Source organism: Jaculus jaculus, chromosome 1 (genome assembly GCF_020740685.1).
Source record: "Jaculus jaculus isolate mJacJac1 chromosome 1, mJacJac1.mat.Y.cur, whole genome shotgun sequence".
NCBI classification, from domain to species: Eukaryota; Metazoa; Chordata; class Mammalia; order Rodentia; family Dipodidae; genus Jaculus; species Jaculus jaculus.
Genome location: NC_059102.1, coordinates 146,941,182 through 147,512,303, shown reverse-complemented (window position 1 = coordinate 147,512,303; position 571,122 = coordinate 146,941,182). Strand labels below are relative to the sequence as shown.

The 571,122-nt window shown below is 47.3% G+C and overlaps 11 protein-coding genes and 1 non-coding gene across 33 annotated transcripts; 7 read left to right on the top strand and 5 right to left on the bottom strand.

Annotated features, from left to right (window-relative positions):
- Window positions 1-3,062: 3,062 nt before the first annotated feature.
- Window positions 3,063-17,842, top strand: Gbgt1 (globoside alpha-1,3-N-acetylgalactosaminyltransferase 1 (FORS blood group)). Of its 4 annotated transcripts, XM_045146074.1 has the most exons (8): window positions 3,063-3,286; window positions 3,739-3,904; window positions 3,984-4,174; window positions 4,685-4,753; window positions 13,839-13,889; window positions 13,969-14,004; window positions 14,495-14,629; window positions 16,452-17,842. In XM_045146074.1, the coding sequence occupies exons 3-8, from the start codon at window positions 4,104-4,106 to the stop codon at window positions 17,134-17,136; spliced, it is 1,047 nt and encodes a 348-aa protein (XP_045002009.1). In that variant the 5' UTR covers window positions 3,063-3,286; window positions 3,739-3,904; window positions 3,984-4,103; the 3' UTR covers window positions 17,137-17,842. The 4 variants fall into 4 exon arrangements, with proteins under 4 accessions (XP_045002009.1, XP_004653893.2, XP_045002010.1 ...); XM_004653836.2 differs by lacking the exon at window positions 3,739-3,904; XM_045146075.1 differs by lacking the exons at window positions 3,739-3,904; window positions 3,984-4,174.
- Window positions 17,843-21,632: 3,790 nt separating this feature from the next.
- On the top strand, window positions 21,633-66,078 carry Ralgds (ral guanine nucleotide dissociation stimulator). Of its 5 annotated transcripts, none has more exons than XM_045146049.1 (18): window positions 21,633-21,732; window positions 55,016-55,126; window positions 55,950-56,143; window positions 56,656-56,754; window positions 57,438-57,649; window positions 57,876-58,246; window positions 58,845-59,060; window positions 59,370-59,473; window positions 59,843-59,927; window positions 60,481-60,549; window positions 60,933-61,019; window positions 61,488-61,520; window positions 61,824-61,945; window positions 62,108-62,203; window positions 62,428-62,629; window positions 62,791-63,033; window positions 63,973-64,087; window positions 65,083-66,078. In XM_045146049.1, the coding sequence occupies exons 1-18, from the start codon at window positions 21,715-21,717 to the stop codon at window positions 65,256-65,258; spliced, it is 2,553 nt and encodes an 850-aa protein (XP_045001984.1). In that variant the 5' UTR covers window positions 21,633-21,714; the 3' UTR covers window positions 65,259-66,078. The 5 variants fall into 5 exon arrangements, with proteins under 5 accessions (XP_045001984.1, XP_045001983.1, XP_045001980.1 ...); XM_045146048.1 differs by having other exon boundaries at window positions 55,947-56,143; XM_045146045.1 differs by lacking the exon at window positions 21,633-21,732 and adding an exon at window positions 38,345-38,494 and having other exon boundaries at window positions 55,947-56,143.
- Window positions 66,079-73,839: 7,761 nt separating this feature from the next.
- On the bottom strand, window positions 73,840-85,365 carry Cel (carboxyl ester lipase). The gene is made up of 11 exons (XM_004654047.2): window positions 85,114-85,365; window positions 81,103-81,253; window positions 80,894-81,016; window positions 80,464-80,661; window positions 79,797-79,927; window positions 79,540-79,647; window positions 79,256-79,373; window positions 76,458-76,644; window positions 76,062-76,265; window positions 74,519-74,716; window positions 73,840-74,208 (listed from the first exon to the last, which is right to left on the bottom strand). The coding sequence occupies exons 1-11, from the start codon at window positions 85,267-85,269 to the stop codon at window positions 73,893-73,895; spliced, it is 1,890 nt and encodes a 629-aa protein (XP_004654104.2). The 5' UTR covers window positions 85,270-85,365; the 3' UTR covers window positions 73,840-73,892.
- Window positions 85,366-96,393: 11,028 nt separating this feature from the next.
- Gtf3c5 (general transcription factor IIIC subunit 5) lies at window positions 96,394-117,860 on the bottom strand. Its single transcript, XM_004654045.2, has 12 exons — window positions 117,484-117,860; window positions 112,774-112,993; window positions 109,994-110,192; window positions 104,304-104,499; window positions 103,092-103,196; window positions 101,901-102,015; window positions 101,364-101,444; window positions 101,077-101,174; window positions 99,896-99,978; window positions 98,337-98,479; window positions 97,797-97,975; window positions 96,394-97,294 (listed from the first exon to the last, which is right to left on the bottom strand). Exons 1-11 carry the CDS (start codon window positions 117,634-117,636, stop codon window positions 97,824-97,826), a joined length of 1,545 nt encoding a protein of 514 aa, XP_004654102.1. The 5' UTR covers window positions 117,637-117,860; the 3' UTR covers window positions 96,394-97,294; window positions 97,797-97,823.
- A 29,450-nt stretch (window positions 117,861-147,310) lies between these two features.
- On the bottom strand, window positions 147,311-151,349 carry Gfi1b (growth factor independent 1B transcriptional repressor). Of its 3 annotated transcripts, none has more exons than XM_012947854.2 (6): window positions 151,250-151,349; window positions 150,725-150,871; window positions 150,115-150,386; window positions 148,806-148,943; window positions 148,242-148,506; window positions 147,311-147,489 (listed from the first exon to the last, which is right to left on the bottom strand). In XM_012947854.2, exons 1-6 carry the CDS (start codon window positions 151,347-151,349, stop codon window positions 147,311-147,313), a joined length of 1,101 nt encoding a protein of 366 aa, XP_012803308.1. The 3 variants fall into 3 exon arrangements, with proteins under 3 accessions (XP_012803308.1, XP_004654099.1, XP_004654100.1); XM_004654042.2 differs by having other exon boundaries at window positions 148,242-148,407; XM_004654043.2 differs by lacking the exon at window positions 148,806-148,943 and having other exon boundaries at window positions 148,242-148,407.
- Window positions 151,350-200,938: 49,589 nt separating this feature from the next.
- Tsc1 (TSC complex subunit 1) lies at window positions 200,939-271,601 on the top strand. 10 transcript variants are annotated; one of them, XM_045146091.1, is made up of 24 exons: window positions 200,939-200,994; window positions 203,140-203,252; window positions 210,252-210,314; window positions 224,668-224,849; window positions 229,983-230,086; window positions 231,579-231,731; window positions 235,907-236,051; window positions 237,559-237,713; window positions 238,078-238,151; window positions 245,874-246,049; window positions 247,520-247,635; window positions 247,952-248,063; window positions 248,385-248,503; window positions 252,243-252,312; window positions 252,692-252,796; window positions 253,066-253,624; window positions 256,955-256,998; window positions 257,836-258,002; window positions 259,423-259,605; window positions 261,238-261,348; window positions 261,977-262,099; window positions 265,748-265,935; window positions 266,018-266,182; window positions 266,625-271,601. In XM_045146091.1, the coding sequence occupies exons 4-24, from the start codon at window positions 224,747-224,749 to the stop codon at window positions 267,136-267,138; spliced, it is 3,486 nt and encodes a 1,161-aa protein (XP_045002026.1). In that variant the 5' UTR covers window positions 200,939-200,994; window positions 203,140-203,252; window positions 210,252-210,314; window positions 224,668-224,746; the 3' UTR covers window positions 267,139-271,601. The 10 variants fall into 10 exon arrangements, with proteins under 10 accessions (XP_045002026.1, XP_045002031.1, XP_012803291.1 ...); XM_045146093.1 differs by having other exon boundaries at window positions 200,955-201,023; XM_045146111.1 differs by having other exon boundaries at window positions 200,955-201,023; window positions 203,140-203,276.
- An 850-nt stretch (window positions 271,602-272,451) lies between these two features.
- Spaca9 (sperm acrosome associated 9) lies at window positions 272,452-287,378 on the bottom strand. Of its 2 annotated transcripts, XM_004653835.2 has the most exons (5): window positions 287,172-287,378; window positions 280,008-280,184; window positions 274,748-274,950; window positions 273,335-273,482; window positions 272,452-272,521 (listed from the first exon to the last, which is right to left on the bottom strand). In XM_004653835.2, exons 2-5 carry the CDS (start codon window positions 280,149-280,151, stop codon window positions 272,510-272,512), a joined length of 507 nt encoding a protein of 168 aa, XP_004653892.1. In that variant the 5' UTR covers window positions 280,152-280,184; window positions 287,172-287,378; the 3' UTR covers window positions 272,452-272,509. The 2 variants fall into 2 exon arrangements, with proteins under 2 accessions (XP_004653892.1, XP_044994610.1); XM_045138675.1 differs by having other exon boundaries at window positions 272,511-273,482.
- Window positions 287,379-287,722: 344 nt separating this feature from the next.
- Window positions 287,723-448,573, top strand: Ak8 (adenylate kinase 8). Of its 3 annotated transcripts, XM_004653834.2 has the most exons (13): window positions 287,725-287,858; window positions 290,443-290,527; window positions 299,173-299,222; window positions 308,635-308,748; window positions 314,726-314,794; window positions 341,958-342,039; window positions 342,863-342,934; window positions 343,934-344,134; window positions 351,479-351,610; window positions 360,021-360,110; window positions 380,228-380,369; window positions 446,428-446,508; window positions 448,269-448,573. In XM_004653834.2, the coding sequence occupies exons 1-13, from the start codon at window positions 287,775-287,777 to the stop codon at window positions 448,504-448,506; spliced, it is 1,440 nt and encodes a 479-aa protein (XP_004653891.1). In that variant the 5' UTR covers window positions 287,725-287,774; the 3' UTR covers window positions 448,507-448,573. The 3 variants fall into 3 exon arrangements, with proteins under 3 accessions (XP_045014002.1, XP_004653891.1, XP_045014012.1); XM_045158067.1 differs by lacking the exon at window positions 342,863-342,934 and having other exon boundaries at window positions 287,723-287,858; XM_045158077.1 differs by lacking the exons at window positions 287,725-287,858; window positions 290,443-290,527; window positions 299,173-299,222; window positions 308,635-308,748; window positions 314,726-314,794 and adding an exon at window positions 322,481-322,548.
- On the top strand, window positions 299,994-301,027 carry LOC123453329 (cytochrome c oxidase assembly factor 6 homolog). Its single transcript, XM_045130335.1, is given in 4 exon segments — window positions 299,994-300,024; window positions 300,574-300,612; window positions 300,615-300,635; window positions 300,638-301,027. Coding segments are annotated over 4 exon segments (267 nt in total). The 3' UTR covers window positions 300,814-301,027.
- Window positions 396,872-396,978, top strand: LOC123458136. The gene has a single exon (XR_006635434.1). It is a non-coding gene; the product is annotated as a U6 spliceosomal RNA (small nuclear RNA).
- An 11,192-nt stretch (window positions 448,574-459,765) lies between the features above and the next one.
- Window positions 459,766-486,872, bottom strand: Gtf3c4 (general transcription factor IIIC subunit 4). Its single transcript, XM_004654039.2, has 5 exons — window positions 486,375-486,872; window positions 475,819-477,636; window positions 470,038-470,168; window positions 466,564-466,652; window positions 459,766-464,819 (listed from the first exon to the last, which is right to left on the bottom strand). Exons 1-5 carry the CDS (start codon window positions 486,735-486,737, stop codon window positions 464,755-464,757), a joined length of 2,466 nt encoding a protein of 821 aa, XP_004654096.1. The 5' UTR covers window positions 486,738-486,872; the 3' UTR covers window positions 459,766-464,754.
- Window positions 486,873-487,176: 304 nt separating this feature from the next.
- On the top strand, window positions 487,177-568,798 carry Ddx31 (DEAD-box helicase 31). Its single transcript, XM_004653833.2, has 20 exons — window positions 487,177-487,437; window positions 492,110-492,369; window positions 492,472-492,547; window positions 493,387-493,430; window positions 494,797-494,867; window positions 495,833-495,897; window positions 505,294-505,338; window positions 507,714-507,755; window positions 508,520-508,584; window positions 511,947-512,066; window positions 512,193-512,299; window positions 513,517-513,755; window positions 514,265-514,441; window positions 519,940-519,999; window positions 529,225-529,275; window positions 530,808-530,947; window positions 536,963-537,044; window positions 544,298-544,409; window positions 550,413-550,581; window positions 566,642-568,798. The coding sequence occupies exons 1-20, from the start codon at window positions 487,345-487,347 to the stop codon at window positions 566,784-566,786; spliced, it is 2,163 nt and encodes a 720-aa protein (XP_004653890.1). The 5' UTR covers window positions 487,177-487,344; the 3' UTR covers window positions 566,787-568,798.
- The last annotated feature ends 2,324 nt before the right edge of the window (window positions 568,799-571,122 follow it).

Genomic DNA, 571,122 nt, shown 5'->3' with positions numbered 1-571,122 from the left:
CTGTATTACAGAGCCAGAGTAAGCAAAACAGAATGGTACTGGCACAAAAACAAACATGTAGATCAATGGAACAGGCATAGTGGCACACGCCTTTAATCCCAACACTTGGGAGGCACAGGTAGGAGAACTGCCATGAGTTCGATGCCACTCTGAGACTACATAGTGAATTCCAGGTCAGCCTGAGCTAGTGTAAGATCCTACCTACCTCAGAAAACCAAACAAAAACAAAAACAAAAAAAAAGGAAAGAAAAGAAAAGGTACTCCAAACCACCTCTTGTCTTCCAGCCTTTCCCTCCTAGCTGATGCTTAATATATTTTTAATCATGGAGGGGGATCTCTTTTGTCTTCTCCCACCTTGTTGTGAGCCCTATCCAGGCCAGCACAAACATTAATCTAAATTTATCTTCTAATTGGGAAGTAAGGAGATGCAAATTGAACCAGGGGAGGGCTGGAGCCAGCAAGCAGAGTCCAGATACTTGCCTGCCTCCTAGTTAAAGAACAGTTACCAGGAAGCCAGCACCCCAAGGAACAGAGAAAAGAAAACAAGTCAATGTGCATTGGTGGTACACGGATGAGCACAGCTGCCTTCCAAGCATTTGACCCAGGTTCGATTCCAGGCCAATGTAATGTTTAGTCTTGGAAATTGGAAGATGGTTCAAGTGGTTAAAGGCACTTGCTTGCAAATCCTGAAGGCCAGGATTCAATCCCCAACCCCACCTAAGATAGTAAGGGTGAGTGGACCACCAGGAAGTAAAGGCAGAAATGTCCTGAACTCTGTCCTTGTAGTCACCGCTTTGCTAGAGATCAGAGAAGGTGGCTTCTCCTTAGATCTTACCAAAAGAAGTTCCCTAGGCCTGTTTTTCCATGAACAACCTGAGCCAGGAGGTCCCCTTTCCCAGAATCTAATGCTGGCATTGTGGTTGGTCAAGCTCAGCCCCCAGAACTTGGCATCATGGCTGACCTCTTCTTGTGCCAGCCTCTAGCCCAGACCAATCAGCTGACTCTCAGGCTCACCTGACCCTGAAGGTAAAACCCACCATCCATAATAAGGTTATTAATGGATGCATACTGGGGGACAAGTGCTCGTTCCTGCCTGCCTGCCTGCCTGCCTGCCTCCCTCCCTCCCTCCCTCCTTCTCTCTTTGCTGACTCCTGAACTTCCAGGTTCTGGTAAGCTTTCCCTCTTCTCAGCCCAGCTAGGCTGAGACAAGAGGAGATCCCCCTCCTCTATTCCCACACGGGCTTTACCACCTCGTGCCTCCCTCATGACGGGAGCTCTCTGTACTTCTGCCTCTTTCCTTCTCTTACTCTAACGAATTCTCTCTAAACCTTACCCTCTGGTCTATGGATTTTAATTCTTTAAATTCGTAAGACAAGAATCCTAGGAACCTTAAACTTCTTGGTGTGTTGATATATTGGTGTATTGGCAAGGAACCCCAAAATTCCCATTTCACACCCATGTAAGTTAGACATTTGCAGTAGCAAGAAGCCTCGAGTGTTTCTTCTTTCTTTCTTTCTTTCTTTCCTCTTTCTTTCTTTCTTTCTTTCTTTCTTTCTTTCTTTCTTTCTTTCTTTCTTTCTTTCTTTCCCACCCCCCCCTTGCAAAAAAAGAAAACAAGTCAGGAAAAGTTCAGGATGAGACTCAATGATACAGCATTTGCTTAGCATACACAAGGCCCTAGGCTCAATTCCCCAGCACAAAGGAAAGGGAACACGAGGGAAAGGAAAAGAAAATCAGGAGGTTCTCCGTCCCAGGTAACCAAAGGAGCTAGCGCTGGCAGCTAAAAAAACAAAACCGCAAGCATGCCTCTCGCCCAGCACCCTCAGCTACCTAGCTTGCGCCAGACACCTGCAGACTGAGGAACAAGATTGACCCAGCCATTCCCGGGGGAAACCAGAAGGGCATGGACACTAGGCAGATCTGGCTTTGTGGCTTCAAGTTGCACGTGACCCTGAGCAAACCCATCACCTCTCAGCGTCAGTACAGGACCTGCACTTACTTCCCCAAAGCTATTTCTCTGGCTGGTTACAACTCTCTTACCCTCAGGGCTCCCCCTTTGGTCCCTTCCTTTCCCTCCCCATTGCGCCTGGCCGTGTCCTCTGCCCCGGCGCCAATTCTCTGGGCCCATCACACCTTCCTGGAACGGTATCGAACGGGCTGCCAAGGGAAGCAAGGTTTGACAGAGGAGGGAAGGGACTTCCAGGAGATGCTGGGACCTGCTAGCGGTCCCTCGGCAGGGAGAGGCGAGAGGAGGCCGGCTCAGAGGGCCTGCTTCTCTTTCCCACCACTGCATGCAAGCGCTTCTAAGCGCAGTAAGCTTTCCACCAAAAGACCCTGTCTCGTTCCTCCGCTATCTGCTTCAGTGGGCGGGACTGTGGGCGGGGAGAGGCTGCGCCTGCTGGGTGGGGCTCCAGCGAAGGACAGTAGGGGGCGGGGCGATGCGTCAGGTGGGCGGGGCACGAGCATGGGGGCGACAGCTGGTGGGCGGGGCGTGAGAATAGGGGCTGCAGCGGATGGGCGGGGCGTAAAGATGGGGCCGAGCTGAGATCTATTGGGCGGGACTCGACAGGGCTGCGGCCGGTGGGTAGGGCCGTGAGTGACGGGGGGTGGGGGGGGATCTGAGCCCTGCGATGGGGAGCTGCGAGCGGAGCGTGTTGAATCCCCTCCCACCTTGACTGACCCCCCCCCCCGTGTCATCGCAGACCGCGAGCTCTCTCAGCTGTCCCCGCTGAGCCACGCTCTGCCCAGGCGCGCCCCGAGACGCGCAACGCATCCACTGTGGAGTCGCGGTGGTCCGGTCCAGCTGTGTCCTTGGTTTCTAGGCTGGGATACGTCCAGTGGCTGGTGGGGCCGCTGGGAGTGATTCTGCCCGAGCCCTGACCTTGGCCCCGCCCAGTCCCCGCCCCGCGCCGGAGCGGGGGGGGGGGCGAAGGAGAAGGAGAAGGGTAGGGGAGGAGGGAAGGGGAGGAGGAGGAGGAGAGGGATTGGGGAAAGAGGAGGAGAAGGATAGGGGAGGAGGGAAGGGGAAAAAGAGGAGAGGAGGAGGGGGAGGGTCTGGGTCCGTAACGAGGGGTGGAAGTCCAAGTGCGCTTCTCCGCCCCAACCTTCGGGGAGTTGGATCCCGTGCTGAGCCGAGCGGAGTGTGGATCTGGGCTCTATGTGTGTCTGCCAAGCTGCCTCAGTCCGGGGCTAGCGAGGAGGCAGGGACGTGAAGACTGGGCACGGCTTGAAGGACTTCGCGCCGAGGCCCGATTGGAGAAACTGAGGCCCGAGAAAGCTTGCCAGGGTGAGCAGAGACCCAACCCGCCGAACCCCGGACCTGGGATCTTCCTCTACCCTCGGGCTTACAGTGGCCAGGCTGTGCCAAGGAGGACTTTACGGCCAGCCCTGCGCTTAAACTCCGCGGGGGCGGGCAGAGGCTAGCTAGTTCGGGGGTGACTGTGGGAAGGTCAGCTAGCCAGTGAGACCTGAAGTACCTTCCCGCTCTCCTGGGACGGATCCCGCCTCCCATAGGTGTCTTGCAACTGCCTTTAAACCCAACCCAGATGAATTCTGCTGCGTAGCCCCTGGGGGAATGACTGGGTGTGTCCCCGCAGAGTTATTTATAGTACTGTTGTCCTCGCCTGGGATTGGCCTGGGGGGGGGGGGGATCTAAACCTTGGCCTCAGCATCCAGTGGTCTGTAGGGGTGCTGCCCCAGACGATCCTCGGGCAGCCTTCTGTTTGCTTTTGCTCATAGGAGGACAGTGTGAGACACTGGGGCCTAAACAGGGGCCACAGACTGGGGAAGATAGTCCTATGGGAAAGCGGAAGCTACCAGCTAAGCACTGAGCCACAGCTGGCTTCCAAAGCTTAGCCCGATGGCTCAACAGTGGGAGGAAAAACTGAGCATCTTTATTGCCCGGGTGAGCCGGCCGGGAGTGGAGGGGGGAGGGGCTGCAGGAGTGGGTTCCATTTTGCTGGAGTAAGAACCTTTCTTTGTAGGAATTCCTGGGACCCTAGAGAAGCAAACCTAATGCCTGATAACCCGTGAGTGGGAAAGGCCTACTTGGCCAAAGCCCTGGGGTCTCTGAAGGTGCCCAGGCTCCAGTATAGTACCTAGAGATGTCCTTTCGGAGACTGGCCCTGGGCCTGGCATTGTGCCTGCTGGCCAGCGTGAGCTTCTGGGCCCTGTGGTGAGTTGCGCCTGGGAACCGCCCCTCTTAGACAACAGCACTCCTTCCTGACTCTGCATGTCATCACTCTAAAAACTTTGATCCCCATGCAGGTTTCTATGTTCCACCAACCCCTCCTGGCTCAGCCCCGGCCAAACAGCTTGTTTTGGCTTGTGCTGGTCTCCTAACATTAGACATGCCATGTCCTCTGCCTAGATTGTCCTTCAGTGTGTGTTGATAAGGAACCCTGTTTATGCATCTAAAAACACCGCCAGTATACTCAGTGCCTCCTCACTGTGCAGTCTGAGGAAAGGAAGCATTGAGGACACACGCACCCCAAGAGTGAATGTCCACGTGGGTGAATAGACGACCACATGCCAGAGGCTTTGTCCTCGGCAGTTATCAGACCCTGGTGTGATAAGCCTGCTCCCCAGATGTGCCACTGGTTGGGGACGGGGAGGCTCCACCAGTGCGCCAAATGAGTGCCAGCCTCTAGGACAAAATGAACTCAACAGACAGTTTCCTTTCCAGGGAGTACGTCAAGAACTGGCTGCCAGTCTTTTCCTATGAGCCCTTTTACCTCCCCTGCCCAGAGCTCTTGTAAGTACGGGGCTAGAGGGATTGGGTGGGGGGGGGGGGTGGAGGCGGTGAGTGCCGGTTGGACTGGCCATATTTGGGCAGACAGGAGAGTTTTTTAGGGTCATGTCATCTGTGGGCTCCTGCATCTTCAGCTCAGGGTTCTGAGAAGTGCCAGTGTCGGCAGTTTATGGCTGTAACAGGTGTAGAGTAAAACTGATGTTGAACTCTTCACACATCCCATTACTTCTACGTGGCTTGGCCTTAGGCATGCTGCACAGCTGTGGGCCTCACTTGTACCTGTAAGATGGGAGGTGCCTTTCCTGGGCTGTGGGAACACGGAAGTGATGGCATGTGTAAGTAGCCTGTGTTCTCATGTTGTGTAGAAGGTGATTAGTAAATGGTGCTTTATGGCCTGGGCCTTTTGTTTTGTGCTCTGTATGGATGCAGGGAACATTGGCCATTTGGCTTAAGGCCTTCCCTACTTAGTGAATCTGATTTTGAGAGCTAAGGGTGAAAAGTTGAAGTAGGACAGCCTTCAAAGGGGCTCTGGCCCCATCATCGTTTGCTTTTCATAATAGCCAAAATTATAATAGACTACTTGTTAACACATATATTATTATGAACACAGTACTAGTATCTTAGTCTCTTTTCTATTCTAATAACATACTACCACAGACTGGGTAAATTATAAAGAATTTTATTTCGGGGCTGGAAAGATGGCATAGCAGTTAAGTCACTTGCCTGTGAAGCCTAAGGACCCAGGTTCGATTCCCCAGGACCCACGTAAGCCACTCGCACAAGGTGGTGCATGTGTCTGGAGGTCATTTGCAGTGGCTGAAGGCCCTGGTGCACCATTCTCTCTCTGCCTCTTCTCTCTTTCTCCCTCCTTCCCTCTCTCTCTCTCAAATAAATAAATTAATTACTTAAAAAGAATTTTATTTTGTCCTCACAGTTCTGATCAAAGGTTGAGAGGCTGGATCTGTTGATGGCTTTCTTACTGGGCAACCAATGTGAGAGACTGAGCCGGAAGCTAGTGACAAGTTCTCAGTCCATCACAGTAGTGGTTTGTCAGAGAGGATGTAACACACCTCTGCCATCCATGCTGCACCCAAGCTTGTGCTGGGAAAACCAGGTGCTATGGAGAACCAAACATAAACCCATCTCACTGATTCCAGAGGCAGAAAAATGATACCTCTGATTTAAATTTCATTTTTCTCATGTAATGGTTTGAATGTGATTATATGGTCCCCATAACCTGAGGTATTTTGACTGAGTAACTTGAGTCTCCAGCAGCCATCTGGAAGAGGTGTCACTGGGGGGCAGATGTTGAATCCAGCCCTACTAGGAGTGTTGAGTCAATTTGAGCTCTAGCTGGTGTTTGCTGGTGTTGGCTTCTTGCTCTCTCTCTGTGCTGTGATGTGTGCTGGAGTGAGCCGGCTTTTTCTGCCATGAGGGAACTTCCCCTGGGCTCTGTAACTTCCCATAAGCTGCCTCTGGTCTAGTGTTTGTCCGGCACCATGAAGGGAACGGCGACATCTCATCACTTCTGAGGCTCTCGTTTTCCCAGTCTTGCACTGACTGAATTTCCTCTTGTATGACATGCTTCCTTAGCCACATTCTCTCTTTGACCTTCTCATGGGCTCGTGGCTGAACGCATGTGTGCACCAGAGTCTGGATGGGTGCACGTGTGCTCAGGCCAGAAGACAGCCTTGGGTGTTGTTCCTTGGGAGCTGTACACTTTTTTTAAAATCTTGTGTGGGGTGTGTGTGTGTGTGTGTGTGTGTGTGTGTGTCGTGTGTGCACGTGTGTGTGCCCTGCAGTGCTCTGTCCACTCACCGGCAGTGGCCAGAGTGGGACATCAGGTGCTCTGCTCCATCACTCTTCCACGTGATCTTGTGTTCAGCCAGGGTTTCTTTTTCACTGATTCCAGCACTTGTTCCACAGATTCTTGGGACTCCACTCCCCTGCAGGACTGGGGTTTCACATGTGCATGGCCATGCCCAGCTGTTTTCCATGGGATCAGGAGATTTGAACCCTGGAGGTCTCAGGCCCTCATGCTTACACAGGCAGTGCACTTAGTCTCTGAGCCATCGCTCCAGCCCCTATACACCTTTTTTGTTTTTTTTTGTTTGTTTGTTTGTTTTTGTTTTTTTTTTGAAACAGTTTCTCTCAGTGGCCTAGAATTAACCAAGTAGGCTAGACTGGCTGGCCAGTGAGTCCCAGTAATCTGCCTATCTCTGTCTCTCTGGCGCTTGGATTAGAAGTAGTCTCCACAACACCTGGCTTTTTAAATTTAATTTGATTTGTATTTATTTATTTAGATTTTTAAAACACCACATTTTATTCAGATTTTACAAAGGAGTGTGGAAAGGGGAAGGCTGAGAGATAAGGGGAGATAAAGTGGGGAGAAGAGAAATAAACCACGTGGAGCCCAGAAGCCCATGTGGGCCACATGTGGCTCAGGAGGCCATGTGACCAGATGCAGATCTGGGGGGAAAAAACATGGAAAGAAAACAGAAAAGAAATTTCAAAGAGCTGGAAGGGATAAGGAACCCCCACGCCGAGAGTAAGGGCCAGGGGGCCCTCCTGGTTGGGCCCTGGCCTGCCGAGCAAGCCCAGGCCCAGCAGAAGGAAAACTCACCCACAGCTGGAAGTTCTCAAGTGATCAGAGAGCCAGAGGGCCTACCCTCAGCTGGAAGTTCTCAAGTGATCAGAGAGCCAGAGGGCCTACCCTCCCCTTGCAAAGGGATTTATAACCTTAGGGTGGTGGGCTTTCTTTTGGCCCAGGTGAACCAGAGGGCCAACTGGTTGGTTAGGACTAGGGGCTGTCTCAGGAAGAGATTAGCTCTGGCACCAAGTTCTGGGGGCTGAACTTGACCAACCATAATGTTTAACTCCTATGAAAGACCCTCCTAGAAGGGGTCCTGATTGTTGATGGAAAATCAGTTCTTTGGAACTAGGCAAGAGACAAGAAAAACCTTACTGCCCTTTTTACCTTCAAGGGTCCAGTCACCCTAACTTTACCCACCCTTCATTCCCCCCTCTTCCCCATGAGAAGACCCTCTAACTGCTATTAGAGGACAAGGGGCAATGACGTCAGATTGTTAACTATTTCCTGCTGAAGGGGGCACAAAGTTGTGGCAGTTAGAGAGTCTCTCCCACAGAGGGGAAGTACTCTAAAGGACCCCAAAATGTACCGATGGAGTGTAGGAAGATAATCTTGGAAGAGGATGTTGAGGAGAAAGAGTAAAAGTAAGGAGTTAATGAGAAGTGAGCACACAGCAAACTGGTCACCTTCAGGGATATCCTTCTTTTGGACGTCTAGGCCTTGGGAAATATTTGAAAGAACCCAGGCAGACGGAGTTGGATTGTCTCTGGACCATCTGAGCATGAGCTGGCTGAGATTTCCTTCCAGAACTGTTCATCAAATGGCACAGTAGTGTCTGACATAGTCTGAATCTGTTTCTGTATGGCTTGTAAAACAGACGAGATATTAGCAGAGTTATCAAAAAACATACACAACATTTAACCTTGATAACAGACTTCCAGAGTATACCTTTATAAATTCATCCTAGGGCTAACCAGGGCCAAAGGTTGGTACCATGGAGTCATTGGGTGCCATTAAAGGCTGTACAAATACATTTTTGGTCTCAGGGCTTGTTTAAGGATGTCCTGGCACATACAAGTTAGAAGAGATTCACCATTGTTCCCAGTATAAGGGAGTCTTTTGAATTAAGTGACCTTTGGTCAGATAGATGGGTACCTAGATAGATAGATAGATTGATTGATTCCAGATTTGAAACTAGCCCTTTTGACATCTATGGTTGTTTTTCCTTATTATCGAATTAGAACTATTAGACCTGGGGACATGTCTTAAGGTCGTCTTTGCTTCCCCTCTTGGAAAGCTCTTGTGTTACTTAATAGGCCATTCATATATTTGAGGTATCTATTTATCTTTGATTATACATTTGTCTCTGAGTGTTTAAGACCAACCAAATAGCCAAAATCTAATCAAGGATTAATTTTGGAGGTCACTATGTCTCTCCAAAGCATTTTTATTTATTTATTTATTTATTTGAGAGTGACAGACAGAGAAAGAGTCAGATACATAGATAGAGAATGGGCACACCAGGGCCTCCAGCCACTGCAAAGGACCTCCAGTCACGTGCGCCCCTTGTGCATCTGGCTAACGTGGGTCCTGGGGGAATGAGCCTCGAACCGGGGTCCTTAGGCTTGACAGGCAAGTGCTTAACTGTTAAGCCATCTCTCCAGCCCAGTACTTTTTTTTTTTTTTTTTTTTTGAGGTAGCCCAGGCTGACCTGGAATTCACTTTGTAGTCTCAGGATGGACTGAAACTCATGGCAATCCTCCTATCTCTACCTCCCAAGTGCTGGAATTAAAGGCATGTGCCACCACACTCAGCAAATATTTATTTATTTATATTTATCATTTGCAAGCAGAGAGAGACAGCCCAAGAGATAGAGAATGGTCACTCCAGGGCCTCTAGCCACTGCAAACGAACTCCAGATGCATGTGCCACCTTATGCATCTGGCTTTATGTAGATACTGGGGAATTGAACCCTGGTCATTAGGCTATGTAGGCAAACACCTATGTTGCTGAGCCATCTGTCCAGCCCTTAAAAAAAAAAAAAAAAAAAAAAAAAGAACATGGCTCTGGGAACCAAACTCTACTTTACACTTGAAGGGCAAGCACTTTCCCCGAATGAGCTGTCTCCTTAATCCTTTCATAAGTTCTCTGTTGGTCATCCTTGGCTAGGCATACTGAAACATTTTTGTTTGTTTTTGTTTATTTTTATTTGAGAGCTACAGACAGACAGGGAGAGAAAGAGGCAGAGAGAGAATGGGCACGCCAGGGCCTCCAGCCACTGCAAACAAACTCCAGAGGCATATGGCACTTTGTGCATCTGGTTTTGCATGGGTACTGGTGAATCAAACACAGAGGTCATCAGGCTTTACAAAGCAAGCACCTTGAACCACTGAGCCATCTAGCCCTGCTTTGTTTGTTGAAGCAGGGTTCCAGTAGTCCAGGCTGGTCTCCACTTCACTGTGAGGTCAAGTATGACCTTGGACTTTAGATCCTCCTGTTCCCACCTCCCAAGTGCTGGAATAATAGGTATGTGCAGCCACATACCCATTTCATCTCTACTTTTCATTTAGAGATTTAGAAATAGAAGCCAGGCGTGGTGGCGCACGCCTTTAATCCCAGCACTCGGGAGGCAGAGGTAGGCTGATTGCTGTGAGCTCGAGGCTACCCTGAGAATATAGAGTTAATTCCAGGTCAGCCAGAGCTAGAGTGAGACCCTGCCTTGAAAAAAAAGAGAGATTTAGAAATAGGTAGATTTTTTTGTTGTGTGTGAGTGAGTGTGCGTGCGTGCATGCGTACGTGTGTTGGTCTGGAGACCCACCCCTTGGCCTTCTGCGTGCTAGACGTGTTTTCTACCTCTGAGCTGTACTACCCACCCCAGTTTGTGTATTCTTGTGTCTAGCTCCATAATGCAGCTGAAGCAAGTCTGGGCTTGTAGAGAGAAGAGCTCCCTGGTGCACAACAGGAATGCTGTGCGCCCGGTGCAGCAGTGTCCCTAAATGTGTCCTCTTCTGGATTCTAACCTCCTCAGAACCCCTTTGTGTTCTGAGCAGGGACATGATTTGAAGAAAGGAGAGTAGGACTCCAGTTTGATGACCTGAGTTCAAAACATTGTCAATTTTTTTTTTTTTTTTTTTTTGGTTTTTCGAGGTAGGGTCTCACTGTAGCCCAGGCTGACCTGGAGTTCACTATGGAGTCTCAGGGTGGCCTTGAACTCACAATCCTCCCACCTCTGCCTCCCAAGTGCTGGGATTAAAGGCGTGCGCCACCACGCCCGGCTCAAACATTGTCAATTTTTTCCCTGCTTTTTTTATTCATTAATTACTTTATTGACAATTTCTATAAATATAGACAATAAGCCACAGTAATTCCCTCCCTCCCCCTGCTTTCCCCCTTTGCAACTCCACTCTCTATCATATCCCCTCCCCCTCTCAATCAGTCTTTTTATTTTGATGTCATCATCTTTTCCTCCTCTTATGATGGTATTGTGTAGGTAGTGTCAGGCGCTGTGAGGTCATGGATATCCAGGCCAATTTGTGTCTGGAGGAGCACGTTATAAGGAGTCCTGCCCTTCCTTTGGCTCTTACATTCTTTCCGCCACCTCTTCTGCAATGGACCCTGAGCCTTGGAAGGTGTGATGGAAATGAAACATTGTCAACTTAAAGGCTAGAGGCTAATCATAAAAGGGCAGGTGACTGCAGTTCCACTTGGAGGAGTTGCTAGGAAGAGGAGAGGCAGCCTGACCTGGAACTCACTATGGAGTCTCAGGCTGGCCAGGAACTCACAAGGATCCTTCTACCTCTGCCTCTGGAGTGCCGGGATTAAAGGCTTGCGCCCCCACCCCCGGCTGGGAATGAAGATACTCTAAGAGATGCTTGTGCGCGCCCCCCCCCCCCCCATGGCCATCAGACCACCGAAGCAGCGAACTCCAAGAAACTGGAATTTTCCCAGAAATCTCCTGCTGGGAAGTCCTGGTGCCAGCCAGAGGAGAAACTTGTCTCCTAAAGAAGAGATTTCACACAACACTGACAACTTGTCCTTCCTTGCCGGAGGGACTGGAGACTAGACAGTGAGTGATGGGCAGGGCCTCACCTTGACCAGGACAGCTTAACTATGCGTGGCTCTTGCCTTCTATTTAAACCTGAACCTTATGTCCAGACCCCAAAGATTGACTTACGAGGTCACTGGACCCCTTCGTTCTTCCCAATGGGGCCACATTGAATAAATCTCCATTTTCTGTTTTTCACTATTAATTTCTCTCTATTTGACCTGTTTAGGATGGATGGTCAGACTCAGGTTGTTAGGGCTGTCAGGGTCCAGGCCCTGACCCTATCAACTCCAGTAACAGGATGAGTGCCAGGCCTCCATGGGCTGGGAACATAGGGAGTTACTGTTTAGTGGCCACTGAATGTGACAAGAACAAAGAAAACCTTCTAGGCAGTGAATGATGCTTGCACCAGTGTGACTGAACTGTGCCCTTAAACATAATTGGAATAGTAAATGTTCCTGTATTTAGCCACACACACAAACACAAAGGATCACAGACTGAAGAAGGTGTGAACTAAGGAGGCTGAGGCCATCCATCTTCATATGAGATGTGTTGAAAGTCCACAGGTGCTGGGAATGATGGCTCATTCCTATAATCCCAGTACTTAGGGAGGCTGAGGTAGAGAATCACCATGGGTGCAAAGCTAGCCTGGGCTACAGAGTGAGTTCTAGGTTAGTCTGGGCTAGAGTGAGACCATTCCTTAAAATTTTTTTTTGGGGGGGGGTACTGGAGAGATGGCTTAGCTGTTAAGTTGTTTGCCTGTGAAGCCAAAGGACCCAGGTTTGATTCTGTAGGACCCATATAAGTCAGATGCACAAGGTAGCACATGCATCTGGAGTTTGTTTACAGCAGCTGAAGGCCCTGGCGCACCCATTCTCTCACATCACCATCTGCCTCTCCCTCCCTCCCTCGCTCTCTGAAATAAATAAAATAACTTTAAAAATGGGGACCCTGGAGAGATGAAATAGGAGTTAAGGCATTTGCTGCAAAGCCAAAGGACCTTGGTTCGATTCCCCAGAACCCACATAAGCCAGATACACAAGGAGGGGCACATGCATTTGGAGTTCATTCACAGTGGCTGGAGGCCCTGGCACACCCATCCCCCCCCAATCTCTCTCTCTCTCTCTCTCTCTCTCAGATAAATAAATTTTAAAAAAAAACTTTTTTGGGGGATTTTCAATGTAAGGTCATGCTCTGTCTAGCGTAGGCTGACCTGGAATTCGCTATATAGAATCTCAGGGTGGCTTCGAACTCATGGCCATCATCCTACCTCTACCTCTACCTCTACCTCCTGAGTTTTGGGATTAAAGGTGTGCACTACCATACCTGGCCTAAATAGATAAATAAATAAAGTCCATATGTGACAGCAGACTGTGTCATCAGGCACTTGACCCTTTAGGAGTTCCTCAAGACAGGTCACCTCAGGCATCCACTGAAGCTGGCTGTGCCACCATACTGTCCTCTGGGTGGAGGGTCTTCTCTCCAGGCTCCCTCGGCCCTACCCCCAGTGGCTTCCATCTGTGGGAATGGCTACAGGATACTGACCACATAGGCTGCTGGCCTCGCTGAGTGCTAGCCATGGACTAAGGCTGGACCAAGTGCCCGGCTTGATCTCTCATGACCACTAGGTGGTTATGGAAGCTTGCTCATTTGCAGGTGAGGAAAAGTGAGTGTCAGGTTTCCACTGGAGAGAGAAAGATAAGTGTAGAGACAGAATTACCATAATGAATGGGTTTCTGTGACTAAGGGCAGGCAGGTCTAGACCTGCAGGCTGGAGCTAACATTATAGGACACACGCAGATTTCGTGTCTGTGTGTGTGGCCATGGACATGCTTTTGGTTGTGTTTTGTTTTACTTTGTTTAGAGATAGGCTCTCACTGTGTAGCCCCTGTTGGTCTTAAATCCCTGGTCCTCCTTCATGCCTTTAACTCCCAAGGACTGGAATCACAGGCATGTACCACCAAACCTCAGTCCCAATTTCTTTTGTCCTCAGGGAAATCTCAGTTCTATTCCAAAGGACTTTCAGCTAGTGGACTAAGACACCCCATTATATAAACTCAACCCATACCAATGCCATCCTCACCTGCAAAGCCAGTCGTTGACTTGAGTATGAGAAACCATTTCACAACCCAGCCAAATGATGTTCATGACTGGCTGTCACCAGTGACTGGGCTCGGTCAACTCACCAGTGTCCCTGGTCCTCAGGCCTTTGCAGCTTCTCAGTCCTCTCTGGTGCCAGGATACTACAGAGCAGTGTGGCTGGAAAGCCTTGTCTTTAGGGCCGAGCATAAATGCCTGCCCTGCGCTTGCTCCTTCTGTGACCCCAGACAAATGCTGCTAGAGGACCCCTGCCCTGGAAAGTGGGTGAAGCTGTGGGGAGGGATAGAGGAGGTCTGTCAGGCCCCTTCCCTTCCTGCCTGGCACTAACGGTTCTCTCTTACCTCTGCCGTCAGCAACATGAAGCTGCAGTACAGGGAAGGGAAGCCATTCCAGCCCGTGGCACGGTAAGAAGATTGTCATTACCCACTTCGTGGCCCTGGCAGTGAGGGCTTCCTCCCTCACACTGACTCTTCTTGGTTGCAGGTCACAGTACCCTCAGCCCAAGCTGCTGGACCAGAGGTAGGAGAGACCTGATGGGGCAAGAAAAGGGACTAGAAAGCTCGGTTGCATTTCCAGCGTGGTGGAGGTGCCAACATCACAGTGGCCCATGGCCCCAGAGAGTCAGGGAGCTTGGCTCTAGTTTTATCCTGGCTGTATATAGTCTTGAGCATGTTAGCCTTCCTCTCTGAGCCTTTTTTCTGTTCAGGGGATCCTAATAAAACCTATTTCCTGGGAAGCTGGAGGAGCAAATAGAATGGTATGGTGACATGTGCCTTGGCAGGTGCTTGTCACTATTGGTGATGGGTATTATGATGTTACTGCCAGGCCCCTCTGTGCCCATACCTGCCAGAAGGTTGCTGTTATTATCCTCATTTTCCATGTGTGTAAACTCAGGCCTATTGGCAGGGACCAGGTTGCCCCAGGTTACACAGTATGGGAGGCAGGGCCAGGATGCCACCCAGCCTAATCTAGGGGGGGTATCTCAGCACCCATGCTTCCCCACCATCAGGCCCACCCAGTTGCTGACACTCACACCTTGGTTGGCGCCCATCGTCTCTGAGGGAACCTTCAACCCGGAGCTTCTGCACCAAATCTTCCAGCCACTGAACCTGACTGTGGGGGTCACCGTGTTTGCCGTGGGGAAGTGAGTAGTGGGCTGTGCGGGGGAGGGGCTGGGTGTCCTTGAACCACAGCAGCTTGCGGTCCAGGGCAGAGATGGCTCCTGTACAGAGATCCCAGCTAGAAAATGCAGAGTGATAGGGGAAGGCCTCATCTGACAGAGAGGAAGGGGAGAAGCATTCCAGGTGAGGAACAGAAATGTTGACCGGAAGCCCTGTCCTCCCTACCTCTCCTGGGCCCCCTCTCTTCCTGATCCCACCTGGCCTTTCCTTTAGGTCTGCTGGGGATCATACTGGGGGCCCAGGGCGGAAAGCACTTGGCCAGATGATGAACAGATCCAGAGGGGTCAAGTAACCCCTTGTTCTAGGTGTAAGGCCATGTCAACCACTTCTTTTTCTTTTTTTTTTTGAGGTTGGGTCTCACTGTAGCTCAGGCTGACCGAGAATTCACTCTGTAGTCTCAAACTCACAGCAATCCTCCTACCTCTGCCTCCTGAGTGCTGGGATTAAAGGCGTGCGCTACCACGCCCACATGTCAACCACTTCTATCTGTGCCCTCCATGACCAACATCTGCCTTCCCTTGATACTGTCTCCTAACCGCTTCTCGGCTACTTTTTTCCCCTGATGCTCAATGTTCCTGCCTATAAAATGGACAAGCTCACAGGCAGCTAACAGAGGTCATGGAGTCTGAGAACATTGCCCAGCACTTCAGTAAGTGCTCAGTAAAAGTGCTATTTATGGATATAGGAAACACCTTTGGGGACTGGAGAGCTGGTTCAGTGGTTAAAGGCACCTACTTGCAAAGACTGACAGCCTGGGTTCAATTCCCCAGTACCCGCATAAAGCTGGATGCACAAGGTGCCACATGCATTTGGAGTTCATTTACAGAGGCAGCTCACTCTTTCTCTGCCTCTCTCTTACAAACAAAATAAATAAATTGTCTTTTAAAAAGAAAGAAAGAGGGTTGGAAAGACGGCTTAGCAGTTAAAGCACATGCTTGCGAAGCCTAAAGACCCAGGTTCAATTCTCCAGGTCCCACATAAGCCAGGTGCACATGGTGGCACATGCATCTGGAGTTCGTTTGCAGTGGCTGGAAGCCCTGGCGTGCCCATTCTCACTCTCTCCCCTTCTGTCTCAAATAAATAAATAAAAGTAAAATTTAAAAAAAAAGAAAGAAAGAAACACCTTTGGGCTGGGGAGATGCCTTGGTGGATACAGCTCTTGCTACACAAGTTGTTAGTACCCAAGTTCAGACACCCAGAGCTCAGGTAATGCCGGCCAGCGCAGTGCTAGTGTCTAGGGGAGGTGGAGACAGAATTGCCCAGAAGCTCCTGGGCCAGGTAGCCTGACAAATAGTGTCGAGCCATGAGAGAACAGGTGTAAGGCAAAGACCAACACCCCAAGTTATCCTTTGACCTCCACACACGTGGCACTTGTGCCCCTCATTCACACACATGAACACACACACACGTACCACAAACCAAAATAAGAAAGAACAGCACTGTTGAGGGTCATCTTCACAACAGTCTCAAATGGTTGGTACAAAGCCGAGTACCCCGATCTGAAACACTTGGGACCCAAAGTATCACATTTCAGATTTTGAAACGCATCGGTTTTCCCATTTATGCAGCCCAGATCCAAAACTCGGAAGTTAAGATTTTTCAGCTTAGCACTGTCCAACTTAATTACTAAGACTGTGGGAACTTGACCCGTGAAGAGCCCAAGGTTAGACCTGAGTGGCTTCTTGAAGTAGAGAGCGAGGTTCCCAGACCCGCCTGGTACAAGCATGGCGAGGACCCGGGTGGCGGCCCATTGGGACAGCCGTGCTGACGGGCCGTCGTCCCCAGGTATGTCCGCTTCGCCCAGTCCTTCCTGGAGTCGGCCGAGGAGTTCTTCATGTGTGGGTACCAAGTACACTACTATGTCTTCACTCACGATCCTGCAGCCATTCCCAAAGTCCAGCTGGGCCCCGGGCGGTTCCTCAGCATTGTCCCTGTGCAGAGGCACTCCCACTGGGAGGAGATCTCTATGCGTCGGATGGAGACCATCAACCAGCTCATTGCCAAGAGGGCTCACCAGGAAGTGGACTACCTCTTCTGCCTTGATGTAGACATGGTGTTCCGGAATCCATGGGGCCCCGAGACCTTGGGGGACCTAGTGGCCGCCATTCACCCCGGCTACTTCAGTGTACCCCGCCAGCAATTCCCTTACGAGCGCAGGCAGGTTTCCGCAGCCTTTGTGGCAGATGGTGAAGGGGACTTCTATTATGGTGGGGCAGTTTTTGGGGGACAAGTGGCCAAGGTGTACGAGTTCACCAGGGGCTGCCACATGGGCATCCTGGCAGACAAAGCCAACGGCATCATGGCAATCTGGCAGGAGGAGAGCCACCTGAATCGCCGCTTCATCTCACACAAACCATCCAAGGTACTGTCCCCAGAGTACCTCTGGGATGATAGGAAACCCCTGCCACCCAGCCTGAAGTTGATCCGCTTTTCTACCCTGGACAAGGATAGCAGCTGGCTACGGAGCTGACAACAGAGACAAGCAGGCCACCCTGGATGGGGATCCAAAGCCCTGCATACAGCTGCCCACCTTTGCCCACCTGTAGAATCCAACCTGGAAATGGGCATAGAGAAGCTACTACAGACTATAACGACCGTGTGCGTCTATATAGAGAGTCACACGGTAATCCAGCCAAGAGTGATCAGACAGGAGGGACGAGACCAGAGGTTAAAGGAGATGGGGACTGGCAGGCCTAGCCTCACCTTGCCCACCTAGGGGACGTGTCTTCACAGGGGCACTCCCTAGGGTCCCAGCCCTTCTCAAAGTGCCTAGGACCTTGCTACTGTCTTCACATATGGCATAGTGCTTCCCCCACACACACTATGTTGGGCCTTGTGCATGCTAGGCACGTGCTCTGCCACTGAGCTATGTCTGCAGCCTTACATATTGCCTTGAAGTCACACTTAAACACCTTCATGAAAAGCTCTCAGGATCCGTTTCCTCAGTTGCTGGGATCTCCGGCCCTGTGTTTTCTGTCCCCTAACCACATGTAACCAGCTCTTCTCTCAGGACCTCAGAGCCCACTCTGAAATGGACCAGATTTATGGCCCCTCTGGTCTCCTGTGCCCCAGGGTGAACCACATTATCAGGGATGAGCTGCCTCTCTTATAATAGGGTTTGGAGGAGGGAGTTCAATAAATGTGTGTGTTTGGCCCTAGTCAGGGTTTTGCCTGCACATGTGACTGCTCTGGAGAACACAGACTGGATTTCGATCAGTAAATTGGTCGGGGGGAGGGGGGTATGGTTATTTCCGGAAAATCTGGGCTAAAGCTGGCCATTGCCACAGACAGCTCACTGTTTCTTTGGGGAGCCTGGAAAAAGTGAGAGCCTGTGGACAGATGTTCTCACACCTGGGTGGGCAGAAGGCAGCAAAGCCCATCAGCTGGACAGTCTCGTGGACTCTCAGTCCCTGGACACATAAAAGGTGTGTTGGCCAGGTGTGGTGGCACATGCCTTTAATCCCAGCACTCGGGAGGCGGAGGTAGGAGGATCACCTTGAGTTCAAGACTACCCTGAGATTACATAGTGAATTCCAGGTCAGCCTTGGCTAGAGCGAGACCCCACCTCGGAAAACCAAAACCAAACAAAAGGTGTGTGTGTCAGTCCCGTTGTGTCTATGACTATCTTGGCTATGCAAGCCATGGACAGATGTGGGCCTCTGGAGCAGTGGGACAGGCCAGGCAGTAGTGTGTGCCAGCATCACTGCTCCAGACTGGACCCAGAGAGACCTCAGTCCCTGGCCAGGCAGAGATGGGACCAGACATGGATTGAGGGGTTGGTGGCATGGTACTTCCCTAGATAGCATCTTTCCCATCAAAAGAGGAGACACAGGATAGGTTAGAGGGACCCTCTGAAATCATACAAGCACTCCCCAACCCAGCCCCCTTGACAAAGCTAGAAGTTAACCCTGAGCCTGTTCCTATGCGCTACGGTTCAACTGGCAAATGGGGATAGGTCACAAGAATGGGTAAGCTGACTCCCTAGTGGGAGGACAACCTGGGTTGGAGCGCACTGAAGTCTGGAAGAGCCCCTGGTGCTTTCTGGGAAAGGGAGCAGGAACAGACCCTGTCCTGTGTCCCTGGTAGGGAGCACCTGCTGATGGCTGCTGGGCATGGGAGGAATCCTGAAGCAGACGTGTTGCGAGGGGACAAGGCCATCCTTGAGGAGCTGCTCTTTGGAGGAGAGGAGTTCCCGGATAAGGAAGCCAAGAAGGCCTCTAGAGGACAGGAACCTCTGAGGCCTAGGCAGCCACATCCCAGCAGAGGAGAAAGCAGTATCCAGCATTCTTCCAACCTAGCACTGAACCCATACACACACACACACACACACACACACACAGAGAGAGAGAGAGAGCCTCTCCCAGACCCAGCCATGGACCATTCCCATCTGGGTACAATAATTAATCCTGGTTCTGCAGGACAGAGTGCTCAGACACAAGCTGAGTGGGCCACAGAACCCAGCTCCTTGAAGCAAACCACTGTCCATGTTACATTTTAAGGAGAGGCATCCTGGAGTCAAATGACCACTGTCCCCAAAGGTGGCCAGGGACAGAGTCCTAGCTTGGAGTCCTCAGTCTTTATCTAGCCAAATAAGATTTGTGTCACTATAGACGCCAAACTTGCAAGGACGGATCTAAATTCTGTAGGCTTAGAAGCTTTTCAACTCTTGGAACTCCCTCTTTCAAGAAACAAAGTTAGAAAAGGGACAGAGCCCCTGTCACGAAGCCTGTTCCTAAAGCCCAGTCACCTGCCCCTTCATAGCCAGCAACCTCCATCATGTTAGACCCATCACCACAGCTCAGCCCATAGGGCCTGGGCCAGCACATCTCTGTTGGCTGGAGGGATAGCAATTCCATGGGAATCACTCCTGGAGACCACCCTGATTTATGTTTCCCTCTGCAGTGGGTACGTTCATGCTTTCTCATGAATTCTCATCCTGACACATCCCTTGCAATTGTTTAAAGATATTTTATTTGTTTGTTTGAGAGAGTAAGAGGCAGAGATAGAAAGAATGGACACGCCAGGGCTTCTAGCCACAGCAAACAAACTCCAGATGCATGCACCTCCTTGTGCATCTGGCTTACATGGGTACTGGGTAGTCAAACTTGGGTCTTTAGGTTTCTCAGATAAGCACCTCAAGTGCTAAGCCATCTCTCTCACCCCATCATTTGCAATTTTATTTATGTCCCTCCCTACCCTGTTCGTTCCCCAGACAGTGCACTCCAAGATGGCAGTGGTTAACCATGAAGGGCCAGCTGGGTTTCCTCTGATGCCTGACACCCAGGAAGGGATGCAGGAAGGTTTGCTGAATGACTGGGAGGCAGCTGGAAAAAAAAATAATAATAAGTTTGGGAGTTTGTGCTAGTACCTGTGAAATGTTAGGTCACTCCACCTGTCTGAACTCCATTAAATGAGATAATGGCTGAGAGACCTCAGACCACCTGCTTCTCCTGGACAGCTACTTTTGACGTGTCTTCAGCCCTGGGCAGCAGGCAGCAGGCCCCACCTTGGAAGGGCTTAGCTGCTATGGCCCCACAAATAACACAGGAAGGCACTGACGCAGGTGCTTGGGGGTCCATGGTGGGGTAGATGCTTAACCGTAGTCCATGTGGCCCTGAGAATGCGTGGGCGGGATTCCTGATCTGCAATCCTCACCACCAGCACCACCACTTACCTGAAATCACAGCCGGATAGAATCTGGGCCAAACACCCTCCCCAAGGTCTCTCTGAGCTCTAGCATTTTCCTCGTGCCCCCATCCACAGTGGACTGACACCTCTGGCTTCTGTACAGAGCGCACCTCCGGGCCTGTTGGCCTGGGCTGAAGCCCACAGCTGCGTCTTCAGCATACCCGCGACAGACAGGCTCATGGGACTGCCGAAAACCTCAGCATCCTGCACTGAAAGTGGGTCAGTGACTGCCCGTGATAGAGTGTGCTGGGGAGCATGGCAGAGAGACGGAGGAGGGTGCCCTAGTTGGAAAGACCTCCACACAGGACTAAGGGATGAGTGATATTCCAACTCCCCCAGTTATGGTCACCTAGGGCTGATTGGCTGTGAGTGATAGAAGCACTGCCCACTGTAAAATGATAATACTTGGTAATGCTGATACCCCGCAACACCTGCTGAGCCCCGGGTATAAGACTCCCCTCCCACTTCTTACACCAGTCAGCCAGGACAGGCTAGATTTTGTGGTGAGAAGGGAGAGGAAGGATCCAGGAGGAGAGGGACGCCCTGACCTTCTCCCCGACAGACTTGGCATCCATTACCACCACCAGCCATCCATGGAGCTGAGTCCTGCAGGTGGCACTGAGATCCCTGAGTGACAGGATGAGGTTGTAGAATTTGGTGATTGCCACATTTTCAGGTTTCTCCACCCAGCCCTAGCGGTCCCCACTTTAGAAACGATGATGGTGGTCCTAGGTCCTAGAGGGGTGGGAACACAGCGTACGCAGCTGGGGCGAAGGGACACATGAGACTAGCCAAGCCGGGTACTGGGTGCGCGGCGCGTGCGCGCGGCGAGGCGGGGGGGGGGGGATCACGCGCGCGCGCGCGCCCCGTGTGCGCGCCTGGCTGTGGACACGAGGCTGGCCGCGGTGCGCTGCGCGGAGAGGTCCAGTGCCGTGCGCCGGAGGAAGGCAGGCCGAGCGCGTCCCCGATCCCGCGCGCCGGGGACCGCCCCTCGCACCTGCGGGCGGGCTGGGCGGGGCCGGGGAGGGGCCTCGCTGTCCCCGCCCACCGTTCCCGAGCCCCGGGAGCCCGGGCGGAATCGAGTGGCGGCGGCGGTTCACCCCCCCCCCCTCCACCGCGCACACACACCCCCGACAACGGCCGGCTGCGCGGCGCGACTCGGCGCAGACAATGGGATCGGGGCTGGCGGCGGCCCGGGCGGCGGCGAGGCCCGCGGAGCCCCGGGCCTGGAGGGGACTTGAAGCCGAGCCATGAGCCCCGCCGCCGGACGCCCCCCTGCGCCGCGCGCGGGCCGTGGCGAGCGGCCTCTGCGAGCCCCGGGCCCCGCCCTGGGGCTGGCGATGAGCTGCCGAGGCTGAGGATGATGGTAGATTGCCAGGTGAGTGTCGGCCACGGGTCCGGCGGCCGCGGGGGAGAAGGAGGCCCGCACCCACCCGGGGGAGGCAGCCGGCGCGGCGTTCACGCAGAGAGAGAGCGCGCGCGCGCCACGCAGTTCCGCGTCCAACCCTGCGTCTTAGTACAATCGGGGAAACTGAGATCATGACTGGCCTGGGCACGCCAGGTGTGGGTCGAGCTCGTCCAGCGGAGAAGGGAGGCTCTGGCCTCCTGGGCCGGGGGTACGGTCCTCGCGTGGGGTTTGTTCTGGGAATGAGATCTTCCGAGGGTCCTGGGGAGTCCTGCCCACCCCATCCATGTGGAGACCTTGGCTGTGAGCATCCAGCACACCCAGGCGCCAGCGCACACCCCTGCTCCTGCACGTTCCCACGGACTTAGGAAGTATGGGGAGGGCGGGACTGTGGAGAGGTGACAAGGGAGGTTAGAAGGTCGAGGCTGGAGGTAGCTCTGTTCTGGGGAAGACTCCTAACAACATTGGGTTGGGGGGACATTGTAAGAAAAGGGTGCTTATGATTCCCAAGATCTGCCCGGCTTGGGCCATCCTCAAAGCATCCTGGAGATGGCAGAACAGGGGTCTTTGCGTCTTCCACCACTGAACACCAAGAGCTAGAATAAGCCCCCATCCCTAGAGTGGAGGAGGCTACCAGGGAGAAGACCCCAGTTTCCTCCTCTGCAAACTGGCATGCGTGGCCTTTGTTACCCCTTCTCTACCCCCCATGGTCTTGGTTCCCTATCGATGACCCACTCACTCATTACTAAGGTCCTAGGAAAATGTATTATTTTCCCTAGTGGACTTTCTAAGCAAAAAAAGCAGCCTGAAGATTTAGGGGAACAAGGCCCTGCCTGGGTCACACAGAGGGTGGCAGAGCTCTGGACCACTCCCCTAGGGTCCATGGACAAGACCACCCTTAATTGGAGCACAAGGTCCTCTTTGGAAGTGGGGCAAGGGTCTTTGCTCAGACTGGAAGAGCAGGCCTCCTGAGTGAGCTGGACCACACCCCTCTCCTTCAGAGCTAGCAAAGAATGGAGCAATCGAGGCTTCTAGTGTCTTTCTCATTACTCCTGGAACCTACCCGTCCTGCTCCTTGGCCCTCTAGGGGCTGGGAGAGCTGCTACCTTGACAACATCCAAACAAAGGTGTGTGTTTTGTTTTCTGGATTTCTTGCTCGGGACGTCAGTGCTGGCAATTGCCACCAGGGGGCAGCAGTGGCCCTGTGCTCAAAGGAGTAAGGAGAGCCCCAGCTCTGTGTGCCTTGGATTCTGCCTGACAGAACCTATCACTAGCATTCTTGCCCTCAGTATGAACCGCTTAGAGATGGGGAGAAGATCCCACATCCTCTCATTTCTTCACTCAACGCCATTTCTGAGCCTCATCCAGGGACCAGCTTTCTCCTGGGTGTGGCTCTGTAAGGGAATGCTATGGGCCCTGCCCTCCCGGAACTCCCAGTGTGCAAAGACAAAAGCTCCAGTTATCCTTGGTGTATGACAGCCTCCCTGCAGCTCAAAGCCAACAGCCCCAGACATGGACAGTGTCGCAGTCTCTTGGTGCTCGACCCAGACCAACTCTACGGAGGCTTCTGCCTCCACTAAGCCTCAACTGGGGGAGGTTCATCCCAGAACTCATTCCCATGTTGTTGGCAGGATCTAGATAGGGCCCGAGGCCCCTGGGCTCTTTATCATGTGGACAGCTCAGAACTTGCTTCTTCAGAGCCGTGTGGGGAGTATGGCAGAGGGAAACACAGAAGAAAGCCAACAAGGCAGGAGTTGGTTCCGTTGTTTGTTTTAATGTTGGTGTTGACCTCTCATGTCACTTTTTTGCAGTATTCTGCTGGTTGGATGTCAGTCACCAAATCCAGTCCACCCCAGACAGCAGGGTTGGGGTCTTTGATGCATAGACTCGGGTAAACACTTGAGTCTGATTTAAATATTATAGGGAGCCCCTGGAAGGTTTATGCCTGAGAGTTTATCAGTCTGTTTACTTGCCAAACCCCCTTGTGTGCAATGAGGATATGAGTCCGAGAGAGGTGGGAGATGTTCCTAGAGCACAGCGCCAGAGCCAGGCCTGTTTGGGTGGTATTCCACCACTTCTTATTTATTTACTTATTTATTTATTGGGGAGAGAGTGAAGGGGAGGAACAGTTAGAGAATAAGCATGCCAGGGGCTCCAGTCACTACAAACAAACTCTAGAAGCATGCACCACCTTGTGCCTATGGCTCATGTGGGTACTGGAGACTTGAACCTGGGTCCTCAGCCTGCGTAGGCAAGCACCTTAACTACTAAGCCATCTCTTCAGCCCTCCCACCACTTCTCTAATTCTTCCACCTTTAAGATTGTGCTTTAGCCACAGGAGACACCAACCTGCACGTGTTGTAGGCATTATCTCACATGCGTATGATGAGGTCCCATCCAGTCAGATGTCAGAATAGCCCCATTGTGCACGTGGGGAGACTGGGCAGGCTGAATGAAGCGCAACGGATAGTTCAGGGTCACAGAATGGGTCAAACTGATGAGGCAGGTGACCACAAGACCTTACCTCCTGAGCCTCGGGGGCAGAGGATATGGAGTCCCAGTGGTTGGTTGGCCTGCCGCTCAAGGTGGCTGTGAGCATGGTGAAGCTCTGACGCCTGGGCGAGTTCTCCTCACTTGCCATCTTCCTCCCTGTTTCCCGTCACTCCTCACCGCCACCACCGCCACTGCTGTCCCCCCCTATTTCCCTTCATTCCCCCCCAACCACCACTGTCCTGTGCTTGTTATGAACATCTGAAGTCGATGGAGTAGCAAAGGCAGGAGTTTGTCCATCCATTGGATTGGTGCATGTTTCCTGGGCCCAGGCCATGCCAGAGGCTACCCCAGAGGAAAGGCTAGTCCAGAAAGCTGTCCATGCAGTGGTGAGCACATATTGACGGACACGTTCTGGGAGGAGCTGGCCTGTGGCAGGAGGGTGAGGACCGCGCCTAGGACCTGTCGTATTTGTGTCCTTGGGCTGCTGTGGCAAGGTGTCCTATGCTGAGTGACCCAGCACCCAACACAAGAGAGACCTACTCTCATAGTTCTAGAATCTAGAAGCCTAAAATCAAGTCATCTATGGAGCAGGTCCTCTGAGATGGCTCTAAGTCTCTTTAGCCTGCAGCTGACATTCCTTAGTTTTAGTTCCTTATAAAGATCTCTCTCCAGGCTCTGTGTCTGCCTCGGTGTGTCTGTGTCTAATTTTCCCCATTATTTTTTTAAAATATTTTATTTTACTTATGTATTTATTTGACAGAGAAAGAGGGAAGGGGGGGAGAGAGAGAATGAATGGGTGTGCCAGAGTCTTCAGCCACTGCAAACGAACTCCAGATGCATGCACCCCCCCCCATGCATCTGGCTAACGTGGATCCTGGGGAATTGAACCTGGGTCCTTTGGCTTTGCAGGCAAGCGCCTTAACCATTAAGCAATCCCTCCAGCCCCCCCCATTATTTTTTATATTTATTTTATTTATTCGAGAGACAGAAAGAGGGAGAGAGCGAATGGGCGTACCAGGGCCTTTAGCTGCTGCAAACGAACTCCAGACACTTGTGCCACTTTGTGCATCTGGCTTATGTGGGTCCTGGGGAATTGAATCTGGGTCCTTTGGCTTTGCAGGCAAGCGCCTTAACTGTTTAGCTATCTCTCGAGCCCCAGTTTTCCCCATTATTACAAGGACATCAGCTAGTGGGTCCTGGGTCCACCCTAACCCAGTATGACCTCATGTCTTATATCCACAAAGAGCCAATTTCCAAGTATGTTTTCAGTCACAGGCCCCGGAATCTTTGGGGGAGACACAGTTTACCGTGGAACGGGAATGTCGGAAAGGCCTAGTGTCCGTGGTGACCAGGGGAGCAGCTGAGTGTGTGGGGATGTCGCAGGAACCAGCCTCTGGCGGGAGGGTAATGAGTACAGCCTGTTCTCTGGCTCAGGGGTTCCAGCGCAAGCACCAGCAGGTGGCGCTGTGACCTCTGCCATGGACACAGCAGGGCACTGAGCATTGTGGACCAAAGGTCTTACTTACCTGGTTGCTAGATGACGCTAAACTGTAAACAGACGTGCTGTCATTTCCTTGGTGACCCACACTGAAGGAAATCAGACCGGGCAGAGTGGTGCTGGGTGACTGCTGGGGAGGCTGGCTAGGGCAGACTTCCCACACACAGCCCAGGCTTGGAATTTGCTCCCCTTTTGTTCTTCAACCTGCAAGCTGAGCCAGGCCTTTCTGCCTTCCCAGCGGCCCAGCAGCTAGGTTACACCTCAGGTTTCCAGACAGCTCTCCTGTTACTGCAGTCTGCAGGGTCCAAGTCTGGGAGCCCCATGGAAACCAACCACGGGGACAGGTGGGCTGTCCCATGCCACACATGACTGGAAGAGTCCTTGTCCTTACAGATTCCCCTGTTCCAAAGGAGGTATGGCTACCTATCTTGCCCTGCTACACCTGGTAAGGTACAGCCTGGTCCTCTTAGATGTCCTTTTCTTTTTTTGGGGGGGGCAGTTTCAAGGTAGGGTCTCACTGTGGCCCAGGCTGACCTGGAATTCACTATGTAGTCTCAGGGTGGCCTCGAACTCATTGGCGATCCTCCTACCTCTGCCTCCCGAGTGCTGGGATTATAAAGACCTGCGCCACCACACCCGCCTTCTTTGGATGCCCTTTTCTATGCTCAGTGGGCAGCACAGTGTGGAACAGGTTCCCAGCTTCTCTCCTGGACTGGCCTCCCATAGATTTCATTGAAACTGAGCAGAGTACAAGGGAGTAGAGACCATTTCTCACTACCACCCTCCATTGCCCCCACGCCTCAGAATCTGACTGGGTGTCCCTGGGGCCAGCAGCCTTTGACAGCGGCTCACAGACATAGTCACACACAGTTGATGGAGGGTTCCAGGCACATGGTCTGTGAAGAGCACCTCAGCCCCTATTAAGGGGACACGAAGGAGGATCTCAAGGGGGGGGGGCAGGCAGCAGGACTGGAGGAGAGGATGTAGTCGGGGAGCCTCGGGACCTGGGCGCGGTTACAGAGCTGTCATCCAAGACATGGCAGGTGAGGGTCCCATGCCAGGAAGATGTGCTCTGCAGGACCCCTCAGACCACTGGCCCTTCTGTCCTGGCCTGTGGCGGTGCTTAGTCCTCACAGCCCCTCGAACCATCCAGCACCTAGCTTTGCACTACAACATCTGGCTTATTATCTGCCCAGCCCTCTGCAAGACAGGGGCTCTGGGGCCTGGCTTCTGCTGGGGGTGGGGAGCGTGGGGGGTGGAGGGAGGGAAGGGCACAGGTACTGGGAGGGGACTCTCACTGCTAGATAGTAGCGAGCCTAGGGGGCACTCCCTGTTTGCAGACAAGCGGGTGGGGCCAGGCGCCAGGGCTAGGACGGAATTCCTTCCAAATACAGTGGGCTTCCAGTGGTCAGGAATGGGCCAGGGCAGATAGGGTGGGGCTGGAAGGGCCCTGAGGTGGTAGTTAGGGTGAAGATATAAACAAACCCCAGCAGCCCTTTCCTCCCCTCTGGCACTAATGAAGGCCTTGACTGTGCCGTGTTTTCCCAAGAGTTCTTGGGTTCTGAGCCTCAAAGAATCCTCCTGTCTTAGCCGCACATGGTGGCCCACAGCCGGCGCCACCGGCAGGTGCTCCCAACCGAGGCAGGAGGATTGGCAGTTCAAGACAAGCCTGGGCGACATAGTGAGACCCGTGTCTCAAAAAACAAAAGGGGGATGGAGTCTGAAAGGATCTTTTCTGAGGAACAGGGCTGAGTGGACACCCTTGGGGGCTGGAAGGTGAGCTGATGGGTCCCCAGGTCAGCTGAGCCAGGCTGAGGAAAGAAGGGGATGGCAAAGATTTTGGCATTCCCCCTAAAAATGGCAAGGCCCAGAAGGGAGAGTTCCCATAACAACCTAGAGCAGTTGCTTAGCAACAGCAGGCCCCCAAAATACCTGCAGGAAGGCTTCCAGGCTAGGGGTTTTCCAATGGCCTGCGGCGGCCCTTGGTTCTGAGTTTGCCTGGGTACTTCGTGGCTGAGCTACTCCCAACCCTTGAGACAGGACCCAGCACTTGCCCCCCTGGATCCTTCCTGAGGGAAACCCCCATCTACTGTCTCCCCACTCCTCCACCCTGCAACTGACAGGATCAGGCCAGTCCCCTAGCAACGGAACCCATTTCCTGGATACCTGGGTGACAGTTGGACAGTGACAGAATGTCAGAAAATTTTAGTCGGAGGCAGTGCTATCCTGAGCGAGAGGTGTAGGCATGGCACTTCAGCTCCCTACACACACACACACACACACACACACACACACACACACGCACGCAAAGCCATCAGCTCCTTGGACCCGGGAAGAGAGAACAGCAGCTATGGTGGGGGTGTGGAGCCCTTAAAATAAGGGGACTGTGATTCTAGGCCAACCTTGAGACTGACTGGGGAGGTAACCCCAGCTTGTTCATCTTCACTGGCCTTGGTGTCTTCACTTGTGCCCCGTCGATGCCCGCTGCCTGTGTGTTCGCATTCCACGCATAAACACTGCCCTGTGAGCTATGTCACACGCAGGAGGCTTGCATCAGGAAGTGAGGGGCCAGCTCACGCCCTCGACTTGCCCATGTGCATCTCACCCGGCAGGCCCTGGGAGGCAGGACACCCTGCCAGGGCTTAAATCTCCACTTAGGATTCAGTGTTGGGTTTACTGGGACACACGGAGCTAACCATCCCCCTTCCAAGTCCCGGTCTTTTCCTTTCCTTCCCCCTTCCTTCCGTAGGAGATCTGGCCCTGTGGGCTCTCTTAGGTGCTGCCCTCATTTGTGGGGCCCAGCAGTGTCTGGAGATGCAGATGAGGAGAGGCGTTGGAGACAGGAGACTTGAATGGCCCTTGCGACCCCGGGGAAGAGAGCGGGCTGGTGGGGGCGAGTGGGCACGGAGAGCTGGGAAGAGGGTGTTCCTAGGGTCAGAACTCTGGTCCCATCTTGCTCGTTCTCTCCTAGGGTGACCTCTCTTCCAGACAGAGCTACACTAGCCTGATGTGTCGGGCTGGAGGGGTGTGCACTCCTCTGGAGTTGGGAGGCTCCTGTGGCATCATCTCTATGCCTGGGCACATGCGCTGTGCTCACATGGGGGACAGCAGCAAGGCTGGAGCACGGCTCTTGGTGGGTGAGCTGAGGGGCCGTAGTAATGGCTCTGAGAGACAAGGGTCCACACTCCCTCTTTGTTTGGGTCTGGATGCCCCAGCCCAGTAGGAAGGGAAGAGAGATGAGCATGTGTAGTCCCTAGGGCACTGGCTCCGCTGGTGGCCTGTGGATGCATGATTGATGAGGCGGAGGCTGCCTGGTCCTCCAAGGCTGGAGCTTCTCTCTTCCTGCCCTCGCTCTGGAACCCAGAGTTGGCCAGGACCTCTTCTCCAGATGCCACCAGAAGTCTTGGTGTGCCCATGTTCCCTGGTTACCAAATGGGATGGGACGTGCTAGATGTCTCCAGTTAAGAGAAAGTCCAGGGCTGGAGAGATTGCTCAGCAGTTAACATACTTGCCTGTGAAACCTAAAGGCCCAGGTTCACTTCCCCAGTATCCACATAAGCCAGATGCCCAAAGGTGGCACATGCGTCTGGAACTCATTTGCAGTGGCTAGAGGCCCTGGAGCACCCATTCTCATCCTCTTTCTTTCTCAAATAAAAGAGAGGGTTGGAGAGGTGACTTAGCTGTTAAGGTGCTTGCCTGCAAAGCCTAAGGACCCATGAAAGCCAGATGCTGAAGGTAGTGTATGTGTCTGTGCCTGGAGTTCGTTTGCAGCAGCTAGAGGCCCTGGTGTACCCATTCTCTATCTGCCTCTCTCTTTCAAAATAAATAAATGAATAAAATATAGGCACCCAGGAATCCTGAGCCTAGGAGCCTCCCTTCCACTCCCACCTCTCCTGACCCTCGCTCCATTCTGCCCCTCCAGTCTGTTCAGGAGAAGGAGGAGGCCTTGCTATTTCCGTAAATGTCAAGTTCTAACTGGGAAGGTGGGAGAATCAAGGATGTTGAAGCCCTTGGGGCTGTCTCCAACCTGATCTTCATCCATTCCAAAGAGATTCCTGCCCTCCCACCCTTGCTGGACTGTGGCCCAGCCCTGACTATCTCCATTATCTGTCCGCTGTCACAAGAAAACAACAGTCTCTGGCCAGTCTGAGCTAACTAGAGGTCAAAGGAGAGGATGAAGCCTGGGGCTAGTGGCTTTGACCCACAGACCTGCTCAGGATTCTTTTCTTAACCCCAAGCTTCTGTGGCGGAGTGGAGTGGGGTGGGGAGCCACAGCCCCCCCCCCACACACACACAGAGGCAGATGGTTGCATGGCCCCCAGTGGTGACCACCCTTGGATTGCCAGTACAGGTAGGAGGCAGGGACACTTGCAGGCCCTAACTGGAACCCATAAGCTCCTCTACACAGACCCAGAGAAATCAGGTAAATTACCCTGGTCATTTGAGGAAATGCATCTGTTTTCCTCAAGGCCAAGTTCAGGTCCCTGACCATGCAGACGCTCAGGATTGGAATTCAAGAGCAAGGCACTTCACCTGGCCAGAGCCCTGGGTAGCCAAAGAGGCGACGGCTAGGGAAGGACACACAGGCAGCTTGTGTCCAGTGGGAAGAGACCGTGCTGGCCGCACTACCCACCTAGTCCCGACGCCTGTTTGCGCAGACCCTGAAATGCTCCGGTTTGCCAAAGGAGTTTCCCTTGCGGATGCCAGGGCCAAGAAATCCCTGGGAACATGCACCGCCTCCGCTCCCAGCAGCCCTGCCAGGAGCGCCAGGCACAGAAGCCAGATGCAGGGGCTGAGGGAGTGAACAACCAGGTCACAGTCTCCTCGGATGCTAGACGTGTGGGGAGGAGGCTGTGCACTCTGGGCTTCTGGGCCACAGGCACTGCCACATCTGTCATCATGGGAAAGATGTGAGGTAGGGTATGCGCTGTGTGTACACACTTGATTGGGGAGCGTCTTTGCATATCCTTTCTCACGTTTGAGTGAACGCGTGAGTTTTTTAATCTATATTTTATTTTATTTTGTTTGTTTTTCGAGGTAGGGTCTCACTCTATCCCAGGCTGACCTGGAATTCACAATGGAGGATGGCCTCGAACTCACAGCAACCCTCCTACCTCTGCCTCCCAGAGTGCTGGGATTAAAGGCGTGCACCACCACGCCCGGCTTTAATCTATATTTTATTTATTTATTTAAGAGAAAGAGGCAGAGAGAGAGAATAGGCGCGCCAGGGCCTCCAGCCTCTGCAAATGAACTCGAGATGTATGTGCCCCCCTTGTGCATCTAGCTTACATGGGTTCCAGAGAGTCGAACCGGGATCCTTTGGCTTTGCAGGCAAACGCCTTAGCCACTAAGCCATCTCTCCAGCCCAGTGCATGAGTTTTATCATCATGACCCCATGGTACATGCGTGTGCGCGCGCGTATGTGTCCGAGCATGATGAGCCTGGTACGTGAAGGGACAAATGGCTGTCTATGAGGACGCCTAGCTGGTGTCTGCAGGAGGGATGCAGCACGTGATAACAAAGGTGTGGAGATGTGTACCTTCACAGAGCCCCAGCTTGATCCTGAGCAGTCTGGTATACCCCACACAGTCCCTCAGCAGCCCCTGAATGTCTGTTTTCTGATCTGCTGGTGTGTTAATAACCACGTCCAGGTTGCACGTTCACAGCGGCCAGAAAGGGGGCAGCACAGTGCTTGGCACACACAGTCCCTCCATTACCAGCTGGAGGCATGGAGACCTGTGTAGCTCAGGGCAGGTGAGGGCACCTTGCTGTCCCCTCGCCAGGCATTACGGGGTGAGTGGGTAGAAGTAAGACAGTCTGGAGGGGAGCAAAGTCCAGGGGTTGGCAGAGGGACGAGGGTGGGACGAAGCAGTGCCACCCAGCTCCAGGGTCCTAGAAAGCCCAGACATCACCACCACCCCCAAGCCTTGGAGGTCATCCTTGCTGGAACGTTTCTGTGGGAAAGAGGGCAGCAGGCACCAGCCCTGCCACACACATTCTGGCAGCCGGCTGGATCCCCAAGTCCCATCCAGGCCTCCTGGGCAGCTCAGGAGGTCCCTTCTGAAAGGACAGTCTTGGTTTTGAAGCCCAGGCAAAAGGCTGGTGGCAGCCCTGGGCACAGAGTGTCCCTGGCACTGCAGGCAGCCTCCCACACCACAAGAGCCCATTTGTCTTGACTCCCCTGGCTCCCAACCTCTGGGTGACCTGGCCTGTTCGGCTTAGGGCTATGGTCTTCCCTCACACCCAGCATCTCCAGGACTTGACTGTGCCTCAGGGAGGGGATTTTCCACTCAGGACACATCACCCCAGAGCAACCTCTACTTACCCAATGGGGAGGGACCCCTTCCTCAAGAATTAGTCCTAGCCAGCCAAGAATGAATGTAGGGAGGGGAGATCCCCGTATTAAACCAGAGCTCCAGGCCCCCACTTCTAAGAAAATAAAGGTGTCTGATCTCCAGAAAGCCAGATGTCACCTTCACCTTCCACTCGCAGACTTGACTCACCCTCAGTGTTCCGCCTCACCATCCTCCCAGGAAAGAAAGCACCTTCGTGGGAGTAGGTGGGCACATGCCACGCTCTTCCTCCATGCCATCCCTCCAGTCTTGCCACCTCCTCCTCGAGGCTTTCATGACCTTCCAGTAAGAAATTGTGAAGATTTTTTTTTGTTTATGTTTGTTTATTTGAGAGCCACAGACAAGACACAGAGAGAAAGAGGCAGATAGAGAGAGAATGGGCGCGCCAGGGCCTCCAGCCACTTCAAAGGAACTCCAGATGCATGCACCACCTTGTGCATCTGGCTAACGTGGGTCCTGGGGAATCGAGCCTTGAACCAGGGTCCATAGGCTTCCCAGGCAAGCGCTTAACTGCTAAGCCATCTCTCCAGCCCAGAACTGTAAAGGTTTTTAAGAGTCCAGGAACGCGGAAGCCACACTTGGCACCGCTGGAATCACTGAGTGGATCTGCTCATGCAGGTATCTGCTCACCGCTGCCGTATGCCCGAGAACGAATGGAGCCCTGCTCTTGAGGGCCTGACATGGCAGCTCCCGCCCCTTCCAACTTCAGAAGGAGGGAAAGGAATGGCAGTGCCCAGCATGTGAGCTATGTGCAGAGAGAGCAGGCCCCTTAACATGCTGGCCGTTGTGACACGTCTGTGTGGCTAGGCACCACTCCAGCAGTGGGTATAGATGAGGAGCAGGACGCTCATGGCTGCTGCTTCTCTGAGGCTTACAGCCCAGAGGGCATGGGTGCCAAATTGATGTCATGGTGGGCAAACTGTTCTGTAGTGTTCCTCCTCAGAGTTTACGGCGTTTCTCCCTCGGCTTGCCCAGCCATCTCCTCCACTACGCCTAGGTGTCCCCCCTCTTTTCTGCTCTTTCTTTTACAGCACTCTTTCCTTTGAATATGAATTTTATTTGTAATGATCCCCCCCCCCCGGTCAGAGATGGGTTTGATGACATATGTCACTAGCACTTGAGTAGTGCCTGGCACCCAGTAGGTGCTTGGGACATGGCTGCGGGCTGGGGGGCTTCATACCGCTGCTGTGGCCTGAGCCCCTGTGGTCTTTAGATGGTGAGGCTGTGAGTTTTGTTAGCATTCCTCCTAGCAAAATTGAGGTGTTTCAGAAACTGATGTGGGTTTGAAGTTGCAGTCATACTGTGCTTACATTTTGTATCTGTTTCATCCGTGAGAACCCCTGGTTCTTCCCACAGAGGATTATCAGTGTCACTCCCTTTGTCCTGGGCTACTGTGCTAGGCCCTGTCCTAAGTGTTTTCCATTCAGTATTTCTTTTTACTACAGAGCTTGTGTGAGGCAGAGATTAGCCCTGTTGTGAGCCAGGACCAAGGCTCAGCACAGCAGAGGAACCTGCCCTGCCAGCAGGTGGCCCAGGCTCCTGCCCAAATCTCCTGCTCACAGCTGCCACTGGGATCTTTCCAGTTGGATGGAGGCTCCTTGCAGAGTATCTTGGGGGCAGGCCGGGAGGTGGGAGGGGAGCAATTGGCAGAGCTATCTCTGCTGCCAAGGAGGGGAGCCACGGTGTCCTTGACAGTCCCGGATCCTGCTGGGCTTGCAGCCAGTGGGAGCGGCCGGGGCAGGGCCTGCGTTCTCAGATCCTGGGCTTCTCGGCAACCCTTACGACTCAGTGGGCTGGTGGAAGGGCCGACGGGCAGGCAGCCAAAGCAGGGAAGCCCTGTGGTGAGCGAGTCAGCTACCCTCGAGGTACTGTTCTGCTTGGGGCATGGCCAGCGCCAGCTGCCACAGAGAGCCCAGCTCCTTCAGCCCTTCCCACCTTCCCCAGGCCAGAGCAGGTGCGCCCAGCACTTGTCTGGAGCAGGAGAAAGGGCCACCCCTTGGGAGTGCATGGCTTTCCATAAGTCACTCATAGGGTTACTCCTACTGTAGTGGCCCATCTGTAAGCCAAGAGCTCCTCAGATCCTTGCTGGCAAGCTTAAAGACACCCTCGGGTCTTTAAAAACAAGCCTGGGCTGGAGGGATGCCTTAGCGGTTAAGGCATTTGTCTGCAAAGCCAAAGGACCCAGGTTCGATTCCCCAGGACCCACATCACAAGGGGGTGCACACGTCTGGAGTTCATTTGCAGTGGTTGGAGGCCCTGGCATGTGCCCATTCTCTCTCTCTCGCTCTCTCTCTGTCTCTCCCTCTTTCTCTGTCAAATAAATAAAAATAAATTAAAAAAAAAAAACAACAAGCAAGCATGGGACACAGCGGCTGGGAACCCCGACTCCAGAGTCAGGTGGGAGTGGGAGTTTTGCTGAGGTGAGCTTCGCAAGTCTCTGAGCTGTGGCCCCCACTTCCACCTGCAGGCACACCATCCCACACCGGCACACCAGTGAATATGTGTAAGTACAGGGCACTCCTCCCAGTGACAAGAACCCGGCGGCCCCATGTCTCCCAGTGCTACCTGGCACAACTTATTTGATCTTTTTAAAAATTGTATATATGCACGTACACACACACACATGCTGCAAATGTATGCGTGGCATGTGTGCGTGTTCGTATGCATGTCACATCTGGGTGGGCGCACCCTTGTGGAAGCCAGAGGCAGCTGTTCGACGTCCATGTCACTCTCTGTCACTCTCCATGTCGTTTACTGAAGCAGGGTCTCTCGCCTGAGCCTAGAGCGTCACGTTTAGCTGGCCTGGTAGCCAGCTTCTCCTCCCCCACCCCTCCCACCATGGCCACTCGGCACCAACGCCCTTCTCTACCACCCGAGTGCCGGGATCATTACAGGTGGGCTGCCGCACGCATCTAGCATCTCCGTGGGCACTGGACAGCTGAGCTCAGACCCTCACATAAGTACATAAGTGTGGCAAGTGCTTCATCCACCAAACAGTCTCCTCAACCCCTTGTTTGTGACCTTTAGCTCAGTGCAGAGTAGAAAGAAAGAAAGCCAGGCGCGGTGACGCACGCCTTTAGTCCCAGCACTCAGAAGGCAGAGGTAGGAGGATTGCCATGAGTTCGAGGCCAGCCTGAAACTATATAGTGAATTTCAGGGGTAGAGTAAGACTCTACCTCAAAGAAACAAAAAAAAAGGAAGGAAGGAAGGAAGGAAGGAAGGAAGGAAGGAAGGAAGGAAGGAAGGAAGGAAGGAAGAAAGAAAGAAGAAAGCAAGCATCCCTAGGGGGTTAACAGGCCTAGGCATACACTTGGCCTTGATACTGACATGCTGTGAAAGTTCAGGCAAGCTGTTTGCCCTTTCTGGGCCTCCATGTTCTCAGCTTTACAATGGAGATAATGGCTGTGCCTTCATCTGTCTGGCAGAGGGCTGGGTAAGAAAATGCTTTGTCCTTGGCAAGAAGTGCTAAAAGCAGGGCTGGCTGGTGTGGTCTGTGAGGTCCACGTGTCTGCAGTGCCGTGGTCTCCAGGGTCTCGTGGTCAGAGCTGAGGAAGCGTGGATACCCTCCAGCTCCAGGCCTCCAGCAGAGCCAACCCAGCAGTGTCCTTGATGATGCAGCTTGATGATGGGCCCAGTTCCTGGAAAAGAGGGGGAGGGGAGCTGGGCTGTCCCTCTCCCTCCTTCCTCCCCGCGGGACCCCGAGTCAGGTCAGCAAGCAGCAGGAAAGAGGAGCAGAGCCAGGCCATGGCCTCCTGTCAGCTTCCTGGACCGGATGTTGAGCCCAGTAAACAGCTTTGGGAGGAGCCACTGCTGGTCTGAGTCACAGCTCCTAGCAACAGCCACTCTCTGTTTATAAACAATGGGGCTGTCAGCCTACAGGGCCTGCCTCTACCTAGATGGTCTAGAAGACACCTCCCCAGGTGTAGCACCCCCAGAAAAAGGCTGGCTCCGGGGCACAGTATTGTTCTCACTCGGGTGTCTGTGATCAGGTTTTGCTAGCTCAGGGCTTATCCTAGGGCCCTCAGTGTCAGGGGCCAGAGCAGGTGACATGGGCATTTTGAGGGGGTGGGCAGCCGTCCAGAGCCCCACAACACAGTAGGTACTTGAACTGAGGTTTGCTGTCCTGTGGTGGCAATAGGGATGGGGAGGGGTGGGGGGCGGCTGGTGGCGTTCTTCAGCCTGTCCTCACACCCAGCCCCCAGAGCGGCTCCTGTGGCTGTGGTTGGTTCCAGGCAGTGACAGTGATGTGAAGCATCATGTGGTGGCTCCCAGCCGGGGAACAAAGGGCCTGCTCTCCACCACGCTGCAGGCGGTAGGGCGGGCCAGGAGCATGTGGGCGGGAAAGGGGGGGACCAGACCTGCTGGCTCCTCCTCTCCCGCTGTGGCCCCTCCTCTAGAACGCTAGCATCCCTGAACAGCCCTGAGTCCTATTCTCTGACCTGGCTGTGACTCCAGCCCCAGCTGCCCCAGGGCAACCCTACCCAGTGCAGAAAGGCCCCAGGATGGCCCCCTGCAGCCAGGCTACAGACTGGGGAGGGATGAGGAAATGGGGTACCAGTTTTAGGATTCTGGGTAAGATAAAGGGTGCAGAAGAGGAAACGTGCATCAGAGGCAGGGCATGATACCTTGCACAGGCCCAGCAGCCAGGAAGTGCACTGAAAATGCTTGTCTATCAAAGGCACCAACACACCACACACCCACAGGCCACCAGCACCCCACAGGTCCCTGCCCTCCTTGGCTCACTAAAGTTGAGCCCCTCCTCCACAGGCCTCGGTCTGTAAGCCCTAAACAGGTTCATACCGTAGGGAAGCTCTTGCTCAGTGATGAGCCCGTGCCAGCCATACCCACATGCACTGGACAGCGCAGGGGTGAGAGGCCCAGGTGGGTGACAGGCCAGTCACCGGGTGGGGGAAGGGTGTGGCGCACAGGGCCCTACTGGGAGCTCTGCCCCCAAGAGAGGACCAGAGCCTAGACACGAAGCCCTGTCTACTGCTCCCCTCCAAGGGTCCAGGGTGCCCTTGCTTATCTTTGCTTTTACGCCAGTTATTTCGGGGATCCAGTTACAAGACTACACACTCTTCATGCAGGGCAGACCCCAAACTGCCACCTGGAGCTTGCCTTCCAGTGTGGAACCAGGCTCTGGTTCTGCTACCCAGGCAGTGCCCACCAACATCGGCTCTCTTGTTCTGATTCGGGGGCAGGACCCCTAGTGGCCTGAGTACTTAGCCCCCAGAGCAGGCCCCTATCAGGCTCTTATTGTGCCCACCAGTGCCCTGTGCCCATTTTGCAGATGAGGAAACTGTGAGGCCAAGAGGTGCCCAAGTCACTGGCTCCAGCACCCAGAGACCCTGGTGGTTCGGATTTGACCTCTGCGCCTGTCGACTGACAGGCTAATCAGCCCTGCTATTCCTCAGAGGTCAAGGTTGAGCGTAAAAGGAAGCCTGACCTCTCTGGGGACAGTGGCAGGGAGAAGGAAGTGTGCTGGTGAAGCGAGGCGAGAAGGCTAGCTGCAAGGATGGGGGTGGTGGTTCAAGGGGTCCAAGGAACCTGCCCTCACTGGCCAGTCCTGAGAGCACAGGGCAGAGGGAGCTCTGAGCAGAGGCCCTGTGTAGACCAAGTCTGCACGCATAGCTGGCCTAGGCCAGGTGACAACTTTCCTCTTCTGGGTAGGGGCGGAAAAAAAAAAAAACACAACATAACTGGTAGATGGATTTTAGTAGAGAGGAGAGGCCCTGGCCACAGATGGTTCTATGATGCCTACCCAGCCCAGCCTGAGCCCCACCCACCCCTGAATGCCCATCTTGTACCCTTGGAAAACCCCAACTCCAGGGGCTCCCTCATTGCTTTCTTCCATGAAAGAAATTCTCCTGCAGGAGCTCTCTGGGTGAGAGTTCAAGGTCAAAAACTCCCAGTATGGCTGGCTAGAGAAGTGGAAGAGGAAGGGGCAAGAATTTGGGTTGGAGCTTGCAAACCTTCCCATTCTCCCCACCTGCCCCTTCTCCTTCCCCCACCGCAGATCAGGCAGCTGAAGCCCAGAGAGGAGGGAGGCCTGCACGACCTTCAGGGAGGCACCAAAAAGCAGACAGGAACCACGGCTTGCTCTAGGGCTCTGCACTGCTGCTCAGCCAGGGTCCCTGCACCCCAGAGTCGCCGGAAGAGGATGTGAAGGGCTCAGAGGAGCAGAGCGGTGCTGGCGGGGGCTACGTTTGGCTGGGATGCTAAGTCTCAGCTAGCCCCACCAGGGCCCTGCAGCCTGATGTGCCTCTGGGGAGATTGTGGAACCCCCGCCTGCCCCCTGCTCCTTCCTACCTCTGCAGTGCTGGACACCCAGCCTGGTGCCCTCTACTCCCAGCCAGGGTCTGCACTTCTGCCACGTCTGAGTCCCAGGAGGGTAAGGAAGCTGCCCGGCCTCTTCACTTGGCTTTCACCCTGGGATCTTTGGGATTGGGGGCCGGGTCTCTGGAGGCTGACAAAAGGAGACATGGGCTTTACAGACGAGGGAGAGAGCTTGTGGGCCTCAGTTTTTCTGTGTGTAAAATGGGTATGTTGAACTCACCTGGTGGCTTAAAAAAATTTTTTTTCAAGGTAGGGTCTCACTCTAGCCCAAGCTGACCTGGAATTCGTAATGTCATCTCAGAGTGGCCTCAGACTTATAACAATCCTCCTACCTCTGCCTCCCAAGTGCTGGGATTAAAGGCAAGCATCATCATACCTGGCTTAAATTTTTTTTTTTTTAATTTGTTAGAGAGAGAGGCAGATAGAGAATGGGCACGGCCAGGGCCTCCAGCCACCTCAAGCGATCTCCAGATGCGTGCTCCCCCTTATGCGTTTGCCTTACGTGGGTTCTGGGGAATTGAACCTGGGTCCTTTGGTTTTGCAGGCCAGTGCCTTAACTGCTAAGTCATCTCTCTCTCCATCCCTTGATGGCTTTTAATATCTGGTTTGCAGAGAAATGAGAAGGTCTGGGAGGAGGCAGCAAGTCATTGGTACAACGGCGAGCGTTCATGTGTTCCCTCCACTGCTGCTCTCCTGATGACACATGCCGCTGAGTTCCCATGTGGTCTGTCTGTCCTACAATGCTGGCATGGTGGTAGATTATGTTTTGACTACCCTACTTGGTAGTATAAACAAGCAACTGACAAGCCCGAGTTGGTCTCCTGGGTTAAAAAGGAGCCCTGTGCCTGGAGCGGTGGTGCACACCTCTCATCTCAGCACTTGGGAGGTAGCAGCAGAGGATCAAGAGTTCAAGGCCAGCCTGGGCTGCATGAGGCCCTGTCTCAAAAGAAAAACAAAGAAAAAGAGGTCTCGTCCCTGATACACGGGGCAGAGGAGCTGTGATTCTGGTAGCTGGGGAAGGCTTATAGAATGAGTAAGAGGGGTTTTCCCATCACCTCCCAGGGCCCTGGCCAGGCACACACTCACCGATGACTCCACCCCCACTAAGCACTACCTTGATGCCCAGTGAGGTGGTCCCTAGACAACCCCCCCCCAAGGCGGAGCAAAGCAAATGGTGCTTAGGGCCCACCCCCAAGGAGCAGGTTTGGGCTTGAGCTACTGGGTCAGCCCCTTAGCCACTGGTGTTTGGCTGCTCCATGTTCTGGTATAAGCGGGAATTCCTGGCCCTGCCCATCACAGCAGCAGGTATGACAGCCATGCAGGTGACACCAGCCCTAGGCACTCGGGTGCTCGACTCCACTAGAGCAGGCAGGCCCCAGGCACACTGGCCAAGGACCTGCCAAGGAGCCCACTCCCCCACCGGGCTTGTGCCCTGCTATGGCCCGAGAAGCAGGCTGGGCCCAAGCCAGGCCTGCCGGGTCCAGGGGGAGGAAGGGCTCAGTATTCTTTGCCTGTGTCTCGGTGGTGACTGCCAGGCGGTGGGCAGTCGCCCGTCGTGCCACTCTCCACACCTCAACACCTTGGCCGGCCCCCCTGCTGGCATCGGCCACTGAGGTGAGTGTCTGCTGGGAGAGGCTGTGCAGGCCACAGCCAAGGCCCGGCCTGGGCTCTGGGAGTTGACTCCTTGGGGCTCTCTTCTCTCCTTCCTTGTCAGAACTGGTTGAAGGAGTTTGGTTGGAAACACCCCGGAGTCTCTGTCTCTTGTCCCCAGTGTGAGCGTGGAGGCCGGGATATTAGGCCTGCGTGTGCATGATGGCTGGCCTCGCCACCTGTCCCCAGCCCTGGCAGTGTGGCTGTGGGCTGTCGTAGCAGCTTGCGTTGCATAGTACTCCTTGGATTACATGGACTTCTGTGTCCTTGTGTGTCACCTGCTCTGAGACTCTGACAGATGGGTTGCCTGAGGGAAACGGGCTCAGAGAAGTAGAGCTGAGACCTAGGAGACACAGAGCGGGAAGTGGAACCCAGAATTGGCCTTGAGTTTCCCAGGCTAACCAGACTATATGGCCCCTTGCGGCTACTCGCCCATTCCCGCTGTGTGGCACACCTCCCACGGGGCACTTTGCTGAATGGGTAAGAGGCAGACAGAGCTGGAAGCCAGCTGGGTGTGAGTGTCATCTGGGGGTGATGGGCGCTTTTCACACTGAACAGCTATGTCACGGATGCCCACTGCCTGTCATTCCCAGGCTTGAGAACCTACGTGCGGGTCCCACAGGGCCGTTGGTGCCCGGGCTCCCTTGGCTCTACATTGCTCTCACAGGCTCTGGGAGGCCCTGGACGGCCCCAGCCCTCTGGTCTTCCTTTCACACTGTTAATTTCTCCCACCCTTTTGTTTGGGAACCAATTTGAAATCTCCGTTTCTGTGTCCAAGTGTTTGTGTCCCCACCATCTTGCTGCCTCCCTCGGCCTCGGGTGGCACACGTCATACTGGGGACTCCCAGGCTTGTGAGCACTCTGCCAGCGGAGGACAGTTACCAGAGTGGCCCTGGTTCACGCTCCATGGACGGCATTCCTCAGACTGACCTTTGCCATTCTTTTTGTTGTTGTTGTTGATTTTATTTATTTGAGAGAGAGAGAAAGAGACAATGGGCGTGCCAGGGCCTCCAGCCACTGCAAACAGACTCCAGATGCGGGTGCCCCCTTGTGCATATGGTTAACGTGGGTCCTGGGGAATTGAGCCTCAAACCAGGGTCCTTAGGCTTCACAGGAACGCGCTTAACCACTAAGCCATCTCTCCAGCCCGACTTTTGCCATTTCTAAGGGGCCGCTGCTAGGCATTGGTGGGATAGAAAGCTGGGGTCAGGAGCACCCGTCGCCAAAGGGACAGTGAGTTCCTAGCTGGTCCAGAACCCTTTGTATCCTTGCCTGGGCCACTTCCACTGCCCCAGGCTTTGGCTCATCATGTGCATGCTCTTGGACAGTAACCCCCTGTGTGAGCTCAGAGATTTGGGGTGATGGTGATGTCACATCCCTCCACTCAGTGGGGCGGGGATTTATAATACTCGAGTCCCCGCCTCCTGATAAGCTCTGAGTTCCATCTGTCTCCAGTCAGGGAGAAGCCATTGGAGGTTGCTTGGAGCCACAGGGGCAACGGAGGTGGGGTTGAGCCGGGCCAGCCCACCGCCTCCACCCTGGGCCAGGTGTGTCACCTTCTGTCCAGGTGTGTGCTCATCCACCCACACAGGGCCACCCCAGGACCCAGGCAGGCCAGGAATGGTGGTGTCCCTGTCAGGAAATGACAGAAGTTGTTTGGGCCACACCCTGTCTGTGTCCTCCCTGGACTGTAAATGCGGAAGGACAGACAGATGAACAAGATGGCTCCTCCTGGTGAGTGAGAGCTGGAAGAGTTTCTTGTGTGTGAGTGTGTGTATGTGGAGGCCAGAGGACAACCTCAACCTCAGGTGTCAGCCTCGAGAACTCTATCCACCTGTTTTTCTAAGACAGAGCCTCTCACTGGCCAGGGGAGTTCACCAGTTAGGCTAAATCGGCTGGTCAGTGAGCCTCGGGGATCTGCCTGTCTCCACCTCCCCAGCACTGGGATTACAGGCCCGCTCCACCATGCCTGGCAGTTTACCATTGGTTCTGAGAGTTGAACTTAGGTCTCCATGCTTACAAAGCTCCAAGTGAGCACTTTGTTGACTGAGCACTCTCCCCAGTCCAAAGGCTTTCTTTTGTTGTTGAGTTGAGGCAGGGTCTTACTCTGTAGCCTCAGCTGGCCCTGAACTCAAAACACTCATGCCTCAACCTCCCTATGCTGGGATTATAGACATTCACCAACATTCTCTGGGCAAGAGACAAAAAGGTTTGCTTCATCAAGGTTCAACCTGCATCTGGAAACCCGGCTGCTGGCCTCACTGGCCTTGGCCCTGCCCAAGTTTGAAGACATGGTGGCCACTGTCTTTGATTATACCAACATTACTGGGCCCCCCAGTTCTGGCTCTGTGCTTCTGCCTACTCAGCAGCCTTGGGCCCAAGCCCCATCCCCTGAGAGCCGGTGCAGAGGTAGCCTGGGCAGTATCTGCGACCCACCTGTGAAATACTTACCCCAAGAGGGGTACACAGTGGGTAGACAGTCGACCAGGCAGCAGGGCCAACATGGACAAATGCCTGGGGAATGGAAGACCAGGCTCTGGGAACCTGAGGTAGTTCCTTGTAAGCCTTGTGGGGCATGGTGGGAAAGGTCTGCGGCACAGATGAGGACTTTGGGAGATCAAGGCCTTATGGCTGCTGTATTTCAGGGGAATCAGTGACAATGTGGGGACAGGAAGAAAAGAGACCACAGCAGTTTGGCCGGGGCATGTCTTTCCTATAAATCAGAGATGGTCATCATTGAGGCCAGGGAATGCTGTCTGATGACCAGGTGTCTATCTATGGCAAGCTCAGAGTACATACCCGAGCTTAGGACCACAGTGCCCATCAGCTCCCGCCTGGCCTCTAGTCACTTGCAGGAACACAGGGCAAGTACAGTCCAGACATCCAAAGTTGTAGGAGAAACTTGAAATACGAATTTTTCTATGAAATCACCTGACCTTTTACTGTTGGCTCGAAAACTTAAAAACACATTGCAGGCCAAAGAAAACACACACATGGGCTACATTTGGCCTGGTTCTCCTCTCCAGCTGTCAGGTCACGGCCCTTTAAAGTTTCTCTTTGAGGAACATCCTACTGTGGAAAGTCTGCAAGGCATTGTTCTTGGGGGATTTATGCGCGCGCGCGCACACACACACACACACACACACACACACACACACACACGGGGCAGATGCATCCATTGGAGAGAGGGCTTAGAGCAGGATGAGGAAGAGGAGAGACACCAGTCTCTCTCTAGTAACCCTCATTTCCACAGGGGATTGTGCTCTATGATACACTTCAAGTACTATGGTTAGCATGACCCCTGAGCCCTAGACTCACCCCTGGTCACTGGGGCCGCACCCAGCACCTCTGACGGCTGGTCGGGCACCAGGACTCTGTTTCCCAGCTGCTCACTGCTTGGGTCCAAAGTGGGATCCCACAGTCCCTGTTGTCCCAAGGATTGCATGAGTGACCCCTGGACACAAAGCAAAGAATGTGAGAAATGCAGACCTAGCCCAGTGCCACTGTGTCTGTCACGCTTGTGGTCCGCCCTCCCCTCCCCCCAGTGGCCACTGTCAGCCTCAGGGGCCTTGGAGTGTGACTCTCAAGCCAAGCCCTTTTCCTTCTTTTAAATTTTATCATGATTAATCCAAATAGACCCCAAAGTAGAGAAATGGGGTAAAGTTAGTCCATAGTTCTTTTTTGGGGGGGTTATTTTGTTTTATTAGGGGGGGAGAGAGAGAGAATAGGTGAGCTAGGGCCTCCAGCCACTGCAAACGAACTTCCGACACATGCAGCACCATGTGCATCTGGCTTACGTGGGACCTGGAGAATCGAACCTGGGTCCTTAGGCTTTGCAGGCATGTGCCTTAACCACTGAGACATCTCTCCAGCCCTAGTCCGTAGTTCTAACAGCTGTCTGCAAAGGGCCTTATCACCTACAGCCTCCACTTCCCACAGGCTCCGAGGAGATGGCATTTACACAAACCCAAGGCATATAGTTCCAGCCACATAAACACCAACCACAGGACCATTGTGGCACCCAAGAAATGAAGTCTAATGTCATCACATATCCAGTAGTCTCCCCATACAACATACCCCTCTTATAGGCATTTTCACTTCTGTGATCGCAGCCACCTAAGGCCAACCTTGGTCTGGAAATATTAAATGGAAAAATCTAAGCATGAAAATTTAATAGCGTTATTTATTTATTTATCTGAGAGGGAAGAATATACGGGCACACCAGGACCTCTTGTCACTGTAGGGGAACTCCAGATGCATGTGCCACTTCGTTCATCTGGCCTTACATAGGTACTGGAAAATTTAACCCAGGCCATCCAGTTGTGCATGTGCCTTAACTGCTGAGCCAACTCTCCAGCCCTTAATAACTTTTAAAATGCTTGCTGTTCTAAAGAGCATAATAAAATCAAGCCTTTCTACCCACTGGGACGTGCACCACCCCTTGGTCCCGTGTATCCATGCTGCGTGCACCACCTGCCCCTTAGTCAATTAGCCGTTTGGGTTATTGAACTGAGTAGTGTGGCATTGCTGCGCTCGAATGTACAGTCAGCATGTTCCCTGTTCCAGGCATCTTGGAATGCTTTACCCTCAGATAAAAAGGGAGCTCTGTAACCCAGTTGTCTCCTAGTTATTTAACAGTTGCCTTGTTCAAATCATGATCCACAGTCCACACACTGCATTCGGTTGGTATCTCTCCTTTGTAGTTCTTTTTATTTGGCACATGTGGTATGGTGTGTGATGTGTGTGTGACATCATCACATGTATGTTCAGATTTACGTGTCCCATGCACGTATGCAGAGACTAGGGGAGAATGTCAGGTGTCCTCCTCTATCACATATTTTATTGAGATGGAATCTCTTCCTTAACCCAGAGCTGCTGGTTTTGATCAGTGGTCCCCCTTCTGGGGGTCCCCCCCCGCCCACAGGACTAGGGTTATAGGTGTGCACAACCACTCCCATCTTTTTACATGGGTGCTGGGGAATCAAACTCGGGCATTCTTAGGCCCTCGTACTGAAGCTGAGCCCCAGGATCTTTTGAAAAATATTTTTAAATTTGCCAACCTGAGTGAGTGCTTGCAGGGAGGTATGGTAGAGGGGCGTGCCAGGGCCTCTTGCCCCTGCCTGTTAGAGACTCCACAGCCTGGACTTGATGGGTTGCATGCTGGTGGAGTATCTCTTTCTGTCCTCTTCGATGTCCCCAGATGGTGGGTACCTGCAGAGGCCTGGTTAGTTCTAGTTTTAGGTTGTAGGGTGCTCACATGGCGAGCGGTCTCATGCCACATTCTGTCCTTATCCCCTCTCTGGGATGCGCCCACCCTTGGTAAAATATCTGACCTATAGCTCCTGGCAAAGTCATGAAGAAAGGCATGTAAGGCCTCTGGGGAGGGCCTTGCATTCAGGAAGCATCCTGGGAGTTGGAGCTGAGATACTGAGGGTGTGAGATCCACTCTCAGGTTGGGGGGCACCTGGCCAGCGCCACCTGCTGAGCTTGGTCTTCCCTGTGCTATCTGCTGCTTTTCCCCTTTGGGAAGTAGGAGAAGCCACTTGCCTGGGCCGGAAAGGGGGAGAGTAAGAGGGACTGAGCTGGGCTTTCATGGGAGCTAGCGGTATATGTGACTATATGTCTAAGTATGCCTGCCTACATGGAGTGTGTGTGTGTGTGTGTGTGTGTGTGTGTGTGCGCGCGCGCGCGCACACACGCGCGCAGTGAGATTCATGGTCACAGGCTCACCTAGCAAAGTTGCTGGTTAGGAGGGTGGGCGATGGGTGCTCTGCCCCAGGCTTCGCAACATCCAGTAGCATATGCCAGAAGGCAGTGGGTCTGGCTACGTGAGTGTGCAGTTAACCAGCCACTCCAGTCCTCCAGGTAGCTCCCTGCTGTGCCATCAGGAGTGGAGGGGTAGTGGCTGCTTTGTGACTCAGGCTCACTGCAGACCGGAGAGGAGCCACTCTGGAAGCAGAGATAAGAAAGCAGGGACAAGGCAATAAAGCCAGGTTGGGCAGGGGCTCTGAGAGCCTGGACCAGGTTCAGGGTGAGGGAAAAAGTCCCAGGCCCTGTCCAGGCCCCCCACAGCCCACCTCCTTCCTGTGCACCCCCTGAGGACAGGGCTGGGACGTTTCTCAATGGCCTCTAGGGATCTCCACTCCAACCGAATCCACCCATCTTGCTTCTTAAAACTTCCTGTGTTATGTATTACACCTGCCTGCTCATAAAAATATTTTAGGGGAATTAGAAAATCTAAGTTTACAGCCTCAGAGATAACCAGCATTGCTTTTGCACAGCAGGTCTCTGTAATTGGTGCATAGTCGTGGGGGCTGGTTCTGAAAGCTGTCATGTGAAAGCTCCAGGGGTCTTGACCGGGAGGGGGGGCACTGGCCCTCCTAACATTCAGCCCCCCCTTCCAGTGCTCCCAGTGAGCCCATAGCCAAGTGCTTTTTCGTCAGTGCCATAACGTCACCGTCCCTGCCATACTCTTTGAGGAAGTCATTTTCGTTAGCCATACTTTCCAGCGGAAGAAACTGAGGCAGAGGCCACAGAGGCAGGGAGGAGGAGGTCACCTTAAGTGGAATTCCGAAGTTGGGGCGCGCGGGGGCTGCGGGGGGGGGGTGGATGGTGGTTGGGAATGGGTCTGATTTCTGCATATCCAGCGCAGACACGCCCACAAAACACACATGCACGCCGCACGCGCGCGTACGTGCCCGCCCAGGGCCGACGCGCAGGCCCCCGTAGCCCCACGACTCCATGGACACTGGGCGTCCCCGGTGACCGAGCGAGCGCGGGCGCCCCGGCCCCGCCCCGGCCCGCCCCGCGGGCGCCCCGGCCCCGCCCCCGGGCCTGACATCACCCCCGGCCCGGCCGGAGCGGGCGGCGGGCCGCAGAGCGCAGGCAGCGCTGAGCCGCGCGGGCCGCGCCGCCGCCCCCCGCCGCCGCGCCGGGCCGCCCGTGGTCCGCGGCCCGCCGGGCCGCCCGCGCCGCCGCGAGCCGTCCATGGTGCAGCGCATGTGGGCCGAGGCGGCCGGGCCCGCGGGGGGCACCGAGCCGCTGTTTCCGGGCTCCCGGCGGAGTCGCAGCGTGTGGGACGCCGTGCGCCTGGAGGTGGGCGTCCCCGACAGCTGCCCGGTGGTGCTGCACAGCTTCACGCAGCTCGACCCCGATCTGCCGCGCCTGGAGGTGGGTGAAGCCCGGTGGAGCCGTCCCAGGCCCCAGTGTCCCTTACGTGCAGCGATGGAGGTGTTGGGGGTTGGGGGAGGTCCTACCGCAGAAATTTCCCCCTGCTTGCTTCCAGCCCCCAGGCAGCAAGATGGGCATGATGGGCCAGCTTTGTGCCCTGTCCAACAGTTTGGGGTCAAGGTTGGGCTTTTGTGTGCCCTCACTGCGTCCCGGCTATCTGCCCCCTCACCTAGCTCCGGTGTGGCAGCCCGAGCCCCTGAAGTCAGGTAGACTCCCCCACCCCCACCTCAGGTGCTGTCACTGCTTATGTCTGTGGCCTGGGAACTTTTCAACCACAAGCGCCCGGCCACATTTCACTCCCTTGTCAGTGGGGCCTGCGTGGACACGGTGAGGCTTAACAATGCAGGTGACCAGTAAGTGGATTGGGCGGCATAGTCTTAAGAACTCCCCAGAGGTGAATGGGACCTCAGTGGCCTCTGGACAGCCTCCTTGAGGCAGATTGTAAATCCTGTGATTTAGGGGACCATCAGAGCAACAGAAGGGAGGATCGAGGGGAGAGCTGGTCTCCAGCATGTGAGACCCCCGAGCCCGGGCAGTAAGAGGACAAGGTCCCACAGGCTTGCGTGACTCATGTCTGCCCGATTAGAAAAAGAAAATGTGCCGACACCCTGAACTTGTAAGGTTGGGAGGACTAGAAAAAGGGAGGGAGGTCATTTGCTGGTTTATGGGATCGTGGATGGAGGTGGTGGGAGTGACTGGGTGAGGGCTGGGGTTCCTTGTGTGCCCTGGGGCAGGGGACCAGCCTTCCATCCTGCCCTGCACCTGCCACCGTGCACCAGGGGTAGTGGAATCCGGGGGTAGCTCCTTCCCCGCTGCTCTGCTTAGATGGGCCCGGGACCAAGCATGTTTTTCTGTCTAGCTCGTGCTCTTTGGGTCAGGGGATTCCAGACACTGGAAGCCTCCTGAGCTTGTCAGATGTTGGAGCCAGGCACGTTCCCCGACCCTTATCCACCTAGCACTCTGGTCTTGATGATGGCTGGAGCAGGACCCCAGGGAGCATGGGGGTGGGAGGCCGGCTCCAGCCCTGCACTCATCTGGCTTTCATTATGTCTGGCAGCGCCTCGGGCTTTGTGCACTAGGAGGGGTCTGGCCTGAGCACTCAGGTTTTCTGGCTGGGGTGGGGCATTTCTCTCTGGCTAAGTCCCTGAGGACCCAGGGAGCAGCCGAGCAGAGCTCCATCCCTGCGCAGACAGGCCGCTGCTGTCAGCCCCTCCACTCTCCCTCTTCGGTCAATTCAGCGCTGACATGCCGTCACCCCCGCCTGTCCCTGTCGCGGCCACTGTTTATAAATCAGAGGGGAAGCTTCTGGCTTGGGCAGGAAAACCAGGGTCCTGGCAGGAGAGGAGGCCACTGCCCGGAAACTGAACACAATGACCATTTAGCATTCGCCTGGGAGGGGGCGGGGAAGTCCCTGTCCCTTCTGCCAATACCTCCTCCCCCCCCCATCCTGGGGCTGATTTCCTGATGACAGTAGTGTGCCAGAGAAGTTGCCTTGCTGGAGGTCCCTGTCCTCTCTGGAAACTGCCAGGCTGTGTCTGCTTTGGGGAACATCAAGCCTCTACCCAGTCTCTCTCCCACTCTTCCGATGGTCTCACACATCTGGATATCCGCCTGCCATCTCAATTCTAAACCCAGCCACCACTGACCCAGCTTGACCTGCCCCACGCTGCTTTCTGGAGGTCATGGGGTTCGGTCCCCGGTGTCGGTTGTTGGTCAGGGCACTGGCTCCACCACGGAAGATGAGTCGGTGGATCTGGGCAGCCCTTCACAGCAGCAGGCACACCCCCCCTTCCTGCCCCCATTCCACCTGGCTGGGACCAATCTGCAGTGTAGGTGACAGCTAGGAGACTAGAAGGCCGAGAGGTGAAGTTCCTCCTGACCTAGCCTAAATGTGTTGCCAAGAATGGGCCCAGCCAGGACCTGAGCACAGGCTGCGTTCGTTCCCCAAGGGACTGCCAGCTTGCACGCAAGAGGTCTCGGCAGGGGTGGGAGCAGGGTAGGACCGAGATGGCTGGAAGCGGAGGGTGGAGCTAGTGCCGGGCAGCACCCAAGGCCCCCCCTGATCAGGTGAGAGGGGTAGGAGGTGGGAGGCGCATCTATAGACCAGGAGAAAGTGGAGTGCCTCTTCAGACCAGGGGACCCTGGGGACAGTGGAGCCACAAGGATAGTATAATAGCTAACAAAAGGGTTAGGGCTTAGTGGGAGGGTCTAGGTTAAGTAATTTGCATGCATTTTGTCCTTTGGCTATTAATAGCCCATTTGACAGATGAAACAACTAATTAGATTACACCCAAGTCAGCAGGCTGGTCAACGGCAGAGGCTGAGGCCAGGCAGGGTTCTCACCCTCGACCTGCCGTGGGGATGGGACTTGTCGAGGTAGGAGTGGGGCTGTCTGGCCTCTTGATCACACTGTGCGCAGCCCTTCAATGTAACCCCAGGGATCTTCCTTGCTTTTGACACTGGAGACCCAGAGGCATGGTCCAAGGGGCGTGTGCATGCTGCAGTCTTCCAGGGAGGCTTGCTTCCTGGCTGACTCTGAAGGGGCAGTCCCCAGAGCTTCAGACACTGTCACATGAACAAGGGACTGGCTGCCACCACTGACTGGGCCCTCCAAACCCCCTGCTCCATTCTTGCTTTACTCCCCATGGCACAGTTGAAGAGGAGGGAGGAGCCAGGCTGAGACAGAAAGACCTGCTAGGCTATTTCCAGGGAGGCTCAGGGCAACCCTGAAGGCAGTAGCAAGTGGTGGGGAAAGCTGCCAAGATGTTGGACCCCGTGGAGGCAGGGCAGGAGGCTGACTCCATCATGTGGTCAGAGATGGCTCTGGGAATCAGTGGGAACTGCCCAGAAAGACCCCACAATATAACACCACCATGTTGTGGCCTGCTTGCCCTGAGGTCGGATCTCCAGTCTTGTAGGCCCAGAAATGTCATGGTCCCAAACATGTACCCTCAGAGAAGTGACCCTCCCAGTCCATTTAGAGAAAGAGAGTTGGAGCCTGATATGGAGTTGAGCTTTGACTTGACCCAGTTCTCCTAAGAAGGGGAGGGGCGCCCAAGGGCTGTGCACTGAGCAGGCCAGAGAGGCCCGGACAGTGTTTGGTGGGCTGTGGGCCATGGTTGTTTCATCAGCACTTCCCTTTTGATGCCTTTGTAGCATGTCCTGCAGTCACACCTCCAGGCATACTGTCCTTCTGAACCAAGAACACACTAATATTCCCTTTGAACCCGGAGGTGTAGAACTTGGGCTCTGGAGGGAAGATAGCTGCACAGAATGCCGGCCTGACCCATTGGAATCTCAGGCCTGCTCCCAACCTTTGAGCTTTCCTTGTTTATAAAATGGACATAAAATGGCTAATATAAAATGGCTAGTTCCTCTTAGGGTTATGTTTGCAACAGAGGAGCTGACAGGTAGTCCACAGTGCCTGGCAGAGGAACAGGCAGAGTGTCTGTGCCCTCTGCTCCCGGGACACGTGGCCTGGTCCTTGCAGCTGGCCACAGCATGGTGCATCCCAGGCCTCTTCCCGACCAGCACATCCCCACAGACTTTGGCTCAGAGATGCAGGTGCGCACGTGCTGGCCTGGCCCCTTTCCCTCTTGCTGTGCAGTCTGAGGAAGTCCTTCCTGTCCCCAGCTCCTGCTCTGCATCTGTGACCGAGGCCAGGACCCCACTGTAGTCATGACTATGGCAGAAGCATCAGCTAGGCATGGGCATTCCTGCAGGCCAGGGATCAGCTCCCTGTCCCAGCTGCCATTTCCTGGCCCTTTACCTGGGTGCGTCCCTGCCCTCCTGTGGTAGTAATGTGCCAAGGGTCTGACATCATGAACTACACGCATTCTGGACGTCATGGTCACGGTCAGTGGTGTTGGTGTTGGGGCTGCTTTGTACCCTTATGGGACCAGGTCGTACCCATTCCCAGGCCTGACCTTGTGGTGGCCGCTTGCCGACAAAAGCCAGTTGAAAACGGACAGCAGGACGAGGCCAATGGCTTGCTGGGTTAGAAGACTGGGTCACTCCCCACCGCCCCCCGTCCCCCTTCCGCCTCACTTTTCCTCCTTCCAGAATGCTGATACAACAGTAACAGTGCTCAGGGAGGCCTCCTGGGAGCCTGAGTCTGCTCCTATGGGGATCTACATAGGCAGGCTCCAAGACCTCGCTTTCTGGGGTCTGGGCACTCTCTTGCTGCCATGACAACTCCTAGCTGAGGCGAGTTTAGACTGCAGTGCTTGGGGACTACTCATGGCTGACTGTGTCCTGCCCCGTAACCTAACACTCATGATGCCCACCCAGAGCTGTGGCAGCACAGAGGATCTGTTGCTTGGTCCTTTCATTGTCTTCTCAGGTGGGGCTCATGGTCTAATGAGCTGAACCACGCCTTGGGCTTGAGTCCTGGGTTCTAACCTCAGCCCCTTCCCTGAACCCTGGTCTCTGCTTTTATAAAATGGGAAAGGGCACTTGGCCACTATGGACCCAAGTCACCTGAGGTTTGAGATGGGATCTTACATATTCTGTCGGTTCCATTCCAACCAAGGGCCAGAATGTTTGCAAGCTGCTCCTGCCTGCCACAGGGCTCTGGATGAGCCACCCTCTAGGTCCCCATAGTCTCAGGTTGGCTTCCCACCCGGTGTTCATCACCATCTCCTGTGGTGTGTGTAAGATGTTAGCTGCTGCTGTTCTCCTAACCCATGGCTAGCTCACTGAGCCGAGCTGGGAGTTGGGACCCTGTCTGAGGGATGGTGTGTAGGTTTGGTCTGGTGGACCCTTAGTGCCTGGAGCTGCAGGATGCTGGTAAGGGGCCAGTTGGGTCCTGGAATGACCTCTCATGATTCAGTGGCCCTGGGAAGCAGCGTGGGCGCCAGCACAGTAAGGTGCCTGAAGGTTTACAGTGAGCTGATCCTTTTTCACGCACAGGGTAGTCCTGACTCAGGCTCGTACCCTTTACAGTTCTTGCCATGTCTGCCTCGGCCCTTGCCAGACCTCCAGGAGCAGCCAGAGGTGGCCCAAAGGGCCGGAGGGAGGGAAGCCTTGTTTATAGCTCCCACCGGCCATGTGCACAGGAGCTGCCGCCTGGATGTCACATGCATATAAGTGTCATCAGGGGGAGATGGCAGGCCTGGGGCTGGCCATATTGGGCCAGTTACTGCTCTTTGTTCCGCTTGGAGGAACTCCATGCTTACCCTGCTGCACCCCTCCCCTCCCCACCCCCACCCCCGCTCTGTCAGCTGGGGACATACATCCTGCTGGTGTGCCACCCCTGAGAAGGCTGCTCAGGTGACAGACACTCAGCACCCAGGCCGTTTTCTCTCTCCTCCTAAGGGCTCTGGGTTACATGCCCAAGACACAGTGCTAGGGGGGAGGGGGGACCCTGCTCACCAGAGCCCCAGGGGTACCTCTACCCTCACTTCACTGGCCCAGGTATTTCAGAGGCTCAGCTGCCACCTGTGTCCACCAGGGCCCTAGGGACCTTGTGCACGCTAGAGGAGGGGGGGGGAGCCTCCCTGAGGACACAGGCAACCATGTGGCATTCTTCCCCCAAGAGCTCCAACTCTGCCTGGATGCCTGCCCCAGGCATTCGGGCATTTTTGCTACATCAGCTAATTACCAAGCCACTCCCCTCCTCCTCCCCCGCCCCCCCCCAAGACCTCTCCAGCTTGCCAGAGTGTCCGTGGGGGGTCTGGCACTGCCCACATGGGCTTTCTAAGAGAGGGGCCTTGAGCTGCATGGTCCCTACCATTTTTACCCCAGAGTGTCCCGAAGGCAGATGCTGGGCTGCCGGCCACCCAGCTCCAGCCCCTTCCCCCTTGAGAATCTGGCACAAAGGTGCCCAGGCTCAGCACTGTCTGTGGTGTGGTTCACCCCTGCCATGGCCGACTTGTGGAGGGGCTCGAGCAGCTCCCCATCTGTGCAACAGGATGGCGACTCCACAGCGGCAGACATGCGTGGTTCTCCATGCCCGCCCGCGCCGCCACCCCCACCCAGCTGGCAGAAGGGGCCCCTTGGGGGTGGGGGAAGGGCACAGGGATCACATGACACTCGTGAAAGGCCCCAGGCCAGCTGCTGGGCTGCCTGCCGAGGCCCAGGGCTCACTGAGGAGCCACTCGAAGTTTAGACCTGCTTGAGGACGGCCTGCACAGCCTGCCACCACACCCCGTTCCCTGCCCTGCCCGCCCTCGCGCCCCCCCCCCCCCAGCTCCTCCTGTGTGGCTGCATGACCGGGGCTTCCATCTGGCTGGCACTGATAGAACCTTTCAGCAAGTTGGCACTGTGCTAAGTTCCCGGGGAGGTGCAGTCCAGTGCCCTGTGGCCGGGAGTCTCACGTGAGCCCCCTCAATGGTTGAAGTGGCTTCTAGATTGGAGGAGGGGTGCTGACACCATTGGTTTCTAGAGGCAGGTTCCGCCCACTATGGACCAGGCTGCTTGGGGGGTGTGAGTATGCCTTCTCGTTACCCTGTGACTTCCAAGAAACAGGGGTGGCCCACTCCAGAGGAGGTGGATGGTCACAAGCCCAGTGACAGCTAAAACTTTCTCAATGGGCCAAAGCCCAAAGTGGGAGGGCAGCCGAGCCAGAGGAAGTAGACTTCCGGAAGATGCTCCCGCCTCCCAGATCCCCCCCCCCAAGGGTGGGCTTCAGGCACGAGGCCCAAGTTACATACGGCCCGCGGCACGCTGGTTTCCTGGCTCCCCTCCAGGCCTTACAGAAGGTCTGCAGTGGAGCCCAGGCTAAGTCAGCATTTTCACTTGCTCCTACCTGGTCCCACAATGGTCCCCACGGCTAGCATCAGGAATGCAGCTAGACCTGGGTATGTGAGTGATGGCCCTGGGCCAGGCTCATACCTGCCAGCCCCTCTCCGAACTCTGAGAGGTTTTTACCCCAGTGCTCAGGCATATCCCTTCCCTAGTTTAGATGGCAGAGGTAGGAAGCCTCTGTCTTACTTTCTGCCCTGGGGTCTAAGAAATAGCCAGATGACCTGCCCCCTCCCATCCCACCCAAGGTCTCGTGATGTGAGAGCTCTCTGGAACACCCCAGCACTGCCTCTATTCACATCCTTCCCACTCACATGGGAAATCCACTGTTGCCCAAGAGGGCTCAAGAGCATGAATGAGCAGAGAGGGAAGGAAGTGGCCTCAGGCGTGGCTGTTACAGACACCCTCCACCTGCCCAGACCCATGCCGCTGACTCCACGGCTGTGGCAGGAGGATCTGCCCACTGCGGTTGGGTTAGCCACGAGCCCCAGGCAGGACAGAGAGAATGAGGGTGAGGGTGGCCTTGGGCCTTGGGTCTGAGAAGCTGCTTTCTCTGGGGGCCAGAGCTGCCCGTGGCTAAGTCAAGGACCTTGGGATCATGACTTCTCCGTATACTAAAGACAGCTTGACCTTGAATCAGTTGTTACTGCCTCAGCCTCCATCCTGCCTATGAAGTGGCTAAGTAAAAGTGCCCGTCCTGGAGGGACGATGGCAGCAGGGAGGCCAGTGCCAGGCAGGAGCAGGTCCTGGGATTCTTGGTAGCCTGAGGGCCATCATATTCACCTCAGGTGAGGCCAGGCTAGGTGGGGAGGGGAGGGTGGGGACAGCCCGGGCTGGAGGTCTGGTAGCCATCCGGCTGCCCGTGCCCCCTTGGGGAGGGAAAGCTGCATCGGGCCAGCACCCTAGCAGGCCCCTGACACCCCAGCCCGGACGCCGGGCACCATCTTTGCAGAGCTCCACGCAGGAGATTGGTGAGGAACTGATCAACGGGGTCATCTACTCCATCTCCCTGCGCAAGGTTCAGCTGCACCAGGGCGCCACGAAGGGGCAGCGCTGGCTGGGGGTGAGTACAGGGAATGTGGGGGAGGGCAATCCTCAGACGCTGTCCAGGTGACCCTGCCTGCAGGGCTCCTTACCAGGGCTTTCCTGTTTGAGGCCCCCCCCCCCCCAGTGAGGATTCTGGGCCCGTGCTTCCACTCCTAGCCTCGAGTCTAGCCCACACCTGGCCACATGCAGAGACCAACTGTGTGCCTGAAATGAGAGGAGGCACCATTCGGCTTGCGTTTCTCATTTGCTATCAGGCCCCGCGTGCCTATACACTTTTCTGGGTTTAACCCCTGTCCCCTGTGCCAGTCCTGCTTCACCCCCCTCCAGCCTTTCATATCATCTCATCTCGCTCAGTAAGTCTGCCCTTTACCTCCGAAGGGAGGGGGTTCAGACCGTTCCGTACACTTACTGTCTCATAGAACACATCACCCAGGCCCCTTGAAGTAAGCTGGGCCTGACCCAGCCGCATAATGTTCCCGAAGGGAGGCAGATTCCCACATCCGTTGAGCTTCACTGCTGTGGGTCCATGGCGCGATTCCTTTTCTGTGGACCGTTGTGGCACGCTGAGAGAATGCCCTATGTCCCCACCCCAGCGTGAGCCTCTCCAGCCATCTGAGGCAGGGCTCTTCGGCTGGGACTCCCTCGGGGTATGAGATACAAGTTGGGCCTCAGCTAACCAACCGATCTGAAGATGTCCACACCTCAAGTTCTACCTTTAATGCTGGGATCCTTTTTGTACCAGAAGCACTCATGTCTTAGCCGTGGCCCACAAGCCTTGGGAGGTGGTCTGAGTTTCCACCTCCAGCCTTCCTGAGACCCTTCCCTCCCCCGTCCAGCAGTATGAGAATGAGTCAGCCTTGAGCCTCTACGAGACATGCAAGGTGCGCACAGTGAAGGCTGGCACGCTAGAGAAGCTGGTGGAGCACCTGGTGCCCGCCTTCCAGGGCAGTGATCTTTCTTACGTCACCGTCTTCCTGTGCACCTATAGAGCCTTCACCACCACCCAGCAGGTGCTGGACCTACTGTTTAAAAGGTGAGCACCACCTCTAGGCTCTGAGACTCCTACCCCCTCTCCCCCATGCCGCCTGAGCCTCAGGAATGCCCTGTGCCTCTTAAGTCCCCCGTGTGGTGGCTGTCACCTCTCGTAGACTGTTGTCCACACCAAGTGGGATGAACCATGGCAGTGCTGCCCCCACAGCGTGCTGCCCAGGCCTGTGGGCAGCTCCCGTGTGACTTTTCCCCGCCCCCGTGGAGTTGTTCGCCTTGTCCTCACTTACCTGAGGCCTCGGGCTAAACAGATCCCCCATTTGTGATCCCATGTGTGGGGAGGGACCCCAGCCTAGATAATAGACAGCAGGGGTAGACAGAGAGGGCCCGGACCCACTGAGGTATCTGCTTGGACTCATTGTACGTAGGTGAAGCGCCTACTGTGTGCGGTAAGGTTCCCAGGCCCTTAGCATAATTCAGTGGAAAGAGCAGGAGACTCGCTGCTTTCCCGGGCTCCATTCCCATTGGGGGTCAGTCAGTAACACCGGACATCATAAGCAGGTACGGTAGATGTGACGCCCTCACGGCCTCCTCTAGATACGGCTGCATCCTGCCCTACTCCAGTGAGGATGGTGGACCGCAGGACCAGCTCAAAGAGTGAGTGGGTCTGGGGTCAAGAGGGAGGGAGTTTGGCTTCCAGGTTGAGGCACTTGGGGGGACTGGAGCTGGAGAGTGCTGAGAGAACCCCGAGTCCCACCCTTTTGGTTCCTAGTCATGGGCAGAGGCCTGAAGCAGCGTCACCTGCAGCAGGACGAAGACGGAGTTGGGGGTGGAAGTGTTGAGCACCTGGGGGGCAGAGGGGAGGCTGGGGGCTCAGAGTCAACTTCTCTGAGGGTTCAGGCACATCATGTACTTGCTGTTAGGTTTCCAGCCTAACATTACCTCCCTTCCCAGCTGGCAGGGCCCTGATGGGGCAGGCTGCGTCCATGCATGGCTCACAGAGCATGAGGTCACAGCAGCACCATGACCCCAGGATGCCAGGCAGGAGGACAGACGCTCCCAGAGTTTAGTAAAATCCCAGTAAGGAAGTCACCTGGAGACAGGCAGGCATGGAGGTTCCCCAGAAGAAAAGGAGAGCCATCACACCCTTGAGCGAGGTCACCCCCTCCAGTGGAGATTCTCCACCGCCCCTGCCTAGTAACTTGGTGCTCAGGGCCTAGACAGCTGAAGGGGGCTGGGGGGAGTAGGCTGGGGTGGATGATGGTGAAGGTGGGAGAACAAGAGGCCATGACCCTGACTCTGTTGCTTGTCTGCTTGCCCCTCCCCTCCCCTACCCCCAGTGCCATCTCTTCCATCTTGGGAACTTGGCTGGACCAGTACTCGGAGGATTTCTGCCAACCTCCGGACTTTCCCTGTCTCAAGCAGCTGGTGGCTTACGTGCAGCTCAACATGCCTGGCTCCGACCTGGAGCGCCGAGCTCACCTTCTCCTGGCTCAGCTGGAGGACATGGAGCCCAGCGAGTCTGAGCTGGAGGGTGGGGAGCCTGGGGCAGGTACGTAGAGCGCATAAGGAGGGTTCACCCTGGGGCCCCGCCAGAAAGAGGCTCCTAGGCTTCCACTGGGCCAAAAGGAAGGCCAAGCCTAGGCTCTAGCAGGTGGTGCATGGTGGTCTGGAAGATGTTCTGTTGTGGGATTAGAAGCTAGGGCCACTCTGGCAGGTCGTCTCTCTTCAAAAAGGTTCCAGAAAGGCAGCCATGTTGGGCATCGTCTCTCCTACAGGTCTGTCACCAGCTCCGGTGCTAGCTCTAAACCCAGCTCCAGAGCTAGAGCCAGCTCTAGCCCCGGCTCTGGAGCCCAACCCGGTGGCAGCACCAGCATCATGTCCAGAGCTAAAGCCAGCACCAGCTTCCGAGCAAGAGCCAGCTCCAGTGCCACCGCCGGAGCCCGCGCCATCCCCAGCGCCCGCTCCAGAGCTGGAGCCGGCCCTCTCGCAGACTCTAGAGCTCGAGCCGGCCGCGGTACCCGCTCCGGAGCCGGAGCCTCCCTGGCCCTCACCAGAGGTCGCGGAGAATGGGCTGAATGCCGAGAAGCCTCACGTCCTGCTCTTCCCCCCTGACCTGGTAGCAGAGCAGTTCACGCTGATGGACGCGGTGAGTGGCTTGGTGGGGTGGGGACAGCCTTCTTGCCAGCCTCCGCTTTCCAGACCTGCCGTTTCATGCTCTACATGGAAAGGATGTGTCACTCTTAACCCCAAAGCCCCAATTTCCTCTGTCTGTGGAGATGTCTCACACACACACACACACACACACACACACAATCAAAATTCAAAGATTTGGGACAGATAGAAAGCATGGAAAAACCTGACCTGTGGGGGAAGGCACTCACCAAGATATCCCAAGACACACAAGTCATCCCAAGCCTTCAGCATCCATGGCATACCCACCTTGTACTGGAGGCCATGACAGATAGAGGGCATGCCCGTGTAACAGATGTATGAGCTGGTAGATGTGTGCTGGGGAAGTGGGCAGAAGGTACCACCTAGGACGGGCAGGCCTGAGCTACTCGGTGGTACTAGCACTGACATGAGGCAGGCCATGTCATGTGCTGGGTGTCCTCGGTGACCAAGTGGAGGAGAGGGTTCAAGCCATCTCCTTAGCTTTCCAAGCTCCAGCCCTTTCCCACAGTCTGCAGGGTCCTGGGGGCTGTGGATGGAACAGGACCCAGTGACACTGAGCACCCCTCCCTTAGGAGCTATTCAAGAAGGTGGTACCCTACCACTGCCTGGGCTCCATCTGGTCCCAGCGGGACAAGAAGGGCAAAGAACACCTGGCACCCACCATTCGCGCCACCGTCGCCCAGTTCAACAACGTGGCCAACTGCGTCATCACTACCTGCCTCGGGGACCGGAGCATGAAGGCCCCAGACAGGGCCCGGGTGGTGGAGCACTGGGTCGAAGTGGCCAGGGTACGCTGCCGCAGGGGACCGGGGACCCCCTTTGCCCTTCTCTTCTCCCTCAGGATGTGTGGTAGGGTCAGAGCTCCTGCCAGTACCCCAGGGCCATACAGCCCGGGTGCCAACAGCCCTCTGAGGCCCTGGGGGGCACATGTTCCTTCCTAACACACCACCCAGTAGGTGGCGCTGATCTCATGTCCCTGGCATGCCCTCTGGGAGAGTCCCAGCACCCATCTCAGGGAGGAGGCACAGCCCCAGGGCCCAGGTGGGAGCAGGTGGGAGGTCCCAACTCAGCTCACAGAGTCCTTGTCCCATCCCCAGGAGTGTCGAGTCCTGAAGAACTTCTCCTCCCTCTATGCCATCCTCTCTGCCCTGCAGAGCAACGCCATCCACCGGCTAAAGAACACCTGGGAAGAGGTCTCCAGGTGGGCCTCTCAGCAGAAGCTGCAGGCGGGGCTGGGGGGTCGAGTGACCCTCGGTGAGCCCCAGCAGCAAAGCCCAAGGGTGGGGCCACTGATGGGCACGCAACACAGTGTGTCTGCCCTGGCTGGAGCCAGGTGGGAGAATTTTGTGTTTTTATGTTGCAGCCACCAAACTGTCCAGCTAAAAGCCACACAGCTATTCTGGGCCAGCATGGGGCCCCCACCCCAGACCCAGTCCCAGGCCATGGAGCACTATTTAAAAACCCCTCGTCCAGGCAGTTTGGAGTGCTGGTACTAAAGAACGTGGGCTTGCACTCACACTGCTCACCCACACCCTTCCCAACTATCGCCTTGTCTCTGTCTTTCCTTCAGAGACAGCTTCCGGATATTCCAGAAACTTTCGGAGATTTTCTCAGACGAGAACAACTACTCCCTGAGTCGAGAGCTGCTCATTAAGGTGGGGGAGGGGACGGGGGAGGTGAAAGCCGGGCGGAGGGAGGAGGGACTGAGTGGAGGGTGGCCTTCAGTCGTCACTGAAAGTATTTTTTAGACATCAACTCTGGACAAAGAAAAGAGGGATCTCCTTGGTCCTTGGGCACTTGAGAAAGTCACTGCTGCTCCCCAGGCCTGTTTTCTTAGCTAGCAAGAGGGGGAATGACAAACCTCGGGTGCTGACCTCATGAGGTCCAGGGAAGAGAAGGAATGTGCCAGAGGTCTGAGCAGGGCTCTGGGCTACAGGGAACAGGTCAGGACTGCACCGATGCAGGACACTCACCCTCCTACCTGCCTATGGCAAGTGTAGGCTGCTCTGTGCTCTGCAAGTGAGAAGCCAGGCCAGTGGCCCTGCGTCTGTCCCTCACCTACCCTCGCTAGAGTAAGGGCTTGATCTGGGCTCGGCACACTCAGCAACAGGCATATTGGCTCAGCCAACCGGGGGACTTTCCAATCAAAAGCTGGGGTACTGGTGGGACAAAGGGAGATCTCACTGACTCCATCTTTAACCCTGGCAGGAGGGAACTTCCAAGTTTGCCACCCTGGAGATGAATCCCAAGAGAGCCCAGAGGCGGCCGAAGGAGATGGTGAGTGACTGCTCGAGGCTAGGGAGGGACCGGGAGACCTGGGGTCAAGAGAGCAGAAGGCTCCCTCTGCTCTTACCTCTCATTGCCCCACTGCCTAAAATGCTCCATCAGAAGAGCCATCTGGCCTGGCGTTAAACCAGCTGGCATCTTGTAGGATGAGCTACAGTTCACCAGGGCCTAGCAGAGCCCTCAAGGGAAAGACCGTATAGTCCTTGGGGATCTGTCTCATGCCATCCTGGGAGGTGATCAGTGACCATTTGAGGCCTTGGGGGTCCAAGGAGGGGACTTGGGAAGTGGTCCTAAGTACTCAGGTTATTCCGATGGGACTGGGTCAGGCTAGGGACGGACCCTAGGCCTTGCTTATCACTCTCCCTATGTCACAGGGTGTCATCCAAGGCACTGTCCCCTACCTGGGCACATTCCTCACTGACCTGGTGATGCTGGACACTGCCATGAAGGACTATCTGTATGTGAGTGAGCCTAGGGCTGGGGGTGGGGGGCAGGACTAGGGGCTGGGCCCTGGAGGGACAAAGCCCCTTGAAGACTCTGAGCTCTAGTTGTCATGAGCACTGTGCCCAGCCTATCTAATCAGAGCTATCTATCCACAGAGCTGAGAGGTGGGTTGGTCAGGCTGGACATTTTGTCCCTGGGATGGTGGCTGTGGACAAGAGAGTGAAGCCTGGTCCTTCATGGTCAGGAAGCATGTGGGCCAAGCATGGCCTTCTTTCTCAAAGCCGCTAGTTCTCCCATTGTCCTCAGAGAGAGCTGGTCATCCTGGCCTGGTTCCCTGGTGCCCCTTTCCTGATTCCTGGAACTAGGTGTGGGTGTGTCCTGTCCCCTAGTGGTCACATATGGTAATGCAGCACAAGGAGGGGAGGGGAGTCCTGTATGGTAAATTAGGAGACTGTTCTGATAGCCATTGGCCTTCTGCCTTCCAGGGGAGACTGATCAACTTTGAGAAGAGGAGGAAGGTGAGCAGCTGTCACTCTCACAGGGTGGGCAGGGGCCCCTGTATGGGCAGGACCCTCAGTTCCATCCCTGTCATGATTTATGGGACATTTGGTAGAGGAGGAGGAGCTGTTCCTTGGGAAGATAGAGCTGGGAATGAGGACCTAGGACAGCTTCCAGGGAGTGACGATTGGCCCAGCTGTGAGAGTGCAGAGGAGCCTGGGTGGGAGTATGGGGAGAGAGGAGCCCCCAAGTCCAGACACGGAGGCCGGCCCCCGCCCCACTTAGCACGTGTGCCCACTGCTGACCTGTCGTTCCCGGCCCAGGAATTCGAAGTGATCGCCCAGATCAAGCTGCTGCAGTCAGCCTGCAACAATTACAGCATCGCTCCCGAGGAGCGCTTCAGAGCCTGGTTCCGGGCCTTGGAGCGGCTCAGCGAGGCCGAGAGGTGAGGGCAGGCAGGCGCAGGCTGGCGGGGGTGCCCCGTCACCGAAGCCTACATCCTCAGTCAGTGTGTGTCACCCTAGTGGTGACTAGGCACCTGGGCCCCAACTTCCGGGAGGTTGCCTTGGCCTGATTCCCGGTAGCCTCACAGCCACCCCTCCCTTAGCTACAACCTGTCCTGTGAGCTGGAGCCGCCGTCCGAGTCAGCCAGCAACACCCTGAAGACCAAGAAGAGCACGGCCATTGTCAAACGCTGGAGCGAGTGAGTGCCGGGGTCCCAGTCACTGCTGACGAGCCCTGTGACTGATACAGTCCACCAAGCCTGGGGTTTCTCCTCCGGGAAGTGGGGCTACCCCTCAGGTGGCCAGGGAGAATGGGGCATCAGCGATGGGCCAGGCACCCAGCATACTGCCTCAAGTGCAGAGAGCAGAGGGGGATGGTGTGTCCTTGGGGAGACCTCTCAAGTAGGTCAACCTCTTCATCCAGCCGCCAGGTCCCCAACACAGAGCTCAGTACCAGTAGCAGTGCCCACTCCAAGTCCTGTGACCAGCTCCGATGTGGCCCCTACCTCAGCAGCGGGGACATTGCAGACGCGCTCAGTGTGCACTCAGCAGGCTCCTCTAGCTCCGACGTGGAGGAGATCACCATGAGCTTTGTCCCAGAGTCCCCAGATGGCCAAGAAAAGAAGGTGACTACCATCCTTCCTTCACCCTTCCCTCCCGGAGCCCACCTTCTCCACTCTACCTCTGTATGGGGGGGGGGGATCGCAGAAGCCCCTGGAGCTGGCTGTCACACCTTAGGGCGCCCTGTAGGATCGTTCTGGGCTTCTGATGTTGCTGTCCCCCACAGTTCTGGGAGTCAGCCTCCCAATCGTCCCCAGAGACCTCCGGCATCAGCTCGGCCTCCAGCAGCACCTCGTCGTCGTCAGCCTCCACGACACCCGTGGCCACCACGCGCACCCATAAGCGCTCCGTCTCAGGGGTGTGCGGCTACAGCTCCTCACTGCCACTGTACAACCAGCAGGTGGGCGACTGCTGCATCATCCGGGTGAGCCTGGACGTGGACAACGGCAACATGTACAAGAGCATCCTGGTGAGCCACGGCAGCCGTGCACAGAACCCCACTGCTGTCCTTGCCCCGCTACGGTTCAGGAAGGGACCGACGGGAGTGCAGAAGGCTCCGGTCCGCCAGCATTTGGAGCCTGACTTGAGATGAGGGAGGGAGGGGGGGGTGGCCTGTCCCCGCCTCAAAAGCAGGAGTGGTCCATGGTCATCTCACACAGCAGTGGAGGCCCAAGGGGAAGGGCGGGGATGAGGGCGATGAGCTTAGAGAACTGTCTGAGGGCCTGATTACACTGTAAGAACTTACGCTTTCTCTCAGAGGACAATGGAGTCCCTGCAGACTAACGCAAGGGTCAGCTGTGACATGGGGCCTCCTTGGAGGGGTGGAAAGCTACTGCCTGAGGTGTGGGGAGGTTGCTCAGGAGAGTGCTGCTGTGGCTCAGGCTGGGAGAGGGGGCTGCAGCCGCCCGTGGCAGTGGAGTTGCTCCATGAGAATGGGTGTGCAAGGGTGGGCTCCTCTCCCCCTGGGTGGCGGTGGGTGGCAACGTCCACTGAGGAGCACTTCGCAGATCTGCCGTCCCCCACGCTGGGTCAGGTGGCCCATTGTGCACCCGTGAGCAAGCCTTAGCCTCCTGCTGGCAGGACTTGGGATAACTGTCATAAGCAGCGGCTGGGTCTGGTCTGTGCTGCCCTCTGTCACGGCCTCCAGCCAGGACCGGCTGTTGCATAGACCCATGGGCCTCAACCAGGTCCTCATTGCTTAGGATGGACTGGATGCTGCCTGTCTTCCAGACTCATTGATGACGTCCTTGAAGGGCAAGAGGGTCCCTGAGGCAGCATAGGAGGAGGCATGACGGGCTGTGTGGGAGCACAGGGCTAGGAGTGGCCGGAAAGCAGGTCACAAGGAGGCCATCGAGGAGAAGGTGGCAAAGGGCCCTTGTCCTGACTCCCTGCCCCCACCCTGGCACAGGTGACCAGCCAGGATAAGGCCCCCGCCGTCATCCGAAAGGCCATGGACAAGCACAACCTGGATGAGGATGAGCCCGAGGACTACGAGCTGGTGCAGGTCATCTCAGAAGATCGCAGTAAGTCGGAGAGCCAGGCGGTCAGGGCCCTGGTGAGACTGAGGTTGGCACCACCCCTCGGCCCCAAGTCCAAGGCCCTCAACTTCAGAAACACAACAGTAGGTCCAGGTGGGTCACTGTACCTACAGCCACCTGCCCCAAGCCTCTGACACAAAGAGCACACGCTGTGGGCAGCCAAGGCCATTTTCTAGAAGCCAAACTAGGAGAAAATCAAGAACAAGCTGCAAGTCCTCTGTGCCTGTTCTTATCCCCCAATAGAGCCTCTGGCCAGCAGGTTAATTCTAGATCACCTGGTGAACCCGCGCCACAAGGTCAGCTGTGCTTGCTGTCTCCACTCTACCGATGAGAAGCTGACCATTCATGAACCATTTGCCTCACAGTCAGCAGGGATTCCCACAACTCCTAGAAGTTATGGTGTGAACCTTAGCTTCTTGAGCCATTTTGGTCATATGGGCAGGACAGACAGGACCCCCACCTTACAAAATGAGGAGATAGGCCCACAGAAGCCAAGGAACTAGAATCAGAGGCATGGTGTCGGCAGGAGTTCATGTTCAGCCCGGTGCTGAGGGGCAGCAAGTTCTAGGCTGAGGAGACTTGTGGAAACAGAAGCCCAGAAGAAGGGCTTACTGAGCCCCCTGCCCCTTTCTGCACCTTGGAGTCTTTGTCCTCCGTAGAGCAACACTCAGGGGAGGTGGTCTGGATTCCAGAAAGCCCGCTTGGCTGGAGGTTTCATCCAGCCACGGCAGCAGTGTGTGTGGGATGGGAAGACCTGTTGTTAGCTCCAGGCCACACTGAGACATGTTAGGTTCCCAGCCCCTTTCCAAGAGGAGCTTCCTCAGTTTCCCTCCCAAGCAGGAGTCATAGGAAGGATCCCTGATGGAACCTGGAGCTCTGAGGGGCTTCAGCTAGGCCTGGCCTGGAGGAGGCTTTCTGGTAGTGGGGGTATCCCTGCCCCTGTGAGCCCCAGTGATTGTCCCTCTACCCTCTTCCACCAGAGCTGAAGATCCCTGAAAATGCCAATGTGTTCTACGCCATGAACTCCGCCGCCAACTATGACTTTGTCCTAAAGAAGCGGACCTTCACCAAGGGGACGAAGGTCAAGCACGGAGCCAGCTCCACCCTCCCTCGCATGAAGCAGAAAGGACTCAAGATTGCCAAGGGCATCTTCTAAGGACGTCTCGCAGGGTCTGGGTCTGGTCGGCCAACGGTGAAGCACTTAGAGACTAGAGTGGCCCAGGCCTCACAGGTTCCTCAGCCTACCTGCCAGCCCAGGCCACCCCCAAATGCCAGTTGCACCCCAAACCTCTCCTGCTGCCGGGATTGACACCTGTCATTGGCAGGCTGACCTGGCCTCCAGGGATCACCCGCCGCCTTAGGTGCCTTCTGCTCTCTGGAACCAGAGGACTAGCTGAGACTTTTGCCAAGGAGTGCTGCCAACCGGGCATGGTGCCCTTGCCTGCCCCTGGGCACTGCCCTCCACATACTTTCCTGATACCTTCCCCGGTGCAGGTCACTGCCACTGGTGGCCTCAGGTGCTCCAGGGCACCCACTCTCCCAGGGGTCTGACCACTGCTGGCATGGGAACTTGATGGGGGTCCCGGTCCGTCCTCCCAATACTCTAGCCACCAAAGATTCCACCATCAGGGCTGACAGAGTGAGGGAGTCTCGTCCACCACGAGCCCCGGCCCTCCCCGGGAGCAGAGAGAAGCCCCCCCATGGACCACTCTTACCCCACGAGTGCACACAGTGCCACTGGTGTCGTCCGTGCCTCTGAAAGCACCATTTCCCACTGCATCCTGGGCTGTAAGAGACGACATGAGATGGGGGCTGGGACAAGGAGGACGGGCAGGACAGGGGGAGGACGGTTGAATATTTGTATAAAAAGCAAAAAAAAAAAAAAATGTTTACTGATTGGGTGGGGTAATATTTATTTGTTGTAAATAGAAAACGCTAGACTTGAATATTATATTAAAATTTTGTTTCTACTATAACGTGGTCCTTGCAGTCTTACTCTTTATTTCGATTGGTAATGAGATACCCATGTTTCACATTGAAATAAGAAGTCCTGGGCTGGGGAGACGGCTCAACAGTTGAGGTACTTGGCCTGCAATGCCTAACAACCCAAGTTTGATTCCCTAGTACCCATGTAAAGCCAGACACACAGTGGCACACGCATCTGGAGTTCATTTTCAGCAGCTGGAGGCCCTGGAGCACCCATTCTCTCTGTCTCTTTATCTCGCTGCTTACAAATAAGTAAAATTTGAAGAAAAAAAATCAAGGCACTGGGGAGACAGCTCAGCGGTTGAAAGCACTTGCTTGCAAAGCCTACTAGTCTGGATTCAGTTCCCCAGTGCCTATGTAAAAACCCAGATCATAAAGTGGCACAAGCATCTGGAGTGTGCCTATACTCACTTTCTCCCCCTCTTCCTCTCACAAAAATAAATACAATAAAATTTTGTTTTAAATTTTTTTGTTGTTATTTTATTTATTTTAGAGCGACAGACAGAGAGAGAAAGAGGCAGAGATAGAGAGAGAATGGGCACACCAGGGCCTCCAGCCACTGCAAACAAACTCTAGACGCGTGCGCCCCCTTGTGCATCTGGCTAACGTGGGTCCTGGGGAACCGAGCCTCGAACTGGGGTCCTTAGGCTTCACAGGCAAGCGCTTAACTGCTAAGCCATCTCTCCAGCCCTAAAATAATTTTTTTTTTTTTTTTTGCCAGGCATGGTGACACATGCCTTTAATCCTGGCACTTGGGGGTCAGAGGAAGGGGGAGCACCATGAGTTCAAGGCCACTCTGAGACTACATAGTAAATTCCAGGTCAGATCCTACCTCAAAAACAAACAAAAAAGTTAAAAGAAATCTTGTAGGATTCTTGTCTTATTTTACACAGACTCTGGAAGAGCCATCCTTCTCAAGTGTGCTGATGAAAACATCCACCTAGCACACAATAGATGTTTTTTGTTTTGGTTTGGTTTTTCGAGGTAGGGTCTCACTCTAGCCCAGGCTGACCAGGAATTCACTATGTAATCTCAGAGTGGCATTAAAGGTGTGCACACCACACCCAGCTAGATGTTTGTTTTGGTGCCATCAACGTGTGCAGTGCTCTGAGATAGCCCTTTGGTTCTGGGACTAGAGGTTGGAGGTACCTTTACAGAATACAGCCTCTAAAAGTTGAGTGCCTTTTGTCTTTTATTTTATTTTTTTGTTGACAACTTCTATAATTGTAAACAATATCCCATGGTAATGCCCTCCCTCCCCCCACTTTCCCCTTTGAAACTCCACTCTCCATCATATCCCCTCCCCCTCTCAATCAGTCTCTCTTTTATTTTAATATCACGATCTTTTCCTCCTATTATGATGGTCTTTTGTTTTTTTTTCTTTAAAATTTTTTTTTTGTTGTTCATTTTTTATTTATTTATTTGAGAGTGACAGACACAGAGAGAAAGACAGAGGGAGAGAGAGAGAATGGGCGCGCCAGGACTTCCAGCCTCTGCAAACGAACTCCAGACGCGTGCGCCCCCTTCTGCATCTGGCTAACGTGGGACCTGGGGAACCGAGCCTCGAACCGGGGTCCTTAGGCTTCACAGGCAAGTGCTTAACCACTAAGCCATCTCTCCAGCCCATGATGGTCTTATGTAGATAGTGTTAGGCACTGTGAGGTCATGGATATCCAGGCCATTTTGTGACTGGAGGACCACATTGTAAGGAGTCCTACACTTCCTTTGGCTCTTACATTCTTTCTGCCACCTTTTCTGCAATGGACCCTGAGCCTTGGAAGATGTGATAGAGATATTGCAGTGCTGAGCACTCCCGTCACTTCTCAGCACCATGTCTTTTGATTAAAAAAAAAAAAATTATTTGAGGGCTGGGGAGTGACTTAGCAGTTAAGGCATTTGCCTGCAAAGCCCAAGGACCCCAATTCAATTCCCCAGGATTCAAGTAAGCCAGATGCACAAGGGGTGTATGTATCTGGAGTTTGTTTGCAGTGGCTGGAGGCCCTGGCACACTCATTCTTTCTCTCTATCTACTCTTCCTCTGTCTCTCTTTCTCTCTCTCTCTCTCAAATAAGTAAACAAGATATTTTAAAAATATGTCTATTTGAGAGAGAAGGAAAGAGGGACCTAGAGAATGGGCACACCAGGGCCTTCAGCCGCTTCAAACGAACTCCAGACATGTGCGCCCTCTTGGGTATCTGGCTTAACATGGATCCTGGGGAACTGAACCTGTGCCCTTTGGCTTTGCAATCAAGCACCTTAACCACTAAGCCATCTCCCCAGCCCTCTTTTTTAAAAAAAATTTATTTTATCCATTTGCAAGCACAGACAGAGGGAGAGAGAGAAGAGAGACAGAGAAAGAAAGAATGGGCACTCCAGGGTCTCCAGCCACTGCAAACAAACTCCAGACGCGTGCACCCCCTTGGGCATCGGGCTTATGTGGGTCCTGGAGAATTGAACCTGGGTCTTTTGGCTTTGCAGGCAAACACCTTAACTGCTAAGCCATTTCTCCAGCCCTTTGGATTTTTTAAAAAAAAAATTTTTATTTGTTTATTTGAGAGAGAGAAAGAAAGAAAGAGAATAGGCGCTCCAGGGCTTCCAGCCACTGCAAACGAACTCCAAATGCATGTGCCACCTTGTGCATCTGGTTTACATGGCTCCTGGAGAGTTGAACTGGGATCCTTTGGCTTTGCAGGCAAATGCCTTAACTACTAAGCCATCTCTCCAGCCACCTCTTTTGGGTTTTTTTGAGACAGGGCCTCACTCTAGCCCAGACTCACCTGGAACTCCCTCTGTAGCCCAGGCTACCCTCTTACCTCAACTTCCTGAGTGCTAAGATTATAGTTATGAGCCACCACACTCAGTTCAATTTGAGTGTCTTTAAAAATTAAAATAGTGGTGGGTGTGGTGGCACTCACCTTTAATCCCAGCACTCAGGAGGCAGAGGTAGGAGGATCACTGTGAGTTTGAGGCCATCCTGAGACTACATAGTGAATTCCAAGTCAGCCTGGGCTAAAGAGAGACACTACCTTGAAAAGCCAGAAAAAAATAAAATTGCTGGCTGGGGAGATGACTCGGCAGTTAAGAAATATTGCTACTTAAACATGAGGGTTTCTTGAGCTAGAGACCACCAAGTTTGACTCCCCAGAACCCATGAAAAAAGCAGGGCACATGGACTGGGGTAGATGACTCGGTGATTAAAGGCACTTGCTTGCAAAGCCTAATGGCCTTGGTTCAATTCCCTAGTACTCATGTAAAGCCAAATGCACAAAGTGGTGCGTGCATCTGGAGTGTGTTTATAGTGGCATGAGGCCCTGGTGCCCCCATGTACTTCCTTCCTCCTCCCCTCACTTCCTTTCTCAAGTGACTCTCACCTTCTCTGCCCCCTCCACACACACATACATTCTACATGAGTGGAATTTGCAACAGCACATGGCAGAGCATGAAGCTTTCGGTTCAGTCTTTACCAGGAAACAAGCATTAAGCAGGCGTGGTCAGATTCATCTCTGCCTTTTCACTGTGGTCCTGCTTCAGGCTCCTGCTGCCAGACCTTCTGCCATGATGTGGACTCGACATCTTTATTACCAACATGATTTTTAAGTCTTTTTTTTTTTAATTATTTGAGAGAAAGAGGCAGACAGAGAGGTGTGCCAGGGCCTCCTGCCACTGCAAACAACCTCCAGATGTATGCACCACTTTGTGTGTCTGGCATGACGTGGGTACTGGGGAATCAAATCAAGGTCATCAGGCTTTGCAAAAAAAAAAAAAAAAAAAAAAAGAGCCTTTAATTGCTGGGCACTCTCTCCAGCTCTGTAACCAACATGTTTAATTAATGTTTAATTGATGGGCACTCTCCCCAGCTCTGTAACCAACATGTTTCGAAGCAGATCTGAAAGAATTACTTATTGAATGTCTTCCCAAAGAAATTTCAAGACAAAAACAATAGTGAATGTCAATTTGATTACCACATATTGCAAAAGGAAATACAACACCAAAAAAGCTGGCTGTGTGGAGTAGTCAGAATGAGCTATGGTAAAGTTCTGAAACTGATCAGTCACAGCAACCACAGGGGCACTGCCCAAGTTCAAAGGTACGGAAACCTTTTGTCAGAGCACAGGGTAACCCCAGAGATGGCGAGAGGAAAATTCAATGACTGAGCAAAAATAGTTTTCAATCTTATTCCCTAAGAAAAGAAGAGACTGAAATCTTCAACAAGTAACAAAAAAAATTCCTGAGAAGGGACAATTTGCTTTCCAGAATGTTCTAACTCAGATTCAGTTCTCAAAAAATTACAAAGTACACACACACACAAAGGAAACTATGGTTCACTCACAAGGAAACAAAGAAGGGTTTGACAGAAACCTTTCCTGGGAAAACTCAGACATCATAATTGATAATCAAAGGGAGTCAATTAAATCTTAAATATGTTGAACATGCTGGGCATGGTGGCGCACGCCTTTAATCCCAGTACTCGGGAGGCAGATGTAGGTGGATTGCTGTGAGTTTGAGGCCACCCTGAGAATACAGAGTGAATTCCAGGTCAGCCTGGGCTAGAGTGAAACCCTACCTCAAAAAACAAAAACAAAACATTATATAATGAAAAAAGGAACTAGGGCCCAAAAACCATAAAGAAAAATAGGAAGCAGGGCATGGTGGCACATGCCTTTAATCCCAGCACTCAGGTGGCAGAGGTAGGAGGATCACCAAGAGTTCACAGCCACCCTAAGACTATATACTGAATTCCAGGTCAGCCTGAGCCAGAGTGAGACCTTACCTTGAAAAACCAAAAAAAAAAAAAAAAAAAAAATTAGGAAAATTATGCATGAACAAATGAAGAATTCTATAAGTAGAAATAATAAAGGAATCAAAGTCTAGAACCGTAAAGCATAATTGAAAAGTTCATTAGTGGGACTGTATTCACCAGCAGAGTTGAGCAGGCAGAAGTGTCAGTGCAAATTGTCCTGTCTGGGGCACAGAAAGAAAGAATGAAGAAGGCTTGAGAGATGGCTCAGCAGTTCAGTACACTTCCTGGATAACCCTGAGGAGATCCTATGTAAATAGCTGGTCATCACCACACATGCCTGTAACCCTAGTCCTGCAAAGGGTCTCACTTTAGCCCAGGCTGACCTGGAACTCACTCTGGTCTCAGGCTGGCCTAGAACTCACAGCAATACTCCTGTGTCTGCCTCCCGAGTGTTGGGATTAAAGGTGGGTGTCACCATACCTGGGCCAACTTCTTTTTTCATATATGACTTAAAGGTAAAACCCATCGAACTAATTCATGCCAGTAGAAACACAATATGTAAAGATATAAGCTGTGACAATGACAATATAAGGGATAAGGAATGAAAATGTAAAGAATATTTGCATGGATTGGGGAGATGGCTCAGTAGTTAAATTCACTTGCTTGCAAAGCCTACTGACCTGGGTTCAATTCCCCAGTACCCATGCAAAGCTAGATGCAAAAAGTGGCACCTGTATCTGGAGTTTGTTTGCAGTGGCAGAAGGCCCTTGTGCATACACACACAAACACGCACATACCCATGCACACAATACAAATAAAGAAAAAATAAAATTTTTAAAAATGTTTTATTTACTTGAGAAAGAGTGAGAGGAAGATGCAAAGAGACAAAGAGAGAGAAAAGAGAGAATGGGCACACCAGACCCTCTAGCCACTGCAAACAAACCTTAGAAGCATGTACCACCTTGTGCATCTGGCTCTATGTGGGTACTGGGGAATTGAACCTGGGTCCCTTGATCTTGTAGGCAAAGGCCTTAACCACTAAGCAATCTCTCTAGCCCCCTAAAAAAATTATTTTTAAAGAGCCAGGCATGGTGGTATGTGCCTTTAATCCCAGCATTTGGGAGGCAGAGGCAGGAGATTTCTCTGTGAGTTCAAGGCCAGCCTCGAATTACAGAGTGAGTTCCAGGTCAGCCTGGGTTATAGTGAGAGCCTACCTAAAAAAAGAAAAAAGTTTTTTTTTTTTTTTTTTTTTTTTTTAATCCTAAAGGAAGCCAGGTATGGTGGCACACACCTTTAATCCCAGCACACAGGAGGCAGAGGTAGGAGGATTGCTGTGTGTTCGAGGACACCCTGAGAATACAGATGAATTCCAGGTCAGCCTGGGCTAGAGTGAGACTCTACCTTGAAAAAAAAAAAATTCCTAAAGGATTTGAGTTCTTAAAATTTAAATGGAAACATCAGTACCAGCTTTGCAAAATTAGAATGGAATTTAGGAGGATACTATGTACCCTTGCATGCCAACAACATGCATGGGAATTTACTCAGCCATGAACTGGACCAGAGCACCACCATATGCTAGAATGTGGACAAACCATGAGAATGAGATGATTCATTCCATTTATAAGAAACATCTAGTAGAGTAGATGTTACCAGGGCCTTGGGAAAGGAACGTTTGGTGTGTTTCATGGATCCACAGTTTCCGTTTGGAGTAATGAGAATGTTTTAGAAAAAATTAGTTGTGATGTTTGCATAGCAGTGTAATTCTACTAAAACTAGTTAAATTACCTTAATTTATACCCTCTTTCATCACAAGTTTTAAAACCTAATGCTCACAGGCTGGGCATACCCCTGTAGCCCCAGCACTGGGAACCTGAAGCAGGAGGATCGCTAGCTTGAGTCAGCCCGAGCTACTAGTGGATTCAAGGCCAGACTGGATTACATTGCAAAACCCTGTCCCTCTCAAAAAGTTAAAATGGATGTGGCAGGGTCACGGTGGCTCAAGGAAGATCACTTGAGCACAGGAGTTTTGAGGGCAGCCTTGACAACACAGCAGGATTTTGGCTCAGAACCAAAACCAAATAATGCTTGCAAGGACCTTCTCCCCATCCAGGACAGTGGCTGTCTTTCCACAGATGTGGAGAAAGAGGGATATTTTAAGATAATTTTATTTATCTATTATTTACATGTTTGCAAGCAGGGAAAGGGAGAGAATTGGGGCGGGGTGGGGCATGCCAGTGCCTCTTGCTGCTGCAAATGAACTCCATCATATGCATGAGCCACTCTGTGGGTTTGGCTTTGCATGGATCCTGGAGAATCAAACTCAAGGCTTTTAAACTACTCAGTCATCTCCAGCCCCTAAAAGGAATATTTTATACTTGCTGTGTTTCTTTGTCTACCAATTAGCCACATGTAGATTTCAAAATCAAACTCTGGAATTCAGCACTAAGTAGGGACACATTACAGGCAAATCTCAGTGGGAGGTGGAGATCAGGAAAAGCCAGGGGAAGAGGATTGTCTGGAGAGGAAGGGTTTGGTCTCCTCCATTCTCTGTCTGACCCCTTCTCCTTGATGGAGATCCTCCACCTTGCTCAGAACTACATTTCCTGGCCCCCTGCTGGTTCTATGTCTGGGAGTCATCACACACTGCTTAAGACTGCAGGAGCCCTCCTGTGAGCCAGGTTCCCACTCCCAGTAGCCCGTCCCTCCGCCAGAAGCCTGTGGCCTCTTGCTGGCCAGGCTGAAGGATGCCACTGAGTGCTGATTCCCCAGGAGTCCCTCCTTTCCTTCGCTGCTTCTGGCTCGTGAAAGATGACCACACTTAACTTCTCTGACCTCTTTAAGTGAGGCTAATATTTTGATTTCCAGAGCCTGACTAAGGTGACAGGGAAGCAGTGAGCCAAGCACCTGTGGCTGTTGAAGACAGAGGACCCCTCCATTCAGCCTGCTTCAGGAGCAAAGACAGATGCCAGGAGGACAGAGCTGAGGCTTTATTGTTCAGAAAGGGCTGAGAGGAGGGTGCTGGAGCGCATGCTAGGGTCTCTTGGGGTCAAGGCTCTCAAGACACTAGAAGCCAATGGCAACAGGCATCTGGGTCTCCATAGCATCACCTGCGGGAGGGACGGGGGCAGCCTGGCTGTCATCCGCAGGGGGCAGGGGCACAGTCTCTGGGTCATCCGTGGGGGGGACAGGGGTGGCCTGGTCACTGTCCACCGTGGGCAGCACCTCATAGGTCAGGGTCCAGTACCGCAGGTACTTGGCCCTCAGGTTCTCCTTCATGGAACTGCTCGTCAGCTTCTTGGTGATCTCTAGGTAGTTGCCATTCTCCAGGGTATAAGGATACCAGTGGGTGGGCACAGGAGAGTAGCCCATGTTGGGGTCCCTGCAGAGTAAGAACAGGCTGGGTGGAAGCTGAGCTTACAGACCCATACTCCCAGCCAGTTCTGCACCCACACCTTGGCAGCCCTGGCTGTCTGAACCACTCTTGTTGCGTCCAGCCCTTCTAAGCTTGTGCTCCGTCTTGGGGCTTGGTCAGCAACCCTTATCCCCGTGTGCAAACTGGCTACCAAAGTTCAGGGAGATAAGCCCCTTGCCCAAGTAAGGGAATGGCCACAGCCCAGACCTGCACAATCACGGTGGCCGGAAGCCCTCAAGTCATCTGCCCTCGGGTCCAGCTCAACCCCAGACCTTACCCACTCCTGGCAAAGTTGGTCCAGTAGGCGATCATGGCCTTGGAGATGGTCCTGTCTTGAGCCCGGTAGCCCAAGGGTGTGGCAAAGGGCTTTCCAAAGACATACTGGAGGTCATCAGCGTGGTCGGCCCCCATCCACTTAGGGTAGATGGGCATCCGCGAGGGGCAGGAAAACAGGTAGGAGTAGGTCTTGGCACTCCTGAAAGGAGCAGAGCAGCCTGGTTGGCGGGGTGTTCCCCTAGGGCTACTCAGCCCAGAGATGGGTCCTGGAAGGAGGCCAGGGAAGCTGGAGAATTCCCACCAAGACTCATGGATCTATGGTTTCCATGGTGTTTGTAACTCACCTTGACCAAGCATTTGGAGGCACTTTCCTCCTGTAGTTCAGTATCAAGAAAGATTGGGAGGGGCTGAGGAAATGGAGAGATGGCCTAGTCTGCTGAGCACTTTCCACACAAACAAGAGGACCTGAGTTTGACTCACCAGCACCTGCATAAATATGCTGTGTGTGGCACATGTGTCTATAATCCCACACTGGGTAAGTGGAGACAGGAGGATCCTCAGGGCTTTCTGGCTAGCTTGTCTCGTATAATCAATGAGCTCTGGGTTTAGTGAGAGACTTTGTCTCAGAAAGTAAGGTGGTTGGGCTAAGGAGATAGCTCAGGGGTTAAAGGCACTTGCTTGCAAAACCTGGGTTCGAATTCCATGGTACCCACTTAAAGCCAGATGCACAAAGTGGTACATGTGTCTGAAGTTCATTTGCCATGGCAGGAGGCCCTGGTATGTCCATACTTCCTCCCTCTCTCTCTCTCTCTCTTTCAGATAAATTTTAAAAATATTTCCCAAAGAAATAAACGAGTGAAAAATAAAAGGGTGATTAGCAGGATGTGGTACCTTTAATCCCAGCACTAGATAGAGTGAGGTAGGTAAATCTCATATGTTTGAAGCCAGCATGGGACTTACAGAGTGAGTTCTAGGTCAGCCTAGGCTAGAGTGAGACTCTACCTTGAAAAAAGCCCCCCTGCAAAAAAAAACTTATAAACCAGGCGCTCTGGTGCATGCCTTTAATCCCAGCACTCAGGAGGCAGATGTAGGAGAATTACCATGAGTTCAAAAGCATCCTGAGACTACATAGTAAATTCCAGGTCAGCCTGGGCTAGAACAAGACCCTATTTTGAAAGAGCAAAAGAAAAAAAAATGTTATTTAGAGAGTGACCAAGTAAGACACCCAGCATCAACCTCTGGCCTATACATGCACATGCGTGTACACACACACACATAAGTATACAATTATGCACATCCACATATACATGTGCACTCACTTATGAACATACACAAATACATGTGGAAAAAGAAGTTGTTGGTACTCTCCATATGAGAGAACGAGTCACATGATTGGACAAGGCAAAGGCCTGTTTCCCTTTTAGCTTTGAATGATGGATTACCCAGAGCTAAATTCATCACTTCATTAGCCAAGAGGCCTCAGCAGGAAAGTGTGGCATGCTAGGCAGCCCTCACAGGGAGCCACCCGCCTCGCAGACACTCACTTGGCATTGGCTTTGTGCTGGGCCAGAGCTACCTCCGTGGGTATCAGGAAGAGGGTGTCAGTCTCCAAGTCTACCACAGTCTTCTTCTTGTTCACCTGGGATGGGTCTTGGGCCCATGACTCAGTATAGATGTCAAAGGTGGCCTTGGCGCCCTTGAGCCCCTTGCTGACAGTGAGCCCGCTGACCATCCTGTAGAAGTCCTCCCTGCCGGGACCAAGAAGACGCTAGACATGCTCGTGGTGCTCATGGGAGCTTGTCTGCACACCTCCAGACACACCCCGTCTTCATTTCCACCTTACTGACGCTTCCTCTCCTCCCCTGGGCTGGCCTCTCTACAGCCCACTTTTTGCCAATGTCCTTGGGTTCATGCCACCCTGGCCCTAGGCTCCTGCTTACTCTGTGATATCCTGGTTGGTCTTGTCAATGGCTGGCATGTCAACGGTGGCAAAGAGGTGGCCATCCATGTTGTTGATGCCTGCTAGGTAGTCGATGTCAGCAGCGTTGTCGTACAGGTTGATGGGGTCATCGGGGATGAAGTCTCCATCGACGACAGGCACAAAGCCCAGATAGTGCACAATGGGGTCTGGGTGGGAGAGCCAGCAGAACCTTCTACTGTTTGCCTGACCCTTCCCTTGGGCTCTTGCACTCAACTCTCTTTCCTTCTCTGATCTACACCAGAGACCTCCATACCAACACCCAGAAGCTTTGGGTAATCCTGAGTTGGAGGGATGTCTGTCCTGTGAGTTGTGAGATGTTAAGCCACAAACCTGGCCTTGATGTCAGGGACAACCTTCTCTACTTTGACAAGCAAAAGCATTTCCAGACTTTGCTCCACAAGCCAGCTCTGTCCTTCTGCCTCAGCATCAACCACTTGTTTTCCCCTCTCTCTTCACTGGACCCAAATCAGAGACAAGGAAGGCCTATGTGAACAAAATCAAGTTCTAGAAAGCTTAATAAGCTATATAAGGTATCTGATTTTTAAAAATATTTTTATTTATTTGCAAGCAGAGAGAGATAGAGAATGGGCATGTTTAGTTGGTTTAGTTGTTTCATTTATTTTTTAATATTTTTATTTAGGGCTGGAGGTTATCATTTATTAGGGCTTAGTGGTTAAGGCACTTGCCTGTGAAGCCTAAGGACTCAGGCTCAATTCTCCAGGTCCCATGAAAGCCAGATGCATGAAGTGGTACATGCATCTAAAGTTTGTTTGCAGTGGCCAGAGGCCCTGGGATGCCCATTCTCTCTCTCTCTCTCCCCTTTTCCCTCTCTCCTTCTGTCTCTAATAAATTAAAAAAAATAAAAACACTTTAAAAAATTGGGGGGGGCTGGAGAGTTAGCGGTTAAGCGCTTGCCTGTGAAGCCTAAGGACCCCGGTTCGAGGCTCGGTTCCCCAGGTCCCACGTTAGCCAGATGCACAAGGGGGCGCACGCGTCTGGAGTTTGTTTGCAGTGGCTGGAAGCCCTGGCACGCCCATTCTCTCTCTCTCCCTCTATCTGTCTTTCTCTCTGTGTCTGTCGCTCTCAAATTAAATAAATAAATAAAAATAAAAATAAATATATTTTTAAAAATTTGGGGGGGGTGTTTCAAGGTAAGGTCTCACTCTAACCCAGGCTTACGTGGAATTCACTACGGAGTCTCAGGGTGGCTTTGAATTCACAGTGATCCTCCTACCTCTGTCTCCCGAGTGCTGCGATTAAAGGTGTGCACCACCACACCTAGCTAAAGTATTTCTATTTATTTATTTGCAAGCAGAGAGAGAGAAGAAATGGACAGAGAGAATGGGCATACCCGGGCCTTTGGCTGCTGCAAACTAACTCCATTTGCATGTGCCACTGTATATTTGGCTTTATGTGGGTACTGGAGACTCAAACCCGGGTTGTTAGGCTTTGCAGGCCAACATCGTAACTACTGAGCCATCCCTCCAGCCCAAAAGTATCTGATTTTAAAAAGTCTCTATGCCAAGTAAGATGAATCTATGAATTAGAGGAGGTGTGGTGCTTATGTGTCATTAAGTCTACACTGTACAGTATATAACCACTTGCAAGTTCACAATTATAAAATTTGTTTCTGATCCAGGCATAGTGACACACGCCTTTAATTATAGCACTCAGGAGTCAGAGGTAGAAGGATCACTGTGAGTTCGAGGCCACCCTGAGACTACATAGTAAATTCCAAGTCACTCTGGGCTAGAGTGAGACCATACCTCAAAAAAATATTAAATTTGTAAATACAAGGCTTAGTGGTTAAAACATTTGCCTGCGAAGTCAAAGGACCCAGGTTCCATTCCCCATGACCCATATAAGCCAGATGCACAAGGTGGTGCATGCGTCTGGAGTTTGTTTACAGTAGCTGAAGGCCCTGGCATGCCCATTCTCTCCCTCCCTCTCCCTCTCTCTCTCCCTCTCTCTCTCTCTCTCTCTCTCTCAAATGAACAAAACAAACAAACAAATAAATAAAAGAAATGAAAAAAATTGTAAAAACAAAAGCAGCTGAGAGGATAAAGAGGCGCTGTCTGTGGGGGATGAGTTCTGGTCAGTTGGCTAAATTGTGTGAGGTCTACGCCCTCCAAACTGCTGACTGGCCCCTAAAGAACCCAGAGGCTGGCTGGACAGGTGGAGGCTGTCAGCTCAGTAGAGCTCCAAACAAAAAACGTAGCTTAAGTGGTATTCACCCAGCATGACCAACAATAAAGAGGAGGCCAGTGATAGGGCTTGTTAGAATCTGCCCTGGCAGAGTGCAGCTTCCAAGCTGAGAAGCTGGCACTCGGTGTTTGCTCCAGCCACAAGGGCCAAACACCACAGTAGGTGGGTGTTTGGTTAAGTGTTTGCTGAATGAACTAGGGAAGGAAGGATGGTGACTATCCACCACCAAGACCCTGGATGGGGTCCAGTAAGCTCCCCAAAGTACGTGCAAGTTACTGCATATCTATGTGTCACTTGGGGGGCATGGAGCCCACATTTGCCTCCTCAAAGGGGAGGTGGTCCATGTCTCTCTGGAACACAGGATGAACAACACCCCTTCCCCTTACCACTGGGGCCTGCCAAAGAGTGGTGGCTTGGGACACCAACGAGTTAGGGACAGGATCTGGCCCCAGTCTGGCCGCTTCTTCTTTTCTCCAGAAGCTGAGCTTGCCCTCGCAGGACCTCCTCTGCACCTGCCTCCCACGCGGCTCCCTCCCAGGAGCACCTACTCACACTCCAGGCCCCTCAGGGGCATCTTGTAGGCCATCGTCAGGGCACGGGGGTCGGTAATCTTCAGACAATTGGCCATCCTGCTGGTGTCATCTGTGGGGCAGCCCACCTTCTTAGCAACCTGAGGGAAAGCACCGGTAGGTAGGCAGCTAGAGGAAGCCAGTGATAGAGGCTTGGAATAACTGTGAGCAAAGGCAGGATCCACAACAGAATGGAACTGAGCAAGGGCCCCACTAGGACATCAAACTGAGCCCCCACCACTGCCCACTCCTGCCCTCTGTGCTCACCATTTGGGCCCAAAAGAGTGGGTTCTTCTGGATGGCCCAGGGGCTCAGTGCCACGCCACTCTGACTGATAGCTCTCCGGATGAGGCCCTTGTTGTAGGGGGAGAGGGTCTACAACACCCAGACGTCCCATTAGCAGTCTGCCCCCAGGCTGAGGGCTCCCAACCAACTACATCAGCCCCACTCTCCTCTGTCCTTTGTCCCCAACCTCACTGGCTCCCTCCTTGGAGGCAGCCTTCCCCCACCAGGGGACCTCAGACCTGCAGAGAGACGCTGGCACCTCCAGCGGATTCCCCAAAGATGGTGATGTTATCAGGGTCTCCCCCAAAGGCAGCGATGTTCCGCTTCACCCAGGCAATAGCCATGTGCTGATCCCGAAGGCCATAGTTACCTGGTAGGGGGAGTGGCCTTTAACTAGGGCTGGAGGAGGCTAGACTTGAGTGGCTGAGGGACTGCACTGTAGGTACAAATCATGTCCCCGACTACATTGAGACCCGGATGGCAAATGGTGGGTCTCAAGAGGCTGAGTGGGATGGACTGCTGGAGGTGTATGGACAGGAGTGGCCAGCAGAATGGCCACCCCGCTCATCTCCCCCACTCCCTTGCACGGCCCCTCCTGTGCTCTGTCCATCCTGTGGCTCCCATGCCCACCAATCTCTGCCCCAATGTACCATGCTGTCATCACTTTCCCTGTCTTGTTCCCTTAGACGTCTCCCTGTGCCTCCTGGCCTCACTTATTTCCCTACACTGCCAGGGGCTCCTATACTCTCAGCTCAGCTCCAGCATCCCAGCTCTGTGGAAGAGGCTCTGGGCCTTGCTGTGGGGTATTCTAGAGCTAGTCGGGGTTGAGATACTGAGGAATGCCCCTCTGCTGAGCTCTGAGCATGCCCACTGCCCCATCCCCAGGGCCACAGACATGTAGCAGACCTGGAAGGTTGGCATCCCCGGTGCTAAGGAAGCCCAGGGGTCCGACACGGTAGTTGAAGGTGACCACAATGACGTTTCCACGTGTAGCGATCTCCTCCCCATCATACAGGTAGTTTTTGAGGAAATTGGCCCCATGGCCAGACCCCATGAGGAAGGCACCTCCGTAGATCCAGATCATCACAGGCAGGTTGTGGGACACTGAGACAGGGACAGGCAGTGACTGCAGTTGCCTCCGCCCCTACCCCCGGCCGCCTTCCCAGCCACTTCCCTGGCCCTGATGAAGTGGACATTCTGCCCCAGAATGTGGCAGAGACCAGCAGTAATAGTTCCTCCTCCTTGTCCTACTCTGATTTTAGGGGTACTCAGCTTTGCAACACCCAACACAACCCACACCAGGACTCAAAGAGCTCTTGGGATCTGGGGGCCAGACCTTGCTTCCTGCCCTGGGGGACCCAGATGTTGAGGTAGAGGCAGTCTTCATCTCCATAGGTGTTGTCCTGGGTGATGGTGGCCTGCAGGCATCGTTTCCTGAAGTCCTTCGCTTTCAGAGTTCCTGCAGTGACAGATGGGGCTGGTGTGAGGGAGACAACCAACCCCTTGCCACCTTCACCCAGGAGCAGTCTAGCACCCAGCACCCACCTTGCCAGCCGGGGTGACGCTGGGGATTCTCCAAGGTCCTGGCAGTAGCAAAAGGGATGCCCTTAAAGATGTCAACAGAGTCACCACCCAGGAGGCCCAGCTTCTTGTTGACGCCCACCACGAAACCACCTTCTGTATACACAGAGCCCAGCTGGGGGAGAGACACAGCAGGGTGAGACAGGCTCGGTCCTGGCTGGCCTCAGTGCAGAGTGGCTGGCTGAGCAGGCTTCAGGGTGCCAGCAGCTCCCACAGACAGCTTCCGTCGGGGGACGGGACAAAATGGGCCTCCTGCCGCTTGCTTGAGGGGCTGGTTCACTGTTCCCCACTCTAGGGCACCCTGCTCCAGCATCTAGAGGAGCTGCTCCAGCCCACGTTCTACTCAGCCACCTGGGATCCAGAACCTCAGTTTTCCCATCTGCAAGAGAGATTGCAGCAATGTTTTCCCAGAAACATCAGAGAGGCCTGCAGAAGCAGGCTATGCTCGGTGTATTAATGTTGCATACCCAGCCATGAGCTGCTGAGGTGTGGTCCCTCTCTCTCTTTCCCTTGCCTCCCCAGTGCCTAGCTGGCTGGGCATGGAGTTGGTGACCCAGTGTACAGGTACTCACAGTCCCTGTGCTCCCTGCTGAGAAAGACCCTACACCTTACCTGGCCCCTCAGCACTGCCATTCGGTGTCGGGCGGACTTTGGTGATGAGCTGCCCAGTAGGACAGCTCATGAGAAGCCTGGAGGCAGGTGCTCATTGGTCACTGTCCCCTGGGAACTGAGGTACAAAGGGTTTCCTGCTTGAAGCTGGATGCAGCTGACCAACTTTGGGGGCCATCAGTAGGTCGCCTCTCTTTGTCTGTCCAGTGTGTGCATGGGAGCAGCTCTGTTTACCTGGACAGCAGTGGTAGTGCTGCCCCCTGACTCTTCCCTGTGCCAAGTTCTGGATGGCCTGAAGCCCCAGAGCTAGCTGGGATCCCAATAGCCCTCTGAAGTCCAGGCCTATGAGCTTGCCACCACAATGGGTGAGTTACCAAGAAGGAGTCAGCCAAGAAGATCGTCACCATAGGTACCTAGCTGGGGCATTTGAGCATCCTTATTCCAGCTCCCACGCTGCTGGGAGGGGCCAGGAAGGCAGCTCAGTGCCGGAGGGGCGGGGGAGTCACCTCTCCCAAGTGTCTGTGTGGTTGTGACTTGAGAGCCTCAGGGAGACAAGAGTCCTGATCACCGTGGCAGGGTCGGAGTGATGACCGGCTATTGGAGCAGTGAGGAGGAAGTTCAGATCCCTTTGCTCCTCAAGATAACCTTCCCAAAAAAGAAAATGTCTTCCAACCCACGGGAAGAGCTCAGAACCAGCACTCCAACTTCTAGGTTCAAGGAGCAAGTCTTAGGGACTGCAGGGGATGAAGAGGGTGGTTCTCAAGCTAACGGTGGAAGATGAAGGCTGGAGAGAGAACAGGTTGGACTGAAGTGTGAAGAGCTAGGATCCTTGGTGCAAAGCCAACATACTCTTCCAGCATCTGTCCAGGTTTCTGTGACTTGGCCCTCATGGGCGGGGGAAGGACAGTTAAAAAGCAGACTACAGGTACCCTGGAAAAGCTGGTACAGCTTCGTGACAGCACTCATGGGCAGCTTTGCACATAATAGGTGGGGTTCACACCTTCCCAGGAGGAGCAGAAAATGGAGGCTGCATGAAGGCCAGGCCCCTGGTTTGGACTAGATGTTTGGGATTCCTGTTAACAGAACAGGAAGTGGTTGCTGTGTAATGTTGGGCAAGCTGCTTATCTGCATTGGGCCCCTGCTTTCCTCTCTATAAAATGGGGACAAAGCCAGGTGTGGTAGTGCATGCCCTTAATCCCAGCACTGGGGAGGCAGAGGTAGGAGGATCACTGTGAGTTTGAGACCACCCTGAGACTACAGAGTGAATTCCAGGTCAGCCTGGGCTAGAGTGAGACCCTACCTCGAAAAACAACAACAACAACAAAACGGGGACAAAGCCTCATGCGTGGTAGTACACGCCTTTAATCTTAGCACTGGAAAGACTGAGGGAGGAAGATCACTATGAGTTCAAAGCCAGTCTGGGACTGCTGAGTAAGCTCCAGGTTAGCTTGGGCTAGAGTAAGACCCTACCTCACATGGGGGACAAGTTGACCTCAGTGGGGTGTTAAGAGGTCAGATTGCCAGTATTGGAGGTAAACTTCAGGAGGCCCACCTGAGCTTTAGAGCAACAATGGACTTTACTATAAAGGTCTTCCAAATATGGTAGGGATATACTTACACCAGAAACTGCTTCTGGAGACTGGGGAGATGGCTCAGCAGTTAAGTTACCTGCCTGCAAAGTCTAATGACCAGAGTTCGATTCTCCACTACCCACATAAAGCCAGATGCACAAAGTAGCACATGTGTTTGGAGATATTTTTTGTAGTGGCTAGAGGCCCCGGTGTGCCTATTCTTTCTCTCTCTCTCTCTTCTATCTCACTCTGCTTACAAATAAATTAAAATACCTTTTAAAAATACTGCTTCTAGCCGGGTGTGGTGGCGCACGCCTTTAATCCCAGCACTCAGGAGGCAGAGGTAGGAGAATCGCCATGAGTTCAAGGCCACCCTGAGACTCCATAGTGAATTCCAGGTCAGCCTGGACCAGAGTGAGACTCTACCTCAAAAAAAGAAAAAAAAAAGAAAAAAGAAAAATACTGCTTCTAGAGAAAGGAAGGGAGGAGGGTACTTAATAGGTTGGTATTGTATATATGTAAGTACAATGATTGAGATGGGGAGGTAATATGATGGAGAATGGAATGTCAAAGGGGAAAGTGGGGAGGGGGGAGGGAGGGTATTACCATGGGATTTTTTTTAATAATCATGGAAAATGTTAATAAAAATTATATTTAAAAAAAATACTGCTTCTAGCTGGGCATGGCACATGCCTTTAATCCCAGCACTTGGGAGGTGGAGGTAGGAGAACCACCGCGAGTTCAAGGCCACTCTGAGACTACATAGTGAATTCCAGGTCAGGCTGGGCTAGAGTGAGACCCTACCTGGAAAAACAAAAACAAAAACAAAAAATTGCTTCTAAGAGCCAGGTGTGGTGTCACGCCTTTAATCCAAACATTTGGGAGGCAGAAGTAGGAAGATTGCCATGGGTTAGAAGCCACCCTAAAACTACATAGTGAATTCCAGGTCAATCTGGACTACAGTGAGAAAAACAAAAACAAAAAAACCAAAAAATAAAAACCAAAACCAACCAAACAAACAAAAACCCTGCTTCTGGGCTGGGCATGGCAGTGCACGCCTTTAATCCCAGTACTCGGGAGGCAGAGGTAGGAAGATCGCCATGAGTTTGTGGACACCCTGAGACTACATAGTGAATTCAATGTCAGCCAAGACCAGAGTGAGACCCTACCTTGAAAAACAAAACCACCACCAAGGAAGTGGGGAGTTCAAGAGTGCTGCTTCCAGGGGGAGCCTGACAAACAGCACCAGGGTGAAGGAGATAGACACTGAGGACACTCAACACCTACCAAAGCAGATATCCAGAGGGTCCTAAGAACTCATCACTGAAGTAGACTTAAAACCCACCTACCAAGACTCGTGAATTTTGCAGAAGAGGGGGAAGAAATAATGTAAAAGTCACAGGTTGGGACGTCATGCCCAGAGGCACTGCCTCCCCCCAATAACTGCTGCTCCCACAATGCATAACCCACAACCTCATGGGGAATACCAGCAACCCCGCTGAGGTGGACACCCTGTGGAATGGAGGAAGGAGGAGGGAGCTGGAACCAACACATGATGTATCCATACAAAATGTTCTTAATTTTTTAATAAAATTAAGATCTGGTGTATCTGAAATTCAAATAGCATTGCCCTTGCTGTGCTGGATCCGTGAAGGATGTGCGGAGGACAGGGCCTGCACAGCAGGCACGGCTGAGTTCTTACCCTGTTCTGTCTGTCCTCTCTCCTCCAGGCCCTGTGCCCACACTTAGCTCAACAGGAAAGAGGACGTGGGGCCTCTGCAGGCCTTTTACTTACCTTCGCAGCACTTGCCACTGCCAAGCAGCAGGTAAGGCCAACAACCAGCAGCTCCAGGCGCCCCATGGTGAGTGTCTTTGTCTGGACAGCCTTCCCTTTGTGCCCCGGGTATTTATGGAGTTGGTGCCAAGGCTGCGCGCGCACACACAGGATCATACACACAGATGCACAGGTGGGAGACGGTCTATCTTTCCCAGAGCAGGCCGCTCCTGGGCATCTTGGGTGGTGCCCATGGTACACCTGTGTGGGTTACTGCCTACCTGGGAACAGAGACAGGTGGCATGGATGGAGGGTGTGCTTCTAGGATAGAGGACTGGTTGGGTATAGAGTATCCTGTATTCTGGCTTTCACCAGGGCTTGGTGTCACCTTCAAAGAAATGGACACAATTCACTTGTATGCCTTGTGTGCCCCACCTTCAGCAGGGCAGTTGCCCAAGGAACTCCCTCAGGATGTCCCCTGAGGAAAAACTGATCATCAAAATGGTTCAACCAGCCCAGTGTGGTGGAGTACACCTTTAATCCCAGCACCTGGGAGGTTGAGGTAGGAGGGATCGCTGTGAGTGTGAGGCCACATAGTGAATCCCAGGTCAGCCTGGGCTAAAGTAAGACCCTACCTTGAAAAAACAGAAAGAAAAAAGAAAAAGCTCAACCAAGGACCATGGGCAGAGAGACAAAACTAGGGAGAGGAAGAGAGAACTAGGTCAAGAGTGAAGGTCATGGAAAAGGAGGCCATTAGTTCTAGGAATGTGTCACTCTAGCAAAAAGAAAAGATTAGCAGGGCATAATGGCTCATACCCCAGCACTTGGGAGGCAGAGGTATGAGGATTGCCAAAAGTTCAGGAACAGCATGGCCTAGAATGAGATGCTGCCTCAAAAAAAAAAAAAAAAAAAATTACGGTGATAAGACCCCCATGAACCAAGTCTCAAACTGAATTAAGGGATTCAGCTACATCTGAGGTTGCTCTCCCTGCAGATATCCCAGAGCGCGGCAGCTGGTAGGGCACAGCGTCCCTGCAGGCTCTACCGGACCCAGTGTAGAGGTCTCCATGGTGCACAGGAGGCAGAGCATGCAGAAAATGGGGAGAGACGTCTACAGGAAACACACGGCTAACTTCTGCCAGCTGCTGATTCTGGGAACCAGTGCTAAAGGAAGCAGTCCTGAGCCAGGGTAGCTGTTGCTCAATATGATTGCTAAGGAGGAACAGAGCTTGGTGCTTGCCTGCAAAGCCGGATGGCCTGGATTCTATTCCCTAGTACCCAGGCAAAGTCAGATATAGAAAGTCGCGCATGCATCTATAGTTTGTCGGCACGGGCAGGAGGCCTTGGTGCACCCACCCATTCTCCATAGGTCTCCCTTTCCTCTCTCTCCCCCAAGTGAATATTTAAAAACATGTATTTTGGGCTACAGAGATGGCTTAGCAGTAAAGGCACTTGCCTGCAAAACCAAAGGACCCTTGTTTTGATTCCCCAGGATCCATGTAAGCCAGATGCACAAGGTGGCGCATGCATCTGGATGTCATTTGCAATGGCTGGAGACCCTGGCAGGCCCATTCTCTCTCTCAAACAAGTAAATAAAAATTTAAAAATATATAAATATCTTTTATTATTTTATTGTGTGCATGTGGGCATGCTCAGGCCAAGGCATGGGTGCAAAGGTCTGAGGACAACTTTCCTGCCGGTGCTCGCCTGTCTACTTCATCTGAGGCAAGGTTTCTTGCTCTGCTGTTCTTTGCTGTGTTCGCCACAAGCTTCTGAGAAATTTTCCTGCCTCAGCCTCCCATCACTCTGTCAGCATGAACACACTAACTGCAAAAAGAAGCTTCTCTGACCAAAGGTGAGAGTAGCAGTACTCTATGGCATAAACATAAATGTCTAGAGGGCAGTTTGATGGCACACATGTCCACTAACTAAACGTATGTTGCATTTTCTTTTTGAGGTAGGCTCTCACTCTAGCCCAGGCTGACCTGGAACTCACTCTGTAGTTCCAGGTTGGCCTAAAACTCATAGTGATCTTCCTACCTCAGCCTCCCAAGTGCTGGGACTAAAGATGTGCATCATTCATGGCATGTTGCATTTTTTGAGACGGCCATGGTGTCTTCCAAAGTGGCTATACCATTTGATGTCCAATAGCAAAGAACAAGTCCCTGTAGTTCATAGCCTCAGCAGCATTTGCTGGTGTCTGCTTAGGGACTGTAGCCATTGTACGGGTGGCTGTCACTGCAATGCCAGTTTAGTTCCCTTGTGGCGAGGTGCATCTTTCATCTATTTGTCTGCCAACTACCTATCTCCTTTGGCCCATGTTGTAATCAGGTTATATTCTCATTACTGAGTTTTGTGTTCTTTGCATATTTCAGCCCCCTTGTTTTTTTTTTTTTTTTTGAGGCAGGGTCTCACTCTAGCCTAGGCTGACCTGGAATTCACTACGTAGTCTCAGGGTGGCCTCCAACTCACGGCAATCCTCCTACCTCTGCTTCCTGTGTGCTGGGATTAAAGGCGTGTGCCACCATGCCCAGATCTTGTTGCTTAAAAAAAATATTATTGGGCTGGAGAGATGGCTTAACGGTTAAGTGCTTGCCTGTGAAGCCTAAGGACCCCGGTTCGAGGCTCGATTCCCCAGGTCCCACATTAGCCAGATGCACAAGGGGGCGCACGCGTCTGGAGTTCACTTGCAGTGGCCGGAAGCCCTGGTGCGCCCATTCTCTCTCTCTCTCTCCCTCTGTCTTTCACTGTGTCTGTCATTCTCAAATAAAATATTTTAAAAAATATTATTACTATTGTACATATATGCATACAGGTGGGTGCATGTGGAGGCCAGAGGTGGATGTTGGGGTCTTACATGGGTGCAGGGGATCAAACTCAGGTCCTCATCCTTGTGGGACAGGCACTTTACTGATCAAGGTATCTCTTCAATCTCTTTGGTTTGTTTCTGACACAAGGTCTCGCCGTGTATTCCTGTCGGTAAATTTCAACTCACAGCAATCTTCCTGCCTCTGCCTTCTGAGTGCTGGGGTGAGTGGCACTGTACCCAGCCTCTTTGCTGATTCTGGATAGCAGTCCTCTATTTTAAATATGTCTTTTGCTAATATATTCTATGTGGCGTGGCTTCATTTTTAGTCACCCATTTCTTTTGCTAAACAGAACATTTTAATCAAGTTCAGCTTATCAATTATTTCACATATTCTAGCTTTGGTGTAGCTAAAAAGTCATTGCTAAGAATAAGAGTGTGTTTAGGAGGTTGCATATGATCAAGGTATGTTATACATGTATGAAAATGTCATGATAAAACATTTTATACAATTAACGTACACTATAAAGTTATTTATTTTGGTTTTTCAAGGTAGTCTCTCTGTATCCCAGGCTGATCTGGAATTCACTATATAGTCTCAGGGTGGCTTTGAACTCATGGTGACCCATCCACCTCTGTCTCCCAAGTGCTGGGATCAAAAGTGTGTGCTACCATGCCTGGCTATACTATAAGGTTTAAAATATAAAAAGCTGAGGTTGGAGAGATGGCTTAGCAGTTAAGGCACTTGCCTGTAAAGCCTAAGGACCCAGGTTCAACTCCTTAGTGCCCACATTAGCCAGATGCACAAGGTGACACATATGTCTGGAGTTCTTTTGTAGTGGCTAGAGGCCCCACCATGCCCATTCTCTATCTGCCTCTTTCTCACTCTCAAATAAATAAATAAATAAATAAAATACATTTTAACATATATTTGCAAGCAGAGAGAAGTGAGGCAGAGAGAGAATGGGTGCACCAAGACCTCTAGCCACAGGAAACAAACTCCAGGTGCATGGTAGCACACACCTTTAATCCCAGCACTTGGGAGACAGAGGTAGGAGAATTGCTGTGATTTTGAGGCTACCCTGAGACTACATGACAGGGAATTCCAGATCAGCCCAAGCTAGACACCTATCTCGGAAAAAAAAAAAAAAAAAAGACAGGGCTGTGAAGGTGGGCGCTTGATTGCAAAATCTATTGGCCTGTGTTTGATTCCCTGCACCCATGGAAAGCCAGACCAAAGTGGTGTTTCTGGTGTTTGTTTGCAGCAAGAGACCCTAGCATGTGCGTGAAATTCTCTCTTCTTCTCCCTCTCCCTCTCCCTCTCCCTCTCCCTCTCCCTCTCCCTCTCCCTCTCCCTCTCCCTCTCCCTCTCCCTCTCCCTCTCCCTCCCTCCCTCCCTCTCTCTCTCTCTCTCTCACACACACACACACACACAGAAATTTTGAAAAAGAACTCCAGGTCAGCTTGGGCTAGAACGAGACCCTATCTCAAAAAAAGAGCAGGTAGCCTAATAGTACTCCAGGTTTGAGGTGATTGACTCTATAGTTAAAAACCTGACAAAATTAAAACCAAGTAGACTATACTAAACATTTAAGGAAGAAATAGTAACAATTCTCAAAATAAAATCATCACCATCTAGTTTTAGTTTTACATTGTATGTTCAGATCTGGTCTGTTTGTTTTTTTTTTTTAAATTTTATTTATTTATTTGAGAGCGACAGACACAGAGAGAAAGACAGATAGAGGAAGAGAGAGAATGGGCACGCCAGGGCTTCCAGCCTCTGCAAACGAACTCCAGACGCGTGCGCCCCCTTTTGCATCTGGCTAACGTGGGATCTGGGGAACCGAGCCTCGAACCGGGGTCCTTAGGCTTCACAGGCAAGCGCTTAACTGCTAAGCCATCTCTCCAGCCCTGATCTGGTCTGTTTTGAGTTAATATTTGCAAAGGATTTAAGACATGTGTCCAGATGTGTTTTGTTACATGTAGTGTCATTTGCTCCAGGGCCAGAGAACTATTTTATTTTACATAAAGCAGTTGTTACTTATTTAGTAAGGGGCCCACATGGTCTTATTTTTGAGACAAAGCAAGTGATCTACAACACTGAATGAGGAATGAATAAGCAGTCCCAGAAACACCCAGAAGAGACATATATTGTACATCCAAAAACAAAACCACCAGTTGGCCTCTTGCTACATCAGTCTAATATTCCAATGGCAGAGATTCGATGTTAGATGGCATTTCCCCCACTCTGGAAGTCTTTCATAGCCCTGGTGGCCTTGGACACACAGCAAGCCTCCAGACTGCTGGGATAAGAGGCATGAGCCACTGCATGCAGCTGGAAGGCACTGATCTCAATGAAAGGTGGAGCCTTAGCCCCACCCTTGCTTAGGGCTGCCTGTGTGCTGGGGGCCCCTGGACCCTGGCAGACCTACTACACCCAGCCTCAGCTGGTACTCTCATCAATTCCTTGCTTCTCCCAAAGGCTGGGACAGAAAAACAGGCCAAACTAGCAGCAGTAGGATGCTATATACCAGCTGTACAATGCTAACTCAGAGGACAAAATTTAACTTCTGGCTTATGGTGCTAAGTTCCAAGTTCCAAGTCAGGCTGTGGAGGCCTGACTACTGCTGAATGTGATCAGTTCACTGTGACACACAGTTTACTATGGGAAGATCCTGGATGGGATGCTGGGCATCTAGGACCTCCCTGAAAGGCTAGGCTGCAAGTGTCAAAGCCAGATTAGTACAGCTGACAAGGTAGAAAAGTAACCTGATTGACACAGAACTTAGGCAAGTAATTATTTGTGTGTATGTGTGTGGTGGGTGTGCATGGATGGGAAGGCATGTAAGCACATGGAAGCTAGAGGCTGGTGTCAGGTATCTTTGATTGCTTGCCCCACTTACCTGCTGGCTCAGGAGTTTGCTGTATGACAACTGGAGCACAGCCTGGGCCTGCGAGTCTCTGCTTCTATTCATGAACCTGGAGCTTGCCAGTTTGGCTAGTCGAGAGAGACAGCTTGCCCCAAGGATCTTGTCTCCACTTCAGCAGTGGAGGTACAGGTGGGTCACCACACCCATTTACATGGGTGCTGGGGGGTCAGAACTCTGGACCTCATGCTTATGCAAGTGTTCTACTCTGTGAGTCCTTCCAACAGCCCCAAGGCAAATAATTTAAAAAACTGAGAGCTGGAGAGATAGCTTAGCTGTTCAGTTGCTTGCCTGTGAAGCCTAAGGACCCATATTCCACTCTCCAGATCCCATGTAAGCCAGATGCACAAAGGTGAGGCAGGTGCAAGGTCTCACAAGCCCACTAGGTGGCGCATGCATCTGGTGTTCAATCGTAGTGGGGTGAGGACTTGGCACGCCAATTCTCTTTCCCTGTCTCTTTCTCTCTTGCTTGCTCTAAAATAAAAAAAAATAGATAAAAATAAAAAACTGACAAGGGGTTTCTAAGAGGAAACACTTTCCTGTGAGAGCAAAACATACTTGGGTTGGCACCATACGAAGCAGATTTACAGATCTGCCACAGGCCCAGGCCTGCTGCTGTCATTCTTCTCTTGGGACCTTAACTTCTATTTTCTTTACTTTTTTAAAAATTTTGTTGGGCTGGAGACATGGCTTAGCAGTTAAGTGCTTGCCTGTGAAGCCTAAGGACCCCGGTTTGAGGCTTGATTCCCCAGGACCCATGTTAGCCAGATGCACAACAGGATGCATGTGTCTGCAGTTTGTTTGCAGTGGCTGGAAGCCCTGGCATGCCCATTCTCTCTCTGCCTCTTTCTCTGTCATTGTCAAAATAAATAAATAAAAATAAATTTTAAAAAATTATTTTTATTTATTTACTTGAGTGACAGAGAAAGAGGCAGAGAGAGAGAGAGAGAGAGAGAGAGAGAGAGAGAGAGAGAGAGAGAATGGGCAAAACAGGGCCTTCAGTCACTGCAAATGAACTCCAGGCGTGTGGCCCCTTATGCATCTGGCTAACGTGGGTCCTGGGGAATCGAACCTCAAACCGGGGTCCTTAGGTTTCACAGGCAAGAGCTTAACCGCTAAGCCATCTCTCCAACCCGGGACCTTAACTTTTCTAACACTTCCCTTTCCTCCCCTCCCTTCCCTTGTGAGCTACCACGCCCAGCCTAAGCAGAGTGATTTACATGACTCTTAGTAATCATAACATTTTATTGTTGCATGGTATTAAATTTTTTTTTCTTTTTTCTTTTTTTTGAAGTAGGGTTTCATTCTATCCCAGGCTGACCTGGAATTCACTATGCAGTCTCTGAGTAGCCACTAACACATGGCAATCCTCCTACCTCTGCCTCCTGAATGCTGAGATTAAAGGTGTGCACCACATGCCCAGCCTATATTTCATATTTTGAAAATGGCACATGTATGTTGTAGGAGAAAGACAGGAGTAATTATGCTGGTGTTTCTAGAAATCAAGATTTTTGGCAAAGCATGGAAAAAAGTGTACAATCAGGAGGAAAACCATATGATCTTACATTGTAATTAAGAGGCATCTGGATTTTCCCTTTGTGAAGACACACATTTCCATCCCCAGCTGTAAGTTTAAAGGCCTCAGCACCAAAGACACCAGGAGCCGCAGCAGACACATTGATGTCTCTCAATAACACCCTCACATGAGTGCTATGGTTTCAAGCTGGTGTGTCATCTAAAGGCCCATCTGCTAAAGGCTCAGCCCCCGGCCTGTGGCACTATGGGGAGGTGGTGGGACATTGAGGAAATGAAGCCTAGCAGGAAGAAGTTAGATCAGTGGGAGTGTGCCATTGAAAAGGATGGTGGGAGGCTGTAGTTCAGTGGGTAGTGTTTGCCCCGCATATACAAAGCACTGAGCTTGAACCCCAGCCTGTAAAACTAGGCACTATGGCTCCCACCTGTAGTTCCAGCACACAGAAGGTAAAGACAAGAGGACCAGATGTGCAGTCATCCTTAGCTACAGGGCAAATTTGAGGCCTGCTTGGGCTACATGAGACCCTGTCCCCACACCCCCCCAAAGGAAGGGAGAGATGTTGGGGCTCTCACCCTCTCCTCTCCTCATCTTTGCTTCCCAGCCATCACAAGGTGAACAGGCCTCCTCAGCCATGCACTCCTATCATGGTGGACTGACTGCCACCACAGGCCCAAAGCAAAAGGGCCAAATGATTGTGATCCAAAACAGACCTTCCCTCCTCATATGTTCATTTTCTCAGGTATTTTGGCACAGAAATCCAACTCATACACCCAGGAAGGAGGGCACAGGGGAGGTAAGTGCTGGCTTGAGCAGGAAATGCAAAGCAAGAGCCATGATGGGGCAAAGCCAAGGAAGACCAAATCCTGAGCTGGGTGCCAGGTCTGTAGAAGCCCGGTGGCTGCCCTCTGCTAAGTACAAGGTGGGCATCTGGTGACAGACTAAACCAAGTTCAAAATTTCATTACCAAGTCAGGGAGGGTGCACTGGTGACCACTGACCATTTCTAGACCCTTATGCCATAGACATCCTTCTGTTGGTATGGACTTGGAATTTTTGACTTTCCCTACAAAAGTATTTGTCCACACTCATTCTGCTTTTCCTTCTCAGCATAGTTCTCAATGCATCATATGGGCTACTCAACACTTTTTTAGTTTGTTTTAGTTTTTTAGAAGACTCTGTAACGGATGAGTTTGCCCAGCTGCAGGGTGCCTAGTGTTCTGAGTGTTTCCAGTGGGTTAGCTATGGCTGTCAGCAGGCCAGATGCCATAAACCTACCTTCAACTTGGTGGGTTTACAGAGCTATCACCCATCAAGAGTCAAGGAGTTTCAGTATTCTGGATGCTGATAAAGGGGGAACAGGTATTCTTCTGCTTTCCTGACTGAATGTTATTTCAGAATAACTGAATTGTGAGGAAAAGTCCTCTACAGAATTCCAGCTACAACATAAAGCACTGCATCCCCTAAGGAAGTATCAATCCATATAATAAATGAGTGTTTAAAAAAGAACACAGCCAGGCGTGGTGGTGCACACCTTTAATCCCAGCACTCTGGAGGCAGTCATAGGAAGATCAGTGTGAGTGAGGTCACCCTGAGACTACATAGTGTATTCCACCTTGAAAAAAAAAAAAAAAAGAAGCCCATTGTGGTGCTCACCTTTAATCCCAGAGGTAGGAGGATCACTAAGAGTTCAAGGCCACCTTGAGACTACACAGTGAATTCCAGGTCAGTCTGAGCTAGAGTAAGATCATACCTCGAAAAAACAAACAAAACAAAACAAAACAAAACAAAAATGGCTGGAGAGAGAACTTAGTAGTTAAGGCCCTTACCTGGGAACCCAGGTTCAACTCCCCAGAACCCATGAAAGCCAGAAACACATGGTGGCACCCATTCTCTCTCCTTTGCTCTCTCTCAATAAAATAAATATGTTAACAATAAAAACAACAAAAATCCTGTACCTCCAACTGAGTACATCACTTGAAAAAGGCCTTCAGGGATGGAGGGATGGCTTAATAGTTAATGCATTTGTCTGCAAAGCCAAAGGACCTAGATTCAATTCCCCAGGTCTCATGTTAACCAGATGCACAAGGGAGCGCATGTGTCTGGAGTTTGTTTGCAGAGAATGGAGTCCCTGGCGTGCCTATTCTCTCCCTTTCTCTTTCTCCCTTCCTCCCTTTTTCTCTGTCAAATAAATATTTTTTTAAAAAGAAAAAGGCCTTGAACCTGAATCTAAATGCGCCTCCTCCAGTTCACACGAAGGAGGGAGTTCACAGGGAAGAGAAGGGCATAAGGAAGGAAGCAAGCAAGCAAGCAATGAACTGAAAATACGGGGCTGGGCACTTAATCCCTTTAATCCCAGCACTTGGGAGGCACAGGTAGAAGGATTGCTGTGAGCTCGAGGCCACCCTGACACTACATAGTGAATTCCAGGTCAACCTGGGCTAGAGGAAGACCCTACCTTGAAAAAACAAAAAAGAGGGACTTTTTCTAGAACAAATAATCTTTGACCTTCTGTTTTCTGTTGTTACAAAAGAATATCTAAACCTGAGCAATTTGTACAAAAGAGTGGCTGCTTCTCTGGGTTCATGGTTTGGAGGTCTAGGAGCCTGCACTAGTTTGGCGTCTTACAGGGGTCTGGTGCTATTTCATCCCATGGCAGAAAGCACAAGGCAAACAAGAGAAACTTGAATCTGATCCAGAAGTACAGGAATTATAAGACAATCAGGGAAACCTGAATAAGGAACAGAATTAGAAATCACTGGAAGTTTCTTAGGTGTTGTGTTGTATTAACTTGGCTAGACCATGGTGTCTAGATGCTTGGTTGAATGTTATTGTGAAGCTTTTGTTTTGTTTTGTTTCTTGAGGTTGAATCTTCCTCTAGCCCAGGCTAACCTGGAATTCACTATGGAGTCTCAGGGTGGCCTCAAACTCAGAGCAATCCTCCTGCCTCTGCCTCCTGAGTGCTAGGATTAAAGGTGTGTGCCACCATGGCAGGCTTATTCTGAAGTTTTTATGAAGGTGTTTAGGATGGCAGGCACTGACAAGGCAGCTTGCCCTCCATGTGAGTATGCCTCACGCAGTCAGGTGTAGGCCTGAGAACTGACTGACCTCCCCAGCAGGCAGAGGTTGCCAGCTCTCTGCTCTGGACTGCAGCCCTGCACTGTGCCTCAGCCTACCAGACCCCCAGACTCCAGACTTGCACTGCTTCAACTGTGAGCCAGGTGCTTCAAGTAAGTCCCTGTCTGCACCCATCCTTGCAGTTCTGCCTGTCTGGGAAACCCTGATCAGCACAAGTTTTGTAACAGTGGTATATATCAAACAAAGAAAAAGTTCTATGGTTAGAGAAAAGGGAGTATGTGGTTTCCTTGAAACAGGTCCAACAAAACAAAAATAGAAAACAGAACAAAACCATGAGAGAAAAATGCAACAAGAACAAAAATTTAGTAACAGTTGAAGCAGGTGACAAATAGGATGCATGAAACAACAGTACCTCTGTCCACATCTGCTGTTTCTGATAATCAACCTTCCATTAGCTGTCTTCAGTGATGCAAAGGTCTGTAACCCCAACATATCTAAGGCAGCGGGAGGTGGAGTCAGAAGAATCCCGAAGCTCACAGGCCAGGTAGTCTGACCTCCACAGTGGTCAAAGAGGGACCCCTGGCCAGGCATGGTGGCGCACGCCTTTAATCCCAGCACTCAGCAGGCAGAGGTAGGAGGATCACCATGAGTTTAAGGCCACCTGAGACTACATAGTGAATGCCAGGTCAGCCTGGGCTAACAGTGAGACCCTACCTTGAAAAACCAAAAATAAAATAAAAAAAAACCAAAAACAGCCCCCCCCCAAAAAAAAACAAAAACAGAAAAACAAGAGATCCCTAAGAGAGAGAGAGAGAGAAAAATAAAATAAATAGAGAGAACCTGTCTTATACCAGCACCCTGAGGTTGTCCTCTGACCTCTGCATGCGCACCGGGACACACACTCATAAGCTCATAAGCACACAAACTATACACACATACAAATAATAAAACAACCAAAAAAAAAAAAACACCCAAACTTTTATTTAAAGGAGGGTTTCTAGGAAAGGAATTATTGTACTTTTGAACTTGAGTAGCTCGTGGGGCGCCCTTCTAGTCTGACAGGGCTAAGGAGGGCCTGACAGTGCCCAGGACTCCCTCTGGAGTAAGTCCTAGCTACAGACAGGGTTTTAGGGTCCAGGCTTTGGAGCCTTTCTCAGATTTGCACAGGATCAAGGCATTCTGTGTGGGAAGATGGTTACAGAACCCAGACACCCTCCAGAGGACCAAGCTAGGCAGCAGCTCAGAAATGAGACTTCCTGAAAGGGACTGTCTGCTTCAAGAGAAGTCCCACAGGGAGGGGAGAGCAGGCCAGGCTGGCTGGTCTTTACGAAGAACTACTTCTCACCTCTACCTCTAGGCTGAGCTTTCTCCATAGCAGCAGGAAGCAAGGTCATCAGGGGACAGTGAAGTTCTGTCTTGCCTCCCCCATGCAAGGCTGGTTCCCAAGAATGGCCATTGTGGGCCAAATGAAACACTGAGTTTCCAATCTTGTCAGCAGGATGGGGCTGGCTGGAGGTGTTTGGCTTTGGAGTTAGTTGACTTGACTACATGCCAAACTGCTGAAGGAACTTGAGCCTACAGATGCAGACTAATGACCCATTGCCAGCTTGGAAATAGTGCTCCTGCCCTGTGGTCATGGGAGGGCATGCATTGAGTACCCTCCAGGGAGGTGGGCTTGGCAGAGACAAGACTGCCTCCGGCTGCACACCGGGAAACTGTAAGACAATAGAGACTGTTTCCAGGGAACTGCTGAAGAGTGGGTCATTTGAAGTCAGGATGAGCCTTGCCTGGGGTCACTCCAACATCCTCATCTCACCCAATGGAATGGTGGCACAGGCCTGTCCAAGTGCCCCGTATGTCCCTGAATGAGTGAAGAAACAAATGAGGTACTGGAGCACTCAAAGGCAAGCAGAAAGTTCTGTGACTCTAACCCTCATGCTGAGATATCCAGCCTCCTTAGAAAAGTTCATTTCAATGTCCTCTGGGCCTGGGTTTTACCAAAGCTATCCCAGATGTCTGGGTCCAAAACCAAGAGCAGTCTTTGGCCAACCATAACCATGGACCACAGTCCTCACGCCATCTCTGTCAGTAGATTCATGAGACCCTGGCCAGGACGGGCCGCACTCCCACTGCACCATATCTACCTCTGACTGTGCTGGTCTTGGCTAGTCATTGGGACCCTGGGCCACAGGCGGAGTCAGGGGCATCCTCAACCACCCAGCGCAGAGGGCAGCACCAAGCAGCAGGTCGAAAGTCAAAGCCAAGGCTTGCTTATGAACACCAGCTTTGCTGAGAGCATTAGGGCCATCCTCACTAGTGCAAGCTTGTTTTGGTTCCTTCATTAGGACAGGCACCTGTCTTACCTGGTCAGCCAAGGAACCAGAGCTTTGTCACACGTAATCCAGAATCTCTGTTTCCATCTCATTTTCACTCCCATCTGAAGGCTTGAACTCCTCTTCTTCTTCTTCCTCCTCCTCCTCCCCAGATTCGAACATCATCTGCCCTTTTGCCCCATCAGCCTTCTCCGGGCTGGAGAAGAGCGCTGCACCAGAAGGAAACAAGGCTGCCTGTAGCCTAGTGCAGGCTTCCTGGTGGCCCCAGCCTATTTACAATGGCAGGTACTTGGGCTCAAATATGAGAGAAGCTACTGTGAAAAGTATGGCTCTGGTCAGGGGAAGGAGTTGGGATATGCAATGCAGGGCAATGGGCCACAGAACCCCATGACCTCCCTGCCCTGGACCCCAGTGTCAGAATACCTACTTCTGGCAGCCTCAGCAGCAGGATACGGGCTCCTAAGCTAGACTCTGGCTCCCAGGCTTCCCTCCCAGCAAGACAATGTTAAAAGTGGGTGCTATTTCCCAGGAATGAGACCCAGGCCTCCCTTCACCACACGTGGCTCTCACCAGGCCTCTTGGAGCGGATGGTGTGCAGGATCATGAGAGACATGGTGTCCCTCAGGTGGTCTGTGGTCTTGGGGAGGCACCACCCATCACGCTCCGTGCAAAGAGTTTCTGTCCCATCATTACGGTGGATGATATTCTGCAACCTGCAGGCAGAGAAGGCTGAATGAGTAAGTCCCAGGGCAGGACTCTGTGGGTGGGGGTTCATAGGATGGAGTCTCAGGCAGGGCTCCACATGGGGAAGCTCAATAAGAGTCCCAGGCTGGGTAGGCACAGGACAGGACAGAGTTCCAGCCCAAGTGCCTGTAGATGGGAGGCTTGCAGTATACAGGGTCCCAAGGTGGGCCTCTGTAGATGGTATTCCATAGAATAAAGTTCCATGGGAAGCATCACAGGGCCCAGAGTGGGTCTGCTCACAGGTGTTGGTGAGCTGTTCTGACAGAGGTTTCAGAGGGAGAAGCACAGTGCCTCTGATGAAAGTCTCAGAACGACAGATAATGAACAGCACGCAGGATGGTCCCAGCTGGTTTCTTAACCTATGTGGTCTCTGGACCTTCCTCAACTCCAACCTGTGCATAAAGCTAGGTGTGTGCCCATGTAGATTTTTCTGGTAGGAATTGGACTTTCCCCAGATCTCACATGCTGGTGCCCCATCCCTGCTTTTTAAAAATATTTTATGTTAGTTATTTATTGGGGGGGGGGGAGAATGGGCACACCAGGGTCTCTAGCCACTGCAAACTCCAGACATATATGCCACCTTGTACATCTAGCTTACATGGGTGCTGGGGAACTGAACCTGGGTCCTTAGGCTTTCAGAAAACTTAACCACTAAGCCATTTTCTCTCCAGCCCCCGAACCTGCTTTTTTGTTGTTGTTGCTGTTTTTATTTTTCAAGGTAGAGTTTCACTCTGGCCCAGGCTGACCTGGAATTCACTAGTCTCAGCTAGCTACAGGTTTTTTAAAAGCAGGGTTGGAAGCCGGGCATGGTGGTGCACGCCTTTAATCACAGCACTTGGGAAGCAGAGGTAGGAGGATCGCCATGAGTTTGAGGCCACCCTGAGACTACACAGTGAATTCCAGGTCAGCCTGGGCTAGAGTGAGACCCTGCCTTGAAAAAAAAAAAAAAACACCTGTAGTTGAGGCTACAGTGAATTATTCCAGCTTGTCCTGGGCTAATATGAGACCCTACCTTGGTGGGGGGTGGGGGAATGGGGAAGGGACGATGACCCGGACCTGGTTAAGAACAAGTGGGCCGAAGACATCCAGGATTCAATCATCCCAGGATTAGGAACCAAAGCATACTCTTAGGTAGACAATGGTAGAGAGGCACAAAGACACAAGAGCAAAAGCAATTTCTATAGCCAACAAGACTGCATTCTACAGGGCACACATGTAGCAGGATCTCTGGGCTACAACCAACTCCCAGGGGCCAAGTATTGTTGCTGAGAGTACAGTTTGACAAGAAGGGCAAGAGCTGCAGAAAATACCGGTCCTGAGCCATTTCCCACCACTGTCTAGAACATCCCGGCCACTCAGTGGCTCCGGAGCCCTCGAGTACGTACTCTTCCACGTTCAAATCACACAGCTGATAGAACATCTGTCGGTAGGGTGGCAGGGACCCCTCCCGGAAGATGTAAACAGAGTCCTGGGGAAGGGTGGGGAACAGAATGGGACAGTTAGATGGTGCCCTAGGGACTAGTAGCATTGTGGACATCAATACTGTAGCTCTTGTGTGTGGGGGGGAGTCTCTCCGAGGAGCTGGTTAGCTACAAAGACCAGGATGGGCAGGCAGGCAGAGGCTGGAGAGCAGATGTGGAAAAAGCAAGCTGTCACACCTCAGGAGGTTCTGGGAGGACAGATGAGGCAGCAGGCCCTCCAGGGGTGCCACTGGGAAGCCCCTTAGATTACAGGGGGGCCTGGCACCTGCCTGTGCTTATCTCTGCTTCCCTGAGCCTGCCTCAGCAACAGCTACCAGTCAAGTCACTCTATATTCCCCTGCATGCTCCTTTGCCCACTTTTAGGGGAGAAGGCAGGGTTTAATGAGCATCATTTTCTCTCCTCCCCACTTGGAGTACAGCTCTAAGAGTAAGAGACAGCTGACTGAAAAAGCTCTTAGGAAAAGGACAATTGCTTAGGCTGATATGGTCACTCCTCATTGTAAAGACAGCCAAACTCTGGAAATGTGGGGAAGCACAGAGGACAGCTATATCCCTCACATCACCTGTCTCAACTATACTTACACTACCTTAGACAGGGGTTCTAGGGTGGGAGGCACATCTGCGAGGCCTCTCCCAGCATAGCGTGGCCATCACAGGAGTCTGAGCGTGGGACAGTTTTGTAGTGTGCCTTCTACTGTTACATAATGGTAACTGATGAAAATGTGAGCCCGTGAGGGTCCTGGGCCAGCTCATAGCAGTGCCTCAGATCATGTGGATTGGCCCAAACTGTCACATACATGTGCTTGTGACAAAGCACTCCAGGACTCAGTGGGGCCCAGGCTTACACAGCTGCCGGTATAAGACTTTCCTTTCCAGAACTTGTCACCACTTCTGTACTGATGAACCTATGTCCCCATAGCCTCTGGATAGAGGGCACCTAAAGACTCTCTTTTCCTGGAGGGTCCTGAAGGTGGACACACCTACATTAAGGCCCCTTCCCAGTGTCACCTACAAGTGCCCATCCCCACAAAGGAGGCACCTCACTCCCACCCATGGCTTTTCCCCTAGAGCTCAATGGCACCCACCTTGAGCTTGTACTTATTGGAGATCAATTTCCGTGGGCCAGCTGTCCCTGATGGGCCCAGGCCCTGCTTCAGATCACTCATGGTGACAAGCTGGTTGGCTGCATGGGGGCAAAGCAGCACTTTGGCATACAGTGGGTAGGGACCACCCTGTCTGCCCACCTGTAACCACACCCCTTAGCCCCATGGAGAAATGGCCAACAGAGCCCTGGATTAACAGGTCCACCTTGCTGTCCAGATGACCCCCTCCCTTGGAGGTGTCCTGATGCAGAGGGGACCTGGCCACTTACACGTCTTCTTGACGGTGATGGGAAGGCTGTAGTTGTAGGTGCTGCGCTTCGCTTTGACAGGCATATCCCTGGAGCCGTAACCTATAGGCAAGGGCAGAGAGTCACAGGCAAGTGGGTGCCAGGACCATCTAGCCAACAGCTAGGCTTTACCTTAAGGCAGGACCTGATTCACAAGGTCACCAGCTCTCTAGAAAGGCAACCCAGTTGCCATCTGCCACCCACTGGAAGGAGTGGCACATCTGCACTTCCCATAATGGCTGGGCACTATGCTCTCGGGAGGTCTTCCAGCCATCCTGAGCTTAGGTACTTAGTAGGAACATGCTACAGGACACTGACGGACTGCTCGGAAACTGGAGGGCCAGCAGCAGAGCCAGCTGGCACTTCCACTTCCAAGGTGTTGTGTCCCATCAACTCTCATCTTGGGATAGAGGGTAGGAAGTATCTGTAGCCTCTCCCTAGGAATAGACTGCTACAGAAGAGTACTAGAAATGGGAAGATACAGAAGAGAAGGATGGAAAGCAAAGCATTCATTTCTACCATATTTCATTCCACAACGGATTCTGAAGTCAAGGACTTGATAAATTTTGGCTTCTGTGTGTTTCCGGGGATCATAGCCAAATCGAATCCACAGGCTTCTCCATGGGCCTGTTATCTGGAGATAGAAAAGATTCAAGCATGAGGTGGGGCCAAGGCCCAGGACTTTTTGTCCCTGGTGGGGGATGACTACTACAATGAGGCCAGAGCCCCACCCCTGCCAGGAGAGCTGGGGACATGGCTTTAGACTCCCACCCAGTTGTCACTAAGAGGTTCTGCCCACTTGGACAGGTTACCTGGCCTTTCCAAGCCTTGATCTATCCATCAGAAAGATGGCAACAGCACCTTTTCTGAGGTTCTGTGAGGGGGAAGAGACATCACGAGCCTCTACCAGCTACTGATGCAATGTGACAACTGTCCTGGTACACGGATGTCTTCTGTCCCTGCAGAGCACTGCTGAAGGACTGAGAAGCCAATGTTTTGTGACTTTCCAGAGACTAGGTACAATAGGACAAAAGGGACAAAGCCCTGTTGTGCTCCCTACCACCTGCATCAACTGCCATCGTCACAATTTATGCTATCTCCCCTAATGCTCTGCCTAGAGACTTTGGCAGGTAGGGCCTTTTCCTTCTGCACCTTCAAAAACCTCTGTACCACCACCCTATGTCCACCCTCTCCTGGACCAAGTCAAAGGGGCCCTCACTTAGAGGGCCCCACTCTGGTGAGGAGTTGGAGGAGGGGTTGTCTGGAACCTCTGGCAGCTCTGCCATTTGCTGGCTGTAAGTCTTTATGTGGTATGTCATTTCACCACCCTAGTCTGGGCTTTTCCTTAGAGACAAGAAGACACTATTTACTGCCATCTCTAGGGAGGACTAGTGGATGAGATGTGCAGTCTTACCTAGTGCCTGGTCCTTAGAAGATTCTCACTACACGGTTATTTGATAACACCTACTCCCTTACCACAACTTGGATAATTACTCAATCTTAATGTTATACAAATAGGGTTAGAAACATTGTTAGAAGGTTGTAGAATGCACCATAGACTCAGCAAGCTAGAAACCTTTCAAAAGGCTGCTTCAGAGTACCAGGATAGGAGACAGGTCTGTCTGTTCTTGCTATGGCTCTAAGATGTCACATCAGGGATCATGGACTGCACTGGTAGAACCAAGGTGGGAGAGGCTACCTGCCACTTACCATGTAATAGGCCATATAAGGAAGCAAGATCTTGAGCTTGTCAGGGTGGATACTGATGTTAGACTTGACAGCATTTCGTGACCAGATAGGACGGAGGTCAAAGAGCTGGGGAAGGCCAAGGGCAAAGGCTGAGATAAGCACCAACAGCTTCTGGCTCTCCTGCACCCACCTCTCTAGCACATCTGGGCCCTAGCAGGCTCTTCTAGAGGAGTCCATGGGGGAAAGGGGCTTAACAAGCTGGGCTGGGCCTCTGGAACCCAACTGTACCCACCAAGTCATCCATCACTCCTTCCTCCCTTTCTCTGCTTCCTCACAAGCATGGATTCTCCATCTCTCATGAGCCCAGTGCAATTGTGTGGAGGTCCTAACATGAACAAGAAGCTCACGGTCCCTGTTCTCACTCAGCTCACAGTGCAGTACAAAAGGGCTGAGAGGACACGTGCTAGAATCCTGTGTCACAGCACAAGTGGCCACAGAGAGTGCAATCTCCTGGTGACTACTGGGGATTCAGTAATTCTATGAAGGATGCCATCCGCTTCAACAAGGGAAGCCAGCTTTAGCCCACTGGGTGTGCCTCACTGAGAACTTGGCATTTAGGCCTGTGGGTCCAACAAGAGCCCAACCACTGTCTCTTACCAAATGCATCCAGAGAGGAGACACAGTACCCTACCACAAGACTCCAGCTCTACCCAGGGTAAGGCACCAGATCTTACATATGTCCACAGGCCATGGGTTTGTTACAAATATACAAAGGCCTGCTAGATCCCAACTCCATACGTGAGCTATACCCCAACAATTCACACACTTCTTTGCTACCCTAAATAGACCTTTCAAGAATTCTACAAAGCATTTTTGTAGTACTAGGGATTGAATAAAGGGACACAAACATTCTAGACAATGGTTTACCAATGTGCTATATCCCCAGTCCTCTTTTCACTTCTTGAGACGAGGTCTTACCAAGTTGCCTAGGCTGGCCTGCAACTTGGAGTATTTCTGTCTCTGTCTCCCAAGTGGCCAGGATTACAAGCCTGTACCATCAGGCTCATCTGCTGACATGGCTTTCAGATGTGACATGTAGAGGTGAGAAATTTCCCTGTCCTAATGAGCCAGATTTAGGAAAGCAATTACAGCCACCCAATGGTGTTACAGGACAGAAGCACACAGCATCTATGGAAAGGTGGCCTGGAGGGCTAGACAGGACCTGCCACTCACCTTCCTCAGCTCCTCTTCCACTTCCTGATCTATGGGGTTGGTGCAGGCCTTCTTCCATGTCTGCACTGCGGCCTCCAAAGGCTGCACAGGCACCTCAGGGTCCTCAAAGTTGACAAAGATGGCATTGTGGGGGCGCCGGGCCCGACTCAGCCCAATCAGGTTCTCACTTGAGATGGGAGGATTGTGATAGCCTTCCCTGGGGATAGAGAGAGGTGGTGAGGGAAGACATACAGGCCTGCTCAGGCAGGCAGGGAGTCCAGTAGGTCTGACACGGCAGCAGCACAAACTTCTGTGTGACAGGATCTCAGAGCTGTCTGCTCAAAGCGCATGTGCTCTCAGGCTGACCACAGGAAAAGAAAAGAGGGTTATAACTGCATGTGGTGATTCAGAAAAGCTCTGTGGTCCTGAAGGAGGCAAGGCCCAAAGTCCCAGACGCTGGTGAGTGGGAAAAGGCACCAGTCACAAGGCCAGCCTCCTGAATGTAACTGTACGTTGCACTGGTAGCCTCATCCAGCCAATGAAAGTTGGGAGTTTAAACTAGGCTCACTCGCTGGAAATAATGACATCAGCAAAGGCATAGCTACACACAGAAACCTGTTAGCTGTTACTGTGGATAATGATGACAGCTACATTCACTGATATTGACTTCACATGACTCACTTGTTTAATTCTCAAAATGATCCTACAAGGAAGGAGTTTCTGAGGAAATAATTGAGGTTCCATTGGAATTTGTAAACAGCTAAAAACAGCATGTGCAGTTAAAAACTGCCCTGATAGGCTGGGCGTGGTGGCACATGCCTTTAATCCCAGCACTCGGGAGGCAGAGATAGGAGGATCGCCATTGAGTTTGAGGCCACCGAGACTCCATAGTGAATTCCAGGTCAGCATTCCAGGCTACAGTGAGACCCTACCTCGAAAACCACCCCCCAAAAAAATCCTGCAATGAAAATGTTGAAAAGATGCAGGGAGACTAGCACCAAGAAGCCCCATGTGCCAGCCTCACCTTCAGCAGCTTGTTACACATGGGCTCTGCTTCCCCAGCCCACACCGTTGAAGTGCATTTTATATACACCCTGGACATCATACAATTGCATCCAGGTAGCCACTCCTTTTCATTTGTTTCCCTTTTACCTATTCAACTTGTTTTTTGTTTTTGTTTTTTGAGGTAGGGTTTCACTCCAGCCCAGGTTGACTTGGAATTCACTATGTCATCTCAGGGTGTCCTTGAACTTGTAGTGATCCTACCTCGTCCTCTCAAGTGCTTGGATTAAAGGCATGTGCCACCAAGCCCAGCTAAAAAATATATTTTAAAATATTTTATTTATTTGAGAGAAAGAGAAAGGAAGAAAAGAGAGAGAGAAAGAAAGAATAGGTACACCAGGGCCTCTAGCCACTGCAATCGAACTCCAGATGCATGTGCCACCTTGTGCATCTGGCTTATGTGGGTACTGGGGTATCAAACCTGGGTCCTTGAGCTTTGCTGGCAAATGCTTTAACCACTAAGCTATCCCTCCCGCCCTAAAAAAATATTTTTTATTTATTCATATGCAAGGAGAGAGAAAGAGAATGGGTGCACCAGGGCCTCTTGCTACTCTAAATGAACTCCAGGTGAATGCACCACATATATGGAAGAATAGAACTCAGTCCAGCAGGATTTGCAAGCATGCATCTTTAACTGCTGAGACATTTCCCCAGCCTGGCCCCCTTTTTTTGCCTAGTTTTTCCTTTTTATCTTCTTTTTTTGGAGGGGGAGGTTCAAGGTAGGTATCATTCTAGCCCAGGCTGATCTGGAATTCACTGTGTAGTTTCAGGGTGGCCTCAAACTCATGGCAATCCTCCTACCTCTGCCTCCCGAGTGCTGGATGAAAGGCATGCACCACCATGCCTGGCTATTTTAACCTATTTTTAAAAAGTCTACTATGTAGCTAGGCTGGTCTTGAACTCCTGGACTCAAGCAGTCTTCCATAGGTAACTAGCCTCTCCTGGGCCAACAGGCCTATGCCAACTTGCCTAATTCTGACTTTACCTTGTTTTTCCTTATTTTCTTCCTTTCTTTTTCAGGTAGGGCCTTACTCTAGCCCAAGATCACTCATTCTGTAGCCCCAGGCTGGCCTCAATTCATGGGATTAAAGGTATGTGCCATCATGCTTGGCTTTACCCTGTTTTAAAAAATACTTTATTTAATTGAGAGAGAAAGAGGAAGATGCAGATAGAGAGAGAAGAATGGGCATGCTAGAACCTCCAGCTACTGCAGACAAACTCCAGATGCATGTGCCACCTTGTGCATCTGGCTTACGTGGGCACTGGGAAATTAAACCTGGGTCCTTAGGCTTTGCAGGCAAGCACCTTAACAGCTAAACCACTTCTCCAGCCCTGTACCCTGTTTTTTTACACAAGTACAGACTATGTGCACACTTAGGAAGAGTGGCAGGTAGCTTCATACATGAAACAGTTAAGTGTGTGCCTCAGTGAGGAACCACTCCTAGCAAGTACGTTAGCCTGCTTTCAAAGACCCTCCCTGAGCACCCTGACACCCAAGAAGGAAAGCCAGACAAGAGGAGCAGAAGAGCGGAGTAGCTGCCTATGCTTGTCACTGCAGGGAAAGGGTCCCATGGCTGTCTCTGCTGCCCATCGCCAGACTCTGGCTGGAGTCTGTCTATCACAGTGATTCTAAGTTTGTAGAGAATTGTTGGTTGGGGTCATTGGGTAGCAAATCACAAAATTAGCAGGCCCAACCTGGGGACTACCCTGAGGAGCAGACAGTGCTTGACATCCTGCCAGCCTCCCCTGAGCAACCTCAGCCTGTGGGAAGCTCAACCTCCACAAATGAAGGAAGGCTGGCCAAGCACAAAAATCAATAGTGCCCTGGGAAGAAAGGCAGGTTCTTTCCATGTGCTGGGAACCCAATTAATCATATGAGAAGGAAAAGGGTCACATCTGTGAGCCCAAGGGCAGCTGGCCCTCCTCCTGACCTACCTACCCCAGCACAGCCCAGAGGGTGCTCTACTTTCTTCTGTGGCATTTTGCTTCTGACTACAATACAATACAATTAAATTACTACAATACAAAATACAATTAAATTCCTGTAAATAAGTTGCTGGGGTGGCACTTTCAGAAATATGTAACTTTAAAGCAATGCCTGGGGCACTGTCTGATTCCTGAAGTGTCTTTTTTTTCTTTCCTCCCTCTCCCCACCCCCCTCTATGTGATGTATATGTCTTTTTTCCCCCCTCTTCTGGAGGCAGGATCTTACTCTGTAGCCCAGGCCTTGACTTTCGGATCCTTCTGCCTCAACCACCTGGGTACTAGAATTATAGGAGTATGCCACTAGGCACAGAAATTATTTTTTTGATTTTTATTTATTTGTGTATGCGCATGTGCATGTGTGTGTTGGCAGAATGTTAAGCCCTGTGTCCAGGTGCACAAGGGGCTCTTGCCACTGCACATAAATACCTGACAGGCTTTATGTGGGTGCTGGGGGATTGAACCCAGGCAGAGAGGCTTTGCAAGCCAGCTCCTTTAACTTTTGTGCCATCTCCCCAGCCCATATACTATTTTTGAGACAGTTTATGTTGCCCAGACTAGCCCCAAATTCTTAGGACCAAATGATTGTCCTGCCTTAGCCTCTGCACTTCACAGTACTTTTCAAAGCAGAGATCACTGTGCCTCTTAGGGTGAGACCTAAACCTGCTGTCACAGTCTAGAGGCCTTACTCCTAATGGCCCCTGGCCGTGGAGCTGCCACCTCCCACGCTAGAAACTTGGTCTGGAATGTTCTCCTGGAATCTTTGCCTGTCTAGCTCTATCAATCAGGTGTCAGCATCTGCTGTCAGCTCCTTGGAAAGTTTCTGCCCTCCCGCCCCTCCAGAGATAACCATTCTGGGCACATCTTCCAGACATTTCCAGGTTTCTGCTCTCACACTACCATTTATTTTTATGCCACAGAATGTTTTAGCACCTGCCCTTTTCACAGGGCAAGGTACCCAGAGTGTGCCAGGTCGCATTCAGAGCCCAATATTCTGAGGCTGCTCCAATTCGGCTCTAGAAGCATTACCAACTACGGGCTATCTTCCGAGATGCTTTGTTATCTGTTGGTGCTATCTTACCTCCCAGAGCTTCTTTCACTAGACCCACAAATACGGCCATGGTTCTCTCAGGCCAGGCCACGAGGTCACGGCAGGGAGCAAAGCCAGACAAATCGCTGCCTTTGGGAAGCACACTATAAAGTGAGAAATCCTGTCTTTGTGTGTATAGTTTTATTATTTATTTTATTTATTTGACAGGCAGAGAAAGAGAGAGAGAATATAGGTGTGCCAAGGCCTCCAGCCACTGCAAAAGAGCTCCAGATACATGCACTACCTTGCACAACTGGCTTATGTGGGTTCTTGGGGAATGGAACCTGGGTTGTTTGGCTTTGTAGGTAAGCACCTTAACTGCTAAGCCATCTCTGCAGCCCTATGTACATAATTTTTAAAAAGTGCTAAGTGTGGTGGCTCACACCTATAATGTCAGTACTGGGGAGACTGAGGCAGAAGACTACATATGTTTGAGGCGAACTACATACTGAGTTCTAGGACAGCCTGGACTAGAATCAGATCCTGTCTCATTTCCATGTGATCTCATCTCTGTTTGTAAAATGGGGGTAACAGAACTCAGCAAATCACTAGAGGGCTGAGACAAAATGCAAGCCTGGCACATCCCCACAGCTGGTGACTATTTTTAGTCTCAAACTGGGTATGTGCAAAATCATTTTATTCCATACTATTCAATCTTGGCTTTTCTACAAAGGAAATCCTTTTTCTTCATATGACTGTGTGAGTGGCTTCAGGTGAAAACCGACATTTGCCTTTTCAACCATCCTCAGAGGTGCTAATTCTGTCCAGATTGTCTACATCACAACACTCATATCACATGAGCTACATGTGTTCCTGTTCGGGCTTTTCACAACCCTCAGTGCAGGAAAAGCCATGATTCTGAGACTCCATCCTCAAGCATTTGTCTTCCAGTAGGGACAGGGCACAGAACACAGCCTGGTGCACAGAGATCAAAGGTCCAGGAAGAGGAATGCCAGCTTAAGGGGATGAGACCAGAAGATGGATGGGGGACAGATGACCTCAGAAGCAAACTCCAGTCAATGTGGGCAGATTGGGAAGTGGCAAATAATAGAGAAATGGCTGAGGTTCTACAGGAAGATGCCCAAAGAAAGAATGGATTAGAGACAGCATGGACCTTCTACCAGGGACAGGAGCAGTGAGGTCATGAGGAACACAAGGGCTGGGGTCAGAGTGTAATGTTCATGAGTGTTATTTTTTAGGTAGTAATACCATTGCTGGCATGATACATCATGGCTGGTCAGCAATGACCAGGGGAAGAAATCAAAAAGACCATTTCTCAGAAGGAACCCTCATGTCTCCTAGCCAAGTTCTCTGGGCTTCAAGGGTTTCTGAGAATGAAGCCAGTCTGGTGAGCAACAGGCTACTGCTTCCAAAGGGCTTATTTGGTGCAAAGGACAGACAGGTGTGTTTTAAATTGAACCCTGACAGCTCAGCAGAGTACAACTACAATTACCACATCTTACAGACAGTAACCTGAGGGTGACAGGGTGGCACAGTATAGCCTTGAATCTAGGCCTTTTGGCTGCAAGGTCACTGCCACTGCGATGCTGCCTCGGGGACTCGGGTGGGTGCTTACCGGTGCTGCGCCTCGGGGCGATAGTAGTAGTCCACCGGGGTGTCCAGCCGGGAAAAGATGGGCGGGGGGATGTAGAGTGGCAGCTCCTGGTGGAAGAAGTCCTCCTTCTCAGGCTTGAGCATGAGCACTTTGTCATACATCGACACGTGCCTGCCACCCTCTTCTGTGTGCACTGCCAAGTACTGGAAGTCAGACATTCCTGGAAAGAGAGGTGGCAGAGGGTGGACACCATGAGCAGGGACATTCTCATATGGGATCTGGAGGCTCAGTAATGACACTCAAATCTGACGCTGGCACAAATCGGTTCAGTAAGAGTGACTTGGGGAAAGCTAAAGGACAGCAGGATGGAGTGCAGGTGTGCTTTTCAAAGCAGAGCATACGCACACACCAATGGGTCCCTGCTACACATGGCTGGGATGCAGTGTTTCCACTGTGCTCCGGGACCAGGTGCTGGTGGTCCAGGGCCACACTGTGCAGCAGGGAGCTGGCTCAGTTAGAGAAAAATGTAATCTATCATATTTTAGGAACCGTTTTGTTCCAGAAAGGACAGCCCTTGTTGGTTAACACCCCATTCCACCAGGATGACTGACACCAATGCCCAGTCCAACATTAGCTTTCTTTGCCATTTCTTCTTTCCCTCCCCTCCCCCATTCCCTGCTCCCCAAGGCCAAGGGGGAGATAGTAGTACTGGAGAGAAGGCAAATAAGAACAAGATTATATATATACGGAGTAAATATTACTAATAAGCTATCCAGAAGAATAACAATAATAAAGAAGGAAAAGAAGCCAGCGGGGCTTAAGCAGACACAATTCCAAAGAACACACTGCCTTTGACACTGTCTCCCAGCTCCCACTTTCCTGCCTCCTCCCTGCCGTTCCCCATAAGCAGCAAATCTGACCGAGGATACCACAGAAGATACCCACTTCAAAGGAACATAAAATTCTGTGGAACTGTGGATAACTGGGAAGATTTAGAGGGACGAGATCAGCAGGAATCAAGACTGAGGAGGGACACAGCACAGTGGCACAATCCTAACAATTTGGAAGGATGACTTGAGCCTCAAAGTTCAAGAAAAGTTTGGGAGAAGGTTCCAAGTCACTGAGATCTCAGATTGAAGGTCTGCTTATCAGTTTGACCTGGCCCACTCACTGGTTTTACTTAAAATTGGGAGATTTCTCATAGAACTCTAGATTCCCAGTTTATCTTGAGTGAAGGTTTGGCATGACTACTGTGGGAGTAACTGCTTTAGGATTGGATTTGAGGCCCACTCCACGAGAGGAAATTCATGCTTGGTGCTGAAAGCCTAGTCAAAAGCCTGTGGCTAGAGAGGTCAGTGGATGTAGGAGGGAAGGAATTACTATTATCTATCTGGCTAAATGGTTATGTTATGCCTATCAGATTACCCTCTAAATATTTATACTTATGCCCACACATTAGTACTGCTCTCATCTTTGGTCAGAGACACTTCTTTCTGCAAAGGGCAGTGATTACCAGGGAGATTAAAAACTCATCAAAGTGTTGAGAATAAGTGACTTGTGTGTGCTCAGCCCTAACCAGGACATCTATAACCCCTTCTAAGGCTCAGAGAACACTGTGGAAGAGGAGGCAGAAAGGAGGTAACAGCCAGAGTATGGAGAGGAGTGCTGTGGGACATGACATGGTGACGTGAACTCACAGTTACTGTCATTACCTGACAGGATTGGGCCCACCAACATTCCTGCATGGATGCTAGAGGAGCTCATGAGGCTCACACACCTCTTTGAGGAGCTATCAACAGTTAATGATGCTGGAGCAGTCACTGTGAAGTTCCCATGTTTTGGTAAATAACCCCTCACACATATTCATGTAAGCAACCCTAATTAAACTCAGCAGGTTACCAAAAAGAACATTAAACTAGAAGTGGGACTAACTGGGAAGAAAGGGGTTCAACAGCAGAAGGAGGGGGACAAGAGAAAGTATAAGGGAGTGAATATGATCAAAATACATTATAGAAGCTGGGCATGGTGGCACATGCTTTTAATACCAGCATTTGGGAGGCAGAGGTAGGAGGATCACTGTGAGTTTGAGGTCACTGTGAGACTATGTAGTTAATTCCAGGTCAGCTTGGGCTAGAGCAAGACCCTACCTTGAAAAAACCAAAAAAAGTTATAGGGCTAGAGAGATGGCTCAGTGGTCAAGGAGCTTGCCTACAAAGCCTAGAGACCTGAGGTCAATATCCCAGTAGCTGCATGCATCTGGAGTTTGTTTACAGTGGCAAGAGGCCCTAGCATTCCCATTCTCTCTCTTTCTATCAGCCTCTTTCCCTCTCAAATAAATAAATAAAAACCATTTATATATCATATATATAAACTGTCAAAAAATAAAATAAGTTTAAAATAATGTATTTATTTTATTTGAAAGAAAGAAGCAGAGGGGAGAGTGACAGTGAGACAGAAAATGGGCTCACCAGGGACTTTAGCCCCTGCAAACAAACTCCAGACACATGCACCACCTTGTGCATCTGGCTAACATGGGTACTGGCAAATCGAACCTGGGTCTTTAGGCTTCACAGACAAGTGCCTTAACTGCTAAGCCATCCCTCCAGCCCCCAAAATAAAATACAGTAAAAAAAAAAAAAAAAAAAGGGCACATAAGATTGAATGGCAGAATGTTGGGACTGCTGGCTAGAGAGAAGAAAAGCTGCCTCTACAGTGAGGCCCGGGCATATCCTAGCCCACTTCCCACGTGCTCCACAGCAGGCCCTGAAATAACCCAACACCACTAGAAACGTCACAATTACCCTGAAATTTGTAAATGGTAGAGACGACTCCAAGGATATCCAAGTCAAACGTGACCTGAGGTTGGGCGTCAGCCCCCAGCATGGCACTTTGCCGCCTGGTCCTCTTCCTGATGCGGAGCAGCAGGCTGCTGGTACTGAAGCGGTTAGCACACACAGGGTGGCAGTACGGATCCTTGGGCCGGAAGTAGAGCTCCAACCTCTTCGTGGGGTCTGCAAAGATCTGCAGGAAGATGGAGAGAGATGGAAGAAAGCAGTGAGCAGCTAAGTACCCATCACAGAGCTGCTCTTCTCTGCAAAGCCTGACTGACAGTGAACTTATGTTCTATTCCAAGCTTTAAATCCCCCAAAACTCATTTTTGTGTATGTATGCATGTGTGGTGTGTGTAAACATGTGGGTGCATATGTACAAATGTGTGCACGTAGAGGCCTGACGCTGACATTAGGGCTCACCTGCACTCAATTTATTTTATTGAGGCACTCAGGCCCCAGAGCTTGCCAATTCAGCTAGCCAGCTTACTCCAGGGGTTCCCTGTTTCCACCTTACAGATGCTGGCATTACAGGTTGCCACCATGCCCTGCTGGCATTTACATGGGTGCTGAGGATCCAAATCCTGGTTCTTATGCTCGCACGTTGTTGCAGTCAGGTTCGCAATGCTGGTAGAAATCACCCAACCAAGAGCAGCTTGTGGGGAAAAAGAGGCTTGTTTTGGCTTACAGGCTCGAGGGGAAGCGCCACGATGGCAGGGGAAAATGATGGCATGAGCAGAGAGTGGACATCACCCCTGGCCAACATAAGGTGGACCATAGCAACAGGGGAGTGTGCCAAGCACTGGCAAGGGGAAACTGGCTATAACACCCATAAGCCCACCCCCAACAGCACACTGCCTCCAGGAGGCTTTAATTTCCAATTGCCATCAGCTGGAGAGACTAGCATTCAAAATACCTAAGTTTATAGGGGACACCTGACTCAAACCACCACACACGTCAAGTGAACCACCTCCCTAGCCCACAAACTCATTTTCAATCTTTTATTTATTTATTTTTGGGGAAAGAGACAGAGGCAGATATATATAGAGAAGGGCATGCCAGGGCCTCCAGCCACTACAAATGAACTTCAGACATATATATCACGTTGTGTCTCTGGCTTACATGGACACTGGGGAAGTGAACCTGGGTCCTTAGGCTTTGCAGGCAAGCACCTTAATTGCTAAGCCGTCTCTCCAGCCCTGTAAACTTATTATTTGTTTTGTTTTGTTTGGTTTTTTGAGGTAGGGTCTCACTCTAGCCCAGGCTGACCTGGAATTCACTATGTAGTCTCAGGGTGGCCTCGAACTCACGGTGATCCTCCTACCTCTGCCTCCCAAGTGCTGGGATTAAAGGCATGCGCCACCACGCCCGGCAACTTATTATTTAAAATCCTAGTGTCTCAGTGTTTATCATCTCTCAAGTGTCTCTTCAGTGTGGGGCATGATACATAGGTGGTACTCAAGAGACAAGTAGAATGAAAGAATGGGATTGGAGACATGGCTCAGTAGTTTAGGCACTTGCTTGCAAATTCCTCAGTACCCACGTAAAGCCAGATGTACAGAGTGGTGTATGCAGTGGCAGGAGGCACTGGCACATCCTCCACCTCCCTGCTTGCAAACATATATATATATAATTTTTGTTTGTGTTTTTCAAGATAGGGTCTCACCCTGGTCCAGGCTGACCTGGAATTCACTGTGTAATCTCAGGGTGGCCTTGAACTCACGGTGATCCTCCTGCCTCTGCCTCCCGAGTGCTGGGATTAAAGGCGTGCACCACCTCGCCTGGCTCAATAAATATATTTTTAAAAAGAAAGAATGAAGAAGGTTCTTCCCCAGCATCACTATAGTTGGGTACAGATTATCCTTGAGTTTACAGAGATCAGGATTCTATCAAAGCAATTAAGTAAGTCAGTATAAAATAAGAAAGACGGTTAACCATTAAAGCAATTGCCTGAGAAGCCTAAGGACCCATGTCTGACTCTCCAGATCCCACATCAGCCACATGCAAGGTGACACAAGTACAAGGTCACCCATGCACACAAGGTGGCACACATGTCTGGAGTTCAATGGCAGTGGCTGGAGGCCCTGACATGCCAATTTTCTCTTTCTCATTAAAAAATAAAATTTAAAAACATAACAAAGATGTGAAAAATGAAGTGATGAGTTTTTCAACATTCCTAGAAAGGATGAGGAGGCAGCTCAGATTTGAGCCAGGTGGGAGTTCGAGCCCCTGTCTTACCATTGTAGGGACTGTTTAGCCTAACCTTTAACTTTTTTTTAAAACTTTTTGCAAGCAAAGAGAGGGAGAATGGGCACTCCAGGGCCTCTAGCCACTACAAACAAATTCCAGATATATGTGCCACATATGCATCTGGCTTTATATGGGTACTGAGGAACTGAGCCTGGGTCATTAGGCTTTGTGGCCAAGCATTTTAACCAGTGAGCCATCTCTCTGGTCCCCCTTTTAAGTTTAATTTTTTGCAAGCAGGAGTGAGTGACAGAAAGAGAGAGAGGAAGGGAGGGAAAGAATTGGTGTGCCAGAGCCTCTAGCCACTGCAAATGAACTCCAGATGCATGCACCACTCTGCATATGGCTTTACATTGGTACTGGGGAATCAAACCCGGGTCATTAGGCTTTCCAAGCAAGCACCTTAACTGCTGAGTCATCTCTCCAGCTCCCTAGCATAACCTTTTTATTTGTTCCCTTGTCTTGAAAATGGAAATAAAAATGTTATCTAGTTCACTAGACTGTGTGTAAGAAGTCATTTACATATTTGACAAATTCTTTTAGAACTAGGCACTTACATGCATGTTAGGACTAAGGAAATCAATAAGAGAGATCCCAGCATTCAGGGAGTTTACATCCTTGGGGCCAAGGAGCTAAGAGAGCCTATATATGAAATTTCAGGTTGGAAGTAACAGGATAAGGAAGAAGCCAGGGATATAGGCCACTTAGGTTGAGACATTCAGGGAAGAAAAAAAAAAAAAAAAAAAACTCTCTAAATGAAAAAAAAAAAAGTTCAGGCTGGGGCGATGGCTCAGTGGATAAAGGTACCTGCTTGCAATGCATGCAGGCCCGGGTTTGATTTCCTAGTACCCACATAAAGCCAGATACAAAAACTATCACATGTGGGCTGGAGAGATGGCTTAGCGGTTAAGCGCTTGCCTGTGAAGCCTAAGGACCCCAGTTCGAGGCTCGGTTCCCCAGGTCCCACGTTAGCCAGACGCACAAGGGGGCGCAAGCGTCTGGAGTTCGTTTGCAGAGGCTGGAAGCCCTGGCGCGCCCATTCTCTCTCTCTCCCTCTGTTTTTCTGTGTCTGTCGCTCTCAAATAAAAACAAACAAACAACAACAAAAAAAAAAAAACTAGCACATGTATTTGGAGTTTGTTTGCAGGAGCAAGAGGCCCTGACACACCCATACTCTGTCCCTATACGTGAAGGGAAAACATATTTCAAGATCTGACACAGGTAAATACACACAGCCTTATTCCAGCCCCCATACTTGCTACTTGGCCGTTTGTTTCCTTGTAAATGCATATGACAGTCTCCACCCTGGTATGTTACAAAGAGGATGAAAATGTCAGTGAGGCAGCTACAGCATGCCTGATAGAGTGATGGCTAATTTTTTTTTGGGGGGGGGCGTAGTGGCGTGTGCATGTTGCATATGTACAGCGTATGCCAAGGTGTGAGGCCTGAGTGCTGTGTGGAGGCCACACTAGAAAGCCAGTAACCTACTCTACACCACTTTTCTGTGTTGGTTCCTTGAAAAAAGTCTCTTACTTACTGGTTTTGGGTCAAACTCGCTGACCAGCAGACCCCAGGTTTTCTCTTGTCTCCACCCCCAACCTCAGGACTAGGGTTACAAACATGAGCAGCCACGCCCAGCTTTTTAAGTGGGTGCTGAGACCGAACTCGGGTCCTCATGCTTACGCTACACACTTACCCACTGAGCCATCATTCCAAAACTCTAAGGATAACACTTTTTTTTCAAGGTAGGTTCTCGCTCTAGTCCAGGCTCATCTGAAACTCACTCTGTCGTCCCAGGCTGCCCTCGAACTCACAGCCAAACTCCTTCCTCTGCCTCCTAAGTGCTAGGTGGAACTAAAGGCACGCACCACCACGCCCGGCTCAATATCCCTTTTTGTTGTTTTTGTCGTCATCGTGTTTTCTTTTTTTTTTTTTTAAGAGGTAGGGTCTCACTCTAGCTCAGGCTAACCTGGAATTCACTATGGAGTCTCAGGCTGACCTCGAACTCACAAAGATCCTCCTGCCTCTGCCTCCCGAGTCCTGGGATTAAAGGCGTGCGCTACCACGCCGGACTTAATACCACTTGTAACACCAACTACAGGTCAGGCAAAAGTTCTTCTTCTCACCTGAACCTCGGTTTGCAACAAGGATAAAGCATTACACCACACCCTGCGCGCTTGGCACAGTGGCCTAGCATGCGGTTCATGCTTGAAGATAGAATGGAAAAAAGCCCCCATGGCCCCTCCTACAACTTAAGTTCCGTTCCCCCAGGGAAGCAAAACCCGTCCACTCCAGACGATAAGGGATGCTAAGCATTGTCCACGGGTCATTCAAACTCTCGGTTGCCAAGGAAACCACTCCCCGCCGGGTTGGTCCCGCCTCTTCGGCCTGAGTCCAGGAGACTCGGTCCCTCCACCCGTGGTCCCAGATCCTTACTCTAGAGACGCCTTCCTCGCCGCCCAGCGTTGGCAGCATCTTGGCCACGTTACGCACAACACCCGGGTACTCCACGCACACCAACCGCCGATCGCGCCGCAGCTCCACAGGGATGGCGGCCTTCGAACCCGCGTCCACCGCCTCCGCCGCCATCTTTCCCCGCCCGGCTTTGGCCCTGCGCGGTCCGCTCCTCAAAAAGTTCCCTGAGGACACGCCTCGGTGGTTCCGAGAAGGAATCGTTCCGGGATCTTCACTACCCCCGACTCCTTAAATCCCTGGGTTTAGAAAAACTCGAAGGCCTCAGGGCTCAAACGTCCGAGCGGAACCGCCATGGATTTGACGGGACACAAGAATCCGAGATTTTTGTTTAAAATGAAGGGGATTGAGCTGAGGGGCGGAGCAAGAGCTTCACTCTCCCATCAGCCAGCCTGACGGGGGAAGTAGCCAATACGGAGGCAGAATGTGGGCGGACCCTCCCAGAGATTCTGTCCAATAATAGTTGGAGGGCTTGTCCCCAGACTTCCGGCCGGCTCCTGTTGTCGGAAAGTGCTGTGGTTTCCGGTGCTCACCAATCGGTTTCTGCGAAGCTTGGGATCGAATCTGAAGAACGTGATTTCTTTTTCTTTCTTTATTTTTAATTAATTAATTTATTTATGTGTGTGTGTGAGAGAGAGAATGGGTACACCAGGGCCTCCAGCTACTGCAAACGAACTTCAGACACTTGCACCACCTTGTGCATCTGGGTAACGTGGGTCCTGGGGAATCGAACCGGGATTCTTTGGCTTTGCAGACAAACACCTTCACCGCTAAGCCATCTCTCCAGCACTCTTTTTCCTTAAGAAAATTATTTGGGCTGGAGAGATAGTTCAGACGTGTTTTTTGTTTTTCGAGGGAGGTTGTCACTCTAGCCCAAGCTAACCTGGAACTCTGGCTGGCCTCGAACTCTCGATGCTCCTCCTACCTCTGCCTCCCGAGTGCTGGGATTAAAGCGTCCAGGTTGGTTCAGCGTTTTAAAGGCACTTGCTGACAACACCTGTCAGCCCAGTACCCACGTAAAGCCAGGTGCACCCGGTGGCGCATGCGTCTGGAGTTTGCTGTGGCAGGAGGCCTTGGCACCCCCATCTCAAATAAATAAAAATATCTAACAAGTTATTTATTTAGTTGTGTGTGGGCGTGCCTGTGGAAGACAGAAAAACTTCGAGTTGCCTGTGCTGTACTTGCTTGTGACATGGTCTCCTGCCGTTACAAACTAAAAGTAAATGTCAGAGCTTCAGATTTCCTGAGTCCGCCTCCCATCGTCTTAGGTGTGTTGTGACAACACATGCATGTGCCACTTTGTATCGCGCTTTCAGTGGTTGCTGGGGAATTGAGCCCTGGCAGCCCGGCTTTGCAAGCAAGGGCTTTTAACAAACACTGAGCCGTCTTGAAAGGCCCAGAAATACTATCACGCTCCAAAGGGAGCTTAAGCGGGCCCGCCCCTGCATACCTCAAACTCCAGGCTTTACTCTCTGTTGAAAGCAAGTAAAGAATCCCTCTTCTCATTATATCAGAGCCCACTCCTAATATAAAACTAGGTAAAAAGGGCATGAGATAGCTCTCAAGGATGGGAAATGAGTAATAAAGTAAACCACTTATTTGGTTTCTGTAAATAGCCTGCACCATAAGCCTTAATAACGCGCACTGTAAGCCTTAGTAGCCTGCACCATAAGCCGTAGCAGCCTGCCTCAGACCACCAAGGTCATAGGAGACTGATACCACACTCTGCTACCCCCACCCAAGGACCTGCGCAAATGCTGACCTCCAAGGTCATAGGAGACTGATACCACACTCTGCTACTCCCACCCAAGGACCTGCGCAAATGCTGACCTCCAAGGTCATAAGAGACTGATTGGTCCACGAGGGGCTTGAACAAATTAAACTAATTGGCTTAGAAACTATGGAGTGGCACAAACTGACTGGCTCGCACCCCGTGGGCTCCTGATATTAAAAAAATGATTGGTCTAATGCACAGGCTTTGTTAGAAACCCTATAAAAACTGTCCCATTCCTGCATTTGGGACTTTGCAGTCCTCTACCCCTGTGCGGTGTACGACTGTGGGCCCCAGTGTGCTTGGAATAAAATCCTCTTGCAGTTTGCATCAAGACCGCTTCTCGTGAGTGATTTGGGGTGTCGCCATATCCGGGCAGAGCGTGGGGTCCTCATTTTGGGGGTCTTACAGTCTCCCTATCAAAAAGTCAGGATTTCTAGCCGCCCTTGAGACACAGAGGTAGGTGTGAAGGAACTGTGTGCTAAGTGGTTCGCCTACATCCACACAGAAAAGGGCCCAAACGCCAGAACCTCCGCGGATTCAGATAAAACACCAATAGAAGCTGGGCATGGTGGCGCACGTCTTTAATGCCGGCACTTGTGAGGCAGTGGTAGGAGGATTGCTGAGAGTTCGAGGCTACCCTGAGACTTCATAGTGAATAGTGAATTCCAGATCTGCCTGAGCTAGAGTGAGATCCTACCTTGAAAAACAAAACAATAACAACAACAACAAAACACACCAAGAGAATGCATAATGCAGGCAGGCAGTGAGTGTGTAAAGAAGACTGCAGGTGAGGGTATGAGAAGATAAAAGGCAGTCAGTCAGGGCTGGAGAGATGGCTTATGGTTAAGGCACCTACCCAAAAAGCCAAAGGACCCAGGTTCAGCTCCCCAGGATCCACGTAAGCCAGATGCACAAAGTGACGCATGCATCTGGAGTTTGCAGTGGCTAAAGGCCCTGGTGTGCCCATTCTCTCTCTCCCTCTAAAATAAATAAACAAAAATGTCTGTAACTCAAGTGACCACTTGAGTGTGGCTACCCTAAGTTTCTGAGGTTCAGAATCAAAAGAAGATAAAATAGTTGTGGAGGGATTGAAGAAGGTAAATAAATGGCTGCAAAGTTTAAGAAATGGCAGCTGACTGTGGGGGTGCACACCTTGTATCCCAGCCCTCTAGAGACTGAGGTGGGAAGATCACCATGAGTTTGAGACCAGCCTGGAACTACAGAGTGAGGTCCAGGTCACTCTGGGTTAGAGTGAGACCCTGCCTCAACATCAAATCAGTTGGTCTTGGTGGCACACATCTTTAATCCCAGCACTTGGGAGGCAGAGGTAGGAGGATCACTGTGAGTTCAAGTCCAGCCCAGAGCCATAGACTGAATTTAGCCTGGGCCAGAGTGAGACCCTGCCTTGAAAATACAAAAAATAAAAATGGGGGGCTGGAGAGATGGCTTAGCGGTGAAGGGCACTTACCTGCAAAGCCAAAGGATCAAAGTTCCATTCCCCAGGACCCACGTAAGCCAGATGCACAAGGGGCACATGTGTCTGGAGTTAATTTGTAGCAGCTAGAGGCTCTGGTATGCCCATTCTCTATCTGCCTCTCTCTTTCTCTCAAATAAATAAGTAAAATAAAACAATACAAAAAGAAAATACCCCCCCCCCCCACAAATCAAGCCAGGCATGGTAGTGCTTGTCTTTGATTACAGCACTGGAGGACAATTCCCAAAATTAACAGGAATCAAGGACACAGACAAGGGAGTGAGAAGAAGACAAGTTAAGCCAATCCAGAGCATCAGAACAAGCTTCTCAATGACAGAGACTTGGTCCTGTCGGGTCCAAGGCAAGGAGGGCAGGCTGGGAGCAGAGAGAATTGGAGGAGGATCAGAAACAGTTAAAAGGACCAGTGTCCAACCAATGACAAATGCTAGCTCCTGTGTGCCCCATGCAAGGTGTAGGGAGTGCAGCAGAAAGATGGACTCCAGGGTTCATACTGAGTGCAAAAACAACTAGGGAAAGAACAGCAGGGCTGGGAGCAGCTTGGTGGAGAGGGTGTGCTTACATGTGTGAGACGCTGGCTTCCGTCTCTAGCTCTCTAATCCCCAACCCCTGTCAGGCTACCAAGTAATGATGGCATAAAGGAGGAAACCAAGTCCAGGGCATTTTACATATTTTCCTGTAATTAGCCCTCTGTGGTAGTTTGAATTAGGTGTCCCCATAATGTGTTGTCAATGCTTGGTTCCCAGCTGATAGCAATTTGAAGTCTTACTGGAGGAGGCATGTTATTAGGGGTAGACTTATGGGTTTTATAGACACCTCCTCTTTGCTAGGTTTTGGCTTACTTTTCCTGCTGATGTTGGCAAGGAGGTAATGTCCAGCTCCTGCTCTACCATTTTGTTCTCTGCCATCATGTAGCTTCCCCTCAAGACTGTAAGCCAAGGACTGGAGAGATGGCTTAGCAGTTAAGGTGCTTGCCTGCAAAGCTCAAGAACCCATGTTCAACTCTTCAGGTCCCATGTAAGCCAGACGCACAAGGTGACAGAAGCACGCAAGGTCACACATGCGCACAAGGTGGTACATGCATCTGGAGTTCGATTTCAGTGGCTGGAGGTCCTAATGCACCAATTCTCTCTCTCTCAGAAAAAAAAAAAAGACCATAAGTCAAAATAAAAACCTTTGCTCCCATCAACTGCTTTTGGTCGGATGCTTTATCCCAACAAACACGAAGGTAACTAACTACAACACCCTGGCAGGTACGGTTTCCCAGCAGGCCCCAGGTCCCTGCTCTAGGAAGTTACAAAGTGAGTTGCCCATCAGGCCTGCACAGGCTCAGACCCTCCCTAAGCAGCTGAGGCACCCTGGTGTGGCAGTGGGTGTAGTAGCCAGGACCCTTATCACACCTCTGTCCACTGTCCCAGCACTACGAATATGCTAGACTCAGCCCTTGGCTGTCCCAAACCAGCTTCACCTCAGCCCCAGCTCCTTCCCCTCACCTACTGGCTTGGAGGAAAGTACACAGCTGTCCTTATCTTCTTAGTTGACCTAGGGAAAGGGACTAGCAGGACCAAATCTCCTAGGGCAGCAGTGGTGGGGAAGCCTGATAATCTAGCCATCTTCAACCTCCCATGTCTGTCCCTTATCCAGGACCTTGAATCCTGAGTAGTGTTAGAGGGGCCCCTCCTGTGGGGCAGGGCAGGGGTCAGAGAATAATGACCTGCTACCATCCAAGAGAAAAGAGATGTTAAGGGCTGGAGAGGTGGCTTAGTGGTTAAGTGTTTGCCTGTGAAGCCTAAGGACCCCGGTTCGAGGCTCGGTTCCCCAGGTCCCACGTTAGCCAGATGCACAAGGGGGCGCACGCGTCTGGAGTTCGTTTGCAGAGGCTGGAAGCCCTGGCGCGCCCATTCTCTCTCTCCCTCTATCTGTCTTTCTCTCTGTGTCTGTCACTCTTAAATAAATAAATAAATAAATAAAAGAGATGTTAAAATTACCTTCTTGTTGCTGGGACAAAACACCCAACCAAAAGCAGCATATGGAAGGAAAGGGTTTACTTCGGTTTACCATCTTGAGGGGGAGTTTCATCATGGCGTGGCAGAGTAGGGGCCGGGCATCACATCTTGTCACAACAGCTGGAAGTAGCGAGAGTGAGCTGTAATGCCCCAAAGTTTGCCCAAAGTAATGATCTCCTCCAGCAAGACTCCACCTCCCACATTGCCACCAGCTGGGGATTGGCATGGGGCTTAATCACACACATGCAAACTACCACAGGAGTACTTTGGGAAATGTTTCTTGGTGGCCTCAGTAGTATAAAGGACATAGCACAGTGGTAGAGCACTTGTCTAGCATGCGCAAAGCCCTGGGTTCCATCCATAGCGCTGAGCAAAATAAAAACAGCGCTGCAAAAATAAAATAAGGTCTTTGGGCTCCAGAATCTAAATATTCCTTCTCTGGCCTCTAAGTTGGTCTATGGAGCACACAGTTGGTGTTTAATATTCCCTTGTCTGGAGTCTTTCTCAACATTAGGAAAGGTGTAATATCTGCTTCTGGCCATGAGATGGCGACAGAGTATCTACAAAAGCAACACCTCCACTTAGTGGCCATAGATGTCTACAACACCCTGGATGAAGTTGCCTGGGATCTCTAGTTTGACATCTTCAGGCAGGGGTTATGTTTATCAAGGGGTCAGCATATTACCCTGGGTCAGGTCTGACCATGCGCAGCGGCACCGAAGTCCATGTTCAGGAATCTTCCCATAGAATGCCATCATTGAGTAGAAAATGATAGGAACCTGGACATGGTTTTCGGTTTTCTCTTCCAAGTTGGAACATTCTCCTTGCTCACCAACGTGTGGACACATTCCAAAGCCAAAGGAAACCAAATGTACACAAGACTGAATTCAGAGCTTGTTAACTCATAGAGTTTATGTTGCCAACTTAAACATTCTAAAAAATATGCCTGGCCAAGACATATTTACAGTGAAGTTAATTTGATTTTTTTTTTTTTTTTTTTTTGAGGTAGAGTCTTTCTCTAGCCCAGACTGACATGGAATTCACTACATAGACTCAGAGTGGCCTTGAACTCACAGTGATCCTCCTACCTCTGCCTCACATGTGCAGGGATTAAAAGCTTGCACCCTGATCCCCTCCACCCCTACCCCCAACCCACTAATTTGAAAAATTTAACTGTCATGGTTACCCAATTGCACGTACCTTTTTGTTGTTGTTATTTTTCGTTTGTCGAGGTAGGATCTCACTCTAGTCCAGGCTGACCTGGAATTCACTATGTAGTCTCAGGGTGGCCTATCATGGCAATCCTCCTGCCTCTGCCTGGGATTAAAGGCATGTGCCACCACATCTGGATTTCCAGTTTTTATTTTAAAAAGAATGTTCCCATTAGAACACAATGAGGAGGGACCTCCTAGGGCCTTCAAAAAGGGTGTGTGCCACTTGGGAGGCAGAGGTAGGAAGATCACCATGAGTTCGAGGCTATTTAAACCAGTAAGTTAGGACAGCTGCCTCTTTCCATCTTCCTGGCCTCTGTCACACTTTCCCTTTGTGGGGAGTCTGGGAAGCAGTCTCAGGTGTGTGGGGGATTTAGCTAAGGGGAAGTGAGCTGGGGATGCATTCAGACTGAATGTAATGTGTGGGCATGGCTTGTCATTCCGTGCACAGTTAAATTATTGTGGATCATCTTATGTAGGGCTGGGTTCCAGAAACACACACCCTATCCCTCTTGTGTGGCAGTTTTCTGCTGTGACAAGAAAGTCCAGGGACAAAAGAGGTATAGGGCTCAGACCTGGAATCTAGATTACGGGAAGTTCCACCCATGAGCAGATGTGTAAATCTAAAAAGGGGAAATGCAAGACAGAAGTTAAAGGCACTTGCTTCTAAGCTTGCAGAGAACAAAGTTCTATTTTCCTCAGCACCCATGTAAAGCGGAAGCAAACTGGTGTGTGCAAGAGAGGTTCTGTCTAGACCCAGGTGTGGTGGGTCACGCCTTTAGTCCCAGCACTTGGTGGGTTGAGGTAGGAGGATTGCTGTATGTCTGAGGCAAGCCTGGAACTACAATGAGTTCTAGATAGCCTGGGCTAATTGAGGCACTGCTTCAGAGAAAGAGAGGCCATGTCTTATGATGTTTGTGTTATGGAAGTGTGTTCAATTTTCCCACTATGACTACAAAATTGTCTAGATTTCCTTTTAATTTTAACACTTTTTTTTTTTTTTTTGGTTTTACAAGGTAAGGTCTCACTGTAGTACAGGTTGGCCTGGAATACTCTATAGTCTCAGGGTGACTTTGAACTCACAGCAATCTTATTACCTCTGCCTCCCCAAGCGCAGAGATTAAAGGTGTGTGCCACCACAGCCAACAATTTTGTCTTTTTTTTTTTTTTTTTTTCTGAAGTAAGCTCTCACTCTAGCCAAGGCTGAGAAGAACTCATTTGGCAGCCTGAGGCTAGACTTGAACTCACAGCAATCTTCCTACCTCAGCCTTCTAATTGCTAAGATTAAAGGCATAAGCCACCATGCCCAGCTTAATTTTGTCACTTTTGCTCTAAATATATTTTAGGTCATGTTAATAATAACAACTAAATTTTCATCCATAATAAATGTTAAAATGCTATAGAGTCTCGATAAGTGACCTGTTGATTCATCATGAAATTCCTCTTTATCTGTAGTAGAGCTTTTGGTGCTGTTGAGCCTGTTTTGTTGTGTTGAAACAGGGGTATGCTATGTAGCCTTGGCTGCACTCATATACGATCTAAGCTCAGGCTGAGCTGACTGGAACTCACAGCAGTTCCTCTGTCTCTGGCTTTCCAACTACTGGGATTACAGGCTTGTGCCAACATACCCAGCTTTCTAGTAAAGTTTTATTTATTTGCAAGGAGAGAGAGAGAGAGAGAGAGAGAGAGAGAGGGATAGAAGAGGGAGACAGACACAGAGAGAATGGGCATGCCAGGGCCTCCAGCCACTGCAAATGAGCTCCAGACACATGCGCCACCTTGTGCATCTGGCTTACATGGGTCCTGGGGAATAAAACCAGGATCCTTGGGCTTTGCAGTCAATTGCCTTAACCGTTAAGCCATCGCTCCAGCCCTTAAAGTTTATGTCATATACCATTATTATAGCTGTAAGAGATTTGTTTAAGTCAGTGTTTTTCATGGTGTGTATGTCTTTTTATCTCCACATTCAGTTTCTCTGAGTCCTTATGCTTTAAGTCTGTCTCCAGGAAGCAGCACTTAGCGGTGTTTTTCCTTCTTGTCTGATATGCTTTGTCTTTTAGCAGGAATATATAATCCTTTAAGATTTAATGTAATGCTGATATGTTTGAATTTAAATCTTTTATATAACTATCTCTATCTGTCTTACAATTTTATGTCTTTTTCCTCCCCTTTCCTTCTTTTATACCAATTATAGTTTATTGTCCCATTTTTCCCTCTAATAAAATTATTGTATAAGCTGGGCATAGTGGTGCACGCCTTTCATCCCAGCACTCAGGAGGCAGAGGTAGGAGGATTGCCACTGATTACCCCGAGCCAGGTCAGCCTGGGCTAGAGCAAAACCATACATGGAAAACCAAAAAATAAAAATAAAAAGTGGCATAAACTTTAGTGGCTACTCTAGAAATCACATTAGGAGTTGGGGAGATGGCTCAGTGGTTAAAGGCACTTTCCTGCAAAGCTTGCCGGCCTGGGTTTGATTCCCCAGTACCCAGGTATGCTATGTAGCCTTGGCTGCACTCATATACTATCTAAGCTCAGGCTGAGCTGACTGGAAGTAGTTAGCTTCATGTCGCTGGGGTGAACATCAAAACCAGACACAGATTATAGGAGGAAGGATTTATTTCAGCTTACAGATCCAGGGGAAGGTCCACCAATAGTTGAAGCTGGCTCCCATTCACAGCTCCAAGCAAGGAGATATCACCAGACAGCCAGCACCACAAGCCAAGCACAAAATTGGCAGCAAAAACAGCAGGAACCCGGACAGAGCTCGGACTGCCCTGCAGACCTTTAGGCTGGAATCAGATCTTCTCCCCAGTGACACCTCTTCCAGCCAGGGGGCTGGAAAACCAAGTTTTAATAAAAACCCCTGAGTCTATTAGGGGACATAACATTCAAACTACCACATCAGTAAAGCCAAATGCTCAAAGTACCCCATGTGTCTGGAACTCATTTGTAGCCGCAAGGGGCTTAGTGCATCCACATTCTCTCTCTCTCTTTAAAATATTTTATTGATTTATTTGAGAGAGCACAAAAGAGACAGATGGAGAATGAGTGCACCAAGGCCTCTAGCAAACTGCGAATACTCCCTATGTATGTGCATCTGACTTCATGTGGGCAGTGGGGAATCAAACTCAGGTCCTCAGGCTTTACAGGCAAGCGCCTTGACTGCTGAGCAATCTCTCCAGCCCCTCTCTCTACTTCTTAAAAAATAAATAAAGCTTATTTTTTAAGAAGAAGGAGCATGTAAAGCCAGATGCACAAGGTGGCAAACACATCTGGAGTTCATTTGCAGTGGTAGGAGGACCTGGTGTGCCCATTCTCTCTCATAGATAAATTATTTGAAAAATAGAAACCATAATATGAGTCCTTGATCTGTTAAGCTCAAATGCTGTACAAATTTGTATTTTTGCATTTCCATTAAAGTGTAAAGGCATGTTTAGATGCCACCTACATTTTGTGCTCTTGATATATATATATATATTTGTGTGTGTGTATGTGTGTGTTTATGCCATTTTTGCCCTTCTCCATCATACATGGCAGCATGTTGATGGGTCCCATGTTATGTATGTCTTGTGCAGGTGATGAGAGCTGTTGTGAGGTGAAGAATGCAAGCACCATGTTGCATCTGGAAGACAGTGTTACAAAGCACTTTTCTCCATCCTTTGGATATTACATTTTCTACCATCTCTTCCCCAAACCTCAGATGATGTGATAGAGATGTCTCATTTAGTGCTGAACACTCAACTGTCCCTTCTCAGCACTGGGTTTTAGTCTCCCCAGTGGTTACCGCCATCTGAAAAAAGAAGCTTATCTAACCAAATATAAGTGTGGCATTAACATGTGGGCATAAACATGTATATTTAGAGAAAAAAATTGTGGGCATAAATGTGAATTGAGCTAATCAACAGTAACAGCCTCCCCTCTAGGGCTATGACCTTCTTAGCCATAGGCTTTTGTTAAGGTTTTCAGTACCAGACATAAATTCCCTCCATGGAAAAGGTGCTGGAGAGATGGCTCAGTGGTTAAGGCACTTGCCTGCAAAGCCAAAGGACCCAGGTGCGATTCCCCAGGACCCACATAAGCCAGATGCACGAGGTGCCACATGCATCTGGAGTTCGTTTGCAATGGCTGAAGGTCTTGGCATGCCTAATCTCCCTCTCTGTCTCTGTTTCTCTCTCTCTTTATCTGCCTCTCTCTCAAGTAAATAAATTAACAAATTTTTAAAGTGAATATAAACTGGGCATGGTGGTGCATGCCTTTAATCCCAGCACTTGGGAGGCAAGAGGTAAGAGGATCACCTTGAGTTCAAGGTCACTCCGAGACTATCTAGTGAATTTCATGTTAGCCTGGGCTAGAGTGAGTCCCTAACTCAAAAAACAAACAACAAGGCTGGAGGGATTGCTTAGTGGTTAAGGCGTTTGCCTGCAAAACCAAAAGGATCCTGGTTTGACTCTCCAGGACCCACATAAGCCAGATGCACAAGGGGATGCACTCATCTGGAGTTCATCTGCAGTGGCTGGAGACCCTAGTGCACCCATGTTCTCTCTCTCTCTCTCTCTCTCTCACTCTTTCTCTCAAATAAATAAATAAATAAATAATATTTTTTAAAATGAATATAAGCCAGGCGTAGTGGCGCACACCTTTAATTCCAGCACTTGGGAGGCAGAGGTAGGAGGATCGCCATGAGTTCGAGGCCATCCTGAGACGACATAGTGAATTCCAGGTCAGCCGAAGCTAGAGTGAGACACCCTACCTCGAAAAACCAAAAAAAAAAAAAAAAAGTGACTATAGCTGGGTGTGGTGGTGAATGCCCTTAATCCCAGCACTTGGGAGGCAGAGGTAGGAGGATTGCTGTAAATTCGTGGTCAGTCTGGGACCACATAGTGAATTCCAGGTCAGTCTGGGCAAGAGCAAGACCCTACCTGGAAAAAAAAAAAAGTGAACATAGAACTTAGGCCTTATCACTCTATTCATTCTGTGACAAATCGTTGCTATTCCTGGCTTCCCTTGAGGTTCTGGTGTGACTCCTTTGTCTATAAATCATCTGTCAGTCTATGCACCCATCCATTGACTGCAACGATCTCCTACCCAACACTCCCTATCTTCCTCGTTGTTCCCACTTGGCAACATATCATGGAAATCACTCCACATCAATTCATAGACAGCTTCCTCATTTCTTCCAACAGACAAGCACTGTTCAAAGTATACTGAACCTTGATTTATTTAGCTGGCGCCTTGGATGGGCACCTAGGTTGTTTCCAGCCCTTCCCAACACAAACAGTGCTGCAGTGACTCGCAGCAGTGTGTCGTTTCCCACGCGGGCTAAGAAATCTGGGAGATGCGGTAGGAACGGTGTGCATCCGCGATGTGTTAGACCTTACTACGTTTCCTCCTTGGGGCCACGCCAGATTCTGTCTCTGCTCATGGAACTGAACCTGCGAGGAGACACAGGTCTCTGAGGCATGGGGTCGTCCTCCAGGACTGCCTCACAGGGGCCCCGACAAGGCCCCGCTCCTGACACCTGCTAAAGGCTTCCTTCACCTTCGCAGCTCACGATGGCTGCCACCCACCACACCACATTACTCTCCCCCAATACACGTCTCACTCCTCCCTGCCCCTGCCTCAGACCTACTATGGCTCTAAAGTGGAAACCCCAAACATTTTTAAATCTCTTTTTAAAAAATATTTTATCTATCTATCTATCTATTTATTTATATAAAAGAGAGAGAGCGCGCGCGCCAGAACCTCTAGCCACTGTAAAACGAACTCCAGATGCATACACCACCTTGTGCATCTGGCTTATGTGGGTTTTGGGGAATCAAACTTGGGACCTTTGGCTTTGCTTTTGGGTCCTCTAGCCTTAACCGCTAAGCCATCTCTCCAGCCTGAAACCCCAAACATTGAACAGACGCTAGCGATCTGCTTTCCTCCACATCCATTTTTTTTCACCCCGCATTCCTACTCCAGAACTTGAGAGTCCTCCCAGGACTTCCATGCCTTTGCCAAGGTTGTTCCCCGCTTCCAGCTCTGAGTCACCCCTGGGAAGTCTTGGTCCCCTCACTTCGAAGAGGACCCTCCTTGCGTGTCACCCGAGGGCCCCCACCTGGTGGCGTGTCTTTTTGACCCTCATTTCTCCAGAACTCCTCGGAGACCCGGCTTGCAATCTTGTTGCTGAAAGCATCCATCAAAGAGAACCCAGACCTGTGGGGAGGACATGGTCTGCAGCGCAGCCAGCAGGGGGCGCCGTCCACCCTTGCGACTGACTCTGCGAGGCAGATTCAGGGGCGGTGGGCCGTGCTGGGGACCACAGGTTCTCCAGCAGCGACCAGCCAGGCCCCATCACGGTCCCTGAGCTTTGCTCATGGACCCTAGGTAAGATGGAGATGTGGGATGAGCAATTCTATAGCATCAAATAATTCAGGAGTTTCCCCATAGGGCCACAATTTGCAGTCAGGAAGAAAGGAAAGGAGAGAGTCAGATAGAAGAAAGAGGAGATAGGGTCTGCTGTCCGTCTTGTCTCTGGAGAGGACAATGGACTACCCAGCCAGCGCCCAACCTAAGTTTTTTTTTTTTAGTATTTATTTATTTATTTACGAGAGAGAGAGAGAGAGAGAGGGGGTGGGGTGGGGGGGGCATGCCAGGGTCTCCAGCCACTACAAACGAACTCCAGATGCATGCACCACCTTGTGCATCTGGCATCTGGCTTACATGGGTACTGGGGAATCGAATGTGCGTCTTTAAGCTTCACAGGCAAGTGCCTTAGCTGCTAAGCCATCTCTCTAGCCTCCAAACCCAAGTTTCTTTAGGCACCTTGTGGTTAAAAAAAACCGCCTGAGCCAGGTGTGGTAGCACACACCTTTGATCCCAGCACTCGAGAGGCAGTGGTAGGAAGATTGCCGTGAGTTCAAGGACACCCTGAAATTACGTACTACTGAATTCCAGGTCAGCCTGGGCTAGAGTGAGACCCTACCTCAAAAAAAAAAAAAAAAAATCCTTCTGGGTGCTGGGAAGCAATGTAGATCCTCCCAGAATGCACTCCTACAGTGACAAGCAGCTATTTAATAACTCTTTTCTTTCCTTTTTTTTTTTTTGAGGCAAGGTCTCACTCTATCTAAGGCTGACCTGGAACTCACTCTGTAGCTCCAGGCTGGCCTCAAACTCATAGCACTCTTCTACCTCAGCCTCCTGAGCGCTGGGACTAAAGGCATGCGCCACCACACCCTGCTCCTTTTGTGTGTGTGTGTGGGGGGGGGGAGGGTTGCAATACTAGGGATTGAGCTCAAAACCTCACATATGCTAGGCAAGCCCTCTACCACTGAGCCATGCTTTCAGCTTCCTCCCTCCCCCCTACCCACATTTTTTTTAAAGAAGCGTCTCTTGTAGCCCAGGGTGTTTTCAAACTCACTACGTGGCTGAGGAGAACCGTGAATTTCTGATCCTCACATCTGGGATCACAGGCTTGTGCCACCACACTCAACTGAAACCTCATCTTTTCTTCTTCTTTTTTTCTCCCCCATCTTTTCTTCTTGTTACAACTTGGCAAACTGAGGCCCAGAGAAGGAAGAGACTCCCTCAAAATCATGGCAGCGGTTTGAGGAGCTCAAGGCTTCAGGAAGGTTTGCAACATGTGTGGAGGCCAAAACTGGTGCACATTCAGGGGTCTGCTCTACTCCCCCATCACATGTACACTGGGCCCTTGAACACAAGCCCTGAATACAAGGGCCCATGTTGGCCCTTGTCCCCAAACCACCCCCATTCCAGCCAGATAGTGGTCCTCTGGGTCTCAAAAACAGAGACCAAAAAGGCAGTGGCCCACTCCTGCCAGCCATGAGCACCTTAGCGACCAGAACAACTAGCTCAATGAGCACTAGGACCAAGAACAAAGAATGCCTTACTTGGGGGTGACAGAACCCAGCACGGAGCCCCAATTCCAGTCTGTCATTTCCACCTTTCCCAGGGGTAGAGGAGGACTAGAGTTTAGCTGTGCCCAGCTTCCTGCCCATAACCCGAGGGTCACCTATGCTCAATAAGCTCCTCACTTACTGCTGACTCTAGCCTGGAGAGCCAGGATTCCCCCCAAAATTCTCCAGTGTGTTGACACTGCTGAGCCTGCAGCTATAAGGGCCTCATGCACATCCCTTCACCCTTCATCTGCCAGCCTGGCCTCAGGAGAGCCAGGCACCTCACTGCCTCAACACAGTGGCTGCCCAGCTGTCCAGAAAAATGCAACCGTGCCCTGAGGAGAGCAAGGTTTGCAGACTGAGCTGGTAGAGAGACACCCACGCCTAGAGGTCATTTGGAGGGTACCCTCCCTTTTGAACTTTCTGAGAAGGCCCCCACCCTTCACTTTGTCCTGTGTGGCCAGGGGCAATTGGCAACACCAGAGCGGGACTCCTTCCTCTTCGTCTTGCTCACTGGCCAGTGGCTGAACCCGGGGCCCTCAGCACCCAGCAGGGCCACCCAACCGCCCTGCCTCCCCTCCCCGACATTCCCTTAGCCCACACCTGCTGCAAGCCAGGGTGGCTGTGAGAGGGCTTATCTGTGAGAGGGGCTTTGAGGGGTAGGAGCAGACCTTTATCTCCCAGCCAGGGGCCTGCCCTACAGTTGGGGCTTTGTAATCTGACATTGTGATTTTTTTTTTTTCCTTCACCCTTGTTTTCACCCATGGGGGGAAGATTTGCTGAATCATGGTAGGGAGGTGGTTGCAGGGGACTGGGGGTGAGGCAGCTGGAAGATAGTGATAAGTCTGAGGCTGGGCTGAGGGGCCATGGGAAGCCAACAAGAGGAAACCCCCGAGCTGACGGTTTCCAGCTAAGATTGTCTTCTGTAGGGCCCTGGGGGAGGCTGAGTCCAGAATCCCGAACCTTCCCTCCTGAGTTATTCAGAGCAATACCAACCCTCAGGGGTCCACAGATGCCAGCCAAGAGTGTGGGTGTTCTATGATTCAGCAAGAGAGTGACCGTGTCCATGGTTGGACCACTCTGGGCCACCTGAGGCCTGACCAGGGCAGTGCTGGCTGTTGTAAGAAGTAGCTGGGGCAAACAGAAGGGCTCTGATCTCCTGGGCTTTTGCACCTGCTGCTTCTTGGCTGAAGGCCATCTTCAACACTAGGACAGATCAAATTCCTTCTGTCTCCCCTAACCCACTTCCTGCAGGAAGGCATCTCTGACCACTGGGACTGGACTTAGCAGTTCCCTTGGTCTCTCAGAGCTCAGCAAACACACCCTGTCCCAGGTCCCGTGTAGAAACTCAGCAAATACTTGCTCGATGGTCTCACAGTCTCTCCTCCTATCATGAAGGGTGTTGTCTTCTAAATGTCAGGGACCTGCAGGGTCCAGAGTAGATAGCCTGTCCCTAGGGCCTCCAGTCTGCTCCAGAGCAGACCATGATGGGTCTAGCCTGGGACCCTGCCTGCCTCCCCGCCACCTCTGCCTTCCTGCCCTGCCCTCTGCCTCTGCAGAGTGGCCTGACCTGGCTTCTGGTGCCCGCTCCACCAACCCATCCAAAGACTGTAATGTATTGGTACCAGAGTTGTTAAGGTCAGAGCCTGGGGCCCTGGAGTCGCTAACAGGCTAAGCTTGGCCATCACTCTCTATAGACCAAGTGAAGATCAAAGTAATAGTGAACAGTAGAAAAGGATTTATTCAATGTGGCCACACTAGGAAGAGGAACAAAGAGGTCCAGTGACTCCCTAAGTTTATCTTCAGGGTCCTGGCATGAGGTTTAGGTTTAAATAGAAGGCATGAGGTATTTGTCACTAAGTGGTCCTGGTCAAGGTGTGGTCCCCACACACATCACTCACCCTTCTTGTCTTGACTCCAGCTCCCCTTGCAAGGTGATGTGACAAGTTGTCAAAATTGTGTGAAATCTGTTTCTGGGAACAAGCCCTTCTCCGTCTCTCTATCTGGCACCAGATTTCAGCCTTTTCCTTCTCCCAGCTTGAGACTTCTGAGGAAAATCCAGTTTCTTGGTGTGCAATGCTTCAGTCTTGTAACTGAAGAGAGGGGGCACAAGTGAATCTAGAATATCTTCATTCTTTTAAAAATATTTTATTTATTTATTTTTGTTTTGAGAGAAAGAGAGAGAAACAGATAGACAGGGAGAGAGAATGGGCACACCAGGGCCACTAACCACTGAAAACAAGTTTCACCTTGTGCATCTGGCTTACGTGGGTACTGGGGAATCAAACCTGGGTCCTTAGGCTTCGTGGGCAAGCACCTTAACTGCTAAGCCATCTCTCCAGCCCTAAGCTATCTCCATTCTTGACATGACTGTTATAGTAGTGATCTGTGCACAGAAATGGGGGTCATGTTGGGTACAGGGAAGGTCAGGTAGAAAAGCCAGGCAGGCTGGTGCTGGGGGCTTCCCCAGGGCACTCGCTACCCAGCTTATTTCTGATTCCCTCAAGGCTGATGGGCAACCGCAGTCCCCGGGGAGGTGGGTTCCTGACATCCCTGAGTCAGTGGCCACATCCCCTGCTGCTCCCAAAAGGAGCTTTAGGGGCAGGAAAAGCTGTTTGCGGTGGTCGCGTTGGTCCCTTCCTGCTGCCCAACTGAGCTGAGAGATAAGTCCTACAGAGGCCAGGGGCTTAGGCCTCCCCCAGAAATCATGTCAGAGGTCCCCACATGAAGGAAGGGGCCTGAGGGCCACGATAACCCCTCTATTTTTAAGAGATCCGGGAGGAAGTTCCAAAGTCACTCTTTGCAGAAATAGCTCTGCGCCTCTCTGCCTGGCGGCTGTGGCTGCAGCCGGTGGCAGAGCCAGGCGAGGAGTGTGGCATAGCTGGGCTCATCATGCGACGGCAGAGTCCTATCTGCTCCCCAACCTTTCTGGCCTGGGAGGCCTGGGCCTGGGCCCCAATGTCACAGCTATTGGTGAAAGTAATGTTGTTGTTTTTTTTTGTTTGTTTGTTTTGTTTTGTTTTTCAAGGTAGGATCTCAGTCTAGCTCAGGCCGACCTGGGCTTCACTATGTAGTCTCAGGGTGGCCTTGAACTCACAGCGATCCTCCTACCTCTGCCTCCCGAGTGCTGGGATTAAAGGCGTGCGCCACCATGCCTAGCTCTGGTGAAAGTTACTTAGACAAGCACATTCATGGCACTGCACTGCTTCATTGGAGGTGCTGAAGTCACAGTTCAAGTGACAGAGGGGAGCAAGTTGCCTAGGAAGCATGAGAAAGTGTGGACTTTGAGCTGGTGTGGATGGTTGGGAGAGAGCAAAGTGATGGGACGGAGAGGAGTCACCCAGGGACAGAAAGAGCAGAGGCCTGGCCGGTGCAAGTAATAGTCAGCTACGGACTCACCAAAGTAATTTAACCTCTCCGTCCTCAGTCTCCCCTTCAGGAAAATGATAGTCAAACATCATACTTTTTAAAGAGTTGTTTCATGTAGTGTTTGCACCGTTGCTTGGAGCTCTGTCAGTTCTCAAGGAGTATTAGATATTAGCTTGTTATCAGCAATGCCAGGCAGAAGTTAAACAACAAAAAGCATCAGATGCCACGTTTGTATTCTGCCAGCTTTCAAACTGCATTTTCATGGTTTGGACCCTTACAGACATGCATGTTTCTTCTCTATTCCCCCCACCCCAAAGCCACCTTCACCCTCTATTTATTTTCTTTTTCTTTCTGGTTTTTCTTTTCTTTCTTTCTTTCTTTCTTTCTTTTTTTTTTTTTGGAGGTAGGGTCTCACTGTAGCCTAGGCTGACCTGGAATTCACTATGCAGTCTCAGGGTGGCCTCGAACTCATGGCAATCCTCATATCTCTGCCTCCTGAGTGCTGTGATAAAGCAGTAGAGGGTGGTTGGGCACGGTGGAGGATCCCCATGAGTTTGAGGCCACCCTGAGACTGCATAGTGAATTCCAGGTCAGCCTGGACTAGAACAAAACTCTACTTCAGAAAACAAAAACAAAAACAAACAAACAAAACAAAAATTGACAAAAGAGCCAGGCGTGGTGGCGCACGCCTTTAATCCCAGCACTTGGGAGGCAGAGGTAGGAGGATCACCATGAGTTTGAGGCTAACCTGAGACTTCATAGTGAATTCCAGGTCAGCCTGGGCTAAAGTGAGACCCTAGCTCAAAAAAAAAAAAAAATTACAAAAGGTAGAGCCAGGTATATGTCTCAGTGGTTAAAGATGCTTGCTGTTCACTCTTAGCCCTAGCACACACATAAAGCCAGTTGTAAAACGGTACACACATCTGTAAACCCCAGGGTGCTTGTGGCAATGGAAAGCACAGTCAGGAGAATTCTGAAGTTCACAGTGTGTGTGTGGGTGAGGGGGAGGGGAGCCTAGTGGCAAAAACAAAACAGAGATTGTGTCTTAAACAAGGTAAGGCTGGAGGGATTATTTAGTGGTTAAGGCATTTGCCTGCAAAGCCAAAGGACCCAGGTTCGATTCCCCAGGACTCACATTAACCAGATGCACAAGGTAAGGCTGGAGGGATTATTTAGTGGTTAAAGTGTTTGCCTGCAAAGCCCAAGGAACTAGGTTCGATTCCCCAGGACTCATATTAGCCAGATGCACAAGAGGGTGCACATGTCTGGAGTTCACTTGCAGTGGCTGGAGGCCCTGGTGGCCCATTCTCTCTCTCTCTCTCTCTCTCTCTCTCTCTGTCCTTCCATCTTTCTCTGTCAAATAAATAAATAAGGATAAATATCAATGCCGGGCGTGGTGGCACATGCCTTTAATCCCAGCACTTGGGAGGCAGAGGTAGGAAGATCACCATGAGTTTAAGGCCACCCTGAGACTACATAGTGAATTCCAGGTCAGCCTGAGCTAGAGTTGAGACCCTACCTCAAAAGAACCAAAATAAATAAATAAATAAAATAAAATAAAAATAAATATTAAACAAGGTGCAAAAGAGAGGACTAATGCCCCAAGGTTATCCTCTGATTTTCACACATATATGCAATAGCATGCCAGGGTGCTCATACATACAAATATGTATGAAACAGAAGAGAGAGGGACAGAGAGAGAGAACGTGTGTACCAGGGCTCCTGACATTACAGAAAAATTCCAGACACAAGTGCCACTTTGTGTGTCTGGCTTTATGTGGAAATTGGGGAATTGAACCTGGGATGTTAGGCTTGATACATGCTTACAACTGTTAAGCCATCTTCCCAGCCAAATAATGATACATGTTTAAAAAGCACTGGCCAGCACTTAGGAGGTTGAGACTGGAGGATCAGGTGGCTTGAGATCAGTCTGGGCTACATAGTGAATTGGAAGCCAGTTTAGCATATCAAAAACAGAAAGAAAAAAAGTGGAAAAAGACAATCTGGGGATGCTGGGACATGCAGGTGGCACATCAAGATTTCCAAGGTGGCAAGGGCAAAAAAAGAAAAGAAAGGGAATGGGGCTGGAGAAATGACTTAGCAGTTAAGGAGCTTGCCTGTGAAGCCTAAGGACCCATGTTCGACTCTCCAGATCCCATGTTAGCCAGACGCACAAAAGTGAGACAAGCACAAGGTTGCACATGCCCACTAGGTGGCTGAGGCCTGGAATTTCTCCCTCTCTCTCTCAAATAAAATTACAAAAGGAAGAAGGGACGGATGGCTTCTGGCATGGTGCCCTGGTGTGCTGGGACCAGGAATGGCAGGCTGGATGAGAAACACTGAGACTCAGAAGGAAGTCTTCCACTAAGTCACTCAGCTATTCATGGGCAAGTGAGCCATATTCCCACTCACCCCATCTTCGGGTCCAGGGTTCTTCTTTCAGCTTTCCTTCCACACCCAGGGCCTCGAATGGGGCTTGCCTGGCCATCCTCCTCACCTAGTGACACTGAACTCCATCCATCTTCACTCTTGCCCCAGCCACGTATCCTTCTCCTGACTCAGTTTATTCTGTACTGGCCCGCCGCCAGGAGGTGAGGTTTTATCTGGCTTCCCACAATCCCTTCCTTGCCTCCTAGAATGTGGCCTCACAGATGGCAGATCAAAGATGGGCAAATGATCTCTGACTTGTCAGGGTGGTCTTCGCACCTCTGCAAGGGTCCTAGGCCCAGCTGTGACTCCGGGGGACATGCTTCCTGCTCTGCAGACACTCTGCGCCTCTGCACACAAAGATGGGACTCTCCAGATCATTGGAAGGCACAGCTTATCATCCTGATTCCAGCAGGCCAGATCACCAAGACAGAAGCCCTCCTTCCTCTCTTTTCTTTCTCTCTTTTTCTTTTTCAAGGCAGGGTCTCACTTTAGCCTAGGCTGATCTCACTGTGTAGTTCCAGACAGGCCTTGAACTCATGGCGATCCTCCTACCTCTGCCTCCCAAGTGCTGGAATTAAAGGTGTGCAACATCACACCTGGCTTCCTTCCTTCCTTTTTTAAAAAAAATTATCTATAAAATGAAAAGAAGGGAAAAAACTAAAAAAGAAAACAAGAGAGAAAAAAAAGAAATTTAAAAATATTTTATTTATTTGAGGGAGGAAGAGGGGAAGAGATAGATAGAGAGAGATAGCAAGAGGCAGAGAGAAAGTGAGAGCCAAGGGTCTCTAGCCACTGCAAGCGAGCTCCAGACATATATACCACCTTGTGCATCTGGCTTATGTAGGTCCTGGGAAATTGAGCCTGGGTCCTCAGGCTTCACAGGCAAGCACCTTAACTGCTAAGCCATCTCTTCAGACCCTGGCTTCCTTTTCTTTTCTTTTCTTTTCTTTTCTTTTCTTTTCTTTTCTTTTCTTTTCTTTTCTTTTCTTTTCTTTTCTTTTCTTTTCTTTTCTTCTCTTCTCTTCTCTTCTCTTCTCTTCTCTTCTCTTTTCTTTTCTTTTCTTTTCTTTTCTTTTCTTTTGAGACAGTATCTCATATAGCTCTGGTTGGCTTCAAATGCACTCTGTAGTTGAGGATGATGATGATCCTGAACTTCTAATCCTCCTACCTCCCCTTTGTGAGTGTTGGGATTACAGGCCACACCCAGTTTAATGCAGTGCCATGCCCATTTTTATGCTGTGCCAGGAGATTGAACCTGGGGCTTTGTGTATGCTAGACAAGCACTCTACCAACGGAACCTTTTTCTCCCTTTCAAAACAAAAGAACACATCACCGGTCTTCTCCATTCCTCTGTCAAGTGCATTGCTACGATAGAAACCATAGAACCCCTAGAAAAAAGTAGGGGGAAAGCATTCAGAACTCCACCTCTTAGTCACCAATGTTTGTGACCCCTTAGCAGACAGAATCACACAGGCCCCAGTGCAGATGTGTTTGGCTTCAGGGATGATGTCACTCCTGAGCGACTTTACCCTGCAAATCCCAAAGCACTTAGGATGGGGGTCTCCCGGGCCTCTGCTTCGCCTTCCTCCTCTTCCTGGGCTCCTGAGCCCTGGCCCTCCTCCGTCGTGCCTCTCTGGATGGTGATGAGAGCTGGACTGGATAGCCCAGAGGGCTCCCTAGATGAAAACTGAGTCACACCGTTCCTCAAGACCTTGAGACAGGAAGGTGTTAGGTGGCATGGGAAAGGTTGGTGACCCACAGGAGATCTAATGTGTCTTGTCCCCATTTGCTTTTCCTCGTGTGATCTGGGGCGCTGGTTGGAACCTTCCAGAGAATGGGAATTTTGTTGAAACTTTACACAAGCGCTGAGAGGGAGCAGCACTGTTCCCCACCTGGAAACCTGTGACAGAGTCCTCAGCCTAGGCCTGACTGAGGTTGATTCCCAGTTCTGTCGGCTGGTGCAGCAGGGGTGACTGGGGAGCCCCAGGAACCTCAGAGGCCTCTTCCTCCCTCCCTGCCTCCCAGCTCTTGTCTTTGGGTGAAGTGGTTGAAGTTAGTCTCTCCCTGTCCCCTCCTGGTCCCTGGGTTTCCCGCTCTCTGGCCCACCAGGCGCCTGATAACACTTGGAAGGCGCTATCGACCCAGGAGTGCCCTCCTGCCTGGCCCGCTGGTCTGCTCTGCGCTGACGGTTGGCAGCCGGCACCAGCTGATAAACTTATCAGGCCAAACCTGAACATGGCTGGGTCGGTTCGAGCCCTGCCTCAGATTTCCCTCCTGCTACCTTCCTGCAGTCCCCCTTCCCAAGAACCCCAGACCCTGTGTGGCTTCTGGTGGGGCCCAACCCTATCTAGACACCCTGGGGGGAGACCATTAGCAGCCAACCCCCCCGCCCAGGCCATGAGGAAAAACTGGGAGTCCTAAGAAGAGTCACGTGTCTGCTGTCCCAGACCAGGGTCTCGCTTCACCTTGCAGGTCCTGCCCCAACTTCCAAGGAGCCAGTGCCCCCCTAGGGGATGCAGACCCATTCTAAACTTACTGGAGATAACTAAGCATTGTCCCCAAATAATGTGACCCCATATCTGCTGGGAGGTGATTCCTGGTGACAGGGGTGGGAGAGGCAGTGGTCATTGCAAAGGCACAAAGAAAACTATCCCAAGGAGCCGAGTACCCCGGGGAAAAGGAGATCGGAGGGGCTGGCAACTTGGAGAAAGGCAAACCTCAAATTAATATAAACCTCAAATATATAGCTCAAATTATATTTGAGTGGAGAGTCTTTTTTAATACCAGAGATAATGTTATCATGCAAGCCCACTGCAGAGGAATAAAGCACACTTACTGAAAAATAAGCTGACAGAGACATGCACACCCCTTTCCTCAGCAGCTGCCTCTGTTGACACCCTGTCTTTATCCTCTGCCTTTCCGCCCATCTATGTACGCATATAACGGATAAAATGACTTTTAAGCCACCTTTTTACATGAAAGGATAGTCAATGTGTTTATTCTGCAAAGTCTATTATCTCTTCCATTTTTTTTTTTTCAGTTAAAAAGTATACACCTACCTGGGCGTGGAGGCACACACCTTTAATCTCAGCACTTGGGCTTGGGAGGCAGTGGTAGGGGGATGGCCATGAGTTTGAGGCCAGCCTGAGAATACATAGTGAATTCCAGGTCAGCCTGGGCTAGAACGAGACCCTACCTCGGGGGGGGGGGGAGTATATGTATACACTTTGGGCTGGAGAGATAGCTCAGCAGTTAAGTCGCTTGCCTGCAAAGCCTAGCAACCTGGGTTCATTTCCCCAGTACCCACGTGAAGCCAGGTGCACAAAGTAGCACATGCATCTGGAGTTTGCTTGCAGTGGCTGGAGGCCCTGGTGTGCCCATTCTCTCTGTCTGCCTTTCTTCTCTCTATCTCTCATTCTGCTCTCAAATTAAAACTATTTTTAAGAAAAAAATGTATATACTAGGGGGCTGGGAGAGATGACTTAGCAATTAAGGTGCTTGCCTGTGAAGGACCCAGGTTTGATTACCCAGTACCCACGTAGACGAGATGCGCATGGTGATGCATGTATCTGGAGTTCATTTGCAGTGACTAGAGGCCCTGGTGCGCCCTTTATCTCTCTCTCTCTTTTCCTTTCTCTCAACCCACCACCAACCCAACAAATCCAAGACTCTTTGACAGGCAGCAATGAGAGTGTGAGCACCCAGAAGCCTGAGTTATCAATAGCTCGGCGGGTTTACTCTTGTAAGCATATTCGGTGGCCATCCTGAGGACCCCAAAGTCCATGAGTGCTCCTCTCTTATATATAATAGCCCATCCAGGTGTGGGGGTTGGTGGCATACACCTTTAATCCCAGCACTTTAGAAGGTAAGGTAAGTTTGAGGCTAGCCTGGGCTACAGGGTGAGTTCTAGGTTAGCCTGGGCTAAAATGAGAGCCTGCCTCAAAAAGCCAAAAATAAAAATAAGAAATCTGGGTGATCAGAGTTTGAAAGGTTTTCTGGGGCTCCTGAGCTGGGATGTGAGGCTGTGAGGGCTCAGGGCAGGGAAGGCTGTGTGAAGGAACACCAAGGGCTAAGGTGCAAGGCATGGGGGAGAGCACTGGGGTGATGGGAAGGACCCCACTGCTCCCCTGTGATTCCAGGACAGCAAGGCCTGGCAGAGCCTGGATCCCCTTGTGCCCTGTGCCCTGCCTTTGGCCTCCCTCTCCTTTGTTCTGGGACACCCTTTTCTTCTCAAGCAACCTCAGCAGGGCCACATTGGGTGCATGCCCACCTCAGCCATCCTCCAGAGCCCAGCTCCCTGTTGCTTCTATCTCGTCCACCTCCAGGCCCACGGCCAGTGGTCCTTTGGGTTGGTACCTTGCTGGTCAGCCCAGCTTCTCTGTCATTATCAGCTCCTCCTCTCAGGGGTGGACTTCATGCACATCACACTGAGAGACTCTTACAGGCAGTGACAGAGTGAGGCCTCCGAAGCCAGAGATTGGCATCACCCATGAAGCCTGGGTCACAGGGAGCGGCTGAGACAGGAGTCCAGTGGATGATGGAGTGGGGCAGATCTGGCTTCTTAGGGAACCTTCAGGAGGGGGTCCCCATCTTATAACCAGCACCTGCTTCTCTCCACTCTCCCAGCTGCCTGGCTTCCTGTCCTCAGCACTCTGCCCGCCATCTGCCTACCCTTTCTTCTACCAGGGCCACACAGGGACAGCCTGGGACCGACTCAGCCACTCACAGAGTTCTTGGCTAAGCCAGGAGATATTTCCATCTTTATCAGTGATTTCCATGGCTACCCCCTTGCTGGGCTGTGGCGGCCTCTGGGGAGGGGCTTCACTCGCATTCATGAAGAAAACAGAGCCAGAGCCTGAGGGTAACAGCATCAAGCAACCACCTAGCAGACATTTGACATGGAAATTAACTGGAATGTTACATACTCTTCCCTAACAAGACTGACTTGTTTCTATATTAAAATATTGGTCACTGGCCGGGGCGATGGATCAATGGTTAAAGGTGCTTGCTAGCAAAGCCTGCTAGCCCAGGTTCAGTTCCCCAGTACCCATGTAAAGCCAGATACACAAAGCGGTGCATGCATCTGGAGTTCATTTGCAGCGGCAGGAGGCCCTGATGTGCCTACTTCTCTCTTATTCTCTTTCTCCCTTCCTTCTTTCTCTCCTTGCAAATAAAAATATTTTTAAAAATTTTTAAATATTGGTTACACTCAGAGACAGGGGTAGAAGGGTCACTGTAAGTTCGTGGCCAAGCATGGAACCACAGACTGAGTTCCAGGTCAGCCTGGGCGACAGTGAGACCCTACTTGGTAAACAAAACAAAACAAAGGGCTGCAGAGATGGTTCAGTGGTTAAAGGCACTTGCTTGCAAAGCCCGATGGCCCAGGTTCAAATCCCCAGGACCCACGTAAAGCCATTTGCACAAAGTGGCGCGTGTATCTGGAGTTCGTTTGCAGTGGCAAGAGGCCCTGGTGTGCCCATTCTCTTTCTCCATTGCCCCTCTCTCATTGCAAATAATGAATTAAAAATATTAAAACAAAAACAAATACTGGTCTGAGTATTTACCATTGAGTGGGATCCACCAGCACCATCTGTGTCTCACACATCTTATACACCCTCCCAGCCCATAGAGGGGTCAGGGCCATGATCTTGGGGAGGTGACAGCCCCTTCCCCTATCACACTGTCCAATTGCAGAGGCCACAGGACTAGGGGTTGCAATTACGACCTTGCTCCTAACCCCTCTCCTCTCTGGACATCTGTTCCCAGAGTGGTAATTGGAGGTGACAGGCAATCTTCCCAAGGGCTGGACAGCGTCTCTCAGGTCACATAGTTACTCAGGTAATGGGAGTTTCAGGCCGGGCAGGAAGCTAGGAAGCACTGGATAGGAAGTGGGAAATGGGGGTCTTGAACTTTCCTCAAATCCCAGCAGGTGGGTGGTTTGCCCCACTGTAGCTGCTGAGTCTGCTTCCCACTGCACCCCTCCTCCTCCGGTGACAGGAACAGCCCCCCCCCCCCCCCCCCCCCCCCCCCCCCCCCCCCCCCCCGTTAGAGGAAGGAGACCACTGCGTCCATACAAACCTTTGTTCTGGGATGAGCCTAGCTGCCGGCCTGTGAACTGGTACCAGTTCATAAGGTTCTCCCAGGCTGCTTCTGCCCTGGGGCTGCCAGCTGTGTGTGTGGAGCCCATGCTTTCCAGCCCGGCCCAGCCCACCTCACCCTGGGGCACAGAACGACCCCACCCAGCCTGGACCAGTTCTTCTCCTGGAAGCACGGTTTCCTCTGGTCCCCCAGGTACTGGTTCCCACACCTGTCCCTGTCTGTGATATGCAAATTGTGAGCCAGCCCACCCCTGCTCTGAAGCTGCTTATGGCTTCTCCCCCTCCGCAATGGGGACAGTGGGTGGAGGGGCCTGGCAGACAAACCTGGACCTCCTCACAGAGCCTCAGTGGATCTGATCTGAGGGAATGGTGATTGCTTTCCTCTCATTGCTCAGCCTCTCCTCTAGTCCCACCCTGCTGCAGAAGTGCCTGAGATCCTGATACTGGCTTGGTTTTGTTTAGCAAACAAGCCACATGCAAAGTAGCTCATTCTCTCTCTCTCTCTCTCTCTCTCTCTCTCTCTCTCTCTCTGTGTGTGTGTGTGTGTGTGTGTGTGTGTAGGCCCAGAGCATTTCCCATCCCCCATCACCCACCCTCACACTTGTCTCACTTTCTCCTGACCTGAGGTGCAGGGTCTGGAGGTCCATGCAAGGCTTTAGGCAAGTCCCTTCTCTCCTCTGAACGCCACTGTCCCCATGGGCAGGAGGAAGGGGTCCCCTAGGCTTTGCCAACTCTGTTGCCCTGGCCCTTCCTTGCCTTCAAGGGCTGGCCCTGCAGGGCATCAGCAGGGATACTGGGGAGCCCAGAGCACCTTCCTATGCACATCACTCTCCATAAACCTGACAGAGTCATCTGGGGGAATTCTGGGCAAACAGAAAGAACCTGTGTAATGAAGTGTACTTTGAGGCCTATTCAGCCAAACCCACAACCTGGGGGCTCTTGACACCAGCCTCAGCCTCAAAGAGGCAGAGATACACACCAGAGGGCAGAGTGAGAGGGTATACCTGTAAATCTCAATGGGCAAGAGGGTAAACTGAAGCCCGAAGAACAAGATGGACTCGGAGTGGGCCCCTCCTTGATAGACAGAACCTTGCTTTATTGCCAGGTTGCCAAAGGCTCTTTAAGCACTCTTTAAACAAGTTGGTTCAAAAGCCCAAGGTTGGGGCTGGGGAGATGGCTCAGTGATTAAAAGCTCTCTCTTGCAAACCCTGATATTCCAGGTTTGATTTTCCAGTATCCTTATAAAGCCGAGATGCACGAAATGGCACATGTGTTTGGAGTTCATCTGCAGCAGCATGAGGCCCTGGCAACCCTCTCTCTTTCTCATTCTCTCTCTCACACACAGACACACACACACACACATTCTCTCCCTGTCCTTTCATATAAAAAAATAAAAATACTTTCTTTAAAAAGCCAAAAGTTAAGTCACATCGTGTATAGAAGCCTTCTGACAGTAATGGAGTTTCTTTGAAGGCTGTTTTTTTTGTTTATTTGTTTTTTTATTTTGTTTATTTTTATTTATTTATTTGAGAGCAACAGACAGAGAAAGAGGGGGAGAGAGAAAGAGAGAATGGGCGTGCCAGGGCCTCTAGCCATTCCGAACAAACTCCTGACACGTGTGCCACCTTGTGCATCTGGCTTAAGTGGGTCCCGGGGAATCAAGCCTCGAACTGGGGTCCTTAGGTTTCACAGGCAAGTGCTTAACCACTAAGCAATCTCTCAAGCCCCCTTCTTGTTTTTTGTTTTTGTGGAGCGGCAGGTTGAACTAAGTCCTCACACACAGCATAGAAGCACTCTGCCCCCACTGCCCCAGCTATTTCTTTAGCAGATAGCCTCCACTCTCTGGAGGCTGAGCCCTGTTTATATTCTTTGCCAGCTGGCCTCTCTGTGTCTCAATTTCCCCATCTGAAAAATGGACAATGACACCTCTTTGAGGAGGGCAGTGTGTACCCACTGAAACTATGCCTCCTCCAAGGCCAAAGTTATCTACAGAAGACGGCCCATGGCTCCCAGACCGTATGCAAGCAATCCAAGTAGCTCAGTGTCAGAGGAATGATGGAGAGGGGCTTCAGGGACGAGGAGACATTGGAGTAGCCTTGATCAAAGGGCAGACCTTCAGACAGAGGTGTCCAGGATGTGGCGGTACTTGTTGTGGGCTGGGTCCATGTGTCCCTAGACTGCTTTCTACAGATGGTCTCAGAGAATCTTTCCCCCAGCCCTGCCAGGATGGGACTTCTCTGATTATAATTTACAGAGGAAGAAGTGGAGTGCTAGAGAGGTTCAGGACCCTTCTAGAAGTCACACAACTCATCAGGCAGCTTCACCTGGTTTAACTGCCAAGTTCCTTTTGCAGAACCGCTTAAGGTAACATGCAACAGATCACAGGGATCGCTCCCTAGATGGTAATTTGGGGGACCATTTGTGATTACATTAAGGACGATCACCCTGGATGGCCCAGGGATTCTGTGTGGTCACGAGAGTTCTCAAAAGGTCAGGAGCAGAAAGAAGCGCCTTAGCTGAAGGGAAGGGCTGCATGAGAATGTGACTGAGAAGGAAGGAGGCTTTGTCCTGGAGCCTGCAAGAGGGCTGCAGCCCAGCCCTGTCAACCCCGGGATTCTCACCCCCCCCCCCCACATCATGTGCTTAGGGGTTTGGGCTACCAAAGTCATGAGAGAATGAATTTGTGTTGTGTGAAGCCCCCAGTTGGAGTTGATGCGTTACAGTGGCTGTGCAGGGGGGAGCACTAGCTCGGTCACCCCCAGAGGCACTGGTCACTCTGGTCTCTTACGGAAGTGCACTTTTCAGCTGGGCTTGTGTGCAAGTCTCCTGCTTGGTCTATGAGTTCCTCTGTCAAATAGCCCCTTAATCTTCCTCCAAGCCTCAAGTAGTCCCTTGGACGTCTCTAGTAGGCACTTAAGTCAATGCAGGTCACACGATATAAACAAATCAGTCTTTATTTACAGGAGCAGTAGCACTGCCGAGTCTCACAGCCTGACCACAGAGCCCGAGTGCTGTGGACAGCGGGGCCGGCACGTCCGGCTGAAGCAGAGGGTTGTCACACCTCCAGTTTGGGCAGGAGGCGGCTTTGACTGTCTGTGGCAGCAGGAAAGAGATTCCCCTAAGACCTAAGGTGACCAGATCTCCGAGAAGCAAGCAGGAGGAGGGATTCTCCGTGGGTCTTGGCTCATCTGTTCTTTGCACCGCTGTCTACCTGGGATCTGTGGGCTTTTCAGGTAAAGGGACCTAAGCACTTCTGTGACTTCAGCTCAGACAGACCTTGACCGACTTCTACACTTTTTAGTAGAAAGAAAAAAAAAAAAAAAAAAGTCTGGAGAGGGAACATGACTTGCCCAAAGTCACCCAGGAATTTCACGAGCCTCAAAATAAGCTGGAAGCCTCCTGGCTAGCGGTACCCGAGGAAGGAGTGGGCATTCAAGAGCATGAAGCTGACCTTCAGGTGACATGCCCCGCTCAGTCCACGCTGCCCGGGAGCCGGCAGCCCGCGCAGCCTCACTTGAGATTGTGCTGGCTCTCGCGGTGGCGCCTGAGGTCCACCTTGCGCTGGAAGCCCTTGGTGCACAGCTCGCAGCTGAAGGGCTTGAAGCCCGTGTGCTTGCGACTGTGGGTGATGAGGTTGGAGCTCTGGCTGAAGGCCTTCCCGCACACCTGACACTTGTGGGGTTTCTCACCTGGGAGGGGAGACACACAGCAAGGCGGGGGTCAGGGTGGCAGTGCCCACACTACCCACATTCACTCTTCAGAACTTTTCTCATGCTTGCTGCCCAACCTTAGAAAATAACTGGGGCCGGGCATGGCGGCTCACGCCTTTAATCCCAGCACTCGGGAGGCAGAGGTGGGAGGATTGCCGTGAGTTCAAGGCCACCCTGAGACTACAGAGTTAATCCCAGGTCAGCCTGGACCACAGTGAGACCCTACCTCGAAACCACCCCCCCCCCCGCAAAAAAAAAAAGAAAATAACTGGGGAAAGGAGGGTGATGGTTAATATCGTCAACTTGACAGAATCTAGAATGAGACAATCTGTGGGCACACCTTTGACAGTGGGTTCATTAAGGTGGGAAGGCCCACCCTACGCAGCTCAGACTGAATCAAAGGAGAAATTGAGCTGAGAACCAGATTTCATCTCCTTCTGCTTCCTGACTGTAGATGCAATGTGTCCAACCTCCTCACCTGTCTGTTGCCGTGACGGATTGCATCCCCTCAGACTGTGAGCCAAAATAAATCCTCCTTCCCTTAAGTTGCTTTCGTCAGACATTTGGTCAACACGACCCATAGAGTAAGGGATGCATCCTCTCTCTAGATTGTAGGTTGGCCAAAACAGGGACAAACTTTCCTTGACTTCTCAGCAGGTCCCCTGGGGCCGGCTGGCAATTCGCACGGTCTCCATCCCAGGCTGGCCTCTCGAGTCCCCGAGTGCACTCACCCGTGTGGATGTAGGTATGCTTCTTCATGTCCGACTTCTGGTGGAAGCGTTTCCCGCAGAACTGGCAGGGGTAGGGCCGCGTGTCAGAGTGGATGAGCAGGTGGGTGGACAAGGTGGATGAGCGCTTGAAGGCTTTGCCGCACATCCGGCACTCAAAGCTTCTCTCCTGCCGGAGGAAACGAGGCCCCATGGGGTCAGGTGCAGGTGGGGCCTCGAGGCCCAGGAGAGTCAAGCTGGGTGCAGGACTGGACCTGGCCGGGACACTCTGAGAAAGAGGACACTCCGTTGGGGTGGCCTCAAGGACAGGGTCCTAAAGGAATAAGAACTCAGGAAGCCCCCCCCCCACCCTCCATCCCTGCCTGCCAGGTTGAATGAACTGACTTTGGGGTCTGATAAGCCTCCTGTGTAATAGTCCCTTACGCCTTTCACAGTATTGCTCTGAAAATATGCCTCAAGGAGGATTTGTCGACTGAATCAAAGAATCATCAGTCATGGTTTTTCAGGAGCTTGTTTCATGATCTGCAAGCCAGGGTGAGGTCCTTGTGGCAGGGACCGGTTGCTCACCTGGGAGTGAACCTGCGTGTGCTGTTCCAGACTCACGGCGTGGCCGAAGGTTTTGCCGCAGACGTCACAGGCGAAGGGCCGAGTCCCGCTGTGGGAGCGGCGCACGTGCACTTCCAGCCCGTGTGGGGTGGAGAACACCTGGAGTGGGGCCAGAGAATGAAGCCACTGGGGGGAGGCGGTGCCGCCCCACAGCCAGCATCCCAGCCACCTCCAGACAAGACTGGGTGACAGAGAAGGGGCACTTGACTGGCAGCCCTGCTGCTCCTTGGCGATGGATCCTGGGAGGACCCTCTGCATCTCTGTGGCTATTTCCTATCATTAAAGTGGGGAATATAGGCTTAACAGTGTTAAATTAAGATTTCAGAGCAGGAGAGGTGGCTTAGCGGTTAAGGCACTTGCTTGCAAAGTCAAAGGACCCAAGTTTGATTTCCCAGGACCCACGTAAGCCAGATGCACAAGGTGACACGTGCATCTGGAGTTCGTTTGCAGTGGCTGGAGGCTCTGGCGTGCCCATTCTCTCTCTTTCTCTCCCCCACCCTCAAATAAATTTAAAAAATATAAGAAAAGGTTTAAGAGCAAGTGGGCTGGGGTTCAGCTTTATGGGCAGAGTGCTTGTCTAGTATGCACGAGGCCCTGGGATGAATCCCCTGGCATTGCATAAAACTGGGTGTGATGGCACATGTCAGTAATTCCACACTGGGAAGGTGGAGGCAGGAGAATCAGAAACACAAGGTCATCCTCAGCTATGTAGAGATTTTGAGGCCAGCCTGGGATTCATGAAACTCTGCCTTAAAAATCTCAGAGCTGGGCTGGAGAGATGGCTTAGCGGTTAAGTGCTTGTCTGTGAAGCCTAAGAACCCCGGTTCGAGGCTCGGTTCCCCAGGTCCCACGTTAGCCAGATGCACAAGGGGGCGCACGCGTCTGGAGTTCGTTTGCAGTGGCTGGAAGCCCTGGCGCGCCCATTCTCTCTCTCTCCCTCTATCTGTCTTTCTCTCTATGTCTGTCGCTCTCAAAAAAATAAATAAAAAATGAACAAAAAAAAAAATCTCAGAGCTGGTCAGAGCCACATTTAAATGCTGGTTCTGATATCTTAGGCAGGTGACTTTTCCTCTTTGAAGCTTTGCCCTTCATCTACTTCCAAAGGTTTGGGAATGTCAAGCAAGTATTGAACACAAGGCTGGATCCAGTCAGGGCATCCTAAACCTGTGGTCTCACCAGGGCCTCCAGTCCCCAGCACAAGCAGCATCCCGCCGTGAGCAGCCACGTGTACCAGCACCATGGAGAGGGGTGCACAGTAGGGCTCGCTTACCTTGCTGCACTTGACACAGTGGTATGTGTCCATGCCTGGGGAATAGCGAAGGCTGAAATCCAAGGGGGGCTCGGTGCTGGGAACCAGGGGGCTGCCATACAGTCGGACGGAGCGCTCCAGGAAAGCTGTCTGCATGGTGGAGGGGGCCTGCTGGTAGCTGTGGCCGTAGGATGAGGTCAGTGCATCCCAGGAGAAGCTGGGCTTGTAGAAAGGGGGTGACTCGGAGAGTGGTGAGTCCCCGTCCTGGGGTTGGGATGTCATAACGGGCCCCTCTGTGCGGACAGACACATGCCAGTGATCCACTTTGAAGTAAGGTACTCCCTTCCCTAGTGACTCCTGTTAAGGGTTTCAGTGTGGAGTATCTGGGTTCTAACTGCAGTCTCAGCTTTCCCCACCTTAGGACACCTTGAGTCACCAACCTCTGGTTCTCTCAGATACTTCAGAGGGCCTCATCTGGGAGTGAGTGCCCACCCAGGGGTGTCAGACAGAAGCCAAAAAGCTCAGATGCCACCCAGTGACCTTGTTGGTCTTCCCACAAAGACCATGGCCAAGGCCAGCCACCATCTATCTTCTCCAACTGCGGGGGACAGCCAAGGCTCTGGCTGAGTACCTGCTGCACTGGACACTGTCCTGGGCAAGCTCTGAGTCGGTGCCAGCGGCGGCTCCTGCTCCTGTTTGCCAGTGTTCCAGTCCAGGCACTCGCTCGGGAGCAGTGTGCTGAGGACAGGGCTGTTGCTCAGGACCTCGTCCCTGGCCACTGTGGGGAGACAAGACCCTAGTCACCAGCTATGACATCTGAGGCTCCGAAGAGAGTGAGGGGCATCATGTTCCCAGGAAGAGGGGACTCAGAGATCCATGTGCCGCTGCTCACACCAGGGGCTCTGCCCAGGATGGGTGGGAGGTGGGGGAACCCAAAGAGGAATCTTCAGTTTGATTGAGCACCCAGGTTCCTAACAGTGCTGGCTGTAATCTCAATACTCCCAGCACTCCAAAAGGTCAGAGGAGAGGAGTGCTTTATTCATTCATTCACTCATTCACTTTCACTCACTCACTTATTCATTCAACCTGCATAAGCTGAGCTGCTGCTGTATCTCGTAGGCCAGAGGGCCTGGCAGGCTCAGCAGCTCAGACTCACCAGGGGCAATGACAGGAGGCCAGATTGGGTCATCTTCCTGTGCACGGGGTTGGTGATAGGTGTGAGCCTTCTTGCTCTTCACCAGGAAGGAGCGAGGCATGTTCTGTGTGTGGTCCACACCTGTAGGGGGAGAAGGGTGGGAGTGGCTAAGAGGGACAAGAAGACAGCGTCGCTCTAGACTTCAGAGATGTTCCCTGAAATTAAAGACCCAACTTGCTGGGTTGAACAGAGGCTCCCCAAAACTTACATTCATCTGGACCTATAAACATGATCTTATTGGAAACAGTCATTTTCTATTTGGTTATTTATTAGTGAGAGAGAGGGGTATCCTATGGCCTCTTGCTGCTGCAATCAAACTCTAGACACATGTGTCATTTTGTGCATTTGGCTTTATGTGAGTACTAGGGAATTGAATCACAGTTAGCAGGATTTACATGCAAGTGGCTTTAACTGCTGAGTCATCTCTCCAGCCATGGGAACCAGTCTTTTGGTCACAAGTTAAGATGCAGTCATGCCGGCTGAAGGAGCCTTACACTCACTATGATGTGACTTTATAAGAGGGAAGGGCTAGAGAGAAGGCTTAGTGGTTAAGGCGCTTGCCTGCAAAGCCAAAGGACCCAGGTTCAATTCCCCAGGACCCATGTAAGCCAGAAGCACAAGGTGTCACATGCATCTGGAGTTTATTTGCAGTAGATGGAGGCCCTCACATGACCATTCATTCTCTCTTTCTCTCTCTCTCAAATAAATAAATAAAACTAAAATTATTTTTAAAAAGAGGAAGAAGAGAGAAGTTCAGGTACCAGGGAGAATGTATGTGAGGCAGAGGCCAGGGTTGGAGTCCCACCTCTCCAAGCCAAGGAACACTAAGGACAACTGGCTGTTACCAGGAGCTGGAAGGGATGCATGAAATGACTTTCCCAAAGCTTCTAGCAGCCTTGCTGACACTTTGGCATTGGACTTCTAGTCTGCAGAACTGAGTGAAAACAAATTCCTGTGATCTGCAAGCTGCCCAGTTTGTAGTCCAGACTCAAGGCAGCTGCAAAGCTGACCCTCCCTTACTAGGAGCGGAACCTACGTGCTTAGAAACCCCAGCATCTGGTTGCTCCCAAAGAGAGCCCTGGATGACACTGGGAAGAAGGAAGGATGGGGCTGAGGCCTCTCTGTAGGAGACACATTGTGGACTCTAGTTCTGACAGCTGCATTTGAGTCCCAGTGGGGTCCACTTTTAGAGACCACAGACAGACAGATGTGCCCTGTGGATGTGGATCAGAAGCTCACTGGGTGAGACCCCAGCTCACCTGCTGTGTAATTTGGGGCAGACACTTAAGTTCTCTGGGCCAATGTCCTTTTTCTGTAAGGTGTGCCTTCCAGCCTTACAGCACAGCCTGGGTGCTGACTGCTCACCCCTGGGGTGGGGAGGGGCCAGGCTGGCAGAAAGGCTGTATAGCAGGTGAGGCGGGAAGCACCTCAGTTGCAAATCTGCCTTATCATGGGAACTCTGTGGACAGAGCCACAGCCTGCGCTCTGCTCTCCAGGAAGGAAGAGCTTCCTGTCTCAGAGTCTTTGGGGGGGGGGGCTCTGAGAGGACCCTGTCCACCACACTTGGAGGGCTGATGTTTCCTTGAGCATGGGCAGGAAGAGGTGAAGGTCTACCGACTCCAAAAGCTAAGTGGTGGGCAGCCCAACCTGACCTCATCACTGAATGCCCTGGTCAGGGGACAATTCAAGAAGCAAATTGATCAAAGGACTGACCTAAGTTGTCTCCGGCTGAGTTCTCAGGGGCCCCCTATCCCTAGACTGCTCACATCCCATGAGGTGATGTGAGGCCCCAGAGGTCTTATTTCTGCCTGAAACCCCCCCTCTTAGGCTGTTCACATGCCTGGGAGGAGTTCCATCCCCACCCTGGGCCAGCCAGCACCCAGGGCTGCAGCGGTGATAGGGCCAGAAAAGGCGGGAAAAGGATTTCAGCTCCTTCTGAACAACAGCAAGGGCCAGATGATAAGGCTTGGGCCGTGACCAGGGTGGGAGGTGAGATTAGGAGAGGTAGCTTGGATCTTAGCCTAGGGACAAAGGCTCTTGAGTCATCTCTAGGGGTGACTCTGAGCCAGGCAATAGAGAGCCTGGGTCTGTTTGTCCCCCTGCTCAGAGCCCTACTGGGGATGTTAAGGGTTGAGGCTGAGGCTTTTGCAGGCAAGCCAGGCCCAGGCTTTGTGTCGTGGAGATTTTGTGTCCAGACTGCTGGGCCAAAATCATCACCCAGTATGGGACATCGCTGGCAACAAGAAAGGACCTTTGCGTGTAAGGTGCATGGTAGGTTCCTGGGTTGAGCCATGGGGTGGCATCTCGCCCACCAGAGAGAAACCACAGTAGGCTAGAAAAGATGTTCAGCTCAGCTGGTGCACTCCAAGGCTGGACTAGCAGCTACGACTGTTCCCAAGGAGACTGGTTAGGCTTGAGGCCCCTTCTCTCCAAAGAAGGGCAGCACTCAGCCTCTGGGGTTCCTTCTGCTGTCACGTTCTCAGTCCTCGGAACAAAGGCTCTGTCTGAGCTGCTGTTCTCCATGGGCAGACAGGCAACCACGACCTTATCTTCCGGGGACAGTCTTCCTCCTGCTGCCTCCCCCCACCCACCGCCCCAGCCTGGGTTCCCCCACCTGCTCCTCAGAACTCACTCAAACTCTTTCATTCGAGGGACGCCAAACCCTGAGCAGAGGTGAGGGTCTGAGCTCCCCTCCGTATTTGTTCTGGGCTAGCCTGAAGAGGCCCAGTCTGTCAAAAGATAATTTATTTTATTTTACTCACACTATTTTCTTAGGAAGTCAACTAGAACCAAGGTGCATGCTAAATAAAGCATCTGAGAGAGGCTGGTGGTAGCCAGCGTCTGCTTAGCCCACCTAAGACAGAGCCCCTCTACCCCACTCTTCACAAAGAGGAGGAGCCAGGCTCTAAGGCTGTGTCCCCCGCCCCAGCCCCCACGTGCTCGATCATGAGAAACAGGAGTGCACGTTCATTCAGTGTGGGCTGTGAGCTGGGGAGGAAAAGCTATGCACTATGTCACTGGGGCCAGAGAAGCAGGGACAAGGCTTTGAGATGATAACAGCTACTTGTCCAATGTCCCCCCCAGGGCACCTGTTCAGATTTGACTCCTGCCCACTGTTCTACTTGGTACCACCCGTGCCCCCTCACAAAGCTGCTAGACTAGCCTGCAACACAGGGGAAGATAGGTGCTGGGGCAAACGGTGGACAATTCATATTCCTCCTGTCAGTTCTTGTCCAGATCACATGCCAGACCCTCATGAGAGTCAGGTGAAGATCGAGTTCTTTGAACGTGGTTTTGTCCTCACCATCACCACTGACTAGCCCCCAGGACCATGGCATGAACTTGGCCATCATTAATAAGCCGGGTGTCTGACATTGGCACAAGAAGCAAGGGGTCCTAGTTTCTGGGGCTTGCCAGCTGGGCTGCCTTATCCCTTCTCCTTTCTTCCCAGGCCATTCTCTCCCTAAGCCTGGAAAAGTGATGAGAGCGTGACCCCTAAGCCCCACAGTAAGAGCCAAATGTACCCAACGAACTTCCTTTTGGGGCATTGTTAACTGAGTTAAAAAAAAAATAAGAAAGAAAGAAAGAGGAACCCAATCACCTATAGTGAAGTTAATTAACAACCACTGAGTTTTGATTCACAAGGACGGTTCTGAGAAAGAGCTCGGTGCAGAGATTGTGAAAGAAGCTCCGATTTCTTCACAAAACAGAGGCAGTGATGGTATCTAGCCTCCGGAAGGAGGCTGCTTCGTAAACCTCCCATACACACGGAGGGTCCCTGGGCTGAGCCAGAATCTCAGCCAGGCCAGGCTGCCGGGAGGGATAAAGAGTCCTGTTCCTAGACGTCAGGTGAAGTCAGTTCAACAGGCTTCGATGTTTCTGAAACAAGGCACCTGGTGCAGCCCAGGTTCTATGAGTCTGATTTTGTGACCTTGAGCTCATGACCACGTCAGCCACCGATCTCGGTTTGGTTTTCCTATCTCTCAGAAGGGACGGTTGGGCTAAGAGATTTCTAAACTTCCCTTTTGTTCTAAAATCCCACACGTCCAATCCACTGGCCTTCAGCAAGGGACTGACCCACCTTTGCCTATGACACTCGTTGCGTGGGTTCCCTTTTCAGGAGGGTTGGGTAAGCCTGGGTTGATTCTCAGGGTCAGCTACCGGGGACCCTTTGGACTTCCTTTATGCTTACAAATAGAGTGCAAAGAGAGAGTAAACAAGCCACACAGCCTCTCCAAGGAACTGCAGGCAGGGAGCCCAGGTCACATCAAGGGACCCAGCAGGAGATGCAGTGAACCACCTTTGGGTGTGCGTTTCCAAACACTGAGAATGGGATTTCCGAGCTACTCAGTACATTTGAGTTCACAGCAGTATAGTTCATAAGGGCCAAGAGGTCCATCTGTGGAAGATGGATAAGCAAAATACAGCCAGACCATTTCGTGGACTATGATTCAGCCTTTCAAACAAAGGAAATTCCCACATGTGTGACATGACAAGGCCTGAAGGCATTATAAGTGAAATAAGCCAGCCACAGAATGAGCAGTGTATGATCTCCCATGTGAGTACTTAGAATACACAAATTCCTGGAGACTGAAGTAGATTTGAGGTTCAAAGGGCTAGGGCTGTGGGAATGTAGAGTTGCTGGTGAATCAGGATAAAGTTTCAGTTTTACAAGATGAAGAAACCCTCAATGCATGGTGGTGATGGTTCTATGACAACGTGAATGTACTTCATAGGTCTTGACAGTTTACTTAAACCTGACTGAAATGAAGTCTGGCGCAGTGGCTCACACCTATAATCCTAACACTTGGGAGGCTGAGGAAAGAGGATCATTATGAGTTTGAGTTCCAGGTCAGACTGGGTTAGAGTGACACCTTGCCTCAAAAAATAAATAAATAAATAAAATAAAATAAACAAGGGCTGGAGAGATGGCTTAGTGGTTAAGGTGCTTGCTTGTGAAGCCGAAGGACCCATGTTCTACTCTCCAGGTCCAACATAGCCAGACATATGGCGTGATGCAAGTGTGCAAGATGGCATATGCGTCTGGAGTTTGATTACACTGGCTTGAGGGCCTGATATGCCCATTCTTTCCCTCTCTCTCTCATAAAAAAGCCAGTCTGCTGGGCTTGCTTAAGATAAAAACAAGGGGGGCTGGAGAGATGGCGTAGCGGTTAAGCGCTTGCCTGTGAAGCCTAAGGACCCCGGTTCGAGGCTCGGTTCCCCAGGTCCCACGTTAGCCAGATGCTCAAGGGGGCGCACGCGTCTGGCGTTCGTTTGCAGAGGCTGGAAGCCCTGGCGCGCCCATTCTCTCTCTCTCTCTCTCTGCTTCTTTCTCTGTCTGTCACGTTGAAATAAATAAATAAACATAAAAAATATTTATAAAAAGATAAAACCAAGGGGCTGGAGAGATGGCTTAGCAGTTAAGGCGCTTGCCTGTGAAGCCTAAGGAGCCAGATTCCACTCTCCAGAATCCAGGTCAGCCAGATGTGCAAGGTGACACATGCACACGAGGGGGCACACGCGTCTGGAGTTCGAGTGCAGTGGCTGGAGGCCCTGGCACGCCAATCTCTCTCTCTCATAAAATTTTTTAAAGGCTAAAATAAACTGAACGTGGTTGCATACATCTGTAGTCCTAGCTACTTGGGATAGAGTCAGGAGAATTCCTTGACATTAGGAGTTTCAGGCCAGCCTGGATAACATGGAGAGATGATAGCTTTATAAAGGTAGGGGTGAGGCTGGGGAGAGGGCTTAGCAGTTAAGGCACTTACCTATGAAGACTAGGGACCCATGGTCAATTTCTCTACAGATCCCACATAAGCCAGGTGCACAACAGTGACACAACTGCAAGTCGTACCTGCGCACTAGGTAGTGCAAGCGTCTGGAGTTCAATTCCAGTGACTGAGGCCCTCGTGCGCCAATTCTTTCTCTTTCTCTCTCTCTCTCTAAAAAAGACGTAGGGGTGGGATATAGGTACATAATTGGTATAGTGCCTGTCTATGATGTATAAAGCTCTGGAATTTATTCCTTGCACATCATAAAACCAGGAGTGGTGATGCATGTCTGTAACCTCAGCACTAGGGAGGTAGAGACAGAAAAGCCAGAATGATGAGCCGGGTGTGGTGGCGCCTTTAATCCCAGCACTAGGGCGGCAGAGGTAGGAGGATCGCTGTGAGTTCGAGGCCACCATGAGACTACATAGTTAATTTCAGGTCAGCCTGGACCAGAGTGAGATCCTACCTCGGAAAAAAAAAAAAAGGAAAGGACAGAATGAATTTCTTGGGTACATAGTGAGTTTGAGACCAACCTGGGCTGTGCAAGACCCTGCTTCCAAGAAAAGGAAGGAAGGAAGGAAGGAAGGAAGGAAGGAAGGAAGGAAGGAAGGAAGGAAGGAAGGAAGGAAGAAAGAAAGAAAGAAAGAAAGAAAGAAAGAAAGAAAGAAAGAAAGGGAGGAAGGAAGGAAGGAAGAAAGAAAGAAAGAAAGAAAGGAAGGAAGGAAGGAAGGAAGGAAGGGAGGAAGGAGAGTCAGCCGTGGTGGTACATAGCATTAATCCCAGCACTTAGTGGTTAAGGTAGGAGGATTGCCATGACAAGACTGCCTAACACACACACACACACACACACACACACACACACACCAAAGGAGAAGAGAAAGAAAGGGAGCAGAGCTGGGAGTATGTTTCAGTGGTGGAGCCCTTGCCTAGCTATCTGGCCCCAGTGCCTTCCAGCAGGCCCATGACCCACCTCACTCTGCCCTCAGGAAAATGGTGAGCACCATTCTACCAATCAAATCACACATAGCTCTATAACTTCCCCCCACAACTCTCTACAGGGACAGCAGCATGTTGACTCCCCCCGCCCCAAATCAGAGAGGTCCTGGTCGCTGCGTTGCAGGACTTGTTAGCACACAGGAGGGCAGGTGCAGCTCTGCCAGTGCCCAGCTCACAGCCAGAGGAGGTTGTTTCATTTGCCCCCAGTGACCCTCTAAGGTCACTGGCTTTCTCTCCGGGTCCAGACCAACACATACCTGAACAGCTCTGTAACAAAGCCCTATTTTACAGTGAGGCTGCCCTTAGACCCAGCTGCCCTCGGGCTCAAATTTGCCTTTCCCTCTGAAAATAGGAAGAAAAACCTGATGACCCTTACAGCGATTAAGACCCCTACCCACACTTCCTACCCACAGTCTGTTTGCTCCTGGGGTTGGGGCACCCATCATTTCCCATCAGTGGGCTCTGGAGGGGGGGACACCAAACTCCTCAGAGGTCCCTGGAACTTTTGAGAAAGTGGTCTCAAAGGGGACATAGGCAGGTGGGCTAGGAGTTCCTTCAGAGTTCTGCTCACGAGGAGAAACCAATGCAGACACCTCAAGCTGTGTGTGCCCCATCCTGGCCACAGCTCTGGGACAGCTGGGCGGGGGTGCCTGTGACTTTGTGCATGCACAATTGAGTTTTGAAAAGTTGACTGAAGGTGTGATTCCAATGCCAGCACTGGACACCACAAAGCCTGCCCCTTGCTGCCCACTCCTTGCCTGGCTCAGGGATGAGGAGGCATCCAGAAAAGACACTTTACCCACAGAATTCTTCCTCTAACCATGAAAGGAAGCAGCTGTCCTGGTTTGAAAGGGACTCGGTAGGACGTGTATATTTCAAAAGAAGAGCTTAGCCACAGCCAGGGTCCAGCAGGACTCACCTGCAGGGAGCTGTCCCCTTTCGGAGTTCTGCCGAGGGTCCGAGGGTCCGGCCGTGCTGGGAACCCCTTCCACTTGGGGCCCCTAGGACTGCTTTCCCCTTCCGACGTTGTGCCTTTTGCTCTCTGCACGAACAGATACTTCTCTTTTTCTTCTCTCTCTCTCTCTCTGTGTTTTTTCCTCTTCTGTTCCCCTCCCTGATTTTCAATCTGATTATTTGTGTCAAAATCTGGCGGCCAGAAGCACCAGCCAATGGCGATGGCCTGTGAACACGGCCACATTTGCTTATCAAAACTTTCCAGGAGCGAAGGGTTGCTTCTCCTTCCAGCAGTCAGCTCTTAGAGGAAATTTCTCCAGAAACTTTGAGTAACTTTGGATGAAAAGAGTGACTAAATTATCAAATTTTAAAACGTAAGCTTACAGTATTTACTTACAGTCCCTGATGTTGTGAACACTCAAACCTTTCTTTAGTTGTTTCTCTTTCCTTCCCTTCCTTCCTTCTCTACTTTTTCTTCTTCCTTCCTTTCTTTTCTCCTCCCTCCCTTTGCATCACTTCTCCCTTCCCTCCCTCCTTTTCTTCTTTCTCCTCTCCCTCCCTCTCTTCTCTTTTCCTTTTCTCTTTCCCTTCCTTCTTTTCCTTCTTCTCTCCTTTTCTCTTCCTCCCCCTCTCCTGCCCTCTCCAAGTTCAGCACTCAGTTTGAGCTACGGTGTGGGAGTGATCCCTCTGCTGGGAAGCCTGTAGTTGCTGAGCCACTGGGGACACACACTAGCCACCGAGGACCCTTCTCCTTATGCAGGTCATATTTGCTAAAACACATAGGACAGATGGAGCAGCAGCCTCGATGAGGCAGTGAACTTGGGGGCCAGTGGACCCTGAGCCCTATAAAACCCAAGTACTGATTGAGCACCAGGTCGCAGTGGCAGCATGTGCTGCCATCTGGTGGCAGTAGAAGAAACGGAGAGGCCAGCAGGGGCCTCTGGATGTCCCTGGTCACCAAGAAAAGGCTTGGGGGGCCAGCTTTGACATTTCATCCTATTTGGCACAGAGCCCCAAGCACTGGTCCCCCACCTTCTCTTTCCTGCTCTGCCCTCAGCCCACCTTCTGCTTCGGGGATGACTGACTTAGTCCAGGAGGTTTTGCATACCCAGAGGGCTCCACAAAACAGCACTGTTAGCTGATTTGCATGCTCTTGCGGCCAGAGCTGGCGAGATTACATTTCCCTCATAAAGAAAACAAACTTGGTGACAGTGAGGTCCGATTGAAACGGCAAGTCCAAGGTTCGAAGTTGAGAGAAAGGGATGTTTCTGTCCCTGGGCAGCAAGACGCCGGGGCCCAGGTCCCGATCACTGGCCATAGACAGCTGTATCCTGCCGCTTTCGTCTCTTTCCTAGGTAGCGATTTAGGGCGACATCTTGAATATTCTTTGGATGGTCCACATTGCTAACTGCAAGTGGAAACTGTCACTATGCACAAACAAACAATAACAAGGGCATTCTCAAAACTTCAGACCTGGCCAGTCCACATTGCTTCCTACTCCTACGTCATCACACACATCCAAACTTCCTGTCTTCCCCACTGAGATACCTCTCCTTCAAGCACCTCCTAAATCCCACTGTCAGCCTTGGTTGCATCTTTAAAGGTTTAGCTTTTTGTTTGTTTATTTGTTTTGGCTTTTTTCTTTTTTTAGGTGGTCTCATTCTAGCCCAGGCTGACCTGGAATTCATTATGTAGTCTCAGGGTGGCCTTGAACTCACAGTGATCCTCCTACCTCTGCCTCCCAAGTGCTGAGATTAAAGGTGTGTACCACCATGGCCAGCATTGGTTTAACACTTTTTTTTAAAGTAAAATATTTTGCCGGGTGTGGTGGCGCACGCCTTTAATCCCAGCACTCGGGAGGCAGAGGTAGGAGGATCTCTGAGAGTTCGAGGCCACCCTGAGACTACATAGTGAATTCCAGGTCAGCCTGAGCCAGAGTGAGACCCTACCTCGAAAAACCAAAAAAATAAAAATAAAAATAAATAAAAATATTTTATTTGGGCTGGAGACATGGCTTAGCTGTTAAGGCACTTGCCTGTGAAGGCAAAGGACCTCTGTTCAATTCCCCAAGACCCATGTAAGCCAGATGCACAAGGTGGTGCATGCATCTGGTAATCATCTGCAGTGGCTGGAAGCCCTGCTGTGCCCATTCTCTCTTTCTCTCTTCCAGAGCAGAGGGTGGACATCACCTCCTGGCCAATATCAGTTGGACAACAGCAGCAGAAAAGTGTGCTAAACCCTGGTAAGAAGAAGCTGGCTATAGCATCCATAATCCCGTCCCCAACAATACACTGAGATATTTCAATAGAGATATTTCAGTGCTGAGCACTCCTCTGTCACTTCTTCTCAGCACCATGGTGACTTCTGAGTCATCCCAAGGTCACTGCCATCTGAAAAGAGAAGCTTTTCTAGCCAAAAGTGAGAGTAGCATTAATATATGGGTATGAACTGCTTACTGGGCAGCTTGGTGATTATAGCATATACATTTAGTTAGACATCTATGATGTTACACCCCTAGGGCTCATGACTACCCCTGTTGTAGGTTTTCAGTATCAGGAATATATTCCCTTCCTTGGAGTGGACCTCCAGTCCAATTAGAGAGTGGTTTGTTTCCCCCATAACAGACATGCTACTATTGCACCTGTTGGTTCATTTTGGCATGGCTGGTCAAATATAAGGCTTGCAATGTCCACTATTGAATATCTCCACTGGTGATTTCTCTCTCTCCCATTGAACTACATGCAGTGTAGCCTTTTCCAGCTTTCTGTCAGCTGGTCTACATGGAAGAGGTTTTCAGCTCAGCTCCAGCAGGATTTCTTAGTGACCTTGCAGCCCAAGTGTGTGGAATCTTCAGCAATAGGGTCTTACCATCAATTCCTGGTGGGAAACCAAGAGCCTTGGCAATGGCCTGTAATGTTTTGGGGGCATCAGTGACCTCCCTGGCCAATTACTCACTGGAAGGTATCCAATCCCTGGCACTGAAAATTTTCTAGTAACAATCTATGGCTTCTGGGTGTTCCATTGTCCAAAAAAGTAGGCTTCCATATGATTTATTTATATCCTCTTAGATTTTGATTAGCCCTTTGTCTACCTTTCCTTTACTCAATCTCTTCCCATAACCTCACTTAGGCCTTTTCATCCCCATTAATCTATTCTTCTACTTACATATATACAAGACCATCCTATAAGTAACCCCCTTTCTATTTAATTTCATTTTTAAAATTTCAAACTCCAGATGTATGCACCAGATGCATGGGATTCCTGGGGAATCAAACCTGGGTCCTTTGGCTTTGCAGGCAAGTGCCTTAACAATTAAGTCATATCTCCAGCCCTCTAATTTATTTTTTTTTTAATTTTTATTAGCATTTTCCATGATTATAAAAAAATCCCATGTTAATTCCCTACCTCTCCCCCCACACTTTCTCCTTTGAAATTCCATTCTCCATCATATTACCTCCCCATAACAATCATTGTACTTACATATATACAATATCAACCTAATTTCTTAATATAGGCACTTAAAGCTATAAATTTCCCTCTTAAGACTGCTTTCATTGTGGACCAAATGTTTTGCTATGTTGTGTTATCATTATCACTTGATTCTATGATTTTTTTTATTTCCTTCTTGATCTCTTCAATGAGTCATTCATCATTCAATAGTTTAGTTTCCATGTTTTTGTGTATGCTCTATAGCTTTTCTTGCTGTTGATTTATAGTTTAATCCCCTTCTGATCAGATAGAGTGCAAGGAATTATTTCAACTTTCTTGTATTTGTTACGGTTTGCTTTGTGTCTTAATATATAACCTATTTTAGAGAACGTTTCATGTGCTGCTGAAAAGAATGTGTATTCTTCAGCATTTGGGTGAAATATTATGTAGATATCTGTTAGGTCCATTTGTTCTATGACATCATTTAATCCTGATGCTTCTCTGTTTGTTTTCTGCCAGGATGACCTGTCCACTGATGATGTTGTGTTTGGTGTTATCTATGATCTTAAGTCCAGTGGTGTTTGTTTGATGAAGTTGGGAGCCCCCATGTTAGGTGCATATATGTTTAGAATAGTAATGTCATACTGTGGGATTGATTGTTCCCTTAATCTATCGATCTAGTGACCTTCCTTGTCTTTCCTAACTAATGTTGGTCTGAAGTCTACCCTGTTAGATATCAGGATAGCAGCACCTGCTTATTTTCTAGGAACATTTGATTTTGATTTTTTTCTTTTTTTTTTTTCAAGGCAGGGTCTCACTCTAGCCCAGGCTGACCTGGAATTCACTATGTTGTCTCAGGGTGGCCTCGAACTCATGGCAATCCTCCTACCTCTGCCTCCCAAGTGCTGGGATTAAAGGCATGCGCCACCACACCTGGCTTTTTTTTTTTTTTTTTTTTGATCCTGCTTTTTAACCCAGTCTGCAAACCTGTGTTTTGGTTCAGGCACTGAGGCTATTGACATGAAGAGTTATTATTGAGGGCTGGAGAGATTGTATAATGGTTGAGGTACTTCCCTGAAAAGCCAAAGGACCCAGGTTCAATTCCCCAGAATACACACAAGCCAGATGCACAAAGTGAGGCATGTGTCTGAAGTTCATTTGCCATGATTGAATGCCCTGGCTTGCCGATTGTGACCCTATCTCTCTTTCTCTCCCTCTCTGTCTGCCTCTTTTTCTCTTTCTTAAATAAATAAAAATTAAATTTATAAAAGACTTATTATTGAAAAGTATGGATTTATTCTTGTCATTCTTTTTGTTTTGTACTGCTTCCTGTTTTTTCTTTACTCTCTTGTATTGACTATTATTTGAGTATGTTTTATTTTTTCCTGTTTCTTTTCTCTTCAGCATGGAGGAGCCTTTCAAGTATTTTCTGTAGAGCTGGTTTAGTGTTCATGTATTCCTTTAGCCTGTTTTCTTGTGAAATGTCCTTATTTCTCCATATATTTGGATGGATAGCTTTGCTGAATATAGTAATCTTGGTTGACAGTTAACATCTTTCAGAACTTGGAATACATTATTCCAATCCCTTCTGGCTTTTAAAGTTTGTGTTGAATAATCTGCTGTTATCCTAACAGACTTGAATTTATAAGTGATTTGATGTTTCTCTCTAACTGCTTCCAATATATTTTCTTTGGTTTGTGTGTTTAGTAGTTTAATCATAATATGGCGAGGAGAAGTTCTTCCCTGGCTTTGCTTCTTTGCTGCTCTAAAGGCTTTCTGTATCTGTATTGGCATCACTTTCCATACTTGGGGGATGTTTTCTTCTATGGTTTTGTTTTGTTTTTGTTTTTCTTGTTGTTGTTGTTATTGGTTTTTTTTTCCCCCTAGGTAGGGTCTCACTCTAGCCCAGGCTGACCTGGAATTGACTATGTAGTCTCAAAGTGGCCTTGAACTCACAGCAATCCTCTGACCTCTGTATCCCAAGTGCTGCGACTAAAGGCATGTGCCACCATGTCAAGCCTTACTCTGAGTTCTTATGTTTGATCTTTCATAGTGTCCTGAATGTCTTGAAATTTCCTATTCATGCCTTCCTATTAGTTTGTCTTTCTCCTTGGTTGGTCTGTACTAAATCTACCACCTGGTCTTCTAGCTTAGATATTCTGTCCTCTCCTTGGTTCATTCTGCTGGTGAGACTTTCTACAGAGCTTTCTTTTGTTTTTCTTTTTCTTTTGTTTTCTGAGGTAGGGTCTTATGCTAGCTCAGGCTGATCTGGAATTCACTATGTAGTCTCAGGGTGGCCTTGAACTCTCAGCAAGCCTCTTACCTCTGCCTCCCAAGTGCTGGGACTAAAGGCATGCACCACCACACCCAGCCAAGTTTTCTATTGTACTTTTTTTTTTTTTTTGGGTTTTCAAGGTAGGGTCTCACTCTAGTCCAGGCTGACTTGGAATTCACTATGGAGTCTCAGGGTGGCCTTGAACTCACAGCAATCCTCCTACCTTTGCCTCCTGAGTACTGGGATTAAAGGCGTGCACCACCAGGCCCTGCTTATTTGATTTTCTGTGTTTTGCATTTCTAGTATTTCTGATTGGTTTTTCTTCAGTATTTCCATTTCCTTACTCATGCCTTGTGTTGACCTCCTTATTTCATTAATTTGGTTTCTTGTATTCTCTTGGGATTCCTTCAGGAGTTTGTCTTCTTTGGTTCCTTTGATTTCTTTGAGCATAGAAATAATCATTCTTTTGAATTATGTATCAGGCATTTCATCTAAATCAGTCTCACTGGAGGTCATTTCTGATGGATTTATAATTATTTGTGGAATTATATCATCTTAACTTTTGTGGTTCTTGTGTTATAATATAGAGATTTTTGCATCCCGAGTTAATTTGATGTTTGGGTTTTCTAATAATTATCTGCAGTGTTCTTAGACATGTAGATCCAGTGTTACATATCTTCAGGGTAGGGGCTTAAGGTGCCAGGTGTGGCTCTTATATTACTTCCAGAGTAACAGCAGAAGTGACCCTAGGTATTGAGTTGGCCTGCTATGCAAGTATTCTAGTAGGCTGGGTAGAGGAAAGTACTGACAAATTCTAAAATTCAACTGAGCAATATATACACTCAATGAAAAATAGCATGGAATATTTATGCAAGAGTGAGGATTAAAACAGATAATCTAACAATTTCTAAGGCCCTAAGGGTGTATGTTGCCCCACACCCTTAATCCTATCAGCTAGGAGGCTGAGATTTCTTGTTTGAAATGGGTTCCAGGTCAGTCTTGGCTGAGTGAGATCTTGCCCCCAAGAATAACAGAAGAAAAAGACAAAGGCACTATAAATCAGGAAACATCAAAAGCACCAAAAGTCAACTCCTAAATACAGCCTCTTTAAGAATGCTAAAGCTCATAGGGCATGGTGGTTCATGTCTTTAATCCCAGCACTTGAGAGGCAGAGGTAGGAGGACTGCCATGAGTTCAAGGCCACCCAGAGAGTACATAGTGAATCAGGTCATCAGGTCAGCCTGGGCTAGAGTGAAACCCTACCTTGAAAAAAAAAAAAAAAAGAATGTTAAAGCCAACCAAGAGTACATCAGTACATCAGTCAAATCTAACACATAACCTGCCCTGTCATGGAAAGTGCAATCAGTCCTTCCAATATGGGCCTATATACCTGGCTTGGGGGAAGGTAATGAGCCAGTATAAGAAGGTTCATTGGTTCCCCAGTGAGGATTTGTGGTTCAGGAGGAGTCTTCCAGAATTTATGAACCCCAAGTTTTGGGTTCTGTCCTACCTTTAATAAAGAATTAATAAAGATGGACTCAAGTAGGACAGATTATGAAATATTAAGTTTATTGAAGGGGAAAATCACAAGTGGCAGGACTTATTTAAGGGAGAAATCACAAATTATGGGGTTTATTTAAGGGAAACTTGGATCTAGGAAGGAAAGATAGAACAGAATCATAAGAAGTAGGAATCTAGGAGCTTGGGAGACTTAGGAGAAACTGGCATAGCATCTGCCATGTGTTCTTAGGGAAGTTAAGAGGGCAAATGGTGAGGCTCAAGAAGAAAATGAGAGGGTAAATATCAAAGCAGAGACCAAGAGATTCAGAGGAGAAATGAGTAATGAAGAGGGCTACAACTCATGGTCACCACCAGTTTAAAGAAATTACACAGGTAGGAAGGGTAAGCTTTTGTGAGAGCACCCATGTGGAAGATCTGGAGTGTAGGAAACATATGCGGTAGATTCAGAAACCAGAGGAAAGTCATGCATGGAATCAAAGGGAGAAGTTACTCCAAACTATAAATCAGAGACAAGGGCTGGAGGGATGGCTTAGTGGTTAAGGCGTTTGTCTGAAAAGACAAAGGATCCAGGTTCAATTCCCCAGGACCCACATTAGCCAGATGCACAAGGGGCACAGCCATCTAGAGTTCAGTTGCAGTGGCTAGAGGCCTTGGCATGTCCATTCTCTCTCCCTCTCTCCCTCTTTCTTTGTCAAATAAATAAACAAATATCAGAGACAAGCAGAAAAGTTACCCCAGACCAAGAAACAGGTTTTGTTGTTGCTGTTGTTTTTAAGGTAAGGTCTCTCTAATCCAGGCTGACCTGGGATTCACTGTGTAGTGAGTGTCAGGGTGACCTCAAACTCACAGCGACCCTCCCACCTCTGCCTCCTGAGTGTTAGAATTACCAAGAAACAGTTTTATGCTCCTTCTTCCTCCAGCCAGGCTGGGTGAGGGGGAAGCTGGACTCACGTGTATCCTTGTGGCCCACATGAAGAGAGGTAGGCAGGCCAAGCAGTTTCAGAAAGGCAAAGCTGAGCTGAACTGAGAGGTGAGTGGAACAGGGGGAAGTCAGTGACAAGTAGAAGACAGGAGCCTTTATAAGCAAGGGATTTGATTGGTTGGTAGATTTAGAGGGCAGATCCCTGTGCCAACCCACCAGGGCTATCTGTCTAGGTAGCGTGCTAGACTGGGCATGGGGGAAGGTGCTATAGATCACTCTTGATCAGACACAAGTTCCATTTCTGCCAAGAGTTCCATTCTTGTGCCAGGGCAAGGTGGCACGTGAGGTGGTATCACTTTGTTCCCTCTGAGCCTCAATCTCTAACTAGAACTACCTTTCAAAGGCTAGCTTTAGGGCTGGAGAGATTGCTTAGCGGTTAAGGTATTTGCCTGTGAAGCCAAAGGACCCAGGTTCGATTCCCCAGGACCCACGTAAGCCAGATGCACAAGAAACACATGCATCTGGAGTTCATTTGCAGTGACTACAGGCCCTGCCATGCTCATTCTCTCTCTGTCTACCTCTTCTCTCTATCAGTCTCTCTGCTTGCAAATAAATAGATTTTTTTTTTAACTAGCTTTAGCAGGATGTGGTGTTGCATACCTTTAATCCCAGCACTCATGAGGCTGAGGTAGGAAGATCTCCGGGAGTTCAAGGTCACCCCTGAGACTACATAGTGAATTCCAGGTCAGCCCAGGCTAGAGTGAGAACATAACTTGAAAAAAATAAAAGCTAGCTTTAGCTGGGCATGGTGGTACTTGCCTTTAATCCCAGCACTTGGGAGGATCAGAGTGAGTTCAAAGCTGGCCTGAGAATTCATAGTGAATGCCAGGTCAGATTGAACTAGAGTGAGACTCTACTTCGAACCCTGCCCCTAAAAAAAAAAGCTAACTTTCTTCTATCCTTCATTTCCGCATCTGTGACATAACTCTAACTGCTGTTAGAGGGAACAAGACATGCAGACTGCTCTAACTTCTTCAGGCTGAATGGGGTCATAGGATGCATGCAGCAGATATAACCTGTCTCAGAGGGAACACTGCTCTAGAAGCCTAAGAGATAAACCTGAGAGCCAGTCGGATGTCTCGCCACCAGCTGTATATAGGTCTTTTTCTTCATCCCTGAGAAAAGATCCTGATTAGGCACTACAAAAACATTATAATGGTTGTGTCATTGGAACAAGGCACATGTTTAAGTGGAATGTTGGCAAAGAAAATCAGAATCAATGTCTATTGGGAGATTTAGCTGTTGTTTGAGAGAAATTTTAAGTTTTTGTCACATAAGAAGCCTCTTGATAGGAGCCCAGGTTGTATGAAGGACCTGTGCCGGTTCAGCTGTCTTAGCTGGATTGATTTTTCCCTCAGTGGACCAGGCTTTCGAGTTTAAGCATCATGTTGGCCCAGGGGGCCAGGAGAATGGAAGCCCCTGATTTAGCTAGATCTCACCCTCATAGCAGGGAGATTTTGATATAATTAAAAAGGCATGGGAGAAAAGCAACTCTCCCTGTTTACATCTGAGAGGCATGAAGAAGCGTCTGGTCGTGGTCTTTGCCAGAAATGCCCACATTAGTCACTGGGAAGAGAGCTGGCTAGGGCTAAAGATGAAGACTGGTACTGAGACGCTAGTTGTGTCTAGAAGGAGATATTGGGATCTCCTCCCATTGTTAGAATCACCAGGGCTCCTTGAAGGTGATGGAGGCTGGAGTTGTGGGAGCCCAGAGGAGAAGCCTTGGGCCCCTTAAGTCCATTTAGACCACTTATGGGGTGGCCTCTGGCCTTGGAGGTCTCTGCCTTTGGGGAATGTAGGCCTTTCAGTGGTCTCCTTGCATAGATATGGGGTCCATGTGGAGGTACCCTCCAGGGACAGTTTATTTTTATTATTTTTATTTTTTTCTCAGTATTTTCCATGATTATTAAAAGTATCCCATGGTAATATCCCCCCACATATTCCCCTTTGAAATTCCATTCTCCATCATATCCCCTCCCCATCTCAATCCATCTCTCTTTTATTTTGATGTCATGGTCTTTTCCTCCTCTTATGATGGTCTTGTGTAGGTAGTGTCAGACACTATGAGGTCATGGATATCCAGGCCGTTTTATGTCTGGAGGGAGCATGTTGTAAGGAGTCCTACCCTTCCTTTGGCTCTTATATATTCTTTCTGCCACCTCTTCTGCATTAGACCCTGAGCATTGGAAGGTATGATTGAGATGTTACTCAGTTCTCCAGTCACTCCTTTCCAGTACTATGATACCTTCTGAGTCATCCCAAAGTCACTGCCATCTGAAAAGAGAAGATTCTCAAAGTGATACCCAAAAAAAGATACCCAAAGTGAGAGTAGCATTAATATAATGGTATAAATATTAAGAGAAGTGCTTACTGGGCAGTTTGATAAGCATAGTATATACATTTATCCAGACATCAGCAGATGTTACACCCCTAGGGCTCATGACTACCCCTGTTTTAAGTTTTCAGTATCAGGGATATGTTTTCCCCCATGGAGCGGGCCTCCAGTTCAATTAGAGGGCAGTTGGTTTCCACCATGACAGACGTGCCACTGTTGCACCCATTGGCTCATTCGGCCTGGCTGGCCAATTATAAGGCTTGCGGTGTCCACTGATGAGTATCTTCACTGGTGGTGTCTCTTTCTCCCATTGAACTGAACGTAGAATGGGACAGTTTCTTTTTAAAATGTCCCTGCTGCCCACATTTGTAGCAGGCCCCAAGAGACTTACTTCTGGGTCGGCCTTTTATAAAACAGTTATTAAAGCCACGGTCCTCATTCTCTGTCAGCCTGTAGATCCCGATTACATTTTCCATTCTTTTACCCTTTTATTGAAAGGTGCATTTCTTGGAGGTAACAAACAGAAGGATCCTGCTTTTTAACCTGGTCTGCAAGCCTGTGTCTTTTGGTTGGGACATTGAGCTGCTGATATTAAAAGTTAATATTTAAAGGTGTGCATTTATTCCTGCCACTCTTCTTGCTTTGTAGTGCTTTCTGTTTTTCCTTTACTCTCCTAAATTAAGTATTATTTGAGTATGGTTTATTTTTTCCTGTTTCCTTATATGTGTGCTTTTCTTTCTCTTCAACATGAAGGATCCCTTCAAGTATTGTTGTTGTTTTGAGATAGGATCTTGCTCTAGCCCAGGCTGACCTGAAACTCACTATGTAGTCTCAGGATGGCCTCAAATCTCCAACTTCTGCCTACTGAGTGCTGGGATTAAAGGCGTGTGCCACCATGCCCAGCTTTTCTTTTCTTTTTCTTCTTCTTCTTTTTTTTTTTTTTTGTAAAGTATTTTCTGTATTGTTGGCTTAGTGATCATGTATTCCTTAATCTGCTTTTCTTATGGAATGTGGAATGTCCTTATTTCTCCATCTATTTGAATGGATAGCTTTGTTGGATAAAGTAATCTTGGTTGACATTTGTTATTTTTCAGAACTTGGAATACATCATTTCCAAACCCTTCTGGCTTTTAAAGTTTGTGTTGACTAATCAGCTGTTAACCTGATGGGCTTGCCTTTATATGTGACTTGATGTTTCTAACTGCTTTCAATATATTTTCTTTGGTTTGTGGGTTTAGTAGTTTAATTATGATATGGAGGTGAGAGGTCCTTTCGTGATTTTTGTCTGTCATTCTAAAGGCTTCCTGTATCTGTATTGGCATCCCTTTCCCTTTTGGTGTGGGGGGAATTTCTTCTATGACTTTTTTGAAAATATCTACTATGCCTTTGGAGTGAAATTCTTCTCCTCCTCCTACTCCATGAATTCTTATGTTTGATCTTTTCATAGTGTCCTGAATGTCTTGACATTCCCATTCATGCCCTCCTATTACTTGGTCTTTGTCTTGGTTGGTCTGTATTATATCTGCCACCTGGTCTTCTAGTTTAGCTATTCTGTACTCTCATTGGTTCATTCTACTGGTGAGACTTTCTACAGAGTTTTCTACTTGACTTTCTATGTTTTGCATTTCTAGTATTTCTGATTAGTTTAGTTTTTCTTCAGTATTTCTATTTCCTTGCTCATGTCTTGTGTTGACCTTATTTCATTAATTTGGTTTCTTGTGTTCTCTTGGGATTCCTTCAGGAGTATTTCTTTTCTTTCCTTTTCTTTTCTTTTTTTTTTTTTTTTTTTTTTTTTTTGAGGTAGGATCTCACTCTAGCCCAGGCTGACCTGGAATTCACTATGGAGTCTCAGGGTAGCCTCGAACTCATGGCAATCCTCCTACCTCTGCTTCCTAAGTGCTGGGATTAAAGGTGTGTGCCACCACGCTCAGCTGAGGTTTATTTTTGTTGTTGTTGTTTTGTTTTTGGTAGGGTTTCACTCTGGTCCAGGCTGATTTGGAATTAACTATGTAGTCTCAGGGTGGTCTTGAACTCACAGCGATCCTCCTACATCTGCCTCCCAAGTGCTGGGATTAAAGGCATGCACCACCACACCTGGCTCCTTTGATTTCTTTGAACATAGAAATAATCATTCTCTTGAATTACGTGTCAGGCATTTCATCTAAATCAGTCTCATTGGAGGTCATTTCTGATGGATTTACAAATTTAAAAAAAATTATTTATTTATTTGCTAGAAGAGAGACAGATAGAGAGAGAATGGGCATGGCAGGGCCTCTCACCACTGCAAATAAACTCCAGACACATGTGCTCCTTATGCATCACCTTATGTGGGTCCTGGGGAATTGAACCTGGGTCTTTTGGCTTCACAGGCAAATGCCTTAACTGCTAAGCCATCTCTCCAGCCCTTGATTTATAGGTTTTTTTTTGTGGAATTACATTGTTTTAATTTTTCATGTTTCTTCTATTAAATGTGGAGATTTTTGCATCTTGAGTTAAGTTGATGCTGAGTTTTCTCATTATCTGCAGTTTTCTTAAACAAGTAAATTCAATGTTATATATCTTCAGGGTGGGAGTGTAAGGTGACAGGTGTGGCTCTTATATTTCTCCCAGAGTAACAGCAGAAGTGACTGTAGGTGTTGAGTATACCTGCTATGCAAGTATTCTAGTAGGCTGGGTGGAGCAAATTGCTGGCAAATTCTAAAATTCAACTGAGCAATATATATACTCAATGAAAAATAGCACAGAGTATTTATGCTGTAGTGGGATTAGAACAAACAGATAATCTAATAAAACCAGTCTCTAAGGGTGTGTGTTGCCCCACTCCCTTAATCCTGTTAACTGGGAGGTTGAGATTTCTGGTCTAAAATGAGTTCCAGGTCATCCTGGAGTCATGTGAGACCCTTCCCCCAATAATGACATGAAAAAGACAAAGGCCCTATAAATCAGGGAATGTCAAAGGCAACAGTAGTCATCACCAAAACACAGCTTATTTGGGAATACTAAAACCAACCAAGAATACATCAATCCAATCTAACCCATGACCTGCTCTGACATGGAAAGAGAGATCAGCACTTCCAATGCAGGCCATATGTACCCACCTTTGTGTAAGTAGCCCTGTTACCTTTGGGGCTGGCTTCCAGTCTCACCTATGCCAAATGCCCACATCGGTCTCTGTCTGTTGTGCTGTGGACTTGGTTAGGCTGCTCAGGCCGCTGGATGTGGTGTTCTGATTAGCTGTGCTAGATGCTGTGGGTGGATAAGTTCTCCAGTGGTTGGTGGCAGTGGTGGCTGGGGGGAGGGGCGCTGTGCAGGGTACCTGGAGTTGAACCAGAGCTGCTTGGCTGGTCCAGTTTGTTTCTCCTTCAGCAGCTTTAACCACTGGGCCTCAAAACCTTAACAATTCTAGCACTGTTCAAAAGCCCAAAGTCTGGGCTGGAGAGATGGCTTAGCAGTTAAGGTACTTGCCTGAGCAGCCTAAGGGCCCAGGTTTGTTCCCCCAGGACACACTTAAGCCAGTTGCACAAGGTGGCACATGCATCTGGAGTTCCTTTGCAGTGGCTGAAGGTCTTGGCGTGCCTAATCTCTCTCTCTGCCTCTTTCTCCACTAAATAAATAAAATAAAACAAACCAAAGCTCAAAGTCTCTTCTGAGATCCAAAGCAACCTCTTAAGGGTGAACCCATGTAAAATCAAAAATCATGTTACAGGGCTTCAGTGATGACTCCAATGGGCAGGGCAAACACCAAGTCCTGTAGTCCTTTGGTATCTGGGGCTCTTGGTAGCATCATGTGGGTTCCAACGGCCTGGGGCAAAGCCCTGCCACCTATGACACACATGATCCTTCTCCCCTGGGTCAGCTCCACTCCTTGTCTAGCAGCTTTTCCTCAGGTGTCCCCAGGTTTCCAATCTCTTGGGTCTCCATGGTAACTCGGGCTTTACCCACACAGCTTCATGCCGGGGCCTCTCAGTGCCTCCTTGGATGGAATCTGATGTCTAAACACACTGCTTGGCCTGGGAGACTTTCCAGAACTTTGGTGCCAGCCTCCATGACCCCATAACTCTTACACTTGTTTTTTCTTTTCTTTTTTTTTTTTTTTCCTGAGGTAAGGTCTCGCTCTAGCTCAGGCTGACCTGAATTCACTATGGAGTCTCAGGCTGGCCTCGAACTCACAGTGATCCTCCTACCTCTGCCTCCAGAATGCTGGGATTAAAGGCGTGCGCCACCACGCCGGGCTCTGTTTCCTAAATTCTTTTGGAATACAGGTAGCTGGTTTATGGACATAAATGCCCTGTAACACCGCCACATAGAATAAAATCCAAAAGATTCTTGGGGCCATGGCTTCTATCTGCTTCTTGAATGTGTTGGGCTCTTTCTTGCTGGAAGCCAAATCCCAAAAGTTGCCTTTGCTTTTCCTAAATCTCCTTTCTATTTATTTTTAAATTTTTATTAACATTTTCCATGATTATAAAATATATCCCATGATAATTCCCTCCCTCCCCACCCCCACACTTTCCCATTTGAAATTCCATTCTCCATCATATTAGAATGTTATTATTTTTTACTCTAAGGAAACTTCATTAAGATATAAACTTAAAAATTAAAGATAAAATACATTCATTTTAAGTGCACAGTTCAATTAGTTTTAACAAATGTATATATCACCACCATTATCAAAACATGATATTAGAATGTTATTTTTATGCATGCTCTTCTTTTTTTAAAAAAAAAAGATTTTATTTATTTGTTTATTTGAGAGAGGTAGATAGCAGTAGAGAACGTGGGCACTCCAGAGCCTATAGTGACTGGAAATGAGGGTTCATGCACCACCTGGGGCATCTGGCTTTACATGGGTACTGGGGAACTGAACCCAGATCCTTTGACTTTGCAGGCAAGCGCCTTAACTGCTAAGCCATCTCTCCAGCCACGGACTCTTCTTTCACACACAGCTCTCAAATCCTCCAAAAAGCCTTGCAGACCATGGTCTGTGGTTTGAAGGATTTGGGGCAAGGGACCCCCTTGGATTCTTGCCCCGCTTGGTGGCTTACAGGGACTTGCTTACTTCTGAACGAGATCAACAACTCCTTAAGGATCAGACTATCGTGGGGACCCCTCTCCACCAGCTACGGTTAGACCTCAGCCTTGAGTGTGGACACTGGTCTGCAAAAAACAATTGGCTAGACAAGACCCAAGGTGACCAAGCACTGAGAAGTAGGCCGTGTGCAGAGCCCTCTAGCGGACAACTCAGGTGAATGCAGGCGAATTCAGAAAGCTCTGGGTTGGAGTGAGGGTGAGGGCGGGGGACTGATTGTGTTGCGCTGGGTGGACATCAGGGGCCAGGCTCCGGTTCCAGCGCCACATGACATTAGCTGTGTGACCATAGGCATCTTTCCAGCCTTGGCTCAGAATGACAGAAAACAAAAAGAAAGAAATAAGCATGGGCCGAGTCCACCAGCCTTCGGAACGTAAGGATGGACTTGCTGGCCCTTGCCATTTGGGCTCTTCCAGGGAGCCTGCTGAATCCTGGGACCCCTCGGTGCCAGAAAAACGACCCCTCCTTTTGTGCCGTTGCATGTGCAATGACCTGTGGACAATGTTGACTCAGTCATAGGAGAGACTATACAGCTATTTCCATGGCCAATGTCCTTGCCTGGAGCTGCAGACGGCTGAGTTTCCGGGAGCCAGGCTTGCACACGCAGGCATCACTCGCGACAGGCTCTGTCCTTCTGTCCCCCCAGCTCCACGGTGCAGACACTGTTGTTGTTATCATAATCACTATCATCATCATCATCCAGGTGCTATTTTGAATTGCAAGAATAATATATTATCATAAATAAATAATAAAATTTTAAAATTCACTTTATTTCCACCCCAACAGTAATTTATTTTATTTTAGCTTAGTTTAGGTTTTTTTTTCCAGGCTGACCTGGAAGTTACTCTGTAGTCTTAGGGTAGCCTCAAATTCACAGTGATCCTTCTACCTCTGCTTCCCAAGTGCTGGGATTAAAGGTGTGCACTACCTGGACCAGCTGGTAATTTTTTTTTCTGTTTGAGGCAGGGTGTTAGCCCATGCTCTGCTTGAATCCATAGATCCTACTACCTCACTCAGCCTTCACAGTACTGGAATTAAAGGCATAAGCCACCACCATGCCCAGTTTAACAGTAATATATGCAATTTATTTTTATTTACTTACTTGAGAAAGACAGACAGACACTATGGGTGTGCCAGGACCTTTTACCACTGAAAACAAACTCCAGAAATATGTGCCATTTTGTGCATCTGGCTTTATATGGGAATTGGGGGGGTTAACCTGAGCTGGAAGGCTTTGCAAGCAAATGCAGTTAACCACTGAACTATCTCTCCAGTCCTGTAATGGGGTGTGTGTGGGGGGTGGGGGGCTCAAGATAAGGTCTAGCTCTAGGCCAGACTGACCTGGAATTCACTGGGTAGTCTCAGGGTGGCTTTGAACTCATGGTAATCCTCCTACCTCTGCTTCCTAAATGCTGGGATTAAAGGCATGTGCCACTACACCCGGCTGCTTTTAAAAGGTTTTATTTATTTATTTATTTGCAAGGAGAAAGAGAAAGAGTGAGTGAGAGTGAGCCAGGGCCTCCAGCCACTGCAAACAAACTCCAGACACATGTGCCACCATGTGAAGCTGAATGATGTGGGTTCTGGGGAATTGAACCTGGGTCCTTAGGCTTCCAGGCAAGTGCCTTAACTGCTAAGCCATCTCTCCAGCCCTGTAATGGGTTTTTAATTCAAACTCACCGCTACCGACTTTTCATTGGGTAGCCATGTGATAGGTGACTCTTCCCCAGCACAAGCCCTTCAGTCCTCCCGCATCCTTCACTCCCACACCCGGCAACGTTCTTGTCGAGACCCTGGAATGAGTTGTCTCCCCTGGCCAGCTATGTTCCCCAGGGAGAACAGTACGACCGACCGAGAGCCAAGGTCCAGTCCTGCCTTCCTCTAACACCTCCCGGTAGCTCTGGCACATGTGGACCTCATGTTTAGATTTCAGAAGGACATGACCATGAGGAAATCCACTTGCTGGGGAATCAACTTCAGAAAGTCCAGCTGAGGGCTTGTGCTGATGTTTGGTGTGCACGGCCAGTGTAGGCGTTAGCGGAAGGGGGATGGGCCCGTGTTCTCTTGGTGTGCGTCACAGAGCATGGCCGGCAGGGCTTTGATCTGTTGGCCTTGTACAATGTCCTCTCCTTCATGGCCTGAGCTCCATGAGGGATGCCATTGTTTTTTGTTTGTTTGATTGTTTGTTTTGGTTTTTTGAGGTTGGGTCTCACTCTAGCTCAGGCTGACCTGGAATTCACTATGTAGTCTCAGGGTGGTCTTGAACTCACGGCGATCTTCCTACCTCTGCCTCCCAAGTGGTGGGATTAAAGTCATGCCTTGCTGGATGTCATTGTTTTTATCAACAACTTCCATACATACAGACAACATAGCATGATCATATTCCAATCCCAATACCCTCCTCCCTTTTCCCCTTTCCCAAATCCTTCCTCCACTGAATACCTCCTTTCCCACTACTTTCTCTTCTACTTTGATGCCATAATTTCCCCCTCCTATTATGCAGGTCATGTGTGGGTAGCATGAGCCACTGGGAGGTCATGAAAACCGCGGCCACTTTGGGTCTGGAAGACAGCATTGTAAGCACTCCTCCCTTTCCTTTGGCTCTTGCATTCTTTCTGCCACCTCTTCCGCAAGGGTCCCTGAGCCCTGGGGGTGTGATAGAGATGTCTCACTTAGTGCTAAACACTCCCCTGTCATTTCTTTTCAGTACTTTGGCAAGCTATGAGTCACCCCACTGGTCACTGCCCAAAGAGAAGCTTCTCTAATCAAAAATGAGAATAGCATTGAAATGTGGAAATAAGCCTAAATATTTAGAGGGTAGTTTGGTGGGCATAATATATCCATTTAGTACAACAGTACTAGTTTCCCCCCTAGGGCTTATGACCTCCCCAGCCATAGGCTTTTGACTAGGTTTTTAGTACCAGGCAGGAATTCCCTCCCTCCCATGGAGAGGCCTCCAGTCCAGTCAGAGAGCAGTTGGTTTCCCCCATAACAGGCATGCCACCACTGCACCCAGTTGGTGTATTTGGCCTGGATATCAAGCTTGTAGGGTTCATTGCTGGTTGAGACCATTGGTGGAGGGATAATTATTTTTTAGAATTTTTATGTGTTTGTTTGATAGAGAAAGGAGAGAGAGAGAAAGAATTGGCCCACCAGGGTCTCTAGTCGTTGCAAATGAATGTCAGATGCACGTGCCACCTTGTGCATCTGGCTTACATGGGTACTGAGGAACTGAGCCTGGGTCCTTAGGCTTTGTAGGCAAGTGCCTACTAAGCAATCTTTCTGGCCCCACTTTTCACTCTTTATGGTAAGGTGAGCCTCCAGAGCTCTGAAATTTTCTCTTTGGTGCAAGAAGTAGCTAGTTGGTATGTGTGTGCCACAGCTCAACAAACTAGGCCAAGGCACAAAGGCCTCCTTGAGAGCTGAGGGACAGGGCGGCTGCGGATCCCCCACCCAGCCATCCTGCTGAGGTTTCAGAAGGGGAAACTGAGACCCTGAGAGAGACCTGCTGGGGTTACCTAGCCCCTAAGAAACAGCTAAGACAGAGACCCCAATGTCACAACTCCTTTTCTTCCTTCCTTTTTTTTAAAAATTATTTTTATTTATATATTTGAGAAAGAGAAGGAAAGAGACAGGAGGCAGAGAGAGAGAGCATGGGTGCACCAGGGCCTCCAGCCACTGCAAATGAAGTCTAGACACATGCCTCACCTTGTGCATCTGGTTTATGTGGGTCTTGGGGAGTTGAACTGAAGTCCTTTGGCTTTGCAGGCAAGTGCCTTAACCACTAAGCCATCTCTCCAGCCTTCTCAACTCCTTTTCAAAGTCAGTCATTATTTTCTTGATTCCAATCTTGATGTTTCAATTTACAAAACATAAATTCCAGGACTGGAGTGATGGCTTAGTGGTTAAGGTGCTTGCTTGCGAAGTCTAAGGACCCAGGTTCGATTCCCTAGTACCCACGTAAGCCAGATGCACAAGGTGACAGTGGCTAGAAGCCCTGGTGGGCCCATTCTCCACCCCCCCTGCCTCTTTCTCTCTCACATAAATAAATAAATAAATAAATAAATAAATAATTATTTTAAGAAGGTGAAAATTGACACCCTTCCATCAGTGGTTCATTGGCAGTGATGGAGGCCCTGGCGTGCCCATTTCCTCTCTCTCACTCTCTCTCTTTCTCTCTCTCAAAAAAATATAATATTTGAAAAAAAACATTTCCACTGTTGGTTGACACAGCAGCTAACTATCAGGTGGGTAAACTGCACAATTCTCCCTTCCCACCAGACTGCCCACACCAGCTGCACACCTTAGACAGTCTTCCTGGAGCCCCAGGCTTTCATCTGTCCAATGAGGCTTAGGAGGATGCCAGCAACAGCATCAATGGGGGTAACAGAAAGCATTGTATAAATACGCTGCCCTTCCTCTCTGTCAGTATGTAGTCAAGAGCTACCGTAGTGCTGGGCTGCGGAGCACAACAGGGCAGTCTGTGTCAGCCCGTGTCCATCAGGCAGCCTGTAAGACTTTTTTATTTGTAATTTTTTTCTTATTATTGATAACTTCTATAATTATAGGCAATAAACCATAAAAATTCCCTCCCCTTCACAGTTCTCCATCATATACCCTCCCCCTCTCAATCAGTCTCTCTTTTATTTTGATGGTCTTGTGTAGGTAGTGTCAGGCACTGTGAGGTCATGGATATCCACGTCATTTTGTGTCTGGGGGAGCACGTTGTAAGGAGTCCTACCCTTCCTTTGGCTCTTACATTCTTCCTGCCACTATAGAGATGTTTCAGTTCTGAACACTCACTCCTCTCTCACTTCTCAGCACTATGTTGCCTTTTGAGTCATCCCAGAGGTCACTACCATCTGAAAAGAGAAGCTCTCTAACCAAAAGTGAGAGTGACATTAATATATAGGCATGGTTGGGTATGGTAGCATGCACCTTTAATCCCAGCACTCGGGAGGCAGAGGTAGGAGGATTGCCATGAGTTGAGGCTACCCTGAAAATACACAGTGAATTCCAGCCTGGGCTAGAGTGAGACCCTACCTTGAAATAAATAAATAAATAAATAAATATATGCTAAGAAAAGTGCTTACCATGTAGCTTGGTGAACATAGTGTATGCATTTAGCCAGATACGAGCAGGCTCCTTATATCCCTAAGGCTCATGACTTCCTCAGGCATAGGTTTTCACTATCAGGCATGTATTCCCTCCCATGGAGCAGGCCTCCAGTGCAAATGGAGAGTGGTTTGTTTCCCCCATAACAGATGTGCCACTATTGCACCCTTTGGCTTATTTGGTCTGGCTGGCCCAACTAAAGGCTTTCAGTGTCCACCTTTGTTTATCTTCACTGGTAACTTCTCCCTCTCCCCCATGGAGCTGCATGCAGTGTAGCTTTTTCCAGATTTCTGTCAGCTGGTCTACACAGAAGAGGTTTTCAGCTCAGCTCCAGCAACATTTCTCAGTGACCTTGCAGCCCAAGCATGTGGAGTCTTCAGCAACAAGCCTGTGAAAATTTACAGGGCAGGTTGATTATCATTAAACACCTGGTGTGTGCTTACTGCTCCACAAACTCCCAGTGACTCCTGCCTTGGTGCCGTATCTGGACTCCCAGAAATTCCACTCTGAGGCAGAAGAGGAGGAGGGAATGATGGTTTGGGGACATTTGTCCTAGACAAACAGGGTGAAGGGGCTTCATGGGCCTCAAGTGCTATATTTCTGAGGATCATTTGGGGACTTCACTGGGAATATGGTCAACAGACTATGACAGGAATACAAACACCAGTCCCCAGACATGCAAGTATCATGACCAAGGCCATGCAGCCCTCTGTGTGTGTGTGTGTGTGTGTGTGTGTGTGTGTGTGTGTGTCCATTCACCAATCTTAAGAGGCAAAGTCTCCCAGATCCCCCTTTCATCAGGTCCTCTCAAGTAGCACCCACAGAAGCAGGTGATGGCCTTATATGTGGGTGGTTTGCTGTGGCTGACAGTGGTGAGAAGTCCTCTCTCCCCCCTCCCCCACCATCTACCTGGAAGAAAGGAGAAAGGAGCCTTCACCAGAGGACTACCTATAGACTCAGAAGCAAAGCCTCAGAATCAGAAAAGGGGGCTCAGGAGAATGAGCGTCCCTCTCAGAGGTCTAGAGATGCCAGCCTATCGGAGAGGCCCCTACCGTAAGCTCTACTAACACTGACCCTGACCAGCACTAGGAAAGAGCTGGACAGACGCAGGGGTGGAACCAACACCAGGAACTTTCTAGCCACCAGGATTTGCACCAGTTTACATCTCATTTGCATGTGCCCAATGCCCTTAGAGATTTCTCAAGCCAGGCTTTGTCAGAATTCCTCAGAAGGATGAGCTTTGCTCTCCACCTGCTGTGTCTCATTACTGTTGTGGAGAAGTCCCTGTGGCCTGTTACCTGGCGAGAGATATCCTGTGACCACTATGGAAGCGTCATTGAAGGAGGAGGGAGGGCTCTGTAAAGACATTTCTGCAAGATGAATGGTTTGCAGTGTCAAAAGGATACTCCTGGGCTAGAGAGATGGCTTAGTGGTTAAGCACTTGCCTATGAAGCCTAAGGACCCCGGTTCAAGGCTCGATTCCCCAGGACCCATGTAAGCCAGATGCACAAGGTGGCACATGCATCTGGAGTTTGTTTGCAGTGGCTGAAGGTGCTGGTGTGCCCATTCTCTCTCTCTCTGCCTCTTTCTCTCTCTAGCGCTCTCAAATAAATAAATAAAACAAAAAAAATTTAAAGAATTTACCTTTAAAAAAAAAAAAGGATACTCCTGCTAACCTCACTTGGAAAAGCAGGAGTTTTTCAAACCATTGGTGTGGGGATGGGGAGGCTGGGGAGAGGGCTCAATGGATAAAGCTCTGAGTAGCTGAGTTCATATCCTCAGACCTCACATAAAAAGCCAGAAGCAACGGTAGCTGTAATCTCAGTGCCCCTAAACTGAGAAGGAAGGTTGAGTCAGGAGAATTTCCTAGGTGATAGTGAATGGAACAGTGAATGAAAGACCCTGCCTCAAAATGAGGGGGAAGGTGAGGACCAACCTAAAAATTGTTTTCTGGCCTTCCTGAATATGCTGTGGCATCCACACATACAATAAATGAATGAATGGATAACTAACTAAATACACTGGGGAAATGGATCACAAGTTAAAAGCGCTTCAATTTCACAGCACCTGTATAAATAGCTGGGTGTGGTCACACACCTCTGTAACTCCAGTCCTGTGGGAAGTAGAGACTACAGAATTGCTGGGGTTCACTGGGGGCCGGGGCGGGGGACAAAAAACAGCAACTCTGGGTTGAGGGAAAAGACATCATCTTAAGGAAACAAAAGTTGAGGACATTCAAAGTTTTCTTTTGGTCTCCACATACATATCCACAGGGCACGTGCATCTGCACACACATATCACACACTCACACATATTACATCACACACTACACATGCCAAATAGAAATATACTGGTCCAGCCATTGTGGAAACCAGTGTGGAGGTTCCTAAAACAGCTTAAGATTGATCTACCATATGACCCAGCTATAGCACTCCTAGGCATATATCCTAAGGACTCATCTCATTTCCTTAGAAGTACGTGCTCAACCATGTTTATTGCTGCTCAATTTATAATATCTGGGAAATGGAACCAGCCTAGATGTCCCTCAACTGATGATTGGACAATGAAGATGTGGCACATTTATACAATGGAGTTCTACTCAGCAGAAAAGAAAAATGAAGTTATGAAATTTGCAGAAAAATGAATAGACCTGGAAAGGATTACAGTAAGTGAGGTAACCCAGGCCCAGAAAGCCAAGCGCCACATGTTCTCCCTCATATGTGGATCCTAGCTACAGATGATTGGGCTTCTGCGTGAGAAGGAAAATACTTAGTAGCAGAGGCCAGTAAGTTAAAAAGGAGATATAAAGGGAAGAGAAAGGAAGGGAGGAGGGTACTTAATAGGTTGGTATTGTATATATGTAAGTAGAATGATTGAGATGGGAAGGTAATATGATGGAGAAGGGAATTCCAAAGGGGAAAGCACGGGGTGGGGGAAGGAGAGTATTAACATGGGATATTTTTTACAATCATGGAAAATGTTAATAAAAATTGTGAAAAGATTTAAAAAAATAAAAATTAAAAAATTAAAAAAAGAAAAAAATAGAATTAGAAATTATATAAATAAATAAATAATTTTAGAAATAATCAGGCATGGTAGCACATGCCTTTAATCCCAGCACTAGGGAGGCAGAGGTAGGAGGATTGCCATGAGTTTGAGACCAGCCTGAGACTACATAGTGAGTTCCAGGTCAGCCTGGGCTAGAGTGAGACCCTACCTCCAAAACCAAACCAAACCAAACAAGATAAGACAAAACAAAACAAACAAACAAACAAACAAAAAACAACCGTCCATGCACACCCAGCAACTCTCCTTCCAGAAACATTCCCAAGAACACTGAAGGCAGGGGCACAGCTCACAGTAGCCCACAGGTGGGCACAATCACGTGTCCAGTGACAGGTGGATGTCCACAATGCTTGAACACTACTGACTTAAGAGGAGGCCATACTACAATAGGGACATTAGGGACATCAGCCATTCAGAGACAAATACTGTAGGATTCCACTTCTGTGAGCCCTGGAGAAACAGGAAGCAAAATGGTGGAAGTCAGGCTTAATAGGGACAGAGTTTTAATTCCGTAAGATGAGAATGCTCTAGTGATGAACAGTAGTGGTGCTTGTATACACACGAATATATTCAATGTCACTAACCCGTACACCTTTTTGTTGTTATTTTATTCATTTACTTTGCCATTCTGGAGATATACCCAGGGCTTTGTGCATGTTAGGTAAGTGCTTTAGCCCTGAGCTGTAAGTTTAAATATGATCTTGAGTGTCATGGATGTTTCACTACAGTTAATTTCACACACACACGCGCGCACGCGCATGCACACGCAGGGTCACAGAAGAGAAAGTGGAGTATAGAGAGGCACAGTCAGGGCCAGAACCCAGGGAGGCTCACCGCCTCACGGTCGAGGTCTCAGACATTCCTTCCCTCAGTAATCTAACTATGTTCTGATCTTCAAACACCTTTTCAAGTTTTCATTATAAAAATTTCAAACAATGGGCTGGAGATATGGCTCAGTGGTTAAGGTGCTTGCCTGCAATGCCTAAAGACCCAGGTTTGATTCCCCAGGACCCACGTAAAGCCAGATGCACAAAGTGGTGCATGCATCTGAAGTTTGTTTACAGTGGCAAAAGGCCCTGGTGCACCCATTTTTTCTCTCTCCTTGGAAATAAATTAATTAAAAAAGTTAAAACAAAAAAACAAATAAACCATATCGAATGAACACCCCAGATGCACTCCTTACATTTGATAACAATATTTGCCAAGTATTCTTTATCTCTCTAGATGCATACAGAAGTATGTATGACATATTTAGTTCTGATAAAATATTTTTTTAAAAATTCATTTATTTATTTGAGAGCGGCAGACAGAGAGAGAAAGAGGCAGAGAGAGAGAATAGGCGTGCCAGGGCTTCCAGCCACTGAAAACGAAATCCAGACGCGTGTGCCCCCTTGTGCATCTGTCTAACGTGGGTCCTGGGAAATCGAGCCTCCAACCGGGGTCTTTAGGCTTCACAGGCAAGCACTTAACCGCTAAGTCGTCTCTCCAGCTCCTGATAAAATATTTTGAAAATATATTTCAGACATTATGAGACCTGAGCCACATTTGAGTATATTTCTCCTAAAACTAAGAACATTTCTTACATAATCACATAACTTCAAAGAAAATGGTCAGCTGCTCTCCAATCTCATCGAATATCCACTCCATAGGTACACTTTTACCATTTCCCTTGTTTTCTTCCACAGCTCCCTGATAGACTCAGCCAAGTGCCAAGGACAGCTGCTTACTGCTTCTTTATAATGGAACAGCGACCCCTAGGACTAACTTTTGGTACTGCTCTTCTTTCCTCTAGTTAACAAGAGTCCAGTCTGGTTGAAGGTACTGCATTCTGGATTTACCTGTTTTCTTGTGGTGACATTACCCTCCACTCTCTGCATATTGGAAATTAGATGCAAGGCTTGATAAGATTCAGATCAAGCTTTTCTGTAGGCATCACTGCACTAGGAGGCACTGACGGGTACTTGGAAGGCCTGTCCGTAATGTAAGTTACATATGTTCTATCTCAGTTTATTACTTAAACCTTCTGACCTTGTCTGTTGTCTTTTTGCGATGGCGAGTACTTCTTTTTCTTTTGTGGAGATCATCTGAATGATATGCCTTTTGCTGTTTCTGAGGTTTTCACCATTTTTAAAATATTTTATTTTTATTTATTTACTTGAGAGTGATACAGAAATAGGCAGGGAGAGAGAGAGAAAGTGAGTGCACCAGGGCCTACCAGCTACTGCAAACAAACTCCAGATGCATGCACCCCCTTGTGTAGCTGGCTTACATGGGCCCTGGGGAGTTGAACCTGGGTCTTTTGGCTTTGCAGGCAAGTGCCTTAACCACTAAGCCATCTCTCCAGCCTGGTTTTCACCATTTCTAGAGAGGTTTTCTTCACTCCTAATTACAATCACGCCTGACCAGGTGTCTCATCTTAGCGATGCTAAGTTTGGTCACTTGGTTAAAAGGGCACGATAGACAGATAGATAGGCAGGGATATATTTTTTTTAAATATTTTATTTATTTATTGGCTTATTTGAGAGAAAAAGAGGTATGGAAAGTGTGTGTGTGTGAGAGAGAGAGAAAGAGAGAGAGAGAGGGAGAAAGAGAGAGAAAGAGAGAGAGAATGGACGCACCAGGGCCTCCAACCACTGCAAACGAACTCCAGATGCATGCGCCTCCTTGTGCATCTGGCTTACGTGGGTCCTGGAGAATCAAACCGGAGTCCTTAGGCTTCACAGGCAAATGTCTTAACTGCTAAGCCATCTCTCCAGCCCCCCCCCCTTTTGAGGTAGGGTCTCACTCTATCCCTGGAATTCACTCTGTAGCCCCAGGCTGACCTCAAACTCACTCAGCCTCCTGACTGCTGGGATTAAAGATGTGTGCCACTGTGCCTAGCCACAACTATCTTAAGCTTTGGTTTCTGAGTCCTGTGTGCATGAAGGTGGCTTGTTTGTAAGTTGCAAATGTTTTGTCTCAATTTATTATTTACTTCTGACTTTTCTTATTATGCAGGTGTTTTTTCTTTCAGAGCTATCAACGACACTGGCCTTTGAGGTCTTAGTAGGCCATTGTTATATACATGTCTGCACGCATTCCATGAACCTCTGAGGCTGGAACCAACGTGATCATTGATATTCCTTTTTTATTTTGTTTTCATTTATTTATTTATTAGAGACAGAGAAAGAGAGAGAGAGAGATAGTCAGTAAGTGAGAATGGGCACGTCAGGGCCTCTGGCCACTGTAAACAAACTCCAGACGCATGTGCCACCATGTGCATCCAGCTTACATGGGACTTGGAGAATTGAACCTGGGTCCTTAGTCTTCACAGACAAATGCCTTATCTACTAAGCCATCTCTCCAGCCCTATTATGCAGTTTTATTTATTTATATTTATTTATTTGAAGCATGGTCTCACTAACCCACACTGATCTGGAACTCACTCTGTAGCCTCAAACTCACGGTAAACCTCCTACCTCAGCCTCCGAAAGGCTAGAATTAAAGGTGTGAGCCACCACACCCAGCTTGTTTTAATTATTATTGGTGGGTGTGTACATGTTCATGTGTGTGAGTATGAGTGTGGGTGTAGGCATGCAATGGCACACATGTGGAAGTCAGAGAGATTTTTCAGGAGTTGGTCCTTGCCTTCTACCTCATTTGGGGCAGTCTCGTGCCTTGATGCTGTTTACTGCTGCATTCCCTAGGCTAGCAGATCCGTGTGCTTTCAGGAAATTCTTCTGTGTCAGCCTCTCATCTTGACATGAGCGTGGGATTACAGAAGCATGCCACCATGGTGTCTGGGGCTGCAAACTCAAGGCACACGAGCCTAAACAGCAAGCACTTTATTCTATCTCCTCAGCCAACTATGCTTATTTATTTTATTATTATTATATTATTTTTAGTTTTCCGAGGTAGGGTCTCATTCTGGTCCAGCCTGGCCTGGAATTCACTATGTAGTCTTAGGGTGGCCTCAAACTCATGGCGATCCTCCTACCTCTGCCTCCCGAGTGCTGGGATTCAAGGCGTGTGCCACCACGTCCAGCTTGCTTATTTATTTTTTGCCATGTATTTTATTTTCTTTTATTGAGGTCATCTGGCTTATAGATCTTTTGTTGTTTCTGAGATTTTCACCATGTTGGAGAGGTTTTCTTCACTTCTGATTACAGGGATTCAACCCATATTTCTCTCTAGCACTGGTGTGGCTTTCCTCTTAACACTTAGAAGTCTGATATACTTAGCCAGGCGTGGTGGCACACACCTTGAATCCCAACACTCGGGAGGCAGAGGTAGGAGGATCGTCATGAGGCTACTCTGAGGCTACATAGTGAATTGCAGATCAGTCTGGGCTAGAGCAAGACCCTACCTTGAAGAACAAGAACAACAACAAAAGAAACTTAAGAGTTCATTCTGGTGTGAGATGTGAAGTTGAGATAATTTTATTTTTTTCTAAATGGTCACAGCTCAAACAAAACCTCTGTCAGTGATGGCTTCTGCTTGGAGTGGAGGTGGCCTCATGGAATCTATGAAACTTCAATGTCAGACCAACTATATAGTATGGTCCTATGGTGGTTTGATTCAGGTGTCCCCCATAAACTTATGTATTCTGAATACTAGGTCCCCAGCTGGTGGCAATTTGGGAATTGGAGTCTTCTGGAGGTGATGGGTTGTTGGGGCACATGTGGTGCACACCTTTAATTCCAGCACTCGGGAGACAGAGGTAGGAGGATTGCCCTGAGTTCAAGACCATCCTGAGACTACATAGACAATTCCTGGTCAGCTCACTGGGCTAGAGTGAGACCCTACTTTAAAAAAAATAAAACATTTTTATTGACAAGCTCCATTCATATACACAATATACCATGTTCATAATCTCCTCCCACCACCCTCCTTTATTTTTCCTTCCCTGTCCCTCCTCTACTGAGTCCCTTATTCTTTCCAACTTGTTCCTGTCCTACCTGTTGTCATTACTTTTCCCTCCTATTATGCAGGTTTCATGTAGGTAGTGCCAGCCACTGCGAGGTCATAAGTGCTGTGACCACTTCGTGTCTGGAACACAGTATTGTGAGTGTTCCTCCCCTTCCTTTGGCTCTTACATTCTTTCTGCCACCTCTCCCAAGATGGTTCCTGAGCCTTGGAGGGTGTGACAGAGATGTCTCACTTAGTGCTGAACACTTCACTGTCTTTTTTCTCAGCATGAGTTTTTAAAAAATTTTGTTTTATTTGTATTTATTTGAGAAGGGGAGAGACAGACAGAAAGATGCAGAGAGAGAAAGAGAATGGGTACACCAGGGCCTCCAGCCACTGCAAACAAACTCCAAATGCATGCACCTCCTTATGCATCTGACTTACATGGAACTAGGAAATTGAGCCTTAAACTGGGGTCCTTGGGCTTCATAGGCAAGTGCTTGACTGCTAAGCCATCTCTCCAGCCCCTTAGCATGAGTTTTGAGTCTCTCCAGTTGTCACTGTAGTTCCAGTTTCTTATTTAGCTCAAGATCCTCCCTATGCCCCCTGCCCTGCCCCCTGTTTCTTTTCTATCCCTGTGTCAGCTTTTCATGAGAGTCTTCTAGCGTGACCCAGGGGAGGGACCTTATGAGTCTTGTAAGCTTCAGGAACTTCCTGAGACTTGGGCGGTGTTTATATCCTAAATCTTGTTTACTTCCTATGTTTTAATCAGCCTGTGCTTCAATTTGGAACTTCCTCCAGGAGGAAGTTTTTCAATTCGGAGGAAATTGCTATACAATATCTTTAACTTGACCATCAGGCAATGTGGTCGTGCCTCTCTAGGTCACTGCTGAGCTAGATCCTTCTGTAAAGTCTTGTCAAGCCCCTCACCATTTTCCCAGCTCTCAATTAAATCAGAAACCAAGTTCAAATCCCACCCTTGCCAATAGTTGCCATATCACTCTGATCTTGTACCTTTTCTCCTGAAGCTCTTAGCTGGTCAGCTTTGGCTTGGACCTGACTTCTATCTCAGGACAGCTGGTCCTTCTCCCATCTAATTTTCTGGGCCCCATGTAGTCTGACAGAAAATTTAATAGGATTCTCTTAAAGTTATGCCTGCTGACAACCTTCAATTGTGACATTATTTGGGAGCAGGTGGGTTTTTTTATTATTTTAGAGAGCGTACGCACGTGTGAGAGAGAGTTGGCATGTCAGAGCCTCAGCCACTGCATTCAAACTCTGATGTGTGCACCACCTAGTGGGCATGTGCAACCTTGCACTTGTCTTACTTGTGCGTCTGGCTTACATGGGATCTGGAGAGTTGAACATGAGTCCTTAGGCTTCTTAGGCAAACATCTTAACTGCTAAGCCATCTCTTCAGTCCAGGAGGAGGTCTTTGCAGGAATAATTCATCAAGATATGGAGGCATGCCTGTAATCCCAGTACTCAAGAGGCTGCGGTAGGAGGACTGCCACACATTTTAAATCAGCCTGGGCTACTTAGTGAGTAACAGACCAGCTAGAGCTACAAAGTGAAGTATTTTCTTGAAAAACAACAAAATAACAGTGTATAGGGGAGATGGCTCAGTTTCAAGGTGCTTGCTTCATAACATGTGGCTCTGAATTTGATCCCCAACACATACATAAATACCATAAATGGGGTGGTGCATGCCTGTAATCTTAGTGCTAGGAGGCAGATACAGAAGGATACCTAGGTCTTGCTGTTCAGCTAGAATAGCTCAATTAGTGAACTTCAGGCCAGGAAGAGACCCTGTCTCAAAAAGAGCTGGATAAAGATGACAGCCAAGGTTGTCACATAGCCTTCACATGCACACATGTTAATATGAACCTGCCCCACACATATGAACATATGCATACACACACGCATAACACACATATCCCACAAACACATGCAGAAAAAGAAGAGTGCACACACAGAGGTGCACAGGGAGAAGGCAATACAACATTGGAGGGAGATATTGGAGTGATGCAGCCATAAGCCAAGGAACATGGCAAGCACCAGAAGCTAGGAGAGAGACAGGAAACAGATTTTTCCCTCAGAGGCCCCAGAAGGAAGCAACCCTGCTCACTGACATGTTGATTTTTGGACTTCTAGCCTCCAGAAGAGTGAGGTTATGACTAAGGGTGGTTTTAAGAGTCACCAGGATGGTAAGCCACCAGGCTAGGATCACACTTCTTCTTGCCTGTTTCCAGGATCACACTGTGGCTGGTCCTCTGCTGGGCATCAATGTGGCTATCACAATGGGGCAATTCTAGCAACATCAAGAGTTGGGTATTTAAGGTGGTGGTCTTTCCCCTATAGCAGTTACTTTCTCATTGTTTGAACAAAACACCCAACCAGAAGCAGTTAGGGAAGAAAAGGTTTTGTTTCCAGTTTATGGCTCCAGAGGGAAAGTTTCATCATAGGAGGACTGCATGGCAGGAGCAGACAGCAGATGTCACATCTTCACATCAGCAGAGAGGAAGTAGCCAGAGTTGGCTGAATGTGGTCCGCAGAGCCGGGCTGTAACATTCCAAGGACTGTCCCCAGTGACACTTCCTCCAGCAAGGCTCCACCACCTTCCCAAACAGTGCCATCCAGTAGGGATTAAGTATCCAAACACAAGAGGCATGGGGGACATTTTATATTCAAACCACCACATTCTGCCCCTGGCTCCCATACTCTTATGGTCTTCTCATGGCACAAAATACACTTAGTTCAACTTTAAAAGCTTCAGTAGTTTTTAACCAGTTCCAACACTATCAAAAAATCCAAAAGTTGCTGGGCGTAGTGGCACACGCCTTTAATCCCAGCACTCAGGTGGCAGAGGTAGGAGGATTACTGCGAGTTCAAGGCCACCCTGAGACTACATAGTGAATCCCAGGTCATCCTGAGCTAGAGTGAGACCCTACCTCAAAAAACAAACAAAAAAATAAAATAAAATAAAAACAAATTCCAAAAGTCTCATCTGAGACTCAAAGCAATCTCTTAACTGTGAATCTTGTAAAATTAAAACACAAGTTACACATCTCTAATATCTCAATGAGCAGAAACTGAGGCCTGGACATTCATTTACCTGATAGCTACACTAAGCATGCCAAAGTCCCACCCCAGGCCCACCCTCCAAGGGCCTGGCCCACACTCTGCACACGCTCAGCTACTATACCACATAGCTCCTGGCTTCACTCACTCTCAGAATGCCAGCACCTTTCATATCTTGGTCTCTGACTTTATGTCAGAATCCATATTCACTTGTCCACAGTGCCTGTCTCCTTGGCAACTCAATTCAGCCAGTAACCAAATTACTCCAACCCATCTTTCCCAGCCCAAATTCCCCTCTCATGTCTTAGAGAATGGCACTCTTGTCAGAAACCCAAATTTAACTCCCCACCTTATCTCCCCTACTTAAGGTTGTTCCCTACCATGTTACATTACTTTCCTAAGTGGTTCTGGCTCCTCTATCCCAGCTGGTATCAACCCTGAGCTTAGGATCAAGGTCAAAGGCCTTCACATGCTGGAACGCTCATGATCTTGTCCTGTTCATTCTTCAGTGGTCATGAGCTGGAGAGTCATTAAGTGGTGACTGTGGTGAGCCTCCATGACGTAGGGTCTCGCTCTAGCTCAGGCTGAGCTGGAATTCACTATGGAGTCTCAGGGTGGCCTCAAACTCACGGCGATCCTCCTACCTCTGCCTCCTGAGTGCTGGGATTAAAGATGTTTGCCACCATACCCAGCTCAAGATTAGTGTTCTTAAAAATATTTTTATTTGCAAAGGCGGAGAGGGGGGAATGGGCACACCAGGGCCTCTAGCTACTGCAAATGAACTCCAGATGCATGTGCCACTTGATGCTTCTGGTTTAGCATGGGTACTGGACCATCAGGCTTTTCAGCAAGTGCCTTGAACCACTGAGCCATCTCTCTGGCCCCCAGCAGCAGTGTCTCTTGCCTCTCTACAGCTTGCATCCGCTTTGCTCTTTAGCTTCCCAATCACTCCTGCTTCCTTATTCCTTTTTTTTTTTTTTTAATCTTTTACTCTACCTGGAGTATTCCAAGTGAGCTTATCTTTTCCTGGCTAACTGCAACTTATTATCCATGTTAAAACTGAGATGTTACCAGCACTAAGAGTGGCACTGGGTGTGTGGGCACTACAGCACCCTTTACTTAAGTTTACAATCATACCTACTGGGTTGTATTATCATTGTCCTTGAGCTTTGGTCTCTAGCCCATCTCAAGGTTCATGAACTTGGGATCTCCCTCTTGTCCACTCTTGCGCTCCCTTCTACTAAGCAAAGAGGAGCAGGGGAGACCCAAATAAATGGTTGTTGAATGAGTCTGCATGATGTAGAGACATCTCATCATTTCATGCATAGAAAGGGTTGGAAGCGGCACTGGGCTCGTAGTACTCCCCATTAAGTGATAGAGGCCATTACTTCTGTTATTGGGATGACAGCCACGTGAACAGAATGCTGTGGAGACCAGACATGGAGCTGCTCCTCAGCCTGAGGGAAATCATAAGGGGAAGGGGCTTTCCAGGCAATGAAAGGTATTTGCTTAAACCTTGGAAGAAAAGGCACATCCTGGGCTGGGGAGATGGCTCAGTGGCTGAAACACTTGCTGTGCAAGCCTGAGTTGGGATCACCAGAACCCACATAAATGCTGGGCATGATGGTGCGTATCTATAATCCCAGTGCTGGGGAGGAAGATACTGGCAATGCCTGGGCTAGTTTAAGTGAATTATGAGCTCTAGATTCAATGAGAAACTTCACATCAAGGAATAATGTGGATACTGATCGAGGAAGATGCCCAGTGTGGAAGCCAAGCAGGAGGCATGATACTAAATTTTCCTTAAAGAAAGCCTCACCTTAGAATAGTTAAAGCAAGGCTAGATTGGGTTCAGCTCAGTGGTGAAGCATGTGCCTGACACGTTCAAGTACCTGAATTCCATCAGCAGCATGACAAAACAAGACAAAAACAACTCAACAAAAGTAAACCCCAGAAGCTAAGAAATATGTTTTCCTAGATACTCGGTATGATGGTTGATGTGTTTGCTAGCCCCACAGGCCAGACATGTGACCAAGAATTATTCTAGGTGTTTCTGTGAGAGTGATTTTTCATGAGATCAGTATTTAAATCAGTGAACTTTGAATCGAGCATTTTCCTCACCATAATGTAGGTGGGCCGGGACCAATCAGGTCAAGGCTGAATAGAGCAAGAGTAATCACCCTTGAGCTTGGGGAATCTCTTGTAGATGCTCTTTGAACTTAACTTCACCAGCATGCCAGCCCACCCTAAGACGTTGGGCTCAACAGGCTACTATAACCTTATTTACACACACACACACACACACATACACACACACACACACACCCTATTTGTTGTAGGCAGCTTTACATTGCTGGCAGAAAACACGTAACCAAGAGCAGCTTGTAGGAAGAAAGTTTATTTTGGCTTACAGAGTCAAGGGGATGCTCCATAATGGCAGGGGAGGGGAAAATGATGACATGAGCAGAGGGTGGACATCACCTCCTGGCCAACATCAGGTGGACAACACAATCAGGAGAGTTGCCAAACGCTGGTAAGGGGAAGCAGGCTAAAATATCCACAAGCCTGCCCCCAACAATGCATCACCTCCAGGAGGCTCCAATTCCCAAATTGCCACCAATGGGGCACCTAGCATTCAGAACACATGAGTTTATGGGAGACATCTGAATCAAATCACCACACTATTATTCAATTTCCCTGAAAAACCTTTACTGACATACCTGCAACAGTTTCCAAACAATCAGCTCAGTCAATACACATTTATGTTAAGAACCTAAATGAAAGCTGGGTGTGGTGGTGCACACCTTTAATCCCAGCACTCAGGAGGCAGAGGTAGGAGGATCGCTGTGAGTTTGAAGCCACCATGAGACTACATAGTGAATTTCAGAGCAGCCTGAGCCACAGTGAGACCCTACCTCGAAAAACAAAACAAGAAAAGAACCTAAATGACTTTAAGCATAAAAGAAACAGAACCAAGTATCCTGTATTCTTCTGAGAAATTCTGCTGATTAGGAGACAATGCGATACAAGCTCAGGGACTGAGATGGCTCAGCAGCTAAAGGTGCTTGTTTGCAAAGCCTGCCTGGTACAATTTCTCAGCCACTCACGTTAAGTGAAACAGGCATGAAATCTTTTTTTTGTTTTGTCCAGGTAGGGTCTCACTCTAGCTCAGGCTAACCTGGAATTCACTATTAGTCTCAGAGTGGCATCAAACTCACAGCGATCCTCCCACCTCTGCCTCCCAAGGGCTGGGATTAAAGGTGTGTGCCACTATGCCCGGTGTGAAATCTTGATGTACATATACACATGGGTAAATACAAATTTTAGAAAGAATGACATCTCTACAGAGCTGAAAGAAAATTGAAATCAGAGGCTTGGTGATGCATGCTTGTAATCCTAGCCCTTGGGAAGCTGAGACAGAAGGATCACAAGCTCTTGGCTAGCCTGAGCTCCGTAGTGAAACCCTGAGTCAATCAATCCATTAAATAAATACACAATGCAATTCTTGGACAAATAAATGTTAGGTGCTTAATTACAAGCACATAAAAATTGGAAACTGAAAAGGAGAATAGTACCAGTTGGAAATTCAGATCTACAAAAAGAAATGAATGCTGGCAGTAGAATAACTGAGCAAATATCGAAGTTTTTTCACAATTTTTTAATGTCTAAAAAATAATTAGTTCTTTTTAAAAATGTTTTTATTTACTTGCAAGTGAGGGGAGAGAATGAAGGAGAGAGAATGAATATGGGGGAAGGTTTTTTTTTCTTTCTCTTTGTGTTACTCTCTTACTACCTCTTAGCTAGCTAGCTAGCTTGCTTTCTTTCTTTTTTTGGTTTTTCAAGGTAGGGTCTCACTCTAGCCCAGGCTGACCTGGAATTCACTATGGTGGCCTCAACTCAAGGTGGCCTCGAACTCATGGCAATCCTCCTACCTCTGCCTCCTGAGTGCTGGGATTAAAGGCGTGCGCCACCACACCTGGCTCTCTTAGCTTTCTTTTTCAGCTCTGGCCTTTTCTCCTCCTGGAAAGGCCCTTTCAAGCATGGGCGTCCAGGTCCTGCCTCCACATGGGTATATATATCCATTCCAATCCCCTCCCTGGATTCACAATCTCCTCTGAATAATTTTTTTAAATATTTTACTTATTTGCAAGGGGGGAGAGAGACCAAGAATGTACAATCCAGGGCTTCCAACCGCTTCCTATGAACTCCAGATACATGTGCCAGTTTGTGTATCTGGTTTTATTTGGGTACTGGGGAATCAAACTCAAGTTGTTAGGCTTTGAAGGCAAGTTCCTTAACTGCTGAGCCATCTCTCCGGCTTGCTCCTGAATAAATCTAATGATTTATAATTTATCCTTCTCAGTCTGTTTATTTCAATTATTTATTAAAATAGGCAAGAGCCCAAAAGTAGGGTTCATAAGCGCTTCCTAAACTCTAAACCCTCCATGTCACTCCTACCAATAACACCCCTACCCCTTCATCTCTTTCTATCTTAGTATCTCTTCTTTAGGACAGATTTCTCACACAGCTTGTTATAGAAGAAAGGAGAGGCCACAGTTTCCTTGTCTTGGTTTAGTGACCCCAGAAGAAAACAAAGAGAAAAATCTCTTTTAGCATCTATATCTAATCATCCAGAGAAACACTTCTTTAAAAAAAACAAAAAACACTTTACTTTTATTTATTTATTTGAGAGAGAGAAAGAGGCAGAGAGAGGGAGAGAGAGAATGGGTGTGCCAGGGCCTCCAGCCACTGCAAATGAACTCCAGATGCGTGTGCTCCCTTGTGCATCTGGCTTATGTGGGTCCCGGGGAATCAAACCTGGGTCCTTTGACTTTGCAGGCAAATGTCTTGACCTCTAAGCCATCTCTCTTGCCCCCAGAGAAGCACTTCTATTGGCTAGGCTCCACTCATGTGTTCATCCTGGGACTCTCCTACTGGTGAGACCTGATCTAGGTTTGGAGACCTGGGGTGGCACTGTCCCACCAGCACAGGTGGAATAGGGGAAGGGCAACTTAACTTCCCCAGAAGATGGAAGGAAAGAGGTTATACAGGTTAAAGTGACAGATGCCCACCACATGCTGTGAGTCAGAGCCACCTGCCCCCACGGGGCTCAGGTGGGAAGTGCTTGCCACAGGGATGCTTCAAGGTGCTGTGTGGAAGGAGGTGGTCTGATGAACAGCTACTTAGTGAATGACAAAAATCAACCCAGGGGGGAGGGGGGGGGAAATCCCAGACTGGCAAGAGAGCTAGTAGCAGGATTCCCTGGCTGTTCTTCCCAGCAGCCCCTGGTGGTCCATATGAAATAACTAACAAGGTGGTTATGGCCAGGCTGACAGCCAACATCCAGGAGCTCTGTGTCTCATCTCTCCCTTCTGCAGATGGGCACGTTCAAGCAGGATGAGGTCAGGGAGCCGAGGCAGGCAGGGCAGAGTGGGGCAAGGAGGGGTGGGGGACTTCCTGAGTCCCTCGATCTCTGGAACTGTCCTTCCCCACCCCACTCCTCAATCACAGTAAGTCTCCCAGCCAGTGGTGGTCTTAGAGCCTACCCTTGTGAAATGGTTTTCCCTCAACCTTCCCAAGGGTCTGCTTGGACAGCTGAAGAATTTAGTGTTTGGTAGACCAACTCCAGAGTCTGATGGACACCCTGCTTTTTTAAAAATTTTACTTGTTTTTAATTCATTTATGAGAGAGAGAGGGAGAATGGGTGCACCAGGGTCTCCAGCCACTGCAAATGAACTCCAGATGCGAGTGTCACCTTGTACATACGGTTTACGTGGGTCCTGGGGAATTGAACCTGGGTCCTTTGGCTTTGCAGGATAATACCTTAATCACTGAGCCATCCCTCCACCCCTCCCTCCCCTCCCTCCCTCCCTCTCTCTCTCTGTTTCTCTATCTGTCTGTCTGTCTCTCTCTCTCTCTCTCTCTCTATATATATATATATATATGTTAATTTATTTATTGGACACCCTGCTTTGAGCACAGTTAACAAACAGGAAAGTGCTTGAATGAGTTCTCTTCTCAGTTTTGGTATCTCACTGGATCTGTCCCCAAATCCCTAGCCATTGTCATCACTCCATGCTGTAGGTGAGGAGCCCAAGGCTAGCTGAGTCAGTATAAGGGTGGAAACCTGTATCCAAACTTCACTTAGAATCTAGAACTTCTGAGCTGTAGAGAAGGCTTAGTGGTTAAGGCATTTGCCTGTAAAGCCCAAGGATCCAGGCTTACTTCCCCAGTACCCACATAAAGCCCGATGCACAAGGTAGCGCCAAGTGTCTCGATTTCATTTGCAGTGGCTAAGGCCCTGGTTTACCCACTCATCCTCTCTCTCTCTCTTCCCCTCTCTCTCAAATAAACCAAAAAATATTTTAAAAAATCTAGAACTTCCCTCAACTGCCTCTATGACCATGGTGGGCCTGTGGTATCCCCAGTTCCTTTCCCACCTACCTCAGAAGTGCGCACTGCCGCATCGAGGCCTCTTGTTATAAAGACCATTCACTGCAGCAAGGCTCCCAGGGGAGCTGAGGTGGGTGAGTAGGGGAAATACATGGGGCCAATAGGCCCACAAAGTGCATTTGGTTTTCTAAGTACACAAAGGCATTCTACCAGCAGCTCTTGACCGGTCCATCCAGGACCATCTCAGAATTCTGGAAACATTCATTAAATCAGCCACTCACACATCTGGTTCCTCAATCACAGGCCGCCTTGCATGGCGGCCCAGTTAGTTCCCATGATAAAACTTGTTGTTCTTACAACTCATCCAGCATTGTTTTCCTCCCTTGGTTCCTTGTGCCTAGGATGCCCCTTTCCCCAAAGTCACCTCTCCTACTTCTAGTTCATAAAACCTAGCTTTCCTTTAAAATCCAATTGGAGGGGCTGGAGAGATGACTCAGGAGTTAAGGCGCTTGCCTGCAAAGCCTAATGACCCAGGTTTGATTCTCCAGTACCCATGTAAAACCAGATGCACAAAGTGGCCCACGCACCTGCAGTTTGTTTGCAGTAGCTGGTGGCCCTAAAGAGCCTGTACTCACTTTCTTTCTGTCTCTGTGTCTGTATCTCTCTACTTGTAAATTAATTAATAAAATAAAAAAAAGAAACCCTTGCCGGTCGTGGTGGCACACGCCTTTAATCCCAGCACTCGGGAGGCAGAGGTAGGAGGATTACCATGAGTTCGAGGCCACCCTGAGATGATAGAGTTAATTCCAGATCAGCCTGGACCAGAGTGAGACCCTACCTCGAAAAACAAAACAAACAAACAAACAAAAACAAAAAAAAAACAAACCTCAAGTTTGAGAGCTGTAGCAGATGCCTTTAATCCCAACACTCAGGTGGCAGAGGTAAGGGGAACACTGATTTCAAGGCCAGCCTGGGACTACAGAGCAAGCTTCAGGTCGGCCTGGGTTAGAGTGAGACCCTACCTCAAAAAAAAAAATAAAAAGAAAAAAATAAATCCACTTTGAAAGTGGAACATGTGTGTAATCCTGGCATCCAGGAGGTCAGGGTAGAAAAATGTCCGGTTCAAGGCCACACTTGTATCAAAAGGAAATAAAAAGGAAATAAATAAATTTGGGCTGGAAAGGTGCCTCTCTGAATAAAGCACTCATTGCTTGAGCCAGAGTACTTGAATTCAATCCCCAGACCCTAGGTAAAAACCCAGAAGCTGTGGCAGGTTTACGTAATCCCAGCGTGCTGACACTGTGAGATGGAAGACAAAGACAGGAGAATTTCCCAGAAGCCTGTAGTTAGCACAGCAAAGAACAGCAGAGCAAGAACCCAAAAGGAGAAAACTTGCCTCAGATGAGGTGGACAGGCAAGGACTAATCCACAAATTGTCCTCTGACCTCCACACCCACACTGTGGCACACACGCTTTCACACATGCAAATAAATGATAAAATAGAAATTAAAGATACCTACTGAATATTAAATCTCTTCTGATATCCTTCCTTCAAAATGCTTTCATTGTTTTTCTTCTGATTTTTTCTTTTGAGGAAGGATCTTACTCTAGCCCAGGCTGACCTGGAACTCACTCTGCAGTTCCCAGTTGTCCTCAAATGCACAGCAATCCTACTTCTGCCACTGGAGTGCTGGGGTTAAAGGCATGTGCCACCACACCTAGCAAGCCTTCAATTTTTAAACACATTTTATTTTTATTTATTTATTTGAGAAAAAGAGAGAGAGAATGGGAGCGCTAGGGCCTCCAGTCACTGCAAATGAACTCCAGATGCATGGTCCACCTTGTGCATCTGGCTTATGTGGGTCCTGGAGAACTGAACTGGAGTCCTTTGGTTTTGCAGGCAAATGCCTTCACTGCTAAGCCATCTCTCTAGCGCCCCCCCCCCCCCTTTTTTTGAGGTAGTGACTAGCTCCAGCCCAGGCTGACCTGGAATTCACTATGTAGTCTCAGAGTGGCCTTGAACTCAGGGCAATTCTGCTTCCCTAGTGCTGGAATTAAAGGCACGCAGCACCACCTCTGCCCTAAGCCCCCCCCCCCCCTCTCTCTCTCTCTCTCTCTCTCTCTCTCGCTCTCTTTCTTCTTCTTCTTCTTCTTCTTTTTTTTTTTTTTTCGAGGTAGGGTTTTGCTCTAGCCCAAGCTGACCCGGAATGTACTATGTATTCTCAGGGTGCTTTGAACTCAAAACAATCCTCCTACCTCTGCCTCCCAAGTGCTGGTATTAAAGGCACGCGCCACCATGCCCGGCTAAGCCTTCATTTTGTAAAAGAATATTTTTATTTATGTGTGTGTGTGTGATTGAGAGGTGAGTGTATATGGGTGCACCAGTGCCTCCTGCCACTGCACACTGCAGACATACGTGCCCTGCACCTTTAACAGCTGAGCCGCCACCTCCTTGCCCAGAAGGCTTTTAGATAACACAACTGAACCATCTCCCTTTCTGGTTTATTATATCCTGCCCTATGCTGCAGGACAACACCCACTGAGCATCTGACAGACACAGGACCCTGTGCTAAACACTTTCTATGTATGCGGTCTTGATTCCCTTCAACACTATCTCACTTCAAAGGAAGAAGCTGAGGTTGGGAAGGACTTAACACCACATCACAACGCACCAATTACGGTTTTCTGATTTTTTTGTTGTTTGCTTTTCGAGGAGGGGGTCTCACTGTAGCCCAGGCTCACCTGGAATTCACTATGTAGTCTCAGGGTGTATGTAGTCGCCTATCTCTGCCTCGCACGTTCTAGGATTAAAGGCGTGCACTACCGTGCCAAGCTACAGACTGTATGGGCACACCAGGGCCTCCTGCCCCTGCAAACGAACTCCAGATGCATGCGCCGCTTTGTGCACATGGCTTTACATGGGTACTGGGGAATCGAACTCAGGTCGTTAGGCTTTGCAGGCAAGCATCTTAACCACTGAGCCATCTCCCAGCTATGATTTGATTTTTTTTTTTTTTTTTTTTTGAGGTAGAGGTTCACTCTAGCCCAGGCTGGTCTGGAACTCACAGTGATCCTCCTACCTCAGCCTTTTTTTTTTTTAGAGCAAGGATCACAGACGATTAGATGTTCTGAATTTAAAGCTGCTTCCTCTTACTAGTACTTGTTACCTCTTAGACGTCAGTGCAGTAGGTGTTTGGAACCCAAAGCCAGAGCAACTGTGCTTTTTTTCCGCTCCTGCCTAGGTGACACACGGAGACCCTTCCCCGCGCCGAGTCTCCTTAGGAAACAGGACTGCAGCATTGTGGCCGCGCACAAGGACACCCCAGTGGCACCAGGTGTGCCCGGGGCCAACAGGTCGAAGCACAGGTGGGCACCGCGCTGCCGCCACACCCATCGCACGGGCTTGTTTATTACACCGCCCCGCCCCGCCCCCTCGGACTCTCGCGTCGCTCCGCCCACCGGGCCGGCCCTTTTTTTTTCCTGCCTCCTTCAGAGTCACAAGATCTCTCAGCGGTCCCACTTTTGGGATCCCTCCGACGTCCCCGCCCCCACCTTAAAAAATACTCTTTAGGTTTGTTTGTTTGTTTCTCTAATTTTCCCGGCCAGCTCGTACCATCCGTAGTCGGTGGAAAGGCGTGTTCCGTTGTGCTAGGCTGCCGATATTGTTTACCGTATCCTTACACTCCAGTGGCTTGCGGGACTCTTTTCTGTGGCGGAGGCCTCGGCGGGCCGCGCGGCCGCTTCACGACAGGGAGGGGGGAGGTGTTGTACGTCCAAGATGGCGGCGCCCTGTAGGCTGGAGGAACTGTGAGGTAAACAGCTGAGGGGGAGGAGACGGTGGGTGAGTATGGGGGTGTTTCCCCCTCTCTCTTATTTTTTTAGGGGAGCTTCTCGGGACAGCCTTGGCAACGTGACCTCAGTGTGGATGTCTCCAGAAGGTGGGAGCCAGGGGCTCGTTTGCTGGATTGAAGGGTCCGAGGAAGGGGGCTCAGAGAGTGTTCCCCCTCCCTCTTATTACGCGCCGTCTCCGGCGGGGATTGGAGGGTCCCTGGGGTGTGGGGAGTGAGGAGAGACGGGTCCGGTGGGCATTTCGTCCCTCCTCGGCGGCCGACAGGACGGCTGCCCTCGCCCTCCGCCCGGGGCCTCGGTGAGGAGGGCAGGGTTGAGGCGGGCCCCCCTCCCATTGCCGGTCCGCCAGTTCTCGGGGTGACAGGTTCCCGAGGGATGCGGAGCGCTGGGGACCGAGACCCTGGGCCGGGGCGAGGGCGGGCGAGGCCGGGGCTGGAGCTGGTCCCCAGACTTGATGGAGCGGTCGGGATGTGGGGGGGGGGGGGGGCGAGAATGAATGGAGGCCGCCTACGGGCGTCGGGGAGTCCCCTGGACCCCGGGGTCGGCGCTGACATGGGCGCAGCTGGAGTGCTTCTCCGGAGCTGTGCTTGTGGGTGTCTCACGGGTGCTGAGAGACAGTTACCTCGGCGCCCGCGGAGACGGCTGTTCGCAGAGCCGCTGCCAGACCTCACTCATTCATTCATTCGAGGAACTGGTGGAACCGAGAGGAGCCTGCGCTCCCGGAGCCCCTTCCACAGTTCAGGCGTTTTCTTTTGTGTGGTCCTTTAGAAAGAGTTTTGCTTCGTGGGTTTCGTGTATGGGATGGGGATGGGGAGATGTGAGAGGGGCGCGGTCCTCCTGGTGAGTAACAGTAGCTAGTTTTTTGTTTTTAGGATGGGGAGAGGGGCTCCCCGGGCAGCCACAGAGTGCTTGGGGAGCCATCACCTCTTTAGTTCTAGAAAAAGAAGTGGGGCAGTCTCTGTCTGGCTTTTCAAATAAAGAAACTAAAAGCCTGTAGAGATTGGGGTAACTTGTCCAAGGTCACACCCCCTAGTCTGAGCCCGGGGTGGAAGTGAGGTCTGACTGGTTCCATTTGTCTATTTGATCAAAGCTGTGCTGTCATTAAGTGATTGTTGTTAACATTTGGCCAAGTTTGTGTGTGTGTGTGTGTGTGTGTGTGTGCATGTGTGTTTAATTTTGAACTTCGTGCACTTTGTCTTGTACACTTTATACTTTTGTTTCTTACGGCTATGCTGTACAAGCATGTGAATTTATTAGTCCCTCCTCGGCAAATTGGGTTGCAAAGTATTTTATATTTTTATTAAAGAAAGGTAGCGTTAACTGCAAAAAGAAATGTTAAAAATCTTTGCTAGATTTTTTTTTTTTTAATAGAAAGCATGGAAATAGTGCTTCACTTTACATAGAATAAGCTGTAAAGGTACTAAAATAGACTAATACTCTTCCGAGATACTTTGATTTATAACTTTGAGATCAACTTGGAGTCATCTGCATTCAAACAAGCTGGGAAAGTGGAGCAGTAAATTTCAGAAAGCATAACCAAACATAATCTTCTGGGAGCCTTTGATTTACTGAGCAACCACCTGTGATTTTTAAGTTGAGCATTCCTGAGTAAACCTGGAACATGCAAATGTGAAAACTGATTTAGGGTTTTGTAGGGAAGTGTACCTTTAACAGTCATGCATCAGGCAAATGAGGCGCCTCAGGAACACCGAACCATTCTTTGTTCATTGCCCTGGGGAGCTGCAGACGAGTCCTCTAGTAAACGGAAAATATCTTCTTACTAAAGTTAATATCTTATCCAAAAACACTCTTACATCATGGGCTTAGAAGGGCACTTGATATAAGCTTTCTTTCCTTCTTCATAAACAAACACTTGGTATGTTTCTAAATTCCTAGTTAGAAAGAAGCAGGCTGCCAGCCTTCTTGCATGCTCTCATTAAATTGAAGTCTCCAATCCTGTTCCTCACTGGGCTTAGCAGAAGTCTGGCCCTGTTGCTGCTGTGCTGTGATGCGATGCCTTCTGTGCCTACCTGGTTTCACCGTGAGATGAAACTAGACAGTCTGACCAGGGCATGTCTAATACAAACCTGTATGTGTCCTATTTACAGGGTAATGAAGTTGCCAGAAACAAGGGATCCCAAACTAGTGTTCATCTGATCCTCTGTGCACCCACACATCTGGCCATGGAGGACCCCCTGTCTGTACATGCATTTTGGAAGAGGTCTGGATCTGATACACACCAGAGGTCGATGATCACTGGCTTAAAGTATCATTTTGGCTATTTGCTTTTCTTTCAATTTATAATTTATTGCAGAGGCATTTCTCAAAATAGCTTCTAGCCTCTGATGTGTGTAGTAGTGGGGGAGTTTGGAGCTCTGAAGGAGAGCTGACTTCATCTAGCTCTGTCTTCCTTTGAAATTTGTGAGGCTACAGGTATGTTTGTTCCTGGGTTCCAGTGCCCTCATGAACTAACATTAGCTTGTCCTGCAACTAATTGGATATTCTTGAATGCTAGATTTCTGTGATTTAAAGTCATCCTGGCCTTTAGTAAACTTTCTAAGTCAGTCCATTGACTCTGTGTTAATAGTTGTAGAATAACCAAGAAAATTGGTGACGTTCAGGCTACCTGATAGGGTGAACTTGTTTATCCTTTATATAGTACAGTTTTTTTTTGTTGTTTGTTTTTTGTTTTTTTGAGGTAGGATCACTAGTCCAGGGTGACCTGGAATTCACTTGGCAGTCTCAGGGTGACCTGGAATTCACTTGGTAGTCTCAGGGTGGCCTTGAACTCAACAGCAATCCTCCTACCTCTGCCTCCCAAGTGCTGGGATTAAAGGCGTGTGCCACCATGCCTGGCTATATCATACAATTGTTTTAAAGGAATTCCCTGGCCTGAGGAGATAGCTCAGCAGTTCAGGGTGCTTGTCAGATCCACAAGGTAGTGCATGCATCTGGAGTTTGTTTACAGTGGCTAGAGGCACTGGCACACCACTCTCTCTTTCTCCCCTTCTATCTCTCAAATAAGTAAAATATTAAAAAAAAAAAATCTTAGAAAGAGAATGGGTGAGCCAGGGCCTCCATCAATTGTAAATGAACTCCAGACATCACCTTGTACATCTGGTGTTATGTGGGTACTGGGCAATTGAACTTGAGTTCTTAGGCTTTGCAGGCAAGCACCTTAACCACTGAGCTATCTCTCCAGACCACATTTTAGTTTTTTATTTTTTGGTTTTTCGAGGTAGGGTCTCACTCTAGCCCAGGATGACCTGGAATTCTTTATGGAATCTCAGGGTGGCCTCAAACTCACAGCAATCCTCCTACTTCTGCCTCCTGAGTGCTGGGATTAAAGGCTTGCACCACCATGCCTGGCAGGTTTTTTTAATTGTTTATTTTTATTTATTTATTTGAGAGCGATAGACAGAGAAAGGGGAGGGAGGGAGGGAGGGAGGGAGGGAGGGAGGGAGGGAGGGAGGGAGGGAGGGAGGGAGGGAGGGAGAGAGAGAGAGAGAGAGAGAGAGAGAGAGAGAGAGAGAGAGAGAGAGAGAGAGAGAGGGAGGGAGAGAGGGAGAGAGAAAGGGCATGCCAGGGCCTCCAGTCACTGCAAACGAACTACAGATGCATGCGCCCCCTTGTGGCATCTGGCTAACGTGGGTCCTGGGGAATGGAGCCTCAAACTGGGGTCCTTAGGCTTCACAGGCAAGCACTTAACTGCTAAGCCATTTCTGCAGCCCACATTTTAGTTTTTTAAAAGCTCAGACCATCAATGTATGACTATATAATTTGGTTTGCATTAAATACTCTTTTTTCATTTAATTGGTTTGAAATATATTTTTGATAAGCAATTTGAGATTATTCATTAATTTACTTCTTAAGCCTATAGCTGCTAAAAATTAGTAATTTAACACTACTTTGAATGAGTGAGAACGAAGTACATATATTTACCTATATCTAAGAGATAAGTGATTTTGGGACCTTGTTTTCTGGTCACTTTTATAGAGTAGTAACTTTTTTTTTTTTTGTTTTTTCGAGGTAGGGTCTTACTTTCGCCCAGGCTGACCTGGAATTCACTATGTAGTTTCAGGGTAGCCTCGAACTCAGGGTGATCCTCCTGCCTCTGCCTCCCGAGTGCTGGGATTAAAGATGTGCACCACAACGCCCAGCATAACTTTTTTTAATACAGGGAAATAGCAAAAGTAACAGAATATGTTTTTTTTAAAGTTCAGATTGATATCTAATGAATAAAGTGCCCTTTAAAAAAAAAGCTGGCTTTAATCCCAAGGAAGGCATGGTAGTTACTGGCCTACAACTCCCAGGTCCCCCTGTAAAGTGAATGTGGTGTCCCTGATGTGTTTGAGTAATGAAAGGCAGTCTTGGTCTTGCTTGTTTTGGTGAGATGGAAGTACAGATAGAGTGCCCTTTTTCCTGTGTCCTTAAGGTCTCTCCTACACTGTATGCTCCCAGCAAGAAACCAAGTGTATCTGTTTGAAGTTACAGAGTTTTTATCAGTGTTTCAAATACAAGCCATTAAGTGGCTAGGCTGCTAAGGATCATTTTTCCAGGGATACATTTTGCTTAGTAGTAATATTGTTACAAAAAGTTTAAAATCCTTACCTAAGTGTCAGCCCTTTTCTCTTCCTGCAGTTTTAAGAAGCAGGATGGGGGTCTGGGGGCTGCACATGCCTTTAATCTCAGCATTTGGGAGGCAGAGGTAGGAGGATCCACCCTGAAATTCCATAGTGAATTCCAGGTCAGCCTGGGCTAGAGTGAGACCCTACCTTGAACCCCCCACCCAAAAAAAAAGCAGGATAGGAAAGGAAACTGAGACCTGAATAAAGTACCCAAGATCACTCAGTGGCTGCCTTGGGTCGTGAACCCAAGTATTAAATACTCTGCTTTGATAAACTGCTCAATCCGCTAATCTCCTAAACTAATTTATTGGTCACTGGATTTTTTTTTTTAGTTAGAGACTCATGTATCCCAGGCTGGTCTTAAACTTGTTACTGAGCTGAGATTAGCCTTGAAATTCTGATTCTTCTGCCCCAGTTTATTGAATACTGGGATTACAGGCATGACCAAGCTAGGTGAAAAATTTTTAAACTCTCTTTGGGAGTGAAGGGAGACTTTGTTCCTTTGAAAAAAATCTGTGAAAAGCTGTAGAACAATGTTCCTTCCTCTACCTTTGATGTCCTGACACTACCAGAAAATGTCTACAGATAGATAATTTTGGAAATAGCTTCAGAGGCTTTATGGACCCCAGCTCTTTAAAATGCACTTGAACTTTATTAAAGACAATCTTTTTCCTTTTTTTAAACCAGTATGTAGGAAAGGTCTATCTTTTGAACATAGACTTACATGTTTATATTATGTCATTTTCTTAAACTTCTGTTTTGGAAGGTTCTCTTTATTTCACTGGGAATTCAACCTTAGGTGCCATATTAAAAAAAAAGGCTGGGCATGGTAGCACATGCCTTTTAATCCCAGCACTTGAGAGGCAGAAGAATCATGGTGAGTTCATGGCCATCCTGAGACTACAGAATGAATTCAGGTCCGCCTGAGCTAGAAGGAGACCCTACCTAAAAAAAAACCAAAAGTTAGAACTTAGTAAGCACAAACTGGGGAAATTGCTCAGTGAATAAAAGTGCTTGCTGTGCAAGTTTGAGGACCAGAATTTGGTTCTCCAGAACTCATATGGAAGTACCCAGTAACCCCAGTGTAATCCCATGGGAGGTGGAGAGAGAGTTCCTGGAAGCTCAGGAGCTCGCCAGCAGTGAGCAAGAGACTGTTTCACACAAGGTGAGAACTGATTCAGTGGTTGTCCTCTAATCTTACGTGAGCCATGGCAGTTACACTCCTGTTCTCTCACACACGAACACATATGCAAAATTAAAAAATTAAATTTAACATAAAAATTAAACAAAAGAATTTTCTCTCTCATTCTCATAAAAAGTAAAATAAAATAAATTAAAAATAACACAGGTAGCCGTGCGTGGTGGCCCATGCCTTTAATCCCAGCACTTGGGAGGCAGAGGTAGGAGGATCGTTGTGAATTAGAGGCCACCCTGAGACTCCATAGAGAATTACAGATCAGCCTGGGCCAGAGTGAGACTCTACCTCAAAAAAGCAAAAAAGAAAAAAAATAAAATAGGTAGCTGGGTCTGGTGGCACATGCCTTTAATTCCAGAACTTGGGACTCAGAGGTAGGGGGATCACTGTAAATTTGAGGCTACCCTGAGACTACATAGTGAATTCCATGTCAGCCTGGACTAGAGTGAGACCCTATCTTGAAACAAACAAACAAACAAAAACCACAGTCGAGTAACTTACTAAACACTTGTCAGACTTGGCTTTTGGAGATGAGGGAAGTAGATGCTGCTTTTATTTTCTGGCAGGTGTTTCCATTGACACCCTCACTTCCATGTAGGTCCACACTCACACCTCTTGTAATGACATGAAAACTGCCTAGTGTGTAGGCAATTTCTTCTCTTTCCATTTCTTTCTTTCTTTTTTTTTTTTTTAAAGGTAGGGTCTTACTGTAGCTCAGGCTGACCTGGAATTCACTATGCATTCTCTGGGCCGCCTTGAACTCATGGTGATCCTCCTACTTCTGTCTCCTAAGTGCTGGGATTAAAGGTGTGTGCCACCACACCCAACTAGTATAGACAATTTTAAGTGGATTCTTAAAAAATACAATAATGGTAGGTAGCTTGTGGCATACTGCAGAAAATGGATGATAATTTGGTTCTCCCATCCTTTATTTAAAAAAAAAATTTGAGGTACGGTCTCACTCTAGCCCAGGCTGACCTGGAATTAACTCTGTCATCTCAGGGTACCCTTGAACTCATGGCAATCCTTCTACCTCTGCCTTCCTAATGCTGGGATTAAAGGCTTCTGCCACCACGCCCGGCCTCCCATCCTTTTTTTAAATTATTATTTTATTGTTTGGTTTTCCGAGGTAGGGTCTCACTCTAGCTCAGGTGGACCTGGAATTCATTCTGTAGTCTCAGGGTGGCCTTGAACTCATGGTGATCCTCCTACCTCTGCCTCCCAAGAGCTTAAAGGCTTGAACCACCACGCCCGGCCTCCCATCCTTTTTAAAAATTTTTTTTTTGTACTTAAAAGTGACAGAGAAAGAGACAGATATATAGAGAGAATGGGCACGCCAGAGCCTCCAGCCACTGCAAACAAACTCCAGATTGTGCGCCCCCTTGTGCATCTGGCTAACGTGGGTCCTGGGGAATCGAGCCTCAAACCAGGGTTCTTAGGCTTCACAGGCACACGCTTAACAGCTAAGCCATCTCTCCAGCCCCTCCTGTCCTTTTTTTTTTTAAAGCATAGTGATAAGTCCTAATGTTGAGCACTGGACAAAAACCCATTCTTATTTCCCATGGTAGTGTGCTTGTCTAGGACAGTGACCTTGGCAGGCTACAAGATCTCACCTTGGAATGCCCTAATTTTCCCCCTTGTCTTAGATTATTTATTTTTGGGTAAAAGATCCAACTGGGAGGAATTATAAGTGGAAGTCAGTATGACTCACTGGTGAGTGGCTGAATTAAGGTTGAAGCCGAGGGGCTCCTGTACCAGCTCCAGCTCTGTGACTTGATGGAGTGAAAGTGGCCGGGTGGCATTCCCTTGTTTGCAAGGTGCGGCAGGCCCCTGTGAAGGGGATGCAGCCTGCAGCTCTGCTCACATCACAGGCTTACGGTGACCACTGAGACTACTGGTGTGAATTCCCCGTGTGTGCTACCTGTGGTACTGTGATCACCCTAGAAACTTGCTCAATTTTCTTGTTTGACTTTGACCAGGGTTGTGTATTTCAAAACTTGTTGCTGGTCTTAGTATAATTAGCTGTTTAGGGTGTGAGGGTCAGTTTTCATATTGTGGATTCAACCCAGGAATGGCTGTTAGGGAAGCTAATGGGATCTTAGGGAGCTGCCCAGGGTGTACCAGGTACCACGATAATCTTGTCAGCTTGATGTCTTTTATGGTCACTGGAGGGAAAACAAACATATATGTATATGTTTGTGCCAAACACAATGGCCCCTGCCCTCATGGAGTTTACAGTCCTACAATTAGATCATACTTAAACCTAAGTTGATGGGCCCATTATTTTAAAAGCAACTGGAATGTATTTACAAATACTCATAAAACATGGATAGTATGATAAGGGGGAAGAAAGAATAGATACTGCTGTTGGAAGTATTTTTCTTGTCATGAATATTTAGACTGTGCTGCTTGAGGGCAGCATTAGGCTTTGTACATTTATCTCAGAAATATTTTAACTCCTGTCATTCAGTCAGCAAGTGCCAGGTACTGTGGTAGTTGCAGCCATGAATCTCATCTTGCAATGTTAGTTTATTAATCTACCATCCCCTGGGAAATCAGCAACCCACTTGGATCATATCCCTGTCCTGGCTCGGGCTCATGAACCTTGGGGTGACTAGATCCGGTGATAGAATACTTAATGAACTAGTCTTTCCCTAACATGCTCAACAACTAGTTACACTTATTCAATTGTGCTGTGGAAAGTGATAAGAAATATAGGCTGCTGATTCATCAGGGGCGTGACCTAGTCTGGGGCATGGCAGTAGGATGGAGGAGGGGGTCAAGGTAGGCTTTTCTGAAGGAGTGTTTAAGCTGAGAATTGCAGGTTGGAGAGTTTGCCAGGAAAACACCGTCTTTTAGGTATGGGGTTGGGTATACTTGGAAAACAAGGTAGGGCTGCAAGGGCTGCCTGTGAGAGGAGGATGTAGGCCCACTCAGCTCTGTGCCTCTTGGTCTCCTTACTAGGACCTCCTTTACATAGCTCCTCTGCCTAGGTTGAGGTTGAGGATACTCTCACTTTATAGATAAGACAACTCAAGGTGAGACATTAGAGATGTAAGAAATAGCCAAAGTTACTGAGTAATAAGTGGCTGAGCTCATATTACATCAGGAACTTGTTTTAGAGCCTCTTCTGCCCACTCATTGATAGCTGTAATAGTTAACAAAAGGGAGCGATTACAAGTTCCAGCAGCCACTGTTCAGAAATGCAGATGAGAGGCACGTGCTCCTGATGATTGTAAGTGTTCATTCCAGTGGAAACCAGATGGCCGCTTGTCAGTGATAGTGGGAATGAGTTGTTCCACATGAACCCTAACTTCTCTTCTGATTGAATCTTGGGTTTTACTTCATTACAGGGTTGTTATATACATATACATACATGTGTTTGTTTTCCTTCCAGTGACCATGAAAGACGTCAGGCTGTCAGAACAGGAAACTGAAGTACCAATTGTCTCCGAAGCAGGTAAGGCCCAAATTCAGTCCGGGGATTGAGAGAAGGTTGGGGTAGGAGCTTCTCATTTTGTGTGTGGGTTCCTTATTATACATATGCTTCTTGGTATCCAGGGATTTAATTTAGCTTATGGTTTTAGCTAGTTGTAGATACTTTTATGAAATAAATATTTTTGAATCTTTTATTTTTTTGGTTTTTTGTGTTTTTGAGGCAGGGTCTCACTCTAGCTCAGGCTGACCTGGATGGAATTCACTAGGTAGTCTCAGGGTGGCCTTGAACTCACTGTGATCCTCCTACCTCTGCCTCCCGAGTGCTGGGATTAAAGGCGTGCACCACCACACCTGGCTTGAAAAAATTCAATATTTCATATGCAGAGTATGAGTAGGCATGCCAGGGCCTCTTGCCACTGCAAACTAACTCCAGATGTATGTGCCACTTTGTGCATCTGGCTTTATGTGGATATTGGGGAGTTGAACTCAGACAATTGGGCTTTGCAAGCAAGGGTCTTTAACCACTGAGCTATTTCTCCAGGCCCTTGAAATAATTAGCTTCATTATTTTAATGCTTGTTCACACACACACACACACACACACACACACACACACATATACTGTGCTAAGTGTATTCTGTGCATTTCTTATTTTCTTTCTTACAACCACATTTTTGGTGTATCTCCATTTTACAGGTTGGGCTTAAAGATAATGGGTAATTCTCCTAAGATAATATGGCTAGTACTTGGGGGGATCTTCCATGTAAATCATTTCATCATTTCTATGTAGTAGTCAATTCTAGTTTATAAAAAAAATATTTTATTTATTTATTGGCAAGCAGAGAGAACACACACACACACATACACACACACACACACACACACACACACACACACACACGGGGGGGGGACTGAAGGAAAGAGGTAAGGAGGGAGAGAGAAAGAATATGGGCATGTCAGGGCCTTTGGCCACTGCAAGTCAACTCCAGGTGCACGTGCCACTTTGATTCTGGCTTTACTTGGGTACTGGAGAATTGAACCTGGGTTGTTAGGATTTGTAGGCAAGTACCTTAACTACTGAGCCATCTTTCCAGCCTCTAACTTTTTTTTTTTTTTTTCAAAGTAGGGTATCACTCTAGCCCAGGATTACCTGGAATTCATTATGTAGTATGAGGCTGGCCTTGAACTCACAGCAATCCTCTTACCTTAGCCTCCTGAGTATTGGGATTGAAGGTGTGTGTCATTTAGCCAGTTGGAGAGGTTCTGAACCCTGGCTGATAAGGACCTTGAGCAAGAACTCCTGAACTAGTGCACCAACACGTGTATCTTGATGTGGTTATATCTGTTAGTTAACTTTAGTTATTTTGAACAAGTTATTTGCTTTGGTGGTTTTTAGGAATCAAGGGAATCTTAAAATCCCAGAGCATGCCCTTCATAAATGTGTGGCTCTGACACTTTTATAGATCTGAATTTAGTTTTAGTGACCTCATCAAGTCTGTGAACTATAGTTTTGAGGGTACCAGCAAGGATGTTATACTAGTCATTTTTCTCTTTGCTTTAACAAAGTACCCGAGAAAAGCAACATAAGAAAGGAAGGGCCTTGGGCTGGAGAGATGGCTTAGCGGTTAAGCACTTGCCTGTGAAGCCTAAGGACCCCGGTTCGAGGCTCGGTTCCCCAGGTCCCACGTTAGCCAGATGCACAAGGGGGGGCCCGCGTCTGGAGTTCGTTTGCAGAGGCTGGAAGCCCTGGCGCGCCCATTCTCTCTCTCTCCCTCTATCTGTCTTTCTCTCTGTGTCTGTCGCTCTCAAATAAATAAATAAATAAAAAATATCTTTAAAAAAAAAAAAAAGAAAAGAAAGGAAGGGCCTGAAGAGATATTCTCAGTGGTTAAGGTGCTTGCCTGCAACACTAACAACCTGGGTTTGATTCCCCAGTACTCATCTAAAGCCAGATGCCCAAAGTGGCTTATGCATCGGAGTTCATTTGCAGTGGCATTATGCCCTGGTGCTCCCATTCTCTCTCTCTTTCTCTGCCTATTTTTCTCTCTTTGCAAATAAATAATTTTTATTTATTTGGTTATTTTGGGTTTTCAGAGTAGGGTCTCACTCTAGCTCAGGCTGACCTGGATCTCACTCTGTAGTCTCAGGGTGGCCTTGAACTCATGGTGCTTCTCCAAGTGCTGGGATTAAAGGAGTGAGCCACCATGCCCAGCAATAAATAAATCAATATTTATAACAAATATATATGTATGTGTATGTATGTGTGTGTGTATACACATACATACACACACACACACACACACACACACACACACGTACATACATACATATGCATATACACACACACACTTTTTTTTGTTTTTTTTTTTGTTTTGTTTTGGTTTTCAAGGTAGGGTCTCAGTCTGGCCCAGGCTGACCTTAATCTACTATGTAGTCTCAGGGTGGTCTCAAACTCATGTGATCCCCTACCTCGGCCTCCTGAATGCTGGGATTAAAGGTGTGTGCCACCATGCCTGGCGATAAAAATATTTTTAAAAATGGTTTTAAAAAAAGAAAGAAAGGGTTTATTTGGGTAAGTCATGGAGGCAGGAATGACAGGCAGCTGGTCACATTGCATCTGCCATCAGGAAGCAGAGGTAAATGCTGGTACTCAGCTACCTTTCTTGTTTTTATTCAGTCTAGGACTGCATTCCACAGGGCATGGTACTTCCCTCATTCAGGCCGGTCTTCCCTTTCTGGAAACACTCATGGACACACTCAGAGGTGTGTTTCCAAGGTGATTCTATTTTTTCCTTATTTATTTATTTGTTAGAGAAGTACAGAGAGAGAGAGAGGTAGATAGAGAGAATAGACTCACCAGGGCTTCTAGCCACTGCAAGTGAACTCCTTATACATCTGCCACCTTGAGCATCTGGCTTACATGGGTCCTGGAGAATCAAACCTGGGTCCTTTGGCTTTCAGGCAAGCACCTTAACTGCTAAGCTGTCTCTCCAGCTCCTATGGTGATTCTAAATCTGATCAAGTCAACAGTGAAGATTAACCTTCACAGGTACCAATTGTAGGATTTGTGTATAATACAGGAAGCATGTAAGGAAGCTGAGAGGTATCTAGGCTACTCTTTTTATACACAGATTACTAATGTGATTCATTTGTTGGCTCAGGAGTTGCCACTTACTGTATGCTGTTACTGCCTTACCTTTGTCATGGGAATTGTGAAATATGGTCAGATTTTTGCCTTGAAGACAGACCCACTAAACAGGGAGTTAGATTATAGATTACTGGTGGAAGTGCCATTTTCTTGTAAATGGGGAAAGCTAAGTTTGACTCTTCATTTTTACACTACCCCTTTATATATCCTTTTTTTTTTTTTTTTTTTGAGGTAGAGTCTCACTGTAGCCCAGGCTGACCCAGAATTCACTATGTAGTCTCAGTGTAGCCTCAAAGTCACAACAATACTGTTACCTCTCCCTCCTGTGTGCTGGGACTAAAGGTGTGTGCCACCATGCCTGGCTACTTTTTTTTTTAATTTTTTTTGTTTTCTTTTTTTTAATATATATATATTTTATTTTTTATTAGCATTTTCCATGATTATAAAAAAAATACCATGTTAATCCCCCCCCCACTTTCCCCTTTGAAATTCCATTGGCTACTATTTTTTTGTTTTGTTTTGTTTTTCAAGGTAGGGTCTCACTCTAGTCCAGGCTGACCTGGAATTCATTCTGTATTCTGAGGTACTTCTGTTTTTTTTGAGAGGGTCCCACTATGCAGTCCAGACTGGCCTCAAATCCATGATCTTGCCTCAGCCTACAGAGTGCTGGGATTATAGGTGTTAATTACCACACCTGGCTATACTGTCCCTTTTAAAGCATTTCACTGACTGAGAACTTGAACCCAAATTCAGGGAGGCAAATGTTAAAATCATTGACACCTAAGTAGAATATCTTTCAGGTTTTAGTAAACATTTATCTTCTCTGTAATTGTATACATTTTAGTAGTCAGACTTAAGTTTGAAATTTTAGCATAGGAAACATACTTTATGAATATCATTAGCTACTAGATTGTCCTATGGCTACTGTGCTTAGTGTGTGTGATTTCCTCCTGAGCTGGCACACTTATACCATTGTCACTCATTAGGCAAGTTTACAGTAGGCAATTTCCTTAGAGATTCATAGCTTAGAAGGCCTCAAAGGTCCAGGCTAGGCATGATGGCTTATACCTTTAGTCCCAGCACTTGGAAGGCTGAGAAAGGAGGATTGCTGTGAGTTCAAGGCAAACCTGGGGCTATAGAGTCAGTTCCAGGTAGCCTGGGATAACGTGGGACCCTGCTTGGGAGGGAGAACTCCTTTAACTACTGAAAATTGTTGATAACTTAAAGGCAGTCTTTTTTTTTTTTTTTAAATTAACAACTTCCATGTTTGTAAACAATATCCCATGGTAATGCTCTCCCTCCCCCCACTTTCCCCTTTGAAACTCCACTCTCCATCATAACCCCTCTCAATCAGTCTCTCTCTTATTTTGATGTCATGGTTTTTTCCTCCTATTATAATGGTCTTGTGTAGGTAGTGTCCGGCACTGTGAGGTCGTGGATATCCAGGCCATTTTGTTAACAGCAGTCATTTTGACAAACGTTTTATTGATGTACCATATTTTTTATATGCACTCAAAATTACAGTTGATCATCATAAAGCATTTTTGTAAAAAATTTTAAAATTAGTGAATTTTAGTATTTCATTTTTTTTTTCATAACATTGATTTGTTTTTCTCTTCATGTTCTTTGCATTCTTTTGTATGTATAATTGTGTTTGTAGTGTTGGGGATGAAATTTAGAGCTTCATATATACTAGGCAAAGCTCTATCACTAAGTTACATTCCTAGACCTCTTATTTTTTAAAAAAAACTTTGTATATGTATACATATATATTTAATATTTTATCTTTTTATATTGTATTTTTACTTATTTATTTATTTGACAGAGAAAGTGAGAGAATGGGTGCACCAGGGCCTTCAGCCACTGCAAACGAACCCCAGACACATGTGCCACCTTGTGCAACTGGCTGACGTGGGCCCTAGGGAATTGAACCTGGGTCCTTTGGCTTTGTAGGCAAATACCTTAACCACTAAACCATCCCTCCAGCTTCTAAAATTTTATCTTTATTATTTATTGAGGGGGAAAGGGAGGGAGAGAATGGGCATGGTAGGGCCTCCAGCTGCTGCAAACAAATTCCAGATGTGTGGACCACCTTGTGCATCTTCCTTATGTGGGTCCTGGGGAACTGAACCTGGGTTCTTTGACTTTTCAGGAAAGTCCCTTAACCACTAAGCCATCTCTCCAGTCCCTTAATTTATATATATAATACATATTATAGGTATTATACATATATGTAATACGTATATATATTATACATACATATGCATACACACACACACACACACACACACACACACATATATGGGGTTTGAGGTAGGGTCTCACTGTAGTCCAGGCTGACCTGAAATTCACTCTGTATTCTCAGGGTGGCCTCAAACTCACGGACATCCTCCTACCTCTGCCTCCTGAGTGCTGGGATTAAATGCATGTGCCACCATGCCTGACTTTAATCTACATTTCTTATTTACTTATTTATTAAGACAGACATAGAGAAAGAGAAAGACACAGAGAGAAAGGTATGGGCATGCCATAGCTCTCTGCCAGTGCAAATGAACTTCAGATGCATGTGCCCCTTTGTGCATCTGGCTTTACATGGGAACTGGAGAATTGAACCCAGATCATCAGACTTTGTAAGCAAGCGCCTTTAACTGTTGAAGCATCTCTCCATCTTCCCCCTTCCCAGGCCTCTTTGTGTGTCTGTATTTTTTTTCGTTTGTTTGTGTTTTGTTTTTCAAGGTAAGGTTTCCCTCTAGCCCAGGCTGACCTGAACTTCACTGTGTAGTCTCACACTGGCCTCAATCACATTGATCTCCTACCTCTGCTCCCTGAGTGCTGGGATTAAAGCTGAGTGCCAACCATGCCTAGCTATATTCTGTTTGTTTTGTTGTTGGTTGTGGTTATGAATTTTTAAAAATAATTTTATTTAAGCCATCTCTCTAGCCCCACCTTATTTTTTTTTGAGACAGGGTCTCTCACTGAACCTGAAGCTCACCAATTTGGCAAGACTAGCTAGCCTGCAAACCATGAGGATTCTCGTGTGTCTGCCTCCACAGCACTGGGGTTATGGTGTTCACTGTGCCAGGCTGTTTTCTGTGAGTGGCAGTGCTGGGGGTCTGAACTCGGCTCCTTGTGCTTTCAGGGCAGGCACTTGACTCCTAAACTGTTCTCAGTATTCATATTGCTAGTTAATATGTTAAATAATTTACATGTTCCTAATTGGGCTGGGTATGTAGTTCAGCATTGCCTGCCATGTGAAAGGCCCTGGGTTAGATCCTTAGCACTGGATATAAAAAGTTCTTGTTTTGAACACAAAAATCACATAATTAATCAAACTTTTTACTTTCATAATTACATATTTTATGCTTAAACTGACAGAATGTCAGCTTATAAGATGCATGAAGAATTTGGATGCTTCATCAAGAATGTTTTATTTGGGTCTGGAGAGATGGTTTAGCAGTTAAGGTGCTTGCCTGCAAAGCCAAAGGCCCCAGGTCCTATTCTTCAGTACCCATGTAAAGTCAGATGCACGTGTCTGGAGTTCATTTGTAGTGGCTGGAGGCCCTGCTGTGCCCATTTTCTCTGTTTCTCTTCTTTCTCTCTCTCTGTCCCTGATTGCAAATAAAATATTATAAAAAGAATGTTTTATTTGAATAAATACTCATATGCTACCTCACTGTTAGATATTTCAAATACATATATTGTTCATATCACCAGCATCTTGTAAGTAGCTACAATGGGAGTGATATGAGCCATGTAGTTACTAATCACATAGGCAGAGGATGCCAGAAATACTGACTTAGGCACTTGACAGTTTACCCTCCAGACCTTCCCAGGGCCAAAGCCACACTTTGGATGAGTGAAACTTGGCTTTGCTAGGCCCCTTCTTTCCCAACAGGATTAGATATTGGCCAGTGAGCAAGTGTCAATTTTGCTCAAGGTTCTTCATGATTAGAAACTATCTTTTATTCAGAAGTGGAAATTAACACCCTCCTGTGCTTTAAACGAAGTGATCAGGGAAAGCTACTTAGAGATGGTGACATTTTAAGCAGACATGGCAGGGGAGAGACAGTTAACTGTAAGGATGTGGGAGAAAGTATTCTAGGAATAGAGAGAACAGCAAGTGCAGTGACCCTGAAAGAGAAAATTTTTTTGGTTGTTGTTGTTTTTGTTTTTCAAGGTAGGGTCTCACTCTGGTTCTGGCTGACCTGGAATTTACTATGTAGTCTCAGGGTGGCCTCGAACCCAGGTGATCCTCCTACCTCTGCCTCCCAAGTGCTGGGATTAAAGGTGTATGCCACCACGCCTGGCTAGGAACATTTTTTTAATGTTTTATTTATGCTATTTTATTTTATTTTATTTATTTATTTGGTTTTCGAGGTAGGGTCTCACTCTGGTCCAGTCTGACCTGGAATTAACTATGTCGTCTCAGGGTGGCCCCGAACTGTCAGTGATTGAACCTCCTACCTTTGCCTCCCAAGTGCTGGGATTAAAGGTGTGCTCTACCATGCCTGGCTTTTTTGTTTTATTTATTTTAGAGAGAGAATGGCTGTGTCAGGGCCTCTAGCAACTGCAAACAAACTCCAGATACATGCACCAGCTTGTAAATCTGGCTTGACATGGGTACTGGATCCTTTGTCTTTGTAGGTAAGTGCTTAGCTGCTAAGCCATCTCTATAGCCCAGGACCAATTTTGATATGTTTGACAAGATGCGGTTGATGCAGGGAAGTGAAGAGGCAGAGAGAGGCTGAGGAGTTAACAGCATATGAGGCCTTAGAGTACACTCATGGCTTTGGTTCTTACTACCTCCATGGAAGAAACTGGGTGATTTTAAACAGGGGAATGAGATTCTGATTTTTAAAGTTTCTTATGGTTTGGCAGTGAATACTTTGTAAAGGGGCACGAACACAGCATTGAGAATGTGAGGAGGCTGTTGCCCAGGCTGGCCTAGAATTCACTATGGAGTCTCAGGGTGGCCTTGAACTCACAGTGATCCTCCTACCTCTGCCTCCCGAGTGCCTAGATTAAAGGCGTGCGCCACCACGTCCAACAATGGTATCTATTGGGTGCACTGTTACATGCAGCCAAAAGCATTAAATTTTGAAATATTTGTTTGTTGTGTAGGCTACAGAAATGTATTCAAGTGCTGTCTTTCCACTTTTTATGTTTTTGGTTTTGATTTTTCCAGGTAGGGTCTCATTCTAGTTCAGGCTGACCTGGAATTCACTATGGAGTCTCAGGGTGGCCTTGAACTCATGGTAATCCTCCTACCTCTGCCTCCCAAGTGCTGGGATTAAAGGTGTGTGCTACCATGCCCGGCCTGCCTTATCACTTCTGAATGCTCCTTTCTATAGTAGGCTACTTCCAAAATGGAAAAGAGGTCCCACAGCTGTGAGTGGATGCTTCACCATGTGTGTGGTGCTGACCTTCCTCAGCTGTAGTAGCTGCACATCTCCACCATCATTCATGTCCAGGTTGAGGCTTCCTTCTCTTTATGCATCTGCTCCACCATGTCCAGTTTTCTACTAGAACACAAAAGTTTTCATTGCAACTGCATCTGTCTCAGTACCTTAAAACTTTGCATTCCCTGAGAAATATTTGAATGGGTTTAAAAGAGAAGAGCATTTCAGTCATGGGACTGATTCCAAAAGCTTATTATTTAACTCTCACTTGAATTTTTTTAGAATTTCAGAAATGCTTGAACGGTGGTAACTAATAAGAAGAATCCACAAAAAGCCCAAGATTTATGTTTTTCCTAGGAATTAAAAATTGTGGTTAATGGGCTGGAGAGATGGCTTAGCGGTTAAGCGCTTGCCTGTGAAGCCTAAGGATCCCGGTTCGAGGCTCGATTCCCCACGACCCACGTTAGCCAGATGCACAAGGGGGTGCACGCATCTGGAGTTTGTTTGCAGTGGCTGGAGGCCCTGTCGTGCCCATTCCTTCTCTCTCTCTCTGCCTCTTTCTTTCTCTTTCTCTTTCTCTCGCTCTCAAATAAATAAATAAATATTTTAGAAATGTGGTTAAAAAGTCATATTTTAGAACCATAGCCTATTGTTAAAAGCACTCTGAGGTATTTTAGAATAAAATCTTTTCTTTTGGGGGGAGGTAATATGATGGAGAATGGAATGTCAAAGGGGAAAGTGGAGGGGGGAGGGTATTACCATGGGATTTTTTTTATAATCATGGAAAATGTTATTAAAAATTAAATTAAAAAAAGAAAAAAATCTTTTTTAAAATTAATTAATTTATTAGAGAGAGAGAGACAGACAGAATGGGCATACCAGGGCCTCCAGCCACTGCAAACGAACTTTAGACACATGTACCACCTGTGCATCTAGTTTATGTGGGTTCTGGGGAATCGAGCCTTGGGTCCTTTGGCTTTGCAGGCAAGTGCCTTAACCACTAAGTCATCTCGCCAGCCCAAAATCTTTTCTTTTTATAAGCCATTTGGAAAGGGTAGGTTTCAAAATTCACTTTTCATCTATTTTGCATTTACTGACAGAAAGACAAGCTAGGTAGTCCTGCCAGTTATCCCTGACTACTACTAAATTGACTGAATGCCTTTTTTAAAAAAAATCATAACCATTTTCTTTTTTGAAATTTCTCTTTTATTTATTTTCAAGCAGAATGAGATGTAGAGAGAGACAGAGGGGAAAGAATGAGTTCAACAGGGCTTCTAGCCACTGCAAATGAACTCTAGACACAGGGCCACTTTGTGCATCTAGCTTTACATGGGCACTGGGGAACTGAACTTGGGTTGTTAGGCTTTGCAGGCAAATACCTTAAACACTGAGCAATCTCTCCAGCTTGCCTTTTTTTTTTTTTTAATTGTTTGTGTAATGTGGTATGTATGGTGTCTGCATATGTATGTGCCCTTACAACACCCCGTACCCTCAATTGTAGCAGGTATTGCTTGCCTGCTGTGGGCTGAGTGGAAGTTCTTGAACCAGTCTTTTTGTACTATTTCTGGAGCTTACAGGCTCCACTGATTCTCAGGTCTTGGCTCCCCTGCAGGACTGGGGGGATAGGCGCACATAGCCATTCCCAGCTGTTTACATGGAATCTGGAGATTTGAACTTAGCTAGTCTCAGACCCCTTAGTTCTCATGCTCATGCAGGAAGTGCACTTCCCACTGAACTCTCTCTCCAGCCCATGAGCACCATTTTTGTTCAACATTGAGCTCATGCCACCCTGCTCTGGACTTCCTGCTTTTAGAGGATCACATTAAGGCCAACTCAAGTTTCACTAGTTTACAATAGGCCAAATTTGGGACATACTACTTTTAAGTTTACGAATTTCATCCTTTGTGTGTGTTTTTGTGTTCATGTTTATATGTGTGAGTGTGAGTGTAGAGGTCACAGGACAACTTTGGAGGCCCTCTCCTTCCACTTTGTTCAAAGTAGAGTTTCTTGTTGTTCACTACTCTGAATGCCAGACTAGCTGGCCAGCAAGCTTCGAGGTAATCCTGCCTCTACCTCCCTTCTCCGATCCAAGTACTAACAAGGCCCTTCCCTGCTTAGCTTCTGCGATCTGGTGCATTCAGGGTGGGTTGGCTATAGATTCTACCTCGCTTCTCATCCTAGGCATGCTGAGCTGAGATTATAGACACTAGCACTGTGGTGTTTGTCTTTTATGTGGTTCCTTGGCATCTAAACTCAGGTAATTCATGCTTATAGGCCAAGAGCTTTATTCACTTAGCCATCTCCCCAGGGCCCATAAGTTGAGGACTCATTTGTGGCTTACTGGAAGTAGAAATCAGTGTGGGTATTTACTACATAAATGTTCTCTTTAAAACAAGTTTGGGCTAGAGAGGTTGCTCAGTGGTTAGGGTGCTTGCCTGCAAAGCCTAAGGACCCCAGTTCAATTCCCTAGTACCCACATAAAGCCAGGTGCATAGTGGCACATGCATTTGGAGTTCATTTGCAGCAGCTGGAGGCCCTGACGTGCACATTTATTCATTCTCTCTCTCTTTCTCTGCCTGCAAATAACTAAAAATATTTTCTTTATTTATTTGAAAGAGAGAGGCTGGTGGGGGGGTTGGATATGGGTGTGCCAGGGCCTCCAGCCACTGCAAACGAACTCCAGATGTATGCGCCCCCGTGTGCATCTGGCTAACGTGAGTCCTGGGGAATTGAGCCTTGAAGCCTAGTCCTTAGGCTTCACAGGCAAGCGCTTAACCACTAAGCCATCTCTCCAGCCCTTGAATTTTTTTTATTTTATTTTATTTTATAGTACTGGGGATCAAACCCAGGGCCTTGTGAATGCAGGCAAGTGTTCTACCAGTGATCTATATCCCCAGTCCCAGTTGTGAGCTCTTCTGCAGTAGATTTTTACTAGTTGTAGTCCCATATTCCTTAGTTTTTTAAATACGTTGTGATTGATTTGCATGATTTATACTTGTGGTTATAAATTTCCTACAGCAATTTCCTACAGCACTATTTGTTATAAAAAGTAGGTGTATTTTGATTGATTTTTTTTTTTTTTTCTGATGAACTTCTGATCACCAATAGCCAAGTCAGTGACTGTCACCAGGTTGTAATTAAATGAGCATAGTGAGTTAATGCTTGGTTGCTTCTAACTACCTGGATTTTCTTTCCTTTTTTTCTCTTTTCTTGTCTTTTTTCCTTTTCTTTTCTTTTTTTTTTTTTTTTGGGTCAGAGTCTCACAGTAGTGGTCCAAGTTGGACAAAAACTCATTATGTATCCAGGGTGGCCTTGAGTGCATGGTAACCCTTACATAAGTACTGGGCTAACAGGTAGGGTCTCACTCTAGCCCAGGCTGACCAACTCACAGCTATCCTCCAATCAATGCATTCCAAGTGCTGGGATTAAAGTGTGTGCCACCACTCCTGACTAGATGGAGGTTTTGTTTGTTTTGCTTTTTCTTTTCGTGGTACGGTTTCACTCTAGCCCAGGCTGACCTGGAATTCACTATGTAGTCTCAGGGCGCCATCAGACTCACTAATTGGAGTGTTTAAAAACATAGTGTTACTTAAACAGACTTGTGTACTACCTATATGATAATCATCCGGGAATTGGGAAGATGGCTCAGAAGGTAAAGGCACTTAATTGCAAAGACTGTTGGCCCCGGTTTGATTCCCCAGTTCCCTAAATAAAGCCACATGCACAAGGTGGTGCATGTATCAGGATTTGTTGCAGTGGCAAAGGGCCTTTGTACACCTTCTTCTTCAATAAAAAAAATATTAACAAAAAAGATTCATCTGGAACTGGGTGTGTGGTGCATGCCTGTAATCCTAGCACTCTGGAGGCTGAGGCAGGAGGATCATTTGAGCCCAGGAGTCAAGACCAGCTTTAGGCAATATAGTACAACCTTATCTTCAAAAGGAGGAGGAGAACCAGCAGCAGCAGCAGCACTTGGGGTGTTATTAAGACACAGATGGGAATTGGGCGTGGTGGTGCACGCCTTTAATCCCAGCACTTGGAGGGCAGAGGTAGGATTGCTGTGAGTTCAAGGCCACCCTGACACTACATAATAAATTCCAGGTCAGCCTGGAACTAGAGTGAGATCTGCCTCAGGAGAAAAGAAAACGACATGTGTCACCATGCACAGCAGCATCTACATTGAGCTGGAGAGATGGCTTAGTGATTAAGGCACTTGGCTTGCAAAGCCAAAAGACCTAGGTTCAATTACCCAGGATCCACATAACCCAGATGTATAAGGTGGCACATGTGTCTGGAGTTTGTTTGCAGAGCCTGGCGGCCCCAGTGTGCCCATTATCTCGTTCTCTCAAAAATAAAAAAATAAAATAAAAAGATACAGATGGCTGGAGAGATGGGTTAGTGGTTAAAGTGCTTGCCTGTGAAGCCTAAGGACCCAGGTCCAATTCCCCAATACCCATGTAAGCCAGATGCACAAGATGGTGCATGCATCTGGAGTTCATTAGCAGAGGCCGTGGCATGCCCAATCTCTCTCTCTCTCTGCCCTCTTCAAATAAATAAAAATATTAAAAGATACAGAAGAGCATTGGGGTTATAATAAGCTCAGTGATAGAGTGCTTTTTAGCCTGCAAATGACTGTGTATTCTTGCCTCCCCTGATGTTACCTTTTGTTAGCTCTGTGACCAAGAGCGAAGGGCTTCTGTGTTTCCCTCTCTGTATAATGCAGACATAAATACCAATATGCGGTGGTGCTACTGCTATGTGCAATGATATTTTTAGAGGTACCCAGTGCTCCTTATAGTAGTTGATTCTTTTCAAATACAGCTTTAAACATTGTCACAAGTGTGGATAATGACACTTGGGGTGTGAGCTGTTTAGTGTATTTAAAGAGAAGCTTCCACTACTATAAAGAGTTGAGCTTTTGAATGCTTGCTCTGATGTCTCAGTGTGTGGCAACTTGCCAATGACTAACAGCCAGTGGATATGCTAGAAGTCTAGGACAAGGAATGTACACTAAAGTCAAAACAATCCCTGGTTTCTACCAGTGTTGAACTTACAACATTACCAGCCTTTCTAACCTTTAGATATTGATGGGATAGTCATGTATAAAACTATGTGTATATAATGTGACAACAGCTTGTCTACTTTTTTTTGTTGTTGTTTGTTTTCCAAGGTAGGGTCTCACTCTAGCCCAGGGTGACCTGGAATTCACTATGTAGTCTTAGGGTGGCCTCGAACTCACAGCTATCCTCCTACCTCTGCCTCCCAGGTGCTGGGATGAAAGGTGTGCGCCACCACGCCCAGCTTAACTTGTCTACTTTTTAAAAAAAATATTTGAGAGAGAGAATGAGACTAGGAGTAAGAATGGGCACACCAGGGCCTCTTGCCACTGTAAACACATACATGCCACTTTGTGTATGTGGCTTTATGTGGGTACAGAGGACTTGAACCTGGGCCAGCAAGCTTTGCAAGTGCATGCCTTTAACAATGGAGCCATCTCCTCAGCCCTCTTGTCTGCTTTTAAAGTCAATGAATTGAAACAGTCTTAGCCAGAACCCAAGGTAGAAGTAGAAATAAAACTTGGTATTAAGTTGGTATCATGACCAGTTCTGGATGCTATTGGGTCTTAGTTTCCTATCTGCTACATTCCACTGAGCTGCACTTGCTACATGAGTTGGTGAGAGAAAGAATTATTCACCTGTATTCACTGTCATCTTTCATTTGCAAAGTGTTCCTCACACTCATTGAACACATACACTGGTTTGTCTTGCAGGCATTTTTTTTTTTGTAGAAGTGAAGTCATGTCACACCCTCCATCTTCCTCTTTTGCAGTGTGGTAGCAGCCCTGATGAAGAGCTGTCCAAGCCTTTAGCACACGTCCGGAGCCGGCATAGCATAGTTGAGCGAGAGAATGGCCCAGCCGGCCATCGGGGAGCTGCTCTCTATGCTGGACTCTCCCACGTTGGGGGTGCGTGATGATGTGACAGCCATCTTTAAAGAGAGCCTCAGTTCTGGTAAGCTAGGGCCTACCTTTCTTCTCTGCTCAAAAGAAGAGATTGACTCAGAGGGCCTGAGAATCTGGCAGGCAAATCCCAGTTTTCATCTTCTGAAGAGAGTTTTAAAACTTTATTTTTTATTTTACTTTGTAAAAAATTATATTTATTTGAAAGCAGAATGAGAGAGAAGGAATGAGCACGGCAGGGCCTCCAGCCACTGCAAATGAACTCTAAGGTGCATGGGCTGCTTTGTGCATCTGCCTATCTGTGGGTACTGGGGATTTGCACCCAGGCCACCAGGCTTTGCAAGCAAGTGTTTTTAACCACTGAGCCATCTCTCCAACTCCCTGTTTTATTTTTTTTTTTAATATTTTTTCTTTTATTTATTTGAGAGTGACAGAGAAAGAGGCAGATAGATAGAGATTGGGTGCCCCAGGGCCTCCAGCCACTGCACACGAACTCCCGATGCATGTGCCCCCTTGTGCATCTGGCTTATATGGGTCCTGGGGAATCAAGCCTCGAACCAGGGTCCTTACACTTCACAGGCAAGCACTTAACTGCTAAGCCATCTCTCCAGCCCCATTTTTTTTTAAAAATCATTACTATTACTGTGAATATACTTTGTATGGACACATCATGTATTGGTACTATCATTTCCCTTCTCCCTGCTCCCATTCTGCTGAGGGCCCTCTTCAGTGGGGTTGTTGGTATTCCCCATGGTGTTTGGGGTTATGAGTTGTGAGAACAGCAACCAGTCAGTAAGGAGGGGTACAGTGCCTGTGGGTATGGCATCCCAATTTGTGGCACTTACAATCTTTTTGTGTCTTGCCCCCGCCCCATTGAATTCTCTGAGCCATCGTAGGTGGGTTTTTGTTGTTGTTTTGTTTTGTTTTGTTTTGTTTCATTTTTTCAAAGTAGGGTCTCTCTCTAGCCTAGACTGACCTGGAATTCACTGTATAGTCGGAGGGTGGCCTTGAACTCATGGCGGTCCTCCTGAGTGCTGGAATTAAAGGTGTGTGTCACCTTGCCCAGCTTTTGGTGGGTGTATTTTAAGACTACTTCTATAGAAAGCTCTCAAGAGCTTCTGGATTTCTGCTTTGGTATGGGTTAAGTTCCCTATGTATCTGTCTCCTTTGCCCTGGCGCTGATTGTTAGGCTTGCCATGGAAGCAGCACTCTTGTTCACCTGGGCCTTGGCTGAGGTGTGAGGTCTCATTACCTTCTGAAAAGAAAAACAGATTCTCCAATGGAGAGTGAAGTTAGCAAAGGTTAATTAGGATCAGCATTGTTAGTTTAGGGAGAGTTTGATGGATGTAGCCCCTCTTTTGGCCAAAGACTAGTAGGAGCTTGTTGATAGAGACCATAATCTTGGTCTCCAGAGGATTCTGACCTGGTTTCCAATTTGAGCCATGAGTTCCTTTCCACTGAGCACATCTCGTAGCCAATCAGAAAGGCATTGGTTACCCACCAAGGCTATGTGCCACCTACTGCACTGGTGTTGACATCATGTCAGGCTGGTGGTTTCTGAGTATCTTCGACCCCTGCGTGCTCACACCATTGTTGGATACTTTCCCCCTAGTAGCTCATGTAGCACTTTCCAGCATTAAGCAGGCTAACCATTTGGGGACTGGCTCCCTTGAGGATTCCAGCGGGTCTTTTGGTGTTCTGTGTCAGTAGCATATGGTATCTTCAGCAACGGGGTCTTACTTTTTTTTTCTCAATTTTTATTAACATTTTCCATGATTATAAAAAATATCCCATGGTAATACCTCCCCTCGTCTTACTTTTTACCCCAGGTGGGTAATCAAGTGCTTTGGCAGAAAAGCTTGTCTGGTTTTGGGGACCTCGTAGGTTTCTCCAATCAACAACTCAATGTGGGTAGCAGCCAATTTCTGGTAATTATAGGCCAGAACCAAATGATCTAAGATTTGGCTTCAGCCTCCCCTCTCCAGGGTCCTTTCCAGATGATTTCCCCCCCATTCTCCTGTTGAGGGCTAAATCTTTTAGTCTTACCATTAAGGAGCACAGTTTCTATGGTACCAATTCATTTTGAGTTTTGGTTTGTTTTTATTTCCCCCAATCTCCCCTTCCATTCCTCCCAAACCCTTGCATCCCTATTGTCTAGGCCTCATTTTAACTCACCCATCAAATGACCTGGTCCTCTTGACCCTCTTGCCTCAACCTTCCTGGTGGTGTGAGTATAGGTATGATCCACCACATCAGCCTTTACAGAGATTTAAAAATATTTTTAAAAAAATTATGAGAGAATTGGCACACCAAGGACTTAGCCACTGCAAAACGAACTCCAGATGTGTGTGCCTCCTTGAGCACCTGGCTTATGCAGGTTCTACGGAGTTGAACCTGAGCCTCTAGGCCTCACAGGCAAGCACCTTAACGGCTAAGCCATCTTTCCAAGCCCAAAGTTTTGTTTTTTTTTTTTAAACACTAAGGAGAACATCCATCTAAGCTACATGTGTTTTAAATCTTAGTTGTGAAATTGTACAAATGTACACATACTGAAATGTGAATCATACAGTAAAACCCCAAGGCCTTTCTTCAGAGTTGCTACCATCCTCTCTTTTATGGTGTGTGTTGTTGGGGGAGGCTTGAGATTTGAAATAGGGTTTAGTTTTAGCACGGCTGACCTGGAATTCACTTTGTAGTCTCAGGCTGGCCTCAAACTCATAGCAATCCTCCTAGCTCTGCCTCCCAAGTGCTAGGATTAAAGACATGCACCACAATTCCCGACCATTCTCCTTTTTTAAAAAAATGTATTTATTTGAGATAGAGAATGGGCACACAGGGTCCTCCTCATGCCACTGTACATGAACTTTAGATGCATGTACCACTTTGTGCATCTGACTTTACATAGCAACTGGGGAACCAACCTGAGCCAATAGGCATTTTAAAGCAAGAGCCTTTAACTTATGAGCCATCTCTCCAGTCTTCATTTTCTTTTTGTTTGACTCCCCTCTACCCTAAGAGTTTTAGAGAAAGTGGAGACATTTTGTCAGTAAATCTGTATATATATTTTTTTAATGTGAACATTGATCAACTTCTCTTTAATCAGAGATGTTCTAATCTTTATTAGTACCCCCCCTTTTGTTTTTTGCTTACCAGGTTGATAAGAGTCAAATACTCATCTGAGAAAGGTACCCTGTTAGCAGCATTGTAGTTTTGTGTTCAGCCTTTGTGGAGTATCTGTCATTCAGTTATAATTACATATCACTGGGCCCACTTATAAGTAAATCTCATAGCCTTGAATGAAATATAATGAAAAAGTGGGTATATCAAGGGCCGTTCAATGGGTGGTTAAATAATTATGTAGAGCTATTCAGTAGAGTACTGAGAAGTCAATCAAAAGAATAAAGTAGGGCTGGAGAGATGGCTTAGTGGTTAAGGCTTTTGTCTGTATAGCCAATGGATCCTGGTTCAACTCCCCAGGACCCATATAAGCCAGATGCACAAGGTGGTACATGCGTCTGGAGTTTGTTTGCAGTGGCTGGAGGCCCTGGCACACCCATTCCTTCTCTCCCTCTCTGTGCGCTTCTTTCTCTCAAATAAGTAAATATAAATAAAGTTCTAGCCAGGTGTGGTGGCATACGCCTTTAATCCTAGCACTCGGGAGGCAGAGGTAGAAGGATCACGGAGAGTTCGAGGCCACTCTGAGACTACATAGTGGATTCCAGGTCATCCTGAGTTAGAGTGAGACCCTACCTTGTAAAGAAACCAAAATAAATAAATAAATACAAAGTTCTGTTTTTTTTTTTTTTTAAAGAATAAAATAGGTCATAGGTGCTATCATAGAGGGTGTTCACATGTCATTAAATGGGAAAAAGTAAGCATATATAAGCTGTGTCTCTGTGAACATGTGGCCTAATCCCATGTAGGAAGAACTTAAATTTCTGATCTTCCTGCTTCCCCTTCCTGAGTACTAGGATTGTAGGCATGGGCCACCATAGCCAGCGTACATGTGGTGTGTTGTTCAAATCCAGAGCCTTGTGCATAGTAGCAGGCACTCCACCCACTGAATCACTTCCTAGCCCTTCACTTTAAAAAAAAATTGTTTATTTTTATTTATTTGAGAGCAATAGAGAAAGAGGCAGATAGAAAGAATGGGCATGTCAGGGCCTCCAGCCACTGCAAATGAACTCCAGATGCGTGCTCCCCCTTGTGCATCTAGCTCATGTAGGTCATGGAGAATCGAGCTTCAAACCAGGGTTCTTAGGCTTCACAGGCAAGCACTTAACTGCTAAGCCATCTCTCCAGCCCCCTTCACTTTTATTTACATGTTTTTATATAGTCTTCAATTTTTACCACTAGATATGAATTATATTTTATAAATACAAAGTAATAAATGATAGCATTTCTCTTTTATTTATTTACTTGAGACAGAAAGAATAAAGCAGAGAGATTATGGGTATGCCAGGGCCTCTTGCTGCTGTAAAGAAATTCCAGATGCATACAGAACTCCAGATGCATGCACCACTTTGTGCATCTGGTTTTATATAGAATCAAATCCCAGCCATCAGGCATTGTGAACGAGTGCCTTTAACAGCTGAGCCATCTCTCCAGCCCAGACTTAATTTTTTTTTCTTTTGGTTTGTTTTTCAAGGTAGGGTCTCACTTCAGCTCAGGCTGACCTGGAATTTACTTGGTAGTCTCAGGGTGGCCTTGAACTCATGGCAATCCTCTTATCTCTGCCTCCTGAGTGCTGAGATTAAAAGCATGTGCCACCATGCCCAGCTCAGCCTTCCTTTCTTTCTTTCTTTCTTTTTTTTTTTTTTTTTTTTTGAGGTAGGGTCTCACTATAGCCCAGGCTGACCTGGAATTCACTATGTAGTCTCAGGCTGGCCTCGAATTCACGGCAATCCTCCTACCTCTGCCTCCCCAGTGCTGGGATTGAAGGCATGCACCACCATGCCTGGCCAGACTTTCTTCTTTTAATGATAATATTTTGTATGTTTTTATAGGTAGTTAGGCAATAAACTTGGAATTAAATCATTAGACATAAATGAATGTAAGGAGACAAAAACAGTGCTGCATAAAACTAGTGTATATAGAACATCTGGCTTTTACATCAGGCAGCTGTTGAGGTACATTAGAGTGTTAATGGAAATAAGTATGATGACTTTTCCTTTTCTCTGTTTAGACCGTAGTCCTATGCTTGTAAACACGTTGGTGGATTATTACCTGGAAACTAATTCTCAGCCGGCATTACACATCCTGACTACCTTGCAAGAGCCACATGATAAGGTAACACCTGAAGTGCAACAGAAGGACATTTAATATGGTCTCCAAGAGTTATGTAACAGCTTCTGTGAAAGCCCCCTGCAGAGTTTATCCAGAGTTTATGCCTTTGACTTCTGTGACATTATTCCCATAGTATATATAAGTACATATAAAAATAATTTGTACAGCCTAAAGCCTTTGTAGAATAAAATCTATTTCAGAGGCTCTTATTATAGTTCAATTCTGTAATTATATAGTGATGATTTAGCCCAAATGGAATAGTCTTTGAATCCATGCTTTGAGTAATTTTACTTGCTAGGGGACAAAGGTGGGGAGAGGGCATGGATGTGCCAGAATGAATTCCAGATGTAACCACTGTTTTGTACATGTGACTTTACATGAATACTGGGAGTGGATATTGGGCTGTCAGGCTTTGCAAGCAAGTGCCTTTAACCATCCTTCCAGCCCTAGGTTTTTAAAATTTTATTTATTATTTATTTATTTATGAGAGAGGGAGGGAGGAAGAGAATTGGCACACCAAGGCTTCCAGTCACTGCAGTTGAACTCCTAATGCATGCATCACCTTGTGCTATGTGCACCCATGTGCTTCTGGCTTATGTGGGTTCTGGGGAGTTGAACCTGGGTTCTTAGGCTTTGCTGGAAAGTGCCTTAAGCACTATGCCATCTCTCCAGCGTCTACCCTATATTTTTACTATTGAAAAAACTACTTGAGAGAGAAAATAAGAGAGAGCGAGAATGGGTACACCATGGCCTCCTACCACTGCAAATGAACTTGAAACACATGCACCACTTGGTGCATCTGGTTTTATATGTGTACCCGGCGATTGAATCTGGGCCATCAGACCTTGTAAGCAAGTGCTTTTAACCACTGAGCCATTTCCACACCCTGATGTTGTTATCCATATGGAAAATCCCTACGTGCAGCCAGCTCATGTGGCTAGTGAGCAAGCCTTGCTTTTTGGCATCAGTCCTTGTAGGGATCCTTCTTATTTTCTTTGTTTGTGGTGATAGAAAACCCTGTGCTTGCAAACTCTGGTGGGACTTGACTATATATGAGAGTGACATTGTTAGGATCATGTGTTTCTTTAACAATACATCATTCCTCTGGGCCAAATTGTAACTTCTACTACTACCTGCTTTCTATTTGGGGTCAAAGCATGAATGCTTCCATAAGACCCATCATGGCTTCAACAACCTGTCACAGGTTAGAGATCAGTTGTCGTCATAGAGTGGAGAGAAAGGGTGCAACCATGTCTCACTCTCCTCTGAATCCTGTATTTTGGGCATCCTTGGTAACTGACTGTACTCTCTCAGACCACCTGAAGTCTGTATTTTGTTTGCTGATGTGGTTTTAGAGCCCTTACATTGGGCTGATTAAATCTGTATAGGCCTGAACTGAAGGGAAGACCTGAGATATTACCTCCTCACCACTGCCTGTATTTGGGTTAACGTCATACATTCACAGGAGACTGCCCTTGATCTGTTGTATTTTCAGCACCTCTTGGATAAAATTAATGAATATGTGGGCAAAGCCGCCACCCGTTTGTCCATCCTTTTGCTGCTGGGGCATGTCGTGAGGCTGCAGCCATCGTGGAAGCATAAGCTCTCTCAAGCACCTCTTCTGCCTTCTTTACTGAAATGTCTCAAGGTAGGTTGTTTGTAAGGTGTTGAATATTGTTTCTGAAGTGTTGAGCAACCTCATGCAGGATACATGTTAATAATAATAAAAAAATTTAAAATTTGTAAGCATTTCTGACTTTTTCTAATATAATACACTTGAGAGTTGGTACCTAGTAATTCTCAGGTGCATTGCTGTGACTGTTGAATATCTTTTATCTGAGCAGATATAGGAAAATTTCCATCAGATTGCTTCAGCATTATGTTATTCCACCTTTTTTGATTTCATCATTGTCTAGCTTCCCTCAGCTAAAATTATGTTTGAAATCTCTTTTGGGAATCTCTGTTTGCAAGTTTTATTTTAGTTAATAGGAAAATGACAAAACGTTCTTGTAGCCACTTAGGAGTATGCTCTGGTAGCAATTACAATGAAAAAATTTGTTGGTACAAACCCTACTGAGTTGTATTTCACTGTTTTCCCCAAAATTAGGCACATTTTTTTATTTTGAGAATCAAGCCCTCCATAGAAGATTATGGTTTTAGGGTTTTTTTTTTTTTATTAACATTTTATTTATTTGGAAGCAGAAGGAGATAAAGAGAAGAGAGCCAGAGAATGGGCATGCCAGGGCCTCCAGCTGCTACAAATGAACTCCAAATGCATGTGCCACTTTGTGCATCTGGCTTTATGTGGGTACTGGGGAATTGAACCTAGGTCCTTCGCCTTTGCAGGCAAGTGCCTTAACTGCTAAGCCATCTCTCCAGTCCTGGTTTTAGTTTTTTCATTTTTCTTTTGGTTTTTCATGGTAGGGTCTCACACTAGCCCAGGCTGACATGAAATTCACTATGTAGTTTCAAGATGACCTCAAACTCACAGCAATCCTCCTGCCTCCTTAGGGCAGGGATTAAAGGCATGCGCCACCATGCCCAGCTGTAGTTTTAGTTTGACAGAAGTTCAATGAAATATTGAGGACATTTCCTTATTTTCTTCTCCCCTCTTTTCTTCTTTCTTGTGCTGGGAATGGAACCCAGGACCTTGTGCATATGGTAGGCCAAGATCTTTTACACTGAGCTACATAACAGGTTCTTTTTTTTTTTTTTTTTTCAAAGTAGGGTCTCACTCTAGCTCAGGCTGGCCTTGAACTCACAATGATACTCCTACCTTTACCCCCGAGTGCTGGGATTAAAGTCTTGTGCCACCATGCCTGGCTAGGTTCTTTCTTTTTTGAGACAGTCTTGCTACATCACACAGGCTGGCCTTGAACTCAGTATGTTTCTGCTTCACCCCTCTTACTGCTGGCATTATAGATGTGTGCCACCACATTTAGCATGGCTGTTTTTCTTTTTCTTTTCTTTTGTTTGTTTCTTCATTTTTATTTTTATTTATTATTTTGAGGTAAGGTCTCATTCTAGCACAGGCTGACATAGAATTCACTAGTCACTATCTAGTCTCAGGCTGGTCTTGAACTCATAGTGATCCTTCTGTCTCTGCCTCTTTTTTTTTGTTTGTTTTTTGTTTTGGGTTTTGTTTTTTGAAGTAGGGTCTCACTTCTTGCCCAGGCTGACCTGGAATTCACTATGGAGTCTCAGGGTGGCCTCAAACTCACAGTGATCCACCTACCTCTGCCTCCCGAGTGCTGGGATTAAAGGTGTGCGCCACCACGCCCGGCCTATCTCTGCCTCTTGAGTGCTGAGATTAAAGGCATACACCATCACGCCTGGCTAAATATTTTATTTTCATATTTACCTATTTGAGAGGGGATTGGGAGGAATGGCTTAGTGGTTAAGGCATTTGCCTGCAAAATCAAAGGATCCAGGTTTGATTCCTCAGGATCCACATAAGCCAAATGCATAAGGTTGCACATTCACCTGGAATTCGTTTGCAGTGGCTGAGGGCCCTGGTGTGCCCAATCTCTATCTGCCCCTCTCTCCCTCTCTCTCTCTCTCTCTTTTTTTTTTTTTTTTTTTTTTGTTTGTTTTTGCTTTTTGAGGTGGGGTCTCACTCTGGTCCAGGCTGACTTGGAATTAACTCTGTCATCTCAGGGTAGCCTTGAACTCATGGCAATCCTCCTACCTCTGCCTCCCAAGTGCTGGGATTAAAGGCGTGCACCACCACACCTGGCTTTCCTTCTCTCTCTTAAATAAATAAAATAAAATAAATTAAAAAAAAGAGAATGGGTGTGCCAGGACACCTAGCCACTGCAAATGAACTCCAGATTCATGCACCACCATGTGCATCTGTCTTGTTTGGGTACTGGGGAGGGTCCTTAGGCTTCCCAGGCAAATGCCTTAACCTCTAAGCCATCTCTCCAGCCCCTATTTTCTTAATATGTTCTGGTTCATGGATTTGTTTCCTATCCATAAACTAAGAAGATTTTGTTTAGATTAAGAACTTGGGTCTTGCAACGGTCCGTGTTCCAAAATTGAGTACTTTTGCACTAATCTGATCCAGTCTCATGCACATGACTTTGTGTTTGTCAAGAAGGGTTTTGTTGGGCTGGAGAGATGGCTTAGCAGTTAAGGTGCTTGCCTGTGAAGCCTAGGGACCCAGGGTCAACTCCTCAGAACCCACATAAGCCAGATGCACAAGGTGACACGTGCACAAGGCGGCGCACACATCTGGAGTTCATTTGCAGTGGCTAGGGCCCTGATAAATTCTCTCTGCCCATCGCCAAACTCCCCCATCCCCCTGGTCTCATAAAACAATAAATAAATAAATGACCAAGAAGAATTTTATTATCCTTAGAGGGTGGGTCCCAAGAACTCCAATGATATCTTAAAAACTGGCATTTGAGCTGAGCATGATGGCACATGCCTGTAATCATGGCATTCATGGGGTTGAGGCAGGAGGCTCATGAATTAGAGGCTAGCCTTGACTATATGGCAAGTTCCAGGCCAGCCTTAGCTACAGGACAAGGTTCCTTCAAACAAAACCAAAAACCTGTTATGTTTGCTGTTAAGAAAGAGGAGGAATAGCTTGGGTACTTAGGGACTGGTGAATGATGAGAAGACTGTCCTATTTTGAAGTGGAACATTTACTTCAAACTGCAACCCCATGCACTTTTCCAAAAGGGTAAATCTGGGATACTAATAACATGGTTGTAAATAAAGTTAGAGTGAGTTCTTTTTGCTGGAGCTCATTATGGTTTTCTTTTTATGTGTTCTCAGTGTTTTTATCAATATATTATTCTTACTAAATACCACACGATGCTTGATATCAAAATTAAATGTATTTAAAGCTTTGTTCCCAGACTCACAGATTCCTTTTCTGGTAGGAATAATGGATGTCTAAGCAAGTGTAGTCTTTTGATTAATGCCTGTTTTCATAACTCTTAATTTCAGTTACTTGGCAAATAGCCATGATTTAATTGTGAGTCAGGTGAGCTGCTTAGCTGGTCTGTGCAAAATTGCTATCCACAAGGGCCTGAGTGTCTTCAATTAGCTGAAAGTTATTTGACTTGCTATTTAAATGAAAGCATGGTCAAAGGTTTATTTGCAGACTTCTAAATACTGCTGAGAAGATGAGTCGATAAGTTGACCTGTTAATGCTATTTCAATTTTTTCTTCATTCACACTTTTGTGGTAGCCTTTTATCTTTGTTTTATTTTATTTTATTGGCTTGGTTTGATTCAGTTTGAGACAGTTCTTAACCACATAGCCCTGGCTGATCGGGGACTCGGTATTTAGCTCAGGATGGCCTTGAACTCAAAACAATCCTCCTGCCTTAACTTCTTGAGTGCTGGAATTTCAGGTGTGAGCCACCATACATAGCTCAGATTCTTTTTAAAAAAGTGCATTGGGGAGCTGGTCATGGTGGTGCACACCTTTAATCCCAGCACTCGGGAGACAGAGGTAGGAGGATTGCCGTGAGTTCAAGGCCACCCTGAGACTCTACAGTGAATTCCAGGTCAGCCTGGGCTAGAGTGAGACCCTATCTTGAAAAACCAAAAAAAAAAAAAAAAAAAAAAAGCATTGGGCTGGGGGTAGAGCACTTACCCAGCACATGAACACGCCTCTGGATATGATTCTCAGAACCAGAAAGAAAATAATGAACTGCTTGTCAGTGTGGAGTGATTTTTGCAATTGATACAACAAAAAATAAGAGTCACTAATATGTGCATCTCTAGGATTTAGAACCTCATCACATACTACTGAGTGTCACTGAGCCTAGTGCCATGCCTGACATCTGCTTGCCCTTCCCTTTTGCAGGTGGACACTGACGTCATTGTCCTCACAACAGGCGTCTTGGTGTTGATCACCATGCTACCGATGATCCCACAGTCGGGCAAGCAGCACCTTCTTGATTTCTTTGATATCTTTGGCCGTCTTTCATCATGGTGCCTGAAGAAACCAGGTATAGATTCCTGTGTCTCTCAAGCTATACTAGATAAATCTGGCTGTTGCTTTCCTTACTGGTCGGCTATAATATGTTTGGGAGGATACGTGAAGGTTTATGGCTTCATGTGGTATCCACTAGACAGACACTTCACTTCAGGCACACAGAAGAGACATGGCTGCCGAGATGCCTCCCTTATGCTGTTGGTCTTAAAGGATTGTCAGAGAAACTTAGGGACAGGGCGTATAGCTTTCTGATTTTCTGTAGTAGAACTGAAATGCAGCTTCCATCTGTCGGTTCTGATGTGACCGAGCTTGGGAAGCATTTCTGTCCTGCTGTGCTAATGTTTTGTGCCAGAGCACAGACTTGCCTGCTCATTGTCTGTGCAAAGGGAAACTGGTATGTCCTAATCAGCGTGTGAGTGCCACATGCACTGGGGTTTTCATGTCAGCAGGTAGCTCAGCTGTGTCATTGTGACTCAGAAGCTGTAAGCCTGTGAAACTCAGATCTTTTGGTAATCCTACATGAAATATTCATGTTGAGAGGATGAAGAATATGAGATATGTGAGAGAGGACACAGTTTACCAGCAAGCACAGGCTTGTATGGTGCCAGCTTATTTAGTAGTGTTTACTTTGTGAGAAGAGGACAATCTGTCCACTCTTACTGAGGAGCTGGAGTTTCCACAGGGTCTAAGTAAGGCCATATTAATGGAATCTTCTCTTGCTTTAGCAATTTAAGCTAATTTCTGCATCATAGGTTTCTTTTGCTCTTTGGTTACAAATCTGCATAGCTAAGACTCTATCTTGATTTTCACTGTCTTATGTGTTTATCCCAAAACATTTGAATGCTTGTTATACACCAAGCACTGTATGGCATTGGGGTAAAGAATGGGACAGACTTGCCCTCTTTTTCAAGAAGTGCATACTGAACTAGGCAGAGAGAAATGTAGCTGCAAATTGTAAGGAGAATCACCATTGTAGAGGTAGTTCAGTATTGCAAGGATATTTAGTGTCTTCACTGGGGGGAGGGGGCGAGGAGCAGGGTAAAGATTAGATCAATAAGAGCTTTTATAGGTCACATGAAGCAGATTGGAATTTACCCAAAGGCGCCAATGGATTTTTTGAAAAATATATTTTATTTATTTCAGAGAGAGAAAGAGGTAGAGAGAAAGATTGGGTGCACCAGGGCCTCCAGCCACTGCAAACGAATTCCAGACATGTCTGCCCCCTTGTGTATCTGGCTAATGTGGGTCCTGGAGAATCAAACCGGGATCCTTTGGCTTTGCAGGCAAATGCCTTAACTGCTAAGTCATCTCTCCAGTCTTTTTTTTTTTTTTTTAAATATATTTTATTTATTTATTTGAGAGAGAGGTCACTAGATTTTAAGTAAGGGGATTTGATGTGTCTAGAATGGCATTTGGGAAAATCACTTTGCCTTTGAGGCATGTTGACAGACATGAGAACATGTCTGCTTTGCACTCACCAACCTTATGGACTGTCCCCTCTCACTGACTGCCCTCCCTAGGCCATGTGACAGAAATCTACCTTGTCCATCTCCATGCCAGTGTGTACGCCCTCTTTCATCGCCTTTATGGAATGTACCCTTGCAACTTCGTGTCCTTTCTGCGTTCTCACTATAGTATGAAGGAAAACCTGGAAACATTTGAAGAAGTGGTCAAGGTAAGTTAAAACTGACCATTTATTGATACTTAGCAGTTTTCTTTTTTTTCCCAATAGCTTTTGTTTATTGCTTTTGTATTACATGGATGACATGGAAATTTTGAAAAGAAATTCAGTCTTCTCTCAAAGCCATCGCCTCAAACCTACACAAGCACTCATTTGCTCTCCGGCTTCATGGAAATAAGAGTTACTGTCCTGTACCTTTCATATACATGGGGCTGTATAACATGTGCTCCTTTCACCTGACATGTTTTGGGGTTCATCTATGTTGTAACATGTAACAGTACTTCTTTCCCTTTCATTATTAGGTAACATTCTGCCACAAAATGTCACAATTATAATTTGTCAACCCACTGTCTTCTAGCCAATGATGGAGCATGTGCGAATCCACCCAGAATTAGTGACTGGATCCAAGGACCATGAACTGGACCCTCGAAGGTACAGAAACTAAACTAGTGATGGGGCTTTCGCATCTCTTAAGAGATTGAAAATGTGATCTAGAGTTCAGGTGGGAATCCAGGTGTTTGAGTTAGAAGATCAGCTGGAACTGTGAATGTTCTATGCAGATTCCTCACAGGGCACTGACTTCGCAGCCAGCCAGCGGAGTAGAGCAAGCTGCAGCACAGGCTGATGTCATCTCCAGAAGCCTAGGGAGGCTTACTGTTTGCTGGTGTGGGTGAAGCAGGAGGTGGCATTGGTGGGTGATAGCAGTTGCATTAGAGAAAGGCTAGATTTGGAGCCATGGCCCTCTTGGATCATCTGTCAGCTAAGAGCAATGTAGAATAAATAACACATAAATGCTTAGAAGACAGAATGTTCCAGGATGTTAAACATTCGGGAATTCTACCACCAAGAAAGCTTGCTGCTGTTCCTTTGTGTTTACTGTTCTCCATTATCTGTATAGTTTTGCCACCTGTATTGTTTTGGTCTGTAAAGCTGACTGGGAAACCAAACCTGGCAGAAGAAGGCAGTTCCCTTGTGGTTACAGGCAGGTACCCAGAGTACGAGAGTAGGAGCAGGGTTTGGAGCTTTGTCTGGTCTGTCTTCACATTCTTGGACAGGTGAGTGCCTTCGGGGAAGTCATTGCACAGTCACAGATGAGGTCTGGAGAGCATAAGGCTTTCCTGTTGGGGCCTGGCAGGGGTTTCTCATGAGGCCACTTTGTGGAGGAGCCTTGTTGGGCTGTGCTAGCTACTTCTAGATCTCCAGAGCAGATCTGAACCAGAATCCTTTCACAGGTAAAAATGAATATTCTGTGCTGATCTGGGAGAGTGGGAGCTTCATCAGTGCATCATGAGGACAAGTTCTCTGGATCATCTGGCTTTTATCCCATGGCAAAAAGTATAGTGAGGGCAGTAAGACCCTTGGAGATGTCCTACAAAGTGCTTTTCTTCTATTAGTTCTCTTCTGCGCTCAACTGGTCAGAACTTGCTGTCAGCCCGTTCTCCTAAGTCAGCTTGGCTTTTTTCCTGGGTGGTATCTTCCATTTCCTTTATTTTGTGTCTTCTTTCTTGCTTTGCTCTGGTTTTGATGGGCTATATCCTCTATCGTTTTGAAGAAGGAAGCAGTTGTTTGGGTTGGCCGATTAGCTTTTGAGTGAGTCTCAATCAGTGATTGGAGGCAGGATTCCTTTGCCAGTTGTTTACTTCTGCGGGAGCTGGCAGAGAAGTAAGTTTCTGTTGGCATAATACTCTGTTTCCTTGTGATGCTCCTTGGTGTGAATCTGTTTTCATTGTTCAAACCTGGGCCCACCAAGCCATCTCTCCAGCTCCAGAAATCTTAATATTTGGTGATTGGTTCTTTCCTTTGAGAGTGCCTAGGCAGCCATCAAACCCTGTTGTTTTCTTTCTATGCTTTTGTTTACTTATTGCAGATTTCCTTATCTTTCATTTTTGCTCTTTCCATTTTTTTTGTCACTTCCAGCATCAGGTTTTCAATTTCTAAGAGCTCTCTTTAGTTCTCAAAATGTTTGTTTTTTATAGGAACCTATTTTTCTTTATTTATTCATTTGAGGAGGGGAGGGAAGAAGGGGTGTACAGATGGAGAGAGAGAGAATGGGCATGCCAGGGCCTCCAGCCACTGCAAGCAAATTCCAGACACATGCACCACAATTTCCTTGTGATGCTCCTTGAGGTGAGTTTTTCCATTGTTCAACCTAGAAGCTCTTTAAGTCTAGGAAATCTTTTTCTTTTTAAATACTTACTTATTTATTAGCAAGCTGAGAGGTGGGGAGGAGAGAGAGAGAATGATAATGAGAATGAATAGGTACACCAGTGCCTCTTGCCATTGTAAGCAAACTGCAGATGCACGTGCCACCATGGGCTTACATGGGTCTTGGGGAATTGAACCTGGGTCCTATGGCTTTGCAGGCAAATGCCTTAGCAGCTTAGCTATCTCTCCAGCCCAGAACCTATTTTTATTTCATGGGTTCAACCTCTTTCTGAGAATGTTGGTGAGTTTTGTTTTTCTTCAAAAATCTTTTTAACTGATTTTATTATTTTCTAAAATATTTGTTATTTGTGTGGGGGTGGGTTATGGGCATGCCAGGCTCCCTTGCCACTACAAATGAATGCCAGATGTATGTGCCACTTTGTACATATTGCTTTATGTGGGTGTTAAAGAATTGAATCTGGGCCAGCAGTTTTAACTGATGAGCCATGTCACTAGTCCCAAGGTCTTTTTGTTGTTTTGCTTTCTCTGAATACTCTTTACTTCTAAGCAGCTTTTTGTTTGTTTTAATTTGTTCTTTTTAAATATTTATTTATTTGAGAGAGAGAGGGAGAAGGAGAAAGAGGCAGAGAGGAAGAGAAGGAGTAAAGGAGGGAGGGAGGGAGAGAATGGATGCATCAGGGCCTCTAGCCACTGCACATGAACTCCAGATGCATGTGCCACCTTGTGCATCTGGCTTATGTGGGTACTACAGAATTGAACCTGGGTCATTAGGCTTCACAGGCAAATATCTTAATCTCTAAGCCACCTCTCCAACCCTTTTTTTTTTTTTTCCCAGCGTGGGATCTCGCTCTAACCCAGGCTGACCTGGAATTCACTATGTTGTCTCAGGGTGGGCTTGAACTCAGTGATCCACCTACTTCTGCCTTCTGAGTGCTGGGATTAAAGGTGTGCGCCACCATGCCTGGCTTCCCCCCCCCCCTTTTTAATCTCTAAGGCTATAATCTCTGCAATAAGGATTTGATAGTTCATATGTGTTGGATTAGAAGACCAAAATGGCTCTGCTTCAGTAGTGGGACTTACTGACTTGGAGCTGAGCTGGTAGGCACCTGGGGGACATAGCAGTACCTAAGGTCTTGTTCTCCTTGATCTGGTCAGACCTTTAGTGTATCTTCCTGTCTCCAAGCTAGTGAGGATCTGGCTGCCACTGAGGGAAGAGGGTAGGTATGGAGGGCTTGGTGATTTTAGCGTTCAGAACCCATCCTCATGTAACTCCCTTGCCTACATCTTCAACTCTTCTGGAATGCCTCGTCCAGAGGTGTCTTGGAACAGTGTCTAGTTTTTGTCTAGTCTGGTTTTACCCTCCTTAAGAGGACCTCCCTTCCAGTGAGTAATCCAGATTGATAATGAGTGAAGAGCCGTTGCCTGGGAGTGTGGAATTCAGTGCTTCAACAGATTCCACCCTAGCTGCCTTATTGTTTCTTCCTTATTGACTTGTCACTTACCTCAAGTTCAGAAGTTCTGGATGCTGTGAGTTCTTTGTCATGTAAGGAGTACAGTATGCATCAGCCGACAGGTTGCTTTGGAGCACTTGTGGTTAGGACTTTGCTTTCTTGTATTGGATGTCATTTACTACTTGCCATTGAAGGGTCTGTCTAGGACTAAAGAACTCTTGAAATTGAAATAATACCCCAGAGCTGGAGAGATGGTTTAGCAATTAAGGCACATGCATGCAAAGCCTAAGGATCCAGGTTCGATTCTCCGCATCCCACATAATCCAGATGCACATGGAGACACCTGTGTCTGGAGTTCATTTGCAGTGGCTGGAAGCCCTGGTGTGCCCATTCTCACTTACTCATTCTCTCTCTCTCTTTTTCTCTCTCCCCCCTTCTCTCTGTCTGTAATAAATAAATGAAAATAAAATTTTAAAAAAGGAAGAAAGAAAATACCTCAGGAATGGAGAGATGGCTTAATGGTTTAGGCACTTGCCTGCAAAGCCTAAGGACCTGTGTTCAACTCTTTAGGTCCCATGTAAGCCAGACAGACAGTGACACAAGCACACAAGGTTGCACATGTGCACAAGAGGATGCACACATCTGGAGTTCAGTTGGAGTGGCTAAGGCCCTAGTGTTCCAATTCTCCTTCCCCATTTCTCTCTCTCTCATTAAAAAAAAAGGCCAGGGCTGGGGAGATGGCTTTACAGTTAAGCGCTTGCCTGTGAAGCCAAAGGACCCTGGTCCGAAGCTTAATTCCCCAGGACCCACGTTAGCCAGATGCACAAGGGGTTGCGCACGTCTAGAGTTTGTTTGCAGTGGCTAAAGGCCCTGGCGCTCCCATTCTCTCTCTGTCTGCCTCTTTCTCTCTCTGTTGTTCTGAAACAAATAAGTAAAAATTAAAAAATTATATTTAAAAAAAGACCAGTCTGTTGGGCTTGCTTTAAAAAAAAAGAAAAGATATTCCAGGGGCTGGAGAGATGGTTTAACAGTTATTTGCCTGAAAAGCCTAAGGACTCAGGTTCAATTCCCCAGTGCCCACATATGCCAGATGCACAGAGATGCATGTGTCTAGAGTTTGTTTGCAATGGCTAGAGGCCCTGGCGTGTTCATTCTCTCTCTCTCTTTCAAAATAAAATAAACAGATACAATACTAATCCTTAAAAAATGATACCCCACATAAAGATTTCAACTAAAGAATTAGAGGGTAAGGGCTGGAGAGATGGCTTAGCAGTTAAGGAACTTGCCTGCAAAGCCTAAGGACCTAGGTTCAACTTCCCAGTACCCATGTAAGCCAGATGCACAAGGTGACCCATGCATCTGGAGTTTGCAATGGCTAGAGCCCATTCTCTACACCCCCCAGCCCATAGGTAAATAAATATAAATAAAATATATTTTTTAAAAAAGAAAGAGGATAAAATCGAGACTAGTGGGGCCAGAGAGATGGCTTAGCAGTTAAAGGCTTTTGTTGCAAAGCCTGATGACTCAGGTTCAGTTCCCCTGTACCCATGTAAAACCACATGCACAAAGTAGTACTTGTGTCTGGAGTTTGTTCACAGTGGAAAGAGGCCCAACATCCCTGTCTTTCCCTCCCTCCTGCCCTTTCTGTGCTTGAAATAATTAATAAATAAAAAGATTGACACTGTCTCTGGAAGCTGAACCAAAGGGTAGAGAGGTAATACAAGAAGAGATTTAGAATGGTTATTGAAAGAAATCTAACAGCTTACTTTAAGTTTTAAAAAGAGGGCTGGAGGGGTGGTGTAGTGGTTAAGGTGCTTGCCTGCAAAGCCAAAGGACTCAGGTGCAATTTCCCAGGGCCCATGTAAGCCAGATGCACCAGGTGGCGCATGCATCTGGCCCTGGTGCACCATTCCTTTCTGTCTCATAAATAAACAAGTAAAAATATTTTTTAAAAGTTGTAAAAAGAACAGCTGGGTGTGGTGGTGCATGCCTTTAATCCCAGCACTTGGGAGGCAAAGGTAGAAGGATTGCCATGAGTTCAAGGCCACCCTAGATGACAGAGTAATTCCAGGTCAACCTGGACCAGAGTGAGACCCTACCTCGAAAAACAAAACAAAACAAAATAAAACAAAGTTGAAAAAGAGTAAAGTTTGGTAGAAGAAGTGGTAAATGAAAGGGTAGTACAGAAACATCTCCTGGAGTTGAAGGCCATGAGCTTCTAGGTTTAAGGATTTACCCTAGTGCATGGCTCAGTCAGTACAAAAGAATGCCACTAAGTCTCAACATTATGAGATTTCAAAACATTAGAGGAAAAAAAAAACGTTTCAGGGAAATAAAAAAACAAACAAGCATGTAAATGTTTTATGTACTTTTGGAAGGAAAAATACCAAATGATATGCAGTTATTAAGACTGTAGTTCCCAGTTTCAGAGATGTAGTATATGGAAGTAAATGGCTAGATGGGCATGGAGGGCTGACCTGTACTCAGGAGGTGGAGATGGGATCCCCAGGACAAGCTGGCGAACTAAACTAGCTTGAGCACTCTGGGCTCAAGCAAGAGAGACATTGCTGCAGTACATAAAGTGAAGAGTGGTTGAGGAAGACATCTGACACCCACCTGTGCCCCCCCCCCACAATGTTCCCATACACATACACATTACATGCAGCCCATACACACATTAAAAAATACATACATGTAAGTAAAATAGCCATGTGTGGTGGCATACACCTGTAATTCCAGCACTTGGGAAGTGGAAACAGGAGGATCAGGAGTTCAAGGCCAGCCCAAGCTACATAGTGAGTTTGAGACCAGACTGGATTAAATGAGGTTTTAAAAAATTCATTTAAGAATCATGGAAGGGCTGGAGAGGTTGCTCAGCAATTATGGCATTTACCTGCAAAGTCCAATGGCCCTAGTTTGATTCCCCAGTGCTCATGTAAAGCCATATGTAGAAAGTTGTACATGTGTCTGGAGTTCATTTGCAGTGACAAGAGGTTGTGGCATGCCCATTTTCTATTGTCTGTCTTCTCTCCTCTCCTCTCCCTCCCTCTGCTTGCAAATAAAAGAATATAAATACTTACAAAAATGAATAAAGAGCCAGAAGTGGTGGTGCACACCTTTAATCCCAGCACTTGAGAGGCAAGATGTAGGAGGATCACCATGAGTTCAAGGCCACCCCTGAGACTACATAGTGAATTCCAGACAGAGTGAAACCTTGCCTCAGGGAAAAAGAAGAAGAAAAGAATCAAGAAGATATGGTTCATATATTACTTTAATTAAAGCATTTAGCCAGGCGTGGTGGCATATTCCTTTAATCTCAACACCCAGGAGGCTGAGGTAGGAGGGTTGCTGTGAGTTTGAGGCCAGTCTGGCACTACAGAGTGAGTGCTTGGTCAGCCTGGGCTGGAGTGAAACCCTGCCTCAAAAAGTCGAAATAAATACATTTAACTGGGTGCTTTCTTACCATGTATTAGGTCCAGTTCAGTCTCTAGCACCGCAAAAATAAAACATATGTTTCTCTTCTTTATTATGATTCTCATTTCCTTCTCTACAATCAGTCTTCTTATATGTACATATGGATCTCTCCTCACTTAATCCTTTTCTTGACATGCTGAGGGCAAGGAAGGAGGATCTCCCTATACACAGCCAAAATCTGAGGAGCAAGTACTATGAGAGCTTGCCACTCAAGGACACTACTTGTTTTCTCCCCGGCTCTGCACACCCTTTTGTGTATTTAGCACATTTCAAACATGTAGGAATGAGCCAGCATCCCATTAACTTGTGTGGATCATGGGTCATGTGTTTTGTTTGATGAGCCCATAAAACACCCATAGTACTGCTGCAGTCTGTGTGACAATGTTGACAGCAAGGCTGGTGTCATAAACAAAAGTTGGGCAGGTGTTCATGTGTGGCATTTTCTACTGATTATTAGGGCCTTGTGAATACTTAACAAATACAGAAGTTGTCAAAGAAAAAAGGAAGAAAATAAACACCCCTCCTCCTTTTTCCCTTCTTTTCTTCCTTTCCCTCTCCTCTCTCTCCTGTCCCATTCCTTTTTCCCTAGTTCCCATGTAAAGCCAGATGCACAAGATGGTGCATGCTTCTGGAGTTTGTTTGCAGTGGCTGGAGTCCCTGGTGTGCCCATTCTCTCTATCTGCCATGCTTCCCCTCCCCCACCCAAATAAATAAATAAGAATTCTGAGGCACTGGTTGGAGATTTTAAGTCAGCCCCAGCCTCCTGACATTGTCATTTGTACCTGATCTTTTGTTACCTTTGTTCCAGAGGAGAATCCCCTGACAGCTGCCTGCATTTGTTATATGGCCTGGTCTTTGTTGGTGAAGTTGTTCTTTCAGATTAGTTTCTGTTAACTTGATACAGCTGTCTTAACCAGGAGAGGTATAGGTTTCTAAGATGGATGGCCAGGTCTTCATGTTCCTTCTGTACTGGCTGGCATTGAGTTGGTCTCTTGTACATGAATTGATGTGAGTGAATGCATTGTTGTTGTTTGCTTCTCTTGACTTCCATTGCCTTTTCCAGGTGGAAGAGATTAGAAACCCACGATGTTGTAATAGAGTGTGCCAAAATCTCTCTGGACCCTACAGAAGCCTCATATGAAGATGGCTATTCTGTGTCTCACCAGCTCTCCGCCCGCTTCCCTCATCGTCCAGCTGATATCACCACCAGCCCTTATGTTGACACACAGAATAGCTATGGTAAAAAGTAACTTTGGTACTTATCTGTTTTGTAACTTTGTCTCTGGAAACATTGCTTATCTTTGTTAACTTTTAAAGTTCTTTTCCTAGAGGAAAGCTTACTGTACTTACTAGGAACTTTGCTCCAACTGTTTTGTTTCATTTTTCGTGTGTGTGCATGTGTAATATGTGTGTGTATGTGTGTGTGATGTGTGCACATGTATGTGTGGGCATGTGTCGTTGCGGTACTCCATTCATTTGTCAGCTACAGCTGGAGTGGAATATTGATGTCCCACTCTATTGCTCTTCTGCCTGTTCTTGTTTGAGCCAGAGTCATCTTACTGTTCTTGGTGCTTGCTGGTTTTCCCCCCAATGAGCTTTTGACAGTTTCCAGGTCTCCGCTGTCCTGCAGGACTGGGTCTACAGGCACGTGTGGCCCGTGGCCATGGACAGCTGCTTGTATGGGTTCTGTGGATCCACATTTGACTCCTCAGGCCTCATGCTTGTGCAGGAAGCACACCTGACTGCTGAACCATCTCTCCAGCCCATCCCCATGTATTTTAAATTGGAGTTTGCCTCCATTTTCTTCAAATTAGTTTATCCTCCAAGTTTCTGGTACTTGATCTAATAGTACAGTCATGGATTGGATTACCCACTGTGTAGTGAGACCACAAATGTATCTTCAGCAATAACAAACTAAGGGTTCAGGTACTTGATAGCTGAGCTCTACATCATGAAGGGATCTCAGTTTTATAGGCACTTCCCATGTGGCCCACTGGGCTGTAGCACTGACCATTTCAGTGAAATTAGATTCGTTCAAGGCTGGATTCATCCCAGTCTCTCGGCTTTAGCTGTAGGCTGTACCACTCAAGCTGTCATGCATTGTGCACCTTTTCACATGATCCCGGGCTTAGCAGATGTCAGACTAACTTGAACTTTAACTCCCAAAGAGCATTGTATGTCTCAGCTTTAAAGGCACTTGCTTGTAAAGTTTCAGGTTTGATTCCCCAGCAGCACCCATGCCAGATGCACAAAGTGGTGTATAACATCTCTCTCTCTCAAATAAGTAAATGAATATTTTTTTTAAAAAAAGAATCTTTAATCTGGGTATGGTGGTTTGCTCCTACAATCCCTTCATTTGAGAGGCTGAAGTAGGAGGATAAATGTGAACTGAAAGCCAGTCTGAGATTACAGAGTGAGTTCCAGGTTAACCTGGCCTAGAGTGAGACCCTGTCTGAAGACCCAAACAACAATCAATCTTTGATTATCTTGCTTATATGGGTACTGGAGAATAGAACCTGGGCTGGCAGACTTAGCAAGCATATGCCTTTAGCTGCTGAGCCACACCTCCCCAGCTCAAAAAACAATCTTTAAATATTGTTCCTTTGTCCCCAGGGATGTCTAGAAGCCCTCCAAGGTCTAGAGGATTGCCACATTTTATCAGAATAATCTGAAACCTCCACACTCACCCTGTGTTCTCTTTTGTTTCAGGGAGCACTACTTCTGCCCCTTACTCCGCATCTCGGTTGATGTTGTTCAGTACACCCGGGCAGCTACCTCAGAATCTGAGTTCCCCGTCAACACGGCTGTTGACTGAGCCGCTACAAGTATGGAGTCCCACTATGTACCTGTCTCTTCTCTGCCTCCTGGTGAAGCTCACCATTTGGGTCAGGATTTAGTATATCATTGGGAAAATTTCAGTGTTTCAGGAGGCCCCTTTAATGACCCTTGATATGAGCAAATAGAGCCTCTATTACCCCTTGGGCCTCTCAGAGTCCAGGCATTGAAAATACAAGATTTAAAGCTTTAACAAGCTGCCTCTTTGCAGTGGCAAAGGCCAAATTTAAGCTGAACATTGGGTGGAAGTCTTGTTCAGGATGCAGCACTCACTGGCTGTTACTGATGTACTTTATTACTTTGTAGGCTACTCTTTGGAGCCCATCTATGATTTGTGGTATGACCACTCCTCCAACGTCTCCTGGAAATGTCCCTCCTGATTTGTTGCACCCATACAGTAAAGTCTTTGGTACAGCTGGTATGTAGATCCTAGTCAAATTGGATTGACTGGTTTGGGTTAGCCTTCTGTGATAGGAGGTACTCTTAGGTCTCATAGTGAGTTTAGGGGGCAGCCATTTGGCAGTAATAACCATTGTTTTGAAACTTAATGTTAAGTTTCCAAGTTGTTCTGCATGAAAAGTGTATGTTGTGGGGAGGTGGAGGGAGATAGATGTAGATCCCTAAGAATTTTACAATAAGCAAGTTTATTTGTAGTAATAGTTATGCTGAGAAAAAATTGGCAGTATTTCTGTTAGTTGGGCTCAGTGATCATTTATGTTTTATCCTTGTCTCTGAGCAGGTGGAAAAGGAACTCCTCTGGGAACCCCAGCCACCTCTCCTCCTCCAGTCCCACTCTGTCATCCAGACGACTGTGTGCACAATTCAGTCTCCCAGGCCATAGCCACACCCCCCAGGAAGGTATGTGCCAGCTCACTTGCTGTCCCTCTGCCAAGCAGTGACTCAGTGAAATCTCACTCTGTAAAGCTTAATTGTGCCAAATGTAACTTAGACCCCAAATGGGATGGGATGGACTCAGAATAGTTGAAAATAGGCTAATCAGCAGTTTCCAAGATGTGATCTACTAACCCTAGGTTTCCAGGAGCCTTCCTGGTTTATTAGGTGAAGCCAGCTTTCCTGTCATCACTAGTTACTGGATGTTCTTCCTTTGGCCCTGTCATTCCTACTGATTTTACAGGACAGGGGTAGGTAAAATAGTGGCATGAGTTGAGGCAGGGACCAGGCTATCCCAGCAGTCATTGTATTTTGCCTCAGCATGTTCTTTAAATTTCATAACAAGATAGAGAGATGGCTTGGCAGCTAAGCACTTGCCTGTGAAGCCTAAGGACCCCGGTTCGAGGCTCCATTCTCCAGGACCCATGTTAGCCAGATGCACAAGGGGGCACACGCATCTGGAGTTCGTTTGCAGTGGCTGAAAGCCCTGGCGTGCCCATTTCTCTCTCTCTCTCTCTGTCTCTGTCTGTCACTCTCGCTCTCTATCTGCCTCTTTCTCTCTGTTACTCTCAAACAAGTAAATAAATAAAATGAACAAACAAACAAAAGAATGGGGAAGGGGAGAAACATTTTAAACTAAGCAGTAGACATAATTAATTTTTATTAAATCTGGGCCCTTGAGGATATATATGTTTAAGTCTTTGTTGCAAAATAGGAAATATAGTCAACCATGGTGGCACATGTCTAATTCCACCATTTGGGAGACTGAGGGCAGGAAGATTGTGCATTTGAGACCAGCCTAGGCTATATAATGAGACCCCATCTCAAGAAACAGAAAGACACAAGACATGCACAAGGCACGTTTACTGCCCGTTATTCAAAAGGCTAGTATAGACTTCTGTGTAGTTACTTGGGTTGGAGCTGAACTAGCTGCTGCTTATGGCACACCAGCTTTATTTGAAAGCACAGGTAACTGACAAATGATTCAGACTTGGATATTTGGCAGGAATTTTCTTTTCCTATATTTTTAATTTTTATTTTTTTGAGATAGGGTCTCAGGTAGCCTCAAACTCACTTTAATGGAGGCTGGCCTTGAACTCATAATACTCCTGTCTCCATCTCCCATGTGCTAGGATTACCTACTTGTGCCATCACATCCAATTTATATAGTGTTGGGGATAGAACCCATGGCCTTGTACTGAGTTGAGTTCTATCCCCAGACCCGTTCTTTGTCTTTTCATTTAACTTTTCTAGGTATCATATGAAATAAGGAGTTTCAATATGACTTGTGTTTTGTTTTTTCAAGGTAGGTCCTTGCTCTAGCCCAAGCTGACCTGGAATTCACAATGTAGTCTCAGGCTGACTTCAAACTCATATCGACTTTTGTTATAGTCAGGTTTGCATTGCTGCCAGAAAACACTTGACCAAGAGCAGCTTGTGGGGAAAAAAAAGGTTTATTTTGGCTTATAGACTTGAGGGGAAGCTCCATGATGGCAGGGAAAAACAATGGGAGGGTGGATATCACCTCCTGACCAACATCAGGTGCAAACAGCAGCCAGAGAGTGCCAAACACTGGCAAGGGGAAACTGGCTATCATACCCATAAGCCCAACCCCAATAATACTCTGCCTCCAGGAGGTGTTAATTCCTAAATTTCTATCAGCTGGGGACCTAGCATTCAGAACACCTAAGCTTATGGGGGACACCTGAATCAAACCCCTCAACTTTCCTATCTCAACCTCCTGAGTGCTGGGATTCAAGGTGTGTACCACCATGCCTGGCTCAATATGACTTTTTCATACTATCTTTCATTGTACTTTGCTTATATTTGCTGCCCACCTTTATGGCAGACAATTTCTTGAGCATCAAACCCAGTCTGTCATGTCAAGATAACTGGTAGTATGTATAGTCAGTCATCAAATTCAACATTGAAATGAAAGTTAGGCATTAAAAAACAAATGAATCTGCCACTATGAGCATAAGTGTGTCCCTGAGACCTTTATGACCAGATTGAAAATCCTGGAAATGCTGTGCATGGTGGTACACACCTTGAATCCCAGCACTTTGGAGGCAGAGGTAGGAGGATCACTGAATTTGAGGCCAGCCTGGAACTACAGACTAGGGTGAGACCTTACCTTGAAAGACGAAGCAAACAAGCAAAAATCTTGAGAAAACTTTAATAATTTTTGATTTAAAAAGATTTTTTATTTATTATTTGAGAGACGGGGAGGGAGAGAGAATGAGCTCACCAGAACCTCTAGCCACTGCAAATGAACTCCAGACATATAGTCCACCTTGTGCATCTGTCTGATGTGGGTACTGGGGAATCAAACCTGGGTCCTTAGGGTTCACAGGCAGGTACCTTAATAAACACTAATCTAGCTCTCTAGCCCTAATTTATTTATTTATTTTTGTGTAATGAATTGCTGGAAAATTTGGAACTAAACTGTTGAACCTTAGCCGGGCGTGGTGGCGCATGCCTTTAATCCCAGCAGTCAGGAGGCAGTGGTAGGAGGATTGCCATGAGTTCAAGGCCACCCTGAGATGGCAGAGTTAATTCCAGGCCAGCCTGTACCAGTGTGAGACCCTACCTCGAAAAACTAAAAACAAAAACCAAACAAACTGTTGAACCAGCGTTTTCTAAGTTTCCAATGTTTGATGCTACCAAATCATGCACCACTGAAAAGTGCATTCAAAAATAAGCTAGGACTGGGAGATGGTTTAGTGGATCAGGCGCTTGTTGCACAAGTGTGAGTACCTGAGTCCAAATCTCCAGAACCCGCATAAAAAGCCTGTACTGTAGCAGGTGTCTGCCTAGAAGGAAGGTGGAGACAGGAGAATCATCCCCGAACATTATGGGGCAGCTATCCTGGTTAACGAAGTGGTAGACAAAAGACCCTCTGTCAATGTGGAAAGCTAGGACTGATGCTCAGAAGTCCTCTGATCTCTACATGTGTGCTGTGGGGTGCGCGTGCCCATACTCACCAGCAGTCACACACGTACATACATAGCATACACACATAGGTAGAAGTTGAATAACCAGTTTTAACACAGTATGAAAAATGAATACTGTGACTATTAAGAAACTGCCACTTGTCAGCTTCCAGTGTAGTATCAAGGATGCATATCCACAGTACATGAAAAGTCTCTTAGTATATGTTTACTTTTTGCTGCTACATGTCTGTGATGCCCCAGATTTTCTGCATATACTTCAGCCAAAGTAATACACAGCAACAGATTGAATGTAGAAGCAGAAAAGAGAGTTCAACTGTTTTTTTTTATTAAAACAGATATTAAAGAGATTGCAAAAATGTGACAGTACTCAGTACATTTATTGTTGTGTTCCCATAAGAATGTTACATAAACATGTCATAGATTTTATTTTTGAGGCAGGGTCTCTTCTCTAGTCCAGGCTGGCCTCAAACTCATGACTATCCTACCTCAGCCTCCTGAGTGCTGGGACTAAAGGCATGCAACACCACACTTGGGCTTGATTTTGTTACTTTTAAAGTTAATTTTCTTTAATTTCTATTTTAATGTCTAATACAGTAAATTGGAGGATTTACCAACGTAAATAGAAGCTCTTGGAATTTTTACTTTTTAAAAGACTATAAAGGGATTCTGGAATCATCTTAAACTCCTTTACTGCATACTACAAAATGTCCAGCCTTCCTGACTATGTGATGTAAATGGTGTTTCTCTTTCAGGAAGAGAGAACAGATTTGGCAAGGCCATGCCTGCACAGACAACACCATCTTCCAAATGACAGAGGATTAGGTAAGCTTTCTGCTTGTCTCTGAATGGGGTACCACAGAACACGACTCCTAGAGATCTGAACCATGTGGTAAATTCCAAAGTCAACATAATGTCAAAAAAGCTTTTCTGCCATTGCTCCAAAGTATCACTGTTTACATCTGGTCAAGCCATGTAGTTTTATCTGTTCTCAGGGAGTAAGCCCTGAGAATTTTACCTCCTGTGGGGTTGGTTTTAGTACCTTCAATTAGATGACTTTGTAGCAGCTCCAGGATAGAGTACTTCCCAGCTTTCTGCTCATCAGGAAGAGTTGTTATAGACATGCTGTGTTACAGGAGGGCAGCTGTGCACTTTGAGGGAGTCATGGACTTCTTTGACTTGAGTTGTCTCTGTTTCTCTTCAGAAGAGCTACCTGGAAACAAAGGTTCCGTTACTCTCAGTGATCTCCCAGGGTTTTTAGGTGATCTGGCCTCTGAGGAAGACAGTATTGAAAAAGATAAGGAAGAAGGTAATATATGTGGGGTTGCTGTGAGATGATGAAAATGATCCTGGTTCTGTCACAGAACAGGGTCCACAGTCCGCATTCATAGGATTGTTGTTTTTTTTGTTTTGTTTTGTTTTTTCCTTGAGGTAAAAGGTGGATGTTTGTTTTTAGGCAAAGGAGTGCCACTGTTTACTCCTTTATGGGTGGCACTGCTACTTGGCAACACAGCCCTGAGCAGACTTGCCTGGCTAAATATTTACCAAGGCTTCTTCCCTTGTTTCCCCACATTCCAGCTGCAATCTCTAAAGAGCTTTCAGAGATCACCACCTCAGAGGCAGATCCTGTGGTTCCTCGAGGGGGCTTTGACTCTCCTTTCTACCGGGACAGTCTCCCAGGTTCTCAGCGGAAGACACATTCAGCAACCTCTGGGACTCAGGGCTCCAGTGTGAACCCTGAGCCTTTGCACTCCTCTCTGGACAAGCGTGGTCCTGACACACCAAAGCAAGCCTTTACTCCCATAGACCCACCCTCTGGCGGTGCTGATGCCAGCTCTGCTGGTGACAGGGACCGCCAGACTTCTCTGGAGACCAGTATCCTCACACCCAGCCCTTGCAAAATTCCACTTCAGAGGGGAGTGGGCTTTGGAAGTGGGCAGCCTCCCCCATACGATCATCTCTTTGAGGTGGCCTTGCCAAAGACTGCCCGTCACTTTGTCAGCAAGAAGACGCAGGAACTGTTAAAGAAAGTGAAAGGAAGCCCTGAGGAAGACTATGTGCCCTCTACCTCCCCCATGGAAGTACTGGACAGGCTGATACAGCAGGGAGCAGATGCACACAGCAAGGAACTTAGCAAGTAAGACCCACATGCCCTTGCCTTTGTGTTTACCTGGCCCAGGTTTTAGAAAGCATGGGAAGTTTTGAGGTGGGAGCAGGAATCACAACTCCTTCATGGACCAGAGAGAGCTGGTTCTCTTCTGTTTTGTCTGTGTTGCTTTCCCATGTACAGAGCATAGGCTGTGCTTGGATGATCTCTTATGTGGCTTCCATGTTAACTTGAGTCTTAAGTACAGCTCATTTATGCTGCTGTTCTGTGAAGCCACTCAAATGTTTCCACATTTATCATGTACCACCACAACTGGCATTTATAGTATCTCAAAGAATCAAGACTCGTTTAAGATTTCCTTCTCTTGGGCTGGAGAGATGGCTTCGTAGTTGAGGCACTTGCCTGTGAGAAGCCTAAGGACCCAGGTTTGACTCCCTAGGACCCGTGTACACAAAGTGTAACACAAGTGCACAAGGTCATGCATGTGTACAAGGTGGCGCATGCACCTGGAGTTTGATTGCAGTGGCTAGAGGCCCTGGCATGCCAGTTCTCTTTCTGTGTGTCTTTCACGCACATGCATATAGAGACACTGTTTTCAGCCCTCTTTAAATTTTTTTACTTATTTTATTTATTTGAGAGAGAGACAGGAGAAGAGAACTGGACCTTCAGCCATTGCAAACAAACTCCAGATGCATGTGCCATCCTGTGCACCTGGCTTACATGGGTCCTGGGGAATCAAGCCTGTCTACTTTGGCTTTTTATTACCCTACTTAGAGGATTCCAGGAAATAGTTAAGGGATTTAGCTGGGCATGGTGGCGCATGTCTTTAACCTGAGCACTTAGGTTGCAGAAGTAGGAGGATGCTGTGATTTCCAGGCCACCCTGAGACTACATAGCAAATTCCAGGTCAGCCTGGGCTAGAGCGAAACCCTACCTCGAAAAACAAAAACAGCAACAACAAAAATACAAAAAGGGCTGGAGAGATGGCTTAACGGTTAAGGCAATTACCTGCAAAATCAAAGGATCCAGGTTCAATTCCCCAGTTCCTACGTAAGGCAGATGCACAAGGTGGTACATGCATCTGGAGGCCCTGGCATGGCCTTTTCTCTCTCTCTAATAAATAGATATAATTTTTTTTAAAGTGCAGAAAAAAAAAGTTAATGGCATTTACCTGGCCAGAGTTTGAATCCTCTGCCACACTTCTTAAGAAATGTTAGCTTTGTTTGTTTGTTTATTTTTTTTTTGGCTGTTTTGGCTTTTTTGTTTGTTTCCAAGATTTTTTTTTAATGTTTTTTTCAAGGTAGAGTCTCACTGTAGCTCAGGCTGACCTGGAATTCACTATGTAGTTCTCCCTAGTTCTGGGATTAAAGGCCCACCTGTTTCCAGTTTTTTTTTTTTTTTTGGTTTTTCGAGGTAGGGTCTCACTCTGGCTCAGGCTGACCTGGAATTCACTATGTAGTCTCAGGGTGGCCTCGAACTCTCGGCGATCCTCCTACCTCTGCTTCCCGAGTGCTGGGATTAAAGGCGTACGCCACCACGCCCGGCCTTGTTTCCAGTTTTTTTGAGGCAGGGTCTCACTTTAACCCAGGCTGACCTAGATCTCACCCTGTAATTCCAGGCTGTCCTCAGACTCACAGCGATCCTCCTACCTGTGTTCCCCAAGTGCCTGTATTAAAAGTGTGTACCACCATACCCAACATGAAAAATGTTAGTGCTTTAATATTTTATTTTTATTTATTTATTTGACAGAGAAAGGGAGAGAGAGAGAATGAATGGGCATGCCAGGGCCCCCAGCCATTGCAAATGAACTGCAGATGTTTGCACCCCTTGTGCAGCTGGCTAATGTGGGTCCTGGGGAATCAAACCTGGGTCCTTTGGCTTTGTAGGCAAATGCCTTAACCGCTAAGCCATCCCTCCAGCCCATGTTAGTGGGGTTTTTTGTTGTTGTTGTTGTTGTTCATTTTTATTTACTTATTTGAGAGTGACAGAGAGAGAGAGAGGGAAAGAGGCAGATAGAAAGAATGGGCATGCCAGGGCTTCCAGACACTGCAAATAAACTCAAGACGCATGCACCCCCTTGTGCATCTGGCTAACATGGGTCCTGGGGAATTGAGCCTTGAACCAGGGTCTTTGGGCTTCACAGGCCATCTCTCCAGCCCAGTGTTTTTTTAAAATATTTTTTGAGGTGAGAGAATGGGCACACCAGGGTCTCTAGCCACTACAAACGAACTCCAGATGTATGTGCCCCCTTGTATATCTGGCTTACATAGGTCCTGGGGAACTGAACTTGGGTCCTTTGGCTCTGCAGGCAAGTGCCTTAACTGCTAAGTCATTTCTCTAGCCCCTTTTAAAAATTGTTTTAATGTTTTATTTATTTGAGAGAGAGAGAGAGAGAGGCAGATAGAGAGAATGGGCACACCAGGGCCCCTAGCCACTGCATGTGTACTACAGACGCATGTGCCTCCTTGTGCATCTGGCTTTACGTGGATTCTGGGGAATCAAACCTGGGTCCTTTACATTAACCAGTAAGCCATCTCTCAAGCCCAAAATGTTAGTTTTTTGTTAAATTATTTTATTTTATTTTTATTTGGTAGAGAAAGAGAGACAGAGAATGGGTGCACCGGGGCCTCCAACCACTGCAGATGAACTCCAGACACATGTGCCCCCTTGTGCTTCTGGCTAATGTGGGTCCTAGGGAATTGAACATGGGTCCTTTGGCTTTGCAAGCAAACACCTTAACCGTTAAGCCATCCCTCCAGCCCCCAAAATGTTAGTTTTTAATTGTCTTCTCCCATCCTCATGGGTTTTTGAGAGAGTCTCACTGTGTAGCTCAGGCTACCCTGGAGCTCATGATCTTTTTGCCTTAGCCTTCCTTGGCTAATTGAGTTTTTCTCTTTTATGTGCATTCTAAGGTAGAATTGATAGGAATTGTAGTATTTAACAATTCATCTTTCTAAATGAAATTTGGTATAAAAGGCTCTGATAAATGGCCTGTTTCATCATAAACAAGGGAGAGAATAGCTTCTTCAGAGAGTGCTACCCCTTTTGTGTATGGAGAGGACTGGGAGCAGCTCCCTGTTTTCTTCCACTCAAGGTTATTGGCATAGGCTACTCACTGAGCAAGAGCTCAGTGGTAGGGCTTCTCCTGTGGACACTTGGTCATGTGCAGGGGGGTGCCTGCCTGTTCTGCTCTCTAAGACACTCCACTTTCAGCTCCATGTGGACATGAAACTTGGAATTTTCTTGGGCTGCTGCAGAATCTGACCACAAGGACATTGTCTAATCTTGCTGCACTTAAGTCCAGATTCATGTTTTCTGGATGAGATTGGTAACTTCATTATTTTAAAAATTTCTTCTTAGGTTGTCCTTACCCAGCAAGTCTGTTGACTGGACCCACTTTGGAGGTAAAGTTGTTACATTTGTACCACATCCAGCTCCACTTACTCCTTTTCTGTCTTTGAAGGAGGTGCCCTTAAGCATATTCTCTTGGCTCACACTACTGCCAGCTTATCTGCTTGGCAAGAGAATCCCAAGTTGCAAGTCAGCAATTCCTATTTTTGAAAAGCAGCAGTCTGAACTTGGGAATAGAAATGGAAAGGTGCAGAGTTCTTGCCAGGCTTCCCTAGAAAAGTCCTAAGTGACAGGAGTGCACTGTGGAGTGTTCTGAGGAAGAGCGAGCTCATCAGTGAGAGAGCAGTGGCAGGGAAGAGGGAGTCTGTAATACAGCTTTGTTGGATCCAAGAACCCTCCACTTGTTCCACCTCCTAACAGTGACTGGTGCTGGCTACCAGATGGTCACTGACAGGTCAATTTAAAAACAACTTTTTGGTATGTGTTGTATATGTGGTGTGCATCCATATATGTGGGGGGGGGGGGCACACCTGTGTCCCGTTCATGTGGGAGTTAGAGTTGGACATCATATATCTCTGTTAGTTTACACTTTATTTATGGAGGCAGGGTCTCTCACTTAAATCCAAAGTATGCTAATTTGTCTAATATAGCTAGCCAGTTTGCCCTGGGAATCCTGTCTCTGCCTTTCTAGTGTTGGGATTTCAAGGTGGGCCACCACACACCTGACATTTATGTGGGTTCCGGGGATCTGAACTCTGGTCCTCATGCTGTGTGGACTGAACCATGTCCCTAGCCTTCCATTTGTTTTTGAAAGTATGCTTCTTAAGCTAAGTCACATGGAAGGAGCTTGATGATACCTTTCTGCCACCTTCCCTCTGCTTTAAAATCAGGCTCTCCTCCCTCAGATGAGATCCGCACCCTCCGGGACCAGTTGCTTCTACTGCACAACCAGTTACTCTATGAGCGTTTTAAGAGGCAGCAGCACGCTCTCCGCAACAGACGGCTCCTGCGCAAGGTGATCAGAGCCGCAGCCCTGGAAGAACACAATGCTGCTATGGTGAGCAGGCGAGGGCTTCCTGTTCTTCTCTTCAGTCAGCATGGTAGCTTGGGAGAGCAGCTCCCAAGTTGAGGTTAAAGCTGTCAGTCCCATCCCCACTCACTGGGATGGCGGAGCAGGCCATTTAGTCTGTCAAGTTCTGGTGTATGGATGGCAGCTGGATCTCAGAATTCCCTCAGTCCTCAGGAACTGAGGGCAAGTGGTTTTTATGTCTGCTTATAATTGGCTATGATGATCAGAGGGCCAACGGAGTTCATTTTTCTTAATGTGAAACCACCTGTGTCATGGTTTAGAATTGAGGTGTATGCTGTCATGGTAGAAAGCCAATCAGACCGGTGCTTGACTATTGGCTCCTCTAGTCTTTATCTTCAAAAAGGAAGTAGGGGGCTGGAGAGATGGCTCAATGGCTAAGGAACTTGCCTGCAAAGCCTAACCACCTGGGTTTGATTTCCCAGTACCCACATAAAGCCAGATACACAAAGGGGTGCATGCATTTGGAGTTCATTTGCAGTGAGTAGAAGCTTTGGCACACTCATTCTCTATCTGCCTCACTTCTCACACATAAATAAGTAAAATATATCTTTTAAAAAGGAACTAGGCCTTTTGAAGCCTTCTTACACATTCAAAAATAAAAACAATGACAGATCTGCTTTTTAAATTATGATGGTTAAGGGCTGGAGAGATGGCTTAGTGGTTAAGGTGCTTGTCTACAAAGCCAAAGGACCTAGGGTGAATTCCCCAGGATCCACATAAATTAGATTCACAAGGTGGCACACACATCTGGAGTTCGTTTGCAGCACCTGGAGGTCCTGCTGTTCCCACTCATTATCTCTCTCATTTTAAATAAATAAAAAATATGATGGCTAAATCATGCTAGCAAAATCTTGCTGTGTCCAGCATACTGTATGCATGGGAAAAGTTCAACATTTTTTAAAAAGTTTTTTTTTTTTTAATTTTGAGAGAGAAAGAGACAGAGTGGGCTTGCCAGGGCCTCTAAACACTGCAAATGAACTGCAGACTTAACCTTGTGCATCTGGCTTTTGTGGGTACTGGGGAATCAAACCTGGGTCCTTAGGCTTCGTAGGCAATTGCCTTAACCACTAAACCATCTCTCCAGTCCAAGTTTAGCATCTCAATGACCATAAGGAGTACCCTGTATTTAAGGTCTACTACAGGATTAATGATTAGAACTTTTGAAAGCATCAGAATCTAATTGATCCCCAAGAAAAGTTCTTTAAGTAACTTAAAGTCCATTTGGGAAACCTTGACCTGAGGCATGTAGGTAAGCATTTGACTCGGTGTTGTTACAGTTCCAGGCTAGTGCATGACTTGTGAAATGTTTGCAATGTCTGCTAAGCTTGAGTGTGTTGCTGTCCACATTGGATGGCAGCTAAATGACAGCATTTTGGGTCTTTGCTAGAAAGATCAGTTGAAGTTACAAGAGAAGGATATCCAGATGTGGAAGGTGAGTCTGCAGAAAGAACAAGCCAGATATAGTCAGCTTCAGGAGCAGCGTGACACCATGGTGACCCAACTGCATAGCCAGATCAAACAGCTGCAACATGACCGAGAAGAATTCTACAACCAGAGCCAGGAATTGCAGGTATCAGCTACAGTACCAGACAGCAAATGAAAGCAGGAAAACAACCTGCGGGGGTGGGAGGGGCATGACCAGAAGTGTTGCTTAAATTTTGCCTTGTTTAGCTTAACTGAGATGAATATTTTGCTCTGAAATGGCAGTTAAATTTCTTGTCATCTTACTGGGGACAGACTTCCAACTTCTTTTTTTTTGGTTCTTCAAGGTAGGGTTTCACTCTGGCTCAGGCTGACCTGGAATTCAGTCTCAAGGTGGCCTCGAACTCTCAGCGATCCTCCTACCTCTGCCTCCCTAGTGCTGGAATTAAAGGCGTGCGCCACCACACCCGGTGACTTCCAACTTCTTGATAGCTCTGTTAGTGTCCCAGCACTCTGGGCCAAAATAAACACTTGGCCAGTTCCTCTCAGTACATCTGAACAACTCAATGAGTGTTGATGTTCTGATGATGCAGTGACCTTTTAAACTTCAGTTTTTAATAACCAACATTTTAAGGCCACGTGATCCTGATGATACCACCCAGTGTTTACCCTTGGAATTGTAATGGGTATTAGAGGTTCAGGAAAGTCCTTAAACTCCAAACCCTAGGTTCATGTCTAATTTTAATTAAAGGGTTGAGCAAAATAAAATTGAGAAGATAATTATTCAATTGTTACATTCATTTAGGTAAGTACAGAACCAAGGAAAGACACTCACATGGCTTGAGAGCCCATGTGGAAAGTAAGGGCTAGTGGGGTTCTCATCTCTGTTTGGCCCAGCTGGCCCGAGGGAAGAGAAACTCACCAGAAGCTGGAGGTTCAGGAGGGGACAGGCAGCCCAGAGAGATTACCCTCCCCTCACAAATATATTTTTAACCTTATGATGGTGGGTCCTATCTTCTGGCGCAGATGAGTCAGGTGGACAGCTGGTTGGTTTGGGCTAGAGGCTGTCTCAGAAAGATGCCAGTCATGACGACAAGTTTTAGGGTCTAAGGTTGACTAACCACTATGTTAGGATCAGATTTAATCCTAGAGAGATTTGCCTCTGAGGAGAGGCCCAGGTTGTTTGTGAAAGAACAGACCTAGGTCTCCTTTAGGCAAGAGGCCTTTTTACTTTTATGGCACTCTTAACTGCCTAACAAAGCTACCTGGCCCCCCTCCCCAGAATCAGCATAAAACATATCTGCACATGTTGTCATGTTACTTTTTTATCACAGCAGTCAGCAAAAGTCCAGCTTTGCCAAGGTGTAGCTTCGTCCACAGGTGGATAGCACCCTCCACTACTGAGCTGTGGACCGCCTCCAACTAAGTGGGAGTTCACATGATGTCCTGCAGATGTCACTGTGCCTCCCTCAAATGTGTAAAACTCAGGAGCATCCATGTGCAGTGCTGCCTAACCACAGGCAGGTCTCTTTGGCACACAGTTTGGGAACTGTAGACCTAAGGTCTGTTTTTTGTTGTTTGTTTGATTTGACTTGGTTTTCTTCTCTTACTGTTAAATAGGAAGGGACTCAGAAATGAGCCATAACTTTAAAAAGTTAAATGTTGATGGTGTAAGAATAGGAGAACAGTTGAGATACAGGGCGTTCCCAGTTCTGTGTGGGCATAGCCAGGAAGGCCTGTGGGTGCTGTCAGGACTTCACAGCCATGCATCTTTGGGTAGACAAAGCTGGAGGACTGCAGGAGCATGATTACGGAGCTGCGGCTGGAGCTGAAGAAGGCCAACAACAAGGTGTGTCACACCGAGCTGCTGCTCAGTCAGGTCTCTCAAAAGGTAAGACAAGAAACCATCTGCAGACCAAAGAGATAGTCACGTGTCTATGCTGAGGCCCTGGCAGGAAGGGATTCCACCTATCCTCCAGCTTCAAGGGAATGTTAGGCACTATCTGGAGATACCATGCTACTGGCAGTGAGCGGGAGGGGGCTGCAGGAATTGCCTGATACTTCAGTGCACCAGTAGCAGCTAGGCCTGGGCCATGCATGTCCTGTGGAGCCCTGCTTCCATATGCTGCTTATGTAAGTGTAGAAAGATGAAGGGTTGGAGCTGTGATTCTCCCTCTCTGGGATTCAAGTGAACTTTATGTGTCACTTGCTTGAGAACAGGTAAAGTTCTTGAGACCTCATCCATGATTGTCCATTTGTCCTCTTGGGCAGTTAGTCCCATTGAAGTGCACTTGTGTCATTTCCCTGTGCACAGCCTAATTCTGCAGTACATTACTGTCAATTTCTGTTGTCCTTGGGTGCCTTCTTCCCTATCAACCATGTGTTAGGGGTTGGAAACAATGGGTGTAGTTTTTCTGCCCTTAATTGAACTCCAAGCCTGGTACCTGAATCCCTGTTCATTGTATTTGCTAGTTTCCTATGCCGAATGTTCACTTTGCTTGTTTGTGTGTCTTGCTTAGCTCTCAAATAGTGAGTCTGTCCAGCAGCAGATGGAGTTCTTGAACAGGCAGCTGCTGGTGCTTGGGGAGGTCAATGAGCTGTATTTGGAACAGCTGCAGAACAAGCATTCAGACACCACCAAGGTATGCAGCCCCAGGGCACCAGGAGTTGGAAAATCTCTGTGTACCCAGGCAGTGTACAGAGCAGCTTCAGGAATTGCTTTTCCAGAGATGGAGCAACCATGTTCACCCACTCTTCCTCCAGGTCCAGCCTCCATGGTAGTGCGTGCATGCCCTCTTGTTGAATGGCTTTGGGGTGGAGTTGGGTGTCAGTGAAAGCACCTGATGGTGACTATTGCACAGTAAGAGTGAAGGGTTTCCCTCTTTTCTTTAAGCCCCTTCAGAGGGGGGAAGGAGGATGGGAGCCAACTCTAACATGTCTTCCAAGACTGAGGGTGTGTCCAGGTATCCACTAGTGCACATGCCAGTTTTGCTTCCTTTTTCATGTTGAGTGTGGCTTCTGCTGATGGTCGTTTAGTCCTGGCAGCAAGGCCAGCCCCAGAATGCTCACACATTCATGAGTGCTTTGCCAATGGTGTCAAACAGCTGTTTCATGGCACTTTACAGATAGCCTCAGGTAATGTGAGTGATGAAGGAGTTGGGAATAGAATTTTAATAGTAAATACTCAAATGCTGCCTGTCACTAGCTCTCTCCATCACACACAAGCCTTTAGGATTTCTGGGCTTACACTTTGTAGAGTACCTTTTTTGGCCAAATGGAGTTATCTTAGAATTAGGGATACATAATTTGCATAGCATACTTGCTTATTTCTCGGCTCCTCTCAGCCTTGGAATCACACTCCCCCTGCAAGATGTTGAATATGGAACTTTCTCTAGAATCCAACTGTCACTTATTTTAGAAGCAGAATGGCTTTGGGAGAAGAAAGCCACAGAAATAAGAACACCCCGCCACCCCAAAAGAGCTCACTGAAACACGTTTTTGAGGCCTCCAGAGAGAAGTGGGGTTCTTTGTGGGCTTCTGCTAGCACCCTTGGACTCAGACTAGAGCAGCTATGTGCCCTCTTTGGGACCTGATCACAGTTGAGAATGGGCGAGGATACTACCTTAGATTAGTAAGAATACCTTCCATTATAAAGCACAGGACAAAACAAACCAAAGAGGCTTAAATAGGAATTTAATTGTTGCATTTTACAAGAAATCCTGAGGCAGGTGAATTTCAAGTTGACTAAGTTGGTAATTTGGGAATAGTGCAGGGAACCAAGATCTTCTGTGCTCGACTTGTCCATGGATATGGAGGGCTGTGAGCCTTGGTCTCCAGCTTGCCATGCTCATGTGCCAGGTGCAAGATAACCCCTGGTACACATGTTCCAGCCAGCCAGACATCATGGAGGAGAGTATCTCAAAGCTGTCCTTCAGTGAAGAAACTTTTCCCAAAAATACTTTGTACATGTCCCATTTTCCTTGTTGCTGGCTTTGCTGATTAATTACTAGCCTGCCAGGGCCTAGGACAGGCCAGGATACGTCTCTAGCCAGGAGCTGGGGCTGTTCTTAGGCCAGCGGGGTCAGGCTGACTGGATGACTGAAAGCTCATGGAACTTCCTGTTTGTTTGCTTGGTCTTTAAAAAATACATTTTTTGTTTGTTTGTTTGTTTGCAAGCAGAGAAGGAGAATGTGCACGCCAGGGCTTCTAGCCCCTGCAAATGAACTCCAGATGCATGTGGCACCCTATGCATCTGGCCTTATGTGGGTACTGGGGAATTGAACCTAGATCATTAGGCTTTTCAGACAAGTGCCTCAACTGCTAAGCCATCTCTCCAGCCCTTGTAGTTTGTTTTTGTTTTTTTTGTTTTGTTTTGTTTTGTTTTGTTTTGTGGCAAGGTCTTACTCGAGCCTTGGCTGACCTGGAACTTACTCTGTAGTCCCAGGTTATCCTCAAACTTAACAGCAATTCTCCTGCCTCAGCTTTCTGAGTGCTGGGACCAAAGATGTGTGCGACCATGTCCAGCCCTTCCTGGTTTTAATACCTTGTGTGACTATTCATAACTAGGTACAGGTGTCCCCCTGTATTTGTAGCATTTTTTCCAGGCTCTTATATAAAATGAGTTTGCACAGAACCCTTGTCTATCCTCCCATGTATATTTAATCATCTCTAGGTCATTTTTGTATAAATATTCAAACTAATGAATGTTCTCTAAATAGTAATTATAGTATTTTCTTTCAGAAATAATGACATAAAACATCATGTTTAGTACAGACACTAAGAATTCTCACTGGCAGTTGGTTGGGTCTATGGATATGGAGGGCTGGCTGTGCTGTTGCTTATGACAAAGTCAGATGGTTGCTCACTCTTGAAGTTTGCAGCCAGCTGGATTACATATGTTTTCTACCAGCCAATTCCATTATTCTGTTGCCTTCTGCACTTTGGAAACATTAGTTTGGTGGCTACTATCATGGCTGGGTTGCCTTCTAGAAAGTTCCTTGCTCCTTACAGTTTATGGCCTTTTTGAAAAACATGCATGGCAGGTTTTATATTTTTTCATGTAGTTGTTACCCACAATAATACATACTATTAGAAAAGTATCCTTTGCACCATTTTTTTTTCCCCTAGGTAAGGTCTCACTCTAGTTCAGGCTGACCTAGAATTCAGTATGTAGTCTCAGGGTAGCCTCGAACTCATGGCGGTCCTCTTGCTTCTGCCTCCCGAGTGCTGGGATTAAAGGCGTGCGCCACCACGCCCAGCCCTTTGTACCTTTTTTTTTTTCCTGCAAATCAGCTTATATTTTCTCTCTATCTATAACTGCAAGGCAGACCGCCTTGCCTCGGCTTTATTGACAAACTCAGCTAGGGACCAGCCTGCAGTTGCTGCTTCTCTTGAGCAGACTTACTTTGTTCACATTGCCACCCCAGCTGCTAGTAGAAAAGGGAAGATGGGCTGGAGAGATGGCTTGGTGGTTAAGGCACTTACCTGCAAAGGCAAGGGACTTAGATTCAATTCCCCAGGGCCCACATAAGCCAGATGTACAAGGTGGCACATATATCTGGAGTTCATTTGCAGCAGCCGAATTGCTCTAATACATCTATCTCTTTCTTTCTCTCTTTTCCTTTTTTTGAATGAAAAAAAAATATTTTTTTAAAGCCGGGCGTGGTGGTAAACACCTTTAATCCCAGCACTCGGGAGGCAGAGGTAGGAGGATCGCCATGAGTTTGAAGCCACCCTGAGACTACAGAGTTAATTCCAGGTCAGCCTGGACCAGAGTGAGACCTTACCTCGAAAAACAAAAAAAAATAAATATATAATAATAATAATAATTTAAAAAAAAAAAAGAGGGGAAAAAGGAAAAGAGAAAGCCACCAAAAAGTCATGACTGAGAACTGGCTCATTCCATGTAGTGTATTGTGCCTGTATTTGTTCTTATGGTCAAATGTACCATTTTTGCTATCTGCTGGTGTCTTTTTACTGATAGCATATCCTCTCCACAGACTAACATACTTTGTCAGAATGCTTCTCTGATGTTAATTTTAAGGGAATTTCTGGCTTTTGGCTTTTATAAAAATGTTGTGATGATTGTTGTTCAAAATGTTTTTGCCTGGTGCAGGTGACTTCTTAGATATTAAAGAAGGGTTAGTGTGTAAAGGCCCAGCCAGCCTTCTTTCCAGAGCATTGTCCTCATTCATTTCTGCTGTCATCATCCTAAGAGCTTGTATGGGAGCAGAGAGAGGACATTGCCCACTGGTTGTCTACAAGAACTAACCCCTGGTACCTTTTCTCAGGAAGTGGAAATGATGAAAACTGCATATCGGAAAGAACTAGAAAAAAACAGAAGCCACCTACTCCAGCAGAATCAGAGGCTGGATACCTCACAGAAACGGATTTTGGAACTGGAATCTCTTCTGGCCAAGAAAGACCACCTTCTCCTGGAACAGAAGAAGTACTTGGAGGATGTTAAGAGCCAGGCAAGGTAACTGCATCAGAAAGGTTTGAGTAGTGGTGGCTCTTAATGAAATAACCTCCTGTACTCTGAATGGGTCTGTATCTTTCAGTGGACAGCTGCTGGCCTCAGAAAGCAGGTATGAGGCTCAGAGGAAGATCACCCAGGTGTTTGAGTTGGAGATCCTAGACTTGTATGGCAGGTTGGAGAAAGATGGTCTCCTACGAAAGGTCGAAGGGGAGAAAGCAGAAGCAGCGGCGGCGGTGGCGGAGGACAGGTAGGAGCAGAGGCCACGCCCTGGCCCCGCAGTGCTACGCTGCCCTCCGTGCAGCGCGCCAGGGCTTCTTTGCATGGCTTTAGAGGCAGCAACATCTGACAGGCTGTGGTGCTCAGCTCACTTCTTCTCAGAGAGCCACCCTGATTTATCTGTCCTCACATGCCAGTGGTCCTCCTTCTTTATTTGTTGACTGATCACCTGATCTTCCATTAGCATTTGCAGATGGCCATCCAACATCCTTAGTTATGACTTGGGTTTCCAGCTTGCTGTGACTTTTTATTGGGTGTGCTATTACAGAACAGCAAGCAAGCAGGGTTTAGGGAGCATGGGTAATAAGCCATCTCACATCTTCCAACGTGGATGCTATAGTAACCAACTCCAATCTTTCTTCCTTTTTCTTCTCCCCCTCCCCACCCACCCCCTGCCCCGGCTTTCATTACAGGCTTGACTGTTGTAATGATGGCTGCTCAGATTCCCTGGTCGGGCACAATGATGAGGCATCCGGCCATAATGGTGAGGCCAAAACCCCCAAGGCTTACAGCAGCACCCGGAGCAGTTGCGGAGGTCGAGGTGCTGGAGGTGGCAACAGCAGCAGTGAGCTTTCTACCCCAGAGAAACCCCCCAACCAGAGGTTCAGCAGCCGGTGGGAAACCACCATAGGTGAACCCTCCACCAGCATCCCCACGACTGTGGGCTCACTTCCCAGTTCCAAAAGCTTCCTGGGCATGAAGGCCCGGGAGCTATTCCGTAATAAGAGTGAGAGCCAGTGTGATGAGGACGGCCTGACCATCAGTAGCCTTTCTGAGACCCTAAAGACGGAACTGGGCAAAGACTTGGGTGTGGAAGCCAAGATTCCTCTAAACCTAGATGGTCCGCACCCATCTCCCCCAAACCCAGACAGTGTTGGACAGCTCCGTATCATGGACTATAATGAAGCTCATCACGAACACAGCTAAGGAGGGTCAGTCAGTGTTAACGTGCGTCTTCGTTGGCGTAGAAACAGGAAGTATGAATGCACGTTCTAGGCTTTTCTGTTTCCAGGTTCTGAGTGGCTGCTCACACAGTGGGGATGGCAGAGGTCCTTTTGACAGTTGACCGAATGTTGAACAGTGGTTTTTGGATCTGGCATTGAGGTGCCTCTTAACCTTCCCTTCAGCCCACCCCAACCTCTGTTTCATTTACCAAGCAGTGTGTACTAACTGGGGCCAGCGTGTGCTCCTCAGTAGCTTTGTTTTCTTCCTTTTCTTCCCAAATGGTCGTGTCCTTTGAACCTGTGCAATATGAGGCCAAATTTCATCTTTTGAGTTCAACACACCGTGCTCTTGCTTTCCTGAAGCTCAGATAACTGGGTGGCTCCTGATTAGACCAGACAGTTGGTGGCATTGTAAGCAGGTCCAGTTCTGTCCCTGCTAGGAGGACGTGGCCTGCAAAGCTATCCAGAGGAAAGCTGTTATGGGAGACTTCTTAGTGCTTTTTGGTTCTGAGGTTCATCATCTAAAGCAGCAGATCTAAAAAAAAAAAAAAAAAAAAAAAAGATGTTTCTTTCATCCTCACCACCTTTTGGCAGATTTGATAAGCTTCCTAGAAAGTTCTTTGAGAACAAATGCCTGTTGTTTCGGCAGTCTGGCTGGCACTGGAGGCTACGTTTCTTTGTCTTTTGGGAAAGCCTGTTGTCCTTCCTTCCCCCACTACCTCTTATTTATTTGGTGTTTGCTTGAATGTTGGTACCATTCTGTCCACAGGTGGGTGTGTACACGGTAGTCCTGTTATCCACAGATGGCAAGGAGTGGTCATTTGAAGAGATGCCCAGGAAGCTTTTGTACACGTGGCATGCACCTCTGGGCTGGTCTCCTCTAGCTGAGCCTTCTGTTCGACCCTTCAGTGTTTTCCTCCCCTTGAGTCACACGCATTGGTTTATGACAGCTGCTATAACCAGCAGCAAAAAGGCTCAGACTTGTGTTCTTAAGCTGTTGAGGTGCCTCACATTAGTAGGTTCCAGGCCACCAAAAGTGGTGGCAGCTTTACCGCACCAATTCTGACTTTTAAGAACTCCCCCAAAGACTTGGAGTTTTCACAGTCTCCTATTTTAGGCGTGACAGAGCAGAGCAGGAGGGTGTTGGTGAAAGCTGCCTACCTGCCTAGACCCACTGGATGATCCATATGCTCATGAGAGGTGACACCTATCAGTGGGAGGCAGCAGAGAACCCAAATTCAACAGATGCTCCTGATATAAATGCTAGAAGCCTAAGAATTGCTACCTGATGTTCTAGCCCAGGCAAGGAGGGACTTGGTGGAAAAGAGCCAATGAATTCATTTTTCCTGGTTCTTTTTTTTTTTTTTTTTTTTTTTTAATGGAGAGAAAACAGAAGGGTTTAGCCATGAAGAAGTTAAGCAACTGTAATGGTACGAAATCTTACTGCCCATGGAAGCCTCTAACACATGAAGGTGAAAATCTTTCTTTTTCTTAGCTGTGGCAGTAAATACTCTAGCATACCTAATTAACTAAAGGAACCAGACAGCTAGAGACCGTCATGGCACCCTGGCAGGGCTGAATGAAGACCTTCTGGGGCCAGGATTTCTGCTGTAACTGGCACCCAGTCTATATGAGGCCATGCTCAGCCCAGCCAACGTCGGCCATGGCTCTGAATTCCCAGAGTGGGAGATTAGGGACACCGTACTTTTAATTCAGCTTTGTCCAAAGGAAAACCTAAACTCCAGTATGCTCTAATTTCCTGATTCCGTTCTAAGGAAGGGCAACATGAGAACATTGAGGAAAGAAAGATCACACAGGTTAACTGTTGGCACTGGTTGTAAGTGCCCTGTCTCTCCCACCCTCCCCATCCCAGAGATCTGTGCCGCAGAACAAAATCTTTCCTTAACTGGCAAAAGAAAGAAGACCAGCATAAGAAAGAAAAGAACACTATTTATTTGTGTGTATGTGTGTGTCTGTGTGTGTGTGTGTGTGTGTGTGTGTGTGTGTGTTTTCTAAAAAACACCTTAAAAATGCATAGGTTGTGAACTAACTGTAGGGCAGAGAGGATGTAGTGATAAAGTAGACTGAGGTGTAGGCTGGAGTCTTCACAGGCTTTGCTTGGGTCCTTGGTGCATCCTGTGTGCCGGCTGCTCATCTCTCCGCCATATGGCCCGGGCACCCTGGTGTGCGTCACCTTGGGCTTCTTTGCCATCTGGAAGGCTGCCCAGGTTTTCTTCCAGTCAGGACTGGGTGATTGTGACCTGGTGCTGCGGTGAAGGTACTCAGCCTGAGAACAGTCTTTTCTGTTTCAAAGGACTCCAAGCTTTGTTCTGAGAGCAGTGATGGACCTACCAGGAGTCAGTGCGTCACTTGACATTGCTATAGGCAGGAGGGGTGCTCTGGAGAGGCAGTTGAGGCCTGGGCAGAGATATTAGAACAGTTGGTGTCATGGCCAGAGCCTGTCTGGAGCAGCCTGTACCTGTGAACGTTGGTTGAATGGGTCCCCTCCTAAGATTCCTTGGAGCCTGAAGAGGCTGGAGGTTGTGTCTTGTGCAGTATGGAATCTGTCTAAAAGTAGCACTGAAATGTCACTCGAGATGGGAAAGGAGAGAAGTAGGATGGTGCCCCCACTGCAGTCTATGAGCACATATGTGTGTCTGATACAGGTCCCATAAAATCCACAAGAACTTAGTGGGGAGTAGAAGTGTGTGATTGTGAACGTGAGAAGGCAGGCTCCTGGGGTGGGAGGAGGTGTCCTTGAAGTTGAGTACTAAGACAGGTGGCCAGTGGCCTCTTCAGATCTGCTAACTGCTTTCAGTAGCGATTGTCTAATCTTCAGGAGTAGGCTGCAGAAGATCTAACTGTATGTGATGTGGTTAGGGGAGATAGTCCATTATTCATAAAGGTAAACTGCCATGACTCAGGAAGAGTCCTGGAAGCCACTGACAGAAAAATTATCCTGCTCCGCCCCCCCCTTCATGCTGCCATAGCCAGGGATCAGTGGGCAGCACCACCCTTAGGCAGAAGCAGCACCATAGGTGGCAAGCCCCAGATTTCCCAGTCATGGTTGCATGTGTGGGCTCCCATGCTCTTGGAGAAAGAGGGTTACCAAGGTCAGTGGATGTGAAAAAGGAGCCGACCCACAGACTTCACATTGGCCATAATAATAGAAAGCTAAGGTATGTGCCTCTTTGTGACAGCTCAAGTATGCTGAGACCATCCAATGCAAATTTCCATCAAGTACTAGCACCTACTACCCAAGCCAGAAAGAACTGAGCAAGTGGAAGTACTGCGGGGAAATGCTTGGTGGATCTCACTGAGGAGTGAAGGTGGGAGGCACTGTGGACAGATGGAGTGCTACCCACCTGGCAGAGCCTGCCATAGTGGGAAGGCAGCTTTCCTGCACATAGTGATCCAGGTGGCAGCCTACATCTGCCACACCTTCACTCTGAGGTCCATGCTGTAAAAGTGACTGCAGTGTGTGTTGGGATATGAGGACGTTGTATCTGTTTACATGCAGAGGCCGATGGCACTTGTCTCCAACCCCCACCCCAGGTTGCTGCAAAGTTATTGATTGCCCTTGATTTAACATTTCTCTATAGGTAAAAGAAGCCTAGATCAGGACTGGCCTCTAGGCTGCTATTGTGACCCTTGTTTTCCATGCAGCCTGCTTCCACTCTGACTCCCCAGTGTGTCCAGGCAAGCAGTGTGTCTGTCTTTCCTGTACTGCCCTGAAGTCTATAAATGCTCACCTAGGGCCAAGTAGCTGTGGCTGTGAGGGAAGCTTGTGCTCCAACCACTTTTGGCCTCAAAATGAGTTAATGAAGGCCAAGGCACTCTGTCCCTTCCCAGCGCCAAGGCATTATCCCCTTTCTGGGATAAGTAGGCTGGTCAAGCCACTGAAATAGACCTTTTAGAGGATACTGGGAGTTCAAGGACCCCAGAACCCCTGCCCCACCCCGCCCCCACCTCACACAGTGTTTGGATGGGAGGTATTTGGCAGCGCTCTGGCATAGAGGCAGCCAGGCGTTTGTGCACCAGGAAGAATCAATGATCACTTCTCACTTCAGTGGGCCACAGGCACATTGTGAAGAAGCAGGTTTGCTAGACATAATCTAGATTCTTAGTTGATCATGGATGAACCACATGTGGTTAACTTGGAATTTAAAGGGGTATCATCAGTGAATCAGATTTAAAAATAAAAACTTTTTAGATAAATGGAAGAAAGTCACCTATTTTCTCAAAGGCTTCAACTTTCCCACCTTGATCTTAAAAGCATGTCAAACAATCCATGTCAGATGCCATGAACATGAACTGCGAGAGAACTTGGTACAATCTCAGTGGATAGGAATCAAAAGTTTGCTGTCCTCCTTAGAACGTTCTAAAATGTCAAGGCAGTTGCTTGTGTTTAACTGTGAACAAATAAAAATTTATTGTTTTGCACTACTCTGCAGTGTTGGGGTAGAGTGACTTAATGCTGGTCTTGGTTGGGGGGGTGGGTGTTGTGCTAATGTGCTTACCTAGGTGTGAGTGGTGGATCCAGTCTAAGAACCTTTATGTTGTGGCAAGTTACCTAGCAAGTGCATAATTTATCTCTGTAGGATGCGTGCTCCTGTCCAAGTCACCCCCATCTGAAAGGCAGAGGAGGCTGTCAACCTGCATTGCCGCTCAGCCTGGCACCTATGTTTGCATCCCATAGGCTGGCCAGGTTGGGTTTCATGAAGTATGTTGGTGGTTCCCAGCACATACTTAATTGTGGAGAGTTTGCTAACCCTGAGCCTTGCCAGCCATGTTTGTGTGTGTGCCAAGGGATGGTGCACCACCATCACCCACGTCTGGACATTTGGCAGAAGCAGGGGATGCTCTTTACATAATTTTAAGACCCACCTGGTCTAGGGAAAGAGCGGGATGTGAGCGGCATGGCAGTGTGATTTCAGGAGATAACCTCAACCTGACCACATCTGGAATTCATTGTGTACTGCCCATCTTAACAGCAGGAGCACCTCCTTTGAGATGAGACTCAGAGGTGGCAGTGTTTGGAAAATAGGGATTTTTTTTTTTTAAAATCTAAACAGTCCTTTACTAGACAAGGAGTTTGGCACCCTTGGAGAAGCCTGCAGTCTGGCCTTCTGTGAACTGCTGTGAGCCTCCCAGAGGCAACCCCTCAAGGCGGGGACCCACTTGGCTTTCGCAGCTTCCTTGCTTCTGTGGCCACCACCCAGTGTCCTTTGCTGTCTTAGACATGCAGATTTTCTTTCAGGGATAAATCCCAGGAAACCAAGCCAGGCAGAGAGATGGTAGGTAGAACATTTTATTCTTGGCTGTCTCCCCCCAAGGAAGCAACCGTATAGAAGCTAAGTCGTCCCCTGCGAAGGGAAAAACCAACAGTCAGACCTTACTTCTGGCAAGCTGAGAAGCCAGGGGAACATTTTACAGTGTCCAGACTATGCTATGAATACCAGGCCATTGTGCTTTCTCAGGAGCCATAAAATAGAAGTCAGGCATCTTCCATGGTCTCTGTCTCCCAAATAAGAGAGGGAGAGAGATGGGTTCATCCCTAATTGTTTGGGTCCAGGCAGTTGAACACGTGGAGTTTAATCTTTTGGGGCAATCTTGGTGCCTCACCTCTAGCTGCCCTTGTTGAGGCAAGGAGCTAGGTGAGCCTATCGCATTGCCTCACTGCAAAGCCAGTGCGACAGCATGGTCAGACCAGGGCGCTGTGCAAGCCGTGGCTCATGAAGACCTGGGTACTAGTCCAATGCCTTCCCTCTGGGAAACCATCTACCAATACCACATTGTTTGGGAAACTTGGTAAGTGGAGTTATTCTAGGTTAACACAGAGCTCAGAGAAAGAAATGTCAGAAGTGAAAGCAAGGGGGAGAGAGGTTCTCTACTAGTAATGTATTGCCCCCCCCTCCTTTGGCAGGGACTTGGGGCACCAATGAAAATGGAGCCACCCAGGAAAACCTAACTGCCAGAGCAGGTCACTGGGTGTCACAGTTTCCCACCAGATGGCCTCCAGGGAGGCTTGGAAAGCCTTTATCTTTCCCACTGAGTTTGAGGTGCTCTTTTACAGGCCGCCTACACTTGCATTTGCTTAGCCAGGTCTGGTTGCTCATGATCTGGGCAGGAAAAGTGGCTGCCGTGGTGGCTCCCTGACCAGCCAGGGACGCACTCACATGCTGCATCATTTTGCGGGGCAGCTTCTCGGAGTGGGCAATCCATTCTTTCATTAAGTCCAGGACTATGGGGATGAGGCTGACTATGCCTCCGTAGTGGTTCTTGGCCTCATCACAGCTGAGGTGGTTCACCACATCGTGTGGGTACCTGCAAGATGATTAGTGGGTGGTGAGTGTGCTGCTGCTGGAACCTGCCATGGGGCTGAGCAGCTGCCAGGTGTCATGTACCACAGTCACCCAGGAGCTTTTAGAACTGGACACAAACATGTGCAGGCATTGGGTCAGCAGGTTCAGGGTCTCGGGTACTTCCAGTGTGGAGGGGCAAGATGAAGTATGTAGGCAGTGGGACAAGAGGCTAAGGAACCTACTGTTGCCTTTTCAAGACTGGTTGGTCCCTTCAATCCTCCTCATCCTAACATCTAAGGAGCCCTTCCAAAAAAAGAAGTAATAAGGGGGAATTGGGGAGATGGCACAGTAGTTAAAGGTGCTTGCTTGCCAAGCCTGCTGGCCAGGGTGCAGTTCCGCATCCACCCATGCAAAGCTGGGTAGGCATTAGTTTTTATAGCAGCAAGAGACCCTGGCACACATGCATGCACATACATGTGCAAATGATTTTTTTAAACTTAAAAAGAGGGGCCTGGAGAGATGGCTTAGAAGTTAAGCACTTGCCTGTGAAGCCTAAGGACCCCAGTTTGAGGCTTGATTCCCCAGGTCCCACGTTAGCCAGATGCACAAGGGGGTGCACGCGTCTGGAGTTTGTTTTCAGTGGCTGGAGGCCCTGGTGCATCCATTCTCTCCCTCCCCCCTCTCTCTGCCTCTTTCTCTCTGTTTCTCTCAAATAAATAATTTTAAAAATATATTAAAAATTTAAAAAGAGGGGCTAGAGTAATGGCTTAGTAGTTAAGGCATTTGCCTGCAAAGCAAAAGGACCCAGGTTTGATTCCCCAGTACCCATGTAAAGGCAGATGCACAAGGTGTGGCTCATGTTCCTGGAGATCTTTTGCAGTGGCTAGAGGCCTTGATGAACACATTCTCTCCCCCCCCCCAAAAAAATAAATGAACAAAATATTTTAAAAAATAGAGTTCTGCCAAAGCATGGGTGCATGATGCTGTGGGTTTTCTGAAGTCAGGATGAGGAAGCCCACAGTGGTGGTGCTGGCCCCCCAGGGTTGCAGCTATGGTGCCCCACTTCTGTAACACCCCCTTTCTGTTGGCCAGGTGTGAAGTCCAGGAAGACACTTTCTGTCCTGCTTGTTCCAGTAGATTAATGGGAACTAGTGTTTCTCTCCTAGGAACATTTGAACAGTAGGTGATAGGAAAGAGTCAGCTCAGAGCTGGTCCCTTGCCTTCTCTGCAGGGGCCTTGCCCCATGCATGCGCCCGGGCCTCACCAACAGGACCATAAAGAACTTACTTGGCTCTGAGGGTGCTCAGGTCGTTGCTTTGGCTAACCAGAGTTTTGCATTTCTCAAGGAGGTTGTTGGTGATCGGGGTGCCGGAATGCAGGGCCTCGAAATGCTGGCAAAGCTTGCTGAGCTCCGAACAGATGTCCAAGAACAAGAGCAGGATGCGCCGGTCCGTGGCGTTGTTGCAGTGGTGTTCCGTGTAGCTCTGTACCTGCGAAGGCCAGCATGCTGTGAGCTGGAGAGATGCCCCCCCCCCCCACCCTCTAGGCCTCACAGGCTTGATGTGTTCGTACCTAGGGATCACAGCATCCATCTAGTATCTTCTGTGTCCCAGGCCTGCTCTCTCTTGCTCTTCACCTAAACTCTACACGGTAGGTAGGTTACCTTCTTAAAGGCTTCATTTTATAGATAAATACCCTGAGTGTTGGAGATTCAGAAAAACCTTACTGGAGACACAGGGCAGGTCAGTGGTGGGGAATGGGAAGCACCAAGCGTGGCAGCCCCAGCTCTGCTCAGCAGGCCTGGGCCCTGGACACAGGACGGCAGCAAATACCAGGGAAACTCAAGACTCATCAAAATGACAAGGTGAGAGCCTAGAGCTTAGCACTGAGCCAGTCATCTGTGTCCCACCCTCAGGGCTCAGCGAACACTGTAGAGGTAGTCGCCCAGAAAACAGGAGTGCTGCTGTCTTGGGAGGAGACTCAAAACTCATCCCAGTAGAAAATAAGAGGCAGGCTCGGGGGCTGCTGCCTACAAGGGGGTGAGCCAGCTGAAATGCAGCTGCAAGCAGGGCCCTACCATTATGGCAGAGAAAATGGAGGAGAGCCTGGATCCACTGATAAAACAAGAAGATGGCTGACTGCCCACCATGAGACTTGCCACCTCCAGCACATCTGCCAGAACTTGAGAAATTGCAGAGGAAGGGACATCATAGATAACTGCTCTTATTGCTAACCTGACAACCATCCCCAGGGTGATGATGACAGACACTTAAAATAATCAAAACCTATGCAGGGGCTGGGTAGATGGCTTAGCAGTTAAGGCGCTTGCCTGTAAAGCCAAAGGACCCACCAGGTTCCATTTGCCAGGACCCATGTTAGCCAGATGCATGTGGTGGCATATGCATCTGGAGTTCATTTGCAGTGTCTGAAGGTCCTGGTGCACCCATTCTCTACATACATACATACATACCTCAAATAATAAAGAAATAGGTCTTTTAAAAAAAAAAAAAAACTACACTGAGCCAGGAGTGGTAGCACACGTCTTTAATCCCAGCAGAGGTGGGAGGATCACCATGAGTTTGAGGCCACCCTGAGACCACATAGTAAATTCCAGGTCAGCCTGGGCTAGAGTGAGACCCTACCATGAAAAGCATACATACAAAAAAAAAAACCATACATACATACATACGTGTGTGTGTGTGTATATACACACACGCGTACACGCACATGCAATCATAAATTCAGAGGCTATAAAGAACTCAACACTAAATCAGACTGCTAACGGACCTGCCATGGCTCATTGTGGAAGAGGGGATGGAAAGATTGTAAGAGCTGCAAAGTGGTTAAGAAAACCCTGAGGCACAGTACCTGGCTGCCCCATAGGAACTGAAGACTTCATGACCCTACAGTGATTGCCATGACTCCACAGTGGAGGGCTCCCAGGGTAACAGGAATTGGGGCAAGAAGATAAAAGTGTCTGACCTGTTATATATAAAATAAGTTTTCTACAAAAAAGAGGCTGTCAAGAACTCAACACTATAAACAAGATTTTTTATCATGCCCTTCAAGGCTTGGGGAACATTGTGGGGGAGGAGGCATAAAGAATCTTAAGAGCAGAATCTGGGCGTGGTGGTGCACACCTTTAATCACAGCACTCAGGAAGCAGAGGTAGGAGGTCACCATAAGTTCGAGGCCACCCTGAGGTTACATAGTTCCAGGTCAGCCTGGGCTAGAGTTAGACACTACCTCAAAACTCCCCCCCCCTCAAAAAAGAATGTAAGAGCCACAGGGTACATAGGTGTACTTTGGGGTGCTGTCCTCCAGACATGAACTCACTGGTACATTCTTAACAGTAGAGTTCTGAGTCCATCAACATACTGACTTGGAGGATGGAGGAGGACAAAATAAACAAGACAACAGGAAGGACCACCTTGAAAGAGGAGGGTCCTTGTGACAGGGATGGGAATATCATCAAATTACTATGTGTTCATATATTAAAACTTTCAATATATGAAAAGATAACCTCTTTCAAATAAATAAAAACTTTAAGGTCTGGAGGGATGGCTTAGCAGATAAGGTGCATGCCTGCAAAGCCAAAGGACCCAGCTTCTCCAGGACCCACGTAAAGCCATATGCACAAGGTGGCGCATGTATCTAGAGTTTGTTTGCAGTGCAGCAGCTGGAGGCTCTGGCACACCCATTCGCTGTCTCCCCCCTCCCTTCCTCTTCCTCTGTCAAGTAAATAAATAAAAATAAAATATATTTTAAAAATAAAATATTTAAACAAACGGGCTGGAGAGATGGCTTAGCAGTTAAGGCACTTGCCTACAAAGCCAAAGGACCTAGATTTGATTCCCCAGGACCCACATAAGCCAGATGCATAAGGTGGTGCATGCATCTGGAGTTGGTTTATAACAGTGCCCATTCTCTCCCCCCGCCCCCCGCTCTCTCAAATAAAAATAAAATTGGAAAAAGGGGGAAAAGAAAGATATCCTGCTTGGGACACCATTGGAAGTGGCTTAGCTGATTTAACTTGGTGGCTCTGAACCCCATGGCTTTGGGCCAGCCACCACTTAAAACCAAAGGGAGCTGAGCCACGTTGAGGACCCTGAGAACTGATAAGTCGGTCCATGCCCAGTGAGAAGAAAACAGAAGTGATGAGCATCCTTTGGGCTGGCTGTGCCGTGTGTATGAGTCAGAGGAAGGAGGGACAAGTAAGCGGCACTGGAAACAATGACCGTCCACTGGGAGTGGTGGCGCACACCATTTCATCCTAGCACTGGGGAGGCAGAGGTAAGGAGGATCGCTGTGAGTTCTAGGCCAGCCTGGTACTACAGAGTGAGTTCCACATCAGTCAGGGCTGGAGTGAGACCCTGCCTTGAAGAGTAAAAACTATCCACATGGGAAAAAGAGGTGCTCTCTGCCACACCTCATATTCAAAGATAAACTTCAGCAGTGTTGCAAACATTTGGCATGCCAAATGTCAAAAGAACTTTGAGCCCCCATGTGACTGCTTAGGAAGTACTGGAACCTTCCCTTACTAAAGAGCCTGTCATACAAGGCGCTGACGAAGAATTGTTACTCACTGATCTGCTTTCAGCACTCTCCTTTATGGAGGGTGAGGATGCATTGTGGGTCAGGATCTTTCTTGCATTACGTGGGACCAACCAACGACTCTCTGTCTGAGCCCAGGCTAGCTGAGATGCAGATGCGGGGGACGGAGGGGGAGGTCCTTATACTAGGGAGGAACTTTAGCCACAGACTGGAGTAAGTGACCCATTCATCTCCAGTACCCCATCTCCTAGATGGGGTTGCCCTATTAAGTGGTCTGAGTGATTCCTCCAAAGTTTGAAGATTTCTTTCACCTGCCCAGGAACTTGGGCATCCTTATATGACCACAAGAGAGTGGCATCCCCGAGTTCCCTGGGTATCTGTGGGTGGCTTTGAATGCATCTGGCTCGGGAAGGGCTGGTGGGGCCGAGAACCATTACTTCAGGTGGGGAGTCAGAACACAAGGCCAGGGTTCACAAGAGCCTCCTATGAGGCCACACAGGAAGTCCTGCCTCACCTGCCATGCCATTCCTGCAGGTGCTTGGGCAGCTTTGGGACCTGGGGTACTTTTAGAAACTGAAAACCTGGGGATGTAGTCAACTGCCTTCAATTAGTTTCCGGACAGTACATGGACCAGCACGGAGGGTGCAGATTGTTTTGGCGTCTCTTCTCTGTGTGCTCAGCATTCTTCAAGTCGAACCGGGAGAGTAAGTTTGTACACGATTTAGCAAAAGTAAAGGATGCAGCCAGCAAACAGTGCTTGTTTCCCCTAAGCAGTTCTGAACCCGTGCTTGGCTCCTGTCCCATCCCTTCAGTCAGCTGACTCCTTCCCAGAGGCATGTCTCTTTATTCCAGGTGTCCAAGTCTGTCTGTATGTTCCTAGCTGCACTGAGACTTGGGCCCCTAACTTCCTGGAAGACCTCTTTGCTGAATGAATTTAAGACTACAGCTCATCCCTTGAGGAAACGGATTAAATAAAAGCATTTCCAAAAATCTCTAGAAGGGAAGCTAGGACTGGTGGTGCATGCCTTTAATCCCAGTACTTGGGAGTCAGGAAGAATTGCCTTGAGTTCGAGGCCACCCTGAAAGTATACAGTGAATTCCAGGTTAGCCTGGGGCTGGAAGCAAGACTCTACCTCGGAGTGGGGTGGGGGGGATCTCTAGTAGGGTGCTTGGCCTATTTGAGTCAATCCCCAGAAGAATCTGGTGGCAGAGACCATTATCCACCTTGTCACCAACACCCAATAAATCCTTAGTGCCCTAACCAGAGCTGGCAGGTGACGTGACATTTGGGTGTCTGGTATGGTCCAGTATGGGCCTTGGGTTTTCCCTGTATGCTTCCACTGGATCGTATTGGAGATGAGGGAACTGAGGCTTTAGTGAAGTAAACTCACTGGCCTCAAGGTCATGGGGCAGCAAGAGGACTTAATTTAGCCCTGGCTGGCTGAGGTGTTTGTGTGTGTGTGTTTTATTTTTTGGTTTTTAATTTATTTCCAAGGACAGAAAGAGAAATATGAAGTATGAATACACCTGAAAGAACCCCAGACACATGCCATTTTGTGCATCTGGCTTTATGTGGGTACTGGGGAATTGAAGCCAGGATGGCAGGCTTTGTAAGCCAGCACCTCTTTAGCCCTGCCTAAGTTTTTTGTTATTTTTGTAGTTTTTCCTCAAAACAGGGTCTCGCTCTAGTCCAGGCTGACCTGAAACACTCTGTAGGCCCAGGCTGACCTCCAGTTCACATTATTGTCTACCTCAGCCTCCCAAGGGGCATTAGGAGTGTGAGCCATCACGCCCAGCTCTGGCTGAGCCTTGAGCACGTTTCAACTTGTGTCTGGTAGGGGCTGGATGAGTGGCTCATTCCATCAGTTAGGATGAGTCCTCATTCTGGCACAAACGTGCCTCCCTTTCCTGGGGCTCCACTGTTTTCATCTCTCGAGGGAAAGACAGGACTGGGAGATGCCCCCCTGACCCATGTGCTCTCGCCAGATGCCACCTGTCCAATGCTGGAGATGGGCCGAATCTTGTCGTGGGCGTTCTCCCTGCAGTGCTCCAGGGCCGTGATGAAGGTAAACTGCTGCTGCTGGAAGAGCTTGCACTTCTGCTCGATGCCACGCAAGGTCTCTTTCGCCTCGTTCATTGTCGTGCTTGGGGCTCTCTGAACAGGAGAGATCTATGGGGGGGGGGGGAGTAAAGAGCCTGAGGCTTCGGGCCTGGAGGCTACTGGGAAGAATTCTCTCTGCAGAGGAGCATGGGCCAGCTCTGGGGAAGAGGGACTGTTCTGGTCCCACTTTGTGGAGAAGAGAACAGATCCTAGAAGGCCACATACTTGTTCCAGGTCCTCCAGATTGTCCACAGAGGGTCTAAGCCTGACCTTCATCTATGTATCCTCCCAGGACAGTCTGCTTTGAAATGCGATTATCCTTTCTGAGCTGTGAGCAGTTTCTAGATTGTGGGTATCTACACATGTACACTTAAACACATGCATATACTCACACAGCATCCAGGACCTCGCTCTTGTGTCAGCAGAACCTGGGGTCAAGGGACATGTCACAGGACCCAAAACTAGCAGAGCATCAGTTTAGACCAATTAGTTTATAAACACCTTCCATTCTGCAGTTGCTGGGAGTCTGGGAATTCTTCCCGTGGGCTAAGCAGGGGGAGTGTCAGCTCCTGGTTGTCCACTGAGAGAAGCTGCATCACCCCACTCAAGGCTTGGGGCAGGAGCCTGGCTTCGATTCCCCAGTACCCATGTAAAACCAGATGCAGGTGCCCCAGCTTCAGGTTTCTGGGCTCCTCCTCCTCCTATGTTAATGGATAGTGTGACTGATTAGTAATATCTTTAGGGAGGGCTCCCCCCACCCTGGTGCCCCAGAGACTTCCCCTGGACTGTAGGCAGTCCAGGAGATCAGAAAGGGCTGAATGCCCCTACACCGTGACAGCACAGTGTCACCAAGCTTAGGCAAAGTGCTCCTGCTCAGACTTAAGGAATGTCAGAACTGGAAGGAAGCCCAGCTGGCCAACATGCCATAACCTCCTGGGACATGTGGGAGCCTAGAGATAAGGAATTTGCCCCCAGAGAGTCACAGCAATATATGCCAGAGACACCCTAAGACCCAGGCTTCCTGATGTCTAACTAGGGTCCTCTCTGCCCCACATCTGATTGCCTCTCCACTGCCACCAGGCTCCAGTGCACGTGGAGCTCAGGATCCAACATGACAGACCATGCCACCTGAGTGGGTTCAGAGGAGGATGTGCCAAGGTGAGGCCCTAGAAAGATTCTAGAAGTGGAAGAGCCAAAACACAGCAAGGTCAGGGGTAAGGAAGGCACGTTTGCAGTTTGTGGGATTGAGGACAGGGTGCAGACGAACGGCGTGGGTTGTAACCTTCCGGTTGCTGGAATGAAACGCCCACCCAAAAGCAGCTGATGAGAGGAAAGGGTTTATTTCAGCTTACAGACTCCAGGAGAAGCTTCATGATGGCAGGAGAAGAGCAGAGGCTGGCCATCACCACCTTGCCACAGTCAGGTGGGAGACAGCAGCAAGAGAGTGAGCTGAGCTCTGCAAGGGGGAGCTGGCTATAACATCCCTAAACCCATTCCAGGAAGACACCTAATCCAGCAAGGCTCTGCCTCCCAAACTGCCATCTGCTGGGCACCAAGCGTTCAAAACACGTGAGTTTATGGGGGAACATCTCATTCAAACCACCATAGTATTTCTCTCTGTTCTGTCCCCCTCAACATCCTGAGTCCCAAGCAGAGCTCAATCTGGGAGGGCACCTCTATGGTAAAAGGAGGGGACACCAGTATGAGGATAAAGGGAAAATGCAAAAGGGGACTAGAAGAATAGGGGTCTCATGAAGCCTCCGCCTGCAGAACAGAAATCTTGTAGTGGTGTGGTCACCATGGGAGGGGCTGGTAATTATCCCTGAGTGGACCCAGCCCCTTCCTTCCTCCTTGATGTCCCCACTCTTAACACTGCCTGAAGTGGCCTAGTGAGGAGGCGCTGGGGCCCTTGTTTGTTGCACACCTGCCATATTATTGGCCACTTCTCATGAGTTAGGATCACCAGGGAAGATCAAAGGTAAGGGGAGGGAGGCAAGGTCTAGGTGATGAAGGGTGCCAAAAAACTCAGCATCCATGCAAAAGAGAAAAATAAGGAAGCAAAAGTCCATAAGGAATAAAACATTAGGATTTTGTCACCAGGCATGGTGGCGCACCCCTTTATTTCCCGCACTCTGGAGGCAAAGGTGGGAAGATCACCATGAGTTCGAGGACACACTGAGACTACATAGTGAATTCCAGGTCAGCCTGAGCTAGAGTGAGACCTTACCTTGAAAACAAAAATAGAATTTTAAAAATAGGATCAATTCATACTGCCATATTGGAGCTGTGGTAGAAGGGTGGGGGGAGTCAGTAATAATGAGCTTATCTTTATCAAGTTTCTAAAATATATTTTTATTAATTTATTTGTAAGCAAGCAGAAGGAAAAGAGACAGACAGAGAACAGGCAGGCCAGGACCTCCAGCCTCTGCAAAAGTACTCCATATGCATGCACAACTTTGTGTATCTGGCTTTCTGTGAGTACTGGGGAATCGAACTCAGATTGTGAGGCTTTGTGAGCAAGCACCTTAACCGCTAAGCCCTCTCTCTAGCCGCTTAGCAAGTTTTGATATCTTATTCTAATTGGCATTTTTGGCATTCATTTTGAGCTTTCTAAAAACATTGTATTAGGGCTGGAGAGATGGGTTAGCAGTTAAGGCACTTGCCTGTGAAGCCTAAGGACCCATGTTTGACTCTCCAGGTCCCACGTAAGCCAGATGCACAGAGTAACACAATCACACAAAGTTGCACATGTGTACAAGGTGGCACACATGTCTGGAGTTTGATTGCAGTGGCTGGAGGCCCTGGCACACCAATTATCTCTCTTTTGCTCTTGTTCTGTCACATTAAAAAAAAAAAAAAGCCAGGCATGGTGGTGCATACCTTTAATCCCAGCAGAGGTAGGAGGATCGCTGAGAGCTGGAGGTCAACCTGAGACTATATAGTTAATTCTAGATCAGCCTGAACTAGAGCAAGAAAAACAAACAAACAAGCAAAAAACCAACATTACATTAAAATATCTAACGGGCTGGAGAGGTGGCTCAGTAGTTAAAGGTACTTGCTTGCAATGCCTGATGGCATAGGTTCAGTTTCCCAGTATCCACAAAGTGGCACATGCATCTGGCGTTCACTTGCAGTGCCAGAAGGCTCTGAGTTGCCCATATGCATTCTCTCTCTCTTTCTCAAATAAATAAATGTATTTGTAAAAAAAAAAAAAATTGAGCCGGGCGTGATGGCACATGCCTTTAATCCCAGCACTCGGAAGGCAGAGGTAGGAGGATCGCCATGAGTTCAAGGCCACCCTGAGACTACAGAGTTAATTCCAGGTCAGCCATGACCAGAGTGAGACTCTACCTCAAAAAACCAAACAAAAACAAATTGAAAGATGAACTTGGTGTGGTGGTACATGCCTTTAATCTCAAGCAGAGATAGGAGGATCACTGTGAGTTCAAGGCCAGCATGGGACTACAGAATGAGTTTCAGATTGGCCTGGGCTAGAGTGAGACCCTACCTCACTAAATACAAAAAAAAAAAAAAAATTAAAAATGTATCTATCTTGACTATTGAGATTTGGAGGCTCTTATGTTTCATAACCAAATAAGTGTCTTACTTGCCTCACCCAGGCTTTACAAATGACTCAAATGGAACCTTTTGTAATGTCAGAAGGACAACAGATATGGGTGTCCAGGGAAATAGGAGAATAGTTCCAGATGGCCTGGGCTTTGCCTATAATGCTCAATGCTCTGGTTGGCAGTGGTCAAGGCTGCTCGGGAGGCACACAGCACTGGGTTCAGATCCCGTTTCCACCCTTTTTTGTGGTCCTCTAACAATGAGCTGCTTCTAGAGTTTGAGTGTCGGTGAGCAACACGTCGTAGGGAGACAGCAACTTCAGCCACTCTGCCTGAGACAGGGGTGTTGTGAGACCAAAAGTGAAAGGCCCCAGAGTCTGAAATGGGGTGCTGCCATCACAGGAGCCCTTGGATTAGGATTAACCAGTATGCAGGTGATGGCTAAGAGCTCTTGAAGTGGTGTGCGGGGGCTGCTAGGGGCTTAACCTCCTGGTATAGGAGACATTGAAAAAAAACAAAAGGGGGAGGTGGGCCATGGAGATGGGGTCATGGACCAGGCTCAGGGATGGGGGTGCTTGGCAGGGCTGGGCCAAGGGGTTTCTCAGAAGAACCGCTGAAGGTTTCTAAGCCATGGGGGTGAAGAGTGTCACACATTCGTCCTTCCAGTCCTGGGTCAATCACTGTGCAGGTACTGGGTTCTGCAGAAGAGGAATGTTCCAGCCCTTGCCCCAAATGAACACGATTAGAATGGGATCAGGAATGGGTGGAAGACCAGCTGCTCACTAGATAGGGCTCCAGAATAGCCCTACCCCAGCCTAGGATGAGGGATCATCATCCCACTGGGAGGGATGAGGCCGAAACCAGGAAGCTGGGAAACAGTCAACCTGGACCTCACCTGGCCCTGCCTGCCTGACTTTACAGTCTGGCTCTCCGCTTGGGCCTCTCTCTCCTTCCCTCCCTGGTGTTCCTTAGAGACTAACATGACAGGCACTGGATTGGCTGTGGCTGCTGGAGGACAGAAAGGAAATGCTACCAAGGATCTGAAAGGTTGCTTTACAGCTTTGAGAGTTCTCCCATTAGCTAGACCCCAGGCCCTGCTTCAGGTCCCACTTTTCCTTTTCCACACCAATTCCAAAGCACTGAGGATTCACGCTGGGGAGGGGTGGGGGTGGGGTCAGGTTGTGTGTGTCTAGCTCCCTGACACCCTCTTGGGGCTTCCTGGGCCACCAGGTCCTTCGAGAAGGCAGTGCTACCTGGCCGGTGGCCCCAAGAGGCCCCCTAGAGCAAACCTGGCTCTGTTCTTGATCCTAGCAACTTATGACACGGCACGTCAGGAATGTCATGAGAGGGGCTGTAACAAGCTATCCAAAGTGATCGTCCCTTGAATACGGGCCTCTGCAGCCAAATTAGGATGGATGAAAGGCCTGGGTGCAGACACTTCTCGCTCTGGGGAGGAGGAAGGGAAAACTGATTACCCCATAGGTTTTAGGCTTTAATTGATTTGTATTTTCCCAGGCTGCTATAGAAGATTAAATCGTGGTATGAAAAGTGCCTAGGGCTTAAAATAAATGAGGAGAAAGGCAAATCATTTCAGAAATGTCCAGGAAGCAAACTGAAGCTCCCTGGTGCAAATTGCAGCTTGGTTGTCGAATTGCGTTCTTTTTTTCTGGGGGGGGAGGGGAACACGGGAGGGGGACGAAGCGGCTTCTTTTGCCTCCTTGGCTGGGTTTGACAAGCCTTCCAGTATGTGGGGGCTTTAAGGAAGCAGCCATGGGGTGGGGGCAGCCCCGCTGACTCTATGTGGGAGGGTGTCTCTGGCCCTTGGTCAGAATACCTACTTCGGACCTTGGCTCTGCCTTTGGGTGCTCTGCCATGGGTGGCCCTGGACTAAATTTCTTCCCCTGGCTGGGCAGGGAGTTTGGATTGGGACTCTGTAAGGGGTGGGGCTGTTGATTCTTAGGCTCTTGGTCAGCATCTGATGAGGAAAGAGGTCAAGAAAAGAGAAATGATTGGTGGTGTATAGCAAACTCTTCCCAACTGTAAACTGTTAAGACCCTGTTGTGTGAGCTTCCTCTGAGAAAACAACAGTTGTTAGCTGGGAGGGCCCTCTGTGGAATGGGGACAGGGAGGAAGGAAAGGATGGTACCAACACATGATGTGTCCATACAAAGTATATACTTAATTTAAAAACAATAACAACAAGAATGGGCTGGAGAGATGGTTTAGCAGTTAAGCACTTGCCTGTGAAGTCTAAGGACCCTGGTTCGAGGTTCAATTCCCCAGGACCCACGTTAGCCAGATGCACAAGGGGGCGCACGCGTCTGGAGTTCGTTTGCAGTGGCTGGAGGCCCTGGCGCACCCATTCCCTCCCTCTCTCTCTGCCACTTTCAAATAAATAAATAAATAAAATAAGCACCACAGGGGCAGGGGCAGGGGTGGGGAAACAGCTGGGTCTATGAGGAGATGGCTTGGTCTCAAAAGTCTGCCTGCCCAGGCTTGATTTCCCAGTACCCACATAAAGCCAGATGCACAATGTGGCCCATGTTCTGGAGTTCCTTTCCAGCAGCAAGAGGCCCTGGTGTGCCCCTACACACACATTGTCAATCTCTCTCTCTCAAATAAAATATTTTAAAGAAGCAGCTGGGACCACTCATGAGAGACTCTCTAGACTGGGCCTGCTGACATTTCCCCTATGGAAAGAAAGGCAGGGGGAAGACGGTCAGACCCTCCCTCACCTGAAATCCCACTCGGGTGCCTCCTGTGTGGATGTATGCAATGAGGCAAACTTCTTTTGGCCTCGGGGAGATGAACTGTACAGAGGACAGAAGACCAAGGGACAGACAGCTTCATCTGTGGGGAGGTTAACACCCAAACTGGGATGAGACTTCATGTTATGGGATCTCCATGTGAGTAACCCCAACAAGCTCACCAAAGCTGGCTTTGGTCTATAGTATGTGCCCTATCTGGGGTTCACACAAATTGCTCAAAGTCACCCAGCCAACAGCCCTTCCCTGTGGAATCCTCCAGTCTCTTCTCTGCAAAAGGAGGACAGAAGCAAGCGCTCATTTCGCACGTCTGGGCTGGTGGCAAACCAGACTCGGTTCTTGATCTGTGGACGTGGGGCATATCATAAAGGAGCTACAGCTAATCCAAGAGATTGATTTCAGGTTAAGATTCATCTTAACATTAAATGAGATAACCACTACAAACAGTAACACGCCCCCGCCCACGGCGCACTCCCCTGCCAGTGACGTCTCGTGCTTCTTCAATGCAGGAAGCGGTCTCCGCAATGCCTGAGCTATGCCCACGCACAGGCCTGGCAAGGGAGGCTCCCACGGCCAGGCGACGTGGAGCGGGCGCTCGGACTGGACCCCGTTCCTGCGCGCTGCACTGCGCCCACCGTGGCCCGGCTGCTCCCCACCCCGGGCGGGGGACACCTCCACCTTTGCTCCCCCATCAGGGTTTGGGGCGGCGTCCCAGCACTCTTTACCCTGGCTTGAGCCGGGCTGGCCTTCTCCTCACAGCGCCCCGAAGCTGCAGTGTCTCCGTGGGTGTGTGGGCCCCGGAGGGCGGGGAGGCCCTCCTCTAGACTCGGGGAGCCGGAGTGGGTGGGGTGGGGCCCGTGGAGACGCGCCCGTCCCACGCCATTGTGACCGACGGTGCCATGGCAATCGGGTCACGTGGCCGCCCCGTTTCCACCCTCACCTTCCCCCGAGGGCGGAGGCTGCAGATCCGGCCAGTTTCCAAGAGGGACGCGGGGCCCCCCCCGGCCGGTCCTACAGATGTCCCTCCTCCTTCCAACGCCCGTCCCCACATCTATCCATACGTCTTCATGGTACAGATGGGGAAACTGAGGCCCAGGGAGCACAGCCAGGCGCAGTGGCGACCGCGGATGCAGGACTCGGCCTCTGGGGTGTCCTCGCGGGTCCCCGCGCAGTGGCTTTTAGGAGACACTACTGGTTGGGGAGGGGGCTGGGGATGTGGCCCCCAGGGACGGGGCAGGGGACGTGGACGCCCGTCCGGCCTCGGCGCGCGCTGATGACGCAGTGGGCGTCCTAGCAACGCGGTTACTAAGGAGCGCACCAGGGGTGACATGGACGCTACCACAGCCCCGCATTTCATCCCTCCGGAAATGCCCCAGTACGGGGAAGAAAACCACATCTTCGAAATGATGCAGGTGACCCCAGCCCCGCTAGGAAGCCCAGCGAGGACGCCCTGGCCCTGTGGACCCTTGAGGCGGGGGAGGGAGGGGACAGGCCTCTCGGGCCAGGGTTTGGTCCTGACCGTCCCGCCAGCCGTCTTCACGGTTTGGAATAAGTCTCCAAACTTTTCTGTTTCCACACGGGTGAAATGTGCAAGAGATGGTCCAAAGGGGCGCCTCTCAGTGCACGTCTGCTGGAAATGTGTGGGGAGTCTCCTCAGCACAGGTGTCCCAGCTGGGGGCCATGCAAGTTCAAAGTGGCATCCCTGTCCAGATGGCTTCCTCCAGGACATCAGCCCTGCCCATTTTGCCCTCCTCATGAAGGCCCAGCCAGCCCCCCACCCCCGCACACACCCCGGAGTCCTCCCCCTCATGCTAGGTCCTGCTGGCTTATCTCTTAGCCCACTGTGTGGCCTTAGACCAAACCCTGGCCCACCTATGTATGGCCCTGTTTGCCATTTTGGGCCCCTTAGGGGGACAGAAGGCTTTTAGGAGCTGGGCTGAAGAGCTTTTAGCCACCCAAAAATTCTTACTGCCCAGGGGAACTGGAGCTCAGTTTCCAGAACATTCTTGGGGTACATTTTGTCTCAGGAAGCACAACTACAGTGATATATAAGCTCAGGGAAAGAAACTCAGATCTCTAGCAAACGGGCTTCCTTTGGAAGGTGTAAATGTTACAGGCAAAAGAGAGAGTGGTGGTTCACAAACAAAACAGCCAGGCCGGGAGGTACCATATTCAGAGCTCCTGGGAGCACCCCCAGAGAAGCTGGCTTGTGCTCATTCACTGAGGTTGGCTGAACGATTACCCCAGTGAGTTTTTAGCTCTGTACAACATCATGTGGATTTACTCACTGTGATTTTGACCATTTATGTTTCTTTTTTTTCTTTGAAACAGGGTCTCACTCTAGCCCAGACTGGTGTTGAACTCATAGCGATCCTCCTACTTCAGCCTCCCGAGTGATGGGATTAAACCTATGAGCCACTATGCCCAGCTTTATTTATTTGCAATGAGAGAGAGAGAGAGAGGGAGAGAGAGAGCGCAAGCGAGCAAGCGCACACCAGGCCCTCTAGCCACTGTAAACAAATTCCAGATGCATGCACCACTTTGTGCATCCAACTTTATGTGGGTACTGGGAATTGAACCCAGATTGCCCAGGTCATTAGGCTTTGTAGGCAAGCACGTTAAGTGCTGAGCCATTTCGCCAGTCCCCGTTTCCATTTTTTAAAAAGCATTTTATTTTCAGAAAGTCTAGATCCAGGGAGTTATAAATACGTTGTGGACCTCTGGAATACCCCCGCCCCAGCTTTACCCTGTGATGATATAACACCCCAGAGGACGTTGGTGAAGCCAGGAGAACACATTGCATACAGTTCCTGGCCCACACATGGCCCCACTTGGATCTCATCCAGTCTCACCCATACTCAGGCTTTTGTGGTGGTTGTGTGTGTGGCTCAGTGAAATGTTACCAGGTATATGTGAATTTTATCAGATTCACACTCCCACTACCCTACTTCCATGAAGCCAACTCATGTTTACAATTTGTAGCTTCTTTTTGCCTCATCCCAAGGAATATCCTTGGAATTATGGACTCGATATGTTTTTATTTTCCAAATACAATTGCCTATACAACCACATAGTCACGAGTTGCGGGGGGACATCGCATAGATGACACACACACAAGAGTGTAGTTAGCCTACCTGTGTCCCAAGAAGGAAAGGGAAGGGACTTGCAGGTGACATTTGCAGCAGGACTAGAGCCAGGACTTCCCACCTTCTGTGCTTTGAACCACCTCATATTCTCCCCACCATCAGAGAACCAAACCCCTTCCTATCGCTTCAGCAGCCCAGCTCCCACTTCATTCTGAACATTGTGCTGATATCCTGGAAGCTGCTTCCCCTGATGTGCGTGCTCAGTTGGGTTAAATGGCCAGAGAATCCCAAGACTATTTGGATAATCTGGCTAATAAATATTCTCCTTCACTCTAGAGAGCCCCCAGGTAGTAATGCTGGCCATGTCCCCAGTCATCATCTGCACTGGGCACTTACTGTAATTGTGCCAGGTCCTGGGGTTGCAGAGGGTCTTGGCAGAGAGGGAAGCCCATAGCACCCATGGCCAGCATGGGGATAGGTGGTTGGGAGAGCAAGGGCGAGGGAGGCAAGGACCAAGGGCACATGCTTGGGCTGGGCAGGAGCACAGGGTAGCAGGGATTTAACTGCAACCTGACGACCAAGTACAGGTCAGCCAGGCCACGGAAGAGGAAGTTTTTTTTCCAGGTGGAGGCCCAGCATTCACTAAGGCCCTGAGTGAGCCAGGACAGTGGTACAGAACCAAGAGGAAGGAAGGCTTGTGTGGGGAGCGCAAGAGAATGGGGAGGGGCTCCCTGCAGGGCCTCCCTCCAGGCATCAGCCACTCTGCGCTCCTCCATCCTCTGCAGATGCCAGCTGGATCCCAGGTCCCTGGCATGTTGGGTGGGAATGCAGTGGAGAAAGCAGACCCGTAGCTAGTATCCATGGCAACCAGGGCCCTCCAGATGTTAACCACCTGGGTGTCTGCCCACAGAACATGCTGGAACAGGTGCTGATCCACCAGCCCCAGGACCCTATCCCCTTCATGATTGAGCACTTGCGTCGGAACAATGACAATGGTGAGTGGTCACTTCCCTTCTCCCCTGCACTGTTGCTGGCTCCCTCCTTCGCCAGGGGCCCTGCCCAGAAGCCCTCTGTCCTGTCTGTCCAAAGGAAGGTCAGAATAGGGTGAGGAGGGGTGGTGTTTTGACAACTTGCTATGGTTAATTGGAAAATGCCTTCATTTCTTTTTCAACCTAACTAATAAAAATTCTCTTGCCAAGCTATTAAAATGCAAACCCCAGAATGCCCCACAGAATCAATTATTAATGCTTCCTCCTGCCCTAGCTGATGTTGCTTGTTGGGTTTCAGCTCTCTGATCACTCCACTTGTCAGGTGAAGTTTGGTTTTTGGTTTACCTGGACAACAAGTGAGCACTTGAGCTTTTCTGATGGTCTCATTATTCATGCCCACTAGTGAGTTGCCAAGTTCCCCAAACCTCAGCCCAGGGCAGGGCAGCCAGACCTTGGACCAGTGTGTGAAACTGGAGGAGGGAGATGCTCAAGCAAACAGGGCCCCTCATGGCATCCCAGGCTGGTGAACTTGCCAAGTAGAGGGTCCTTCCACTCTGGGTGTGAGATGGCAGGAGGAAGTGATGTCTTGACTCTTTGGGGTTTCTTCCATTGGACAGTTAGCTGAGGGAGTTCACCAGCATTCAGTGCAACTCCAAGGAGGGGTACGATGAGGCCCAGATGTCTCCGTGATGATGTCGGACTTCCTAAGGTGAGAAATGATGCTAACAGGCTGGAGAGATGGCTTAATGGTTAAAGCGTTTGCATGCGAAGCCTAAGGACCCAGGGTCAATTCCCTAGTACCCATGTAAGCTAGATGCATAACGTGGCACATGAGTCTGGAGTTTGTTTTCAGTGGCTAGATGCCCCAACACACCCATTCTTCCCCTACCTCATCTCTCTGTCTCTCTCTCTCTCTGTAGCTATTTCTTTCTTAAATAAATAGATAAATAAAATATTGAAAAAATAGGAATGATGCTAACAAAAGTTAAGTAAAAAGGACAGAGTAGGCTGGAGAGGTGACCCAGTGTTTAAAGGTGCTTTCTTTCAAAGCCTGATGGCCTGAGTTTGATTCCTCAGTACTCATGTAAATCCAGATGCACAATGTGGCACATGTGTGTATAGTTTCTTTGCAGTGGCAAACACATCCATTTTCTCTCAGCTTGCAAATAAATAAAATAAAAATAGTTTTTTAAACTAAAGAGGGGGGGCTGGAGAGATGGCTTAGCGGTTAAGCGCTTGCCTGTGAAGCCTAAGGACCCTGGTTCGAGGCTCGGTTCCCCAGGTCCCACGTTAGCCAGATGCACAAGGGGGCGCACGCGTCTGGAGTTCGTTTGCAGAGGCTAGAGGCCCTGGCGCACCCATTCTCTCTCTCTCCCTCTATCTGTCTTTCTCGCTGTGTCTGTCGCTCTCAAATAAATAAATAAATAAATAAATAAATAAATAAATAAATAAATAAAATTAAAGTAAAGAGGGGCTTGTGAGATGTCTTAGCCCTTCAGTTCCCCAGTATCCACTTAAAGCCAGATGCACAAAGTGACATATGCATCTGGTGTTCATTTGCAGTGGTAAGAGGCCCTGGCATGCCCATACTCTCTCATAAATAAATAATTAGATAAATAAATTTAAATTTAGAGTGGGCTGGGGGGAATCACTTACTGTGTAAGGGTGAGGACCTGAGCTTGGATCCCCACCACCCATGAAATGCCTACTGGGTAGGCATGGTGGCCTACTTGTAATCACAGCTTATGAGAGACAGAGATATGGGGATTCCCCAAGGCAGCTGGTTAGCAAGACTAACCAAATCAGCAAGCAAGAGACCCTGTCTCAAAAATAAGATGAGGGATGAATAGATGGCTTAGCAGTTAAGACACTTGCCTGAGAAGCCAAAGGACTCAGGTTTGATTCCCCGGGACCCATGTAAGCCAGATGCACAAGGTGGTGCATGTGTCTGGAGTTCAGTTGCAGTGCCTGGAGGTCCTGGTGCACCCATTCTCTCTCTCTCTATCTGCCCCCCCAATAAATAAATTTAAAAAGGAAGATAAAAAGTGGTCAAGGAAGATGTCTGACTTCAACCTCTGACCTCGAAACACACGTACGTGCACGTGCATCTGCACAGACATCCATACACGCATCTGCAGAAGTGCTCAGCTCACCAGCCTTTTCTGTGTGCCCTACCCACATGCCCTGATGGCTCATCCCAGGCTTGTCTGTGGCACACCAAAGTAAGGGACTGCTTGTATCATAAGACCAAGGCATGGACCTAAGCAGAGAGTTCAAAGGGAGCCCAACAACACTCGTTTCTGAGGTTCGCCCAGGGCGCAAGTGTCCAAGTCTGGGCATTCCATCATTCAGCTGAGGTTGGCTCAGACCACAGGCCTGGGTGGAGGTTGAACTGTAACGGAGGGAGGAAGAGAACCTGTCTCCCAGCTGTCCCACCTGCCTCTCAGCCTCGCCTTCCTGAGGTGGTTTACTTTGCTTCTCTCCTGGTTGGCTGGTACGCATGTGAAACAGGGTGTTAGGGGTTCAGGAATAGAGGCCTTGAACTCCAAACCCTAGGCTCATCTTTGCGTTTAGCCAAAGAATTGAGCAAACCAAACTGAGAAGGATAATTATTAAATTATTATATTTATTTTCAGGAAAATACAAAACCAAGGGAAGGAAAATGCATACACCCACGAGGTCTGAGAGCCCACGTGGGCCTAAAAGAAACATGGAATGCGATTTAAGAGAGAGAACAAAATAGAGAAAGTACAGAGAGCTGCTCTCACGTGGAGGGCAGGAGCGGGTAGAGAGGGGTCAGGGGGAGACTCACCAGAACCTGGAGGTTCAGGGGTGATGAACCTGCAGTTAAGAGAGCTTGTTCTCTCCCCGGCTCCCCATAAACATTTATAACCTTACTGTAGTGGGCTCTACCTTCCTACTCAGGTGAGCCAGACAGACAGCGGATTGGTCTGGGCTAGAGACTGTCTCAGGAAGAGGCCAGCTATAACACCAAGTTCTGGGGGCTGAACTTGACCAACTACAATGTCAGGATTAGATTTCAATTCTAGGAAAGGGGACCACCATCCGAGGAGGAGCTCAGATTGTTTGTGGAAAAACAGATCTAGAGAACTCCTGTAGGCCAGCGATGAGGAGAAGCCAGCTTCCTCTCTGATCTCTAGCACAGCCTACACATGCCTGCTTTTTACTTTCAGGGGCCCAGTCCCCCTAACTGCCTAACAAAGCTACCTCGCATGTGGCTGGTACTGCCTGCCTACCCTTCCTTCCCAAGGGTTCTCACTGCTATAGACTGAGGCTCAACCCTCCCCCAGCCTCTCCTACATTGCCCAGGTTGCCAGAGGAAGAAATCTCCTCCTTTCCCTCTCCCAGCTGAGGCAGAGCAAGGGTGTCCCCATGCTGTCCCGTGTCACTACTGTGCTGCCGGCAACATTTCCTCTCAGGCTCACTCTCAATACTGCCACTCCCGCGCTTGAAGGGTGGGAGTGTGGGGGGGGGGGGGGGAGGATGCAAGGGGAGGGGCAGTAGAGGAAAAGTGACTTGAAAGTGGAAGGGAAATGAAAGGGGAGAGCAAGGGAGGCCACAGTGGCCTGAGCTGAGCTGCAGGCCCCGAGTCCCACCACCAGAGAGCGTCACTCCACTGTCTTCAGAATGTCCCGGTGGTATGGGAAGTGGCAGTGAGCGCTCCCTGCTCTCTAGTGGCCTGTTGGGCCATCTGAAAAGCAGATGCACTCAATAAACAGAGGTGAGAGCTGTGAAGATCTGGCCCTGTCAGGGAGTGATGCTCACGGGAGACTCAGGGACTTCAAACAGTGGGATGCTGAGTTTTCCGTTTGTGAAAAGCCTTATGAGACGTTTCCAAATTCACAGCGTGGGGAGGGGCTGAGTTCGTGGGGCTGCGCTGGCCCTTTCTGCTGTGGACTTGAACATCCTGCCCAGGCAGGTGTGTCCTACCTGGCATTCTTGAGCTGCCAACCTCCGGGCTTTGCCAAGAAACAAGAGGTTGATCCCATCGCCTCTTCCTGTTTCCACTCTACTCAGGTGGCAGATTGAGTGACAGCCTGTTACAGGGCTTTCAAGCCCCCAGCTTATCACTCAGGGCTGGATGCAGTGGCGTTGATGACTGGACGGCTGCCTCCTCCCTTTGTGATGGTTCCCACACCACCTCCGTGGCAGACTACCCTCTATGGAGCCTTTCTCTTTGTTCCACAGGGTGCCTGTTTCACTGATCTTAGGGAAGAATAACCCATACCTGGTCTGAGCAAGCCTCGTAGTGGCTGGCCAGCCTCCTGCCTGACTCCTGAATGCCTCACTTTATTTCCTAGCTGCCAGGGGCCAAGGGCTGGATTCCCAGTAGCCAGAGGTTAATTACTTTCAGGCCTTGGTCTACCATGTTGATGGGAGAATCTATGTGCATTGGCTTGATTTCCAACTGCTTAAATGAGGAGAGGAGAGGGACATTCGTGGGCTCCCCACCACTCGTCACACACCCATCCCCTCAACACACACGTGACGCGGATCCCGGAGGAGCACAGGAGGCAGCAGATGACCTTGATATTGTGATTTTTCTGAAATGGCAAGAAACCCGGGATTAGCTTGGGCCACTCCTTGTAGGAGAGGCCCTCGGACAGGAGCTATGATATCCGACAAAGCATTCCCCTTGCCCTGGGTCCCGGTCAAATTGGTGACCACATGATGACCTGTGTCAACTGGAGCCAGGACCACGTCCCACCTGACTTCTGGACATGAGATAAACTTGGGCATGGACAACTCTGGCCAGTGACTGGTGTAGCAAGAGGGAAGGCTCCAGGCTCATTCCGCCCATGAGCACTCACAGGAGGGAGCTGAGGATACCAGCACACAGGCGATCAGCCCCTTCACCAAGAGAAAAGCAGATTTAGTACAAAGTGAGCATTTACAGTGGCCCTGGGCAATATTAGAGCGGGTGGTGGTGGATATAATGGTGTGTTTCGTTTCTTATCAAACGTTTGTCCAGGAAAGCTGTGTATTAGAGCTCCAATACCTAAGGGTTTTCTTGTGAATTTTAAATCGTGCTCGTAGTTAAACCTCAAAAGGCTCCGTGGATGGAAAGGTTCTTTGATTTCCTTTGAAGTGGTGGGAGGAAGTTGATTACTCTTGGCAGTCAAGCAGCCTTTTATGACACTGTTTATAAATAATTACTCATGAGCAGGGCTGGAGTTTCAAGGTGTTAGATTTCAAGCAACTGAAATTAATCACATAAATGAGTACGAGAAATTAGGTGGGGAGAAAGGCCGTGATGTTCCCCTTTTAAAGTATTTTCACAGACGTGTACAATCTGGGTGCCTCTTATAGGAGCCTGGAAGGGAGGGTTTCCCCTGCAGCCCCTGGTCTGGGCCTTTGCCACAGAGGAACACACCGCTTGGGAGTTGCACTTGGTCCTGGTACGCCCTGGTCTCACACTCGATGCGTGATGTACCCTCTTTTCAGCACCCTCCCTGTCCCCTAGCACTGGGCCCTGCTGGGCCTGGCCAGCATCCCAAGGAATGGGGAAGGCCTGCGCTTATGGCTGTCCAAGAGCAATGGATGTTCAAGCATGCTCCCTCCCTTTCTTACCATGACTTGGGCCTAGTAGGTGTTCTTCCTGTGGTCCCAGTAAGCCCTCTGCTTCCTACATGAGGCTCCTCTGCCTGTGACTACCCTCCCTGCTCCCCCAAGCCCTCTATGTCGCTGTATCTCCAACCTCGCCTCACCAAACCTTCCCCAAACCACCTCATGTCCAGACTTGGCCTGCCAGCAGTGTCTGCTCCCTGCAGTGGCTTCTCCTACCCAGGTGAAAGATCTGGAAGGCCTTCCCGCTAGCCGACGAGCTCAGAGAAGGAATGAGGCCTCCAGGTCCCCCTCCAGGCCCCGCTAGCTCAGGTGCTGTGTTGGACTCCTACATGTGAAGATGCTCCCCAGCTTCTGTGATGGCCTGTTCCCTGTACTGCTCCATGCAAAGGCTCTTCCCAATGGCTCCACAGAGCCATGGTTCCCGGGTGGCAGTGACAGGTGTGGCTGGTGTCACCCAGGTGGACCACAGAGCAATGACATTCCTGTGCGATTGACTATGGCCTAGCTCCCCAGCCTGTGTTGGATTCCATTGACCTTTGGCTTTTATTTATTTTTTTTTAAAGATTTTATTTTTATTATTTTATTATTTATTAGAGACAGAGAGAAGGAGGCAGAGAGAGAAAGAGAGAGGGAGGGAGGGAAAGAGAGAGAATGGGCACACCAGGGCCTCTAGCCACTGCAAACAGACTCCAGATGCATGTGGCACCATGTGCATGTATCTGGGTTACGTGGAACCTGGAGAATCAAACCTGGGTCCTTAGGCTTCACAGGCATGCACTTTAACCGCTAAGCCATCTCTCCAGCCCTGGCTTTTTAATTTAAAAAAAAATATTTTTATTTTCTAGAGAGAGTGAGAGAGAGAGAGAGAGAATTGGTGCACCAGGGCCTTAGCCACTGCAATGCAATGGAACTCAACACGTGCACCACCTAGTGGGCATGTGTGACTTTGCGCTTACCTCACCTTTTGTGTATCTGGCTTACATGGGATCTGGAGAGTTGAACATGAGTCCTTAAGCTTCACAGGCAAGGGCCTTAACAGCTAAGCCATATCTCGATCCCAGACTTTGGTTTTTAACTAAAGCCCTTCTTGATTGAGAAATCTTTGGGCTCCTCATATTGTTCCCTGACTGGTAGAGGGAGTCCTTTGTAAGGTGGAAGTGATGGTGGTGTCAAGGGTGACAGTGGCCACAGACAGGACCGGGATAGCCGAAAAGGCCACTGCAGGTAGTGCTACATGGGTAACATCCCACCGTTCTGGCTGCTTTCAGTCAGTTCAGGAAGATGACAGTTGATGCCTGACCTTAGTGGTGGTGGTGGTGGGAGGAATGGCACTCACTGGGAACAGCCAAGCCACTGCATCTAGGCCTTGGGATGAAGCTCACCAAGATGGAAAGGAGTTAACTGCAAGCTGCTTGAGTAACACAGGGGAGCCAGGGTGCCATCTGAGGGAGGAGGAAGCAGTGGGGGTCTGGAGTGGGTGGGAGCAAGGAGGGCATTCCTTAAAGGGGCATGACAGACGACACGTGACAGCAGAAGGGACTTCTAAAGGAAGAATGAGACCTCCTCAGTATCCAGGTCAAAGGGTGGGGATGGTCTCTGGGTTGTTAGGACGAATAGGACACATCGCCTGCAGGTCAAGGGGACCTAAAGGGACCCAGAGTTTGGGTCGGCAACAGCATGCAGTACTATAGTGGGCAGGAAAGATCGAAGTCCAGCCTGATGTGGAGAGTGTCCTGGTGCCCTGTACTTCCCAGGCAGGAGTAGGGCAAGGGGTGGGGGTGGGGCCCCAGGCACTTGTGGGCTTCAGGGGCCAGTGGTGGACCAGCCTTAGAGATGTTGGTTGATGTAGAAAAGAACAGGGTTAAAGCAAATCTAGGGACACCAGAAGCCAAAGAGGCCATGGAGAGCCATGCCCAGGGGGAGGAGTGCAGCAGGGTCTGGCTACTCTGCCACCTGGAGCCTGGCTCCCTCCCACTGACCCCCACTGCCTCAGTACATGCCAACAAGCCCATGGAGGTGCCCATGGAGAAGATCTTTTTAAACCCAAGCAGCCTGGCAAGGTGTCCATATGCCGCTCATTAAAATTTCTGGCCCAAAGGACCCCATCTAGTTCCTTCTCCGTGTCTGTCGACAGAGGAGCTGGTCAAAGCTGTCTGCATGGAGGAGAGTCTTTTCCAGTTCACGTAGACAGCAGGGGTTCAAATGGGAAGGGTCAGAGCGCGTTCCTGTGTTCCCTTGGGACAGGGCCAGGCTCCCCTCAAGCAGGAAGGAAGTGACATAATCAAGCAGTCACCTTGGCTCATGTATCCAGACACCTTGTTCTATTGCCTTTCATCAGTGCACACACCCCCCGGCCCCTGCACCCCTTTTTACCATGGTGGTCTCCTACTTTGCACTCACCAGTACCTACCGCGAGGTTTGGTGGGCACCTTAGGCATTCTGCAGGACCAGGGACGTTTCAGACCTGGAATTTACAGCCACAAATAAGCTGCCAGTTCTTTCCATTTGCATGGAAATGTCTGCATTTGGGGGGAAAAAAAAACAAACAAAAAAATGACTTGCCTACCTTGGGTTTTATAAATCTGGCCCATATACTCTATGCTTCTTTCCATTATTTTCCCTTGTAAAATGATGGGGAGGGGATACTATTTGCTAAATAAAAAGGCATAAATATATGTTTTTTTAAAAAAAATTGAAGGTTGATTTACATAAAATAGAACTTTATTTAAGAGAGTGTCCCTGAGACAAAGTCCCTGTTTAAAATGCTTTATGGTGTTTGAAACCCCAATTGTTCTTGATATTTATTAGTTTGGTGCACAAGTTACCGGGTCCGTGTCCCCGCGGAGATAGAAAAATAAACCATCTCAGTGATCGCTTACCTCTCTAAACACAGAGAATGCGTTTGGTGCGCAGCGTCTCCCAGCCGCACGGTTACAAATGGCCGTGTCATGGGCAGAAATGAAATCTGGAGAGGAAAGAAATAAATACACCCAGAGTAGCTCAGCCATAGGAGGCTGCTTTGTCATGCTGAGTAGTGACATTCAACTCTTTTTATTCCACAGTGCCGAAGATTGTGATTTTAGGTCCACCCGCCTCTGGGAAAACCACAATAGTAAGTACATTCTCATAAGTGCTGTGATATTGGAATATCTTCTTCATGCTCCAGTGTTCCAAAAGCAGACTGTACCTCAGTGAATGGGCCAAATAGCTGAGGTTCTCTTCTTCTTTTCCTTTCTTTTTAAAAAAATATTTATTATTATTTATTTATTTGAGAGAGAGAGAGAAAGAATGGGTGCTCCAGAGCCTCCGGCCACTGCAAACAAACTACAGACACGTGCGCCCCCTTATGCATCTGGCTAATGTGGGTCCTGGTGAATCGAGCCTCGAACCGGGGTCCTTAGGCTTCACAGGCAAGCGCTTAACTGGTAAGCCATCTCTCCAGCCCTTCTTTTCCTTTCTTATTACAAAGGGCAAAGTGTGTTCATATCAAGGAACCTAGAAACTTCAAAAGCACCATTGCACAGCCGTGCAGAGATGAGTGGCACCTCCCTGTGCTGGCAAGACCCCTTCTAGAGTGTTCTCACACCTCCCCTCATGAGTGCACCCTCAGCCGCAGTCCCTGAAGGAAGCATTTCTAGAAGGAGGAGTAGCAAGTCCTCTCCTGTGATAAGAGTTTTCTTCATTGAGCCATCACCCCAGTTTCCTGCCCTTTTCTTTTTTTAAATTTTTATTAACATTTTCCATGATTATAAAATATATCCCATGGTAATTCCGTCCCTCCCCACCCCCACACTTTCCCATTTGAAATTCCATTCTCCATCATATTACCTCCCCATTACCTGCCCTTTTAAGAAAGAGCAAGCCCATTTGAAGGGCTTCTGGTATGAAATCTGAAGACTCGGTCTTACTTCTTGGTATGAAACACCTCAAACAACCAGGAACACACAAAAACACTGCCATAGGTATTCCTGTGTCCGCCTCGGATATGTTACAGACGTGTTTGGTGTTCACCATTTTGTCATCTTTGCTGCTTACTTTCTTTCCATTTTAAAGAAAATGCAGCATGAAGCAGCAGGAGGCCCTGGCTTGCCCATGCTACTCTCTCCCTCAAATAAATAAATGGATTTTTTTTTTTTGTATTTAAAAAAAAATATGGGCTGGAGAGATGGCTTAGCGGTTAAGCGCTTGCCTGTGAAGCCTAAGGACCCCGGTTCGAGGCTCGGTTCCCCAGGTCCCACGTTAGCCAGATGCACAAGGGGGCGCACGCGTCTGGAGTTCGTTTGCAGAGGCTGGAAGCCCTGGCGCGCCCATTCTCTCTCTCTCCCTCTATCTGTCTTTCTCTCTGTGTCTGTCGCTCTCAAATTAATTAATTAATTAATTAAAAATTAAAAAATATATATATTTTGGGAGCCGGGAGCGGGCGGGCGTCCGGTTGCACGCCCCGTGAGCGCGGCCGCCCGCAGCCCTGGCGGCCCAGTCCATGAAGGAGAGGCGGGTGTGCTGGGCGCCCGCGACCTGCCCTGGCGGGTCTGGACGAGCACGCGGAGGACGCGGCGCGGCGCAGGCAGCTGCGGAGCTCGATCGAGGCGAGCTGTCCGCAGCAGTGGATAAAATATTTCGATAAAAGAAGAGACTATTTAAAATTCAAGGAAAAGTTTGAAGCAGGACAGCTGCAGCCTTCAAAATCAACTGAAAACTCCTAGGCTCTTCCTAAACTTCTTACAGAGGCTGAACGTATTCTTCTGAACTTTTCGAAAGTGCATTGATGATTCTGGGCCAACAGCAGTTTGAATTATGGTACACCCGTCAGTACTTCCTCCTGTGTGTGACATTTAACTAAAATGGCCAGGGAGCAGAAGACCCTGTAATTCAAATGATGAACTGAAATAAAACGTTATCAAGTAGAGTTACCTTTAATTTATTAAGAAATTTATTTTAAGAAAAAGCAAAAAAATTAAAGGCCATTATTAAAAGTTCTTTCTTTTAAAAAAAATATATTTTATTTATTTATTTGAGAGAGAGAAAGAATGGACATGCCAGGGCCTCCAGTCACTGCAATCAAATTCCAGATGTGTGCTCCATCTTATGCACATGTGCAACCTTGCACGCTTGCATCACTTTGCGTGTCTGGCTTACATGGGATCTGACAAGTCAAACATGGGTCCTCAGTCTTCACAGGCAAGCGCCTTAACCACTAAGCCATCTTTCCAGCCCTAAATAAGTATTTTTTCTTTTAAACATAGACCATTAAAGCTGCAGCAGGGCTGGGAGTTGGCTCAGCAATTAAAGGCGCTTGCTTACAAAGCCGGCTAGCCTGCGGTTCAATTCTGTAGTACCCACATAAAGCCAGGTTCACAAAGTGGTGCATGTACCTGGAGTTCATGTGCAGTGGCAGGAGGCCCTGGTGCACCCATAGTGTCTGTCTGTTTCATTCATCTCTTATTCATACACACATGCACACATGCACATATGTCTTTTATTTATTTACTTTTTTTTTTTTTGAAGTAGGGTCTCACTCTCGCTCAGAGTGACCTGGAATTCACTATGTAGTCTCAGGGTGGCCTTGAACTCATGGTGAACCTCCTACCTTTGCCTCCCGAGTGCTGGGATTAAAGGCGTATGCCACCACACCTGGCTGTCTTTGTTATTTATTTATTTATTTATTGGTTTTTCGAGGTAGGGTCTCACTTTAGCCCAGGCTGACCTGGAATTCACTATGGAGTCTCAGGGTGGTCTCGAACTCATGGCAATCCTCCTACCTCTCTAGTGCTGGAATTAAAGGCATACGCAACCACACCCGGCTTGTCTTTGTTATTTTTAAAGCTGCAACAAACAAACACCTCAGCTCCTCTCTCTCCTTTATCTTGGCCCCTGAGTCAGATACTGGCTAGGAACTGTTGTCCTATATTCCATGATGGGTCTAATCTCCAGATCCTTTTTTTCTTTAATGTGTATGTTTGTGCGTGCATTTTCATGTGTGTGAGTGTGGGCATGCACGTGCCAGTGCAGGCATGTACAAGTCAGGGGATAGCTCCAGCCCTAGCTTTCCACCTCATTTGAGGCAGGATCTCCTGTTGTTTATGTCTGCACTCACCAGGCTAGCTAGCCTGTGAGCTTGCCTGAGATTCTCTTGTCCCCTCCTCCCTTTTTGCCATAGGCACGTGGGAATACAGATGCGGGCTTCAGTGTCTGGCTCTGTGTGCATGCTGGGGACTTGAATTCAGCTCCTGTCACTTGCATGGCAAGAGCTTTCTCCATTAAGCCATCACCCCAGTTTCCTGCCCTTTAAAAAAAAATATGTGTTTTATTTAATTGTAAGGAGAGACACAGAGACAGAGAGAGACAGAGAGAATGCGTACACCAGAGCCCTTGCCATGGCAAGTGAACTTCAGATGCACGTGCAGAATATCTGGCTTTCCATGGGTACTGGGAAATTGAACCCTAGCTGGCAGGTTTGCAATCAAAGTGCCTGGAACCACTGAGCCATCTCCCTAGCCCCATCCACTTTAAAAATTTTATAATTTTCTTTTAAATTTTAGAGAAAGTGACAGAGAGACAGAGGAAGGGGGAGAGAGAGAGAGAGAGAGAGAGAGAGAGAGACAGACAGACAGACAGACAGACAATTGGCATGCCAGGGCCTCAGCCACTGCAATTGAACTCCAGATGCTTGCGCCACCTAGTGGGCATATGTGACCTTGTGCTTGCCTCACCTTTGTGCATCTGGCTTACATGGCATCTGGAGAGTTGAACATGGGTCCATTGGCTTCACAAGCAAGTGCTTTAATTGCTAAGCCATCTCTCCAGCCCAGCCCCATCCGGTTTTAAAGACAGGGTCTTACTATGCAGCCTCAGCTGGCTTGGTACTCATTATGTAGTCCAGACTAACCTCAAACTCACAGCAGTCTTTTTCCCTGAGCCTTCCAATTGCTGGGAGTACAGCATGACACCATCTCTGGCTCCAAGTCCATTTTTGAAATGTCAAAAATGTGTTAAAGTTGCAACAATCTGGAACGGGCTTCTTTCTGCTTTCTAAAAGCCTATTGGTGAACATTATTAAGGCCTTTCCTGATGGCCTAAGTCACCACTTTGAGTCTGTGTCATAGTGGGGCCAGGCCATTCCTTGATTAAGTGGCATAGTTCCAAGAGAAACTATGATATCCGATCCTGGCACAAAACAATTGAACAACCTGCGCAGTCAATGCTTCGGGAGTCGGCATAGCTGTTGTATTCATGTGCCATCCGTCTGTCTGTCTGTGTGCAGCTTTTCGGTTTCTTCATCGGTTTCTACGACTCTCCACAGCCAGCCCCATTATGGTATTGTTGAAAACCAGGGGCTGCCACCTACCTGTCTTTGGCATTACCAGGGGCTTTGGAACCTGCAGGATCTGATGTTTTTGTACAGATGGGCAGTGTCAGAATCCCCTGGGACAGGCTCCAGAACATCGGCTATGTCCTTACCAAGAGTGATGCCCAGCATGGAGGTCTCCTTTATTGATATTATTTTATTTTAAATTTTTTTTATTTGTTTGTTTAGTTGCATACATGTGTGTGTGCATGCACACATGCCAGAATCTCCTGCTGCTGCGAATGAACACCAGATACATGCACCACTTTTTGCAGTCTGGCTTTACCATGGGTGCTGTACATGGGTGCTGGGGAATTGAACCTGAGCTGTCAGCCTTTGTAAACCAGTACCTTCAACTGCTGAGCCACCTTCCCAGCCCTGTGAATGGCTTTTGTATGTGACTCCTGGCACCACCTTTGCCTCATTCCTAGTTCTGTTACTGATCACTAGTAGGGATCTTCTGGGCACAGCATGTTTGGAGCACAGAGGCCTCTTCCTCCTCCTCCTCCTCTTCCTCCTGATCTTTTTGTAACCAGATTCCCAGAGTTCACAGTGTCTGTCACTACAACACTAACAACACAGGAAATGGATCTTTAAGCTCTATTTATTCATTTTTATTGACAACTTCCATGATTGTAAACAATATTCCATGGTAATTCCCTCCCCCCTCACTTTCTCCTATTTTTAAAAAATTTTTATATATTTTTTTAATTTTAGAGAGAGAGAGAGAAGAGGGAGAAAGAGAATTGGTGTGGCAGGGCCTCAGCCACTGCAATTGAACTGCAGATGCTTGCGCCACCTAGTGGGCATGTACCACCTTGCGCTTGTCTTACCTTTGTGCATCAGACTAACATGGGATCTGGAGAGTCAAACATGGGTCCTTAGGCTTCTCAGGCAAGCGCCTTAACCGCCAAGCCATCTCTCCAGCCCTTTAAGCTTTATTTTGTTCAGAAATTCTTGTCTATATAAGAAGTTAGAAGACTAACATCCCAAAAGATCTGTTCTTCATCCCCCAATCTCAGGGAACCAGAGCAAAGGCAGCGATCATTCCAAAGTTCAGTCTTAACCCTCTGGTCGGGTGGTCAGCCTTGTCTCTGAGATTCATGGTGCTAGTGCTTCCTGCCTTACCATCCCTCTCTCCCCTCATTACCATTCCTCCCTGTATAGCAGGGGTCTGCATACCCCCAAGCCTCCCATTTCTCCCAAGGTGCCATCTAGGTCAGAGGTTAGCTTCAAACAAATCAACTGTTAGCAGTGTGGAAGTGCTAAGCTCTTTACAGTGTGGACATCCATATCATTTTTTTTTTCCTCTTTCCTTTTTGTTTTCTCTAGGTAGTGTCTCACTGTAGCCCAGGCTGACCTGGAGTTCACTATGTAGTTCCAGGCTGGCCTCAAACTCACTCTGATACTCCTACCTCTGCCTCCCAAGTGCTGGGATTAGAGGTGTGTGCCACCATGCCTGGCTCATATCTCTTTTTATTATGTGAAGTACACATGTGCCCTTATAATATAGACTAAAAGTGCCCTTACCTGTCCCCATTTGTCCCGTATCTTTTTGTTGTTGTTTTTCCAAGGTAGGGTCTCACTCTATCCCAGGCCGACCTGGAATTCACCATGTAGTCTCAGCATGGCCTCAAACTCACGGTGCTCCTCCTCCCTCTGCCTGCCGAGCACTGGGATTAAAGCCATATCATTTTATTCTTTCCGACTTAAACTTTTTATTTGCTTTTTAGGTTTCTGGTTTCAATTGTTTGGCTCCATGACCTCAGACTTAATTTTATTTTCAGCTTTCAGTGTATTAATTAGTGTATACACACACACACACACACACACACACACACACACACACACACGCCACCCTTTGTTGCAGATAGTGTATACACATTTTGTCAAATATCTTCCGCTTAAAAAATACATAAAGGGGCTGGAGAGATTGCCTAGCGGTTAAGCGCTTGCCTGTGAGGCCTAAGGACCCCAGTTCGAGGCTCGATTCCCCAGGACCCACATTAGCCAGATGCACAAGGGGACGCATGCATCTGGAGTTTGTTTGTAGTGGCTGGAGGCCCTGGCGCGCCCATTCTCTCTTTCTCTTTCTGTCACTTTCAAATAAATAAAAATAAACCAAACAAAAATTAAAAAAAAAATACATAAAGGGCTGGAGAGGTGGCTTAGTGGTTAAGGTACCTGCCAGCAAAGCCTAAGGAATCAGGTTTGATTCCCTGCTACCCTCATAAGCCAGATACACAAGGTGGCACATATGTCTGGAGTTTGTTTGCAGTGGCTAGAGGCCCTAGTGTGCTTATTCTCTTTCTCCATCTGCCCCTTTCTCTCTCTCTAACAACTAACTAACTAAATAAATAAGATATTTTTAACAAAAAATGAGGAAATGGCTCAGTGGGTAAACTGCTTGCTGTGCAAGTAGAAGGAACTGAGGTGGGACCTCCAGCACCTGTGAAAATACCAGTGCATGGACCTGTAGCCCCAGTGTTTAGGCGGCAGAGACCCACTGGTCGCTGTCTAGCCTGACTATCCCAATCAGTGAGCTCTGGGTTCAGTGAGAGACCCTGCCTCAAAAACTAAGGTACAGAGTGACTGAGAAAGACACTCGAGGTTGACCTCTGACCTCCACCTGCACATGTACACATGTGCACTTGCTCTCACCCACACTTGCACACATGTGAACATACATACATTCATGGGCCCTCAAAAACGTATTATGAGCTGGGTGTGTTGGTGCACACCTTTAATCCCAGCATTTGGGAGGCAGAGGTAGGAGGATCGCCATGAGTTTGAGGCCACCCTGAGACTACATAATAAATTCCAGGTCAGCCTGGACTAGAGCAAGACCCTACCTCGAAAAACCAAAATAAAAAAATAAGTATTATGAACTGTCACAGATATACAAGGAGGTTCACAGTGAGCTATAAGCATGCACAAAGCTCTACTTTTCCTTTTGCCTTCTCCATGTTGTTTTAAATTAAGATGTCATTTGCTTTTGTATCAGGCAGTTCACTATGACCCTAAAGCCAGCCTGCTGTGTAGTAGTAGGAATAGTTACCCTTGTAACTGAACAGATCTGCCAGAACCTTCTTGTCCTCTCTTAAGAGGGAGACATATTTGAAAAGTCCAGAATAAGAGTTTAAAACTTACTACATTTGGGGCTGGAGAGATGTCTTAGCAGGTAAGGCATTTGCCTGCAAAACTTAAGGACCCAGGTTTAATTCCCCAGTACTTATGTAAACCAGATGCACAAAGTGGTATATGTGTCTAGAGTTTGTTTGCAGTGACTAGAAGCCCTGGCATGTCCATCTATCTGCCTCTTCTCTCTCTTGCTCTCTCTCAAATAAACAAATAAAATATATATTTTTAAAAAATGTACTACATTGAATTTAAGGCTCAATGAATAAACTGCTGGGAAAATCCATATCATGTGCACATTCTTTTCTGCAGAGGGTGTGCTATGGCCAGAGACCTCTTGTTCTGAGTGAGGCCACCAAGTTTGTGGCCCTGCCTAGGTCCTGGCAGCTAGTATTGATACACTGTAAAATCCAAAATCTTTCCCATTGTGGCCCCTGGCTCTTCCTAGAAGGAGGATCAAGGAGAGCTAAGGGGCACAGCAGCTCATAAGGCTCTCCCAGCAGGGCTAACAGGATCATTCCACTGTCATGTGGTCACCACTAGACTTTGGTGCTGATGGCATTTTAATATTTTAATTTTATTTTTTAGAGAGAGAGAGGGAAAATGGGACTGAGAATGAATGGGTGTGTGCAAAGGCCCCTTGCAACTGCAGATGAACTCCAAGTGTACTCACTGCTCTGTACATTTGGCTTTATGTGAGTTCTAGGACATTGAACCTGGGCTGGCAGGCTTTACAAGCACCTTTAACCACTGGGCCACCTCCCTAGCCCCCAGGAGCATTTTAATATGTGGCTATTCCTGAAAGAGCATTCTTCTCTTATAGACTCTGCACAGTGGCCATCAATAAACTGAACATTTCGTTGCTCATGTCCCAATATTTAAAACAAAATGAACATCACTGAGTGTGGGTTGACACCTCACTTCATGTACCCACCCTTTCTGGTATAAACCTTTCTGGAAGTAAACTTGTGGTCCACAGAACTCCAGAAGGTGAGAGCAGCCACAGCCTGGCCCATGGGTTCCTTGTCAAACAAAGCCAATGGCTGGTGGAAGAGGAGGAATAGGCAAGTGTGTGGGGGAGGGGTGGGAATCTAAGCCTGAGAGGGTACTTGTGTGCTTGCCTTCCTTGGGATTTCCCCGCCCCCCCCCCCCCCAGCCACAGTCAGCCTCTTCTCTTTTTATTTTTGAAAATTAATTTATTTATTTGCAAGCAGAGAGCGACAGATAGAATGGGCATGCCAGGGCCTCCAGCCACTGCAAATGAACTCCAGATGCATGTGCCACCTTGTGTATCTGGCTATATGTGGGTCCTGGGGAATTGAACCTGGGTCTTTAGGCTCTACAGGCAGGTGCCTTAACCACTGAGCAATCCCTCCAGCCCACCTTTTTAATCTTAAAATATTTTATTTTTATTTATTTATTTGAGAGAGAGAAATTCAAATGAACTCCAAATGCATGCACTGCCTTGTGCATCTGGCTTAAGTGGATTCTGGGGGATCAAACCTGGGTCCTTTGGCTTTGCAGGCAAATGCCTTAACCACTAAGTCATCTCTCCAGCCCCTCTTCTACTTTTTCTTGGGCCTCACATATGTTAGGCAAGTGCTGTGCCACTGAGATACACTGCCATCCCCTCAGCCAGCTTTTTCTAGCATGCTACGGAAGAACTTGAATGGATTATTTTCAGGTGTTTTGTTTGTTTGAGATACATTCCTGCTATGTAGCCCAGGTTGGCCTTGAACATTCTCTTACCTCAGCCTTCTGAGTGCTGAGGTGACAGCCAGGTACCACCACACTGGTCCTTGCGTTGAAATTTTTCTTTCCTTTTTTTTCTTGAGATAAGATCTCACTCTAGCCCAGGCTGCCCTGGAACTCATTCTTGTAGTGACCAGGCTGCTCTTGAACTCATGGTAATCCTCCTGCCCCAGCTTCCCAAATGCTGGGATTAAAGGTGTGTACCACCATACTGGGCGCCTGGGTAAAGCTGTTCTTAATGTGTGTATGGTGTTCACTAATGTGTGCTTTCCCTCTTCTCTTTCTTCAGGCAATGTGGCTCTGCAAACATTTGAACAGTAATCTCCTCACCAAGGAGAATTTAGTGGAAAGAGAGTTTTCTGTTCTGTCTATGGAGGCCAGGGAATATTACAATGTTTACAAGGTAGGATTGGCCCCTGGATGCAGAGGGGACAGAATGACATGGGGACAGAGGGACATAGTGCTACCCTAGACTTGCTCAGCTTGTTTCTGTTTTTCTTGTTTGAATTAACTGGAAGAAAAGGAAAAAGCCATGTGTAAAGTAAACAAGAAGGAGGTGAGGGGAAGATGGAGCGGACCTGGAACTTGGGTCTCTTGTCTATGTCCTGGTGGGGAAGGACACAGAGTAAAGGGTGCTATTTTTCACTGGGGGTCCTGGCTTGTTCCATTTCTTCTGGAGGTCTAATCAAGGAGCAGATGGTTCTGAAGAGCTGAACTGGGCATGTTGGACTGGGTTGGGCTTGGACTTACCTGCACTTGGGCTAGATGGCTTCCTGCCAGGCGAGGCTTCTCATTAAATGTCCTCTTCAAACTGTCTGCTGACTTGTGGTTTGGGGTTTTAAGTGGGATAGTTATACCATACCATGTTAGACATAATTATGACCTTGATACTGTTTTCATAGCTGTTTCACAGCATCCTTTGCACATGGAAATAATGGCCCCCAGTATCCACTTCTGTCCTGCTTGTCTCATTTCTGCCCTCCTAGGCAGATATCTCTCAACGTTGCTGGTATTCACCAGACATCTCTATTTTAGTATCTCCAGATAGGATCTGGAAACACTTCCTAATGACTCCTTCCTGCAGGCCACTGACCCTCTTGCCCCTCAGAGCTTCTGGCCAAGGGGCATGTTCGATGCCATAAGCTAAGCACAGGCCAGGGGGAGGAGCCATGTCGCTTCATTTGTGGCAGCCAAGCTGACTAACTGGTTCACCTGCTCATTTAGATGACTTTTTTAAAAAAGAAAATATTTTGTTTGTTTGCAAGGGGAGAGAGAAAGAGAGAGAGAGAGAGAGAGAGAGAGAGAGAGGATGGGCATACCAGCTACTGCAAGTAAACTCCAGATGCATGCACCGTCTTGTCCATCTGGCTTTATCTGAGTACTGGGGAATCAAACCTGGGTCCTTTGACTTTGTTGGCAAGTGCTTTCATTGCTAAGCCATTTCTCCAGTTCTTGATGACTCAAAAAATTATTTTATTATCTATTTGAGAGATACAGAAAAAACAAGGAAGTCAGAGAGAATTGATGCGCCAGGACCTCCTGCCACTATAAATGAACTCCAGACACATGACACATGCACCAACCATTTTGTGCATTTTCTGGCTTTACATGGGTACTGGGGAATTGAACCCAAGCCATCAGCACATTTAACTGCTGAGCCATCTCTCCAGCCCTAGATGACTTCTTAACCACCTGCTAGCCATGGGCACTGGTGTGGGCTAGGAAGAATGCCCCAGCTGCAGAGTTAAGGCTCTGTTGTAGCCCAATGTCCTCACCTACTCCAACTTCCAGTCCCCATTTTCCTTAGTATCCACCTCAAAGAACTGAGTGCTCATCCTGCCTCTGTCTATATGTCTGTGAGAAACGTGGCCTCTTCCAAAGAGGTTGAGTCTTTCTGGTAGGCAGCCTGTGAGCTCCTGCTCTGGAGGTCCACTGAGAACCAAAAGTGGCTATGTCAGCCCTACTCTGGAGAGTGGAAGCTCCGATTCCCAAGGCCCAGGCCACAGCGCCTGTACTGCTCCGCTGCCCTCCCACCACTTCTCCCCTGGGCCCTGCTGGCTGACATGGTAGATACTGCCTCTTCTTGTCCCCTCCCTCCTCTTGTCCCTTGTCTCCAACCCTCCCCTCGCCCTCCCATCTAGGGGAACAGTTCCTGCCATCCCTTCAGCTCTTCACAACCCCCTACAACAGCAGGCGCATTGTTTGAGAGTACTGGAATGGGTTCTAGACAGCTCCTGGAGTTGCCATCCCCATGGGGGCTCTCAGCTCTTCCTTCCCCAGTGCACTGCTGAAGTCCACACTGGGAACCAAAATGTCCTCTGATTTTGTAGCAAGGTGACCTAGTGACATTAGGGTTTCTGAGAATATTGACAGGTGACCCACATGAAGTCCAATCCTAGAAGTTCAGTGGCCCTGGGACTACTGCCAGGTGCATTCTGCAGATGTGGCCCCTCTGAGTAACCAATCCGAGTGCCCTTCACAGGACAGTGTGTGTCTCATGGTAGCAGGCCAGTCATTCCACCCCTGGAGCCCTCAAAGCTACTGGAGCCAGCACCCAGAGCAGTGAGGGGAGAGAACAGGTTTGAGCCCAAGCAACTGATCCTGCCTTGGGAGAAAGGAAGCAGGCTGGGTGAAATGTTGCCATTGAGCCTGAGATGAGGGCAGTGACTCACAGCTGTACCCGTGAGTGGCTGCCCCAGGCTCTGTCCACTTGTTCCTGCCTTTGCCCCTAAAGCCAGACCAGAGCAGCAGTGGAGGAGGGGTCACATCACGGAGCTCTGGAAGAAGGAAGCCTGGTTCCCGCGAAGACAGTTTGGCAGGGCTTTGAGAAGCGGCCCGGAAAGGCCCTGTGCTGATGTGACACATCAAAGCTGGCGTTGAGACAGCGCAGTGGCAGGGAACGGCGGGGGGCACTCCGAATGGGCTGGCTCAAAGCTGCTGCCTGGCCCCTGCCGCGTTGGCTGTGGGGGGTGCTGTGCCCCACTTGAGGCTGCCGCCTTTCAACCATGTTCTTTGACTGCTCGGACCCCCTGTGTCTGGGCGGCACCCCCTGTGTGGCTCTCCCTGTTTGAATGCTGTCTGATTGGGTGCTGTCAGGGGGAGGATGAACCTGGGAACAAGCCCGCCCAGGAGGAGACAGAAGGGAACAGGAGGGGCTGGGAAAGGAAAGTGGTGAGGGGAGGGGGCTGCTTCCTGCCCACCTTCCTCATTGCCAGCCCCAGGGGAGCTCCCCCAAACACCATGGAGGAAGCGAGTAGTGGCTTCCTGGCTGGCTGTGCTCTTTGATGCTAAGGTCACTGTAGGCCAGGGGTTCTCCAGTTGAGGCCCAGGGAGAGCCAGGCATTGCTTGAGAACTTGTTAGACATGCAGATGTAGGGCTGGAGAGATCCTTGGCGGTTAAGGAGCTTGTCTGTGAAGCCTAAGGACCCCTATTCAACTCTCCAGGTCCCATGTAAGCCAGATGCACAAGGTGAAGCATGAGACTGGAGTTCGATTACAGTGGCTGGAGGCCCTAGCGGACCAATTTTCTCTCTCTCCCTCTCTCTCTTACAAAAAAAGCAGTGCAGATGTGGGCTTTGGGGGAAGCTCACTGGGTAAAGCACTTGCTGCATAAGCATGAGGACCAGAGTTCATTTCCTCAGAGCCTATGGGAAGCCAAAAGCGGCAGGCGGAACATCTGGAATGCCAGTGTGCCTCTGTTGCGAAGGGAGGCAGAGACAGGAGAATCCCGCGGAAACTCTTGGGCCAGCTAGCCTAGTGAACGCAGTGGTGAATGGGAAACCCCACCTCAAAAAGGTGGAAGGTGAAGACTAACACACCAAGTTGTCCTCTGTCCACACACACACACACACACACACACACACACACACACCATGCATTCACACACCAAAAAGAGAAGAGAAGTGCAGATTCTTGACTCTTCCCCCCGACTCGCTGAATTAGAACTCCTGGGCTGGGGGCCTGGCAGTCGGTGCTTTGACAGCTGCTCCCAGGACTCAGCTGGATGCTGAGGTTGAGAACCACTGGCTGTCCTGGTTGGAATCCCAAATGTGTGTGAAGTCAGGTGCCTCTACCGCATGTTCTGGCTGCTGTGAACTGAGTCCCTCTACCATGCATTCCCCACCACGACGGACTGAGCTCCTGAAACCTCAAGCCCAATTAAAGCTTTCCTCCCTTGGTTGTTTCTGTCAGGTGTTGTGGTCACAGTGAGGCACCAGCCTACCGAAGAAATGCAGGGGTTGAGGCCTAGAGCATAGGAGCCAGCTCGCCAGGGACACTTAGTGGGCACCCAGGGCTCATCCGTGAGTGTCTGAGTCCACACCACTGCAGCTGTTCCCTCCCCTGCCCTCTTCTCCTACCTCCGCCCCTCCCGCGTGTCTCTGTGCCCTGTACTGTTTCTCCTCAGAGCCTTATTTTGCTGACCTCTGAGCTCAGCCAGCTCCTGTCCAGGGACCCCTTCAGCTAGCTCTAAGAAGACTGGAGTGTGGGGGACTGAGCTTCTGGGGGATCCCACCATGCCCAGCTGCTCTCTTTCTCTGCACTGGGAGCTCCACGCCCTCTCTAAGGCCCTTCTCTGCATGAGCTGTGGGTCTGCCCATTGGCACAGATGCTGGGGTTGAGCGACGGCAAGCTCTGGTAGCGATGGAGGTGGAGGCTGTCTGTCGTCTGCCCCCGGTCACCGGGAAGATGGAGAGCTGAGCATGGGCTGATTCTGTCTCACGCTCAGACGCTCAGCACCGTCTCCAAGTCAGCTGCTCAGGTAGCTGTGTGAGCTGCAGCTCTCCGTCCGCTTGACAGCACTCAAGGCCATCCTGAGGCAGGGCCTGGGCACTCTAAACCCTCGTAGGCATTGCTTCTAGAATGAGCCATCAAAGCCTCTCTCTGGGGCCATCAGAATGTGGCTGGAGTAGTCACCAGTCCTAAGGACACTTGAGTTCATGGAGGGGTACTCCTTACCTGGGCCTGCACCACGTCCTTGGCTTGATGAAGAGTAGAGGGTACAGGGTCTCTTCCCTCACCCCCTCAGCTGAGCACCTTTGTGTGAAGCATCAGGGGCCCAGTGTGGCTGTGGCCCTAATGGCAGTGGCTGGTACCCACAGAAGCCCTTCCCTGAAGTTTCTTCAGACTGGGTTGGCCTGGAAGTAGCTTGGGAGGTGTGTTTGGGAGCTGGCCCAGAGTCACCTGAGACAGAAGGTGGGACTCAAAGGGTGCACCAACTCTTAGCAATCTCAGGCCAGGGGGACTGGTGGCTGGTTCTCCAAAGCTTCTCTGTGGGGAAATGAAGGCCTTGTAAGTTTGGACACTAGGGTGTGGATTCAGTCCCAAAGTTCCAAAATGAGCAAGCTGGAAGAAGGCCACTTTCTGCTGCCCACTATCCTGCATCCGTATCTAAGCTGACTAGGAAGAGAGAGAGGTGACTGTGTAGGACACAGGGCTCTCGGGAGACCATACCGGTCTGGCCACACTCCCTTCGGGGCATACCTTCCCCTCTCTGAGGCTTGGTTTCCTCATCTGCAAGAAAGCAGTAGAAATAATTCAACTGACCAGCTGTGGTGACTCACACCTTTAATCCCAGCACTCAGGAGGCAGAGGTAGGAGGATCACCGAAAGTTCGAGGCCAGCCCGAGACTACATAGTGAATTCCAGGTCAGCCTGGGCTAGAGCAAGACCCTACCTCAAAAAACCAAAAAAAAAAAAAGGAATAATTCAACTGAGCCATTGGTCACAGCACCCTCTGGCATGTTGTCCCTGTTCAGCTGCCAGCTGAGATTACTACAATGTATTGAATGAATTCAGGAATTGCAAGTATCATTCATTCATCAGACTGCTTTTGTCCTTGGCACCATTTGGGTACTGGCACAGTGGTTTGTTGGTCAGCATTCACCACCCAGCTGTCTGTAAGAAAAGCTTATGTTCATAGCGTGTGCCCATTTCTATGATGTAAACTCTCCTACAGGCTGGTTTTCAGTCACCAGTGTGAGGTCAGTGGGTGTGCAGATGGACAGCAGTGTGCTCCCTCCTCAGTGGGGTACAATGATCATACGACACAGCTATACAACCCCTTTCCTTAAGGAACATCGTAACTTAGTGAGGACAGACATGGCCTCATGTGGTTTGCGTAATGCCAGGTTTACCATCTCTGATCATGGGATACAGAGAGCCATACCCGACCAGACCTTGGGGGCCAGGGAGAGCTGCGACTGGGAAGGAGGCGTGGAGGTTGGAGAGGGCATCTAGGCAGAGGTCCATGATAAGGTGGGCATGCCTGGAATGGGAAAATACTTGGAGAGGGGCTGAGTCAGGGATGCTGCCCACCCCTGCTTGGCGGAGTTTGAGATGCAGGGTAGAGCCCTCACCCCATGTGCCTGTCCTTCCTTCAGACAATTCCTAACGCGATGCTTATCCACTTGATCCAAGAGCGCATGAATGAGGAGGACTGCATCAGGAAGGTAAGGCCTGGGTGGCACCAGCTGAAGGCTTGTGGGGTTGGGGACATATCTGTCTCCAAGGGTGGCAATCAGAGAGTGCAGCAAAGGCAATGCAGGTAACCGGGAGCTTGGCCAAGGTCAGTCTGTGAACATGGACAGGTAGCTGTGGAGGCCGTGCTTTCTTGGAGCTCCTGTAGGGAGCAGCTGGCCCACTGAGAGTAGTCTCAGGAGAGCATCTGGGGATGGGATGATTGCCAAGTGTGTGTGAGGCGGGGAGGAGATGAAGCTCCTGGGGTCATTAGACTATTTCTTCAAATCTCCCATGTTTCAGAAAACCTGACCCCAGTGTGAGAACTGGCTGTAAAGTATCCAGGGGCCAAGGAACACATCGAGGACTGTACAAAGTGAGATTTAGTGGGGACTTAGGGACTGATGCTTGTGTTGGGTGACACCAAGGTAGGTGGACTTCTGCGCCCCGAAATCAGAGGAAGGAGTTTATGCTAAGCAGTATGTACATAGGTGGGCAGTGTCTAGTCACATGTCCAACGTGGGTGAAGAAGCCGATCAAGCCTCACAGGCTGGTACAGGACATTTGGCGGGCAGTCTGGGCGTGGGATTTATGTTAGGGTGACCTGGTGGCAGAGTGACCATTTTAACCAAGTTGGCTGAATCTCACACCATGCTGAATTCCTACAGGCACTGTGGTGTTCCAGCAATGTGAGTGTGTGGTCTCACCAGCCCCTGGGATTCTGTTATTTTTAAATTTTATTTGTCTCTGCTTGACAGCATGCAGTGAACTATTGTCAGGTTCCTTGACTCTTCTTTCCACTGTTGAGTCCATGCAGTAAGGTTCTTCTTTTTTTTGGTGTTTTAAGGTAGGGTCTCGCTCTAGCCCAGGCTGACCTGGAATTCACTATGTAGTCTCAGGGTGGCCTTGAACTCATGGCGATCCTCCTACCTCTGCCTCCCAAGTGCTAGGATTAAGGGTGTGTGCCACCATGCCTGGCTAGGTTTTTATCTTTCTTATTGTATCTTTTGCTGCTGAAATTTTCAGGTGGGGGGATGGGGTTGTGGTGTAGTTGGTATAGTGCTCGCCTAGCACGTCAGGAGCCCTGGTTTCAATCGTTAGTACCGTATAAAGCAGATGTGGTGATGCATACCCGCAAGCCCAGCACCGGGGGGAGAGAGAGGCAGGAGGATCAGAAGTTCAATGTTATCTTTGGCTATATGAGACCTTGTTTAAAAAAAAACAAAACTGATTCTCCTTTCTACCTTATATTTCTTTGCCAAGACTTTCTATCCTCCCATTCACTTACTGGATGGACTTTTCTGTAATCACTGCTTTAGACCTCATCCAGTGAGTTCAGCCCCCAAGTCATGGCAGGTTGACAGCATTTATCTTTTCCCATGTGACTTGAGGTCTGCTGCTTCTCCCTGGGCTGAGTGGAATTGTATCTGGACGCTTGTCATGTTGTGAGACTCTGGGTCCTGTCCGAGTCCTGTGGTAAATGTTGGTGTTTTTGTCTTGGCAAGTGATTAGTCCTGTTGGATTCTGGCACATTCTGGGCTGTGGTGTTGGTGTTGATCTTGTGTTCAGCAGTGGTGACTGTGGCAGGCTGGATTACTCCTTGCTTCGCGTGGACCACTGCTGGCCCTGGGAGGTGGTCTATGTTCATTTCTTATTCATTTCTTAGCATCTTTGGGCCTCTGTCCTAGGGGGGCATAACAGCAGAAATGTTCAAAAGAAGGCCATCAACCTTCATTTTGAAATTTTCTTGGGAACAGAGTGACAAGTCACCTCTTTGTCACTCTGTCCCCAAGTCTACCTGAATCAATTCTGCAACAATAAAGAAAGAGACGCCTTCTGTCAAAGAGCACAGACTCTCAGCTTGGGATAATAAATCAGGAAAACCATGCACGAGAGCACAGCAGAGTCCTGGTGGGGCCCGGTGGTCATGGTGGAGAGCATGTGACCATGGGGTGCTTTGTGGGCCTTCTCCCATCCCCCAGCCCATAGCTGTTGGGGAGTCCAGAAGGTGGGGTAGACAAGGAGGGAAGAGACAAACATACCGTGCTGTCACGTCAGTGACCCTGAACTGGCTGTTGGCATGGTAGCCAACGTGTCCAGAGACCACTGAGCAGTTCTCAGAGCCACCATCCCCTCTGACCTTGAGCAGACAGAGCAATACTAGTTTGTGTGAGCAATTTCTCTCAGGTCACCACCCTCTGCCATGTGCTTCTGGTGTGTAAGCTCAGCCTGGCATCCACAGACACAGTCTTAGGCTGGGTGGTCTGTGTGTCCCACCAGCAAGGTACCTCCCTTTGGATGCAGTTGCCAACTGTTTCTGTTCAAAATGTTCAAGTGCCACACAACTTAGCCTGGACCACCATGTCTCCACCACACATTGCCAGGCAACAGTTTCAGGAAAATTATGGTGGTTCTTCTAATTCCAACCTGAGCTTTCTTTCTTTCCAGGATTTGGAAGAGTATAACTTTGGTCAGCCATTCTTATCTATCTATCGATCTATCTATTTGGTTTTTAAAAAATATTTTTATTTTTATTTATTTATTTGGCAGGGAGAGAGAGAAATCGAGAGAGAGAGAGAGAGAGAGAATAGGTGCGCCAGGGCCTCCAGACACTGCAAACAAACTCCAGACATGTGCGCCCCCTTGTGCATCTGGCTTACGTGGGTCCTGGGGAATTGAGCCTCAAATTGGGGACCTTAGGCTTTATAGGCAAGCGCTTAACTGCTAAGCCGTCTCCAGCCCCTCAGTTTGGTTTTTAAATATTATTTATCTATTTATTTGAGAGACAGAGGCAGGTATATATAGAGAGAATGGGTGTGCCAGGGCCTCTAGCCACTGCAAATGAACTCCGGATGCATGTGCCCCCTTTTACATCTGGCTTACATGGGTCCTGGGGAGTCAAACCTAGATCCTTATGCTTCACAGGCAAATGCCTTAACCACTAAAGCAATCTCCCCAGTGCTTTAAAAATTATTTATTTATTTGTGGGGGGCAGATAGAGAGAACAAGTATTTATTTGGCTTTTGTAAGGTAGGGTCTCACTCTAGCCCAAGCTGACCTGGAACTCACTCTGTAGTCCCAGGCTGGCCTCAGACAAATGGAGATCCTCCTACCTCTGCCTCCTGAGTGCTGGGATTAAAGGCATACACCACCACACCCAGCCTGCCAGCCATTCCTGAGCAGATTTATAAGCGCAGTCCATGCAACAACTTTGCATAGTACTCCTGTAACATAGACCAAGTACAAGGCCAGGCCCACAGCTACCACCATCATCCAAATGACAGCACCATGCACTGTTAGTGTTATTACTATTCTTTGTACTAGACTTGATGTTATTGATTATATTGCATGATGTGTGATTAGATTGTGCTATAATTAATATTGTCCGTCATATTAACACTGATAGTTATTGCCAGGGCCTTTTATTTTGTTTTTTAAAATTTTTATTAACATTTTCCATGATTATAAAAAATATCCCATGACCTCATGAAATTACAAAGATTTTGCACTGCAAAGGACACAGTGAAAAAAGCAAAGAGGCAACCTACAGAATGGGAAAAAAATCTTCGCCAGCTATATATCTGATAGAGGATTAATATCTAGGATATACAAAGAATTCAAAAAGTTAAACATGGGATATTTTTTATAATCATGGAAAATGCTAATAAAAATTAAAAAAAATATCCTATGGTAATATCCCCCCCCCCCGTATTTTGTTTTATGTCATTTATTTATTAGAGAAAATGGGTGTGCCAAGGCCTCCCACCACCGCAAATGGACTCCAGACACATGTGCCACCTTGTACACCTGGTTTATGTGGGTACTAGGGAATTGAACCTGAGTCCTTTGGCTTCGAAGGCAAGTGCCTTAACTGCTCAGCCATCCCTCCAGCCCATCGCCATGGTCATTTTGTTGATGGTGGTAGCAGCTTCATGTGCAGCCATACCTCATATTACAGAAAGGCTGTGAGTACTAAACCGTGGTGGCCTCCCCGGATCTGGTGTGTGGCATCTGTGGACACACTGAGTGGTCCTCCCAGCTCCTCACCCAACCTTTACAGCACCCAGTGCAATAGTCCATATTGCCACCCCTACTTCACAGATGGAAAATCTAGGATCTGTTGGGGTGTGCCTGTGGTGGAAGATCCCACAGAGTTCCAGAATGGAGACGCAAACATGGCATAGCGCCCCTCTTTCCGGTGTCATGGTGGCCTTGTCTTTGGAGGAGGCAGGCAGTGCAGAGTTCCTTTGCAGAAGCTCGGCTCCTTTAAGCCTCCATTTCCCCATCCACACAACAACAGGGTCGGGCTGAGCCCAGAGGTTCCTCCCCACCTCACCGTTCTGTGATTCTGACTGTGTCCCAGCCATTGCTACCTGCAGTGGATTGAGCTATCTCCTTCAATTTGTTTTAAAATTTCTTTTAACCTTCAAGGGGCACCCCCAGCCTTTTTCATCTCTCCCTGGTGGAGACAGATTTCCAGAGTGAGGTGAGGCTTCTAATTAAGTGCTTTGGTTGTTCAAAAGCAAAACAAACCCTCATCCAAAACAAACAGGCTTTCTTGCTTTTAGGGAGAAAAATGACATATATGCATATTCATTTATATGGTAATTATTATTATTTAGCTACACAGGGACTAGACTGGGTAATTTAGAGCACAAGAAGAACGCAGGGAATAAGTGCTCAGGGAAAAATAACGCAATCATAACCCATCAGGATTCTGTAGTTAGTGCTTTTTTTTCCCTTTTCTTTCTCTTGCTTTCTTCTTCTTCTTCTTTTTTTCCTGCAATCTCTTTGAAGAATTTTGTTTTTGAAGTGACCATCAAATGCATTAGAGGAAGAGAATTAGCAGTTTGTACTAGAACTAGGAAAAGTTCTATCTGCCAAGACCTGTTGGCTATTCCTTAGTCACATTCCTGAGGTTAGAGTGTGCACAAATCTTCAGACAAAGGAGAGCTTAAGAACGGAGGCAGAGGGTTCTGAAAATGGGCAGGGAAAGAAGGATCAAAGACAAAGAGAGTCTCAGTTGAACCTTGATCTGAATTATGATTTGTACTCCATTTTCTCCGTCTCACTAAGACCCGCTTTCCTCGTCCAGCTCCTCTGAAGCATTCATGTTTCTCCCCAGGATTTTCTTCACTTTGTTATCCAGAGATGCCTTTAAAAAATATGAAGGTGGGCTGGAGAGATAGCTTAGCAGTTAAGGCGCTTGCCTGCAAAGCCAAAGGACCCAGGTTCAATTCCTCAGAACCCACATAAGCCAGATGCACAAGGTGACGTATGCACTGGAGTTTGTTTGTAGCAGTTAAAGGCCCTGATGCTCCCATTCTCTCTGTCTTTACCTGCCTCTCTTTATCCCTCTCTCAAGTAAATAAATAAATAAATAATTTTTTAAATATGAAGGAGTTAGTTATTGGCCACTATACATCCCTTCAAATGTTAAGAATTCAAAAGGTAGCAGAGGGCCCTCCCCTGCCATCTCCAGCCACTGGATTCCTTTTCTGGGGTCAGCTGTCAGGAACCCTGGCTTAAAAGCTCATCTTTAGAAGGTAATTTTAATTTTCTTTTTTATATTTTTTGTTTATTTATTTATTTGAGAGCGACAGACACAGTGAGAAAGACAGATAGAGGGAAAGAGAGAGAATGGGCGCGCCAGGGCTTCCAGCCTCTGCAAACGAACTCCAGACGCGTGCGCCCCCTTGTGCATCTGGCTAACGTGGGACCTGGGGAACCGAGCCTCGAACCGGGGTCCTTAGGCTTCACAGGCAAGCGCTTAACCGCTAAGCCATCTCTGCAGCCCTGATTTTAATTTTTATTTAAATATAATTTTATTTATTTATTTGTGAGCAGAAAGAGAGAAAGAGAAAGTGAATGGGCACTCCATATCCTCTTGCCAATGCAAACAAACGCCAGATGCATATACCTCTTTGTGCATCTGGCTTTATGTGACTACTGGGGACTCAAACTTGTGCCAACCCAGGCTAGTAAGTTCTGCAAGCAAAGTACCTTAAACGGCTGAGCCATCTCCCTAGCTCAGAACATGATTTTAGTTGAATTTAAATTAAATTTTAAAATTTATTTATTTTATTGACAACTTCCATAATTGTAGATAATATCCCATGGTAATTCCTTCCCTTCCCCCACTTTCCCCTTCACAACTCCACTCTCCATCATATGCCCTCCCCCTCTCAATCAGTCTCTTTTATTTTGATGTCATGATCTTTTCCTCCTATTATGATGGTCTTGTGTAGTAGTGGCAGGCACTGTGAAGTCATGGATATCCAGGCCATTTTGTGTCTGGGGGAGCACATTGTAAAGAGTCCTACCCTTCCTTTGGCTCTTACATTCTTTCTGCCACCTCTTCTGCAATGGACCCTGAGCCTTGGAAGGTGTGATAGAGATGTTTCAGTGCTGAGCACTCCCGTCACTTCTTCTCAGCACCATGGTGCCTTCTGAGTCATCCCAAGGTCACTGCCATCTGAAAAGAGATGTGTCTTTAACCAAAATTGAGAGGTAGGGTCTCACTCTAGCCCAGGCTGACCAATTCACTATGTGGTCTACTGGGATTAAATGCTTGCGCCACCATACCCAGCTGCAGTTTTTTTTTTTTTTAAAGCAAATATGGTTATGTCCCGCCCCTGTGCCCCATTCTTCTAGACCAGGGGTCGGCTGAGTTCAGTTTCATCCCTCCAATTCTACCCCTCTGGACACACCTGGCCCTTTCAGTCCTCTTCCAGCTATGCCTGAGCCACCCCATGCAGGCCCTTTGCACTCTGCTGCAGATAGACTCTGAGATGATTCTCATTGTTTCCCCACCTCCAGTGCCCAAGCCTTGTGCAGTCTCCTCCTCTGGCATGGGTCAGGACAGGTTGGAGGTCTCATGTATAGAGGATCTCCTTGTTGGTCCAGTGAAGCAAGCCACTGTGTTGGAGAAGCCTCCATGGAGGGTGGGTGGTCCTCTGGGCACTGAGGGCAGCCACCAGCCTATGGCCAACAGAGCATGAGAACCCTCAGTCATACTGCAGAAGCAAATATATTCTCTTTCAGATGAGCTGGAAGGGAGGTTCTTCCTCAGCGGAGCCTCCAGAGGAGAACGCAGCCAGTGCCAGTTGACTCCTCCATGCAGCCTTGACAGGGCTTCCCGCAGTGCTCTGCTCGGATCCTGACGCACTGAGACAGAGCTTCTAAGCAGGTTGTTCCAAGGCCCTGAGTTTGTTATGCAACAATGGGAAGTAAATGCACATGTCACTGCTTGGGCTACCCCCAGCCCTTAGTCAGACAACGGCTTCTCGTGCCTTGGGCTTGGCTTCTGGTCACTTCTTCAGGGAAGCCCCCTTTGGCCTCACCAGGCCCCCTGCTTATCAAACCCCACTGCCGTTACTCGAGCTCACAGCACTGTGCTCTCTTCCTGGGCACGGTTGTAGCTGGAGTTGGGAACGTGGGCTCTGAGAGGTCATGGCAGAATCCCCAGCTTCACACAGTACCTGGCATAGACTCCATGCTCTGTAAATATTTATAGAATGAACTAACGAATGGATGCCATTTGGATCATTCCCTAGTTCTGCATCACCATGGCAATGAAATCCTCTCCAATTTGCTGTTGGCTCAGGGAGGGGAAGGCTTTGAAAACCCAACAGCACTGTGCAGTAGGGCAGGAAGGTTTTGCTGGGGAGAGTTTCCACAGCAGGAATGAATCTGTCTTCCTTCCTTTGGGGAGATTGTTCTGGCTGTTGCCCTGGTGTGGTTTTAGGTGAGTTTGTAGAGAGGGGTGCTGTTTTGTGGCTCTCCTCTTTGCATCTTAACATGACTTCCATCATTAATGTTTTCAAGTCTCCCTTTTGGCCTTGGTATCCTAGTCCTTGGTCAAGTTCACACCATGGAGCTTGGGGTTCCAGTACTGGAGAACCAGCCTCCCAATTTGCCGTGGGCACCCTATGCTGTGAGGTGCCTGTGTTCTTCTTCGCTCCCTCAGTCAACAGGATAAGGTTGGCCACTAGGATGAGAAAGATAAGCAGCGCACGTGAGTGATGCCATTTGGTGGGGGGATTTAGTCTCTTCCTAGTCTTTTTGTTTTCCTATTTTACTTATCTTTAATTTGATTTACTTTTTTTTTTTTTTTTTTTTTTTAGTTTTTCGAGGTAGGGTCTCAGCCTAGCCCAGGCTGACCTGGAATTCACTATGGAGTCTCAGGGTGGCCTCGAACTCATGGTGATCCTCCTACCTCTTCCTCCCGAGTGCTGGGATTAAAGGCGTGCACCATCACGTCTGGCTTTATTTTGGTTTTTAATTTAATTTAATTATTTACTTGAGAGACAGACAGGGGAAGAGGCAGAGAGAGAGAGAGAGAGAGAGAGAGAATGGGCACACCAGGGCCTCCAGGCACTGCAAATGAACTCCAGATGCCTGTGACCCCTTGTGCATCTGGCTTACGTGGGTATTGGGGAATCAAACTGGGGTCCTTAGGCTTTGCAGGCAAACACCTTAACAGCTAAGCCATTTCCTCAGCCCTAATTTCTTTTTTCAAGGTAGGGTCTTGCTCTAGCCCAGACTGAACTGGAATTCACTATGTAGTCTCAGGGTGGCCTCGAACTCATGGTGATCCTCCTACCCCTGCCTCCCAAGTGCTGGGATTAAAGGCAGGCTCCACCACACCCAGCTTGCTTAAATTTTTTTTTTTTTTTTTTTTTGAGACAGGGTTTCACACTATAGCTCAGTCTATCCCCAGACACACTGTGGAGTTCAGGTTAGCCTCAAACTTACAACCCTCTGGCCTCACCTTGTCAAGTGCTGGGATTGTAGGTGTGTGAGACCACACCAGCTGTTCTTTCTCAGTATCTTTTAAAAACATGTTTTCAGAGTGTTGAGGAGATAGCTTAGCAGGTAAAGGTACTTTCCACACAAATATGAGTGGCTGATTCATCCTGAGCTCGATTCCCTCACATCTGTATAAACAGCTAGGCATGGTCACACACGGCTACAACTCCACTCCTGGGGGGAGCAGAGACTGGAGAATTTCTGTGGCTCACTGCTCAGCCACTGTCTGAAAAACTTCGGCTCTGGTTGCCCTAAGAAATATGTGCATGAATTCCAGAGGAGGATACCCAACAGTCTCCTCTTGCCTTCACATATGTGCACACAGAGTATGCATATGCATACAACATGCATACACCACACATACCACACACACACTTTTCACACACAAGTAACTTTTCGGAAGTCATCCTACCTACAACCTTTTATAAAAATCAAGCTGAAGGACTGAAGAGAGGGCTTAGAGTTTAAGGTACTTGTCTGCAAAGCCTAAGCACCTGGGTTTGATTCCACAATACTCACACAAAGCCAGATGCACAAAATGGTGCACGCTTCTAGAGTTCGTCTGCAGAGGCTGGAGGCCCTCGTGTACTCGTTCTCAATCTCTCTCTCTTTTCCTCCTTCCCTCCCTCCTGCCTTGCAAATAAACAAAAAAAAATTTTTTTTAAGAAAGCTGAGGATTGGATGGAAGTGAAGATTTAGCTGTAGTCTGAGAGAGACACAGAGAAAGACAGAGAGGCAGATGGGCTAGAGTGACAGTTCAGTGGTTAAGGCATTTGACTGCAAAGCTTAAGGACCCAGGTTCAATTCCCCAGTACCCATGTAATCCAGATGTACAAAATGGAACATGCATCTGGAGTTTGTTTGCAGTGGCTAGGGGCCCTTGTATGCCCATACTCCCTCTCTTCCTCTTTCTCTCTCTTTGATAAATAAAAAAAATATTTTTTAAAAAAGACAGAGGCAGAATTCTGCACACTTTCAGGGATGGACTCATGATCTGCCACTGAGCCTCACAGCATGATTTGTTTTTGTTTGTTTGTTTTTTTGAGGTAGGGTCTCACTCTAGCCTAGGCTGACCTGGAATTCACTATGGAGTCTCAGGCTGGCCTCAAACTCACAGAAATCCTCGTACCTCTGACTTCCAAGTGCTGGGATTAAAGGTGTGCACCACCACGCCCGTCTACAGCATGTTTTTAGAACCACTGTTGAGTGAGTTCTGTGGTACCCCACAAAATTGCATGGGTAGGAATGAACAGCCAGGGGAAGGCTGGTCTCTAAGGCTTCCATCCACATCTGCCTTAAGTTCTCCTTCCTTTATGTGATTTTTTCCACTTGGAGATAAGCTACTGTGTGCTGGAGGTTGGGATGAGCTAGAAAGGATAAGGCATTAGGTAAGAAGCCAAGCCCTCACCTGTGGCTTACCCCATTCCCAATCTGGGTGAGTGGTTGGAAGAAGATAGTGTGTGAGAAGGCCGAACTAAGTCTGAGCATGAGTGGAGAAGAGCAGAGCTGGTCCATCACGATGAAAATACAGGTCAGTTTGTTAAAGTGCTTGCCCCACTCAACACCCACATAAAAATGCCAGATGTGATAGCGTGTGCCTAGAATGCCAGCACTGGGAGTTAGAGAGAGAAGAATCCCTGAAGCTCACTGGCTGGCTCTAGCCTATGAGAGACCCTATCTCAAAAAAGAAAAAGGTGCAAAAAAAAAAAAAAGAAAAAGGTGGGTGGGATTCCTGAGGATGACACCCAAGGTTGTTCTCTACCCTCCATGTGCATGGTGCATTTTACATATATATATATATATATATATATGTAAAAATATATATATATATTTATATATATATGTATATATATATATGTATATATATATATATATATGTATATATATATGATTTTAAAAGATTAAAATACAAATAGTGACCATCCAGCATTGATGTGTTGCAACTGCCATGCCAAACTCCTAGGCGCCTTGCCAGTGAATCTGTTACCTTCTCACTGTCGGGATGGAATACCTGACCAGATGTACCATACAGAAGGAAAAGGGTTTAATTGAGCTCACAGGTCGGGGGCAAAGATTCATCATGGTGAGGAAGGCAGGCCAGACCTGAGTAAGAAGCCTGCATCACATCATCACATCCACATACAGGAAGCAGAACAGGAAGTGGGGACCTCAAGGCCCGCCTCCCAGTGACGCACTTCCTCCAATGAAGCGCCACCTCCTAAAGGTTCCAGAACGTTCCCAGACCATCTGAGGATCAAGTGTTCAAACACGTGAACCTGTGGGGGCGTCTCACGTTCACGCCGCCACACCCAGTGAGCCGGAGCAAGGGCCCCACGGGGGAAAGAGCGGAGGGTAGGAGGGCTGCAGTGAGGCCTCGCTGCTCGCAAGAAAAGCAAGCCGGGCACAAGGCCGCGAACGGCTCGACCCCACGCTCGCTCCTGGGGCTGGAGAAAGAGCCCACCCCGGGTACGAACTCTGACCGGCAGTAAAGCCACCCCATTTCTGTCAGGCCCAAGGGCCCCGGCCTAACTTGAAAGCAGTTTATGTCTCCACCCCCAGAGAGTTGTGGAAGTGGCCTGGGCACTATCTTTTTGGTATACAGCATGCTGCGCTGTACTCGGTGACAGGCTAATATCCTTTCGGGCTCCCGGACTCTGGTGGAGGCTCTGACCTCCCCTCTTGGTGAAAGGGACGGGCGGAGCTTCCTTCCTTTGCAGCCAGACGTTTGAAGTTCACTTGGTGGGTTCCTCAGCCCTCTTCCCCCATCTTGGTGGTAGAGTTCTGCTCCCCCGGCCACAACGTTAGCAGAACAGAGGCACCCATGCAGCAGGCCACGGAACTGGGGCTGCCTGCTTGGTTCTTCCCTGTGCCGCCCGCCTGGCGTCAGTTACTCCTCCCCCGCCCCAGCGGTGTGGGATTTCTTGGCCACTGTTGGGGCTCAAGGGTCTGTAGCTCTTCCTGGCGTCCTCTAGGAGCCCATCATCGCTGATCCACACTCGGTGAGCCTGGGCTGTGCGTTCCTCTGCGCAAACCCTGTAGGGCTGGGAAGGATAGGGGTTCAAGTTCTGCTCAGAAAATGCAGGTGAGTGCTGAGCCAGACAGGGGGTTCAAAGGCAGGGTGGGGAGTCTGGGTGCTCAGGTTAAGGTCGTGGTTACCATGTTGCAGGACTTGGTAAAGGTATGTGTGAGCCACCTGCCTGCATGCCAAGCAGTGGGCATAGGGTGGCTAGAAGTGTGAGCTTCCCTCTTTCCTTTTTTAAAAAGAATATTAACTTATTTGCTAGCAGAGGGGGAGAGAGAGGGAGGGAGAGAGAGGGAGGGAGAGCGCACACGCACGCATGGATGCCCTAGGGCCTCCAGCCTCTGCAAATGAACTCCAGATGCATGTGCCACTTCGTGCATCTGGCTTACATGGACACTGGGGAATCAAACAAAGGTCATTTCAAACCAAGGTCATTGGGCTTCACAGGCAAGCACCTTAACCACTGGACATCTCTCCAGTCCTCAGTTTCCTTTTTCTTTTCTTTTAAGGTAGGGTCTCATTTTAGCTTATGCTGACCTAGAATTCACTATCTAGTCTCAAGGTGGCCTCGAACTCACAGCGATCCACCTATCTCTGCCTACCTAATGCTGGGATTAAAAGCGTGTGCCACCATGCTCGGCTCCAGTTTCCTTTTTAACCATGGGTTGGCTTGAAGTTTTCCTGGGGTTTAGGAGATGAGGGAAGTAGCCCTGGTCTGGGAGCAGGGAGGGACTGAAATTCTTCATGGAAAGGAAGTAGAGTGGGAATAAGGGTGTCCTTCTGATGGGGGAACCCAGACATGCTGGAGGCAGCCAGCCTATGGAGGAGGTGACTGGTATGTGGCCAAGGGATGAGTCACTGTATTGTTGATGAGACCTATGTGGCTTGTACCCGTGCCACCACCATGACTTCTGTTCTCCATGGGCACTGTCCCTTTTTTGCACTGTTTTAGGGAACTGGAAGAAATGGAGATTGGGCTGTGTGAGGAAAAGAAAATTAGAAGGTGGTGTGAGTGTGTGTGTGTGTGTGTGTGTGGTGTGCACGTGCCCCTTGTAAATGTGTGCAGACATCAGAAGAGAGCATCAGGTGGCCCCTCTACGGCTCTTCCACCTTATTTCCCTGAGTCACTGAACCTGAAGGTCACACTTCTCTCCGTTCAGTGTGACTGACTGCCGAGCTCCATTGACGCCCCCCCCCACACACTCAGCACTGCAGTTACAGGTGTGCTTGGCCACATCAGGCTTTCTGGATGCACACCTGCTGTGGACACAACTGAGGTCCCCATGCTTGCACAGCAAGCACTCTCACTTGCTGAGCCGCCTACCCAGTCCAAGTTCTTTCATTGTTATTTGTTTGCTTATTTTGGGTTTCTTTCTTTCTTGCTTTTTGGACAGGCTCTTATGTAGCTCAGGCTGGCCTTGAACTCTTGGCAATCTGCCTACCTCAGCCTCCCAAGTGTTTGGGATTACAGACAAGGTTCCCCCACACCCATGCTGAAAAATCATTGCGAGATTTACATGTGCAAAAGGCCGTTAGAAGCAACTGTTTCTCCTTGTTGGCACCTGTTTTCACTGGATAGTAATTAGTAATTAAACTCAGAATGTCCAAACAGCTAGTTGGGTGGGGGAAGGGAGGTATACCTTAAGTAATGGAGCTGGTTAAGCCGGAGTTTAGGGGTGGTGAGCTAGGTAACCAGATTCAGACAGTTGTCAGATGCACCAGACACACCCCAAGCACAGGGTCCCCCCTGCTGAAGTTTCTCAGGGGGAACCACAGTGCCCTGTGATGTGATGTAATGTCTTAGCACCCTGGTGGGACGGTGGGAGAGGAGGGAGTGAGCGGACACATCCAACTGAAGGTTTTCACTCAGCCATGATTATTTACCCATGTGCTGGACCCTGGCCAGCAGCCAGGTGGCCTCTGACCGGGACTCTTCAGAGGTTACCTGGTCAAGTGGGGAGTGGGGAGGGACAGATGCCAAGAGCACTGGGAGATATAACTCTAAAGAGGCCTGCAGGTCAACTACTCACTGGCGCCCTCAGGCTGACTGAAATGTGCTTGTCCCAAGTCCTGTTTCAGGAAAGATCTTCCCTCATCTGGTGTCCGCAATGCTCTCTTTTGGGGAGCTCCTTTCTTTTATAAAAAACATATTTATTTATTTGCAAGCAAAGAGAAAGAGACGGAGAACGGACACACCAGGGCCTCTAGCCACTAAAAACGAACTCCATATGCATGCGTCACTTTGTGCATCTGGCTTTACGTGGGTACTGGAGAATTGAACCTGGGGAACTGAACCAGAGTCATTAAGCTTTGCAAGGAAGTGTCTTAACCACTGAGCCATCTCTGCAGCCCCGGGGGTAGCTTCTTTTTGACACTTCCTCTGTGCTGAGTTCTGCAGGTTGAAGTAGGAGTCGCCCTTGCAGGCAGACAGAGAAAAAGAGTAGTCCACAGGCCTGACTTGTCAGCCCTGAGGAGGCAGAAAGCAGGAGGATCAGGAGTTCAGGGCCATCTTCAGCTACATATTGAGTTCAAATCCAGTCGGGGCTACATAAGACCTTATCTCAAGCAAGCAAGCAAACAAACACACAGAGTAGTTTACCTTCCTCAAAATTATAATTGTCATAATGAAACTAGTTAGCTCTGGCCATCTCTTTGTCAGCCACACTTGTTTTGCTGTTTATTGGCATGTAGCCCTGTTTAATCATCCAGCCAACCACAAGAGACACTGCTGCTGAAGTTCCCACTGCATCTGGCTTACGTGGGTCCTAGTGAGTTGAAGCTGGATTCTTTGGCTTTGCAGGCAAGCGCCTTAATTGCTAAGCCATCTCTCCAGCCCCAAGGACATCTTTTGTTTCTGAACAGCTGGATCTGCTCCATAGACATACATGGTCAAGAATGTGCAGGGAGGATGTGAGGGCGATCTGGCTGCGACATCTGTCACCCCATTGATCTCTAGGGTTGATTCGGCTGATCTGGCTGGCTAGGCGGGTGTCCCCTTCCTCCCTCACCGCTCCATGTGCGTCCCTCCCGAAGCTGCGCGCTCAGTCGAAGAGGACGACCTTCCCCGAATAGAGGAGGACCGGTCTTCGGTCAAGGGTATACGAGTAGCTGCGCTCCCCTGCTAGAACCTCCAAACAAGCTCTCAAGGTCCATTTGTAGGAGAACGTAGGGTAGTCAAGCTTCCAAGACTCCAGACACATCCAAATGAGGCGCTGCATGTGGCAGTCTGCCTTTGTTTAAAAAAAAAAAAAAAAAAGAATGTGCAGGGAGAATGGGCCCTAACTACTGGGTTCACACAGAACCTGACACTGACTGTGGTCATACAGGATAAGCCACACTGCAGCAAGACCTCTGAAATGCCATCTCTGCCACCATCTCTGTGCACTGGCTTCAGGGATTTCACAGGCACATGTGCCAGAGTTTACAGGACTCTGCAGTTATCTGTGAACCAATGAAAAGCCCATTCAGGGGGCTAGAGAGATGGCTCAGCAGTTACAGGCACTTGCCTGCAAAGCCTGATGGCCCAGGTTCAAATCCCCAGTACCCATACAAAGGCATATGCCCAAGGTGGCACATGGCTCTGGAATTTGTTAGCAGTAGCAAGATGCCCTGGCATACCCATTCCCTCTCTTACCTCTCTTTTCCTCTCTGCTTGCAAATAAACAAATAAGTAAATAATTTTTTTAAAAAAGCCTGTTCAGGGCTGGAGCGATGACTTAGCAGCTAAGGCACTTGCCTGCAAAGCCTAAGGACCCAGGTTTGACTCCCCAGAACCCATATAAGCCAGAAGCACAAGGTCACACATGTGCACAAGGTGGTGCGTGCATCATAAGTTTGATTGCAGTGGTTAAGACCCTGGTGTGTCAGTTTATTCTCTCTCTCCCTCTCATTAAAAATATTTTTAGAGGGCTGGAGAGATGGCTTAGCAGTTAAGCACTTGCCTGTGAAGCCTAAGACCCCGGTTTGAGGCTCGGTTCCCCAGGTCCCACGTTAGCCAGATGCACAAGGGGGCGCACGCGTCTGGAGTTCGTTTGCAGAGGCTGGAAGCCCTGGCGCGCCCATTCTCTCTTTCTCCCTCTATCTGTCTTTCTCTCTTGTGTCTGTCGCTCTCAAATAAATAAATAAATAAATAAATAAATAAATAAATAAATAAATAAATAAATATTTTTAGAGGGCTGGAGAGATGGCTTAGCAGTTAAGCACTTGCCTGTGAAGCTTAAGGACCCTGGTTCAAGGTCCGATTCCCCAGGACCCATGTTAGCCAGATGCACAAGGGGCGCACATGTCTGTAGTTCGTTTGCAGTGGCTGGAGGCCCTGGCGTGCCCATTCTCTCTCTCTCTCTCTGACTCTCTCTCTCTCTGTCACTCTCTAATAAATAAATAAAAATGAACAAAAAATTTTAAAATATATATTTCTAGATCATATTCAGGGAAGGGGAGATAGCTCAGTGGATAACGCACTTGCCTTAGGAGCACGGGGACTGGTGTAAATGCTGGGTGGGCATTGTCCCCACCTATAATCCCAGAAAATGAGAGGTGGAGATGGGAATCCTCTGGGAAAGCTGTCTACCTAGACTAGCTCCATTGGGGAGCTCTGGGTTCAAGTGAGAGATCCTGTCTCAGTCAATAAGATAGAGAATAATAGAGGAAGATGACCAGTGTCCACCTCTGGCCTCCACACCCACACATATGCACACGCACGCACACACACACACACAATGCCTTAACCACTGACCCATTTCTCTAGCCCCACATGTACATATTTTTTAAAAAAAATATTTATTTATTTGATAGAGGAAGAGGGAGGGAGGGAGAGAGAATGGGTGCACCAGGGCCTCCAGCTACTGCAAACAAACTCCTGGCTAACATGGGTCCTGCGGAATCAAACCTGGGTTCTTTGGCTTTTCAGGCAAATGCCTTAACCACTAAGCCATCCCTCAAGCTGCACATATTTTTTTTTTAAAAAGCCCATTGAATGCTCCCACCTGTACTTTGCCACATTTAACGTTATGGAGATCACAGGCTTATAAACACAGACCTGGGAGTCAGGCCATTCAACACCTGCTCACAGATTGCAGGATGGAATTCAGTACTGTTAAATGGGAAAGTACTCGTGCATGTTTCAAGAATGTGACCAGCATTGGGCTGGAGCCAAGCAACAGTACTACTTGGTGGAACAGTCATCTGGGAGCAAGTTAAGGAGGAAACTGAACCTGTTGCCATCACAATGTGAGTGAGGAACCCCAACTGCTGTCACACATTGTCTGTTAAACTTGAAAGTAGAAATTCCTGCTACTCATCCTTCAGATGGGCTAGTATGGAAGGCTTCCCAAGATTAGATGGCAGGCTAAGGTTTTCATGCCTTGTATAAACTGGTACCAGGGCAGTGTTCCTCAAAGTACAGTCATTTCTCCCTTATTGATTATCACTTTCCTTGGTTTCACTTACCTGAGATCAGCTTTGATCTGAAAATATTCGATGGAAAATTCCAGAAATAAACATCTCATAAGTTTTAAGCTGTATGCCATTCTAAGTAGCATGGCAAAATCTTACATGGTCCTGCTCCATCTGGGCTGTGGTGAGGATCAGCTCCTGGTGTAGTGTGACCCAAGTCTCATGTCTCATGCTTCCCTCCTTTAGCCACTTGGCAGTGGTATCTTCTGTGGTATCACAGGGCTTGTGTGAAGTGACCTTTAAGAATGACCTCAGGGCTGAAGATGGCTTAGTGATTATGGCCCCTGCCTGTAAAGGCAAAGGACCCACGTTTGATTCTCTAGGACTCACTTAAACCAGATGCACAAGGTGGCACGTGTCTGGAGTTCATTTGCAGTGACTGGAAGCCCTGGTGTGCCCATTCTCTCTCTTCCTCTTTCTCTCTCTCAAATAAATAAATAAAATAGTGAAAAAAAAGAATGACCTCAAACTGGAGTGTGAAGATGGCTCAGCAGTTAAAAAGTCCTTGCTTGCAAAGCCTGACAGCCCAGGTTCAATTCCCCAGTACTCACATCTCACTGAATGCGAAGTGGTATGTGTCTGGTGTTCATTTGCACTGACAAGAGGCTAAGCCCATATGTGTATATATATCTACACACACATACATGTGCAAATAAATGTTTTCTTTAAAAGAATGAGGTCTGAGGAGATGGCTCAGTGGTTAATGGTGCTTGTTTGAAAATCCTGCTGGCCCAGGTTCAATTCCCTAGTACCCAAGCAAAAGCCAAATGCACAAAGTGCATGTGTCTGGAGTTGCTTTGTAGCACCAAGAGGCCCTGGTGTGCCCATGCTTCTTCCCTTCTCTCTAATAAATAAACAAATAAATAATTTTTTTAAAAAAAGAATGACCTCAAAGCACAAGAGTAGTGCTACTGGCAATCCAGGTACACCAGAAAGAAATACAACACTGCCTACAAGTGAGAAGGTGGCTGTGCTCTATATTTCATTCATATGTGTATGGGAGAGAGAGATGAACATGTGTGCCCGGGATCTGCAAAGACACTCCAGATGTATGCACCACTTTGTGCATCTGGCTTTAGTGGGAACTGGGGTATTGAACCCAGACCATTGGGCTTTGCAAGCAAGTGCCTTTAACCACTTAGCCCAAGGGTGCTAAGTTCTACTGGTACAATAAGATATGTTGTGAAACCACAGCCATGTTACTTTTATAACTGCTGTATTTCATGATTACTTGTTCTTAGTCTCTTACTATACCTAATTTAGTAGTTTATTATTATTATTATTAATTATTGGTTTCTCAAGGTAGGGTCTCACTGTAGCCCAGGCTGACCTGGAATTCACTATGTAGTCTCAGGGTGGCCTTGAACTCACGGTGATCCTCCTACCTCTGCCTCCAGAGTGCTGAGATTAAAGGCATGTGCCAGCATGCCCGGCTTATTATTATTATTTTTGGGGGCAGGGTCTCTAGCCCAAGTTGACCTAGAACTTACAGCAACTCCTATCTCAGCCTTCCAAGTACTGGGATTAAAGGTGTGAGCCACCATGCATGACTTAATTTATAAGTTAAATGTGATCATGGATAACAGGTAAGGGAAACCCATAGTTTTTCAGAGTTTGGTCTTATCCACAGTTCCAGGTATCCAGTGGGAGGCTTTCAGGTGTCTTGCAGATATCTGTTATCATGCTATTTTCACTAAATGGCTTTAGAGAATGTCAGCATCCCAGATTTTTTTGGAGGGGGTGGGTTCCAAGGTAGGGTCTCAGTCTAGCTCAGGCTGACCTGGAACTTACTAGGTAGCTTTAGGCTTGCCTTGAACTCATGGCAATCCTTCTGCCTCAACCTCCTGAATGCTGGGATTAAAGGCATACACCACCATGCCTGGCCAGTATCTCAAACTTGATCCCTGTTTTGGGGGGAGGACAAGGTTTTATGTAGCACAAACTGGCCTTCAACTTGCTGTGTAGTCAAAGATTGCTGGGATTACAGGTGTGTACCACTGTATCCAGTTAAACAGGAACTGGGGATCAAACCCAGGCCTTCATTCATGCTAGGCAAACTCTCTACTTAGCTGGGTCCATCTCCGGGCGCCAAGCTTGATCATTTAAGATGCATTTCTTTCCTGGCCGATAAAACATATTTTCTTCTTGTCTATGTGGAGAACCATCTCACATTTCATTAGAAAAAAGGGTGGCAGTGTCAAGTCTCTGAAATGTCTCTTGTACTTGCCTTGGTTCAGCCAGGTGCATGTGATTGGAATCCAAGTCTCCAGCCTCTGATGGCTTCCTGGGAATCCTGAGGAATCAGCTCCAGGATGCCTCCTCTGGAACCTGCTAGAGGCTGCCAGCTGGAACTGGGATCAGGAATGGGACTGGTAGAACACTCAGGGGAAATGCTGGGCGTGGTGGCACACGCCTTTAATCCCAGCACTCAAGAGGCAGAGGTAGTATTGCTGTGAGTTCGAGGCCACCCTGAGACTACATAGTGAATTCCAGGTCAGCCTGGGCTAGAGAAAGACTAATAATAATAATAAATAATAAGCCACTTAAGGGAGTGCCTATACTCTGGCATTTGAAGACAGGGGAGGAGAGAAAGGGTAACACCACAAGGACAGCACCCAGAGGGCAGCAGAACTTTCCGTGAGCCTTGCTAATTGAGCTTTAATAACAGGAGGGCAGAAAGAGTCGGTGTTCTGCACGAAACAGTGTGGGCCCTGCTGCGTCAGGCCACTCTCGCTGCACCTCTCCAAGTTCAAGTTCCCTGGGCTGCCTGGCTTCTTTGCTTGCTTTTTTTTTTTTTTTCATCTGTGACATCTGCTCGGTGCTTGTCCCTCCTGTGATACCATACCCCTTGCAGCTGTGCAGACCTCCAGCTCCGCACTGGTGCACGGAGTGCCCTGAGCATACGGCCTTTTTGATGTGTGATAAAACAGAACCGAGCCACGGGGGTATGGCGAGTGAAGGCATCAGAATATCAATTAACCTACTCGGAACAAAGCTGCAGCTTCAGAGTGGAATAGACATCTCACTGAAGTGTCAGGAAGATGGATAATGTATTCTAATTAAGGCTTGACTGATACCTCTGCACCAAGCCACTCCTGGACGTTGGACCCATGGATCTAGCAAACAGTTGTGGCAAACGCCTCGGTGTCCTGTTATGGTTGTTATTGGATGTCACTTCCTGATGGATGACTTCTTGCCCTGCCAAAATCTATAGCCCTTGAGTGCCAGCCCACAGTGAGATTTCCCCCTAGGAAGTGCAGTCCATCTTGCTACTGTGCAATCAACCTCTAGAGATGGATGAGTCTTGGGAAAGAAGGCCTTTCTGGTGCTCCTGTCTTGCGGAGGCTCTAGGTCCAACTCACCCTCACACTTAGGCCTCCATCCAGGTACTGTCGCTTCCAGGGGAATCAATATGGACCCGCATGGGCCAGCACAGGGATGAAGTGCCCATGGCTGCCTGCCCTGTAGGACAAGGGGTTGTCCCAAAGGTGCTCCTGTGATCTCCTTCCTAAGCACTACCTCCCCAGGTCAGAAAGAGCAGATCCAGAAAGGCCCCCTTCTTTTTCCTGAAGTCTGCTAGCTGCACAGCATGCTACAGTGAGCCCAGATAACCAGGAGGTATGCCTTGTCTCACTGGCAATTGTGAGCCCTGTGCTCCTGCTAGTAAGAAGTTGCCATGAGCCACTCTCCTGAATAGCTGCAAACACATGCTAATGTCCACTGTAGAGTTACAGGGGAGATTATAATAATTAAAAACAGTATTTTTACACCAGGCATGGCAGCATATGCCTTTAATCCCAACATCTAGGAGGCAGAGGGAAGAACATCACCATGGGTTTGAGGCCACCCTGAAACTACAAAGTGAATTCCAGGTCAGCCTAGGTAACAGCGAGACCCTACCTCAAAAAAAAAAAAAAAAAGTATTTTACATGGGTACTAGGGAATTGAACTTGGACTGACAGATTTGTAAATAAGCACTGCTTTTAACCAGTGACCCATCTCCCTGGGCCTAAAAGCACAAAGTTTTCTTTCTTTCTTTCTTTTTTTTTTGTTTCTATTTTTGTTTTTGTTTTTGTTTTGAGTGCCAGCCTTCTTCCAACTTACAGGCAATATTTTATTTATTTGAGAGGCAGAGAAAAAGAAGGAGGGAGAGAGAGAGAATGGGCATGCCAGGGCCTCCAGCCACTGCAAAGGTATTCCAGACACATATGCCACCTTATGCATCTGGCATTATATGGCTACTGGGGAATTGAACCTGGGTCGTTAGGTTTCGCAGGCAAGCACCTTAACTGCTGACCCATCTCTTCAGCTCTTTCAATTTCCAAAAGTGACTCAAGGCGGGACGTGATGGCTCACACCTGTAATCCCAGAACCTGGAAGAATGAGGCAGGAGGATTGCTACAAATTTGAGACCAGCGTGGTCTACATAGTCAGACGCTGTATTCAAAAATAAGTGGGGCCTGGGGAGGTAGTTCAGTCAGTAAAATACTTGCCTTGTAAGTATGAGGATCTGAGTTTGATCCCCAGAATCCATATAAAAATGCTGGACATGGCAGTGTGCACCAATAATCCCAGCACTGAGGAGACAAACAGCAGAATCCCTGGGGCTTGCTGGCCGGCCAGTCTCGAGTAGTCAGTGAACTCCAGACCAATGAGAGATCCTGTCCCAAAGGAGATGGACATTGCTCCTGAAGATGTTCAGCTTGAAGTTGTTCTCTGTTCTCCACACGTATGTGCACATATGTGTATTTGTACCCACATATACCTGAACATACACACACATGCAAATTTTTAACGATATTATCTATTTGAGAGCAAGAGAGAGATAGGGGTCAGGTGTGGTGGTGCATGCCTTTAATCCTAGCACTTGGGAGGCAGAAGGTAGGAGGTTTGCTGTGAGTTCGAGCCCTGCCTGAGATTACATAGTGAATTCCAGGTCATCAGGCTTTACCAGTAAGAGCCTGTAACCACTGAGCCACCTCTCCAGCCCCTGAATGCAGGTTCTGCTTCCAGGTGGCAGGGGGTGGGGGTGGAGCTGCAGCGCCTCCCCTTCCTGCAGTTGATCACATCTGTAGGGGTTCCTCCTCCTCCTCCTCCCAGCTGCAGCCCAGCACTTGGTTGCCTATAACAAGGACTTGAGGGAGCAAAAGGCTGTTAAAAAAATTTTTTTTTTCATTTTTGCTTCATTAGTTCCAGAAACCAGGGTTCTGTGGCTGTGATTCCCTGTATAAGAAATTAATGAAAGCTTGCCTGTTTTTTTTTTTTTTTTTTCCCCAGCACTCTTTGGCTGGAAATTTGTTTGGCTTTCTTTTAACTATCAGTGGAGGCTGTTGGAACCTAAATATTTTAAGATTGCAGAAAAACAGCACTCCTTTTTTTTTTTTTTAAATGAAAGACATCCTCTGTCAACACCTATCCTCCATCCTGTGAGTCGGGGGAAGGGCCTTGGGTCTGAGTTCCATCCTCTAGCCTCAGAGAATGTTGAATGCTCCACAGATGGAACTGTGTCCTTTGGCCTTGGAATGCCTGGGAGGAGGGTCTCTGACAAGGGGGCTGCCTGGGGGCTTCAGCAGCCTGGGCTTCAGCTCATAGTCGCCCTGTGTTTACTTTCTTCCCTGCAGAACTCACGGAACAGCATGCATGAGTGTCTAACTCTGTGCTCCTGGCACTTGACAGGACTTTAGAAATGGTTTATTGCAGACACTGTGGAGGGACATCAGAAAACAAGCAAAGGGGAAGGCATTGCATTGCTTTGCTACCATAAAAGTATAACTTGTTCATGGAGTTGTCTATGCAGTTAATGCTACTCTCAAATCCTTGTAGAGTTTCTACCACGAACTTTACCTAGAAGAATACATTGGGGATGGGGAGAGAAAGGGAAGCATATTCTAAAAAACAATAAATTATAAAACCACACTACTTTAAAAGGTTAAATACAAATAACAGGCTGGAGAGACGGCTTAGTGGTTGAGGCATTTGCCTGCAAAGCCAAAGGATCCTGGTTTGGTTTTCTAGGACTCATATAAGCCAGATGCTCAAGGGGGCCACGTGCATCTGGAGTTCGTTTGCAGTGGCTGGAGGCCCTGGCATGCCTATTCTCTCCCTCTCTCTCAAACAAATGAATAAATAAATAAAATATATTTTTTTAAAAAATACAAATAACATACTAGTGGATAGGCAGATAGACATGAAGGCCAGGGTCTTACTGATATTTGCAGTGAGAAGAGAAATGTTAGGGGTGGTGGTGGGGAGGCAAAGGGGTTGGGACAACTGGGGAGAGTCATGAGGAAACAAATGAGATAATAGCTTCATGTCATTCACAAAAGAAAATATGGCTCTATTAAACATTTAGGAACAAGCCAGGCGTGGTGGCTCATGCCTTTAATCCCAGCACTTGGGAGGCAGAGGTAGGAGGATCGCCATGAGTTCAAGGCTACCCTGAGACTCCATAGTGAATTCCAGGTCAGCCTGGACTAGAGTGAGACCCTACCTCGAAAAACCAAAAAATAAAAAATACAAATAAACATTTAGGAACAAGAGTGAAAACATGGGGCTGGAGAGATGGCTTAGCGGTTAAGCGCTTGCCTGTGAAGCCTAAGGACCCCGGTTCGAGGCTCGGTTCCCCAGGTCCCACGTTAGTCAGATGCACAAGGGGGCGCACGCGTCTGGAGTTTGTTAGCAGAGGCTGGAAGCCCTGGTGTGCCCATCCTCTCTCTCTCCCTCTATCTGTCTTTCTCTCTGTGTCTGTCTCTCTCAAACAAATAAGTTAAAAAAAATTTTTTTAAAGAGTAAAAACATAAGTGAACATAGCTTAAATGTAAGTGACTACTTATCAGCTTTTGTGACAGGAAAGACCTATCTGTAGCTCCACATACCCCAACATCCAAAAAGGGAAAGCAGCGCTTGACTTAGCTGAAAGCCCGGGTGCTCATACAAAATTGAAAGCTCACAGGCGAACCTCACGGGCAAAAAAGTGTTGGCAACATTTTTTTTTTTTTTTTGCCTCAAACCATTTGTGTAAATAGTTTCTGGAAATGCTTGCCAAAATGTTTTTTTTTTTTTTTAAACATGTAAAGAGTGCTTGTAAATAAAAGGCTGACACCCTAGGGGAAGGTGCAGAAGTGGCATGAATAGATATCTGGGAGAAGAAAAAGATTCAAATAGTCAATCAACATATGGGGGAAATGTTATTCTTTACTAATGATCAAAGAAGTAAATGTAAACTAAAGCAGCAGTGGTGTGTTTCATTTTACTCAGCAGATTTTCCCCCAAGATCATGTCCAGCATTGGTAACGATGCAGGGGAGGGAAATTTGCCATGCCATTGCATATACAAACTGTAGTGTGGTGGAGCAGAACATATCAGAAGCCATAACAGAAGATACAAGCTTTCAGAGATTTATCTTGATGTGCATTTAAAACAGTACTGGTAGAGGGCTGGAGAGATGGCTCAGCAGTTAAGGTGCTTGCCTGCAAAGCACAAGGAACCAGGTTCAATTCCCCAGGATCCACATAAGCCAGATGCACAAGGTGGCAAATGTGTGTGGAGTTTATGTAGTAGCTAGAAGTCCTGGTGTACTCATCCTCCCTCCCTCTCTCTCTCTCTCTCTGATTGAAAATAAATTTAAAAAACATACTGACAGGCCTGGCATGGTGATACACACTTTTATTCCCAGCATTCAGGAGGTCAAGGTAGCAGGATCACTGAGTTTGAGGCCAGCCTGGGACTACAGAGTAAGTTCCCATTCAGTGTGGGCTAGAGTGAGAACCTATCTCAAACAAGCTAGTGGGAACAGGAGTGGGTCACTCTGCCTTGATGTCTGGAAGTATACATTTTCTTGGGGTGCCTGAATCACATCATTTTGTGTTTTTAGAGGTCAAGGCTAGGTCTTGAAACCCCCCCCCCCCCGCACAAGCCTAGGATGTCGCATAGAGTCCCTGGTTAGACCTTCAGTTTGTAACACGGCTAGGAATTGCTCCTAGAAAGCTAGTCCCCTCCCTGAGGTGCCTTTGTCAGGTGAGGAGGGCGAAAGGGCAGGGTGGTCAAGTATTGGGGTGCATAGAGGTGCCAGTTTAGATGTGGTGTGGGAATAGCTCCTGCTTGTTACTTAGCTGTATGCCATTTAGCATGCAGAAGCTGTCACCCATCCTCCCATCAGGACCTGTCTGGATCTACCCCGGCAGCCCCACTGGGCAAGGAGTTAAGGCAGGGCTCATTGCAGAGATTGTTTTTGTTTTGTTTTGTTTGGTTTGGTTTTTCATGAGGATCTAGAATTTACTATGTAGTCTCAGGGTGGCCTCAAACTCATGGTGATCCTCCTGCCTCTGCCTCCTGAGTGCTGGGAGTATAGGTGTGCACCACCATGCCCAGCTGCAATTGTTTTTTTTTTTTTAAGTTCATTTATTTATTTGAGAGAGAGAGAGAGAAAGAATGGGTGCTCCACGTCCTCTAGCCACTGCAAATGAACTCCAGATGCATGCGCCACCTTGTGCATCTGATATGCATGAGTACTGGGGAATCGAAACTGGTTCTTTGTCTTTACAGGCAAGCTCCTTAACCGCTAAGTCATCTCTCTACCACAAGATTTTTTTTTGCTTTATTGAGGTAGGGTCTCACTCTAGCCCAGGGTGATCTGGAATTCATTATGTAGTCTCAGGCTGGCCTTGAACTCATTGGTCCTCCTCTCTCTGCCTCCCGCATACTTGAATTAAAGGCATGTGCCACCACGTCCGGCTGAGATTTTTTTTTTTTAAATGCATATCAAATGTGTCTTACTTTCCTTTTCTACTCATTTGTAATATACTTTTTGTGACCGGAAACTTTTGTGCAACACTCCAACAAACACTTTGACCTAATTTAAGTTTTTATTTTTTTGCAAGAATAAAACACCACTGGTGGCAAACTGGAATCAAGGTGCAGGAGCATTGGTACTGGATTAGTGAATGTTTGGTAACTCAGGCTGCTTCGGACACTTCCCAGAGAGCTGGAGGGATGGCTTAGCGGTTAAGGTGTTTGCCTGCAAGGCCAAAGGATCCAGGTTTGACTCCCCAGGACCCATGTTAGCCAGATGCACAAGGGGGCGCATGCATCTGGCGTTCGTTTGCAGTAGTTAGAGGCCCAGCATGCCCATTTTCTCACTCTCTCTTCCTCTTTCTTTGTTAAATAAATAAACAAACATACAAACTATATACACACACACACACACACACACACACACACACACGCACATATATATATATGAAGGATGCTTGAGGGCTGGAGAGATGGCTTAGGGGTTAAGGGTTAAGGTATTTGCCTGTGAAGCCCAAGGACCCAGGTTCATTTCCCTAGTACCCATGTAAGCCAGATGCACAAGGTGCTGCGTGTGTCTGGAGTTCATTTACAGTGGGGAGAGGCCCTGGTGCACCCATTTTCTCTTTCTCTCTCTTCCTCTCTCTCTGAAATAAATAAAATATTTAAAAAGATGCTTCTGGTATTGATAATATGTTGTGGGAAAAACAGGACATATAATGGATAGTCATGATTATGTCCATAGCCATACAGGAGAGGAAACAGTATGAGAATAGTTGTTAAGGAAGGATAACAGTTAACAAACACATTTCTTCTCCTCTGTTGTACAAGATCCAGCCCTTCTTTAAAGCTACTGTGTTATTAAAATATTTCAAAAAAATCTAAGAATAACAGTGGAGGGCAGGGAATGGAACTCAGTTGGTAGAATGTTTATCCATGCACGAAGATCTGGGTCTAATTTCCAGCACTGCATAAAGTGTATGGTGGTGCACACCTGTAATCCCGGCACTAAAGAGGATCAGAAGTTCAAGGCCAGTTTGAGGTACATGATATACCCTGTCTCCAATCCCACTGTCTAGGGCTGGATTCTGGACGGTATTCCTGAGACGCGGGAACAGGCACTGATGATCCAAACCCAAGGACTGGCCCCCAGGCATGTCAGTGAGTACTCCTCTAGCCTTCCTATGTGCTTGTGCTGTGGCCTGCTCTTTTTTTCCCAGCTCCCTGTCCTTAGACACTACCTTCAAGAAGGTTTGAAGGGTCTATGATTGTTTCAGTCAGCTCCATGTGGCTGGGATGAACTTTCCAACACACAGTTTATGGGAGGAATGGGGTTTATTTCAAGCTTACAGATTCAGGGAAGTTCCATTGATGGCAGAAGTTGGTCCCCTTTCACAGATCCAAGCAGAGAGCCACAGCCACATACCAGCACCACAAGCAAGCAAGGAAGAACCCACAGCAGCCGGACCCCAGAGATCACTCTGCATACCTTAAGCGGAAATTCAGAATGACACACCTCGCTGTAGCAGGAGTGTGCCTACTAGGGGCAGAAACTGCAAACTCAATTTTAATAACTGAGTCTATGGGAGACATACATTCCAACTACTACAATGATCCAGTGAGAAAAAGATGTATTAAATTAAATCCAGCCTTAGTCACAAAGCTGAAGGAATTCAGGGCTTGTCATTAAGTGACAATTCCTTGTTCCAGGAACCCCAAAGCTGGGGAATTCTTTAGGAAATCATGGGAAATGTGCAGAAGTGCCCCAAGAAATGCCCTGACATGGTCATCATGATGATATTGATGGTAATAAAAATTCTAGGCCAGGGAGGCATTCAGTTATGGACTCTCTTTGGTCCTGAGAAGACATTTAGGATTTCCTGGGGGATGACAGACAGCAGTGGTCTTTATGTCATCACAAAGCAAAAGTCCATGAGACTCAGACCTGTTTGTGGCTAGTTTGGGTCCCTTTTCCTCTGCCTAGTTGTGCTGAATGCTCCGGACACGGTCCTAATTGAGAGAAACTTGGGGAAGAGGATCGACCCTGTGACCGGAGGTATGGCTGGCTGCATGTCCCTGCCCCACTCCTGGTCATGGAACACTTGCTGTGCTCTGGGCACCAGCAGGGGCCACACTGGCACAGAGAAGAACTGGCTTAGAGCCAGAAGACACTGGGAACATAAACTCCAGTGGGTGAGGACACAGGTGGAGGAGTTTGGTGCAAGGAGAACCTGATTCAGTGTGGGCTATGCTGAGGGACCATGGGGCTGTGTGCCTGCTTGAGGAACTCTCTGCAGGCTTAGGGCCATGCAAGGTCCATGTTGGGGGTTTTCCACTCTCCCTGGGAAGCAGTACAACCCACAGTTCTTGCTATGAGTACAGAGGGACCCTCCATCTGGAACTTAAAGACCAGACAGTTCACTGAGATTGGGGAGCAAGGGCTTGTGGCTCCTTGGCTCAAGCCCTTTTCTAGCAGTAGGATTTGGGACATTTGGTTTCCTCTTCCTCTTCCTGAGGATAAGAGCTCATAGCTATGAGGATGGAATGAGTCTGCAGGTCCATTCTGGAGCCTGGTACAAGTCAGTGCACAGAAATTCATAGCTTCCCTCAGTCTGGGCCTTTATGTGCGTTCTGGGACATCTGCTCATCAGGCTTATGCAACAAGTATTTCTGAGCCATCTCTTCAGCCTCTTGGTGGTTTTTTGAGACAGGGTTTCATATATGTTGGTTTTGAACTTGCCATGGAGGCAAAGACTTGAGCTTATGGTCATCCTGCCACTGCCTCCTAAGTGCTGCAGTTACAGGCATGAGCCCTCAGGCCCCATTTATGCACAGCTAGAGATCAAACCCAGGGCCTCGTGCATGCTAGGCAAACACTCCACCAACTGAGCAACATGTCCAGCTCCAGCATTGCCTGTCATTATACTACTAATAATAATAGTGTGTGTTGTTGTTATTGGCGTGTTAACATTAGCCAGTCCAGGGCTGAAGCCTCCCATAGCATTGCTGGCAGGTGATTGTTGGTGACTCTAACCATGTGTTTCTCTCTGGCCAGAGGTCTATCATACCACCTTTGACTGGCCCCCTGAGCCTGAAATCCAGAACCGGCTGGTGGAACCAGATGGTATCTCAGAGCTCGAGACAGCTCAGAAGCTAATGAACTACCACAGGAACATCATGAGGATCCTTCCCACTTACCCCAAAATCCTGAAAACCATCAGCGCTGACCAACCATGTGTAGATGTTTTCTACCAGGGTAAACACAATGGGCAACCCCACCCCAGACCCATTCAACTCCCATGGCCACCCACACACCTGCCTGCCTTTCCCATCCCAACACCCAGCAGCCATAATGTGTCAGGACCCGGGGAATTCAAGTCACTTATGGGCCATCCAGGGTCCTTGGTAGTCCCCTTGGAGACCCTAAGCTAACGTCTTATAGTTGGACATGGTCTTATCTCCAACCCACAGATGGTTTGACAGTGACAAGGGAGGAGGAGAGATGAAGATTGTAGCAGACAGCTTCAGGTTCACTGAGATGAACTTCCAGACCAGGCACAGTTATGGAGGAAGGGATTTAGTTTACAGATCCAGGGGAAGTTCCATAATGGCAGAAGAAGTTGGCCCTCTCTTAAAGGACCAGGCAAAGAGAGAAAAAGCTAAAAGCCAAAAGCCACACAGCACAGTACACTCCAAGAACTCCAGCTAGGCACACTTTGTATATCTTTAGATTGGAATCTCACACCCGCTACCACACCTTGGGGCTGGACTCTAAGATCCACCCAATGACACCGCCTCCAGCCAGTTGGCTGCAGATGCAAACTACAAACTAATGAAACACTGAATATATTGGGGGCCATCTGTTCAAACTACACAAGGAGGGATGGGTTAACAGAGATGTGGCGGCAGCAATTTGAGGCCTTACCTTGGAGAAGGAAGAGAAGAATTTGTAAAGATTAAGATGAAAGCAAACACTACATAGGCATGGTAAATGCATGGACAAGTAGCCTCATTCCTGGCACCACACTGTTGCTCACGAGAGTGGCAGATGCTCAAGAGCAGCCTTGCAGAAGCCTGGGGGAAGATGGGGAAGGGGAGGTTGCAGCCTGAAATTACAGAGCTTCATGATGTGCGTTGAAGCCTCAACCTTACCACATATTCACTGTATAGTCTTTTGAAACTCTCTACCTCTTCCAGTTTCAGTTTTACCATCCCTAAATTGGGAGCAAAATTTGTGCCTTCCTTCCACCTGCAAGTGAAGATTAAAGCAGTATCTATCATGACTGATGCATGTCATTGCTGCTAGAGCTATTCAACATCCTCTCCAAAAAGGCAAGGGACGGGGCTGGAGAGATGGCTTAGTGGTTAAGTGCTTGCCTGTGAAGCCTAAGACCCTAAGGCTTGCTTCCCCAGTATCCACATAAGCCAGATGCACAAGGTAGTGCATGCATCTAGAGTTTGTCTGCAGTAGCTGGAGGCCCCAGTGTGCCCATTCTGTCTGTCTCTCTGCCTCTTTCTGTCTGTTGCTTTCAAATAAATAATTTAAAAAAAAAAGGCAAGGGAGAGTTAGAATAACTCTTGCTTTTGTTTTTTAAATTTTCATTTTTTGAGGTATTATCTCTCTATAGCCCAGACTGACTTGGAATTCATTACGTAGTCTTAGGCTCACCTTGAACTCACAGCGATCCTTCTATCTCAGCTTCCTGGGTGCTGGGGTTAAAGGTGTGCACCACCATGCTCTGTTGTTGTTGTTGAGGCAGGGTCTTGTGTATAGCCCTGGAAGTCAGTATGTAGACTAGGCTCAGTACATAGGTCCCAAACTTTGTGGCAGTCTTCCTGTCTCCACCTCTCAGGTGCTGAGAACACTTTGGCAAATTAGGATAATTACATCCCAAAGGAGCTGTGTTATGTTATTTAAAAGTTTTACTGTCTCGGAATCAACTTATCCCCTTGTGCCCAATGCTAGGTAAACACAGCATTTTGTGTGCTTGGACGAAATAAAATGACATAAGGAGCCGGGTGTGGTGGCACACACCTTTAATCCCAGCACTCAGAAGGCAGAGGTAAGAGGATCTCTGTGAGTTCAAGGCCAGCCTGGGACTAGAGTGAGCTTCAGGTTAACTTGGGTTAGAGTGAGACCCTACCTTGAGATAAGTAAATAAACAAATAAATAAAAACTGATGTTAGGGCTGGGGAAATTGCTCAGTGGTTCACAGTGCTTGCTTGCAAAGTCTACCAGCCTGATTTGATTCCCAGGATCCACATAAAACCAGATGCATAAAGTGCACGTGTCTGGAGTTTGTCTTCAGAGGCGAGACTCCCCGGTGCACCTGTACTCCCTCACAAATAAATAAAAATATCAAAATAGTTTTAAAAAATGAGCTGGGTGGGGTGGCACATGCTTTAATCCCAGCGCTCAGGAGGGGGAGGTAGAAGAAGCACCATGAGTTTGAGGCCAGCCTGAGACTACATAGTGAATTCCAGGTCAGCTGGGCTGGGCTAGAGTGAGATGCTAACTCATAAAAGCAAAAAAAAAAAAAAAAAAAAAAAAAGAAAAAGAAAGAAATGACCCTAGACACTTGCAGCCTTGATGGTTTATAAAGCCCTTTTTATCATATGCCCTTCCAAACTATGTTGAGAAAAAAATCATTTAAAGCCAGGCATGGTGGTATATACCTGTAATATCAGTGCATGAGATGCCTGAGAGTTTGAACCTAGCCTGGGCTATATTGGGAGACTCTATCTTTAATTTTAAAAAATGACAATGGGGCTAGAGAGATGGCTCAGCAATTAAGGCACTTGCCTGCAAAGGCTTATGACCCAGGTTCAATTCCCTAGTACCCACATAAAGCCAGATGCACAAAGTGGTATATGCATCTAGAGTTTGTTTGCAGTGGATAGAAGACCTGGTGTGTCCATATGCTCTCTCTCCTTGAAAATAAATAAATAAATAAAGTATTTTAAAAAGTAGACAGGCGTGGTGGCACACATCTTTAATCCTAGCACCCCAGAGGTAGAGGAAGGGAGATCATTCATTGTGAGTTCTAGGCCAGCCTGAGACTACATAGTGAATTCCAGATTAGCCTGAGCTAGAGTGAGACCCTACCTCAAAAGAAAAAATTTAAAAAGGAAAGTTTGGTTTCGATAGGTCATTTCAGACACTTTTCGCCAACCCTTGGCTACTGTCTTTGGCTGGGGCTCTTGAATGATTTGCAGAGCCAGGCCCTCCGAGGGCTACCAGCACAGGTTGCCTGTGATTTCCAATGGCATGCATCTCGGCAGGGCCTTTAGCAAACACTCACTGTTAAGATAAACATCTACCAATTCATCTTATGCCATGATTCTGAATGTACACATTAATTACTTCCAAATTACTTAATTAAATTTAAAAGTTCATATGATCGTTCATAAAGAATTCATGCCTGGAATTGTAAATAAAAACGTGAGTGTCTGAATATTAATTACTATTAATTAATAATGCGGAGAGATAAATTGAAAATTGGGAGGCAAAATTCTCTCTGTGTTGTTTTTTTAATCTCTCTGCCATGCATCCAGCAACCATATATTTCTACAAAGAATAATTAGATGCTGAGACTGTCTGGGGGATCATTACTTCTAATTAACTTAGTTATTTACTGTAAATTAAGCATCATTTGTAAGCAGGCTGCCTTGCCTGTAACATTTGTGCTTTTCAGAAGCACTGGATTACTGAAAGCCTGAGATCAGAGAGCCTCATCAGGGGCCCCTGCTTTGGGCTCTTTGCGTGGTGGACTGCTTATCCTGGGTGATAGCTTTGGGGGAGTTGCCCTAAATTCCCAAAGTCTGTGAACCTCATTGACACATCTACACAACGGGACAAGAATTGTACCTCCCTGTGGGCTTGTAGGCCAAGTAAATTAATAATTCACACACGTTAGCCATGGTGGTGATGGTAATAAAGACGTGGTGACTGTTAGAACACAACTAGTTGCTTTAAGAGACCAGGGGCTCCAAAGCCACTTGAGTTATGGTCTTGGGTTCTATCTGGTGCTTTTCTGACTCATCCCACCCTATTCAGGGCCATAAAGGCTCCTGGCACATAGCTGAGTCATATGGCATGGACCCTGGCCTTCCCCTGAAAACTTTTAAGAAGGGTACACCTCATTTTGTTTCTCACAACCAAGGCCTCCCCCCTCTTTGGCTTCAGAAGCCCACCATGCTCTTCCATGGCATGATAATCCTTTGTGCTTTAGCATTTCTCTACCAAACTTGGCTCAGAATTTATTTGAGACAGAGAGAAAGAGGCAAACAGGGAGCGTGAGTATGGGCATGCCACAGCCTTTTGACACTTTAAACAAGCTCCAAGTGCATGAGCCACTTTGTGCATCTGGGTACGGGGGAATTGAACCTAGGTCATCAGGATTTGCAAGCAAGTGCCTTTAACCACTGAGCCATCTCTCCAGACACCCATTTAATACTCTTCTATTGATCATAACCTTGAAGACAGTCAAGTCCAATTCATCTGTGCTGTTGGTTCTAAAAAGAGGGAACTATAGGGTTTTATTGATCCAGTGAAATAATTCTATAAGATTCCAGAGTTCATAGGACTAGGGAGATGACTCAGATTGCAAGACTGCTTGCTGCACAAACATGCCGAGAAGAGCTTGATCTCCAACACCCATGTTAGAAGCCAGGCATGGCCATGCAGGCCTGTCACTCCAGTGCTGAGGGTGAGTGGAAATGAGAGAAATCACTGGAGCTGTTTAGCCAGTCTCACTGAGAGACTCTTGTCTAAAGAAAATAAAGTAGAAAAACAAGAAAGGAAGACACATGACATTCTCCTATGACCTCCACACACATCATGTTACACACACATCTGTATATATTTGCATACACTGTACATAACACACACACAGAGATTCTAGAGTTCAAATATTGTACAATGAAAGGATCTTAGTGTCATGAGAGAGAGAGCTCTGGATGAGCTTAGAACTCTTGAACCAGTGGCTCTCAAGTCTTGAGTCCTCGCCCATCTTTAGCAAAGAACTGAAAGACGTGGACATAGGGAAGCATAAATTATGAAAGATTTATTTATTTACTTTTAAGCTTTATTTTTATTTATTTGAGAGAGAGAGAATGGGTGTGCCAGGGCCTCCAGCCACTGCAAAAGAACCCCAGACACATACGCCCCCTTGTGCATGTAGCTTACATGGGCCCTGGGGAATCAAACTGAGGTCCTTTGGCTTTGCAGGCAAACATCTTAACCACTAAGCCATCTCTCTAGCCCCTGAAAGACTTATTTTAAGATAGTGGAAACAAGAAAGAAGAAAAAGCAGGAAAGGTTCAAAACCAAGAGGAGCTCCCCTCTTCCTAGCAGCCTGGAAAGGGAAGAGAAAGATGTGGGGGAAAAAATCTTAAAGGTTTGGTTCAGGTCCTTTTATATACATTAGGCACCCCACCAGGGCAGGGTGGTATCCATGTTTCTTTGAGCCAGTCCCTAACAAATTGCCTGTTTAAAAAAAAAAACAAAAAAACAGGGCTGTAGAAATGGCTTAGCAGTTAAGCGCTTGCCTGTGAAACCTAAGGACACCAGTTCAAGGCTCAATTCCCCAGGACCCACTTTAGTCAGATGCACAAGGGGGCACACGCGTCTGGAGTTCATTTGCAGTGGCTGGAGGCCCTGGTGCATCCATTCCCTCTCTCTTTCTTTTTTTGCCTCTTTCTGTCTGTCTGTCACTCTCAAATAAATTTAAAAAACCAAAAAATTTTTTTAAACTTGCTCCGAATCTGAATCATCACTAGTTCTCAGGGCGGTTTTGCCCCACTCCCACCCTCTGTCCCCAAGAGCAAGATTTTTGACATCTGTAAACATTTTTTTGTTTTTGGTCTTATTTACTTAAGAGAGAGAAATGGTCAGATTGAGACAGAGAGAATGGGCATGCCAGGTCCTCCAGCCACTGCAGACAAACTCCAGATGCTTGCTGCACCCTTGTGCATCTGGCTTATGTGAGTACTGGGGAATGGAACTTGGGTCCTTAAGCTTCATAGGCAAGCACATTAACCATTAATAATCCATCTCTCCAGCCCCCCCCCCCCGACACCTTTTTTTTTTTTTTTTTTTTGGAGGTAGGGTCTCACTCTAGCTCAGGCTGACCTGGAGTTCACTGTGTAGTCTCAGGGTGGCCTTGAACTCATGGCGATCCTCCTACCTCTGCCTCCCAAATGCTGGGATTAAAGGCATGTGCCACCACGCTCGGCTTGATTTTTTTTTTTAATGTGTATGTGTGTGTGAGAGAGAGACAGAGAGAAAGAAGTGGCTCCATTGCAGTCAAACTCCAGATGTGTGCATCACCTTGCGTGCATGTACGACCTTGTGCACTGGTGTCACCTTATGCATCTGGCTTACATAGGACCTGGAGAGTCGAACATGAGTTCTTGGGTTTCACAGGCAAGTGCCTTAACCACTAAACCATCTCTCCAGCCCTGAAAACATTTTTTTTTTTGGTTGTGCTACTGCCACCTACTGGGTGGAGGCTGGAGATGCTCCTCAACATCCCACAACAACAGCTAAGGACCATCAGGCCCCTCGTCAATGGAGTCAAAGTTGGGAAACTCCACAACCAGTCAGTTCCTTTCCTCCAGTACAGGATCCATCCCTTGGAAGGTCGCTGACAACGACAGGGTGGTACACCCCTCCCTGGCTGGACTTGCACAGGATGGCCTGGAGCCTGGGCAGGCAGTGAGGCCAGACAGAGGAAACCTTGTTTTGCAGGCTGGCACAAGTCTGCGGCCTCTTTGGCAGGCAGCCATCCTTTACGGTGTCTGAAAGGCTGCTCTGTGGCAGTCCATGCGTGCTGTGTTCTCACAGTGCAGGAGGGGCCTTCTTGAAGTTCAGTAGCTCATCCTTAGCACTTCCTGGCAGCCAGTACCCCCTACGGTGCAGTCTCTTCAAGGTTCTAGATGCTCTCCCCTTTCTTCCTGCCTCTTTGTTCATCAAATGCCAGGGGCACATCTGGGGTCAGGGCCATGTGGCTACACCTGCCTGCTTTCGCGACCATTTTCATCATGGCCTCTTTGAGACGCTCAATAAAGTTAGTGTCACCGGCGTGTGGCTGCACAAATTACTCTGCTCTGAGTCCTGAGTCCTTTAGAAGTCCCTGCGTGCTAGGCTCCCTCCTGGCCCAACACACTTATCAAAGCCTCTGTCTAATACACAGCGCTCATCTTCCCTAGGAGACCAGCCTGGTCCCCGGGCTTCTGGTCAGAGGTTCAGCCAGGAGGCTGGCTGGAAACTTCCCAGCTGCACAGAGAACCATGCGGGAATGCGTTATTGCCCAGGGCCGGTCTCCCACCCGCAAGGCACGAGCAGTTCAGGCTGAGCAGCGTCCCCAGGGTGGCTTCTGTAGATTTAGTCTCCCTCTGCTAGCTTGGCGCCCAAGCTCCATGCACAGTCCCCCCGCCCCCACCAGCCACTTCTCCCTGGTTGTGTCAGATGTACAGTTTTTCCACAGTGCTATGAAAGACAGAAATACCGAAGCCATGCAGAGCCGAAGAGAGGTGTGAGCTGACCTCTCTTTCCCTTACAGCTCCGCTTTACTATTCTCATATCCTCTCATTCCAGCTCTAACCTATGTCCAGGCTGGCCACCGATGCAATGCCCCGTTCACCCCCAAGGTGCTGCTCCTCGGGCCTACTGGCAGCGGGAAGAAACTGCAGGCTGCTCTCCTGGCCCAGAAGTACGACCTAGTCAATGGTGAGTGTCAGAAGCACCTGGCTTCTAGAGCCTTCCCTCCCTTCTCATTGGACAAGCTGGTGGGAGGATGGGAAAGATCAGTACAATTCTCTTTCCTGCTCATGGCTTCTAACCGTATCCACTTACCCATGTTGATAAGGATAAGGTTTCTTTCCTCCTAAAACGGTGTCGCCATAGAGACATTAACCAGTAAAAGCATGTCCACAACTCAAAGAGCCAGAACATTTACTGGTTCTGAAAAGCTGATTTCTTGGCCGTCCCCAGTGTGCTTCCGAGCAGCCCAGGTGGGCCACTCACGGACCGCACGTCACAGGCGCACCTATGGCTCTATCCATTCGCGCCCACCTTGCTCTGCTCCCCTACCCAGGTTGGTGTGGCTATAGGCAAACAATTTCCTAACCATAGGAAGACTTCTCACTCTGTGCAGTTTCAATAAATATTTTACTAGGAGGAGAAGAAAAATATTGAAATCAGGCTCTCCAGGTCTTTGCTGAGAGGGTCCCAGGCGGTCTAGGATGCTGCTGGCCTGCGTTCAGCAGGATCAAGGGCTGGGGAGGAGGAAGATGCTATAGTGAATCCAAAGAAGTGGGGATGGCGGGAGTTAAAGGCTCTGTCCCCTCCCTCCACACCACAGCCCACCTAACCTCCATCTGCTAAGAAAATGAGTCTCATGCTCCACATATACAAATAGACATCCACATACATCCCGAAATTACACGTACTCTTTGTACAAATAGATCTAGAGACAGAATACAAATATGTCCATGTGGATACCATCCCAGAAGGATCCAGTTCTAATTAGAATACTTTTCAGCCAGGTCTCACCCAAAATTCCCAAGTTGAGGGGACTAGCCTGCAATCCATGACAAAAGTCACACCCATAAAATAAACACTGCACACTGAACACGTATTCTGCAAGTGTTGTTAGTGTGGAAAAATTCTATGTGCTTTAGGGTAAAATGCATTTTCTTACAGCCATTTTTTAAAAATAGAGTTTTTCAAAGGAGGCCTTTTTGGTTTTTTGTCTTAATAGTGCCTATAACTGTAGCCACATGTTCAGTTAAGGGCCTGCATTGATTATCACCTAGGGGAACATGAAGAGATATGGTGTCAAGAACATTCACACCAGAGGGAGGGCCCCAAAACACGACTACCTCTCTACACAGTCCTGGCTCAGTTTAAATCATTATCTCTGCCTTGTTTTGTTTATGCAAACACTCATTCAAGAAAAGGTGGGTTTTTTTTTTTTTGTTTTTTGTTTTTCGAGGTAGGGTCTCACTCTAGCCCAAGCTGTGCAAAGTGCACAGCCTTTGCAAGCAAGTGTCTTTAGGCACTGAGTCATCTCCCACAACCCTCTCCCCCACTACACACAACTCGATTTGAGTAAACTCTTTCATTTCGTCTTTGGACACATTGCTGTATTTTGTTACCGATTGCTCTGAAGAATAAAGGCGTGTACCACCACGCCCGGCAAGAAAAGGTGGTTTTAATAAATAAGTAAAATATTTAAAAAAATTTAAACTGGGATGAGAGATGGCTTAGCAGTTAAGGCGCTTGCCTATGAAGCCTAACAACCCATGTTTGACTCTCCCACATAAGCCAGATGCACAAGGTGATGCAAACACGCAAATTTGCACATGCACACAAGATGGCACATGCAACTGGAGTTCGATTGCAATGGCTGGATGCTCTGGAATGCGAATTCTCTCCCTTCCCCCTCCCTCCCTCCCTCTCTCTCTCTCTCTCTCTCTCTCTCTCTCTCTCTCTCTCTCTCTCGTAACTTTAAAAAAAAAAAAAAGGTACATTGGCCAGGTGTGGTGGTGCACACCTTTAATCCCAGCACTCGGGAGGCAGAGGTAAGAGGATCACTGTGAGTTCAAGGCGACCCTGAGACTACATAGTGAATTCCAGGTCAGCCTGGGCTAGAGTGAAACCCTATCTTAAAAAAAAAAAAAAAAAGAAAAAGAAAAAGAAAAAGAAAAAGAAAAAGAAAAAGAAAAAGAAAAAAGGTACACTGATCTATGTTCATAAAAAAATGTGAAGAGGGGTTGGAGAGATGGCTCAGTGGTTGAGGTGATTGCCCATAAAGCTAACGACCTTAGTTTGATTCCCCAGTACCCATGTAAAGCCAGATGCACAGAGTGGCACATGTGTTTGGAGTTTGCTTGCACTGGCTAGAGGCCCTGGTGCATCCATTCTGTCTCTCTGCCAGGCGTGGTGATGCATGCCTCTAATCCCAGCACTCTAGATGCAGAAGTAGGAGGATTGCTGTGAGTTCAAGGCCAGCCTGAGGCTATGGTGAAATGACCTTTTTACTGTTAGGAAATCTTCCTCTCCCTCCTAGTAGTACTGATTTTCTTGGAGTCTGCTGGGTCTGACATGCATACGGCCATCCTGACTTTCTTGTGACTGCCATCCGTATAGTATATCTCATGTCCCTCTTCTTTAAGTTCACCTGCGTCTCCATGTCTGGACTTTGCTGGTTTTTGTTTTGGTTTATTGAGGTAAGGTCTCACTCTAGTCCAGGCTGACCTGGAATTCACTCTGTAGTCTCAGGGTGGCCTTGAACTCATGGTGATCCTTCTACCTCTGCCTCCTGAGTGCTGGGATTAAAGACACACGCCACCAAGCCAGGATTTTTTTTTTTTTATGACTTCGCTGTTTTTAAAAATATGGTCGCTGGGCGTAGTGGCTCAAAAAACAAACAAACAAAAAATATATATGATCTGAAGCTGGGCATGGTGGCACATGCCTGTAATCCCAGCACTCGGGAGACAGAGGTAGAAGGATCGCTGTGAGTGCCAGGCCACCCTGAGACTACATAGTGAATTCTAGTCAGCCTGAGCTAGACCCTACCTCAAAAAAAAAAAAAAAAAAAAAAAAAAAAAAAAAAAAAGTCTGGTCTGACATTTTCTGCCTCTTTGGTGAAGTGTTTAGTCCTTTTTTGCTTAAAACAATTTTTATATAGTACATTGAAAGTCTATTGCATTTTGTTTTCTATGTATGTTACCTGTTCTCCTTATCTGCCATTTTTTAAACTAACCAACTAGCTTAAAAAAAAATACTATATATTTGTGTGTGTGTGCACACACACACACACCAAGGTCTCTTGCTACTCCAAATAGAATACCAGATGGTGGTGCCCCTTTTTGCATCCACCTTAACGTGAGTGGCTGGGGCGCTGAACCCAGCACGCACAGCCTTTGCAAGCGTCTTTAGGCACTGAGTCATCTCCCGCACCCTCTCCCCCACTACACACAACTCGATTTGAGTAAACTCTTTCATTTCCTCTTTGGACACATTGCTGTATTTTGTTACCGATTGCTCTGAAGAGTAAACATGTGACCTGAACTTGTCACAGCCGTTTTTGTACGTGTCTTCCTGTGTCACCTTGTTCTTGTTCTCAGTGCTGTTGCTGTCTTCCATGTCACTTCTAGACACGCATTAGAAAGTCAACAATATATTATAGACATTTTTTTCTTGAAAGTCTTTCTTTTGTCTTCTGATGAGAATGCTGGGATCAAACACATAGGACCTTACACATGCTGGGTACATACTTTGCCACTGAGCTACACCCTAGACCAGGTCTTATGTCTGTTCTTTTTTTTTTTTTTTAAGATTTTATTTTATTTATTCTATTTTATTTTATTTACTTACTTATTTATTTATTTTTTGAGGTAGGGTCTCACTCTAGTTCAGGCTGACCTAGAATTCACTATGTAGTCTCAGGGTGGCCTCAAACTCAGTGATCCTCCTACCTCCGCCTCCCGAGTGCTTGGAATTAAAGGCCTGTGCCACCATGCCTGGCAATATTTTACTTTTATTTCTTTATTTATTACAGACAGAGGGAGATAGAGAGAGAGTGAGAATGGTCACTCCAGGGCCTCTCGCCAATGCAAACAAACTCTAGACGCATGTGCCAGCATGTACATCTGGCCTACATGGAACCTGGAGAATAGAACCTGGGTCTTTAGGCTTCGCAGGCATGCACCTTAACTGCTAAGCTATCTCTCCAGCCCTATTCTTTTTTTTTTTTTAATTCTTATTTATTTATTTATTTAAGAATGATGGACAGAGAGAGAGAATGGGCACTCCAGGGCCTCCAGCCACTGCAAATGAACTCCAGACGTGTGCGCCCCCTTGTGCATCTGGCTAACGTGGGTCCTGGGGCATCGAGCCTCGAACTGGGGTCCTTAGGCTTCACTAGGCAAGCGCTTAACGAAGCCAAAGAGAGAGTGAGCGAGTGAGTGAGAGAGAGAGAATTGGTGCGCCAAGGCCTCCAGGCACTACAATCAAACTTCAGATGCGTGCACCATCTACTGTGCTTGTGAAGCCTTGCACGCTTGTGTCACCTTGTGCATCTGGCTTGTATGGGACCTGGAGAGTAGAACCTGGGTCCTTAGGCTTTGCAGACAAGCTCTTTAACCACTAAGCCATCTCTTCAGCCTTTTTTTGTTTGTTTTTGTTTTTGTTTTTCAGTTTTTTGGGGTAGTGTCTCACTCTGGCCCAGGCTGACCTGGAATTCACTGTGGAGTCTCAGGGGGGCCTCGAACTCATGGCAATCCTCCCACCTCTGCCTCTCAATGGCTGGGATTAAAGGCGTGCACCACCACGCCCGGCCTCTTTTTTTTTTTTTTTTTTTTTTTTTTTTGAGGAAGGGTCTTATTCTAACCCAGTGTAACCTAGAATTCATGTTGTATTCTCAGGGTGGCCTTGAATTCATGGTGATCCCCTTCCTCTGCCTCCCAAGTACTGGGATTAAAGGTGTGCGCCACCATGCCTGGCTACGTCTAATTTTTTTAGTGTCTGTGTGTGTGTTCGTGTGTGTGTGTGTGTGTGTGTGTGTGTGTTCACTGTGTGAGTCCAGGTGCATGTGTTCCATGGGGCAGGTGTGGAGATTATCAGAGGTGCTTTCACCTTGGGCCTTGCCTGTCCGCCTCCTTGCCGGCAGGGTTTCTCCCTCTAGATTCTCGCTCTTCTGTTCTTTGCTACACTCACTCCTCATGGGCTTCTGAGAAATTCTCTTGTCGTCACCTCCTGTCTCATCACCACTGTCAGCACACTGACATTATAGAAGCCGTTGGCCTTTTATGTGGGCTCCGGGGTTTGAACCTGGGTACTCCAGCTTGAGCAGTGAGCACTTTCTCCACCAAACTCCACACCCCAGCCTCAAAGTCCTTTGAAGACATCGAGGAGCAAGGTGGAGATTAGACCTTTCCATGGACCTGCATGTGGCCATTCTTCATTCCTTGGTTTACGTCCAAGTTTCCATCTTATACCAGTTCCTCTCAGTGTAGAGAACTCCCTCTAACATTTCTTTTAGTTGGAGTCTTATGTTGACAAATTCTCTCTGCTTTTATGTGTCTGAAAATATCATTATCTTGCTTTCATTTCTGAAGGATGTTTTTGCTGTATATAGAAATCTATGTTGACAGGTTTGAAGTCCCCCCCACCACATCATTTTAAAGATGTCATTCTGTCGTCTTCTGGCTTGCATTTCTTCTGATGAGAGCTCAGAGAGTACCTTTTTGTATTGTTGTTACCCTCCATATGAAACCTCTCTTCTCTCCCTCTGGCTGCTTTTATGATTCTCTCTTTAGCAGTTAGCAATTTGACTACGTATAAAGGGGTAGCTTACTTTGTGTTCACGCTGCACAGTACTCAGATTTGTGAGAAAGTCTTTGTCACTAAACCTGAAATTCTGCTGCTACTATTTTCTCCAATTTTTTTAATTTAAATTTTTATTTAACAGAGGGGGAAAGAGGCAGGGAGAGAGAGAGAGAGAGAAAGCGAGAGAGAGAGAGAGAGAGAGAGAGAGAGAGAGAGAAAGAATGGGCACGCCAGGGCATCCAGCCACTGCAAATGAACTCCAAACATGTGTGCCACCTTGTGCATCTGGTTTATGTGGGTCCTGGGGAATAGAACCTGAGTCCCTTGGCTTTGCAGGCAAAAACGTTCATCACTAAGCCATCTTTCTAGCCCTCTAATTAAAAAAAAAAAAAAGTTGTTTTTTTTTTTTACTTATAAGAGAGAGAGAGAAAATGAATATGGGCATGTCAGCACCTCTTGTCACTGAAAAAGAACTTCAGATGGAAAGCCATGCATGGTGGCACACGCCTTTAATCCCAGCACTTGGGAGTCAGATGTAGTAGGATCGCCGTGAGTCTGAGGCCACCCAGAAACTACATAGTGCATTCCAGGTCAGCCTGGGCTAGGGTAAGACCCTACCTCAAAAAACAAACAAAAACTTCAGATGTATGCACCACTTTGTGAACGTGGCTTTATGTAGGTACTGGGGAATCAAACCTGGGCCAGCAGGCTTTGCAAATAGGCACCTTTAACCACTGAGCAATCTACCTAACTCTCATTCTTTTTTGTTTGTTTGTTTTGTTTTTCAAGATAGGGTCTCACTTTAACTCAGGTTGACCTAGAATTCACTATGTAGCCTCAGGGTGTGGCCTGGAACTCACGGCAATCCTCCTACCTCAGCCTTCTGAGTGCTGGGATTAAAGGTGTGTGCCACCACGCCTAGCTCAAATTATTTTGTTTGTTTTGTTTTTGTTTTTCGAGGTAGGGTTTCACTCTGGTCCAGGCTGACCTGGAATCCCCTATTTATCCTCAGGGTGGTCTCGATCTCACGGTGATCTCCCTACCTCTGCCTCCTGAGTGCTGGGATTAAAGGCGTGTGTCACCATGCCCGGCTAAATTTTTTTTTTTTAAATATTTCCCTCTTCTCTCTGTTTGCTGGGACTGCAATGATACATATGTCACACTGATCACCATTGCCCTTTCTTCCTGTCCTTTCTCCTGTTCTCTGCTCAGTTTTTCTTCTGTTGCTTGCTTTCTTGTCTTTCGATCAACTGGTCACTGCTCATGCGTTACTCTTTTCACTTAAGGTACTGTATTTCCCAGTTCCAGGATTTCCACCTCGTTCTCTTTTTGAAAATATTTTTATATTTTAATTACTTATTCGCAAGTAGAGAGAGATGGAAGATGGATAGAGAGAGAGAATGGGCGCACCAGGGCCTCTAGCTGCTACAAATGAACTCCAGATGCATGCGTCACTGTGCATCTGGCTCACATGGGGTCTGGGGAAGGGAACCCAGGTCGTCAGGCTTTGCAGGCAAGTGCCTTAACCACTGAGTCATCACTTCAGCCCCCTCGTTCTCTTTTTATGGTTTCCACTTGTCTGTTGAAGGTCTCCATCTCTTCACCAGGTTAACTGTCTTTTCCTTTAAGGCCAATTCTGACCATTTGTGCCATCCCTTGATTCCATTCTGTGGCCCATTTCCTCTCCTGGCAGAAGTTTGTGTTCTTCTGACTGACTTTTCTATTGTCCAATAATACTCTTTTGCATGCTGGACACTTTGGTGCTCACGCTGAGAGTGAATTGTATACTGTGGAATCTACTGCAGTTGACTGTGCTGACATTTATTCCCAAATTTTGAGAAGGTGCAGGCTCCCAAAGGGGGAGGCTCAGCTAACTGCCTGGTAAGGTCTCTCCCCTGGCCATCAGGCTGCCCACATCTCTGGACTCTATGGATTCCCTTAGGTCCACAGTTTCCCAGTAGCTTTTCTTTCCTGGGCTCCTGATGTGCCCATTCTTTATTTGCCTCTTTCTCTCTCTCCCTTCCCCATCTCTTAAATAAAATAAATAAAATATTTAGAAAACCAAGATGGCACAACTCATGATAAGACAGCTTAAACCTCCTGGCTTTGGAAGATGGGAGCCTGGGTTCATTGATTCAGCTCCCTCCCACTGGCCAACCTCTCCCCCATGCAGGCTGTGCAGAAAATGACAGAAAATGTCCCCTACCGTCAGAGATGTACACCCGAGTCGGACAGCACAACCACCGGCTGACTCCCACATGGAGCCTTTAATTATGAGTTAGGTCATTCGGCAAATCTACTGGTCTCTTTGTGGACCCATCATCCATCATGCTGGTATACCTTACTGGCTGCAAGGGCTCAAGGCATACACCATACTTGACACCCTCCCCATGTGAAAACATGGTGACCACAAACGCAGCAGGTCTCCCCATGTGTGTGAATCCCCCACTGTGGTTCAGAGAAAGCCAAGTTCCTTCAGCAGTTCCTGGTGCAGCCGGGGCCCCTCTGGAGTCTCCCTGTTGGCAACAAGCTCGTTAGTGTCTTCCCTCACCGTTCATTTTTAATACATTCTTTGCCAAATGCATTCCTTTTCATTTTGCATCCTCCTCTCTTTTTATTTCTGAGCTCCTTTTTTTTCAATATTTACTTTCTCTTGGACACACACCCACACACAGAACCCTTTTATATTTTTTTCAGTGACCTCCTCCCCCTCGGCAGTCAGCATGCACTGCAGTTTCTTCTTTCTCATCCTTTCTTCTAGTTAAAATTTAACTGTGTCTCCTGTTCCTCTCTCCCTCAGTCTGCTGTGGGAAACTGCTGAAAGAGGCCGTGGCAGACAAGACACCTTTTGGAGTGGTCATCCGGCCCTTCTTTGAAAAGCAGATGGCAGGTAGGCCACACCTCCTGGAAGGCTGAGGTGGTGGTTGCGGAACTGCTGTGCACATCTTGGGGCTCAAGGTCAGGGAAAGGGGAACTGGGCGTTTGTGGAGACAGAAGCACTATGGCTCGTTCCTTGGTAAGGCTGCTTAGAGTCCATGCCTGATCCCAACCAAGGTGAGCCTGTGGACGTGGTGACATTGTCACGGGTGGTTTGGAATGTTTTCATTTCTCAGAAAGATTTGCTTTTCACAACTGGTAGCACTTGACATCCAGAGCCAGGGAGCTCCCGTGTCATTTGATGTGTGGGATGACTGCCAGAAGCCAGCAGGTGATTTTGCAAATGAAGGCTTGATGGCAAAACAGGATCAGAGAGCTTTTTCACGCCTCCTGTTGTCTACAGTCTAAAAGCATGCCTGGATCTGACCCCCAAGAAGGGTACCTTTGACCTCACTCTATCTAGTCCAGCTGTTTCCAAGGTGACAGATAAGCCACACGGAGGGCCCTGAGCTGCTGAGACCACACAAGCAGTCTAGTGAGTGTGTGGCTTCCCCAGGGCATCTTCCTCTCTTGCATGAAAGGCTGGACTGCCTCTACATAGCCTTGCCAGCTCAGTGACCCCCACTGACACCATGTCCTTATCAGGAAGGAAGTGGACCTCAAACAAAGTGGCCATTCTGGGTGCACAGTGACTGGGACATCCTGCCAGCAAGATGCTTGTTGGCATCTGCTATTTTCTAGGTAGAGTCAGGTAATGAGGAACCACATGGGAACAGCTGAAAAGACTCCCTGAGCTGGCCTGACTCCCCCAAGTCCCCTGTAAGCTGCCTAAGAGCCCAGAGTGAAGTTCAAGTCAGGTAGAGCAGGCTCTATGAAACCCAACGTGCTGCGGTAGGTGGGTGGGTGGGCCCATGCCCAAGGTACCATGATGGTGCCCACAACAAGGCCAAGGCAAGAGGCATGGGACCACCCGAGAGCTTTGGTACTTCCCGGGTCTGGTTCAGTTTCCAGTACTGTCCTCACCAGCCACATGTCTCCAAGAACCCCACCCCCAGGTACCGCTGAAAGGCCCGAGATGTAGATAGAAGTCCCTGCAGGAGCGGAGGCCGTGAGGAGGACCACGGGTTGCTGGGATTGCAGAGGAGCAGCTGCTGTGGTGGAGCGCCTGATGTGCCCGTCCTCAGGCTTAGTCCCCCACCCAGGTCATACATGCCCTGCAGACTGGTGAAATAAGTGAATGGACAAAGCTTCAATAGGCTTTGCTTTTCTGTCCCATGGCTCACTATTCACAACTATGGGGAAGCCAAACTCCCTGCTAGTAAGCTCCTGGGGGGTCAGAGACAGACCGTGACCAAGCCAAGGAGGCAGTATTAATAGGAAGTCTTGCTGGATGGAGGGTGCTCAGGAGTCCTTCATGTAGTCCTGCAATGCCTCTGCATGGCTGAAAATGTTTCCCAATAAATAAAATTACAAAAAGTAAATATCCAAGTGATTTCCAAGGTCACACTCCTTTGGTAGTACTGAGCACATTTTCTCTTATGCATAAGCTTGCACTCCTCCCTGATCATCTTAGGACACACTGAGGGGCTGGGCCAAAGACCATACCCGCAACGACGGGATATGGAATGCTGTCCTGACGTACGTTTCTGTGCCAGTGTGCTGGCCTCCTCCATCTTCTGGAAATCTCTGGCTGTTTCCAGTACATTTGTCTACTATCGCTGCTATAACAGATTGAGTGGTTGAAAAGAATACAGATGGGCTGGAGGGATGGCTTAGCAGTTAAGGTGCTTGCCTGGAGAGCCAGAGGACTCAGGTTTCATTCCCCAGGACCCACATAAGCTAGATGCACAAGATGGCTCATGTGTTTAGAATTCATCTGCAGTGACTGGAGGCCCTGGTGTACCTGTTTTCTCCCTCTTTCTCTCTCTCTCAAATAAATACATAAAAGTAAAAATATTTATTTAAAAAAGAAAAAAATTAAAGAATTCAGATTTATTTTCTTATAGTTCTGCAGGTCAGAAGCCCTGAATAACCAGATTGCTTAGGCTCTGGGAAAGAATGTTGGCTGCTGTCCTCCATTGCCTAGGACCAATGCGGTATTCCTCTGCTGCTATTTGACCAACAGAAGAGGTAGTTTTTTTTTTTTTTTGTTTTGTTTTTTGATGTTTTGTTTTTTGTTTTCGAGGTAGGGTCTCACTCTAGCTCAGGCTGACCTGGAATTCACTATGTAGTCTTAGGATGGCCTCGAACTCATGGTGATCCTCCTACCTCTGCCTCCTGAGTGCTGGGATTAAAGGTGTGTGCCACCATGCCTGGCTCCAACAGAAGAGTTTTTACAAAAATGACTTTCAGTATTTTTGTTTGTAAGTAGGAAGAGAAAGAGAGAGAATGGCCATGGCATTTTGCCACTGCAAATGAATTCTAAATACATGCCCCATTTTGTACATCTGGCTACTGGGGGAATCAAACCTAGATTGTCAGGCTTTGAAAGCAAGCACTTTCAACCATCTTTCCAGTTCAAAACTTATTTTTTTAAAAGATTTTATTTATTTATTTGCAAGCAGAGAGAGAGAGAGAGAGAGAGAGAGAAGTGGATAGAGAATGGGTGTGCCAGGGCCTTTAGCCACTGCAAATAAACTTCAGGTGTGCATCTGGCTTTACATGGGTACTGGGGAATTGAACCAGCCTAGCAAGCTTTACAAACAAGTGCCTTTAACCACTGTGATATCTTCTCAGCCTTTTTGAAAAACTTGTTTTTAATTGTGGTCTTTTGATTACTAGTGAGTTTGGTAAGGTTTAATGTATTTTGATAATCAATCATATGTATTTCATTTTTTGTGAATTGCCTTGGCTTATTGACTAGTGTTTCTCTTTATCCAATTTTTACTATTAGTTTGCTTTTATTTATTTACTGAAGTGTTGGGGTGGAACCTAGCACTACACATGCTAGGCAAACCCTCTACCCTAACATCCCTAACCCTCATCTTTCAATGAAGGTACTTTTTGTCTTAATTCCTTTGATACTGCTCTTTACATAAACATGTTACTTAATTTTCCCTTTGGTTTCCTTTATTTTTCATTTAGTTATGAGAGAGAGAATGGGCATGCCAGGGCCTGTAGCTACTGCAAACGAACTCTAGATGCATGGGCCACCATGTCCATCTGGCTTAGGTGGGTTTTGGGGAATTGAACCTAGGTCTCTAGGCTTCGCAGACAAGTACCTTCCTTAACTGCTAAGCCATCTCTCCAGGCCCCACTGGTTCTCTTGTACCTGTATTCTATATCTTATCTATGCGCCCAAGTCACGTTCTAGTTTTGTAGTTTCAGAGTTGTAGGGGAAGAACACGGCAACTGGTTTCAGCCCTTCACTTCTCAGGTGTTGTGGCATATCCTGTCCACCTACAAGGTCCTCCTAGAATGTTGGCTGTTTCTTCTTTATAGGGTCCTGAAACACTTAGCCTTCCAGTTCTCTTCTCCTGCTCTTCTCACTAGGTGTGGGTGCCATAAGTTTGACTCACTGAAATTATTTGAGGGTAGGTTTGAGCAATGGTTAGTTACCTCCTCTTAAGAAGACAATTTCCTTGGGCCCAAGCAGGGCCAGCTATACTTCAGCAGGTTCATTCACAAAAAAACAAAAACAAAAAAACCCAAGGCAGCCCTTTAGCAGGGACCTGTATGATAGGTTTTGATTATGTTGTGGTCTGGGGTTTGGTGGTGGTGGTGGGGACATGGAGACTGAGCACACATTTCTCCAGACAGCTTCTCTCCTCAGTGTTTTGTGCTAATTTATTTCTTCACTGCCTTGTGTTTATTTAGACTATGTCGCACTATAGTTTTGCTCTTCCTACAAAATTAAAGACACAACAACAACAATCAACATATATCTTCCCAACAAAAGCAATAAATTCTGTCGTCCCGCTAACCCTGATCTCACAGGGATAACAAGGAACGCATTTCCATTTGCCACCACTCAGGGCCTCATTAGTGGGCCGCGGAGAAACTAAGCCAACCAACACTCGGGGCTCACACAGGAGGCCTTGGCAACCACCTAGGCTGACAGGGCCATTTTCCACCTGCTGGGGCAAGAAGGTCACTGGAAGGTTCTTCGCAGAATTTAGCTTTTTGGTTCTTTCTGTTTATGTTTTTTGAGGTAGGATCCCACTGTAGCCAAGGCTGACCTCGAATTCACTATGTAGTCTCAGTGTAGCCTCGAACTCACAGAGATCCTCCCATCTTTCTCTTAAGTGCTAGGATTAAAAATGTGTACTACTGCTGGGCGTGGTGGCGCACGCCTTTAATCCCAGCACTCGGGAGGCAGAGGTAGGAGGATCTCCATGAGTTCGAGGCCACCCTGAGACTACAGAGTGAATTCCAGGTCAGCCTGGACCAGAGTGAGACCCTTCCTCAAAAAACAGAACAAATAAACAAACAAAAAAAAAAGTATACCACCATGCCCATCTTTTTAAAACTTTTTTTGAGAAAGAGAGAGCGAGAGAGAGCATACCAGGGCCTTCAGCTGCTGCGAATGAACTCCTGACGCATGCAACCCCCCCTTTGTGTTCATGTGCAACATTGCACACTTGCATCACTGTGCATCTGGTGTATGTGGGACCTGGATATTGGAACATGAGTTTTTAGACTTTGCTGGCAGGTACCTTAACTGCTAAGCCATCTCTCCAACCCAAGAATTCAGTTTTGAAGGAAAGGTCAGATGGACCAGGAAACTGCTTCTCTCTGCATAACTGTCATTGGCAACCTAGAGGGTCAGTGGCATCTATAACTCAGGGGTCCTCTTGCCCACAGGTGGGCTGCCATTCAGGTTTAGGGACAGCGATGAGCTACAGTTCTTCCCCCTTCCCGAGTCCTGGCCCCATGAGGAGGCAGTCCTAGAGTAGCTGGTGCAGCGTCATTTGGGACCAGCAAGTGGAGATATGGGTTGGGGTCAGATGTCACAGGCCTAGGAAAAGCCACCCAAAATGACTACATCCTGATAGTAGGGCCAGGGAAATGGGCCCCCAGACCTGGCTCAAGACAGCAATAGAAGGGCGTCTTCCTCACACTGCGTCAGGAGGTCCTTCCCAAATGCTCGAGGTCAGGTTTGGGCACCATCACCCTTTGAGATCTTTCAGAAGAGATAAACCATGGCTGCTCCTCTCTCCCTTTTGGGGGCCAGTGAGGCACTTAGATGCCCCTCTTCAGATTGTAAAGTGCAATCCCAATACCACTGCTCTAGGTGCCACGAGCACCTTGGGCATGTGGAAGGACCAGATTCTGGGTTTTCACCAGTTGCATCAGGGCCTCCAAGGTGTGGGGAGCTTGGCTAACCAGCCAGAGAGTATCATAATGACAAAGAGTTTGGTGGGCATGGTAATCCCACATGCCTGTAATCCCAGCACTTAGGAGCCAGAGGCAGAAGGACCAGGAGTTCAAGACCAGTTGTGGCTATATAGTAAGTTTGCAATTGGTCTAGGCTTCATAAGACTCTGTCTCAAGATTGAAAACAAAAGTCAGATAGACATCATCATTAGTGAGAGGCCCCTGGCACTTCTGAGCTAATTTAAATTTTTTTTGTTCATTTTTATTTATTTGAGAGTGACAGACAGAGAGAGAAAGAGGGAGGGAGGGAGGGAGGGAGGGAGGGAGGGGGGAGAGAGGGGGGGGGGGGAATGGGCGTGCCAGAGCCTCCAGCCACAGCAAACGAACTCCAGACAAATACGCCCCCTTGTGCATCTGGCTAATGTGGGTCCTGGGGAGTTGAGCCACTAACTGGGGTCCTGAGGTTTCACAGGCAAGCACTTAACTGCTAAACCATCTCTCCAGCCCTCTCTGAGCTAATTTATCAATGCCTGAGACTCCTCCTCCCCCAGCATAGAAACCCCATCCTCAGCAACCCCAGCCAGACAACCTGAATAGGAAACATGTCTGTTGTTGTCTCTAAGCACTCTGCTCCACCCAGGCACCCGGCTCTTGGCCTCCTGGCCGCCTTTCTCATCAATAGGCCTTCCTGGCACAACAAACAGGGCCTTCTCTCTACTCACCTTGGATCTGCTCAGCTGAGACCCTCACAGTTCTGCTGCTGCTGTGTCCTCATTGCTACTGTCTCTGCCTTGGCCTAGTAGACCCAGATGTCATTTTCCTCTCACCGAGCCCCTTCTTCTTGTATCCCTTACTGGGCTAGCTGTGACCCCCACAGACTTGGTTATGTTCTGGGTTTGTCCTCCCAGTTGCTGCCAACACCCCTTTATTTAAATCAGGGGCAAAATTAATAAGCATGCTATTTTTCCATCTTTCCAAATTTTCTGGGTAAAGGATTCTGGGCCCCAGTCTTATCTTCAGTCTCTTGATCCTAGCTCTTGGCAACATTCTCGTGGACAGAGGGATAGATGGGGAGGTGCTTAATCTGTTCTCTGGACTTTGAAATATACAGGTCTGACCTCCTCGACTCGTTCTGACTCGGCAAACAGAACAAATTTATTCCCCAGGGTCCCACATGTGGCGTTCTTTATACAGGCAGCCTCCATTAAAACCGACAGGGCTCGGTCTGCATCCGACAAGCGGGGTTGAGTGTCAGTCATGTCGCCTTCATTGCAGGGAAGCTCCTGGCACTTTTGTCTGCGTAAGAAGCAAGTCAGTATGATTCTGGACTTTGGGGGAAGATGAGTTCCCAGCCATTTCTGTATCATTTAGAATGAGATTATTGGCAGGGACTGTCTCCCTGACCACTATGTCAGCCACAATGTGTGCTGTTGTTTTCCCCCAAATAAGCAAGGAAGCTATAAGGTCTCAATTCTCTTTGCTCCAAGCGATGCGTGTAGCTCCATCCCTCAGCTTTGTTCCCACCAAAGGGCTGTTCGTGGGGCTTCTGAATTCCAGAGGGGAAAAGATTCCCCAGAAAAGTAGCCACTGACTGTCCCCTCCCACCCCCAGAGTGTCTACTCTGCGTGTCACTTAACATGAAGCCTCAACTCACCTAGCTGGGGAAAGGTATGTATTGACATCTCTTTGCATGTAACCCACTTCCAGACTGTGGGTGTAATTAGTGACATGCCACCACCTCCCCAGTTCAGGGGGGAGAGTTATGTCCACCCCACATCGTGGTAATTGGTCTCCTTTTCACATGTCACTTGGGCTTTTGCTGGAGAACAGCTACCCAGAGAGGAAATTAAAAGCAACCGAAAGAGCAGCCTTGCCCTTGTTGGCTTCAGTCTTTGCTCTGGGCACGGGGAATGTTCATCTTGAGCTGCCTGTAGCATTCTTGGTCCCATCAGACCCAGCCAGCCAAGAGGTGTCCCCACACCGGGCCTTTTGGAACTGGGCTCTGGTGTTCCCTTCTGCAGTCTGTCCTGGAAAACCCAACAGCCATCACCACAACCTCAGTTATGTTGTGCAGCGCTCTGACTCTCCTGCCAGCTACTCAGCACCTAGAGGAAGGCCCACATTCCTTGGCACACCCCAGACATGCGCTTGCTTCCAGGTGAGACTGTAACTATTTAACTGATGCAGCAATTTTCTCCTAAAAAGGACAGTCTTGGTATGGGGGAAAGATAACATGGAAGACAGATCATTACCAAGTGTTCCCTACATTCCTTTCCTTGCATCCTTCCCAAATATTTCTGCCTGCCAGGTCCCTTATGACCTCACAGACCCTGAACAGAGCTGGGAGACTCGAGAGAGATTTGAGATACTGATACACTCTGGCAAAACCAGCCAGCAGAACCCAAACTGGGCTGATTCTGAGTGATTCTGCGAGCCTTCTGCGAGTCCAGGTCCCAGGTGGGCCCGGATCAGAGCCCAGCCAAAGCGTTTTCTTTTTTTTTTTTTTTTAAGGGGGAATTAATATTCTCATCACTAAATACACACTAAAGAGCCAACAATAGGCCACTCTCCTCTTTTGTTAAAAACTTGCAAAGAGTTGCGCAGTTGAAAGGCCCAGTAAACCTCCCCATCTGAGGAGGTAAGCGGATGCTGTTTCTTGTTTAGAGCGCACAGGCCGGCGAGCTGCAAGCTGTCTTCCCGCGGAGGGGGACCCCGGGGGACTCAGCCGCTACCAGCAGCCTTCGCGTGTGGTGTGTTTGTACTCGCTGAAGGCAGCGCGGGCCTCTCTAAATAATTTACCAGTTGATTAATAGACTCACAGGGGTATAATTAGTGGAGGGAGAGACAGTGGGCACAGTAACCGGTACAGTGCTTGGGGGAACAGCAGCCTTTATTTTTCTACAGAAACTTTCTAGGGTGCTGGGCGTTTGAAGCTAAGTTGGGAAGAGCTCAGTGCCTCTTCCCTTTTGAAGTGGAAATAGGACAGTTTGAATCCGTCGAGTTTAATTTTTCACAAGCTTTAGGGGCCCCACAGAGCAACTCCCTTTTTATTATTGGGAAAAAAAAACCCTCTACATTTTTCTTTCATTTTTCTGCGTACACACACACACACACACACACACACACACACACACACACACTCGAAGTCCAAGTCCAAGCAGCAAGTCATAAACACATTAATTTACTATTTTATTCAACATGGGTTGTCTTCAAGCTGCCTCCCCCAGCTATGTCGGCATGTGTCCCCCAGCACCCCCTAACCAGAGGCCCCGCTGGAGGGTGGCCTGGGGGTGAATTAATGGATGCCCCCTGTAATGTATGCATTCTCAAGGAGCCTCACCTCCGACTGACAATGCTTTTGAAGTAGCTCCTTTTCTCAAATCAAACTTTTGACTTTTCCACTGGGACTGCTACAAAGATTTCCTTATGGAAAATAGATAGGAGTCTTTCTCAGCCGGGGAGAAAGAAGCAGGCCAGGCTAGCCAAACAGGGCCACAGGTATAAAAGTGCCATTTGCATTCAGAGGGCCCGAGGGCCTGTTAATGAGGAAGGTTCTATAAAGGGAGTCAAGATGCAGCCCCCTCCCACCTTCATCAACAGGTTCATGCCCCATGGGAGCCCATCTCTTTTTTTTTTTTTTTTAAACTAGATTTTTCATTGCCAAAGCGCACACTGTCTTTGTACATTATCAAACTGATACCTGCTGGACGGGCAGTATTTGGCACCCAACAGTCACGAAGCTTTCCACTCAATGGCTAGTCCACTGGAGAAACTGAGGCAGTTGGGGATGCTTGATTCGTTCATGCATCTATTTAACAAACTTCTCACCACACCAAGAATGGGCACAGCAGGAACAGAAGCCTGACAGCTTACATGGGGCCGTTTTCTCAGCATCACGGGAGCAACTTCGGTTTTTCCTGCACACTGGAAGTTCATTGAGAGCATGCTCCGTTATCAGGCATCCACTTGAAAACCAAACCAAACCAATCCAGATGTTTCTAGGAAGTCCAAGGAGAGCCCGGGAGCATAAGATGTCCTCCTGCTCTGCTCTGAGCACAGCTTCTGGAAACATCTCCCTCTCCAGAGGCAGCCAAGTCGGCCTCAGAGAAGAGAGAAACCTGCGGTGCACTCAGCTGTGAAATTGTCCTCGACAGGCCTGACCCGGAGGCCCAGCCTGCTCCTCCAGGCAGAAGCTCCCCGGTGCAGCTGTCTGGGCAGCCCGTGGCATGGCTCGAGCTACATTCAAGTCCCCTTCCCATGCCTCCCTCCCTGGTCTCTGCCCAAGGCTGGTGCAGTTAGCAACCCCCTTTTCCCTTGGTGAATGTCCTCTGACAGGGAATGACATCACTTCTTTCTCAAAGGGCTGGGAGTGAGGCCTGCAGAGGCCTGAACTGTGGTATGGAGATGGCCCTTACCTCGGCCTCCTGTGGCCTCTAATACCTTCAGACCCACGCTGAGGACATGCACCCTGCAGGAGCTTGTCACCTAGAAGTCAGCTTGGACGTTTCTCTGTGCAAAGGAACCTAGTGAAGTCTTGTTGGATACAGAGGAAGGGAAGTTCAAGGACACAGCTTGCAATTTTGCACCTGTCTGTGCTGCGTTGAGTGGCATCAGGGCAGTAAGGGACACTTGGTGACAGGAGACACTGGGTAAAGAGGGTACTGGAAGGGTGGGCACTGAGTGACATGGGGGGGTGGGAGGTGAGGAAAGAGCTTCCCTAAGCAGAGAGATGGTGCCTGGCCCTCCCTCCCTGGGTCCTGGGCTGGAAGGAGGCAAGGTGGGGGAGGTCCTCCTGCTCGCCACTCTGTTCCTGACCTTGACAGCCAGACTCAGATTCCTCTTATCCTGCTGGACATGAGTGGATTCCTGGGAGGTCAGAGAAACTCCATATTCCAGAACCTTCCCATGTCTGTTCTGGTAGCCTGGCCAAGTCTGCCCTGACGGTGGGTGGGGCTGGGCGAGCCATTCCTCAGTACCTAGTCCCAGACAGAGCATGGTCCGTGAGGGTAGATCAGATAACTCCTGTGAGCAGCAGAGTGGGCAGATGACAACTGACCCAGGCCCCCTGTACTGTGGACAGTACCAGGAAGGTCTGTCCTGTGGTACCGGGGTCCCAGGTTCCACCCTCTGTTACGTGTATCTATGTAGGTGAGGAGGAGGAGGCAGGTAGCAGGAGGTCGTGCGTGGTCTGAAAGGTTTCTAGAGGGATGGCCACCTCCCATTGGTCGAGATGGTAGCAACTCTGGTTAGGGTTTGCTCACCAGAATCACATGGGCTGAGTTCCCCGAGACTGTCATGCCCAAGCTCTGTGGCCTTGGGCAATCCACTTTCCATCTCAGGACTTCAGGTTCCCCGTTTGTCATGTGAGCTTTCACCATGTCATTGGTACCTTTTGTACGCAGTGGACACCTGGCAATGAAACTTCCGGCTCAGTGCCTGGTGTACCACCGAGTGTTGATGACTCACTACCGTGATTCATAGCGACTGCCACCGCCACCCTCACGGTATCAGTACCGACACAGGCATATTCCATGTGTGGAAGTTTTGGTGTCTCATTGTTCTCCTGTGACTGCAGCCAGCTTCAGATGCCCGGTGTCTGCGACAAGTGGGAGCTGGCCTCCATCTAGTGCAGTGAGTAAGGAGCTGAGCAACAAGCTGGCTCACAGTGCCGTGTGGTGGAGCCTTGCTAGACACGCTCCTGACTCAGTGCAGGAATTGGGGCAGGGCGGGCTTGCCACTGCTCTGGGCTAACTTGGGGTTAGCTGGCATGGTCTGAGCTGCTGACGAGAGCCCCTTGGGGCCTTTATCTGCCCCTCCTTTCCCTCCTTGTGCCTGACCCAAGTTCTCATCTCTGTGCCTTGTGCCTAGGATGACAAGCTTAGGACAGCTAACAGCTTGGTTTCCTCACGGTGTGGCAGTTGCAGGTTTCTGGGACTTCTTACACCACGCCCGGCTTCCCCCGAGTTCAAGCACTCTGGGGCGGGGGAGGAGAGGGCAGTGGGGGTCGAGTAGGAGGGTGGGGAAAAGCTGCAGGGTTACCAAGAACCTAGCCTCAGAAGTCCCGGAACCCACATCTGCCACTCATGGAGCTGGTCAACAAGGCCAGCCGAGTCAGAAGAGGGGAGTGGGGAGGACAGCAAAGGAGTCAGGCCATCCTTCACATCCCACCCAGGAAAGCTTGATCCAAGCATCTTAGGTTTGTTCTGGACCGGCCCCACAGGGAGACTGAGCAGGGAACAACTGCGTTCTTTCAGGAGTATGGTACTCCAGCTGCAAGGCCAACCGGCTCCCAGGGCACAGGCTGCAGGGGAAGAGCAAAGAGTGGCAAAATGCGGGCCTTGTGCCCTCACCTTGTGCAGTCCTTCCGCGGGGGTGGCAGAGCGCAGAGTTTCACTGAATCCCCTCAGATCTGAGCCAGCTCCACCGGCTGTTAGCTCTGTGGCCCTAAGCAAGTGGCTTCACCTTTCTGGGCCTCTGTTTCCCAATCTGGAAGACAGCACTCTCACTACTGCCCTCATGATTATATGAATTAACATTAACATGTGGGTTAGGACGAACATATGCTCAGACCAGCGCACACATGTCCTTACAGAAGCTCACGTAGGGTGCTGGGCTCACTGCTCCGTTTCCCGTTTTCCCCACCGTGGCCCACTTGCTTCCCACAGATCACCAGGGCAACAGCATCCCCACTGCCTGTAAGGTGTGGGAGAAATAACTGCCTACGAACTGCATGCTCAGAGCGGAAGGACGGCCTCAGTCCTTGGGCTCTGCTATTTGGCATGCACTCAGCCAGTGTGCTATGTCTTCAGACAGTCCAGGTCTTGCCTTCCCAGATAAGATAGGAAGATTCATTTCAAGAACAGCTAGACAAGTCTTGTTATTTCCCTAGGTGAAGTTCTGCTTATTTAGAGAAGAATGCCTGGGCTTGAGGGGTCTTTTTTTTTTCTTCTTCATGTAAAATATCACTAGACAAAGTGAGATGTCCACAATTGGCATCTCTGCTACCGAATGGCAGGCATGCTGGTCATCTTTGCTTCTTGCCTGAGTGGCCATGGCAGAGGACCGAGTGGCAGAAAGTGGGTAGCCACTCTTTGGGGGCTGAGCATTGCAAGAGGGTTCCTGTAATTGGCAAGAGCCCAGGTCCAGTGTACTTTTCTGGACTTGGGGAAAAAAATAAAACACTATCCAGCTGTTAATATGCAATGAAGATAATAGACTTGAATGATTATAAATTAGAATGAAATAATGCCATTTATTGAAAAATGGAAGGAACAGGCAATCATCACGATAACATAAACAAGCCAGACTCAAACAAATATGGAATATGATCTCTCATGTGTGGTGTGTTAGTTACTTTCTCGTTGCTGTGAGGAAGCAGAGAGTGATGAATTCAGTGCTCAGCTTCCATCCTCCTTTTTATTCAGCCCAGGACCCTAGCCCAGGGGATGGTGCCACCCACCCACAGTTAGTGTGAGTCTTCCTACCTCAATTAATCTAATATAGAAAAGTCTTCACAGACATTCCCAGATGTTTATTTCCATGGAAATTCTAAATTTTTCAGGTTAACAACAGAGATTCACCATCAAAGAGAGTCTAGATTTTTTTTTTTTTAAAAAAGTAAAATAAAAATTAAAAAATTGCCAGGTGCGGTGGTGCATGCCTTTAATCCCTGCACTCAGGAGGCAGAGGTAGGAGGATCACCATGAGGCCAGCCTGAGAGTACATAGTGAATTCCAGGTTATTTTGAGCTAGAGCGAGACCCTATGGCTTAGCGGTTAAGCGCTTGCCTGTGAAGCCTAAGGACCCCGGTTCGAGGCTTGATTCCCCAGGACCCACGTTAGCCAGATGCACAAGGGGGCGCACGCGTCTGGAGTTCGTTTGTAGTGGCTGGAGGCCCTGGCGCACCCATTCTTTCTCCCTCTCTCTATCTGCCTCTTTTTGTCTCTGTCTGTCACTTTCAAATAAATAAATAAGTAAAAATAAACAAACAAAAAAACACAAGCAAGCAAGCAAGCAAAAGACATGTGAGTGGAAGTGGGTAGGACTACTTGGGAAGAAAAGGTGGGACAGTAACCAGGTCAGTATACTTAAGGTATATTATATACACATATGAAGATGGAATCATGAAAACCATTATTTTGTACAATTAATATGAACCATTTAAAAAAAAAACAAGGAAAACTTTTTGGAATCTAATCTAATCGAAAGATTTGTCTGTTTAATCTTGTGTCTAGGAGATCAAGGCCAGCAAGACAGCAGCTTGTCTGGGACATGCAACTTCAGTTTACCAAGGATCTCTCTAGATCTAGAGGGCTTTTGCCCCCTGCAGAACTTCAGGGAGTAGCAAATAGAACAATTTGGGTCTCTCCTTGGTAACAAACTCCCTCGTAGGTTTTAGAAACACTCCATACAGCGTCAGAACGCTCACTTGGGTGCAGGTTCCACCACAGACCAGCAGGTGGCAGTACATAATAAACAAACAGCATCAGTAACACTTAGCCCTTGAGCACTGCAGGGCCTTGGGTCTTCCTTGGACACTGGTGTCACTTCTGGCTTCTGGTTACAGCGGAGGGCTTGCAGGCCGCCGCCGCTGCCCTTTACGAGGCAGTCGGGTCAGGGGAATGGTCGAGTGACGCCCTGAGGGGCCCAAGCTCAGTACTCTGGGGGAACATGTGAGCCCCTTCCCTGCGGAGTATCAGCAGATGTGAATGAACACAAAGACATGCCTCTCTTCTCCTCGCCCTGTCTCTATAAGACCTCTGTACCCGGCTGCCAGGGGCCTCTGGGGAGCCCAGGGAATGTGCTGGGAAGGAGGAAGGAGGCCCATTCTGGCAACCTGAACCTGGATACTCTTTTCACAGGGTTTCCGGAAGGGCTGGGAGAAGCAAAGAAGTCACAGAGGCAGCTGCAGAAAATATGAGAGGGAGGGGCCGATGGAGGGGCAGCAGGGGATTGGGGTGAGAGAAGAGTGGCCTGGGGGAGCTTGTGGGCAGAGCATGGAGGGCAGTGTCAATAGACTGTAGGAGGGAGATGTGCCAAGATTCTGGGTGTCCAGGAGGGTTAAACGACATTTTTTTGTTTTGTTTTCAATATGTTCATATTTTGAATTTTTAAAAACTTAATTTATTTTTTTTTAAGTTTATACTATTATATCCTTTCTTCCCTGCCCACACTTTTTACCTTTAAATACCTAGGGGCTGAGGGGCCCATTTTGCTTCCTCCTATTTGTCTGACCTTTCAAGGCTTAACTCTAGAAAACTTGTTGTCACTCTTGCGTCCTCTACCCAACCTGGACCCTGGCTATGGACACTTAATGACGGGCAGAATGCTGTATCCAGCCTGCAGGACCCTCCTGCCAGTGTGGAAGACAGGGGAAGCTGGGATCGACCGCAGTCTGGGTGTTGTCTTGGGCAGCTTCCCACAGCCCTGCACATCAGCTCTCTTGAGTTGGAGGAGAGTGAGGATGACAGATGTCACATTCAGGGGCTTGTGGCGGGCCTGGGGTCTTTAATCAGTGAACCCCCTTCAGGAAAGGAGGACATGCAGGATTCCTGGCTGGGGGACCCCGCAGGAGTCCTATTGGGACCAGGAGCTCCCAGCCAACCCCAAACCGAGCACAGCCAGCGCTGCAGAGAATCAGTAGATTGAGATTTTAACAACCCGTAGGTCAACTCAAGGACTGCCATCTTTCATGAAAGATCTTGAGAAGGAAAAAAAAAAAAAAACCACTAAAACCATATAGTGTGGCCTCATGGAATAATAGGCCCCTCATGTCTTGCACTTTGCTAAGTCAGGGCTGACAGAACGTTCTGGAGAGGTAGCCCTTGGCAGTGGCGGGTCTGAAGGGTGAGATGTTAACTGTCAGGCCCTGAAATCAAGCCTGAGGCATCTGACTTAATGGTGAAAGGCTTTAGATGGCGAAATGGCTCTGGGAAAGGAGGATTAAGGGCAAATGCACACATTATCAAGGGGACTTCCGATATACAGCAGCACAGTGCAAGTCAGATCTGGACCGGAGTGCACGGCCGCTGAGCCAGCCGGTCAGAGGGTGTGCGGCTGGGCGAGTGCGCCAGGGCATAAGGGCGGCTGTGACACAGGCCCAGGGCGCCCCACACGCCTAGTGCAGATATTTGGGCTGGGTTTGCAGTCTTCAGGGTTGGTTTTCTGTGGTGGATTCTGCTCTCTTTGCAGGATAGACAGTGTGTGGGGAGGTCAGTGGCCCCAGAGCAGTGTTCTGGGGGGGTCCGTCATTTGTCCTACATCATCAGTACTCCCCAACTCTTCTCCTCGACCATTGTCCTCAGAGGAGATCCCTCATGTGTTGTGCCAAGACTTCCATGTGGGAGAGGACCACCACTCTCCTCAGCTCTGCCTCCCTGAACAGACTGTGGTTTTTTTTCTTTCCTTTTTTTTTTTTTTAAACAAGTGGCTTATGCTTTTACATTCATTGCAAATAACTGTTTTGTATACAAACAGAATTAATAATCCTATGTCTTTTTTTTCAAATGTTTTCTTTTCATTTGAGAGAGGGAGAGAGGAAGAGAGAGAGAGAATGGATGTGCCAGGGCTTCTAGCCACCGCAAACGAACTCCAGATGCATGTGCCACCTTGTGCATTTGGCTTATATGTGTCCTGGGGAATCAAACTGAGGTCTTTTGGCTTCACAGGCAAGCGCCTTAACCACTAAGTCATCTCTCCAGCTCCCCTTTTAAAAAATTATTTATTTATTTATTTATTTGAGAGAGAGAGAGAGAGAGAGATACAGAAATAGGCAGGTAGAGAGAATGGTTGCTCCGGGGCCTCCAGCCACTGCAAACGAACTCCAGATGAATGTGTCTCCTTGTGCATCTGGCTTATGTGGGTCCTGGGGAGTTGAACCTGGGTCCTTTGGCTTTGCAGGCAAGCAACTTAACCGCTAAGCCATCTCTCCAGCCCAATTGTGTGGTTTTATCACTGTTCAATGGTGTGTGAGGATCAGAGTCTCTTCCAGGATAACCCAGGACAAACAGATTCGGGCAAATACATGTGATGCCAGGCTCGTGAGCAGAGCTTCCCGTGCTGGTGGGGCTAGCTAAAGAGAGGATATGCAGCACTCACGCCCGAGCGTTCCCTGGTATGGGAGCCTCCTGTAGGACCCAAGGAGGCCCTTTTTATTATTATTATTTTATAATTAACAACTTCCTTGATTGTAAACAATATCCCATGGTAATTCCCTCCCTCCCCACCACTTTCCCCTTTGAAAAAGGAGGCCCTTTTTGTGGGCAATTCCACCCTTTCCTCAGTGGAATAGTCTCAAAATGATGCAACCTCCTCGGGCAAAAGTGTCCATTAAAGAAAAATAACACCGTTTAATTGGAAACCTCTTTTTTTTTTTTTCTAGGTAGGGTCTTGCTCTACATGAGGCTTACCTGGAATTTACTATGTAGTCTCAGGTTGGCCTTGGACTCATGGCGATCCTCCTACCTCTGCCTCCCCAGTTCTGGGTTTAAAGATGTGTGCCATGCTTGGCTAATTGGAAGACTTTTGAACACATATAAAGAGCTGGGAAGCCAGGTGTAGTGGTACACACTTTTAATCCCAGCACTCGGGAGGCAGAGGTGGGAGGATCGCCATGAGTTCGAGGCTACCCTGAGACTACATAGTGAAATCCAGGTCAGCCTGGGCTAGAGTGACACCCTACTTCGAAAAAAGAAATGCCAGGAAGATGACTGAGTGGTTAAAGGTGCTTGCTTGCAAAGCCTGACCGCCTGGGTTTGATCATTCAGTACCCATGTAAAGCCAGATGCACAAAATGGTACATGTGTCTAGAGTTCATTTTCAGAAGCAGTGGGAGGCCCTGGAGCATTCACCCACAATAACTAGATAATTTTTTTCAGGCTGGTGGGATGGCTTAGTAGTTAAGGCATTTGCCTGCAAAGCCAAAGGACCCAGGTTTGATTCCCCAGGACCCACATTAGCCAGATGCACAAGGGGGCACACTTGTCTACAGTTCATTTGCAGTGACTGGAGGCCCTGGCATGCCCATTCTCTCTCTCCCTCCCTCTCTCTTGGTCAAATTAAAAAAAAAAAATGGTGGCACACGCCTTTAATCCCAGCACTTGGAAGGCAAAGGTAGAAAGATCGCCGTGCGTTCAAGGCCACCCTGAGACTATGTAGTGAATTCCAGGTCAACCTGGGCTACAGTGAGACCCTACCTTGAAAAAATATATTTTTCCTAAAAACACTACCACTTAACAACATTCCAGCCCTCTTTTCACATTTCTATTTTCAGGCAGGGTCTCACTAAGTTGCCCAGGCTCATCCTGAATTTACTCTGTAGCCCAGGCTGGCCTTGAACTTATGGCCCTCATAATCACTCAGCCTCCCAAGTATCTGTGATCACAGGTGTGCACCATCAGACCTGGCCTAGGTGTTCTTGTCAGAGCAGAAAAGATATTCAGCTGGAGATGGGAGTGAGGGCTGAGGAGATGGCTCAGGCTTTGCAAGCAAGTGGCTTTAACCACTGACACATCTCCCCAGCCCCTTCTCCCATTTTAAACAAATAAATAAATTTTGAGCCAAGGTCTAAGTTGCTCATTCAGTCCTTGAACTTGCCATTCCCTCGCCTAGCCTCCCAAGCAGCTGAGGTTGCAGACATGCACCACCGCCCCCGCTGAAAAGAGCACATGTGCATCCCTCAGAATAAGGGTTGTGGTTGTTTGGAGACCAGTCTGCACCCAGAGCATCACTGCAGTGTGGAGGAAAGCACCTCTCCGGAAGTTCACCTGGCGCCCAGCTGCCAGCCCAGAAGGGAAGCGGGCGTTGGAAGGTGTCAGAAGGGTGCTCTAGGAACATTTGCCCGACCCATGGATATTGACAGGAAGGGGGAACTGTGTAGAAGCTTCCAGAGAAACTACCAAACCCTCTGTCGCTGTGCCACCAGCAAAGCAGCCCTACTTGGGGTGGGGGGGGGGCACGTTCACAGCAAACAGTAGTACTATTTACCAAGTATTTCTAGGAAAATGAGTGCAAAGTGCAGGCAATGCAGTGCAAATTGCCAGAACGCAGTACATTAGCAACATAGGACATTTAATGAGTCTGGGAAGAGAGGTATAAATTTCAGGGAAATGTCAATTGCAGCAATGTAAACAAGACTTCTCAATATCTTCTGCATGGGGCGTGTTTCAGTCTCCAGGTATGAGTGGAGCTGTGATTCTCGACAGAGTCTGGGCTCTAAAGATCGAGATGTGGAGAATGGGCTGGAGATGTGAGGGAGAGGAGCGGGGTTCCATCTTGATCCCACTGAGGAAAACTAAAACTGGGGGGCCTTGTGTGCCTCCATGAAAAACAGCTGCAGAATCTGGACCCGTCACGGGGTGCTGGGACCCCAGGGTTTGTGCCTCCCATTCATTCGTTGTAACCTAAATCTGAAGACCACAGTGTGAGCAGGTCAGACCTCTGGGAGGTGACTGAGTCATTAGGGTGCAGCCTTCATGGATGGGTCAGTGTCCTTCTTTCAAATTTATTTCACTTTATTTTAGAGAGAGAGACACAGACAGAAAGAATGAGAGAGAGAATTGGCATGCCAGGGCCTCAGCCACTGCAATAGAATGCCAGCCACTTGCATCACCTAGAGGGCATGTGTGACCTTGCGCTTGCCTCACCTTTGTGCATCTTGCTTACGTGGGATCTGGAGAGTTGAACATGGGTCCTTAGGCTTCGCAGGCAAGCACCTTAACCGCTAAGCCATCTCTCCAGTCCAGTGCCCTTATTTAAGAGACCCCAGAGAAAACCCTGGCCCTTTTTATCTTGTGAGGACCCTATAAAAAGACACTATGATCTGGGTGTGGTGGCGCACACCTTTAATCCCAGTACTTGGGAGGCAGAGGTAGGAGGATCACTGTGAGTTTGAGGCCACCCTGGGACTACATAGTGAATTCCAGGTCAGTCTGGACCAGAGTGAGACCCTACCTCAAAAAAAAAAAAAAAAAAAAAAAAAAAAAGGAAGAAGACATTGTGAGTCAGAAAGTGGGCTCTTACCACTCACCCCTCTGCTTTGAGCTAATTTTTATGGCCTCAAACTTTGAGAACTGAATTTCTGTTGTTTCTATGCTACGCAGCTTGTGACTTTTTGTTTTTGTTTTTGTTTTCTGAGGTAGGGTCTTACTGTAGCTCAGGCTGGCCTGGAGTCCACTATGTAGTCTCAGGGTGGTCTCAAACTCACGGCAATCCTCCTACCTCTGCCTCCCAAGTGCTAGGATTAAAGGTGGGCGCCTAAAGGTGTGTACCACCATGCCCGGCATAGTTTATGACATTTTTGTTATAACAACCAGAGCAGACTATGACTGGAAAAGAACTGCCAACATATGACTGAAAGGTTAGCAATGACCCTGGCTGCTGATGGGGTGGGATCTTGTCAAGGTCAGTGAAAAGTGAAGGTCAAGGTCATCCATCTCAGACAGCCATTTCTTTTGTTGTTGTTGTTGCTAGCCTGCCTTCAGAGGGACCTGGACCAGCTGGTTCCACGGTTTTTGTTGTTGTTGGTGGTGTTTTGTTTGTTTTTTAGTTTTTCTTAGTTTTTTGCGGTAAGGTCTCTCTCTAGCCCAGGCTAACCTGGAATTCACTATGTAGTCTCAGTCTGGTCTCGAAGTCACAGTGAACCTCCTGCCTCTACCTCCTGAGTGCTAGGATTAAAGGAGTGTGACGCCATGCCCGGACCAAGTGTCTCTACTTAAACCTACCTCTTCAGTACTTCCAGCTGCAGTCCAGGAAGGTCAGAAAGACCAAAGCTGTGAATCCCAGAGCAGCTGAGCACTGTGTGTTTTCCTTCTACAGTTCCTGACAGCATCATCATGAAGGTGTTGGACCAGCGCCTGAGCCAGAGGGACTGCATTGAGAAAGGCTGGGTGCTACATGGTTTCCCTCGAGACCTGGACCAGGCGCGCATGATGAACTCCGTGGGCCACAATCCCAACAGGTGAGCTGCCCACTGAAGCCCCAGCCCTGGTCACATCCCGGCCATCTTCCCTCCAGGAGCTCCAGTGATAGGGTCCCTTTGGCAGTTTCCAGTATCCCTGAAGTTAATCCCATCCCCACCCATCCTCCCTGTTGGCTCTGTGAGCCAGGAGTCAGGCTCAAGTTCAAATCCTGGCTCACATGTTCCTTACTGAACCTGGACTTCCACATCCATAAAACAGTAGTTCACATCAGTCCTTATTTCCCTGGTGGGACTGTTGTGCAAACTATTGGTGTTTTCTTCAACTAATCATTGCACTTTATCTAATGGTAGTAATTGGTATTCATTTTTATGTGAACCCCCCCCCCAAGTGGTTGACACTTGTTCAAAACAACATTGACTATTGTGGGTAGTATGTCCTTCTTTTTTTAAAAAAAAAATTTGTTTACTTTTATTTATTTATTTGAGAGTGACAGACAGAGAGAGGGAGAGAGAGAGAGAGAAAATGAGAGAGAATCGGCGTGCCAGGGCTTCCAGCCACTGCAAATGAACTCCAGACGCGTGCGCCCCCTTGTGCATCTGGCTAACATGGGTCCTGGGGAATTGAGCCTCAAACCAGGGTCCTTAGGCTTCACAGGCAAGCACTTAACCGCTAAACCATCTCTCCAGCCCAAGTCTGTCCTTCTTACACTGCTTCCAGCATGGGGGCAATCACAGTGCTGGGAGGAAACCAAGGATACCAGCAAGGACTGTCATCTGGTCAGAGCTTGTGGATAGCCAGGGACATTCCCTCTAGGGCTTCACAGAGACTGATAGCCAGGAGAGTTTTCTGGGAGTCAGAGGAGAAACGTCAGTCCAGGCATGCCCTGATTGAAGGTTCTTGGCAGGGGCAAGCTGGAGCCTGTGATATTGGTTAAGGGGACATATTTGGCCTTCTGTGGTTGATCCTATGTTGGAAACAGTTGCAAAAATAGTGCCCGTCAGTTATTTATTAAGTCCTGTCTGTTTGGGGGTGAATTGCAGCAAAGGTGGTGGTTGGCTTCCTGGCTGCTTCAGGTTGCGGATTCAAGTTCTATGTGGATGTAACGTTCTGGCCATTCTCCATGTGTGTGTCCAGGCCCTCAATATACTTGGGTGTGTTTCTGAACTTTTTCTGTTTTCCATAGTACCACACTGTCAAGCAACTTTAGTTATGTCGGCATTGTGTTCAGAGTGACCGGTGGTTTGCATACCGAGTATCCCCCAGAGACCCATGTGTTAGAATGCTTGCTCCCTGGGGGGTTATGCTGTTTGGGGAGTTTGTGGGACCTTGCTGGAGGAGGTGGGTCACTGCGGGCAGGCCATGAGGTGTCGTAGTCCAGCCCTGCTGGTGCACTTGCACTTTCCACTTCCTCCCTGCTGACATGAAGGTGTGACTCCAGCCGTCTGCTCCTGCCATGCTCTCCTTGCCTTGTAACTTCCCCTCATGACCATAAGCCCAGATAATCCCTGCCCTTCCACAAGCTGCTTCTAGTCAGGTATTTTGTCCCAGCAATGAGAAGGTAACTGAGAAAGTGGCAATGCCCATCTATGACAGACGGTTGGCCACTGGCCACTCTTCCTCCTCAATAACTACACTTCACTGATCAGAGAAGGGAGCACAATGGCGTATGAAAATAAAGACTTTTATTTCCAGTTTTCATACAGCCATGTGGACCCTCAATACTCAGTTCTGGTCATTGATCTACAAATGTATAGGTTTGTTCTTCCAGAAAACATACTTTACAGGAGCTAACTCAGTTGGAAGGAGCTAGCTTTTTGTTTGTTTTGTCTTTCTTTTTGTTTTTCCTTAAACTGATTATTGTAGCCAGAGTTGTGGGGCAGAAGCACAGCTAGGCTCAGCTACTGTCCCTCATATGCCAACAAAAGAATTAAGTAATGGTAAAAAGCAAAGAGGATGGATTTAATCAATGTGACAAGGAGAAGAGCAAATAAAATCATCTGCCAACTTATGTTCTTTGTAAGGTACTGATATAAGCTGTAGGTTTACATAGATGGCGAATTGGGGAACGGACAACGGGTTTGTCTAAGCATGACTAAGCATCCCTGGTCAGAGTGTGGTCCTACCCACCATAGTCTCAGCTCAGGTCCTGCTATGAGGTTAGATAAAGTGATAACTCATTCATCACTTACCTCTACTTGCTACAAGATGCCCTGACCCAAGATGTCACCCTTCTCATCATAGATCATTGTTCCCTTCTTGTGAGTGGTCTGTTCTATGAGGATCTGCTATTCTGGGTGACTAGATGGTCAAGACAATAACTGGAGACCTCTAGGTGCCTTTGGTGGGGGGATGAGCTTCTGGAACAGGACCCTAAAAAGCTGGAAGAAAGATGCCTCCCATACCGGTGTCTTTACTCCTTCAGACTTGATACAGGGTGAGATAGATTGGGAAATAGACACTCCTTAGTGATCAACACACTTGAGAAGTCAAGCGGAAGCTGGCCCACACTAAGGGGAGAAAGATAGACATGCTGTGGTAGTTTGAATGAAATGTCCCCTGTAGCCTCACGGGTTTTGAATGGTTTCCCAGTGGGAGGCAGTTTGGGAGGCGACCCTTGCTTAGCAATTTTATAGTTAGCTTCCCCCTTGCCAGAGGTCAGCTGACTCTTGCTGCATTCTACCAGCTACTATGGCAGGATGTGATGGTCTGCCATCCTTTCCCTGCCATGCTGAAACGTCCCCTCAAGACTGTAAGGCGAAATAAACCCTCTCCTCCCATCAGTTGGCCCCAGTATGGAGTCAGTGCTGCTTAGCAAAAGCAATGTTTCATTACCACCTGTTTTCTCATTTGCGTTTTCTTTGTACCTGTTTGTTATTACTTTCACGTATGATACCATCTTGGAGTACTTGTCACAAAGCCCATCACAGCACATGATCTCTGGCTGTTCTCTGGACTGTGCCACTGATCACTGGATTTTCTTTCCCTGGTGTGGTCGTTTGAATGGATGTCCTCCAATTAGATTCAGGATTGTTTGTGTGTGTGTGTGTGGGGGGGGTGGGGTCTCGCTCTAGTCCTGGCTGACCTAGAATTCACTGAATAGTCTCAGGGTGGCCTTGAACTCACGGCCATCCTCTTAACTCTGCCTCCCCAGTACTGGGATTTAAGGCGTGCACCACTATGCCCCGGCTGAGATTCAGGAGTTTTATTCAAGCTTGGAGGAGGTGTCACTGTGGGTGTATCCAGGGGACTAGTCCTAAGGTGTTACTGGAGGCGGATCTGTTTCCAGCCCAAAGGTATGCAGAATGCTTGAGCTCTGCCAGGGTTCCTGGAGTGGGTGGTGCTGGTGGTGAGTGCTTTTCTCTCTGCATGGATCTCTGTAAAGGGGTCCAGCTTCTTCTACCATTATGGAACTTCCCCTGGATCTGTAAGCTTCAAATGAATCCCTTTCCTACCATAAACTGTGTCTGATTGAAGGTTCATCCCAGCAACATGAAGCCAACTTCAACCCCTGGCATCAGGAGTCCTGTGCCTTGCTTCTGAGTTGGAGATGCCTCCTGAATGCATGTCTTCTCCTTCCCATGTGGTCTGTTGGTTTGACAGAGTGTGCCTTCTATAACATGCTGCTGCAGTCAGGTTCGCATTGCTGGCAGAAATCACCTAACTGAGAGCAGCTTGTGGAATAAAAAGGTTTATTTTGGCTTACAGGCTTGAGGGGAAGCTCCACGATGGCAGGGGGAAATGATGGCATGAGCAGAGGACATCACCCCCTGGTCAACATAAAGTGGATAACAAGAACTGGAGAGTGTGCCAAACACTGGCAAGGGGAAACTGGCTATAATACCCATAAGCCCACCCCCAACATGACACTGCCTCCAGGAGGCTTTCATTTCTAAATCTCCTAGGAACCTAGCATTCAGAACGTCTAAGTTTATGGGGGACACCTGAATCAAACCACCACACGTGCCCTTCAGTTGCTTATCAAGGATGGCTTAACAGCAGGGCTCTTCTACCTAAGGCATGGTCCAGAGGCAGTGGGAATAAACTGGTGACACGGCTCCACACCACCTGCTGCAGCTGCCTGCAGTGTCAGCTCGGAGACCCTCTGACTAAACTGCAGAAAGGAATTTCAGGGTGAGGGCTGGAGAGATGGCTTAACAGTTAAGGCGCTTGCCTGTGAAGCCTAAGGACCCAGGTTCGGTTCTCCAGGTCCCACGTAAGCCAAATGCACATGGTGACACATGCATCTGGAGTTCATTTGCAGTGGCTAGAGGCCGTGGCGTGCCCATTCTCTCTCTCTCCCTCTCTTTGCCTCTAATAAATAAGTGAATGAAAATAAAATCTTAAAAAAAAAGAATTTCAGGATGAGTCGATGTGGAGCAGTTTGGAGTTCAGGAGACATTTTATTTATTTGTTTTTACATGTGTGTGTGTGTATGGTATGCCTATGCTTATGGTTTTGTTGGTTTGCTTTTCTAGGCAGGGTCTCACTCTAGCCCAGGCTGACCTAGAACTCACTCCATAGCCCCAGGCTGGCCTCAACTCACAGGCAACTCCTACCTCAGATTCCCAATTGCTGGAATTAAAGGTGCACACCTCCACACCTGGCTATATGCATGTTCATATGTATGGTAGCATACATGTATGTGTACATGTTCACGTGGCACCTGCAGGTTGATGTTGGGCGTCTTCCTTGGTCACTCCTCACCTTATTCACTGAGTCAGTGTCTCTCACTTGAACCCAGAGTGTCTTGCTTTCCCAGAGGAATCCCCTGTCTGTGCCTCCAGAGTGCTGAGGTAACAACTGGGCCGACACACCTGCCCATGTGTACATGACGGTTGAAGAGTCTTATAGGTAGTCCTGGGCTGGGGAGATGGCTCAGTGCTTAAAGGTGCTTACCTGGAAGCCCCACAGCCTGGGTCTGACTCTGCAGCACTCACATAAAAAGCCAGATGCACAAAATGGTACATGCAACTATAGTTCTTTTGTAAGGACAAGAGGCCCTGGCAAAGCTGGGCATGGTGGCACACGCCTTTAACCCAGCACTGGGGAGACGGAGGCAAGAGGATCACTGTGAGTTCGAGGCCACCCTGAGACTACACAGTGAATTCCAGGTCAGCCTGAGCTAGAGTGAAACCCTACCTCAAAAAAATAAAAATAAATTAAATTGAAAAGAGGCCCTAGTGTGCCCATCCTTTCCCTCTCTTCCCTCTATGCTTGCAAATTAAATACATATATATGTGTGTGTGTGTGTGTGTGTGTGTGTGTGTGTGTGTGTGTGTGTGTGTGTGTGTTTATAGATATAGATATATATGATTTGGTGGTTTCTGGAGTTACAAATCAGAGGATTACTAAGAAATATTTTGTTTTTGTTTTTTGGTAAATGAGATCACAGTGTGTTTCTAGGCGGTGGCTGGGATAAGGTTACAAGTGATGAGGTAAAACCATGGGTCCCAAGGAGTGCACAGGGAAGCTAAGATCTGTTTTTACTATAAGCAAAGCCTTTGTGAGATTCCCAGAAAATGCCAGGTTTTCAGCTGGAAAAGGAATGGGGGCTCTACTCTAAAAGCACATATGCTTTGGCTTTGAGCATGTTTATTGATATTTTAACATTCCTCTTTGAAAAAATTCTCTATACAAAAGGACTGTTGTTTCTATGCAAGCAACCTCCACATCAAATGCTAATTGTGCTGGAATCTTTGATTCTCAGCTAGGGGGGTACTCCGACCAGACTCCAGAGTGAACCCTCCTTTCCTTTCCTAGGCCCCCTTAATTTCCCTTGTCTTTCTAACCTGTCTCACAGATAACCTGTGGTTGTTTATTTGTTTTTTTCCTTATTTTGAAAATAAATCCTTGATTTCTGCCATGAGCAAGGCAGGCTCAGCTGACAGCTGCCTCATGTTCTTGCCTCCATGCCTTCCTCACCACAGTGAACTGTCCCTGCCAACTGTGAGCCAAAATAAACCCTTCCTGCTTTTGTCAGGTATTGTGTGACAGCAATGAGAAAAGTAACACACTCCCCTCATTCATGGACAACCTTCGTCCCTTTCCACCCACTATTTAGTTTACTTTCGTTTTGTTTTGAAGCAGGGTCTCTCTAGGCCAGGCTGACCAAGAATTCACTCTGTAGCTCGGGCTGACCTTGAACTCACAGCCATCCTCCTACCTCCACCTCCTGAGTACTGGGATTAAAGGCATGAGCCACCATGTCCAGCTCCCACTGTCATTTTGAGGGTGAGGAGGCAGGGACGATTCTGATTTTTTTTTTTGTACCAGCCTATTATCTAGATTGCCGTTCTCAGTCTTCAATGATTAAGCATGCCTTGCTGAAACAATAACAACTTATATTCTGTTTTTATCTACAACGACTATACTTATGAGGTTTTCACTCTCTCTGATTTGAACACCAGCTGTTTACACAATGCTGCCTGTGCATTTATTGAATTTGATTCATCTTTCATCTGAGTGGATTATGTCTTGGAGTCATTTTCAGCAGGGGTTCATACGCACCAAACTTCCTAATTCTTGCATCCTTGAGCATGTCTGTCTGTCATCTTCACTTGTAAACAGCATCTGGCAAAGAATCCTTTGATCGCACCCTGCACCTACCCTGCCCTGTCCCCCACCGCCCCCACACGCCCCCACATGCATCCTAAGTCGTCTTTGCCCTGTCTCACATCTTGTCAGGGCCACTTCGGGCCATGAGGATTGTTTTCCATTGTAGATGCTGTCTTGCTTCTGCTGCCTAGATGTTCATAGGATTACTCTCTTTCTCTCTGTCCCTCTCCCTCTCCTTCGTGGTCTCTCTTTCCCTCTCCTCCCACCTTTGTTCTCTCCCTCCCTCCACCGCTCCTGTCTCTCGTTTCCCAAGTTCATTTACCTTCACCAGGCAGCAGCTCAGACTTGTTTCTCTTTATTGCTTTTTCTCTGGATGTTATGAATCCTTCCCACTTAAGGTGTTTGGGGAAAATATTCCTCTAGTCCACATACTTTCCTGGTCACTTGCTCGGTTTTCTTCTGCATGAAGTCCCATTGTGTGTGTTGGATATTAATCACCCCATAATGAAGTTTCATCCTACTAGCGTCTACCTTTCTCTTTTTTGTAGTACTTACTTGTCTGTCCTTCATGACAACTTTGATTATTTTCTGTTGTATTTGTTTCTTGTTCACATTACCTTTTAGTCCTATAATGCTTTCATTTTCCCTTTAGGGTTTGTTTACTCATTTTTTTTTCTTAGCTTGCTTCTCATGGTTTTAAAGACCTCACCGTGGGCTTAGGGAAATGGCTCAGCAGTTAAAGGCACTTGCTTCCAAAGCCTGCCATCCCAGGTTCAGTTCCCAGCCACCCACGTAAGTGGGCCATGTTCAAATCCCAAGCCATTTACATAAAGCTAGATGGACATTCACTTGCAGTGGCAAGAGATGCTGGTGTGTACACACACACACACGTGTGTGTGTAAGTAGAAACATTTTCAGCAGGGGTTCATACGCACCAAACTTCCTAATTCTTGCATCCTTGAGATACGGCTGGGGATACGGCTCAGAAGTTAAGGTGCTTGCCTGCAATGCCTAATGAGCCAGTTTCAGTTCCCCAGAATCCACGTAGAGCCAGATATGCAAGGTGGTACATGCATCTGGAGTTCATTTGCAGTGGCGGGAGACCCTGGTATGCCCATTCTTTCTCTTATTATTATTACTGTTATTATTATTATTATTATCTTAGTGAGGGAGAGAGAGAGAGACAGACGGAGAGAGAATGGGCACTGCAGGGCCCCAGCCACTGCAATCAAATGCCAGATTCTTGCACCACCTAGTGGGCATGTGTGACCTTGATCTTGCCTCGCCTTTGTGTGTCTGGCTTATATGGGATCTGGAGAGTCAACATGAGTCCTTAGGCTTTGCAGGCAAGCACCTTAACTGCTAAGCCATCTCTCCAGCCCTCATTATTTTTATTTTATCTATTTACTTATTTATTTATGAGAGTGCACACATGGGTGTGCCAGGGTCTCCAGCTAGTGCAAACAAACTCCAGATGCATGCACCACCTTGTGCATCTGGTTTACTTGGTCCTGGGGAATTGACCCTGGATCCTTAGGCTTCCCAGGCAAGCACCTTAACCACTAAGCTATCTCTTCAGCCTATGACTGTCTGTCTGTCTCTTTCTTCTGCTTGCAAATACATAATTTAAAAAAATTAATTAAAAATTTTTATCTTGGAGCTGGGAAGATGACTCAGTGGCTAAGGGCACTTGCTTGTAAAGCCTGACAGCTCTGGCTCATTCCTAAGCCACCTATGTAAACCAGATGCAAGCATCTGGTGCTCACTTGTAGCAACCAAAGGTGTTGGCCCACACAATGTGTGCCAATTAATTAATTACATACATAATTAAAGACCTCATCATCTTGTCTTTGATTTATTATGTTATGGAGCCTGTCCTCTCTCTAAGTCACTTTGAGCATATTAATAAGGATTTTGTTTAAAATATTTTTACATTTTGAGGAGTCATTCTTCCAAAGTGTATTTATTATCTCTTTTTAAAAAATTAACTTTAGGCCAGGCGTGGTGGCGCATGCCTTTAATCCTAGCACTTGGGAGGCAGAGGTAGGAGGATTGCCGTGAGTTTGAGGCCACCCTGAGACTACATAGTGAATTCCAGGTCAGCCTGGGCTAGAGTAAGACCCTACCTCAAAAAATAAAACAATAAAAATAAAACAAAAAAAATTAACTTTAGGGATGGAGAGATGGCTTAGTGGTTAAGGCATTTGCCTGCAAAGCCAAAGGACCTCGATTCAATTCCCCAGGACCTATGTAAGCCAGATGCACAAGGTGGTGCATGTGTCTGGAGTTCGTTTGCAATGGCTGGAGGCCCAGGCGAGCCCATTCTCTCTTTCTCTCTGTCTGTTTATCTGCTTCTCTCTCTTTCAAATAAATCAATTAAAAATATTAAAAAAAATAACTTTAATGCCAGGTGTGGTGGCGTACACCTTTAATCTCAGCACTTGGGAGGTAGAGGTAGGAGGAGCACCATGAATTCAAGGCCACCCTGAGAGTACATAGTGAGTCATCCCAGGTCATCCTAGGCTACAGTGAGACCCTACTGCAAAATAAAAAACCCAAGAAATGAAAATTAACCTTAGGCCTGAAGAGATGGCTTAATGGTCAAGGCACTTGCCTGTAAAGCCTAATGACCAACATTCAATTCCCCACTTACCCATATAAGCCATAAACATGATGGTACATGCATCTGGAGTTCATTTGCAGCGGCTAGAGGCCCTGGTGCACCCATTCTCTCTCTTTCTTCCAAATAAATACATAAAAATTTTAAAAAAACTTAGAAATTAACTTTAGCCAGGTGTAGTGGCGCATACCCTTAATCTCAGCACTCAGGAGCAGAGGTAGGAGGATCACTGTGAGTTCAGGGCCAGCCTGGGACTGCAGAGTGAGCTCCAGGTCAGCCTGAGCTAGAGTAAGACCTTATCTTGAAAAAATTTGAAAAAAGTGAAAAAATAAAAATAACATTTTATGACCCTCTCATTCATTCCTGTTTTGCAGTGTATCTGCATCCAAGATAGAAATATTTGCAAATCACATATTTTTATCAAGGCCTGTGTATGTGTAACAACAGTGTGAGCTGGTATATTACTTCCTCACAGTGTCCAGAACAAATGATGGCAAACCTGGCACTGGCACCTGGCAGCTCCAGAGTGCACAGACGTGCTGGGGGGCTGTGTTCCTCTCTGGGGCTGGGGTGGGAGAGGTGCACACTGTCCCTTCCCTGACTTTTCCTGCTTTTGGAGGCAGCCAGTCTCCCATCTGAGGGCTCCTCCTTCATCACATAAAGTTTGTCTTGGGATTAGGACAGAATTGACAACAATTTCTGAAATGGTCTTAAACATGTGAAGTGGTGTTCTCAGCATTGAGGATTATGAAATCAAAATGTCAGTCAACTGGGAAAAATGTTGAAGGGACTCAGTGTCCTTCAGTATCAAGTATACCCTCACGATGGAATTGCTCACGTAAAAAAATGAGCAAGGGGTGGGAGATGGCTCTGTGGTTAAGGCGCTTGCCTGCAAAGCCTAACAACCCAAGTTCAGTTCCTCAGCACTCATGTAAAGCAAAATGAACAAGGAGGTGCATGTGTCTGGAGTTCATTTGCAGTGATTAGAGGCTCTGTTATGCCCATTCTCTCTCTCTCTCACACACACTCTCAAATCAATAAAATAATATCTTTAAAAATAAACAACAGGGCTGGAGAGATGGCTTAGCGGTTAAGCGCTTGCCTATGAAGCCTAAGGATCCCAGTTCGAGGCTCGATTCCCCAGGACCCAGGTTAGCCAGATGCACAAGGGGGCGCATGCATCTGAAGTTCATTTGCAGTGGCTGGAAGCCTTGGCATGCCCATTCTCTCTCTTTCTATCTCTCTCCCTCCTTCTCTCTGTCGCTTTCAAAGAAACAAATAAAAATAAACAAATTTTTTTTTAATAAACAACAGCTGGAGAGATTACTCAGTGGTTAAAGTGCTTGCCTGCCAAGCCTAACAACCCAAGTTCAATTCCCCAGTACCCTTGTAAAGTCAGATGCACAAAGTGGCACATGCATCTGGAGTCTGTTTACAGTAGCTAGAAGTCCTAGTGTGCCCATTCTCTCTAGCCAGGTGTGGTGACTCATGCCTTTGATCCCAGCACTCAGAAGACAGACATAAGAGGATCACTGTGAGTTTGAGGCCACCCTGAGACTACATAGAGAGTTCTAGGTCAATCACTTCTCAGCCTTTTGACTAAAATCAAGTGAGTATTCCAGTTCAGCTTGGGTTAGAGAAAGACCCTACCTCAAAAACAAAACATAAACAAACAAGCATATACACCTCATTAAGTAATGTAAATTTCCTTTCATCTTTAACAATTGGTAAAATTGCTTGTAAATCCTCAGGACTCAGGTTTGATTCCCCAATACCCACATGAGTCAGATACACAAGATGGCACATGTATCTGGAGTTTGTTTGCAGTGGCTGGAGGCCCTGATGCACCCATTCTCTCTCGCTCTCTTTGAATCAATCAATAAATAAAGAGTTCAAAGGAAGAGGTGACCGTTGTGGACCAGTGTTCCATCATAAAAAGTAAATAAATGGTAAAATCTAATGTATACCTGGCTGGGTGTGGTGGTGCACACCTTTAATCCCAGCACTTGGAAGGCAGAGGTAGGAGGATTGCTGTGAGTTCAAAGCCACCCGGAGACTACAGAGTGAATTCCAGGTCAGTCTGGACTAGAGTGAGACCCTACCTCAAATAATAATAATAATAATACTACACACCAAAGAACTGCTTAAAGATTAAAAAAGTTTTTTGTGTCTGGCTTAATTGGGACCTTAGAGAGTCGAACATGAGTCCTTAGGCTTCACAGGCAAACACCTAAACCAATAAGACATCTTTCCAGCCCCCAACACTTTATTTTATTTATTTATTTATTTTTGCAACCACAGAGAGATAGATTGAAAAGAGAGAGACAGAGAGAATGGGTGTGCTAGGGCTTCTAGTTGCTGTAAATGAACTCCACATGTGTGTGCCACTTTGTCCATCTGGCTTTACCTGGGTACTGGGGAACCGAACCCAGGTCCTCAGAATTTGCAGGCAAGTGCCTTAACCACTGAGCCATCTCTCCAGCCCCTAACGCTTTATTTTTATTTTACTTTTTTTAAAGATGGTTTTTGTGACATTCATATATATATATATATATATATATATATGTTTATGTGTGTGAGAGAGAGAGTGAGAATGAGTACACTAAAGCCCCTTGCCACTGCACAGACTCCACACACATACACCATTGTGTGCATCTGGCTTTATGCAGGTATTGGGGAATCAAACCCTGTGCTGGCTGGCTTTGAAAGCAAGTGCCTTTAACTGCTGAGTTATCTCCCCAGCCTTTCTTAATGTTGTTTTTTTTTTAAATCAGTAACTTATTTTCATGCCCATTTAATTATATACCTACATACTCGGGGTACTGTAAACCTTCCTAGGATGGGAAGGAAACCCTGTGGTTCTCTTTCTGCCTGGGGATGTCCAGGGACTGAGGTTAAAGTCTGTGTTCACAACTTTGTCCTTCCTAATACATTAATAGACTCAGCATCACACTGTGCTCCAGTGCCTGGTCAAAAGCCCCTAAGATACGAGTCTCCAGGGAACAAAATATCCTTTTATTTTACTTTATTTTATTTTAATTTTTGAGGTAGGGTCTCACGCTAGCTCAGGCTAACCTGGAATTCACTATGTAGTCTCAGGGTGGCCTCGATCTCATGGGGCGATCCTCCTACCTCCCAAGGGCTGGGATTAAAGGTATGCACAAAAAAATCCCTTTAACTGGGGCTCTTGCAGGTGTCGTTAACAGTCTAGGGGAAGGAATCAAGTGCTGGCTATCTAAAGAAAATAACCGTGTGTGTTTGTGTGCATGTGTGCATGCGTGCGCATGCACAGCGCACACACAAGTACGTGTTCACGTGTGTGTGAGTATAGGCACACATGTACCACAGCGTGTGTGTGTGTATGGTCAGAGGACAACTTCAGGTGTCCGCCCTCACTTTCCACCTTGTCTGAGGCAGGGTCTCCAGTTTTGGCGCTCACCACTGTGTTTGCCAGGTGAGCCGGCTGCCGAGCACCCACAGATTCTCCACTCTCAAGCTCCCGTCTTGTCACTGGTGCACTGGGACTACGGACGTTTCTGTCCAGCTTTCTGTGGGTTCCCAGAGTCCCAACTCAGGTACTCACGCTTGCGCAGCAAGCTCTTCTCCGCTGAGTCCTCGCCCCAGCCCACAAATAACTTTTATGTCTTGATCCCAGGCACCCAACCAGTACCAAAGCAGCAACGCAGGGAGGGCACAGTGGGTTCTGAGGCACACTGGGAAGACTACTCAGGAAGCTGCTTGATTTCAGATAGGCTTGCAGATAAATAGGTTTCCATTCACCATGAAGTTAAAAAAAAAAAACAAAAAACGTACTTTCTAAAGGCTTAGTAAATAATGCCAATTTAATTTATTGGACCCTGGGACACAGGGCAGGCAGAAAATTTAAAGATGTTTATTGATCATGCAGAATCGCTCCCTCCCCCGCCCCCTGCCGCAGGTTAGTCATCATTCTGGGTCTCCTCCCTTCCCTCTCACCCCTGTCTCTTCCATTTGCACCGCTATCATTTGTTTTCCGATCCAGCACCCTGATGATTACCTCGGAACGCAATCTTATCAAGTCCAGATACAGGCTAAGAAAGAGAAATGTCCCATAATGAGCCCACCCGGCGCTGGGGTGCGCACCAGGACTGGAATTCTGGTTCGGGTGTGACGCCAATTATGAAATACTCCAGGCTGGCGCTGCAGGTTTGACACCAGGAGGAAATCCTGGCAGAATTATAGCCTTAAAGCTGGTCTAGGGATACGATACAGAAATCCATAATTCAAATACAAAAACAATCTCCAAAGGAGGGTTCGATGAAATTAGATTAAAACAAATTTACATATATATCAATTTTATTATTAAAATATATTCACACTAGTAAATAGAGTTATTGGGGAAGGGCAAGCTACTCCGTGTGTCGGACTCAAAAATAGACCTCTTTGGCTTATCAGGAAGCAAAGTTATTGTCTCCTTGCCAAGTATAAATCTCTTCTTAGAGCTAATAAATGGAGAGTGTTCAAATGCAATGTTTTTGTCAGATTCCTACCTCATAAACCCACAGCACATAATACTAAATTATATTCTGCCACGCAGCATCAATCTCTTGGTTCCAACATCACGCAGTGAGGGAAACAGACCCAGTAATTGATGTGTTGAAAGGAAGGAGAAAAAGTTATTTGAGAACAAATAAAACGGGCTATAAAGTTTGTTAAAATGTAATAATACTAGGGGAAAAAAAGGAAGAAAAAAAATAGAAACAAAGGTAGAACTACCCGGAGCTGCATCCAGAAAGCTGCCCTCTGCTTGACTATAAAATAATTCATCTCACGCTGGAGGCTCGCAGAGCCGTATTTTCTCTTAAAATTCATGTTTGGTACAGAGAAGGGAGCACAGGGTTTTGCCCGACACCGGGAAGTCTGCAGCATCTCAGACAGCTGGGTGTCTGCGCCCCCACTTTCCCTCCCTGCAGGAGGTGGAGAGGCTGTGACCTCAACTCATGTGCCAAGATCTTGGTCATAATCTCTTGGAGAGTCTTGAATAAAGAGGTAGAAGGAGAGACCGTGGATGGGTCAGGGTCCATGAGATTTAGCAGAATGATAGAGGGCTGTTTTTTTTTTTTTTTTTTTTTTGAGGTAGGGTCTTGCTCTAGCCCAGGCTGACCTGGAATTCACTCTGTAGTCTCAGGGTAGCCTGGAACTCACAGGCAGTCTTCCTACCTCTGCCTCCCAAGTGCTGGGATTAAAGGTGTTCGCCACCACGCCCGGCAGGAGGGCTTTTATTCCTGCTGTTTTCTCTAGTGTTTCTTTCTATATCACTCTGGATCAAGAAATCTCGTAGAAGGGCTGGAGAGATGCTTAGCGGTTAAGGCACTTGCTTGCCAAGCCAAAGGACCTAGGTTCAATTCCCCAGGACCCATGTAAGCCAGATGCACATGGCACATGTATCTGGAGGTGGTTTGCAGTGGCTGTAGGCCCTGGCGTACCCATTCTCTCTCTCTCTCTCTGTCTCAAATAAATAAATAAAATATTTTGAAAAACTAAAAGAGAAATCTCAGGATATTTTCCACTAACTCATTTGTGTCTTTGCCTCGTATTGTACAAACTGGAAACTGCTTTCTAGTTCCTTTGGGGCGAGGGTGTGGAGTTGGAATTTACAGCCTGCCGTTGTCTAGATAAGGCAGGTGTGTGTCTTGCACGCAGAGGCGCCTGGAGGTCCCGCGGTCTCTGGCAAGGCAGGAGGCTCCCTGTTGGTTCGGAGCTTCTTGTTGCTGTCTTGCTAGTCTCACATTCCATGCCGCTGCTTCCTCCGCAGAGGTGGAGGCCAGCCACTAAGAGGACCAGTCCTGTGGGGCTGGGGCTGAGAGGCCACAGCCAAGTGCCCCGGGTGGCCGGTCCCCTCCAGATAAGCCAACCTTCCTTTTGGATTCCCTGGGGCCAGACCATCTCAGGTCCCAGACCCAGACCAGGGGGAACCCTTATCCTGCCCTCTCTCAGGTTTTTCCTGCATTCTTTATTCTCTGAGGTGGGCCTCTCCACTACATCCTAAGTGTCCGGTGAGGGCTTGTTTATTTATTTATGTATTTATTTATTTATATACTGAGTTATATAAGGTTATTTTTTTAAATTCTTCATTCTTTTAAAAATTTTTATTTATTTGAGAGAAAGAGGGAAAGAGAGAGAGAGAGAATATGGGCACATCAGGGCCTCTAGCTGCTGCAAACGAACTCTAAACACATGCGCCCCTTGTACATCTGGCTTATGTAGGTCCTGGGGAATTGAGCTTGGGTCCTTTGGCTTTGCAGGCAAGTGCCTTAACCACTAAGGCATCTCTCCAGCCCATATAAGGTCATTTTTATGCAGGTATATAATGTGCTTTGAGCATATGTCCCCCATACTTTCTTTCTTCCTCCTTTCTTGCCCCTCACTCTCCTGTTAGTCCCCCTTGTTCTCCTAGGCAGTTTCACTTTTTTGTGTCAACAATGTATGTGTGTTTTGTGTATACTTATGACATCTAGATCCTGCAAATGAGAGAAAAGACACGATATTTAGCTTTCTGAGATGGCTTTAATTCACTTAGCATGATTCTCTCCAGTTGCATCCATTTTCCCACAAAAGACAGGACTTCATTCTTCTTTATGGTTGAAAAACTCCCGTGTGTGTGTGTGTGTGTGTGTGTGTGTGTATCACCCTTGCCTTATCGATTTCTCTGTTGTTGGACATCTAGGCTGGCTCCATAACTTAGCTGTGGTGAATAGTTGCAATCAACATGGATGTGCAAGTATCTCTGTGGAAGGTTGACTTACAGTCCTTCTTGCATATATCCAATAGTTTTATAACTGAGTCATATGGTAGGACTATTTTTCATTGTTTGTGAACCTCCATACTGATGTCCATAGTAACTGAACTATTTTACATTCTGACTAGCAGTGTATAAATGTTCCTTCTGGGGCTGGAGAGATGGCTAAGTGGTTAACGCACTTACCTGCGAAGCCTAAGGGCTGGACTTCAATTCCCCAGTACTATGTACAGCCAGATGCACAAGGGGGCGCACCATCTGGAGTTGGTTTGCAGTGGCTGGAGGCCCTGGTGTGCCCATTCTCTCTCATAAATAAATAAATAAAATATATGTATTAAGTATTTTATTTATTTATTTGAGAGAGAGAGAGAGAGAGCGAGGAAAAGGCAGAGAAAAAGAGAGAAGGGGTGTGTCAGGGCCTCCAGCCACTGCAAATGAACTCCAGATGTACGCACCCCCTTGTGCTCTGGCTAACATAGGTACTGGGGAATCGAACAGGGGTTCTTAGCTTCACAGGCAAATGCCTTAACTGCTAAGCCATTTCTCCAGCCCCATAAAAAGTATTTTTTTTAAAAATTCTCTTTTGAGTGCTCGCTTCGGTAGCACATATACTAAAATTGAAATGATATAGAGAAGATTAGCATGGCCCCTGTGCAAGGATGACATGCAAATTCGTGAAGCGTTCCATATTTTTAGGACCCAGGTTCAATTTCCCAGGACCCACATTAGCCAGATGCACAAGGGGACGTATGTGTCTGGAGTTTGCAGTGACTAGGGGCCCTGGTGTGCCCATTCTCTCTCACGCACACGCCCTCTTTCTCTGTCAAATAAATAAAATATTTTTAAAAAAGTTCTCTTTTGAGCCTGGCATGGTGGTGCATGCCTTTAATCCCAGCACTCAGGAGGCAGAGGTAGGAGGATCACTGTGAGTTCAAGGCCACCCTGAGACTACAGAGTGAATTCCAGGTCAGCCTGGAATAGAGTGAAACCCTACCTCGAAAAACCAATAATAATAATAATAATAATAGGGCTGGAGAGATGGCTTAGCAGTTAAGCGCTTGCCTGTGAAGCCTAAGGACCCCGGTTCGAGGCTCGATTTCCCCAGGACCCACGTTAGCCAGATGCACAAGGGGGCGCATGCATCTGGAGTTTGTTTGCAGTGGCTGGAGGTCCTGGCACACCCATTCTCTCTCTCTCTCTCTCTCTATCTGTCTCTTTCTCTCTGTCTGTCACTCTCAAATAAATAAATAAAAATATTTTAAAAAATAAAAAAATAATAATAACTCTTTTGTCCATATCCTTGTCATCATTTATTTATTGTTTTCTTGATGACTATTATTCTGACTAGGGTGAGATAGAATCTCAATGTAGCTTTATTTTATTTTATTTTTTTTCTTTTGAGGTAGGGTCTTGCTCTAGCCCAGGCTGACCTGGAGTTCACTAAGTGGTCTCAGGGTGGCCTCAAACTCACAGTAATCCTCCTACCCTTGCATCTCAAGTGCTAGGATTAAAGGTGTGCAGCACCAATTCACTGTAGTTTTATTTATTTGAGAGACAGAGAGGCAGAGAGAGAGAGAGACAGAGAATGGGTGTGCCACTGCAAACTCCAAATGCATGTACCACCTTGCGTATTTGGCTTACGTCCTATCTTTCAGGGCCTCCATTGAGCCCCAGCAAATTAGAAATTGGGGGTGAAGTGAGATAGGGTCTCACTCATGGTCCAAGCTGGTCTCAAATGCACCATTTCCCTGCCTCTACCTCCTGAATGCTGGGATTATAGACATGCGCTCTTGGCATGAGCTTGCTATACACTCCTCAGGGTCAAAGTTAGTGTTGGATCCCAACACAGCAGAAACTTTCAATCAAGGCATTCAATAATGTTGATAACATTTTTCAAGGCTGGGGCATAGCTCAGTGGTGTAGCATGTTCCTTGCATATATAAGCCCCTGGGTTCTATCCCTAGCACTGAAGAAAACTAAGCCCTGCTAAAATCTGGCTCTGATTTGTGTTCTTGGTTTTTAAATTTTTAAAAAACTATTTCATTTATCTATTTGAGAGAGAGGTAGATAGAGTGAGAAAGAATGAGCACGCCCAAGCCTCCAGTGACTGCAAATGAACTCCAGAGACATGTGCCACTTTGTGCATCTGGTTAACGTGGGGCCTGGGGAATGAAACCTGGATCCTTAGGCTTCATAGGCAAGTGCCTTAACCCCTAAGCCATCTCTCCAGCCCTCTTTGTGTGTATGTGCGCGCGTGCGCGTGTGCGTGCATACAGATGCCTGCACCCTGTGCAAACATATGTGGAAGCTAGAGGAGGAAGACACTGAGTATCCTCAGTGATTCTTCTGCTTCATTTCCTTAAGGCAGCCTCTCACTGAACATGGAGCTCTTGCTGGCCAGCGACTTAAGTGAGCCTCCTGTATCTCTCGCCCTCAGCACTGACTAGGGCCACTTATGTGGAGGCTGGGGACCAAGCTTAGGTCCTCATGCTTGTATAGCAAACACTCTTGTCCACTGAGCCATTTCTTTGGCCTTTGGTTTTAATTCTATTAACATTTTGTTTTGTTTTGAGACAGTCTTCTATGTAACCCTGGCTGGCCTAGAACTTAACTATGTAGACCAGACTGGCCTCAGAGTTGGGGCAATCTTTCTGCTTCTACCTCCCAAGGGCTGGGGTACTACACCTGGCTAATTTTGTTAATTTTGGAGCGGTGGAATATTATGGCCTACTCTGAAATTTAAATCTGACACATAGTTTCTCAGCCTGAGCTCTCTAATTTGACTTCAAAGCTGGTTACTTTTTCATTCCATGTGACAAGTTCTTTTAGGGAAGAACACTATGGAGCCCTTGGATAATGGCTTTGCCATTTCTAATAGTTCCAAAGTGAGAAGGATGCTAGAAATTCTTAAGAGGGCAGCGGTAAGACCAAAGGAAATTAAAATGCAAAGTAGGATTTCTTGTACGTGTATGGACGTTTCCCTCTCTCTCTCTCTCTCTCTCTCTCTCTCTCTGTCTCTCATTATCACTTGGTCCTTCCAGGAAGCTCTCACGTTTCTTCAGCTGATCCTTATAAGGATTAGGGATAATAAACAGCCCATTAATAGAGGCCTGAATGAGGAAATGGAGTTGGACTCCACAGCAAAACTCAGCGGCTGGCGGAGGTTAATAACTCCATTACTGCAGCTCTGTGTCTGAGCCGTCCGACGAGCAGGGTGTTAGCCTTATCTTACTCCTCATTAATTGAGCTAATAGAACCTGGGTGACCCTGGCTTGCTGCCTGTCGTCGCAGAGATTGCCAGACATGGGCTGGAATACTTATCGCTGACCGTGCTCCACCGTGCCTCCGCCGTGGGGAGGAATTCCTTCTTGAGGACCTGCACGTGAGTCACAGACCCCTTCCTGAAAGCAGAGCTGTCCAGCGCGGGGTCTCCACGTTCCCTGTTCTGCACCAGCAGCAGTACAGCCATTTGCACCTCTAAGCAGGTGTTACTCTGGGTTTGCGGGCCATTAGCTTCGAAATGGATGGCTTTGAGCAGGGCCTGCTGGCCTACAGCTGAGGTAGGAGGATCGCCCTGACTTCAGGTCCCGTCTGGACAGTATAGTGATGTAGTGAGTCCCAGGCCAGCCTGAGTGAGACCCTGTGTGAAAACACACACACACACACACACACACACACACACACACACACACACACTTTGGAGAAAGTGACCATAATTTCACTTAGGTGTGTTGAGTCAAGGGGGAAATGAAAAGCGTGACATGTGCCGGGGTTGGAGTTGGGGCTTTGGGGGTCCTCCCCCTAAACATTTGGTAGCCTTCCTCACTCTGGAGTTCCCAGAGCTCCCTGCATGCTTCTCACACTCCTGCTTCGCCACCTTCCCAGCCAGTGTCTTGAGGGCAACTGTGTCTGTCACCTCTCGGCCTTGGCTCCCTTCACCACAGAGGAAGGGGTGTCACAGATCTGTTCTCCCTACCCTACCCTTTGCTGGAGGAAACTGTGGCTGGGACTTAAGAATGGCCATGTGCTCTGTATGGCTAAGATAATGGTCTGAGCAGACTGAGCTGCCATCTGAGTTTCCTGCAATGGCCTGCCAGGCTCCTTCCATAGCTTGGAGATGTGGGACAAAGAGCCTGCTATGGGCTCAGAACTCCTCACCTCAGTTCTGCCTTTGAGGCAGGTTCTTGGCCTCCCTGCATCTCTGTTTCCTGAGTCAAAACCTAGGGAGGGAAGTTTTAGGACGTCAGGGGTAGGCTGAGTGTGGCGATGAGGAAGCCCATGGCCCAGACCCTGGCCCAGACTGGCTCCATGCGTGGGGTCCATGTTTCTTCCTGATCGAATGGGGACATTGTGCCTCTCTGTGTAGCTAGGCACTCCCGAGAAGTTGAGCAGTGATTCCGGCACGACATCCCAAATACCAGCAACTCACTTGTGGGCCAGCTACCCTCTGCTCCTCTCTGGGCTGGTTCCTACTCATCTGACAACCATGGGGCTTAGGATCAACTGACAAAGAGTCAAAGTGTTTTGTTGTCCAAGACCTCAAGGAGCCTGGGGCACTAGACAGTCCCCATGGCACAGGGGAATCTTGGGTTATGTAGGGGCTAGCAAAGTCAGCCTGTGGGAAAAGTGTATTCCCGTCCTCCATCTCCTGTGATCTGATAAGATAAAGACCCTTTAGATGGTGGGCATAACAGAGTCACACTCAGATAGATAAAAGGAAGGGCGTTCTGGCACAATAGCTCTGCGAGGGAGCTGCCAGGCAGACCGGGCACAGGCTGCGCTCAGATATAGGGTGGCAGAAGCTGGAGTTCACAAATAGTAGGTAGTTGATTTGGATAGGGTCCAAAGGTTCCCTGTGCATTGGCAAAGTGGAATAATTTCCAGATTCCAGTGCCCTAGGGCTGGACCCCAATGGGGTAGAGGGGCCTGGTAAGGACAGCAGTGGCGGTGAGGCTTGGCAAACTGCCTATGAAGGAGAACCAGGAGTTTTTAGCTTCAATTTTAAGGTGGGGCTAAGATGGCCTTTGTGCCTGGGGACAAGTGGCTGAGACCAAGAGATACCACTTGACTCTTGGACAGGTTACTGTGGCATTATAGTACTACATCCCAGGTGGGAGGGAGTAGGAGGCACAGTCTGGGTGACACCATGCATTGACCTTGTGAGATTAAAGCTCGCCCCAGAAGCCACTTACCTCTGCTAGTTCTGCATTCTGTGACACCCCCCCCCCCCACACTCTGTGGCCATGTGGGTATCAGCCATTGTCCCTAGCATGGGAGACACCATCTTCCTGGGCTGCTGGGCTCAGCTAGCCGGATGCTTCTCATGCTCATGACCTCTGGGCTTGATGGCAGCCCTGTGACTAGTATGGCTCTCTTGCAGGCGTCATCCAAGAACTCCCTGGTCTACCAGATCCCACAGGCTAGAGCACACAGCCATTCTGGGGCTGAGGATAGCCATCTACCCTGAGCCTCAAGCCCAGGGCGGTGGGCAGTCATGGTGGTGAGGGGCCAACAGCTCTCAGCCCCAGGAGTTGTAGCATTTTAATCCTTCATCAAATAAGTGGAGCGAACGAGTGTGTTCCCGTTATTTTCCCGCCGAGGGACTACTGACATTATACCACTTATTGCCAGTGTTTGTGCAAGAAGTCTGGGGAGGACGAGTCTGAACAAATGTGGAAAGTCACACTGCCTTTTCCCTGGGTTAAAACTTAGTTTATGACAGTGTGTCATCTGTCCCCAAGAGCACAGGAGCAATTACTTTGGCAGCAATGGTATTAAAAATGTCCCTTACCTTTGTGCTCTGCCTGTGGCCTCGAGGATCTCTCAGAGTATTGAAATACAGTGCATCCCAGAGACAGAGAGGCCAGATGGCCACAGGCATTGTTCTGGAGTCCCCCGGGGCTGCTGGGGGTTGGGATAAGCACTTCCTGCAGCAGTTGTAGGGTAGTGAGGTGCTGTGAGTGAGCCGTGGAGAGACGGACCTGTCCTCCGGGAAATCAGGTCTTGGGGGTGGGTATGTGCAGACCATCTAACAAAGGACTTGGTGGCATTTTCCTAGTATTATTATTATTATTATTATTATTATTATTATTAATTAATTAAGGATAGACACTAAGGGCTGGGGAGATGACTCAGTGAATAAAGTGCTTGCCACTTGAGCTTAAGTACCTGTGTTCGGATCCACACAGCCCAGTCAGGCTTCCACCCATTCTAGCTCATGGATAATGAGATGGGAAGTGAAAACATAGACCAGGTAGCCTCGTGAACACAGCAATGACAATAAGAACAAACCAGACAGACATCGAGGACCTCCATACCATGCTGTGGCATGCAAGCCCACACTCACACACATGAACATGCATATTACACACACCATACGTAAACCCTAAAATATTTTTTTTTAAAAAGGAACTATGCCTCAGGTGTACACTGAAATTCAGCATATTTGCTATCTAATACTTTTCCTAAGAGCTTTCAGTGAGGTGCACAGACCTGTCTACGATGCTGATCTATCCTTCCTGAATCCCTAAGAGGTCTCCAGAGTAATTCGTCCTCTTCTATTGTGATGATCCAGTTTCCTTATCAACCAAGGTGGATTTAAAGTCACCTGAGCACATCTCTGATGGTGTCTCTGGAGAGGTTTAGCTGCGAGAGGAGGACTCTCCTTGAACGTGAGAGGCACCACACCATGGGCTGGGATTCCAGATGGAATGAACTGAGGACAAACAGCACCAGCCTTCAGCTCCCTCTGCTTCCTGAGTGTGCAGCGTGGTCAGCTGCCTCGTGCTCCTGCTGCCAAACTCTAACGATAAACCCTTGCTCCCCTTAAGCAGTTTCTCCTCAGGTACTTGGTCACAGCAAAGTAGCCAGTCCGTGATTCCAGGTAGATGTGTCCTTTGGAGAGAAAGGGATGACCTTTCTGTACTTCCATGTTAGAGCCTGTTAACCATCATAGCCACAAATATCTCTTCCTGCCCTGATTTCTTCCTGTACCCTTCCAAGTTCTACTTTTCTTTTTAAAATTTTTTTTTATTATTTATTTGCTGCATGTGAATACTGAGGAATCAAACTCCAGATTGTCAGGCTTTCCAAGCAAGCACCTTTAACCACTGAGCTACCTCTCCAGTCCAAGATCTACTTTCCTTCACTGCAAAGCTCATCTCAATTCCTTCCCCCTCTGGATTCCAAGTGCTCATTAGGGGCTCAATGGGTTGCATCCAACCAGCACTAGGTTGGCCCAAGCCAGCAGTGAATAAGACATCCGAGAAGATAAACATGCCTTCTGCATGACAGAAATCAGATCCAAAGCAATCTCCTGCCTTAGGTGGAGAATGACAGGTGACCTTTAACAGAACAGAGCCCAGGGCAGTTGGCATTTGAGTGGAGCTCTGATGGAGATGCCCCCATTTGGAAGAGGCACGATGCTCGACCCGTTAACTCAAATTCATTTCCCGGAGACAGGCAAGTACGCCTGACGAGGCTGAGCGACTTGAAGAAATCGTGTTTGTTTTTCTTTACCCAGAGGAGACTCAGGAGACATCAGAGTGGACTTCAATTTCCAGCTTCCTCAGAGGCATAAATAAAGCTCTGAACTGCTGAACCTGGCCTCGTGCAGGAAAGCCGAGGCCTCTGCCAGATGAGGGTGGCACGTGGCTAAGCATGTGAGGCTGTCCTTCCTAAATATCACAGAAATTATTTAATATCAAAAACTTTGGGGAAAAGTCTTCCACAAATAAAAGTGCAGCTTTGCTTCTCATGAGATGGAAAATTCCGGGCACTCTCTCTCTGCTGGTTCTGAGATTCCCACAGATTCCAGACTCACCTCCTGCATGGACAGGTGGGTCAGAGCTGCCCCACCAGGCCAACCATCAGACAGAGCTTATGTCTGCTGGCTCCAGCATGTCGCCTTCCACTGCTCTCCTGGGCCTCTGTCTCAGCAGCGTGCATTCTAGAACCCGGTAAAGGACGGCATGGATAAGACCTACCCACCAGTCAAGGGGGAAGCTTGAAAGATCCTTCCCTCCAGTCCCTTCTTGTCCTGTCCCCACACCTCAGCTCACCTGCCTGCTTCCTGTTTCTTCTTTCATGCTTGCCTATCCTATGTTTGCTGCATGCTTGGCTCAAATGCCAACTCCTCTAGGAAGCCAGTCTAGACGTTTCCCCCTTATTTATTCTTGGCATGTTGGCTTACTGGTTAAGGGAGAGGCTCTGAAGTGGGGCAGCAAGATCAGGATGCAGGCTGCAATGCTGGGAAGATGAGGTTTCAAAAAGAAATATTTCTATCTATTTAGTTAGTTACATGCAGAGAGAGAAGAGACAGATGGAATGGGTGTACCAGGGCCTCCAACCACTGCAAAAGAACTCCAGGTGCATGTGCCACTTTCTGCATCTGGCTTTGTGTGGGTACTGGAGAATCAAACCAGGGTCTTTAGGCTTTGCAGCCAAGCACTTTAACTGCTGAGCCATTTCTGTAGCCCAAAGTGCTTTTATTATCTCTGAGCTCCCGCTTCCCGTACTAAGATGACAATGACTGTTGAATGTCAAAGAGAGGTTTAGTTTATGGACTGTCTGTTAGAAGTAGGTCCTGCTAGAGTTCCTAGGACACAAAGGAAACAAGACTTAAAGCTCTTTGCTGTCATGTGCACTACATCCGGGATAGAGTGAGGAAGGCTGTACCAGTAGGTATAGGATATACTGGGTTCTGTGCAGAACAATAAAACTGGGCAAGGGAGACAGGGAGGTGTGGGTGTCTAGGAGAGAGACCAAGGGACATTGTGTTGGATAGAAGGTGGCCATGGAAGACGTTTTTGATGACATGGAGCAGAATGTTACTAGAGTCAATAAGGCCAGGCTAAATCTGAGGAAGAGCGGCTCTGGCCTGGGAATTATAAGTAGGGAGGTGCTTTGCAAGCTAAAGGAAAGTGAAGGAGGGTTCTGCTGGTAGAGCAGGGGCCATAGACCTGGAAGGGAACTCTGATGGAAGTGCACCCACTCGGCATCTCGAGCTCTTCCTCTGAGGCAGGCAGCAGTACTGGCTGGAGGGTGGACAGTGAACAGATGAGTAATAAGATCTATCGCACTCGTGTTTTTATCTTAAAAAATAATGGGGGGCACTGGAGAGATGGCTTAGCAGTTCAGCACTTGCTTATGAAGCCTAAGGACCCTGGTTCAAGGCTCAATTCCTCAGGACCCACGTAAGCCAGATGCACAAGCTGGCGCATGTATCTGGAGTTCGTTTGCAGTGGCTGGAGGCCCTGGCATGCTTATTCTCTCCTTCTGCTTCTTTCTCTGTCTCTCTCTCTCTCTTTCTCTCTCTCTCAAATAAATAAATACAATATTTTTAAAATTTTAACAAAGGGCCAAGTGTGGTGGCACATGCCTTTAATTCCATCACTCTGGGAGGCAGAGGCAGGAGGATCACCAAGAGTTTGAAGCCACCCTGAGACTACATAGTGAATTCCAGGTCAGCCTGAGCTAGAGTGAAACCCTACCTCGAAAAAAAAAAAAAAGAAAAGAAAAGAATTAAGAAAGGGCTGGAGAGATGACTTAGTGGGTGAGCCGCTTGCCAGCAAAGCAAAGATTCAATTTGATTCGATTCCCTAGCACCCACACAAAGCCAGATGCACAAGGTGGCACATGTGTCTGGAGTTTGTTTGCAGTGGCTATAGGCCCTGGAGTGCCCATTCTCTCTCTCTCTCTTTCTCTCTCTCTCTTGCTTCTCTTCTCTCTCACCTCTCAAATAGATAAATAAAATATTTAAAAATTTTAAACATTAGCTGGGCATAGTGGTGCATGTCTTTAATTCCAGCACTTGTGAGGCAGAGGTAGGAGGACTATTGTGAGTTTAAGGCCACCTTGAGACTCCATAGTGAATTCCAGGTCAGCTTGGGCTAGAGCAAGCCTATCTCAAAAGGTTAAAAAGAAAAAATAGGGCTGGAAAAATAGCTTAGTGGTTTAGGTGCATACCTGTGAAGCCTAAGGGCCCAGGTTCAATTCCCCAATACCCACATAAGTCAGATGTACAATGTGGCCCATGCATCTGGAGTTTTTGCAGTAGCTAGAGGCCCTGACGTGCCCATTCTTTTCCTTCCTTCCTTCTTTCTTTCTTTCTTTCTTTTTTTCTTTCTTTTTGGTTTTTCGAGGTAGGGTCTCACTCTAGCCCTGGCTGACTTGGAATTCACTATGGAGTCTCAGGGTGGCCTCAAACTCACAACAATCCTACCTCTGCCTCCTGAGTGCTGGAATTGAAGGCATGCGCCACCATACCCAGCTTCCATTCTTTATTTCTCTCTCTCTCTAACAAATAAAAATATTATACTTAAAAAGTTAAAATAAAATAAAAATAACTAACTTACACATGTGTGTGCATGTGTGTATATATGGGTGCACCACGCTCTCTTTCCACTGCAAATGGACGCCAGATGCTTACACCACTTTTTTTGTTGTCTGGCTTTACATGGGTTCTGGAGAAATCCAACCTAGGCCAACAGGGCCTTTAACCTCTGAGCTATCTCCCCGGCCTTTAAATCTCTCCCCCACCCTCTTGGTGTGTGTGTGTGTGTGTGTGTGTGCACATGCGTGTGCAGGTGTCATGGCACATGTGTGGAAGTCAGAGGGCAGCTTTGGGTGTTGGTCCTCACTTATGTGAGGCAGGATCACCTGTTCGTCACTGTTGCTTATCCCAGGCTAGCTGGCCCAGGAATTTCCAGGGATTTTCCTGTCTTCACCTCCATCTTACCATAGGTATGCTGGAATTACAGATGCTCACACTATTACATCCAATTTTATGTGGCTTCTGGGGGTCTAAGCTCGAGCCTCATGCTTGCATACTAAGCGTGTACCTGCTGAAGCTTCACTTATGCCTTAAGAGGATAGTTCAAGTCAGGTGTGGTAGCTCAGACTTGCAATCTCAATGGTGGATATGTTGAAATAGAAGAATTGCCACAAGTTCCAGGCCAGCGTGGGATCTGTAGCAAGACTGTCTTAAAAAACAAATAAGGATGGGCTGGACAGGCGGCTTAGTGGTTAAGTGCTAGTCTGTGAAGCCTAAGGACCCCGGTTCAAGGCTTGATTCCCCAGGACCCATGTTAGACAGATACACAGGGGGGGTGCACGCATCTGGAGTTCGTTTGCAGTAGCTGGAGGCCCTGGCGCGCCCGTTCTCTCTCTCTCTATCTGTCTCTTTCTCTCTCTGTCACTCTCAAATAAATAAATAAAAATAAAAAATAAAAAAATAAGGAGGCTGGAGAAGATGGCTTAGTGGTTAAGGCATTTGTCTGCAAAGTTAAAGGATCCTGGTTTAATTCCCCAGGACCCATGTAAGCCAGATGTACAAGGAGGCGCATGTATGTGGAGTTTGTTTGCAGTGGCAGGAGGCCCTGGGGTGTCCATTCTCTCTCTGTGTCTCTCCCTCTTTCTCTCTCTCTCTCTCAAATAAATAAAATATATTTTTAAAAAAACAAGGGCTAGAGAGATAGCTCAGTGGTTAAAAGCACTTGCTTGCAAAGCCTAAGGCCTGGGTTCCATTCCCTACTATACCCACATAAAGCCAGATGCACAACATGGTACATATATCTGGAGCTTATTTGCATTGGCAAGGGGCCCTAGTGAGCCCCTCTCTCTCTTTCTTTCCTTGCAAATAAATAAAATATTTCAAAAACCAAGTAAATAAATTTAACCCCATTAAATATTTATTTATTTATTTGAGAGAGAGAGGGAGAGAATGTGAACATGCCAGGGTCTCCTGCCACTGTGAATGAACTCCAGATACATGCACCAATTTGTGCATCTGGCTTTACATGGATCCTGGGGGATTGAACCAGGGGTCATCAAGCTTTGCAAGGAAGCACCTTTAACTACTAAGCTGTCCCTCCAGCCCAAATAAATTTTAAAAATAACAAAGAGGCCTTTTCCTCATGTCCTCATATGGTCACCACTCTGTACACATGTGTCCTGGGTGGGTCTGTGTACCCGTGCTCCACACTCTTACAGGGGCATGCCTGTCACTCTGGATTGGGTCCCCAAGGAGCTTTGTGTATTGCAATCACCTCTACCAGGCCCAGTCTCCAAGTCCAGTCTCCTTTTGAGGCTCACGGCGTAGAAGCCTCGCCATGTCAATCTGCAGGGACCGTGATCCAGCACAGAGAACACCAAGTGGGATACTAAGTGGGAAGCAGGCTGTGAGTTTGTATGTAGCTTGGGGAGAAAAGCTGGGAAGTTGGCCGACTCACAAACAGCATGTCCAGCTGGTGAGTTTGCAAAATCAGCCCCCCTGGCTCATTTGCAGTTGAGCAATAGCATCCCCCCAGCTCTGGAAGGGAGCTCCAGCTATGCCTTATCCTTTGGTGATTCCACACCACATGGCATCTTTGGCCAACGAGCCACAGAGAAGGCTGGAAGCCTTGAGTTTCAGACAAAATGTTCTAGACAGAAGGAGACTGCACTGTCCAGTTCTCCTCGGTGATGTTTCACAAGCCCAACCTGGGGACACCTCAGCTTGTTTCTTTATAGCTGGTCCTTGGACCATTCAGGTCCTGTGGGGTCCTTACTGAGTGCTTGCAGGGCTTTGGGATAGGAAGTCTGCAGTTCTGGGTGGCAGTAAGCTTTCATAAGCCAAATCCCATGAAAATACCCAGACCACTTCCATTCACAGGGCGCCTGCATTATTCTGATATCAGATACAGTATGAGAACAAACCTCATGACCATCCATCCAGGCACCCTCCTCTCTCCACTGTACCTGTTTCCAGTGGGCTCTGGGCTTGACCTAGCTCATCTCACCAAGTCCTTCTGACAATATGTAGGAAAGGGCTCCACATGTATACTTTCAGCTGAGGCTCAAAGAGGCTGGAGATTTTGCCCCATCACACAGTGAGCTATGGCACAGGAGCAGGGCTTGGCCTCCAGTGCTCTGTACCATTGTAGCCCAGTCTTCATGGCACAAGGCCTAGCCCAAAGTCCACAGCTGGCCTTGCCACCTCCCCAGAGCAACCTCCTATGGCCTGTGCCCAGTAAAATCCCACTTCTCTGGCATGGCTTCTCACACTCAGATGAGACGTGAGGAAACTCCCCCAACTCCTCCACCCTCTGAACTATGGGAGGAGGTGTAAAGCTGCTCACCAGAGCTGCTGTTTCAGGAACTGGGAGTTGGCAGGGCTCCAGGCTGGTGGCCTCAGCCCCTAAGGATTTGCAAGGCCACAGGTGGTCTTGGGAATTGTCCTTGCTTTTGGCCCAGCCCCATTCCCCTCCTCTCTCACCCACCAAGATATATTCCCCAATGGTTCCACCAGTGCCTCCAGGGCATAGAGCAGGCAGCTATCTGATGGTGGAAATAGGACCTTTGTTCTAGTTGATGCAGTCTCACAAGGCTTCCCTTCTCCCACAGCTGTTCTTTAGCTACAGCCCGGGCTCCAGGACCTCTCCCAATAGTCCCTGCCCACAGCCAAGACTCCAGGCTCTTTTCTCATTCAATGATTCAAATCCTGGAAAGTTATATCCAAAAGGCTCCTTGGGCTGGAGAGATGGCTTAGCAGCTAAGGTGCTTACCTAAGAACCCATGTTCGATCCCATGTAAGCCAGAGGCACAAAGGTGAGGCAAGTGCAAGGTTGCACATGCCAACTAGGTAGCATCTCATCTGGAGTTCAATTTCAGTGGCTAAAGCCCTGGCATGCCAATTCTTTCTCTCTCTCTTTCCCTCTCCCTCCCTCCCTCTCTCTCTCTCAAATGAAAAACAAAGCTCCTTGTGATATAGCAAAAGAAACAAGTCCAGAGACATGAAGCTGACAGTCAGTCTGGCTGATCTTGTTGGCAAGGAGTTGGAACTGGGCCCCCTACTATGGCTGGTAGCAGGCAGTGAGTTTTTGCTTTTGTTCCTAAATGCCTTTGTTTGTTTGTTTTGTTTTTTCCATGTGGGTTCTCACTGTAGCCCAAGCTGACCTGGAACTCCCAGCAATTCTCCTACCTCTGCCTCCCTAGTGCTGGGATTAAAGGCGTGCACCACCACGCCCTGATTTCCAAAATGCCTCTTCGTTTTGTGTCTTCGTGCATGTATGCATGTTTGTGTGTGAGTGTATGTGAGTGTGTGTGCATGTGGAGGCCAAAGGTTAATGCTGAGTGTCCTCCTCAACTTCATTAACTGAAGGAGGGTCTCTCGCGTGAGCCCAGAGTTAGTTGACTCTTGGCTAGTCCGGCTAGGCAGCTTGCCCTGGGGACCCCTGCCCGGGGGTGACAGGAAGGCTGCAATGCTTGCCTGGCACGTGTGTGGGTGCTGGGGGTCCAAACTGGTGCTCAGTGCTTATGCAACAAGTGCTTTATTCACTGAGCCCTCATCCCAGATCAAATGCCGCTACCCACCTTACAACGGCACCCCATCCTTAGGCTTTCCCATGGGCTCATGACCCTGGATTGTGGATGGGTCGGATGGTGTTTTACCAGGTGGATTCTCTGTCCGTCTTCTCTGCTTTCGCCAGATACTGGGCTGACGAGGAGCTCTGGGAGTGCCGACCCCCCAGCAATAATTAGCCTTGTAAGACTAATGGAGGAGAGCGTGTCTAATTACCCTGTTGAAGGCCCAATTATGTGATTAGCTATAAGCTAATGATGAGAAGAACCTCTCATTTGCATACCATTAAGTTAATTGCACCACAAGCCGTGGGTCGGATGGGTGATGGTGGCAGGATTGGGTTTCTGAAAGGATCCTAATGACCAGAGAGGACCATTCGGCTGACAGCTTTATTAATTAACAGCGATCTGGTTACAGTGCTGGAATGGTCCGTGGGCTGCCTCGCAAATGCTTGGCTTCTTAGAAAGTGAAGGGTGGAAGCAGGAGCCCTTGATGGTCATTTTTGCTCTGACCACTTGGCTGGGTTAGTGGCAAGCGCATAGTCACCTACGGGAACCATTTTGGAAAAACCTTCCTTCAGACTCTTGCTGGGGACCCCTGCGTATGTGTGCTCACGCACCTGTGAACGTGTGTGTGTGCATGCGGAGGCCAGAGGACACTCTGTTCACCTTTTAGAGACAGAGTCTCTCATGAGCATGAAACTTGCCAAGTAGGCTAGATTGGCTGGCCAGGGAGCCCCACTGCTGAGATAAGCATCAGCCACCATGCTGGCTTTTAAAAGGGCTTTTGAAAAATATTGAATTTATTTGTTTATTTATTTCTGAGAGATAGATAGAGGCACAGAGAGACCAGGGGAGAAAGAATGGGTGTGCCAGCTCTAGCCACTGCAAATGAACTCCGGACGCATGTCCCACCTTGTGCATCTGACTTATGTGGGTCGTGGGGAATTGAACCTGGGTCCTTTGGCTTTGCAGGCAATCACCTTAACTACTAAGCCATCTTTCCAGCCCTTAAGAACTATTTTATTTATTTGCATAGATGAGAGAGAGAGAGGAGAATGGGTGCAACAGGGCCTCTCGCAACTACAAACAAACTTCAAATGCACGTGCCACTTTGTGCATCTGGCTTTTCATTGGTACGGGGGAATTGACCCCAGGCCATTAGGCTTTGCAAGCAAGCACCTTTAACTGCTGAGCCATCCACCCCCCCACAATACACACACAGTCACAAAACATGAGTTCTAGAACTCGAACTCAGATCCTCATACGTGCCTGGCAAGCGCTTTACCCACTGGGCCTTGTATGGTGTTTGGTACACGCACACTTCTTCACTGAACTGCTCATTCTCGTTCTCTGCCACTCTTCCTGCCTTCCTTCACTGCACTTCTCCTGTGGGCCAGGCTGCAGACCTGTAGCACAGCCTATGGCCCGCTCTGGGAAGGGAGTCTCCAGAGGGTTTCCCTCTCTGCCGGGCCCCATTTCTCACAGAGGCTGGGGAGTCAGCCTCGCTGTTGGGGAGGGTTAGCAGAGAATTTCCCAGTTTGACAAATCCTGAGAGATTGTCAGTAGATTCCTAACATCTTAGAGCACAGAGAGGCTGGAGTTCAGGGAATCTACCAGACAGCGGTGGCAGGGCTCTGCCTCTTCAGCTGTATTTTGCAATTCTGATGCCCTCTCCTCAGAAAGCCACCCACCTCCACCACGGGATTCCACTGCCCCCTGCCCCTCTCCCCTCCTCCCATGTGCCAGGAGGTCCCTGCTTTTCTCTGTTTTTCCTCTGGACTCAGGAATTCTGTGTGTTCACTTTGGGTGATCGAATGATTAAACCAACAGTAGGTGACTGGGGTGAAGACTTAGCTGTAAGACATGGGCTTATTTAAACACTTTTCTCTCTTTTAAACTTGTTGCATGTATCTGTGTAGTAGTATGTATGTCTGTGTATGATGCATGTATGTATGGGTGTGCATGTGCCTCAATGCTCAAGCTTCCAGACTTGCCTGGTTCTGCCTCCCATTGCCGTAGGGCATCAGGATTTTGGATGTGTGTGCCACTTTGCATCTGGTGTTGAGGATCAAATTCCAGTCTGTAGGCTTGCAGGCAAGTGCAGTTAACTGCTGAGCCATCTCCCCTGCCCTGACATGTTTTTATTGTTGTTTTGTTTTGTTTATTTGATGTAGAGTCTCACTCTAGCTGAGGATGACCTGAAATTCATTATATAATCTTAGGATGGTCTTGAACTCACGGTGATCCTTCTACCTTTGCCTCCCAAGTGCTGGAATTAAAGGCGTGCACCACCACCCCCAGCCTAAAATGGGGATTTTTAACACAAAAAGGCAATCACCAATATCTTACTCTAAATTGGTTTTTCATTTAGCAGAACACTGTAGACATCTTTCCTTATCATTATCTAGAGCTATAAGACATTAAGGTTCTTGAGTATTAATTATACTGTCCAGATGTGTTAGAACACATGTAAATGTCCTCTGTCAGTAGATGACTGTTGTTTCTGGCTTTCTCCCGTTGAGAACAGCATTGGCTGTGCACACGCACACATGCATTTCTACCAGCTTTTGCATTAGCCATCTTTTTAAGGAAAATTCGTAGAAATGGAATTGCTGTGCCAATTACAAAGCTAATTGCTTCAATTGAAAGGAGTCAGAATGGGTATTCAGCGACAAGATAAATTTTTGGACACGCACAGTACGTGTGGTGTGTGCATGTGCACGTGCTGATGTGGTGCTTGCCCGCAGTGGCCAGCAAAGAACACCAAGTGTCCCCCTCCACTACTCACGTGGCTGCTTTTCCTCCTAATGGGGACTCTCACTGATTCTTCAGCTTGCCGCTCACAAGCCCCAGTGATTCTCTGGTCTTGGCTTCCCACAGGACTTGTATTACAGACATGTGTGGCCACACCCAGCTGTTTATGTGGGTTCTACAGATTTGAACCTGTGGTCTCAGGCCCTCAATCCTGCACGGAAAATCCACCCAACTGCTAAGCTGTCTCTTTGGCCCAAAAAATAATTCTTAAAATAACAACCGATCTAGTGGCGGGCAGCAGGGGTAGTGGGGCACGCCTTTAATCCCAGTACTCGGGAGGCAGAGGTAGGAGGATCACTTAAGTTTGAGGCCAGCCTGAGACCGCATAGTGAATTCCAAGTGAGGTTAGGCTAGAGTGTGATCCTACCTTGGGGGTGGGGGGTGGGGAGAACAAAAGAACAACTGGTCTGAGGCTGGGAAGATGGCTCAGTGGGTAAAGTGATTAACACACAAGCATAAGGACCCAAGTTCAGATCCTCAGAACCCGTATAAAATGCCAGGCAGCATGTAATTCCGGCACTGGTAGGTGTGTGGTGGGGGTGTGGGCAGAGGTAATCCCTGAGGCTTACTGTCTAGCCTCGTCTGAGTCAGTGAGCTCTAGGTTACTCAAAAAACCCTGTCTCAAAGGATAGCAGTGGAACATGATGGAGGAAGACCTTCTGCCTCTGGCTTCCACACATATGCATACACACGTGTACGTGCACGCATGTACACACATATATGGTCACATACACATGAACCTGCATACACAGATGGAAGCACACCACATACATATTATACACATGCAAAAAGAGAAACTGAAATTGAGGATTTTAAGTTTTTGAGGCAGGTTAGAAAAGCATCACACCCTGAGAATGCCAGAAAAGAGCCCTAAGAACAGGAGCCCATGGCCGGGGCTGGTGACGCACGCCTTTAATCCCAGCACCGTCCAGAGATGGGCAGGTGGAAGGAAGGGTTCCTGTTGCAGGAGGCAGGGCAGAAGGGAGCCCCTCTTGAGCTCTGGTCGCTGCGACCATCCTCACAAGCACCCAGGCCGCTCCCGCTAATGGCAGTAATCCCCGTGGCTGCTCCTGGATTGACATGTCAGTCACTGTGGCTGCCCCTGGACATGCATGTTCTGTTGTCATCTGTCGGGCGCCTATGGCAACTGCTGCACCATAATAGAGACAAACCAGAAGACGACGGGTCCGGAATTATGCATTTAATTCGCAGTTGGAATAGAGTGCTCATAAAATCTTGATCATGATAGAGAGGCTAATAAACATCTGAGAACGTAACTGTTAGGAGAAGGAAATGGCTCGGTGAAACATTTAGCAATGATGCAGTTTGAACAGGAAAGATCAGTTAGGCGGAACTGTCCAGATACCAATCCGGGGAAGTCATAGATGTAGAGCTGGTAATGATCTTGAGTGAGCTGTTTTATGAACATGCAGACAATCATTTGAAAGGCACACAGCGAGGGCTATGTGGCTACACTGCCTGGAGCTATGTGCTCTGCCGTTGTCTGAATCCAGGGGTGGCGGGGTGGGGGTGGGGGGAAGGCCCGCCTGGCCTTTGCAGGAGGCATTAGCCTTCACCAGCACTAACTAGGCCTCATAGAACCCAGCTTAGTGGACAGCCAGGTGTGGTTTGGTTTCAGGATCCGGATGCCCATTATGATGTGCTGGGGGAGCTACACGGGGCTGGGGGGTGCGGGGAAGGAGGGGAGGATGTGTCGCCAAACCGCTGACCTGCTGTGGTCCCTCAGGCTGGGTGAATTCAGTGTGTGGCGAGGAAGGGGCCACTGGTCTGCCCAGCAAGTTGTGTCTGGGTTCAGATCCCGCTTTGCAGGTACATGACCTTGAGCAGCGCATTATACAAAGTGGAATCGGTGACATTAGCACCCATGGTGAGGAGCAAGGTGCTTACAGAAGCCCATGTTGAGCTCCAAAGAGTAGAACAGCTCATTACCTTCTCGCTTGGCCAGAAGGTTGTCTTTTGGGTGGGAGTTGAGACAGGATCTTACTCTGTAGCTCAGGCCAGCCTGAGAATTTGTAATCCTCCTGCCTCAGCTTCCTTTTTTTTTCCCCTTCCTTTTTCAAGATAGAGTCTTACTCTAGCCTAGGCTGACCTGGAATTCACTATGTCTCAGGGATGGCCTTGAACTCATGGTGACCCTCCGACCTCTGCCTCCTAAGTGCTGGGATTAAAGGTGTGCACCATCACACCCAGCTGGAGCTGGCATTTTTGATGAGTGGGAAGTTCAGGTTTGATTTGTGTTTTGGAGTGATGGGCTCTGGCTGCTTCTCTCCCTACCTGTATGGCAAGACACGGATTTATGACTGTGGGCAAAGATGGCTTCAAAGTAATTCTTTAATATATTTATTTATTTATATCTATTTGCAAGCAGAGAGAATGAGAATTAGAGAATTGAGAATGGGCATGCCAGGGCCCCTATCTCACTGCAAACGCCAGATGCATGTGACACTTGTTGCATCTGGCTTTGTGTGGGTACTGGAGAATCAAACCTAGGCCATTTGGCTTTGCAAGTAAAGTGCCTTAACCACTGAGCCATCTCTCCAGCCCCTCAAAGGAATTTATTACCAAGAACATGAAAGTTTCTCAGTGCGTCCATGCTTCATATTTTGGAGCACTGCAGGCACTCTGCACCCTAGGCCCCTCAAGGGACCGTTGATCACCCAGTGGAGTGCTTTTCCTAGATGCCACAGAAGGGTCTTAGCTGCTGCCCTAGAAGCTGCCTCATCAGCATCTAGAAGCTTCCTTTTTGGAAGACAACTGTGTCCAAGAATAACCTGCTATTCTTTCTGCTTTTCTCTGAGATGGGAACAAAGAGCCAGGAATAGAGAGGGATCAACTGGAGCCTAAACAGAAAACTTTATTTTAAAAAAAGTCTATAAAGGTGTTGATATGAGGAGGTGAAAATACAGCAAAGCCCATGGGATAAAACCCTCTGGAGAAACTGGCTGGTTGAAAGTGGCTCTCTGCCTGTGGAGTCCAAGGCTCCTGGAGTTCTGTGGTCCTGGGAGGTCACAATGCAGCTGCTGCTAGGGTTGCTGTTTTGATAGTTGGTGGTTTATAGATATCAGCATACAGGATGGTCATTTTATTCATTCAGCAAACTCTAAGTCCTGTGATAAAGTTTATGTGCCCATCTGGCCTGTAATGGGAAAATTGGGGTTCTGGGGCTTCCTGGGATTACAAACCCTGAGTTCATATCTGCAAACTAACCAAAGAATTGGCAATTCCAGATTCAAGAGAATGATTTTTAAAATACCATACTTTATTCAGATTTTACAAAGGAAAGGGGAAGGCTGGGAAGTAAGGGGAGATGAACTGGGGAGAAGTACACCATGTGGAGCCCAAAAGCCCATGTGGGCCACACGTAGTTCAGGAGTCCATGTGACCAGACGGATCTGGGGAAAAATAGTATGAAAAGAAAAGAAAGCTCAAGGAGCTCCTGCCATGTGGGGAGCTAGAGGAAATAAAGAACCCATGTGGAGAGTAAGGGCTAGGGGCCTCCCACTGGGCCTGGGCTAGGGCCTAGGTTGAGCCCCTACTGGCTGGGCCTGGCCAAGGGAAAAACCTCACCCATAGCTGGAAGTTTCCAAGTGATCAGAGAGCCTGCCCTCCCCTTGCAAAGGTATTTATAACCTTAGGGTGGCAGGCTATCTTTTGGTTAGGGTTAGGGGCTGTTTCAGGAAAAGATTAGCTCCAGGGGCTGAACTTGTCCAACCATAATAAATGTTTAAATCCTATGAAAGACCTCCCTCCCAGGAGGGGTCCTGACTGTGGAAAAACAGTTCTTTGGAACTAGGCAAGAGATAAGAAAAACGTTCCTGCCTTTTTTACCTTCAGGGGTCCAATCACCCTAACTCTACCCGCCTTTAGGCCCACTCTAGAGATGCAAAACTAAGCTCCATGGTCCTGCCTCTCAAATTCCTCCCTTAAGAACTCTCTGAGCTACCTGAGCTCCTGTCTTTGCCAGCCAGTGAAGCCTGTGCTCTCGGAAGTAAGTCTGCCTTTCAACCAGTGCTATTCAGTGGGAAGAGGCCAGGAGAGTGCTGGGTCCGCAGCAGCGTCTCCTGAGATGGTTCTTACCATCCCAGACTAGCTCTGCACTCAGCTGAGTCTGAACTCATGTAAGTCAACAAATGTTTAGTGACTATGTGCTAAACAGAGCTCCTCACAGTATCCAGGGCAGGGAAGAGCACTTAACACCAGATAGGTAGGTAGGTAGGTAGGTAGGTAGGTAGGTAGGTAGATAGATAGATAGATAGATAGATAGATAGATAGATAGATAAATAATACAGAGAGAAAGTAGAAAGACAATGGGCTGGAGAGATGGCTTAGCAGTTAAAGTGCTTGCCTGTGAAGCCTAAGGACTCATGTTCAACTCTCCAGGTCCCACGTAAGCCAGATGCACAAGGCAAAGCAAATGTGCAAAGTCATGTATGCACACAAGGTGGCACATGCATCTTGAATTTAACTGCAGTGACTGGAGGCTCTGGCATGCCAATTCTCTCTCTCTCTTGCTCTCTCACTTAAAAAAAAAGGCAAGCCAGACATGGTGGCACACCCTTTTAATCCCAGCAGAGGCAGGAGGCAGAGGTAGGAGGATCACTGTGAGCTCAAGGCCACCCTGAGACTACATAGTGAATTCCAGGTCAGCCTGGGCTAGAGTGAGACCCAACCTCGAAAAACCAAAAAAAAAAAAAAAAAAAGAAAGACATTGACAAGAAAACCATGGAGCCTACATTATTACTTTTCTTTTAGCTGTGACAAATATCTGACAAGAAGCAATTTCAGGGAGGAAGGGTTTATTTTGGCTCACAGTTCCACCATAGTGGGGAGGGCATGGCGGCAGGAGCGTGGGGCGGCTGGTCGCGCCACAGCCACAGTCAGGAAGCAGAGAGAGATGGAGGCTGGTGCTCGGCTCACTTTCTCGTTTTTATTCAGTCCAGGACCCCAGCCCGTGGCATGGTGCTGCTCACAGTTAAGGTGGGTCTTCCCACCTCAATTAACCTAATATAGAAAGTCCTTCACAGACAAGCTCAGGGATTGTTTCTATGGTGATTCTTTCCTTTTTTCCTTCTTTCTTTTGTTTTTGAGGGTCTCACTCTGGCCCAGGCTGACCTGAAACTCATGGTGATCCTCCTACCTCATTCTCCTGAGCGCCGAGACTAAAGGCATGTACCTCTACACCCATCTTCCATAGAGATTCTAAATCCTGTCAAGTTGACACCCGAGATCAGCTATCACAGAACTGATGCTGGGGATCAGCATGGTATTTCAGGTACCTGATACATGGAAAATATGAAAGCCTGTTAAATATATCATGCAGTCAAATTATATAACCTGGGTATCCTGGCCTGCTTGTCAGCCAGATAGAGGGGAAATGCTGACCAGAACATTGATGATGTGTCTAAGAAGCTCAGGTCGGCCACAGTGCTTTGGCTGCAAGGCCTTTTCCTTATAGTGGTGAGAAAGAAGTAGAATTGAGCTGGAAAACATCAGTCCGTAGCATGAGACAAGATGAGACAGGAGGAGAAAGGGAAGTGCTCCAGGGTCTCTTCCTAGCACAGCAGCAGAAGGAAATCCAGTCACAGACAAGGTGACAGAGAGGGGAGGTGAGATTGGCTCTGCTCGATAGAAACTCTACATTTCTGGGTCTTCTGATATATCTCAAACCAAATATGCAGAAATGGGGCTCCATTCTTTTCCTTCATCTGCATGCCACTGATATTTGTTGGGAGGGTCAATGGGGAGAAATATAATGGGTCAAAATTACTCTTGAGGGCTGGGGAGATTGCTTAGTGGTTAGGCACTTGCCTGTGAAGCCTAAGGACCCAGGTTTAATTCCCCAGGACCCACTTAAGCCAGATGCACAAGGTGGCACATGTGGCTGGAGTTCATTTGCAGTGACTAGAGACCCTGGCATGCCCATTTTCTCTATCTGCCTCTTTCTTTCTCTTTCTCCCTCCCTCCTTCCAATGAATAAATAAATAAATAAAATATTTTTAAAAATAAAATAAATTAAGCCAGGCCTGGTGGCATAGAGCTGGGCATGGTGGAGCATGCCTTTAATCCCAGCACTTGGGAGGCAGAGCTAGGAGGATCATGTGAGTTCGAGGCCACCCTGAGACTCCATAGTGAATTCCAGGTTAGCCTGGGCTAGAGTGAGACCCTACCTCAGAAAAATAAAATGAAATAAAATAAATCACTCTTGAGCCTGGAGGGCTGTCCCACATCCTGTGTAACCTCAGAGACCGCTCCATGTGCCTCTGGGCTCTCTGTGTCCCTTGGTGGGTAGACTCGCTCACCATCATAGACTAGCTTGCAGCTCTTGCAGCCAAGGTTCTTGGGAAACATCACAGGGCCTCATCCAGTCAGCGCAGCATTCTCCAGACCTTGGCCATGCCCACGTCTCCAGGTGTGGCTGCTGCAGATTCTGAGCATCTGGTTTCTCTTCCTCCCTAGGTTTTCTGCCGAGCTGAGTGGCTTTTCAGGGAACTGGCTGTAGTGGACTTTCAGAGACAGGCCACATGGCGGGGCTATGCTAGGCCTCCCAAGTGGGTGTCCTTCACCCTTCCAAATCAAAGACCACTCCAGTGGCCATGAACCACATTTAGGGGCCGCCTGTCCCTAGGGTCTTACAGCACCTCTGTGGGGTGAGGCACGGATTCGGGAGGGGAGGAGGCTATGAAAACGCTTTTGATGCCATGACATATTTGCTGGATGAAGTCATATTTGATATGACAGAACCTGGACCCGTGGGCAGTGAGTGCATAAGAGCTTCTTGTTGTATTGGGGAGCCTTAGACTGCCCTCCCTGGGGTGGAGGCTCAGGAGGGAATATCCTAGAGTTGGATGGTCAGGGAAGTCCTTTGAATGGTGCTGGGAAGGCCCAGGCTGTGTCTCTTATAGGCTTCTGTGACCTCCATGCTAGACATCATGCAAGAAGGAGAAGAGGGTGGAGGCCTGGCCAGGCTGTGAGCAGAAACTGAGGAGTGGCTAGCCTAGGTGGGCACAGGGAGGGGCTGCAGAGCCTGGCCCATAAGACTCTCTCTCCCAGGCATATCCTGGTCCTCCATAGAACAATGGTGTGGTGGTTTGAATCAGGTGTCTCCCATAAACTCATGTATTTTGAACACTTGGTTCCAAGCTTGTGGTGATTTGGGAGGTAGAGCCTTGCTAGAGGAGGCATGTTTATGGGGGCTGGATTACAGGTGTTACAGCCAGCTCCCCCTTGCCAGCTCATTCTTGCTGCTGTTTTCCACCTGCTGTGGCAGGAGGTGATGTCCAGCCTGTGTTCTACCATCCTTTCCCTGACATCATGAGGCCTCCCTTCAAGACTGTAAACTGAAGCCATTGGTGGTGCACACCTTTAATCCCAGCACTAGGGAGGCAGAGATAAGAGGATCTCAGTGAGTTTGAGGCCACCCTGAGACTACATAGTGAATTCCAGGTCAGCCTGAGCTAGAGTGAGACCTTACCTTGAAAAACAAAAACAAAACAAAACAAAAAGCAAGCAAGAAAGAAAGCAAAGAAAAGACTGTAAGCTGAAATAAACCTTTTCCTCTCATCAGCTATTTTTAGTTGGGTGTTCTATCCCAGCAACGCTAAGGTAACTGCTACAGATGGAAATTCTAACACACGTGTGTCGATACTTCAGGAACGGGGAGGCCTTGGCTCCACAGCAAACAAAATGATTGTAGAAAACTAAGTGATGGGCTGGAGAGATGGCTTAGTGGTTAAGCACTTGCCTGTGAAGCCTAAGGATCCTGGTTCGAGGCTCGATTCCCCAAGACCCACATAAGCCAGATGCACAAGGTGGTGCATGCATCTGGAGTTCATTTGCAGTTGGCTGGAGGCCCTGACACACCCATTCTCCCTCTCTCTCCCTCTCTCACTGTCTCTTTCTCTATCTGTCACTCTCAAATAAATAAATAAAAATAAACAAAATATAAAAAAAAGTAAATGATGAGCTTGAAGAGAGAATGGGAGTGAGTGTGACGGCACAACAGAGAGTTTGGCTATTTACCACATTTGGAAGCTCAGCACCTTGGGTCCCAAGCCTACTTGCTGGTACCAGCAAGTTCCCACTGCAAAGTAGGGACCACACTGCCACCTCCAACCTGACTTCACAGTGTAGGGCACAGATTCTGAAGAGCCAGAGCTCTTTACACGGTATCTGTCTCACACACAAGCATCCAGAGATTCAGTGTGGTCCAGCAGGCGTCACTCACACTGAGCATCCTACTAGCCTGAACCTGGGCTGCCTGTCAGGATATGACCTGGAGAATTTGGCCTGTTGCTGTGAGTCCCAGCTCCCACCCCTATCAGATGGGGGACAGCAGTCCTGCCCAGAGCATCCAGGGAGAAGATTCAACCAGCATTTCTGAGCTCTGCTCTCTAGAGCTCAGTTTTCTCATTTGTAAAATGGAGGATCATCGTGCCAGACTCTCAAGATGATTAGCAAAACAAACAAAAGGAAAACATTTTGACTCAGTGTGGTTCTGTGAGCTAATGATATGTGACATGCCAATACTCAGAAAAAAAAATACTCATCCAGGACAAGAGGTATGCGCCACTCTCCTCTCAACCCTTAGTTACAAAGTAACCTTTGGTTTTGATCCCTTTGCTAGCTTCTACCTGATTCCATTATGTATTTCATCTAATTGTGGGATATCTCCCACATTCCAAGAGCAGGTAGACCATGTGTCTGTACAGCAGCAGCCATGGTGGGTTCTGGGAGGACAGGAATGTGCCGGGCTCATTCATGACCAGACCTGTGGGGCATTTACTGTCCTTGGGGATATGTCTGTCGAATGAAGGGATGAATGAACGAACAGAAGTGGTTATCCTAAACCAGACACACTGACTTGCACTGAGTTGCTCTCTTCCCGTGCCCCCTCTTGGCGCTGGCACACAGCAGGCTGGCATCTAGGTAAGAACCGTGCTGTCCGTTGCCATCAGCGGCCACAGACTGTGTTCTTGTCTTGGGTCTGCACAGTCCTGTGGCAGTGGGGTTCTGGCTCCCTATCAGGGGTCTGCCAGCAGACCGAGGTGACACTCTGACACACTGTACTTTAATCCTGTCACTGGGGATGCAGCTTGGTAGTGGAGTGGGTTCCGTCCTTGGTGCCACCAGAACATTCAAATTCTGTATGTTGTGTGAGCTAAGCAGGACAGCCTGGTCCCATCACATGTGTCACCCCCATTGTGTTGGCCCTTTTACTTAAAATGGATTTTTTTCTTTCTAAAAGTAACCTGTTTTGGCTGGGTAGAGCACTTTTCTTTCTTTCCTATTTATTTACTTATTTTGGTTTTTTGAGGCCGGGTCTCACTGTAGCCCAGGCTGACCTGGAATTCACTATGTAGTCTCAGGGTGGCCTCGAACTCTCAACAATTCTCCTACCTCTGCCTCCCGAGTGCTGGGATTAAAGGCATGTGCCACTACGCCTGTCTGGTAGAGCACTTTTTAAAAAGATACAAGACCCTGGGTTCTATTCTCAGCATCACACCCACACACTGTCTTATGCTTCTGTAAATAGTGTTTTTCCTCATTCTAGAAGTAGTATATTTTCATTGTAAGACAATAAAAATAGGGCTAGAGAGATGACTTAGTGGTTAAGATGTTTGTTTGCCTATGAAACCAAAGGACCCAGGTCTAATTCCCCAGGACCTATGTGAGCCAGATGCACAAGGTGGCACATGTGTCTGGAGTTTGTTTGCAATGGCTAGAGGCCCTGACGCACCCATTCTCTCTCCCTCTCTCTCTCTCTCTCTCTCTCTCTCTCTCACTCTTTCTCTCTGCCTTTTTCTTTCTCTCAAATGAATAAATAAAAATGAAACCACACCAGGCATGGTGGCACATGCCTTTAATCCCAGCACTCAGGAGGTAGAGGTAGAAGGATTGCTGTGAGTTCAGAGAAAGCCTGGAGCTACAGAATGAGATCCAGGTCAGCCTGGGATAGAGTAAGATGTTTGGGGGGAAAAAAAGTGTAAATTACAAGTTGCTTTTATTGTCCCCTTTCCTGGTTCCCATTCCCCTCAAAATCATTTATGATCAGTTGGGCATATGTCCAACCAGATGTGTGCTCCTTGTTGAGCATAAATAGGCCCATATTACGCATGACATTATATAGTTTGTATAAAAAATTTGTGTTCGGCTGGGTCCGTAGCACACGCCTTTAATACCAGCACTCGGGAGGCAGAGGTAGGAGGATTGCTGTGAGTTCAAGGATACCCTGAGACTACATGGTGAATTCCAGGTCAGCCTGGGCTAGAGTGAGACCCTACCTCGAAAAACCAAAAAAAAAAAAAAATTGTGTTTGCTTTTATTATTTTTGTCTTTTGGCATGTATGTGTAGAGAATATATGTGGCATGGTGTGTAATGTGTGTGTGCAGATGCACATTCCTTTTGGCCAGGCATGCAGAGGCCAGAGGAGAGTGTTGGGAGTCCTCTTCTTTTTCTTTTTTTCTTTCAGGATTCAAGGTAGGGTCTCACTCTGGCCCAGGCTGACCTGGAATTCACTATGTAGTCTCAGGATGGCCTCGAACTCACGGCGATCCTCCTACCTCTGCCTCCCGAGTGCTGGGATTAAAGGCATGTGCCACCACGCCCGGGTGGGAGCCTTCCTCTTTTCACTCATCTGCAAGTTTCTTCACTCAACCCAGAGCTACTGTTTTCCCTGTTTTTTTTTTTTTTTCTTTACCTCCGCCTGCCATCCCTTGTCTGCAAGCCCCAGCAATTATCTGGTTTCTGCCCCCGCCCCACAGGACTGGGGTTCCACATACAGATGTGTGTGTGTATCCAGCTGTTTACATTGGTGTGGGAATCTCAAACTCTCTCAGGCCCTCCTGCTTGCACAGTAAGTGCTCTTAACCACTGACCATCTTCCCAGTCCCTGTATTTTGTCAAAAATTTTTTATATTTCTTTATTTGTAAGCACAGAGAGCTAGAGAGAAGAGAGACAGAGAAAATGAGAATTGACACTCCAGGGCCTCCAGTCACTGCAAACAAATTCCAGATACATGCGCCTCCTTGTACATCTGGCTTACATAGGTATTGGGGAATTAAACCTGGATCATTAGGCTTTGCAGGCAAGTACCTTAACCACTAAGCCACCTCTCCAGCTCTCTTTTTTTCTTTTTCTTTAAAAAAAATTTTTTTTGTTTATTTTATTTATTTGAGAGCAAGAGCAAGCGAGTAAGCGAGAGAGGGTGGGGGGGAATGGGCGCGCCAGGGCTTCCAGTCACTGCAAATGAACTCCAGACCCGTGCGCCCCCTTGTGCATCTGGCTAATGTGGGTCCTGGGGAATTGAGCCTCGAACTGGGGTCCTTAGGCTTCACAGGCAAGCGCTTAACCGCTAAGCCGTCTCTCCAGCCCCTGCCTTCTTTTAAATTTTATATTGTGTCTTGGGTTTTTCTTCAATGTCAATCCCTCACATTCACCTTTTTTTCTCTTAATAGCGGCAAATAGGAGTGTGGCATAGCTTGATAAGCCTTTCTCTACTTGAGGACATAGATGTGTGTCTGGTTCACTGCTATTACAATGGAAATTCTTGCCCACAAATTTTTGCACTGTACACATCATCTGCATGTGCTTGGGAGAAATTCTGGAGCTGGGGAGATGGCTGAGTGAGTAAAGTGCCTGAGTTCAGAACGCCAGCACCCATGTGGACTGCTGGGTATGACGGTGTGTGCCTATAACTCCAGCAATGGGGAGGTAAAAATAGGAGGATTCCTGGGGCTCACTGTCTACCTAATCTAGTCTTATTGGTGAGCTCTAGGTTTACTGAAAGACACTCATAAAATAAGGTGGTGAGCAACTGAGGAAGGCATCTGACATCAACCTTTGGCTTACACAAGCATGCACACACATGTACAAGCATCCCCCCAGTATGTACCCACACTGCGAACATGTACACACACACACACACACACACACACACACACTTGTGCGTGCTTGCCAAAGAAAATCTGAACCAACATACTTGGTTTTCTTCCAGCCTCAGTTATCCTATCCACTGAGAGCACCATTTGCCTTGTAAGATGATACCAGGGAACCTCTTGATGTATTTAAGGCAGTTGTGGTGGTTCAAATGTGAAGTGCTCCTTATAGCTTCCCTTACGTGTTTGTGACAAAGCCTCATATTTGATCCTCTACTAGAGGAGGTTTACGGAGGTAGGGCCTAGCTGGAGAAGATGGGCCACTGGGCTTTAGCCTTTTTGTTTGTGTTTTCGTGAGTTTTAAAGTTTTTTATTTGGGAGCTGGAGAGATGGATTAATGGTTAAGGAGCTTGCCTGCAAAGGTCAAAGGACCTCAGATCGATTCCCCAGGACCCATGTAAGCCAGATGCACAAGGTGATGCATGCATCTGGAGTTTGTTTGCAGTGGCTGGAGGCCCTGACACACCCATTCTCTCCCCATCCCCTTCCTCTTTCTCTCTCTCACATAAATAAATAAAAACAAAATATTTTAAAAAAGTTATTTGGGGGCTGGAGAGATGGCTCAATGGTTGAAGACACTTGCTTGCAAAGCCTGACATTCTGGGTTCCATTTCCCAGTGTCCACATAAAGCTAGAAGCACAGTGATCCTACTAATTCTGCCTCCCGAGTGCTGGGATTAAAGCATGCCTAGCAACACCGGGTTTTGTTTTGTTTTGGCTTTTTGGTTGGGTGTTTTTATCCCAGCAACAAAAAAGTAACAGCCACAGCAGTGCACCTGGTAAATGAATAAATTGGTCTTATTTTAAGCCAGGATGCCAATGGCCACTTCTAGCCAAAGTCCTAAGTAAGCATCGTAGACAGACTTACTCACTTTAAGTATGTAATTGAAATGACCACTGTTAGAATGTTCTGACTTCGGTCCTTGGGTTCCTGTGACCTAGTCTTGAGGATTCCCTGTGCATATTGCCAGAGACGCTGCCAACTGCCAAGAGTGTTCTTGTAGAACATGCCACCGGTTGCATCACTCGATTACACAATGACCACTGTGCAATGGAGGAGCAGAGGCTGACCTCTGCTGCAGGCTGGTGTGTTTGTGGAGGGGAGATGAGGCCAGCTCCCTGGCAGCAGGTTCTACTATAACATATGTCTAACAAAACCTAAGGCAAACAATCACACACTAGCCCAAATGCTAAGCCTCTGGCTCGGCTCCCTGTCTCCACTGCCAGCAGCGTACTTACCGCGGTTCAGATGAGCTAGCTGAGGGTTCCCACCATCACCTACTCAGAAGAGTGTGACATCGTTGATGAACACAGTCACTGGCACCGCCCAGGACCACCTCGCTGCTGGGTGCGAATGGGGGCAAAAAGAAGTCTTAGGTATTGCAGAGTAGGAGCACAGAACATGGTAACCACAATTCTCTCTCTTTCTCTTTTGTTTTTGTTTTTTGAGATAGGGTCTCACTCTAGTCCAGGCTGACCTGGAATTCACTATGTAGTCTCAGGGTGGCCTCAAACTCATGGTGATCCTCCTACCTCTGCCTCCCAAGTGCTGGGACAAAGGCATGCGCCACCACGCCTGGCTCCATAGTTTCTTTTTCCTAAAAAATATTTTATTTATTTATTTATTTATTTGAGAGTGAGAGAATGAGCATGCCAGGGCCCTCCAGCCACTGCAAATGAACTCGAGACGCATATGCCACCTTGTGCATCTGGCTTTATGTGGGTACTGGGGTTCAAACCTGGGTCCTTTGACTTTGCAGGCAAGTGCCTTAACCATTAAGCCATCTCTCCAGCCCTGACCATAGGTTTTTGTTTAGCTTATGTGCACGTGCTTGTGTGCATGTATGCTCTTGGGTGTGCATGTGTTCATCTGTGCTTTCCTCATGTGAAAGCCAGACTTCAGCTTGGAAGCTGGAGGTGACAATAGAATATTCTGGAAGATGGACCCATTTGCAACCTGCCTTTGACCATCTAGGAGGAGCTGGGAAGCCCCCCGGTCCCTGCAGAGTGGGGTGGGGTCTGAAGGGGACCCCTCTGTCAAGCACCCTTCTGCTCCAGCTGGGGAGCGTGTCACCTTACTCTCCTCTTCTTGACCCTCCCTCTTCCCGAGCCAGGTCCTGTCCCTCCTCGGGCAGGGGCACTTGCTCTCCACTGATCTTCCTAGAGAACTCCAAGGATCTGATGACAGAAACTTAAGATTGAGTCCACATTTACCACTATCTGAATTTAGTTAATCCCCAAGTGGCCACTTCATATAGATGGACAAAGTCAGCCCCTTAGCATGACAAGTGTCATGGGTGGTCTGCCTTAGGGGTAGCCAAGGCTCCTGGGTGGCCCAGGGGATCCCTACACTCTGGACAGAGTTAGGAGGGCACACGGATAGAAACAATACTGGGGGGGCTGAAGAATTGCCTCCTGTCTCCCCTTAAAAAAAAGCAGGGGGTCAAGGACCAAGTGTTGCCCAGGTCATGATGTCAGCATCCGGGTGTCCCATAATAAAACAAAACGATCACATGCTGAGCCCTTTTAATCACCTAATGGCTGGGGACACTTGAGTCACCTGAGAGCTCCAGCTCAGGTTTCGGGCCAGGGCAGGCCCCCCGCACTATAACTACACCCAAGTTTGGCTCAACCTCTCCACATTACAGCCGCAACACGGACGAAAACAATTGAAGTATTTGAGAACAATGAAATATGCATGGCTATCTGTGACAGCCCCGCAAAGTCGGGCAATTAGCCGTGTAATCTGAGAGGGGGAGCCGGCCCTCAGCAGCCCGTGGCTCCCCATTAGTTAAATGCATTTTGTACGTCCTCATCCCATCAAATCAACTAACACTTCCTTTAATTGGTTCATGAATTATACAGCCACCCTGCATTATAATTTAATCGCCTGTAAACATTCATAGGGCCCCACTGTAAAGTGTATCGCACTCATTAATTCGTTAATTTCAGCAGATGGACGGGGAGATGGGATGAACGGTGGTGAACAGAGCGCCTTGGGCAATGGAAGAAGGAAAAAAAGGTGGGGGGCCGTTTAGGTTTTTTAAGGGCTGTCAGAAACTCAATCTGTGAGCTGTCAGCCGCCTGGACCCGTCCCCACCCCCTCCACTCCACAGACAGCGGGAAGTGACTGGCGGATTCATATGGAGGCTTGTCAACCGGCTTTAAACATCAAGCCAGCGGGTAAACCGAGCCCAATGTAAATTAATTCTTGTCTTACGGCCCCCCTTTCTCTGTCCCCATGAATATTTCATGTCGGGCAGCATAAATATTAATTCTAATAGCTCTGCACAGTGGTTATTATTTCTGTTTTATGACAAATATTCATAAAATATTCAGGAACCTTTTTTAGAACATTTACACACTTGATTGTGAATTTTCCCGGTTTCCTGGGGACACTGTAAACATATTGGGGTTCTCTTGATGGACTCTTCCCCCTTAATTAATACCACGGTTATTAATATTTAATCAGGCTTAGTTTTTTTTTTTTTTTTCCAGAAGCAAAACCTATTACATTGCAGAGCCAAAGGGTGATGTTTTTCCACTTCCGTCTGTAAAATGGGAGGTTTCTGCTATCCTGAGAGCCTGACCCCTGGCTAGGCTGACAAAAGATGACCTCCTTGCCTTATTATTTTGAAAACTCTGTTTATTTTTTTTTTACTTTTTTTAAAAAAAACTTTTTTGCATATGTCTCTTCTCTTTTAACTGAGAGCTCTGGCGACAGCCCAACTTACTGTAATGAAATTCTTCAGAAGATGCCACTGCAATATTTATGCAAGGATTTAACATAATTTTGGAGTAATTAAAGTGTGGGTTTAACAAACACAGTGGCAGATTCCTTAGGCAAGAAAGTCAGGGTGTCGGGGGGGTGGGTGAAGGGCCTTTCGGAATTTGTGTTGTCTGTCATAGGCCCCCAAGAGAGGAAGCTGAACCTGGGCGAGTCCAGTTGTCTGTCATGCAGCAGAGGACACAGGAACCTGAGGTAGGGGTCCAGAGTCGGGGGTGTAGGAGGCACTAGTGGTGCTGACCCAGCCCCACCCTAAGAATTGAGGGCCTTCAGTGTTTACTGTGCACAGCAGAGTGGCAACGGAGCATCCTGGAGGCTGATGGAGTTGGAGCCCAGTCTAAAAACAGTACCTATCCTTGAACCTTAAAATGGGCGGGGCCACAGTACCTGGACAGGTGTTCCTCATGAGGGGTTGAGATGATGTGTATTTAGCCTGAGGCACTGCGTTGAGAAAGGTCTTCAATAATGGTGATGCTAGTGGTGGTGATGATGATGGTGTGAGTGATTATGATGATGTTAGTAATGATGATGACGATGTAAGTGCCTGGCACGTAGCACTGAGAAAGGTCTTCAGTGATGGTGATGATGTTAGTGGTGATGATTACGGTAGTGATGATGGTGATGATGATGATGCTGGCAATGAACAAAAGGCCAAGGATCAAAACTGAAGCCAAGGGTTGGGGAGATGGCTTAGTGGTTAAGGCATTTGTCTGCAAAGCCAAAGGATCCCAGTTCTATTCTCCAGGACCCACATAAGCCAGATGCACAAGGGGGCACATGCACCTGGAGTTCATTTGCAGTGGCTGGAGGCCCTGGTGCGCCCGCTCTCTCTCTCTCTCTCTCTCTCTGCCTCTTTCTGTCTCTCAAATAAATAAATAAAATATTAAACAAAAACTGAAGCCAAGGGTTGGGGAGATAGCTCCGAAATTAAATTTGCTTGAAAAGTCTGCTGCCCAGGGTACAATTCCCCTGTACTTTCACAAAGCCAGATGCATAAAATGGCACATTCATTGGTAGTGGCAAGAGGTCCTGCTATGCCTATTTTCTTTTTTTTTTTAAATTTTATTTCTTTATTTGAGAGAAAGAAAGAGACAGATAGAGAAAGAATGGGTGCACCAGGTTCTTTAACCACTGCAAACGAACTCCAGACACATGTACCACCTTGTGCATCTGGCTTATGTTGGTCTTGGGAAATGGAACCTAGGTCCTTAGGCTTTGCAGGCAAGTGCCTTAACCACTAAACCATCTCTCCAGCCCTCTTTTTTTTTTTTTTTTTTTTTTTTGATGTAAGGTTTTGCTCTAGCCCAGGTTGACCTGGAATTCACTATGGAGTCTCAGAGTGGCCTCAAACTCACAGCAATCCACCTACCTCTACTTCCTGAGTACTGGAATTAAAGGCGTGCACCACCACGCTCAGGTTCCCATTTTCTGTCTGTCTCTCTATGCCTGAAAATGAATAAACAAATAAACCCCAAACCAAAATCAAAACACTTTTGGAGAGATTCAGAAGCTGTCCATTGGCACAGTGGAAGAGTAAAGATTCCTCAGAACACGAGCACAAAGGCTTGAACAGGCCCGCAGGAAGGAGGCTGGGACGCCGCCCTTGGTAGGAAGAGAGACCTACATGCCTCTGGTTTCCTCAAGGCTCAGAGCTGGGAGCACCCCTCTTGAACCACATCCCTCCCTGGTATGGAGGTATATAGCACAGAGGGGTTCAGAGTAAAGGGCATGGGTTCAGGAACAGACAGTTCCAGGGTCAAGCCTCTGCTACTTTCCAGCCAAATAGCCTTGTCAGGGACCCTGCTGTCCCTGGTGTGTGCATTTCAACTGAAGTTAGTGCAGTCCTGATACTCATGCCTCACAGGGTGAGGATTAGGTAAAACAGTGCATCCGCAGGCTCAGTTTTAGACTCAAGGATTCCATGGGCTATGTGGTTAGAGCCCTAGTCCACCACAGGGGAGCTGGAGTCCCTGCTTGGCCCAGCTTGTGCTGTATGTGCAAGAGCAGGTGAGCTCCAGCGCCCAAGACTGGCCCTGTGTGCATCACTTGACAACTCCACACTTGATCATGTCAGGGGAGCAGCTTACAACTGACTCTATTGGGAGAATTTATACCAAGGAAACGAGCAAATGACAATTCCGGGATTCTACCTCTACCCCAGAAGTCAGATGACCAGCAAACCCTGGGGCAAGGACAAGGACCAAATGAGTATATGTACTTTGCCATGACGTCCCCATCCCAATGTAAAGGAACAATCATCTTTGAATAATTAAAAATTTTATTTATTTATTTATTTATTTATTTATTTATTTATTTATTTATTTATTTGAGAGAGAGAGAGAGAGAGAGAATAGGCACACCAGGACTTCCAACCACTGCAAATGAACTCCAGAAGCTTGTGCTACCTTGTGTATCTGGCTTTATGTGGGTACTGGAGAATTGAGCCCAGGTCCTTGGGCTTTGCAGTCAAGTACCTTAACTGCTAAGCCATCTATCTCTCCACGTCCATCTTTAATATTATAGATTTTTGGGCTGGAGAAACAGCTTACTATGCTGCCTAGGCTGGCCTCAAATTCTTGGATCAAGGGATCCTCCCACGCCTGCCTCTTGAGTAACTGGCATCATACTCCACTATCCCAGGCTTTAAAAACAAAACAAAACAAAACGCATTTAGCTGGGTGTGGTGGTACATGCCTTTAATCCCAGCACTTGGGAGGCAGAGGTAGGAGGATTGTCGTGAGTTTGAGGTCACCCTGAGACTACATAGTGAATTCAAGATCAGCCTGGGCCACAGTGAGACCCTACCTCAAAACAAACAAACAAACAAACATCTATTGGCTTGTGTGGGTGTGGCATGCATGTTCATATGTATGTATGTGCATGTGTCCAGGTGTGCATGCGTGTGTGTGTACATGCACATGGAGGCAAGAGTTTGACTTTGGGTGTCTTCCTCAATTGCTCTCCACCTTATTTTTGTTTTTTTCAAGGTAGGGTCTTGCTCTAGTCCTGGCTGACATGGAATTCACTATGTAGTTTCAGACTGGCCTTGAACTCACAGCAATCTTCCTACCTGTGCCTCCCAAGAGCTGGGATTAAAGGCATGCGCCACCACGCCCGGCTTTGTTGTCTTTTTGTGTGTGTAATGTGGTGTGTGTGTTGTAATGGTCTTTGTCTTGTCTTGTCTTTTCTTTGATTTTTTGAGGTAGGGTCTCACTGTAGCCCAGACTGATCTGGAATTCACTGTATAGTCTCAGGGTGGCCTCAAACTCATGGTGATCCTCCTACTTCTGTCTCCCAAGTGCTGGGATCAAAGGCGTGCATCGTCATGCCCAGTCTCGTCTTGTTTTGAACTAGTCTGTTTGCTGAATCCAGACCTTGCAGAACTCTGAAAATTCTCCGTTCTGAGCTCTCCTGTGGGATAGGAGTTACAGGTGCACATGGTCATGCCCACTGTTTGCATGGGATCTAGAGATCTAGATCCACAGATTGGAGCTCTGGTGACCACAAGCCCTCGTGCTTGCATAGCAAGCAAGCAGGCACACTTCATTGCTGAGCCATCTCTCCAGCCCCAAATTACCCTTATTCAGATTTTTAAACTCACAGGTGCCTGAAGAGCCCAGAATAGGTCTTGTGTCCTGTTGATTCAGCCTCCTGGCCCCAGAGATGTGGATATCAGCTCTTGGCCACTGCTTCCTGACCCAAATCCAGTGTGCTCATCATATGCTGGCTAGACTCCTACTGGATAAGGCCTGACCAAAAAGTTCTGCTATATATCTTTTGTCCCTCCTGGGTCCCTCTATCACTATCATGCTCTTAGGATGGACTGGGATCTCTTTGGTCCCCTGGAAAATCTTCTAAAAGTACGCTTCTGAGGTGGCAGCTAGCTTCCCACTCATTTTTCCTTAAGATCATTTGCTTTTCTCTTTGGGGAAAAGTTTGCAGAACTTTCTGGCTCTGACAATTTGCTCTTCCTTATTGTCTGGGGAGCACCCGTGTGGGGGTGTGCAGAGGGAAGATTTTTTCTTTCTGGTGGTAAAGAAGGCAGACGTTTTAAGAGGGCTTTATGAAAGAGCTGGATTATGCAGGAATGTGATCCCGGGTCATTCTCCTTCAACCAGACTGCTGAGTTCTGTAGGGTACTCGGTAAACTGCCAGGAGTGCTTGCTAATTTACTAGTAATGACAGTCAGAGAGAGCGTTTCTCCTGCCCCTGGAGAGGCAGTGGAAACAGCCGCAGTGGGTTTGTCACCATCAATTATAAAGTTTTAAACAAGAAATGGCCAGTGGGAGGGGGGTCTATTTTTAAGGAGCGGAGCTGGAAGTGAAGGGAATTGAACCGGCTACCCGAGGGCCAGAGATAGGATGCTCAGGGTCTCATCATGAGGTGGAGGAGATGTTTGGCCTTGATTTAAATGATACACTTGTGACGTTAAGACATATGCATAGTGAGTAAAGGCACTTGTTTGCAAAAGTTGACAGCCCAGGTTTGATTCCTCAATACCTACATAAGCCACATGCACAAAGTGGCACATGCATTTCTTTGCAGTGGCAGGAGGCCTTGATATGCCCATACTCACTCTCCCCCTCTACCTGCCTCTTTGTCTCTCTTGCTCTCTCAAATAACTAACTAACTAACTAAATATGTTTCTTAAAATCCTATACAGGGATTCTAGGAGATAGCTGAATTGATAAAGTGCTTGCCATGCAAGCATGAGGACATGAGTTCAATCCCTGGAACCCATGTAGAAATTCTAGGTACAGTGTGGCTTCACAGTTGTAATCCCAGCACCAGTGAGGCTGAGATAGGTGGATCCCTGATCTTGTCATCCAGTGTAGCCTATTTGGCAAGCTCTGGAACAATGAGAGACCTGTCTCAAGATAGGTGAATAAGAGGTGGAGAGATGGCTTAGTGGTTAAGGCACTTGCCCGCAAAGCCAAAGGACCCAGGTTCAATTCCCCAGGACCCACGTAAGCCAGATGCACAAGGTGCACACACATCTGGAGTTCATTTGCAGTAGCTGGAGGCCCTGGTGTGCCCATTCTCTCTCTCTCTCTCTACCTGCCTATTTCTCTTTCTCTCTCTCTGACAAATAAATAAAAATAAAATATTTAAAAAGGTGAATGAAATGAAAAAAATTTAAAGTTGGATGTGATGGCACATTCTTTAATCCCAGCATTTGGGAGGCAGAGATAAGAGGATCACTCTGAGTTCAAGGCCAGCCTGAGACTGCATAGTGAAATCCAGGTCAGCCTGGGCTAGATGGAGACCCTACCTCAACAAACAAAACAAACAAAAAACTAAACAAAAAAAGAAAGAAAGAAAGGAAAGCAAAGAAAGCCAAAGTAAAGAAAATGAATGAAATAAAGTGGAAAAAAAAGAAAAATCACCCTCCCCCAGGTTGTTCTCTGAACTCCACATGCACCTTGACACATACTTTCAAACACACAAATAAATAATAAAATAGCAAAATCTAAAACAAACTCTATTTTCTTCATACATGACTCATTTTGTTATTTCGCTAGCAGAAAATGGACTGAATGTCAACTGTCAGCAGGTGAGCTCATTCTCACTTCATAGTTGGCTGGTTGACTAACATCACCTGCCCCTCTCCAAGTCCCTTTCCTTCCTCACACTCCCAGCTCAGCTTTGTTTTCATTCCCATAGCTTTTGCACACTGCCATCCCCAAATGTAGTCATCTCCAGATATGGGGATCTGCCCACCTCTGCCTTTTGACTAGATGGAGACATTGTCCCAACAAGCCTGTAAGAAACTGGTTATTCCTGTTTTATGTTCTGGGAGCACCCCACAATTTGTTTTTGTACAGGATTAACTTGGCAGGTAGCTACCCCGTTTCATCCCCACACTAATACGTCAGAGGTAACACGCTGGTAAATGACTCACAAACAGTTCTTGGTATTAGTCTATGAGGCCATTTGCATTGTCACTAGTAACTCACACACTTTGTCTCTTTCTCTCTTCCTTCCCCAGTGGTGATCACTGCAAAGTTCTTCCTGGGCAGAGACCCCCCCACACACACAACTTATTCTAGGCCAGGGTTGGCCACAGCCTACCTGGAAAGCATGAGCTTTGAGTGCATCACTCGGCAAGGAAAGGAAACTTTATGTGATAGAGAGTGAGCCTGCACTATGTTGGAAGGAGGAGGAAATGTGAACCTCTTTCAAGACACTAGCTTCCTAAGCCACACTTTCCCCATTTAGATCTCAACTTCAGAAATAGTGTGAAAACAGTGAGGTAGTGAGGGGCCTGCCTGCGCCTGCTCCTGCATACCACTTGCTTTGTACAGTTTATACGCTAATCTGTCTCCCAATCTTTAATCATCTAGATAATGCAGTTTTGCAAATATTTTCTTCCACTCTCTGGCTTTTATTTCCTGAATGTATTTTGATGATTTTTTCAAAAATTATTTTTGTTTATTTATTTGGCAGCAGACACAGAAAGAGAGAGAGAGTTCAAAGAGAACATGGGTATGCCAAGGCCTCTTGCTGCTGCAAATTCCAGATGCGCGCACCACTTCGTGCATCTGGCTTTATGTGGGTACTGGGGAATCGAATCTAGGCAGACAGGCTTTGCAAACAAGTGACTTTGACTCCTGAGCAATCTCCCCAGTCTTTAATGAAGTCTTAATTTTTTTAAATTGACAACTTCCATACTTACAGGCAATAAACCATGATAATTCCCTCCTACCCCTCTACTTCACAAACCCACACTCTATCATATCCCCTCCCTCTCTCCATTAGTCTCTCTTTTATTTTGATGTCATCATCTTTTCCTCCTATTTTGAGGGTCTTGTGAAGGTATTGCTAGGCACTGTGAGATCATGGATATTGAGGCCAATTTCTGTCTGGACAGTTGCATTGTAAGCGGTCCTATTCTCCCTTTGGCTCTTACATTCTTTCCACACCTCTTCTGCAATGTACCCTGAGCCTGGGAAGGTGTGATAGAGATATTTCAGTGCTGAGCACTCCTCTGTCACTTCTCAGCACCACGGTGCCTTTTGGGTCATCCCAGTAGTCTCTGCCATCTGAAAAGAGAAGCTTCTCTAACCAAAAGTGAGAGCATTAATATATGGGTACGAACATTCAGTAAAATGCTTACAGGGCAGTTTAGTGAATATAATATATGTATTTAGATAAGAGCAGGCATTACACTCCTAAGGCTCATGACCTCCCCCACCATAGGCTTCTAATTAGGTTTTCAGTACCAGGCCTATATTCCCTCCCATAGAGAAGGCCTCCAGTCCAATTAAAGAGCAGTTGGTTTCCCCATAGCAGACAGGCCACTATTGTACCCATTCACTCATTGGCCTGGCTGGCCAAACTTGAGGCTTGCAGTGTCCACTGTTCTTACCAGTGATGGCCTCTGTTTCCCATAAGGTCTATCAGCTCAGCCCCAACTTGATTTCTCAGTGACCTTGCAGCCCAGGCATGTGGAGTCTTCAGCAATAGGGTCTTACCATCTATTTCAGGTGGCAAATGAAGAGCCTTGGCAATGGCCTATAATGTTTAGGGGGTATTAGGGGCCTTCCTGGCCAATTACTCATCCCTGGCATTGAAATTTTTCTAGTATCAGTCTATTGCTTCTAGATGTGACATTATCTAAAAGAGTTGGTTTTCATATGACCTTGAATTTTGATTAACCCTCCCCCGCCCTTCTTTTACTCAGTCTCTTCCTCTGACCTCACTTAGGCCATCCACCCCCAGTAATCTGTTCATCTACTTACATATATGTAACACTGTCCCCTTAAGTCCTCCCCTCTCCTCCCTTACTTATAGCCTTTTCTAGCTTACTAGTCTCTGCTACCGATTTTTTACTCCAACCCACATACAAGTCTAAACATTTATAACTAGGATCCACATATGTGATGTTTGGCCTTCTGGGCCTGGATTACCTCACTTAGTATGATCCTTTCCAGATCCATACATTTCCCTGAAAATTTCATAATTCTTTACCACTGAATAGAACTCCATTGTGTAAATGTGCTACATTTTCATTATCCACTTATCAGTTGAGGGACATCTAGGCCGGTTCCATTTCCTAGCTACTATGAAGACAGTGGCAATAAACATGGATGAGCAAGTATCTCTAAGGTGGTGAGATGAGTCCTTGGGATAAATGCCTAGGAGTGCTATAGCTGGGTCATATGGTAAATCTATTTTTAGCTATCTCAAGAACCTCCACACTGATTTCCACAATGGTTGTACCAGATTGCATTCCCACCAACAGAGTAGAAGGGTTCCTATTTTGATGAAGTCTTTTAAAAATATTTATTTATTTATTTGCAAGCAGAGAGATACAGACGGTGAGACACAGAGAAAGAGAGTGTATGAGCACATCAGGGCATCTAGCCATTGCAAACGAACTCCAGGTGCATGCACCATTTTGTATATCTGGCTTACATGGATACTGGGGAATTGAACCCAGGTTGTTAGGCTTTGCAAGAAAGCACCTTAGTCACTGAGCAATCTCCCCAGCCCTTGATAAAGTTTTTAATTAGATGTGTGTGAGTGGGGGAGGTGTTGCAGTCAGGTTTGTATTGCTGGCAGAAATCACCCGACCAAGAGCAGCTTGTGGAAAAGAAAAGGTTTATTTTGGCTTACAGGCTTGAGAGGAAGCTCCGTGATGGCCAGGGAAAATGATGGCATGAGCAGAGGGGGGACATCACCTCCTGGCCAACATTAGGTGGACAATAGCAACAGGAGGGTGTGCCAAACACTGGCAAGGGGGAACTGGCTATAACACCTATAAGCCTGCCCCCAACAATATACTCACTCCAGGTGGCATTAATTCCCAAATCTCCATCAGCTTGAAACCTAGCATTCAGAACACCTAAGTTTATGGGGGGGGGGACACCTGAATCAAACCACACAGGCGGTTAGAAGACAACTTTTAGGTGTCAGTCCTCACTTCCACCTTGTTTGAGGCAGGGTCTCTCATTCATTGTTCACTGTGCTATTTGCTAGGCTAACTCATTCTTAGGCTTCTGGAAAATTCTCCCATCTCCCCAAAGGCATTCTGGGATTACAGAAGCCCACCGCAGCTTCTGGCTTTTATGTGGAGTCTGGGGATCTGATCTCAAGTCTCACCTTTGCATGGCAGTGCTTTATCCTCTAAGCCAGCTCCCAGCTCCTAAATGTTAGGCTTTTAATGAAGTCTAATGTATTACATTTTCTTCTTTTATGACTCACAAATTTGATATTTCATGTTGGAAACTCTTTAGCCCCAAATCCTAAGGATGTTCTTTTTAGAAACTTAATAATTTTAGGTTTTACATTTAGGCTTGTAATTCATTTTAGTTAAAAATTATTTTAAAAAAATTTTTTCAAGGCAAGCCCAACAGACTGGTCTTCCCCCCTCCCCTTTGGTTTTTCAAGGTAGGGTCTTGCTCTAGCCCAGGCTGACTTGGAATTCACTATGTAGTCTTAGGGTGGCCTTGAACTCATAGCAGTCCACCTACATCTGCCTCCAGAGTGCTGAGATTAAAGGCATGTGTCACCATGCCTGGAGACGGGCCTTTTTTTTTTTTTTTTATGAGAGAGAGAATTGGCATGCCAAAGCCTCCAGCCACTGTGATCAAACTCCAGATGCATGTGCCACCTTAGGATCTGGGTAATCGAACATGGGTCCTTAGGCTTCGCAGGCAAGCCCCTTAACCACTAAGCCATCTCTCCAGCCCTAATTAAATTTTTTTTTTATTTTAATTTATTTGAGAGTGACAGACAGAGAAAGAAAGAGGCAGATATATATATAGAGAGAGTGGGCGTGCCAGGGCCTCCAGCCACTGCAAATGAACTCCATAAGTGTGTGCCCCCCTGTGCATCTGGCTAACGTGGGCCCTGGGGAATGGAGCCTCGAACTGGGGTCCTTAGGTTTCACAGACAAGCGCCTAACTGCTAAGCCATCTCTTCATCCCAACCCTAGCTAAAACTTTTATATAATGTATATGTAGTATGGATCAAATATTTACTATTATTTTGCATATGGATATACAATTTTTCCAGCACTATTGGGTAATAAGACTGTATTTTCTCCACTTAATTGTTTTGACAGTTTAGTTGGAAAGTGATCCTACAGCCAGGTGTGGGGGTACAGGCCTTTAATCCCAGCACTTGGGAGGCAGAGGTAGGAGAATTGCAGTGAGTTTGAGGCCACCTGAGACTGCATAGGAAATTCCAGGTCTGCCTGGGCCAGAGCAACACCCTACTTCAAAAAAAAAAAAAGAGTGAACCTACATTGTTGGCCACATCTGTCTTTCTGTCTGTTGATAAACTCTGTTTTTGTCTCTTTGATTATCTGTCTTAACATTTCACTAACACCCTCATTGTCTTATTTACTATAGTTTTATTGGCAACTTCCATATCTATAGGTAACATACCATGATAATAATCCCCTCCCACCACCTTCTCTTTTCCCAAATTTCCCCTTCCTTCCAACTAGTCTCTATTTTGATGTCATCATTGTGGTGTTTTTTTTTTTTTTTTTCCTGTCCTATTATGCAGGTCTTGTGTAGGTAGCATCAGCCACTGTGAGGTCATGAATACTATGGCCACTTCGTGTCTGAAAGACAGTATTGCAAAGCACGTCCTTTGGCTCTTACATCCTTTCCGCCACCTCTTGTGCAATGGTTTTTGTGCTTTGGAGGGTGTGATAGAGATGTCTTATTTAGTGCTGGACACATCACTGTTATTTCTTCTCAATACTTTGGTGAGTTTTGAGTCTTCCAGTGGTCAATGTCATCTGAAAACAGAACCTTCTCTAACCAAAAGTAAGAGTAGCATTAAGATATAAGGTAGGCATGGTGGTGCACACCTTTAATCCCAGCACTCAGGAGGCACAGGCAGGAGGATTGCCATAAGTTTGAGGTTACACTGAGACTACATAGTGAATTCCAGGTCAGCTTGGGTTAGAGTGAGACTCTACCTCAAAAAACAAAACACAACAAACAAAAAATATGGGCATGGGTCTGGAGAGATGTCTCAATGGCAAAAGGCCCTTGCTTGCAAAGCCTGACAACCCAGGTTCAATTCCCCAGTACCCACATAAAGCCAGATGCACAAAGTGGCACATGCATCTGGAGTTCGTTTGCAATGGCAAGAAGCCTTAGTGCGCCCATCCTTATCCTTTGTCTATCTCTTTTCCTCTGTCTTTGTTTCTGTGTGTGTGTGTGTCTCAAATAAATAAATATATATTTTCAAACTTTCTTTCATTAAAATATTTTATTTATTTATTTGAGAGAAAGAAAGAAGCAGATAGAGAAAAACAGAGAATGGGTGTGCCACAGCCTCTAATCACTGCAAGCAAACTTTAGATGCATGTGCATCTTGTGCATTTAGCTTATGTGGGTACTGAATAGGAACCTGGGTCCTTAGGTTTTGTAGACAAGCACCTTAACCACTGAGCAATTTCTCCAGTCCAAATAAGTGTATGTGTGTATGTATTTATTTGAGAAAGAGAAAGGCAGATTGAGAGAGAGAGAGAGAGAGAGAGAGAGAGAGAGAGAGAGAGAGAGAGAGAGAGAATGGGTGTGTCAGGGCGTCTAGCCATTGCAAACAAACTCCAGACACATGCACCACCATGTGCATCTGCCTTACATGGGTACGGGGGAATTGAACCTGGGTCCTTAGGCTTCACAGACAAGTACCTTAACTGATAAGTCATCTCTCTAGCCCCCACCTAAGCATAGTTTTAAAAATATATAGTCACTGGGCTGTGGAGATGGCTCAATGATTAAGGTACTTGCCTGTGGAGACTAATGACCTGAGTGCAATTCCCAAGTACCCACATAAAGCCAGATACAGAAAAGGGCACATGCATCTGGAACTCATTTGCAGTGGCTAGAGGCCCTAATTCACTCATTCTCTCTCTCCTCCCTGTCTGTGAAAATAAATAAGTAAAAAGAAAAAAAATATATATATAATCATAAACATAAGTCTTTAAAGAGCAGTTTGGTGGGCATAGTATATCCATTTATCAAGACAATAACAGTAGTTTCCCCATTAGGGTTATACTGTTCCAAGCCAGCCTGGCTGCATAGCAAGACCCTGTTTAATGATAATGTAAACTACAGTGATTATTTTAAAAATATTTTATTTATTTATTTATGATGGAGAGAGAGAGAGAGGCAGGTACAGAGAGAGAAAGAAGGAGAATGGGTGGGCCAGGGTCTCTAGCCTGTACAAATGAACTCCAGACACATGTGTCACCTTTTGTATCTGGCTTTATGTGGGTACTGGGGAATTAAACTTGGGTCTTTAGGCTTTAAACTTGGGTCCTTAGGCTTTTCAGACAAGTGCCTTAACCACAGAACCATCTCTCCAGCCCAACATTGATCATTCATATGTATGTATGTATGTATGTATGTATACACACACACACACACACACACACACGAGCCTTTTATTCCTGGGCTAAATTCCACTTAATTGTAATGGATTATTCTTTTTATGTATTGCTAGATTCAATTTACTTGCAGCCAATGGTCCTTGTTGGATGATTCGTTGGTGTTGCAGTCAGGTTCGCACTGCTGGCAGAAAACACCAGACCAAGAGCAGCTCGTGGGAAAAACGTTTATTTTGGTTTATAGGCTTGAGGGGAAGCTCCATGATGACAGGGGAAAATGATGAACAGAGGGGGGACATCACCTCCTTACCAATATCAGGTAGACAACAGCAACAGGAGAGTGTGCCAAACACTGGCAAGGGGAAACTGGCTATAACACCCATAAGCCCACCCCGAACCATACACTGCCTCCAGGAGGTGTTAATGCCCAAATTGCCATCAATTGGAGACCAGGCATTCGGAACACCTAAGTTTATGGTGACACCTGAATCAAACCGCCACCGTTGGTTTTTCTCAAATCCACACAAGTGGGCTTGGGCAATGGCTGAAATGGTAAAGCTCTTACAACACAAGTGTGAGGGTCTGAGTTAAGCTCTCCAGCACCCATGTAAGTGTCCAGCATGGCAGCTCACCCCAGTGATCCCAATGCTTGGGAGACAGCAAATCCCCAGGACAAGCTGCATAGCTAGTCTCGACAAATCAGTGAGTTCTGAGTTTTCTGAGAGGCCCTGTTTCAACAAATAAAGTGGAGGGTGATTTAGGAAGACAGTGAACATCACTTACACACTTGTGAAGACACATACCAACACTCATGCACACCCCATACACACGCAAAAAGTCACACATTTTCTAAAGGTGTGTCAGGTGTGTTTTGGGTAACTGTTAAGCCAATTCAAACCATCTTAAACAAAAGAAGAGATTTTGGGGCCTGAGAGATAGCTCAGCAGCTAAGGCACTTGCCTACAAACCCTAACAACTTGAGTTCTATTCTCCAGTACACATGTAAATCCCGATGTGCAATGTGGTGCATGCATCTGGAATTTATTTTAGTGGCAGAGGTCCTGGCATGCTCATTCTCTCTCTCCTTTTTGGTCCCCCCCCCCCCCGCTTGCAAATAAAACAAAATCTAAAAGTTTGTTGTGAAAACTGAATGAAAATTTTTAAAAAGAAGAGATTTATGCATTTTTGTCAAACCAAACCTTAAGGTGTTGGCTACAGGCACAGACTGATTCAGGATCCCCGTGAGCCACCACCTCCATGCTGTCTCGGCTGGGCATCCTTCTCAGGGAGGCTCTCTGAAGAGAGTGGGCTTCCACCCCACCCACCTCTCAGCCTTGGCAGAGAAGAAGCTCTTCTCCACAGCCAGCATGCGGATGCCTTGTACCAGTCTGGATCAGAGTGGCCCCGCATCCTGTACCATTCCCTGTGGACAGAGGAAGAATGTGCCCAGAAGCCACTGGCCTGGCTGCCTCAGCACCTTCCTCACACCCAGGCCTTCAGCCCTGGGCCAAGTTGATCTCTACCAAGCCACAAGGAGGGAGAAGCCAGAGTGGCTCCCTTATGGGAAATAGGGGAAAGGGTGACAATAGTCAAGGGAAATGGAGCAAGGACAGTGTGCGGGCTCTCAGCAGTCCCAGCTTGGCCACCTCCTCAGGTAGCTGGGCCAAACTGGGCTCTCTAAAGTGAGAAGTTTGAGCTGAGACAGAGATTTGTGGCCACTTTGGGCACTGGAGTCTGGGAGACCCCAGTCAGGGGCAGAAACCAACCCCATCCCCAGAAGAGCACACGTGCTCAAGATTTTTAAAAAAAAATATTTATTTATTTATTTATTTGCATACAGAGAGAAAGAAAGAGAGAGTGAATGGGTATGCCAGGGCCTCTAGCCACTTAAAATGAACTCCAGATTTATGTACCTCTTTGTGCATCTGACTTTATGTGGGTACTGAGAAATCAAGTTCAGGTCATTAGGCTTTGCAGGTAAATACCTTAACCACTGAGTCATCTCTCCAGCCCCTCAAGTTTGTATCCCATCCCCTAAGGGTTTCAGGACCACAGGCCTTCCTCACAGAGCATCCCCACACAGTGTCCTCTGAGGCCTTGGGTTCAGCAAAGGAGCACCATGGGTCTCCCTCCAATGCCTGATGCCTCTTGAGTTGGCTTGCCTGAACCAGGGTCATTAGCATCTCAGGTCCAGGACTCCCTGTGAATTGTGTGATCCCTCCAGGCCCGCTGTAGTACTGCTCTCAGTGTACCAGCCTCTCCAGGACTTCACTCCTCCAGGGTGTTCCCTGGGCACTTGCTGAGAATCTGGGCACTAACTGGGGTCTGACACTGCACTGGCTATTTCAGGTGGCACCTTGCGCTAAGAGGCTGGGGAACAATGTCCCCTTGGACTTCCCAAAGTGAGGCTCACTCGATATGCTGGAGAATTCTCAGGCTTCTTTCTTCTCCCTCCACCTTGTATTGTGTTTGTATGCATGTGGTATGTGCATATGTGATCTATGTATGTTCATATGCATGTGGTTGCATGCAGGAGCTGGTATGTGTGTGTAAGCCAGAGGTTGGCATCCAGCGTCTTCCTTGATTGTGCTCCACCTTACTTACTGAGACAGTGCCTCACCTGAGCCTGAAACTACCAATTTCGTAGTCTAGCTAGCCAGCTTGCCCCAGCAATCAGCTGTCTCTGCCTCCCAAGTGCTGGATTTACAAGGTTTGCTTTTACGTCGGTGTTGGGAATCTGAATTCAGGTCCTCATGCTTGCATGGGAAGCGCTTTACCAACTGAGCCACCTCCCCTGTCCCAGCGAGGGCTTCTTCTGTTGGCTGACTTGGAGAACACTCTGCTTCCACCCACAGAGTGAAGCCAGGGTGTTAATGAATTTTCTTGCCCCGAGAGGCTCTTCTGGCCTAATCATACTGACTTTCAATCCTAGGCTTTGACTGCACAGGGGGCGATTGCTGTCACTAATGTTGGTGTTACTGATGTCACTGGTGAAAAGTGCATGCATCAGGCATAGAACCCTGGTGTGCATGACAACAACACTACTAAACGCTGGTTTGGGATCAACACTGGAGCAGGGTTAGTAGGTGTATTCACAGTGTTTCCTGTCTGCAAACACAACACCATAAGAATCAAGAACTGTCTTTTTGATGAGGTTTTACTTTGGGTGTGTTGGCTTCTCTGTGAGGAAGAATGAGACCAACCAGGACTGGAGAGATGGCTTAGCGGTTAAGGCACTTGCCTGTGAAGCCTAAGGACCCAGGTTCAATTCTCCAGGTTCCATGTTAGCCAGATGCACATTGTAGCACATGCATCTGGAGTTTGTTGGCAGTGGCTAGAGGCCCTGGTGTGCCTATTCTCTCTCCCTCTTGCCCTCTGTCCTTCTGTATCTAATAAATAAATAAAATGATAATTTTTTTTTAAAAGAGTGAGACCAGCCAGAAAGACATGGGCAGAAAGGATTCTGCTCTCCCAGAAGGCTATGGTTAGATAACAGCTGCCATGTTTGGGCACCGAGTCTGCGCAGATCCACACTAAGCTTGTCACATTTCATCCAATTAAATCTTCTACACTAGGAAATCTGTTATTAGCCTCACTTTTTTGATTTTTTTGAGGTAAGGTCTTGCTGTAGCCCAGGCTGATCTGGAATTCACTATATAGTCTCAGGGTGGCCTTGAACTCACAGTGATCCTCCTACCTGTGCCTGCCCCCCAACCTTCCGAGTGCTGGGATTAAAGGATTCACCACAGTCTCTGGCTCAGCCCCATATTGTCATGGAGGAAACCGCATCTGAGTGGGCCATGGTCACACAGCAAGTCCATGGTGGAGGTGTGACTTTAACCCAGGCCTATGTGACATCAGAGAGGTTATTGTCCTAAAAGAATGGAATATGCCCCTATTCCCCACTCCAGCAGTTTTGAGACTGACAGCTGCCTCGGAGCCTGGGGAGCCACAAGCATCTTACAGGGAGCCCTCCCTCCCCACATCTCTTTCTAGGGAACCTCTGAGTTGGATATCTCAGAGCCTCTGAGAAATGGGCTCTATCCATGTGTGGAGAATATGTCATCCCTGACTCCAGGTTGAAAAAAGGACAAAAGTCCAGCTTATGGTCCCTCTAGATGACCATGGTGCTTAGTCCTGTCTTTTATTTGTTTGTTTGCTTATGCAGGGTTGTGGACACACCAGGGTCTCTTGCTTCAGCAAAAATATACCAGGCGCACAACATTTGACATCTGGCTTACATGGGTGGCTTGGAAATTGAACCTGGGTTGGCAGGCTTAGCAAGCAAGGACCCTAAACTGCTGAGCCGTCTTCCAAGCCCTCATCCTGTCTTGGTTACAGCAAGACTTAGTTTGTGGAGGAGTGACAACAGAGAGGCCAATGCATTGAACAAAAAGCCTATTTTATCACTCTCAGCCCCCAGAAGAAGGTCATGCCAGAAGAGCCAGCCATGCAGAGCCATGTGAGAGCAGCAGCAGCAGGGAAGAGAGACTGGGGACCTTGGTGTGGCTTTGGCAGGAAGGAACACACAAGACAGACTAAGCAGGCTGCAGTGAGCTTTAGGCTGGACACTGAATGATTCTGAAAGATTCTGGGCTATTAGGATGTCTCTAGTCAACCTGACACCAGGCTCTGAGGATGATTCAGAGTGGGGGGAAATACTGGCTTAGAGCACAAGTTTGGTGGAAGAGGTGGATGGAGCTGGGTGCTCTGGACGGGTTTGGAGTGGTAAGTGTCTGAAAGTCATGTTCACAGTCATGAGAATGCCAGTTATTTGCCATCTCCTGCGATCAGCCTGGGGAGAGGAGGGGCAGTCTCCCCAGAAGGCCAAAGCATTGTAAGTACAGAGCATCACAAACACGACCACCATGTTCTCTCCTTGCAGGGTGTTCTTCTTGAATGTGCCATTAGATTCCATCCTTGAGCGCCTGACTCTGAGGAGAACTGACCCGGTCACAGGAGAAAGGTTGGTTGGGACCCTGACTGATTATGGAAGGCTAACGGCAACTGGGTCCCGTGAAGAGCCGCCCCTCTCTTCACCACTGTACTCTAGACCTGGTCCTCTATATAGAGGCTAGGGATGGATGTGCTTAGCAAGCTCTGCTAGGCATGTATATGAGTTTGCATACACATGTCATATGCATCCCCACATTATAGTGAACGTGCATACACACACACTCATCATGCGCGCACACATGCACACCCAAAGGAAAAGGAATAGAGAACAAAAGAAGGGAAAGGGCTCTCTCTGCCTGGGAGAGTCAAAAGGAAAGAAATGTCCAAGGTTCTGCAGCAAGACCTGGCCCTGGACCCCAGTGTGCAAAGTGGCTACATCAGGTGGGCAGGTCACCAATGCTTAACACATACTGCTTGGAGGGATTTTAAAAAAAAGTTGGCATAGAGAGATGACTCAGCACTTAAGGAACTTGCCTATGAAGGCTTTAAGGACCCATGTTCAACTCTCCAGGTCTCACATAAACCAGATACACAAGGTAATGCAAGTGCACAAGGTCACACATGTGCACAAGATGGTGCACGCATCTGGAGTTCAACCGCAGTGACTGGAGTCCTGGCATGCCAATTCTTTCTCTCACTCTTGTTCTCAAAAAAAGAAAAAAAAAGCCAGTCTGTTGGGCTTGCCTCATTAAACAAAACAAAACAAAACAACAACAACAAAAACAGTGGCTAGAGAGATGGCTTAGAGATTAAGGCACTTGCCTACAAAACCAAACAACCTGGTTTCAATTCCCTAGTACCCAAGTAAAGCCAGATGTACAAAGTGGGACATAGAGCTAGAGTTTGTTTGCATTGGCTCCAGGCCCTGGGGCACCCATTCTTGCTGTCTCTCTTCTCTCTCTGCTTGCAAATAAATAAATTCTAAAAAAAAAAAGGGCTGGAGAGATGGCTTAGCGGTTAAGCGCTTGCCTGTGAAGCCTAAGGACCCCGGTTCGAGGCTCGGTTCCCCAGGTCCCACGTTAGCCAGATGCATAAGGGGGCGCACGCATCTGGAGTTTGTTTGCAGAGGCTGGAAGCCCTGGCGCGCCCATTCTCTCTCTCCCTCTATCTGTCTTTCTCTCTGTGTCTGTCGCTCTCAAATAAAAAAAAAAAAAAATTCTAAAAAAAAAAAAAAGTGGGGCTGGAGAGATGGCTCAGTCAATAAAGTACTTGCCATGCAAGCATGAGAACCTGAGTTCACAACCCTGACACCCACGTACATGCTGAGCACAGTGGCCCAGGGAAGTGAAGACAGGAGGGTCCCCAGACTTGTTGGCTAGCCTAGCTGAATTAGTGAGTTCTGGATTCACAGAGAGACCCTGCTTCAAAAATCAGATGGAGGTGATTAAGGAAAGTATCTGAAGTTAGTCTTTGGCCTCTGCATGCATGTGCGCACACATGCATACACATCATATACACATGCACAAAAGAACAAAGAACAAAGGAGGGGAAAAAGGAACGGAGGGAGGAAGGAAAGAGGGAGTGAAGAAGGAAGGAAGGAAGGAATCTGGCTCTGACAATGCCTTTATATCTTGTTCTCCTGTCACAGACCTCTGCCCTTCCTCTGAGCAATGACCAGGGCTTAATATTCCAGAAGTTTGAGGTCCAACCCATGGTGTGCATAGAGCTGGTTTGGCCAGTGTTTGTGGCTGGTGGTGATAGTGAACAGGGGTCAGGGTATGTGAGAAGTGGGGCCCCCTTGTCATCTCTGCCCTCCCTCTTATCTTCTAGGTACCACCTCATGTACAAGCCCCCTCCCACTATGGAGGTCCAGGCCCGTCTCTTGCAGAACCCTAAGGATTCTGAAGACCAAGTCAAGCTCAGAATAGACCTGTTCTACCAGAACTGTGAGGAGCTGGAGCAGTTCTATGAGAAGGCCATCACCCTCAATGGGGATCAGGACCCGTACACAGTCTTTGAGTACATAGAGAGTGGAATCATTAACCCCCTGCCAGAGAAATTGGCTTGAAAGGTTCAAAACCCCTGCCCTCAGCCTTTGGGAGACTCTACCTAGCTAATAAAGAGTGATAAACACAGCTTTGGGTGTCTTGAAGGTACAGTGGCTAGAGGGTGGCTTTGTTTGAGGTTTTGGGAACACAGGCCAGGGAGGTGGTACAGTGGAGTGCTGCAGGCTGGACCTCCGGAGTCACACGGGTTGGGAACAGGGGCTCCAGCACCAGCCCACCATGGGTCCTTGGGAGGGGGGTGCTGCTCACTCCTCAGATCCTATCTGTACTCACACCAGAAGTGGGGTGTGGTTCCCACAGGACTCAGGGCAGTGACAGAGAGTGCTTAGCAGAGGGCCAGTACACAACAAGCTCAGCTTTAGAATGTGGCACCCAAAGCCAGGCATGGTGGTGCACATCTGTCATCCCAGCACGTGGGAGGTCAAGGCAGGAGAAGCAGGAGTTTAAAATCGTCGTCATCTACCCTAGGCTACATGACCCCTGTCTCAAATAAAAAAGAGAGAGCCAGAGAGACAGCTTAGTGGTTAAGGCATTTGGCTACAAAGCCAAAGGACACAGATTTGATTCCCTAGGACCCACTTAAGCCAGATGCACAAGGTGGCGCATGTGTTGTGTTTGCAGTGGCTAAAGCCTTAGTGTTGCCAATTCTTTCTCTTTCTATCCATTTCTTTCTCTCTAAAATAAAAAGTTTAAAAAATTTTTAAAAAATAGAAAAAGGAAAGAAAAAAAGGAGGGGGAGAGAAGGAAACAGGGGAGGAAGAGGGGAGGGGAGGGGAAAGAAAAGAGGAAGGAGAGAAAGGGACAGGGAGAGAGAACCCAGTAGAACAAAACTCTCTGGAACAAGGGGCATTATTCCCTGTCTGCACTGTCCACTTGGGTAGCTTTTAGCCACAGAGCACAGAATGGTTTTAGCACATTTGGAACGTGGCTTTGCCACTTAAGTTTTTCTTTTTAATATATATTTTTAAAATTTATTTTAAGGGAGAGAAAGAGGCAGAGAGAATGGGCATAGCCACTGCAAACAAACTACAGATGCATGTTTTAGCTCAGGCTGACCTGGAATTTCTCTATGTAGTCTTAGGGTGGCCTCGAACTCACGGTGATCCTCCTACCTCTGCCTCCCGAGTGCTGGGATTAAAGGCGTGAGCCAACAAGCCCAGCCCCGAAGTGATTTTTAGCTATGTTTTCAGTGATTTTTTTTTTTTTCAAGGTAGGGTCTCACTGTAGCCCAGGCTGACCTGTAATTCCCTATGCAGTATCAGGGTGGCCTCAAACTCATGACAGTCCTCTTACCTCTGCCTCCACATAGCTAGGATTAAAGGCATGCACAATCACAGGGATTGCTTTCAGGGATTCGAATTTAAATAGCTTTATGGCACTAATGGTCATCCATTGTGATCCTGGAGACAGCCTTTTATTCCCTTCCTTCCTTCTTTTTTTCCCTCCCTTCCTTCCTCCCTCCTTCTTTCCTTCTTTTCCTTTTAAAATATATTTATTTATTTGACAGAAAGAAAAGGGGGGGGAGAGAGAGAGAGAGACATGCACCACCTTGTGCATGTGGCTAACATGGGTCCTGGGGAATCAAACCAGGGTCCTTTGGCTTTGCAGGCAAAAGCTTTAACCACTAAGCCATCCCTTTAGCCCCTTCCTTCCTTCCTTTTTAAAACTGAGAACTTCACCATATGAACATATTACAATTTGGTCATGTTCCCATTGAGTTATTCTTAGTCCCACCTCCATTCCACTGAGGGCCTCCCAGTGGGGTTACTGGTAATCATTATGGGGTCATGCATGCATAAGTCAGGGACGACAATGCCTCATAGTACATCTTTTCACCCTGTGGCTCTTCCAATCTTTCTGTTCACTCTTCTGCAGTATTCCCTGAGCCTTTGAGGGTGTGTTATGTTTGTTTTAGTGTTGAGCTCACAGTAGCCTCTGTTCTGCTTTGATGAGTTTTGAATCTCCTGTGTCTACCGCTATCTTCCTGGAGGAGATTCTCAAGCTAGTTGCAAGAACAGCATCCATATTTTTTTTTTAAATTTTTATTAACATTTTCCATGATTATAAAATATATCCCATGGTAATTCCCTCCCTCCCCACCCCCACACTTTCCCGTTTGAAATTCCATTCTCAATCATATTACCTCCCCATTACAATCATTGTAATTACATATATACAATATCAACCTATTAAGTATCCTCCTCCCTTCCTTTCTCCACCCTTTATGTCTCCTTTTCAACTTACTGGCCTCTGCTACTAAGTATTTTCATTCTCACACAGAAGCCCAGTCATCTGTAGCTAGGATCCCCATATGAGGGAGAACATGTGGCGCTTGGCTTTCTGGGCCTGGGTTACCTGACTTAGTATAATACTTTCCAGGTCCATCCATTTTTCTGCAAATTTCATAACTTCATTTTTCTTTACCGCTGAGTAGAACTCCATTGTATAAATGTACCACATCTTCATTATCCACTCATCTGTTGAGAGACATCTAGGCTGGTTCCATTTCCCAGCTATTATAAATTGAGCAGCAATAAACATGGTTGAGCATGTACTTCTAAGGAAATGAGATGAGTCCTTTGGATATATGCCTAGGAGTGCTATAGCTGGGTCATATGGTAGATCAATCTCTAGCTGCTTTAGGAACCTCCACACTGTTTTCCACAATGGCTGGACCAGATTGCATTCCCACCAGCAGTGCAGAAGGGTTCCTTTTTTTCCACATCCCCGCCAACATTTATGATCATTTGTTTTCATGACGGTGGCCAATCTGACAGGAGTGAGATGGAATCTCAATGTAGTTTTAATCTGCATTTCCCTGATGACTAGTGACGTAGAACATTTTTTTAGGTGCTTATATGCCATTCGTATTTCTTCCTTTGAGAACTCTCTATTTAGCTCCTTAGCCCATTTTTTGATTGGCTTGTTTGATTCCTTATTAGTTAACTTTTTGAGTTCTTTGTATATCCTAGATATTAATCCTCTATCAGATATATAGCTGGCGAAGATTTTTTCCCATTCTGTAGGTTGCCTCTTTGCTTTTTTCACTGTGTCCTTTGCGGTGCAAAATCTTTGTAATTTCATTAGGTCCCAGTGGTTAATCTGTGGTTTTATTGCCTGAGCAATTGAGGTTGTATTCAGAAAGTCTTTGCCAAGACCAATATGTTGAAGGGTTTCCCCTACTTTTTCCTCTAGCAGTTTCAAAGTTTCCGGTCTGATGTTAAGGTCTTTAATCCATTTGGACTTAATTCTTGTGCATGGCGAGAGAGAAGAATCTATTTTCATCCTTCTGCAGATATTTATCCAGTTTTCAAAACACCATTTGCTGAAGAGGCTGTCTCTTCTCCAATGAGTATTTTTGGCATTTTTATCGAATATCAGGTGGCTATAGCTACTTGGGCTTACATCTGGGTCCTCTATTCTGTTCCACTGATCTACATGTCTGTTTTTGTGCCAGTACCATGCTGTTTTTGTTAGTATGGCTCTGTAGTATAGGTTAAAATCAGGTATGGTGATACCACCAGCCTCTTTTTTGTTGCTCAGTATTATTTTAGATATTCGAGGTTTTTTATGATTCCAAATGAATTTTTGGATTGTTTTTTCTATTTCCATGAAGAAAGCCTTTGGAATTTTGATAGGGATTGCATTAAATGTGTAGATTGCTTTAGGTAAGATTGCCATTTTCACGATATTGATTCTTCCAAGCCAGGAACAAGGGATGTTTCTCCACTTTCTAGTGTCTTCTGCAATTTCTCGCTTGAGTGTCTTAAAGTTCTCATTGTATAGATTCTTTACTTCCTTAGTTAGGTTTATTCCAAGGTATTTTTTTTTTTTTTGATGCAATTGTGAATGGGAGTGATTCTCTGATTTCATCCTCTGTGTGTTTGTTGTTAGCATATACGAAGGCTACTGATTTCTGTGTATTTATTTTGTATCCTGCTACATTGCTGTAGGTTTTGATCAGCTCTAACAGCTTGCTAGTAGAGTCTTTAGGGTCCTTTATGTATAGAATCATGTCATCTGCAAATAATGATAACTTGATTTCTTCCTTTCCAATTTGTATCCCTTTTATGTGTGTCTCTTGCCTTATTGCTATGGCTAAGACTTCCAAAACTATATTAAATAGAAGTGGAGACAGTGGACACCCTTGTCTTGTTCCTGATTTTAGTGGAAAAGCTTCCAGTTTTTCCCCATTTAGTAATATGTTGGCTGTAGGCTTGTCATAAATAGCCTTTATTATATTGAGATATGTTCCTTCTATTCCCAGTCTCTGTAGGACTTTTATCATGAAGGGATGTTGGATTTTGTCAAATGCTTTCTCTGCATCTAATGAGATGATCATGTGATTTTTGTCCTTCAACCCATTTATGTAATGTATTACATTTATAGATTTGCGTATGTTGAACCATCCCTGCATCTCTGGGATAAAGCCTACTTGGTCAGGGTGAATGATCTTTTTGATATACTCTTGTATTCTGTTTGCCAATATTTTGTTGAGAATTTTTGCATCTATGTTCATGAGGGAGATTGGTCTGTAATTTTCTTTTTTTGTTCTATCTTTGCCTGGTTTTGGTATCAGGGTGATGCTGGCCTCATAGAAGGAGTTTGGTAGGATTCCTTCTTTTTCTATTTCCTGGAAAAGCTTAAGAAGCAATGGTGTTAGCTCTTCCTTAAAAGTCTGGTAAAATTCAGCAGTGAATCCATCCGGGCCTGGGCTTTTTTTAGTTGGGAGATTATTGATAACTGCTCGGATCTCCATGTTTGTTATAGGTCTATTTAAGTGATTAATCTCATTTTGATTTAATTTAGGTAGGTCATATAGATCAAGGAAATCATCCATTTCTTTCAGATTTTCATACTTTGTGGAGTATATGCTTTTATAGTATGTCCCTATAATTTTTTGAATTTCTCTGGAATCTGTTGTGATGTTACCTTGTTCATCTCTGATTTTATTAATTTGTGTCTCTTCTCTCTTTCTTTTGGTCAGATTTGCTAAGGGTTTATCAATCTTGTTTATCCTTTCAAAGAACCAACTCTTTGTTTCATTAATTCTTTGGATTGTTCTTTTTGTTTCTATTTCATTAATTTCTGCCCTAATCTTTATTATTTCTTCCCGTCTACTACTTTTTGGTTTGCCTTGTTCTTCTTTTTCCAAGGCTTTAAGGCGAAGCATTAGGTCGTTTACTTGCGACCTTTCTAATTTCTTAATATAGGCACTTAAGGCTATAAATTTACCTCTTAGAACTGCCTTCATTGTGTCCCAGAGATTTTGGTATGTTGTGTTCTCATTATCATTTGACTCTATAAATTTTTGGATTTCCTTTTTGATTTCTTCATTGACCCACTCATCATTTAGTAGTGTATTGTTTACTTTCCATGATTTTGTGTATGCTCTATAGCCTTTCTTGCTACTGATTTGTAGTTTAATTCCATTGTGGTCAGATAGAATGCAAGGAATTATTTCAATTTTCCTGAATTTGTTAAGATTTGCTTTGTGTCCTAATATATGGTCTATTTTAGAGAATGTTCCATGTGCTGCTGAAAAGAATGTATATTGTGCAGCCTTTGGATGAAATGTCCTGTATATATCTGTTAGGTCCATTCCTTCTATGACCTCATTTAGTCCAGATGCCTCTCTGTTTATTCTTTCCCTGGATGACCTGTCAATTGATGAGAGTGGGGTGTTAAAGTCACCCACCACCACCGTGTTTGGTGTTATCTGTGACCTTAGTTCTAATAGTGTTTGTTTGACGAATTTGGGAGCCCCCATGTTAGGTGCATATATGTTTAGGATTGTAATGTCCTCCTGTTGTAGTGTGCCCTTAATCAATATAAAGTGACCTTCCTTATCTTTGTTGACTAACTTCGGACTAAAGTCCACCCTGTCTGATATTAGGATAGCAACCCCTGCTTGTTTTCTAGGCCCAGTTGCTTGAAACACCGTCTTCCAACCTTTCACCCTAAGATAATGTCTATCCTTTGTAGAAAGGTGAGTTTCTTGAAGACAACAAATTGTAGGATCCTGCTTTTTAACCCAGTCTGCAAATCTATGTCTTTTCGTTGGGGCATTGAGACCGTTGATATTAAGAGATATTATTGAGAGGTGTGTATTTATGTTTGCCATTTGTGTGTGTGTGTGTGTGTTACTTGTTCTACCTGTGCTCTCTTCTGTTAACTGGTATTTGAGTATGGCTGGTTTTTTCTAGGTTCCTTATATGTGTGCTTTTCCTTTTGTTCAGCATGGAGGATTCTATCAAGTATTTTCTGTAGAGCTGGTTTTGTCTTCAGATATTCCTTTAACCTGCTTTTGTCATGGAATGTCTTTATTTCTCCATCTATTTGGATGGATAACTTTGCAGGATAAAGTAACCTTGGTTGACAGTTGTTATCTTTCAGAACTTGGAATATATCACTCCAGGCCCTTCTGGCTTTAAAAGTTTGTGTTGAATAATCTGCTGTAATCCTGATGGGCTTGCTTTTGTAGGTAACTTGATTTTTCTCTCTAACTGCTTTCAATATTTTTTCTTTGGTTTGTGTGTTTGGAAGTTTGAGTATAATGTGGTGAGGAGAGTTTCTTTCTGGGTTTTGTCTGGCTGGGGTTCTAAAGGCTTCCTGTATCTGTATTGGCACCTCTTTCCCAATTTGGGGAAAATTTTCCTCTATGATTTTGTTGAAGATGCCTACTATGCCTCTGGAGTGGAGTTCTTCTCCTTCTACTATGCCCTGAATTCTTATATTGGATCTTTTCATAGTGTCCCGAATATCTTGAAATTCCCACTCATACTTTTCTATAAGTTTGTCTTTCTCTTTGTTGGACTGCATTAGGTCTGCCACCTGATCTTCTAGCTTAGATATTCTGTCCTCTCCCTCATCCATCCTACTGGTGAGATTTTCTACAGAGTTTTTTATTTCATTAACTGTGTTCTTCATTGCTAGTAATTCTGACTGGTTTTTCTTTATTATTTCTATTTCTCTATTTATGTCTTGTATTGCCTTCTTTATTTCATTAAATTGGTGTCCTGCCTCTTCTTTGATTCCTTTGATTTCCTCTTTGATTTCCTCTTTGATTTCTTCTTTGATTGTTTTCATGTGTTCTTTGACCTCTTTGAACATATTTATAATTATTCTTTTGAACTCTTTCTCAGGCATTTCCTCTAACTCTTTCTCACTGGAGGACATATCTGATGCATTAATACTTTTAGGTGGATTTATATCGTCTTGCTTTTTAGTGTTTCTTGTGTTATAATGTATATATTTTTGCATCTTGGATTAAGTTAATGCTTGGATTTTCTAGCTAGCTGTGTATTCTTAGCTGTATCAATTGATTTGATGTAATATATTTTCAGGGTAGGACTTTAAGGTATTAGGTGTGGCTCTTAAGACTCTCAGAGTATCTACAAAGATGTTCTTAGGGGTTGAGTTTCCCTGCTATAGGAGTATTCAAGCAGGCTGAGTGGAATAATATACTGGTAGATTCTAAAATTTAACTAAACACTGTACCCATTCCATCAAAAACAGCCCCGAGTATGTATGCAAGAGTAGTTATTATAATGACCAGATCCTCTATCAACAAAGAGGTTTAGATTTCTGGTCTGTTGAGGTATCCAAGTCAGCTTGTGACCAAGTGAGACCCTTCCCTGGTGCAATCCCAGTTACCTTGGGTGATTGTGGTCTCAGTCAAGTTGCTGCCTGGGTCGTCGGGCTGCTGTTCTGATTTCTGGAGCTGGGCACTTGCTTTTCCTACGGGGCAAACTGAGCCGCTGCTGCCGCCTCTGCAGCTGTTGTAGCTGCCATCCCCGGAGCCACCACCGCTGCTGAAGCTGCCGTTGCCGTGTCCACCGCTGCTGCTCACCCCGAAGCCGCTGCTGCGGGATCTGCCACCGCTGCCGCTCCTGGGTCCGCTGCTGCTGGGGCCACTGGTACCGGTGCTGGAGCCGCTGAAGTTGCTGCCGAATTCTGCTCCTGCTTGGGTCCCGCCGTCAGCCCAAGTTGGCGTGGCCGGGTCCCGGGCCGCTGCCGTGTTCGCTGGAGCTGGGTTCAGGCGGCGGGGGAGGGGAGGGAGCCGCGGCTGCTCTGGTTGTATCGCTTCTCCACGTGTGCTTTTACCTCGCGGTCTGCTCCTCCCTCCGTTGCTCGCTGCCGCTCTCCCCTCACGTTTCCCCAGTTGCGGAGAGCGCGGTGTGAGGGGAAAATCCCGCACCTGGCTTGTCCTGCGGCTCGAGCCGAGAGTCCGGCGGTTTTCTGCCGCTCCGCGGTTGCGGCGGGTAGCCGAGCCGCCCCGGAGCCGCTGTTCCCGCCTGTGCAGGCTCTGGATGCTCTATAACTCTTCCACTTCTCCGCTGCCGCCTCAACTTCCTATACACCTCACTTTTTAGTAAAAGTGTGTATTTTGCTGAGTTTTTTTTGGTCTTTCCCCCCCCAGGCTGCTTTGGCGTGGTACCTATGCCGCCATCTTAACCGGAAGCCTCAGCATCCATATTTAACCTGTCACTTCCTCTGTAGTGTTTCCTGGGCCCTGGCAGATGTGACAGAGATGACTCACAGACATTTAGAAGGCTTTTTAATGGGCATAATATTTAACTAAGAACAGTGGAAGCTTCCCTCTAGGGTCTATGACTTTCTAAGCCACAGACTTCTGACTTGGATCTCAGTACCAGACAGGAATTCTGTTCCACTGAAAAGGCTGCATATCCAATCACAGAGCAGTTTATTACCCCCATAACTTATGTACCACTATTGCACCGGGGATACATCTTGCCTGACTGGTTGATTTTGTAGCTTTCAGGATCCATTGCTTGTTCATGCTATTGGTGACTTTTGTCCCCCAGCAGCTCACATAGTACCTTCCAGCACTCTCACATCAATAGACAGCTGTTTCTTATCACCTTCTTCCTGAAGAGCCCACAGAGTAGCAAGCCATCCCTCTAGGATCTTCAAAGCTTTGCAGGGCCCCATGAGGGAGCCAACAGGGCAGTGAGACCTTGGGCTGAAGGAGGGATTGAGCCTCTTCTGCACTCTTTTCCCTTTCACTGTTTCCTTCCAAACAATGGGACCATCAGGTCTTTGCTTGGATGTTCTACAGATGCAAGATGTCCAGGCCGTAGAAGGGAATGGACTTGCCCTGAAGTCACCGGATCTAAGGCTAATACTGAATGCTAACACCTCTGTAGGCCAGGCTGGCCTGGGAATCTAGCTTCTAGGACTCTGGAAAGGTTGAGAAATTTGGGCCCAATGCCCAAAGCCCCTTCTAGCCCAAGATAACCCTGGATCCATCTGGCTGAGCCCCAAGCCCTGACTATGGTAGCCAGTACTTAGCCAGCCAGCAGCTGCTCTGGGAGGCTAAACCCTGGGCCTGCCCCAGCCAGGCCTCACCAGGCTGGGCCCTCTGCAGGTTCTTCCTCTTGCACCTTTCCCTCTGCTCAGAGGCTCAGGCCCCATCTCCCTGCCCTGCTCAGACCTGAGTACCACCTCCTGAAGCTCCATCAGGGCCCTCCTCTGCCCACACCCCAGTCCCCCTGGAAGGGCTATTCACCTTGAACTGTGACAATGTGACAATGCGCATCAGCATTTAGCCCAGGAGGAAGGCTAGTTACAGACTGCATGCCAGAACTCTCTGCTGGGAAGCAAGCTTTGCCCTCCTTTTACCCATTCCCCTTGAATCAGAGCAGACCACAAGCGAGAAGTGGCCAGCACTAGCCTGGCTAGGGCTCACTTCCCTTGCCTCACTTACCAACTCTATGCATGACTTAGCACTGTAGTGATGTCTTTTGGGTGTGAATACCTAACAGAGTCACTGAATACCCTTTCTACTCTCCAGATCCCACGTTAGCCAGACACACAAAGGTGAAGCAAGTGCAAGGTCGCATACACCCACTAGGTGGTCCAAACGTCCGGAGTTCTATTGCAGTGGCTGAGGCCGTGGTGTGCCAATTTTCCCTCTCTCTCTTGCTCTCCATAAAATAAAATTTAAAAAAGTTTAAAGGATTTGTTTTTGCTCAGTTTGAGGGAATTGTACATATACCAGGGGAGGCATGGGAGTGTGAGGCAGCTGGTTATATTGCATCTGTATGCATGTGCATGTGTGTTCATGTGTGGGGTGCAGGTGTGTATGCATGTGCATGGCTGTGTGTATATGTGCATGTGTGTGGAGGTGTGTATGTGTTTGTATGTGTGTGGGTGCAGGTGTGTATGTACTTGCATGTGTGGGGTGCCGATGTGTATGCATGCGCTTGTGTGTTCATGTGGATGGATGTGTATGTATGTTCATTTGTGTGGGTGCAGGTGTGTATGCATGTGTGTTCATGTGCGTGGCTGTGTGTATAGGTGCATGTGTGAACATGTGTGGAGGTGTGTATGGGTTCATGTGTGGGTGCCGGTGTGTATGTATGTGCCTGTGAGTACATGTGCATGTGGAAGCCAGGAGTCGTCATAAGATGTCTTCCTCAATCACTATCCCTGGTATTCTTTGACACATGGTCTTTCCCTGAATCTGGAGCTGATTGATTCTGTGAGAGAAGCTAGCCAACATGCCCTAGGGATCCTCCTTGGCTCCAATTCCCCAGTGCCAGGACTGTAGGCACACATCACCACACCAGGCTTTTTACATGGGAGCTAGGGATCTGAACTCAGGTCCTCATGCTTATGTAGCAAGCATTTTACCTGCTGGAACATCTCCCCAGCCCTTGCTTTCTCCTTTTTAAAAAAATTATTTATTCATTTATTTATTTGCAAGCAGTAAAAAAGGAGAGGAGAGAATGGGTGCACCAGGGCATTAAGCTGTTTCTTGTAAGGTATTAGGTCACAGCAATAAGAAAGTAAATAAGGGCTAGACAGATGCCTTAGCGGGTAAGGCGCTTGCCTGCAAAGCCTAAGGACCTAGGTTCAATTCCCCAGAACCCACATAAGCTAGGTGCACATGGTGGCGCATGCATCTGGAGTTCATTTATGGTAGCTAGAGGCCCAAAGTGCCCATTCTCTCTCTCTCTTCCTGCCTCTTTACAAGAGAAGTAACTGATACACTCAATGTATTCATTCGTGTAAAAGTAACACACTTAGTGCACTTGTGTCAATTACCCCTTGCATTCTCCACTTTTTCCTGGAATAAACCAGAGCATGGAACAGATGCCAGGGTGTGGTTGTCAGGGTGCAATAACTGACCCTCTTTTGCGGGACCCAGGCAATACCTGGTAGAGGTGATCTGGGCTAGAGGTGTCTTGGCCCTGATATACACTATGTGAATGCCATAAAATAGACAGACAATATGTAAACAATTATTATTTATTTTGAATAAAAAGTGGCCATAATACTGGTGGCCTGGCATACAAAATGCAACATGACATTGTTTCATTCACAGACCTGCCATGACAGGCAGCTGCAGCACTTCACATCCACAGCAGAGCTATAAGCACAAGTGATCTGAAAAGAGAAGCTAAAAACCAGCTAACTGGTAAGAAACAGATCATCTGTTACTTTAGAATCACAGCATCCCACAGGACTGGATACTGACAGTAATTTTGAGGCAGGGTTTCATGTAGCCCAGACTGGCTTCCAACTCTGTATTTAGCCAACCAAGGATGACACTAAACTTCAGATACTCTTCCCTCCACCTTCTGAGTGCTGAGATGATAGGTGTGGGCCACTGCAACTGGTTTATGCAGCTCTGGGGATAGAACCCAGGGCTTCATGAATGCTTGGCAAGCACTCGATCAGGTGAGCCACATTCCCAGCTCCTCTATGCTTCAAGTTTTTGCTGAAACTCTAAAGCATACCTAAGCCTAGTCAGATGGTAAATTAAAAGACACACCCTTTTCTATAAGCATTAAGTTTTTCTCTTTATTTCAAAAAATGTCAGGTGTAAACATACAATTAATTCAAAGCCAAGCACAAACTTCAGCACAGGCACCGGGTAAACATCAAGTATATTATCCCACTATGCACAACACAGACTTATTTCTGTATAAACAAGTTTGATGTTCACTTTCATATGTCAAAGTACAAATCAGACAAAGCCTTGAACAGACACAGTTCATAGAACACTTTCCATTGATTTTTCATTAGAGAGAGAGAGAGAAAGAGAGAGAAAACATGAGTGTGTGCCTAAAACCCTACCCTGTCAGACATAGACCAAGTATGAAACATCTCAAACCCATCCCTGCCTTTTGCACTGCCCAATCTGACCAATTATTATTATTATTTTTTGAGATAGGGTCTATGTACTCCATCCAGGCTAGCCTCCAATTCTACCAACCCATTACACCACTGCAGCTAGAGAGCCTATACTGTGGATTTCAGTGGGTACCACTTCTCTTTTTCATCTCTCCTCAAGCTCACAGTGAATGAGTAAGCTCAGACCTTGCTGGCAAACCACATCATTTTGCTGTGCATAAACTCATCATGATGAGGATCCTGACTGCAAACTGGATCTCTTCCCCTAGAGACACATTCTGCCTCAAAGTGAACACAAGATATGCTAACATTGTCCCCTTGCTCTCCCCCCACCCCCACCCCGGAAGAACCCTGATTCTTTAAGTTCACTTAAATTCATTGAAGGACATGTTTCACCTGCTCTGTACTTAGCCACCCATGTTAGCAGACATTAACTGTAAAATCTTCTTGTTTTCAACAAAGAGCAGCTAAGAGTCTAATACCCATAACAACCTTGAGGCATAATCTAAAATCTGTTTGAGGGACCACTGATGCTTTCACTAATAACTAAAGTAAAAACATGTCACTTCAGTTACAGCTGGAGAGGCATCATTCAAATTCAACCACCTTGCGGGAGGAGTCTTCATTCTCACTGAATCACTATACTCCACCAACCTGCTGACAAGGACACACCAGGATGGGCTGTTGAAACCTGGCTAAGACTCTAGAAGTCCAGGGTGTGCTAAAAGGAGAAGCTCATAGCTTTTGGCTACTTGCTGACCAGACTGACTTGGAATATATTCCGTCCATCTCAGCACAGTGTAGTAATACTGGCCAGGGTGGTGTGGTGCTGGCAAGGAGCTAGATTCCATCCATCCCTGGGCCCCAAGTCCAACCCAAAATACTCCTCTCAAATCATAAAATTATCATTAAAAGTGTAGAAGAAGCTAGGCATGGTGGCACATGCCTTTAATCCTAGCACTCAGGAGGCAGAGGTAGGAGGATTGCTGTGAGTTCAAGGCCACCCTGACACTACATAGTGAATTCCAGGTCACCTGGGCTGGAGTGAGACCCTATCTCAAAAAACAAAACAAAAAAGTGTGGAAGAAAACCAGATACAGCTTACTGAGCTTCTGGTAACACCTTCAGAAAGCAGTCATAAGTTTCTTCTAGGAAGGCAACCCACTTCATGACTTAGATTTAGAAATCTTTGCTTGGAATACATGCTGAGAGACTGAAGGAGTGGAAACCATGAGAGCCTCTTTAGGGACACGAGGCAAGAGAGATCAAGAGCAGACAGATGCTGCAGGGACTGACCGGTACCTGACACCTGGTTCAATTCCAGAAACTGCTTCAATTCATCAAACTACCGGAGGTTTAGCTGCAGGGAAGGCGCAGGGCTCTCTCAAACCAGTATCCCTTGAACCAGCATCAGCCACATTTTATTGATACTACTATAATTAAAGCAATCTATTTTAATATTTAATTTAACCTTTCCCTGACCTAACTAACCTGTTAAACTTGCTAATAGGTCCAGCCTACATGTGATGACAGAAATGTTCTCAAAACCTACCTGGAGGAAGCAAAAAAATGTCACACTGAGCCACAAGCTTTGCTGGTTCTTCTAATAACTTCTGACACAGAAAAATAATTGGTGGTTTTGGCCAATGTAGTAGTTGGTGGAGACTTCTTGAAGGCTGGGGATGGACTCATGAGGACTTGAACACCACGCATAACAGCTATCAATTTCCTATCTACAGTAATAGGGACAAATTAGCCACCCCAGGCAGAGAAGACAGGCTACATCCATGGTTATCACATGGCTCAAATGTGCCAGGGTTGTAGCTCAGAAGCCTCAGTGCAGAATCTTTGTTCTGGCACTTCCAATGCGGGGCTGCAACTCTGCTTCCACAACTCCTCCATGCCTGAAACAGCTTTTTCAGCTACAACTAAAATCAATTTGAAGTCCACCAAACAGGTCAGGCAAATTTGAGGAAAGCCTCAAGTGTATGCATGCTAAGTTTAAGCTAGGAGAGGAAACTAGATCACTCCACTCCATCAATCCCACTTTTGCAAGGTCCCCTGATCAACCCTCTGTGGTTCTGTTGGCTAACTCTTTGAGAAGTTTGGAAGCACACTCTATGAGGTGGCCATCAACCTCTCTTCCTATTCACTCAGTTCCAAGGATTAACATCATTAGGCTGGGGGAACATCTCTCCTGGCTATGAAGACACATGGTTAAGGCTAGATTTCAGAGTCTGAAGACTGCCACTGGGCTAAGCCCCTGCAGAGAACCATGTCCTACAACAGTTGCCATGTTCTCCTGTAGACAAATACAAAATAATCCCAGAAGTTCTTTTCACTCACTCCTAATGGTTGAAGCCAATTTAAGGTTTAAATGGCAACAACGTAAAATCCCCGTACTGAACTCCTTACTGGTCTTGGCTGAACAAAGGAAGAAGTAAAGCTAAGCTTCATGACTGTCACAACTGGAGCAAGTCCTTGACATGATCTCCCCTTCACTGCTGTATTCACTGTAGAGGAACAGCTCTGCCCATGCCATATTCTCTGCTGGGTTACTCAACAGCCCAGTGCTGCAAGATCAGCTTTACATGCTGGTCCCTAAAGTCTAGATAAACATTTTATTCTTGAAATGACCCAGCCAATACATAATTAAGCAGGGGAAACACACAACAATCTTAACAGGGCATCTCAGAGTAGACCGGGTCACACATGGCAATGTGAGGAAGTGCATCAGGATGGTGTGTGTTCTGTGGTTGGTCTGTCTCTCTCAATGTGGTACCCAAGTACTAAGATATTATTATTCTGAATTCAGGACAAAATGTCTTTCACTAAGGATGTGAAACCAAAGTAGTAAAGTATGTTAAAAGCAAAAAAAAAAAAAAAAAAAGCATGAAGTGTGTAAAACACTATCTTGTTATTTCTCATCCTACTTTCCAAAAATGCCATTCAAAGTATGCGCACTACAGTCCAGCTAATTAGCACCAATTCCTAGGAAAGTCACTTAGAGATCCAGAACTTCTATGGTAGGTATGGATTAAGAGCTAGTAATAAAAGCTGATGGCTGATGTCTCCTCTCCACAGAACAAACAAAAATACCTGCATTCCAAACACTAAGGACCTCTGGAGGGAGAGAGGGTTCTGTTCATTTGAGCTGCACTCTCTTGCTGCACTGGAGCTCAAGGGCCTCCACCTCCACACTGCCCTTCTCTCTCCAGAAGTCCAGACTCCTCCCTCAGATACTCAGGGAAATGTCAAAATTAGAAATACTGAAGCTTTCATTTAATACTAAAAGGAGGAAATATTTCCCCATCTATGCACAAATATCTAGGTTACCACAGTTGAGTCTGAAGCAGGGATGAGATGGGGGAAGTAGAGGACTCGACCTCTATACACACTGAGCAGCTGGGTCAGCACATCTGATGACACAGGAGAGAAAAATAAATCACAACGATTAACTTCTAATAGTCACCTGATCATCGGATACATTAAGATCAATTTTAGACTTGGCTTCAAAAATATAGCTTTAGGAAATGTTTTCCATACTCATGAAGTCAGTGGGACACAGGTCTGCAGCTATTTACTGCAAGCAAAACATCAGCCCACGTACTGTTTTACACAGTTTTAATATCTATTGGCACATGGAATGTCACGTACCAACTAACTTTAGCTCTCTAGAGCCACAGGGAAGTCCCAGGCCAAAGCAAGGATTAAAAGCTATCCCATTCCGGCGAGGTCTTCATACAAACTCTCTAGAAGAGACCGTATGTTTCTAGAAACAGCAGGACATTCTTTTTTGTCCATACTGCTTTAGTCAAGAACACTTGAAAAATAAAGTGTTTCTTGTTGGGTAAGGAGGTCATGGGGAGGCTAATGTTCTCCTCAAAATGACTAAACCTTTCCTGTTCAGTCATTTCAAAGATATCCTTCAGTCCCTAGAGATGGCATGTGCACGTGGGAAATGAGCTCCCAGGAAGTGCCTGTCCACTGGCCATGGCCAGGCTTCCTCCAGCGCACCTGCTCCGCAGGCTCCAGGGCACTTTCTACAGTGGACGTCACATCTTTGCAGTCTCCACCACTGACATTCAGAAGACAGGAGAATCACAGAAAGGGCAGGGGCTTTGCAGTAACCTCTTAATCCAGTCAGGATCTGTGAGAAGAAACAAGGGAGAGGACCAAGCATTAGCTTCAGAGAAGACTGTCAAGATGAGAGTGTCAGGAAATGGACACTGGCCCAAGCTCTGTGTCCCTGCATGAAGCACCTTACTGTTTTTTAAAAAATATTTTATTTACTTGTATATTTATTTGAGAGAGAGAGAGCACGCGCGTGCGCAAGAAAGAGAATGGGTGTACCAGGGCCTCAAGGCACTGCAAACAAACTCCAGACACATATGCCACTTCGTGCATCTGGCTTTATGGGGATACTGCGGAAGTGAACCTAGGTCCTTAGGCTTTGCAGACAAGTGCCTCAGCTGATAAGTCACCTCTCCAGCCCTCACCTCATTCTTTTAAGACTTTGGCTTCCAACATTATTATGAGGTTGGGAGGAAATGAGAAATAAGGGCAGCAAGTGGGTACTTCCGACAGCTACATTTACCCAAGTTAATGAAAGTCTTTATTGAGTGTATCCTTCATATACTGCTTTTTGTTTGGTTTTTGAGACAGGGTCTCATTATGTAGCCCAGGCTGGCTTTGAACTCTTGTTCTTCCTGCCTCAGTTTCCCTAGGCTAGGACTACGAGTGTGTGGCACCACATGCAGCTCATGCACTATTAGTACTAAATACTCCTATCGTGGAACAGATCTGTGTGGGAAGGGCCTGGTCTGTGCAATGCTCTGCTCTACTCTAACGCTGCCTCTAGATTTAGCACTTCTCTGCCACTTCCAAAAGCTGTACGTTATTCAACTCAGACGCACTGAAGCGTGTGAAGGGGGAGGAGGGTGGAGATTAAAAGTTCTCCACGCCTAAATAGCACATCAGTTTTCAACTGCAGTAGCTGTTTAAGAGTCCCCAAATGTGTTTCAAACTAGCTTGACTGGCGGGAGGGGGTACTATGGATGAAGCAGGAAAGGCTGTGAGTTGAAGTTGAGTGACAGGGATATAGGGGCTTACTATATTCTTTCCTTGCTTGTGTGTATGACAACACACACAAGCTGCCAACAACGTGTGAGAAAAATTAACAGTTTGGGGCAAAAACCATAAGGATAATACTTTTGGTTTCTGTTCACTGAGGCCATGAGTCTCCCCAGATATGTATGATTCTACATGGTTGTGTTTTGTTAGCTTATTTGGTTTGTGTATAAAGTTAATGAAGCTCAGGTTAAAAACAAGCATACCCGGGCTGAGTGTGGTTGTGCACGCCTTTAATCCCAGCACTTGGGAAGCTGAGGTAGGAGGATGGCTGTGAATTCAACGCCACCTGAGACTACATAGTGAATTCCAAGTCAGCCTGGGTTAGAATGAAACTCTACCTTGAAAAACAAAACAAAACAAAAAAACAAACAACAACAAAACCCCTAGGCATTCCCATATTCTCAGCCAGGAAGAAACCCACCAGGCTCCTAGAGTAAGAGTAGGTGCTATAAGTGCCTATCCTGGTAGTGGGGATCCCTATGGTACAACTGAAATGAGCCCTGACACTGGACAGACGAACCCATCTGCAGTGGCAGGAGAGCAACAGCAAACACATCAAACACTGACACAAAGAATGTACTGCAACATGATGTATTTCTGTAACCATCTGTGAATTACTTTTGGCTTCACAGGAACTGTAGAGAGTAGAATGAGTCTGCTATGTCCCAAAAGGAGGGTATTAAGCCTGATCTTAAGCCTCTGTGTGGGGTGATGGCATTCTGTCTGCCTGCACTTGCTCCCAAGGTCAGGACAGCACTCACCTTCTGGAGCCGGGTGCCGGGCAATGCTGTCATGAAGCAAACACCTTCTGTATATCAAGCTCTGGCAGGACTGGTAGGTTAAAAAGCACCTGAAAGAACACAGACTGCCATTAGGGGACAGGGCTCCCTTGGGTTCTGTGGAACTAGGAAAGCAACAAGTGTTGAGAGCAACTCCAGTACAGACAGTTATAAAGGCAACAATGTGTTCCTCGGGGTGAGCCAAACCTACATCAGCACACTTAATGAAGGGGAAGTGGCTCTGTGTGTCACTCAGCAAAGGGATACAAAGCTTCAGATCCAGAAAGCCACTGTTGCTTTTTTCTGACTATAGAAATGGAAATAATTTAGATGGTGCCTCCCTGACTGGTCTGACTCTTAACTATGTTTAAAAAAAGTTTCATATAGCACATGGAAAGTCACTCTTGCTAGGGTGTCACTATAGCCCAGGGTGACCTGGAACTCACTCTGTAGTGCCAGGCTGGCCTCAAACTCATTGTAATCCACTTACCTCTGCTGAGTGCTGGGATTAAAGGTGTGAGCCACCATGCCCAGCCTTGTCAGTTACTTTTAAGAAAAGGTATTAAAGATGGAAATAATGATGGAAAAAAAAAAAAAAAAGGAAAGGAAAGGAAACAAATGTTCACAGGTTCAATTCTGTTCAGTTAGCATTCGCCAGAACCAGGCTACCAGGGCAGGTAGAATACAGTGAGATGGCAAAGAGAGCACATCTAAGCTCTGGAGAAAGACCCCCTCCAAAGTAGCAGTTTTTAGGAAAGCAGCTAAGAAGTAGAAAATACACAAAAGAGGGAGCTTAGGAAAGGGATTCCAAGCAGGTTTACCTTGAAGTTTTGGTATACAGGAAGGAAGGTTCCACCTGGGGGATAGCAAGCACCCAGTCTCAGAGAGAAATTACATGAAGGCATTTTGGTACTAACCTCAACCGGAAAAATGGAAAACAACTTTGTGAAAGATCCTGCAACTCTGGGAGGCATTAATACGTAGTGGTTACAAATGGGCTGTGAATCAAAATGCCAGGGTCTGAGTTCTACCACTAGCTACTCAGGTGACTTTTTTGGCAAATTCTTTTATTCCCCCAGATGTCAGCTTCCTCATCTATAAAAATGGAAATCACCATGGGACCTTCTGTATATGGCTACTGTCAAGGATATGGTGTCTTAACATGTGTGCTGCCTCAACTGTGCTGGCACACTGACAGTACTCAATGTTACTCTGATCACACACGTCAAATCTACTGTGAGCCTGCTCCTTATTCTTCCCCCTCAGAGCATCCACATGATTGAAACATGATCTCCACTAAGAATGAGATCCTGTGGGTTAGGGAATGACTCTGTTGGCAAACAGCTTGCCTTGCAAGCATGAAGACCCAAGTTTGATCCTCAAAACCCATCCTGGGGGGATGGGGGGGAAGAGGCCAAGCATTATGGTACATTTTTGTAATCCCAATGCTAGGAGGCAGAGACAGGTAAAGCTCACTGGCCAGTCAGTCTAGCCTACTTGGTGAGCCCTAGTCCAGTGACAGACCCTGTCTTAAGATAAGGTGGATGATGCCTAAAACAACATCTGAGGTCGTCCTTTGGCCTACATATACACACAAACACACATTTTTTTTTCTTTTTTAAGCACAAGAAAGGGATTCTAGCTGAGCATGGTGGCACTTGGGAGGCTGAGGCAGAAAGACCATTAAGAGCCTGGGCTATAAAGTGAGATCTGTCAACAAATAATAAACACAGAGAGAGAGAAAGAGAGAGAGAGAGGAAGGGAGGGAGGGAGGGAAGGCATCTCTGCCCTCATGGAGACTTCAATTCCAAAAGAAGAGAAAGAGCTGGGTGTGGTGGTGCCTGCCTTTAATCTCAGCACTCTAGAGGCAGAAGTAGGAAGATTGCTGTGATTTCAAGGTCAGCCTGAGACTACATGGTACATTCCAGGTCAGCCTGGGCTACAGTGAGACCCTACCTTGAGAAACCAAAAAAATTAAAAGATAAGTAAAAGCCAAGACAAAAAAGAGAAAGGGAAAATGAATAAACCAAACATATATATATATATATATATATATATATATATATATATATTTTTTTTTTTTTTTTTTTTTTTTTAAGTTTTTCAAAGTAGGGCTTCACTCTAGCCCAGGAGGACCTGGAACTCAATATGTAGTCTCAGAGTAGCCTTGAACTCTAGGTGATTCTCCTACCTCTGCCTCCCAAGTGCTGGGATTAAAGACAGGTGCCACCATACCTGGTCAGTAATTTATTTTTGAGATAGGATCTTGCTCTAGCCCAGGCTGACCTGGAATTCCCTATGTAATCTTAGGTTGGCCTTAAACTCATAACAATCCTACCCCTGCCTCCTAAGTGCTGGGATCAAAGGCATGCACCACCACGCCCAGCCAATAACAGTAATTTTTAAGAAGAAAAACAGTGTGAGAAAGGAATACAGGGCACACTGAAAGCAAGGGGATGTGAGACTCTGGCAGAGTGGTCAGGATAGTCTGACTGAGAAAGCCAACAGCTGAGAAAGATGAGGACATCTGCTGTGTCCCCGTGGAGGGATGGTCAGTGTGGCTGTCCCAACATGGTAGAGCTGCTTCACTAGGCTGAGCCAATTGGCTGGTTTTCCTGGAATGAAGACAGCAGGACAAGAAATCTAGAAGACAGGTCAGAGTGAGGACAAGGAGACGAAGAGGCCCAGGCTATTAAGAGGCTTACAGCCCTACTAGAGAATTTTGTGTAGAGGGGTGACAAGAGCTGACAAAGTCTGATGAGAACCATGATCACATGGGCACAGGGAACAGACCAGAGGGAAAGGACACGTGCAGCACACCCTGGTGAAGACCACCACAATCATCTGGGTGAGAGATGACAAGTGTCTGGGTCTGACAGGGCTGATTCTAACACACAAACAAGGAAGTTGGCCAGGCAGGAATTTACAGATGCAGGTATGGACTAGGAGAGAAACAAAGGCTCACATGCTCATGGTAAGAGAACTCTCAGAAAGAATGACAGAAAAGAGGACAGGCCCAAGAACTAATAATTACAAAGTAAGGCAGAGTCAGCAAAGACAACTGGGAATGAAGAGTCTGAGAAGGAAACCACACAGTATGGTGTGCTGTGAGCCATATGATGGAGTGTCTCAGGGAGGAGGGAGTGATAGCTATCAAACACTAGTCTCAGGGTCAAAGAAATGAGGACTCACTGGAGTTACTTTGTATGGCAAGACTAAAGAGAGAGGAGGAAGGCTTCTACCTTTTCTTATGTAATTCAACCCTTCAAAAGCATATAAGCACACATGAGCTCATCAACTTCAATATGGTTTGTAATAATACCTTTTAAGACCTCAATGCTACTTGAAAGGAAACCGGTAACACAAGTAAAGTCCTGGACGGTGTTCTACTCACTCTCCAGGGGCCTGTGCTACACAGACCTGAACAGTGCAGGCTAGCTGCTCCAGATGGCTTACCGCAGCCAAATATGCCCATTGGAGCAGACGGCCTGCTTGCGATCCGTGAAGGGCAAGACCTCCTTGCACAGACTGCAGTGCTCGGGGAAGGTCTGCTTGTTCATCTTCTTCGAGATATGCCCAATCAGCACCTGGTGAGACACCGCCACAGGTGGCAGAGAAAGAGGTGAGCGCAGGTTTTTGGAGCCAAGAACGATTCAAATTTTAGGTATTTCTATAGATCAAGTTTGCTGTCCAAAATATAACAAAGCTGCACTTTCACCCTGTGCAAATTAGCTAAATAAAATAAAAGCATTCAGAGACCCTATGATGATAGGGTGAACTTTCTAAGCTCTAAGGAGAAAACTGTTCTGAAAACCAAACTTATTATTTGTCATGTTTTTATTACTTTTGAACACGGTTCTGTTAGAAGCAAATATGTAGCTATTTCTATGATGTTTTGATTTTAAGAAGGAAAATTGTTAATTCCCAAAGGCAAAATATGTGGAATATTGCTAACTTTATAGAACTATAGAAATGTTTAGTCTTTTTTATAATTCTTTTTGAGATAGGGTCTCACTAGCCCAGGCTGACCTAGAATTCACTATGTAATCATAGGTTGGTCTCACACTCATTGTGATCCTCCTACCTCTGCCTGAGATTAGTGAGCATCACTCACACTCGGCAAGTTTTGAGAAAGAAAAGACTGGGCTGAGGAGATGGTTCAGCCGTTAAAGGCACTTGCTTGCAAAGCTTGACCACTTGGCAAGTGATCTCCAAGTCCCATGGAAAGCCAAATGCAAAACGTGGCACATGCATCTGGAGTTTGTTTATAGTGTCAGATCCTGGCGTGCCCATACTCTCTCTCAGAAAATCAAAAAAAAAATTTTAAAGAAAGAAATTACTTATAAAGTAAAGTAATAATAGGGCTAAAAAAAAAATAAGTTCCCAGGAGAGATGGCTCGGCAGTTAAGGCATTTGCCTGCAAAGCCTAAGGACCCAATCTGATTTGATTCTGCAGTACCCATATAAGGTGAGACGCATAAAGTGGCCCATGTGTCTGGAGTTCATTTGCAGCAGCTGGAGGTCCTGGCATGCCCATTCTCTGACTTTCTTCTCTCTCTGCTTGCAAATAAATAGATAAATAAAAACAATTTCCTTGTTTGGAGAGATTGCCCAGTGGCTAAGGCACATGCCTGCAAAGCCTAAGGACCTGAGCTCGATTCCCCAGTACCCATGTAATGATAGATGTACAAGGTGGCACATGCATCTGGTGTTTGTTTGCAGAAACTAGAGGACCTAGTATGCCCATTCTCTTTCTATATGCCCCACCCTCTCTCAAATAAATAAATAATAATAAAAATAATTTCCCTTTTCAGTGGCCCACAGACCCATGACTACTTTAATTTAGTACCCTGCATCATAAATGTATGAATGCTACTGTGGGATACACCACAGGAAAAGGTGGTGGCAAGACAGGTGACAATGCAGGCTCTCGCCTTGTTCCGACTTCAGTTCCACTTTTCTTTGCTTTATTAAGATTACTTTTGGGGAGGGAAGAAGATTATTGGGGATTGAAACTAGGGCCTTGCACATGTTAGGCAAGTACTCTACCACTGAGCCATATTCCCAGACCTCTGTTTTTGTTTCTTTTTATTTATTTGAGAGAGAGAAAGGCAGATAGAGAATGGGTGTGCCTGGGCCTCCAGCTGCTGCAAACAAATTCCAGATGCATGTGCCACCTTGTACATCTGCCTTATGTGGGTCCTGGGAAATTGAATCTAGGTCCTTTGGCTTTGCAGGTAAGCTCCTTGACAGCTAAACCATCGCTCCAGTCCTTCTTTTCTTTTTAATTTTGAGATTAAGGTCTCACTAGGTTGCTAAGGCAGGCCTTGAACTTGCTATCTTCCTGCCTCAGTCTTTAAGTAGCTGGGATAACAAGCCTGTGTTATTACACTAGGCCCTGCTTAAGACTGTATTTTTAAAATAATATTTATTAATTTTTAAGTAGACAAAAAGAGAGGGAGGGAGGAAGGAAGGGAAGGAAGAAGAATGGCCATGCCAGGGTCCCTAGTCACTGCAAATGACCCCCAATCCATGAGCCACTTTGTGTATCTGGCTTTATGTGGTTAGTAGGGAACTGAACTCTGGTTGTTAAGACTTTGCAGGCAAGCACCTTAACTGCTGGACCATCTCTCCAGCCCTAAGACTGTATTATTTTTTGTTCATTTTTATTTATTTATTTGAGGGGGGGTTGGGAAGGGAAGGTTGGGAAGATAGAATAGGCGCACCAGGGATTCCAGCCACTGCAAACGAACTCCAGACGAGTGAGCCCCTTGTGTATCTGGGTAACGTGGGTCCTGGAGAATCGAACCTCAAACCAGGGTCCTTAGGCTTCACAGGCAAGCACTTAACCGCTAAGCCATCTCTCCAGCCCAAGACTGTATTTTTTTTTTTTCCTTTTTTGTTTTTTTTGAGGTAAGGTCTCACTCTAGACCAGGCTGACCTGGAATTGACTATGTATTCTCGGCCTCAAACCCAAGGTGATCCTCCTATCTCTGCCTCCCAAGTGCTGGGATTAAAGGTGTGCACCATTACTCCCGGCTCAAGATTATGTATTTTTTAATTAAAAATTTTTTCATTTTTATTTACTTAAGAAGACATAAAAGGACATAGATACAGAGAAAGAGGAAGGGAGGGAAGGAGAGGGAAAGAGAGAGAGAATGGGCATGCCAGGGCCTCTAGCTGCTGCAAACAAACTCCAGACACATGTGCCACCTTGTGCATCTGGCTTACATGGATCCTGGGGAATGGAACTGGGTCCTTTGGCTTTGCAGGCAAGTGTCTTAACTGCTAAGCCATCTCTCCAGCCCCAAGATTGTATTTTTTAAAAACAAAATTCTCAGAGCTAGAGAGATGGCTTAGCAGTTAAGACACTTGCCTGCAAAGCCAAAGGATCCAGCTTCCATTCCCCAGTACCCATGTAAAGCCAGATGTACAAGGTGGTACATATGTCTGGAGGCCCTGGTGTGTGCATTTTCTCTCTCTCCCCATCCCTCTCTCTCTAATAAGCAAAATAAATTAAAACAGGGGCTGGAGAGATGGCTTAGCGATTAAGGTGATTGCTTGCAAAGCCAAAGGACCTCTCTCTCTCTCTGCCTCCTTTTCTCTCTTGTTCTCTCAAATAAATAAAATTGAAAAAAAAATTAAAACAAAGGTCCCAAAAACAGGGGCTGAGAAGATGGTTCTATGGGTAAAGGCAGTTGTTTGCAAAGCCTGGCCACCTGGATTCAATTCCCAAGCTACCCACATAAGCCAGACACAAAAGGGGCAAAAGAGCCTGGCATTTGTTTCCAGTGACAAGAAGCCCTGGTGTATGCATGCATTTATGTAAATAAATAATTTTTAAAAATCACAAACACAAATTTACTGTTATTTTGTTGGGGGAAAAAGAAAGTCACCACCTCACTGGTTATATCACCTGGAAGCATGGGAAATACCAACCCTTACTAGTTTCTTTTATTAGCAAACAGTACCCTTATCAACTTTAAGAACATTTATGCTTTACCTCTTTAGAAGAGTCCATAAAATTTTAATTTTGGGTTAATCCACTTACATTTCAAAGGTGTCTTATATACTTGTTAAAATTTTTTTAAACTTTTTTTTGGCTATTTTTTATTTATTAATTATTTGAGAGAGAGAATGGTGTGCCAGGGCCTTCAGCTACTACAAACAAACTTCAGACACATGTGCTACCTTGTGCATCTGGCTTACATGGGTCCTGAGGTATTGAGCCTGGATTCTTAGGTTTCAAAGGCAAGTGCCTTAACTGCTCAGCCATCTCTCCAGCCTTCAAAGGGTGTCTTAACAGCTAAGCTGTATATAATCTATAAATTCAGATCTCACCCAACTTTTGGCCTTTTTAGTCCCTTATAGAAAGGACAGCCACTCTCATGCCTCTTTTCCAAACATCTTGAAAGGGGTGTAACATGAAGAGGACACAGAGCTGTGCCTAGGCTCTCCATGAGGAAGGAAGGACTACTTGTGCATGTTCCCTGTGCCCTTGATCAAATAAAGACAACTGTTTAGGTTGATGCATTGCCAGTAATAGCCTTCGGGGGGGGGGGGGATACTGGTTTTTCAGAAGACCAAAACTCGTTAACTTTTTTATATATAAAGCACAGATACACATATGGGATGCATAAACAATATACAACAGGTCTTTGGTATGAACATTTCATGGCCAGGAGCAATTTGGGGAGATAAAGTGTCCAAAACTGGCCTGGGGAAGATGAGATGCTAGCTTGCCAGGTGGAGAATCTCAGAAGTGATTTCAAACTAGTGGTAAAACCAACATCTTAGATTAAAAAGGTCTTTATCTGAAGCAGTTAGATGTTTAAGACACAAAATGCATTCTTTAATCACAACGCAGCTTGCTACCAAAAGGTCAGATATGGTCTTTTCATTTTATTTTTATTTTATTTTTTGGTTGTTCGAGGTAGGGTCTCACTCTAGCTCAGGCTGACCTGGAATTCACTATGTCCTCTCAGGGTGGCCTTGAACTCACAGCGATCCTCCTACCTCTGCCTCCTGAGTGCTGGGGTTAAAGGCGTGTGCCACCATGCCTGGCTTTTCGCTTTATTTTTAAGTGGCTCTGCTAGAACCAGAACCGCTAACTGTGTACACACAGGGTCCCAGCACACATATGATCCAGGTACAAATTTGAATCCAGTCAGAGCAAATGTCATTACTTTCCTATTTCACTGGCTTGTATTGATTTTAACTAGTCATATGACAATGAAAAACCAGAATTTTCTTCTACACAGTTTAGCGCGCGCGCACACACACACACACACACACACACACACACACACACACACACGGCTTAAAAGTTGTCTCTTAAAGTCTCTGACCAGTACATCTTAACTGCTCTTAATATTATTGAAGACGTGTCATGAGCGTAATTTCAGGGTGTGCAAATGCACTGCACAAGTGATTTATAAATAATCCAGCTTAGAGATGAAGATGTGAGTTTCTCCTTTTCAGTTAGTATTTTAAATACAACCTTAGGCAGCAGTGTCAATCTGAGGAAAAGGGAACAGGCTTTGTGGTTCTGACTGTCTTAGCATACAGAGTGCTCCTTGATAGAGTGCTTCAGGGCTTAAAAATGCTTCTTTGATCAAGAAGTCTGGGTGGCAAAGGAAACTGTTTCTTTTCTGTAGGAATTCTCAGAACCCATAGAATGGTAATGTGTATACTGGGAACTTTAAGAGCACAAAAGTTTGCCATACTTCCTGTACTCTCAGGGTCCTTGAAATCTACAGGATACATTGTAGACAACATTGTAAGAGTGTCGTATTACCAAAATAAAGTGTCCAGTTTAAAAAAAATAATTGTAATATTTTGTTTCCTTTTATAATCTCATTGACAAAAATCAGAAGATTGCTGTCCTTTCAAATGGAAAGTGTCCCCACAAAGAATCCTTGTAAACAAGTGGACCTTTCCACTACTGTGACTGCCTATTACACATGCCCCCACCACGTACACACACAGCCTAGAAATGTCATCTGGAAGACCCCGCATGTCAGTCAAGGCCACAGAGAGGAAAAGAAGCACTCTTTGTGCTCTGCCTGTGTTCTCTGTATTAACTGGTATCGACTACTTATTCTCCTATAGCTCATGCCAATCAATTACCTCAAAATGCCAAAATAGAAGCTGAGCTTTAGAAATCTAAGCCAAGACCCTCCTAAGAAAAGCTGACTGTCCACAGAGCCAGCTTTTTTTTTTAAAATAAACACCTACCCGGGCTGTCCGGTCATCATACTCCTCGTCAGACATCAAAAAGTTACAGAGTCCTCTGGTGGGGATGCTGGTGTTCTCCGTGATCCAGGTGTGCAGGTACACTTCTCCTAAGACCCGCTTCATGTGCTCCCGAGTCAGGTGCATCTCCACAGCCTCAATCTTTCCTTGGATCTCCAAGAGTTTCTCCTCTACAGGCTCACGGCCTCCCCCCTCACCCCCTGGGGCGAGAGAGTCATCAGGGGCTTCTTCTGCATCCCCCTCTTTGTTCCTCTCCTGCAGGCCTGCCTTAGCCACTTGCTTCGAAGAAGTTCCTTCTTCCTGCTGCTCATCCTCGCCATCACCCATCCCAGGGGAGTCAATCTTTGAGTCCTCATGGGTAGGTTTCCATAAGGCTTCTGAAGGTGATTTCTGCATTGACTGATACAAAATCCTCAGGAGGAAAAGCTTAAAACGCCAGTAATAGGTGACCCCACTACTTTCAATCTTTTTTTCCAGAGCTTCATGTAAAAACTGAGGGATGTGTTTCTCTTTTAAAATTTTCCAGCGTACTAGGTCTATCAAGTCCACCTGCTTAAAGAGATTCTGAACTGAGGACTCTAGGAGCTGGGCAGCTGCCTCTTCAAAGGTTTTCAGAGTAACAAACTGGACCTGGTAGTTCTTGTTAACAGGATGGAGGCCGTTGACCATGCCCTCAGTGGTAATGATAGCCAAGTATGCACCACAGGGGCTCACTGCTATGCCATGAGTCCTCACTGAGCCAAACACATCCGAGAGCTTAATCAGCTGGTGTTCAAATTTTAATGCGACATCTGTAAAAATGGGAATCAACTGCCTCACCTTTCCATCACTGGAACAAGTGTACACTGTTCCGTTCTGCTTGTCTGCGGTCATGGAGACAATGGGCAGTGAGTGAAGGCCTGTGACGTGGGAGTTGTGAACATTCAGACCGGCCTTGGAGATCAGAAGAAGACACCAAAACACATAGGAGCCTCTGGCGGCCACTACTAAGCTGCAGCTACACTTCTGGTAAGGGTGATAAAGTGGCACGCATTTGATGCTGTGCACAGGTAACTGGTCCATTTCTTTCCACAAGACAACAGGCTGCCTTAAGGTGAAATAGCCTTTGACTGCTTTGAGATTAACAGGGAGAATTTTTACAGGTCCAAAAGCACTCCCCACAATAAGGCCACTCATTTTCCTGTTATTGTGCTCATATTCCCACCAAAACAAAACACTAGGAGAGCTGATTCCTGATTCAATAGTGTTGCATGAAGAGATGGACTCCTTTCCTACAAATGGCAGCTGAAACTGCCACACAGCAATGTTACCGTTCTCAAAGAGGACAGCCAGGAGCACACTGCCCACGTCCCGGCACTCATTGTTATGCTTGACTTGCTGAGTGGTGCAGATGCCTGACCACTCCATCCGGACCGGCGTCTGCATGCTGTGTCTCCTCTGAAACTCAGCAAAATCTCCGAGATTTTTCTCTGGAGTCTCACTTTTAGAGAGCCTGTAACTGGTCTCATACAGGCGTTCTCCATAAATTTCAGTTAGATCAACCAGCTGGACCCACTGCAATCTATTGAGGTTCACCTGCACAGTCAGGCGATTGTCCATGGTCAGTGCTGCCAAAAGGCACCTACCATTCACATCACAACCCATGGGAGACCAGCTCGTGTACTTGAATCCTCGCATGGGAGGCAGGGCCTTTCCCTCGGGGTTGAACATTCTGTCCAACATGAAAGTCTGGCTGATGGTGGGGTCTTTAGAGGAGGCAAATTTCTCCTTGCACTCAGCAACTTCTGTTTTTGAGCCAACCTGAAAATAAGATATAGAAACTGTCAGGTATTTACCCGTATTAATTAATTCACATTGGTATACGAAGCATTTTCATAACAGTTCTACCCACTTTTTGGTATGTTGTGCATTTAAAAGATTAAGTCGCTGGGCATGATGGTGCATGCCTATAGTCCCAGTACTCAGGAGGCCAAAGTGGAAAGATCCCATGTTTTACGTCACTCTGGCCTATATAGTACAGTTAACTCTATCTCAGAAAACCAAAAAGAGGGGCTGGAGAGATGGATTAGCAGTTAAGGCACTTGCCTGCATAGCCCAAGGACTCAGGTTCAATTCCCCAGCACACACATGAGCCAGATGCACAAGGTGTGTCTGGAGCTCCTTTGCAGTGGCTAGAGGCCCTGGCATGCCCATTTTTCTCTTTCTCTGGCTTTCTTTCTCTCTCTCAAATAAATACATAAAACATTTTTTTCAAAAACCAAAAATATATTAAAAAATTAAAGATTAAGTACAGGTCTAAAGACTCAAGGAAACAGCAATTTTTTAACAGTCAGAATAATTGTTGTCCTTCATGGCTGGTTCCCAATCTTTTCAGATCTGGCATAAGGAATGACAGCTGACTCTTAACAGTGACCAAAGGATCTATCCTACCAGGTCCAATCCTCTCTATGAGGCCTCCTCACATCATTCTAGCTTTTACTTATCTCCCCTCCTAGGTCTATAACCCATACCAAGTGTCTGGCTATGTGACAGCAAGCTCTTGAAAAAGATTTGAAAGAAACAGCCAAGACAGAGGTAATCTAAAAACAAGTATTCTAGAACTATAAGATAATGATCAGGAAAGGCTAAAGCCAAAACAGATCAAAGGGCAATCAAAAGATCATTTTAGTTACCACAGAAGCAGGAAGAACTTGGTCTACTCTTTTTACAGAAATGGATAAAAGAAAAAACAAGAAAGCTAGGTGTGGTGGCACACACCTGCAGTCACAGCACTTGGGAGGTAGAGGCAGGAGGATCAATACAAATTCAAGTCTTGGTCTATATGGCATGTTCCAGGCCAGCTACATAGCAAGACCCTGCCTCCCCAAAACAAAACAAAGACAATCAAAGCAAGATGTTTTAATTCCTTTTTTAGTGCTTTTTAAGAGAGTGATCTTGAAATTGGCTAACACAGAACATGTCGGAGTTCAGGCCCAAAACCCATATGAATATAATAAAAGTAACTTTAGAGGCTGGGGAGATGGCCCAGTATGTAAGAGCACTTGCTGTGTAAACACAAGGACATGACTTTAATTCTCAGACCCATGTAAAAAGCTGAGCACGGTCGTGCATGCCTATACTCCCAGAGCTGAGGTGGGCAAATACAAGAGGCTTGCTGGCTAGCCAGTCTAACCAAAAAAAAAAGAAAAAAAAAAAGTGTAAGCGCTCCAAGTTCAGGAGAGACCTTGTCTCAAAGAATGAGGAAGTAGAGTGATAGAGGAGTAATCTGACCACTGCATTCCTGCAACACACACTGCATACATCCAAAAAGCCATTCATGCAGCTGGGTGTGGTAGAATATGCCTTTAATCCCAGTACTCGGTTGGCAGAGGTAGGAGGATCACTGTGAGTTCGAAGCCAGCCTGAGACTACATAGTGAATTCCAGGTGATCCTGGGCTAGGTAGGGCTAGAAACACTTCCTCTAAAAAAAAAAAAACAAAAAACAAAAAACATTCATTCTTGGTTTTTTTTTTTTTCTTTATTCATTTGAAAGGGGGTAGGGGAGAGAATGATAATAGGTGCACCAGGACCACCAGCTGCTAGAAACAAATTCCAGATGCATGTGCCACCTTGTGTATTGGCTGATGTGGAACCGGGGGAGTTGAACCTGCGTCCTTTGGCTTTGCAAGCAAGTGCCTTAATGGCTGAACCATCTCTCTAGCCCCATTCTTAGGGGTTTTTTTTTTTTGTTTGTTTGTTTGTTTTTTATAGAGCTGGGGATTGGACCCAGGGCCTTGTACATGCATTCAACCTGTACACTATTCCCCTTGTCAAGCTGCTCATTTTTAGCGAGTTTTTAAAAGCATTGGAGAGTTATGCTCCAGTACAGACAGAACTTAGAAAGAACCACTCATAGTGCAGAAAACTATACACAACAAAGACTTAAAAGAGCCTCCAAGTGGTAAATGCATAGAGGCTGTTAAGCCCAATTAAGAATAAAATTCCTCAATGTAACAACAAATAAACAGACTGTGAGGCAGCATTATTGATCATTAGAAACTATCCAATGGCAAGTAGACGGGTCTATGTTCTCTTCTGCTAAAAGTGCCAGATAAGATAGTAAGGAATTGTATGAAATATACAGCAGATAATGAGTTGTCCACTGAATGACATTTTAAGTTGGCTAACTATTCCCAAAGTGATTAACAGAGTGCTGCTCCCACAAATTATTCCTTGAAGACTTCTGGAGCCAAGTAAGTACTAGAAATGCTAAATATCCATTCTTTCTTGAAAAGTTACAGAAACATACAAAATGCCTTGGCCTAGAAGCTACTGTAGAGACTTGTTTAACCAGAGCTATGCAAACTTCTTAATAGTAGAACTTTAAGCCTATGGCTGGGAAAGTCACAGGCCTTGGGGTGGGGGAGTTACTACAGCTGTTTGGCTAAATGGGTATGTTGTACCTATCAAATTGCCCTCAAAATGTTTATGTTTATTCACATAGATTAGTGCTGCTCTCACTTTTGGTCAGAGAAGCTTCTTTTTGTAGATGGTGGTGAGTACGGGGGAAGATTCAAAACTATGATCAAAGTGCTGAGTACTCAGCACTAAATGAGAGAGATGTCTTTACCATGTTCTCCAAGGCTCAGGGAACACCACAGAAGAGGTGGTAGAAAGAATGAGAGAGATACAGAATGGGGAGGAGTACAATGGAATGCCATTTCCAAATTCAAAGTGGCAGTTGTATTTAGGACCTCACAGAAGCTGTTGTTACCTACACAACAGCAGTATCATCAACATGTCATCATGGATGAGGGATGGGATAAAAGCATCAAAATAGAAGAGGAAGTAGTTGGAAAGAAGTTGTTCAGTGGAAAGGGGATAGGAAAGGGGGGCAAAAGAAAGTAATGGAAAGGAGTATGGTCAAAATACATCACGTACATGTTTGAAAATTGTTAATATAAGTTAAAAAAGAGAGAGGAATACAAAGGGACTACAATCAAAATACACGTGTTGAATAAAAAATTTAAAAATGACTAACTTCAAAAATAAAAGTAGAACATTTTGGAGTACGTTATTATATCTTACTGTCAACAGTACTTTAGAAATAGAGATGTAGTGAGCATATTTCCATCTTAAGCATCTGAGGAGTAAAAAAAAGGATCTGAGGTAGTCTCTTCAAATGCTATGGACCTGCTGGAGACATATGTACTGAAAAACCACAATTAAACGAGGTGTAATGGCTAACTAAGTAACAGTTAATAAGCCCTGAGCTTATAGACAGAATGATCACAGCATCATGACTGAAAATATGTACTATCATGCCAGGCAGTCTGGGTTTACATGCTGGCTCCATGGCATGCTAGCTCCTCAACTGTATGTAAATTGCTTAAAACTTCTGTTCTTTTTAAAAATATTCTTATTATTTTATTTACTTAAGACAGAGAGAAAGAGGCAGATAGAATGGACACACCAGGACCTCCAGCCACTGCAAATGAACTCCAGATACATGTGCCACCTTGTGTATCTGGCTTACATTGGTATTGGGGAATCGAACATTAGGCTTCACAGGCAAGCGCTTAACCACTAAGTCATGTCTCCAGCCCCAACTTCTGTACTTTTTATTAGTATTATTATTTGTACTCAGAGAAAGAAAGACAAAGTGTGAGCACAAGAAAGCACCAGGGCTTTTGCCACAGCAAACGAAATCCAGACACGTGCTGATTTTGTATATCTGGCTTTATATGGGTACTAGGGAATGGAAACTGGGCCATGAGACTTTGCAAGCAAGCACATTTAACCACTGAGCCATCTCTCCAGTTTAAATCCTGTCCTTAGCTCCTTGTTTATAAAGGAGAATTATATGTCTCACAGTTAAGAAGGTTCAGTAAGTCAACAAGTAGATTACAGATATGTGTACAAATGTAAAAAGTACTTTAGTAAGTGCTCAATAAATGTTAGCTATGATAATTAATAATATCTTGAGAATTGTGCAATTGCTAATAAGATCTGAAACAAGTGTGTAAAGTCCAAGGTAGATGCAAAGTGGTACATCAAAAGAAGGGGAGAGAGTTGGAGAGATGGCTTAGCAGTTAAGGTGTTTGCCTGCAAAGCCAAAGGACCCAGGTTTGATTTCCCAGGACCCATGTAAGCCAGATGCACAAGGGTGGCGCATGCATTTGGAGTTCCTTTATAGTGGCTGAAGGCCCTGGTGCACCCACTCTCTCTTTCAAAATAAATGAAAATAAATTTTAATTTTTTTTTTTTAAAAGAAGGGGAGACATAAAATTGCTCACTAAAACCTACAATATGATTAATAAATAATAACCGTCAATAGGCTCAATTTACTCAAATGCAAGCTACTGTAGACCCACAAGTAAACATACAGAATCTGTAACTCAGAGCCTCAGCACCGGATGAAATAAAGGAAGCTCAAAAACCCTTCCTTCATCCCACTCTGCAGGAAGAAATCTTTTTATTTATTTATTTATTTATTTTTTTGAGGTAGGGTCTCACTCTAGCCCAGGCTGACCTGGAATTCACTATGTAGTCTCAGGGTGGCCTCGAACTCACGGTGATCCTCCTACCTCTGCCTCCCGAGTGCTGGGATTAAAGGCGTGCGCCACCACGCCTGGCTCAGGAAGAAATCTTGACACGATGGAGGACAACATGGACCTTGACCAAGAGGGAAAAGCCTGATGGCTTTATGTTTCTAACATATTAATACACTTGAACTAGAGTGACAGGCTACCCTTCCTGTGAAGGTCAAGTTGTGCTGTGATTAGGAATCAAGTAAGAGACACACCTCTTAGGCAGGTCTGTAAGGGTGTTTCCAGGAAGGATGGAAGGATGAGGAAGATCTTCCCCCAGATTGGGTGGCCCTTCTGGTGGTGGACTATATGTACAGAAACTCCAAGAGATCACATGCTACTCGGCTGTGTGTACAAGCTATCCTGTTGCTGTTATTCTTCATGAACACTGGACCAGAGCTTCATCATTCTTCCAATGTGGACTGAAGACCAGCAGCTCTCCAAGAATCCTCCAGGTCTTCAGTGCCAGACTGGGACTGCTGAGGCATCCAGCCTCCTGGACTGAGCAGCTGCTGGGTTTTCTGACTCTCCAGCCTGAAGACAGCTGTTGTTGTACTACCAGCTTGTATCCTACAGCCTAATCTAATAAACCCCCTTCATGACACATATCCAGTCTATCATTCTGTTCCCCTAGAGAACAGACTGCTACACTTTCCAACTCTCCCTATCACAGTACTAGTTAACAAAAGAAAACAAGCACTGATGCCTAAGGAACTAAACCACCCAGCAGTCGGTTCCCGACTAATGACCTAAAGCCAGTCATTTAAGTGTACACTACTGGGTTTCCAGCTGACCACTAATACCAGAAATAGCTAAACATTTTGTAGAACCTGACAAATGAAAACTCATTTGAACTTTTTTTTGTTTATTTTTATCTATTTATTTGAGAGCAACAGACAGAGAAAGAGGCAGATAGAGAGAGAGAAAGAGAATGGGCACGCCAGGGCCTCCAGCCACTGCAAAGGAACTCCAGACGCGTGCGCCCCTTGTGCATCTGGCTAACGTGGGTCCTGGGGAATCGAGGTTTGAACCAGGGCCCTTAGGCTTCACAGGCAAGCACTTAACCGCTAAGCCATCTCTCCAGCCCCCATTTGAACTTTTTAAGCAGTAAGCATCTTGAGGGCAAAGGATGTGTGATTCCAAACATAGGCAGTAGTTACTTAATGTACATTCTAAGGCTCCTAGCAAATGAAATACAACACAATTAGGTGCATAATTAGAATCTGGAACTGTATACAACTAACTATGTAATCAGTCATTCAATAAGAAGAAAAATCGTGACTCATTAATCATCATTTTATTGCTTTTTTGATTTATATTAAACACTTTTATATCACATAATCCCAGTACCCAAGGCAGTAACTTAAAGATAGCTGAAAATCAATGTTTTAGCTGTTATTTAGATGCAGCCTTCCTAAAAGAAATCCAAAACGTAAATAACAGAATCATAGAACAAAAGCCTCAAAATCGTTTGCATCTAGCTTCTTAGCCATGCTCACATTAAAATTCTGATCTAGGTTGCAAACTGTCTATCATTTGGGTTGAAGTTGGCAAAAGCCAGCTGGACAGCACTGAAGAGACTGAAATTCCTCAGGAACCATTTATGGCCAGAACTCCCAAGCACAGATTTCTTTACATCCCTATCATACAGGTTTTATCTGAAGGCTTCTTTATCTATTAAAGGCTAGGTGAGGATGCCCTGTTATCAATTAAACAGTTGTGGCAAAAGAGTCAAATTTTAAGAATCCTATGGATATGGTTGTTAGCCCAGTTAACTTTGACTTTTCCTTCCTATCTGGCTGTATTATCTTCTAATACTGACTATTTATGTACACATATTCAGTGCCAGGAATTAAGTGGTGATGCTATGTGTTTTATATGAATGAACTAAATGTAATCCTCCTTAACAAGGCTGGATGAAGTTATTTCTTTTTCATAGATAGGCCTATCTTGTGCCATTGCCCAGTCTATTAACCCCATTTTATCCTGAGCCCTACAATCATTTGTCTCTAGCCTAGACAGACTTGTACTCTAAAATATATGAGGTTATCCTATCCTTATGAAACTGAAAGAGAACGTGAGGAGCTTCCTAGGCTGACCTGCACAGTTCCCAAACTGGCCTCACTACTTTCTCAGACTCTAAGAGATACTTCAGCTTACCTGTTGATCTATCATTACCCAAGCAACAGTCACAGCCATAAGTTACTTACATGTGCACATGCACAAACAGGACGCCCCATTCCTGCTGCTTGGATGGACTTTGATGTGATCTTCCCTGATACAAGGCCTCCTCTCGCTATCCTTTCCTTCCTTTCATTAAATTCTCTCTGCTAAAGTCAATCTTTACCACATGGACACACACTTTTCTCCAGCTGGAGTGCACATGTGCATCCCTGGAAGCAGTGGTTCCTTTTCAGCACAGGATACAGCCTTTAGAACCCCTCTCCTCTGCTTCTCTCCTTGCAGGAATTGTACAGCACTACCAGCATCTGTCTAATAACTGAGCCAATTTGTTTGTATTTTCTTCAAGAAGACCTTACCAGGATTAGCCATTCAAGTCTACCAAGCTGGGTGTAGTGGCACACACCTCTAAGCCTGTAATCTTAGCATGGAGTAGGCAGAGACAGGACTGTTGAGTTCAAGACCATGCCTCAAAAGAAAAAAAAAAATGTATGTATATATGCATATACATATATACCTATACATATATATAGCCGGTGCATGCCTTTAATCCCAGTAGTGGGGAGGCAGTGATAGGAGAATAGCAGATTTCGAACCAGCCTGGGCTACAGAGTTGAGTTCCAGGTCAGCCTGGGCTACAGTGAGACTCTATCTTGAAAAAAACCAAAAACCAAAATAAAATGAAACAAAAAGGACACAATTAAACACTAAGTTGTGTTTACAACTTGATTTAAGCCTGCTAAAAAGTGATGAGGGCTATTGGCACTCGGTTTGTGGCTAATGACTCATGTTTGGAATGGCTGTCTACAGGGAGAGTTTGGAAATACTTTTTACTTTCAAATAAACATACTGTTTTATGGTTATACAGCTTTATTGCAGTTCTTATCACTAGTAGATCACATAATTACTTATTCATGACTTGCTACAGAATGTAAGCTCCATGCGGGCAGGGAATGTTCTTTACACTGCTCTATTTCCAGAATCAAGGTCAGCACCTACTCATTCACGGATGAATGGTCTCTTTGACAGATCACATACTATAAAGGAAATAAAAGATATGAAAATGAACGCTATCGTTCACTACTTTTAGAAGCCGAGTTTTAAAATGGTGATAGACAGTAAAACTTCAGAAACTAAAGTTCTGAGGCAAACTTACATTGTATGAACCCGAAAGCACTAAATTTACGCGAGACCTTGCACTTTCTGGAAGTTTGGGGCATTGCATTAAATCCCACATCTCAAAGATTTTTATCCAAGAAAGCAAAATTAAGATACAAGCTGGATCTACCTGTCGGCCCAAGGTGAGAGGCCAGGATCATACACAATGAAACCGTCAAACAGGTAAGACAATGGAATGGATCAGTTTTTCTTCTCAAAGCAAAAGTGGCGCGAGAGAAGGGAGCAAGACAGTAAACAAAGCCAGCCAAGAGCCTAAGAAGTCGGCCCCAGACAATGGGAGTAATGGTAGAGGCAGGTCTTGGGTTGGGTCAACAGGGGGAGGAGTCTAAGAAAGCACCGGAGTAATCGGCGCCAGCTGCTCACCAGACACAAGGGGAGAAGGGAGGGATGGGACCTGGCTGTGAGGGGTGGGTGGGGGGGAATCTTAGGCACTGTGTCGTGTGTGTTCCTACAAACAGCACTAACAGCTACAGGGCTTTTTATTTTCCGACCCTGGTACCTTAATAATTCCCAACAGTTGGGTGCAAAGAGAGCTCCTGAGCCAGGTGGAGGCCAGGCTTCCCCGAGGCCAGGTGGTACCCCAAGGCCGAACCGGGCATGCGACTTACTTTGAGTAGGCAGCTGTTGAGAGGCGCGGGCACCGAGGTACGGTGGATCACCAGGTCCTGGCCCGGGTTGTGCACATCGCAGATAAGCTCTAGCACGGCGACGCTGCGGGCCGTGGACACCGACACGCGGTGGTCCTCGGACCAGGAGAGCGGCTCCAGGCCGCTCACCGCATACTGAAGCTTCACGGCGGGCTCCCGCCGAGTCACCATGAGGCGGAACGCGGTGCTGGGCCCCGGGGCCGCATCCGCCGCTGGTTCTTTCCCACCCCCTTCGCCCTCCTCCTCCTCCTCCTCCTCTTCCTCCTCGGGTGGCGCGGGCTCCTCGGCCTCCGGGCCCACCCCGGCCTGGTCCGCGGTGCTCATCTTCTTCCCTCAAGGTGCAAAGGTCGGCTGCCCCCAGGTACGCCGAGCCCTAGTCGCCGTCGCCCAGATTGCCTCCAGCTCAGCAGCGGCGCCGCCCCCAGCGCCCTCCGCGGCAGTTTTCGCCCCGCAGGCCCAGAGCGCCGCCGAGCCACGAAGGACCCCGCCGTTGCTAGGCGACGCAGCCCCTGCCGGGTGGCCACAGAGCTGCCTGTCTAGAAAGCGCGCCTGTCGGGCGGGCTCGGCTGCGGGCGGACGGACGGACTGGGGAAGTCTGGAGGATTCCTTCTCCCGGCCGCTGAGCGCCAGGTCGGTTTAAGGAGGAGCACGAGCTCCGCCACGGTCACTAAAATACTGCGGAGACGAGCGCGGCGGCTAAGCGAGGACAGTCGGGTTGGCGGCGCGAGGCCTTCTCCGGTGCCCCGGGGCGTCTTAGCATCAGCGGCCCGCGCGTAGCCGTGCCTGGCGCCCTAGGCCTTGGTGGGAGGCTCGCGGGCGCCGGAACCTCCCAGATCTCCAGCGGGCAGCTGCTCGGGGTCCTCGCGCGTCCACGTGGCTCGCCTCCCTAGCGTCGACGCCCTGCTCGTCCGCGGCTCTCCCAGCTCTGGCCATGGCTGCTGCTGCTGCTCCTGCTGCTGGCGACTCGCTCCCCGACGGGCCCCCCGAGACGTGCCCCGGACTCTCCGAGGCCCAGGAGGAGCCGGTGAGTGCCGACCCCCGGCGTCGGGAGCTGCTCGGGTCGGGTTCGAATTCTTCACGGAGTTTAGAGGAACCGCGGAGGCTTCTGGAGGAGACGCTTGGAAAGTCGCTTTTCTGCCGCGGGCGGGCGGGCGGGTGGGGAGGGAGAGCCAGGGGCGGGAGCGGGAATGGCTCCCGTGGCTGCTTGGTGGACTTGAGCAGGCCCAGGATGAGCTGGATGATGCTCTGGACGAAGCACCAGGACACGACTTCTCTTGTCAGTTCCATCACCATTAAAGAAGGGTCGTTTCCGTTAGGAATGAGGACTGCAATCTAGATAATTTTCTCTAGAAGGTTTTTTTTTTAAAAAAAAAAAAAACACGAGGTTTTCATCCACTTGCATTGTTGGAGGGAAGAGCACGATTCATCTACATTATTCCTCTGCTTAGAGATGTCTTAAATTCAAACCTGAAAGCTGGTTTCCAGGGTTGGTTATCCTCCAGAAAAGAGAACTGAGTCTATTGTAAACTCATAAATCAGGGAAGATACAGTTTGGGGGCTCCTCCCTCCCTTCCTGTTTGCCTGTTTGCCTTTTGTCTAAAAGATATTGTATACATAACTCCATTAAAAAAGTCAATTGCAGTTAGTTCATGTCAGTGTGTTAAAGGTTACACACTTTGACCGTCTAACACCCACTGTTTTTCTGTGGTGATGTGGTTGTGTATGAGTGAGAGAGGCCTTAGAATTTATATGCTTCTATGAGCCAGCGCTGTAGTTGAATCTGTGTGGGAGGAGAAACATGTAGAAGGGCAGGGGTGACATGGCCACACACATAAGGTTCACAGTAGGATCGACCTGGGATCGGGTGCCAGCCTGGGCAGACTAACTCTGTGACCATGGGAGAGTTACATCACCTCTCTGGTCCTCACAAATGAGAACAATAACTTTAGTCTCATAGAAGATAATTGGTAGGATCCAGTGAGTTAATAGACATAATGACTCCGTACATTGTGTGCCCCATGGAGTCAGTTAATAGGTGCATGCAGTAAAAAATAAAGTATCATCTCCATTTTGGGTAATCAATAGGTATATCAGGTCAGTGCAGTGCTTGTGTCATGTAGAATTTAGTAGAACTAACTCAGTGGTAGAGTGCTCGCGGCTCTGGGTTCCATGGTGGGGGGAACCCAAAACTTTTTGAGTCAGTTATGTAATTAAACATATAGGTTATCTGGTTCTATGATTACTTAAACTACTATCAAAAGGCAACTGGGGGCTGGAGAGATGGCTCAGTGGTCAAGGCACTTTAACAGCCCGAGTTTAATTCCCCAGTATCCACATAAAGCTGGATGCACAAAGTGGCACATGCATCTGGAGTTCTTTGAAGAAACTAGAGGCCTTGATATACCCATATTCTCAGTCTCCACCACTGTGCTTGCAAATAAATAAATGAATAAATAAATGAATTTTTTTGTTTTTGTTTTTGAGGTAGGGCCTCACTCTAGCCCAGGCTGACCTGGAAATTCATTATGTAGTCTCAGGGTGGCCTTGAACTCATGGTGATCCTCCTACTTCTGCTTCCTAAGAGCTGGGATTAAAGACGTGCGCCACCACACCCAGCTAATAAATAAATTTTCTTTTTGGTTTTTCGAGGTAGGGTCTCATTCTGGTCCGGGCTGACCTGGAATTAACTGTGTGGTCTCAGGGTGGCCTCAAACTCACAGCGATCCTCCTACCTCTGCCTCCAGAGTGCTGGGATTAAAGGCATGTGCCACCACGCTGGGCTAATATATACATATATATAATATATGTATTATATATATATATTTAATACCTTTTATTTATTAGGGGGGGAGAGAGAGATAATGGGCATGCCAGGGCCTCCAGCCACTGCAAATGAACTCCAGATGCATGCTCCCCCTTATTCATATGGCTTATGTGGGTCCTGGAGAGTCGAACCAAGATCCTTTGGCTTTGCAGGCAAATGCCTTAACTGCTAAGCCATGTTTCCAGCCCAAATGAAATATTTTAAAAAATAAAAGTAAAAGGCAGTTGGTTAAGAGGTAACACAGGTACCCAGAGTCCATTTGCAGTGGCTGGAGGTCCTGGCATGTCCATCCTCTCTGTTTCTCTTCTATCTCTCTGCTTTCAAATGAATGAATGAATAAATAAATTAATTAGTAACTTTTTTTTTTTTTAAAGAAGCATTGCCAGGCATGGTGGCAAACACCTTTAATCCCAGCATTTGGGAGGAAGAGGTAGGAGGATTGCTGAGTTCGAGGCCACCCTGAGACTCCATAGCAAATTCCAGGTTAGCCTGGGCTAGACTGAGACCCTACCTTGAAAAAACCAAAAAAAAAAAAAAAAAAAAAAAAGGAAGCATTGTCTACAGCAGAAGTTTGCTTTATGTTTATGTTTTTGATGGTAGTGATGGATAGGCTGATCAGTTTTGCTAGTAGCCTTACTCAGGATGGGTAGTTAGAAGACTGGATTTAGAAGGACCTTGACATTTTAAATCATGCTTCCCTGTCTTAACACTGTGCAGAATCTTTTCTAAAGATGTTTTCTGATTATCACATTAATACAGATTCATTTTAGAATGTTTGGAAAGCAGATGAAACGTCACCATTAACATTTTGGTGTAATAGCCTTCTAGAAAATAATTCATAACTTCATATGGTATTTTCTAACCAGATGGGACACAGTTCATAGAGCTTTATAGCATTATGGTCATGGAACATTTTAGGAAGACCAGAATGGATAATGGTCAAACTGAAGCTCTAAGTCAGTGAGATGGGCAAAGGCTTCATAGATCCATCACAGATTTTGAGTTTTAGTCTATGAGTGATGGAAAGAAAGCCTGCTTCTGAGAACATCCTTGTTTGTCTATTTGTTTGTGACAGGGTCTCACTCTGTAGCCTAGGTGGCTTGGACACATTATTTAGCCCAGGCTTGCCTGGAACTATAGACAGTTCTCCTGCCTCAGCCTTCTGAGTGTGGGGTTTACAGGTGTAAGCCACTTCCTCAGCTTTTTTTTTTTTTAAATTTTTAATTTTTATTAACATTTTCCATGATAGAGCTTTTTAAAAATTTTTCTTTATTTAGTGTGTGTATGTATACACACATGTGCACTCCAGGATCTCTTGCTCCTACAAAGGAACACCAGACATGATCCAGCTAATGTGGGTGGTTTGTGAATTGAACCCTGGGCCAGCAGGCTTTGCAAGCAAGTACCTTTAGTCACTGAGCCATCTTCCCAGGCCTGAGTGTTTTTTATAGATGTTGACAAAGGAATATAGGATGCTAGGGTTATATAAAGTTTGTGTACTCCTGGAATGCTTAATCCAAAGGAGGAGAAGCTGTAGGAAATGATGGAGTGTTGTTTATCTGAGGCAGCAAATTCTTCACACTAGCATGTAGATGCCCAAGGAGGCAGATCTTGTCTGGTGTAAATGCTTCCTGAATCCAAGATTCGCTGCTTCCTGGCATGGAGGAGGTGTGTGAGCAGAGTTGTGCCAGGGAACCAGTAAAAGGAAGACTGTGTGGTAGGAGTGTCCTGCCAGAAAAGTCAAGGAAAGTCTGTAAATTTCTGTTGTCAGTGATTTTAGACCTGAAGCCTGACTTCATCTCTTTCTTCAATCTGAAAATTCATGAACATAGGCCAGCACTTAACTTTATTAATACCCATTGTTTAAAGTTGTATTTATTGTCCTGCTTAAAGGAATTCTTATGGTTGCCAGAAAAAAAGACTTGTTATTTTTGTTGGCAGGTTGATCTAAAGCTGACAGTCACGGCTAAAGCAAGCTAGTTTATAAACACAGGTCATTATTTTAGGCAAAGAGGAAATATATTCCAAAAGTCCAGAATAAGCACTGGTTACTCGAGGGATGATCTCATACAGCTGAGTGCAAATTGGAAGAAAAGAAAGAAAATAGGAGAATGAGATGTTTCTTTTCCTAGGGGGAGTGTGAACACTATCCATTTAATCACATTCATATTGTGGAAATAAGCAATAGGCGAGAAATGCTTAATGGTGTATTGCTTGTGATCAGCAAACCAGGGACTCTAAAGGCAAGGAGGGTTGGAAATAATGCAATGGAAGTGATAGATGGAGCAGTGCTCTCATTTGGAATGAGAACAGGAAGTAGGAAATGTCTCCAGACCATCTGAATCTGGAGGAGCAGCTTGAGGGGAGAGGATGGCAGATCCAAACACTCAGGTAGACAGTAATGACTGTTTCTGCTTCCTGGGCATGAACTGAGATGTGGCACCCCACTTGTCTTTCCAGTCTCATCCTAACATGCTTTGTTGGTGGAGAGAAAGGTGCCCTTCTGCTCCTAGGGTTGAGTTAGCATGTACATATACTTGACAGGTAGGTTCGCTTTTCCCTTAGAACAAACCAAATTGATTATCGACTGGTAAAAACATCTCTTCCTTCCTAAGCCTCATCATGGGAGACTTAACAGTTAATATAGATTGCAAGGTCTTAGAGTTGAATGAGCTGAGATTTTTTTTCATTTTGCCATTTGGAAAATGCTGTCAAAGAATGATTGCAAACCCTAAATTGTTGCTTGGCATATGGGGCATAATGATCTCTGTGGGAAGAGATGCCATTCTGTGGGCAGTCAGGCTTCACTCTGAGGACTGTCTTCATGGACTAATGCATCTCCTCTTGATCTTTCCTTTTGGGAACAACACAGCAAGCAAAGGCTACCAAGAACAAACACCAAGAAGAGTCCAGTGAAGCTCCCCCAGCGAAACGGAGGAATGAAACAGCTTTTCTCCCAGCCAAGAAAACTAGTGGTAAAGAAACTCAGATGAAGTTTAAGGGGAGCACACCTAAAACATTTTCTCCAAAGAAGAATTTGGATAGCACAGGCAGTGGAGAGCAAGAGGAAAAACCATGCATCAAGACATCATCATTGTTTAAAAACAACCCTGAGATCCCGGAGCTCCACAGGTGCGTTGAGGTGCAGGTGTGCCTCAGGGATAAAAGGAGTCATGTGTTGTCTGTTCCTTTCTACCCTTGACACTGAAGCCTGCTTTTGTCTGTTCTCTGCAGACCTGTAGTGAAGCAAGCACGAGAGCAAGTGTTCACTCCAGAGGCTTTCCATGAGCTGGGCCTCCACCCGCATCTGGTGAGTATACCATAGTGCTTCATGGGCCCTTTCATCTGTCTGCGTGCTTGTTCAGTGTTTGTTTTCTGCTCCTTGTGACGTGACCCCAGTGAGCTCAGGTTTGTTTATTCTTCTGGGGCTATGCAGATATACTAAGACCCTCACCTCCTTCCCCACTGATTTTCTTTTAGAACTGAAGACTTGATTCACCCAGTGAGTTTAGGATCAAGACTTCACTTATTGGACTTAAAACAGCTTCCTAATTACTGGATAAATGTGGTGAAGCCATTCATGGTGGCAGGCATGTCAGTGGCCATGGGAAAGGGTGCTGAGCTGGCTTCTTGCTATCAAGGGTTATGTTCATGAAGGAAGTGGTTGCTTTGATTCTAGTTTTATGAGCAAATAGGACCTTTCTTCCTTTTTGTTTTAATACTATGAAGGAGTTATCCAGACTTACTATGAGTGGGAGAAAAGAAGATATGCTCACTTTTGGAAGCCTTGGTTTCTTTTGTCAAATTGGTACAACTTCCGTAGGGTGGGTTACATAGGATTGTTAATAGTGAGGTTTGTGATAGAGTGAGGTTAGCACTGTGATGTTTTTTGTTAGATGACTCATGGACTGTCTTGTGCACTGTCTATGGTTAATAGCATCCTGGGCGTCTACAAACTAGGGTTCAGTAGTTCCCCCTCCCAGATTTAGCAAACAAGAAGTTTCTCCATGTATTGTAATGGGAAAAGACAAAATCACTCCTGTTGGGTTGGTGGGACATATTCAGTCATGGTAATCCCAGCATTTCCTTTTTTGTGTCATTAATGTATTTTATAAACATGACACATTTCTTTTTCACCTTTTCTTTTAGATTTCTACAATAAATACAGTCTTAAAAATGTCCCATATGACCAGGTAAGAGTTTCAGGCTATTCTTGATTTTCTTAAGGCTTCCATATTTCATATTAGTGAGTATCAATAACCAAATCTGTGTCAGGTTACTGAGCTTAGAGGAGTTGACATAGCATTTAACCTTTGGGCTCCCCGCCTGCTGAACATCCATTGCTGTGTTTGCTTGGCTGTCATCTATAAGAAATAGCTGTTCTCTGCTTCACTGGAAATAACTGGTCATGACATGTCTAAGTATTAAGAGTGAGGTCAACCAGAAATACAGGAGCAAATCACTTCTTGTGTATAATTATGTACTGAAAAAATATTTTAAATTTATTTTTAAAATATTTTTATTAAGTATTTCAATATATGAACATGCTGTAATTTGATCATATTCCCCTCTCATTACCCTCTTGTCCCTCTATCCCTACCCGTTCCACCAAGCATCCTCTTCTTTCCAAGTATTAATTCTTCTGTTTAGATGTCTCATTGTTTTTGTCTTCTTACATCTCCTCTGTCAAAATATTCATGGACTTAAAATTGTGCAGGTCTTGTGGGGGTAGCAATAACCATGGAAGTCATTGAATGTACCAGTCAGTTCTTGTCTGGAGAATAGTGAAAAAGTATTTTAAACGTTTGCTACATTGGTGACTCCTGAGAACTAGAATACAGAACTAAGAGGGCTTTTAATGTATGTATTTCTGTATGCTTTTATAATGGTCACTTTTTGCTTTTATAAGTGAAAAAGAGTACTAAAGAAAAAGGAGCCACCAGATTTTTCTGTTTTGTTTGTTTTCGTTTTTGAGACAGGGTCTTATAATCCAAGCTAGCTTTGAATTTATGATATTTCTGCCTCAGCTTCCCAAGTGCTGGCATTATAGGCATGTGCCACCATGGGTCTCTTTGTTTGTTTTGTCAGCAGTTGGGGTGTGTGTGTGTGGGGGGGTGTGTGGGTGGGTGTTTAATGTACTTGTACACACATTCTTCAATGTCTGTGACAGTCTGGAGTGTTGCTGCTGCTGCTGTCTAGAGCTGCAAGCTTCCTCTTGCCCTTCTGTTTGTGTCCTAGAGTCTGTGTGAAGACCAGAGAACATGTGGTGCACTCTTCTAGTAATTCTAATTTGTTGTTATGCTGTCTAATTTTTTTGAAAAATTAGTTTATATAATGTCAACTCTCTGGCTTTCTTCAAGCTTTAAGCCACATTCCAAAAATTTGTCCTAATCAGAATTTTCTCAATACTTTCACTGCATATTTAGTGAACTTTTGAGGGGGCTGTTGGGAGGCAAAGCCAAACCTGGGCCATTTGCATGTCAAGTACCCAGTGTCTTTGGCTCCTTCACTTGAAGGAGCCATAGTAAAGATGAGATGTCTTCTTTGTTTTGGTCCCAGTGTTCAGAAGCAAAGTATCCCTGTGCTGCTGGAAGGCAGAGATGCCCTTGTGCGTTCCCAAACGGGCTCAGGTCAGTCACTGTTTTCCTCTGTACCCTTTGTCCTGTGGCACCCAGGCCCATGGTCATGAAGTAGATTCTGAAGGAGGTTATCTGGTAGAGCAGCTGTTTCACCTTGTATAGGGGAGGGTGGCCATGCTCACTTTATTTTTATTTTTATTTTTTTAAATTTATTTGAGAAAGTGGCAGTGAGAGAATGGATATGCCAGGGCCTTCAGCCACTGCAAATGAACTCCATACACATGTGCTACCTTGTGCATCTGGCTTACTTGGGTCTTCAGGAATTGAACCTGGGTCCTTTAGCTTTGTGGGCAAGTGCCCTATCTGCTAAGCCATCTCTCTATTCCCCATGTTCACTTTTGATGAGAGGTCCAAATTTGTTCACAGAGTAGAAGGGAAGGGAGGTGATGGTGCTTTGGTCAAGAATGATCAGCAGGAAGTGGAGCTCTGCTGTTTCCTAGGCATCAATTCCAGAGCTTTAACAGGCTCCACCATCTGTGGCCAGAGTTGCCTTTGGTTGGGGGTGACTGAAAACATTCTAACCTGAGCACAGTCAACATTTCAGGGATAGACCACTGTCTACCTGGACCACTCTGCTGACCTACTTTGCCCTCCTGCCAGGCATGTCAAGGAGGGTGGAACCCAGCATACAGCCATGCAGATAGACTGTTTCCCTGACCACCGCAGATCATCACAAAAATGAAGGAGGACTTCAAAGCAAGCACTCCTAGCTTCCCGAGACTGAGCTTGGTGTAGTTTGGGGAATATTATTAGCTTCCTTGTGGATGGGCAAAGGAGCTGAAGCTTCATGGTTGTTCGAAATACTGAATATATATAGCAAAATTAGGTGTGGTAGCAGATGGGAGAGGTACATCTCACCTCTCTTGGATGTAGAATGTGGAGCTTACCTTCTAGATATAGCACTATCCAAGGCAGAGCCTGTTTTTGTCTTAACTGCTTTTATACTCTTTTTAAAGGTAAAACTCTTGCCTATTGCATTCCCGTGGTCCAGTCCCTTCAAGCATTGGAGTCAAAAATACAGGTGAGCATAAAAAGTGTTTGTCTGTTGCTGTCAGGCTGGACTGTAGCAGTAGTAGGTCTTAAAGGGTCTGTCGTCACTTCCATTGTTTCCGTAGTCAAGACAAGTGTGTGTTGAAAGACCATGCCAAGAGCGGAGCAGAGTGAGCACACTTCTCAGTTGTTGTGGGGAGTGGGCGGGAGCATCAGTAAAGCACTTCTAGCCTGCTGGGTAGCCACTGCTCTCTACACGTACCTCTTTGAATCTTTGCCACTCTCTGCCCACCAAGTTGTAGGTATTACTGTTAGCACAGTTTTACAGAGAGAAACAGGTATAGGAAAGAAAAATAACTAAGACTGCAGCAAGTACCATTTCATTTAGATTACTACATACCTCCTGTGTGGTTCCAGAGAGGAAGCTTTGCCAGCAGTGCTGTGATTTGTGGTGAAGGTTCATTGCTGGTTCTTGTCCTTTGTAGGGGCCTTCCCTCTATGTCTTCCACACTATCTGGCACTGGACCGCTTATGAAATTAGTGCTAGGTAACTATCCCAAGATGGTTAGACTTGCACCAGTCCATCTATGCTCTTGTTTTGGGTTTCTGTTATAAATCATGTGGAGTTAAATTTCAATCTTCTTTTATAAGTGTCAATATATTACTTTTGACCAGAAGGCAGAACTTTATATTTAAAATGCCTATTACCCAACAATAGTAGGTATGAAAATAAGTATCATTAGTGGGTTTGGTGATTATGCTGGCCACATTTTTAGCATTATCTAGAATTATCTGTAGTTGCGAATTATAATTAATGCCTGGGCCAAAGTGGCCAAAATTAGATTCTGAAGAAGGCTAATTAGCTGCCATGAGTTACGGGCTTAGACTTAACCTTAAACCCCAGCCAAGGCTTCTACAGATGCAGCCCTAGTAACTCTCAGTTGAAAGAAAACAGTGAGATCACTTAGGGCATGGCGTTAGTGCACAATGACAACCGTTTCTCAGTTTAGACATGCAGAATTTTGTCACATCTACCTGCACTCTGAATGGCAGTCAATGGTGGTATTGTATTTGTCCATGGACTATAAAACAAGGGTCCAAATTGATTAAATTATTGAATAAGCAAATGGGACAGAGGAGAAGCCCTTGCTTGCAGTAGGATCCAATAAGTAGGGGTAAAAGTAGAAATTCAACATTTGGCAGGTGCTGCAGTACTTCTGTTTTTGGCATGAGGCTAAAGTGAATGGATAGCAGTGTGATGAGAACCAGGACACATATTCTGAAGTCTCCACATGAGGTACTTTTTAATGAAAAGGAATGAAAGCAAGTAGGCCTAGCCAGCACCTCTTACCACGGGGTCAAAGTTGGCATCACTAGTCTTAAGATGTCATTTTATTTGCCTCCTAAGAAGGATGCACTGTTTCTGTGGTTTTCTTGCCAAAAATGAATGTAATCTATAAAAAGCATCGGGCAAACCTAGATTGAAGGATGCTGTGCAGAATAGCTGTCCAGTTATCTTTGAAAGTACTGGGGTTGTAAGAAACATTTTGAAGAGCCACACAGATTGAAAGAGACAAAGGAGACTGACAGCAAGATATACTTGGTCCTGCACTGGAATCTAGCGGGAAAGAGGAAAATTTGTAGGTTGGTTGATAGACTTTAAATAAAGTATGTAGATTTAAAAACATTGAGTCTGTTCATATCCTGGGTTTGATGATTATCCTGTGGTTTGGTTTCTATTGCTAATGTGTGGAAACTGGGGGAATCATGTAGGGAATTCCTTGTATAATTTTTCCAACCTAAAAATGAATAGATTAAAAAATTTACAATCAATTGAAAAAACCCCTATACAATAATTCAAATGATAGTACTCTGTATAACCATTTAAGGTGGTGATTCTTTAAATTACTGTTTGCGAACTTAAGTATTCTTGCTGTGTTCGTTGAAGAAATGCAGGTTGCATAACTGTATACTGTGACTCTAGTTTTGTGGGTTTTCTCCCCCCACCCTCCTTTTTTGAGGTAGGGACCCACACTAGCCCAGGCTGACCTGGTGTTCACTATTTAGTCTCAGGGTGGCTTTGAACTCACAGTGATCCTCCTACCTCTGCCTCCTGAATGCTGGGATTAAAGGTGTCTCCCCTTTTTGTCTTTTGAGACAGGGTCTCATGTGGTTCCGGCTGGTCTTGTGCTCCTGATCTTCCTGCTTCCCCCTCCCAAGTACTGGGTTATAGTGTGCACCACCATGCCTTCCTTAGCAGATTGTTAATAGTGTTTTTCTCTGAGGTGGAAAAGTGAAAGATAATTCATGTAAAATGCATAGCATTGTCCCAGGCACATTGAGAAGGATAAATGTGGTTTACTACACATGCCAGTAAAGGATGTTTTTCTTAAAACAAGTTGCAAAGTTTGAGAGTGCTCACTGCAGCGAATCTACAGTTGTAGCCAGTTCTCAGTACTGGGTGAACTGAAGGCAAGGGATTAGAGATATTCATACATAGCAGGTGGGTGGCATGCTGGAAAGCTGTGCTCAGATCCTCAGTCTGTGGTTAATTTATTTATTTAATTTTATTATTATTATTATTATTATTATTATTATTTGGTACTAGGGATTGAACCAGGGTCTTGTGCATGCTCAGCACCCATTCTGCCATAACACCCACCCCACCCTAAAGGCAGGTCCTTTCATCCCTTTGTGCCTTAGTGTCTTTACCTGTAACACCAAAACCCTAGTAGTGTCTGTCTCCTCAGTGTGTCAGGATAAAGTGAGAGGTGCACAGTTAAGTGTTGAGACCTGGTATCTAGATTTAATCACTAGATAGCCATCAACACTGTCATGTGGTTACTTTTTTAAAAATTTGTGTTTGTTTGTTGTGTATGTATATTCATGTGTTTGAGTACAGGCACACAGGATCAAAGGACCATCTCAGGTGCCGTCTTCACCTTCCATCCTTGCTTGAGGCAAGATCTCTGTGTCATTGCATATGTCAAACTAGCTGGCCCACAAGCTTTCGGGTTTTTCCTACCTCTGCTTCTCATCTCCATATAGGCACACTGGGATTACAAACGCTGTGCTACCATGCCTGGCTCAAGTTATTACACAGTGCAGCAAACATTTTATCTAGTGGTCTGTTTCCTCAGCCTGCAGGTGGCCACTTTGAAGGGCAGTAGTTTGATTTGTTTATATTTAGAACCATTAACAAGCCATGTGGTTTTATATTTATTTGCTCAGGTATTTTTTTTTTAACTAATGTATCATCCTATTAAAGATTTGAATGTTTTCCAGGTATGGTGGCACACTTCTTGAATCCCAGCACTTGGGAGGCAGAAGCAGGAGGATGGTTAGAAGGCAGATATATAATGAGTAATTGTGTTTTGTTTTGAGGCAGGAACTCAGTTTAGTCCAGGTTGACTTGGAACTCACTTTTTTTGAATGATGTAAAGTGATTTGACCTGTGTGACTCTTACCTGGGGCAGCAGCACGTTCTGCCATGGTTTGGAATAAGAGTGGGTGGCCACTCTGTATTCAATTTCCTTCAGATACAGCACATCCATCCTGCTTCACTTACTCTTATCCTGTCATGAATTGATTTTTCTTTCCTTGGTGTAGTAATACCCTTCGAAATGTCAGAATCTCCTAACATAACAGGCGGCACGTTAATCCCGTTGTACTCACATGTTTGCTATTCCTTGCTTGGGCTTCCATGTAGTCTCACAGAGTTGGCGTTGAGTACAGACTACTCCGGTTCAATTTCTAAATCCTTTTCTCCTCCTGGGTAAATGTTTCCTATGCAAAACATGAGAGCCATATTCATAATTGAATTTGCTGCTGAGTCTGCCCTTAGCTTCTGCTCAATAGTGTTTGAATTTATTCATCTACACTCCCTCTAAACAGTTCATGTGCAAGAAAGGCAACTTTGATTGCAGTGTTCGTCAGATTACTTTGGTGTCTTTGATCGTTATTGTTTTGACACATATATAAAACATTAAAACAAGAGTACCAAGGATATGTAAAGTGAAAACGAAGTCATTTTCTCCTTCCCTTAAGACTCAGTACGCCTCTCAGGATGCCAGTCTCTAGCATCTCCGCTGAGGGATGGTCTCATCCAGTCAAGCAAATACAAGGCTGCACATTCCTCTTCCCTTACGGGAAGTTTTTGTTTATTTTCTTATATTGTGTTAGGCCATATCTCTAAATGATTACTTGTTAATGATGTTATGTACCTTGCTTTATTTTATTTATTTACTTGTGTATGTATTTACGTACATGCGTGTTCATGTGCATGCAGATGTGCACATGCCACAGCAAACATGTGGAGTTCAGAGGACAACTTTTGGGTTCTATCTACCTCATTTGAAGCCAAGTTTCTTGTTCTGGATTCTGGCTCTGCAGTTCTTTGCTGCTGTTACCATGAGCTTCTGGGAAATTCTCTGTCTCTGCCTCCGATCCCATCAGTGTCGGTGTGCTGAGATTACAGAAGCCTGCCACACCTTCTAGATTGTTACATCGGGGTCTGGGGATTGAGCTTGAGTATTCCAGTTTATGTGGCAGGCCATCTCCCTAGTCCCTTGGTTTGGTTTTGGTCATCCCTACTTGTAGTCCAGGCTGGCTTCAAACTGGCACACCTGTATTGAGATTATAAATATGTTGTACTGTATGTGTTTTGGGGGGGAGGTCTTTCTTATGTGTGTCATGCTGTGTTTGTTTGTTTGTTTGTTTGTTTTTGTTTTTAAGGCAGGGTCTCACTTAGCTCAGGCTGGCCTTAAACTCACAAACTCACAATGTCCCCCAGGGTGACCTTGAGTTCCTGTATCTCCTCGGTATTGGGATTACAAGAGTAAGTCCATACCCAGCTAATCTGTTCTTCTTAGTGGCTGCCTAGTATCCCATTATATGTGTGTCCCATAACTTACTGAGCCAGTTCCATTTTTGGTTGATGGAGTTTTATAATGTCTATGATTTTGCTGCAAACAAGGCTATTAAAAATGATACGGCTGGGCCTTTAATCCCAGCACCAGGGAGGCAAAGTAGGAGGATCGCCAAGAGTTCGAGGCCACCCTGAGACTACAAAGTGAATTCCAGCTCATCCTGAGCTAGAGTGAGACCCTACCTTGAAAAACCAAAAAAAAAAAAAACAAAAACAAAAAACCCCGTAGTATTCTATAGCTTCTTTATACATGTGTATGTATGTAGTAAAATTTCCTTTATGAGGAATTTGTGGGTTTATTTATTTATTTATTTTTAATTTTTATTAGAATCTGTGGTTTTATTTTTATAACTAATGTCAAAGTCTGTGTTCAGGGATTTCAGTGTGCATTCCTGCCAGAAGTGTGATGTGTGCTTTATGTCCTCCCTCATCAACATGTTCAGTTGTTTTTTTATTTATTTTTAAATTTTATTTATTATTTAATTGACAACTTCCATGGTTGTAAAAAAATATCCCAGGGTAATTCCCTCCCTCCACCCATTTCCCCTTTGAAACTCCATTCTCCATAATATCCCCTCCCCCTCACAATGAGTTTCTCTTTTATTTTGCTGTCATGATCTTTTCCTCCTATTATGATGGTCTTGTGTATGTAGTGTCAGGCAATGTGAGGGCATGGATATTCAGGCCATTTTGTGTCTGGAGGAGCACAATGTAAGGAGTCCTACCCTTCCTTTGGCTCATACATTCTTTCTGCCACCTCTTTTGCAGTGGACCCTGAGCCAAGGAAGGTGTAATAGAGATATTTCAGTGCTGAGCACTCCTCTGTTACTTCTCAGCACCATGGTACCTTCTGAGTCAACCCAAGGTCACTGCCATCTGAAAAGAGAAGGTTCTCTAACCAAAAGTGAGATTGGCATTAATAGATGGGTATGAACATTAAGGGAAGTACTTACTGGGCAGTTTGGTGAGCATAGTATTATGCTTTTAGCCAGACACCAGCAGACATTACACCTCTAGGGCTCATGAGTACCCCTGTTGTAGGTTTTCAGTATCAGGGATATGTTCCCTCCCATGGAGTGGGCCTCGAGTCAAATTAGAGGGTGGTTGGTTTCCCCCATAACAGACGTGCCACTATTGCACCCATTGGCTCATTTGGCCTGGCTGGCCAAATATAAGGCTTGCAGTGTCCACTGTTGGTTATCTTCACTGGTGATTTCTCTCTCTCCCATTGAACTGCATGCAGAATTGCTTCTTCCAGCTTTCTGTCAGCTGGTCTACATGGAGGAGATTTTCAGCTCAGCTCCAGCAGGATTTCTCAGTGACCTTGCAGCCCAAATATGTGGATTCTTCAGCAATAGGGTCTTACATCTATTCCTGGTGGGAAACCAAGGGCCTCAGCAATGACTGTAATGTTTTGGGGGCATCAGGGACCTCCCTGGCCAACAACTCACTGGAAGGCATCCCATCCCTGGCACTGAAAATTTTCTTATAACAACCTATGGCTCCTGTGTGTTGCATTGTCCAAAAATGTAGGTTTCCATATGACTTACATCGTCTGAGATTTTGATTAGCCCTCCCTCCACTTTTCCTTTACTCAGTCTCTTCCCCTGACCTCACTTGGACCTTTTCACCCCCATTAATCTATTCTTCTACTTACATATATATAATACCATCCTATTAAGTACCCCCTCCCTCCCTTTCTATTCCCTTTATATCTCCTTTCTAGCTTACTGGCCTCTGCTACTGAGTTTTCTTCCTACTCACTCAGAAGTCCAATCATTTGTAACAAGGATTCACATTTGAGAGAGAACATGTAACGCTTGGCTTTCTGGGCCTGGGTTGCCTCCCTTAGTATAATTCTTTCCAGATCCATCTATCGGTTGTTTTTTTAAATTCTTACTCATTTTTTTTTATTTTTATGAATGTGTACATGTGCCTGTGTATTTCACCAGATGCGTGTACCTTTTTTTAAAAAAGTTTTATTTATTTGAGAGTAACAGAGAGAGAAAGAGGTAGAGAGAGAGAGAGAGAGAGAGAGAATGGGCACGCCAGGGCCTCCAGCCACTGCAAATGAACTCCAGATACATGAGCCACCTTGTGCATCTAGCTTACGTGGGTCGTGGGGAATCAAGCCTCTAACTGTAAGGTCCTTAGACTTCACAGGCAAGTACTTAACCACTGAGCCATCTCTCCAGACCCATGTGTACCTTTTGTGTCTAGCTTTGCATGGGTGTTGGGAATTAAACCCAGATTAGCAGGTTTTGCATGCAAGTACCTTTAGCCATGGAGCCATCTGTACAAAGTATAGCTAAGCTGAATTTGGTGGCTCACACCTATAGTCTTAGTACTGAAGAGGCTGAGATAGGATCACTATGAATTCAAGGCCAGCCTAGACTAGATTGTAACCCTGCCTCAATTAAAAAAAAAAAAAATCCATCCCAGCACTTGGGAGGCAGAGATAGGAGGATCACCATGAGTTTGAGGCCACTCTGAGACTACACAGTGAATTCCAAGTCAGCCTGAGCTAGAGTGAGACCCTACCTTGAAAAAACAAACAACAATAACAACAAAACAAAAAAGAATTCAATTCAAGGACTTTTTTTTAAAAGTTTGAGATTCAGAGAGAAAGAAAAAATATGAATGAGCATGCTGGGGCCTCTTGCCTCGGCAAATGAACTTCAGAGACGTGGGCTACTTTGTGTGTATCTAGCTTTATATGGGTACTAAGTTATTGAATTCAGTCCAACAGGCTTTGCAAGCAAGAGCTTTTAATCACTGAACTATCTCCCCAGCCCAGTGTCATGAGAGTGATTTGTTTAGTTTTTTGTGTCTTACCCCTACCTACCCCAACAGATAGGGTCTCACTCTGTAGCCCCAGGCTGGTCTGGAACTCTCTGTGATCCTTCCATCTCAGCCTTCTGAGAGCTAAGAATAAAGGCATGTATCACCTTCTCTGGATTCTCAATGAAATTTTGAAAAATCCCCCTTTTCTCTGTTGATACAAAATGCCCCTTATGATTATTTCTATATCCCTGTGTATGATTTCATTCACTATTATAATCTCTATACACCAGTATTATTACTCTTATTACTATTGTTATTTTTGTTTTTATTTGTTTTTCAAGGTAGGGTCTCACTCTGGCTCAGGCTGGAACCTGAAATTCACTCTGTAGTCTTAGGGTGGGCTGGAACTGTCGGCGATCCTCCTACCTCTGCCTCCCGAGTGCTGGGATTAAAGGCATGTGCCACCACACCCAGCTCAACACGGGAATTTTTTTTCATAAATATCTTAATCAATTTTGTACTTTTTTGGGGGGTTGTTTCAAGGAAGGGGTCTCTCTCTAGCTCAGGCTGACCTTAAATTCCTTGCCATTCTCCTATCTCAGCCTCCCCAGTGGTGGGATCAAAGGTATGTGCCACCATGCCCAATAATTTTGTACATTTTTATATTTACATTGACATCAGTTTATATATGGTCATGTATGCTTTTATATGCATACTTGTGTGTATGCACCCATCCTTTGTGACATTTTGTTAGCATTGCATTTATAGATTCATTTAGGAAGAATTAACTGTAATACTGAATCTTCTCCAAAAATATGGTTCATCTTTGCATTATTTCAAATATTATGTTCCTCTGATGAAAATAATAAAAATTTTACAAAATGAGACAGGCTCTCCCTGTATCTAATCCAGCCTGGCCCACAGATAGGAAACCCTCTGCCCTAGTCTCCTAAGTGCTGGGATTATATGCGTGCCTCCTTGGATGATGTGCACTGTTACATTTTGTGTTTTACCTTTCTCATTGCCATTGTAAGGGTGAAAGTTTTTTTTCATTGTTTTCTGACTTTCTGTTCTGGACGGTTACTGATTTTTATGGTTCATTGGTTGGTTTGTTTAGAGACTGGGTTTTGATACATATCCTGGCTTGCCTGGAACTTGCTTTGTAGACTAGACTGGCTTCAAACTTCTAGCAGTCCTCCTACCTCTTTCCCTCAAATGTGGAGATTACATTACACCCAGCTTAGATATTGATTTTTGTACATTCATTTTGCCTTCAGTTACTGATCTGAAATACCTTATTTATAATTTTCAGCTGATTCTCTTGGTTCCCCCCCCCCCAGAATAAAATAACAATATCTGCTAATGATGGTAATCTTGACATCTACTTTCTAATCCAGTACATAATGTCCTATAATTTTGAGGAGAAGGCAGGTAACATTATTGTCTCATCCCTGTCTTTGATGAGAATGTTTCTGCTACGTAAGTGCCTACCTATAAGTCCTGTCAGTCTGGAATAGGGTGTTCATTAGTCCCACTAATGGTATTTTGTTGTTATTGTTTGAGACAGGGTCTCATGTAACCCAGGCTGGCCTCAAACTCACTATGTAGCTGAGGCTAGCCTTAAACTCCTGATCCTCCTGCCTAAGTGCCCGGGATTATAGGTATGAACCATCATTCTGGTGCTCTATTTATGGCATTTCTTTGCTCTGTCAACAGCGCAGTGATGGCCCCTATGCCCTGGTCCTGGTGCCCACAAGGGAGGTAAGCATCTAGGTAACGTGTGTGTAAGGCCAGTGCACGCTTTCAGTAACAGCTGGCTGACTTCAAGTGGCTTCACCATTCTTGTCCTACTAAACATGACTGCTTAACATCTTCTGCCCAAGAACCAGCCACCCAGCTGGCTCCTATCAAGGAGAAAACTCTGCATGCTCCTTGAAAATCATCAGCTAAGTATGGAAAAACACTTCCCTGTTGTCTAAAAACCTAATAACACTTAAATTTATGTTTCTCTAGAAGGAATATAAACTATTAAAGTAATTAGGAAACAAGTGTTTGGCTCTGAAAATGAACCTTTTTCCTTTTTTTTTTTTTTTTTTTTTAATGTGAGGTAGGGTTTCACACTAGCCCAAGCTGACCTGGATTACTCTGTAGTTCCAGGCTGGCCTTGAACTCACAGTGATCCTCCTACCTCTGCCTCCCAAGAACTGGGATTAAAGGGGTACACCACCATGCGCGGCCACCTTTTCCATTTTTTTCTAAATACTTTTATATATTTATTTGCAAGTAGAGAGGGATGGATAAGAGATAGAGAAAATGAGTGTGCCAGGACCTCCAGCCATTGCAAACAAACTCCAGGTGCATGCACCACTTTATGCATCTGGCTTTACATGGGTACTGGGGAATTGAACCTAAGTCATTAGGTTTTGCAGGCAGGCGCTTTAGTCGTGAACCTTCTATTATCCAGCCTACCTTTTTCTTTTCTTTTCTTTTCTTTTCTTTTCTTTTCTTTTCTTTTTGTTTTGTTTTGGTTTTTTTGAGGGTTTCACTCTGGCTCGGGCTCTCCTGGAATTCACTATGTAGTCTCAGGGTGGCCTCGAACTCACAGCGATCCTCCTACCTCTGCCTCCCGAGTGCTGGGATTAAAGGCATGCGCCACCACGCTCTGCTTACCTTTTTCATTTTTTAAGAAGCCATTGCTACTAAAAATTTTACTTATTCCTGAAAGTTAAGTTCCTTAATGTTTTGCTGCTTTCTCAATAGAATCTATTCTATGTGATTTGTGTTATTTGCCCACTAGGGCAGATTCAGATTGCAGTGTCCATTTTTTGTACCAGATGCTAGTCGATTCCTCAGGTAACTGACCTTGGAGATGAAAATTTCAGGTTGGCCTTTTCTATGGCCTGCAATGATGTCTGATCTTCTGTGTATGAGCATTCACAGAGGCTGTGTTTTAGGTTTTTTTTCCAATTTATTTATTTATTTATTTGTAAGTAGAGAGAGAGTGAGAATGAGAATGGCCTTGTCAGAGCCTCTAGCTGCTGTATACAAACTCCAGATGCATGTGCCACTTTGTACATCTGGTTTCCATCTGCTGCATACAAACTCCAGATGCGTGTGCCACTTTGTACACCTGGCTTTGTGTGGGTGCTAGGGAACTGAACCCCAGGTCGTTGTGCTCTGCAGCTCTCCAGCCCCTGCTTTCCTTCCTTCCTTTCTTTCTTTCTTTTTTTTTTTTTTTTTTGTTTGTTTCTTTCTTTCTTTCTTTCTTTCGAGGTAGGATCTCACTCTAACCCACACTGACCTGGAATTCACTATGTACTCTCAGGGTGACCTCGAACTCACCATGATCCTCCTCCCTCTGCCTCCTGAGTGCTGGGGTAAAATGAGTGCGCCACCATGCCTGGCTGTTTAAGTATTTACAGCAGCAAAATTGCTGCTTCTCTAGGATGCTGCAAGCATAGTAAATACATGGAAATCATGTGTGTCCTTGAAGGGATTCCAGGATTTTGTAGAGGCTGTGTTGATGTGTAGGTTGTAACCTACATTAATTTTCACTTTTCTGGTTACCCTTGCTGGTTTTGTTTGTAAATTTGGGGATGACTACCTGCCAGTCTTTCCATACCCTGGCAGTCTTAGGAAGCAGCATGTTTCCTTAAAGTGAGTTCCCAAGGCTAGCCTGTTGAACTGCCTTTCTAGTGTACCTTTTTCAGTATATTACCCTAACAAAGTTCCCATGTCTAGCCCACTGCACTGTTCTTCCCCCCTTTCCAGTATTTGATATTCTTTTTCTAAGGAAAGCCAAGTTCAAGGTAACTTTGTTTTGTTTCCTTCCATCTTTGTGCATCATAGATTTGAGCTTTTCTGAGATAGTTTGGGAATTTGAGCCAGCAGAGGGAGCACAAATCACTATTTTTGTCCATGTCCAAGAAATAGATGTGGTATCTTCACCCTAATCCCCAAACCAACCAGTTTAAAAACAGTATTTTCAGGGTAGGTTCCATGTGTAAGATTATTTTTTCTTAAGTCTTAACTTGTCCAAGATTAATCCTAATCACTTTAGGTAACCTTTAATATAATTGTGGAACAGAAACAAAGGATCTTTCTCATTGTCTACAATTTTTTTTCAATATTTACAGTTGGCTCTACAAAGCTATAATACCATCCAGAAACTGCTCAAGGTAAGGCAGACCACCAGTTTTGTTTTATGTTTTCCTTTCTGACATTTGGAGAAAAAATTAAGACCATGTAATTTTTATTGTCAAGGAGATAGGCATTCTTTTATTTCCCTATATGTCTGCTTTTTATAACAATACATTGTCAGTTTTTACTGAACCAAACCTTCATGACTATTGATTTTTAACTTACTAAATTACCAGTGTTTCCTGGAGTCTCAAGTCTGTAGCCTATGTACTCTCATCAGGTAGCAAGCTGCATATTGAGACTCCACAGGTTCAGCCTCTGCTGATCCAAGGGGAAGTAGGAAAAAGCTGTGGACAGGTATTCTTTAAGAAAGAGGAGAGAGAAGGTTATAGAACCAAAGCCTGGCAACCCACCAAAATTAGGTCATGAATTGTTCTGTCTTTTCTTGGATCTGGTAGGGAGAGTATTGCTTGAACTTAAGATAAACCCCTACCCACCACCACCAAAGAGAATGTACTTAGGGACCTTTGTTTTCCCTTTCAACTCGATAACACCAAACAGTGAAGATCTTGAAATCATTCTAAATCTTACACTTCTGGCAGCACTGGGAGCTGCTGTAACATAGCTATAATCCCAATGCTGCTAATTCTAACCTGGGCTGGTCAGTGCCCAGAAACTATATCTGCACAGTAATGCCTCATAAGGCAGGAAGCTTGTGTCTTCCCCCTCTACCCTGCTTAAGGCCTAGGAACTCCCAGGAAATCGGGCTTTGTGTTGATTGTGCCCTGTTGCTCTTGTGTAGCCGTTCACCTGGATTGTGCCAGGAGTGTTGATGGGTGGAGAGAAGCGGAAATCAGAAAAAGCCAGGTAAGAGGAGATGGGTTTGTTCATTTCTTTTGGTTTCTCTTTGTCCTATTTGGTTCAGCAAGATTTGATCCTTAATCTTGAGAGATCCTATTCTCTGCCTCCTGCTCCCTGCACACTGGGACAAAGTCAGAGGTCACCTCTGGGTGGTACTCTTTTAAAAATATTTTTTTAAATTGACAACTTCCATAATTATAAACAATATCCCATGATAATTCCCTCCCTCCCCCCCACTTTCCCCTTTGAAGCTCCACTCACCATTGTATCCCCTCCCCTTCTCAATCATTCTCTCTTTTATTTTGATGTCATGATCTTTTCCTCCTCTTATGATGGTCTTGTGTAGGTAGTGTCCCGCACTGTGAGCTCATGGATATCCAGGCCATTTTGTGTCTGGAGGAGCACGTTGTAAGGAGTCCTACCCTTCCTTTGGCTCTTACATTCTTTTCACCACCTCTTCCGCGATGGATCCTGAGCCTTAGAAGGTGTGATCGAGATGTTACTCAGTACTCCAGTCACTTCTTTCCAGCACCACAATGCCTTCTGAGTCATCTCAAGGTCACTGCCATCTAAAAAGAGGAGGTTCTCTAATCAAAAGTGAGAGTGGCATTAATATATGGGTATGAGCCTTAAGAAGAGTGCTTACTGGGCAGTTTGGTGAGCATAGCATATGCTTTTAGCCAGACAGCAGCAGACAGTACACTCCTAGGGCTCATGACTACCCCTAGGTTTTCAGTATCAGGGATATATTCCATCCCATGGAGCAGGCCTCCAGTCAGATCAGAGGGCGATTGGTTTCTGCCATAACAGATGTACCACTATTGCACCCATTGGCTTATTTGGCCTGGCTGGCCAAATATAAGGCTTGCAGTGTCCACTGTTGGGTATCTTCATTGGTGATTTCCCTCTCTCCCAGTGAACTGCATGCAGCATGGTTTTTTCCAGCTTTCTGTCAGCTGGTCTACATGGAGGAGGTTTTCAGCTTAGCTCCAGCAGTGTTTCTTAGTGACCTTGCAGCCCAAGCAATAGGGTCTTATCATCTGCTCCTGGTGGGAAACCAAGGGCCTTGACAATAACCTGTAATGTTTGGAAGCATCAGGGAACTCATTGGAAGGTATCCCATCCCTGGCACTGAAAATTTTCTTGTAACAGTCAGTGGCTCCTTTGCGTTCCATTGTCCAAAAATGTAGGTTTTCATATGTCTTATTTGCATCCTCTTAGATTTGATTAGCCCTCCCTCCACCTTTCCTTACTCAATCTCTTCCTCTGTGGATAGTGCTCTTTTTTGACATACTGGGGAACCTGCACACAAGTTCCCTCCTGATGTGGTTAGTATCAGTGCTATTAGTCAGTTTTGCCTACCTACCAGGCCATGGCTTGGGGTATACCCCTGCATGTGGCTCCCTTTCATGTACACTGAGAGCTTGGGCTTACTGTTTTAATTTATAAAAACAAGATGATAGCTGGGTATGGTGGCTTGTACTTAGAATCCTAGACCTTGGGAGCTGAAGGCCAGAGAATCAGGAGCTCAGGACAGTAATGTGAACTACAAGTGGAACATATCCATATATACAATATGTAGGCTTACACGATGCTTAGCAGCTTCTCAATGCAATAAGTCCTCCTTCTCCACTAGAACTTGTAGAGGTCAGTATTGGAGCATTGGCATGGCTGGTAAATCCCAAATGTTCTGCATTCTTTTAAAAAATACTTAGTAGTTACACTCAACTCTGCATGTAGCTTGTGACTGAAGGGTAAATATAAAACTTGACAATTAAGTGTTGGTTGTGATGAGACTCAGCTAAAAATAACAATGTAAGTAGCATGATACATACAGTATAGAATTTCATTTTCCTTCACATTCGAAAGTCCGAGTCACAGGCTAAGGCTGACTGACATGGTGTTCCTTCCCTGTTTGTGCTCTTGAGGAATGCTTCAATTTTCAATGTTACCTTCTACTTTTGGGTAGTTGTTGGACCTGCAGCCATTACATTTTGTTACAAAAATCATCATAGCTCCTTTCTCCAAAGATCCTTGTGTGATTTGTACGTTTTTTATTCCATTGCTAAAACATAAGTATATTACCATACTTTACTAAAGAGAAAATAAGAAAATTATCCAGGTTCATTTTCTTAATATTTTTTGACAGTTTCATCCATGTATACAATGCATTTTCATCCCCTCATTATGCTCTCTCTTTCCCCTTTTACTCCCAGTAAAGGCCTTCTTCCCATTAAATCCCTATTCTATTTCTATACCTTATTTCTTTTTTTGAACCACAGATTTAAATTAGAAGTACTTGCATAATCATGAGTGGGAGGTTATTTACTGGAGAATGGGCACTACAGAATATGACTTCTCTTTTCCTAGTAATCATCAGTTTCCACTGTTCACTCTGGGAGATGTGGGGGCTCATGGTCCCTTCCCTTGTCTATAAGACAATGACAGGTCAGTTATATACAGGAAACCTGTCCACCTTGAGTCTAAGAGTACAGTGGATTTGTCATATCCAGAACATAGCATTCTACAACCCCACTTCTTATCTTCCTGTTCTTAAATTCTTTCATTCTGTTCCTCAGTGAGTTTCTCTGAGCCTTGAAGGATGTGGGCATAGATGTCTTGTTTAGGGCTGAGCACAAACTCGTCACTTACTCGTGGTAACTTTGTCACTGGTGGATCTCTGGGATCACCTCTACCCTTTGCATAAAGAAACTTCTGTGTTCGAGGCTGCGAGTAGTACCATTCCATGGGAACAAACAGATACTCAGATAATAGTTTGACATGCTATCCAATTAGTATAACCACAATATTGGGTCCTTCTTAGGGCCTAAGGCCTGGGTCCTTAGCCGTAGACATTTGGCCAAATTTATAGTACTGGGCCTCTTTCCAGGTATAATTTTGTTAATTCCCTTTACTATAGAATAATGGGATAGTAGTTGGGAAACAAGGAGCCACATTTAAGCTCACTTTATCAAAGTTACCCAAAGGGTTTAATATTAGAAAAACATCCTAATAATTAGACTACATTAACTAATGAAGTTCCCTGGCATGGACTCCTTTAAGAACTAGTTAGATGACCATCTACCTAGAATGTTCTAGGAAGATTCAGACAAAAGACATTGGGTTATATACCTTAAAAATGCCTTCTAAAGTCAAACTTTGATGATTTAATGTAGTTTTACATTTCCGTCATGGAACTCACAGAAGTGGGAAGCTCACTGGCTCCTCACTGTTGTGCAGTGACTTCTGGCTGTGAACATTTGTGTTGTACACAAAATGAACCCATCTCCTTTGCCTTTTTTCCTATGTTTTTGGTTGCTTCAGTCCTATTGGATTTACTTTCTTTTATGATATGTGATTTTAAACAGACTCCGCAAAGGAATAAATATCCTTATCTCAACTCCTGGACGCCTGGTGGATCATATAAAATCTACAAAGAACATTCACTTCAGCCGGATACAGTGGCTGATTTTGGATGAAGCAGACAGGTAAGCAGACAGATGTTTGGGAGGCACAGAAGGTGGGAGAAAAGGGATGTCCTGCCATCTTCATGGTACCCCTGTGGCCCCTTAGTGTCACATTTAATCTTTAAAGTCCTTCTCTTACAATCACAGGATCTTGGATATGGGTTTTGAGAAGGACATCACAGTGATCCTGAATGCCATAAATGCTGAGTGTCAGAAACGGCAGAATGTCCTGCTTTCAGCAACACTCACAGAAGGTAAGCTGAGGACCCTTGGGCCTGGCATCATTGCTGCTCAGCCTCAGTGAGGGAGCCAGCAGGGATACTCTTGGTAGTCTGCCTGTTCCTTTAGTTTTGCTCAGCCCCATCGTCTGGGAAGGGAGGAAGAGAATAACAAGGCCCAGACTCAGGTCATTGCAGTGGGAGAGGGCTACTGGGCAGGTTGTCTACCACCAACCTGGCAGTTCTGTAAGTGTTAGATGGCATTTGGGAGACATAGCAGGCATTGCTCTGTAGATAGTGGCCTCTCCTTATATGACTTGTAGTGTACTTGTCTTCCCCTTTTACTCATTAAAAACATGTATCCCCAGGAATGGGGAGATGGCTTATTGGTTAAAGGCTGTTGCTTGCAAAGCCCGTCAATCCAAGTTTGATCCCTCCCTGAAGCCAAATGCAAAGTAGTACATGCATCTGTGATCCCAGTATGTCTAGACAACAGGAGGCAGAGTTAGGAGAATCCAAAGCTCACAGGCCAGCTAAACTTGTATTCACTTGCAGTAGCAAGATACCCTATCTCAAAGAAGGTGGAAGAAGACACCCCCATACATACAGACATAAATAAATTTTAAACATACTTATTCCCTATCTCCTTTCTGACTCCCACCCTCCACATAATAGAAATTCTTCTGTTTTATAGATGGAAAAACTAAGGCTTGGAAAATTTGAAGCAATTTCACTCACATAGTGAGTGGTATGTGGATTCTACCACCAGTGTCATGGCCTCATGTCTGGTTTACTTGGTTAATGGACCCACAGCATGGTCTACATGGCCATATACCATTCACATGACTTCTACACTATCTTCTAAGGAACATCAGTTTTGAGAGGCAATGAAAAATGGGTTATGTGATCAAACAAGTGACCCACACTCTTCTTGCCCTTGGAAGATTCATAGTGCACATGAACGTGGTGCAGACCTTTAAAAGGCCTGCAGTTAAGAAGCCTGGGAAATCATTTAATCTGAGGCTTTGTTACTTGATCAGAGATCTGGAAGGTGTGGGACAGATATCTGTTGACTCCTTTGGGTGGTCTTCCATAGAAGAGCATAAAAAGCTGGAGCATGGTGGGTTGTTAGGCCAGAGACTACTGCACCAGAGTGGCAGTTGGCAGGTCAGTGCTGGACTTACCTCATAAACCTGAGTGGTGCTATGGGATGCATGTGACTCTGTCCTTTGTCCTTTTTTATTCTTATCAAGGTGTAACACGGCTGGCTGATATCAGTTTGCAAGACCCAGTGAGTATTTCTGTGCTAGACAAAAACGATGACCAGTCCGACCCAGAGGATTCAGAAGACCCAGAGGACATTGATTTTCCACTAGCTAGTAACCAGCTAGATAGCTTCGCGATACCAGAGAGTCTCGACCAACTTGTGACATTGGTTCCCAGCAAGCTGCGCCTTGTCTGCCTAGCGGCCTTCATACTGCAGAAGTGCAAGGTAGGACTGGCCTAGACCTGCCTGGCCCAGGGATGTAACAAGTGCTTTGTTTGTGCCAGACCATGATAGCAGTGAGTTGAGGCTCCAAGAAAATGGGAAAATTTTCTAGTTTGAGTCTTGAGTTTATGACTCTGACTGGGGGCTAGTGGTGGAGCTTCAAGTTATGCACACCTAGGTTGCCACTAAGTTTTGCCAGGGATAGCTCACCTAAAGTACATTTGTTTTCTTTTTTGTTTTATTTTCCAGGTAGGGTCTCACTGTATCCTAGGCTGACATGGACTCAGTAGTTCCAGGCTGGCCTCAAACTCCTACCTCTGCTTCCCAGTACTGGAATTAAAGGCATGCACCACCTACCTGGCTTTGTTTTTCTTTTTGATGTTAGAGCTTTGTCATTTTTCTTATCCCTATGTGTGAATGGGACCAGTGTGGTCATGGACTTTAGAGAAATACTTATTATGATATCACCTGAGCTTACCAGCTTATGCTTACTTCCTCCTTTGTTTCTGTAGTTTGAAAAGGACCAGAAGATCATTGTCTTTTTCTCCAGTTGTGAACTGGTGGAGTTCCACTACACACTCTTCCTTCACACCCTGATGAGCAGCTTAGGGGCCTCTGATGCAGGGCTGCTGCCATCTGCCTCCTCGTCATTGAAATTCCTGCGGCTACATGGAGGCATGGAGCAGGAGGTAAGCCTACCCTGCCCCATACGCCTTTGGGCCTGGTGAACACAAAGCAAGGCCGAGTCCTCTCCCACTTAGCACTGCGTTCATTACTCAAGTTCCACAGACCAGAGATGAGGGAGCCACTGGAATGAAAGGGAAGCCACATTGCCGTGTGGATGTGGGCAAGGAGTCTATTGTTCGTGAGGGTCCCTGCTCCAGAGTCTGCCTCTTCCACCTGAGAGCTCACAGGCCTGCTTGGCCTGACTCTACCTCCACCAGCTGCTACCGCAACAGAGTAGCACTAAGTAGCTGGCACCAGGGAGGGCTTTTGCCTTTTTAGTACCCAGTGTGTAATTAGGGCTTGATGTCTTCAAATTAAGAGCATTAATGGAGCTAAATTGTGGATCCCATATGGTACTGCTGAGCACGGCTGCTGTCATTGTCAACAAGACACAGCGCTGTACTCTGTGAACACTTTGGGTTGAGAGAGGGCACTGCGCACCAAAAGGCTTGGGTCCGGGTCTTCCTCTGCAGGGACCCTTGTGTTCCTGAAGAAGATATCTCCCCACCCCCTGCACCCCACTTCTAGGAGTTTGTTATAGTCACTGCACAACTCTCAGCCATGCCATCCTCATAGGAAGTCAGGCAGAGTGTGGGAGGCAGGTCACCCCGCAGGAACTGGAAAAGGAAGGACAATATACAGGCTTGGAAGTAGGCGCCATTTTGTCCTTGAGGAGAGGTTACCAGGCAGCTTAGAAAGAAAGTGGAAGAAAACTGTCAGTCAGTCACTTCCACTAGGATATGTTAGAGCTGAGGGATGTTGGAGGTGTGAGCCAGCCCAAACAAGTCCAGTCCCTCCCTGTTCTGTTTTTAGTAAATGAGATTGAGAAGGCCCAGAAAAGCGACCTTGCTGAAGGTTACTTGTGACATAGTTGGGCCACCAAGTATACAGAAGTTCCAGAATATTACAGCCTTTGTGAATGCTATCTGCTGTTTTACACTTTTAGCTTTCGATTAGTTGAGTCTTGGTTTCATTCTTTACTGTTGGTGGTGGTTTAGAATTTTGATTTTAGCTTGATTATTAATCCTCTGGGTCTCTGCTCATCAGAGACATGCTTCAAGGTGCATCAGAGGATGAAATAGTTAATGTGGACTTGTAGACACTTGGGATTTTAGTACTGCAAAAGATCCACTAGTGAAATGATTTCAGACCATCCATCTTGCATCATGGTGGGGTATTAGTCCAGCCTAGTGTGCCATCTGGGGGAAGACTGCTTGTGTGGTCCTGGTTCTGTCACTTCAGATAAGTACTGAACTCCTCTGTGCACCTGCTTCCATGTCTCTAAAATGGGGTGATGATAGTAGTAGGTAGGATGGTCTATTCACTGAGATAATGCTGATGGCCCTTAGTGTGGTGCTGGCTCATAGTAAGTGCTCAGTAAACATCCTGTGCTGTTAATACTGGTTTTCTCTTTGTCAAGGCCTGTTGAGCTTCCCTTGCAGCTTAGTAATTATTATTTATTCACAGCCTCCTCATGCCTTAAGAAGAGGGCAGGAGGCAGTAGTATCCCTGTCTCTTGTCTTATAAGTCTTAGGTTACATGTGTCTTATTCCACATTAAAGTGAAACAATCCTGATCCCAGTCACATCTCCCTGGAGTACCCCAAGACCTGAGAATGGTTTCCCAAATGATTAGAGAGGTCGATGTTGTGAGAAGATGTAATAGTTGTGGTGAAAGCCCAAATTTAGTAGATTTTTTCCTCACCTTGCCATCTGAATGCATTCTGTCCAATCTAGCCCAAGCTGACCTGCAACTCATTCAGGCTGCAAACTCAGTAATCCTCCTACCTCCACCTCCTGAATGCTGGGATTAAAGGCATGAGCCACCATGCCCTGCTTCAATTTTTAAGATGGTTTACAAGTTTTTAGGACTTTCTGGCTTTGATTACAACACCATAGGAACTGTTTTCACGTAGACTGTACAGCAAAATTGACATTGTACATGTCTAGTATCAACTCTGGAACACAAACCCTAGACAGGAATGTCTGCCTCAATTTTCGAGCTGGAGAATGGAGATGAAGATAACGCCTCTGAGAGGGCATCTTGAGGGCTAGGTAAGTCCAGATGTGAGGACAAGCTCCTGGTGAAGGCTGATTGGTATCACCTGAATCCAGTGCACTAAGTGAGGTACCTGAATGTGCAGTTGTAAAAATTTGACAAAAGTGAAAGGTTTTTAAACATGCGGCAACTAAAAATTAACTCAAACTCAATGAGTCATGAATTGAGGTGTTCAGTCCATGTTGCATCATGACACTTGACTATAGCCTTGTTTCTGAAGACCCAGTGTGTGTTTTGCACTGCACATGCCATCGTGCCACACAACGCCAAGAAATGGTGCCTGAACACTCTGAACTCAGAGTAGAAACTAATGTAGGTTATGAATTGCACTGTTTTTACTGTACATACCAAGTTTTCTGCTCTTAACTAACGTAATGGCTTTATTATTAATGGAAATCTTTATTTCTTACTATGCAAGTCCAAATTAATCTATCTTTAATTAATTTATTTATTTAATTTTTTTTTTGCTTATTTTACTCATTTCATAGAGGAGAGAATGGGTCTGATGTAGCCTTCAGCTGCTGCAGACGAACTCCAGATGCATGAGCCACCTTGTGCATCTGGCTTATGTGGGTCTTGGGAAATTGAACCTGGGTCCTTTGGCTTCGCAGGCAAGTGCCTTAACTGCTAAGCCATCCCTGCAGCCCCAAATTAATCTATCTTTAGATTAAATTGCATCAGAATGTTTGATTTTAAGAATTGCTAGTTGAGTTTCATTTAAAAATCATGACGTGGGACCTGGCGGTGTTGCACTCCTTTAATCCCAGCACTGGGGAGGCAGTGGTAGGAGGATTGCTGTGAGTTCAAGGCCACCCTGAGAATACATAGTGAATTCAAGGTCAGCCTGGGCTAGAGTGAGACCCTGCCTCAAAAACAAGACAAAAAATCAAGAAATGAGGCTGGAGAGTTCAGAGGCGCTTGTTTGCAAAGCTTGATGCGCTGGGTTTGATTCCCCAGCACCCACATAAAGTCAGACGCACAAAGTGGCATATGCCTCTGGAGTTTGTTTGCAGAGGTAGGAGATCCTGCTGTGCTCATTCTCATTCTCTCTCTCAAATAAATATTGAAAGTAACTGTGGGTTGGAGAGATGGCTGAGTGGTTAAGATACTTGCCCTCAAAGTCAAAGGACCCAGGTTTGATTCCCCATGACCCATGTAAGCCATGTGCACAAGGTAGAAAGAATTTATGCATCTGGAGTTCATTTGCAGCAGCTAGAGGCCCTGGCATGTCCATTCTCTATCTGTGGCTCTCTTTCTCTCTCTCTCTCTCAAATAAATAAAATTTTTAAAAAAATTACTACATGAATTTTGAGTTGTGATCAATTTTCAAAATAATTTCTGAAATGGCCCCAGACATTCTTGTGACATTCTACATTACATATATGTGCAAAGTAGAGTTCTCAGCATTGCCAATTACAAAATCAAAATATCAATTAGCTCTGAAAATTGTGGGAAGGTGCTCTACATCCTGCAGTACTAGGCACTCAGCAGGATTAAATCTTTTTATGTTAAAGTAAACAAGCTCACTCATCTTGTTAGTATGGAGTTTTATATTAGCCTTTAATAGGTGGTAAAATTCTGTGTATAGCAAAAAATTGTTGCCGTGCGTGGTGGCACATGCCTTTAATCCCAGCACTCGGGAGGCAGAGGTGGGAGGATCGCTGTGAATTCGAGGCCACCCTGAGACTCCATAGTGAATTCCAGGTCAGCCTGGGCTAGAGTGAGACCCTACCTCAAAAAACCAAACAAAGGGCTGGAGAGATGGCTTAGCTGTTAAGCGCTTGCCTGTGAAGCCTAAGGACCCCGGTTCGAGGCTCGGTTCCCCAGGTCCCACGTTAGCCAGATGCACAAGGGGGCGCACGCATCTGGAGTTGGTTTGCAGAGGCTGGAAGCCCTGGCGCGCCCATTCTCTCTCTCTCCCTCTATCTGTCTTTCTCTCTGTGTCTGTCGCTCTCAAATAAATAAATAAAAAATGAACAAATTAAAAAAAAATTGTAGGTGTAGAGTTTTTTGTTAGTTTGGTATTTGTTTATTTGGGGGGGTCCCTTTCTTTGAGACAGGGTCTCATTATGTCCTCTGGCTCACCTTGAAAACCCTATGTAGACCAGGCTGGCTTTAAATTTACAGTAATCCTTCTTCCTCTATCTCCCAGGTATTGAGGTTGTAGGCATTCACCACCACATCTGTCTGAAAGAATTGCTTCAGAATAAATTCCTTGAGTCAGGTGTGGTGGTGCATGCCTTTAATCCCAGAACTCGAGAGGCAGAGGTAGGAGTATCACCCGGAGTTCAAGGCCACCCTGAGACTACATAGTGAATTCCAGGTCAGCATGAGCTAGAGTGAGACCCTACCTCAACAAACCAAAAATAAATAAATAAATAATTTTATAATATATTACCAATAAGTGCTTGATTTATATATTCATTTTGATACATGTATCTATTTTTTAAATATTTATTTATGAAAGAAAGTTAGAGAATGAGAGAAAAATAATGGGTGTGCCAGAGCCTCTAGCCACTACAAATGAAGTCCATAAACATGTGCTGCCTTGTGCATCTTGCTTTACATAGGTCCTGGGGAATAGAACCCAGGTCCTTAGGCTTTGCAGGCAAGCACCTTAACCACTAAGCCATCTCTCCAGCCCTTATATACTTGGGATTACATAAAAAGTTCTTAGGTGAGAAGGGTACACAGGTTGAAAAAGTTCAAGGATCCCTGCTCTATCTACAGTGTTTGCAGTTTGAAGCCTTTGCTCATGTTGGTGTTTATGAATGACATAACCCCATGACACTGACTTATGGAAATGTGCTGCCCACAAGGCTCTGCCACTTACTGTGATCTCAAATGTCTAGTACTCAGTCTAGATTGTCTCACAAGATGTGAAGAATACACCACTAGGGTGTGGTGGTACACACCTTTAATCCCAGCACTCAGGAGGCAGAGGTAGGAGGATCGCCACAAGTTTGAGGCCACCCTGAGAATACAGGGTGAATTGCAGGTCAGCCTGGGCTACAGTGACACCCTACCTCAAAAAGCCAAAAAAAAAAAAAAAAAATTACAAAAGAATACACTACTAGCCGGGCATGGTGACGCACGCCTTTAATCCCAGCACTCAGGAGGCAGAGGTAGGAGGATTGCCATGAATTTAAGGCTACCCTGAAACTACATAGTGAATTCCAGGTCAGCCTGGGCTAGAGTGAAATCCTACATTGAAAAAAACAACCCCCCATCCCCTCCCAAGAAAAAAGAAAGAAAAGAGAATCTACTACTTCTGCTTTCCTGGGAAAATCTATGCCACAAAACAGGTAGAGCAATAGAAAATTGGGGAAGTTATGGGAGTCTCAGCCTACCCTGGTGCCATTTATCTCAGAGTTTATAAGGCCATTTCCCCTTGTTTTTATAGGAAAGAACAGCGGTGTTTCAGGAGTTCTCTTCTCCCGGAACTGGTGTTCTGTTTTGCACGGTATGTATCACCCTGCTTCATGTCAGGATTGATTCCCATAGTGGTGTGTGCTATTTCAGTCCCTTGAAAATTGTCCAGCCCTCTGGAGAGCTTCTTGGTGTGGCTAGTTTTTTTACGCCTCTGGATTGTCACCTGCCATACATACCATACAGCACTGGCTGCCACCATTCAGAAGATTTGGCAATTTGCTCACTAATAGTGGCAGCTGTTAGTCTGAAAAGGTGTGAATCTTGGAGATTTCTCTCTACCAAAAACTTGTAAATTACAGCTATCGGGAGTAATTAGAGCTGAGAAAGTCTTTGCACAACAAGATGCCTCTGCTAGTCTCTGCTTGCTCACCTTCTTAAAGCAGAGGCTCTCACACACGTTTTACTTTGTTTTCTGAAGCCATCATTTGTTCTGCAGTTTTCAGGGCCGCAGCCTCAGTGGTCTTGCATTGTGGCTCCTCCAGCACAGCACCAACCTTAATGCCTATCTCCAGTACACTTTCAAGAGTGAAAACTCCCATCTGGCATTCCCTGTTTCTCTGGGAATTCATTTTACCATATTGTTGATCCCTTCTAAGATTAAAATGCCTTCTCTGCCTCTGCCATTGGGGATGACATGACATAACTCCTAAAAGGCTATTGGATACATCCCTGTATGTACAATAATGAAATTGCACTGTGGGCTTAGTAAATCCAGTCAACTGGTGCTGGGTGCAAACAGTGATATTTAGCTGTTTGAGTGCCTCATTTACTGCAATGACTTTTAAAGAATTCCTACTCAATGTTCAATTTAATGAAAAGAAAAATTCTAAATTCAACTTGTGAGTGAGATCAGCTTTGAGTATGATCTATCATAAAGCCTACCTCAAACTCACGTATTCCAGTGCCCATGTTCACACATGAATAACAAAGTAGCCCCGTACACACAAGCATTATTCAGACCTGAGGACAACTGCTGGTATGTGTGTCTCCTAAGGAGACCCTATATTCAAGCAAGTAGCTCGTCCCTTTCTGAAGCCAATCCACCATTCAGGTAGATGTCCATGCTTGTTTAAAAAAATCTTCAATTATCTGAAGTAAATTGAATCCAAAAATGGTTCTTAATAAGGAACTGAACCAGGAATTCTTACCCTCAGCACTAATGGGGCCCCACCCAGTCTCTACCTTTTATGGCCTTATGTATTTGCATGTACTCTTCCTTCAACCTGAAAAAGACTAGCTAGCCTCCACTAAATCTGGAACTAAGTTTCACTTCTTCAGGAAAATGATCCTTGGCTCTCTAGTTCCTTTCCACTTGGCACTCCTAGTACCCAGGTTTCTCTGTGATGTTCATTGCACCTATAACAGGTATCATTGTACCAGATGGTAAGTTCCATAAAGACAGGGACTATGATTTGTTTTCAGTCCCATTCCACTGACTAAGAGCAGTCAGGAGTCAGTAAGTATTTATGGTTGAGTTGTGTGGACAGATGAGGCTCCATAGACTCAGTGGTGGGAACCAACAACAAATGCCTTTTTCTTATTTATTTATTTGAGAGAGAGAAAGATGCAAAGAGACAGAATGGGCACACTAGGGCCTTCAGCCACTGCAAACGAACTCTAGACACGTGTGCTACCTTGTGCATCTGGCTTACGTGGGTCCTGGGTAATCAAACCAAGGTCCTTTGGCTTTGCCCTTTTTTTTGTTTTGTTTGTTTGCTTGCTTTTTGAGGTAGGGTTTCACTGTAGCCCAGACTAACCTGGAATTCACTATGTAGTCTCAGGGTGGCCTCAAACTCATGGTGATTCTCCTACCTAAGCCTCCCAAGTGCTGTGATTAAAGGCATGTGCTACCATGCCCAAGCTCAAATGCCTTTTTCTAAAGACAAAGACATATGATTTAATGCACTTGCTCATCAGAAATAAATTCCCTTCTTCATCAGTGTTATCTGAGAGTCAGTGTTACAGGTTGACTTTATTGAAACACAGAGCAGTGGGAATCTTTGTGCTGGTATTTGGGTCAAGATAGGAACAAAATGAATCCTTGACCCTTCGGATCATGGATTCATCCTAAGAAACATTGAGCCTCCTGTATGTGAAAGTTGCTATACTTTACAGATACTAGGGAGCTCAAAGAAAAAGCTTAACTATATGAATTTCAATTTTTAAATAATTGTACATGGAAAACATCATTCTTTCTGGGATATAACTCTCAGTGAGCATACGATCCCTTGTGTGTGGCTGATACTGCTTGCAAGTGATGTCCTCTAGCCTTTGTCTTGACAAAGCACAGCACCCTCATCCCCTGACTGCAACATGTAAAGCAGACGACTCTTGTGTACAATCTAATTTCCCTGAAGCTCGCTGTTCATGGCCATTGCCCTGTCTGGGTTGATTCTAGTATGCAGACCTTCCAGGCTCCTCTTTCTCTACTCTGCAGAAATTACTGGAGAAGGGCTGTCTTCTAAGTCAGAATGAGAGGCTGTTTGCTCACACTCAGTATTCCTGATACTTCTGCCATATTTGTTTGTTTTATTCAATCCTGCTGCTGTCTGAGAGCCACAGTGTATTTGGGACACACTGTAATGGATGATGCTTGGGCCAGGGAGATAATGTCACTCTGCCTCCTTATAAGCAGCCTGTTGCTTGCCAGGCTATCTGAATGCTCTCCAGGAGTCTCTGTGGTGTTAATGAGGAATGAGGGCCATGTCAGGACGAGGCAGATGGAGAACTGCCTTCTTTTGTTAAAGGAAATTGTGTTGTTAATTGTTGTGTGGGGATTTCTTCCCTCCTTATAACTGTACCTTTTGCCATTGTAATTTGTCACCTTATTAAAATAAGGCCAGAGAAGATTAAATGTCTTTATGAAAAGTTAGAAATCGTGGTGTAAGCATACTGCATCCTTCATTGTTTGAAAGTCCCCTCCTCTGCTCCATTTTCCTTCCTGCTAAAGTCAATGAAGTGTGTGTGGAGTGTGTTCATATTAATTATAAACATCTGAAAAGCAAGGGCCTTTGTGATTGCATGCCACTTTCCCAGGACCATATGCATGGCTTTATAGATTGGTTGTTCAGTAGGGTAGGACTGTGGTGAGAGGGCCAGTGGGCAGGGCTACAGGGAAGTCATTGCAGGAGGCCGTTCCGGGTAGTATGGAAGCCCAAGTCCTAAGGGCTAAGTGGGTGTGGTGTGGTGGTGCACACCTGTAATCCTAGCACTGGGGAGGTGGAGGCAGGAAGATCTAGAAGGCAAGAACTTGTATCACAACAAAACGGCAACAGGGATCTGGGAAGAGATGACTGGAAAGGAGTTATTTGAAATTTCAAGACCTGTTTTCTCATAGTTATGAAATCAGAGGAATTAGATTTAAGACATTGGATTAGCTACTCTTGCTAAAAGTGAAAAACCCACCCTGAGCCAAGGAAGAGACTGTGGGCTTCGTTGCTATTGTTAGGTTGAAGGGTTGATAAAGGTGGCCAGACAGTGGAGTTTCCAGGGCACTTTTGGTTTTAAGGTCAGTGCTAGGCTTTCTTTCTTTGGTTTTCCCTGGATTGGAGTACACACCCTCCTCAGAAAGGAGAGCCTTCTGCTTTGCCTGAGCCTGCTGGCTGAGCACCCCAGGAACAAATGGACCTTGGGCATCCAGCGCATTCTTGAGAACTACATTGAAATCAACCATGCTGCTGCCTTCTTTGGTTTTCCTCCCTTGAAGCAGTGTTATGGCTATGTCCACCTATTAGTCTGCATTCCTCCTGGGGACTTCCACCGCGCCTGGTGGCCTGGAGACAAAGCAACAAAGACTACCAGTTCCTCACCCCAAACAAGTACAGGCTTCTTGTATCTCTCTGGGGTGTGCTTCTCAGGTAAAGTTTACCTTCCCCACTTTGCTTCATTGTTGCTAATAGAAGGATCATTTGGAGATTGTTTGCTGTTTACTCAGTCACGCTAACTCGTGTTGCCAGTTTTTTGGCGGCTCCAGCCAAGATCTCTCGCCTCTGACAGCTTCTGCACTCTCCCCTTCCTCCTCTGATTACGCAGCCCAATCTGTCACCCGGACAACGGGGGCCTGTACCCTGCTGATGGCTTTCCACACACGGCAGTAATGACTTTTGGCAGGCCAGGAAGGCGTCAGAGGCGAGTCTGTGTGTCCCTTCTCAGAGAGACTGCAGGCCCCCTCTCCTTGTTAGTAAAAGCACTTTGTGAGGTTCTTGGGTAAATAAATGAGTCATTTTAATCCGACTGACAGGCTGGCACCTGAGCAAGCTGCCTTCCATCTGTACTCCTGGGTCTCACAGAGGCCGCCAGTTGTCAAGCCCAGGGCCTTCAAGGCCTCGTTGGTTGAGTGTCTTTCAGAGCTGACTTTAGTGGTTCTTCTGCCCTAATTAGGTTGAAAGAATGAGATTGGGCTGTTGTCAGGCTTAAGTTGTAAGAGCTGAGGGGACAGAAGTGAAGTCTTTGTGAGTATTTGGCTGATCAGTTTACTGCTGATCTAGTACAGTGGGCTGACTTGTTCAGGAAGATGGGGATCATCACTGGCCTTACTGGGGTCTGTACCTAGGGTCTTAGTCAGGTGTGGTAGGAAAAGAATAAAGAGGCATTTCAGTCATCATTACACCTTCTCTAAACTGAAATGCCACGCAGAATTTCTCATTTTCCCTTTATAATAACTTCCTGATATTTTAAACACAATGTCTTTTTTTTTTTTTTTGGCCACTGTTTTCAGTGGGTCACTTAGAGCTGAGCTTCAAACATTTATAGAGCCTGTCTGTGAAGCTCAGGCAGCCCACTGTCTCTGTGTCTCCCATGACAGAGCCTTTAAATAAACTAAATCATTTCTAACCTAGAGCTTAGAAGATTTAAGAACGTGTCGGTTTTCCTAAAGGTATTAAGGGATGGTTAATGTGGAGAGTCTGTTCTGCTCCCCCTTGCTAGGAAACACTGCATCATGTTCTCAAAGCTTGAGCTTTTGAGCACCTAGGAGCTATGAGAAAATACTTGTGTGGTTGACACACTTGCAGTGCATGAACTTCCACTTGCATGCTTACAAATACAGCCTAGCACTGCTCAGAGGTGTCTCTCTCTGGGTGAGGGATGGTGGGCAGCATCTTGATAAGGTCTACCCTTGATCATGGGGGATGCAAGGAGCATGCTGCTCAGAGAAACTTACCATATGCTTATTTTTTCCAGAAAGCTGTCTATGTCCCAGTATTTACTTTAAAACAAGTGGTGGGGGAGCTACTGAAGTAGAGGGAGGAATGATAGGAAGTTGTCCTTTGTGGCCATCAGGGTAGCAGTTGCCAAGACAAGGAGCATCCATAAAAGGGAAACCTTTGGGTGAAGTGTTTGAGGAAATGATATTCACATATTCTGAAAGTCTCGCTCCCAAGTTACATATGATGAACAACAAAGGTTCTTTCACAGAGGAAGCAATGGGACAATCCCCGAGTGTAGGATGTTCCTCAGGATAGTCATCAAAAAGCCAGACAAGTTAATAAAAGGCAGGGTACTGTTGCATAGTAAGGAAGTGCCAACCAAGGTACAATAGGATAGTGTGTGTTCATTACTCACTTCTGAATAAGAAAGAAAACATCTCTGGAAGACAATGTAGGCACATTTGGAGCAACTTGAACAAGGCCTGTTCACAAGAAAGTAATATGCTTCAGTTTTAAATTTCTTCCTTCCTTTTTTTTGAGGGGGGGGGGCCTTTTCAAGGTAGGGTCTCACTTTAACCCAAGCTGACCTGGAATTCACTATGTGGTCTCAGGGTGGCCGTAAACTCACAGTGATCCTCCTACCTCTGCCTCCTGAGTGCTGGGATTAAAGGCATGCACCACAAAGCCTGGCTTCAGTATTAAATTTCTAAAGTGTGGGGCTGGAGTCATCACTAAGTAGTTAAAGGCACTTGCTTGCAAAGCTTGTTGGCCTGGGTTCAGTTCCCTAGTACCCATGTAAAACCAGATGCAGAAAGTGGTACATGTATCTGGGGTTCCTTTGCAATAGCAAGAGGACCTAGCGTGCCCATTCCTTGTCTCTGTTATTCTCTCTCTTTGCAAATAAAGAAAAAAAATTTTTAAACATTTATAAAGCGTGAAACTGGTGTAATGGATAGCAGAAAAAAATGTCCCTGTGGGGCCTGGGACATGGCTCAGTGAATAAACGGTCTATTGCACAACTCTGAGTACCTAAGTTCAGATCCCTAGATGCCATGTGACAACTGGAAGCTGTGGTAGGTTTCTGTAACCCCAGTGCACCTACTTCAAGAGGGGAGGCAGAGAAGCTTGCAAAATGTGTAGTGAACAACAAGAGATCCTACCAGAAAGGCGAATTAACCTGAAAGTTGTCCTTTGACCTCCACATGTGCACTGTGACATGCATGTGCCACACTAGTACACCTCCCCCCCCCCACACACACACACAAAGTAAATAAGATTTAAGAAGGAAGTTCCTGCTTGTGTTTTGGAGGTAATTGCTGCCATATTGAGGCCTAAAAATGCATGACTTTTGCAAGTAGCTTTAGGTCGTTATAAAAACGGCGTGTGTGTGTGTGTGTGTGTGTGTGTGTGTGTGTGTGTGTGTCTCAAGAGAAAGCAATTGTGTCAGAGATTAAGAGTTGATGAATAGTAGAAAGAGACAAGTCCTTGATGCTCTTTTTTTTTTTTTTTTTTTTCAATGAGAGGGAAAGGAAGAGTGAGAATGGCTGGCTGAGCACCAGATGCATGAGCCACTTTGTGCATATGGCTTTAGGTGGGTATTGGGGAATTGAACTTAGGCCATCAGGCTTTGCAAGCAAGCACCTTTAACAACTGCACCATCTCCAACCAAGTCCTCACTATTCTTGTATAGGTTGAAATTTTCCTATATCAAAATTTTGGGTTGCCTGCACTGTTTAGCTGTGTCCTTGGACAAGTTACTCAACTTGGAACCTTGGTTTCCTCCTCTGTCAGTCAGATGGGGGTATAGTTGTTTGGAATATTAGTCAGGGTAATGCTTGTCCTGGTGTCTGGTATAGTAAATGCTCAGGAAATGTTCACTAAGAAGACTCATACAAGCCAGCTGTGGTGGCTCACGCCTTTAATCCCTGCCCTTGGGAGGCAGAGGTAGGAGGATCGCCGTGATTTCAAGGCCACCCTGAGACCATGTAGTGAATTCTAGGTCAGCCTGAGCTAGAGTGAGACGCTACTTTGAAAAACAAAACCAAAAAAAAGAAAACTCTTACTCTGCCTGACTGGTTTGATGAATGCGGAGTACAAGTTATCCTAAAGACTGGGAGGTTTCATCTTACAGTCCTGCCAGCGTGGCAGGAGAGTACAGCACACAGAACCTGTGCTCTGTGGTGGGGACCACTTGCAAAGGGAAGAGAGACCTCCATCCCTTTGTAGCTTTTCAGCTGTCCAGTCAGTTCCCTGAAGTGATTCACAGTTTTGGCATATATCCTAATTTAATGATCAAAAGGGACCATAGACGGGCTGGAGGGACGGCTTAGCGGTTAAGGCATTTGTCTGCAAAGCCAAAGAGCTCAGGTTCGATTCCCCAGGACCCATGTAAGCCAGATGCACAAGGGGGCACCCGCATCTGGAGTTTGTGTGCAGTGGCAGGAGCCCTAGCACACCCATTCTTTCTCCCTCTCTTTCTCCTTTTTCTCTCTGTCAAATAAAAAAAAATTTTTTTTTTCTAAAAAGGGGGACCATAGACGATTTAATCCTTACCTAGCCCAGCAGGCAGAGTTCTCAGTAAATACCTTACAGCTCACCACCTCCACAAGTGAGTGACTTGATGTATTACTTTTCTCCTTGCAGTAACAAAATGCTGGACAAGCAACAATTTAGAGGCCAAAAGGGTTTGTTTTGGCTTATAGTTAGAGGTGGTAACAGTCCACCATGGTGGGCAAGCATGGCCCCTGGAGCATAAAGCAGCTGGTTGCATTTAATTCATAGTCAGGAAATTGAGTTATGCTCAGCCAGCTATTTTCTTTGGTCTGGGACCCTCCCACCCCATGGAATGGTGCCACGTCCATTCAGGGAAGGTCTTCCTTATTTGAATAACCCAGTCTAGAATGCTCCGATTTGCCTCCGAGGTGATTGCATTACTACTAGATGTGAGTCAAGGTAATAATCCATCGGTAGTTACTCCAGTGGCCTTAAAATTTATTTATTTATTTTTTTATTTGAGAGAGGAAGAGGTAGAGAGAGAGAGAGAGGGTATACCAGGGCCTCCAGCTATTGCAAGCAAACTCCAGATGCATGTGTCACCTTGAGCATCTGGCTTAAGTGGGTCCTGGGGAATCAAACCTGGGTCCTTTGGCTTTGCAGGCAAGCACCTTAACTGTTAGGCCATCCCTCCAGTTCCTCATTTATTCATTTTTGGGTTTTGTTTGTTTGAGACAGGATCTGATATAGCCCAGAGTGTCCTTGAATTCAGCATATATTCAAGGTTGGCCTTGAACTCCTGATCCTCCCTCCTATCTCTGTCTTCCAAGTGCCAGGATTACTGGCTTACATGAACACAGCTGGCTCAGTTTTCTGAACTCTGGCATGACACACTGACAGTTGCAGTTTAGTTCTTTGGCTTATTGTAGGCTGTTATAACACGAGTGGTGCACACCTGAGTTATGAGAGGATTCTGTTGAATTTGCCCCCAGTTAGTATTTTTAGCCACAAATCGATGTCATTGGGTCCTTGGGCTTCTTGGAGTTGTATGCAGAGCTGTGTGTCTGCACATGCATGTGTGCACACATGTCAGATAAGTGAATCCTCAAATTTTATATTGTCAGGTATATCCATGCACCCCTTCAGAGTTCAGAAACTCAGCTGGATGAGGTCACACACACTGTAATCCCCGCACTTGGAAGACAGGCAGGAGGATCACTGCCTGGTCTACATTTCTTTCTTTCTTTCTTTCCTTCCTTCCTTCCTTTCTTTCTTTTTTTTTTTTTGAGGTAGGGTCTCATTCTAGCCATGGAATTCACTATGGAGTCTCAGAGTGGCCTCGACCTCCTCACGGCAGTCCTACCTCTGCCTCCCGAGTGCTGGGATTAAAGGTGTGCGGCACCATACCTGGCACTGCCTGGTCTAAATCATGGTGAATTCCACGTCAGCCTGGGTATGCAGCATGAGACCCTGTCTCTCTCCCTCTCCCTCTCCCTCCCTCCCTCCCTCCCTCCCTCCATCTCTCTCTCTCTCACACACACACACACAGACACCCACACACTCTCTCTCTCTTTTCAAAAACTCAATCTAAACTAGATTCTTTTTTTGTTTTGAAGGATGTTGCAGCTCGCGGCTTAGATCTCCCACAAGTCACGTGGATTGTTCAGGTAATATTTTAGTTGTTAAGGTGTGAGCTTGAGGCAGGAATATATATGCTCATGAGCAGATGCTTTGGCTTTTAAAAGTAATCATTATAACCCTTTTGGGTGTTGCCCTGGTAACCAGGCAGCAGCCAACCTTATCTGTACAGTTCTGCTGACAACTCTCAACTCTCCTTTGCCCAGCCCACCTACCCACTACAGCAGAACACTCAGGATAGCATTTGCAGGAGGGAGTGGCAGGTTCTCCCACCCCAGATTAATTCATGTCACAAACCAAAGTTTCAGCAGTCTGAAAATAGCAGGAATTACCTGGGGCCTCAGAAGGCCTCATTGGATCCACAAGGAGATGGTTCAGCTGTCCTGAGAGCAATGTCCATGTACATTGACCTTCAGGGAGCAATTATAGCCCTGACAGCATCTTACATATACCACTAGTCTTAGACGCTTTGCTAGAGGGTACAGGTATTAGCACTGTGGTTTAGTGGACTTCATTTTGTTTTTTTGATTTTGTTAGTCTGCAGAATGATATTTTAAAGCCTGTTTGCATGGGGCCAGGGGACACATACCCTGTTTATGTGAGTCATGGTTTATTCACATTTTTGTGGGATTTCATGCCTGTCTTTGGCTAAGAGATCTGATCTGATCACACAGATGGTCACTGGAAGCATTGTGTCTTCTTTCCTGCTGGCCCAGAGTGAATGGGAGATGAGAAGGCAAGATCACTTGACAGTGCTGTAGACCAGGCTCAGGTTTGATCATGGAAGGTTGTGTACTGTGAAGATTGATGTGTTTAATGGGCCTGGCCTTATATATACAGATTCACTTTGGCCCTCTGGACTTTCATGTAGCAAAACAGGGAAAACAGAATGAGGGAATGTGTGATCGTTTAGTTTTAGTGATGACAATGTAACTGCCAAGGACTGTATAGGCTGCGTTGTCTTCTCTGGTCTTCTGAGTGGAACCTTCAGGAATGCACCCCAGGAACAGAAGCCTCCAAACTGCCTACTGCCCTGCCTGCTTGGGATTGAGTGGAGCTGCAGCAAGATGTAGGGGGGCTGCTCCTGGGGCCAGCAGCAGAAGTGTACTCGGCCAGCACTGTGGTTGCCTGCTTACATCAGCCCAGTGTTCTCTGTTGCCTCCTCCCAGCTGCTTTTACCTAGAAAGTAGGCCAAGGTCATGTGGTTATCCTAGAGAAATTTACCCCACTGCTTGCATTTTCACCTTGCACAGTCACCTCAGTGAAAAGATGCAAATAGGAGAATGAGACCTGTGGTGAAGTAAAATTAAAAAGGAGATAGTGGGAAGAGACATCTTGCTTGTCTGAAGCTTGGCCACCATTCATGTTATGTGTCAGGGCCTTGTTTCTTCAAGGAAGCCAGGAGTTTCAGGGTTGAGTGACTTCTTGTGATTGTGTTAGAGTAACCATAGCACCAGGATTTAATTCTTGGGATACCTGGAGGCAGGTTAGGGGTATTGCACTTCTAATTAATGGCAATCCCTTGATGTATGAATGCCTTCATTTTTGTTACCCTTTTTAGTACAATGCTCCATCTACACCTGCCGAGTACATCCATCGAGTTGGAAGAACCGCCCGGATTGGCTGCCATGGGAGCAGCCTGCTCGTTTTGGCTCCTTCAGAGGCAGAATATGTCAACTCGTTGGCTTCTCACAAAATCAAGTGAGTCAGAAACCTAAACGGGGTTTCGGCTGATCTCACCTAATTAACTTTCTGTCGCTTTTTACAGTGGATGGGCCTTGTAAGCTGCAGAAGAGCCATTAACCCTTGTGATCCCTAAATAAGTCCCGGAATAGCCAGTGGCAAAAACTAAAACCCTGACTTCCATCAGCACCTGACAGTTTGCATTGCATTGCCAGACTCACTCAGTCATAGGATGATCTGTTGCACCTGGTTGTCTATGAGCTCCAAGTTTATTAGAACGAGACGGTCTGACCTCACAGTGGGCTTCTCAAAGTCTTTTTTTTATTCAAAAATTCTATTCCTTACAGTTAATGTCTTGTACCTTCATAATTGATTTGTCATTAAAAAGTTTGTCTTTTTTTGTTCACACACCTCCTTTAGCAAACTAACCTGTGAATGGTGGTGGGATGGGGTGTGTTTCAGAGCAGCCCGAACAGTGCGCTTACTGCAGCCAGCTCTCCAGACCTCCATCTGTGTGACGCGTAGTCAGGCAGCCACCCTCAAACCCCTTCAGAAAGTTCAGATTTCAGGGCTGGAGAGAGAGCTCAACATTTAAGGTACTTACTGTAAAGCCCACTCACCTGGGGTCAGTTCCCCAGTACCCACATAAAGTCGGATGTACAAAGTAGCATGTGTATCTGGAGTTTGTTTGAAGTGGCTGGGGGCCCAGGAATGCTCATTCTGTCTGTAGCTTTTCTGTCTCTACTTGCAAATAAATTAAATAAAAATATTTTTTTAAAAAAAGCTCAGATTTCATTCAGCCTTGGGCTAGCGCACCCCTAGGAGTGGCAAGGAAGCTCATACAGATGTGATGTACCTGGGCCTCAGATCTGTGTTTGGTAGGTTTGTCTTCCCTAAAAACATCCCTGGCACCTGTAGCAACAGGTTCTAGTAAAGCACACAATATTCAACACAGATCATGCTCAGGAGTTCTACTCAGATGGAGCCCAGTGATGGATACAGGTAGGGCAGAAGCCCAGAGGAGGCCTGTATCTGTCTGAAGTGGTGTACATGAAGCTTGCTCATGGGCTTCTGACACCATTGCTGTGCTGCTGATTGGTGGTTTCACCACTTCTTCCTCTGTAGCCAGCCTATATTTATGTCAAACATCAACCCAAGGTTTTTTTTGGTTTGTTTTTTTGTTTTTTTGAGGTAGGTTCTCCCTCTAGCTCAGGCTGACCTGGAAATCACTCTGTAGTCTCAGGGTGGCCTTGAACTCATGGCAGTCCTCCTACCTCTGCCTCCCCAGTGCTGGGATTAAAGGCGTGCACCACCACACCCGGCCCAAACTCTTAAAACCTTTTCCCTCAAAGCACAAAGTTAGAATAGTCATATCACATGTTGAACCGGAAATGTCCAAACACAGGTGTTGATCTGGTCTGATGGGTATCAGCAGGACTAGCTGCAGACTACCTGCTTGCAGAACTATATGTCATTCTCCCAGCAGCTATTGCCACATTTCCCAGCATGCATTGCTTTCCCTTTCAGGCTAGTTAGATTTTGAAAATTTTCCCATGGTTATTGGCATGGATGTGTGTAGACTACTGAGACAGTGAACCTATCCCTTCTGGTGTGCTGAGGCCTGAACCTACTTCTGGAGATAGTTAGATGGGCAAAAGAAAGATAGCTTGGGTTTCCCTTTTATTTGATTTGCTCTTTATCATAATACAATGAAATGAAAGAGTGGATTTGTTTGTTTCAGGAAGGTGTGTGTGTTTGAGCTTATTTAATGAGAGGAATATCATAGGTTGGTCAGTTGATGTGCCACCTCATGTAGTGGTGTCTATCGCTGTATTCCAAGTCCCTAAGGCTGGGGCTGCCTGACAGTCTTTATAGCTCAGCAGCATCTGGGCTGCTGCTTTCCTGTGCAGATAATGTGGATGGACTGGTGTGTTGAACTGGAAGCCCATTGATACAGTCAATTCTCTTTTTCCCTTGCTGCCTCTTATTAGTGGGAGCAATATAGCACTTGGATCTGTTTTCTCTGTCACATAGAAAGCATCTTCTGAATCCTATGTTGTATGCATTTCAGCAGTTCCTTCCCTCCTCCTTCTGGTCTAGACCTACAAATTCCCTTTGCCCACTCTTTCATAGCCTGCTCTGGATGCTGTCCAGGCCTGGTCACTCTGACGTGATCACAGAAAATGAGGGACCACAGTTTGAGTCATAGAGTGACTGTTATGCCAGAGCTACCCACATAAGTGCCTGTCTCTCTGTTGTCCTGATTTTTCGTTAATAGTCAAGTTGATTGCTGTGAAAGATTCAAATGTGAACTAAAAATTAAAAATGGAAAATGATTAGCACAGGTGGGACTGTTAGTGAGCCAAATATATTTTAAAGACATACCAACTACCGTCCTCTGTATCAGCACTTGTATGAGGTTCTTGTAAAAGAGGTGATGCTTGGGAGGCCAGGACCTTGGCTTTGGTGAGGACATTGAGAAGGGTGGTTATAGGGAAGCACCGCAAAGATGATAGTGAGTATGCAGGACAATGTAAGAACCTTCCTGCAAAAAGGTGAGCTCCTACCATCCTGCCAGTGGCCCTTAACTCACCTGCTTCATGACTGGACAGGTACTAGAATCCAGGCTTTTCTGTGAGATCCATGCATCACTTCTTATTTCTTTTGGGAGAAGGCTTATCTGTTGGATATCTATGTGCAAATTGTTTCTTTGGCCTAATACAAAATAAAGTAAACTCTAATAAGAGCTTGTTTCAAGGGCTAGGGATGGAGCCCAGCGGGTAGAGTGCTTGTCTAGCATGCACAGAGCCCTGATTCAATCCCCAGCATCCCATAAATGATGTAAGCAGGTGTTGAAGGTCATCCTGGGCTACATAGTTTGAGGCCAGCCTAGGTAAAAAAAAAAAAATCCTCATTATCTCACTGCAAAATAAGCAGCGGGAAGAAGCAGCCTAGAACAATTTTGAATTCCAAAAGGTATGCTGCATCAAAGATTGAGGCAAAGGAGCAAGCAATGTGTGCATGTTTTGTGCCTGAGAACACAAGAGCCAGGCAGCAGGATACCAAGAGCTGATGAATTGCCAGGAAGATTCAGGGAGGCAGGCCGAGACGCTCGGCAGCAAGGGCATCACAACAAATTGCCACTGCCTTCATGTGCGGGCGCTGCGGAACTCACCCTGACAATTTAATTTAGCAGACTGGGCAAGAGACAGGTGCCCTGGGCTGGTGCCACCTCTGTCTGAACACTGGGAACTTTGCTTTCCTGTCCTTTTGACTTCTTGTGTTTGCCAACTCCTAAACTTTTTCTGCTTCCACTTTAAATGTATTGCTATTGAAAGTCATTGCCAGTTTATTAAAATGTAAGTGCCTCATCAGACCATACATTTCTTAGATGAAGCATAAGAGAGTCCCCTGAATTTATTTATTTCTCTTTCTTTCCCTGGCAAGGTGGGGTGATTCACATCTGTTGCTGGAGCCATAAGTAATCACAGCAGATTAGCTTTGTTCCTCAGAAACAGCGCTTTCTTAGAAACAGGAAGAAGGCCTCCCTTTAAACTGTAAGGCCTTCATTCCTTGCCCTTCCTATTTGTTTATGCCCGGCCTTCCTGGGCAGCTACATACCCTCTATGTGAATGAGGATACATTGCCCTTCTATTGCCCTTCTGGAGCTTGCTTGATTTTTTTCATATTCCTAGCTGTGATTGGTATTACTCTTTTTTCTTGAATATTTTACTACAAGTTTTGTTTCTTTTAACTTTGGAGACCTGGTCTCTCTATGTAGCTCAGAATGGCCTTGAACTCACTATACAACCCAGGCTAGCCTCAAACTTGAAACAGTCCTCCTGCCTCCCAAGTAGTTAGGGTTACAACCATGATACACCACAGTGAGCTTTACCCCCAAGTTATTTTTCTTTTTCCATTTCTGCTTTTCCTCTCCTCTCCATCCTACAAAAAAGAGGTGGCAAAGATGAAGCAAATGGATTATAGAAAAACATGTTTCCAGGTGTAGGGAGCAGATTCAGCCACCGCTTATCCTGTTTTTCATGTGGGAGAGGGAGAAAAAACTCCTATGGGAAGGGACATGCTTGCCCTCACTTTTGCCCTTCCACATGGTCTGCCTGCAGACGGACTCCTCCTTAAGGCTAGGTGTTACAGCAGAGGATGCTGAAGGGTGGGGATTGGCTGGGAGGAGATGACATTTCTCAGGTGAGTGGCTGTCAGATGTGTCATTTTCTTTCATAGGCTTGTCAGAGTTACTGTTGAGGAAAGGAAGAGGATTGTCTTCTATAAGACGTTGCCACTTGTGTTTTAACATACTGTTGCATTTTCAAAAAGGAAGAAGGACAACAATCATTTGTCTTTTCATGATCTGTTTTCTTCCAGGAGCTCCTCCTTCCTTTTCCCTTTCTCCCTGGGAGTATCAGTTTAGCAGCTCACATGTTTTCCTCATCTCTGTAGTTCTGTGTGGCTCCTCAGTTCTACTGACGTGGCTTTGAAGTCATTGGGTACAGGATAAGTTCTGAGACTCCTGCTGGTGGGAGACCCCACTCTATTGTTCATGCTGGAAGTTCATATTCTTACTTCAGCAGTTTGCTCAAGGCTCTAGATTCAATGGAGATCATCTGGTCCTTGGCCTTGACCAAAGACATGAGTGGTGAATATTCTCTTGGATACTGGGAGATAGAGGTGCTGGGTATGGGCCTGGGTCCCTGGTTAACATTCACTCTGCCTTTGCCCCAGAAGTTGAGGCTCTTTCTTTTTAAACTAAACAGATTATGTGAAATTTCATTATGGGCTCAAGTAAGGTAAGCAAGCCCACCTGTTTCATATTCATGTTGTTATAGACAGTTGCATGTTGCTGGGATGATATAGATGCAGGGGGAAAGTTCCATCAAATGGCGAAAGAAGCTGCTTCCATACATCCAAGCAGAGAGAAACAGCCTAATGAAATCTAGAAGCAATAAGCATGAACAGGCAGCAAGCAGCAGGGACCCCACCAGAGCTGTGGGGGGGAGGGGGAAGGGAGGCAATATAACACACAATATACTCTTCTACCAAAAAGTTAAGGTGTGTGAGGAACTACTAACCCAGGTGAGGCCCTGGAAGTGAAGCAAGAGGGAGCTAGAAGCTTCCAGCACTCACAAAAGAGTTCAGCTCCAGCCAAAGGCATCTGGGAAGTGCTTCTACTTGCCCGGCCCTGCCTTATCCAGCAATGGCAGGGCTACTGGGAAAGGATTCTCCCATTCACACCTGACTTGCAAAGCAAAAACAGGAGGACAGAAGCAGAGGATGACTGTGACCTAACAGCAGCCTCCTGGGGGTCCCCTGGTGCTGATCTCACTTTGAAGTCCAGGTAGTGAGTAGTACTGGGTGATTAGTGCTCAAATGGCCCTAGACACCAGGAAGAAACAAGACCCATCAATAAAACAAGAACTGTCTAGCACAAAATGATCTCTATTATATCTACCAGGGTCCAGGAGACATAGGACGTTGTGATTTAAACACAAGTGCTGTTTTCACTGACAGCCTGCTCCAGGGAGATGGCAGTAGACACTGAGGAGACTCAAAACTCTTCAAAGCAGAAATTCTGAGGATACAGAGAACTTAACACTAAAGGAGACTTATAACATGTCCACCAAGGTTAAGAGAACATTGTAGAAGAGGGGCAGAAAGATTGCAAGAACCACAGAGTAGGAAGGAGTATCATGAGACATTGTCCCCATCACCCTATTCTCCCCCCTCATGCACCCAGTGATTGGTGCATTCATGACCCCACAGTGAATACCAGTAAGTCCACTGAGGACTGTCAGGCTTTGCAAACACGTGCCTTTAACTGTGGAGCCATCTCTTCAGCCCCCTGCAACTCACTGTGTAGCCCAGGCTGGCATTGAACTCACACGATCCTCCTACCACCTGGGATTAAAGGCATGGGCCACCATGCCTAGCTAAATATGGACCAGTTTTACTCATCAAAATTTGAGGTGTTTTTGGAAAAGCAAAAATTTTTACTTTGATATGTCCTTCATTTTTCAGCCTTTCTGAGATTAAGATGGAAGATATTTTGTCTGTTCTGACAAGGGATGATTGTTTTAAAAAGACACAAAGTGAAAACCAGGTGAGTTCTGTTGTTTTTACCATGCTTGTGCTAGCAGACATGACTTCTTGATCTGGGTCAGTAGAACTTGTGTGCAGACTCCCTTTTGCCAAGCAGAATGTGAATGGTAAAGACATGAACATTAGATGAGGCTAGATTCTGAGTGTGGTTTGCTTTGCTGGGTTCATCCATTTAATGGGCTCCAGTCCATGCTGGAAGTTGGCCAGGCAGCAGCAGCCTTTGCAGAAAGGTCTAGGGCAGAGTGAATCTGGAGCCATTGTTACCCTGTGGCCCCTCTCCAGATCACCAGTAAAGGACCACTGACTAGTCCCATCTATCCATGGCAGCATGGAAGACATAACTATGTATCTTCTTTTAGACACACTTATTTGGTATTTTTTCTTTTTTTGGTTTTTTGAGGTAGGGTCTCACTCTAGTACAGGCTGGCCTCAAACTTTCAGCAATCCTCCTACCTCTGCCTCCCTCCCAAGTGCTGGGATTAAAGGCACACGTATGCCAACCACCATACCCAGCTTGGTCGTTTTTATTTTTTAATGTGAATGCACTATCTACATAGGAAGAGTAAAGTTGAGATCATTAAGAAAAATTGCTATGATCCCTGCAGTTCCATATGGGGATTGAGGGCAGTCCTAAACACCTGGCTGTTGCTGCTTTTCCAGCCTCACTTCTTAAACCTTCTATTAGTGCATCATGCGCATGCCTGCGAAACTGCTGATGACTTGAGCATTTTACACTTGTTTATGCCTGAGAAGAGAAATTCAGAATTAAACCAGTTAGATTAAACTGATGGATTTCCTTTTGGTTTTGGTTTTTAAAGGCAGGGTCTCACTCTAGCCCAGGCTAACTTGAACTCACTATATAGCTTAGGCTGCCCTTGTACTCATATTAATCCACTTGCCTCAACTTCTTGGAGTGCTAAGATTATACACATGAGCCCCCATACCAGGCAAGGAATTTTCTTTATGTGTTAGAATGTGTCTTTCTTTGGACCAATATTGTCCCTGAGACAGGGATTAGATTTACCTGACCCTGATTTAAGTTCTGTTTTTCCAGGGAACATCTAAGGAAATTTCTCTCAGGAAAGAGAAGAGACAGTCAAGTGTGCATTCAGGTGGGACTTGTGCCTGTGCTTAAAGTGTTTATAGGCACAGCCCATTTAATCCTATTAGCAACCCCATAAGGTAGATAGATGATGCCCCATCTTGTAGATAAGGGGACTTACACCGAGGTGGAAGAATTTGACATGGCATGCTCATAGTCATTGATCTGGGTTCAACATAATGTGATCCAACTTCCAAGGTTCATGTATGTAACTGTACGCCCATATTCCTCCATTGGTATTAGTTAACTACACCAGCAGAAACACTTTTTAAAAAAATTTTGTGAGGTAGACTCTCACCGTGTAGCTCAGGCTGGCTTTGAAAACAAAGTCCTCCTGCCAGTGCCTCTCCAGTTCTGATTCCAGGTGTGAACCATCACACTTTACTTTTTATAATGGCATGGAAGATTGGGCCCAAGGCCTGGCACATACTACACTTTATCATCAAGGATTTTTTTTTCATTTGGTATTATTAGTGAAGTTTGATTAATAAATGGTACTATAGCAAAGCTCCTTGTGACCCTAAAAGGCTGTTGATAAATTAAGACTTCAGTTTATCAATGTATTTTAAGTGATTCTTAATAGAAGATATCCTAGCCTTACTGTACTTTAGATTACCCTTGTCAGTGAGTTTATTATAAAGGAATTGACTGGTTGTCACATAGATGTTCTTTGAAAGTCTTGGCACAGTTCTGTTCTGGAATTATTGCAAATTCTAGATCAGGTCTTTTGTGGAATGTGGCGGGAGGGGGGAACATTTCCATGGATACTTCACTGTGGCTCAGGTAGTTCCAGAGTATTACCATGGAGGTTAATAGCTATGGAGGAGGTAGTCTTACAGTTGGGTCAAATTTCTGTCTTGTCCCCACTGGGAAACTTTGGGCAAGTCCTGAGCTTTCCTGGGTCTCAGTTTCTTTACATATAAAATTGAAATGCTGTAGTATGTTCTTTTTTTTAAGTGTAATTTATTTTTATTTATTTATTTATTTGAGAGAAACAGACAGAAAGAGGCAGATAGAGAGAGAGAGAGAATGGGCGCGCCTGGGCTTCCAGCCACTGCAGACGAACTCCAGACACGTGCGCCCCCTTGTGCATCTGGCTAATGTGGTTCCTGGTGAATCGAGCCTTGAACCGGGGTCCTTAGGCTTCACAGGCAGGTGCTTAACCGCTAAGCCATCTCTCTAGCCCTGTAGTATGTTCTTAAAGAGGAAGTAGTGAGCATGAGAAATAGTCCTAAGTTTCCAAATAAGATACATGATTCCACAGAGTCTGCAATTAGAGCTGCCCCTGTAGTCACCTAACTCAGTAGCAGATGTGGACTCAAAGCTCAGAGTCACCTGAGCTCTAGCACCTTGTCCTGCTATGTCTTACTTTGTGGACCATTAGCATGCCTGCCCTCCAGAAGTAGGAGCCAGCAGGAAATTGCAGTGAGATAGTGAAAATTGGATCAAACTTCTGTGTAGTTCTATATGCTGTTTCTGGGACCAGCTTTGGTTTCAGTCTTTATCCCTGAACACAGACTTTTCTCCTCAGGGAAGTGATCTTTGTGTCAGTTTGTACAGCCCCTCCTGAATGACACATCCCCAAGGAAGGAACAGAGCAGCTGTATTTTCCTTCTGCCTTTTCAGTAACCAACCATGATTTTTTTTTTTTTTTAACATCTGCCCTTCTGTGGCCTTGCAGCATTAATTCTTATCCTTAAGCCTTTTCCCTGGCTGGAGGCCAGCGTCAAAGACATCCTGAGCCCCAGCAGCCACTGTAGAGTCCTGGGCAAGAGTGTGTCCTTGAGTCCTTGCTTCCCAGCTCGTTCCTCTGTGGCTTTGGGCAGGTGTTCTTTTGGCCTTTGTCTTTCTATCTGTAAAATGAGGGGTATGGTAGTGACTATCTTCAAGGGTTGCCTGAGAGTTTAATGAAATGAGGCAAATAGAGCTCCACATGCTTCTAGGCTATGTAAGTTCTGAGACTGTCTTACTGCCTTACCCCTGCCTCCTACCTTTTTGATAGAAATGACTTGAATGCTTTTATCATTTTGCAATTTGGAGATGTTTATTTTTTTTAAAAAAGAGAAATGTTGGGCAAAATTGGGTTTTTACTGGTTAAGTTGGAAAACTAAATTAGTCAAATTGGGTGCCCGGTGTCTGTTTGATCAAGACCTGGCTTGTAGAACAAGGTTTAACTTTAATATAGAGAAAGAGGAGAGCTGATCTAAATTGACTGTACTAGTACTTACAGAGCTGTGTGGCCAAGAGTGTTTCATGTGTGCTGTCCATGTCACTGGGGAGGAATGAAATTGATGCTGGGTACAACTGCTCCTCCTGTTTTGCACGAGTAGTGCAGTGTGTCCCTGTCACGCTGCTCAGTCTGAGCAGTGCCACAGCAGGTACACCAGTGCCAGGCATACAAATACAGACTCACTAGACTGGCCTTCCTTCCTAGATGCAGCCCACACCTCATTATAATGCCCTTCTCTTCACTAGCTCAACTGAAGTCCATGGTAAATGTCCCTTTGGCACGTGCATTTTGGGGCTTCTGTGAACAGAAAGAAAGCGAGTGAAGCATCTGTAAAATGTATATTTCATATTTAGGTGTATAAAATATATATATAGCTCGTCTGGGTGTATGTGTTCACCCACCTACAAAGAGAATAAATTTGATCTTTCAACTTGACTAGAAGGCACAAAGAAAGTTCTGGGGACCATGGAGTAAAGTTCAGCTAGGTAGGAGAATGATTAAAACACAAAATCCTTTCATTTAGGTAAATAAACCTTGGAAATTGGTGATACCAGCTTGCATACCTACACATGCACACTCATTCCCACCACTATCATTACCTAAAACTTTGCATCCAATGTAAAAAAACCTTGCTATCTCAGGTGCAGTTCTTGCTATTAGGGAGGTATGAAGTTTTCATTGTTGGGTGTACATACACCTAGCATGTTTTTCCTACAAGTTGTTTGTGTCCTGTGAGCTCTGTCTGTGAACTTCTCCAAACAAAGAAGCTGGCACTGGGGGAATGTTAAATCAGATCAGAGCCCCTGGCTCTCCTTTCTGATGGTCTTCTGTCTCTAGTAGGCATTGCAGACAGAGGCACACTAATAGCAAAGAGGGGTTGGAAGTGTGTTTCTCTAAACTACCTGTAGTCTGCCAGCTACAGGCTAGCTTCATTAACAGTAACCAGCCTGTGTCTTTGAGGGTGAAGAGCAGTTCTACCAGCTCATGTGCCTCAGGGCTCTGACCAGCTCTCATTATGGAGCGTTTACCTGTCTGGGGCTGAGGTGGCACTGCCGAACTCTGCCCTCTCTGTCGTCGGTTTAAATTTAGACTGTCCTTCCCAGCAGACAACCGAAAAATTCTCATTGATTCTCAGGGGGCAACCTTAAAGTATTTCTGGAATTGAGGGTAAGACATGCTTTTTCCTAAGTGTATTATGTTTTCTGTCATTAACTTTTTCTTAAATTTTACTAAAACTGACCTTATCGTTTTAGACATAGGAAAGTGGCTTTGCTATTTTTTACATATCTCACTTGTATATACGTGTGTGTGTGTGTATAATTTTTTTTTTTTTTGGGTTGGGAAGAAAAGATGCCTCATTTTGAAACCTAAAGGGGGGAATAAGAAAAGCCCTTTGTAATATATTGCCATATTATCACTAAATCCCCTGACAGTTGTGACACAGAAGCAAGTCACCTGTCACTTAAGCTTGAGGTCTCTTTAATTTTCTCCTGGAATTCGCACCAGGCTGTCTTTAATTTGAGGCCTTTATTGGAATTCTGAACCCTCTCTGCCTCCCTGGCTCTCAGATCTATTCTGAGAGCTGTTACAGAGTGTATACAATAACCAACAGAGGGATTCGGAGAGGGCTGCAGCTCTGTTTATTTAACACTCTAGAGGGATTTTTGTGCTTATTCGGTCCTGGCTGCCCGGCTTTCAATATCGCTTTGACAACCATTCTGCCCTTCTCATTAATTTTAAACAGTTAAAACACAGGAAAAAGAGGAAAAAGTTTTCATTATTAAAGTGCTTTACTTTTTAATAACAGAGGATTCTGTCCGCCAGGGGAAAGGGCATCCTCACTAATTTCACATTCATATTAAAAAAAAAAAAAAAAAAACCAGGCAGGGTGACAGTTGTGCTGCTTAGGTGGCTTAACGAAAGGAGGACAGCAGAAAAGTTTGCATTTCACATCAGTTACTAGAGCTTAAAAAAAAACAAAAACCCTTGTTAACGATAATAGCAAATGTCCACTTTGGTAACACAACTCCTTAGTGACGTTTCTCCTGACATTTTAGCTGCTAGACCTGTTAGGGGGACCATGTACTATGAAATCTACTCGTCTGTCATCAGCCAAACAGGTAGCACGATGCATTTGGCTACACTAGAAACATGTTCAGGTTGTTAAGTCTCTATTAATGCAGAGATGGGTGTCGGTCTGAAAAGCAAGGTCCTTTCTTCCCCTTTGTTCTTCCTCTTCCAGACTTAAAAGTGAAGGGAAGATTTGGGGTGTAGGTCAAGCCAAACCCCAGTACTCACACTCTGTCTTCTGAAGGTGACAGGAGGCCTGGGTCATACACCAGTTTTCCCTGGTGGCTCTCATTGGGCCGGGAGGTTGGAGACGGAGTAGCCCCCCTCAAAGGACCAGCTGCATTTGGCTGCCCTTCCTTACTGGCCTGTGAAATCTGTTCTCATTCAGTAGAACACAATTTGAGACACAGGAAATAAATTTCACTATTTTTAGGGAAATGTTTTCTTTGGACAATTAAAAGATAATATATCTTATTAACAGTTTCCAGTGGATATACTGTGTTCCTTGTTGCAGAGACCCAGGCAGCCTTTGACTGTGGCTTGCTAGAAAGCTTACTTAATAGGTTCCTCAGAACCCAGCTTGGTGGCTACAAACCTGCAACATTGACAGCCAGTCTCTAGGAAGCTCTCAATCTGGGGATAGGAATAACTTCATAATGCTAGATTTTTTTTCCTGTTCCAAAAATATTTATTGAATGAGTGAATGAAAAAGATGACATATTGAGGCTGGAGAGATTGCTCAGTGGTTAAGGCGCTTGCCTGCAAAGCCTAACGACTGGGTCCAAGCTAGAAGCACTAAGTGGCACATGTGTCTAGATTTGGTCTGCAGTGGCTAGAGGTCCTGGCATGCCCAATCTTTCTCTCTCTCTTCTTTGTCTTTCTTTCTGTTTACAAATGAAAAATAAATAAGATGACATATAAGTGTGAAACTCAATAGGCCCTCCATACCCATCCTGTCCCTGGACCTTTCCTTGATTTACAACTTAAAAATTTCGGCCGGTCGTGGTAGCACACACCTTTAATTCCAACATTTGGAAGGCAGAGGAAGGAGGGATGACCATGAGTTCAAGGCCAGCCTGAGACTACATAGTGAATTCTAGCTCAGCCTGAGCTACCTACCTCTAAAAAAAAATATATATATATATATACATACATACATACATATATATATACATATATATATATATACACACACACACACACACACATATGTGGTGGGGGACACCACACCAGAAACATGTGCCACTTTGCATCTGGTTTAATTTGGGTGCTGGGGAATTGAACCTAGGTCAACAGGCTTTGCAAACAAACACCATTTACTGCTGAGTCATCTCTGCAACCCTGTTGGAGACAGGGTCTCATGTAGGTGGGGTTGCCCTAGAACTTGATAAGTAGCTCTGGCTGGTCTTGAACACCTGTGTAATGTTGGATTTTTAAGGAAAATTTTTTTATTTTCCACTGATAAATGGGATAGAAAGGAGAAAATTTATAGAAGAGACAAGATTTATTTGAAAACAACCTGTGTTCAGTGTTTTAAATTGAACACAGGTCGTTTTCAAATAAATCTTGTCTCCAAAGATCTTTCAGTTCGAACATGAGTGATAAGAGGTCATGAAAAAAGTAAGTGAATAAATAGAGACCCGGCCTGCTCCCTCACAAAGCCAGCCTCATCTTTGCTTGACTTTAACATCTTTATAGCTCCCTTCTTTCCCTAGTAATATTGAAAGGATTACCCTCGTTGGCCCCTGGGTGGTTACTTTGTGATTTTACTGTTATTAAATCTATTATAAACTGCTTCATTATTCCTGACTTCAACTCTGTCTCTCCTTTAATCCTTCTGTCACCCTTCCAGCAATCCCATGATGTTGGCCCCCAGGAAATCCGCGAGCGAGCCACAGTCTTGCAGACAGTATTTGAAGATTATGTGCACTCTAGTGAGAGGACAGTCTCCTGGGCAAAAAAAGGTCAGTGGATTTTTCAGGTGACTTGGGCCAGGATAGCCCTGCAGGGCACTGACCCCACCCTCACTATATACCCCTTCCCCCATGGTTGAGAGAGCAGACAGGGGTCTCAATGCACTAGCCAAAACCTTCAGCCTGCCATAATTGTTCAGGGTTTGGAAGTGATCTAGGAAGGCTTTAAAGTGATATTACATGTTAATTTCACCCTTCCCCATCCTTTGCACCAATTGAGGCTTTATCCTGGCTTATATCAGGACTAGATCTTTGACCCAATAGCTTGGGTCTTGGGAATCTGTTTTTCTCAGCTTTTGAGCACCAATAGAAGAGAAATGACATTTGGACAGAAGTAGTTGTAGAGATGGAAATTAGAGATGACAGTAAGAGCTGAAAGCATTGCATTAGCCTATGCAGCTTCTATTTGATATACAAAAACAAAAAAGAACGAGAATGCTGAGGAAGGGCCATAGACCATGAATCCAAGTCCTAGGAAATTTATAAAAAGGCATTCCAGATCCTTTGTAGAATCAGTTGGCCCCTGGGATCTAGGCCTTCAGGATGGAATTGGCAGTTCATCTTGACCTGAGGGAGTGGTTGTGATCTCTGTCCTAGTGCTTCTTCCCATGACCGGTGACTGACTTGTCCTAATGAGACTTCCTCCAGGTTGGGGAATGCGCAGTTCTTTCTATTAATTACCTGCTATTTTTGAGAAAAAGGCTGGCTTAATAGAATAGGAACATGGTAGCATCCTTTCATTTAGGAATAAGTTGTTTTGTTTTATTTGCTTTCTATGTATCCTAAGCTGGATTTAAACGTAAACTTGAAGGGACACAGCTGGGGAGATTGCTCAGTAGTTAAAGGCACTTTTCTTGCAAAGCCTGCAGGTCTAGGTTCAGTTCTCCAGTACCTACATAAAGCTAGGTGTACAATGTGGCACATGAATCTGGAGTTTGTTTGAAGCAGCAAGAGGCCCTGGTGCACCCATTCTCTCTCTCACTCTCTTAAATAGCTTAAAATATTTTTTAAAAATAAACTTGGTGTCCTCCTTCCTGAGCCTCCCAGTGCTAGTAATATAGACATGCATCTCTACACCTGGCTAGAAGTACCATTTACTTATGTTTATGTTATGTGGTGGTTTGGTTAGTGGGTTTTTTGTTTTTTGTTTTTTTTGTGTTTGGTTTTTCAAGGTAGAGTCAAGCCACCATATTCAGCTCTCATTTATTCATTAGTGTTTGTTAATGTGGTAGGCACTGTCCTGGGTGCTTCAGATACATGAGGAATCAGAACAGAAGGCATCCTTACTTTTATGAAGCTGATATTAGTGGGCACAGGAGCAGCTGTAAGCATGATCACTTTAGTAAATGGAGTTTTTGTTGTTTTGAGGTAGTTAGGGTCTTACTCAAGCCCAGGCTAACCTAGAATTGACTATGTAGTCTCAGACTGCCTTCAAACTGACATCAGTCCTCCTATCTCACCTATCTGAATTAAAGCTGGAATTAAAGGTGTGTGCCACCACACCCAGCAGTAGATGAAGTTTTTAAAAGGTGGTAAGAGCTATGGGGGAATACAACAGGGTAAAGAAGACAAAAGCTTGAGGGAACAGAGTGCATGTTAAGCAGGTCAGAGTAGGCACCACTGTGAAGGTGATACTTGAGCACAAACCCAAAGTAGGACAAGCCTGTGTTTTCTGATGGAAAGAAGGTCGTATGGACGGAGGAGGGCAGATTGAGGCAGAATCAGGTAGGGCTTGGAGGCTACTCTGCAGTCTCTGGGTTTCCTTGACTGAAATGAGCTGTTGGAGGGCTTTTGAGCTGATGCATGCGATAAGCAGTAGGTTTAGAAAGACCACCTGGCTGCTGTGTGAGATAGAGAGCATGGTGGAAGGGGAGATACCGGCTATCAAGAGAATGGTCATCAGGAAATAAGCAATAAAAACAAAATAGCAGGACTGGTGATGTTGCTCAATGGTGGAACACTTGCCTAGCATGTAGAAGGCCCTGGGTTCTATCCCCAGCACTAAAGGAAGTCAGAAAAACAACAGGATAGCATATATGTTCAAGGAGCCCTTACATTCCTTTTGTACAGGATAAAGCAGTATTTGGTTGTCATGAAATTTAAATCAGAACTGTCCAAAGTAAAAGATGAAATCCCAGTAATTGCCAGTCTTATATAATTGCTATATATCGTTCTAGTCTTTTCTCTTATTTATCCTGTCTTGACATTTCCTAAAATTGAATTCAACAATTTCCAAGGGCTTTCCCAAGAACCTACCTCTAGAGAAGTGCTAGAATATTTTAAGAGGGCTAGAATATTTGTCCCAGTGTGGTTTTTGACCTTTGATGAAAGTTGAGCAAACTCAGCCAGCTGTGTTGAATTCAGGTTAATAATGAAGTTGCAATGAAAAGAAATCAAGCCCACACCTTCATCTTAGGTGTTAGTGTCACTGGTGGGTGAGGTATTTTGGCAAGAGCACAACTTCAAAATGCCTGGATAGTCTCAGTAAAAGTTAATAGTCATTGTTAGAGAATGAAGTTTTTTTCCCCTAGTATTCACCACCATTGAACCTGATAAAAACAATAGGAGCTACTTGTCTTTTATTTAAAGGATATTAGAGCAGGACTGCTCCCTGATATTTATGTACCATGAAGGAAATAAATACATTGATCATTTCCCTTGTTTACTGATTTATTTCCAGTCCAGATTGATAAGGGGGAACACTTTTTAGATCTTGATTACTTCTCTGCAGACACAAAGCTCTTCACTGACCCTTGTCCTGTTCCCTAAGTTTGTGATCTCTGGAGATTTAGGTGTGGATTTGGGTATGTGTGTGCGTGCGTGCACACACACACACACACACACACACATAAACCCCCACACACATAAACCCCCACACACACCACTCTAGAGGTACTGAGTTGCAACTGAAGAACATAGGTTGATAGTATCTTTTGCATTTCAGTTTACATATGCAAATTCCCCACAACCAACCCTTTTATGCCATTTTACAGCCCACTTCATGAATAATTAACAAAGCAGCTGGCTTTGCCTTGATGGTAGAAAGCTAGTTGGAAACTGGGCCAAGCATATATTTGTTTTCCTTCTGCATTTCCTGACCCCTTCATTGTTAATGACCAGTGCTGAGTGTTAGTTCCTAGAATACTCCTTTTTCTCATTTCTCACATCATTTAGCTAGGGACTCAGGCAACAAAGATTGTGATAGTATGTTTAAATTCCAGACTCTGAACAGAAAGGATGAGGAATAGAGTCCTCTGCCTGTACATGACCCCTAGTTCCTGTGGCCTGGTCATCTCCACCTTCAGGCCTCCCTGCAGAAGGCCTCATGTGTAGTCCTTTATGCTAGTGCTTGGAAGGAATGCCTCTCACCTCCTCATGTCAGTGGCTGGGGTAGGCTGAGCACTTTGCCAAATGCTCTGTCCTTAAGAGAACTATAACAAGTTACCTCCTTTCCTGCATCCTTTGGGTAGCTGCTGCTGTTGGTGTAGGAAGATACATATGCCTTCACCATGTACCTAGGGGAGCCTGTGATAGCATGTTGGGAGAATTATGTTCACCTCACAGATTACTGTGTTATTCCTTCGGTCTTCGTAATCTTAGGGGTCATATGTAAAATGCCCCACTCCTGATCCAGGTGGCCAGGAAGAAAAAAGGACAAAATGTCCAAGTGGATTATTTTAGACAGGGCCCCCCCCCAATTCATGTCTGACAGGAAATAATAATAATAACTGTTGCCTGTAGCCTCAGCTGTCATCCACATAAACGTCTCTTCAGTACTTCTTCACTTCCTGCTGTGTTGCTCCCACAGCCCTGTTCCTCAGTATGAGCCATGTCCTGCTCTACTGCATCGGAATGAACCCACATGGGAGTCCGTGCATGTGTGCAAGGACAACCAACTGCCGCTGTCCCCAGTGAGACAAGCACCTGGAGGACAAGGAGGTTTCATAAAAATATGCAGTGTGAAATGCCACTTGACCAGTTGTCTGGGGAGAAAACACTTTCTGGCATAGCTTGGCAAACTCATTATTCCTGTAAAGCTGTTCAGTGGGCACCTACATCTCCTGGGACAGACATCTCCTTGTTCAGCTCCTAGGAGTGAGTGATGTGGAGAAGGGGAGGGGCATAGTGAGCAAGGTGAAGGCCAGGGCTCATCTGCTTGTGCAGAAGTCTGGTAAGATTTGAACAACTCAGACTCTTGGGTTAGCGTGGCTCCTTTAGATGTTTCAGAGCAGAGTGAGTGTTGGTTTTAGGAAGGAAGATGCCGGGGAAATTGAATCTTGGTGGTGGTCACTGCAGTGGGAAAGCTTTACTCTGCAAGAATGTGAATATGTTGCTCTGTGGCTAGGAGCCTGGTGTCAGAAGTGAGACCATTTGAAATGCTAAAGATTCTCTTTGAAAAAGCTGGTCCCTGGTTATTAAAAGGGGAATGAGCACAGATTTAAGAGAGGGGTACAGAAGAGTTGCTGTAGTTATTATTTCTCATCGATTGGGAAAAGGAGTTCACTTTGCTCAGTAAATAGAGCTTTGATGGATTCCCAGGATCCTTCCCAGAGATGATCTGCTAAAATGACACTTTTTATTACTGTTCATAAACGCCAATCTCCAGGTGCTGCTGGGATATTACATTTAAGCTGTGGGCAAACTTGCCAGTCCAGTGGCTCAACCAGTGAGGTTAGGGAGGTTGTAGGTTAGTGCCGCTTCTGTCAGTGCCTGGCAGAGGAACAGGGCATGGAAGTAAAGGAGCAGTGATGGGGCACAGAGCACACAGCAAAACTTCCCTGGAGGGCCCTGGTGGCATGAGAGGATGGAACATTCTTCTGCACACCTAAAGTGAGAAGATGGAAGGCACTCAGTTTTGTTGGGAGCTATTCAGGGCAGAGTTTATCCTCAGAGAATGTCTCCTGAAGTGGTTCAGGCCCAGTCAGTGCTCCATCCCCTGAGAATGGAACCTGGTCCTTCTCTTGCTGGAGCTGGGATCTAGGCAAGGGACAGTTCCTATTTCTAACTTTTTTTTAAAATATTTTTTGTTCATTTTTTATTTATTTATTTGAGAGTGACAGACACAGAGAGAAAGACAGATAGAGGGAGAGAGATAGAATGGGCGCACCAGGGCTTCCAGCCTCTGCAAATGAACTCCAGACGTGTGCGCCCCCTTGTGCATCTGGCTAACATGGGACCTGGGGAACCGAACCTCAAACCAGGGTCCTTAGGCTTCACAGGCAAGCGCTTAACCACTAAGCCATCTCTCCAGCCCCCTATTTCTAACTTTTAAGTAGGACTGCAACTATGTTGATGGAATGTTGGGTAGACTTCTCCAGACTGGTAGCAGGCCCCAAGAGTTAGCTATTTCCTGGACTAATTTAGGTATATAGTAATTACCTTTCTCCTTGAAACACATGTATTAACTATTCAGAAATAGCTGAAATTTGCTGAGCATGGTGGCACATGACTGTAATCACTAATCTTCTCCCAAGTAGAGGTAAGAGGATCAGAAGTTTAATGCCACCTTCAGCTACATAGTGAATTTAAGGCCAGCCAAGGCTGCATGAGACTGTATCTCAAACCTCCCTAAAAATTTAACTAGCAATTTTTTCCCCTAATAAAACCAAGAGCTTTCTCATTTTCACAAGACAATAATGACCACTTAGTCTCTTCACTCTACATTTTTGAATGAACTTCAAGGACCTGCTGCACTAGATACTATGGTTGGTCCTGAGACCAATACAGAAGAAAACAGGCCCTGCCCTGCTGGATCCTTACAGGCTCTGCAGAACATCAGAAAATTGGGGGATTTATTCAAGTAATAATTTTGGCTGTAATATCTGGTTTAAGAATTTTGAGAATCGACAGAGGTAGGTTGGTTTTTTGTGTTATGACTCCCTGGTTATGTCTGGCTGGAAAGATAAAAGTCCAGAGGATACCATCAGGCTGGGGTGGCTTTGTGACTCAGAGACCCCAATCCTGACCACCTCCCTCCCCCTTCCTGTTTTTCAGCTCTGCAGTCCTTCATACGAGCTTACTCAACTTATCCCAGGGAGCTAAAGCCCATCTTCCATGTCCGATCTCTCCACCTTGGGCACGTGGCGAAGAGCTTTGGGCTAAGAGATGCTCCTAGCAATCTTGGTGTCATGTCTACAAAGAAGAGAAAGGCACACTTGAAAAGGTGAGCTGAACTGAAGAGTTCCTGTGGCAAGGCCTGAGCAACCAATGGTGCACAGAGATTCATTTAAATTCAGAAGTAAGGTGCTCTGGAAGGTTGATAGGCCCTACATCAACTCTTCCAGCTTTGGCCTTTGTGATCAGTTATCTTACTAATGTCTACCTGTCTCTCAATATAACAAGCACTAGAAAACAAGGGGGGAAATACCTAATTCTTCAAAAATTCAGTGGTGTGCCCTTTTGGACACAAATAAGTGGGAATTACTGAGCAGTGAGACAGACCCAACTGAATTGTCTTCATAACTCCAGAGAGTAATTCAAGGGATGTGCTGCAGTGGGCATGTCAGATAAACCAGTCTGTGAAGAATTCTGAGGTTGGTGTGGAGACTTCTAGTGTGTTCCACACAATAGCCTTGGTAGCAGTCTCTGTCCTTGTGAGATGGGAGAGATGAGGGGCTAGACCCTGGGTTCCAGGGACCGCCCATCCCCACATAGCTCTACAACAGGCTGGCCCAGGTTACCTCTGCTTGCCAGTGTTCATAGTGCTGATGCACACCCCCATGTGCAAGTGTTTACTGAGGCAAGGACAACACACTCTTCCCTGCTCTTCCAAAAGAACTCAACCAGGTGCAAGATTGCATTGTCTGTAGGTCCTTGTGATAGGAATGTCAAAGTGAGGCAAGTTGGTGTGAAAGCTGGTCTCGAGTCCAGTCTCACATTGAAGTCTTTTTCTCCTCAAAGACATGGTGCTTTAGCATCAGGCTCAGCCTGTTACCATAGTCAGAACTCTAGAGACCCCAGGAGTGTTCTGTAGGGAGTTTTGGGGTAAGTGGTCACCATTATTAACATGACCTGTAAGTGGGAGGGTACAGTGTTGGGGTTGTAGATTTTCCTTTCACTTGTCCACATTTCAGTGTGGACTCCTTAGATGCTTGAATACTGGTTTTTCATCATCTTTCCTTTCTGCACATTAGTTGCAGATGTCCCAGTCTTGTACTGCCTCCGAGATTGTGGGCAGTGCATGCTTTGCCACCTGTTCCCATAACAGAAGTACTGGTACCAGCTTGGTAAGAACCTGGTTGTCCTGACATGACATGGCATAGAGAAAAGGAATGCCCAGTATAGAGCAGTGGTCTTAGAATCAGGGAGCTCGATTCCTATCCAGTTTCATTCTGAGGTGAGCTTTGGGTTATATTTTCTCAGTGTTTCAAAGCGTTCGTTTCCTCGGCTACAAAAATCCATGTAGTTGCTTTGCAAGGTGCTTGGAGGATTGAGATTCAGTGGTACATGTGCAGATGCCTTTTGTACCATACAGGGTGGTCAGAGAACTGGAAAGCTGATTCAGGGACATCCAGGTTGATCTGCCAGGGACTCAGCATCTGCATGGGTCTCTGTACTGAAACTGTACTGCTTGATTCTAGTTCCAGTTTGAGAATTTTTAAGGTGTCATTTTTCCACCTATAGTGGTAGCTCACAAGATAGTGTGCAATAATTTTATGAGGGAGATGTGAGCTGTTTCCCACATGCTGCACTAGTGTAGTGCCCAAGTGAGAATAGCACATCCAGCTCTGGTCTCCCTTAGGCAGCTTTGAGGTGCAGAGAAGCAGCTCAGCTCAGAGCCGAGAGTGCCTGGGCTTCACTCCCATCTCTGGTAGCAGAGTTGGGTCCCTGGCTTTGAATTTACTGTTACTTGAACATAGTGTTGGTCTGAGAATGACCTCCTAATTAAAACCTCGCCATCCTGTCACCATCCTGGCAATACTTATACTTTCAGGAGATGGGAATAGATTACCAGATTCCTATAAGAAGATAACACCTTTCATTCTTCACTCCAAAAATACATACAACCTGTATTGTATTGTTATCTAGTGACTACCTTTAGCACTTGAAATTGCTATAGCAAGTGTTAATACAGGTAGCAACTCTTCAGACCTTGGATATGCTCAGTCCTGCCCAGGTCCTGGGAAGCAAAATGGGAGGCATTGGGCTAAGGAATTAGGAGGCAGCATTGTCCTTACCTTTAGAAGCTGCTGGGAGAGAGCGCCCATTGCCTCCTGCCTCAGCTGACCCCAGCTAGCAGATGGGCACCAAGACTACTATACCCCTGTGAGCAGCCGATTGAACAGGGCTTTATTCAGGGAAGAATGGGCTGATTAGCCGATAAAGAGCATGTAAGATGGTATGGGGCAGTCTTTGATGTCTGGCTGGCGCAGCAGGGAGCCAGGCGGTGAATGACAGCAGTGTGTCACAGGATTACTGCGCTGTGGCAGTGCTGCTCTCTGTTCTTGCCATGTCACCACTCTGTTACAGCTACTTTTCCGTTGTTGTGCCCTTCTTTTGAAGGCATTTCTCTCTACGCTCTCCCACCCCCACCTTTCTTACACAGACGGGCACCCAAGGAAACAGTAGGTACCTTTTTGTATTGGGAAATCTTGTCACTCCTTGAGGAGGAATGACTTTGCAGCTAATCTGCATATGGACCGTATAATTGTGGCCAGGGTGAGCAGCAGAAAACATGACAGATTGTCCACACCTCAGTCAGGACTCAAGCAAATGCCAGTTGCTACTTTTTGAAGACTGGGATGAAAAGTCCATTAAACACCACAAGGTTCAGAGAATTGTGACTGCCACAGCCAAGATTATTGTCCTGAGCTGAACTGTCTCCTCTGAAATCTTTCTGTCATAAAAGAGAATGGGTTCCTGAACATTGTGTGCACATGAATGAAATAGTAGCCCTAAATTCTCTTAAGCTACTCTGCTTACCAGCTTGTGGTGTTTAGTGCCAGCATAATTAGATATTGTGCACAAACCTGTGATGACTGAAAGCCAGATCCACAGGCTATGAACCTGTCAACCCCAAATCAGAAAGTGAAGTGGCTGGTCAGGTGTGACTCAATAACAGGGTGGTTAGGTGACTTGACTATTGGGCATTCTCAATCAGTGGCAAAGAAGCTTTGTTTTTCATATGGCCTTACTGATTTCTTTACTTGACCACTTTCTAGAACAAGAAAATAGGTAATGCTCCAAATGAGATCTTAATAACCAGGTCTCTGTTGGCTTTTTAGGCCTCAGTTCTGAAAGGGAACAGTAAATATCTTTCCCTCCACATAGGAATACAGTCATAGTCACAAAACCTTTTCTGACACCTATACACAAACCTGTCAGAACAACCCCCACCCCCAAACACCTACATGTACGCGTACACAGGTGCTGTTGGTAAAATATTGAATAGCCCTTTAGCAATATCCATCACCAAACAGCATTTTCCTTCCATGAAATGCAGTTATTTTGAAGCTATGTAGATTCCATTCCTGAGATGTGAACGTGGTAACATAGTCTTCCACAACTGCCATCTTTGCAGGAGACACTGGCTGTCTAGGCACACATGAGTGCACTGTGTCTGGGGTCACTGACAGGCATGCTGTGCAGGACCATGACTCCTTGTCTGTCCCCATTCTGTAGAAAGTAGTTCCAAAGTACAGAAACTATTGTGCCTTAAAATATCAAAGTCCTTATGACAATGTAGAGAGCCAGTCTGCTGTTCTAAATCACCCCATGTGGTGTAAATTATTCGTTGTATCCCAGCACTACTCTTTCCCCAGACAGTCCCATTCACAACTACCCGAGATGGCTTTACCCAACTTCTGCTGTCCATATCTCCAGTGTTGGCTTAGTGTTGCAGCAATTCTGGGACAGTCTCATGGTCAGAATCCAGCCACTCTGTTCCCTGTTCTCAGCTCTTCTCCTTTTAAAATTAATAGAGGAATGGCAATCTCAACTGTTAACTATTCTTTTTAAAAAAATTATTAGCGACAGAGAGAGGGAGGGAAGGAGAGAGATAGAATGGACACAACAGGGCCTCTAGCCACTGCAAATGAACTCCATCCAGATACATGCACCACCTTGTGCATCTGGCTTACATGGGACCTGGAGAGTCAAACCAGGGTCCTTAGGCTTCACAGGCATGTGCTTTACGCCATCTCTCCAGCCCCCTTAACTATTCTTAAATAGTTTCATTTTGTTCTCAATCCATCCTAACCAAAATGTTGCCTAGTAGATCCCAGTTTTATCAAAGATAAATACCTTAAAACCAGGACCTCTTCTCCCAGCCCTTCTTCTATGTGGCTGTTCTCAGCAGTGTTCCCTGCGGTCACAATCTGGGCAAAGAGCTTGCTGAGGGCTGGCTGCCCTGGGCCTGGCCTCACAGTAACACCAGCACATTCCTATGGCTTATTGACTTAGTGCAGCAAAGCATTCCCTTTACCTCCACTCTTTGAAGCCTTAGACATCTTTTACTTCTAAAAATAAGCGAGCACCCTCATGGAAATGATCCGTGGCAAGCAACTCCTCTTTGTAGGTAGGACGCATGTTGGCAGGCTTTTCCCACCTGAATTAACACAGATGCTTCATCGCTGGAGCTCAAATTGGAGATCTTGCAAAGCTGTGGTTTGGGGCACTTTTCATCTTTGACGCCCTTTGCTGTGTCTTTCCCTATGACTTTTGCTTGCGTTCATTCAGTCATTGTAGATCACTAGTAAGTGCTCAGTGTGTAGCATTACGCTGTGGCTTGAGAGGTTTGTTCCCCAGTAGCTCTGTCCTTACCCCTCGCTTGCTTGTCACACAGTTATGAGGTGTGGATTGATGCTCTCGAGCAGCTAGAGCCAACCCTGGCTGAGCCACTCACATTCTGTGTGCTTTCGGGCAGGTTTGCTCAGCCTATCTATACTTCCTTTCCCTTGCTTTTCAAAGGAGGGTCTCAGGCTTTATCATATCATCATGTGGATTAAACCAGATGCTGGGTATGAAGTATTGCTACAGAGTCTGATGTGAGAGAATAGGAACATTTGACAGTCATACAATGACTTTTGACTATCTTGTATCTTTCCCCTGGAATTAGGGAGGAATGGGCTCATGGAAGTGATTGTAACCTTTTAGCACCCTTGAACTTAATCAGGAACAACCTTGAAGGCAGAGCCACGTCCCTGAACACTGGTATTAAGAAGCTGCAGCTGCGTCTCCCTGTAAAGCAAATTCTCATCATTGGGAGCAGCTTGCCTGCCAACTTTTATGTGGCATTTACAACCTCCCTAATATCACTTAATTAGCTGAAGGCAAGCCTGGACTCTTGCCCACTGTGAAAATTTTCTCAATTTCATTGAGCCAGATATTCTACAAAAAACAGATTGGCCAAATGTGACATCAAGGCTGGACACAGCCACACTTGGACACACAGTGTTTTCTCCACGTACACCTCCCACACCTGTGTCGGTGCTTGTCTGGGATCATCTCACATCATCCTGCACTGCTGGTCCCTTAGGCTTCCTTGACATCATCTCCTCCCTTAGTTTCCCAAGCCCTGTGTTCATGAGGAGCAGATCACAGCCTGTGACTTAATCTGACAACCCCTTTTACATTATCTCACCGTGGCTTAGAACCTTTTGGTGACATCCTGACACCGCAGTGACTGAAAAACCACAACTGCTTCCCTTTATGGCTTGTGTGGTCTGGTCTCTGTTGGCCTCAGCCTCACCTGACATCCTGACTTTGCTTAGCTTGGGCCAGGTCAGAGTCCTCCCTCAACCCTAGTCCTCCCTCGGGGAAGTCTTTTGTGACCCTTCTGAGAAGACAGATGCCCTTCCTCATTAGGGTGGCACAGTGGCAGGATTACATCTGCATGTGGGTGTGTGTGTGTGTGTGTGTGTGTGTGTGTGTGTGTGTGTTAGAGTACCTCAGTAAAAACCCCATTAGACTTCTGTTCACTGTACCTCAATACCTCCCTACTACATAGTTGATCTCAGAAAATATTTTGGAATGGGTGAATGGAAGCCTGCTAGAATGCTGAGGAAAAGAGCATGTTTTGACCTAAAAGAAAGGTGAATCCCTCTGCTAGTGAACTATGAAAATGACCAACCCTGCTTAGTGGGGCTGGTGTCTTTTAGGGCTCTGGGTGCTGGTTTGCAGCCCAAGTGTTCATCTGTCTTTACTGCCTCTTGCGCTGCAGCATCCCCAGGGAAGGTCAGCGTGGCCCTAGTCTCGCCTTTATGTCCCTGGCCTCCCAGATGAGAACATGGAGGTGAGCACTCACCATCATGGTCTTTACCTCAACTTCCCCTGGCCAGAACTCAGCCTCACCTGAGGGCAAGAGAGAAACAGTCAAGGCCACTAACAAGAGATATGCTGATAAATGGACCTATGGATGGGGAAACAGAATCTGTCTTCAAATTCTATTGGGGAGAAGGTTCAGTAACTAGAGTCCTTGTCCAAAAAATCATGAGGATGTGAATTTAGATCCCCAGCACCTACATGAAAGCCAGGAATGGTGGTTCATGCCTCTTAATTCCAGTGTTGGGGAAGTAGTAACAAAGTACCTGGGGTTTAGGCTGGAGAGATGACTCAGAAGTTAGAAGCATTTCCTGTTTAAGTATGAGAGCCTGGGAGACTGCTTCACGTTTGATCCCCAGAACCCATATACATAGCTGTGTGTGGCCACATGCATCTGTAATGCCAGTCTGATAAGGGAGCAGAGACCTGAGAATTGCCAAGGCTCATGAAAAAATTGCAAGCTCTGCATCAGCAGAAGACTCTGGCTCAAATAACAGGCCAAAGAGTGATGGAGCAGGACATCCACCACTGTTCTGGGCACCTTAGGCAAGTACATTCCACCACAGGCTCTTGGGGTGTCACATGGGCATATACACATGCATGCACCACACATACCAAATACATATACCACATTGCACACAGAACAGCAACAACAACCAAAAGGATGTTTGGAGCTCTTTGAGTAGCTTTCTTAGCTAAATTGGTTCAGTGAGATACCGTGTCTTTAAAAATAAGGGGAGAGCAATTGAGAAAGATGCTCAGTGCTGACCTCTGGTCTCCACACATATATGCACACACCTATGCCTACACACGTGAACATGCTTACATGCATGCACACCACACATGCAAAAAGGTACCCAGGTCCCAACCTGGAGACCATAGTTCAGTAAACTCTAAAATCATAGAGCATGATTTACAGGTAACTACAAACTTGACCCAGGGGCCGGAAAGCATGTGGTCCTCAGAGTGTGTGATGGAGTGTCCATAACACAGCATATGACAGGAAGGTGCCTGCCAAGGGAATTGTAGAGCTGAGTTAGCATCTGTGCCACAGAAGTGAAGGTGGCCCCAGCTTGCCACTCAGGTGACACTACTCACGTGGTCTTTGTTCAGGCTGTAGGGCTGTGGCTTTGAAATACAGGCTGGGTTCTCTCTAGAGCATTTATGCTGGCCAGAAGAAATCTGTGCCTAAAATGGAACAAGTATGACGAGGAAAACAGCTATGTGAGGTGGTTGGGTTTCTTATGGGTAGCAAACACCGACTGTACAGTGTACTGGGGTGTTGGTCACTGAGTGCTCCATGAGTCCCCAGGTCCTAGTGGAGGATGTGCCCTGGCCCTCAGCAAACACAGTGCCAATCCAGCTTTGCTTCCTTTTCCCTGTCTCACTGCAGTTCAGGCACTGTGCGTCCAGCCTGAGAACAGGTATAATTACAGCTCTGCACATGCAGTTTTTACATCTGGCCTTTTGCTTCTGCCACTATGTTTTTCTATCTGCCACCATGCAATTACCAGCTTTCTACCTCCTCGTGGAACGAACACACCCTCATCCCCACCCAGCTAATGAGGCGATTAGAGGGATTTCACAATGACCCTGAGCCTTCTCCACACCTGGGTCACCTGCAGACAGCGGGAACCATAGGGAGTGCTTTTCATCACACAGTCAGGGCTGACAACAAAGAGCAGGAACCTAGCCAGCCTCTCCTGGGAGGATGCTGGAGATGTGGTTTTTGCTGCTGGAGCCATCCAAGCACTGGAATTAGAAGCTGTGACTGGCCTATCAAACCGGTAAGCATCACATGAGGCAACGTTCAACAGGAGAGTGGCCAGTCATTAAATGCTGCCTGCTCTGACTTGCTTAGTTCCTGTTATTTGAGAAGTCATGAGAACACAGTGGTCCCCTAGCTCTCCCTTGCCACACATGGTTTAGTTTTTGTCTCCCCAGAGCCCTCCTGGCAAGAGCTCACTACTCCCACTTCTGTTGGAGCCCCAGTTCCTGCAGTAGGAGGATGCATACCCCTGTTCTTACGAGGCCAGAGCCTTCCCATCTGGCTATGACCTGTGTGAAATAGGTCCAAGTCTTTTAAAATGTCATCATTTTGACCCTCAAGTTAAAAGAAGCAGTCTGAAAAATAATTTTTCAGCTTGTTTAGTCAACAAAAGGGATGCAGCTTGAGAACTAGCATCTCAGAGCAAGTGTGCATACTCTGCTTGTGAGGCTTAAGTTCTTTGACAGTGGCAGGGACTCTTAAGAGCTTATGCCTTTGCTGAGTGGACCCCTCATAAGCATTATCCCAGGGAGATCTCACTGATTGCTGTAACCAGTTAAGGAACCTGGAGCCCACACTTCAAGCCCCTCTTTCTGTCTGCCTCCTCACATGTCTTCCTGGAGAACTGCTGCTTCCCAGAATTCTTCCTGGGTGAGGTAATGAGTGTGTGAATTCTGTTCAGGGCGCCCTGATTCATAAGCAGATCATTCAAATGTATGTATATATGATTTGCAAACAAATTCAAGGTGTTGGTGTCATCGATCAAACCAGTTCCTGCCCCACATGACAATGGGCCAGATATCTGATGGTGGCTCCCTGCCTCCTTCCTTTTCACTCTCCCATACTGTCACTAATAATAATAATCAACGTTTAATTGCCTGGCTCATGCAAACCCCACAATAGAATGATACCCAACAGAAGTGCATGGAGTGGCCACTTCTGGTGTGCAGCTGGTGGTGAGCGGCAGCAGGAACCATGTCTGCGTTGATGTGATGCCCACCAGTGGCTAGGCATCAGCCTCTGCCACAGATTACTTATTTTTGTCTTCCCTATGGCTCTGTATGTCTATAGACAAGAAGATTGCTATCCACAGGTTGGAGCTGGGATGAACCAGGTCTTCTGATTCCATGTCGGAACTACCAACTGCTGTCTCCTTGCACACAGAAGACTTCCTTTCCCTTTCCTTCCAAGTACAAGACCTCACATCTTTCAAGTTTGCCTTTTGTAACATTTTTTAAGATTTTTATTTATTTATGAGAGAGAGAAAATGGGTATGCCAGGGCCTCTAGCCACTGCAAATGAACTTCGGATGCATGCACCACCATGTGCATCTGGTTTACATGAGTTCTGGGGAATCAAACTTGGGTCCTTAGGCTTTGCAGGCAAGCACCTTAGCTGCTAAGCCCCCAAGTTCACTTTTTGAACTAAGGCCCATATTTCTGTTCCAGTAAATATTGAGGGTATTCTGTGCTCTATCATATCATGTCACCCAGGCCATTCATGAAAGAGTCAAACTGGAACTGCCCAGAAGATGAGCCCTGGGGTTTGGGCCTGAGATTCTGCCCTGAGCTGGTTGACCTTGGTATTTTCATAATCTCACCACACCATTTTCAAATATGCCTGCTTCCAAGTCTACTCAGCACTTCTCACTCTTAGTACTGCATAATATTTTCAACAAGAACTGAAATATATAAGGTGCTGTGCTCTGCTTTAGTCTGGTCCATAAACAGGCTCTTCTGACCTTTCTGTTGATGTCAGCTAGGCTGTCAGCTAGGTGAGTAACAGAGCTGGAGTTCCAACCATGGTCAGATTCTGGTCCTCTGCCCCTTCCCAGCATAGCCACCTGTCACCTGAAGTCCACACCTAAAGTCTGAGAACTTTGTAAGAATTTTTGTCACCTGGACTAAGTAAGCCGAGAATGCCTATCTTTTTATGGGGTTCTGGTTCAACTTTTCCTCTTCAATACCAGACATCATCTGTCGTCTCCCTGTAGTGCGCGACCTGACAGCAGATGAGCCCTTGGCATCAGCTAATGACCTGGTTTACTAATCCGCAGTCTACACTCCTAGCATCGTGCCTGCCTCTGGCCAAGGGCTCAGAGTTCCTTTGCATTCTTCACTAGTCATGTTCTTTGGTGTAAACCCAGTGTCCGTGGTATCAGTCTCTGCCCACAAAACCTTGCTCAGGTCATCTGCTGTCCTATCTGTTGCTACAGCAGGGGCTCACTGAGGACTGCCTGGTGGCATCACAGAAGCTGGACTCAGTTGGATCCTATGCAGCCAAGGGCAGCCATGAGGTGGCCGGCCTACCTGCAAACACCTCTGCCCAAACAGCCCCAAGGTTGAATCCCGAGATGGGTCCTTTCCTTCAGTGACCATGACAAGTTAGGTGGCACGCTAAGGTGATCCTCCCACACTGGCTACTGCACTAGGGAGTTGCTTGTCAGAGTCTCTCTGTAGGTGTTCCTTTTCCTTCTGTCACCTGAGAGCCACCAGAACCCTGAAAGACATGCTGCCTTTTCCTCCTCCCTCCAGAGAGGCTTATGTGGAGAAAGCTGCAGTCGGCCTGGGGCCACCCCAAATCATCACTGCCTCCTGGGCAGAGTCCTTCAGGCCTCAGTGGAGCCTGGGTCATTTTCTGACAGGCAAAGTCTTCCACATGGGACAAGAAAGTTGGAATTAGTGCAAGAAAAAACAACTTACACAATTAAGCTAACAAGGCCAGAAAACAATGAGGTTTTGATAAATAGAAATTTAAAAAATAGAGCTGGGGAGATAAGGCACTTGCTTGTAAAGCCTGCGAGCTCAGGTTTAATTCCCCAGTACTCATGTGAAGCCAGATGCACAGTGTTGCATGTGTCTGGAGTTCATTTGCAGTTCCTATTCGTGCTCGTTCGCGCTCTCTCTCTCTCTCTCTCTCTCTCTCTCACACACATACACACACACACACACCTACACCTGCACATAAATGTAAATATTTGCCGCACTCCTGAAAATATTTTTTAAATGAGGTACAGAGCAACTGAGGAAGTCACCTGACATCATTTTCTGACCTCCACATGTGTGTACTTAAAACGTACAAAAAATATTTCATGCAAGAAGTTTGCCCCTTGTTTTAAAAAATATAGCATGGTGGGCTGGAGAGATGGTTTAGTAGTTAAACCCTTGCCTGTGAAGCCTAAGGACCCCAGTTTGAGGCTTAATTCCCCAGGACCCATGTAAGCCAGATGCACAAGGTGGCACATGCATCTGAATAGAGTTCGTTTGTAGTGGCTGGAGGCCCTGGCACGCCCATTCTCTCTCTATATATCTGCCTCTTTCTCTGTCTTTGCTCTCAAGTAAATAAAAATAAATGAAAACATGTTTAAAAAACAGTTTAAAATATATATATAGCATGGTGTTTAGTTTCTCTCCTATTACTGGTCATGACTGTGAACTTGATACTTGACCTCTCTGCCCAATAAAGTACCAGAGAGATCCACTTATTCCATGGCCAGCTAGCTTCTTATCCCCTTCTTTGTCCTAAGCCTTCCCCACCCTCACCATGCAACAGGTGCCAGGTAAGGGCTAGTTGTTATTAAAATCATGTGGTAGTTTGTATGGCTTTAATTTAACCTGATGTCTATTTAAACCCACTACCAGGGAGGTATGGAGGTGGCCAAATCATTGAAAGCACTTGTTCTCAAGTTTGCTGACCAGAGTTCAGATCCCCTGCACCTGTGTAAAGCTGGACATGCAGCAGAGCACGTGTCTGTAATCCCAGACTGCCTACAGTAGTGGGAGGCAGGGTCAACAGAATCCCAGAGCTTGTGGGCCACCTAGACTGGCCTTCCCAGTAGCAAAGCAAGGGAGATCCTGTGTCAAGGTAAAAGGAGTAGTTCTGGGCTGGAGAGATGGCGTAGCGGTTAAGCGCTTGCCTGTGAAGCCTAAGGACCCCGGTTCGAGGCTCGGTTCCCCAGGTCCCACGTTAGCCAGATGCACAAGGGGGCGCACGTGTCTGGAGTTCGTTTGCAGAGGCTGGAAGCCCTGGCTCGCCCATTCTCTCTCTCCCTCTGTCTGTCTTTCTCTCTGTGTCTGTCGCTCTCAAATAAATAAAATTTTTTAAAAAAAAGAGTAGTTCAGTACCCCAAGGTTATTCTTTGTCTTCCATATGCATGACAAGGAACACACACACACAAATACTAAAACCATTAACCTGTGAAGTTGGTATTTGCTTAAATATTTTAGTATATTTAATTGGTAGATCCTATTGTAATTGTTATTTGTTCTGTAAGCACAGTAAGAAGGCTGCTGAAGGTCCCAAGGAGAAGTGTCCTGGGGGCATGCTTAGGATCACTGTGAGGAAAATTACTGTTGAGTAACACTTGTGGAGAACTCCTGTGAAGAAATAGTAAAATCCATACCACAAGGCAGCATGAAATCAGGCAAAATTAAAGCAGTAGCCAACAAGGGGAAAATACACTTGGATATTTTTAAATCCTAGAACAAAGATGCTTCTATATGTGGTACTAACACTATAAAAAAAAAACTAAAGAGGGCCTGGAGAGATGGCTTAGTAATTAGGCACTTGCCTGTGAAGCCTAAGGATCCCAGTTCGAGGCTCAATTCCCCAGGACCCATGTTAGCCAGATGCACAAGGGGATGCATGCATCTGGAGTTCATTTGCAGTGGCTGGAGGCCCTGGTGTGCCCATTCTCACTGTCTCTCTGTCACTCTCAATTAAATGAATAATAATAAAAATTAAAAAATAATAATGAAGAGAACACAATGATAAACTTAAAATAGATTAATAAAAATCTTTTAAATCCTGTCCTACAGATGAATGTTGCTAACAAAGTCTTGGGCTGTAATATGGCTCTTCACCTGGGAAGATCCTTCAGCGAGTTTTTAGATAACAGAGGGGTTCTACAGCCCCTCTTCCGGTGGCTGCCACTGTATTGATTTACTAGTTAGGCTGATTTCACCTTACTGGCAGCATAACTGGCATCTGCCTGTCCTGCTGAGTAAGCCAGCCTGGTGACTGACAGAATCTTTGGCCTTCACTGTGAGAGAGTTCCCACAGTTAGATAAACTGATCTGTTGCTTGGTAACCATGGCATTACCACAGTGGATGCTCAGGGAGGCTGAGTGAGGGGGTCAGGATATTTGGAGGGCAAGAAAGTTGGCAGACTCCGGGGGGACCTGAAGCTTGGCAGAAGGAGGCATGTGCGCCCATCACATGCTCGGGTTTAGAATGGTTCATCTTCCCATCTGTAGTTGGCCAGTTCAGCTTTGGGCCTTAGAACAAAGGAGGAGCTGCAGAGCTGGCCACAGGAGAAGTGGGTTCTGTTGGCATGGCTATTATGACAGCAGTAGGACCCTGCAGGATTGCCCTTGGTCTGGAGAGCTTGCTTACTGGGCCGTTGAGCTTGTTGAGTAGACTGCTGGGTGTGTTATCTCAAGTTGAAAGCACATTGACTGGAATAAAAGGATGAGCTAGTTAGGTAAGGTGACAATATGAAGGTGAGCAGGACCATCTCCAAGACATCCTCATGCCTGCTAAAGCATTCACTTTACCATTGAGCTGCCCTCAGCCCTAAGACATGCCTTCTAATGGCATCCTCTGACAATACTAACCCAAAGGTCTTTCGTAAACAACTCCATTCTGTGACTCAGCATACCCATTAGAGCTTGCCTGCTACCACCCCAGGTCTAGCTGACTATGAAGGGAGAAGTCTTGAGTAGCTGGAAGGGTCTCCTGTGGCCTTGGTTGTGACTGTGAAGATGTGTGCACACTAGGCAGCTTCGTGTCAGGTTTTGCCTCCTGAGCCTTCTCCCAGTCCTGCCCAGTGGACTGCAGGCCTCAAGCACCACCTGAGTGCCTTGGGCTGAAAGTTTCCCACGGCCCACACTGAGTCTGTAGGCCATTAGAGTATCAATCACCCAGATGAGATTCTGGTTACTTCTGTGCTTTCAGAGTGGCAGGAGCCATCATTGAAGTGCTCGAGCTTGTGCTGGGGAGAATATTTTGACTGAAATTTTGCATATTTTGAAATTCAGGTTGTTACATTTAAAATTATACACATTGTGAGTACCTGGCTTCAAACAAGAGGGAAGAAAAAGCATTCCTTCCTGTCAGAACCTTTCACTCTATCTGTCATGTAACTTGACTAAAAATAAACTACCAAGTACGGAGGTGGCAGCCTTCAGTTTGGAGCACATCCGTGTTCCCAGCTGCACGGTCTGTTTGTTGCTCCACACACTGGCCCTCAAAGCTTTCCCAATTGGGTGGGAAGCCAGAGTCAAGATTGTGGCTTGTTAGGAAATGGGAGATGCAGCCAGGAGCACTCTGGCCCACCTTAAGGGCTCCAGGTCAGACTTGATAGCAATGTATGGGATCTCTGTAGGCCTGTTTTCTTCATGTTTTAACTGTGGCCAAATTCCTTGTGCCATCCTCCAGAGAGCACTTGCTAGCTCTCATTTCATTTAGTTCTCATACAGCCTTAGCTCCATTTTTAATAGCTCCCCACTTTCCACCAGGTAAGGACACTGAGGTACAGAACCTGACTCATTTCATGTCATGTAGTGAGTGAGCAGCAAGGCTATACGAAACTTCAGCCCTCCCTCCATTGCCCAGCTCTCTGCCCTTCCCTCTCCTGACTCCTCACTATGTGGCTCCCACCCACACAGTGACAGGAAAAGGGGTCCTTGGAGACCAGCAAGGACTTCTTGTGTTAGACGGTGGTCATGTCCATCCTTGGTCCTGCTGGGCCTTCCCATCGTCCTAAACCTGGACGGGAAGTGTATGGGATGCAGGCCACTGGACCTGGGTTTGCATGTTTGTTTCTACATTTCCTAGCCGCATGGTCTTGCGTGTTCTTCACCCTCCTCAAGTCTTCCTGTTCCTGTTCACTGAGGGTGATACCTGTGTCTGCCCTACCAAGTGAGGATTACAGGAGATACTGTACAGTAGTCGTTTTGCACAGCACCCACAGAGTACTTGTGTATTTCTACTTTTCTCACTGCACCCTTCCCCCAGGATACTTGGACCATATAAGCTTCTAGTCCTAAATATTGTGTGCTGATTCCCTGACACAAGTTGACTCCCTGTATGTTACAAGAGAAAACGGCATATTGTGACCATAGCCCTGTCTTCTGGATAGGGCTATAAACAGGACTGTGGCTCCAAGCCCATTCTAATGGGATGCTACAAGCCTTCCTAATCAGGCTGATTGCATCGTGCTAGTCTTCTGTCTACTTCTTGGGTAGTGATGTGTTCTCTTTATCTTGACTTTATTATTAACAGCCAGGGACACAATGCTGAGAGAAAGTATCGGAGCATGGCAATGGCCTTCCTTAAGAGCTTGCAGCACCCTGTTTTCCTAGGACATTGCCATTTGGTGGGGAAGGTCTTGCCAGCAAGCCAGTAATGAAATTATGAACGGTCGTTACTTTTGTTGCTTTGGTAAAAATCCTGTCTTAAGAAGTATTTTTTTTACCTCTGTCTTCATAATCCTTCTGTATATGTTTGATTTTTCTATAAATTCCTTTCTCTTCTGATCAAGTGGTAACAGCATTCTCTTTTTTCATAGCAGTTTCTGGGGTTCGCCACTTGAGCCTGATGCCAGCCTTTGGCATCTCCCCTGGGGACCCAGACAGGAAGTTACCACCTTCTACCACCTGGGTCTGTGTGGCTGCAGGGCTTGGGTTTTGTGGATCAGGGCATTTTTAAGACTAGTGAGTGATATGGCATCTGCAGTGGCCACCCTGCCCTTGCAATTATTGGCCCAACAGGGCATGTGGGACAGCCTTGAGGTTCTTGGCACTGGAACCACTATGCCTTGCTGCTTTGGGTTGTTGGGTTTTCCAGTGGGCTTTTCCAGCCTGGGGCAAACTGCTGCATCGTACGCTGTGTTTGCCATCAGATATGACTGTGTAGACTTCTTTTTTTTTTTTCCCCATGAAAACAACACAGAACAAAGCCTCACTTTTAAAAATGCCATGATATTTTGCCACCGTTATGAAAATCTGTCAGCGCCGTATCTAATCTTCTGGTGCATAGAATATCAAAACAGGCGCTATTGAAGGGATTGCACTTCTGCTAATACAAAAATGTCAGCTTCCCAGCCTCAGAACCAGCTGCCATCAGCCTCTTTCCAAATAGGAAAGAAAAAAAATACTAAAGTTTCTTCCCCTCTGCTGTTACTGTTCCTCAGGATCAACCTTCGTAAGAAGACCCAGAGTAAACACCGCCTTGCTGATGTCCTGCGCTCGGAATACGCAAGTGGGCTGGAGCCTGGTGATACCAAGGGTGAAAAGCAAGGCTCTCCGCCAGCTGGGGCCGGGGCTGGGGAAAAATAGAGCCGCTCCCGCAGCCCAGAAGAGCCCAGGAAGGGTAAACATGGGTAGCAAGCTTTTTGGAAAGGTTTTAAATCTCTCCACAGGACCGGATTGGAGTAGATCAAGAGACCCGGTGGATTCATATCCTGCTCTCATCAGAGGAGCCTTCTGAAATATAGCTGTGACACCTCTCCCTGAAATAAGTCCCCCAGGTTCAAAGGAGCCACAAACCCCTTCCCCTGTCAGAAAGGAACCCTGCTTGGAGCCACCAGGCAGGGCCCCTCAGCAGTGTCAGCTAGCCTTCTTGTAAGAAAGGTGACTCACAGATACCCACAGATGCAGTCACCTACCTTTACCCAGGCCTCTTGCCTTTCCAAGCTGTGAACCATGAGCACACACATCAGCCTGGAGGGCTTTGATCCTGGCAAACCTACCAAATGCAGCTGACCATATGTATTGGCATGAGGGTTATAAAACGTAATGTGCAAGGCTGGAATTGAAATTGTACAAAAAGAGAGAGGAAGTATTTGTCAGTATTTTCTTAAGGTACAAATGCTTTGCTACGATGGTCCAGGAGAGATTTTAGTCTAGGTCAAAAATCCAAATGCATTTACTGTGGCAGGCCACTGCTTTTCTTCCATGAACACTGCGTGGCATCTACATGCTTTGCTTCCCCTTTCATGTCCACAGAAAACTGGCTCTTTCAGGGCTAATTGATTTACTGTTGCCTTTTTATTGTTTCTCTTTGAAGTCAAAAGGCACCAGCACCCGAGCTTTCTTTTTTCCCATCGAATCCTGTCTTGTCTTGAAGAAAGATCTGGGCTCTTTGTGTTGTGACCTAGACCTCAGCAGCCACCCTCATTGTGTTTTCCAGGAGGTTTGAAAGAGGACCCCTGGAGCGTATTGATTTCCCAATAAATGTAAGATTTGGACGTTTCAGGGGCCCACAAGAGAAAGAGTTAAACATAGCTCCACTCTGTCGGACGCGGTTCTATTCTCTGTCCTCTGCAGTTCTGTGTACCTGTCCATTGTTTCCCAAGTCTCTAGGACAAGTGCTGTGGCACCACTTTGAGAGACACACACACGCACACACCACACATCCATGTGAACGGAACAGCCAGAAGAAAGGGAGATGGTAGCTGGTAGGGTCCAGGCTGTCAGGGAACAAAGTCAGGCAACACTTGCACGAGGAAGGGTCCCCTGTGAACTCCTTTGAGCCTAGAAATCCCCTGCAGAGGAAAAACAGGACCTTGTCAAGATCTGCTGTCACAAGAATTAGAGGGATCTCTGGTGACATTTATAACAATAATTTAAGAAACCTGCAGCACATGTCAAGCTGACTTTGGGCAAGGCTGCCATCTTTTATTTCAGTTGGTAATGGAGAGATGGAACTGCATTAGATAGAACCCAGCTGAGCTGTGTGGAAAAACCACAGAGATTACCAAATAGAAATCCTGCAAACCACCCCCGCCCCACCCCCGCCCGTGTCCAGTGAAGGCTTAGTTGCAGGGCTCTGCATTCCTGGACAGAAGTGCTAGAGCCTTGCGGAAGTAGAGCTGTCTGTAACTCCAGAATTGAACTTACATGTGTAGTTTGCTAACTGACAGATGCTGTATGGGCCTGCTTTTAAATAAAAGTATATTACTTAGTTAAAGAAACCGGGGGGGGGGGGGGGGGCTAGGGAGGTGGCACTTGCAAAGCCTACAGAACACAAAAAGTGGCACTAGTGTCTTCTGGAGTTGTAGTGGCAAGAGACCCTGGCATGCCCATACACGTACACACATGCAAATAAATAAAAATTTTAAAAAACAACACGGATTCAGTATTAATATTATCTAAATTTAAATAACAAGGTAAATCTTATTATGGCTCTTGACTACATTCTGGGTACATCAAGTACATTGTCAGTCTAATTCCAGAGCACAGCCTGGCTTTGTGTGTATCCTTAATCATGCCTGCCTTTCTGATTTCCCAAATTTGACCATTTCTCTGTGATACAGTCTGGTTGACATATTAAACTTTCTGACAATTAAGACATTTACTGAAATGTTGTAGCCTATAGCTGTGTCCCTCAGTGGGCTTCTAGGGTGCTTTTCTGGAATCCAGAGCACCCTCATTCCACAGAGTGAGCAGAGAGCCTTTGCTGATACCACAGCCACCTTTCATTCTCACAAAAGCCAACAGTTTTGACAGGCCAGGGCCTCCTTTGACTCTTCCCCCTTTCCCCCAGTGAGCGGAAATTTTAGAGAGAGGAAATAAATGTGGCCCTTTGAAGGCAGGTGATTCCAGGTTGCACAGACCTGGCTGGTCAACAGTCCTGCCTGCCACCGGACAGCCAACAGATGTCATTAATATCTAACTGTTGCTTTCCATACAGAAACCTAAAGGTTCCCCCCCCCCCCGGAAGTTGCACTGCTTAAATGGGTACTCAACTGGCCTTGTTACATTGCCTCCATGGCCTCTAAACTTTAATCCTGCTCCACCCTAGAGAAAAAAAAATTAGAGCAAACTTATAACCCTAACCCTTGTTGAGAGTATTCGGGCACTTTTAAAGACAGCCCAGAAGCCTTGCAACACAAGGCCAGCAGCCAGCAGAAAGATATAAATTCAACTTTATTTTCCCCCACCCTGTTGAATGCAGGAGGGAGGGGCCCCCGGTGGAGGAAGATAAGACTTCAGAGTCCACTCCTATTGTTTGGTCCACTGGAGGTCCCTCACAGCCATTCTTTTTTTTCTGTTTTTAAATGAGTTCACCCGGCCTCAGGGTTAGGAACAGAGAAGCCAATTTAGACTTCTAAATGGATGAAAGTAAAGCCCATCTCGCTGCAGAGGCTGTGAAGTTATTATTACAGATGGATGTGCAGGACAATTTAAAATATTGTAATTATAAACTTGTAGGGAAGCCTTGTTCTTCATTAATGTAAGATATGAAATCGCCTGTGCGGTACAAGGACAATTACATAGTCGAAAATGTGTCTGTGGTTTACACTACGCTGTGTAAATGTGAGGGTGGCTGCTCCAGCCTACCTCCTCCACTTTCACAAAATGAAAAGCACACTAGTGCGAGTTGTCCTTTGATAGATTTTTAATATGATTTTAAGGAGTTTTGTTTGGTCTCATTCTTATTCAATGAGATTAATTTAAAGCACTTATCCCCTGGGTTTAAGTCAATCCATGTAGGCTTTGGGCAGGGTTTGTTGCTTGGGGGGTTTTGTTTGCAGGAGGCTATGAGAGACTCCTTTCCCACTTCATTAACCCTGAGTTGGGGACAGTCTCCCCCTCACCCCCACCACTGCCAGAGCCAGGGATTTACCCACCCCCCATTCACATGCAAAAGAACTTGAAAGCCGAGGGGCTCCTTGACTTAATTAGCTGCTGTGCATTTTGCAAAATTAGAATACTCTCACCATCCCAGGAAAGAAAAGCGGGGGGGAGGGGGAGAGGGGGCAACAGTAGCTGTCCTGGGTGTGGTTTGTGTCCAGTTCTCGCCTAGGACAATCTTGCCAGAAGTTTGGTGGGAGGATTCCCCCCTAAGACCCAAACTTCCTAGCCTAGGACATTTCTTCCCTCAAGACAGGGAGCTGCAGGTGGTGTGGGGGAGGGGCACACCTGCGCCCACATCCCTGGAGAGGGTACCAGTGTCAGGAGGTGACCTTGGTCCTTTGAACGTGATCTGGGGTCTAGCACCCGACTCAAGCACCCACCCCGCCGCCGCCCTCCCAGGAGCCACAGGCCCAGGCAGTGGGAAGAGACTGCATAGTACAGAAGTTGTGGTTGGGTTTATGTTTCTCAGGGCAGAGGGGGGAGGCGCGAGGGTGGAGAATACAGAGCTACCCGGTGTGACGTCAAGTTCGCCAAGGTCCTTGGGGTCCTACCTGGCACCACAGGCCAGAGCTTGAGTACGCCGGGGCGCTGAGTAGAGGAGGGTGGGGTAATGGGGGAACCGCCACGGAGTCCATCTGTCGGGCCTGCGCCCGGCGGGCCGGTCACCAGCTGCCGGCGCCCTTGTCTAGGCCAGATGAGTCGGCTCAGCGAGGGCACCACCGCAGCCAGGCCCGCAGCAAAAGGAGGCCAGGCGCTGACCCCCTCCCACCCCCGCCCACGGCCCCCAGGATGGTATGGGAACTTCGAAGAACCAGATGGGGAAAGAGGAGGCTGGCTGCCCACGGGCTTGCCTTGTAGAGATAGACCCTTCCCGGGGCCCTGAGGGTCCAGTCGCGGTCCCCAGCACAGAACGCCATGGAATGGAAAGGGGACCAACTTTTTCCTTTCTGCGGATGAAAGGAGACCGTGCCCGGACAGATGCAAAGTTTCTTACGAGGAAGTGGGAGAGGGCCTGAGCAGGGACCAACGGATG

Coding starts and splice junctions, on each gene's coding strand:
- Cel (XM_004654047.2), bottom strand. CDS start 85,269: ATGATCCTGTGTGTGCGCGCGCAGCCTTGGCACCAACTCCATAAATAC. Junction 79,648..79,796: donor GTGCCAGCGTCTCTCTGCAG/GTCTGAGGTCCC, acceptor TGGGTGTTGTAG/ACCCTCTCCCCCTACAACAA. Junction 76,266..76,457: donor ACCAACCAGGATATCACAGA/GTAAGCAGGAGC, acceptor TGGTCCCGGCAG/GGAGGACTTCTACAGGATGG.
- Gtf3c5 (XM_004654045.2), bottom strand. CDS start 117,636: ATGGCGGCGGAGGCGGTGGACGCGGGTTCGAAGGCCGCCATCCCTGTG. Junction 104,500..109,993: donor CGCCCCGAGGCGCAGCACCG/GTAAGCACCCAC, acceptor CTCTATCCCCAG/GGAAGGCTATCACAATCCTC. Junction 102,016..103,091: donor CTTATATGGCCTATTACATG/GTAAGTGGCAGG, acceptor TTCTATCTCCAG/ATAACAGGCCCATGGAGAAG.
- Ralgds (XM_045146036.1), top strand. CDS start 47,077: ATGGTGCAGCGCATGTGGGCCGAGGCGGCCGGGCCCGCGGGGGGCACC. Junction 57,650..57,875: donor GGGTGGGGAGCCTGGGGCAG/GTACGTAGAGCG, acceptor TCTCTCCTACAG/GTCTGTCACCAGCTCCGGTG. Junction 59,928..60,480: donor GTCGAGAGCTGCTCATTAAG/GTGGGGGAGGGG, acceptor TAACCCTGGCAG/GAGGGAACTTCCAAGTTTGC.
- Ak8 (XM_004653834.2), top strand. CDS start 287,775: ATGGACGCTACCACAGCCCCGCATTTCATCCCTCCGGAAATGCCCCAG. Junction 342,040..342,862: donor ACTGGCCCCCAGGCATGTCA/GTGAGTACTCCT, acceptor TCCTCTGCCTAG/TTGTGCTGAATGCTCCGGAC. Junction 344,135..351,478: donor TGTAGATGTTTTCTACCAGG/GTAAACACAATG, acceptor CTCTCATTCCAG/CTCTAACCTATGTCCAGGCT.
- Spaca9 (XM_045138675.1), bottom strand. CDS start 280,151: ATGAACGAGGCGAAAGAGACCTTGCGTGGCATCGAGCAGAAGTGCAAG. Junction 274,951..280,007: donor CCATCTCCAGCATTGGACAG/GTGGCATCTGGC, acceptor TGGCCTTCGCAG/GTACAGAGCTACACGGAACA. Junction 273,483..274,747: donor CTGAGCACCCTCAGAGCCAA/GTAAGTTCTTTA, acceptor ATCATCTTGCAG/GTACCCACACGATGTGGTGA.
- Gbgt1 (XM_004653836.2), top strand. CDS start 4,104: ATGTCCTTTCGGAGACTGGCCCTGGGCCTGGCATTGTGCCTGCTGGCC. Junction 4,175..4,684: donor GTGAGCTTCTGGGCCCTGTG/GTGAGTTGCGCC, acceptor TTTCCTTTCCAG/GGAGTACGTCAAGAACTGGC. Junction 14,005..14,494: donor CCCAAGCTGCTGGACCAGAG/GTAGGAGAGACC, acceptor CCCCACCATCAG/GCCCACCCAGTTGCTGACAC.
- Gfi1b (XM_012947854.2), bottom strand. CDS start 151,349: ATGCCTCGCTCCTTCCTGGTGAAGAGCAAGAAGGCTCACACCTATCAC. Junction 150,872..151,249: donor GCCTCCTGTCATTGCCCCTG/GTGAGTCTGAGC, acceptor GTCTCCCCACAG/TGGCCAGGGACGAGGTCCTG. Junction 148,507..148,805: donor ACACGCAGGTTCACTCCCAG/GTGAGCAACCGG, acceptor CCTCTTTCTCAG/AGTGTCCCGGCCAGGTCCAG.
- Tsc1 (XM_045146091.1), top strand. CDS start 224,747: ATGGCCCAGCCGGCCATCGGGGAGCTGCTCTCTATGCTGGACTCTCCC. Junction 246,050..247,519: donor TGACACACAGAATAGCTATG/GTAAAAAGTAAC, acceptor CTTTTGTTTCAG/GGAGCACTACTTCTGCCCCT. Junction 266,183..266,624: donor GCGGCGGTGGCGGAGGACAG/GTAGGAGCAGAG, acceptor CTTTCATTACAG/GCTTGACTGTTGTAATGATG.
- Gtf3c4 (XM_004654039.2), bottom strand. CDS start 486,737: ATGAGCACCGCGGACCAGGCCGGGGTGGGCCCGGAGGCCGAGGAGCCC. Junction 477,637..486,374: donor TCAACAGCTGCCTACTCAAA/GTAAGTCGCATG, acceptor TCTTATTTTCAG/GTTGGCTCAAAAACAGAAGT. Junction 470,169..475,818: donor ATGATGACCGGACAGCCCGG/GTAGGTGTTTAT, acceptor GTGTCTCACCAG/GTGCTGATTGGGCATATCTC.
- Ddx31 (XM_004653833.2), top strand. CDS start 487,345: ATGGCTGCTGCTGCTGCTCCTGCTGCTGGCGACTCGCTCCCCGACGGG. Junction 495,898..505,293: donor CATTGGAGTCAAAAATACAG/GTGAGCATAAAA, acceptor CTCTGTCAACAG/CGCAGTGATGGCCCCTATGC. Junction 530,948..536,962: donor TTGGCTTCTCACAAAATCAA/GTGAGTCAGAAA, acceptor TTCATTTTTCAG/CCTTTCTGAGATTAAGATGG.